At 44.2% G+C, this 576,716-nt stretch overlaps 2 protein-coding genes across 4 annotated transcripts; one reads left to right on the plus strand and one right to left on the minus strand.

Annotated features, from left to right (window-relative positions):
* Positions 1–956: 956 nt before the first annotated feature.
* Positions 957–295,524, plus strand: AGPAT2 (1-acylglycerol-3-phosphate O-acyltransferase 2). 2 transcript variants are annotated; one of them, XM_069241593.1, is made up of 6 exons: positions 957–1,909; positions 80,834–80,967; positions 174,749–174,924; positions 185,931–186,026; positions 235,515–235,587; positions 291,659–295,524. In XM_069241593.1, the coding sequence occupies exons 1-6, from the start codon at positions 1,722–1,724 to the stop codon at positions 291,820–291,822; spliced, it is 831 nt and encodes a 276-aa protein (XP_069097694.1). In that variant the 5' UTR covers positions 957–1,721; the 3' UTR covers positions 291,823–295,524. The 2 variants fall into 2 exon arrangements, with proteins under 2 accessions (XP_069097694.1, XP_069097696.1); XM_069241595.1 differs by lacking the exon at positions 291,659–295,524 and adding an exon at positions 237,879–237,967 and having other exon boundaries at positions 1,602–1,909.
* A 1,278-nt stretch (positions 295,525–296,802) lies between these two features.
* EGFL7 (EGF like domain multiple 7) lies at positions 296,803–356,322 on the minus strand. 2 transcript variants are annotated; one of them, XM_069241591.1, is made up of 11 exons: positions 356,053–356,322; positions 347,235–347,336; positions 342,360–342,423; positions 326,485–326,716; positions 322,268–322,393; positions 320,592–320,704; positions 316,628–316,723; positions 315,752–315,931; positions 305,841–305,911; positions 302,880–303,042; positions 296,803–298,347 (listed from the first exon to the last, which is right to left on the minus strand). In XM_069241591.1, exons 4-11 carry the CDS (start codon positions 326,562–326,564, stop codon positions 298,325–298,327), a joined length of 852 nt encoding a protein of 283 aa, XP_069097692.1. In that variant the 5' UTR covers positions 326,565–326,716; positions 342,360–342,423; positions 347,235–347,336; positions 356,053–356,322; the 3' UTR covers positions 296,803–298,324. The 2 variants fall into 2 exon arrangements, with proteins under 2 accessions (XP_069097692.1, XP_069097693.1); XM_069241592.1 differs by lacking the exons at positions 342,360–342,423; positions 347,235–347,336; positions 356,053–356,322 and adding an exon at positions 336,359–336,534.
* Positions 356,323–576,716: the final 220,394 nt, after the last annotated feature.

Here is a 576,716-nt window from a genome sequence, read left to right on the forward strand (position 1 = left end):
GCTCCATGGAAGATACGTGGAGAAAGTGGAAGCAGGAGGCACTGACCAAGAAGAAGCAAGGAAATGAGAGTAACATCAAAACCAGTTTATATGTTTAAGCCACACCCCTACTTTTATAGGCCAGTCCCTTTTAGCAACCCCACTCATTTAGCATCCTACTTAAACCTCAACGGATGGAATCCAAAAGAAGTTCATAACTTGTCAATTATCTGTCTTGAGAATGATGGTGAAGTCTGATACTTAGGAAGGCGACCCCTTCAAACTAAGATAAATTTAAAGCGTTTCACTGAGTGAATTTGGTTTGCCAACACCTTTGTGATCCTATTTAAGTCTTTGGAGAGGTGTTTTTCCTAGGAGCAGTACTTTAAATGTCGATTTCCGAGTACCTGCACTTCTTTAATTTGAAGTAGAGGAGTACCTGTACTTCTGCAATGCATTACAATGGCTGAGTACCGGCACTGCTCAGTAACAAACAGGTACTCTAAATAGAGAGTACCTGCACTTCTAGATTTCCATTTAAAGCACGTACGGCAATGAAACGGCGACTACTCCAAAGGAGAGCAAGTTGAGGGGCATGTACTCCTCGACTACACCTGCCTTCCCACTCAGTACAAATTGCGCGCGCGCGCCCCTCTAGGTGGCTTCACCCTGGTCTCGCGCCTCTCTGGTTGCGAGGGCCGCGCATGCGCCCCAGGACACAGGCCTACAAACATACGGGTATTTTGGCAGAGCGGGGCCTGCGTGAGCCCAAACGTTGGGCCTGTTGCGCTGGCAGCGCTCCCAGCTCCGACGCTTATTACCGGAATAACCTCTTGAATGTGCTGGCAGTCTCCCTCTGCCTCAGGGGCGACCTCTGCACCTGCCAACCCCGCCCCCGGCACCGCCCAGCAGCACTTCCTGACTCCGAACTGAGGGCAGCCGGTGGGCGGGGCTGACCCTCTTCTCCGCCCCCAGCCAGCGCAGTGCCCGCCCCCGGACGACGCTGCTTCTCTCGGTGCTCAGCCCCACCGTACCTGCAGCGGACGGACCTATATACTAACGCTTATTTTTATGTCGCTATGGCCAATACCCCCTTTCATCTCGTCTTTAATCTCATTCCGTAGGGGCGAGTCTGCCCCCCATCTGTACTATCGTACGTGTTTGCCTTATATAAGTCTCAGCTCGTGATCGATACTTTTCCCTGTTAAAACATTAACTTCTCGTCCAACCTCTAGAAATTGCATTATTGTGTGTTTATGTTCCTGCTTCCGCCATTTCTCTTATGCCCCTCCTGCTGCTTCTATTTCACACAACCGTGCCCCTTCTTCCTGGTGGCCTCTTTTCCCTGTGACTATCGGAATCACTAAGGGTTCATTTCAGATCCTGTGCCCCCCTCCTGCCTCCGTGAATTCTACCTATGCTGCCACTTGTCCCCTACCTCTGCCCTCCCACCAATAAACATTTAGATAGATACCTCCCACTGGCCACACTTAATCTTACTCCCTGGCCCCTCTCCTCATAAGTGCTCCCCTAACCCTCCCCTGTCCTGAAATCCCCTGTCGTGTGTCTCGCATTCTGGAACAGGGCGCGTCCCTCCGCCCTAATCAGATGTGACGCCCCTCCTTCTCCAGTCCACACCCCTTCCTGCCCCTGTCACTCCCTTCCCTCCTGCCTCCAGTAGTGTCCTTGCCTGTCAGTTTCACCTACTGTTGTGTTGCCCCTCCATCCAACCCCTGCCCGGCATGGATCTATCGTGGCTGCTATGGGTCTGTCTGCTGCTGGTGATCCCCTTCCTACTTATGGAGATGAACAGCACCTTCAAGTTTCACTTCAAAATAGTCTTTTACACTGTGCACTGCTCGGTGCTCTCGGCCCTGGCAGTGCCGTTCTGTCTGATTAAGAGCGGAGGCAGAAATGTGGAAAACATGAGGCAAGTTCCGTCGTGCTTTTATACTAACTAGGATCTTATTGTACTCTTGAAATCAATCTTTAAATTGTACTGGAGTCTTCAGTATATGAGTTTGATTGTGCAGTGCTTGTGTGGGGAGTTAATACGGAATAGCTGCCCAATAATAGACTTAAATGTGCATGTGACGTTCTGCCAGTTTATTTGAAGGTGTTACTTTTAACTCATATGGTAGCGGGCGCAGAGGGTATGAAATGAGTCACAGTTTGCAATTCCAATTCCCTGGTTCCGAAGCCTGATGGTAGAATCCTAGATCAATAACCTGTTGATTCCCAATTAAAATAAAATTTGTCGCGCATCGCCGATGCCAGTATAGGTACTATTATTTTATAGTGAAGATCTGGGGCATTACTAGAGCGGAACGTCAGCCTTTTAAATGTTCTAACTAAACAAATAGAGGCGTAATGCGTTAAAAAGTCAAGTTAACATGTTGGGCACTTAGGCTAACATAACCGAACTTGGCAAACATGAATTATTGTCTTAACTTTGATAACCAGGTCGGTTTTCTTGCATAGAACTCATTTCACGCAGAATCGCATCCCGTTTTTGGGAGAATGGTGGGTGTGGATTTTGTCCTTGTGAAACGTGTCTGATTGTGAGCACAAGAAACCGAAGTCATTCACGTGAGAGCAAACTTATTTTTGTACTGTCATGTAGCTGTGGAGTGGCCCAATGGTTTATGTGACATTCCCTGTCAGTCGTAGTATTTAGCTAACAGCACTAGCGGAAATCTGTAAGCCAATTGGTAGGAAGGTAAGACGGAAACAAGTGCAAAACAAAAATGCAATTTCTCGTTGGCGGAAAAGCCAGAAAAGTGTTTCTTCATCCCCTGCTGCAAATAGGAATGTCAATTAATGTCACTAGTAATAGTAGTTTTGTGAACAAGATGGTATAGTATAGTAGAGAATGTACAAGAAGCAACAAAAAGAAAGCCAGTGCAATGATGCTGTAGATAGAGCCTAATTCACGGTCCGATTGGCAGCAGAGGGCCTTAGCAGTGGGAGTTTTGAACAAGTAGGATGTTCTGGCAGAAGAGTGAAGCAGAGTAAAGTCACATACAATATGATATTGTTGGCAAATGTCAAAAGCATTTTGAGGATAGCAGGTACTTTAAGAGGATTGAGTAATGCAGGCCACGATTCCTTGGGACTGAATGGCAAAAGAAATCAGGGCGGCAAACCGGTTACATTTAGGAGAGCTCTGGTACTGTAAAACTATTGAACTTAATTCATCAGAACATCGAGTTAATTATGGTTAACTTTATTTTTAGAGTCAATGTTTCACTTGGTTTCGCAAATACATTGCTGACGCGAACTCATGTTGTCTGCTCACATAACTCAATCCTGCTCAGGTGGATGAGTGGTTGTGATAAAGTTCTAGCAACGAAACAGGAGTCATGTGGGGCATTCTCTTGAGTCACAAGGAACACAGCACATGAAACAAGCGGCGAGCACAGATTAGAGCAGCCAAGTGTTTTGGCACCTGAGCATGGGAACTTCCTTTTATTTACAAGCTCACTTTGCAAAGCATAGGTGGTGCAGTAGAGTGTATCAGTGTCTGCGTTGCAGAAAGGGCCACAAGTATTTGCACATTTTTAAAAATAGCATCTGTCTAAAAACACCGAAAACATACCGAGTTTGTGCAGCAACACTGCCAAAAATAAACCTCTTCATTACCCGAGTCATCTAGTCCTCCACCTTAACTGAAGGCTGGGCAGGACTCCGTGAGTGGTATTGTGACCACACAGCTCGTTAATTATCCAAGTCACTAATCATTTGCTCTCTTGGAGTCTTACTTCTCGTCCATTGAGTCAGAGGTTTCTCCATCATTCATGGATCTGAGAGCAAAAGCTTGGAACTAGTTTCGGGAAGCCTTCTTCGTCACTCATTGCGGCCTTAGACAGAAGCAACTGGTCTTCTTTGTCCTTCACAAGTACCTCCCTTCTGAAACATTGACAAATTCCAAGGAACTGTCTTCTCCTACAACAATATTGCTACTACACCCTGTCTTTATCTTATTCATTAAGGTCAAATATCCTCCCACATGTTGTTCTTTTAGTAGTTTCTGATCAGCAAGTTGGACATCTGTGTATTGGGATTCCCTCTTCTTGCTTATATTTTAATTCTTTCACATGTGTCTGCCTTCCACTGAGCTGGGGTCTGGCTTCTAAGGGACACAGATGCCACGACAATGGGCGGTTCCATATATTAATTGTCACACCAGCATGTTGTTTCTTAGTAACATTTGAGGTGTGTTTCATAACTCTTTGACATACTAGAGTAGGCCCAATTCTCACACTCATCTTGAGTGTTTCCTTCAGGAAGTATGGAAGAAATAGACCATCTGAGCAGTGGTCCCCCTTCCAGTCTAATGAGAGCAACCTTTCACTCACCTTTGGTAGCTTAGCATGAGAGGGAAGGCGCACTCCTCAGGGAAAATGGTAGGAATAGTACATAACAAACCAACATGACAAATCTATAGAAAAAAGTGAAAAAAATCAACATCACCAGCAAGTTTTGAGTGAAAATAATTAACTTTATTAAGAAAAATAAGACGAATATCAAGCACAATAAAAAAGAGTTTAAAAGTTTTACCTGAAAGAAAAAGAGCAAAAATAAATATGCAGTGACAAAGTGTCATTACATTAAAAATCAATGAAAAAATTAAACAGAGCACAGCAAAACATACGTTACAAAGTGTTGCGTCAAATTTCAAGAGATAGTGGTACCAGGGCACCCTTAAAAACACCCAATTCCTCGAACATTCCTTGGGGAATGGCTGCAGTATTCAGACTCTGGGTTGACTGGCACTCAGTGCATTTCTGAAAACTAGAGAGACAGGGTGGTTTGCGTGGTTCCTGCAATGCTTGAATGCCATGCAGATGTCACATTATGGGCCAAAAACTAATTTTTCCATCATTTATATTACATAAGTTTTAGGCCCTTCTAGGCAATGGCAAAAGTCTTACCATCCTGCATTCCTGTATGTCTCACGAGAAAAAAAGATCCCCGCTTGTGTGGGTAGGCTGAGCATATGTCATATGAATGAACCAAAACTATAACCACTGACAGACAGTACATTGGCATTATGTGGTCGAAGTTTGGACTGGTCATTGTTCAATATGATAAATCTACTCACTAATGTGCATTTGCGATTTTATGGGGGAGAGTGTGTTGATGCAGGATGCAGGAATTTTTTAGGTTGGCTACACATTTTGGAGTTTTATGTCTGATAAATATGAAGAAAGTGATCTTTTGTCAGGAGTACTTTGACATTTGCAGGTTATTCTGGGTAAGATAAAGCAGTGGGATCCATGAAGGCTACATAGTGCTGGACTCCCACAAAGCACTTAAAAACAAAATTGCATAGAGTTGTTAGGTTTCCCTTGGTCCTGCAGATTAACCCCATGTCAAAGAATGCAGCCACCCCCAAGGAACGTAAAAGGAAAGTGGTTGTTTTGAGATATAATTATGATATTTGTAGAGAATTCTGGGGAAGCAAAATTACTGTAATCCATTCAAGCAACTCCAACCTGGTTCGCCCAGTGCCTCCAGTTTTAAGAAAAGCCCATGCTTGGTGGCTTTTCCTTGGTGACTGCCCACCCTATGCCAAAATACCATAAATATCCATATTGAAGAATAAAGGTAAATTCAAAACAAAATTCTTGAACATTCCCCTTTGTGTTTCTGTTCTTTCTTGTCCCAGGCAATAAACGTACCTACCGAAGATAGGTACATGTTTTATTGCTGATGACTGTGGAAGAGATGCATGTTAGGACTTTTCTTGTTCAGTGCAGATTTCAGAACTTTTTTCTCACAGAAATGTGATAAAAATATTTGATTTCACCCAAGTCTAAAGTTTGCAGGGCATTCTGGGTAAACAAAACACATGTAACACCACCTTGCAATCCTCCAGAGTCTAGGTTTTAAAAATGTCTGGGGTTAATAGATTTCCCTGGATTCCTGACAATCCCGAGCCCAAATGCATCATCTAACCATACCCCAAGAATAACTGTAATTGAATGCTGGCTAGTAGGTTTTTTGTCTTTTTCCAAAGATTCTGTAACTTTCACTCACATAAATATCTGGTAATTTTGAAATTTTACACAAAGATTGGCATTTTGTGACACATTCTGGTTACAAAACATAATGGTATCCAACCAAGTTACACTACACTGAATCCCCCTTATATGTAGTTTTCAAAAATGTCTTGTGTTAATGGGTTTTCTTGGTTCTTGGCCAACCCCTCCCCAAATACCACAGCAACCCACAAGTGTAACGGGAAGCAAAAATCTCTATGTTTCCACAGTGTGTTGTGGGACATTTCCTATCGAGGGTGATGGGCCCAACAACACCCGTGAGGTACCATTGTTACTGGGAGAAGTTTAAGAATGCTGGGTGGTAAGGTGTGCCTTTTTGCCATATTCTTGAACTTAATGTGATAACATTTGGTGATTTCACTCAAAGTTTGACAATTGTAGGGCATCCCGATTAATAAAGAGTAATGTGATCCTAGCAAGCCACACCACCATGGACTCTCCAGGTGTATCGTTTTTAGAAATGCCTTTATTTCATTGGGTTCTTTATTTGCAGGCAGCCTTTGGGCCCAAAAACAATAGTCACAAAAGTCTCTCTCGTCCAAACAATATTTCCTCTCTTTACATGGTCGGTATTTTAGGCCTCTTCTGTCCTAAGCAATAGTCCCACTCACACACATGGGGGTACTGTTTATTTTGTAGTAGTGAAAGAATGAACAATAGTAGGAACATTTAATTTTTCTATAGTTTTGGTTCCAATTGTAATTCAGTGAGCACAAAAATACATTACAAAACACCCCCCCAGAGCAACCTAGCATTATGCATAATGCAAACTTTGGAGTATTATGAATAACCCACAACCTTAAGCTCAAATTCTTGGATGCATTTCTAAAGTGTATAGGTCGCCTTCATAATCATTTTTATTTATTAGACTTTTCTTTATGAAGTGAGGCATCATAGCTTGATTATTGCACAGTGAAAAATCCTTATAAAGCAATGCTTTATTGATGGCAATTGGTGTTGCAGCTTTTTGGACAATCAACAGGAAGTATATATGTCTGCGACTGGAAGAGTCTGAAATAAGTAGGGGTGTATTACTTTTGTAGATCCACCCTCAGTACAAAAACTTAACAAATGAACCCATAACTAATGGGTTCATTATACCTTTGTTGGTCCCCCTCGTCCCCGTTCTTACTGAATGGGGAAATCACAAACAAAACAGAATTCTGCACCTTGCAAAATAGTATTTTATTACAGACAACAGTTACTTCAGTGCTGCGTTAATGAGTATATGATGGTAAGCCCATGTTGCAGTAAGAGTTTGAGCCTCACAGAATCATAAGCGTATAAACTGGCCTGCAAATCAATCTACTTATAGTGGAGGAGTAACTTTCTTACTTTTGTTAGCATTACCAAAAGAAACAAAAAGGGATTGTGAAAGACTAAAGTCTTGAATACGGGCTAAATAACCCAAAGAGCCCTTTGGGCCTCAAGAGATGAAAGAACATGAGCCTGGTTATTTGTCCCTAAAACCAGCAACACTTTACCCTGGTCTAAGTGAAATTTAGATGGAACCTTGAGATGGAATTTGGAATCAGGCTAAAGGATCACCCTGTCAGGTAAGATGGAGAAGAAAGCACTAGTGAACCCAGCTCTCTAATCCTCTTAGCTGATGTGATGACTAATAAAAAAGCCAAGTTAATCATTAACCAACATAACCGGTCCGTGTATAAACATTCAAAAGGAGGTAACTGTAAACCCCTCAAAACTGTGAGAAAATCGCACTCTGATAATTTAACTTGAAAGGATAGCTTCTGTAAACAGAAACCTTCCAGTAACCTATGGACCAAGGGAGAAACATGCAAAAGCTAACCAGTGACTCCTCGAAAAGCATGAATAGCCACCCACTGGCCTGCTAGAGTAAAAGGAGACATATTGTTAAGGAACTCCTCCCAGAGGAAGTCTAAAATCTTAAGAGGTTTGATCGACACAGAGTCCAAGGCATGTTTCATACACCAAGTGGAAAAAGAATAGCAAATTATTTTTGGTGAAGATCTGGTGGACAGTCTTCTTTATCTCTGAATCCCTTCGGACACTAGAGCTGACACCCTACAGATAACCAAAGTCAATCTTTCAAATTCCAGGTTGTCACACTTAATCGCTTCAAATCTTCTGAAGCACCTTCAGGAGGAGGGGAATCGGGGGGGAAAGCATCTAGGAGACCTGATGGCCAAGGTATTGACAGAGCATTGACTGCCCATGCCTGTTGACAAGGAACATCTGAACAAAACTGTGGAAGTAAGGCAGTCTGAGGGGAGGTGAACAGAGCCAGCCATGGCGATCCAAACAAATGACACATTTGTTGAAATAGAAGAAGTGCAATATGGAATAACACTGATGAAGGTAGATTCTGACCGAGACTGTCGGCATGAAAGTTCAGTGACGCTCGGATAAACACTGCCTTCAGAGAGAGTACATGAACCTCCACCCAGGAGCAAACCTAAGCTGCCGGAGAGTATAAATGGGATAACCTTGTCCCCCTCTTGATGATCGAGCTAACAGCAAGTCACCTGATTAGTCGAATGACCATGCCTGGTCCCACCAACTGTGCCTGAAACAGCTGAACTTGTTTCCAGACTGCAGCTAGTTTCCTCCAGTTGGATGACTGACAGCATTCCTGGACAGACCGCTGTACTCCCTGTCCATCATTTAAATGACCCCATCCCCAGAGATTGTTGCCTGTTGTTAACTGATGAGGGACAGACAGATGGAAAGGAGTCCCCTTCTCTAGATTTGGAGTGTGGGGCCACCAATTGAACTCCTGGATTATTTTTTCAGTGGCCTGTACTGGAGCCTCATACTTCTGGCTGGGACTCCGTGAATCAAGAGATGGTTCACCAATGGCTTGAAATGAAAATGGGCCTAAGGATTCACCCCTGTTGTTGTTGCCATGAGACCCTGAACCTTCAACCAGAACTTCGACAGAGCTGATGACATCTGCAGAAGTTCATGAAGAGTCTGCTGGAGAGACTAGATACTATATTAAGGGAGAAATACACATCTTATGCCTTGTTGAAGACCACACTGATGAAACTTCTGACTTAGGCCTGCACCAGCTGGTATTTTGGAAGATTTAACTTGAAGCCCACATTCTGACGAACAGCAGTTGTCGCCACCACTGCTTCCTGAGGCTTAAACAAAGAGGTGGCAGAAAATAGCCAGTTATCCAGGTATGGATATATGGAAAACCCTTTAAGTTGTAAGGAATTATTAGTCTTCACCTCATTGGAGAGTTTGATTGGCCTGCAACTTCTCTCTTCTGAGGTGAAAAACACAATCTCTCTCTTGGTGCCTGGAAAACTCATTGATGAGAACGAAAAATGCATACAAGTTGAAGGGTTAAAGAAATTAGCATTGAGTTTCTTCCACAGCCCGTGCTGTGTTTTTCAGTGAACACCAGGACTTCATGTTGGCATTTTTGGCTTGAGAGCCACGTATCTTTTGTAATTGGGCCTTTAGTGAAACAATTTCCCGACAGTACTTAGTTTGTAAATAAAAATGTGGTGGTGCCCAAAGCTTTCCTTTGAAACTTGCAGTTTCTGAAAATAAATGTGAGAGCACAGAATACTGAGGCAGCACAATCCTAGAGCCACCTCAGGCCTATTTAATATAGTTACAGCGACTCCCTGCCCCTTCAGCTCACTCTTGCAACTTTCTGCTTTCTCCCTTTGTGACGCTTTCTCGTTTTTCTTTTCCTCCGTCACTCACATATGTGTCTTATGCTCGCAGTAAATGCCTGATGCAGAAAAATAAGTGCTGGCCCTCAAAAATAAGTGTGGATGTTTGTACAAATACAAGTGAAAACATTAGCATCCTCACAGATGTACAGTAGTTGCAACGGCTTTCACTGGTAGTGCCACTGCTCAGAGGGAGTAGGCACTCAACTGTCATGCAGTGTGGGTACCTGGTCTGCAATTGCCTTCCTGCAGGTGATCCGGCTCAAGTCAACATGAATTAACATCCTCTACTATCTGTCATTCACCCAGGATAACATATGTCATGGTGGTATCAGCTAGCAATTAATTTATGATGGATTGGAGCACTTCCTGCTGTTTGTATATAAAGAAGAGTTTGTGACTCAAATAGTTTTTCTTCTGTTTTATTTGCCCTTATTCCATATTTTCATATTCCATGCTTCTTCCCTTTTTTTTCTAAAAGCATGTTTTGCCTCTAACATGGTAGTTTCTTTAGAGCATCACAACAATTGGTGCTTACAATCGAAATAATTCAAGTAATTTTGCTTATAAAGCAAACGAAATAAAAAAAACACCATTACTTTTCTACTCTGAAGTTACAATTTAGTTAATTAGACATTCTTTAGATTTTTATCAGTATTTAATTGTTAGGTTTCATTTGTGATGTTTCAAAATGTTTAATTCTTCATTAAAGTGATTAAACTTATTTATTTCACTCGCCTAGTATTTAAGAACTTTTCTGTAATTTTCTTTGGTAATTTAACTTATGTTTGTTATTCATTTCAATACCTCAATTTATTTTAAACATAAAGACTTCCCATCTGTTGGAAATGGCCCTTTTTTCAGGGCCATCCCCAGTCTTTTTGCCTCCTTCCTCCTATTTTTTCTGACCTGTTTTTGTTGGCTTTAGGACTCTGGGCACTTTACCACTGCTAACCAGTGCTAAAGTGTTATGTGCTCTCTGTGTAAAGTGTACTGTTGACTGGTTTATCCCGATTGACATATTTGATTTACTGGTAGGTCCCTATTAAAGTGCACTAGAGGTGCCCAGGGCCTTTAAATTAAATGCTACTAGTGGGCCTGCAGCACTGTTTGTGCCACCCACATTAGTAGCCCTGTAAAAATGGCTCACACCTGCCACTGCAGTGTCTGGGTGCGCAGTTTTAAACTGCCAATTCGACTTGGCAAGTGTACACACTTGCCAGGCCTACACCTTCCTTTTTACTACATGTAAGGCACCCCTAATGTAGGCCCTAGATAGCCCCATGGGCAGGGTGCAATATATGTTTAAGGTAGGACATATACTAGTGTGTTTTATATGTCCTAACAGTGAAATACTGCCAAATTCGGTTTTCACTGTGCAAGGCCTATCCCTCTCATAGGTTAACATGGGGGTTGCTTTTAAATATTCTTAAAGCACAGATTCTCTTTGAGAGCAGATACAAATGTGGAGTATAGGGGCTCTGAGCTCACAATTTAAAAATACATCTTTTAGTGAAGTTGGTTTTAAAATTTTCTGTTTGAAAATGCTACTTTTAGAAAGTAGGCATTTTCTTGCTAATACCATTCTTTGACTCTGCCTGTTTGTGGATTGTCTGTCTGGGTCAGTTTGACATTTGGGCTGTTTTGCACTCCTCTAGACAGTGACACAAAAGGGGGCTGTGGTGTAGCCTGCATATCTTGATTAGCCATCTGTGCCGGAGGGGAGGGGAGGAGTGGTCACTCACACCTGAAAGGACTGTGCGTGCCCTCACACAATGCTGTCTCCGACCCCCTGGTGAGTGTCTGGGGCCTGGCTTGGACAAGAAAGGATCTTGCAAACACTTGAGACTTTGCTTTGAAGTTTGCCGACTTCAAAGGCAGAACTGGGTATAAGAAGAAGAAGACCCATACCCCAGACTTTTAGAATCTTTCTGGAACCATGAGGAACCTCTGCCCAGGAGAAGAGCTGAAGAACTGAAGGAGGAATACTGTCCCTTTGCTGTGTTGCTTTGCTGGACCTGCCTACAGTTGCTGCTTCTGCCTGAAAAGAGTACAAAGGGTGACCTTTGCTGTGTTTCCTGCTTGAGAAAATTCTCCAAGTGCTTGGAGTAGAGCTTGCCTCCTGTTGGAAGTCTCAGGGACACCAAAGACTTTAGTTTCCTCAACCTGCAGCACTGGGAACTATGTGCTGTTCAAGAGGAGAAACCACCGCGACGCCGCCAACGACGCTGCTGGCCTGCACCGTGAGCTGCCGACGCCAAACGGAGTCGCATTGCCCCACTTCGCACTGCGACCCTGGTTTCCCCGACGCAGTCATTGGACGACTTCACAGAGCCGTTGCTCGCACCGCGATCTGTGGGCCCCGCACTCCAGCATCGCCTGCTCACGCCGTAGCCTGGGCATCCCCGATGCCGCTGCTTCTGCTGACACCGGCACCGGCGCCGCTGCCTGCACTGTGGCCTGTGGACACTGCACGTTGCACTGCTCCGCTTCACATCGCAGCCCTAGTCTCCCCGACGCCGCTGGACGCCGTCACCGAGCCGCTGCCTGCACCGTGACTTGTGGGCACCGCACGTCACATCGTCCCACTTCGCACCGCAGCCCCGACGCCATCCACGCCGGCACACCTGTCTTCATCAGCCTGGAGTTCGATCCGCAACGCATGTGACCTCAAGGGCCTAACGGCTCCTGCACCGACTCCGGAACTGACACCGCGACATCAGCGACACCGCTCTCCGGAGTTCACCGCAAGGATCACGACGCCCTGCAAATCCAAGGTACTGTTTGTGGGTCTTCCCGACACCGTAGCTGGCCCGCAACGCCACAGTCGGCCTGAACTGTTGGTTTGGTTGATCACGACACAGTGATAGTCCAAGCTGGAGCTTTCGACTTCAAGTAAGTGTATTTTTGAGTAAATCTTGCAGAATTAATATTTTTATTACTGTATGTTGGATTTTTATCGTATTTGGTCTTGTTTTATATAGATAAATATTGGCTATTTACCTAAAACTGGTGTGGTGTCCGTTTGTAGTGTTTTCACTTATTACTGTGTGCAAATGCTTTAGACATTGCTCCTGAGATAAGCCTGACTGCTTGTGCCAAGCTACCAAGGGGGTGAGCAGGGGTTATCTGAGCGGGTATCTCCCTTATCCTGACTAGAGTGAGGGTCCCTACTTGGACAGGGTGCAAACCGACTGCCAACTAGAGACCCCATTTCTAACACCATCCAATAGTTCCTAACACACAAAACCTCATTGCCTTTCTTTTAAATCTAATCTACATTTTTATTTGCCTAATCTTCCTGATATTTAGAATGTCAAACACTTCTAGAAAGGTTCTGGGCTTCAATGTCCAGCCTGTGGTTTATCAACATTACCTGTCAGTTCCTGGTCTTCTGCATAACATGTGGCTAAATTGCTGCCTCTTTATATTTGGCACCACTTCAAATTTTGCCCATGCAATTCTGTTGTGTTGTAACAGATTATCTGGTTTTGATTGTAGCCTTTTTTTAAATGGTTTCACTGATTTTTATAAGAACTCTATGGTTAAGGTGAATGCCATATTTTCTATGTCTTCACTTCAATTGGAATACTAACCGCCACTTTGTATTTGTTCCCATATACCTAAAAGGAACACATTTTAATTCTGTGAAACAGGTATCAAATAATGTTTTTAAAATTTGAAAAATTATGGTTTTAAACCAAATGCTCAAATTATGTAATGAACATATTCATGATTCCCAACTCCTGTGGATGAATATTGGAACTCAAACTCTTCATAGTGACTTGTAAGTCTTTGGATAATATGTATGTACTGATCTCCATTTCATGTTTGTTCACATGTCGAAAAGGGCTGCATTCTTAATTTTGCAAACCAAGTATCAAACTCTGTTTTTTAGAACACCAACTATGAAATTATTGCATATTCTGTGAGCTCAAATTGTGTCCTAAAATATATTTTGATTCCAATCCCTTGTATTAATGTGTAGAGTTGAAGGAGGCATGTAAGTCTGTAAGTACCAATGTGCTGTATCGTTATTATTATACTAGACTCCACACCAAAACATAGCTTAATTTATAATGTTTGTTAAGTATTTTTTTAGTTTTGGTACATTTTATCAGCAGAGAAATTTCTAATAACCATCTTTATTCATAATTTCTTCAGTATTCAGGCACGATCATTAATGGCTATCTAAGAATGTCTTTATTAATAACATTATCACCTGGTTCAAGGTACTGACCAAAAACATTTCTTTGTTTCTTAGTTTCACATCCCTGGTTCCAACTCTTCTATTGAGGTGGTCTACACCTATGACTTTAATCCCCATGATATCTCGGTTATCTGTCAATGCATGGCCAGTTAGACTTGTCTTGGTACAGCTCCCACAGTGTTCGATTGAATGTGGTTCTCTTTGGAATGATCTCCCTTCTGTTGGCAGTGGTACCTCCTTAACTGCCTGGGGCTTCAGCCGTTCTGATGTCACACAGAGCTTCAAAAATTTGTACTTGGCCATTTGAACGGTGAAAATATGATCCTAATGCCGTGTTTCCTCTGCCTCAGATGTTTTTGTTGTCTCAGAAGTTGTATGAATGTCATCACTGACATTATTCAACTTCTGCAGCCATGATGGGATTCCCTCAGTGGTAATTTGGAATGCCTGTGCTGCCAAAGCTACACTAAATCTGATCTCCGGAGTCTGACAAGCATAGAAAAATAAGAGACATTGCAAGAGAAGTTGTGGAGTTGCAATTGGTGGCATCCTGAAATTGAGATCAAGTTTTGAGAGACTGTGGCACCTCTTGTATTAAGCAGTAATATAATAAGTTATGGTGTGAGGTGGCATATCCAGATTAGTTTGGGCTTCTTGGTGACCCTACCTAGCCATACAGATAGAATCCAGCCTGTCCTCTCTCCAGAGATGCATAAACTCCCCAGTTTTTCAAATGATCCCTTCATTTCGAGGTGTGATTAAAATTGGATTAAAAAATGCACTGGCCTTTTTGGCTGAGCTGCCTAGTTGATGTGGCTGCATACATATTTGTTCTTGAGGCAGCACATCCCATTTAATGTACTCTTATATTCGCCTACTTCGTTTTCCAGCCAGCAGGTGCTTTTGGTGAAGGGAATCATCTACAGGGCTTCAGACTTCCCAACTTGTCTTGCACTTTGGCTTCCCAATGGAGCACCCGTGTTATGTATCAATATGACACCTACATAGAACAGAGGTTGACTGGAGACATGGCCATCTTTTAGCTCTTTGGAACTACTCTGCTAGTGTGACCATCGCCAGTGCTCTTATGTCAGTGAGGGCCTGGATTTACAGCCTGTTGATGTTCACCTTGCATTTGGGGGAACAACAACTCTTTACATCCGGTGCTGCTTTGAAGCGAACAAGAACTCTTCTGATTCTTATTCTTCATGCTTTGAGGAGACACTGATATGTCAGCATTCTGTAGAGACTAGCACATGCAACACTTTCTAGGACTGCTCTCTGCCGGGCACCTTCAGCCCTGAGCTTTGCAGACTTTAGCATCATAATTCACATAGCACGCATTTTTAGGTCTCGCCTAGCCAGTGCATGAACTGTCTCTTCGAGACATGCTGTATCTACTCTATGGGCTTTCGGCATGCTCATGGCTTTTCATTGGTTTCTTTGAGTGCCTTTCAAAATGTCTTTCTTTTGTGTGGCGATTCAGTGCCATTTGCCCTCTTTTTGGTGTGTTTGTCACACTCAAGGAGACTAGCCCTGTTTCATGGATCTTTTCGCTTCAAGCCATTTAGCCTACTTTCAGCACACAATTCTTTTAGTTGGTTGCTGGCTTATACACATGCACTCGTGTTTTGAAGCACCATTGGTTTGTGGCCGTAACATGAGTGCTCATGTTTTCAGCTGCTCCATTCCTAGCCTTTTTATTCAGTTTAATTTTACCTCTGCGCTCTGCATCATTGTGGGCCTTTCAGACTCCAAAAAATAAACTCAGCAGAGCCCCCACTCATCAACAGCAATCTGCCAAGGGCTCTGGTGACCTCAGCCCCAGTATGTAGGCTTGAGCAGACAATACAGTGCAATTTAGCATGGCAGCGAGCCTCCTGCTCATGGAGGCTGGGGTCTGCCAACAGCTTTACTGTCTTTGCAATCTCAGCCCTCTCACCACACCATATTCCAGTCCACAGTCGCACAGACTAGAACGTAAACAGACTTCTGTCTCGGAGGGATGGGGTGGAGGCTCTGTAATGAGTTACGCTACGCGTGTGCTCGCCTGATTTTGCATCATGTGAATGCTTGCAGAGTCACTGAGCTACTTCCTCGGTTGGGAAGTGATCACAGCAGACCTGTTGCTCTGCATCAGTGGACTGGAAAGATGAGGCTTCGATCCCTGTCCAGGAGCTGCTCTGTACCCCTCCTGCTCTTCCTCAAACACATGTTCATGGTTTGCTGTATATGCCACTCCCCTGTAGCAGAAAAACACATGCGCAGTGGCATCATGGTAAGGAAACGTATCCGCTCTGTGAAAGCTTCCCCCAGTTTGCTGTGCTTTCTCCAGGTACTGGCAAGACGTGCTGGATTCCTCACTTAGGTGTTGCACATCAATTATTTTCGTGTATTTTTAGCTCTGGCCTAATCAGACTGCATGACCCAGTATGTAGTACTTGTATAGCTCTTCAAACACCAGATAATGTTTTGCTCTTGGAAACTGCGCTTAAAACTTCTCCCCTGCATTTTTTTCGCCACCTTCATGGGAAGTCCTCACAACAGGTGTGCACATTTATACCCTTTAAAAAGTGTACACCCGATGTCAAATTGTATTTTTTAATTTAATTTGGATTTGGAAGTACCTTTGTTATATTGGAAAGTACTTCACTGCTTTTTTATAGGCTGTTCAATACTCGAGTGATGCAGTCGCACACAGAATGCTACGCTGCACAAAAGTACTGTAAATCCTGGTTTGTGGAGCATTGCATGGATTTGGTCGAAGGTGTGCCGCAAAGCTGAAGCAATTCATTAGTTCCAAGATGTGGTGAGACTGCGATGCAAGGGCCTGCGTTATCATCAAGGATCCCACTGAGTGGGCTTGCGATGTGAAGTTAGTCATCAAGGATTGTTAGAAATGGGGTCTCTAATTGGCACTGGTTTGCACTCTGGCCAAATAGAGCCCCTCACTCTAGTCAGGGTAAAGGAGATCACCCCTGGTCACCCCCTTGGTAGCTTGGCTCATACAGTCAGGTTTATCTCAGAGGCAATGTGCTAAGTATTTGTACACACACAGTAACACAGTGAAAACACCACAAAGGTACTTTACACCAGTTTATAAAAATAGCCAATATTTATCTGAGTTAAACAAGACCAAAACAACAAACATCCAACATACACTAGTAAAGTATGAATTTTAAAAGATTACATCTCAGTATAGCTCTTAGAAACAAAATAGCTCCAACTGGGGCTGTTACGACATCTTGGCGGAGTCGTTCCCAGCAGTCTGACACCACTCGTGAGGTAGTGCCAGCCGGTCACGGAGACACACAGACCCCAGGTACAGTACCTTGGAAAACGAGGCTGCAAAGACACTGCACGGTTTCAGGGAGGTGAGGCGTCGTTGGAGCCAGTGCAGCTTTGGTTCCTTACTGCTACCGGGAGGTGAGGCATCGGTTCCTTACTGCTAGGCAGAGGAGGTGAGGCGTTGGTTCCTTATGGTTGCAAGGGGGGTGATGCGGCGTCAGGGTTGCGGTGTCTGTTCCTTACAACAAGGCGGGTCGATGGATCCAGCAGGTCAAGATGTGAGGCGTCAACTTCGCTGTGTTGCGATCACACCATGGGGCCACAGTGCTGCATCGGAGTCGGGTGTCGCTGACACGGCACTCGGGACACATGCTGTGGCGGGACTTCGGAAGCGCAGCGGCGTCGGACCTGCAATGTCAGTCGCTGCACTCAGCCAGGACCACAGGTCTGGTGCAGGCAGCAGCGTGGAGTCTGACATCGGCACTAGTTCTGAAGTCGTTCTGGAGTCGATGGGCTGGTTTCTTCTTGGTTACACCAGAACTCACTCTTAAGTGCCAGGAACTAGATTTGGCACCACTTGGCAAGTCAGGACTGTTAGCAAGAGAGGCCAGGTGCTGGTAGATGAAGTCTTTGATGTCTCTGAGACTTCTTAACAGGAGGCAACTTCAGTCCAAGCCCTTGGAGAACCTTTAGAAGTGGGATGTAGAAAGCAAAGTCCAGTCCTATCACACCCAGGACAGAAGCAGCAAGCAGTAGGCCAGCACTTCAAAGCAACAGGCAGAGTGACAGTCCCTTCTACAGCATCCACTTCGTCTTCCTAGCAGAATGTCCTCAGTCCAGAAGGGTTCTAACTTTGTGGGGTCAGAGGTCCAGTACTTATACCTATGTCTGCCTTTGAAGTAGGCTAACTTCAAAGTAAGGTTTTTGTAGTGCACAAGATCCCGCTTTCCTGCCATGGCCCCAGACACACTCCAAGGAGTTGAATACTGCTTTGTGTTAGAACAGGCACAGCCCTATTCAGGTGCAAGTGTCATCTCCTCTCACCACTAGCTCATCAGGATATGCAGGTCGCACCTCAGCTCCCTTTGTGTGACTGTCTAGAGTGAATTGACAAACAGCCTGTCATCCTGAACCAGACATGTATTCCATAGACAGGCAGAAGCACAAAATACTTATGCAAGAAAATGCCCAATTTCTAAAATTTGCATTTTCAAACTTACAATTTATGAACCAACTTCACCAAAACATAACATAACATAAATCGCACATAACCCGTAGGTATTTAGGCGTTGAATGGCAGTTGTTTATTGTTACTCAACTCAATGGTACTTATTTTATTGACCTCAGAATTTTTGGATGAAAGGCTGAGTGGACCTGCCGGGATTTGAACCTGTGACCATGGGGTCAAACACAGGTTCCTACAGTGGATGCATTAGTCCACTAAGCCACCAGACCCGGCTAAAAGATGTATTTTTAAATTGTGAGTTCAGAGACCTGAAACTCCATATCCCTATCTGCTGTCAATGAGAAATTACACTTAAAAGATATTTCAAGACAGTCCCCATATTGCCCTATGGGAAAGATAGGCCTTGCAGTAGAGAAATCTGAATTTAGCAGTATTTCACTATCAAGACATGTCAAGCACGCCAGTACATGTCCTACCTTTTAAACCCAGTGCACACTGCCCCTGGGGCTGCCTAGGGTCTACGTAATGGGTGACTTACATGCATGGGGCTGCCTAGGGTCTACGTAATGGGTGACTTACATGCATTAAAATGAAAGGTTGGGCCTGGCAAATGGGTGCACTTGCCCAGTCGAAACGGCAATATAAAACTACCCAAAAGGCACTGCAGGGGCAGTTCTGAGACTTGTTTACAGGGCTTCTCATGTGGGTTACTCAATCAGTGCTGCAGGTCCACTAGTAGCATTTGATTTACAGTTCCTGGGCACACATGGTGCATTATACTAGGGACTTACTAATAAATCAAATATGCCAATAATGGATGAACCGATCACCAATACCATTTAAACAGAGAGCATGTGCACTTTAGCACTGGTCAGCAGTGGCAAAGTGCCCAGAGTCCTAAAGCCAGCAACATTAAATTCAGCACAGGATCAAAAATAAGAGGTCAGAAGAAAAAAAGTTTGGGGATAACCTTGCAAAAAGGGCCATTTCCAACAGGGATGTTGCGTATAGTCAGGGCAATGCATCTGTTCTGAAGAGCTGCGTGGCTGTGACGCAGAGTCCAGCGTTGTCACTGAGGCAGCCGTAGACAAGTGATGCGAGGGCCTGCACGGAGGATGCATTACGTAGTCAGGGCAATGCAACAGTTCCGAAGTGCTGAGACGTGGGTGTTTATGACGGGTCCAATCCACAATGCAGCAGCGATGCGTGGGTATTGCTCGGGCTTGCATAGCAGAGGAGATGCATCGGTTCCATTGGATCCACAGACACCAGTAAGCACTTTAAGCCCACTTCCAAGGGCCTGGGACTGAGGTGACTCCTCTTTGCAGGTTAGACTCACAGAAGGCAGAGTCCTGGTGCAGGTGCAAGGTTGTCATGTCCCCGTGGCTTCAGATCAGGAGGCCAACCAACAAGCCCTTGGAGTCCCTCTAGGTTCTGGCCTCAAGAGATGCAGGTCCAGTCCTACTCACCCAGGCAGGAAGCAGCAGGCAGCAAGTCAACACAGCAAAGCAGGAGCCCAGCTGAGTATAGACCAGCAGCGTGGCAGTCCTTCAGAAGCACAGCAGTCCTTCTTCCTGGCTGACTTTCCACAGGCCCAGAAGTGTACTGATGTGATGGTGTCTGAGGTCCAGTATTTAAACTCAGTTGTGCCTTTGAGATGGGGAGAAGCTTCTAGAGGTATCCCTTTAAAGTCCCCAGGCATCCAGCCTCCCCTGCCCTGGCACTGAACCAACTGCAGGGGGTATGCTCCCCTTTGTATGGAGTCAGGACACAGCCTATTCAGGTGTAAGTGGGGTTGTGCCAGCTTCTCCCTCTCATCCTGCCAGTGATAGCCCATCAAGGCACAGCTAAGTTCTCTATTGTGTGTGATTATCTAGGAGAGGTTCACAAAGCCCAACTGTCAGCTACACTCAGTCATGTGAGCAGAGGATGGCTATAAATGGCTAATGTATGAAAATGGCAACTTTCCAAAAGTGGTATTTTCAGAACTGCAGTTTAAAATCCGACTTCACCATGAATCATTGTGATTCCAGAGACACCAAACATGAACTGGTTACCGGTTCCCTTTTGTAAATTACACTTATAAAATGTAATAAGGCAACTCCAGTGTTAGCCTATGAGAGATAGGCCTTGCAGTAGTGAAGAATGAATTTGAGTTTTTTACTACCTGCACATGTAAAACTTAAAACTATGGCCCTCATTACAACCCTGGCGGTCGGTGTTAAAGCGGCGGTAAGACCGCCAACAGGCCGGCGGTAAAAAATTCGGGATTTGGAGCATGGCGGTTACCGCCAACCAAAACCACCGCTTTAACACACCGACCGCCAGGGTGGTAAGGGCCGCTGGGCTGGAGACTTCAGTCTCTAGCCTGGTGGCCATCACATTCCCACCCTCGGGATTATAACCCGGCCTACAGCCATGCTTTCCGCGGATTCCGTACCGCCACGAAAACAGTGGCGGTAGGCCCTACCAGTGCCAGGGAATCCGTACCCTGGCACTGATAGGGGTCTCCCCCGCACCCCACCCCTTCCCCAGAGTCCTCCCCCACCCTCCCCCACCCTTTTCTGCCCCCGCGCATATACACACCGACACGCGCACCCATACACACACATGCACACACGCATACCCACCACCACCCACGCATGCACACATACATTCCCACACGCCACAACACACCCCAACATACCTTGACACACACATGCATCAACAACACCCAACACTCACAATCACTCATTCATGCATGCATCCACCGCGACTCACACCTGCATGCACGCATCCCAAAACATATACACACCCTCCCCTCCCCCTACACACAACACCCCCAACCCCCGTCTCCGGTCAGAGAACCCGACTTACCTGCTGCAGGGGGTCCTCTGGCTGGAGAGGGTCCGAGGCGGTGCTGGCAGCAGCAGCGTCCGCCAGCAGAACACCGCCAGGCTGTATCTTTGCTCATGATACGGTCGGCGGTGTTTTGCTGGCGTGGCGGTGCTGCTGTCAGCAGCGCCGCCTTACCGCCGACCGCCGCCATGACCGTCGGCGGTGTTCCGCTGGATTTCTGGCGGTATACCGCCAGCGGTCATAATACGCGTTGGCGGATGGTAGCCACGGCTGCGGTATGTTGGCGGCCGTCGCCGTGGCGGTAGGCGGTCATTACCGCCAAGGTTGTAATGAGGCCCTATGTGTCCTTCTTTTTAAATACATTGCACCATGCCTCTGAGCAGCCTAAGGCCTACCCTAGGGGTGACTTATGTGTATTCAAAAGGAAGGTTTGGGCCTAGCAAAATGTTTATTTTGGCAGGTTGAAATGGCAGTTTAAAACTGCACACATGCTCTGCAGTGGCAGGCCTAAGACGTGTTTAAAGGGCTAATTATGTGGGTGGTACAATTGGTGCTGCAGGCCCACTAGACACATTTAATTTACAAGCCCTGGGCACATGTAGTACCATGTTACTAGAGGTGCATAAGTAAATTAAATATGCTAGTTGGGGATACGGCAATATTATCATGTTTAGAGGCGGACGTAAAAGCACTTTGGCATGGTAAAGTGTGCAAAGATCTAAGGCCAGCGAAAACGAGGTGGGAATAAATGGAGGAGGAAGGCTAAATGTTTGGGGGTAGACCACCCCAAAGCTTACAGGGCTATCAACAACTGTAAACCAGTTCCAGGGCTATGGAGTAAAGGGGGCTATTTAGCAGCAGAACTAATCAGTTACCAAAACAGGCAGTGTAGACATATTGGAATCTGATATGACAGGTAGTGATGAAAGTAAACCAGTTTGGGAGGCACCAGAAAAAGAGCGGAGGGAGTGTGGGGTAAAGGAGTGTGACACAAAGAGGGCCTTAATCAGCAGCGGCTACTTTTGTGGTAAGTGGTGGGGTGGGGGGATGTGAGGAAGTAGTGGGAGTAAATAAATAAATGAGTCTTCATCTGCTCTGGCCCGAATCTTGATTCCCCAAGGGCTGTTAGACACTGCGCAGGCTCCCAGACGCCAATCAGGGAACGTCTCTCATGCTGGTAATACTGTTTACCAGCATGAGACCTGTGCTGTGATTGGCCTGAGCGGAGTAGTTTAACGCTTACTCAGGGCCTGGAAGCCTGTGCCTCTTCTCCACCTGGCTGTGCAGGACAGCTAGGTGGAGAGATCCAAGTGTGCATGTTGGTTTGCCTGATCTTGGCCAGCCGGCCAAACTGACATGCGCACTTAGAGTGCACACTACTCCTCCCCCTGCTGGCAAAATAGCCCGCCCTCCCTGGACTCGGCTGGCGCTAGCACTACTAAAAAAAAAAAGATAAATGTTTTTTTTTTACTTTTCCCCCTGCTGTCTCCCAGAGGGGGGGTGACGCTCCTCAGCCATAACGGAGGAGTGGTCGCTGGCCCTAATGTGAACAAATGATTGGGAGAGAGAGAGCTGGAGGATTGGATCTTCAAAGCAACAGAAATGGGAGGAATCCAAACAAGAGGGCCCTTAACCCTATGGATATAAAAGGATACCCTCACTAATTCAAGGCCACTAAAAGTGAGCTTTGGTGTGAGAACAAATATTAAAGCAGACAACTCACATTATTTTTTAGTTATTCTCTGACCATTCCTAAGCACTGCTTTTCTTGAGTAGTTGTCACAAGGAAAAGTAGTTTTTGTGGGCATGAACCCAGAAAGCTCTGCTTATTTTCCCACTGCAGTGTTTTTGTATCCGCTTGATCCAGCTCTTGTGTGGTAAAACGCCAGTTCCTGTGAGTTGCTCTCCAAAATATGGTGGGGAAGCAACACTAGATCCGTCTGTCAGCCATAGAGTTTATAAGGGACATGGAAGTAATATTTGACAGTCGGCAAGAGATAAAAGAAGGTGTTTGTTAATAGACGGAACAAACCTGTTTCGGTCAATCCTAAAGCAGGTACTCAAGGCAGATGTGATCAAGACAGTCAGGTGCCGCAGCTACGTGCGTGTAATGAGTTTTTATTTCCATGAGCGGGTTAACTACTTTACTAACGTTCTGATAGTTGGTCACCATCCATCATGCCCTGTATATAGACATTAACGAATAGTGAACTTTCCATCTGAAATTAGCCACTCACCTCTGCACACATAAATAGTAGGCAAAAACCATCAAGTTGTCAGACATGGTGCATGAGTTTGATGAAAATGACACATGAATACCCCTCCTTTGTTTCTTTCTTTATTAGGCTCTATTTTAATCTGATTGACCAAAGCTTTAAGAGTTGTAGAAATTTGCTCTGGTATGCTACGTTTACAAATGAAAAAAATCGCCACTTATTTGTATTTAACTCGTCCGTAAATGATGCAGGAGCACAGGTAGGAATGTGGCACAATGAATTGCAGTGAATCGTCGCAAACTGATAGTTTTGTGGTTGTTCACAGTACATTTGGAGGTAGTTTCTGACCTTTGAAAAATGCACAAAAATAATCCTGAAGTTTTGTCTGTCCATGGTGGAAAGGGGGAAGGAAACCCCATATTTATTTGGATAGTAGCGAAAGGGGATTCCTCACAGAGTTAAACAAGCATTTGCAATACAGTGGGTCTCGCATTTGCTCGAGTTAGTGCTATTAGCGGTGTCAATTCCTAACTGGACTTTTCTTGCCGCATAAATTGAAAATGAAAAGTAAAACAGTTGACATAAGCAAGTCTCTTCAAAGCGCCTTGGCTGCCATGAGCATGAGCACAAAGGAGAGACACAAAAGGAAAAAGAAGTTCGCTCGCAGTCACACATATCAGCAAACGTGCAATTATCCATGTAACAGGATCGATGGCCAAGGTGGTAACAAAACTGCCCCAATGATAGCAAAGGATTTATTAAAGTCAAGCCCATAAACGAGTGATAGTGATGGGCATGCAGTGAGCGTGGTTAAAAGCACACAGATAGATTACAACAACCAGAATGCTTGCGTGCTCAACCTAAAAAAGTGTTGAATGTAATGGAATTTCACCTTAAGGAAAACAATTACATTGGGTATTCAGGAAATGCATGACGCTTTCGAGAAGTACTACAGGGATTCTTTTAGAATCCCTTACAAGTAAATATCTAAGTCAAAGGTCGGAATAATTTTTAGAGTTTTAAAAAAGTAGCCTTTATGAATGGGGACATATTAATTTATATTTAACAACATCACTCAATCGAAATTAATCATATTGAAATGGAAGAACTTCTATTCTTCGCGTGGTGCAGGATTGGACTACCTTATCTCAGACTGTGGTCTAAGGCTTTTCATCTGAACAATTTTAAGGCATCTACTGATTTTTCCAGCCCCTCCTTCCTAGCATGTAATGCTCAGCATCACCACTACTACATCCTCTGAAATGTTGTCCCGCTCTCTCTGCAGAAGAGGGTTATTACTGTTGCGGTTTTTTATAGCAGGAAGGTCTGAGGCTCCTCACATCTTTAAAAAAACACTTAATTCTCATGAAATTAGTGAGAGTTCCTGACTCAGCCATGCCCACAGTATAAAACTGTCTCTCTTGTACAGGGCTGTGATTTCATTACCAAAGGACCCGCTGAGGTATAAATGTCAAATGAAATCGTAAAGCAGCAAAGATATTCGTTTAAAAATGAGCACTCTGTGCAGTACTTGGATTGGGTCAAGTCCACTATTCGCCCCAGCTGGAGAAGGGGGGGAGTTATGTTGCAGCCTTAATACTGAGGCTGCTACAGTTTTGATTACTATCAGGAATGTATTATTCTTGGAATTATTGTGAATTGTCTTTACCATTGTTAAGTGCCCTGGTCATGTATAACGTTAGGAATCCGGAAGTGCTAGTTATTTTAGTTGGAAGAATGTTTACAGTATACTTTTTTGACATTTGGACATTTGCTTAAGAGAAGGATAATCGTAATAACGCCTTAAAAAGTAAGAAATGGGTAGCTCAGATTATGCACGATCCACGGCATTTAAACACCACCATATTAAAGGATCTAATTTGGTTTATAATATTTGCTCTTTCGACCTAAGGGGTAAAATGTACTAATATTTTAAACCGTGATTGTTAAGGTTCAGTATCATTGGCATTTACTCATAAGCTAGGTGGTTTGTAAAGCTCCAGCATGTTGCCTTAAAAGCACTCTAAGATTCTACCCCGTTCTAGTGATTTAGAGTGAGTTCATCGGAGTGAAGGTGATGCCCCTTTACGTGGTCATTCTCAGCTGCTAATGGAAAATTTGTAAGTTGGGACAATTCATGAATTCCACACGGGTCATTAGATTCTGGTAAGTTCATTTGTTGCTTTGTGTTTTTTGGTTGTATGAACTTAGTCCCTTGGGTTAGTCCTGTGTTGTGTCTTGGGGCCTGCTCGTTTGTGGAATGCCCAATGTCTTCTTCTGGAAGGACAGAACATGGGAGGTTCGGTTACAGTACCGTAAATCCTGGTTTGCGGAGCGTTTTGTGGATGTGGTAGTGTAACAGTGGAAGATAGACCAACTTGATTGCTTGATACAGTTAGTATGTTTATTGAGGAATAAATATGATTTACTTCTTTCGAACAGGCCGCTAACCACATTTGAGGATCAATGTTTGCATCTCTCTCTTATTGAGTCTTTGTAAGCAGATTAGTGTGAGAATATTTTGCTCAGTGTGTTCTGTTGAGTGTCTATGTTTGGGAAATAAATTATTCTAGTTATTGTGCAGCAGGAACTTTTGGCACTGTCAGCACCTCCTAGAAGTTCTGCCTGTTTGCAGAATTCAGCCTGACCTGCAGGGGTGTGAGCAAGTTGAAGTATACAAGCGCAGTGCCATTCTGGACAGACAGATGTGAAAGAAAGTGTGCATGACTTCACATGCAACCAGTAGTGAAAATCCTTATTTGCATGCTGTTGTTCATTGGACCCCTGGTATGACACTTAGGGCCAGATGTAGCAAAATAAAATTTTGCGAGTTGCAAATTGCGAGTCAGACCGACTCGCAATTTGCAACTCGCAAAATTGTATGCAGAAAGGTGTCTCAGACACCTTCTGCGACTCGCTAAGGGGTCGCAAAGACCCACCTCATGAATATTAATGAGGTGGGACGCATTTTGCGACCCCATAGCGAGTCCATGCATTCACAGGGATGGTGGCCTGCTGAAGACAGCAGACCTCTATGTCTGTGACTGCTTTTTTAATAAAGCAGTTTTATTTTTTTTGAATTGCAGCCCGTTTTCCTTAAAGGAAAACGAGTTGCAATACAAAAAAATAATGAAACCATTTGGTTTTATTTTTTCAGAGTAGGCAGTGGTCCATTGGACCACTGCCTGCTCTGAAAAATTATTTTTAGCGACATTCACAAAGTGGATGGGGTCCCATGGGGACCCCTTCCCGTTTGCGAATGAGTTACCACCCACTTCAAGTGGGTATTAACTGCGAATTGCTTTGCGACCACTTTCGCGGTCACAAAGCAATTCTGCATCACGGAAGGGAACCGACTCGCAAAATGTGAATCAGCATCGCGATGGCCGTTTTGCATGGCGCAAACTGCGTTTTTCGCAGTTTGCGACATGCAAACCGGTTCCTACATCTGGCCCATAGTTTTGAGAATAGCAGGGCATCATCCCTATTCCCATTCTAAGCTATTTCTTCATTTGAATATATAGTCATAATTTAGTATTCCTAACAGAGAGAGTCCAATATGAAACGAATAGCCACCTTCGAGGTGTTAAGTTTTTACTTACTAGCCATTGAAGTTAGACCAGAGCACGTTTACTTTGTTTCTTGCATTAAGTGCAAAAAGTGACATCACTGGATTTCCCGTCATTCATTGCACAGGAAGTGACATCACTGGTTCCCTGCCAACACTGTCTTTAAAACAAGCCAACAAGAGGACTTCATTTCTCATTGCCCATCTGCACATGAAGTGGCATCACAGGGTTCTAGCCAAAACTATCTTTAAAAGAAGAAATCAAGCAAGAGGAAATTCATTTCCCATTGCCCATCTACAAAGGTCATGCCATCACTGGATTTCCCATCAACCACCAGCTTCCCGACTCTATGCAGTCCAGGTTCACACCCAACCACAGAACAGAAACTGCACTCATTCCTGCCACAGACGACATCTGCATGATCCTTGACAGAGGCACGCCAGCCCTCATTCTTGTGGACCTCTCTGTAGCGTTTGATACAGTCTCACACCCCATCCTCGTCAGGCGCTTGCACATGATTGGCATCCAGTGGTCTACTTTTCTCTGGATCTGCTACTTCTTAACTAATAGAACACAAGCTGTGGGCCTGGCATCCTACTCCTTAGAAATCTGCAATCACATCTGTGGAGTGTCTCAATGTTCATCGCTCAGCCCCACCCTCTTCAACACATACCTGTTCCCTTTGGCAAACTTTATCTGCGCACAGGACATCAACATCATCTCCTATGTAGATGTCACGCAACCCCTGTTTTCCCTCTCAGACAAGACCCCAACAGAGCAGACTGCCTGCATAATCAAAGGCTCTACCTGGATGAAAGCCAATTATCTAAAGCTAAACAATGACAAGATGGAAGTAGTGATCTTTGGCAAGAGCACCTCATCATAGGACTCCAACTGCTGGCTGGCCAAATTCAGGTCCACACCCAGAACACATGCCAGACATCTCAGAATAATTATCGACAGCTAACTGGACATGACCCTGTATGCAACACCATCGCTGCACCCTGCTTCCGCAAACTGAAGATGCTGTGGAAGATCTTCAAATGGCTCCCAAGCAGCACTAGAAAAGCTGTCACTCACGCCTCAGTCAACAGCAAATTAGACTGTAGGAACATTCTCTACACAGTGATCACCAAGCACCTCACTAGAAGACTGCAAACCATCCCGAACTCACTTGCACACTCATCCTCAGCTTCCCACACAGAATTCACATCACACCACATCTCTGGGGAACTGCACTGGCTCCGATACAAAATTGCACTCAATTCAAATCTCTCACACAGAAATTCAAGGCACTACACAACTCAAGGACCCACCTCCCTAAACATTTGCATCTCCTTCCACCAACCACCCAGACACCTCTGTTCCACAGAACTCCTATTTGCACACATCTCACCCCTACACAGAACCTGATCAAGAGGACAGACTTTTTCTTACACCGCTCATAAGCATTTAACAATCTCCCACTCCACATCAGAGCCTCATCTTCTCGAATTCTGCAAGAGGCTGAGGCCCTGGGTTTTCAATTAACCAACTGCCATAGGCAGGACTAGGCACACACACACCTGCTCAGCACCAGGATACACTCTGATGTAATAGTGAGCTTTGCAAATATACGTAATGTAACAAAATCAATTAGTATTTCAATATCTGTGACCACTGATGATCGTGCTGCACGGTTTGTTTGTAGTTGTTGATACAAAACAGATTTTTTTTTTAAATGCTGTTTTAATAACATCAGAACAAAGGAAACTCTACTTGTCTATTATCTCCTTGAATGTTTTAAAGTTGCCTCCCTGATATTTGGATGAAGAAATAAAAGCAAGATGCCTTCCTAACTGTTCCAAAATCTTGTATTCTGTACCATCCTGTCTTTCATTTGCTACACTATTTCGCGCTGTACAAAAAATGAAAAGAAATAAATATAGATGATTTTTACTATTAAATGTCTAAGTGCAGCCTTGCAGACAATTTAAAAAGTGCACGGAGTTAGACAAAAAAAATAAGAAAATGTACTATGCATACATAAAACACAGCTAGAACTCTTGTGTATATTCTCATAATACTTTGGAGTTCATAAACGCATTTCTTCACCCTCCTTTGGCCCTTCCACTTTAAAAATAATGGGATGTACATGTGAAGCCCGGGCTGACCTGGAGCCCAGGTGAGGGTAAGAGATTTCCAAGATTGCCCCTGCACTGAGCAGCTGCATCGTCTTCCCAGGTACTGTAGCTGACCAGGAAGGCACAGTGCAGATTTTGGCCACAGTTTTACGAAATATGAGTAGCATGCGGTATATATTTTGTCATTTTCCAAGGCTGCTTTTTGATTTTCAGTCCGACTTCTTCCTAGAAATTTTCACTGTTTACTCTCTTCATGTTATATTACATTATGTTGTTTGTGTTTGTATGTAGCGCAGAATATACTTTTAGGGTAGAACCAGCCTTTTCGGTGTGAGTGTGCAACCAGCCCTCTCAAAGTGTGGCAGGTGAAACTTTCAAGGTCATCTCCTACTTGACATGTGATCATCAGCAATGAAGCCTTCTGGTAGCAGGAAATGTTCTGGAAACCACAGCACAGTAAACAAAAACTCATGGTTTGTAGCAGTTGTACTCCATGTGGTTATGAAATGCGCTCCATGTTTTGCAACACTCTTTCAAGGCACCTTATGATTACAGTATGACTATTGCTTAAGAGCACTTTACAGATGGCCTTATCATTACCTTGTGACTTAGGTTTAAGAGCACTTTACGAACGGCTACTTAAAGGCCTTGAGTTTAGTGTAACCTCAAAGTATACGTGGATATCATTTATGGATAGAAAGGAACCTTTTTGGAAGGAATACAAAAATAAGGACACCGCCATCGGGGTTGGTTGCAGACATGACACAGACGAGCCTTGCTGTTATGTTAATGCATGTTTCCTGTTCAGCAGAAAATATTATCCTCAACGTGCTTATCATTTGTGATTGCTTTTTGACACTTGTTGTTTGGGCTATCCATGCAATGTTGGGCTTTACTGTACTTTAAATACGTTTTTATAGTTTTTATTTGATATGTAGTTAGTCAAAAATCACAGGAAGATTAAGATTAAAACTTAAAAAATGTATACAGATAGTCCTAGTTGTGCATCACGTCGTTTTGAACTAAAAAAAATATTTGTTTTCTCAAAAAGTCAAAGGTTTTTACAGATAGTAAAAAAAGGTTTCCACTGTACCCAAACCAGATGAACTTTACCCTAACACAACCTCCTTATATAATAATTCTTTATACGTATTTGCTTTATGGACTAATTTCCTAAATCTTTTCTGCTCCCTGGTGGAAAGGGGTGGGGGGCAGGGAGACAGGGTTTTCATATAGGAGGTGAGAGCTACTCGGATAGGAGGTAAGTTATTTCTTTTATGTTAAACCCTTAGGCTTAACATAAAAGCAGGTAGGTCCTGTCAGGTCTGCATCCCCCTCCAGCCGTCTATCTCCTAGTAACCACTCCAGACCACACATTAACATTCTGTTACTTCATTCACTTTAAGCATTCCAGACACAAGCTCAGACATACATGAAATGGGACACGCAGGATACTACTCACCTCCGTTTCTTACCAAGTACAATTCAAAGAACACAAAGCACAGCCGTTCCCTTGCATACTTAGATTTTTAGGTTACACATTGACCCAACAGCAATCTGTAAAACTCTCCAATACCCACACAAAGACACCAAATACCAGTTACATAAACTGCAGCAACATGAGACTAGCCGCACCTTCTTCACCTCATGCCAAACAAAGAAAAAAGACAAAAACCTGCTTGTGACTGCCATTACACAATGATCCAAGATGTTCACGTTTTGTGGCCTTCTCAGACACAAGGCTGTACCAACAGATGTCTGTATACTCACAATGACAATATACAACATTTCTGTCTGAATGCGGTAATATGGTCATAGACATTGCATCACGCAACCGCCAGGTTACAGAAACCACTAGCTGCCTTTGACAAAGGGTCTCCCTGTCATCCCTTTTTTTTTATATATATATTTTATTAGCATTTTGTTGTTTTACATTTGTATGTCTGTTCATGGTATTATCTTGTACTTATTTATACATGTCCTTTTAACAATTCACATTTGTAATATACATTTCTTTTGGTTCGTTGTTTATTGCTTTGATACTGTTGACATTTTTTTATTTTATTTTTTATGTGTATGTTCGCTTCTAGTTTTAATAAACTGTGCTCTTTTACATACTATAATGCGTTCCTTGTTTCAGTACATTATTGTTGTGGAACTAATAACCAAACAATGAGCTTAAGTCCATTCTAAGCTATAACTTGGGGGGGAAGAAGGAGGAGGGAAAAAGGAGAAGGAAAAAAAAAAAAGGGGGGGGATGTAAGGTTAAATGGGCGATGGTATTAGGAGGAGAAGAAAGAGGGAAAAAAGGAAGGGAAACAAAGGCCACAAGAGGTCAACTTTACGGCTTTGTGTGGGTGGAACGTGTAGTTGTTGAAATTTAAGGCACGAGAACATAGCAACTTTGGAGGAGGGGGCCAGTCCAGGGCGCACCAGCGTGCAGAGAGGACGGCAGATCACTCACGTCTTTCGCTGTTTCTAATGGTGGAGTGGGAGCTAGCGGATCGATTGTCTTTGTATTGCTACTCTCGGCGTGAGCTATTTATGATTTGGACCAACTTTGGGCACCTATTTGTGAATTTTCCCCACTTGGTCCGTTTAGTAGTGTGTGTTAGACTTCGCCTGTTGTTCCTACGGGGTTTGTTAATCTCTTGAGTATACCATCCCAACTCGTCACTAAGTCTTCCCACCCCGGGGCAATGGGAACCCGGCGGATGCCCTTGGCTTCCTCTGCTTTTAGGACCTGTAGTTCAGCCCTGGACCATCCTGAAATACCCCTTTTCCAGTCAGCCAGCGTATGTCGCGCCGCGTGGTGCGGCGCGAGCTGAATGTTCGGCACAAGCCGGGCGTTCGGCTGGGGCCGCACAGCGCGTTTCTAAAACGCGGCGCGCCCCCAGCCTTTCATGCACTTTTCGAGGCCCCAGGCATTGCATGGGGCCTCGCTCTGTCGTATTCCACCGCCTTGCTGGGGTCTCCTGACCCCCTTACCTGTTCTTCTTTCTTCCTTCTTGTCCTCTTTCTTTTCTTCTTTCTGGGGTCTTTTTGTTGTACTTTTTTTATGTCTTCTTCCCTTCCCAGGTTACCTTTCTCTTCCCAGCATTCATTGTTCCCTATTCTCTATGGTTTCTATTCTGTTTTGTTCTATGTACCTCTCCCTGTCTAATATGGTGTCCTTTTACTTCCTGTGGGTCACTTCCTGTCTTTTGGTATATAAGGGCTGTGTTTTCTTCATTTCCTTGCGCTGCAACACTTTCTGCTCAGATAGTGTCTTCGCTCCTGATTTCCTCGCCTTTTTGGTTCTGGATTTCATCGCTCTGTGTTTCCTGAATTTTGCTCTTTTTGATTCCTGCTTTTTGTTCTTGTTTTTCAGGAGTCCTCCTGTTTAGAGGTTTTTTCCCTTTTTGTTCTAAGGGTTTTTTTCCCTCTGGCGCTATTTTCTGAAGGCCACGGTCTGTTCTTGGCGTCTCCATCACCTACAGCACCGTGGCTACCAGAAAGAGTCGCCCCTTTTTGGGCCAAAGCCGAACATCGAAGATCCACGCCACTAGATCTGCAAATTCCAGACGCAAGCAGCACGTGAGTCGTGACAGATTGCAGCGCCCAACCATTCCGACGTCCTCAAGCACCATGGATAATACAGTGGCGGCTGCTGCAGATTCTGATCAATCTCTTTTGACCACGATTCAGCAACAAGCTCAGGAATTGCAACAACTACGCAATGAAAATGCTGCGTTACGACAGGCTTTGGCTCTCCGCACTAGTGATGTTCCGACTATCTCCGCTTCTACCCCTCGTTTCTCCGGCGAACCAACCAAGCTTCGTGAGTTCCTGGATGCATTAACGGTGTACTTCGCCTTCCGACCAACCCAATTCTCCCACAACAGGACCAAGGTGGGTTATCTCATCAGTGCCTTATCCGGTCCAGCCTTGGCCTGGGCAACCCCGATGGTGTCATCCAATGACCCAGTTTTGTCGGACTATTCCACCTTTGTGAGTCGCTTCAAACAAATGTTCAGTCGACCTGGATTGGAAGCCTCTGCAGAAGAAGCCTTATGCGACATTCACCAAGGCTCACAAGATGTTCTGCAATATATAACCCGTTTTCGTCAGCTAGCAGCAGAGACCACTTGGGTGGAACGTACTCTGGTAACGTTATTTCGCAGAGGACTCAAAGAAGAAATAAAGGATGAACTAGTACATTCTACCAGAGTGGAAGATCTTCGTGGCCTGATGGATCAAGCACTGTCCATCGAATATCGTCTTCAGGAACGGAGATCGGAGAAGAGAAGGAGTAGAGGGTTCTCCCAGCCAAGTACCTCACGAGCTGGTCTGCAGCGTTCTGAGGAACCTCGCCCTCCTGCTAGAGACGTCGAAGGGGAACCCATGCAGGTAGATACTACCCGAGGTCCGCTCTCCGCCAGCTAGCGAGAAGACAGACGCAAGAAAGGGTTGTGCCTGTACTGTGGTTCTGCTGGTCACATAATTCGAAACTGTCCTGTACGTCCGCCCAGGCCATCGGGAAACGCCACTTCCCGTCCTCTGTAAGAAGGGAGGGGACGGGATCTACAGCTATACCTTCCATCAGCTCCTTTAATGACAATACAACCTCCTTTTCATTTTTCCTGTCTTGTTGCAACTTCCTGACGGTCGTCAAGAAGAGACTATGGCATTACTAGATTGTGGTGCTAGTGGAATATACATGGACCAGACGTGGGCTGCTACTCACCAAGTTCCTACACAATCTAAAGAAGTTCCCGAACAGGTGCACACCGTGGATGGATCCTTATTATCCTCTGGTCCAGTGGACACCACTACCCTGATGTTAAGTTTACAGATCGGAAACCATCAAGAACACATCTATTTTGATCTTATCACGTCCCCAACCATACCATTATTCTTGGAATTCCGTGGTTCATCAGACATAATCCATATGTGAACTGGGTAACCCGGACAGTTTCCTTGTCTTCGCAATTTTGTCATGAAAACTGTTTTGCTTCCGACAAGTATTGGTCACCGAAAAGATCTATAGTCACTGAAAGTATTACTGGTTCTTCCATTAATACAGTCCAAGGAGTCCCTGAACACTATTTGGAGTTTCAAGATGTGTTCCAAGATGTGTTCCAAAAACCATCCAAGCCTGTGTTACCTCCACATCGAGACTACGATTGTGCTATTCCCTTAGTGGAGAAGTGTGGCTCAATGGTTAGAGCGGCAGACCCTGAAGCAGAGATCTGGCTCAAGACCAGGGTTCAAGTCCCGCTTTGGCAGGTCTTGGGCTCAATTCCCCTTGACCAGATAATTCTCGCCTCGGTGCCTAATCTAATTCATGGGTCCCACTCTGCAACTCTGGGCAATAGCTTGCTTAATCTCCACAACGGCCCCAACAGCGCTTGGATGCCTGGCTTCACCCTGGGGGTGCTCAGGAGTGGGCGCCTCACAGGGAAAAGCCAGGAGGGGTTCCATAGCGGTATGAGTACAGCGCCTTGAGACCCTAACGGGTGAGTAGTGCGCTATACAAGTGCTAATTTACATTTTTACATTTAACCTGGCACAATCGTTCCTTTTGGGAGGATGTATTCCCTCACGGAACCTGAAAAAGGACTTCTAAAAGAATATCTGGATGACAATGTCCAGAGTGGTCTTATAGTTCCCTCATCTTCTCCGGCCGGGGCTCCTCTCTTTTTTGTACCCAAGAAGACAAAGGATCTTTGTCCTTGCCTGGACTTTAGAGGTCTGAATAAGATAACCATTAAAGACCGTTATCCTTTGCCTCTCATCAGGGACATTCTAGAAGCAGTTAGAGGGGCTCAACGTTTTACTAAACTTGATCTGCGAGGAGCCTATCACCTTTTACGCATAAAAGAAGGAGATGAGTGGAAGACAGCTTTCAGGACCCCATTTGGTCACTTTGAATACAGAGTTATGCCGTTTGGTCTCACTAATGCCCCCGCAATCTTCCAGAGATTTATGGATTAGGTGTTTTCTGACCTTCTGAACCAGACAGTGGTCATTTACCTAGATGATATTCTGATTTATTCCAGAGATCCTGAACTCCATTCGTCCCATGTGAAACAAGTCCTTCAAAGACTCCGGGCACATCAACTATTTTGCAAACCAGAAAAATGTGAGTTCGACAAGACGGAGGTAAAATACCTGGGTTATCATTTAAGTTCCACCGGCATAGCTATGGACCAAGAAACAGTACAAGCGATTCTAGACTGGCCTTCTCCTTCTTCTATTAAAGAAGCACAATGTTTTTTAGGATTAGCAAACTTTTATCGGCAGTTTATATTGGACTTTGCAAAACAAACTAGCCACATAACACATACCTTAAAGAAGGAGAATTTAACGAAAGGGTTTATCTGGACTGAGGCGGCTGAAACAGCCTTTCAAGGTTTAAAGAAAGCTTTCACACAAGCTCCCATCTTACGGCATCCAGATACCAACAAACAATTTATTGTTGTCACCGACGCTTCTGAAAGAGCCATCGGAGCTGTCTTACTCCAACAACAAGAGGATGATGGTCTTGAACATCCTGTTTTCTATTTGTCTCATATCCTCTCTACAGCAGAACAACATTACTCTGTACTTGAACGGGAATTATTGGCTTTGAAAACAGCCTGCCTAGAGTGGAGACAGTTTCTGATGGGTTCCAAAGAGCCTTTTGAGGTTAGAACAGACCACCGTAACCTACAATGTTTACGAAATTTTGTGTGCCAGAATAGTCGCCAGGCTCGTTGGGCCTTTTTCTTCAGTCAGTATGATTTTTACGTCCCCTATATTCCCGGATCTCAAAACATTCTGGCTGATGCTCTGTCTCGTCGTTATCCAGATTGTACTCCTTCCCCATCTCAGTATCTACTGGAACCTAGTAAGATCATTGGAGTGGCTCAATCTTTTCTGGAGGAAGTACAACTGGAATACACCAAACTATCGGACCACGAAGTAGAGAACCTAAGACCTTTGTTGAATAAGAGACAAGGATTCCATTATTATCAGAACTTGATATTCCTCCCTACTGACAGAGTGAAAGAAAAAGCATTACAAATGTGCCATGATTCACCGGTGGCTGGTCATAGAGGCATCAAGGCCACACAAGAACTTCTCTCACGGTTTTTCTGGTGGCCTACCTGGAAGCAGGATGTTGAAAGATATGTTCAGGCTTGTCCTATTTGTGCTCAAGTCAAGATTCCCCGTACCAGACCTGCAGGATTGCTACAGCCCTTGCCTGTTCCGCCAGCTCCATGGCACACCATCTCTACCGATTTCATGTGTTCGCTCCCACCTTCAGCAGGAAACCGGGTTATCATGGTCACTGTGGATTCCTTTACTAAGATGGCTCATTTCACTGCCCTAAAAAGGCTGCCTACATCTCAAGAACTAAGCCAGATATTTATTGATCATATCTTCCGCCTTCATGGACTTCCACATACCATTATATCTGATAGAGGACCCCAGTACATTTCCCGGTTTTGGAGGTATTTCTGTAAGACACTCAATATCAACAGAGCCCTGTCATCGGGGTTCCATCCACAGACCAATGGACAGACCGAGCGTCTGAACCAAGGACTAGAGCAATACCTTCGCTGTTTTTGCAATTCAACCCAAAGCAACTGGAACACTTATCTCCCTATTGCTGAATTTAACTACAATAATACTGTCCACAGTGCTTCCAAGGTCACTCCTTTTTTCTGCTCTTATGGTTTTCATCCTACCTCCTTTCCTACTTCTCCTCCATCCACCTCTCCTTTCCCGCTATTACTCACCTCTCCAAACGACTTTTACAGATCCATAGACTAATTCGATCCAATCTGTTACAAACCAAAAGATATATGAAGAAGGCTGCAGACAAGAAACGTGGAACCACTCCAGACTATCACCCGCAAGATAAAGTCTGGCTCTCATCCAAATTCCTACCCTCACGTCTTTCTCTGAACAAGTTCACACCTCGTTACTACGGACCTTTCCGTATTCTTCAGCTGATCAATCCTGTCACTGTCCGTCTTCGCTTACCTCATACTTGGAAGATTCATCCCGTCTTTCATGTTTCCCAGCTCAAACCTTACGTACCTGACCCTTTCTCTCGTCAGTTTCCTTGTCCTCCTCCTGTGTTGGTGAACGATGTTCCTGAATATGAGGTACAAGAAATCTGTGACTCTCGTCTATTTCACAGACGGCTTCAATATCTGATTCATTGGAAGGGTTATCCTCTCAGTGAATGCTCTTGGGAAGATGCATCTTCTGTTCACGCTCCTCTCCTGATTCAACGCTTTCACCGTTTATTTCCTCTCAAACCTGGACCTTCGGGAGGGGGACCTACTGTTGCGCCGCGTGGTGCGGCGCGAGCCGAATGTTCGGCACAAGCCGGGCGTTGGGCTGGGGCCGCACAGCGCGTTTCTAAAACGCGGCGCGCCCCCAGCCTTTCATGCACTTTTCGAGGCCCCAGGCATTGCATGGGGCCTCGCTCTGTCGTTTTCCACCGCCTTGCTGGGGTCTCCTGACCCCCTTACCTGTTCTTCTTTCTTCCTTCTTGTCCTCTTTCTTTTCTTATTTCTGGGGTCTTTTTGTTGTACTTTTTTTTATGTCTTCTTCCCTTCCCAGGTTACCTTTCTCTTCCCAGCATTCATTGTTCCCTATTCTCTATGGTTTCTATTCTGTTTTGTTCTATGTACCTCTCCCTGTCTAATATCGTGTCCTTTTAATTCCTGTGGGTCACTTCCTGTCTTTTGGTATATAAGGGCTGTGTTTTCTTCATTTCCTTGCGCTGCAACACTTTCTGCTCAGATAGTGTCTTCGCTCCTGATTTCCTCGCCTTTTTGGTTCTGGATTTCATCGCTCTGTGTTTCCTGAATTTTGCTCTTTTTGATTCCTGCTTTTTGTTCTTGTTTTTCAGGAGTCCTCCTGTTTAGAGGTTTTTTCCCCTTTTGTTCTAAGGGTTTTTTTCCCTCTGGCGCTATTTTCTGAAGGCCACGGTCTGTTCTTGGCGTCTCCATCACCTACAGCACCGTGGCTACCAGAAAGAGTCGCCCCTTTTTGGGCCAAAGCCGAACATCAAAGATCCACGCCACTAGATCTGCAAATTCCAGACGCAAGCAGCACGTGAGTCGTGACAGCGTAGGGTGGCCTGAGGCCTTCCAGCCCTTCGAGATTAGTCTCTTGTAAAGGGCCAGGGACAGGTCCAGGAAGCGTCCCCCCACCCTTCCGCATAGCGCAACCGGTCTGAGACCCAGTAAGCATAGCTCAGGGGTGAGTCGCAACTCTGTCCCAAATAGTTCAGATAGAATGGGCAGTATCTCCCTCCAACCAGATTGGATCCCCGGACATCCCCACACCATGTGGTCGAAATCCGCCTCTCCCCCTCCGCATCTCGGGCATGTCCTAGGGCCCCCCCGTATATACGGAACAGTCTGTGGGGTGTGAGGTACGTCCTATGTAGATAATTGTATTGGATGTATCTTAACCGCGTGTTACGCGAGATCACCCGGGGATAAGCCAGTGTTTTGTTCCACTCTGAGTCAGACAAATCCCGCCCAATCGTGTTCTCCCACCGACCTCTCAAAGACTGTAAAGGGTCTAAAGCTGCCTCGACCTGGGCCCGGTGTATTTTGGCGATCAGATGTGGTTCCTCCCCTGATGTCAGCAGTAGGTGCAGGACCCCGTGGGCAGCGGGTTCCGCATTTATTGTGTCCCAGTGAACTTTAAGAGTGTGCACTAGCTTCCCAAAAAGCAAAAATTGACCCCGGAGAACACCCCCTTCCGTTAGGTCAGCAATTCCCTTCAGTACACCCTCCTCGAAGAGCCCACCCACTGTTTCTATTCCAGCAGTCGACCAAGGGCCAAGCCCCAGACTTCCCGGTCCCTTCCCCCGACTCCAGAGCAAGCACCGACAGTGGCAAAGCTGGAGAGTATGGCGGGCCCACTCTCACTCTTTTCGTGCATCTTTTCCAGCATGCCATCGCAGCGTTTATCATTATATTATTTCCAGGAGGGCTATTTTCCTGTTTGCCATGCATGCCGCAATCCGTGCTGTGTCCGTCACCCCCTGGGCAGTACATAAATCCAGGTGGCCCCTACCCGCCAGCCAGCCGGACACCCACTGTAGCTGGGATGCCAAGTAGTATGCCTCAAAGTCAGGGGCTCCCAGTCCTCCCATGCGGGGCGGCCTACAGATAGTCGTGAGTGTAGTTCGTCTACGTCCATCATCCCATATTAGTTCTCTGAGCAACGCGTTCAGGTCGCGGAACCATGCCTGGGGGATCAGCAGTGGCAAGTTGGCAAAATAGTAGAGAAGTCGGGGAAGCATGATCATCTTGGACAGTGCCACTCTGGCCATCACTGGCAATTTCAGAGAGCGCCAAAACCCCACTGAGGACCGAAAGGATATGAGCGCTTTGCCAAGGTTACCCTCTCTTAGGTCTCCCAATTAGTGGAATATTTGAATCCCCAGGTACCTAAAGGTCCGTGGGGCCCATTTCAAGTCTATCGGGCATACTGCAGGGCGACTGTAACCAGGCGTCAAGGGAAACACATATGTTTTGCCGCCGTTGAGACACAATCCCGATACCTCCCCAAAGTCCTTTAGGACCTCTAGGGCCCAAGGGAGACCGCTCGTTCCGTCTCTGAGATAGATCAGTATGTCATCTGCATATAGAGAGATAATGTTCTCAGTTGGCCCCCATTCAATCCCCTTGCCCACCCCTTCTCCTCGTACCCAGGCTGCGAGAGGCTCTATCGCCAGGGCAAACAACAACGGTGATAGGGGGCACCCCTGTCTGGTTCCTCGGTGTACCGGGTATGCACTGGAGATTGTTCTACCCGTCTTTACCCTTGCTAGTGGGGACGAGTATAACAGGTCCACCCATCTAACCCAGCTCTCCCCCAGGCCCATTTTTAACATTGCCGCCCTCAGATAGTCCCACCTGATCGAGTCAAAGGCCTTCTCAAAATCCACCGCCAACAGGGTCCCAGCTGGAGGTTTCGATTCGTCGGGCATGTGTAAGATGGAGAAAATTCGTCTAAGATTCAGGGAGGTGCTGCGACCAGGAATGAAACCGTTCTGGTCATCATGCATCAGTGTGGGCATGTGGGGTAGCAGCCGGTTGGCCATGATCTTGCTGAGGATCTTAAAGTCGCTGTTTAGCATTGATAACGGGCGGAAGTCAGCCACTGATGCCTCCCTATTGGTTGTTTTGGGGAGTGGCACTACCAGCGCCTCACGCAGCGTGCACGGTAGTTCTCCACTCTGTGCCGCCTCCGCATACATCTCCACCAATCTGGGGACTAATAAGGACTTATACTTTTTATAATAATCCATAGGAAGACCGTCCGTGCCAGGGGTCTTCCCAGGGGCCAGCTGCGCTATTGCATCACTTATCTCTTTCGTAGTCACTAGCCCTCCTAGACTGACCCTGTCCTCCAGATTCAGCACCGGCAGGGGGATCCGGGTCAGGAAATTGTCAAGTGTTCCCGTCTCCAGGCTGATAGGCCTCCTGTACAAGTGCATGTAATAATCTCTAAATGCGTCATTAATGGGGCCTGGGCTGAGTCTACGATTTCCCCCTCTGTCTAATACGCTTGTGATAGGTTCGCTGTCCCCGTTCGGGCGTACCAGCCATGCCAAGAGTTTACCCAATCTCCCCTCTTCTGACTGTAGGGATGTCAGGTATCTTTGCATGCTATGGCATCTGAGCCGTTCTTCAACTTGGGAGTGTTCTCTGCGTGCGCGGTCATACTCTTCATCTACTTGTGCTGCAGGGCCCTGTCTCAGTTCCCCCTCGTGAATGACCATCTCCAGAGCATTTAGTTCCCTCTCTAGTGTGCGTCTCACCCCCACAGACTGCCCGAGACAGTAACCCCTCGTCACCACTTTGAGTGTCTCCCACTCTACGGCTCTGGAAGGGGGTGGATCCCTTATTGGTTTCAATGTGTTCTGTTAGGTGGCAGCGCGGCGCCTCCCTGTATGCCTGGTCGTTGAGCGCTGCGGGGGCCAGTCTCCATGATGGAATGGGGGGTCTGTCCTGTGATACCCTCAATGTCAACAGTAGAGGATTATGATCCGAAATTGTACGGGCAAGGTATTCAGAGTGGGTCACACCTCGAGCCAGGGTCTCCCTGTCATCTCTAAGTCTATACATTCAAGGCAAAAACAAAACAAATGCGTACATTTTAATCACTACATCAAATAGGTGGGTAATTATTTTTCCAAACCTGTCTTGCAGCATGAAGACATCAGCACACACAAAGATCATCAAAAATTGAAATTCACAAAAAAGCAGAGCTTGAGCACACATGGTAACATACCAAACTCGACACATGCATCAAAAAAATTAGAGGTGCCCGGAACATGTCACAAACTAAGAATTGCAAACTAACATGTTTCTCATCCAAGTGAAGCACACAGTCAGCAAAATGAAATGCACAGTTTTAACTGAATAACATAGAATAATATTTTAACATATTTGGACAAATGGCAGGCAGCTGAAGTTTCGGCTTCCCATCACTTCAGGTCACAGTATGTAGTCAAAATACACAGTCTTGTTTCTATCTTCAGTGTCCTTGGGTAGTGCCCTACTCCTCGTTCTAAATTGACCAGGAAACCTTGGGTAGTCTTTCATCAATGTCTCCAGATGTGTCCCATTCAAAACTTTACGCTTATTCATAATATACAAATCTACATAGACAGTGTCGCAACTCCGACACCCAGGTCTGGAATCAAAAGCATTGGTGAGGTTGTCTCAGGAACAAGTGGTGCTGCTGTTGCACCCAAACACCACACCCTCTTCTTTCAACACTGAAAAAACCGCCAGAGAGAGGAAAGTCCATATTTACTTAGTGCTGCGTATTGACTGAAGACCTTTGTCCAACGCTAGCAGGTGGCGCCTAATGTCTGATCAGTCCGACCTGGGTACCATAAAATATGTGGAATATGCAGAGGACCATCCACAGACATGTCATATTCAGCTACATTGGGAATTCATACTGCACACTCCCCAACTCGTCTCTTATTGCCACTGTTGAATGTATTACTGCCTGAAGCTCTATGGGTAATTTCTTGTTTTTGGTAAGGGAAAGGAAAATGTCCACCTCTCCACAGCACCGTCCTTATAACGCTGGGTCTATAGCAATGTACTTAAGCTTAGGTCTATTCACTGAGACACGCCTCCTCAATTTATAACTCCCCTCACCTGGCTTCTTGCCCTTGTGTGGCCTTGCTCTCTCTCCTCACTGGGATTCCCCTGCCCAGCAGCTTTAGCTGACATCACTTGCCAATGGATTTGAGCGTGGGTGGTCCCGCTCTAGTAGTCCATGGTTAAAAGACAGCTTCCTTTTCACAGTAGGCCTCCCCTGTACCACCGTAGTCTTGCTGAATTTTCATGCAGGTCCTTTTTAACTCATTCCCAAAATGTCTCTGGAGAACTGGATCTTCATAGAACAGTGTGTGGTGCTACTCAGGTAGGAAGCACAGTCTTTATTTCATGTTAAACTTTAAGGTAGTCTGACAGGACCCCCCTGCGGTTGCTGGAACCTATTGACTGAACAAGAAATAAAGAACTTACCTCCTACCTAGCTCTATACTGTTGTATGTGGACCCTGGCTTCCACCTACAACAGAACACATATAGGTAAATTGGAGGAAACAACTTCATCCAGCGATTTGTCTAGCATGGTAATCCAAACACACACAGTGATTGCTTTACTCTGTAATGTGCATGTTCGTCTTGGAAAAAAAGCCCTAAAAATTTTTCTAGGAGTGGACATCAGCAGCCCCTCTGCTTAAAAGACCTCTCTCTTAACCTCATTCTGATAAAAGCATTTACATGATTGTGATACATTTTAGGCATTATTTAAGATTGATTTATAATTTAAACACATAGTAGAAATGCAACTCTTTCTCTTTTAAGGTATACTAGGCATCATTTTGATGAGTCTCTGCCATTCCTCCGTGTAGATAGCTTTTCCAGGTTTATGTTTCGAACCACGATTCTCAGGATACTCACCGGTTGATTGATTTAATAAAGCATAAATCCGAGATTTGCAACACACTTTTTCCCCTAAAAAAGCAGTGACAGCTTGGAGAAAGTTACTACAAACATTCAGAATTTACAGATGGCTATGTTTACAGCTTGGTAAATGCCTTAAAACTGTTACAGTTTAAATGCTCTCCTGACTTCCAGATTTCCACCTAAACATGTAACTTCTCTGTCTAACATTGCTTAAGTCTAAATTCTGCCATAGTGGAGTATGTTTATAATTTTTGGTAATTTAAATTTATTTGAGATGGCCTGGCAATTATTCTGCACCAGCCTAAACCAAGTGTTTTAAGAATATGAATAGTTACATTTGCATTGAATTTGTTTAGTGTATTGTCATCGCTATCTCAGACCAAAGTCTAAGCCACAGAGTGTGGATATGCTCTGGGTATTGTGTTCTTGTCTGTCTCTTGTTGAATGACGGCGACTTATTCAAATTACTGTGGTTGTATGATTTTTCTTTTTGTGTGTCTTAGATGCATCTTATCAGTTGGTTATATATAATGATGGCCCACGAGAACGTCAGTGCCTATGAAACTAATAGAACCTTTTCAAGCTAAAGATAATACTTATCCATCTACATTTATGCAGAATGAACCCATTTATAACCAAATGGAAATCACTGTAGGGGACATCAACAGAGCATATGCAACATTTTAAAGGTACAGATTTTGAGAGGTGCAAGTTTTCAGCAAGGAGGTGCATCAGAAACCCCTCTGATGTTCTGGAGGGTGCTCAAAAGCTGATGATCTCCAGTCTTTCAAACCTTGTTGAGTTATGTCTAAAACCCTAACATTCTGCTCTTCTCTTGGTGAGACCCTAGGTGGATGGTAGGCTACTTCCATTATCCCTCCATGCAAGTCCCGACCTGTACTTTAGATCAAAGTGACCCTTGAAGTGACGTGCATAGTTAAGATGAAATCATTCATATCTCCTTAACCTCCCCCTGGACATTTTAGTTTCATTTTCTTGAGGCCTGACATTATAAGGAGATGGAAAGAAAAGAATCTTGCCAAAGGCCAGGCATTGTTGTGGCAGAAGCTGTACCCTGCTTCAGTTGCTATGAACAGCACATAGAGTTGCAGGAGTTTTAGTCTTAGCACCACTCTTCTCTGAAAAACATGATCGATAATTGTAAATAACTATTCTGTAATCCGAAATCCTGAGAGGTGATAATAATGGTTAAATACAATATTGTTGCAGACCAATAACAAAACAACATATCTGGCGGAACCCTCGTGCTATCTGGGCTAAGACACTTTGGGACTGATTCACAAACGTAATTTCTCCCTTAAACATTAGTTTGTGACTAAACAAATGGATTCCTGGCAGGTTGATATCATGTTATCAGTACCAGTTTCTTTGCCACAAATCTGATAAAATCTGCTCTTGTGAATTCCACCCAAGAAGTGGGAATCGGGCGCTCCAAGGTGTGGTTGCTTTGGAAGTTTAGAAACTGTCACAAACACATTTGTAGGAATTTGCAAACTCCCCTCCATCTCCTTAATCAGAGATTTACTGCAGGAAGGGACTGTTATGATTCCACTTCCTGGGTGGTTTATCTAACAGTTTAGCGCGCAGGGCAAGAAAAGCTTATTTATCTAAATATTCTCATTCAAGTTAACCTAGTCAAAATATATTCCTGCATAAAAATGTGCTTCCATCTCAAGGTATTGCATGTGATATCTAGAAAAAGAACTACATTTCTGTCAGCTTGACATCCATGTATTTTCCTCTTTTGGTTTGTCCATTTATCATTGATTTATGTGAAACAGCAGCAAAGGTTAAATATGTTACAGGCTTTTCTCTCTTTTCAGCCACATGTTTTGCACTGTTGTGACATTCAAGCCAAGTACTTACTCAAGGCTTTGTATGTTGTTTCTGTTGTACTCTGTTCATAAAATATTTAGCCCTCTCAGTAGTTATATCCCAAATGAACGTATACACAGACGACACGGAACATCAAGTTATCAAGACTGCAATCGGACAAGGTGATTAGAGGACTTAGGCCCTCATTATGATCATTGCGGTGTGGGCCGCCATGCCGGCGGTGCCGGGAAATCCCGCCGACAGGGTGGGCTGCCATAGGCGGCCCTCTTCCACCGCCAGGCTGCCTCCGACAGGCAGCCTGGCAGTGGACAGCATGATTATCCGACAGGGCAGTGCTGCTGCCCCTCGGATAATGATCCCATTTCCACTAGCCTTTCTCTGGCGGGTTTCCCCACCAGGGAAAGACTGGCGGAAGGGGTCCTCCGGGCCCCCGTGTAGTTCCCCGTCACGCAGGTCGGGCAGTGATCTGCGCGACGGGTGCAGCTGCTCCCACCGCACAGAGGCATTGATGGCGGCACCATGTGGAGCTGCCGGCAATGTCTCAGCCAGGCATCCTGCTGGGCCAGCGGGCAGAAACAATGTTTCCAGCCGCTGGCCCAGCAGAATGTTTGTAATACGGCTGGCGGGGTCCCAGGGGGGCTGGCGGTCGATAGAAAGACCGCCAGCCTGAGCACGGCGGTGAAAACCAACGTGTTCATAATGAGGGCCTTAGTATGCACTTTATCAAGTTAACTATTTAACCAATGAGAAGGCGGGGAGGTTCAATAGTGGGAGCAAAAACCCTATTATCTATATCCTTCAAATGTGGGAGGGAGACAGAATTAGCCAAATGTGGTGGTGTAGGGGAAAGGCCTTCTCCCTAGGGAAAATGGGTTGCCCCAAAGAGAAAAAAGAGAAGAAGCAATGTGTTTTTGCTTAGGGAACCCAATCTCCCCTTTGTGGACTTCTCTGATATAAAGAACTTAGTAGAAGGTGGAAGGTGCTCTTGGGAACAATCACATGACATTCCCCGAAGTAATCCTGTACACCTGCACCTGTTGCCACTTTCCAGGCTTACTTCTGGGAATTTTTGTGGATCCCTAAAAGTGGTATACGTGCAGACACACCTAAACATAATTCTGCAGGTACTGATTTGCTGCCATTTTTTGTGAATGGGGTTCTTCTTTTTTTTCTTTCCAACCAGCCCATCTTACTGGGCAAAATAAAGAAGCTTATGGGTGAATTCAGCTTCTGGAGAAAGTAGGTACATTGCATCAGATAAATTGAAAAAGGAAAATACATTAGGGAAGAATTATCATTTTTATTAAAATATACTGTCTCACAGCTAGCAGAAGAATGGCTTTTTAAAATTTTCCAGGTCACAGGATGCTTAGAAATCTTATTTAACAGTGGAGCAAAAATCTGCCTAAATTCCCAACTTTGATCAATATACAGATCCCTAAGTCTCTTGGCCTCACTCAGTCGAAGCGTATTAAACCCATTGGAAGAAACTATGTCTGAATTTTTGGTATCCATTTACCCATGAAAAATCTTCTAGCACTGATCAAACCTTTGAAATAATAGATGAATATGCTTCAATGTATATCGTGTCATCTAAACAGAGGAAAAGTATACCTAGATTCTTGAAAAGACTACTGGGTACTGATTTGTGTCTTCACAGAATGCATCCTAAGAGTTCAATGAGCAATGCAAAGTACATGAGTGTCACATGCGCTGGTCTGTCTTTAAACTATGAGCATAACTTCTGATCCTCAATTATTGCGACAGTGTCTGCTATGAAGACAGTGATGACTCTTTCTTATGGGCTCCAGGCCTACACTCTCCCTGTTTAATGATGTATTTTTATGATGCCAGTATTAAAGAAATGCTTACCTACTTCAGGTCCCGCAACAGTCTGAAGCAGCTAGTGACATACTTTGAAGGCTGGTGCAGGTACATGAAGGTTTCTGCACCAGCCATTAAAGAGATTGTACAGGGCTGGTGAAATCCTAACCCTGGCCTGAGGCCCTGGCACACTTCAGTGCCTCCTCCTCCTCTGTAATGAGCTAAAGCATCACTGCTAGAGGTAGCCATGGGTACTGAGTGCTTAATTCCCACCAGCCTGAATAAGTAAATCACAGTGAGATTGAGTGAGTCAGAATAGGTGAGACTGGGTGAGAACGATTGAGTCTGGGTCCTAGGAGTCAGAGTGAGTAGGACTAAGTGAGGCCAAGTGAGAGTGACTGGGTCAAAAGAAGTGCAAATTATTGGTACTAAGAGAATGTGTAAGTCTGAGTGACAAACAGTGAGTCTAGGAGAGTCAGGGTGAGACTGAGTGAGAATGAGTGGGACTCAGTGAGACACTGAGAGTGAGTGGGACTGACTTAGAATATAGTAAGACTGGATGGCAGAGGATGAGACTGAGAATGAGTGACAGAGTGAGTCAGTGAGACTAAGTGTGAATGCATGAGACTGAGTGAGTTTGAGTGGAGCAGACTCAGGCAGAGTGAGACTGAGGGAGTCAAAGTGAAAATAAGTGAGCCAGAATGAGTGAGAATGAGCAGGGCTAAGTGATAATGGGAGAGACTGAATGAGTGTGAGTGAGTAGTGAGCGTGAGTGAAAAAGGATTGGAAATTATTGTGTCTGAGTGAGTCAGTGAGATTGAGTGAACTGGAATGAGTGGATTGAGCGAATCGGAGTGAGACTGTGTGAGTCACAGTGAAAGGAGTGAGTCAAAATTAATGGGACTGAGTGAAAACAAGGGAGACTGGGTCCTAGGAGTCAGAGTGTCATTGAGAGAATCCGAATGAATGAGTGGAACTGATGGAGACTAAGGGCCATATGTATGAAAACTTGAGCTTGCAAATCGCAAATAGCGATTTTTAAGAAATCGCTATTTCCGAGTCGCAATTGGCCATGTAACAATATAGTGATTCGGAAATAGCAATTTCTTAAAAATCGCTATTTGTGATTTGCGAGGCCCATTTACCGAATCGCAATTTGCATTATCGCAAATTGCGATTCTGTAAAAAATCGCAAATTGCGAGAACGTTTGAGAATGCACACCTGGAGGAGCCTGATGACATCACCAGCAGGAAATGAGTCATCCCAGGAAGTTTCAGGTGCCACACCCAAACCAGCATCCTGAGAGAGAGCAGCCCAGCCACACAGAGCAGCACTCAGAAGGAGCAAAAACACCTGAGCCAGGATGGACACCCCAGGCCAAGCACAGGAGAAGGGTGAAAGGAAGCGCAAGCTGAAATTCAGCGAGCAGGAGCTTGAGGTACTAACTGAGGAGGTGGTGAGGAGCCATGACCGCCTGTTTGGAAAAAGCTCACTCCAGTTGCCTGAGAGTGAAAAGAGGCTGGACACACAGTCCAAAACCTGCGCTATTGGAGTGGCACAGCGCTCCATTGAAGAGATAAAAAAAGGTGGTATGACCTGCGGTCCCGTGCAAAGGAGAGGGTGGCAAGGAAACTTGCGGAGGCCAGGGGTACAGGAGGCGGTCCACCCACAGAGGCACAATCAACACCATTGGAGGACCTAGTGGAGTCCACACTCCTCCCTGAAGCTGTGACTGGGGTCACAGAGATCGACACCTCCGGCACACCAAGTACCAGCCAAGGTAAGTGCAATATTGTTTTGTAACCCTATATGTGTATGCACAAAAGCCCCTTAGGAATTAGCAAGTAATGTGAAACAGTGTGAGAAGTAGTCCAGTCCACATCTTAGAAGCAGCACTACAATGCATTATGGGAGTGGCAGTCCACAACCTAGAACTGAAAGTAGCACAACAATGTATTCAAGTATAGTGACACCCAGAGGAACACAACACACACAACACTGTGTAGAGCAGTACCTGTACCTTTATTGCCATTGTCTGACTGAAAATGTAACATACAGAACTGACATGCTGCATATTGTTGTTGCAGGTGGGCCAGGCCCAGCAGCCACAGCATCTGCATGGGTAGGCGAGACAGACACTCATCTGCCCTCAGAATCGAACACCAGTGGGTCCCTCCACATAGCGACTGGACGACGCAGGTCCAGGGCACTGCCAGAGCTCAGCGACGACTCTGATGAGCAGCAGGAAGGGCCAAGTACCCCATCAGCACCAGACAGGCGCAGCCAGATTCAGGAGGGCAGGTGTCATCCAACCACAGCACCACGCAGGATTGCGACAGAGTCCTGGGCACAGCAGCATGAGTCAGGTGAGGATCCCTCCTTATTCGGTGGCCTGGAAGCTGCTATGTTGCAGCAGCAGCGTCTGCAAAATAAGCGGATCCTTGCATTAGACAGAAACCTGCGCAAACATAACCGCAACATGATGGGCCTGCATCGCCAACTTGACTCCCTCAATAGTAACATTGTACAGCTGCGTGAGGGACAGGTGCAGGCATCTCAGGACACCAGGGACCTTACAAGTGCTGTCCGTGAACTCTGCCAGGTGCTGCGCCATGAGAGGGTGAGCCAGCGCAGACAGGAGCGCAGATTCCGTACCATGTTTGGCAGCTTCTGCCGTTCCTCTAACAGGATGGCAAATTCGACAGCACTGATTGCCCGTCGTGCAGTGGCATCGCAAGTGGAGGCAGCACACAGCAGCAGGGACGTTGTCAATGGACTTGTGCAGATCACAAATGTGATCGAACACATTATGGGACCAAGATCAGCCACTCCGAGTGAGCTAGCACTGGGCGACACTGAGGACAGTTCCAGCCTCAGCAGTGTTGCTGTACCAGCAGCGGACACCAGACGGCGCAGTGCCAGGCACAGCACTGCCACTGAGGGTGACAATAGAGGGGCCAGTGACGTAACTGGGCACCCGAGTGGTGTGCGTGGGTGAAAAAAATGACTCTTGCTGCCATTGGACTGCTGTTGACACTATGAAGAAATAGTGCATAACTCGGGTTCTTCGTTGGTTTGCGTTTGTCACATCACCTGTTTTTTTTCTTACTCACACGTACATTACTTGACTTAAGGTAATAAATTTATTTCACTACAGGTACAATTGTCAGAGGATTTGTGTCATTAATACTCATGTCTGAAATGGTTGTGTGTGATGTCGGCACACCTTTGCCTTCCCTCTGCTGCACTGGTCCTGTCTGCTGGCTGTAGAGGTGGTATGGGATCGTCATCCCCATCTGATTCAGTATCACTGATTTCTACAGGTATGCCCTTGGTGGTAGCTATATTGTGCAGGATTGCGCAAGTAGCCACTATTCTACATGTTGTCTCTGGACTGTACTGTAGTGCCCCTCCACTTGTGTGGAGGCACCGGAAGCGACTCTTCAGCATTCCAAATGTGCGCTCCACCACGTTGCGGGTTGCCCTGTGTGCTGCATAGTATCTCCATTCAGCTGGTGTTGTAGGATTGAGGTAGGGCGTCATCATGTAGGTGTGCACTGCGTAAGCACTGTCTCCTGGAAGGGACAGAGGGTGTGATGAGTAACTGAGCCATCTGACATCGTTACGCCATCAATGCACCAGTGTACAGAGGGACATTACCTAGTAGATATCCTTCTCCAAACTCCCCAGCTAGCAGTCTTGTGTGAATCCCACTGTGGCGAAAGATGTACGAATCATGTGTGCTCCCTGGGTACCTGGCCACAAGATCCGTAATTATGTATGAGGCATTGCATATCACCTATATATTCATGGAATGTTGGTATTTCCTGTTGCGGTACACATACTCTGTGGCTGATGGTGGACAGATTGCCACATGTGTGCCATCTATGGCACCTAGGACTTGGGGGAACTGTGCTATCTGGTAAAACTCTATTTTGGTCTGCTGTAATTCTTGTTGGGTGTGAGCGAATCTGATGTACTGGTGTAGTTTGCTCAGCATGGCGTTGATGAATGCATTGAAAAATCTGGAGAGGGTACTCTGTGTGACTCCTTCAGCTGCTGCTATGACCCCTTGATAGCTCCCTGAGGCGAGTAGGTGTAGGGAGCATAATACCTGCACATGGGTGGGTATGCTGTGAGTCCTTAGTGTTCTGCGCTGCAGTATGGGTTGTAGCCCAGCTATCAGATCAAGTATCATGGCTGAGTTCAACCTATACCTCTCTTATATTTCCTCCTCTGTCAGGTCAAAAAGTGTAATGCGCACTGTGAAAATGCGCTCCTGTCTCCTCCTCCCTCTCCTCAAACTTGCCAAGATCCTCATCCTCCTCGCCATGACGTAGAGTGCAGCCATTGTTGAAAAGAGTTTCAGGCATTCTGGGCCTCTTTATAAAGGTTGCACCTGGTTACCACCTGGTTTCAGTTCATGGTATTTTGCATGTGCAACATGCCATTCTGCGAAAAATCGCAATTTGCGATTTTTGGATGCATCTCATTGCGACTTGGATTTTGCGACTAGCAATTTGCGCCTCGCAATTTCCTACTGGAAATACCGAATCGCAAAATGTGACTCGCAAAACCAGATCGCAACGCAAAAAATTGCAGTTTTTGCAATTTCTTATTTTTGGTCTGCGAATGCCTTTCATGCATCGCAGACCACGTTTTTGCACTCGCAAACGGACGATTTTTGCATTTCACACCGTTTGCGAGTGCAAAAAAGTTTCATACATCTGGCCCTAAGTGAGAATGAGTGGGCCAGAGTGAGAATGAGTAAGACTGCGTGAGTCATTGAGATCAAGTGATGCTGAGTGACTTTGCAGGTGTAAATTAGAGTGAGTGAGAATGAATGAGAGTGAGAGAGTAAGAATGAGTGCAAATGAGTGTGTAAAAACCCCCAGAAATCTCAGAACAGAGGTCAGGCTCACTTACTAGAATTCTTGCTAAGGATTTCGTCCACTTTTAAAGATCACCAGTTGTTACTGCCTGTAGAATGTAATTATTTTATCCACACACTTTAGATCTAAAACTGTTGGATCTATATTTCTACATACCTACATCAACTTCCTCCTAATAGTTTCTTATTAGCCATGTTGTTAATTGCATCGCTAACTTGATTGCATCTTTAACTTACTTCATATTTTGTTAATTGTCCATGATGGATTCAGTTACAGATAGTACTGCCTAATCTAGCAGGGTCTACATGTTCTCTTTCCATGGGTGTAGAGTTTCTGGCTAAGTATAGGCTAAAAGTTGAAAAAGAGAGTTTGGAAATGTTATTCTTGATGAAATGTCCTTTTAAAAAGATCCCTAGTTTGAACTACAAATTATCCACCCTCTTTAGGCCTTGTTTAGCAGACAACATTTAGCTGTATGATTTTCAAAGACCTTTTATGGGATACACCAAGAAATTAAAGTGAGCTTAGATCCCTCTCACTGCTTCTATGAGTTGGTTTTATTAACAATTTAATTTGCATCTCATTGGTTTTCCTTTCTCTTTATTCCTCTTCTTAACTTTTCCCCACACTAGAGTATATCCTCTTTATTATCCTTTTGATTGGCTGAATGTATCTTTTCACGACTTTTCCTTTTAAATTAACCAATCTATGTATCCTGTGCTTCTCCCCGCCAAATCACCCACATCTTTATGTTGCTTTCACTCTCATGTACTGTTTTTTTCTTCATTTAACTCCTTTATCCCTTCTCCCCCACCCAGCTTTATTTTTCTTTCATCCTCCACTTCCCACTCCCAGTTGCTGCTGCCACTCGCCAGTGGCGGCTCTTCCGCTATGGCGGAGGAAGAGAATCGCCCCCCAGCCAGCAGCAGAAGAGGCAAACCTTTTACAACAAAAGGATAATAAACTATGGGGGTGATGAGCAGAGCACTCCCCTCAGTGCGCATGTGTGTTTGGCTGGTTGTCTCAGGCCGGCCAAACACACATGCGCACTGTGCTCCCTCCAGCCCGGCACTGTGTTGCAGGCACTTCCAGCCAATCCTAACGCTGCACTGAGCAGCGTCATGATTGGCCGCAGGGCAGGCTGGGGGCCTGTGCCTGCATGCTGAGAAGACAGAGGAGCGGCTGTGCGGAGCGGCTGTGGGGAGCGGAGGTAAGTTTTTAAAATGTATTTCTTTTTAATTTATTAATATTCCCCCCCCCGCATCTTCCCCCGCACGACGCCCCTCTCCCTGCAACCCCAGCGAGCCACGACTGCCACTCGCACTTCTGTTGTACCCCATCACCCACGGTCATTTTCATTTTTTTTGTTGCTGGACCTCTCCGCTTACTGAACTGCACTTTAATGCTGTTCTAAATGTATTTCTTATTTACAGAGCCAGCTTCCATCTGCCATTTTGGCACACATCGCATCGTTATGTCTTGTCTTTTTTCGGCCAATGATTCAGGGCACCAGGAAAGAAAATCATTTTGCTTTTTACAGCTGCAGTACACCATCACCAAAAAAACATAGGCAAGGCCAACAGGTCCCAAAGATGAGGCCTATTGGTTTTGCCAAAGCTTGTTTTAATGCTCTTCTCATAAGATTGTTGCATGTAATATAGGGCCCTATTTAGAGTTTGACAGGCAGGATACTCTCTTGCAAACATGATGGAGTACCTGGTCCACAAAACCCTCAGTCCACAAGCCTCATTTAGAGATGGGCGAACGTTAAGGTTCCCATCGATGGAGCCCCATCAGCTCCTGTCTATGGAAAACTTCCTCTAAAGGCCCAGTGGAGTAGAGGTCGTCTGAGGAGAGGCATTATACCAGCCGCTTTATTTAAGGTAGATGGTGTAATGTATTTTTTTTCCTGGCATTCACCAACCGGAAAATCTAGCAGTGAGAGACAGAAACATTTTAAAATATGACACCCAGGGTGTGGGTATTATTACTTTTTTGTTTTTCTGAAACAATCTCACACTTTGGGAGTTTGTTGTATGAAAACAAAAACTTGAGAAAAGTTTGAACGGCTGTCCAAACCAATGTGGCTGTCCACCAGACTTTTTATACATTGAAATGAACAGAGACAATCACTGATCCAGAGGCCACCTCTAAATGTGATTGGTAGTAGAGTGTTAGGGTGGCAGACATAGGGCCTCATTATGACCCTGTTGCCTTCAGACAGCCAGAGTGACGGTGGCGGTTGACCGCCACATTATGACTGTGGCAGTTGCGCCACAGTTGGACCACCAGCACTGCCAGTTTCCCTCCACTGGCGGGGCTTGCAGTTCTGGTGGTCCTAATCCACCAGGGCAGTGCTGCATGCAGAACCTCCCTGGGGATTACGACCGCCCTCTGCACCACCCTGAAAAAGTATTGCAGACATTGAAAAGCGCGACGGGTGCTGTTGACCCTACGCAGTGCAACATTGACGCTGGCACAATTATGAGCCACCGCCAATGTTGTGGGCTGTTCTCTGCTGGGTCAGCGGGCGGAAACACAGTTTCCACCTGCTGACCTAGTGGGTAACTCGTAATGGGGTCCGTGGGAAGGCGGCCGCACTGGCGGCAACCTGACCGCAGGAGTTTGGCGGGCGGCCTTTTTCCGCCCGCCAAACTCTTAATGACCCTGTATATATTCTTAGTGAGAAAATGAAGGTCATTAGCAGTAACAGAGAATGTTTGGTATAAACTATTGTAGTTGGTTTCCTTAACATTCAATGATTTCTTTTTGTGACCAAGCAGGAGGAGCAGACAGGAGTGCACACAATGTGGCATTCACCAACTCGATGTTTTGTTTCATTGATGACATATGGTGTTAAAGGGACCAGAATTTACCAGCACTGTGTGTAGTTATGAACAGACATCTATTTGGCCTGTTTTCTAAAGAGCCAATGAGTATTACTTAAACGTGCAAGGTGCCTTCATTGTATTTTATAGATAAAGGTTATGTATTTTTTTGAAGCATAACGTAAGGTAAGAAAAGTCCTGCTAACTCCTTAGCATTTTCATCAGGAAGGTGCCAACATTAGGGACAATGATAGAAGACTGACTGAATATTTCGTGCAAGGTATTAAAGAAGTGTGCATATCAGAAGCTGACACATGTAGTTTGCTAAACTGTTCCCTTTTAAATTATAAAACCACGAGTGCATGCATGTAGGAAATGGTGCATCTACGTCTTATATTTGCCTCCAATCTGTTCAGCAAGTACGCATTCCAAAACATATATCCAGGTGTCACATTGGAATCAATTAAATGCTGCCGTATATATAGCTTTGTTTTTTTTACAAGAAGAGTAGGCAAAACATTAGGCACATTTAAATAAAATTAGGCTTGGGGATCATGCCAGAATCATCTAAAAAATAATCACATTTTTCTCTGAATGACTGTGCACTGTCTGCATGTGGAGGTGCTCAGTGTTCACAATTACTGTAATGCTAAGTGTCACGCAAGGCATTAGGTTGGTGAATGTACCAATCATCCGAGTGATGGAAAAAACATTGTCTGCATCCTGATAGAAATCAATGTCTTCAAACAATGCATAACCTTTTAGATTAGACATCATTTGCTTAAGAGGCTGAATATCCCATTGCCTTGTATATGCCACAAAGCTGGATTGGAACCAGGCTTTCACAATGACAGACAGGGTCTTAGTGAGATGATATCGCCCAAACTGAGACAAGTATGTGGCACACACACAGTCTGTGTATGTCACAGGATCCGGTTGTTGACTTAAATCCAGCAGGTGCTGTTTTTCCAAACTTGGAGTAGGATTCACAGAAGTTGTGCTACTTTGAAGATGACGAGATGAGAAATACATCTGCACCTCCACAGAACATTGTAATCAATCCTTTTGAGTCAGAAGCGCTCCATGTGCACATTCTGCAGGTGGTGTAATACATGAGACCCGGTTCTTACGTCGCTTACCACACATTTTACAGCATGCTCGAGTAGCACTGCTTCTGAAGTTACTGTAATATTTGATTATTATCCATATACGTTGCACTTATGATGCAAGGTTGTACTATACCTGAAATTGTTAAACTATGTTAATGTTTAGAGAGATTTCAGCCGGTCTTCCGTTTGCTGTTTATTGCTTCTCCTGTCTCGCCCCTGTAGCAGCTCGGGTTTGAATCCACTGTGTGGAAAGGTGTCCTCACAATGAATGTTGTGTCAGTCCAGAGCCTGCAATAGAGCAGAAGAACTGCCGGGACACAGAAGTTGTGGACCCCGCAGAGGGTGAAAAAGCTGTGTCTGGTGTAATTAGTCAGCTCCCATCTGCCACTCCTGTGTAACCCATCATGGTAAGTTCACAAAGCTTCACATCTGGGCGGCAGGAGAGAGAACATGCTCCTACGTGAAAGAAGAGCAAGTCCTCACCTTCTCACATGGGAGTCGGATCCGCATTCTAGGTAGAGGAACCAGTTCGGGAAATGGCCCCTAAGCCCTTGTCGGGAAAATTGTAAAATTATTAATCTCTCTCCCGTCATGTATTTCACAGGCATTAGTCCTTAAATTTACCAATTTTTTACCCAAAACTGTGCACTTTCGTAAGAATGCTGTGGATTTGAAAGCTTTCCCAATAGTTATGGACCGTACTAATTAATGGTTGTCACTCCTAGCTGCCAAAGGTGAGAAAAAGTACATTACTCACTTCACTTTGTGTGAGCTGATTTACAGAAAGGTGTCTGGAATACATTTGGGTAGGGGCTGTGAGCCGAGGGAAGAAAGAGACCAATCAATCAGTCTGACTGTCCTTCCTACCTCTGTGCACAGTCCGTAGAGGGTTTCATCTTTCCCACCCTATGCGAACAAAAGGATACAAATGCAACTATTTATGAGTAGAGATATGCAAATATCTATGAGTAAATACTTATAAATAGATATGTGACTTTGGCAAAGTAAACAGTATCATCATGATTGCAGCAACCAGGACGTGTGCTCTATGAGCCTTCCACTGATGTACTCTTAAAACACGTGGATAAAATGAGCAATGACTGTATCTCATGCTGCAAGACTTGTGCATCAGTCATTCCTGTATTGTGTTACACATGGCCTGTGGCACTGCCTTTGCATATTCCGTAGCACATTTTATGGCATAATGATGACATACTTCTCTCCAAGTACCAGCATTTTCCCTTTTACCATGAACATATTTTGTTGAATTGTGGGTATATGTTGTGGAACAGTTTACATTTTCTCGGGCCTCGTGGGTAGCCAGGTCCTGGGGCTTGTATGACTATATTTATTTCAGTGACTTTGGCTCTTTACTAAGGAGACACTCTTATCATCTGTCAAAACTAGGAGTGTAGATCCCCGGTGCCTGCCTCTAGTGGGTTGAATGTTGTCAGTTAGTGATCAGACCACCTGGCGTGACATTTCACATCTTCATTAGGCCTTCGTGGCAGAAAGCTGCAGAATGCAGCCCTTCCAAGTTCCACCTCTGCTCTTGGGGCTGGAGCTGCAGTAGCAAATACTAGCCTCCAAGCAAGGCTTCTGAAATCCACCAGGGGCCTGGTTGCCCATGACTGTCCTAGCTAGCCAGGTCTTCATCTTCTACACAGCAGTTCTGTAGCACTCTATATGGCGGCATCCCATGTTTTCAAAACTTTAAGTTAATTGATTACAGTAACCTAAAAACACATTCCTAGTTACTATCTTCGAAAATATTTCGCCCAACGACATATCCAGGCTCATTAAAATTGTCCCCAAATTATGTATTTTCGAGTGGCATCTGCGGCATTAGGTCACAGAGTCATTGTTTTGAATATTTATAAGACAGACCATGCAATCAGTTTGGCACTTCACCAGTTTCATACGTGTCATACTTTCTCAAGTTTGTTCTTGACACTTTCAAAAGGATGCATTTATCAAGTTTGTTCCCGGCGATGAAGGCCCATAGGGGATCACCTGGTGGTGGAGGGGGCACCAAGGGCATGAGGGCATGCTCCACCACAAATAACTCAGACAAGCTCAGACAGAGTTGCTACTGTCTGTCGAGCTCCCCTCAACCCTCTCCGGGAACCCCAGTACGCAGATGTTGCAATGGCCTGCCCGACCCTCTGCGTCTTCCACTCTGTGCTCAGGTTTGCTGGTGACTGTCATTGGTTTAGTTATCTGTGGCTTGAAGGTTGAAACCTCCCCCTGTAGTGCCTTGATGTTGCCCTCGGCTGTGGCCACCTTATCAGCCCGATTTTGCAAGTGGCCCAAAGCAAATTGGCATTGATGGAGACAGTTTCTATTATTTGCTCCAGGGCGGAGCGAAAGCCCAGGATGGCTGCCAACAATTTAGCCCTCAAAGGTTCTGTTTCCCTCTCCGAGGACGCACAAGCAGAGTCTGTCCTCCTGGGCATGTGAACTGCTGGGGCGGCTGTTAGGGTGTCATGTATTGCATGATAGTGTTGTTGGGGTGCAAATACGCGACCTGTCCTTCCCCATGCTGATCGCCTCCACAGTCTTTGCCTCTGAACACTCTATTAGCTAGGCCCACATATAAAAGCAAGCTTTGGCCCCTATTCAAAGTCTTTGCTCCGTGTGTGGTCCGATTCCTGGGCTGGTCTGCTGGTCAGCCACCACCGCCAGCATAGGAGCTCCTAGGGGAGAAAGAAACAAGGTCCCCCCACAGCATCAGCACCACTTCTTCTTTTAACTTGTGGATTCCAAATAAGGTGATGGGTTCTGTTCTCATTCATTCCCATAACTCTCCTATAACCTTTGGCTTCATTGCCAGAAGGAGTAAAAAACATTTCAGCCCCTTTAGCTCAAAAGATTGCTTGACTAAATGGGAGAATGACTTTGAACCTGGAGTATGGCCTGCCTGGGGCCAGAAGGGCTCTGCCATCTTGTAAAAGGGGCTTCTAGGTAACTTCACAGTAAGGCAAAGAGGGGGCGCTTCAAAAGGGGTTGGGCGTAGGAAGAGAAATTAGCAAGGACTGGGTAGGAAAACCCTCCTCTGAATGGCTTACAACCTCACCCTTAAGGAACACATTGCCAAAAAAATCAAAGACTGCCTGGTACCATTTCTCTCATCTAAAAGAAGTGAAACCGGTTCTTCCAAAAAGCGACTTCAGAACTGCTGTTCAAGCCCTAGTACTCGTGCACCTAGATGGTGGTAATACCCTGCTCCATGACCTCTCTGACTCTGGCACCCCTTAAGGACATACTCCTCACCACAGCACATCTCATTTAGGAAGCCTGAAGAAATCTGACCACATCACCCCCATTCTGATGGAAATCCATTGGCTCCCCTTTGCTAGCCTGCAACATCTTCGAAACCAGCTGTGTCAGCTCTGCTGTTTATCTTGCAGACAAGCTCATCCTGTCTGGTGGTTCTCGGCACACCAGCTGCCAGGAAGCTATTAAACTGCATATTAGGAACTGTTTAAAAAAAAAAAAAAAAAGGCAACAGCCCGTTTCCATCTATGCACCCAGGATCTGGAACAACAGCCTGCTCCAACACTGCTCTAGTTTAGGAAAAAGTTGAAGATGCACCTTTTTAAAGAACAGTATGTCACTATGTATTAACACACTACAACCCAATTGCTTCTTCTATCACTTGTTGATTTGATGATTGTGTTTGATTCTCTACAGTGCTCTGCTTCCTTTTCGCTAGGTTTCTGCTATAGAAAAAGCACATATATACATACATACATAGATATGTGCATGCATGCATACATACAGTGGCTAGTGCACAGGATAAGCCTGGCACCTCGGCACCACCTCCTCAGAACATTCCTGGACCTGGAAAGACTCCAGCTGAAGAAAATGGCCCGGCTGGAGGAAAGAGAAATCTTGACTTATTCTGGAAGAAGAGGACTCAGAGTCCTTATGGCCTTGAGGGGTGGAACTACTCTCCATAAATCAGTTGGTTTACTTTCTGTTTGCCTGCTCTCGGGACACAAGAAAAGTACTATTCTATACTCAGAGAGGACCCAGCTGATCATGGAGTAATGGACCCTGTACAATCAATGGCTGGAGAGAAATCCATTGTCTAGAAGCCTACCCTGAGGACATGGCGATTGACAGACTGACCTCAACAAAATTTTCCAGAAGCTGGAGAGAAGTAGGATGAAGGGCCTTATTTTGAATTTGTCAGATGAGCTACTCCGTCCGACCATGCCTAGCATATTATAAGTGCCATACCCTATAATGCACTTTTAATACTCTGCAGACAGGCTATCTGCCATGTTTGTGATGGAATATCCAATTGGCCAAACTCTAATTGAGACCCTTAGTATTTTCCTCCACCTCCAGAGGACCAGGACAAATGTGCTAATTCTTACACTGGTAGGTCACAACCAAATAGAGCAAGAAATACAACTTAGTCGCAGTCAGAGCTTTTTGCTGTGCTGAAAACGGATTCTATGTGATCTTAGAGTGAAGGTATCAAGTCATGTAGAGCCCTGCTCTGCTACAGCTTCCAGCCATACCCACTGGAGTATTATGAGAACCAAAAGAGTGACTAAGGGCCAGATGTAGCAAAGGGTTTTACCCATTCTGTGTCTATGGGAAAATGTGTTCGTACATATGGCCCTAAGTCCAAAGGTAAAACTTGGACCAGGGTGAGGCTGTAAATCCGTCTGACTCACGAAGCGACCTATGTAGTTACAAGCTTCATTCTACTTGGAGGTTTTGATTCACTCTCCAACAGCTTTGGTGGGAGCTTGACAACAACATACCCGACTTGGAGAGACCCTAGCCAACCATAGCTTTTGGCCTTGCCCTGTTGATGGATTTTGACTTTCTTTTCAGAGACTGAGTCAGAAGATAAAAACTTTGACTGGGAGGACCCGCTTGGTATATCTACCCTTGCTCCATCTCAGTCTGCCTGAAATTGCTCTGGGTTCTAGATCAGCTGTGAACTGTTTTTTATCAATGGTGCTTAACTTTATTTCTTGCAGCTTTGTGTCGTAACACTTTCAAAAAATCCTATTTCTGGATCCATTTAATCATTTTTTATGATCTCTCAGTCTTTTTGTTTATTAAGGCGGTGATTCTAACCGCGGCGGGCGGCGGTCGCCGCCCGCCATGCCGTTACCGCCAAATGACCGCACCGCGGTCACAAGACCGCGGCGGCAATTCTGGCTTTCCCGCTGTGCTGGCGGGCGACCGCCAAAAGGCCGCCCGCCAACACAGCGGGAAAGACCCAGCAACAATGAAGCCGGCTCCGAATGGAGCCAGCGGAGTTGCTGGAGTGCGACGGGTGCAGTAGCACCCGTAGCAAATTTCAGTGTCTGCTAAGCAGACACTGAAATACATTTTGGGGCCCTCTTACGGGGGCCCCTGCAGTGCCCATGCCATTGGCATGGGCACTGCAGGGGCCCCCAGGGGCCCCGCGGCACCCCCTACCGCCATCCTGTTCCTGGCAGGAGACCCGCCAGGAACAGGATGGCGGTAGGGGGTGTCAGAATCCCCATGGCGGCGGCAAGGGCAGCGGAAAGTCGGCGGTACACCGCCGACTTTCCGTTTCTGGCCGCGGCTGAACCGCCGCGGTCAGAATGCCCAGCGGTGCACCGCCAGCCTGTTGGCGGTGCTACCGCGGTCATTCGCCCTGGCGGTTTTTACCGCCAGGGTTAGAATGACCACCTACATTTTTTGCTATTTTGAAATATTGGTTTAGAAAATGCATTGGATTGTTTTTTTTATTTTACATTTTTGGTACTTGAAATTAACATGCATGTTCTTCTGTCACCTATTTGATAGGCAGCCTTGGAAAGTCGCAGGCCAAACCCAGGCAATAAATTGATATATTATGAGCAGGTAGAGTAATTAGATTGTACTGTAGTATGAAGCTAGTATAACATTATTAAGTGTGCCACAACTAGAATTACAGTCCTCAGCTTTTGGCTCCGCACTCTGTACTTGGACCTTTGGTATCATGAGGGTACAAGGCTCAGCATCGTCTGTCTGAGGTCAAAGTACATGCCATGCTTTCAAGAAAATTACCTTTACTATTTGCATTGGATTCCTTTATGATTGCATTCTTGTGCCATCTACTGAGATACTGCACAGTGAAAGGCAATTTCTAAAGCACTTTGGAAAGCACCTAAGTCATGTTCTTGGAACTTTCAAAGCTGCAATCTATAGCGCATCCATTTGAGAAAAGGCTATCATTGTCCTTTTTAAAAGTAAGAGGTGCCTACCCTTACAATATGTTTACTTTATTGTCCTTATGAATTGCAAAAAAGCCTTTCTGCGTGCTGAAAAAGTGTCCGTCTCTTTAACTTTCTTCTGTTGCACAATACCCTTCACCCAATCACCAAACAGATAAGCATATTTTATATGAAGTTGCCTTCCACTTTGTGCTCACACCAGGGCTTTATGTGGTGCAGGTTCCTCTGGGATTCAGACGTGGCAGTAACTAACAGCTGTAAGAAATTGGGTTGTTGGTTGACAGTGGTGGGAGCCCTGGTCAAACGGCAATCACAGTTCTTGTTGGGGTGAGGCACAACCCAACCCGTGCTCAACTCTCTGGTGGCTTGGCACAGAGCAGTCAGGCCTAACTTAAAGGCAATGTGTAAACTATTTGTGCCACACTTCAAATAGCAATTCATTGAAAACCACTACACAAAAATGATCCCACACTGTTAGTAAAATTGAGCTTTTTTAATAAATGAGACCAAAAGAACAAAAATATAAGCATTAGAACTGGAAATATGCAGTTTTAAAGATTTTAGGGAAAACAGCACCAAAAAGCACAATGTGCCAACTATGGATATCTGGTCGTGGCAGACCAGGTCAAAGTCACAAGTTCAGGCCTACTGCAAAGGACAGCGGGTCCGGCACAGGTACTAAGGCCCACTAAACAAAGTCCCTCAAATCCTGGTTTACAGAGCGTTCCATAGATCTGCGTTCAAAATGTGTTGCACAGCTGAAGCAATGCATTGTTTCCAAGGTGGGGCGAGTAGGCAATGCAAGGTCCTGCATCATCATCGAGAATTCTGTGGATAAGGGCTTACAGTGCAAAGTCCGATGTCGAGGATGCATCGCACAATCAGGCGATTCATTGGTTCCGAAGAGCTGTGAGGCTGCGATGCAGAGCCGGGCATCATCGCTGAGGCTGCCGCCAACAAGGGATGCAAGCTTCCTTTGCCGAGGATGCATTGCGCAGCTGTGGTCCTGAACAAGCTGTGGGCTTCGGAGGCGATGTGGGTCTTTGCAATGGGTCCAAACCACGCAGAAGCGGAGGTTCATCGATTCTGCTCAGGATTGCGCCATGCAGCAGAAGAGATGCGTCGGTTCTGCTGGATCCACAGACGCAAAGCCCCTTATGCCCACTTGCAAAGGTCCAGGACTTAGCAGGATAGAACCACAGATGGCACAGTCAAGGTTGTTGGGCCCTTCTGTCCCTGAGGCTCAAGTTAAGAGGCCATCCCATTAGCCCTTGGTACATGGCAACAAAAAAACCTGATTAGGGCCGCACACTCCCCTGTACTTCCAAATTATACTAAATGGTGCTCAAACACAGGAAAACATATTTGTTGCCCAATATGTACACTGAAATAAGAGAAAACTTACGTCAGTAAATGCATATATATAAAAAAAAAACTCCTGTGGATCACTCAGAAACTGACATAGTTTGTAAGTCTTAAGTTGTTTCGATACAATTAATTCATGTAAGTTCTAAATTAGTTTGAACCATCATAGAGTCAATATAATATTATATTCAATGAATTGGATGTGGCAAGGACATATATCAAATATTTAATACATACTAGATAAAACTTACAAGGAAAATTGACAATGAAACACAAAAATCAATTATTCAAAGTCTATAATAATACAATCCACATTTAAGCAACTCAGTCCATCCAATATATTTCATTTGTCTGCTTGTAGATCAGAGATTTCATCTCCTAATATAGTCAATCCAAGGAAGATGTTGCTTGTAATCATAGGAATCAACTTAATAGAATCTCCGGACCAGCCGACACGTGTTTCGTTCAAAATATGGACTTTATCAAGGCTGATTAAAATGATAACATATATAGCAATCAAAATATAATTCACAAATAACCAATGTATTGGCAAACGTGATCAGTTAATCACCCATCAAACTGTGCTGAAAACATAGACCAAACCACATAACCCAGTAAACACCGCAAAATAGATTTTGGTCAATATTCTCATATTTCTTGGTTGGAGCAGGTTAGACAGCATCATATTAAGAATGGTAAATATTGGAAAAAGATATATTCTTTATTTTAATTTATGATACAATGAACATTCACCAATAGGCGAGGGATACCTATTTTCCAGCATTTGAGAATTATTGTTACATGTTTTCCGCCCGCCACTTTTGACTTTAAGGGTATTTTATGAAGCATTAATATTGTCCGATATGTTTTATTTTCTTCCAAGATGGCGCCCGTATTTTCCACGAGCGGGCTTACGATGCCCGTTTTCAGTTTCTTCTTCCCATGTAAACGCGTTGTCCTTTGTCCGCAGTTTTTTTTTTTTCCTCTTCTTTTTATATAAGGGGTCTACACGATGAGTAATAAACTGCTGCTCGTCCTTTCTCTGAATAAGACGACGGATCGTAAGGGATCCTTTTTGAACATTATGAGGTAATGGATATGACAGGTTCCTTTTTTTCCAAGATGGCGCCCGCATTTTCCACAAGCGAGCTAACAATGCCCTTTTTCAGTTTCTTCTTCTTTTTTGAATGCATAGTCCTTTGCCCTATGTTTGTTTTTTGCCCTTTTTTGTATATAAGGGGCTTATACGGAGAGCAACAAACTGCTTCTTGTTTATTTTCCAAATACGATGATGGATCGTTAAGGACCCCTTTGCACCTTATGAGGTAATGGATAGGACGATACATAAACCTGTTGATTTAGTCACTGAGTGTAGAAATGCTACAATTAGCTTAAATAATTACATATTTTACCGCTACATACTTTTATCAATATGCGGGTTTACTTATACCTTTAGCATACCGTAACAGAGTCTCTTCGTATTTTTACTTTGGATACGGTTAGACAGTTTAAACGGATACTGTGTAATGATAACATTTGTTTTGAATACTGGATACTATGTGTCGACTTTATGGAGCCTCGGTGACCAAAGAAAGTTTTGTACTAACTCCTTCAATCTTTTGACAATTTTTTCTTAGAACAAATTGACATGGGATCGATTAAATTGCCCTGGAGATGACTGATTCCGTGAATGTTCTTAGTATACTGATAGCCTTATGGAGATAAAGTCTTACTGGTACTGATTGATTTGTATGTATAGGTCAGTGGCTTCAGGTTGCTTGAGTTTTGGCTTTTGCTCATTACTTTTATGGATTTGAGACAGATTCTAATTTCTGTTTATATATGTGGGAGATTTTCAGGAACTTTTTGGGATAAAAGCTCATATATAAAAAGTACTCATTGCATCTTTCAAAATTCTGATTGCTTTGGAACTTCGAGGACTATTACTTTGCATGTATATGTACACAGATGGCCGTTGGTTTACTAAGCTATTGTTTATGAGTTTCAAATTACTAGTTTCATTAATTGTAAATACTTGCACTTTGGGTTGACTTCACACTTGCAGTGTTTACTGGGTTATGTGGCTCGGTCTATGTTTTCAGCACAGTTTGATGGGTGATTAATTGATCACGTTTGCCAATACATTGGTTATTTGTGAATTATATTTTGATTGCTATATATGTTATCATTTTAATCAGCCTTGATAAAGTCCATATTTTGTACGAAACACGTGTCGGCTGGTCCGGAGATTCTATTAAGTTGATTCCTATGATTACAAGCAACATCTTCCTTGGATGGACTATATTAGGAGATGAAATCTCTGATCTACAAGCAGACAAATGAAATATATTGGACGGACTGAGATGCTTAAATGTGGATTGTTTTATTATAGACTTTGAATAATTGATATTTGTGTTTCGGTGTCAATTTTCCTTGTATGTTTTATCTAGTATGTATTAAATATTTGATATATGTCCTTGCCACATCCAATTCATAGAATATAATATTATATTGACTCTATGGTGGTTCAAACTAATTTAGAACTTACATGAATTAATTGTATCGAAACAACTTAAGACTTACAAACTATGTCAGTTTCTGAGTGATCCATAGGAGGTTTTTTATATATATGCAATTAGCCCTTGGAGTTACTTTGAAGTCCTGGGCTCAACAGGTGCAGGTCCAGTCCTTCTCACCCAGGCTAGAGGATAGCAGGCAGAAAGTCAGTGCAGTAGGGCAGCAGTTCCTTTAGAGCAGCAGTCCAGCAGAGTGGCAGTTCTTTTAGCAGGAGTGCAGTCCTTCTTCCTGGCAGAGTATCCACAGGTCCAGAAGTGTACTGAAGAGCTGGTGTCTGACGTCCATTAATTATACCGATTTGTGCCTTTGAAGTGGGAGAAGCTTCTAGAGGCATGCCTTTGAATTGCACCAGTGCCCTGCTCTCCCTGCCCTGGCTCCTAACTAATGACAGTAGGTATGCAGCCCTTTGTGTGGAGGCAGGACACAGTCTATTCAGGAGGAATACACAAAGCCCAACTATCAACTACACAAAGTCATGTGACCCAGAGACAGAGTGAAGGCCCCAAATCACTAGGCAGGAAAATACCAGCTTTCTAAAGTGCCATTTTCCGAAATTGTAATTTAAAAAAACAACTTCATCATAACTAAGGATTTTTCATTACAGTTCCAAAGACATCAAACATGAAGAAGTCACCTGCTCCCATTTGGAAATTACAGCTTATTAAATATAATAAGGTATCTCCCATGTTATCCTATGGGTGAGGTAGGCCCTGCAGTAGTGCAAAGGAATTTAAGAGTTTTTCACTACGACAACATTTAAAACTACTTTTTATATACATCGCACCTGCCGTGTTGACTGTCTAGGGCCTACTCTAGAGGTGACTTATAGGTATTAAAAAGGAAGACTTGGGCCTGGCAAAAGTTTTCTTTCCCAGGTTGAACTGGCAGTTTAAACTTGCACACACAGGCTGCAATGGCAGGCTGGAGTCCTGTTTCTGCCATGTTTCAAGGAGAGAGCACAAGCACTTTAGCACTGGTTAGCAGTGGTACTGTGCGCAGAGTCCTAAGGCCAGCAAAAACAAAGTCAGCAAAGCAGGAGGCCTGAAGGCAAAAGGTTAAGGAGAAAGCCAAGGATAACAGCTATTTAAATGGGTCCCTAGCAGGCCCTTTATAGATATTCTTAACTTTACATGCACAAAATTGCTAGATTTCTGAACAGTGACTGTGAAAACTTATTAAGGTATTCCATGTCAGCAATGTAGTTCCTGTTTACATTTCACATTTCAACATATATTGCATTCCTTAGAGCGTTTGCTTTTTCCAGAATTTCTGATCTTTTAGGTTTTTTATTGGTGCATTTAAAGACTCTTGTGTTGTGCATACTTTGAACTAAGTCATCTCTAGGTAACTTAGTGAGTTTAGATTTTTGGTAGGCGTAAGTGACTGCCCCGATTGAGCATCTGGGGTCGAGGCTGAAGACGAAACGCGTTTTTCAGTGACTCGAACTTCTCAGGCTTTGCTGATTAATCTTCCATCTGTTGCAGCAAAAAGTTGTGCAATGCACCGTCGACTTTGCCCTCATTTTACCCGTAGGACTGGTGGGGGTGTAACAAAAACCTCTATGCTCAGATTATGTCGATCATCTTCTGGGTGACTGGAGGATGGGGTGGGGCCCAGAGGGCGGGGCTTCCCTTTGACTTCCCTTCACTTACACTTCTTTGTCTCACGGGAAAAACACGTCAGTGTAGGTGGGGAGAGCTGGTGAGTCACGCGGTTACACTCTCAACTGTATTATGGCCTGACATTTAGAAATGAAAACTCACTGGGGGAAAAACACGTTAGTAGGATGTGTCGAAGCTTATCTCCCTCGTACATTAGACAGAAAAACTGCTAACAGTGGTGACTAAAATATAATCGTTTTCTTTTGCTTTAAATGTGACATTTCAGCGTTTCTAATGCACTTATATGTAGCATTGCACTGTCTTGAGGGTGACACTTTCAGTGACATTTTAAAGCAAGTTGAACAAAAGGTATATATATGTTAGAATAATTTCAGAAATTATGAACTTTGTGCATTACATGGGACTTGAATGGGCATTAAACAGATTCTAACACAGCTAGTCTAGTAGTGAAATATATCTTTCTTGTTTAGTGCGTCGTTATCAGACTATGGGCGCTTTTCCGTGGTTTCAACTGAATTGGATTGTATTACTTATAAGCAGCAGTAATTAAGTGCGTGTGCTTGGGAATGGGTGGGTGCATATGTGCATGCTTGGAATGGATGTGTGTGAGTGAGTATGCAAGTGGATGGGTGAGTATGAGTATGTGTGTGTGTGTGCATATAGCCCACCCCACTGCTTAGGCACATTACAGGCTGCCACTGGTTGTTGATCTGTGATATCAGCCTCTCCAGTCCAGGGAATCCTTTCACTGATTCGGGCGCTTCTTTGCTTCATGTTCCATGGCCAAACCTAGAGGTGTGTGCTGAAGAGGGCAATAAACTTTCTTTATCAGCGCGCATACCTCCCGAGCAGGGTAAGTCTCATTGTGATGGGCAGGCCATACAGCAGCAAGCATATGTGCACTGGTTCAAACCACTCGGTGCCAACGATATGTAACAAAAAGGACAAGCATTCCAAAGGAAACATCGCCCCCATACCAATAGTCCGGACCCTTGAGATTGCTGGCAAAGCATACCAGGAATGATTGGACAAAGTGTCCTCTGTATATGTTGTGGATTCTTTAAAGTTGCAGACCTCCAAATGATGTGATTCTTTCGCACCCATGATCCATTAGCTAACTAAATAACTTGTTTTCTGCCTTGGGAAAACCCGACTAAGGCCTACTGATTTAGGTGTAGTGGTAATTACAGCATGGCAGGGTACCGACTAGTCTGATCACAACTTTAAAAAAAACAACTGGCATTTATCATATGTGCTACGTACTGCATGTTTATGATCCACGTGCTCTATTGCATGCACTATTTACAGCACGTTATAATTCCCACATATGTGAAAGAAAATGCATGTGATAAATAACACCTTGGTACAATTATAAAGAGTTATTTGAAAATCATTGGAAAACACCACCTTAAAGTATTGCCAGCCAAAACAAGTTGATAACAAATCCTGAATGTGTAGGGGAAGAAAGAAAAACTGTAAAGACCAACACAATATTGCAAAAGCCATGCACTATTTGAGCTGGGGAAAAAAAGTACAGTCATGCACACATACCTGCTTATAGGACCAAACCTACATAAACAGCTTTGGACAGGTGAGGCTCTCACAGATTGATTACAGTAGCTCACACTTCCAGGACGTAGAAACCACCAGGGATGCAGCCTGCTAGGCCTTCATAGTGTGCTGTGTCGATCCATGTTCTGCTGTGATAAACCATACAGCCTGAAGATGAAAACCGGGCCACCAGTGAATGACCTCAAATGGTGCAGCAACACAGGATGAAAGCCCGGATTGACAGAGTAAGTTTGGAACCCATAAACATGAGTCAGTTTTAGATGTAGAGGATATACTGGCACAATAACGGCACCATATGCTACATATTTTCATCATTACGGATACCATGGATCCCAAAAAGGGGATCCACTGCTTCTAGGGTGACCACCCGTCCGTAAATTTCACGGACTGTCCGTAATTTCGCCCTGCCGTCCGTTGTCCGTGATGAAAGCTTTAACGGCATTTGTCCGTAATTTTAGCCTTTCACCTAAAGGGCAACGGAGGCAGGGCGAAATTACAGCAGAGGAGTTTCCCCAGCTGGGTTGGAAGGCAGGGGGTCTCCTGTGCTCTGAGGGAGGGAGGGGCAGACAGATAACAAAAGGCTTTCTTGCCAGGGGGTCTCCTTCCCTAAAGACATGCAAATGTGGGCAACTGGTAAATCTGCAAATACAAAGGGGCTTGAAAACCTGCATTGACTTTACTAAAAGGAGTCACTTGAAGTTTTCTGGTGGCAAAGATATTTCTTTCAGAGAGCTATTGTAATGGTTTTCCAAGGTGAGCTGTGGAGTGTGTGGTTTTAATGGCATGTTATAAATTTTTTTTAGCACTAGGTATAAACTGTATATTATTCAAATCTGGATTTGAGAAGCACTTTTTTTTTTAACCGAAATGTATTTGCGCATTTTGTAGCAGCCTTTATTATGATGTAATTGTATTTTTTACAGTTCTTTCAGGTACTTCGGTACCTCTAAGTACTAACAAACATTGGCAACGCAATAGGTCTCATCTACGAAAGAGTTATTGGCTTTGCTAATGTGTTTTAGCCATTAGCCATGTTATGCACCAGAGTAGCTGCAGTTCAGCATGGCTTAAAGTTAGTGGCATAGTGGTGTGGAGTGGAGTAGAGTAGCATAGGAGCAGTGGCGTAGAGCCCAGTGGTGCAAAGTACAGTGCTGTGGGGTACAGTGCAGTTGTTTAGAGTGCTTTAGCATAGAGTGCAGTGGTTTAGAGTGCAGTGGCATGGAGTGGCATGGGACAGAGTAGAGTGGCATAGAGTGCAGTGGAGTAGAGTGGCATACAATAGAGTGGCAGAGAGAGCAGTAGTGTAGAGTGGTGCAGTGGCATAGATTGCAGAGTAGACTCACGTTGCAGGGAGTGCAGTGGTGTAGTGTAGAGTGGTGCAAAGTAGGGCAAAGTGCTGTAGAGTGGAGTGATGCAGAGTAGAGTGGCATAGAGTGCAGTGGCATAGAATGCAGTAGTACATAGTACATTGGTGTATAGTACGGTGGTGGAGAGTGCAACACTGCAGAGTAGAGTGTCAGTGCAGTGATGCTGTGTGGAGTAGAGTGGCACAGAGCAGTGGCGTAGAGTACAGTGGTACAGAGTAGAGGGCAGTGGCGTACAGTGCAGTTGTTTAGAGTGCATTGGCGCAGTGTACAGTGGCATAGAGTGGCATGGGGTAGAGTTACATAGAGTGCAGTGGAGTAGAGTGGCATACAATAGAGTAGCAGAGAGTGCAGTAATGCAGAGTGGTGCAGTGTCATAGAGTGCAGAGTAGACTCATGTGGCATAGAGTGTAGTGGTGTAGAGTGGTGCAGAGTGGAGTATTGTAGAGTAGTGTAGAGTAGAGTATAGTGCCTAGAGTGCAGTGGTGTAGAGTGCAGAGTTGCAGAGTAGAGTGTCAGTGCAGTGGTGTAGAGTGGTACAGAGAACAGTGGCATAGAGTACAGTGGTGCAGAGTAAAGGGCAGTGCAGTTGTTTAGAGTGCACTGGTGTAGAGTGCAGTTGCATAGAGTGGCATTGGGCAGAGTAGAGTGCCATAGAATGCAGTGGAATAGAGTATATTGGTGCAAAATGCAGTAGTACAGGGCAGAGTGGTGTAGAGTATAGTGGCGGCCAGAGCAGTGTTGCAGAGTGTCAGCTTGCAGTGGTGTAGAGGGCATTGAACTAGAGTGCAGTGGTCAGAGTTGCATAGAGTACAGTGGCGTAGAATAGATTGTCTCAGAGTAGAGTGCAGTTGCATAGAGTGGAGAGGTGCAGGGTAGAGTGCAGTGGCATAGAATGCAGTGGCACAGAGTGCAGTGGCATAAAGTAGATTATTTACCAATAGAGTGAGGTGGCTTAGAGTGGAGAAGTGCAGGTTAGAGTGGAGGTGCATAAAGTGGCATAGAGTGTGATGGCATAGAGTAAAGTAGTGTAGAGTGCCGTGGCATAGAGTGCAGAGGTGCAGAGTAGATTAGAATGATGTACAGTGTATTGATGTAGAGTGCAGGGGCATAGAGTTGAGTGTTACAGAGGAAAGTGCATTAGCTTAGAGTGCAGTGGCGTACAGTGCAGCGTTGCAGAGTGGCAGAGAGTAGAGTTGTGCGGATTAGATTGGTGTTGCCTAGACTGGAGTGGTATGGCGTGCAGACGAGCAGAGCGCAGTGGTGTAGAGAGGCGTAAAGTGCAGTGGCTTAGAGTAGAGTAGTACAGAGTAGAGTAGAGAGGCATAGTGTGAAGTAGGATAGAGAGCAGTGGCATAATGTGGAGTGGTTCCGAATGGAGAAGAGTGCAGTGGCATGGAGTGGAGTAAAGTGGAGGGATCCAGAGTAGGGTGCAGTGGTGCGGAGTGGTGCAGAGCAGAGTGGAGTGGAGCATGCATGGTGTGGTAACACACTGCCATTACAGACAACACATTTTTGATTGAAATGACCATTACATTTACACAGATATACAGTTTTTCAAATCAAACTATATTGTGCACAGACGATGATGTGTGGAAATTGCATCACCTAATGCAATGATTTGTTTTAATCATGTAAAGGTATTTGTTTCCAGCACAGTTCAGAATTAACAAAAATGTGCTTGATTTGTACTTCTAATTCTGATATATTCTGAAGTCTATTTAAATGTTGTCATGTGATAGAAAAAACTCTTTCCTAACCCCAGTATCCAGCAAGATTGGCGCATAAATCCTCTCACTTTGAAGTCAGAGAAAGGAAAGTAAACACTAAGTTCCCACCGAAGACAGAGCAGCGTGACATTTGACTTTGTTCTTTGAATGCACAGCAAATATGGTAAGATAAGAACAAGATTTACAGGCCTGTTTACAGAAAGGGAGCACTCAGCAGGATACTGTAAACAAGGTTTTGGCAAGGGAAGGGACGAAGACCTGGAGTGGTTTCCATGCTGCAGGATAGGTCTGAACACCCATTCCATCAGTTTGCCACCATTTCCTATGGTACAGAGCTTCTGGCGCACCTCTTGTAGGGTTAGTGCTAGGTGGCAGACATGAAATAGGGCATTTAATGATTATTTAAGGTGGTTGTAAGTAAGGAGTTGACCGGGGTGAAGATGGTAGTCTGCCACAAGGGTTTGGAAATTTAGTAGCTCACTGTTCAGAAACAAAGTTCCCAATTTTAAGACACCTGCAACATGCCACTGATAGAGTTGCTCTGAGCACAGCCATCCTGTGCGAGTGGGAAGGCTTAGCAAAGGTAGTGCAGGAGCATAGGGTTTCTTCGTGTCAGTGAGTTTACAGGTTCTGACAAGGCAAGAGAAAGCCGTGCATGATAACCCCGGATGGTGATCCGTAGAGTGGTCAGTAGGAAACAATGAGCAGTGCATTAAGCCTTCCTTAAAAGCCTTTACTGGTAAACCCCATCTCATGCAGGGGGTGGGCAGAAAGCCAGTGAGCCACCCATTGGACATCTGCAGCTGAATAAAAGCATTCTAAGTCCAGAAGAACTAATCCACCGGCAGTCACGGGTAGCTTTAGAGTGGAAAGAGCTCCTGATTGCGCCGCAGCGACCAAATCAGATGTGTTTCATGTCTGAAGAAGGAATGAAGGACGAGCAGGGGAAGGTTTGGAAAATAATACTCTCAGTGGGGTAGCACACCATCTTCACTAGTGCCACGTGGCCTTTACAGAAAGCAGAAGAGAAGACCAGAAAGCAAACTAGGCTTGGAGGGACCGTTCGCTCTGCCGAGATTTTCATCCTGGAAATCAGTGTAAGAATGGTAGATATTAATCACTAGGTATCAAAAGGTAACTGGTTCCCAGTTCAATCTGAGATCTAATTGTGTATGAAGGCGAAAACAGTGCCATATGTTAAAGAAACACTAATTAAAATTTTAAATTAGTAAATTTTGTTTGTGCAATTTACATCCCAAATATTTTGAAGATTCTATGTGTACTTGACACTTAGGGATAACCCCGATCTCTAGTTTGGCTTTTGCTCAATTTCAAAACCATATAAAGACATGGACTAAGCGGGCAATTGCCTTGCACAACCTTGCAAGGGGTCTGGCCCCTGCTCACCCTTCACAAGCACTAACAGCGAACCATCGCACCAGAAGAGTTTGCCAAGGTGGATGGGTGTTGATTGTCAACCACTTGACAGTGCCCATTCTGTTTCGCTCCTGTGTGCAGACAACTCCCCAGGTACCCAATACCTTCAAATAGTCTTGGTGGACCCATCTTGTCTGATTTTAGGAATCGTCCCACCTTGTTCTTCTCTTCTTTATTTATCCAGTTGTTAGCAACAACCCTTTGAATTACTTGCCGTGGTCCCCCCTTTTGATCTCGATTTCATCCTACTTTTTTATTATCTTTGATTGGTAGTCCGGGCTCCCATTTCTAAGATAAATGTAGAGTCCCAAACATACACTCTAGTGCAGTGAAACTACAGACAAGTTATGGGTACATCACAGACTGTCACCCACACCATTTGCCCTGCCTCTTTAAAAAAAATTAGGTTGAAAGTCCATGGGCGGTTGGGGTAAGCCAGATGTTTTTGTTCAATTTGTTTAAACTAACATAAGGTTAATTACCTTAATGTTTCCCAAACTGTTTGCCAGGGGTTTTGAAATGTTCAGAAACATAATCAAAATGTTGCTGTTACTTTCTCTTCAGGAAAGATCGGGTAGATTTGGGTAGGGGTGATGGCCTTGCTGTGAAGGGCATTAATTTACTACTGAACAAGGACGTAATGTGACACCTGAATGTAGTACACCAGGAGGCACTCACAAAAGGTCCACAGTGAATAGTGCTATGTTAAAAAAGAGTAAATAAATGCACTGACAACATAGTGAGGCATGGCCTCTCTTGCGTGTGTCTGTAAAACTGATGTATGTTCTTGAATTTTTGTCCTGAATTTTGACCCTTTGTCCTGAATTTTTGTCCTGAATTTTGACCCTTTGTCCTGAATTTTTTACAGTCCTGCCCAGAATTTGCCTCAGTGCCAGGTGGTCACCCTACTGCTATCCCCATACCTGACTAATGAAAATGCTAGCAGTGCTGGAATTCTTAGCAGCAGGGACAACACAGTGGATTTTAGGATTGGTGCATTGCTTTTCTCAGTCAGCCTTTTGCAAAATACTCTGCTAAGTGATGGGTGTTTTGCAGAAAAGTGGGCAGTATATTTTTCCCCTTTCACAATCACACAGCCAGTGGCAGCAAAGCAAAACCCTATGCTACAGCAGGATTTCCTGACGTAGTAGGTCAATTGACTACACTCATATACACCTCGTGGCTCACATAGGCAGGAACAAGGATGCCACAACCATAAAATTAAGAACACTGTTAATGTGCAAATGCTATGTAGAACAGACTTGGTGTATACTGAACCGATTAATTTGATGCTCTGGATCATATCACAATACCATGATCCTGTGTGCAACATTACTCCTGCTTGGTGACACATCACCCTCAACATACTGAGCAGACAAATCAACCCAAAACATTATCATTAATGTAGTCATATGTTAATACATGTCAGCAATACCATTAAGGAGTTAGTAGCCCCTATGACAGCACATACCTGAATCAATGTATATATCTGTAACAAATGACATTGATGACTTGTGATAATGATCAACATTCTCAGGCAATTTGTTTTTGAAGCAGAGAACTACCAGCACTGAAATTCTGGAAGTATAAAAGATGCATCTGATGATTTATTTAGCTGTGTACTTGGTCCTCTCTGTGGCCAAAACAAGAAGCTAGCTATGCAAATAAAGAATACGGAAATTGGGCTTTCTTGCCATCTTCAAATGCTGATTTAGATATAAAATACTTTACCCAGACTGCATCAGCTCCTCCCAACCTTGCGCAGCTCGCTTAAATTCTGACTATGTCTAAGTTTTGGAACATGCTTTTAATTTTCCCAACATCATGTGGGCATGTTGATAAAATATTGATTATGTGTATTATCTGCTTCCACAAGCATGTTCTTGTTTGTTTTTTTGGTGTCATCTTCAGCATGAGATGGCAAATTAGAAATCCATAATGTGTTACCATCTCCTTGTTCAGGACCTCCAGCTGAGGGTCCATAAACTTGCACTTCTGTTCCCTGCTTGCTTCCATGATAGAAGAGTTTGACAGGTCTCTGCTTAAGGTGACTTTGTGACATCAGAGAATGACAATGGATTCTGTTTGTCTTGTTTCAAGGTGATTTGTCCATTCAAAATGAATGTCTGCTCAGTCCCAAACAGGAAGGAACTGTTGGTGTGCTTTGGAGCTATTGTGAGGTTCTTCTGTATGTTGCTAGGGCTGTTTTTGCTCTCTATGATTAATTTTCTCACTTCAGGAACTTCCAGTGACAGAAAATCTGTATTCACCCTGTGTGCAAGTTTGGCAGTTTTTGCCACCAAACTCCTTAACAAGGCCTATGCGAGAGGCATCAGCGGTGACTTCTATCCTTGAGCAAAAGATGTACCTTTGGTAATGGAAATCTTGTGTTTTGAGAGCTACCACCTCCATCACCCCATGGCATGTTGTCTGCAAAGTACGAACAACGTGAACTGCCTCCAAGTCAGAAGACAAGATAAGATGGAGTACATACATTTAGACAGTTGATTTCTTCCCACTACAGCAATTCACGTCACTTTAGTGACATACAGAGAAGAGCAAAGGCTCTACTCATTTGCATGGAGAAACTGTCTGCAATTAAGGACTATTTTGTGAAGCATGAATCAATAAAACATTAATAATTTGCTTACCTTTTTTTTTTTTTTACATTGCATTGCTTTCACAAGTCTCACTGAAATTCCAAAACAAAAAGGTGTGTATGTGAAGGAAGAATAAGGAAAAGAGGACCTTATGTGCCGTCATCACTTGCATACATAGAATTTGAGTATTTTACCCAGACTGCAACAATTGCACCCCAACCTTCCATCTGACCCCTTACTCTTTATGTAATGAGTTGATAGACGTATCAAATATATATGTATACTTAAATATATAGCCAGATAGATAGATAATTGCAAAACAGAAAAAATGGCATTTACCCGAACTGTTGATGTTGATTCGTAACAGTTATTGTGTCTGTTATCCCAGGGATGAAGCTGATACAAGACATGCCTAAAGGGACAGTGGGCTGCTCTCTGGGCTGGATGGACTAGAGATCTTCAGCCCCTCCAGGTAGAATGGGTCAAAGCTCCTGCCTCATAAGTCGGTTTATTTGAACTTAATCATGTGCATCTTAATCTAAGCAGAATGTTAACTTTGCATCCTTTCGGAGAGGAAGGAGTAGACAGGAATAGGACAGGTGAAAGTGCTTCTGTTGCTCTTCATAAATAGAGACACGTTAGCAGAGCTTCCAAAGTTCACCCGTATTTCCAAATATCCTCTACATGTTTACTTCCTTTTCTTTCAGTGTTAGATTTCCAGTTTGAAGAGAAAGCTAAGTAATTCATTGACCTATTCCATGTTAACTTAACTGGGCACATGTCTGGACTTCTTTATAAATATCCTATGAGGAATTCCCACCTTGAGGTGATGACTTGGTGGTGGTGGGGGGCATTTTTTCCATCGCCAAATTATTCCATATTGTCTGCAACCAAGTCCGGAGATTGGCGAGTCACCTTTCCTTCTTTGTCCACCTAAGTCTAATTTGACAGCCATTGCAATGTGCATAAGGAGTCTGTGTTGTCATTAAGTACCCACCGGAGGGACACCCCTCATTCCCAAGAATATGTACTTCGGACCCTCGAGTATCATAAAGCTCAGATCCTTTCCTGTAAATGCGGTTTTCCCGCAAGCGAAAGGCTGGTGGAAGGGGGTGCTCTGGGGCACCCCCGGGGGCCCCTGCACAGCCCAGGCACCTGGCATGGGCAGTGCAAGGGCTCCCGTGCACAGCCCTGTCACGCAGGTCACTGCCTGATTTACGGGCAGTGATCTGCGCGAAGGGTGCTGCTGCACCCGCCACACTGCAGCATTGACGACGGCTACATGTGGAGCTGTCGGCAATGTCCTGGCCCAGCATTCCGCTGGGCCGGCTGGTGGAAACACTGCTTCCGCCCGGTGGAATGTTGTTTATACGGCTGGTGGGGTCTCAGTGAGGCTGGCTGTCTATGTTTAGACCACCAGCATGAACACGGTGGGGAATCCCGCCGTGTTCATAATGACCCCTGTAGTCTCTCTCCACCTACAACGTTGATCCGAGATTGATGTTTATATGCAGTGTTTCTTTGAAAGTGCTTGACGCTAACCCCTCATTATTTGGTTAGAAATGTCTTGTTTGTGATGCACATGGAATTTTTGAAATATTTATTGTTGGTTCCTATCGTGAACCTAGCCACACTTCCCACTTGCTTATGTCTCCTGGTTTTCACTTTCATGTATGGTAAGGCTGTGGTTGCTTGGCATGGTCATGTTTAGTGAACATCCCTTATAAGCTGTTGTCTCACTGGTGTCCATTCTGTTATTGACATAGTGCACAGCCCAGTGATGTAAAATCTCGTGTTCCTGAAGCCACAATTGTCTCTTGCATATTGCCTATTTCAAAAGATTATATTTTTCCTTGATGAAAGCTCTCCCATTGTGTCACAACCACTTACCTTCCGATCAATGTATTCTGTTTTTCTTGCAATGTCTTGTGCTCCACCTTTGGTACGCCCAGCAGAAGGTAACCATATGCTAAATACGGAATGTAAAGCTTTAGTTTTGCACACAAGCAAGGCGTCCATCGATATGCTGTACCGTCTAGCTGATTATGTCTTAGTCTAGAGCAGGGAATTGGTCTTTAGCAAATTCAAAGTCAGCAGTGCTGCTCTTCTAAGCAGTCTTGCCACGGGGACTTATTGAGCTTCACAAAAGGTTGTTATAGGGCTCATAGCTGTTGCTAGCACTGCCCTCACCCTTATCCATACGGGCTTATCTGTGAACAGGACAGGCGACTTGGTTTTTGTGGGTAGGTAACACACCAGCATCCCTAGCTGATGCTGGATGGATGTAGAAGCACCTAACAGGATTAGAGAATGGAGCAGGACATTGAGCCTGCCGTAACCTTCTAGGTCTGTACCCACAGAGTATAACTACTGGAGTGGAACAGACCCTCCAGAGTGCATGCACTTCTTCAGAACACACCTGCTCATACTCTTGAGAACAATGTCATGGATGACTTACGCCAAAGAGCTCTTATTGCTGTCAGTACTTGGGATCTGGAAATGGTTCCATCCTAGGAAAAGTGGCATTATTTCTTCCACCTGCATCTATTGACTCCTTCACCCCTACGTCCTCCTTTCCTCCTCTCGTTAAACAAAAAGATGCTTCAGATTCCCCTTTTCACTTTGCTGAATTGTGCCCAAAAAGGAGTTAGTGGACTTGTAATGATTATTCTTGCTCTATAGACATGAGAGTTGCATTAGAGGCCCAAAGCCACTAATCCATGTGTGAACTAAGAGCATGTATGAGGATAAAAAAAATACTCTGAAGGGACGCCCCTCATTATAACACTATTTTAAAAATCAACAGTGTAGCTGCAGTGCAAAGGAAGGAGAAAAGGAATGTTGTTGATTAATTCAGGAGCCTTGGTTCCCCTCCAAAGTCCATTTATAACGAATGCAGAATTGCCATAACATTCTGCAGGTGTAGTAATCTAATGCCCACATTCCTGCTGGTACCTAACAATGAGAGGAAGCATTGTTCTTGATATATTATATCTTTGGTGCCTTCCGACGGGGCTGTATGACCCCTGGCACTTTAATTTAGGAGTGCCCTGCTCTGTGTAGCATGGTATCCCTGGTGACAATTATCTTTGTTTTATTATTATCGCTACAGAAGCAACCCATGTATACCTAGAGCTGATAGGGTATACAGTAACCATAAAGCAACAAGTTTCCTCTAGGTTTCTCTTAACAACATGAATATTGGAAAGTTCGTAGATTGTAGGGTGACCAGATTTTGAGGAGCAAAAACCGGGACAGGGCAGACATAAAAGAAGGTCTAACGAATTTACACTCACTTTTTATATCTGGCCTGTCCCGTTTTTTTGCGTAGCTTTGTGAATGTGTGTCTATACATGTGTGTGTTTACATATATATATATATACATACATACACACACACACACATTTACAAGATCACACATATAAAATTAGTTATGGCTTGACCTCCCACCCTGCACCCCCAACCCGCCCCCACCCACCTCTCTGCTTCCCACTCCATCTCTCTGCTGGGAGCAGACAGGGGACTGTGTTGCCTGACAGGAACAGATAAATTAATTCTTGCATACTTTGTTAATGCTAAAAGAGAGCATAGCTTTAATTTATGCTTCTCTAGATAATCTGACCTTTGTCCCAAAAACCCGGACATTTTTGTAATGATCTGACCTCTGTCCCAAAAACCGGGACATTTGTTTAAAATTAAGAGAAGCGTCGGGACACCGGGACAGTCCTCTGAAAACCGGGACTGTCCGGGGATATCCGGGACGTCTGGTCACACTAGTACAGTGGTCTTCAAACTTTTTAATGCCGCGCCCCCTCAGTTGAAAAATACAAATCTTGTTGGGGCCGGGACACCCTTGCTACGAAACTGGAGGCCCCCCTGCAAAGTACGTGGAGGGGGCCCTGCGGACTCAATCAGGCCAGGTGATGTGCTGAGGGGACACCCCCTTGGAGCTCGGCCTCGCCGCCCCCCCTCACAGTGGTTGCTGCGGGGCCTTTGTTACGCCACTGCCGCTCATGTGCACACCCTTGTCTTTTTATGGCTGCCGTTCCAAAGCAGAACTGAAGCTTTTGTGCTGCGCATAGTAAGAAGGGTTAACATCATACCAAAGTGTGTCTATTATGTACATCCTTAACATGGACATCAGAGTTGACGTAGTGTGTATTTCAGGTTAATTTCTCTGTGTAATCATAAAAGATTTTACAAGGAGTTTGGTATCACGTTTTTTTCAAAAGTCCGTTAGAGAGTACGTAGCTTGCAAGGAACAATGTTGTGTGTTGGCATGGGCGTTGTATTGTGATACCTAATATCGCAACACAAAGAATGCAGTACATTGTCAGCAGCGTGATGGTTGAATTGAAAGGCGTGTGAGACAGAGAGTGTCACAAAACAAATGGTTTGGCGAATATATGTCCATTTACAGTTTATTTAAATTATACTTAAAACTCATGGTAAACAAGAGTCTACCATCCTGCCACGTTTTCGTTTCTGACAGACAATTTGAATGGGTTGCGCCGTAAATTGTCCTTCTGCTCAGCCGTGGCAAATGTGACGTTCACATATGAATATAATGAATTATTTAGAAAAACAGAGAGTGGATGCCTCCTGTTGCGGCCAGGTGTAAAGAAAATGATTGTGCTACAATAGAAGCAGACAGCCGAACAGTAACCATTCATCCATCCATCTTTTGCAGTATCATCAGCTCCTTCGTGAGGACCATGAAGTACGTCTACGGTTTGAGATTCGAGGTGAAAGGCTTGGAGAATTTTCAGATCGATGGGCCGTGTGTCATCATCTCCAATCACCAGAGCATCCTCGACATGATGGGTAAGGATTTATCTACTGGGCTTGAGCAGTTGTTTCTGACAATTCACTTAGACGCCACCAACCAGCAGGTGTCTGGTCACATCAAGGCGTGTTGACTCATTGGTGCTCTGTGATCATCATGGCTGTTTTACAGTGTTTGATTCTGAAAGCACCTTCCCATGTCTCTTCAAGCAGAATGTCTCCATGAAGGATGATCTCACTGGATAGTGAGCATGGCAAATAATTGACATGGTTTTAGGCCCCCTGTGCCCAGAAACAATTTACTTTGTATACTGCGCCTAATAAATATGCAAATAAATGCATCTCATTGATAGTTTTATTTGGTTACAGCACAATACTGCTGGCACTTTATTGATAAACGTGTCAATTCACATGCTGGCTCAATCATTTGCGGTGGCGCTTCAGGTGATCATGCAGAGACCAAAGGCTTTCTTTCATCTCTGACGCGTACTTCCCTATCACTAGTAGTTAGTTGTAAGGGAGAGAGGTCTAGCTTTTACCATGGCGTGTTTATCAGAAGAGAGAACATTTGAATGTCATTCTTTTGGACTGCCAGATGCTCAGATGACATTCACAAAATACAGGTATACACCCTAGCACCCTTGTCCTCGTCGTGGACTCATAAGGGTAGTTTTGGGCCGTTATATTTCACTTTCTTTCAGTCAAAGGACACTGACTGATATCACAGTCAATGCTACCATACGTTATGTTAAAGTATGCTCCCTATAATGTTTTTGACGAAAATTGTATTTACACCTGAAACATAACATTGCAGTAACAAATCATTTAAAATCGGACACATATCTTCTGTATAGAGTGTTACCACAGTTATTCTGCGGTGGAACCTAGGTCTCCACAGCATAAAACACGAGGAAAAAATTCTAAGGGTAATTGGAAGGATTTGGACCAAAAACACTGAAATCCATGCTGCTTACCTCTCACTCTAATCCCACGACTATGTTTAACAGTACTTCTGTAAGGGTTCCCCATTTGTTTGTAATTTTGAAGGCATCCTTTTGCCCGGTGCTTAATTTGCAACTGAATAAGTGCCTGGGCCAGTGAATGTCTGGGTTCCCGAATAGCAAGACTGTCGTGTCTTGATTTCACCTCTTGGCTCTTTCAGCCACCACCACATACTCCCCGCTGTTTGTCGCAGTACTTCAAGGTCTTTTTCATCCCTTTCTCGCTGTTTTTGTCTTTCTCATTCATGCTTCTCATCCCTTTTGTTTTTTTCTCTCTTTCTCTCAACCACCTGCTCAAATTAAGCACTGCCTCAGAATTCAGCCTCTCTAGAGGAAGACATTTGATAATCATACCTCTTGGCCAGCCACTCAGATGGGGAGAGCTGCTAGCTTCCAGTTTTATGCAGTGTCTGTTTGTGCAGGTATCAGCCCCTGACGCATGCTTCCCTAGAATAGCAAATTCCTGCCAAATCATCCAATGTATGTAACAAGCGTACCGTAGATGAGGGCATAACCCGCTAGTCCATTACCTTTTAGAGAGACTCAATTACTTCTTTCAAAACACTTGATTAAATACACAACCACATACCATATGAAAAAATGATTAGTTTTCAGATTGGCACCTTAAGCTTAAAGGGGAGGAATTTCTACTCACTTTTCACAGCCTTACCTGAATCTGTGTAGATATATTTTTTTATTTGAGTAAGTCTTTATTGGAATTTTTAGTAAAAGTACAAAAAAATAAAAGAAGGAACATATTACACATTGTACATGTTGGGTACCTCCTTCAGAGACACGAGGTATCTCTCTAATCCCCCTCTGTCAGTTTGCTTTCATCTACTCCGAACCTGCACATAGGATGGGAACGTGTCTGGAGATTAAATAGATAAGGAATTGTAAAGTTTAGAAATCTTTTTTGTAACTAAGTACCCTCATTCTTAGCTTAACTTCTGCGGATTGAAGACTGCAATTTCATTAGAGCCCTCCAGGTAAGAGTACAAAGCATGCTACTACTGTGAGTATGGAAAGAAAGGTCAAACTCTTATTGGAGATCTGCAAAGGACCAAAGCTGCGATTTGAATTAGTATATCTTTTAATTGGCTGATTCCTACCGCATCCCAACTGGAACAAGCATTGGCAAATCCTATAGTGCTAGTATATATATGAGCTATTGGCTTTGCCAATATATTTTAGCCATGTTGTACACCAGCGTGGCTCCTGTTCATCCTGGCTAAAAGTTAGTGGCATAGAGTGTTGTGGAGTGGAGTGGTGTAGAGTGTCATGAAGTGGCGTGGAGTGGAGAGGAGGATTATAGAGTGGAATAGAGTGAAGAGGAGTTTTGTGGTGTGTTATAGAGTGGATTGGGGGAGAGTGGAATGTGGTAGAGTGGAGTGAGGTAGAGTGGAGTGGCGTAGAGTGGAAGGGCATAGGGTGGAGTGCAGTGTCGTAGAGTAGAGGGCTGTGAAGTGTGGGCGGGGGCATAGAGTGGCGTGGAGTGAAGCGGTATAGATTGGAGGGGCGTATAGTAGAGTGAAGTAAAGTGTTAAGTGGAGTGGTGCAAAGTGGTGTATAATGTTGTGGAGGAGTGTAGATTGGTGGGACGTAGAAGAGAGTGGAGTAAAGTGTTGTAGATTGGAGGGGCATGGAGCAGAGGAGAGTAGAGTAGAGAGTCTCTCAGTGGAGGGGTGTAGAGTGGAGGCCTTTAGAGTGTTGTAGAGTGGATTGGTCTAGAGTGTCTTAGAGTGGAGGGGCATAGAAGGGAGTTGAGTGGAGTATTGTACAGTGGAGTGGTGTAGAGTTCTGGAGGGGAGCAGAGTGGCTTAAAGTTAAACGGCATATAGTGGAGTCTCGTTGAGTGGAGTGAGGTAGAGTGGAGTCGGGTACAGTGTCATAGAGTGGCATTGAGTAGAGTGGTGTAGTGTAGAGTGGATTTGCATAGAGTGACGTAGAGTGGAGTGGTGTAGAGTATACATGGTGCAGTAGTTCACTGTCAATAAAATCAAAACATTTTCAATTGAAATGTCCATTATATTTACACAGACATAACGTTTTTCTGATAAAACTATACAGCGCACAAATGATAATATGTGAAAATGGCATCACCTAGTGTATTGATTTGTTTTGATCATATTAAAATATTTGTTTCTAGCACACTTCAGAATTACAAAAAAGTGCTTCATTTATGCTTTTTTAATTCTTATATATTCTAAAATATTTGCACAGTTAATTTATAGACATTTAAATTTTGTTGTGTGCTAGAAAAAGCCTTTCCTTTCACACCGCCAGATTGTCACATAAATCCTCTCAATTTGAAGTTAGAAAAAGAAAAGTAAACACCAAGCTCTCTCAGCAGACAGATCCTGACATTTCGCCTTTGTATTTGAATGCACAGCAAATTTGACAAGATAATACCACATTTAAAGGCCTTTTTAAAGAAAGTGAGCACTCATGAAAGAATGCAGTATACAGGCAATGCTCTACAGGAGGGACAAAGACATGTTGGACAGCCTTAAACTAATGAAGCCAGCAAACACAAAGCAAGCAAATGTGAGTTACTAACCACAAAGCCACTGACCAGCACCGGGCAGAATGTATTCTTAGGTCAACTTTCAGAATGTCCCGAAGAACTCTTTCGCAAACCAGACAGCTATGTTGTCTGGTAGGCTTTGACCTAAAAACCTTGAATGGCATACATCCCTAGGTCATGCCTCCCAACCCAAAAGAATGTTTCACTTCTAAGCTTGCCTTTCGACTAAATGACCCAGAAAAACGTCTTCCAAACCTCACAAACAAAGTTGGTAATACTGGATGCAAAATGGGAAAGTCAGCTCTGATGTAGGTTATGCACGAGCAAAAAACTTGCACATCATCAATATTTCAGTGGCATGTGCTGGGTCATCTTCTGTTGCCTAATCCACTAAGTTACACCCATTTATGTGAATTTTGTAGTAGGCGAGACTGTCTGTCATAACAATGCCCCCATTCTAAGAAGATTTAAAGCATTTGGCCATTGCAGTGCGTGAGGTCTTGGTTTCCCACGTGAAGCACCTTACAAGTGCATTGATCTTTCTGAAGAAAGCGGGTTGGATATGTAAGTGGTAGTTTTGTAGGGCGCATGGCATCTTTGGTAGTGAAATAATTTTCATGATTGTGTGAATCTATGAGAAGCAAGGTATTGTCAGATCAACATTGTGTTAGGGAACTTGAAACATACACTCCTGTCTATTTAAAGCTGGACATTTCCTTAAAGCCATGGTGCATATTGTCTCTGAAGGAGTTTTCTGAACTGGGTGAATAACAGACTTGGGACTAGTTGATGCTTGTCCAAATTAATTCTAGATTTATGTTTCACTAGGGCAGATATTGCACTGCTAATTAAGAATGTCTACAAGATCATCCAGACATGGTGACATGTGATCTTCCAACTATTTTGACCAGTGGAAATCCCGGAACATATCATCTTTCCGCAGTCTCTAGGACAGAGGTTCGGTGGTGAAATAATAGAGGGGGAAGCGGGCATTCCTGTCTGGTACCCTCTCAATCTGGAGTGCACACAAAGGACCCCATACACCTGGTTTCTGGCATGGGTCTGTGTTTGTAGTATTGGGATGTAAGCAGGGCCAAATACAATTCTGGACAGTACTCCAAGCAAATATCCCCAGCTGACTTACTCAAAGATCTTCTTGAAGTCTACTAGCAATAATGATAATAGCCCCAGGACTAGAGTGTTGTGATTGCATCTGAGGATATGTCTGGTAGACCTAACAGGAATGAAACTATTTTGGACCCTTTGAACCACGAAGAGCGTACATGGGATCAGATGACTTGCCAACAGTTTGGCTATGATTCCAATTTTTATGTTTATCAAGGATATAGGCTTGAATGAAGAGCATTAACCGGTTGGAATTCCTTATTTAACAGAACTGTAATGACTGCCTCTGTGATCTAGCTGGGTATTACATCCTCTGCCGCACGATGAAACATATTGAATAGATGGGGTGCTAATTTGGTAGAAAAGCCAATGTGGAAAAAAGGCAGCAGAGATTTTCTGTTGGGGCCTGAGTTCTTCCCTGTTGAAGTCTGGGAAACTGCTTCTCCCACTTCCTTCTCTGGGATCTCAATATCCAGCTGTTCCATATTTGACAGCGCTAGGTGAGTGGAAGGTGTGCTGGCGAGTAAGGGGGTCTAACTCTGTGATCTGTGGCTTCACAACTTTGTATTCTGTATAAAGAAAGCCAGTGCTACATCTGCTGCTTGTTTCCCCACCATGCAGTTTACTGACGCATTAAAGCTACATGTCGCATCCTTCCTTGACAATAAATAATGCAGTTTTCCCACTTTGTCAACCTGTTTGTATAACTGACTCTGAGAGACAAAGCATAGGTTCCTACCTGCATTAGTCAGTTGTTGTTTGAGTTCTTTTTCTTTAAGCAGGCTATGAAACACCGGTTTAAAGGCCTACCAAAGGGTAACTGATGATTCAAATGAACCTTTATTATTTATGAAGTATGTATGTGGTATTTGAAAAGCGGGAACCTAGCCAAAAAGGCACTGGTGCACTGTGCAGAAGCAAAGTCTAGCACATAGTCAGCAGTTGGGATAGGAGAGATAGCTGGTTATTGAATTGTTACCTCATTATGATGTATTGTTCTTTAAACTCTTTCCTAAATTGGAGCACCATTGGGGCACTCCTTAAGGATACAGGGATGATGTTCCAGATCCTGAGTGCATAGATGGCAAAGGCTTGTTGTCATATTTTTTTTCTTTTCAAACGTCCTAGTATCCAGTAAAAGGTGGCCTGGCTGCCGATGTACCAGGTTCGTGGTGAGTTTATCTGGAAGGTAAGTGGGAGTGCTGATCACCATGGCTTTGTAAAAGATGCAGTCGGTTTTTAAGATGGTTGGGGCAGCAAGGGGCCCCAATGGAGTTCCTTCAGGATGAGGGTGATGTGATCATATTTCTTCCAGCCTTGGATGAGACATACTGAGGTGTGTAGGATGCTCTAAAGGGGTGCCAGTGTTACTCTAGGAGGCCATGGAGCAGGGTGTTACCACAATGCATATATAGAAGTGCAAGGGCTTGAACAACAGTTCTGATGTCCTGGAGAAAACTGATTCACTTTCTTTATAAGAGAAAGCTGGTTCCACATAGTCTTAGTGTCTAGACAATGTGTTCCTTGAAGGTGAGGTTGAGGTCCAAGATTAATCTGAGTGACTTAGCATTTGGTGATAGTTGGGGGACTTCTCACGTGAAAGGGAGCTTGTGGTATATGGAGATACATTTGTGAACAAACTGGTGTTGAATGGAAAGGTAGGAGAATCACCAGTAAACAGCACTGCAAGTGAATTCCATTCAAGACTACCGGTTGTGTTTGAGAGTTGGATGATAAACTGGGTCGAAGGCAGCTTAAAAGGCCAGCAATATAAGGAGGCTTAGGTTATCATCATTTGTGGTCTGGTCAGTGTTATGTATGATGTGTAAGGTAGCAGTCTGCATGTTGCAGTGGTATCTGAAGCTAAATGGTTGTCATGCAGGAGATGGTTTGCATTGATGTGATCTTGGAGTTGAGTGCACACATCTTACAGATTAAGGTTAGGTGAGTGTTGGAAAGGTAGTTGGCTACTTCATCAGGGTCTAATGTAGTTTTTTTTAAGGAGTGGGTGGAATTGTTATGTCCTGAGAGCTTCGGGAAAGATGCCTTAAGTGAAGGAGCCCTTGTCAGTGGTGAGTAGGGTTGAGAGAGCTTCCAGAAAGAGATGATAAAGTACAATGATCATCTTTATATAAAGTGGCTTTGAGGTAGTTCAGTATTTAGGTAAGATCTGTAAGAGACAGGGCTTCAAAGGATACATTTTTGTGGGATTCCATGAGCAGGGGTGGCCATATGTGATGAAACAGGCTTGGTGTTGTTGGATCTTCTTTATATTTTTACTGATGAGGAGGTTGAATATATTAATGAGGTTCAGGAGGGGGTCTGTTTTTTTTTTAATGTTGTGTTGTCTGGGAGGTTGAATTCACCCAAAAGTGTGTTTTGTTGATTGATTATTGATTGGATATATATTTAACTCCTCACCAAGCATTGATTCTCTAAAGAAATCTGTCTAGGGTACATGTACACTCCAGTGTAAGGATATTGGTCAGTGATCTGATCGGAAACCCCCTTGGAAGGCTGTCAATTTCTGATACAAGATAAACATTGGCAGTGGGAACAAAATAATGATCTGTGGGTGTTGCAAAAGCAAACACCATAGACTTGGGTTGAGGGTCTGAACGTTCGACTCCCATCATTTAACCACAGGGCACTGGTGTGGTTGGATAGAGGGCTGTGGCCCAGTTTGTAAGTGGATCGAGGGGTATGCGTATTCAGAATCCAGTCCATTACCACATAAAAATTATCACTAATCAAAGGATCCCTGAAAGTGCTTCAATAACAACCTCTCCTATTAAAGAAAGGAAGGATGACATGACTGGTGGTGGGCAAAAACGTCTGGGCCAATGCTGGTGTGACCATCCATTGACCTGGCTAGTATAAACCCCTAAGAGCCTTCCAGACTTGCTCAGTAAGAAATTATGTTTCCTTCAAAGTAGAGCCGACCTCCTCACCCCAACCCCCAGGAAGCCTCCTCAGTGAAGTCCATATGGAGGACATTGGTAATACTTACCCCCACATCCCACTGAAATGGAGAGTGGGAGCTAGTAGATATGTTGTCTGTAGTAGAGTGTATTGGGCAAGTTGTGTTTTGTAGCCTTCAGCATAGCCTTTTAACATCCCAAGTTAAGATTTGATGGCACTATCAGTTAAGGGCATTTAAGTGGGCTAAAGCAGGACAATACCCATTTGAAGAATACTGCAACTTATTGTACAACACAAAGCTGTAGTACCATTATATGAGACGACTATAGTACCTGAGTACCTGCTGCATTCAGAAAGAAAAGCCAAAAGCATTTGTTGTCTGTCCATTAGGTATGTGGAGAGAACTTCAGCGGAGTTGTCAACTCCACTCTTATTCTTTTTTTTAAGGTCAGCTAAGCAGTAACCATAAGAATCTCACAACACAATTGATTTTAACACACTACATAGGTAACAATTTTATGTGGCATAGAAATTAGTGCCCAGTAGCCCCAGGCTCTAAGAATGACCAATAGAGGCTGGTGAACAGACAAGATTTTAAACTGTTATTTTGACGTTGACTATCCCGGAGCCTCTCACTTCAGGCAAATGTTCCTCAAACTGGCCCGCTTATTTCTTTTTCTCTGGTAGACCTGAATCCTTATCAAGCTGTTGAGGAATATCTAGGGAGGATGGCTCAGCACATTGAAGGTGTGCTTTATGAGGTGTGTGCTGTGGAGGATTCTCTTCTAGTGAGACATCTGAGCTCGGCTTTGTCTGGATCCCTTTGATTGAGGACTGTGGTAATCATTAGTCTGGGGGAAACCCCTATTTGAGGTTTCAGACTGAATTTCTACTATTTCACCTGTTAGATCATACGTCTTTTGACCAGAAAGAAGGAGTAATCCAATCTGGCCAGTCCTTAGGGAACAGAGAATTTATTTTGCATACACCCATTGAGGCATACGTTTTGTGATGATTTACCAGAGCAATTGATGAGCAAATTTATTCACAGGTCTGGTGGCCATCTTCCTGGTCTGATTACTATGAGCAATGATCCTTATCAGATCACGAGGCTAAAAAGCACAGTTTATAGTCTCAACAGGTCTTAACAGTGCTGCATGCTTTAAGTACCACTGGACCCTTGACAGGACTTTATGGAGTGGGATTCCCTTCACTCCTTACACCAAGATGAGATTTGTTTCTATAACAAATACCTTTATTTGATAAGTTGAAAGAACAATTAATGTGCATTCTATTTTATGTAAGAGAAAGAAAAATTATTGAAATTGGTTCCCCATAAAAAAAGTTTGATAATTTATGTCTAATCAGCACTATATGTGAAGGTTGCCTTATTTAGCACAGTATCTAGAGTATGTAGCCCTATAATCCAGTACTTCAATACTGCAGATTCCCATGAAGGACTTTATTTTAGAGGAATCATTCACTTTTCACCACCTACCTATGTACACCGTTTTGGAAGTAATGCACCACTTTTCTTTCTTCAAACACCATACAGGAGGGTCATTATATATCACCTCACTTACCTGTGAATGTTTCTAAATGCTATATGGGAGAATGTTGTTCTCACCCACTAATGCAGTCAGGTGGTCTGATGCTTTTGCCCATAGTTTCCCTTCAGCGTCACTATTTCCATCAATAATTCTGTGCATCCACTAATGCTTCATTGATACTATAACACCTGGACTCATGAGTAACCCAGGCCGTGCTGATATTAACCACTACAAAAATGTCCTGATAGATATTTCTAATTGCAGAGTCTGCACCTTTTGAATATTCTGCAGGTGCCAGACTGGATTCTGCAACGTGGCTCCATATTTTCTGTGTACCACTCTGAAAGTAATGGATCAGAGCAGCCTATATGCGCAACTCCTACACACCGACGTCAGCTCTTTCCTCTCAGCCCTTTCAGGTGTGGCTGTGGAGCTCTGCTCCCAATTTCGGCAGCTTTGTGATGACTTCCAAAAACTAAACCCACTAAGCAAGGAAACAATGTCCCCCCATAATACCACAGGCTTCAAATAATGCAGTGACTGCAGAAAACAGATGTTTGTGATGGATCCACACGAGGTGTGTCTTTGGTGTTTAGACTTAGGGCATAATTCCAAATTGTGTTTTGAGTGTGCCCTCATGCACCCAAAGGTGCTCCAGGACTGAGAAGTGAACCTGTACATCACCAAACATAAGAATAAGTTACAGGCCTCGTGTAAGTCCCAATCCCACTCCAACTCAAGTGTGCTGACAGGGCTCTCACTCCCGAGGTAATTCCTGCATGAAGTCGTCTTCACACTCAAAGTTCTGTGATAAGTCAAAGTCTAAAGAAAAAAATACACAAGAAGGCGAAGCAAGATTTGATTATATCCTACCACTCACTGTCTAAAGAGAAGGTGCAAGGGTGTCACAGCACCAGTTGGTTTCCCCCCTCATCTCGGATTGTGGATGCAGTCCTGCAGTTAATCCTTTGATTCTGGTGCAGATTTCCACCCCGGTTCACGACCTCTGTTGGTCCTTTTTTAATCATTACCTCAGTAGAGAATCCAGATCTGGCTCTGATGTCCAAACCCAATTCAGCTGAGACTCAACCCCAACAAAGGTTGCACTCTAAATCCACTTCAGCGCATCCAGTCACCAAACAACTTGGGTCATACTCTATGCTTCCATTACAGCAGAGGCATCCTCAAAGGCTTCATTGTCCTGTTCAAGATGATGCTTGTGGGGATGGGCATGATTTACTGCCTCATTATGACGATGAATGTTTCTGCATGGGCTTACAGGAGTCCAGGTTGAAATTTGGACCCCCAACGAAAGAGAGTTCATATGATGACCAGCAGAGGTCTTATATCTACAACTGCCTTCTGTTGAAGTCAAGACAAATGTTCTTTCAGAAATTTTGCAGCCTGGGCCAGCCTTATCTAAGCTCTTGTTACGTCCAGTGAGTCCCTTACTGACACTTTAGTTAGCACTTGGTCTAAACCCTGTTCTTGGTTGCCAATGAATAAGCAGGTGGCCAGACACCACAGGCTGGTGCCTGGCGGCCCTGATTTTCTTACAAAGCATCCCACTCCAAAGAGTCTGGTGGCCCAGGCATCCACCAGTTAGGTGACCCACTGTTAATTCCCTATGATCCCTGAGACAGGTAGTCAGAGAGTATTGAGGCATTCAGAAAATACATTTTCCCTTCAGCTAGTCTAGCATTGAGGTTAGTCAGTGCTGTTTGTTTAATGGGCCACCATACGCATGCCCACTGAGACATGGCAAGTGAGATCTTCTGTAGGACCTCCTTGGCTCAAAACATTCCAGTTGGTCAGGAAAACAATTTGTGCTGGCCTTAACACTACTGTTTGTCTAGGCCAGGTGGTTGTCACCAGTGTAGTTCTCTTTCATCATGCATGGATAAGTTCTGCATGTTTTTCAGGAGATGACTAGGTCTATCTTATAGACATGCCTTTGGGTGGCTGCTGCCCAACTGGCCATAACGCTGATTCTACCTTGGAACGTTTCAAGGAGAGTAGAGCCACAGCACCCTCCCTGGGCCTTTTGGCACCTTCCAAACAGTTTCCTTCCAAGTTTAGAAAATTCAGAGGCTACTCCAGGAGAGCAGGTATACAGGTGACGCCAGTCTCCCCATCCCCTGCAGCGATCAACCCAGTCCTTTTGGGGACATAGATCAGGCAGGCAATGCACTAGTCATCCAGGGCATCAGTCTTCCCAGTTTCCCTCCCCTGCAGCAGCTGCCTCAATGCCACTTTAGCTTACCATTTGCGGCACACAACCACGCTGTGGGAAGCAGAGTCCAGTGCTTTCTTCCAGAGTGACAATCCATTACATCAGATAGATGGGTCCTCCAGACTGGTCAGCACGGCTATGCCCTACCATTTCTTTATCCCAATGCATATTCCTCCCACACCAGAATGGCTCTCAGAGGAGGACATGTCCATTCTAATGCAGGATGTGTATGTTTACTCTACAAAAGAGGTATTGAGCGGGTTCTGGGACAGTTTGCTACTCTTCCTATTTCCTCATGCCTAAGAAGGATGGTGGGCTTTGGCCTATCTTAAATATGGACCTTTGAATGCCTTACTATGGAAGGACAAATTTAAAATGCTCACTCTGACCCAGGTTCTATCTGCCCTGGATCTGGGTGACTGGATGGTAGTCTTGTGCCTTCAAGGCATGTATTTTCATATCCCTCTCACAGATGATGCCTGCGGTTCAAGGTAGGCCAAGAGAATTTTCAGTTTAAAATGCCCCCTTTGGCCTCAGCAGTGCCGTTCAGATATTCACAAAAGTGATGGTGGTAGTCACTACCCATAGTCTCCACCCATTTTCAGAGGTTAGCTTTCCCCTACCTCGACAACCAGCTGTCCAGACAGCAAAGAATTTCCTAAAATCTTAGAGGTTCTCTATCAGTGGGCCAAGTTTGCACCTGACTCCTTCTCAGAGGCTTACTTTCATAAAATCTGTCTAAGAAACAGGACAATTCTCTTCCAGGGGATCCTCATCAATAGTTATGAGCTCCTAATATTGCCACCTACGTGCGGGGACCCCGGAACACATATTAAATAAATATTATAAATATATATTTTTGTATAGCATAAAAATGTTTACACAGACAATTTTAGAAAACATATATATTTATTAAATGTATTTATATACATCTATGCAGCCTATATTAAAGGCTAAAAAATGCCTAATTTACAATGAGTTTTTCTTTTATAAACGTTTCCCCAGCCTTACCATTTTTGTAAATCAGAAAAGAAGAACAAAGAATGCAAACACAGCCTTTACTGAAGAGAAAAACTGCAAGGAAATGCACAGGCATTGTTATTGTTAGCCAATAGGCTGGATCAAAGCATAACAATAGAATACTGGCACATAGCCTTTAAGACCTCCAGGACCTCCTGTATCCCATCATGCCCCAAAGGTGACAGTCAGGTGACAGGTCAGTTCTTTTTTCCAGCTTCTTCAGTGAGGACCCTGGAGCATTGAGCTCTCTCTTTTCTGACTTTTAGTCAAAAAATGACTTCAAACAACTACGTTTTATCTACTTCACTTGCCGTCTCTTAGCTTGGAGAGTGAAAGAGAATTATTTTCTGACAGGAATTTTCTTTTTTTCCTGTAAAAAATGCCTTCACCTTTTAAGTGTCCATCCTGTGGCAAGAAGAAGGCACAGACTGACCCCTATTCAGTCTGCATTTTATGTCTCCCTGTCACCCAACAACCTGAGTCATGCTACCACTGCCAAAAACACTCAAAAAGAACTTTAAAGGAAAGAGAGAAGATTCTTCTACATGGCCTTCAGGAGAGACAAAAAGCTGGAGCTGGAGAAAAAGGGCCCCTCTCAACTACCTCAAGGGGACCTAGTTCTCTCCACAAACCTTCTAAAGGCAGATCTCCTGAATGGCATCAGAAAAGGTAAACAAGATCCACTTCCAGAGGTAGGAAAATACCTGTTTGTTCCCCGTGAGCATCAACAACGACGTTAAAGCGACGGCCGACATCGCGGTACTCTGAGTCGACGGCAGCGAACTTTCACAAGCTGTCGAAACCCTTGACCCTTGTCCCTCCACTGGTCTAAGTTGAGTCAAGTTCCTAATCATTATTCAACGTCAACACAGAAGACGTTGACCACTTCACATTGATCATTGTGGAGGGTACAGTCTCCATCGACGTCATCCAGATGCCATTCGATGTTGAGACAAGGGTCTCCGTCAGTGCCAATCAGGTGCCGTTCAACGTCGAGCCAAGTATCTTCGTCGGCAGCAACCAGGCGCCGTTCGATGTCGAGGCAAAGATCTCTGTAGACGGCAACCAAATGCCAATTGGCGTCAAGGCAAGGACATCCGTTGACAGCAATCACGTGCTATTTGACTTTGAGGCAACAGTCTCCATCAACGGCGCCCAGACGCCGCTCGAGGTAAAGATCTCCATCAGCAAGACACCACTCAACATCGAAACAAGCCTCTCTAACATCAAAATTTTTCTCCATCGACCTCAGGAAGGCACCAGTCGACGTTGATTGCTCGTTCATCACCCAGGCATGGGGAGACAGCGATGAGACCGGAGTCGCGGATGCCATCACCTAGTAGCGTTTCCCAGAGGGCTGCTTCATCTTGCCGATCAGCAGCTTCTTCTCACTCCTCTGCATGAGCACCGACAGTGGGCAGTGTACACACCTGGTCTGTTTCAAGGAGTCCTGACTCTCTGTACTCTTGCACAGTGTCTCATACAAGGTCTCCCCCGAGGAAGCCATGTCCGAAAGTGACCCCACATCCAAGGACACCTCTGGCCCGTCTCCCGGAATACAGCTCTTTTTCACAGCCTGCTTAGAGGCCTCAAGAGGCCACTCCCAGGTGCAGACCCAGAACACGGTCAATAAGTAGTTCTTGAGAAAGATGAATATCTGCTACGCCTTCCCGGTCGGTTTGGAGACCTCCATCTCTCTACTGTGGGCGTAGATTGCCTGAGCGGTCAACCTCTATGGGATCATCAAAGAGGGATTACTCCCCTCCTCTTACAGATACTCCACCTATGAGAGTATCCCTGATAGATGATCAATGAAAATCATCCAGAGCCACGAATATTATTCGAATTTTAATACTGATCAAATCAGACAAGTTTACATGTTTGTTTTAAATATACACTTTTCAGTTTTTGTAGGTTGGGCTGACACAGGAGAGCTACTCATGGGTAGCACGAGAGCTACTAGTAGCTCACGAGCTTCTTGTTGGAGACACTCTGAAAACCTTCAATGAGGTGTTAGATAGGTGAGCTAATAAATTGAACATTGACATTCCGACTCCCACGGTGACCTCCTCAGTCATCTTCGAGCTGCTGCCTCAAGGGCCTCTTCAAGTCCACTACTTCCTCTGGTCCTGGGGCTTCTCCAGTCAGCAGTGGACACTTTTCTGACTCTAACCTCCATTCAAACGGCCTCAGCCAGAACTTAAAGAAGTATAAAGCTTCAGAACAAGGCTCTTTATTTTTATGAGCAGATCCCCCACCAGGTTCTGTAATTATTGAAGCAGCAAAGAAAGCACATGCTATTGCTGCTTCAGTGTCAGTCCCACAGACAAGGAAAGCAAACAGATGAACTCCTTGGGCAGGAAGATGTGTGGTACATGAGCCTCCTTCATGAAGGTCTCCAGTGCTGCTGTGTTACTCGGACATGTAATATGATAGATCTCTCTGAGACTCGCCTGCACGATTTGCGGATAAACTCTCAAAGGAAGATAGACAGGATTTTGAAGAGATCCTTCAAGAAGGAGGTCTGGTCGCAAACCAAATAATTAGTGCGGCAGCAGATGGTTCTGACTTGGCGGCACATGGATACGCACACGGTATTTGCATCAGACATACATCATGGCTTACACATAGAATCGCAACAGTGCATCTTGAATCTTCCTTTTTCTGGAAACTTGTTATTTGGATCCCACGCAGGTGACGAAATGTCAAAAATGAAGACGGCATTGGATACCTTTAAAGCAGTGGGAAGAGAAAAATGAATCCAGTCGCTTGTACATGCAATACGACAGGCATCTCTACCATCAGGGGGTTCAAACCCCTCTCTGGGTCCTTTGTCACCACTACCATCAGCCCACCAAAGCTCAATACCAGGCCCGCAAGTCAGCGTGTGGTCGAGGAAACACTCAACAGCCCCCAGCCTCCTCAAAGACGCCAACTAAACAGTGAAATCTCTCTTCTATTGCCGATACCCACTCTGGTGGGAGGAAGTATTGTCAACCATCTCGACCAAGCGCAACATCACCAGCGACAGCTGGGTCTTAAATTTTGTAAAGAATGGGTACTCACTTGGTTCAAGTCCCCTCCTCCGAGCTGTCCACCTCCAAAATAATCTGGTCATCAGCTAAAGCTCCTGCCATCAGAAGTATCTGCTCTACTTCTCAAGAAGGCAAAAGAGGAGGTTCCATTCCTTCAAAGGGGAGTAAGGGTATACTCACAGTATTTCCTCGTAAAGAAAAAAGGCCCAACTGCAGACTTCAGACCCATTTTCTGTGGACATCCACTCAACAAACACATAAAGAAAAGTTTTGAATGCTGACTCTCTATCAAGTATACCCGCAACTCCATCAAGGGGATTTGTTTGTGTTCCATCAACCTCAAGGATGCCTACTTTCACATTCAAATCACCAAGGAACATCAGAAGTTCCTGAGGTTCAAGGTTGCATCCAAACATTACCAATACAGGGTTCTTCCATTCGGCCTGAAGTCGGCCCCCGAACTTTTTCAAAGTGCATGGCGGTTGTAGAGCAGCACTGAGAAAGAAAGGCATATTCGTCTACCGATACTTAGACTACTGGCTTGTGAAAAGCTCCTCCCCATATCTGATGAAATAACACTATCACTTCTCCGTCGACATCTTTCTATCGTTAGGTCTGCTGATCAATCTTGAGAAATCCACCTGAGTCCCAACTCAGCGGATACACTACCTCAGTGCGACACTGGACACGAAGGTTGCAAAAGTGTGTCCTTCGGAGAAGAGACTGTCATCAATAGCAAGGAAGTGTGCCAACATCCTTCACACTCCAAATCCATCAGCCAGGCACATGGCGTCCCTTCTTGGATTCATCGCTTCATGTATCTTCATTGTCCCCAATGACAGGCTACACATGAGACCTTTGCAGCAGAATCTAGAGGATCAGTGGGATCAATTCACAGAACATTGGGACACCAAAATCACTGTCTCTCGATGGGAGTTGAATGTGGTACTTTCAAAACTCATGAGTCCACCTTTTGATCCTATACATTAGGTCTCCCTGCAGCACCTTATCTGGAAGACTGCTTTGCTTGTTGCTATTACTTCGGCACGCAGACTCAACGAAATACAGTCCCTATGTGCCAAAGAGCCTGACACAGTGTTCCATGCCAACAGGGTAGTGATGAGAACTCACCTTAGTTTTCTTCCTAAGGTGGTGTCTGATTTTCACATTGACCAGACAATGTAATTTCCTACCTTCTTTCCTTACCTGTCCACACCAGCGGAAAGAACTCTGCACTCTTTAGATCTAAAGAGAGTGCTGAAGTTTTATTTGGACAAGACTAAAGACATCAGACAGTCTGATCACCTGTTGGCTATGTGAACTATGGCTCTATGAGGAAGGGCATCGCCTCCTTTAAACAAACCATTTCCAGATGGATAGTTTCTTGCATTTTGTTCACTTAACATTTGTCCAACAAGCAATTACCTGCCATTCCCAAAGCCCACTCTACAAGGGGCAAGGTGGCAACAGCAGCCCTACTAAAGAATACCCACATGTCTGAAATCTTTAAAGCTGCTACTTGGAGATCGGTGCATACTTTCACAAGGCATTACTGTCTGGATTCAGATACTAAGACAGGCACCCAAGTAGGGCAGGCCTCCTTAAGAAACCTCTTTAAATGAACATGTCAACTGCTTTTGTTTACTCTTGCTTTGTCTGCAGGGTTGTGGAATGGTCTTGCTACTCTAGTCAGTGCTTATGACTATTGATGAGGATTCCCTGAAAGGGAAGGACACGTTACTTACCTGTAATCCTAGTTTTCTTCCAGGGGAATCTTCATCAAAGTCATAAGCAACCTGCCCACCTCCCCAGACAAATCTGACATACAGCAGTTAATACATGGCTGTGTCCAGTTCTGAATATAACCATAAAAAACATACTGATCTAACTGTCACTTAAATGTCACCTTACTGTCACCTTTGGGGCATGATGGGACACAGGAGGTCCTGGAGGTCTGAAAGGCCCAGTGTCAGCATTCTTTTGTTATGCTTTGATGCAGCCTATTGGCTAACAATGGCTGTGCATTTTGTTGCAGTTTTTCCTCTTCAGTCAAGGCTGTGTTTGCATTCTTCACTTTTCTTTTCTGCTTTACAAAAATACGAAGGCTGGGTAAATGTTTATTAAACAAAAACTCAATGTAAATTAGTCATTTTCTAGCCTTTAATATAGGCTGCATAGATGTATATGTCTATATCAATCTGTTAGATTTGTAGGCCATTCATCTGGCATTGCAGGCTTTCCTGCTATCTATCAAAGAGAGGCTGGTGCATGTTCTTACAGTCAATACCACTGCCATGTAGTACTGCAAAAAGCAGGGCAGATTGGGGTCCTCTGCCAAGAGCACCTGCTCGTCTGAAGTTGACTGTTCATGTCCTGGGCATTTTCCTGTACATGAACCATCTAGCAGACTCTTTAAATGCCAGTATGGACAAGCTCAGCGGTCGGAGTGTAGCAGATTACAAATGGTGTCTACAAATTGAAGCAGCGCAGGGCTTCTTCTGGCAGTGGGGTAGGGGTTGGGGGGCCTGGCTAGATCTTTTTGCCACTGAGAAAATGCATGGTCAATGGTTTTGGACCTTGGAGTTCGTGCAAAGAGAATTGTTAGACCTGACAGCCTAAGAGTAGTCTTCCCCTTAAATTTTTGCTTACCTTCTCCACTTTTCTGACCTTGTTTTTGCTGGCTTATGACTGTGCACTTTAATGCTTCTACCCAGTGCTAAAGTGCTTTTGATCTATCCTTAAGTCTTGGTAGCATTGGCTCATCCCAAATTGGCATATTTAATGTATTTATACGTCCCTAGTAAAGTAGTGCACAGTAGTACTGCAGGTACCCAGGGCCTTTAAATGAAATGCTACTAGTGATTGTGTCACCCACTTAATTAGCCCTTTAACCATGTCTTGGGTCTGCCATTCCAGACACTGTTGTCCATTGCCATGTCGACCTGGCAAAATAACCTTGTTGCCAGGCCCAAATCTTCCCTTTTTATGCACCTAAGACATCCCTAAGTTAGGCCCTGGACAACCGAGTGGGTAGGGTGCAATGTATTTGAAAGGCAGGCATGCACTTTTAAGTTTTTCATGTCCTAGTAGTGAAAAACTCCTAAAGTCGTTTTTCACTACTGCAAGGCCTTATCTCTCCCATAGGATAACATTGGGATTACCTTATTACATTTTTTAAGTGTAATTCACAATCTGGAAGAGATAAGCGTTTTGAGTTGAGTGTCTCTGGAATCGCAATTTAAAAACAACTTATGGTGAAGTCAAATTTTAAATTGCAATTCTGAAAATTACACATTTAGAAAGTTTACATTTTCTGACTTTAGCCATCTGGTGCCTGCTGTCTGTCTCTGATCACTTGTCTGGGAAGGGTGACAGCTGGGCTTTGTGTATTCCTTCTAGACCGCCACTCGCAATGGGAGCTTAGGTGTGACTTGATGGGCAGTCTTGAGGAGGATGGGAGGGAAGACCTGGCCCAGCCTCACTTACATCTGAATAGGTCATGTCCTGTCCCCACACAAAAGGCTGCATTAACCCCCCCGTAGTGAGTCTGGAGGAAGGGCAGGACCTCTGTGCACTGCAAAGGCCTGCCTTTGAAGTCTCCCCCACCTCATAGGCCCAACTCAGTACAGTTCTGGACCAGTGACTACTCTGCCAGGAAGAAGGTCTGAACTCACACAGCAGCCTCACAGAATTGACACAACACCTGTACTGCATAGTTCAGAACCAATGCAACGCTCTGCAACCTGGTTTTAAGGTACTTTGGCTCGGTAGACCTAAGTGGGTCCCTATAGCCGGTCCACACTCCATCTTGGTCAGTCTAAACTTTTGACTTTGTCCCAATCCGGGGCGGCCAGATATCCCTGATTGGCGCTTATTGCTTCTAAGAACAATTTTACAGTTTATTCGTTAAAAAATCAGAGCTCACGTTCTACTCATTGTATTTTTGTCATTTTGGTCTTGTTTTATTTATCAAATTCTGACCTATTTTTCTAAGCTGGTGTGGAATCTTTTTGTGTGGTGTTTTCACTGTTTTACTGTTTGAAGTGTTGCACGAATACTTTACACATTGCCTCTAAGTTAAGCCTTACTGCTCTGTGCCAACCGACTAGAGGGTGAGCACAGGTTAATTTATGGTTTGCTTGACACTTACCTTGACTAAGATTGTGGTTTCTGCTTGACTAGGGTTTAAACCCCAGTCTATCAACAACCCAATTTCTAAAACCAATCATTTGGAGATCTATTCCAGCTGGAATGGAACTCCTGTACGCTTTCATGCCTCTCCAGGCATGACTGGACCCAAATTGTCCTAGTGACTCTGGACTGGGCTAAAAAAGTGTGGTACCCAGAGCTTTGGGGCATAAACATTTACATTCCAATCAACCAACCACTTTAGGAGGATATTCTGTTGCAGCTGTGGGACAGGATGCTAAACCTAAACTTGCACGATCCACACCTTTGTGTGTTGAGATTGTGCTTCGACAGTTAACTATATGTGTTCTCTCACCCAAAGTAATGGATGTCATCCTTGCCACCACTCATCCTGCCACAAAGTCCATTTTCACCAGGCGCTGGGGCAAATTTGTGGCTTGGTGTTGAGTCTGCAAGAGAGATCCTTTATAAGTAAAACTGTTAGATGTTTTAATGTTTGCTGTGTATTTGACTGAGGAAAGCCTTGCGGGGGGGCACTATTAAAGGTTACTTGTTGGCCCTTTCTGCCTTTTTGCATTTACCAGACAAATTATCCTTGATTAAATCACCTGTCATGGTGTATTTTATTAAAGGATTGACACAGATGTTCCCTCCTGAACCATTTGTGATTGTACAGTGAGACTGTAACTTGGTTCAGATGTTTCCTTGCTCCAATGCACAACTTCTAGTTGCAGCTTGTGACTTTGAAGAATGTCTTTCTCATTGCGATCACTTTAGCTTGTCACATGAGTGAGCTCAAGGCACTGTCAGTGCAATTGCCCTAAACAAACTTTTTTCTGGACAAACTAGTGCTGAGCACTTGGGCATCAATCTTGCCAAAGGTCTTGACTCCTGGCCACATTGGGCAATCTATCCCTCTCCGCATTTTTGCCCTCCCTCACCACTCAGAAGAGTAGGAAAAAACTCCAGCAGCCGGACCCCATTATACTTTTAAGATTTTACGTCCATTGAGCCAAGGATGATCACCTTATTGTGGGGTTCTCTGGGGCAAAAAGGTAGGGCTGTGCAGAGAAGTTTTATGGGAAAGTGGATAGTCCACTTCATAAACATAAACATCTGCTAGGCACTAACTAAGAAGCAGCCCCCAAAAGGACCTAGGCCCCATTTTACCAGGGTTATGGCTGCTACCAGTGAATTGGCTCGTACAGTGCCTGTGGTGGACATCTGCCAGGTTCTGACATGGTAATTGGTACACATGTATCCATTTTAAAGGCGAGAAATTTGCAGTTAGAAGTAGTCATCAGAAGAACAAGTTTCTTCTCTTTGGCAACACTTTTCTGGTGGATATTCTATCTCAGCACAGATTCCTCACTCTCCTCCAGCCTCCCCGTTCTGTTATGTGGTCTCTCTTTACCATTTAAAAAAAAGTCCAAACTTGAATATCTGCACATTGGTACCAACAAAGTTTAATGCTCCTCATCTGATGGCATGGAAAGAGTCAAGCTAGAAATTGACATAGGGTGCAGTGCTGGCGCTTATTTGCTCCTCCACTCCATCACTTACGAGGCAGTCCGGAGTCAACAAAGAGACACATGGCACATATATGGGCGTGTGGGAGCATTGCTGAGAAAATCCACGGATCCGGTCCGGCTCCTGAGGAATACTCTAACGGTGAGGAATCTTCAGTTAGATAGAGCATCCACTAGAATGATCACAAGGTAACATGTTCTTCCTGTCTTTGGTATGCCCTCATATTGCACCAGTGATGGAACTGCTGTGGTGCGAAGTTCAATTTTGCGTTGCCAGATTTTAATATTTCTGTGTTATATTAAAGCGTAAAGTGTTTAACGTGGATTTAACATTGGATGTGGACAACCCATATAGTAATAAAACTAAAGCTGGAATCTGGTTGTGGATTACATATTTTATATTCCCTACCAAAATCTATTGATAATTTTATGTGTTGCTCAAAATCTGCGTAGGTCGCTCTTAGATGGCATTGCATAAAATAATTCATTCTGTTCAAGCTTTATCGCCTGTCTAAATCCTTGTAATTTAAAAAGTATAAACAACTGTCCAATCATTGTGAATTCTATACAACATTCCGTAACCAAACATTTTCAACCAACCTACTAAGTTGGTGTGGAACATCAGCTTAAGTCTTTCCACACAGATCTTCCTGTTAATTTGTGATAAATGTTATGGAAAAACAGTTTTCCTCTTGGTATGTCGTTTTTCCTATTTAGGTATGTATTAGTGTGACAATCCTACAGCTACATTTGCACAAACCATAGATTGGCTAATAAATGTTAATGAGGAGGACAGTGCAATCAAATATCAGTTTTTGGGTCTCATAGGAGGCTAAATTTTAAAGAATGGTTGTGTTTAGGATACGTGAAAGAGGTGGCTCACCCTTTACCAGTACTCAATTGTGTCTTTCATTTTTCCGGATTGATACCTGAAGGTTTGATGAACAACTCAATTGTCAAGAGGATTCTGTGGAGTAAAGAATCTAAAACTATAGAATGCAGGGTAATTGTGTGTGAGTGTGTGTGTGTCTGTGTTTGTTTGTAGCATATGTGGCTGTAAATGCACATGCTCTGCATACTCCTGCCGTATAGTGTTTGGCCCGGACCTCTGAAACTTGTGTATCATCGAGAATGGGACATTGATATGTTTAATGAGGCTGTTAATGCCAACGTTGTTACACCCTGGTTTGAGAAAAAATGTAAGGCCTTATTTGATGACCCTGTCTATATCTGGTGCCAAGGCTCCCTGGTATTCATACAGTTCGCAAAAAGACCTTAGGGAAGGCAATATGGGCCCTTCTCACCAAGAAGAAGTATAAGCACATAGATGCTGCAGGAAAGTGCCCAGCTCTGGAGTGCTACCACCCTCTGTGCATCCTCAGTTCTGTTGGCCTCATTTCCTGATATGACCTTCATGATTAGGAGGAGATGGAGCTCATCAAGCACATCAAGAGACCAATGGAATGTGGTACACAAGCTGGTCGCTGAGTGCTAGATAATCAGTAATGCTAATATCTGATGCTCTCTGGATGCTGCTGATACCCTTGCCAGGAGAATCAACACCAGTCCCTTCTTTGCTGTCATGCCTGGATTAGAATCCGTATATCTCTGCCTTAGGTGCAACAGCACCTTCTCAATGCCCCTCTTGATGGTGAACATGATCATCTCTTCTTTTCCAGGTCAGTCAGATGATTGAGAAAATGAACAAGGACAGTGACCTTGCAAAACTCATGTATGCTCCCCAATCCCCTAATCCCAAATCTGCCTTTCACAAACAGCATAGCAGAGGCAGTGCAAAGTTACAGCCTCAGGTCTGTAGCCTTTTCAGGTCCCACAACAGACCAAGACCACCTTTCATTAGAGGAAGAGGTCCAGGCGCTTTTCGTCAAAAGTTCCATTACATCGGTGCCCTTCATCAACGAGGCAAAGAAGTATGGTTCCTCATCTCCAAAAAAAGATGACTCCCTCTGCTGCTGTTTGACCTCCAGCCATTGAACAAGTTCATCCTCCCTGAACACTTTCACATGGACAATCTGCAGGATATCATCCCGCTGCTCTGTTAAGGTGATTTCATGTCAGAGCTTCATCTGAAAGATGCCTACTTTCACGCCCCCATCCACTCAGCACCCCACTAATACCCTTGCTGCATGTGGGCAACACTACTGGCTGAAAGTTCAGAGTCACTACAGCTCCAAGGATGTTCACAAGTACCTAGTGATATAGGTGCTGAAAAACCATTGACGTCTTTTCATATCAGGATGACTGATCAAGAACAGCAGCAGGCAACAATGCCTCACACACACTCAGACAGTAGTGTCAATACTCTACAGATTCACCATAAGCGTGTAGCGACCCCTCCTCCAGTCCCAGTAGGTCAAGAACTTCTTAGGCTTCTTACTAATTACACATAGAAAGCAAACCCTAACAAACTGAGGATACTACCATTCCAACAGCATCATGGCCTTGTGCATCGCAGTAGTGCCACATGGCAGATTATACATGGGACCGCAATGGTCATAGATGGAAAGGCACTGGGAAGATCTAGTGTTGACAACAGTCAGGGCTCATCACCCAGAAATAGCAACAACCTGTGGCTCAGCAGGACTTTTTAGGGCTGGTGGCTATTACCACCGACGTGTCTCTCATGTGGTGAGCTGCTCAAATCAACAATGTAACTGTACAAGACAACATGACCTCCAGTACTGGGGGCAGCACATCAGCTACCTGGAGCTTGTAGCCATCCTTGTAGCCCTCAGGGCCTTCTTCCTACTCTTTTGTGGAATGGCAGTTCCCATAAAAGCGCATAACATTACCACCATGTATTACATCCAGAAGCAGGGTAACCCACTCATATTTTACATTCATAGAACTGTTTTACAATCAACTTTTTGTAGACTTTGCCTAACTCACCAAGGGGCACCTCATCTCTAAATCGGCTACTACGAGATGGCTTGTCATGTGCATTCAGACTTGCTACGTTATGGCCAAGCGGAGACTCCCTGTGCCCACTACGACCCACTTCTCATGCAAAAAGGGTGACACTTTTGCTTTTTAGGGTAGCATTCCTTTAGCTGATATCTGCTATACAGCCCCTTGGTCAACTCCACCCACCTTCACCAAGCACCACTGTGTGGATGTTCTTACACGCCTACAGGCTTAGGTTGCCAAGCTGTACTAAGAATCTGTTCCAAACATTTGCATAATGTGCTCACTAGCCATTGCTACTAACGAGAAATGCCCACAAGCTGTACACCCATGTTGATTTGACTTTACAAAGCTACCCAAAGTGAGCGCATCCTGCTTTTATCTAGCGGCATTCGGAGTAATTGAAGGTAATCAGGTTTTCAACACCTGACTGTGCTCTTCTTCGCCATAGTCTGGTGACTAATAATGCGGAAACAGCAACAACAGAATACATATCTGTATTTAATAGATAGATATATGTTCACTGAACTATTTGTTATAGTTCGGAAATGGAATAAAAAAAAACATAGAAATTCACTTGAAAAAACAAAGACTACAGGGACGATATAGTTAGGTTCTGAATGTACTCAAAACCATAGAAATTCAGCAGTTATAGTTAGAGTTATTTCAAGTAGCTATAACTTGCGCCCTAAGGTAAATATAACTCGTTCCCCCACCGTGCACAGTTTATTCTTCAATAATTCGATTGCTGATGTTTCATTTATATTTCTAAAGACGTTTACAGAAGTTGTCATGAGTGCTGTAATATCTGGGGTAATTAGCAGTGCATGGCGAGGGTACGAGCTGTAGGTACCTTAGGGCGAGATTTGTAGTTGCTTGAAATTACTCTAGTTTATTCAGTTTAGAGCTGCAGCGCCCTAAGTTTCGGAGGGATAAAGTAGGTGAACTCCAAGTGATTTAGATAATGAAGTAATGGGTGCTATATGGCAAGAAGTTGGCATCGGTCTGCGCCAAGTTTTGTGAAAGCTCTTTCATCGCCATCACGTGCCAAAGACTTGTGAACCACTGGGCAACAGGAGGTGCTGCTACCTTTTTTCAAGCCAGTGCTATGAGCTGCCGTCCAGCACTCAGCATATGGCTGATGAGCTTCCAGTCGTTGTGTGTCATTGCTTCTAAAGTGAGGGGTTGAATGCCTAGTATAACTGTGATGTAGAAGGCAGGGAGCGGATATCTCACTGTGCCCTTGATGTGTCCCAAACTTTCTTTCCAGTATGTGGTTATAAGTGAGCAAGACTACCAGATGTGGCGGAAGTCCCTGAGCACCCTTCCACAGCACCAGCAGAGGGGGGGATGCTTTGGAGTATATTGGGGAAAGGTGAGTTGGGGTGTAATACCATTGGAACATGAGCTTATAAGCCGTTTCCCGCTGGGAGAGGCCTGTTTAGGTCTTGGGGATATCACACCAGAGGGTCTCCAACTGTTTTGATGATACAGCCTGTGTAGTGCTAATCTGCCAGTGGGTTTGATATGTGTGGGCTCTGAGGGACAAAGAGTGTTGTAGCAACCAACTGGTGTTGGAAATCAGTCCCCTAAAGCCGTCATACGCCCTTACTAGCTTTTCGAAGAGTGCCACGGCTCCACAGAACCCCTGAGAGTTGGGAGGATGCAGCACCCAATGACACAGCTAATAATGCTGGAGCTGTGACGTTTCAGTGAGGTTGTAATCGGTCTTGCATTGGTCAAAAGATTTTATGGAGTCTCCCACAAAGAGGTCCCTTAGTGTCCTATAGTTCCCTGCCTAACAGCTAGGAAATGTGTGGGGGTCGAGTGCCAGGGTGAAGTCCGGATTGTGAGCAAGTGGTGTGTTGGGGTGAAGGAAATGTAGGGAGACCCCTCTTGAGCGCTAGTTTGTCCCATATTTCAAGAACAGTCCTGGTGACTTTATAGGCACTATGGGGCCTGCCTTGTCTGGGTAGCCAGGCCAGGTCCCAAAGGGGGCGACAGGCCACAGCCCGAACCATGTTGAACCAGCACTTATCACTTTTGTGGACCACCCATTTGGAAATGTAGCATAAGTGAGCTGCCCAGTAGTACTAGAGGAGGCTAGGGAAAGCCAGTCTACCTCTGTCCTTAGGCAGCATTATCAATGAATTAGATATCCTGTTTACCCCCAAATAAAGCAGTGTATGTCCCACTGCAAGCGCAGGATGTCATTCTGAGGGATTGGGGTAGGCAGGGATTGGTAAATATAAAGAACTTGTGGGAGGCCATTCGTTTTTATGGCGTTAATGTGGTCCAGCCAGGATATGTAGAGTGGTTTCGCGTCGGAGGTCTTCTAGGATGGACTGCCTGAGCATCGGTCAGTTAGCCTGTGGCGAAGAGGACAACCTGGGGGTGAGATTAAGGCACAAATTTCTAATTGTGCGAGTAACCCCTTGAAGCTTCGGTAGCTCTTGTAGAGCACCGAGGGCCTGCTTGGGCATGGTAAGATTTAGTGCGAAGGACTTGGTCATATTGACTTTGAACCTGAAGACACTTTCAAAGGCAGTGAGGCTGTCAACGACTGCCTGTAGAGAGGTGGCGGGTTGCGAGATGGTAAGCAAGAGATCATCTGCAAAGAGGATTGTCTTGTTGGCTCAGCCCTCAAAAGGGGATGCCTATGATCTCAGCTGTATGCCGGGAGGTGATAGTTCAAGGCTTGACCACCAGGGAAAAGAGAAAGGGCAATAATGAGCCCCCTGTTGAGTGCCCCTGAAAATGCGGATGAGGGTTGTATTGTCCTTATTGACACAGATGGTGGCTGTTAGGGTGACATAGGAGGCTATGGTCCTAGCTGTTATGCCTAGTCCTTAGCCAGTTTTGCCCAGGACTGCTCGTAGGAAGGTTCAGTTCACCCTGTTGAACGCCTTCTCCACATCAAGTGAGAGAAGACACGCCAGGAGATTGTGCCGGTAGGACTTTTCACCGGATGTGCACCCTGGCCAATGTTGTCTGCTCCCTATCTATTGCAGATGAACCCCACCTAATCGGGATCTATAAGGCCTGGGAGGAAGCGTTCCAGCTTGGTGACCAATTTTCTTTGTGAATATCTTTGCATCTGTGTTAAGGGGGGCTATGGGGTGATAGTAAGAACACTGTGTAGGGTCCTTCCCTGCTTAGGTAGAAGGGCCACCTCACTGCCGCCATTGTGGCTGTGAGGCCCGTATTGTGGGTAAAAGAAGTGAAAAAGTGAACAGCATCATCATTTGTCCTGCATGCTAGGAAGAAACAGTCTGTAGAAGGTGGCAGGGAGCCCGTTGGGTCCCAGAGCTTTCCCAAGCGTTAGTTCCCGAACCACTTTGAGGGTGATTGGGGTGTTGAGGAGTTCCGCATGTTGGGGGTTGATGGAATCCCAGTTGCAGGCTTGCAGATATGCATTGATCAGATTTGGGGGGTGCCATTTCTTGCATAGAAGGAATGATAATAGCCATGGAATGCCTGCTGCTTCTCCTGTTTAGTGGTTGCCCGGCCCGTGTCCCCAGATCGAATTTTAGCAGGGTGCGTTCTAGCTTTCATTTGGCAGAGTTTGTGAGCTAACAAGGAGCCTACTTTATTCCCCCTTCATAGTGCTCCTGTTTCAGGGCTAAGAGAGAGCGTTCGGCCCTGTTAGTACAATGCACTCTCATCTGGCCTCGCAAGATCGCTGATTGACGTTTGTTGAGCCTTGTAGGGGGTCATGTGATCAAGCCTCTCTAAAGTGTTAATCTCAGCCGCCAAGCCAGACTCCACCAGTCTGTCCTCCCTTGCCCTGATGATGGCAATGATTGATATCACACCTCTAATGGTAGCATTAAACCCATTCCAGAGTGTGTGTGGCAAAGTGTCTGGGATATTATTGAGATCAAAATAGTTGATGATCCCTTTGTGTATCCCTGTCACTCTGAGGAGCTGTGAGGGAAGGCTCCAGTTTGGTTGACCTCTGCGGGTGTGCATGTTACAGGACCATACCAGCTCTACGTAGGCGTTGTCGGAAATAGAGATGTCCAAAATGATTGCAGTGTCTAGGACATTGAGGAGAGAGTGAGGTAGGAAGATGTAGTCAATGCATGAGTACGATGCATGGACATGAGAGTAAAACGAGTAGTCACGCACGTCTGGTTCCCTATAGCATTGGGCATCTGCGAGCCCCAGATCTGAGATGCCACGGTTGAGATGAGCAGACATCGTTCCAGTGCGGTGATACGCCACCTTGCTTTTGTCTAAGTCTGAGTCCCACACCAAGTTAAAGTCACCGCCTACTATAATGTCACCCTCCGCACCCTCCAGCTGGTCCCACTGAGTGCCCGTGAGATAGAGGCCCTGTGTGTGATTGAGAGCATAAATATTGAGTCATGTAAGGGGTGCCTTGCCCCTTGGTATGTGCAGCTTTAGAAAGCAGCCTTCTTTATCCTTCACTACTTTCAAGACAGTAGAGCAGAAACCTGCCTTGCATAAAACACTCACCCCTAATGTTTTAGCAGGAGCATGTCCTCAGTAGCAATGCGGATGCCTCGGATGTACCATCCAGTAGCAATCCTCCCACATAGTGAACCTTCTAAAGGAGGATTACATCTGGGTCTTGTAAAAGGCATCTCTATGCCTGTTTGCGTTTGCTAGGTGAGTTGAGATCATAAATGTTTGAAGAGATCAATTTAGTTTGTGGGTTTTGTGCCCATGGTATAGAGGGAAGCACGCCACACCCCACATGGCCAGATGAGGCAGTAGGCATTGATGAGGGCTAGGAAAGCGGCATAGTCCTCGCTCGGGACAAATGAACTGAAAAGAAAAAAGAAACAGTGAAAACAAAAAGCAATCGACTAACTGAGCCCAGCAAAGTCATCCATGTCCCGCAGAGATCGAATGGGTATGCGTAGATCCCGTTGGAGGTGCGAATCAGGGTGGGGGTATTGGTCACAAAGAGTGTTCCATATCTCACCATGTGGAAGAGTCTAGGATGGTCTCCGGACCACCATGGCTCGAATTATCCAGGGTCTAGAGTCTTTGGATTTTCAGAGCCCGTAGTGGAGGAGGGGGATCCCCCTCAAATTGATGCATAGTTGTTTCTGTGTCACAGTGGGCCAGTGGTGGGTGTGGTTGGAGAAGGGGCCTTCCCCATGCTTTGTAGGGGATGGATAATGGCATGCTTGGTCTCCTGGGACATGGTCTCTTTTTGTTTCTTGTCATGCCATCGAGGTTGCACTGTGCTCCAAATGAGGCGCAATCCCTCTGTGGCCAATGTGAGAGGTGGTAATAGTCTCTACTAGGCAGTTCATCTGAGATCCCTGGCAATTGCTTCGCTTCCACCAAGGAACGCAGGGATTGTCGTTTCCCCTCCCAAAGGAACAAGAGGGCAAAGAGGTGTCCCCACTGATTGCGAATGCCCAGGTCCCTCACTTTTTCAGTGATTGGCCTGAGGTTGCGCCTCCTGCGCAGAGTGACCGGAGAGAGGTCCTGGAAAAGCTGATTGGTGTGACTTCTGAACACAAAGTCCGCCTTACTCCTAGAGGCCTGCAAGATAATTTTCTTTTCTGTAAAGAAGTGAACGCTTGTCAGGTGCCAAGTTGGGATGCACAGAAGACACCCAATGAGCCCTATCTAGGGGCGGTGGGGAAGCATCTGCATCTCCTTGGATCGTCTGTATGAGCTCGGCAGTGAAGGCCATAATATTGTTTCCTTCCGCTCCCTTAGGTACACCTTGCGTTTGTATGTTGTTCCAGCTACATTCCTGTTTGGCTTGTAGCTCAATCTGCTGGTCTTCGAGTGCTGCTGTCATGCGCAAGAGCATCTCTTGATCCACCGAACATGCATTAACTGTGCGTGCCAAGTCATCCATACGCCTCCCCCATAACTCAGAAAAGTTGCATCAAATGTCTTGGATGCAAGTCTTAAAGTTTGCTTTGAATGATCTTATTTCAGAGCGGATATCCTGGATGAAGTTATCCATATAGTTCTGTGAAATTGTCACTGTTGTCAAGCTTCCAGACGCGATTTCTGGAATATTATCTGCTGGCGACATGTCTACTAGGAGGGTTTGCTCCACTTTGAGGTCACTGAATTTTCCTTGGTGGGCTTAAGGTGCAGTATGCTGTTGTAGTGCAGGTGTGTCGAAAGCGAGTTCCCCAGCCGCCTGGAGTGGTCCTTTCATCCTACTCCCTCTCAAGCGCCCTGCACTGTTCTCAGACGTAATAATAAAGCAGGTGCACTGCAGGGAAGAAGCGCCCTTTGCCCACGTGGGCCCCAGGGAGCAGCCTACAATTGTGGTGAAGCTCCCAGCCAGTCATCGCCTTTTCTTTCAGTGTCTCTTAAGTCATCAGTGGGCTCCCGCCGCAAGCCCCAGTCCCCTCCACCTTCCTGGTGCCGATATGGGTACTCACAATAGAAATAAAGGGAGGCCACGTAGAACTTTCCACGGCTAGGAACAGGGCCTGACAATTCTTCTCGGCCACTCGCTGGCAGGTCACCACCATTGGGCGGGTTGGGGTGCAACGAGCGCAGGTTCTCCCAGGCCACTCAGACCCCGACACTGCTCTCCCCCTCCCATTGCCTTTGATGGCAGGCCTGTCGAATACCCGCACTGTCCCCAGCAGCCTCTCTCAGGACAGTAAGCTCCCCTTCAAAATGCCTGTCTGCTGAGGCAGATCAGGGTTGCAAGGTCCACAATGCGTCTGCCGGTGCTGCAGGGCTAAACACCTACCCCCTCGGAATCAGGAAGGGTCAGGAACGCTTCTTGGGGGCTAGCGTTGGAGATGAAAGGCCCCGGAACCCAGAATGTGGCTGAAAAGGCCTACGGGGTATGGGGCCAAGACACAACTCATCTCAATCCATTACCATCTTAGCCATGCCTGTGCGTTCTTTTTTTATACATATATATTTATTGATAAATAGACTGGTATTTTAGGCTGCATTATGCCTTCACTCCTTTCCCCCTCATTCTGAGAGTGATTAAAAAAGTCAGCAAGCATTCAATACAATTTATTGTCTTTACTCCATATTAAGCAAGGACATTGTGGTAGATGTGCCTTTTGGACTTCAGTTTGGAGTCCATTTGTCCTTTGCTGAACAAGGAAGACCTGTTATCCCTGCAGCCCAGGCAGTACTGCTCCCAGATTTGGACATTCTAAACTTACAGTATTGAAAATGTAACGAAATGACTAGGGGCCACATGTACGAAAGCTTTTTCCCATAGACACAGAATGGGTAAAATCCTTTGGTACATCTGGCCCTTAGTCCTTGCTTTTTGATGTGTTGCATGTCTTCACTGTAGCATGTAGACTTTCTGTTAAAGATTCCTGAACTTTTGCTCTGTGGGTCGCAAAGAAAGCAATGGATAACTTTTCAGCCAATGTGCCATCATGTGCAATCTAAGTTATCATTGCCTTGTAATGGCCTCGACATTGATACAGTTGAGTATTTAACCTCCGATTTGACATTCATGTGTACACCTGTTCAGTATCCTGCACAACGAACAAGAAGAGATATCTAAACAGTCTTAAAAAAAATACCTATCAGCTGCTTCCTTTCGTGGGACCACGATGCGATTTAGGCCTGGTGTTAGTCTTTTTGTTGGGGGTCTAAATTCAAGCCAGGGCATTCTTGCACTTTGATATATCTAATAAAATAAGATTATTTTTCTAGTTGACTTCAGATTGACCACGAGAGTAATAGAGTTTCAAGCAAGCACTGTCTTTTAGGAAAGATGGTTTATGAAGATAAAGGGGGTCATTCTGACCGCGGCAGACGGCAGTCGCCGCCTGCCACGCGGTTCCCGCCGAAAGACCGCTCCGCGGTCAAAAGACTGCGGCGGTCATTCTGGCTTTCCCACTGGGCTGGTGGGCGACCGCCGAAAGTCCGCCCGCCAGCCCAGCGGGAAACACCCTTCCCACGAGGACGCCGGCTCAGAATTGAGCCGGCGGTGTGGGAAGGTGCGACGGGTGCAGTTGCACCCGTCACGAATTTCAGTGTCTGCTAGGCAGACACTGAAATTCTTTTTGGGGCCCTCTTACGGGGGCCCCTGCAGTGCCCATGCCATTGGCATGGGCACTGCAGGGGCCCCCAGGGGCCCCGCCGCACCCCCTACCGCCATCCTGTTGCCGGCGGGAGAACCGCCAGGAACTGGATGGCGGTAGGGGGTGTCAGAATCCCCGTGGCGGCGGAGCGCGCTCCGCCGCCATGGAGGATTCTCAAGGGCAGCATGTCCCGCCGACTTTCCGTTTCTGCCCGCGGCTGAACCGCCGCGGTCAGAATGCCCAGCGGTGCACCGCCAGCCTGTTGGCGGTGCTACCGCCGACCTCCGCCATGGTGGTAATTACCACCAGGGTCAGAATGACCCCCAAAGTCTGCCTATTTTCCTAAGGTTGTCTTAATTGTTCATCATTATAAAAAAATGTCTTCAGACTATTTCATTCTCCGTACTCGTCTTAGGGGAGTAGTGGCACTTCCATAGGTTCAAGCCCATGGAAAGTCACCTCTTGCTTTCAAGCAAGGAAAGACTTCAGAATCAGCTTTTCATCTGATTTTATGGCATCCCTGAAGGAGAAGCCGTACGGAAACAGTCAGTTTCTAGATGGCTTAGCTTGTGATTCCAATAACTGTGTTATCAAGCAAGGAGCCACCTGCGGGCACCTAACGAATTCCACTGCAGGGAAAGCTTTCGCTTCAATGCTTGCAGAAGGGCTGGAGCACCTACATGCTTTCCCTGCTGGGCCTGCATTACCAATGGCGTGCACTTTCCCTGTTTGCACCACAGTGCACATTTCAAAAAGGTGTGCCGGTCGCAAACAGGAAAAATGAGCCCCATTGTGATGGATGCCCTGCCATCATGGCAGCTACAAACTCGCGCTGCCCCGGAGGCAGCACTTTCAAGTGAAATACAGAGCAGCTGTTTAAAAGCTGCGCCATGTTTCACAGTGCAGGCGGCAACCTACCTGCACTTCCAAGAGTTAGAGATGCGTCTGCAGGCGAGTGGAGGGACTGACTACACCCACTGCAGGGATGCCTGAGGGGTCCATGAGACCCCTTTTCACCTCTCAAGAGGGCTGCCCTCAGTGGGCCCTGACAGTGCTTCTCCTGTTTGTGGTGGTGGTCAGTAATATGACACGAGCGGAGACTCAAAGTGATTCCACGACACCCAAGCAAATGTGGAATCACCCTCTCATGAGAGCGCTAAAAGTGCGACAGCGCTATCAGTATTACAGAAGGGGTCGCACAAGCGGGGTCATCATGAACAATGTACAAGAAGACTGAACAGCAGTCAGAAAAAAATGGAAATGGTGTTACAGAAGATGAGTAACTTATTCTTTTTTTAATGCAGTACATAGGTACATTTTTCTCATTTGTGGTTATACACACATTTTTATATATGCAAAATGCTGTTTCTGTCTTTTAGCCTCTATAACTAGGAAATACCAGGAATCACCCGATGCAGAACAGCACCTTAGCATGTAATGTGTTCCCTAAAAAGAGTGCTAGTGCACATTGCTGAATTAAACAGCTGGATGTGCTTTTTGGATATATTTGAAGTGACATACTTCCAGCGTGATAGAGTACATAGGAGTTATTTCACAAAGGCAGTTGAAGTAGTATTGCCTCTTTAAATTGCCCCAGAACATCTAAAATGGAAATATTCTGGAAGTAGAAATGGAAAGGTCTGTGCCTTTTTTGCACTTTGCTTTTGAGTTGGACATTTTGAGCTAATTCACGAAGGTATTTATAAGTACATGAAGTAGGACTCCTGAAGTATTACTTCACGTACTCTTAAGTGCCCTTGTAACTTAGCCTCAGGGTTTCTCGGACAAACAGAAGTGAGGCCGCTGATTCAAGCTATGGCAAGTTATAATGGATGGTCTAATACAGTATGTGCCTTTTTTCATTTTACAAACCGGACATGTACATTTAATTGTCGGTGCTTTATGTAAATTAAAGAACAGTCCATATGCATACGGTCTTCCTTCCACTGTCAGCACTTTTAAGAGACATTTTTGTTAAGTTTGAGTGACAGATTTCAGTGGATCTTAGGAGACTCAAGAAGCAGTTTACTCTAAATGTGACCAACGTGACCATGTTGGGAAAAATCGATAAGCTCCACCGTTTTTCCACTTCTTGAATGGATTTTGAGAGCAGACGTAACTCATGGACATTTGACTTTATGAACTTGAGTGTCTGTTTCCTCTTTTTCCTACCTGCGCCAAGAGTCTCCCTTTGTTGACAGAAGATCTTCGCAATATGTGACTCAATGGAAAGTGCTTACTAGTGGTCATTTTGGAGCTTGCATTAAGGATGTATGTTCTATGATTTATCCACTAAAAAGCTATGGGAATGATGCCACTAGCTAGACCAAGATGAGCTCATTGGTTGATAGAGTTTGCCTTACAGTGGGAGGTGCCTATGAAAATGTGTTTTCGGTCCTTCCCACGATGAGGGATGTTATCTACATGCACTTATGTGCTAAAAGTAAGATATATATTAAAATAATAAATCTCTGCTGCTCGTGGGCAGTCATAGTCTGGATTAGTAAAAATGTTTGCTGAAATAATGGGTGCGGTGTTGTTAGTCACGGAACACACAGACAAGCAGTCTAATATTTGGCAACTCAATGCATTAAGCGCTTGTGGTATGGGTTTGCGCTGTTGCCTTTTCTGTCCAACATCCTCAGCATTGAATTATTCAGTAATCATCATCCACTTTCACTCTCCATGTCTGCCTTCTGGTCTTCGTGGAAAAGAATTGACTTTTCTCCCTGCCTCGAGTTGTCCAGATGGTGCTGTTTCCGGTATAATCCATCAGCCTCTCCTGGCTTTATGGCAGTCTTATTTGTATGTTCATACTCTTGGCCTGTCATAGCATTTTTGAGGGCAGATGTACCAAATTGCGTGTTTCTAAGTTCCTGATAGATAGTGAATTTTGGCAGTTAGCTATTAGGAAATCACTAACTGCAATGTATAACAGTGTATTTGACATTATTAGCGATTCACAGTGGGTCGCAAATGGACCTGCCTCATCAATATTCAAGAGGCAGGTCGCAATTTAGGACCCATTGTGAAAGGCTGCAATCACAGGGATGGTGTCCTGCTGAGCTCATTAGACCACCATGTCTGTGACTGCTTTTTTAATAAAGCAATTTTTTGTTGTTGTAATGTAGCCCATTTCCTTTGAGGAAAACGGGTTGCATTATAAAACCAAAAATGAAAAGTGTACTTTTCATTTTTAGGTCGAGCGCGCATGCACTTTGACCTGTTGTAATCTATCTTTGAGTTTTTAACCACCCCCATCGCTATCACTTGTTCATGGGCTTACTTTTCAAAATCCTTTGTTATCATTGGTAAGTGCTTTACATTTGTTCCTCCTTGGGACGGTTTTGTTACCGTGTTGGACATTGACCCTGTTACTTGGATAATTGCACATTTGCCTATATGTTTGACTGCGAGCTGAACTTCTTTTTCTAACATTCATTGTATCTCTCCTTCGCGCTCGTGGCGGCCATGACACTTTCAATCTGCTCCCTTAGGTCAATTATTTTACTTTTCATTTTCAATTTATGTGGCAAGAAAAGTCCAGTTAGGAATTTACAACGCTAATACCTCTAACTTGAGCAAACATGAGACCCATTGCATTGCAAATGCTTGTTTAAGAGTAGGCAGTGGTCCGTTGGATCACTGCATGCTCTTAAAAAATGTTTTCTGATGGATACAACTACCTGTGGATTCCTCACCTAAAGAATTTTCCCCACGCGCCAGCTTTGACAGAATTTTTTTATCTAGCGCTGCACGTCGGCGATTACGTCACAATCGCCCGACTCCACGCGACGCTGTATGATGTCTTCCAGGCAATAAGACGCCCTCGTCGACGTGCAGACGTCAGTTCCCTTTTTTCCGTGCCTTCAAGTAATGGTTTTTCTTCGAAGCTACCAGGGAGCTACAGTTTCACTTCGATGTAACTATGTCTCAACCGAGGAAATCGGGTTTTAAACCCTGTAACCAGTGTGGGGGTCCAATGTCTGTCACAGACCCCCATGAAAATTGTTTATGGTGCCTTAGTTCCGACCATGAGGTCGAGTCATGCGGCTTATGCCAACGCATGAATCCTAAGGCCCTTAAAGAACGAGAGGCAAAATAGTTTTTTGCCCGTTCGAAGAAGAGGAAGGAGAGGCATCATCGGAGAGAGTCTTCTTCGCGATCTTCCAAGACTCATCGACGCCATGGGGACTCTCGGCGTCGTCACAAATCACGGCGCCGATCAAGCAGGGACCAATCCAGATCTCCCTTAGCTCGGCGCTGGCCGACGTGGGAGATTAGCCCGACTGTCACGCCTCCGCCTCCAACGACTCCGACGTCTCCACTGTCGGTGTTTGAGGTCGAGCCTCATCAGGAGCCCGGGCTTCTCCGGAGCAGGAGATGCCTGGTCCATCATCGGCTTCTCTTCCGGCGCCAGTTCCTCAGACTTATCCGGCTTTCCCGGCGCCGGGTAAGGATCCCGCTGCATTTTTAAATGCAATGTTTAATATCTTTGCCACCATGGCGCCTGGTGGAGGGCATGGGGGTCCGTCAGGCCCTTTGGCCTTTAACTTGGGTGCTCCGGCTCCTTACAAGCCGACACCCTTTATGCCCTTTCTTCCTTCTGGAACTGCTTAGGCGCTGAGGCCCTTGGCGTCGCCCAGAAGGCCTGTGATGCCGACAACGTACGCTGTTCCGGCGCCGATGGATTCGCCACGGATCCATTCGATGGTGAAGTTGCCTTCAGCGTCGGCCAACGCCTTATCGACTCTGGGGCTCGAATCCAGACTCCAATCCAGGAGATTGGCTTTACGGCTCCTGGAGGAAGAGGAGTATAGCAGGCAGCATTTAGAGGAAGGTGAGATCTTGGAGCCTTCTCGAGACCTCCAAGGCTTAGATACAGCAAGTAGCCTGGACACTTCCCCTGAATGGGATCTGGCTTCCCCAGGGGATTATACGGAGGAGGCTGCTTCATTTCATGCTGTGGTGAGGAAGGCTGCAGACTTTTTGGACCTTCCACTTCCTGCTGCGGAGGTGAAGACAAACCTCCTGACCGAAGTGCTACATCCGGCGTCGGCGGTGGCGGAGCCTCTTTTGCCTTTTAATGAGGCTCTTTTGGACCCCATTAAAGATATTTGGAAAAAGCCAGTGACTTCGGCAGCCGTCAACGGGGCGGTAGCGAGACGGTATCGTGTGGCCCCAGGTAATCTGGACTTTCTCACCAAGCATCCAACTCAGGAGAGTTTGGTTGTTCAGGCATCGTGCTCCTCCCGTTCAGCTCCTGGTTCGTTCCCCGGGGCCCCTGCGGACAGGGAGTCTAAGAAAATGGACCAGGCAGCGAAAAAGACCTTTTCTTCTTGCAGCATGGCATTAAAGTCTACCAATGCAACTTGCATTTTGGGGTGTTATATTCATGCCCTTACGGATGAGGCTAAGGGTCACCCTGGTTTGCCACAGGAGGTATTGAACCTATTGTCGGACACTCAGGCGGCGGCGACCCAGGTGATTCAATCTGGGCTAGACATCTCCGATTCAATGGCAAGAGCCATGGGCACAGTTACATTCATCAAGTTTCTCCCCCGATGTACAGACTACTCTTCTGGACCTGCCATTTGACAGAGATAAACTTTTAGCCGATTCTGCTCTAGAACGTTTTAAAGAGAGTAGAGCCACGGCGAGGTCATTGGGACTTCAGGCAGCCACTTCCTCTACTTTTAGATCTTTTAGGAAGTTTAGAGGTTTTGGTCGTAGCGCTTCCTTTCGTGGCAGGCTCCATGCGACATAACAATCTGCAGGAACTCTGCCTTACAGATCCTTCAGGGGCAGGGGTAGAGTACGCACTAGAGGTGCCACCCAGCAGCACTCTGCCTCTTCCTCTTCCTCAGGAGGGGTGCAGCAGGGAAAGCAGCCTTAGTCCTCCACCACTCCCTGCTCACACGTCTCCGGTAGGGGGGAGACTTGCCCACTTTCTTCCCATGTGGGAGTCCATAACATCAGACTCCTGGGTTATCGGCATTGTGAAGAAGGGGTATGCTCTTCCCTTTCGGGAATTTCCTCCTCCCTTCCCTCCCCGTCCCTCCTTCTGTTCGGGCGATCATCTTCTATTATTGCAACAGGAGGTGATGTCCCTTTTGTCGAAAGGCGCAGTGGAGTTGGTTCCAGAGCAGGAGAGGGTTCAGGGCTGCTATTCAAGGTACTTCCTGATCCCCAAAAAGGATGGTCGGTTACGACCAATCCTGGACCTGAGGATTTTGAATTGGTTCCTCAAGCAGGACAAGTTCAAGATGCTGACCCTCTCGCAGGTTCTTTTGGTGTTGAACGAAGGAGATTGGATGGTGTCTGTAGATTTGCAGGATGCGTACTTCCATATTCCGATCCTCAAGTCGCACAGGAAGTATCTCCGGTTTGTGGTAGGGTCGCAGCACTATCAGTTTGCGGTCCTTCCGTTTGGTCTTACTTCGGCACCTCAAGTCTTTACGAAGGTGATGGCGGTGGTAGCAGCGGAGCTCAGAAGAAAGGGAATAGCAGTATTTCCTTATCTGGACGATTGGTTGATCAAAGCCAAGTCTCCGGAGCTCTTGCGGTGTCACCTGCAGTCGACAACTCAGTTGTTCGACCTGGGTTTCTTAGTGAATGTGCCCAAATCTCACCTTGAGCCCTCTCAACGCCTCCGGTTCATAGGGGCAGTACTGGACACAACATTGAATCGGGCCTTTCCTCCGCCGCAGCGGATTCAGGACATTCAGGCGTTGATTCCAATGTTTCAAGATGGAGCGGTCGTCCCAGTCCACAAGGTCCTTCGTCTGCTCGGTTTGTTCGCTTCTTGCATTCTGCTGGTCAGGCATGCACGCTGGCACATGAGGGCTCTTCAGTGGTGCGTCCGCAGGCAGTGGTTTCAACACAAAGGAGATCTCGAGGATTCGATCAGGATCTCCAGAGACACTGCAGCGGATCTTCAATGGTGGGCTGCTGTCGGCAACCTGTTGTAAGGAAGGACGTTCTCGCTGCCTCCGCCAGTGGCCACAGTTGTAACGGATGCTTCCACTCTAGGGTGGGGAGCTCATCTGGGGGGCCTGGAGGTCAAAGGCCTTTGGTCTCCAGTGGAACAGAGGTTTCACATCAATCTGTTGGAATTGCGTGCGATACGTCTGGCCCTCAAGGCCTTCCTCCCTTCCCTTCGCGGTCAGTCAGTTCAGGTCCTGACGGACAACACTACCGCGATGTGGTATATAAACAAGCAGGGAGGAGTGGGGTCGTATCTTCTCTGCAGAGAAGCTTTTCGACTCTGGTCCTGGCTTCAGGACCACAAGATTTGCTTGGTAGCAAATCATTTGGCCGGAGTTCTGAACGTGTGTGCGGACGGTCTCAGTCGGCTCATCTCGACCGATCACGAGTGGCGCCTTCATCCGGATCTGGTTCTTTACATCTTCCAGATGTGGGGATACCCGCAGATAGATCTGTTTGCCACTCAGGAGAACACGCACTGCCCGTCGTTTTGCAGCCTCCAGTATCCGGTGCAGGGAGCTTTGGGGGATGCGTTTCAGATGTCCTGGAAGAGTCAGTTGCTTTACGCGTTTCCCCCATACCCTTGATTCCTCAGGTTCTGAGGAAGATCCGCCAAGACCGGGCCCAAGTCATCTTAATAGCCCCGGATTGCCCAAGAAGGGTGTGGTATTCAGACCTTCTCCAACTCTCTCCGTGCCCTCCGCTCCGTCTCCCTTACAGGGCAGACCTCCTCTCGCAGTCGCAGGGGCAGGTTCTACACCCCCACCTCCAGAGCCTGCACCTTCATGCCTGGAGATTGAACGGGGCAATCTGAGTTCCTTTTCTCTCCCGCCGGAGGTGGTGGATGTTATTTTATCAGCCAGGCGACACTCCACCAAATCGATCTATGCAAGCAGGTGGGTCAGATTTGTCAGTTGGTGTGGAGAGAACCAAATTGATCCCTTGACGGCTTATTTGTCTGATGTATTGTTATTTGCTTTAACTTTGGCACAGAAAGGTTGTGCATTTGCCACAGTTAAGGGCTATTTATCAGCGCTGTCGGCTTTTCTGTGCCTCCCTGACCAACCCTCTCTGTTTAGGTCACCTTTGGTATTGAGATTCATTTAGGGTCTCACTAATAAGTTTCCGCCCACTCCGTTTGTTATGCCACAGTGGGACCTTAATTTATTATTGACCTTTCTAATGGGATCGCCATTTGAGCCGATGCACTCTTGTTCCTTACAATTCCTAGTTTTAAAGACTGTGTTTCTAGTGGCCATAACATCAGCCAGAAGAGTGAGTGAGCTCCAGGCTCTCAGTGGAGAGTCCCCATATCTTTCCTTTTTTAGAGACAAAGTGGTGTTAAGGACCAAGGCGGCTTTCCTCCTGAAGGTTGTTACACCCTTTCATTTGGGGCAGTCCATTACTCTCTCTTCCTTTTACCCTCCGCCTCATCCATCCAAGGAGGAAGAGAGGCTTCACCGATTGGATCCACGAAGAGCTCTGAGCTTCTTTGTCGACAGGACGAGGGAGTTCAGGCAAGACGATCAGCTCTTCGTTGGATACGTGGGGAAGAGGAGAGGCAGAGCAGTCCACAAGAGAACGCTGTCCAGGTGGGTCATTCTCTGTATCAAACTTTGTTATTCCTTAGCAAAGAAAGAGACGCCTGTAGGGCTCTGAGCTCATTCCACCAGGGCTAAGGCTCCTTCGGCCTTGGCTAGGGGGGTTCCTGTGGTTGACATCTGCAAAGCGGCAACTTGGGCGTCCCTCCATACTTTTGTCAAACATTATTGTTTGGACTCTGAGGTCAGGAGGGATGGCCATTTTGCCTGCTCAGTGCTGCAGGATTTCTTGGTTTGACCATTCAGGCACCCACCTCCGGAGGTGATACTGCTTTGGGACTCTATTCTTTAGGTGATGAATCCATAGGTAGTTGTATCCATCAGAAGAACAAGTTACTTACCTTCGGTAACGCCTTTTCTGGTGGATACATTAGCTACCTGTGGATTTCTCACGGTCCCACCCGCCTCCCCGTTGCCTGATTGGTCTTACCACGAATTCCTGGGTGAGCACTGGTTTATTGTATATTTGTATATAATAATGAGATGTATATATGTATTTCTTTCTATATATCGTATTTATCAAAGGAAACATGTTAGGATATGTATATATATTTGTTTCCATATGAGTGTGTTGTTTCCATTAGTATCATTTTATATTATTGCAATAAATGTTGGTATATAATTTTACTTGATGTAATTATATTTCTCTGCAAAGTCAATGTTCACCTGTTCGCCTCAAAGGCACGTAAAAAATGGTGATAACTGACGTCTGCACGTCGACGAGGGCATCCTATTGCCTGGATGATGTCATACGGCGTTGCGTGGAGTCGGGTAATTGTGACGTCATCGTCGACGTGCAGAGCTAGAAGAAAAATTTCCGTCGAAGCTGGCGCATGGGGAAAATTCTTTAGGTGAGGAATCCACAGGTAGCTAATTTATCCACCAGAAAAGGCGTTACCGAAGGTAAGTAACTTGTTCTTCCCCCACATTCACAAAGGGGAAGGGGTTTGCAAATGGCTTACCGCCTCCTCTACGAAGTCGGTAAAACATTAATGTTTTGCGACTGCATTCAGGTCGCAAAACATTCGTACATACCAGTGCTATTTGGTATTAGGAAGGGACGCGCTAAACACACCTCTTTCTAATACCGAATCCCAAAAGCAACATGCGATTCAGTAACAAGTTACAGAGTCCCATTTTGCCTTTGGTACATTGTAAAAAGCATTTTTCCTGTCGCAAACAGAATGGGAAAATGCTTTCTACATCTGGCCCTTATTTCTTTGCTTCAGTGATTATTTTGTGATTAAGATATTTTGAGATCCTGCCTTATTTTAATACTATTATTTTTAAATAAAGTATCAATTCAAATGGAGGGTTGATGTTAGTGTGGTCTCGTGTTAAATTGTTACCTTTGAAACCCCTTGCACTGTAAACGGCAAAGTTATAAATAGTTATGTCCAACATAAGACGCAGTTTGTGTGTAAGTAGCATTTTTGGTTGAGTTAAATGGATGCCTTCAAGTGCTGAGCCTTTAATACAAGCAATCGAGCAAATGTTAGATTTAGACAGAATTTATTTTGCAGTGAGCAGTGTTAGAAGGTGAGAGAATAACCCGTCTTTGCAGTGCTCGTCAGTGTGTCTACACATGTCAGTCGCTGCTTCTTCGCTGATTTCAGGGATGTCTCTTCTCAGTAATTGTAACTGTGAACTGATGGTGCATCACTGCTCCCGGACTGACAGCCGGTAGCAGTAAGACTGGAGCACTCCTGGCAGCTTGACAGAATGCATGAACGTATCACAAGGCGCCCTAGCCAGTGACAGATGTTTTTGCTTCTGACATCCACAAGCCGTGGCCTTTTGAATGATGAGCTTCCTAACTGACTTGGCCTTTTACTTCCTAACATTGGACCAATCACAGTGTAAAACCGGATCAAGGGAGAAGAGGATGCTTTTGGAATCCCAGAACAATTAAAGTGAACAGTTTTATTTCATATTGGCCTCTGCACTCGGCCTCTTAATAGAAGTTTACAGACATTTAAAATATTACATTTCTAAAAAGCCTTTAGATTTTTTCAAAACACATGCATAGTCAGTAGGAAAAGGAGGAACATAAAATAAAGGAAACCCCGAGCAGTTTTTTTGAAACATCTGTTGATTGTTTTACCTTCAACAGAAATGGATCATTGTTTCATTACTCAGGTTGCTTTAGATATTTCCATCAATCTCAAGTCTTCTTATCTGCATTTATTGGCCTTGCTTCTAGGTTTCCCTGTCTTATCCTTTGACCTGTTGGGCACAGGGGAGAAAGGATCTCCATAGTAGTGTCTCCTATCACTTTCCCCCTTTCGCCCTTCTTCATTAATGATCCATACTCCTATCTGGTGTGATTATCTCTCATTGTGTTTTGCTCATTCCAGATTTTGTTTCCACTTCGCCAATATTTCATCAAATTTCTTTGGTCATGCCTTGCCCTCGTAGATGACTTCTCAGCCCTTGTACACCTGTTATTATAGTCGCACCATGCATTAAACACTTGGCGTATTTTGCACTCCCTCATCTCACAATATCTCTTTTTGCCACCACTAGCTCTATGGGAATCAGTATTTTCCATATATTGGCTCTGTAATGTTTGCCGTGTTACTAGCACTGGCAACTTCGTTGTTGGAGTTGTCATAATGTCTAATAGGCACCTTCCCATGTTTAAATACAGGGAATGCGTTCCCTTTCCACAACACACTCTAGCATTCAGCATTTGTGGCTTTCCTTGTATAGTGCAATGGGATGCTTGTAAACTATGTAGGGTGAATAAGTTTTAGCTGGATTAGTTGGAAGCCTGCCCTTATAGGTACAGCCCAAGGCATTTTGCATGCCTGTTCCCATTCCTCACTTTCTAGTTCCCTGACATTCTTCTCCCATCAATGTTTCTTACGCACATTAAATTAGTGTTTTATATATCTGGGATATCACTTTATTCCTAAGCGATGCAAGCAGAAATCTGTACTCTAGCATAGATAACTTGCATGTCCTGCACTTTCACACGAGTGCCTCAGTAGCTATAATTCTTCTTTTATCACATCAGATGTCTTCATCTCCCCTTTGCATCATATGTCTCCCACCTTGTCTATGCCTGTAAGACTCAATTTCTTGACATTAACAGGGTCCAGGCATCCTACCTCCTTAATAGCAATTAAGTTTCACAAAGGGGTTTCCTCAGTGATCCGTCCCTACCAGTTTGTGCTTTTTACTTCTTTCTTACAAATGTGTGGCAGCGCTTTTATGGGCCTCAAAACTTCCACCTTCCCCATACCACAGTCTGGTCCTCTCATATATCTCCCATCTTGAGTGCCTGTCTGTGTACCCATAGAGTCAGCTCTTGTTGTGATGAGAATGCCCATTCATTGAGCATTACTAATTGAGATGTCCAATAATATTTTCGAAGACAAGGGAGGGCAGTACCTCCACCATAAATGCTTCTGTTCATCTGAAACGTGGCCTGTTTCCCGTTGTGATACCAAGATGCAAAGTGTTGTATCGACCCTCCTGAAAATTCCCTACGGTATGAGGAGTGGGGAGTTTTGCTTTGCATACAGGAATCTAAGCAGGGAGATCATATTGTATAATGAGGGGCAGCCTAGAAGGGAGAATGGTAATCATCTGCAATCATTTACTTTATCCTTGGCTATTTCTAATTTAGCTTCAAGTGTATTGGCAATGTATCTATCCCTGTTCTCCATAATTTGTATGCCTATGTATCTATAGCTTTCTCCAGTCCCTAAGTCTGGGCCATCTATAACAGGCACAGTGTGTCATCTCGTTATCGGATATGGTGTTGATTTATGCAGTTTATCTGGAGACCCTACTACCTGTCATGCGCCTCAAATATTTGCAACAATCTTGGGATTGTCATCTGTGATTCTGCTTGATGTAGCAGTATGCCACCTGCATATAAGGAAAGGAGATCATATCCTCCTAACCTTTGTCCCACCTTACCCCTTAATACCTCTGCAATATTCTAATAAAAGCATAACAAAACCACAAGCCTCTCAGACCCCGGAATGTAGCTTATATATCAAAATAGACTTAAACAATATGTGATGTGCATAAACAGTATATATTGCAAAGGTTTTACTTGAGCTATGCCTGCAAAGATGAGTTTGTTGCAGCCCATCCTATGATGGGATGACATCATTGTATATTTTCTAAACTAGTTGTTCCTTCATCCATATTTTTACAACTTGGTTCCTCTTTTTGGGTTTCACAGAAGTACAGCTGGCTGACCATCTCTCCTGGGTTAGCACTATACAGAATGAATAAGTAAGAGTCTTGTTCATGGTTCTGGAGTCCGGGGGGCCCATTCACAAACTCATTTTGTAGTGAGTGTAGCAGTACTACAGTAATACTGGCAACTACAAATGTTATTCATAAACCTGTGTGCTGGGGTCTCCACCTCTCCTGTTTTATAGGTGCGGAGATCTCCACCCGATTACGACCCCTCTGCACAATTACGTATAGGTTTTTGTAGTAAATGTATGAGTGACAGATGTGAGTCACTAGAAAATTAAGACTCATTACAACTAAATTGATGGGGTTTATGAGGAGTAACAAAGTGATTAGGTAGGGGCATGCAGCCATCCACAAAAGAGTAAACTCTTTCCTGTTCATAAAATTCACTTCTAAACTACTACAGCCAAAAAACTCCCATAACAGTAGTAAAGATTTTCCAGCTCAGACCTGGAATAAGTCCAGCCCCACACTTGGTAAACCATTGGTACTGCAACACCCTCTCACAAAAAAGTAATGGAGGTAGGGACTTAAAATAAAAACCCATAGTAAGTAGTGTTTAAATAAATTAATTTATTTCCACTTTTCAAAAATATATCTACATTTAATTTAATGTTAAAGATTATAAGTAAATAGCAAATATCCATAATTTTCTTATAACATAGTTTGATAATTTTCTTCAATATAAAAACAAATGTAACTTTATTTTTGAAAAAATTACATTAGTTTATGTCAATTCTCTACATAATTTTGTAGTCGCTTTTATTAGATTATATATATACTATATATATGTATGTGTATATATATGTGTGTGTGTGTGTGTGTGTGTGTGTGTATATATATATATATATATATATATATATATATATATATTCCTTTAGCTGGGATTTTTGTTTTTAAATAACACTTCAAAAATGTGTTTTAATTTCTTATATTTTGAATGAATTACATTTTTAATTTATTATGAAATTAATAGTGCTGTTTTTATTGTTCTATTGCTCTACAATTAAATAAGTATATAACATTAATTTAAATTAATATTTAGTATAAAAATATTTGCTATTGTTTTGTGAAGTGTAATCAACTTTTTAAAATTTCTCTATACTTTGCCTTACGGACAGCTCCATCTCAGTGGCAGAGACCTCCGCCCAATGTTTAAAAGGTTAATAATTGAAACTTTACACTTGTAAATTTTACTCCACACAGTGGTTTTAGTGGTGGAGACATTCAAGTCAACATTCTGTAGTAAATTTACACTTGGAAATAATTAGCTAAAAGTAGTACATTTACTACATTTAAGAGTAAATTTACAATTGTAGATTTACTCACGTTTAAATGTACCTTTTTTGAATAGGCCGTTTAGAGTGTTTTTTGTTTTTTAAATCCTGAGTCTTGTGCTTAGACTGCCACAGATAGTGTGGAGGCCTCACATGGAACACACTCTGCATGTCGCCTCGAAAATCTCCTTTTGCGACCTGAACCCCACCAATAATTCAGTGAACCTGACTCCCATTGCCTACTTAAAGCTTTCTGCATGCCTGGTCCTGAGCTCATCCACCCCGGGTAGCTTTCAGCTGGCTATCTGTGCACTGCAAAGCCTGTCTGCAGTGTCCACTAATGATTTAAAAATGAAAACAATAATTAGTGTTTAAAAACAGCCTTCATTTGTCCTTGGAGCAAATCTATAAAAGCTGCTACTGGGATACCAGATAGAGTCTAAGGCTAATAAACTGATCACATATCCCTAGAGTATTTGCCCTACTTAATACCCGGCAACCTCAATGATCTCCTCTGATCGCCTCAGTTTTTTTCTCTTGTGGGTCATTTGTTGATTAGTTTGAGCTGGGTTCAGTACTTAATGTTAACGAGTTCCTACATCTGCCCCTGCCTCTGTCCTTGTCATAAACTGCACCATAAAGTGTTTGGAGAGCAGCACCCCTTACATAAACATGCATGTTGTGTTTGACGCACTGCCACATGACGTTCCTGGAGAATTAAGGCCTCATTAGGAGTTTTGCGGCCGGGAAGACTCATCTGCTGAACTTCCGACAGGGAGGTTGCCGCCACACTGGCTACCTCCCCACCGGACCCATTAAGAATTTCCTGCTAGGCTGACTGGAGGAAATCGAGGTTTCCCCCAGTCAACCTAGTGGGAAAGTTGCAGCAGCATTGTCTTTGGCTCGTAATTGAGCCGGCGCAATGCTGTTTTACCTGCAGGGTGCACAAGCACCCTCGCAATGTTCACTGTCTGCACAGCAGAAGTGAACATTGAGAGAGTGCTGGGCAAGAGGACCCCTGCACTGCCCATGCCAAGTGCGTGGGCAGAGCAATGGCCCCCCTGTGGCCCCCTGCGACTGTTCTCCGCCAGCCTTTTCATTGCAGTGATACATGCAGCGCCGCCCTGGCTGATTCCAACCTCCACCCACCATCAACCCATCGGGATCACCTATCCCGGTGGAGATGACGGAACCCTGGCGGTCTGACTGCAAGGGTCTTAATGTGGTGATCGGACAGCCACTGCAGCTGGGGTCCTGTCTGCCACCACAAGACTGTCGGTCTCAAGACCGCCAGCCTCGTAATGAGGTCCTTAGTGTTGGAGAATTGGTTAGTGTGGGTGCAGTGACTGCAGGGGCATGCATGGCGGCACCAAGGTTGGGGGAACCCCTACATCATTCCAACCGCCTATAGCATAACAACACCTAAGACTTTAGCTAGCTACTGAGATGGGGTGGCAGTTTCCTCATTGGTTCCATTTGCAGACAGGCGTCAGCCTGGCTGAGGGGAAATCACAAAGAACGTTTGTTTTATCACAAAAACTCAGTGGACTCCAACAAATAGTGTTCTTTGGTTTTGTGGATTTTTCCACTAGTATAGACAAAGACTGTCTACTTTCGCCTTGGTTTGCCATTTCCACAACTATTTAAAATGATGCTGAAGTTTCCCTTCTTTGCTGTTGGTAGAAAAGCCCTGTAGTAAGATACTTTCAATTTACTAACTTTCTTTCACTGAAAATTAACGAATTCCGATATCTTGATCTTTCTTTGAAGTCCCTTTTTTCTTTTAAAATCTACTTATCAAATATTTTCTAACTTTATTGAATTGTGCTACAAGTGATCTTCTTTAAACTCTTTGAATTAGTTTTGCGCACTTAACTTGGTAAAGAGTCACTACCTGCGAGTCTCATACTACCACTGCTGGCCTCCTACCCGTTGCATGACATACCATAGGGAGACGTAGGCTATCACTCGCATTGGTCTCCCTTGTCAGTGGACATTTTTGACTCAAGTGGCTTCCTAGCATATACTGGGAGACACTTTAGGCAGGGAATAAAAAGTGGTATTATGACATGGCAGACCTGTTGTCACTTAATTAAGAAAATGAACCCCAAAATGTGACTTCATCTTCAGAAACAGCATCACTAATATCCCCCAAGTACTGGGATTTTACTCCCGGTGTGCAGGAGACGTTTCTGGACTTTTTCTGCCCCGAATTGCCATGATTTACATAGGAGTTCCCGACAAATCATGTGTTGGTGGGATGGACATTGCAAGGGCCGCTGTATATTGAACGGCCTCTCACACTCCATTTGTACCAGCTCTGGGGACTTGCCGATGGGCCAGGTCCAGCATTACACGAGCTTTTGAACAAAGTGCTGTTGCTCAGATGCACGTAAAAGGTATAAATATTGTCAATTTGCTCTGACAAAGTAAATAATTTACTGAAACTTGCAGGGATCGGAGGGCCCCAGGCTTTGGAGTCTGTTATTTTCTTGTCCTTAAGCTCCAGGCTCCTGTAAGCCTGCCCGTGTACCCTGAAAGGGTTTGGGGGTTTGTGGGTGGACGAGCTTTGTGCTTGACTGCTCCAGTTTAAATTGGCAACTCCCTTACGACAGAAGACACACATGGAAATTCTGCCAGTACAGTGGATTTTTGTGGTAGCAAATCTGGTCATGTACATAACTGGGTAGGTTTAACTCTTAAAGCTGGTAAACATCTGCTAACCTACAAGTTTTGGAATACTTACAAACATATACTTTTCTCTCCTGAAAGGTATTTAATGCTGCCTAGGGCGTGAGTAAGTTTGTTTTCAGGGTCGGATTGGTTATGGCAGATGCCTAAAATGATGGAAGTGTAGAGGAAGGCATTTTGCATGGGAAAACATTTTCCCCATTGGGAAACAAAATGTTCCAGCGTGTAAATTTACTTTACCTCTCATTGCTCATGATGTATGCGTTGTAGTGTTCTTGCATGCATAGGAGCAGATCACACTATTTTATTAGTGACCACTCTCCTACATTGTTCCTCTACTCACACGCTGTGTTCCTTGAATTAGAGTGTCATTTTCCTCCCTGCACTCCCTGTCCAGACCTTTGGGCAGCAAGGAGGTATAAGTCCCAGCTGTGGACCTGAGAATCTTCTCCATCACTGAGTGCTAATGTCTATATCACTGTGCAGCGAGACAGGAGAGGTGGCAATACCATCAAGAGGGACACCTCTATTTGCCATTTTTTTTGGTGTGCTGAATCTGCTTATATGGAAGATGAGGGTCGTTGTATGGGTCAGGCAGCACCTTTCGCTGGATATGACTTAATATTTGTCCTTTCAAGTAGCATCTGACGCGATGCATTAGGCTAGGTTACTGTTGAATCCATAGATTCGATAAGGCGTACAGCTAGGACATCTCCGTGAGCTGTGTATTTTAATTGGTGTCTTTATGTTGTTAAGCCCATGGTATACCTTGTAGTTTCCGTGTACTTATTTCCACTGCTGCAGTCACCACTTATTTCTTCTCAGATGCTTTTTTCCGTTAGCGACAACTTCACCATTGTCTGCAGCCACACATAATCTTGTCCGAAGAACTTGTGTCCTTCTTGACGTTATTGTCCTACTTCTGGCCAATTAATGCGCTTTCAATTTTCCTGTCTTCATCTTTCCTTGAATTGCAGTCGGTGGTAAAAGGCAGCAGACACCTCTATGGCTTCTTGTGGTTCTTGGCTAGCCAGGTTGAATGCATGCCATTCACATTTAAGTCTCTTCTGGGGTTGAAGTGTGCACCTACTGTGACTTTGTGCTTTTTGTATGTTTGGTCTTCACTGAGAATATTTATATCAGATGCCTTTGTTCTTATCTAATTAGATCCTTAAAAAGCTACAGTTTTTTGGCTCATGATTCACCTAACACATTGGTGATCCTTTTTTCACTACAGGAGTAGAAATTAACTCAGTGAGGAGGATACCAGTGATGTACTGAAATGATCTTTATTATATTGCTTCACAACTAGCTCTGAAAAATCCAACAAAAATTACATCTAACAACTAAAGTTTTTCTGTCAAAACTATAACGTTCATATAAATGCTTAGCTATAGGGAAGGTGCAGGCAAAGTGGTCATCTCTGGGAACGACCCAATAAATAATAGAATTGTAACATCTGAAACCTAATATTTGTGTCTGAATCTTCATTGCCCAGATACATTTCGACCAAAGTTTTTAGAAGAACTACACGCGGTACAAAGTAAAGTGAGGAGATTGGAATGTATGTGGCCGAAAAAGTCTTGTGATTTGACATGTATAGAATTGAAAGCATTCAGTAGAGACTATGACAGGTCAAAACAAAATGTGTTACTAAATCGATTAAGTATGCATCTAATTTCACCAAAGCTCTTTTTCAAACTCTTAAAGAAATAGCCTTGCCCAAATCTCTTTATAAACCTCCCCATTTTCCAGATGATTATGTGATACTATCAAGAATATTTTAAAAACAAGATTGATCAGAATCAGTAGATCAGAAGTCTAATATTGGATCTACCAAGGCTCGCGCTGGTCGACGCTCTTCAACTTTTGCATGATTCCTCTGACAGACATCATCTGCTCACACCACATTGACATACTTACATATGCTCATGACCAGCAGCTGATGTTGTCCGTCTCGGACAAAACACTCAGCCCCAGGATCAACTTCAACTCTTACATGAACAAAGTGGCCACCAGGATGATGTCCAACACCTCAAGCTGGTAAAGATGGATCGCCGTGGGGGATCTGCGTGGTGGCCTACACAACTCAAACCTCCAGCACACAAGCAAAACACCTGTTAACTAGACATCTCCACCCAGGTAAAATCCATTGCAACGTCCTGCTTTCACACTCTGATGATGCTGAAAAAAGAAATGCAAAAGTCTACTTAATAACACCAGGAAGAACATCACCCAAGCCTTCATCACCAGCAGACTGCACTACAGGAATGACTTCTACCCAGGAATCCCCAGCCAACTCACAAAAAGATTTCAGACCATCCAGAATGTAGCAGCCAGATTGGTCCTTAACCTCCCACACCAATCTCACATCACACCGCATCTGAGGGATCTTCACTGGCTCCCCATACATAAGCTCACAAAGTTCAAGCTTCCTTCACACACATACAAAGCAGTGAACACTACAGGCCCTGCCTACCTGAACAGATGCATACAGTTCTACCAACCTTCCAGGCACATCCACTCAGCTGACCACTAGCTAGCACATGTCTTACAGATACACAAAAGCGAATCAGGAGGTCGTGCCTTTGCCTGACGAGTGGATCCCTGGAGGGAGGTGTGAGGAGAGGGCTGGTGTGCCGAGCGGGCCATTGCCTTATGCAATGGGAAAGGCAGTAATCCTGTATGTCAGAGGGGGCAACGCAAAGTTAATCGCACCAGTTGGGCCATTGCACTTGTGCGGTGGGTAAGTCGACAACCCGGTTTATGCCAGAGGGAGCCGCCATGAAGTTAACTGTGCCGATTGGGCCGCCACCCATGTGCGGTGTGTAAAGTGGCGACCCAGTATGCCAGAGTGGGGCTGCAGTGTACATAGCCCATGTGCAGCCAGAGAGTCTGCAGCCTGGTATGCCTGTTTTTGGGGGGGGGCCCGAAAAGGAACTTGCTGTTGTGCCTTTTGGGCATTGCCCGAATGCAGAAAAGTAATGGTGACCATTTATGCCAGAGTGGGCCACCAGGCAGGAAAAGGATCGTAGCCTAGTTGATGCCATCATCAAGGAGATAAGTCACTGTGGTGACCCGTGCAGGCTCGAGCCATGATTGAGGGTTGGAACCAGAAGCTGTTGAATTCCTCCCTCCACCCACCCACCAGTCGGAAGGATAAAAAAAAGCTTAAAGTTACACTAGAGGAAAGACGAGGACACCCAGCCTCTGGTCTTGCAGAGCCAAAGGTGTTACTCTCTAAAGACAGCCACTGCAGCTTCTGTTAGAAACCAGTCATACAATCCCTGCCAGTACGTGTAAGACTGACTGCTCATCAGAGAGGGCCCAAGGGAACTTGTCTGCTCAATAGCTCTTCAGCACTATAACATGTTTGACTTTTCTAAGTTGGAGGTGGAATCCTGAAACTCGGACAGTTAGTGGGGCCTAACCTGAATGTCCCCTATAGTGAATGGGGTATAGCCACTACTGCTAGTGAGAGGGAAGTGGGTCTCAGGGGCCTGCCTATTGAACACTAGAGACCTGGCCTCAAGGCACTTTGCATATTGTTTGTATATGCCATATTTCACTTTGTGTTCATATATAAATACCACTTTTTTAAATAAAAGACAGTATTTGACTGGACAATCATTTATTGCACCAATTGAACCTTCTTTGGAGTTGTGAGCCTTGTTCAGTGTCTTGTATTTACCTCCCCCATTAGAGGTCTTGTACTCCTCAACCTGATCTACCAGAGTCAAGAGGTAGACCAGTTGCTCAGGATCCATAGTAGGTAAAGCCCCGGGACATCGGGTGTAAAAGGCATCAATCCCCACGATTGGGCCTGTAGTTCCAGCTTGCCCTGTGGCCTTCTGAAAGGTGTTCTGATATATTCCATGGCTGATAAGTTTGGAAAAAGCAGTCACAATGCAGCTTCAAGAACATATAGAGACACAATATTTTGGGTGGCAGTCAGGCAATTTCTCTTTCAGAGGCACATAAACTACCCTTGTTGATGTCCAGACTACTTTTTCCACTTTAGTGAATGCAGGTTTTTGTCTTATTTATGTTAGTTGGCATATCTGGGAGAGATTATAACATTGTAGTTTACAACTACCATGAGTAAATAAGGTTTCTGCATTTCTCTGTTTCCACATCCAACCATGCACAAGGACAATATGTTGGTTAACAGCAGAAACAGGGAAATGGGCATGGGATAAGAGAGAAAACAGAGACCAGAATTCACAACTTTGACTCATCACTTTACTGGCACTGAATGTCTACAAATCACAATGGTGGTCATATAAAGACAAGACCAATATCTTTACTACTATATTGTGATATGGAATCGTCTAAACTTGCTTATGGAAATGATGTGCCTTCAGAATATGTCTCAGGCAGTCTGTGTTTAAAAGAAACATTGACACTAGAACACATATTTATCTTTTCTGATCTTTGAGTGTAATCTCAAATTCTTCGTCTAACAAGGTAGCAACTTTCTGTTTTGATCAACACACTCTCCCAGGTATTGATATACATTTCAGTGATGTTTTTCTAAACAGGAACATAACAAACATTCAGCAAAACTATATATATATATATATATATATATATATATATATATATATATATATATATATATATACATATACACAATCCATCACTACCATCATTACAAAACAAGTACTTTGTGAATAATAATACAGTTTTAGAAGTGAAGCAAATCCTTTTCGTTCCTTCATGTAAATTGGATCGAAATAAGTGAAAGAAATATAGCTCACTAATCTTTCAAAATAATTCATACTCAATATTTCCAGTTTTCAACTTTTGCCCTTAAAGTTGGCTTTAAATTCTTAGAATATGTATCTGTATTTTTCTTCAGGCTTCAAACTTGCTTTAAATACACAATCTACAGGTTTTCTTAGTCCTGGTACTAGGGTCCTGGCAGCAGCAATAACTTATTTTGATTGCCTAGCAAGGACACTGTGAACCACAATTAAACGTATACATAATAACTCCAAAATGGCTCCTTCCATTTCCAAACGTGAGAGTTCAACAGATTCATAGGAAATGTAGTTTACCTTTGGGTACCTATTCTTAGGACCAGATGTACGAAAATGAAATTTAGCTTTTCTTACATAATGACTTCATAGAAATCGCTATTTAAAAAAGGCAAAATGCTATGTACAAAGGTACCGATTTCCTAATAGCGATTCCTACGAAGTAGGAATAGCTATTAAGATATTGGTATTAAGAAATCCAATTGCATTTGAGTCAATGGGCCGGTTTTGCATTTCCTAAATAGTGATTTCCTGTTAAGAAATAGCTATTTAGGAAATGCAAAACCAGGGATGGTAGTGGGAAAAAGGTCCCCCTTGATGCACCCCAAAAATGGGGGTGCACCTGAGGAGCACACATATAACCAAGGGGCATGTGTGTGCTCTATTCCAATTTAAAAAACACTCCTTGGGGTGCTTTTTTAAATTGCACCTGGTTACCACCGCCTTCAGGTCAGTGGTAATTGCATCTCGAAAATGCCCAAATCATGTTTTTGAAATGCATGGTACATCAGAATAGGAAATGCAAATAGGGAATTCCTATGTTCGATGGCATATGTTGCTGCAGATACACATGTTTAGCACAGTCCGCTGCCTGGTGTTGGGCTCGGAGTATTACAAGTTGTTTTTCTTCGAAGAAGTCTTTTTTGGTCACGGGACCGAAGGACTCCTCCTTCTTTGGCTCCATTGCGCATGGGCATCGACTCCATCTTAGATTGTTTTTTTCCGCTGTCGGGTTCGGACGTATTCCTTTTCGCTCCGTGTTTCGGTTCGGAAAGTTAGTCAGAATCTCGGAAGAAAGCGTCGGTATTGTTCCGTTCGGTATCGGGATAGTTAGGTACATCGACACCGATCATCGGAAGACTTTGGGGTAGTTTCGATCCCCCATCGGGGCCTGGTCGGCCCGACCGCGTGCGACATCGAAGCCGATGGAACGGACCCCGTTTAGTTTCTGCCCAAAATGTCACAGTAAGTATCCTTATACAGATCAGCACTTGGTCTGTAACTTGTGCTTGTCCCCCGAGCACAAGGAGGATACCTGTGAGGCCTGTCGAGCCTTCCGGTCCAGAAAAACACTCCGGGACCGAAGAGCCAGGCGTCTTCAAATGGCGTCCACGCCGACAAAACAACGTTTCGACGAGGAAGAGGAAACATTCTCGGTTCCGGAATCAGAATCCGGAGACTCCGACGTCGAAGAACAGCTACAAACAGTGAGTAAGACGTCGAAAAGTAAAACCATCGGGAAGACAAAAGCCCAGGGGACGCCACTGCCAACAGGCCATGGCTCGACCCATAAAACCGGCGAGCCGTCGAAGGCGCCGAAAAAGGGCACGCCCATAGCGAAGACACCCGACTCCGGTCGAGGGACCGCCATGGAGCAACCTCGGAGCCGAGATAGCGGCGCCGAGAGGCAAAAGCAAGATGCCGGCACCAAAAAACATCGGCATCGAGACACACTGCCGAAAGCCACAAAAATCCTGTCGGCGCCGAAGCCGAAAAAAGATGTCTCGGCGCCGAAAAGTTCCACACCTTCATCCTACACAGAGGAACAAGGAATAAGTGGCCAGATGCACAGATTTGGACAAGAGCTCCAAAGTGTAGAATCGGACTACACACAAAAGAGACTGTACATCCAGCAAGACACAGGGAAGATATCAACCCTTCCCCCAATAATGAGGAAAAGAAGGATTGGACTTCCAAAGGATGACGCACAACCACAAGCCAAAGTGGTTAAAAAAGTCACGCCTCCGCCCTCTCCACCACAGGCATCGCCGGCACAAACACCGCCACAAATGCACTCACCAGCGCAAACTACCATAAGTCATGACGATCAGGATCAAGACGCTTGGGACCTGTATGACACCCCAGTGCCGGACAATGATCCCGATTCATACCCCACAAAACCGTCACCGCCAGAGGACAGTACTTCATACTCGCAACTGGTGGCTAGGGCAGCAGAATTCCACAATGTCCAACTGCATTCCGATCCTATAGAGGATGATTTTTTATTTAACACCCTCTCGGCTACACACAGCCAATATCAATGTCTCCCAATGCTACCAGGGATGTTACGGCACGCAAAACAAATTTTTGAAGAACCCGTAAAATCAAGAGCCATCACCCCAAGGGTGGATAAGAAATACAAACCACCACCCACAGACCCAGTGTTTATTACTTCGCAGTTACCACCTGACTCCGTGGTAGTAGGGGCAGCTCGCAAGAGAGCAAATTCCCATACATCTGGCGACGCCCCACCTCCGGACAAAGAAAGCCGAAAATTTGATGCGGCAGGAAAAAGAGTAGCATCACAGGCAGCCAACCAGTGGCGCATCGCAAATTCACAAGCGCTGCTGGCCAGATATGACCGCGCACACTGGGACGAGATGCAACTTCTCGTAGACCATCTTCCCCAGGAATACCAAAAAGGGGCGCAGCAAATAGTTGAAGAGGGACAAACGATCTCAAACAATCAAATCCGATCTTCACTGGACGCAGCCGATACTGCAGCAAGAACAGTCAACACTGCTGTCACCATAAGGAGACACGCTTGGCTACGCACTTCAGGCTTCAAACCTGAAATCCAGCAGGCTGTCCTTAATATGCCCTTCAACGAGAAACAACTTTTTGGCCCTGAAGTGGACACAGCCATTGAAAAACTTAAAAAGGACACAGACACGGCCAAAGCCATGGGCGCACTCTACTCCCCGCAGAGCAGAGGCTCTTTTAGAAAAACTCCATTTAGAGGGGGGTTTTGTGGCCAACCCACAGACACCACCAGCCAACAAACAAGAACCACACCATATCAGGGTTCATTCCAAAGGGGAGGTTTCAGGGGATATAGAGGGGGTCAATTCCCAAGGAGTAGGGGAAGATTCCAAACTCCAAAAACACCTGCACCTAAACAGTGACTTTCAAGTCACACAACCCCTTCACTCAACACCAGTGGGGGGAAGACTAAGCCAATTCTACCAATCTTGGCAACAGATTACAACAGACAATTGGGTATTAGCAATAATCCAACATGGCTATTGCATAGAATTCCACACATTCCCACCAAACATCCCTCCAAAAACACGCAAAATGTCACCACAACATTTAGAACTTTTAGGACTAGAAGTTCAAGCACTACTGCAAAAGGATGCAATAGAGCTAGTACCAGTACAACAAAAAAACACAGGAGTTTACTCCATGTACTTTCTAATTCCAAAAAAAGACAAAACATTAAGACCAATATTAGATCTCAGGACACTAAATACCTACATCATATCAGACCACTTCCACATGGTCACACTACAAGACATCATTCCACTGCTCAAACAGCAAGATTACATGACCACATTAGACCTAAAAGATGCGTACTTTCATATACCGATACACCCTTCTCACAGAAAGTACCTAAGGTTCGTATTCAAAGGAATACATTACCAATTCAAGGTGTTGCCATTCGGAATAACAACTGCACCAAGAGTGTTCACAAAATGTCTAGCAGTAGTAGCAGCACATATCAGAAGACAACAGATACACGTGTTTCCCTACCTGGACGATTGGCTAATCAAGACCAATACAGTAAAGAAGTGCACAAACGACACCACATATGTCATACAAACCCTTCACAAACTGGGTTTCTCCATCAACTATACAAAATCACACCTCGAACCGTGTCAGACACAACAATATCTAGGAGCAACCATCAACACATCAAAAGGAATTGCCACTCCAAGTCCACAAAGAGTGCAAGCATTCCACAAAGTAATAAGTGCTATGTTTCCAAACCAAAAGATACAAGCAAAATTAGTGCTAAAACTTCTAGGCATGATGTCATCATGCATAGCCATTGTCCCAAACGCAAGACTACACATGCGACCCTTACAACAGTGCCTAGCATCACAATGGTCACAGGCACAGGGTCAACTTCAAGATCTGGTGTTGGTAGACCGCCAAACATACCTCTCGCTTCTATGGTGGAACAGCAACAATTTAAACAAAGGGCGGACATTTCAGGACCCAGTGCCTCAATACGTTATAACAACAGATGCTTCCATGACAGGGTGGGGAGCACACCTCAATCACCACAGCATTCAAGGACAATGGGATGTACACCAAACAAAATTTCATATCAATTACCTAGAACTGTTAGCAGTATTTCTAGCGTTAAAAGCCTTTCAACCCATAATAACACACAAATACATTCTTGTCAAAACAGACAACATGACAACAATGTATTATTTAAACAAACAAGGAGGAACACACTCAACACAATTGTGCCTCCTAACACAAAAAATATGGCAGTGGGCGATTCACAACAACATTCGCCTAATAGCACAATTTATTCCAGGGATCCAAAACCAACTAGCAGACAACCTTTCGCGAGACCACCAACAAGTCCACGAATGGGAAATTCACCCCCAAATTCTGAACAAATACTTTCAAATTTGGGGAACACCCCAGATAGATTTGTTTGCAACAAAAGAAAACGCAAAATGCCAAAACTTCGCATCCAGGTACCCACACCGCGAATCACAAGGCAATGCTCTATGGATGAGTTGGTCAGGGATATTTGCATACGCTTTTCCCCCTCTCCCTCTCCTTCCATATCTAGTAAACAAGTTGAGTCAAAACCAACTCAAACTCATACTAATAGCACCCACATGGGCAAGACAACCTTGGTACACAACTCTACTAGACCTTTCACTAGTACCGCATGTCAAACTACCCAACAGACCAGATCTGTTAACACAACACAAACAACAGATCAGGCATCCAAACCCAGCATCATTGAATCTAGCAATTTGGCTCCTGAAATCCTAGAATTCGGACACTTAGACCTCACACAAGAATGTATGGAGGTCATAAAACAAGCTAGAAAAGCTTCCACTAGACACTGCTATGCATCTAAGTGGAAAAGATTTGTTTGCTACTGCCATACCAATCAAATCCAACCATTACATGCCTCTACAAAGGACATAGTGGGATACTTACTACATTTGCAAAAAGCAAACCTCGCTTTTTCATCTATAAAAATACACCTCGCAGCAATATCTGCTTACCTACAAACTACTCATTCATCGTCTCTATTTAGAATACCAGTTATTAAAGCATTCATGGAAGGGCAAAAAAGAATTATACCACCAAGAACACCACCAGTTCCTTCATGGAACCTTAACATCGTCTTAACAAGACTCATGGGTCCACCTTTCGAACCCTTGCATTCCTGTGAAATGCAATATCTAACGTGGAAAGTCGCATTTCTCATTGCAATCACATCCCTCAGAAGAGTAAGTGAAATACAGGCATTTACCATACAAGAACCATTTATTCAAATACACAAAAATAAAATAGTTCTAAGAACAAATCCAAAATTTCTACCAAAAGTCATCTCACCATTCCATTTAAATCAAACAGTAGAATTACCAGTGTTCTTCCCACAGCCAGATTCCGTGGCTGAAAGGGCACTACATACATTAGACATCAAAAGAGCACTAATGTACTACATTGACAGAACAAAGCTAATCAGGAAAACAAAACAACTGTTCATAGCTTTTCAAAAACCACACATAGGAAATCCAATCTCTAAACAAGGCATTGCTAGATGGATAGTCAGATGTATTCAAACATGCTATCTTAAAGCCAAGAGAGAATTGCCTATTACACCAAAGGCACACTCAACCAGAAAGAAAGGTGCTACAATGGCTTTTCTAGGAAACATTCCTATGAGCGAAATATGTAAGGCTGCAACCTGGTCTACGCCTCATACATTTACTAAACACTACTGTGTAGACGTACTAAATGCACAACAAGCTACAGTGGGCCAAGCTGTACTAAGAACATTATTCCAAACTACTTCAACTCCTACAGGCTAAACCACCGCTTTTAGGGGAGGTAACTGCTTTATAGTCTATGCTAAACATGTGTATCTGCAGCAACATATGCCATCGAACTGAAAATGTCACTTACCCAGTGTACATCTGTTCGTGGCATTAGTCGCTGCAGATTCACATGTGCCCTCCCGCCTCCCCGGGAAGCCTGTAGCCGTTTAGAAGTAAATCTTAAATCTTAAACATTTGTACATTTGTAAATAATTATTATAAACCTTTTATGTACATACGTATTCACCCCATTGCATGGGCACTATTTATAGCAAACAACTCCATCCTCACCCTCTGCGGGGAAAACAATCTAAGATGGAGTCGACGCCCATGCGCAATGGAGCCAAAGAAGGAGGAGTCCTTCTGTCCCGTGACCAAAAAAGACTTCTTCGAAGAAAAACAACTTGTAATACTCCGAGCCCAACACCAGGCAGCGGACTGTGCTAAACATGTGAATCTGCAGCGACTAATGCCACGAACAGATGTACACTGGGTAAGTGACATTTTCATTACATTTCCTATTCTGGGAATCGCAACTTGCGATTTCTACAGGGTAGAATCTCAACTTGTGATTCCTTAAAGGGCATTGTACACTAGAAAAGCCCAGTTTGCATTTTTTAACAGTCCAAAATACCGATTGTACTGTTAAGAAATGCAAACAGGCTTCGTACATGAGTGTCCTTCAGAGGCTGGAAGCCCTTATCAAGTGGTGCTGACATTCTAGGAACACTGATAGACTTTTCTTCCTCTCAATACATTTAGAGGGGCAGAGTTTGAAGTTTTGCACTTGTGCGCTCCCGAAAATGCTGGAAGGTAAGATAAGGATCATGGCACATTTGCACCTTTGATCACCTGATGCTGCTGGATAGATTAAAAATGATGATGTGGTGTCAGGCATAGCATGATTGTTGGTTAGTGAGATTCAGTTTCAGTCATGGCATCAAACTAGTCTACATGAGGCCAATTACTTAGAGCTGTTTCTGATAGAATTTTACAAAGGTTGGGACAGTGGAGACTGGATATCAGAACTGGGCTAGAAGTGTGTTACGTGTGCAGAAGGTACACTGTGAAAAACAGTATTCTGCAGAAGCAGTCACCTTATTGGGAACATAAAAGGATTGCACAGAATGGGCAACAAAGGTGAACTGCATTGGACAGCAGCCATCTTGCTTTGGGATATCTTTCATGGCAAGCGTTTCTTAGTTTTAACTTCCTGTGATGGTTTCACATCCAGGTTACGTTAGGCAGAGACAATATTAAAGGCCACAAAAAAATCACTGTTTGCTTGGACATTGCAAGCTGGTAGGTTATCTTGATTGTCATGAATATTGCCTTGCTGCATTGTGCAACTTTCTTGTTACAGTCCCTTGTTTCTATCTTCCTAGCATTTGGAGTAATCTGTGAAACTTTGTGCTGACCCATCTGATTCCCACTCTTCCCTTGTTTTGATGCTCTGTTCACCCAGGCTCTCTGTATAACAGCACAGTATCCAACACTTGCTGGCTCTTCGGGTCTTGGGAAGCTGTAGAACTAGCACAGGTTCTGGTTTGTATACAGTCCTTGCTGGCTACTTGAGATTGATGTCTTTTTAGTAGGCAGAAAGTCTAGGGTGATTGTGGGTCAAAAAAGATGTAAATCCACCACAGCTTACTGTGTGGCACCACAAGAATCCTGTAAATCACCACTTTAATGTGTAAGTTTAGCCTCTTTATTAGGTACTAGAGGATTTTGGTTTCTGTTATGCAGATGATACTAAGTTTTATTTTTCAGCTGTCACAAACCCTAACTCCGCAAACATGTATTTTAGTGGAACTGCTTTGTGTGATCCAAGAGTAGATAAAAACCAGTTGGTCTGGCCGGCAGTTAAGAGAGACCGCCGTATTATGACTGTGGCGTTTTGGCCGAAGCTGCCCCAAACCGCTGGCGATACCGACAGGGCAGTCGGACCGCCGGGCCGGAGGTGAGCACCTCTGGCAGCAGCTGTAAGACCGCCGGCGGTATTACAAATAGGCACACCGCCAGGCTTTTCATAACGGTCGCACCGCCATGAAAACTCTGGCGCTAATGAATCCGGCACACACACCCCCACCCATCCGCACACCTTCGTACACGCACTCCCACTCATCAACACACCTTCTTTTCATAAATACACCCCCATTAATCAACACACCTTCATACACGCAGCCCCACTCATCAACACCCTCCACACACACATACATACAAACACACACTCACGCACACTCATACCGCTACACATACACGCAAACACCACACACATGTACACCGCACCCCCCATGTTTCTTCCCCCACCCCTTTCGAACAGTCCACCTACCTGCCTGGGCGAGGTGGTTGTCGGGGAGGGGAAGAGTATCAGAGTTTCCACTGCCAGCGACGCACTGCCATGCAAGAACCGCCGTGCCATATTACGTCTCGTAATATGGCGGGCGTAGTCCTCACGTGGCGATGCTGGCATTGGAAACACCTATCACCTGCTGTTAGTCAGGCTGACGGTGTCAGATTTTCACCCTTAAATGGGCGGAAATCCTTGGGTGAGTCCTAATACAGCAGTCTTCGGACCGCAGTCTTTGGGCACCCGCGACAACGGTAGTCTTTCCAAAAGACCACCAAAGTCATAATGAGGGCCTGAGTTTCCTCTAATTGTCACTGAGAACTGGTTTAACAGTAAGAGCCCTGGCCACTGCTCCTTTTATATAGTTGACGTGGATATTCTAGTAAAGGAGAGTAAAGAAATTGGGAGTAATTTTAGGACAAGTGTCCAACTACGAACATCTAGCATCATATATTATGAAGCAAGGTCCATCATATACTATTTTAGGATGACGGGCTACCATGACCACAGTGGTGACTGGGGCCAGATTAGATTGCTGGCAGGTAGTTCTAAGTTAAACATAAAGATGGCTGCATGCGTCGAAGAACTCTATTGCAGGGGCCGTTTTTTATTTCCCAAATGGTGCACATTGTTGGCTCCGAATTGCTACATGAATTCAATTTAAAACCCTGGCCTTGACTAATAACTCAATATAAGGCAATGTTTTCATAAATATATGCTTCACCGGTCAGAAAAAAGATGTGACTTGCAGTCAGCCACCTTGGCCGAAGAAGATGCTATGGAGCCTTAGTAATGGGTAATTGTGTAGAATCAACTCCTGGACTCCGGATTTATGGGTACAGCAAACATGCATTTTATTAATACATCATAGTAAGCTAATATAGGTCCTTCAGAATACGTATATTCTTCTCCTTTTACGTTATAAGAGTAAGGATTCCATGCCCAGCAGTGTGGTTAGGAGTTGTTGGCTATTTCTGGGAATTCCTTTGGTCTCCAGTAGTATAGGTTAGGAAGAAGGTGTGTGGCCAGGGCAGGATCTAAGTAGCCAGGCTATGTCCTCTTCTCTTTTTGATATTCGTAGTCCTATTTTCATTCCCCATTCCCCTCCTCCTCCTAAGTTCTGTGCTTGCCTTTAAGGAACAAGGGGCCAGATGTACCAAGAAGGCCTATCGATAGTCGGAAATAGCGATTTAAGAATCACATCACATTTGCGATTCAGTAATAGCGATTTCTTAAAAATCGCAAATGCTATTACCGAATCACAAATTGCGATACCGGCCCCATTCGCACCTATGGGCCTGTAGGCCCTTATCTGCAAATTTTTTGCATTTCCAAAATTGCGATTTCGTAACTGGAAATCGCAATTTAGGAAATGCAAAACCCCAGGGTGCTGGGGGCCTAAGGCCCCCTCTGCTGCCCCCCCAAATAATTTTTTACAACATGTAAGTTGCACACATACCAAAAGGGCATGTGTGCTTTACATGTTAATTTTAAAAATGCATTTTAAATGCATTTTTAAAATTTGCACATGGTTACCACCAGGTTCAGCCTCGTGGTAAATAGCGATTCCTAAATGCCCAATTTGCATTTAGGAATTGCTTCTTACATGTGCTTTAGAAATCGCAAATAAGGAATCCTTATTTGCGATTTCTTATTTAGAGAGTCACAATTTGCGACTCTCTAAAGAGGGTTGCAATTTTAAGGAATCGCTACTTTAGCGATACTTAAAATTGCTTTCAGAATGCCTTTAATACATTCTGAAATGGCTTTTTGCATTCGCAAACGGGCATTCGCACCACTTGCGAATGCAAAAAGCTTTCATACATCTGGCTCAAAGTGTGTGGTTCGTGCAGGATCCATGTGTCCAGTCGTTGTCCAAAGGGATTTCAGTGTAAGAGGATTATAAAGGACTTTCCTGGACCCATCCCTTCTATGCTTCCCACCTGTCTCTTGAAACCTATTGGCTGGTGTTAATGTTGGGATTGCCTTCCTACACTGCCCCCCATTCCTATTGGATGTATGGAAACCCCGGCTCTGTAATTTATTTAAAGGGTGGTGATGCCTCTCCCCCGCTACTGATCCTCCTCTGAAGTTTCTGGTCTTTTGTAACGCTGTCATCTTTTCAGTCTGGCTGTTGTCAGAGAAAAGCACAGCTAAGATGTTGACCTTGGTCTTTGAGAAATGTGCAAGCTCTGTTTCAGTGTGTTGCAGTGGGTGTCTCTCAACCTGCGACATACAGGTAGTCTTATTGGGATGGGGGTCCTTCTTTCCTCCCTAAACAGATTACTCTACCCACTACAGAGGATCCCCACGTGACAGGAACGGGTTCCTGGTCTTGTAGTTTGCTGGCCCATAATGTTGCTAATACGGTTCAGTAAGGAGTAGTGTCACGGTGCGTGTACTGCAGGTTCACAGTAAAGTTTTAGAAATGCCGAAGAAACACAAGGGCTGATATACTATAAGCACTTGTGAAGCCTGTGCTTTGCTAAATGGCAGGTTAAATGGAAAAATCCAAACCACAGTGTAAAAAAGAGACATTGCAAACTGTAAATGGGTCTGCCACTTGTTGGGTCCACATTGCGATTAATCGCAAGGAAAAGGGGCAGAAAATTGGTGTCCTCCTTTTTTTAAAAAAAAGAGTCCATAGTTTGCACCTACCAACGTGAAAATTTTTTGGGTATCATATTGTAAAGAGAACGCTATCCTGAGTGATATTGTACCACCATGTGACTGTCGCCTGTAGGCATTGGTGGAGGTGAAGAGCGCTCCTGAGAACCACTGCATGCTTTCACCACGGATGCCCCTTTGCGGTGTGCCACATTATTTTTTCATTACAGCCCCTGTCCCTTTTAGAGCCGGGACTTCAATAACGTCAGTGTACGACTACATGCCTCCAGGTCAGCATTTGCAACCATTCACAAGGATTTGCAGAGGAAAACCTGCCTCATAAACATTGTTGGGGCGAAGTTTCTTTAGATCCTTTTGAATTGACGTTTTGCACTGTGATGGATTATTATAGCCAACAGAGTGTCAAGAAAACAGTTAGGATCACATTGCAGATGGTTTGCACAAGCAGAGTATGCCTTTCAACTTGACCCTACTTAACTAAACCTAATGGTGCCACAGGTTTTGGGGAAAAAATTGAGACAATGGTGCTTTGTACACATACGTCTGGGAAAGGCCGGTGCAGGTCCTCTGGGATAACGCAAGCACCAAGTAGTACTGCAACATGCAGGGCGTTGTAGGTTCCTAGTTCCTGTGTCAGGAGGAGCTAGGCTTCTGGCGGTGGCTAGCTGGTAACCAACCATTAAGCAGGGCCACTGAATACGAGGGCAGATGGGCTGAGTAGACATCGGTTGGTGGATCATGAGTGGCATCTCCATCTTGAGATGGCAAGAGACATCTTTGATTAGTGGGATATGCACTTGTTAGTTCTGTTCTCCCCTCTCAAGAACGTTCAGATTCAAAACCGCTGCACAATGATGGTTCCTACCAGAAAGTCACTGGGAAAAGCATTCAAAGGGTAATGGGAGATAATAGGTCTCCTTTATATGTTCCCCCACTTCTTCTCCTGCATTAAGCTCTGAGCAAAATCTAAACCGACACAGTCCAAATCATCTTGATAGGCCCTGACTGAGCTAGGTGAGGGTCGTGCACATAGCACATGAGTATGAGCAGTTATTTTCCAATCTGATTACCACTTCGGGGTTCCTCCTTTCTCTGCAACAACAGAGGGTCCTGCACCTGTGTCGCTTCAACCAATAACTCCATGCATGGAGATTGAGCGGTGGCAGTTCAATTAAAATCACCTTTATTCCGTTTAAAAATAAAACCACCTTTATTCTGTTTAAAAATAAAACCATAAAACACAACAACAATAAAACGAACAATAATTTAAAATTCATCAACTTTTACGCCATGCCTTTTCCGGATAATTATAGCTGCAAATAAAAAGATATGACTAACCACAAACGTATTAAGGGTATATTAAGCAGCTGTGGGTAAAGGAGTGCTGGCCTGCAAGTCTGCCTGTTTAAGAATGGGGACAAGGAGTAAGGAAACATATGCATTTTCCATAAAACATAAAATGCATGATGCATGGAAGAGACAAAAGAAGGACAAAAAAGTTAGAATCTTGCAGCCTTCTGCCTTTGAGAACGATAAAGAGTATTGAATAAGTCCCACCCTATAGCAAGTTAGCAGGTAACAATCCCACTGTTCGTGTACGTTAGAAAGATAATGTTCCAATGAAAAAATAATTTAAGCATGATGACAAACTGTTTAGATAGTTGTAAAATTTCAGGTCTAACCAGTACTGAACAAGGGGCTGATTTATGCTTCGAAGCGTGTTATTGATTCTGTCAGAGTGACGGAGCAAAATACTCCATCACCCTGACAGAGTGGCTGCACTCTCAATTTAGAAATGTTCTCTGGCCCAACAGTCATCTCTTAAAAATTGGCAGGAACAACTGTCATGGCGGTTCCTGTCAATGTATTAAAAGTTTGCTGGCCAGTACCGTTCACATGGTGTCCCGTCTGTCAAACTTTGAACATGGTTTTGTGTTTTCAAACTCAAAATCCCAAAGTGGGATTCTGGTTTTGAAAATACAAAAACTAGTGGTCCCCAACCATGGCAGTTGTCTCCTTTGGTGTGGGGCTCATTTTCCAGTTTCCACTTTCTTTTAGCGCCAGGTTTTACACAGCAGTGAGGGACAGTGAAATCTCACCATTTGACTGCCCACACTAAATTGTTGGGCAGTCAGATGGCCAAACCTCCTACGGTCTTTACTCGGTCGGGCTGTTAGTGGCATATTTCTCCGTCACTGATATATCTACGGCCTACTCATCTGTAAATCAAGTGGACGGACCTTCAGTCAAAAAAGGGCGAGAGCTGAATTCCGTCTGTCGGGTAGCTAAGACATCACAAGTTCTTCATGACAAGAAAAGTGTAGGCAACCCTGTAGGACAGATAAAGACGGCAACAGCATTTGTTTTCTTCTATTTGTAAAAAGGCCTGGTTAATACACCACTCAACTTGGGCACCGAAACAAGCAACAGGGATACATTTAGTATGGTAAAATAACAACATATGGGGCATAAACTTTCTAGCCACCTTATTGGCAAAACTAAATACACATGAAAATTAATATGAAAAAGACCTCTGTTTCAGTCTAAGATCATTCCTGGGGGATGCACTGACAAAGACCACACATAATTTCACAAAAGCCTTAGCCTTCTCTATGTGATGACCTTCAATTAAACAAAATATTTATTTATCATATTTGGAGCCAGCAATCAAAACAAACATCTTGGAAAAAAATAGTTCTAAGGTCCTTATCATCCACAAATCAAACCATCAAGTATCATTTTTAGCTGTCCTGGCCAATGAAATGGTAGAGTGCATGAAATAGAGTGGAAATCAGACAATGGCTGATGAGAGGAACATCTTTTTATCAATTTGTAAAACATGATTCAAGATCATTAATGTATAAAATTAATAAATTGGGAGCTAACACACATCTTTGTTTGGACTGTCTTAGCCAGATTTAAAGTCTCTGTGCAATCACCCTTTGTGGTGTAGCGTACACTTGCATGTAAATAATTATGCCGATGTCTCAAAAAAGGGTAAAATGCCCAAGTCCTCACCCGTAACAGCTAAAAGGGACCATAGTTTTAGCCTATATACTCACTTCATGGCCGAACTCAGGTCCATGAAAGCCAAATATAATGAGCCGTTTTTAATATCAGTAGACTTCTTGATAAAAGGTGAAGGTTGAATCATTGCTGTATGGTACCCAATCTAGATCTAAAACCGTATTACAACCCACAGAAAACACAATTGTCCTCTACCCAACTCAAGATCATTTCCATGATGACCCTCGCCGCTATTTTCACCACAGAATATATCAATGAGATAGGGCGGTAGCAGGGTGGGTCTTCCCTGCTGCCTTTCTTATAAAAGGGGACAATTATCGATTGGGATCAAGAGTCTGGAATCTTAAATTTGCTGGCAACATGGGGTACTCTGGTGATGATCAGGGCCCCTGATCTGAGGGATACTCTGTGGCTCCACTTGGTCGAAGAAAGGAGAGCAAGTTTCACCATAAATAATAGAGACATGTTTGATCACATCAGCAGCTGCGATTGGTAAATCTAGGCTTGAGGTCTTATTAGGATTGAAGAAATTAGAATAAATTAGCCTCCAAAAAGAACTAGCATTCCTAGTAAAACCAGACTCAAGAACGTCATCCCAAGCCTTGGCCTTCAATTCATTTTTTCTGGCTCTAGCAACCTCTTTAAAATGGAATCTGAATTCGGTAACCTCCACACAGTTTCTTGGAATCCTAGTAAGTGGTTTTCTCAATTTCAGTTGGCCTGGGAACATTCTCTATTAAACCACCTATTACCGTTAGTCGAGGGTGATCCCTGTTTTTCATTTAATACATATTAATCAAGTCACAGATACAGTTAAAAGAGTCAAGTACTGAAATATCAGTGTTCTCAGTTGTGGTCAAACAATTACAAATATCACTCAAGTTGTTAGACAAAAGGTTCCTGTGGATAGAAAGAGGGTTAACCCAATTGCATTTCAACATTTAAACTCCCAAGCTCCAATATAACTTTCAGTGTGGGTAGATAAGAACCCTGAGAATTTTAGGGATAATAATAAAAAGGTATGGTCAGTAAAATGTGATGGTTTTGCATTCGAACTAAAGGTATTATTAGCTAAATCGCAAATCATGAAAATATGATCAATAATTGTTCAGTTGTTCCTACCAACAAAGGTGGCATTACGAATGGCATGGCATGCCAGAACCTCATAGACATCCATGATTCTCTCTGTAATTATGTCAGAGAAAAGCATCTTTGGTATTAAAATCTCCAGCAATAATAGCTGAATAATCATAATACACAGGTCGGCTTCGTGATTTACATAAATGTCTACAAAAGTAAACAGGCTAACTACATTACTTATATTTCCCCAAAAATATTGTTATAAACTTATTGAATCACATTGTGAAAAACATTGATCCTTTTTAGAGGTTATCCCCTGAAAATTGATATAGTCAGGGGACAAACAACCGCCTTCACAACTAAGTGATGTTTCAACTCAAATGAGCCAGATTTAAAGATTGTTATAAAACCAACCAGTAAGTGAGGGATAGTAGACTAACTCTCTTGGGGCAAAATATTTTGAAATGATTTAATGAAATCTAACCCAAGAGAGTATGTTAATGCAGTGTGCATACAAGCAAGGTTCAATGAAATCACAAAAAAAGAAAATGTGGTCAGGAGTTAACTTTGGCACTCATAGATTCCATAGTGTAAGTGTTTGTAGTGCCCAGAGAACAAAAATCCAACTCAAAACTCCATATGGTGGAATATTAAAACACAAAAAAGCTGGGGCATAACTCGAGTAAGTCCCAAAAAAGCTGCCAACTCATTCATTTATGATAAAAAAACGTTGTGGGTATAAAACGATTATAAACTGGTATTCCAAATAAATGGTTATTGTCCATAGAGATAGTGCTTTGCAGTAGCAACATGGGAGCACAAGATGAAAAGGTACATCCGTAAAGAATCCCAAAGCGACTGCCTTAATGACATTATTTGAAAGTTGTTCCGAATCCAGAACCACTAAAGTGCTTTGAAAGTTAATTACCACACAATCGCTGTTACAAGTCTTGATAGAATTCCTTATCCAATTAACCCAATCCATCTGCCAGATGTTGGAACCCTCTGACTTGGTTATGTAACCAGTGCAAAGTTTTGTTTTCAAGTTGTTGGAATGATTATTTTTTTCTTGGCAACAAAACCAGGAACGTTGATTAAAACCATGGCAAATAGAGAGGCTGTGGGGGTGGGGAGGGTCAGTGTGACAAGTTTCTGGTTAATACAGTAGCTTTGTGAAGCATAGGTAATCACAGTGGACGAGACGGTATGCTCTAAAGCGGATGAGGATACAGAAACAGTGTGCACAGTACTGTTCACAGTACCTTGCTTCATGGTCTCAGTTAAAGTAACGGCGTCTGACTTTGAAGGCTCGTGATGAGGGTCTGCGGTGGAGTTGACAAGTGCAGCCAAGAGTTGCAGTATTCACTTGTCTGACAGAGTATTCTGTATACCTTTGGAGGAGAATGTTTGAACTATAGGATAAGTTTCAACAATGGATGTACTATGCCGTGTGACTTGAGCCTTCTTGGCTTTGTGCCCACCAGATTTAGAGACATCACCAACCCTGAGACATTATTTCCTCCGCAGATTGAGTTACAAGCTGACCCTTAGAGACACAAGGGTTTGTAGGCAACAGGATACTAGAGGAGCCATTGTTCATATGTAAACAATTGTTGATTGGAGTTTCCATGAAGATACTTAGACTTAGCATACGACTAACAAGGCACATCATTGTGTCAAATTTTTTTGCATACAAACCGATGGTGCATGCTAAAAAGCAATGAATTGATGAAGAGGGTCATCGTTTTCTTCTACCATTAGGGTCTGAGAGGACATTAGGAGCCTTTCCCTTGCCCATTATAAAATGATAGACAGAGGGATGGCCCTGCCTCCATTGGGCTCTGACTGGCTCAGATGGGTGCAGTCCTAGCCCGTGCATGGCCAGTACTGCGGGGTCATGGAACATGCTATATGGCACTTCCCCTCCCCCTCCCACAACATGAAGCAGGTGGTGTAGAGGGCTGCCTGAGAGGTCTAATCCTCCTGCCCCCAATTACCAAAAAAGTCCAGTGTAGTAGCGTGTTGTGGGGTCATTGAATGCACTATATAACACTTTCTCCTAGTCCTCCTCCCACAATATGCAACTGGTGGTGCATAGGGGAGCCTGAAAAGTGTAGCTCTTCTCTCCCTGGCAAGCAAGAGACCAATGCAGTCCGGTGCTGTGAGGTACCCAAACCTGCTCTATAGCGCTTCCTCCTTCCACAGTAGACAGCAGTTGGTGCACATGGCAGCCTCATTGTATCGTCCTACATTATCAGGCAAGCACATTCAACTGTTGTCCCTGGCGGATGTAAAATGCATTCTGTTTCCTGGCCACAGTAGTGAATCTCATCTTTGCAGCATGACGTTCTTCAAAAAAGTCCATCAATACTGGGTGCTGAGAGAAATCTGTTGGCTGACATAGTGCTTGTCTTACTGACTCTCTGCAGGCCAGACCTTCAGATGTTTTTGTTCTTTTGTTGGCCGAGCAAGGCCTTGCAATGGGCATTGTCAAAGGTCTTCTGTTGGCCCTGTTGATCCTTTCCTATTCATCTGATCAGCTCTATCTATTTTAATCACCTTTTGTAACATTTTATCAATTGTTTAGCTCGCTTGTTTCCCCCAAAACTCTTCTTGATTAGAATTGAACTTAGTGTTGACATTTCTTGTGTGCACACTTTTTGAGCCAGCTCACAATCTCTCGCTGCAAACTAACAGTCCTTCACCACCGCCTTCCTGGAAAGATTAATTGCAGACCTGTGTAGCTTCATTTCCAAGGTTGTGAATCCTTTTTACATTGGCCAATCTATCACTTGGTCTTTTTGCGCTAGAGCTGATCATCCACACATTGGTCTTTTTTGCTGCCAGTGTAGAAACTCAAAGCTACTTTAGGATCAAGCCGATGAAAGACTCCATTGGCTTGACCCTAAATTAGCTTTGAGTTTCTACACTGCACAAAAGATCACTGCGTTGATGATCAGCTCCATGTGGAATCCTTTAGGGCAAAGAGAGGGAAATCCGTTGCAGAAAAAGATCCTGTCAACATTATGAAAAGGTTTGCTGTGCTAAAATCAACATCTTCTAAGCTTCAGTAACATACAGAGCTCTATAAAAATATTTTTTTTAACTACAGTTTTGCCATTTTACTAAGAGGAAGCCCATCTTTCTTGATTTCTGTGCTTTAAACCTACTTCCACTTTGTTGTGGAAACTGGTGTGAAAAGCATGGGGGTCCTGGAAACGTATACCTTTCTAAACAGTAGACAGCGTTCTGAATTTAGCAAGGAGTCTTTTTCAAAGTATTGAAAATAGTGAGGGGGCTGGTAGGGTGGATCCCCTAGTGGCTTCATCTCACCTGAGCTCTATGATCCGAGGTCCTAATCCCTCTTGATATCATGACTGCATTACCCCCTATGATGTTTTAAACAGCCCTGGATACGGTTTGAGTACAGCTAGATGCCTGCTGAGTCAGATGCCAAAAGATTGACTCTGTTTTAGCGTAAGTGGCGAGCCCAGAATAGGCCAAATCCCAAGACGGTGGCTGCTACCGCAGCCAGACAAATACAACAGCCCAAATCATGAGGCCCGTTCTCCTTGAAATTGCTACAGGGGCATATGCCATCAGCCCTGGGAGTGTGTGCAAAGCCTAAACTCACCTTCTGGGGCCTTACGAGGACTGTAGAAGCCAGATTCAAGTGTTAGTGGGGGAATTGGCAGCACAACTCTTAACTACTAAACACTGCCAAGACACATCAGTGGCAGCTGGCTCTGTTGCAGCTTTAGGCCTGCTGCAGCCCTGTACGCTAATTCCAACTGACAGCCCCGCCTGCCTTGCTGGTATCTCCTAGGAGGCCCTCTCCAGGTCTGATGAAGGCCGCACGGTTGGGGCGGTCAATGCCTCCACCTGGTGGCAATATCTTCTAGGGAGCCCTTGAGCAGCTGTATAGCCGGGTAACTTTTACGCTGTGTCCTGTAGCAGACACATCAACTACTTGGACCTGCGACACCCCAGAACAGCAAGGTGATACTGAAAGGCCCTCTGACTTTAATCGCAATTCTCCTGCCCACGAGTAGGAAATACGACAAAAGGGACCATTACTGACCGTCACGATGCACTCATGGTGACCAGTAGATCCAAATTGGCAAAGTCCTCATCCATTAAAGATCTGCCTCAGAAGAGGGATACTCCATCCTTGCAAGCCAATGGCTCAAACCACTCCATATGAGTTGATGACTTCTCCAAAGCTCATTCACCTGCACCAAGAAAGATACCCTCACACTTTTTATGGAATTTAGGAAGGATATCTCCTCCCTGAAGCATGATTTTCATAAAGCCTTATCAAACTTGGAAGTGTTCCTTGCACAAAACTGAATAGAGACTGGCTCAAGTGGAAAGCGACCTGGCTAACACTATACATGACAAGGATGATTACACATCTCGCATGGTCATGCTGCAGCACCAATAACAAACTCTCCAGCACAAATTTTATGATCTTCAAAAGAGATCACAATATAATAATATCTGGATTTGAGGCATATCATTCACCCTGGCGGCAGCTAAACTTGAGTTATATGTTCGGGTGCTGTTTGGCCATCTTCTAAACCTCCACAACACCACACCAGTACTTCTGGATCACATCCACAGGGTTTTCTGATCAATTCAACAGCAAAAGAATCTACCTCTCGATGTTTTTACTCGTGTTCACTACTACCACATCAAAGAGCAAATCCTGACTCTGGCTCAGCAGCAGGAGTTGCTGGTATTTCAGGTTGACACATTCCTCTTGTTCCAGAATGTTTCAGCTGAAATGTTTGCACGCCTTCGAGAATTGCATGAGATCGGGGCACACTTGCATGGAGTAAAAAATCCCATATTGCTGGGGGTTCCCTTTGAGAATGCTGCACCAGTAAAGACTAGACTTGTGATCCGAGCTCTCCAGGACGGAAAGAGGGTCTTGGTCACTTCTCGTTGGCACCATCCCACTAAGAGCCCGGCCCTAGCAACCTTACAGATACTAGAGGTGTCTGGCACTTCCAGATCTCCAGTTCGGTTTGCAACGAGACAAGGAGACAAGGACACGCTTACATGAATTGCCGTCGTTCATCCATTACTGTTTAAGCTTCTATATCGAATGTAACAGATGTCCTCCGACTTGTATGGGTACCCTATTTGCATTTCATTGCATGTTTGGGGGAACCATGGGGTTCAGTTCTTTCTGAACCAGCCCCCCCTTCATTGAAACTGTCCCAACAGTTGCCTTAGATGTTACCTAGGTATTCCTTCTCATAACACTTCATTGGCCCGACTCAAAAAGCGAGGGCACAAGGCCTTTACATGTTTCTCTTTCAGATAATTTTTTTTGATTCTCTCCCTCCACCCAGTCCAGCTATGAGAGTCGGGTCACACACTTCACTCTTTTTTGATTATGCACACAACATGCCTCTCTGCAGAAGTAAACCACATCAGGATCATTATAGGGATCAGTTGTCTCCCCTAACGCCCCTATCAGATCTCTAGCTATTCACATTCCAGTCTATAAAGCATACCGACATAACTGATGCTGCTTAAAATAGTCATCTACAATGTTTAGGGCCTTAACTACCCTAGGAAGTGTAAAGTCTTGCTTCAGTGGTTGAAACACAGAAGACAGACATTGCCCTTCTCCAAGAATTCCAACTACTACCTTCAGACCCCTAAGAGACTGTGCTTCTATTGGTTCCCATTACAAATCCACACATTCAATACACCAAAAAACAAGAGTGGTAGAGATTCGCCTACGGAAAGGCCTTTGCTACCAAATAGAATGCAATTCACGGGATAGCGAAGGTCATTGAGTGAGATTAAAGGTAAATAGAGCCCCTGCCTAGACAAATATCCTCCAACTATGGACCCGACCAAACAAGGACACAGACATATTATCTGCTGCCATCTTCCATACAGTGGCCCACTTTGTGGAGGGAGAGATAATTTTGGATGGCGACTACACCATTCCTCTGGCCACGTCCGTTGACCAATCTCATCCATGACATAACGACTCATTATCACCACCTTCGCGTGCTCAAGTGGTCACCGATCTGAATCTGGCAGACGTCTGGCGTCTCCACCACTCATCTGACAGAGACTATACATTTTATTTAAATGTACATAAAGCATATTCACAACTAGACTTTTCCAGGTTACTAAAACATTACTACCCCAAATGCTAGACAGTACCATCGATGTCCATTCCCTATCAGACTATGCCCCAATTTGGCTCTCGATGACTACCCAGTCTCCCCAGAAACCTTTTTTTCCGCCCATGGCTGAAAGAAGGTTTCTTTTAGGGAAAAAGATGGCTTTTAGGGATCTTGGTTTAGGAGATAGCATAAAAGATGCAGCAGAACATTATTTCACAGAAAATTACTCTTGAGAGTTTCCCCCATTGGGGCTATAGGATGCCGCTAAAGCTGCCATTAGAAGTGAATAGATATCCCACAAGGCCACAGTCGAACACCTCCACAAACAAAATAGGGTGGGCGTAGAGGCCAGGTTGGCACAAGCAGAAGCATGCCAGAAGCAGGATGATGCCAATGCTTCATTACTGGACCTCTGCAGGATCAGGGCCACAATGGAACAGTTAACAGATGAAAGATACCGCTAAAAAGCTCCTCTACATTAAACAAACATACTATGATAAGGCAGACTCACTACTGGCTTACAGGTTAAGATTAGCGGCATATAGAAACCAAATTTCAAGCATTATAAATATCCAGAGCAAGCTACATCAGAAAAACCTGAGATCTTAGCTGTTTTCCATTATTATTACTCTGCCTAGTTCACTCACGAACATCTCAACGAAATGACCCAAGATTGGTACTTAAATGACTATACTCCTCCTGACCTAGTGGATGACCTGAGCTATCTGGAGAACGATAGTAGTCTGGGTACGATAACTGTTCGCGTCTATATTCGTCTGGAAGCTTCCTAATTGCAGGCCGACTGTTATCTCTCGGCAGCAATCTGGCTTTATTAAAAATAGACTAGCAAGAAACAATACTTGGCTTGCAGTTGCTATGATGGAGATGGCTGAAAGACGCAAACTACACGTGGGCCATATCTCATTTCATGGTGAGAAGGCCTTTGGCAGGGTTGATTGGCCTTACCTCGCCAAACTAATGGATAAAGCCCAATCTAGCCCTAAAATGAAGACCTTCATTGAGGTGAATTATAAATCCTTTGGCAAAGATTAAGATTAATGGTGAACACACTACTGATAACGCAAGGCAAGCGACAGGGGTTCCCCTCTTCTACCCTGGTCTTTGCTTTCTCACTGGAACCTCTCAAAGCCAGGAAAGCACACAACCCAAAAATTAGCAGTGTAAGAAAGGAAGAAATGAAACATAAGCTAGCTTTATTTGCAGTCTATGGGGGGTCATTATGAGTTTGGCGGCCGGCACTCATTCCCCCCACTTCACCGCTGCCCTATTATGATTTTCTTGCCAGCCCTTTTATGATTTTCCCGCTGGGCCGGCGGGCGGAAACAGTGTGTTCGATGGCATCTGTCGCTGTAGATACGCATGTTCTGCAATAGCTCGCCATCTGGTGTTGGGCCGGAGTGTTACAAGTTGTTTTTCTTCGAAGAAGTCTTTCGAGTCACAGGACCGAGTGACTCCTCCTTTTGTCTCCATTGCGCATGGGCGTCGACTCCATCTTCGATTGTTTTTTTTCCGCCATCGGGTTCGGACGTGTTCCTGTAGCTCCGAGTTTCGGAACGGTAAAAATAGTTAATTTCGGAAGATTTTCGTCGGTATTGTTGCGTTCGGGATCTGCGTACTTAGATTCAACACCGCATCGAAGATCGAAGAGCTCCGGTGCCCTTCTGGGTAGTTTTTTCGATCCTCCGTCGGGGCCTGGTCGGCCCGACCGCGTGCTGAGGAACGCCGATGGAACGGACCCCGTTCCGTTTCTGCCCCAAATGCCACAATAAATACCCCTACACAGACCAACACTTGGTCTGCAACCTGTGCCTGTCACCTGAGCACAGCGAAGACACCTGCGAGGCCTGTCGTGCGTTCCGGTCCCGAAAAACACTCCGAGACCGTCGAGCCAGAAGACTTCAAATGGCGTCCGCACCGACAGCCCAACGGGAGTTCGAGGAACAGGAAGAAGAAGGTACCTTCTCGATCCAAGACTCAGACTCCGAAGGATTCGACAACACACAAACCGTGAGTAAGACGTCGAAAACCACACAAAGAAACATTTACAAGGCCCAGGGGACGCCACTGCCACCAGGCCATGGCTCCACCCATAAATTCGGTGACCGACCGTCGGCACCGAAAAAGGCCCAAACAGTGCCGAGATCGTCCGACTCCGGTCGAGACACCGGCACGCAGCCTTCTCGGGACCGAGAAAGTGCTGGAGACAAGCCTCGACACCGAGATGCCGGTGTGGACACGGCTCGACGCCGAGACAGCGGCACCGAAACAGATCGACGCCGAGAGGTTTCGGCCCCGAAAAGGAAAAAAGTCACCTCGGAGCCGAAAAAACACGCAGACAAAGTTTCGACGCCGAAACAAACTGCAAGCGACCCAGCTTCAGGCTCTTATACAGAAGAGCACTCGCTAACCTCCCAAATGCAAAAGCATAGGTTTGAGGAAGAGCTACAAGCAACTGATGTGGACCATACGCAAAAGCGTATCTTCATTCAGCAGGGGACAGGAAAAATAAGCACCCTTCCCCCCATTAGGAGAAAGAGAAGGTTGGAGTTCCAGATGGAACAAGCACCACAACCAAAAGTGGTTAAAAGAATTACACCACCACCCTCTCCTCCGCCCGTGATTAACGTTTCACCAGCACAAACTCCATCTCACTCCCCAGCTCACACCACCATGAGCCAGGGTGACCAAGATCAGGACGCATGGGACCTATACGACGCCCCAATGTCAGATAACAGCCCGGAGGCCTACCCTACAAAGCCATCTCCACCAGAAGACAGCACCGCGTACTCTCAGGTGGTGGCTAGAGCAGCACAATTTCATAACGTAAGCCTCCACTCAGAACAGGTCGAGGATGATTTCTTGTTCAACACACTCTCCTCCACCCACAGCTCCTACCAAAGCCTGCCTATGCTCCCTGGTATGCTCCGGCACGCAAAAGACATATTTAAGGAGCCGGTCAAAAGTAGGGCAATCACACCAAGGGTGGAAAAGAAGTATAAGCCGCCTCCTACGGACCCGGTTTTCATCACTACACAGCTGCCACCAGACTCTGTTGTTGTAGGAGCAGCTAGGAAAAGGGCCAACTCTCACACATCTGGAGATGCACCACCCCCAGATAAAGAAAGCCGCAAGTTCGATGCAGCTGGTAAAAGAGTCGCAGCACAAGCTGCAAACCAGTGGCGCATCGCGAACTCCCAGGCACTACTTGCGCGCTATGACAGAGCCCACTGGGACGAGATGCAACATCTCATTGAACATCTGCCCAAGGACTTCCAAAATAGGGCGAAACAAGTGGTTGAGGAGGGACAGACCATCTCCAACAACCAGATACGTTCCTCCATGGACGCTGCAGATACAGCTGCACGGACAATTAATACATCTGTAACTATCAGACGGCATGCATGGCTCCGAACGTCTGGATTTAAACCAGAGATTCAACAAGCAGTTCTCAATATGCCTTTTAATGAAAAAGAACTGTTCTGTCCAGAAGTGGACACAGCGATTGAGAAACTCAAAAAAGATACGGACACTGCCAAAGCCATGGGCGCACTCTACTCCCCGCAGAGCAGAGGGAATTACAGCACATTCCGTAAAACGCCCTTTCGAGGGGGGTTTCGGGGTCAAAGCACACAAGCCAGCACCTCACAAGCAACACCGTCCACTTACCAGGGACAGTATAGAGGAGGTTTTCGGGGACAATATAGAGGAGGGCAATTCCCTAGAAATATTGGGAGATTTCAAAGCCCCAAAACCCCTACTACTAAACAATGACTCACATGTCACTCACCCCCTCCACACAACACCAGTGGGGGGAAGAATAGGTCATTATTACAAAGCATGGGAGGAAATCACTACAGACACTTGGGTTCTAGCAATTATCCAACATGGTTATTGCATAGAATTTCTACAATTCCCTCCAAACATACCACCAAAAGCACAAAATTTAACAACACACCATTCCAATCTCCTGGAGATAGAAGTGCAGGCACTATTGCAAAAGAATGCAATCGAATTAGTGCCAAACACACAAATAAACACAGGAGTTTACTCACTGTACTTTCTGATACCAAAGAAGGACAAAACACTGAGACCAATCCTAGACCTCAGAGTAGTGAACACTTTCATCAAATCAGACCACTTCCACATGGTCACACTACAAGAAGTATTGCCATTGCTAAAACTACACGACTACATGGCAACTTTAGACCTCAAGGATGCTTATTTCCATATACCAATACACCCATCGCACAGGAAATACCTAAGGTTTGTATTCAAAGGAATACATTACCAATTCAAGGTACTGCCTTTCGGATTAACAACCGCACCAAGAGTCTTTACCAAATGTCTAGCGGTAGTCGCTGCACACATAAGAAGGCAGCAAATACATGTGTTCCCATATTTGGACGACTGGCTAATCAAGGCCCACTCGTTCATACAGTGCTCAAATCACACAAATCAGATCATACAAACCCTCTTCAAACTCGGGTTCACCGTCAATTTCACAAAATCCAAAATTCTGCCACGCAAGGTACAACAATACCTGGGAGCCATAATAGACACATCAAAGGGAGTAGCCACTCCAAGTCCACAAAGAATTCAAAATTTCAACACCATCATACAACGCATGTATCCAACACAAAAGATACAGGCAAAGATGGTATTACAACTCCTAGGCATGATGTCATCATGCATAGCCATTGTCCCAAACGCAAGACTGCACATGAGGCCCTTACAACAATGCCTAGCATCGCAGTGGTCTCAAGCACAGGGTCACCTTCTAGATCTGGTGTTAATAGACCGCCAAACTTACCTCTCGCTTCTGTGGTGGAACAACATAAATTTAAACAAGGGGCGGCCTTTCCAAGACCCAGTGCCACAATACGTAATAACAACAGATGCTTCCATGACAGGGTGGGGAGCACACCTCGATCAACACAGCATACAAGGACAATGGAACGTACATCAAACAAAACTGCATATCAATCACCTAGAACTTCTAGCAGTTTTTCAAGCACTAAAAGCTTTCCAACCAATAATAGTTCACAAATACATTCTCGTCAAAACAGACAACATGACAACAATGTATTATCTAAACAAGCAGGGAGGGACGCACTCCACGCAGTTAAGCCTGCTAGCACAAAAAATTTGGCATTGGGCAATTCACAACCAAATTCGCCTAATTGCACAGTTTATACCAGGGATACAAAATCAACTCGCAGACAATCTCTATCGAGATCACCAACAGGTCCACGAATGGGAAATTCACCCCCAAATTCTGAACACTTATTTCAAACTCTGGGGAACACCTCAGATAGACTTGTTTGCGACAAGGGAGAACGCAAAATGCCAAAACTTCGCATCCAGGTACCCACACAAACAATCCCAAGGCAATGCCCTATGGATGAACTGGTCAGGGATATTTGCTTACGCTTTTCCTCCTCTCCCTCTCCTTCCTTACCTGGTAAACAAACTCAGTCAAAGCAAACTCAAACTCATATTGATAGCACCAACTTGGGCAAGGCAACCCTGGTACACAACGCTGCTAGACCTCTCAGTGGTACCCTGCACCAAATTGCCCAACAGGCCAGATCTGTTGACACAGCACAACCAAAAGATCAGACACCCAGATCCAGCATCGCTGAATCTAGCAATCTGGCTCCTGAAATCCTAGAATTCGGGCACTTACAACTTACCCAAGAATGTATGGAAGTCATAAAACAAGCAAGAAGGCCATCCACCAGGCACTGCTATGCAAGTAAATGGAAGAGGTTTGTTTGCTACTGCCATATTAATCAAATACAACCATTACACACAACTCCAGAACATGTAGTGGGTTACTTGCTTCACTTACAAAAATCTAACCTAGCTTTCTCTTCCATTAAGATTCACCTTGCAGCAATATCTGCATACCTGCAGACTACCTATTCAACTTCCCTATATAGAATACCAGTCATTAAAGCATTCATGGAGGGCCTTAGGAGAATTATACCACCAAGAACACTACCTGTTCCTTCATGGAACCTAAATGTTGTCCTAACTAGACTTATGGGTCCACCTTTTGAACCCATGCACTCCTGCGACATACAGTTCCTAACCTGGAAGGTGGCATTTCTCATCGCCATTACTTCCCTGAGAAGAGTAAGCGAGATTCAGGCGTTTACTATACAGGAACCTTTTATACAACTACACAAAAATAAAGTCGTCCTAAGGACCAATCCTAAATTTTTGCCAAAGGTTATTTCACCGTTCCATCTAAATCAAACAGTGGAACTTCCAGTGTTCTTTCCACAGCCAGATACCGTAGCTGAAAGGGCACTACATACATTAGATGTCAAAAGAGCATTAATGTATTACATTGACAGAACAAAGAACATCAGAAAGACTAAACAACTCTTTATTGCATTTCAAAAACCTCATGCAGGAAACCCAATTTCAAAACAAGGTATAGCCAGATGGATAGTTAAATGCATCCAAATCTGCTACCTTAAAGCTAAACGACAGCTGCCCATTACACCAAGGGCACACTCAACCAGAAAGAAAGGTGCTACCATGGCCTTTCTAGGAAACATCCCAATGCAAGAAATATGTAAGGCAGCCACATGGTCTACGCCTCACACATTCACCAAGCACTACTGTGTAGACGTGTTATCCGCACAACAAGCCACAGTAGGTCAAGCTGTATTAAGGACATTATTTCAGACTACTTCCACTCCTACAGGCTGATCCACCGCTTTTGGGGAAATAACTGCTTACTAGTCTATTGCAGAACATGCGTATCTACAGCGACAGATGCCATCGAACTGAAAATGTCACTTACCCAGTGTACATCTGTTCGTGGCATCAGTCGCAGTAGATTCGCATGTGCCCACCCGCCTCCCCGGGAGCCTGTAGCAGTTTGGAAGTTACCTTCAATTATCTATATATGTATCATCTCAACCTTAAATAGGTGCATACTTAGTCACTCCATTGCATGGGCACTATTACTACAATTCAACTCCTACCTCACCCTCTGCGGGGAAAAACAATCGAAGATGGAGTCGACGCCCATGCGCAATGGAGACAAAAGGAGGAGTCACTCGGTCCCGTGACTCGAAAGACTTCTTCGAAGAAAAACAACTTGTAACACTCCGGCCCAACACCAGATGGCGAGCTATTGCAGAACATGCGAATCTACTGCGACTGATGCCACGAACAGATGTACACTGGGTAAGTGACATTTTCATTCCGCCCACCGGCCCAGCGGGAAACAGGACCTTTACATTGAGGCCAGCTCCTAATTGAGCCAGCGCCAATGTGGCAGTGAAATGCACAATGAGGCTGTGCATGGGGGTCCCTGCACTGCCCTTGCTAAGTTTATGGGCAGTGCAGGGGCCCCCAGGGGGGCCTTGAGTCACCCATTTCGAAAGCCTTTCCCTGGCGGTGTAAACCACCAAGAAAAGGCCGACAGAATGGGACTGATAATCCCCAGTGCAGCGCTGCCCTGTCAGATTTGAAACACAGAGACTGCCAAGCTGCCTGGTGGTGGCAGCCTAGCTGTGGCGGCGTTTCCACCGTGGCCTCTCCGCAAGGGTCAAAATATGGCAGGCGGACCGCCACTACTGCGGTGGACCGCCTGCCATCTGTGAGTCTGGCGGTCCATTGACTGCCAGACTCATAATGAGGGCCTATATATTCTGCTTTATAACCAGCCCTGACCGCTCACTCATGGCTCTCCACTTTGCAGCGGTCTCAGGCCTTAAGATAAATTACTTTAAATCTCAAGCTCTTTGATTGGCAGAACCCCAAAAGCAACTGCGAGAAAAAAATCGAGGCAGGGTTTTCCTTGATAGGAACTTCCATCAGATATCCAAGGATCCACCTACAGGCACACACTGAATCGCTGTGCAATTGCAATATTCCACTTCCTCTTCGAACACCACACATAGGGATAAAATGGAAATTTCCTGGGTGGGATGCCTAAATATTTTAAAAATGTAATTTATGCCTCATTTACTGTATACACCTCAAACATCGCCCTTGAATACGTTTTCTCCATGCCTGCAAGAAAATTTTAAACTTTATTTGGCGTGGCAAATGGGCCAAAGTAGCATGCTCAACACATTCTTGCTCGCTAGACGAAGGGGGACTGGGATTCCTCAATGTCAGCACCTACACCCAAGCAGCCCAGATCCAACCAGCTCTAGATTGGAACTATGATCCATGAAACAAACCAAGAGTGGTGGTAGAAGAAGCTTTCTCTTTAAATATATCTCATGGCCCCTACCCAGTCGAACCTGAGATAGGTAAGTGTTTTGCTGGATTACTAAATGCATTCAACACAGGTCTAACACCTATAAGCTGCAAACTAGATGGTACCATACTCCCACAAGCCTACATGCTGTAATTGGTAGTTCAGATACTTGCTGGAAAGGAAAGGGGGGAACGAGGCAAGTTGCTCCACAGTTGGTGGTTATGCTTGCGCATCTCAACCTTCTGGCAGGAGATTTTAATTCCGATTTGACAGATAATCCATAGCACTCTCCCACAATGCCCCTTGAGGGTCCTCCTTAGCGGTCCGAGAGCCCTGAGGACTTATGCCCTAACTTCTCCAACTGTAAAATTGATATCTCATCTCCTGCTAGCTGCTCGATTTAGCATAGCTCAGTTATGGAAACTGCCTTCAATACCCTCTGTTAACATGTGGTTGGAGTGGGTTTGGTCCCTCTGTGCCATGGAACGCCTGCAGTATTAGTGCATGATCGCTTATACAATTTTGAGAAGACTGTAGAGTGGGCAGAATATCACCACTAGTGACACCAATACTCTGCAGCTTTGGTGTTTGCGCGCTCTCCCACTCCGAAGATCATGGCCCTCATTATGAACTTGGCAGGAAAACCTGCCGAGTTCGGCGCTGGCGGTCAACAAAAGACCGCCAACGCACAGAACCCCCCGCCGGCCACATAAAGAACATTCAGTTGGGCAGGCGGTTGGAAACAGTGTTTCCGCCAGTTGGCCCAGCTGAATGCAGGGCCTGAACATTGACTCCGGCTCCAAATGGAGCCGGTGGCTATGTAGCAGTGCGACGCATTTCGCGCATTTCGTGCAGTGAAATGCGCAATGGGGCCGTGCATGGGGGGCCCCAGTCACCCTTTCTGTGGGGTAAAGCACCAGGGAAAGGCTGGGGGGGACCTGACACAGCGCTTGCAGCGCTGCCCTGTTGGATATGTAACTCCTCCATCGCCAGGCTGCCTGGTGGCAGAAGCCTGGCAGTGGAGGAGTTACAAAAGTGGCGGTTCTGCCACGTTTATTATATGACGATGTGGACCGCCATGCCGGTGGCAGTAATTACCGCCACCGCCAGAATGGCGGCCCAGACCGCCATGTTCGTAATGAGGGCCTAAGACACTTGAACATCTTAGAGGGCCATTGGATGTGGGTTTGACTGGGATGACTGTTCTGAACTGGTAATCTCATCATGAATTGTGTAGGTCTTGGATGATACATGCCACTGGTATATTCTGGGCAAATGTTGTAATCCTATCACCTGATGTTTTCTTTATTTCCTTAGCAAGGCCACGTGAAACACTGTTGTGTTCCCACTCTGGTAGCTCACTTTTATTTCTTTGTTGTTTTATATCCTTTTGTTAATTATTTTTCACCAAAATATATTGTTTCGATCTGTTTCCAGATTCTATGTTCACGAAAATTTAATAAAGGGGTTAAAAACAGAGAATGCGTAGGAAAAAACAGCCATTTGTGACGTTTTCATGAGTAACTTCTTGTTACAGTGGTTGATTTAAAAAACAATATATAGTTACATCTGGTAAACCCTTCTGGTTGTGAGAATCCAAGAACTTGCAATACATAGGGCCTCATTCCGACCCTGGCAGTCTATGAATGCCAGGGTGGAGGCCGGCTGAAGCACCGCCAACAGGCTGGCGGTGCTTCATTCAGTATTCCGAACGCAGCTTTGAAGCCGCGGTCGCCCAGCCGGGTCCGGCGGTTTTCCGCCGTATTTCCCCCGGCTGGGGGAATCCTCCATGGCGGCGCTGCTTGCAGCGCCGCCATGGGGATTCCGACCCCCTTCCCGCCAGCCTGTAACAGGATGGCGGGAACGGGTGTCGTGGGGCCCCCTAACAGGGCCCCACAAGGATTTTCACTGTCTGCATTGCGGACAGTGAAAATCGCAACTGCACCCATCGCACCCCTGCAACTCCGCCGGCTCCATTCGGAGCCGGCTTCATTGTTGCAGGGCCTTTCCCGCTGGGCCGGCGGGCGATCTTTTGGCGGTCGCCCGCCGGCCCAGCGGGAAAGTCGAAATGACCCCCACGGTCTTTTGACCGCGGAGCGGTCTTTCGACGGGGTAACTTTGGCGGGCGGCGGAATAACCCCCATAGAGCCAACAACCGAGCTGCACCTTTCAATTGTTTTTCATTGTGTACCGAATAATCAGCAAATCAAATGATAAAATATCAAGAGACAGAAATGGCTATGAAGGAAGCATATGTATTTCTGAAATGCTAGATACTGAGTTTAGGAGAAGAAGTTATTTGTACATATCTAAATTTATGGGCATCCTTACAAGCATGTGATCCAGAGGGCATTTTACAAAACATCTTCTTTCTAGCACGCTGGCCTACATTTAGAAAGCACAAACACAGAGAAATCTAATTCCTAATACCAAATGTTCTACTATTCTGTGTTCCCACAAGCCCCCCAATAAAAACGGTGCCTTACTTATATGACTGGGCCTAGTGTCTGCGATACAATACACCCCAAAACTCAACCTGAAGACATCATTTTGCACCCATCAAAGGCCATACGTTTTTTATTTAACAACATGGTTTGCTGAGCATTTTGGGACCTAGCTCAGCTGCAACCCAGGAAAACCTATCATACCAAGACAAAACTGAAAACTAGACACATGAGGGTGTCCAGAATGGTGTGATGTCCCTTAAAAAAACAAGCATTGGCAAAGCCAATAGGTCTCACATATGCAAGAGCGATTGACTTTGCCAGTGTGTTTTAGCCATGTTGTTCACCAGCGTGGCTGCTGTCCAGCATGGATAACAGTGAGTGGCATGGAGTGTAGTAGACTAGAATGGCAAAGAGTGGAATAGATTGTTGTAGAGTGGAGTGGCAGAGAGTGCCATGTATTGGAGTGGCATAGTGTGGATTCAATTAGAGTGGCATATACTGGAGTGTCATAGAGTAGAGTGGACTGGTGTAAAGTGCATTGGCATAGAGCGTTTCAGAGTATAGTGGTGTAGAGTGCAGTGACATTGAATTCAGCTGCGTGTAGTGCTGTGTTGTAGAATGCAGTGGTGTAGTTTAGAGTGGTGCATAGTAGAGTTCAGTGTCGTAGAGTTCAAAGGCATAGAGTTCAGTGAGGCAGAGTAGACTGTGGCAGAGAAGAGTGATGTAGATAGAGTTGTGCAGTTCAGAGTGGTGCACAGTGAGTGCACAGTAGAATATAGTGGCATAGAGTGCAGTGACGTAGAGTGGGGAGGTGCTGAGTACAATGGCGGAGAGTGCAGTGTTGCAGAATAGAGTGTCAAGGTGCAGTGGTATACAGTGGAGTAAAGTGAAGACAGCAGTGGCGTAGAGTACCTAGAGTACAGAGATGCAGAGTAGAGTGCAGTGGCATAGAGTACAGTGACATAGAGTGCAGTGGTTATGAGTACTGTGGCATGGAGTGCAGTGACATAGTAGAGTGGTGCAGAGTGGAGTAGAATGGCATAGAGTGTAGTGGTATAGAGTATATTGTTTCAGAGTAGAGTGCAGTGGCATAGAGTGGAGTGCTGCAGGATAGAGCGCAGTTGCATAGAGTGGCATAGAGTGTAACAGAATTGAGTAAGGTGGTGTAGAGTGCAGGGACATAGAGTTGAGTGTTACAAAGTAAAATGCATTGGCGGAGAGTGTATTGGCATAGAGAACAGTGGCATAGAGTGCAGTGTTGCTTAGTGGGGTAGAGTACAGTGGCGAACCATGGAGTTGTGCAGCGTACATTGGTGTGGCCTACACTGGAGTGGTGTAGAGTACAGTGGCAAAGAGTGCAGTGGTCTAGAATAGAGTGGCGAAGAGTGTATTGGCATAGCGTTGAGTAATACAGGGTAGAGTAGAGATGCATAGTGTGAAGTGGTGTAGAGTGCAGTGGCATAAAGTGGAGTGGTGCAGAGTAGAGTACAGTGATGTAGAGTGGTGCAGTGTAGGGTGGTAGCACAACTGCCGTTACACAACTGCCATTACAGACAACAAATTTTCATTTGAAATGACCATTACATTTACACAGATATACAGTTTTACTAACAAAACTGTACAATACACATATGAAAATGTGTGGAAATTACATCAAGTTAAATGCGTCATTTTGATCATATTAACATATTTGTTTCCAACACACTTCAGAAATAACAAAAAATGTGCTTCGTATGTACGTTGATAATTCTGATATATTCTGAAATACTTACCCAGTTCATTTAAACGTTGTGTACTAGAAAAAAAACACTTTCCTACCCCCAGTATCCAGCAAGATTGTCGCATAAATCCTCTGGCTTTGAAGTCAGAGAAAGAAAAGTAAACAAGCACCCATGGAAGACAGCGCCGGACGTTAGCCATCAGTCTCTGAATGCACAGCAAATGTGCCGAAATAATAACAAGATTTAAATCGAGTTTGTGGAAAGATACAGAAAACACTGTTTAGGCAATTGGAGGGAAGAACTGAACCAGGAGAGCCTAAAGCAAGTAAAGCTAGCAAATGGAAAGCCAAAAAGAATGAGTTACAAACCATAAAGCCAATGTTAATCAATGTGAGGAATGCATTCCTAGGTCAACTTTCTGAGAGTCTCGAAGATGTCTTTAGCAAACCAGACAGCTAAGCTGTCTAGTAGACTGCAACCTAAAAAAGACACAGGCTGTAGGATAAGCTCTTTCCTAGTAGCCCAAACTCAAAAAGCCCTCCTCGGCTTCGGTCAATGACCTTCAGGCCCACTGTGGGGGGAGTGTGGGCGTTGGCACCTTAAAGATTAATTTAAAGATACAATTGTGTATTGTTCAATAAATCAAAAAAATGCAGTATGTGTTGTTTACCATAAATGGTAGCTCCCACTTGGCCATCCTACTGTATAAACAAGCAATTGAAATTGTTGATTATTTCCAAGATGCACGTCTTATAGAAACATACACATATTACGGCATTTTACCCAGAATAAAAATACAGTATTAAAATTAATTCTCTAAAATTTGTTAACATTCATCAATCGTTTCAAAACTAAGAATTGACAAAACATTAAAACAGCATATTCATTACTAGAAATATACATAGTTAATGCGTCTATATAATCTGTTCAGCATAAAACTTAAAAACCGTCCAGTGCCTTAAAACTCCAGTTTTTGGAGGAGCAGATTATATCTAGCAATACTGATAGTCTCAAATGGCTTCATAGTAAATTACGTGGTTTGTGCTTCCTTGCTTGCTCTTACCCCATAATTTGGTCCTCTGCCACATAATTACAGTGGTCCTGAATATAACCAAAGCACTGCCATTTACTGCATAGCCTTGCCCTGACAACCTTGAACATTTCTTAGATTGTTTGTAGTACTATTTTCTTGTAATTAGTTTTTTATGTGGGTGATGTGCGAGGGACTGTTACTGACATTTTCAGAGAAATGTCGTGTTTGTTTCATGCCGCATCCATAAAAAAGTTTCTTTAAGACCAAAACAGGACCTCACAAATGAGAAATGGGAGGGTGTCACAGAGGTTATTAGCAGTAATATTAGTGAGCGGCTTCTGTGTTACAAGTATTGAAAACACACATCACTATCCCTGAATATTAGATGTAAACACATTAAGAATGTGTGTGGGTGTCCCTGTGCATTGTCAGTGATCTGGCTAAAGAGGGCAAGAAAGAACTAAAACTGGATCATAATTTAAAATCTGTTATGAACAGGGGCCCCCAAAATTCACTTGGCCCAAGACCCCTAAAATCCACACTTTCAGTGCCTGAAACATACTGTTATATGGTAAGCAGGTTGCAGAAGAGGTGATTGTAGTAATTGTGATAAAGCACATTACTTTGTGAAATGATCAACATTATTGAAGTCTCTCCAAACTGAGAGAGGGAGAGAGTGTGGACATGACTCACCACTAGCAAACAAGGATTTTTAAATGCCATTGAAAAGAACAAATGAAATGGCTTTAAACCCACAGAAGTATTAAAAAAAAAGCATGCAAGAGGACGTACACTTAAGTTCAATCTAAAAAGATACTGAATGGTGGGGGAGGTTATTATTTTAGGGTCCCCACTAACCTAGTGTGAGGACCCAGAGATGTTCTAGACACATAGAGCACATTGTGGTGAACGTTTTGAAGGTGGTACCATTGTCCTAGGACCACTCCAGGCTGAGTTATGAGCAACAATGTTTTGTAAAAGGAATGCCCAGCAAAGCATTATGGGGTGAGTTTCCCGAGTTCAGTGAATATTGTAGTATTGGCTCTCCCGCTGTGCTGTGAGAGCCGCTTTGAGGATTCCTGTGTTTTTTTTTCTTTGAAATGGCTGCAGTTTGTATATTTTTCAACTGCTAAACCTGGGAAGAATTTAGGAATGGGGTTGCGATTTGGAAACAATGTGAGGTAACTGGTACTTATGCAAAGCGCTGCATTACCTCCAATCAAGTTCGCGCTATGGCCACCATGGAGCGCAAAGAAGAGAGACAAAAGAAAAAAGTAGTGTGCACACTCTACAGTATATGGCTGATCGTGCAATAATCCACGTGACAGGATAAGTCTGCAAGACATACCAAAGCAGCTTCAAGGTGGGACAAAAGTAAAGCATTTACCTAGGAAATCAAGGTTTTTTTTAAAGGCAGGGCCAGGGACGAATGAAAGTGATGGGCGTGAGCTGGATGTTGTTAAAGCCCACAGAGTAGATTACAACGTGTTGAAGAGCAGCGCTTGTGAGCTGCTAAGCTCAACCCAAAAAGGGTTTAAGTCATCAGCCCACCACAATGGGTTTGATTTAAAAAGGACCACTGGAAGGTCAACTGGCCCACCTGCTAGTGATGCTTTCAGATTTAAAATTATCTCTTGATATTATACCCATCTCCTGTACTTGGATTAGATTGGAGCTCTCTTTTTGGAGGATAACAGGATCACTTTTACCCTTTAGCCTCAGGCTTTTTGTATAGTACATATATGTTAACATGGTCTGTTGAGGTTCTGAGACCTGATCAAAAGGTGATACTGTAAATTCTTCATTTTATCAGACACTAAAACAGTCTAGAATTTGTTTTGGTGATAGCATCCTGCATTTCATTCCAGTTATCCTCATAAAACGTTTTCCTTTTTTGGACGCAAACTGCTTCGTATTTTTTTGTAAGCCTGGGTGCATGCTTATTTTTTTCTCCTTCTGTAGAAAATGCTTTATGCCTTAAGTTATTCACTTCTCTATGAAGGCTCTGGCGTTGGGCATCAAACTACCCAATTTGTGGTGTCTCTGTCGATCCCTATCGATCCCTATCGATCTTTTGGATGTGTGGTAATTTTTCAGAAGCAAATGAACCTCATTAATTAGCCACAAGTACCACTTGATGACACTGCCTTCTGCGGCTGGTAGGTAATCCTTGATTCTTATCATTGATAAGTCTCTTAATTTATCCTCGGTGATTGAGACCCTATACTGTGATGATAAATGAATGATAAGTCAAACTTAGGTCCATGGCAAAGATTAAAATCAACTCCCTTACCCTAACACTCTCTACTGCTCCAAAATGTTCTTCAAAAATGAGGATATAATGAATTAGGGTTTTGTTTGGTACATGTCTAAATGTCAGCAGCAGGGCGTTCACACAAAAAACAACCTTTGCTATTAATTAAATTAATTTGCACAAAAGCCGGATTGTTTACAGGAAGGTTTCACTGCCACGCCTGTTACTGTTGGAATTTTGTGACAGCGCATCACATCCTCAAAACACTCATCAAAGGTAGAAAGAGACATTTTTATATTAAACATCTCCTGCTAATACAAGTTGGGCAGAAAAGAAAGGACAGCAAAGGGTTAGCAGATCTTTATTCAGCTTCGCCATTTCTTTTCCAAACCGATTACAATTAGGCGGTCTATAGACAAGGGCTCTCCAACCTTTTCTATAGTGAGAGATACTTCGGATCAATGAAAATAGTCGTGAGCTCCTTATGACTTTTATTCATTCATGAATTCATTGTTACAGTAGTGATCACTTCAGATACAATCACAATAGTAACCACACCTTGCAGGATCATAGGAGAGACCACCCAGATGTAGATCACAAATTCAGCTATACTTAACTATATATACTTTCCTTCAAGATATTGTGCTTGTCAGTATTCTGGATACCTTGATATATTATGAAAGAGCACTGACCAACCCAACACATAAGACAGGGTTGCCAACAGCAATGTTGAGAAAAAGGTTATTAATATAAAAAGCCTCTATGTAACTAATGAGGAGTCAGAGCAACAAGTGCCTACTGACACAAAATAAATAGTAACAGCAAAAAAAATCTCCCAAAAGCACAAGAATTATCATTCAAAGCACGTAAAAATGTTAACATGTTTTTTTTTAAACAGCAGTAAACCACTCTCTCAAATTACACATTATCAAATATACCCTTTTGCTTTTAAGTAAAAACACTCCAAGAACATCCTATTTTTTCAACACACTGACTAAAAGTGTTCGGCTTACAAAATCACAAATCTCCAGGTGACTTTGTAAATAGCGGGAGGAGACAGGTGAAATGTATTTCAACTCCTGCAGGTTGTCACAGTATTCAGTCAGAAGATGTATACTACTGCCTTCTTCAAAGTAGTTAGACCCTCTGAATTACAAACTGCTGAGCTGCACCTCAGGGAGCTACTTTCAGGGTACTGGTGAACTACAAGTAGCTCCCGAGCTGCCCATTGGAGACCTCTGCGTAGAGGCAGGCTGCGCAGGGCTGAGGTGCAGGACGCACTGCTTTTCTCCTTGTCGCGACAATTAGTAAATACTGTCTTTGGAACTGCCAAGAAGAGTTAATTCATCCAGATTTTTCAAGCAGATTTTGGACGATAGAGCATACACATACTCTTCGAGACTTGCAAACTGATCTTCTAGTTGCAAAGCATTTACACACACAGGACAATAAGACACATTTGGTCATCAGGGTAGTAGCTGGGGCCGTTGGGTTTACGTATGTCACCTTTAATGAAGGTGAGACAGTCCCGATAGGATACAAGTCTCACTTGTATTCGACTGCAGAACAACGATTTGCACCAACAGAGAAGATTCTCACTGCTGTACAGATGGCTGTTATTAAAGAACGACCTCTTGCCCAGGGTAAACGCATTATCGTCGTTTCCCCCATTCCGGCCCTAGAGGCTGTTACAAAAGCGAGTGTTCCTAACGCGAAAGCATTACACCGGCGATGGATACAATGGGCTACGTCTTTAACAGCCACTGATGTAGATTACATTTTCGACCCAAAGCTACAGACACAGGAATTTCTACAATATGAAATTGAATACCCAGTTCCCGCTGACACGTTGCCTATTGATCAATATCAAGTAGTCATGTACACCGATGGCTCTGCGCAACTAGCGGTGGGGACAAAACGCCAATATTCTGCTGCATGTGCAGTAGTGAGCGGCCATATGGAGGGGGAGAAGTTCTGCCCCTAACATACTTATACACAAACATTGGGGGACTGTACGGCACAGTTGGCTGAGCTGAAAGCTCTATTGTTGGCCCTGGAACATACGGATCCGGCACAGTTTACACTGATTGTTTGTGATTCATAATATTGTGTCCAGTCTTTTAATGAATATCTGCATTACTGGCGGTTGAATGGGTTCAGAGATTCAAAGGGCAACACCAGAAAGCATAGACTGCTGTGGGGGCAGGTAGCAGACCTGAAGGAGACGCTGCCTAAAGTCCATGTTGTACATACTCTTGGATACCAGCGCGTTGGAATACACGTTGCTGGAATACTTTGGCTGATGAAGCCGCGAAATCGGCAGTGGCAGTTGCCAATGTGGCCGCAGTTACTTGTTCGAGTTCCAAACCAGACACAAAGATTCTGGCTGCCATAAAAGCTACGGTTGATGGCACGCCTTATCCTAAAGGATTTCCAACTAAATATCAATACTTAATGGGAAGTATGCTGAATGCTGAGGTTAAAATACCAGGCGTAGACGTACGCGAGATCCCCAATAAAATTGTACGACCTCAATTGATTACTGCAGCGCATGAGGGGGCGGCATCTGCACATGCTGGCGTGGCAGCCACGATTTCGCTATTACAGGCCCGTTACTGGTGGCCTGGTCTCTATAAGGAGACGAAGCAGCATGTCCTTTGTTGTGACATCTGTCAACAAATTAGAGTTTCAACGGCTAAGCGCCCACCGCAGACGCCCCTTTTAATATCAAATACACCATTACAATGTGTGTACTTGGACCATTGTGGTCCGCTGACACCAGATAGTGCATACAAATATATTTTGGTGGCATGAAAAACTGATAATCGTCAGTAAACTTTTCCCTTGTGTTGTATGTAAACAGTGTTGCTTCACCTAGACTTCTTTTACTCAAAATACTCTTGAATCAATTAAATTACTGGATGTTTTATAATATCTTGGTATATAACAATAAACGCTGTTAGGTTAATCAGACTTCAGAAAGGAAAGAATAAAAATGATTGTTTTTTTATGTTATCTCCTATAAGATACACTTTTTTTGTAACACTTGTTTCAGCGTGTTCTATAACGTAGTACAAACAAATTATTGGAATTTTAAACTATCTGCTTATTTGAAATGCTTGAGAATTAAAAAAAAAATTATTTTATTTTTTAGGTTTGATGGAGATTCTACCAGACCGCTGTGTTCAGATAGCCAAAAAGGAGTTGTTGTTCGCAGGACCCGTGGGATTAATAACCTACCTGGGAGGAGTCATTTATATCAACAGGAAACGGACGAGTGATGCCAAGAGCGTGATGGAAGAAGTTGGAAATATCATGATGAATGAAAATGTGAGCACAGAGAGTTACAAAGAATTAATTTATATTTGTATTTATTGGTTTTCAGTAGCATTTCTAACAGAAATGTTATACATAGCAAACCTATTCCAAGAAAGAACAGCGTTTGTTTGAGGGGCTGCATTTAAAGTCATGAATGAGTCTTTGATTTATAATGAAGGAACAAAAACATTTACATGAATCACAAACAACATTATTTATATAAAATACAATTAGAGTGTGGCATTAAATCTTCAGTGCATGCTAAGAACATTGAATGGGGTTGCAGGTTGATGCATGAATTTGGGAGTGTGGCTGTGGTTTTCATCATTCATAAATTAGTTTTTGAATAATCATAGCAAAGAGAAATAGTGGCTTGTAGATGTCTGTGATGTGTGTTCCAGTGGTAGAGTCCTTGTTGAGGTATCAAAATGTAGGTGCTTTATTGGGTGAGTTGAGGTGCAGTTCGGATAACTTTTTTGGGATTCAGATCATGGATGTTACTTTGAGTGAGGTCAATTCAGACAAATGTTTGGGGTGGTTTTCAGAATCATGGCAAGCCATTTCTATTGGGCTCTCTGTTTGATACAAAGCCAGCTACCCTACTGATGGGTGGTAAGTGTGGGCCTGGGATTACTGCTAAGAATTGGTTGGCAAATTTAATTTGATAAACCAGGATGGTATCAAGTATGCATGACAAGTGTGTTGATTAAGGCTTTGAGGAAGAGAAGGTGAAAGTACATTTTGTGCAAGTTGAAAACTAGGATTCTTGCCACAGCCGCAGTAGTAGAGTTAAACATTGCAAACTTCAGATGGAAGATGGAGAGTACTTCAAGGCTTTCAGCCAAAGGAGGGGTAGGTGCTACAAATGAAACATATCTAGTTTTGAAAAATTAAGAATGAGCAAGGAAAGGTCCATCAAGTGTCACATAGAAATTTGATATGAGCGGTGGGTAGAAGAGGATGAAATTTAGAAGATTTGAGTATCATCTGCAGAGAGGTGGAATAAGAAAGTGAATTATTAGATTAGGTGGTATAAACCAAAAAAGAGTTGATCGAGGACTGTTGGATGGTTGATTGAGAACGTAAGACGTTCTAAAACATATTAAGAGTTGTCTGAGAGGTAGGATACAAACCAGTATCATTCTGAGCCATGATGAGGTGTTAGCATAGTGGTATCCGTACCTTTGCTTAGTCTCAGAGATGTCAAAAGAGAATGACCATGGTGGATACACTTCTGTACAGTGACATTGTATGTAGTTTTAAATTATCTTATACCAAAGTCTTCAACAACTGTTCAGTAGAGTTCATGGTGCTCCACTGCTAATGAGGTTCACCTTAGCTGCTGTCATTGTACTCTGGTAAACATTTTACTGTGTTTTTACTGTGTTTTATCAGAATGAAGAAATGTACCAAACCTTGTATTCACTCATTTAAGCACAACAGAATAGCACAGTAAGATCAGAATTTCAAACATATACCAACTATACAAAAGGTAATAAAATAAAAAGGATCAATAGCAGTAGAGAATTCTGTAAGCACATCAAGTCATATAAAAGTCCTGATTGGGGTGTGTGTTTCTGGGGGTCAAAGTATAAGTCACCAGTTTTCTGTGTTGAAAGGCACAGTATTTATGAATGTAAAAGTCAGGAGATGAAGGTTGCCTTCAAGAGTGAAGCATGTGGGTGGAAATAATCAGTAGCTAGAAGAAAAAAAAGATGAGTAAATTGGTGAGAATTCGAGTTGAGTAGTCGGCCTGTAATTTGGGACCAACATTGACAATGTAACAAGGATTTCCTTCAAGGCAGCTTTGTTCTACGTAAGTATTAATCTCGACAATCCCATCATTTCAGGTGCATGTTGTAATGGTTTACTAATCAGCAGGTTATCATATTTTTGGAATAGCAAGACCAGGAGTGATGGACCTCTCAGAACTTATAGTGCCAACTTGTTAATTGAACAGGAGAAAACTAATTGCTGACTACAGAGTCAGTAGAATTAAAAGTCACAGAGTGACCAAAATGTTTGACACCGATTGCATTCCATCCACCACTTTTTGTATACTTCAGTGAGGTGACCTAGGTGAGACGGGTGTGCCTAGACATGGGTCCTGAGCACACTGAGCCACTGGAACCAAGCTATACTCGACTGATGAGCCATAATAAGGGCGAAACCGGTCGTGGGTTGCTTGTGTTCCAATTCAGGGAGGACCCCGTCTGCTAGTTTGGGTAGATTGTGCCTGTTGGAACAGGGTCAAGACTGATTTGCATATGTCTGGGTCCCAACTGAGGTGGCATGGTGTTCAGAATAAGGGAGTGTGGCACGAGTATTTACAAGTGGCATAATTTTTTTGGTCGAGCGCAAAGCGCTCTATCCCTGGTGTAATCTGTTTGTGGGCTTTTAACCACGCCCATGTGAAGCCCATCCGTTTGGTTGGTTCATCTGCGTGCCTTTTAAAATTAGCTTGATTTCATTAGTGGAAGGCATGCATATGTCGTGCACCTTCCGGTGTTTAGCCCGCCTCAGGCGCACTACTGAAAACATACGAGGATCCATGTTTTCTGTATGGTTTCTGCACTATTTTTTCTCCTTATTTCACAGGCAAATTTATCTCGCTGGGCAGAAGTCGAGCGCTTTGCATGACATTGACCGAGTTACATGGATATTTGCATTTTTGCAGGTTACATGGATATTTGCACTTTTGCAGTTTGCATGGATATTTGCACTTTTGCCGGTTACATGGATAATTGCACTTTTGCGGTTACATGGATAATTCCACTTTTGCCGATAAGTTTCACTGCAAGCGGACTTCTGTTCCCTTTTGTGTGTTTGCTTTGCGCTCATGGCGGCCGTCGGTTTGCATATGTGAAACTGTTTTACTTTTCAGTTTATGTGGCAAGGAAAATCCAGCTAGGAGTTTACAAGCTACTAGCTTTAACTCGAGTAAACGTGAGACCCATTGTATTGCAAATGCTTTTTTATATACTTATGTGTGATACCCATTAGCAGCACATTCATGAAATACATTATATTTCAACACTAATCATCAGAATGCTATTTCTAGGTTGTGTCACTGTTCTAAAAATATATATACCTAATCCTGACATTAAAGTACGCTCCTCAGAGATTACAAAGAAGGCGTATTTTGTCAGTCATTTTTATGATTTCTTCTTTAATATTCATAAACACTATAGTGCGGGATGCCAAGCCACTGGCAGGAGAGATACCACAAGATGGACAGGGCCGTATGGTGGCTAAATGAGTTGCTGTAGTGAAAAGGGTATGAAAAAATGCATTTTAACAAAACTGCTGATGTCAGTTTTTTATGAATAATTCACCAAAGGGCCAATTTACCAGGATTCACGGATCCTTACTTCACAGACCAGAAATGTGAAGTAAGAGCGAACTTTCATAGAAATATAGTTTTGGACTCTGACATCTTAGTTGCCTTAAGGTGGTAAATACCACTTCATGTTAATGAGGCCCTTGGCCTTTCTGTTTCTTTTTTGTCTTAAAAATTAATATTATAAATGAGACTGATGACCTGCTGCTTTTGAGGCGCTGGTTTGATTTTATTGTACCTCATAATAAATATGGGTAGGATCAGACGACCATAGTTAGATTTAAAAGAGATTAATCTCCATTTAGAACTGTTTCCTGATCCTTTATACAGGTTGAGAATTTCTAAGCTTCTCTACCTTCTTTGCAGGCTACAGGGAATTTAAAAGTCCCCAGTGTATATATTTTGACTTACACCTCACAAGCCACCACTCTTTACAGTGATTGTTGCAAGACCTGTCACTTTCAAAGCAATTAGGATCATAGACTAAGACATCAATGCCATGGAATCCTGCTTATTTCAACATAAATTCTGCAGCAGCCTCTTTCAAACTCAGTCAAACAAGTAGCTGAGAGCACTGTTGGGTTAGGAGGACTCTTGAGGATGGTATTGAAAGGGCTTTAACTATAAAGGTCTGACATTTGGATCATAGTTTATTCCAAAAGAATTTTGAATCCCAAAGAATACAGCAAAATTATGGTTAGCTTTGGTTACAACCCTTATTATAGGCTGTGAAAAACCTCGGAACGTCACTTAAAAGCACAGTTAAATTAAATAAATTGTTTCAGATTTTAAATCAAAACCATTGAAGTTAACATCAGTTGCCCAATCCGTAACCCACTACAGTCTTGCAAACCATAAGTCACACCAAGTGCCATGCTCATCATGCCACAAAGTATAACCCATAATTAACAGGCACACACCCACCCACCCACCCCGAACAAGGTAAACTTTTCACTAATTGGTGGAATCATAATCATTGTAGTCCGGTGTGTGCTATGTCTGTGGGCACAGTCAATATTTAAGACTGATAACAGGATGATATCATGTACGTGCACAGTTAGCAGTATCAAAGCTTCTGATGCACACACATGAAAACATAATGGACCTTTTCACAAGCTACATTTTGTAGTATGTTTATAGTACTGCAATATTGCTTTGTTGTTAATATTGTTTTCAAGTTTGTTACATTTTTAAACTTTTAAATGTTTTTTTAAAGTTTTAAACTGTTTTATTTTTCCATATACTTTACTAAATGGAGACTGCAGTCAGACAGCATAGAGAAAATACAAAAAGTTCAGTAAACTTAGAAAAGATGAGTAAAATGTTTATGTAACGTAACGTTATATTTCTATTTCAAAGGCTAGAGCATTTTTTATTTGATCGGATTTTGAAAAATCTTTAATTTTAAAACATTGAATTAAATGAAAATTATTTTGCTGAAGTTTAAAGTAAAAAAATTAATTCCACCTAAAGTAAAAAAATAACTCTATTACTATGCATTAATAATTATTAAAGATGTTGTATAGAATATTTAAAGGTAATATATTTATATTTTAATAAAGAGTAATGTTCCAGTATTTTTTTATAAATTAAAAAAGTTGATAAAATATTTTATAATTAAGTAATACGGTTTATTCTTATGTATTTTTAACATTGCATTAAATTTATTTAGATTTTTAACTATTTTAAATAATTTATTTTAACTATTTTAACTATTTCCTGTGGTGTTTATTTGAAGTCCCTACCAGTGGGTGGCCATCTGTGCTGCTGAACATACTACTGTTTCTTTTTGACGGTAGTAACTTACACCTCTACTCAAGAGTCAAATAGGCACAGACTCCCTAGCTAAAAAGAGCAATTTTCCTCAGGGGAGCATGATAGAAATGTAGTTTGCCTTACCCTCTTTCACATAACTTACAGCTAAATTATTTTCTCAGGTAAGAGACCTTGAGATTTCAGTAGCTCATCTACATCATGCGTGTGCTACGGCTTGTTTATTAAATGCAGTGCACAAAGAGAGCATTTTCTGGATTATCTCTTCCTAGTAATTAATGTTTGGAAATTCTAACTCTCACCTGGAAGCTACTGTAAAAAAAAAAAAAACATGCCTTATAAACAAACACACAGTTTTATCATCTCTCTGGATACTTCTAACCATGGATTCCTCAACTCTAGAATGTCTACAGGTGCCAGACTGGAAATTTTCACGCAGTGCACCTGTGTGCTGCTAGGTGGTGCTGTGTTGCTCCCCATTGGCTATATTGCTCCACGGAAGTGGTGGAGCAGAGCCGCATATAAGTGCCCCTTCACACTCCGATGTTAGTTTCTTTCTTTCCATTCTTAAAAACACTGATCCAGAGTTCCGCTCTCAGTTTTGTCAGCTTTCACTACTTTTCAAATTCAAATCTTGTGTGCAAGGGAACGACATCCCCACGTAAAACTACAGGGTTCAAACAATGCTGTGACTATCAGAAACTGATGTCTGTAGTGGACCAACATTAGGTGTGCCTTTGGTGTCTGGGCTCGGGGTACAACTATAAGTCTTGCAATAATTGTGCCCTTCTTCGCCCAGAAGCGATCCATGACCTCAAAGCAAAGTTGTACATTGCAGAACATCAAAAGAGATCATGGACCTCAGGTAAGTCCAACTCCAAGTCGAGGGCACAGACCCTCTCCTACTCTTAAAGCTGGTCACAAGGTAGGTCCTCTTCGCAGTCAAAATAATCAGAGAAGTTCAAGTGCAAGTCACAGAGGAAGCATAAGTAGATGGAGCAGGTCTGAACCCGATCCCACCACTCTCTGTCGAAAGAGAAATTACAAGGGTATCAAGGTGCCAATTGGTCTCATGTCTGATCCCTGCTTGAGAAATTAATCCCAAAGTGCCCCTGAGCTCACAGGGCCATCGGTGGTACAACAGCAATATATTTCAATTTTATTGTGGTGGTCCGGAGGATGGTCTGCCAGGCTAGGAACAATAGAGACCGAAACGATGACACCAAGTCCAACTCTTTCCATGTAAAACTACTGGATCTTCACCAGTTAATCACTCAACCTTTATGGTGTAAAGGCATTGATAACAATCAGAGTGGAGCATGCAAAAATATGATCTTACTATTCATGCATTAATTTTGTTCTGATTTACAGGGTTATTGTTTGTGTGGGATTATATAATTTGTACCCCTGAATCGTATATACTGAATTCGAGGATTTGTTTTCAGTCTAAATTCTGTGTGCATCTGTTCTTTAGGATTAATTCTTCCATCAACTATATTTACAGTTTTGTTTTGTTTCAGTTCCCATTGTCACTGTTTGGACAGATAATAATTCAAGCAAATCATTACCAAATATTTTTCTATGAATGATTCCCTTTTTGGCCATTGACCCTTTTTTCGTAGTCACACCCAACCTCACAAGGGATTACTGGGTTGCTCTTTTTTGGCTTGTCATGGAGCTCTGTCAGGCTGTTCTGTGGGTGCCAGTACACATGTTCATCAAGCATTACTGCTTTTACAGCCAGGTCCGACAGGAAGGGCGTTTTGCTCTTTGGGACCTGCAAGACTTTTTGGTTTCCACTCCACAGACACTCCACCTTGGGAGATATGGATTTGGTTTCTATTATAAAGGTGAGGAATCTGCGGCTAGATGTATCTATCAGAATAACAAGTTAGCTACCTTCTGTAATGCTCTCTCTGGCGGTGATTCCTCACTGTCCTCCCACCTCCCAGTTCTGTGGAATGGTTTATTTTTACTACGTAAAAAAGGCACAATTTACAAATCCATTCACTGGTACTCAACCCTTTGAGCTCAGCGTCCGCAGGCACGAAAAAATGTCAAGCAAGAAGCTGCCGTCATTGTGCGAGGGTAGCACTTAGTAAGACTCCGCTCGATCGCTTCCAGGTTGGAACAAAGCCAGTGCGGAGGGGCGAAGCCCCAACTAGAGGCACATGGAAGCCCTACTGTGAAAATTTCTGGTTACAACCTGCTGTTTAGTGAAATTCTAAAGAAGATGAATCTGCAGTTAGACAGAATATCCACCAAAAAGAGCGTTGCCGAAGATAAGTAACTTGTTTTCTGACACCAAGGTAAAATATATTAAATAAAATGCTTTTTCTTTTTTCTACTTTTTTTTATTGTAATTGTAATTACATTTATATAGCCTCCTCCTCGTCAATAATGGTCATAAATAAAATATTATACTCTGTGGATCTACAGACATCGTATTTTATCATGTGTATTTGTTTTAACAAAAGGCATTTAACCAAAACCAGGATGCAAGGCAGTAAATATCTGCATTATTGTAAAATCAAATTGCGGAGACCTTGTAACTATTAGGAGAGTTGCTTCTCTGTGTAAAGTAATTGATGCATGCAAAGGATTAGGAAAGAAAGTTTTTTTTTTAATGTCAATTTTGTTGTAGTGTAATACAATCAAATTTGACCTTTGCACTGTCGTAATAAATTTGTGAACATGCGTTTGTTAGTACAGTTTCTCTACATAACATGGTATTGGGCCAGATTTATTTTCGTTGTTGTGGCATAAATATATATGTAAACAAGGCTGTTATAGTTAGGTTCATGTTTAAACCACACAAAACCATAGAAATTCAGCAGTTATGATTATACTTATAGTTACACTAATGTTAAGAAACTATAACTTGTGGCCTAAAGTTATTTAACGGCACAAGCTATAGTTTCTTAAGATAAGTACAACCACTGCTGCGCATGGCCCTTGCCCATATGTAGCTGGGGTTGGCTGCAGTGCCTGGCCGCGGGGAGGATTGTGGTGTGTGAGTGGGACTTTGGATCTGCGGGTACCCACGGATCCCTTTACCCACTAATCTGCAAAGGATCCATGTTCCTAGATATCTGTATATTTTTCATTTAATAACTCCGAAACTACTGAACAGTTTTTTGCCAAATAGCAAAATGAAATCTTTCTGAACCAAGATCTAGCTTTCTGCCAAATATGGTGTCAATCTATCCAGCGGTTCGGGCTGTAGTTGTGTTAAAAAAAAATCTAAATCCCCATATTCATTGCATGGAGAAAAAGTGTTTTAGGACCCCCCACTTTTTTCTCAGTCCCCACATAATGAATCACCCCGAAATCTTCCAGACAGCAGTTGAACTAGCTAGCGTACTAGTTTGGAAAATGTCATCAAGATTTCTCAAGTGGGCCCATACTTATTAGCAAAACAATAATGTCTATGGAAAAAGTTGGTCCTAACTATACCTACTGGCAATCGCCAGTTGATATAATATATATCAGTAAAAAACCGCTTTTTCTATGGAAACCAGGTCCTAGCTATAACTCCGTACTAGTGACCACCAGTATAATATATATATATCACTTAAAAAAAACAAATGTTACAGGGACGTTATAGTTAGGCTGACATTTTAAATGTACATAAAATTTCACCTGTTATAGTTAGAGTTATCTCAAGTAACTACAACCTGTGCCCCAAGGTAACTATAACTCGCACCCCTGCCAGTGACTTTCTACAGTTTTTTAAATTCTATTTCCTTTGGGGTTTTTTTCATGGAAAGAAATTTTCATTACTATACATTAAACCAACCATGTCCGCACACGGTCTTTGGCTGTGTGCGGCAGTGGTTCAACCCCCTCTATAACTACCGAACCGTGTAGCAGGAGCTAGCTACAGGTCTGTGTGGCCCCTCCTTCCCTGGCCGATTTCAGCACCTGGCTACCCATCGCCCATGGCCCAGCTATCTAAAAAAAAGAATTTTTGGGGGGGCATGCTGCCCCTTCTCCAGGCCGATTTTAGCCCTGGGAACCCCATCCCCTAGGGCTTGGCCTTCTAAAAAAATGTTTGTGGGAGGGGGGCCACACGGCCCCCTTACCTTGCCAAGTTCAGCCTGATGGACCCGATCCCCGAGTGCCCAGCTTTAATATATTTTTTTTCGGAGGGGGCTGCATGGCACCCCTCCCTGGGCTGATCTCAGGCCTGAGGACCCCATCCTCCAGGGCCCAGCCTAAACATTGTTTTTGGGGGGAAAGGCCATGGCGTCCCCCTCCCCATGCCTATCTCAGCCCGGGGCCCGACCTAAACATTTTAGTTTATTTAGGGCTGGGAGGTGCGCGTCCCCCCTCTTGAGGCCGATCTCGGCCCCGGGGACCCCTTCCCCCAGGGCCCAGCCATGACACCTGGGTGCGCGAGGCACCCAGTCACCACCTTGAGACACCGTGGGGGAAGCCTGAAGGCCTCTGTAGTCCCAGCCGGCTGCCTGCTTCCTGCAAGAGCCAGCATTGCTGTCACAAACAGGGAGCTGCTAAACATGCAGTTCCCTGACTGTAAGAGCAATTGTTTCCTCTACTTCCCTGCCTGCATCTGTTTGCTCTGACTTGGCGGATGCTGTCAAAGCTCCCTCCAAGTCAGAGCAAACAGCTAGGTCCCTGTTGTGGGCACATTAGGAGCCGGCCCTGGGGGGGTGGTGGACCCCAGAGCCATCATTTGCACCTTGAGGGGCCCCGCTCCAACTTATACAGCCCCTGGGAGGTCGTGGTCCCCCAGACTGGGGGGTCCGAAACAGACCCCCTTTCTTATTTAAATTTAGCCTCATGGAGGTGGTGGTGCTCGGCGATGCGTGGTGCTGGGCGACCCGCCCCCCCCACATTTCATTTCAAATTGTGTACTGGAGAGTTGGAGGTCCCCGGGGCTGCAGGGGGGGGCATGCAGCGCCCCCGCATTTCAATACAAATTCTGCCACCGGGAGGTGGCAGTCCCAGGGGGGTCAACATTTCAATGCCCCCTAGGCCTGGGCCACCCGGGGGCTTTACTGAAACAAGCGTGGGAGCCCAAGCTTGTGTTTTTTAAAGTTTGTGGTGGACTTGTCACGACTCTCACCAAAAATGTTTTGGAAAAAAGGCTCCTTTACTCTGACAGGGTCCCTCTGGGACCCCAGCACCAGAGCTAAGAGGTCAGGGTGTCCCTACCTTGGCCCCTTTTCTTTTTGTAATTTTTTTTTTTTACTTGGAAGAAACCGAGTCCCAACATGACTGCCAACTCTTCTTTGCTGAAGTGTTGGCAACCAATCAGATCTCAGCACCAGACAAATTTGGATTTTCTTTACATTTCTCAAAAACTACTGACAGGATTCACACCATATAACAAAAAGGTTGCTTTCTGGACCAAGAGCTACCTTTCTGCCAAATTTGGTGTAACGCCGTCCAGTGGTTCAGGTGCTATGCCTATTAAAATCCCTATGGAAAAACACATGGGGAAAAAGCGTTTTGGGACACGACCTCCCCCCATGAACGTCTGAACAGAATTACACCAAATGTGTCAGAAAGCTAGATCCTTTGCTCAGAAAGCATGCTTTTTGTGATTTGGGTAAATCTTTTCAGCTGTTTTTGAAAAGGTAAAAAATAGAATGTACTCTGGATGGATGGTAGGTACCGCAGTACCATACCTGTGGGAGCATACAATCTGATTGGCTCGCTGTAACATCAACAGAAATCTTCTTCAATTTTCTTCTTTTGTTATCTCAATTCACACTGTTTTGATACAATGTCTTTTGGTGGAGCTTTGTCAGTGATGTATGGAATTAGAAGGTAGACATATTATTATTTTGAACCCCTTAGGTATTTTTGATTTTTAAGAAGCTGTGAGTAACACTGTTGAAAGACCTGAACATTTTCTGTCTACGCTTCTCTTTCCTAGTTGAAAGTATGGGTGTATCCAGAAGGAACCAGAAACATAAGTGATGACTTACTACCTTTCAAGAAAGGAGCCTTTCATCTGGCGGTCAAGGGACAGGTAATATGTTGTAGTTGATCACTGTGACTGATGCTCTCTCTGTGGAACATAATGCAAAATGCATTGAAGGGAATGTTTGTTGTGTTAACCCTGGGACATTTTATGTCTTATTATTTGTACAGAGTTACAAGTAGTTTCTAGATGGAGTCAACCCCCAGCCAAAGAAAGCTTTGTAGGCTTAATGTATAAATTACCTGGTTAATATGTAGTTGCTTGAGCTGTTGTAATAAATGAGCAGGGGGATACTTGACTGTTGATGGTAGTCTTTACATCAACAAGGAACAGTTACCATGCATGCTTGATTGCTTGTGGTGAGTAGATGTAGTCTGGTAGTGTGGAGTACCGCAGAGCAGTTCAGACCTAGATGTCAGTTCTGATCAGACATTTGCAGATGTAAAAGATAGTTTGATAGGCCATTCCTAAAGTGATCTTGAGGTAAACAACTTTGACTTTGATGTAAGAAGCTACATACATTTTGCCAATGCAATTCTCCAAAGGCTGACAGTCAAATTCTTTTGACTTGCCACTTGTAGTGATAGATGTAATTTGTGCAGCCCGATGCCTGTTTACAAAAACCATCTACAAAAGGTGCAGCTGGGAACATTTTGTGCACTGGTGTGTGGTCTGCAATCTTGGCCCTCTGCAGGCCAACCTTTATGATGTGTTGCTTGTTTTGCTGTTGGTCTAGCACTGCTTTCCTGTGGGTATAGTCAAGGGCTACTTGTAAGCCCCTTTGGCCTAATCACCCCTCTCTCTTCAAATCCCCGATTGTGGTGCGTTTTCGAAATGGCAGGAGGCATTTGTTTCCTCCATTGGCATTTGCCATGCCTCAATGGTACCTAAACATAATCCTAACTTTACTTATGTGCACAACATTCAAGCCTGTGCAGAATTGTTCACCATGGCGTCTGACAGTTAAGACAGCCTTTCTTATCCCCACTTCTGTGAACTGCATGGGTTAACTACAAATGCTCTCTGTGCAACTTCCTACACCACTTTCTTCTTGATCGATTTATAATGAGGATTTGGGTTGCCTTCCTACTAAAGGTGATATCGCCCAATTAATTGTCAGTCAGTTGATTACCCTGCCGACATTATTCACTCCACCAAACATCTCGTAAGAGTAGGAGAGGCTTCATTGACTTGACCATAAAACAGCTTTTAGTTTCTACATTGACTGTATGAGAGACCATTTTGTAGATGATCAGCTCATAGTGGGTTTTATTGGAACTAAGAAAGGCAAAGCAGTCCTAAAAAGGACTCTGTTGAGGTAGATAGTACTCCTCTTTAAAATCTGCTATGTGCTGGCTAAGAAGGACCCCACAGAAGATCTGTTTGGTAATCCGACCAGGGCCAAGGCCGCTACGACAAAAGGAGGTGCCAGTTCTAGACCTCTGCATTATGGCGTGGATGTGGTTGCACACATTCACGACGGGAGGGCCATTTTAGTCTGTTGGTCTTGCAAGACTTCTTAATCTGAGTCCACTCCTCCTATCCTCTACCTTTGTGAGCAATCAGCGGTTAGAAGTATCCATCAGAAGAACAAGCTACTTACCTTTCAGGTGGTTACTTTATCTAAATGCATATTTCTTTACTGCCACCCCCTTTCCCTGTACAGTCGAATGGATTCCTGAACATCATAATAAGGTTCCAAGTTTGATTTTGCCATAGTTGCACCTGCAATTTGTTCAAAATGGTCCATGTCTGATTGTGCAGAGGTATAAAGATTAAGAAATAGACATCAGTGTTCAGGTTTGGCACTTATATGGGGCTCCTCCCCATCACTTTCGAGGTGGTATGTAGTCACTGCAGACCCATATGGTGCAAGCTACTGGTGCGTAGGAAACATTGCCGAAAAATCTCTGGATCCAATCGGGTGCCTGAGAACATTGTAAAGGCGAGGAACCTGTGATTTGATAGAGAACCCGCCAGAAAGAGTATTACTCAAACTAAATAGTTTGTTGAGCTTCATTTGAATTGCTTTTATCTGAGCATTTTTACTGTTTTCCTCTCTGTAATAGCCTCAACCCCAGTGTAGAATTTGAAAAGTGATCGATAACCCAGTCAGCACAGCTCTAGTTCTGTCTTTCCTCTGTTTGGCGACTGAGATGAACCATCACACCTATCATCAGTTGCATTTCAAATGATCTTTTAGTTGGTAACAGCAGCTTCCTGTCGGCTTTTTAGCACGAACATGATCAAAGTATCTTTACTTTGGCAGTGTGCTGCTGCATTATGGATTAGGCAGACAGAACAAATAACTGTTTAACAAAAAGACCAGGATTTCTGGTTTGTAAAAATGCATGGTGCTTAGTTGTTCACCATTGTGTTGGTTAGAAACTGTAAATGTGTCAATTTAAAAATTCAGTTTGAAATGTGTTGCAAAATCATAATCATTCACTTGTAGAATGATTGGCCATTTTGATAACGTTAGTCAGTAATTAGGAGAATCACTGACCCTCAAAGTTAGGTATTCATGACAAGGTTTCAGGCACAAAGATGTTATACTTTTTGTACTTTTTACTTTGGCGTTCCAACCCACCCACTTCCCACCTCAGCAAAAGGGAGTAAGGTTAATGGAGGCCCTAGGAGCATGTCACAAAGAGTGTGCATTGTGTCAGTCGATTTTCCCCTCTCAAACTTCTCGGGTTCCGAATACCTTTCTAATCGAGACTGCAGAATGTGCCACTCAGTTCAAAAAACAAGATAAAACGCAAGATTCGATGTAACAGATTCTGTTGGTAACATTTAGCATTGGATCAGTTTCAATTCTGAAATTTGCTAACTCTCCATTGTTGGCTGTCCTAACTTGAACCCCTGATGATACCTGTGTCATTTATTCGCAATCCTTGCTTTGTGCTGTACAACCGTCTCTCGTTTACCCCTCAAGCCAATAAACTAACTGTGGTATGTTTCTTCTTGCTAAGGATCCTCTTCAAGGCTGTTCCACTTCTCCACTCCAGTTACTGCAGATCAGCCCTTCAAGCTAGATTATTGTAATGCTCTGTACTAGGCATCATCCTTACATATACATCGAACGTCAACGCATTCAAAATATTGCAGCCAGATTAGTGCATAGACTGAATCATCCTTCATTTGTTAGGGTACATCTTGTGTCATTACATTAGGTACCGGTTCGCAAACGCTGCATCTTTAAGCCCCTCTTCCTTTGCAGTAAATCACCTCGTGGACACCCCTCCAGTTTACTTTCAGAGTCTCATTACATATTACATCATTGCTCCTCTTCTTCACGCCATGAAGGTCAACTTATCGACCATCCAAAGAGTTAAACGTGAACAAACAAGAGGTTATGCTCTTATAGAAATCACTTCAAAGGCATGGAACATGCTTCCCTGATCACGGAGCTCTTCATCGAACCATTCATCCTTCCTCAAAACCTATCTCTTTTCTGCTCCATAAATCTGTTTTCACTATCTCGTTGCTAATTTGTCAGAGCAGGGATGTCCTGTTCCTTGCCAGCTGTGCACTCCACAAAATCTCCCATTCTTTTATTCATTCAGCGACCAGTGATCACCATTCATATCTCCTAGCCCAAGCACCACTATCTTCAGTATCTCATAGGGAGTGAGCTGGACTGGAATGGGCATCCTGCAACAGCTCTGGGAGTGGTAATAAGTGTAATCAGGTACAATGAGCAGGGAAGTGGGCCAGACTAGCCTAGAAGGGAAACAAATTCGGTGTAGAGATTGGGGGTGCGAAGTTTATCTGCAAGTAGAAGCTAGAAGTGTTTTGTGCATGTGTGCTTAGTATTCATCTATACCCTTAGAAAATCCAGGAAAGATATTTCACAGACCAGCTTCCCTGCTATGTCCTCATGCATTCACGTCAGGAATGCATAAGAGAAATATTGTGAGAAGCATCATGTAGACATCACGGAAAGAAGTGACATTTCTCCTTTCCTGTTAAGCAGTTGAACATTTCCATAGGGATGGTATACTCACATATATCCTCCTCCATGTCTGCTCGGTGTAAGGCACTCATGAATGTCATGGAAATTCTGATTCCCACCTAACAATAAACAGTATCCCCCCCTACTGTCCCTTTTCGTACAACCCAACACTCAGTTTCTTTTCAAAATCACACCGGTGGAAAAAGGGAACATAGAACCGTGCCTTGTCTGATTAGCGGACCACAGTTTTTATGGGGATTATGTTGCTCCTGAACATTTTGTTTGAGGTTTTCCTGAAATACCATGTGCTTCAAAGAACAGAATAACATTTATGTGAGCGTTCACCCCAAAGGGCATCGTAGCAATAGAGATATAAAAAGAAGACAATTGACCCGTCAGATTCTGGCATTTATACTGCATGTATACCACTTACTTCCCCTTGAGATGAAGGATTGATCTTGCCTACCAAACTAGCGTTTCCGCTTGTCTTTTTTCTACAATCATACTCCTTTACTGCATCCATTTTGTACTGCTACCCGTGCCTGTTTACTGTAGGCTCCCTGTGTTTCAGACAGCTTGGCCTTTTTAAACTGCTGTTTTTTTAGCCATGACTGTTTCCCTCCTAGTTTGTGGCAAAAGACTGCATAAAGCCACCCCCCCTCTTTTTTAAGTAAAAAGGCTACATACACCTCAGTGGCTAACCAGAGTGTGTTTAGGAGAGTGCTTAATCTGTTTCTGTGATTTAAATTGTGTTTAGAAAGTGTCTGCATCACCTGTTTTTGCCTTGCAAAAGCCAAATATCTGAGTGCGCTATAAGTCAATCAATCAATCAATCAATCAGTAATTTGTAAAGCGCGCTACTCACCCGGTAGGGTCTCAGCGCTCTGGGAATGGGGGGGCTAGGTGCTACTGCTCGAAGTGCCAGGTCTTGAGGCGCTTCCTGACGGTCAGGAGGTCCTGGGTCAGACGTAGCTTGGTGGGTAGGGAGTTCCAGGTTTTTGGCGGCAAGGTGGGAGAAGGATCTGCCGCCGGCTGTGGTGCGGGGGACGGTGGCGAGGGCGAGGTTGATGGAGCGGAGCTGATGTGTCGGGTGTGGAAGTTGAGACGCTCGTTGAGGTAGGCAGATCTGGCGTCGTGGAGAGCTTTGTGAGCGTGGGTTAGGAGTTTGAAGATTATCTTTTTTTTGACGGGGAGCCAGTGGAGGTCTCTGAGGTGGGCTGAGATGTGTTTGTGGCGAGGGAGGTTGAGAATGAGTCGTGCAGAGGCATTCTGGATGCGCTGAAGTTTTCTCTGGAGCTTGGCCGTTGTTCCCGCGTAGAGAGCGTTACTGTAGTCCAGTCTCTTGCTGACAAGGGCGTGGGCGACCGTTCTTCTGGTTTCAATGGGGATCCATCTGAAGGTCTTGTGAAGCATGCGAAGGGTGTTAAAACATGAGGATGAGATGGCGTTGACTTGCTGGGTCATAGTGAGCGATGAGTCCAGTGTGAAGCCGAGGTTGCGTGCGTGGGTGGGGGCGTTAGGGCGGCTCCCAGAGTGGCAGGCCACCTGGATACAGGATAGTATTTCAGTGTTTTTACAATCTCTCCCTAACCTGGAAAGTGGACTCTGCTAGCTTGGAAGTCTGTACTCAGCCTGTCTGTATCCAAGGAGATTCTGAATAGAGCAGCAGCTCTCTCATAGCTTCCCACAGGGGCTTGGGCGTCAGTTAACTTGGCCCTTATATAAGTTTCTATTGGTTGCTGCATATGTTGTTGTGATTGGTTGTTGGGATTAGTATTTCTATTGGCTTAAGGATTAGGGTTGGTGTTGTGATTGGTACTAGGGCTGAGATTCCTTTTGGTTTATGTTTTTAGGGTTGGTGTTGTGATTGGTACTAGGGCTGACATTCCTTTTGGTTTATGTTTTTAGGGTTGGTGTTGTGATTGGTATTAGGGTTGAGATTCTTACTGGTTCATGTTTTTAGGGTTGGTGTTGTGATTGGTGCTAGGATTGAGATTCCTATTGGTTCATGTTTTTAGGGTTGGTGTTGTGACTGGTATTAGGGTTGAGATTCCTATTGGTTCATGTTTTTAGGGTTGGTGTGATTTGTACTAGGGTTGGGATTCCTATTGGTTCGTGGTTTTAGGGTTAGTGTTGTGATTGGTTGTCAGGACTAATGGTGTGATTGGTGAATAGGGCTGGGTCTCCCATTTGTTGTGGAGTTTAGGGTTACAAATCTGATGGATTAGGGTTAGGACTAGGTTTCTGTTGCCTAATAGGGCTATTTAAGCCTGGGGCTCAGGGCGTCTCAGCCTGTGCGTCGAGGCTAAGGGAACAAGGGCATTTGCCTATTTGGGCCTGTTCGGCAGGGTTGGGCCTAGGGCCAGAAAAGCTGCCCAACTTTCCATTTACCAGAAAGGACCTTACTACCTACACATCCATCAACATGCAAACACATTATCAGCTAAGACATCCAACTCTTGCATCACAAACTGGCCTCATACAGATTGCAGTGTCTCATCTACCAACACAAAACCCCACACACCACGCCTATACACATATCCACCACACCTACAACAGTAAAACAGCTTCATTCTCACGGCAAACACTATTCTGTCCATTCCCACTAACACAACCTGTCATCACCTACACAAGACAAAACCACAGTATACATTACTTTCAGCCATCCAGATACACACTCCCTGTTCATACAAACCAACAGTAGTATCCTCTGTTTGCTCGTCACAACCCCTCTGTTTTCATGACAATACATAAACCCAGTCTTCCAACACACCATCTACTAACACCCCCCTCTCTTCACCAATTACGCACAACCATACAATCCTTACATTCCACTCCACCGCACATATTACTTCTTCCAGTCATCAAAACTAACACCAACATCCCTGACCCACACCCATTTCCTCTTACACACCTCATACACTCTTCTCCAAAACACATCAACACCCCCTGTAATATTTTACTACCACTCACCAGCACTAATTCACATACAACTCCTTTGCAGAAAACCACTACATCAATATCTCCTCTCACTATTCCACAAAAACAAAACAGACCACACACATCAGCACATCAAAATAACAGAAACCTTCATAATACTTTCTGTCACACCCACTCCCACCCTCATGACTACACAAACAATACAAATCCTGACCAAACTTTACCCCTACATTCTCACTCTTCACAAATATCTACCACAAGCACCCCAACACAGCAGCATTCATTCACCGCCTCTCATCCATTGCACAATTTAGAGCCTTAAATTATGATCCACATGCTCCTCCACCACCCCTAACCCATACTCCTTTCCCACTAAACGGACGCAAACAAAATAAACAACATACTACTCTTAACAATGTTGCATCCCCTTGCCTATTACATAATTAGGCCACTCTACAAAAAAAAGTACACTCCTCATGTCTCCCTCTCTCAGCCACCAAGTCCACCACCAACATGCACAGTATGAACAAAATGCCTCCAAAGCCTGCTGGAAGAGGAACAGTATTTTGAAAAACAGGACTACTGTGACCCTCACACAGTTATCACAACTAACAACACACCTGATACAAGCTCAAAATATACTGGTAACCCTTCTCCAAAACAAAACACCACCACCACTAACACACATTTTCTAAACTGCCTGCTAATAAATACTCGATCACTCTAAAAAAACAAGCACCACATCTACGACCTGCTTATGGACACACAACCTGTCTTACTGTTTGTAACGGAAACATGGTTGGGAGATGACATGGTCCCAGTGTTGCATAAAGCCATTCCTCCGGGCTATCAAACCATCACACAAAACTGTATAGGCAAGAGAGGAGGTGGAGTAGCTTAATATATTCAAACAAGCAATAAATCTCAGTAAAACAGACAGCATTTCCATACAAGGTTGTGGGGCCCTCCTCATCAGATGCAACCTTACACTAACTTCCTCCTATAACTTTCTCTTCCTTTACAGACATCCACCTAATTACTCAACTTTCCCAGACACTTTTCTAGATACAGTCTCAAACCTTATAACATTATACTCAAACCTATGCATTCTTCGGGACCTAAACATTTGGTTTGACAAACCCAATATGCCCCATCCAAAAGTGATCACCACTGGCCTACTCAATTTCAACCTATATCAGATTGTACACAATCCTACACACATTGATGGACACACCCTAGATGTCATTTTTGCAAAGCCTGAACTAGTTCTCCAGTATTGGGGTATCTTTCATAGATTCACATGCTTGAATCATTCCCCGTCGTCAAAGTGGGAGTCCCACTCTACATAGAAAGCAGTAAAAAAGAAATTGTATTTTTTCTCTTTTTTTTTCATTGTAGTCAATGGCACAAATACATCCACTTTCCTAGCTTATTAGCTTCATTAGGAAAGGCTCAAAGTTCAGCTAATCAGGCGAGACCACCCCTTTAAAACCCTCAGCACAGAGGCTCAGTCTCTCAGATTTTCTACTGCACGTTGTGTGTGAGGGAGTCTCCCTTCAGGAGATATTATTCAGCTTTTCATTCCTAGCTTGGCTGTAGTTTTTTCTCCATCATGTCTGCAGCTAAAAAAGGTTTATTTAGACCTTGTGGTACCTGTGGGAAATTAAGGCTTCATTGTGAAGACCCTCACAAGGACTGTATCTACTGTCTCCATCCTGAACATAAAGTGAAGGATTGCAAGATCTGCAGAACATTTCCCAGTAAGACTCTCAGAGACAGAGAAGCTAGGCTCCTGCTTTGGCTACAAAAGCAGAAGTCCAGAGAATCTTTGTCTGAGGAGGAGGACAGTGATGCTTCAGTGGCCTCAAGAAAAAGGAAGAGGTCTGTGGAGAGCTCCTACCCCAAAACCATTAAATCAGCCAAGAGGCTGCATGTGTTCAAGGAGAGAACTGAGGAACATCCCTCAACTTCCAGGGAATATGGTGGTAAGGGTCGTTCTGAGCCATCTACTCCAGCTACCACATCAAAGAAGTTAAAAAATTCTTCAAGTTCCCTACCACCGTCGACATCCAAGATTTCCACACCGTCGACGGCCGCATCATCGACGACAGGCTTTGCTTCATCGACGACTACAGCGACGGCCACATTTACAGCTCAATCGTCGCCAATGATTATGACTTCTTCACCGTTGTCAGCTTCTATCATAACGTCGGTGAGTTTAAAGTACGGTCCCTCACCTGCTCAGACCATCAAGATTTCAAAGAGACCGTCGACAGGGAAGAAGGTGAGGTCTCTACCGTCGACGCACACACCGTCGACATCAACTAATAAGCTGCAAAATTCATTGTCGATGATTCCACCGACGGCTGCATCGACGACGGCACAAAGATCTACTTTGCCGTCGACGACATCTCCGATGACGCCAGCTCCGTCGACGCCAGCTCCGTCAACGACAGCTCCGTAGACGACAACACCATTGACGACTGCACCGTCGACAACAGCCCCGTCATCGGCTCAAATTTCTGAGTCTTCAACCAAACAATATGAAGGATCTCCTTTCTTGCCTCTAAGGATTTTTCCAATAAAAAGTCAATCTACTCACCTTTTGCCTTCTCATACATCACCTAGTAAGGTGTCGCCAGCACCTCCACAACATCTGTTTGCTGACGATGAGGAAGAGGACGATATATATTCAGATGACGGGCTTTTTCCAGTGGCACGTAGCCCTTCAGACTTGCGCATTAAATGTAAGGAGGAAGATGATGAGGAGGAGAGTGAACAACTGTATTTAGGACAACAGGGGCAGAGTCACACAGACCCTGAGGAGTTGCAACAGGAACAAACTATCCAGATGCCTGTCTCCTTGATTGCCAACCTTCAGCACATTAAGCACGATTATTACGCTAGATTTCCTCCACCTGGCTCGACTACTCCGCCCACACCGCTGGGCACTCCCAATCAGCCATCGAATTCCATGGGACCCATCCCAGTCCCATCATCGGGCCAGGATATTGATCCACCTTCGTCGGATGAAGAAAAAGAGGAAGGCGAAATACAAGACTCGGAGTCACTGATCCAGGAACGGGATGAATATCAGATTCATACGCCATCTTCTTCTGCGCCACCACCGGTCGACTCTCCACCGCAAGACATTGGTGGTTTCCACAGTGTAATGGAGAGAGCAGCAAAAAGATTTCAACTGCCAATAACATCCAAGCAGTCAGACTGTTTCCTCTATGATTTCAAGGAGGACACTAGAAAGTCAGTGAGAGCAATACCTATTGTTGACTTTATTTGGGAAGAAGGGCTTAAGGTCATGCAGACCGCGTCTTCAATACTAGCGGTGCTACCAAGGCTTGAAAAGAAATACAAGGCACCAGATCACTCACCAGCCTGCTTGGTTAGTCACCCTAAGCAGGACTCGGTAATATTCCAGGCAGCTCAGCAAAGGTCCAGGAATCCGTCTTCACCTTTGACTGTGCCCCTGGATAGGGAGGGGCGGCGGTTAGATTCAGTTGGGAAGACATTTTCGACTATGGTGGCCACCACGGTCAGAGCAGCGAATTCCCTAGCAATCCTGGGAAGATAGGACAGTCAAATGTGGTCAGACAGATCACAGTTTATAGACCTACTGCATGAGGATAGTGGAACGGAGGTGCGCAAGATATTACAGGAGGGTGAGAAGATCTCGGCTGAGATTATAGATTGTGCCATCGATGTCTCGTCTATGGGTTTCCGCCAGTTAGCCGGGGCTGCTCAGACGTCAGGGGTGGCTGAAGGCTACATCGTGTCGCCCAGAGGTGCAGTTAAAGATCTTAGACATGCCTTATGATGGTGAACTATTATTCGGTAAGCAAGTTGATGATACTTTGCAGTCCATTAAAACATACACCGAAACAGCCAGATCCCTGGGTACATTACAATTTAGAAGACAGCCCTTTCAAGGAGCGAGAGCTCTATTCTTACAGAGGCAGCTCACACCAGTACCGTCAATATTCATCCTACCAAGGCCAATTTCGTTCCACCATTGGTCAACAGCAGCCGCATACTTATAGACAACCACCATCTACACACTTCAGGCAAACTTCAAGAGGAAAATCTTCTTACAAGGCCAAAGAAGCAGCAAGAAAACACTGACATTCATCAGTTGCCTGCACCCAACCCCTGTCCCAACACTCTGATAGGGGGCATAATTTCCAATTTCCTTCACCAGTGGTCCCAGGTTACATCAGACAAATGGGTCCTCGATATTGTCAGCAAGGGACACACACTAGAATTCAGTCAACCAGCCCCCATAAGTACCTCCAAAAGGACCCCCACCTGCCCATCTAAAGGAACTCCTAGCGCAGATTGCCATCTTGATAGACAAGGGAGCAATAGATATCGTACCAAGGAATCAGAGGGGAGCAGGTTTCTACTCTTGCTTCTTCCTTATACGGAAAAAGACAGGAGACTGGAGACCTATTTTAGACCTTCTCTCTCTGAACAAATTCCTGAAAAAACAATCATTTCGCATGATCTCCCTTCAAGATGTCCTATGCTTACTCAACCAAGGAGATTTCATGGCGTCCTTGGATCTCCAGGACGCATATTTCCACATCCCCATTCACCCCAGTCACAGGAAATTCTTACGGTTCAAGGTTGCAGGCACCCATTACCAGTTCAGAGTGTAGCCCTTTGGCCTCAGATCGGCCCCAAGAGTTTTCACCAAGGTCTTGGCACCAGTTGCAGCCTACCTCAGGCAGCGAGGGATTCAGGTGTTCCCGTACTTAGACGACTGGCTAATAAAAGCGCGAACAGCGTTAAAAGCGGCCATGGACACAAGGACATGCTTATCTCTCTTCAAGACATTGGGTTTAACAGTCAATTACCCAAAGTCTCGCCTAGACTCTTCGCAGAACATCACCTTTCTAGGAGCCGTCTTGGACACAGAGCAAGCAGGAGCTTTTGCTTCGCACGACAGACGTAAAAGACTTCAAGATCTAGCGACCCGTCTTAGCAGAAGAAAGTCCGCTTCTGTCCGGACTTACAAGTCTTTTCTGAGGATGCTTTCTTCGTGCATTCCGTTGATAGCAAACTGTTGCCTCCACTTGAGAACACTTCAGCAACAATTGGACATTCAATGGAAGCAAATAGACGGATCTTTCGATGATGTAGTTCAAATAACTCCACCAGCGAGGCAAGCCCTAAAGTGGTGGAAGGACACCCCTCTCCTCTCGGAGGGTCTCTCCTTTCCGAAAGACAAACCAGTACACATTATAACAACGGACGCAACTTTGGAGGGATGGAGCGCAAATTTACAGGACCTATCAGTGAGAGGAGGATGGTCCACACAGGAATCCAGTTCTCTACATAAACATATTAGAATTAAAAGCAATTTCCTTGGCGCTCAAGGCCTTCCTCACCAAGATCAAAGGTTCCTCGGTGTTGACAAAAACTGACAACACCACAGTCATGCATTACCTCAACAAGCAGGGGGGTACAAGATCACGGGCACTGTCTCTGCAGGCGCAGGAACTGTGGCATTGGGTTCTTCGGCATCAGATATCAATCAGAGTGGAGCATCCTCCAGGCATTTCCAATACTTGGGCAGATGCCTTAAGCAGAACTCGAACCACCTGTCACGAATGGGAACTCAACCAGACAATTATCGACCGCCTCTTTCGTGGTTGGGCCAAACCCAGTCTGGATCTGTTTGCGACAAGAGAGAACAAAAAATGCCAACACTTCACAAGCTGCCAACCTCAGAGAGGGTCAAAGGGGAATGCGTTCTTGATCAAATGGTCAGGGATCTATGCCTACGCTTATCCCCCGCTCCCGCTCATCCCAAGACTTCTGCAGACGATGAAGAGAGAACCATGCCGACTTCTATTGATCGCTCCTAAATGGCCGCGCCAGTTTTGGTTTACGGAGCTTCTACTACTCTCGGAACAGCCTCACATGCGGCTGAGACCAACACCAGACTTGCTAACGATGAATCAGGGGCAGGTCCGTCATCCCAACCTGATTTCACCTCGATTATCGGCCTGGCTCCTGAATTCTATGAGTTTGACGGCTTAGATATCCCTTCAGACTGTCGAGAAGTGCTTGCCTGTGCCAGAGCCCAGTCTACAAATAAGACTTACAAACTCAAGTGGAAGAGATTCTGCATATAGTGCAAAACTTTTAATGTTCATCTTCTGAAGTCTTCTCCAGAACAGATTCTTCCATACCTTTTACACTTAGCGAACTCAGGTCTCTCTCATTCGTCTATCAAGGTCCACCTAGCTGCCATATCTCGTTTCCGCCGGACGGCAGTATTACAATCTTTATGGTCATCCAGGATAATAAAACAATTTCTAAAAGGCTTGTTCAGGATGTTTCCTCCGATTCATCGTCCTCCACCTTCCTGGCATCTGAATATTGGGCTGTCCCAATTGATGAAGCATCCATTTGAATCTATTCACAAAGCAGACCTGAAATACATCTCTTGGAAGACGGCTCGCCTTCTGGCCCTCACTTCCGCAAAGAGGTTTAGTGACATTCAAGCATTCACAGTCTCACCACCCTTTCTGCAATTTAAATCAGATATGGTCATTCTGAGAACTAACCCAAAATTAATTCCCAAGGTTCCTTCGAACTTTCATTTGAATGAGCCAGTGGTTTTGAAAACGTTTTTTTCGAATCCTCGAACTCCAGCAGAGCGAGCATTACATTCCCTAGACATTAAATGATGTCTGAAATTCTACATGCAGAGGATTAGCAGCTTTCGTAAAGCTAATCAGCTGTTTATTAGCTAATGCCAAGTCACTAACGGCAATGCTGTCTCCAAACAAACCATAGCACGCTGGATCTCCTCTGCCATACAATTCTGTCATCAGCTAGCGGGAAGACCGCTATCAATTAAGGCACACTCCACTAGAGCGGTGTCTACGTCAGCAGCTCTCTTCGCAGGAGTGCCTCTGAACCAGATGTGCAGAGCGGCAACGTGAACTCGCGTCCACACCTTTACTCACCACTACTGCCTGGATGATGCTGACAGGATGGATGCTGCGGTACGACAAGCAGTGTTGCGTAATTTATTTGCATAAGGTGAGCCAATAATCTTCTTTACCCTCTACCCTCGAATTTTATTTCCACACTGATATTTATCTTATATATAGATAAAGTATATGTATGTGTATGTTTTTAGATATTGATAAGGATATCTAACTACCTATATACGTTACTATATAAAGAAATGTAAAGAAAAATGTTTTCCGATAGTTGCAGAACTTAACATCTTCTTGTATGCTGACTATTCTGATTCAAACATGTGAATCTATGAAAGGTACCCCAATACTGGAGAAGAAAATAAGTTACTTACCTGTAACTGTGGTTCTCCAGTATTGGTATCTTTCATAGATTCACATGCGACCCACCCTCCTCCCCATGGAGGCTCACCTCTTGTCTCTCTCTTGAAGTCACTAGTGCGGGAAAATCTGAGAGACTGAGCCTCTGTGCTGAAGGTTCTAAAGGGGTGGTCTCGCCTGATTGGCTGACTTTCCTAATGAAGCTAATAAGCTAAGAAAGTGGGTGTATTTTTGCCATTGACAACAATGACAACAACAAAAAAAAGAGATAAAGACAATTTCTTTTTTACTGCTTTCCATGTACCGTGGGACTCCCACTTCGACGACGGGGAATGATTCAGGCATGTGAATCTATAAAAGATACCAATACTGGAGAACCACAGTTACAGCTAAGTAATTTATTTTCTTACTGTTCGTAGTATCATGCCAATCACATGGTCAGACGACCATTTGATAACTTTCGGACATAAAACACCACACATTAACACACCCCATAGCAACTTACATACATGCGTCTATCAACCATAGAGCAAACTCAATATTAGAGACTTAGAAACACAACTAACATTCAACACAGATCCAGATACAATTAATTCTATTCCAAAACTTTAAGAGTAGCTACAGGAAGCTTTTGATATCCTAATTCCACTCAGAAAAACTAAACAGGACAAAAGAAAACAAACACCTTTGAGAAATACAGAACTTAAAAAGATAAAGCAACACATCAGAAGGTTGCAACGGACCAAGCTCAAAACAAACAACATTTAAGACAAACTCCACCTACACAAACTTAATAGAATATACAAATTATCAATCAAAAAAGCTGAAAAAAAGGTACTAATCAGACAGAATTCTAAATGCTAAATCTGCAACCAAATAAGTTTATAAAAATCTCAATGAATTTCGAAAACCTAAATGTATGGAAGGAATTCATCCCACTACTCAAGATTTCACAAACAAACTGGCAACACATTACACAACCAAGGCAGACACATTGGACTCCTATTTAAAACAGAAGAAAACCATCAGCACCAACCCCTTTCCTAAAATCCCCTCCAAGAATAAACCAACTCAGCTTCTGCACTCCTTCACACAAATATCACAAGGTGAATTTATGGACTTGGTCAAAGCAGGCAGGCCATCTGGTTGCCCTTCTGACCCTTGTCCACCACACATCTTCAAGAACATTCTTTTATCTATTTCTGCTGCCACACCTGTAAGAAGAATCATCAATAACTGTTTAACTACAATAACATTTCCTGAACACCTGAAAATGGCATACATACGTCCGTTATTAAAGAAAATAAACCTAGACCCACAGGACCCCACCAACTACAGACCAATCACAAATGGACCTTTCCTGGGCAAACTGATGGATAGAACAGCATTTGCCCAGATGTTACAGTTCATTGAAGACAATTCCATACTTTCAGACTTCCAAACTGGATTCCGCCCAGGAAGAGGCACTGAATTGGAACTCATAGCAATCTGGGATGAGCTTAAAAACACAGTCGACCACAATGGAGTTACTGCACTACTTCTTTTGGACCTCTGGGCTGCCTTTGATACTGTTGACCATAGTACCCTAATTGAAAGACTCCACGGAGCCAGCATAGAAGGGACTGTTCTCGACTGGATTACATCCTATCTTCTAAACAGAACTAATATTATTTACTCTCCCCCCTTCTCATCCAAACCCTACCTCACAAAAGTAGGGGTCCCCTGAGGATCAATCATCTCATCTATGCTTTTCAACATCTACATAATGTCATTACTTCAATTGATCAATGATTTTCAACTCCCATGCTACAACTATGCAGATGACACACAAATACTACTTAAATTGGAATGCCCCAAAGACATTGAAAACTCACAAATATTCAATTGCCTCAGAGCCATTGATCAGTGGATGACTTGGAGCCATCTCAAACTAAATGCTTCTAAAATGGAAATACTCACGTGGCGACTGGAAAAATTGTAAACCACTGTGTGGCTGGCATGACGATCTCGGACCACCTCCTCAAGTACCCAAGGAAGTTAACTCCAGTTTAACAATGAATGCCCAAGTGGACAAATTAGCACAATCAAGTTTCATCACCTTGAAGACTCTGTGCTGCATCTTCTCCCACCTCAGATTTCCACATAAGGTGCAGGCTACTATCTCTCTTGTACTATTCAAACTAGATTATGCCAGTGGCCTCTACCATGGATCACCTGAAAAAACTACAACGTATTCAGAACTCAGCTGCCAGGCTACTATTACATGTAAAGTCACAAACCCCACATCTCCCCTACCCTGAGAGCCCTACACTGGTTACCCGTTGCCAGAAGATCCACCTTCAAGCTGCTATGTATCACCCACAAAGCTATACATAGAACAGGACCACGTTTCATCAGAAACAAAATAACCAAATAAATGTAACAATGAAACCTCCACTCAAGATTGGCACACCGCCTTAGAACACCACCATACAAGAAAAAGACAATAGGTGGTACTTCCTTCTCCGTTCAAGCAGCCAAACTATGGAATTCACTATCCCCAAATATAAGATCCACGGATATCTATCTTGCCTTCAGAACACTACTCAAGAGTTGGCTCTTTCCTTCTTGATCACCATATTTAAACAGCAATGGACTGCATATGCCTGTGTTGATAAATATTCATAATCTGATTATGTGTATATTCTAGATGTGCATAGTTCCTTAAGAAATATGTATCATTACTATTTCATAATAAATTATACACATACTCTTTAAGCCTGTTTAACAAATGTATAATTATGTATGTTTACTCACGGTTAATATATATATATATATATATATATATATATATATATATATATATATATATATATATATATATATGTGTTTGTGTGTGTTTGTATGTATATATGTGTGTACATACATATATATGTGTATATAATCCTATGCTTAACACCTTCATAGGTCATTAATAGCTCCTAGATAAGTTGTTATATTAGATACTTATGAATCCCCGCTTTAGTTTTTATATCACAATGATCAAATGTTTTATTATCATAATCATTTCACTATTCAAAAATTGGGCTCCCAAACAATCCTACTAAATTCTCCCTCATTTATCTCACCTTTGACTCATCCAAAACCTCTCCTGCTACAATGATCTTCTTAACCCTTTCCACAGACACTTCCCTCCTCCATCTCTCCTTTACTCATCCCAAGCCTCATCCTATTACTATAAACTCACAATTAACACTTCTGGATTCTTTCCTCCTCTATCCCTCCATTACCCCAGTCAATCCAACTAACAAACTCACATATCCTCTGCTCAAATTAACTCATAATAATACTAATACTGTACTTATATTTCCCAATGCTAATCCACCACTAATTCCTCTTGGGTTCCGGAGTAGTGTGCTACTCGCCGAAAAGCGCTTCAATCCCTTATCAGGGGTAGTAAGTGCTATATAAATACAATTACTGCTGGTAGACACATCAGCACCACTGAAAACTCATACAAGGCTGTAATTTACACTCTCGGGACACCAAGGGAATCAACCTATTGGTGCATCTTCCACAGACATTCCTGGGGATCGAGCCAGATTTTGAAATCAAAATTTTTACATCCTGAAAAAAATAAACATATATATTTTTCCTCATATGTTCTAAGATTCACAATGCAAGACACCTCCTGATGAAAATCAGGGACAAAGTGGTGGAGGAGTTAGAGAAATTAAATGCTTCAGGTGTAATCGAAAAGGACTGGTTAGTTCTGCAGCATGGGTGGCTGCATTTGTCGTTGCAAGAAGCTCAAGCTTATCACCAGCTTTCATTACATCAAAACAGCATGCCTTTAAAAACCTTTAATATGCTGTTTGCTCTGTTTTGGCATAAATGGTGGCAGATTTCCAAATGCTGATGCATGGCCTTCATAAGGATGTGTAGGTTGTACTGTACTTTCAGGAAGTTATCCATATTATTGGAAGTGCCAGTGGCCCTTAGAATCCTGGAAGACAGAGGCTTAACTTTTCTGAATGTGAATTTGCCTTGACAAGCATCATCTGGCACAAAATATGTGAAGAGGACACCAAATCCAAGGTAAAGCGTGTGCAAGTACTCCGAAATGTTTCAGTTCCAGAAAAAAAGATGAACTTGCATCATTTTGGGGGTGAGCCGAGTTTTCCTACAAACATCCGAGAGGTTTTCGGGGCCAAATATACCTCATGAGAATGTTGTTGAAAAGGCACACTGAGTTTGTATGGTCTTATGAGTTTTGAAGTGCGTTCCAGATAATAAAAAAATTTGAATTGGGGTTAGCACCCCTAACACGGTTTTGACCCTGAATCAGAAAGTGTGATTACTGCTAACGTCAGCTACATAGATCTTGGTGTAGTTCTATCACAGAAATGTAATGGCAAAGAACATATCATTGTAATTGCATCAAGATCCGTAACACCTACTAAGAAGAAGAATTCTGCAGTAGAAAAACAAAACGTATGATGTGTGCGGGGTTTTCAGCACTTCAGGCAGTTTCTTTGGGAAGGTGTTAGTCTCAATAAAAATGATTTGTTGGTGGTTTTATACTCATGTTAGAAATTCTGCTGAGTTCCCAAGTGATTGCAGTCTGTGAAAAACGCTCACAACCTGCTGGGATTTGATCAACCATGTTTGGGAGGAAAAAAATATTTTCTCTCATAAGTTTCTTATAGAGATTATGTAAGGTGTTCCTTAAACTAAAATGAGAGCACATTTTCTATATGTCCACACTGTCTTCCTCAACCATGTGAGAATAAAGTCTGATATTCTGAATGAAAGATAGACTTCAAACAGCAGCAGCCTGTCATTTGATTTTCAAGTGTATTACTGTAGCTTCACCACAGTGTTGTAATGAACTAGACCACTAACATTCTGTATTTATGATACATTTGTGAGAGATCCATCTTGGCTGAATTAAAGCTGTACAACCGACAGCTGTACTGTTAAGGTGACTGCAGTAAATGAGCAAAATGAGGGGGCTGTGTTTTTGTTGTAGAAATTATGGTTAGTACTCTAGCACGCTCAAATGAGGAGAGATTTTCTACTGGTTTTCAAATATCTTTCTCCTTTATGTCAGTAAAACACTGGTGCAGACCGAGCCATGTATTTTCTACACCAAACAGCAGTCTCTCATTTAGCTCACTGGAGATCAAAAGCAGCTGTACCACAGAGTTCTATTGAGCAACTAGAATACTAACATTCTATATCTATGACAAATGTGTGACACACCTGAACACTGTCTTTATGGAATAAAAGCTGTAATACTAACCAAGGGGGACAGTAGTATAGGAACGAAATAAGGTTTTCTTGTCATGATTAGTGCTCTACAAAGCTAAAATCATGACACATTTTTGATCCTCATCTGTGTCCGTAAAACATTCTCAATGCAGAGAGAAACATGTCCTTCCAACACCAAAGCTGGCTGTCAGTTACCTCCCTAGTGATCAACTTCAGCTCTCATATTTTGTATTCAAAACAAAAGTGTGGCACACCTGAACAACATTTTGTTAGCAAAAGAGCTTTGAATGTAAAGCTTTTCTTGAGAATCAGACAGGCGTAAATGAGCATTGAGAGGTTAATGTAGCCATTAAACTAGTAGGTTGTGAGGGGAGTTATGGGTTTTAATAATTTGAGGCATAATGTAATTTTTCTGTTTGAATATGTTTATTGAAGTTATAGTAAACTGTACAGATATAACATTGGTTAATCTTAAGCTTTAAACAAGTATTTATTAAGTCTAATAACCTGGTAATTTTAGGTAGACAGACATCGAGCCTCGTATGTTTTTAGTAGTTTACCGGTGATGTGTAGGTGGACTAAACACTGGAAAAGGCATGACGTATGCATGCCTTTCACAAATAAAAGCAAGCGGATTTTAAAAGGCAAGCCCGCGCATTAATGTAAGTGACTGACATGACGTGGGCGTGGTTTGAAGCCCAAAGAGAGATTACAGAATGGACGGAGCACTTTGCGTTCGCCGATAAAAAGAATGGGGAGAAAAAGAAGCTTGAGAACCTCACAACATCCCTGTGCCCAAGCGCTGTAAGTTAGTTCATCCTAAATCCTATAACTTGTTGCAGTATTCACATAGAGAGAAATGGTCTCAACATAGCCTAGAATTGTTGTAATTGGTCATTTACCTTGTATATGAGTCTCTCTATTGTGGCTATTGCTTTCATCCATTCTTCTTGTGTTGATAGGGTTGTACATTTTCATGGCGAAGCAGACAAAGTTTTGAAAATAAAGGCAATCCACCATCTCCTGTGAACGGTCATATCTGGTATGACCTGGTTATCATGCAAGAGTACCAGTTCCAGTGTGTGGTTGATAGGTTGATTACTTGATCTGTTAATAATGACCCCTGCTTAATTTCAGTTCTGTTGTATGTTCACACACTGCCATAGGATGTGCACTAAATCCCCCACTGTCCATTCACACCACCAGCATAGTGGCATAGGAGACGTTTCTTCTGTAAGCAGTCTGTGGGGAATCCTTGGCCAGTCCTTTAATATCTCAAAAGCACTGACTATAAGAAGAGCCTCCCTCAAGATTCTGTCATTTGTTAACCTTAGTTAAGCCCGGTCTTTTCCCCTAAAACTATCTGTTTAATCTTGCCTTTCTTGTATGTCTTAGGAGTCATTTCATGGAAGCAGAGTAGGATTTGGGATCAAAAGCTTGTGTAAGCCTAAAATCTACTTTTCATAGTGACCTATTTCAATAAATGAGTGTGTAAAGAGGAAGTCGTCAGGATCTGCAATGGCACACCTAGGTGATGTAGCAAACAGTGTCTCATCTGTAAGTGCTGCAAGAGTTGCAGCTGTCTAGATTATACCCCGCCATGAGGTCCGCAAAGGGTTTCAGTGAACCATTTGAATCCAGCTGTCACGCTGTGATGGCCGCGGCGGCCGCAGGCTCAGGTCGCCGCGGCGCGGCATTTGATGAATGCCACGGCCTGCATGCAAGCCGCGGGAGAAGCCGCGGCTTGCAGACAGGCCGCGGGAGAAGCCGCGAGTCTGGTCAGGGGTCGCGGCACTCGCCGCGCCCTCTTCTTTCGGTCCTGCCGCAAGGGCAGACGCGGCAGGAATTGAGACCCCGAGTGGGTCTCAGACCTGCCGCGCATAGCGCATTTAGTGCGCTTTATATTCAGACAAATTACATAACCTTCTGCTTCACCACTTACCAGTACTAACAGGCAAAAGCCGAATACCTGCACATGGTGGTGTTTTTATGCATCCCTTTTCCCTTCCCAGCATGCTGCCCACTTCCTCTCTTCCCAGCATGCATTGTTTCTCTCCGTTTGGACGCATGTTCTTTATTCACTGTCATACTCTCTTCCCCAATCCAAGATGGTGGTGTTTCTACTTCCTGTTTCCTACTTCCTGTATAGGGGTATATAAGGGGAATTCAGTGGCTTACTCATTGCGTTGCAACACTCCTTTGGTGGTAGTCACGCTCTAGCTGGTTTCCTCTTGTGGATCTAGTGTTTCCTCACCTGTCTTCGTCTCCAGTTGTCCTGTACTCTCAGATCTTCAGTTCTAACGCCCTTGTGTCCTCCTTCTGTTTCAGGGAGTTCCTGTTGGAGGTTTTTTACCCTTTTGGGGTTTTTCCTCTGGGACTCCTTCTGGAGGGCACGGACTGTAGTGGCTTGCTATTGTCAAACAGCACCGTGGCTACCGGAAGGGGTCGCCCCTACCTCGGCCAGAGCAGAACCTGCCGGAACCGGGGTCGTTCCCCAACCCTCATCAACTTCGACGGTAAGCCCAGTGAAAACCGTGACAGATTGCACCGCCCAAAAATCCAGTTGCAGTCCGGAATCAAGGATAATCCAGTGGCAAATACGGAACCCACCAGCCAGACCCTGCTCATGACGATACAACAACAGGCTCAAGAACTCAAACAGCTACGTACTGAAAATACCGTCTATTGACAAGCCTTTGCATCCAGGACCACCGATGTCCCCTCAGTATCTGCCACTACACCTCGTTTCTCCGGGGATCCTAACAAATTGAGAGAATTCCTGGATGCCTTGACGGTTTACTTTGCCTTTCGTCCCTCGCAATTTGTGCAAGACAAGACCAAGGTGGGGTATTTCATTAGCACCTTATCGGGGCCAGCCTTGGCTTGGGCCACTCCTTTAGTGACAAGAAATGATCCCTGCCTGTTTAATTATTCCACCTTTGTCACTACCTTTAAACAGATGTTTGAGCGCCCTGGACTCGAGGCTTCAGCAGAAGAAGCTCTTTGCGATATCCAACAAGGGAATCAAGATGTATTACAATACATCACCCGTTTCAGACAATTAGCAGCAGAAACATCCTGGGTGGAACGTACCTTGGTGACACTGTTCCGCAGAGGTCTCAGAGAGGACATTAAGGACGAACTGGTGCACTCTGCTAGAATAGAGAACCTTAAAGGATTGATGGATCAGACTCTGACGATAGAATATCGGTTGAATGAACGAAGAATGGAGAAAAAGAAGAGTCGTTTGCCATCACACTCAGTGACATCTCTCACTTTCTCTCATCGTACCGAGGAAGTCCGTCCTGAACCTAAGGGGGCTACCGAGGAAGAGCCAATGCAAATTGATACGGCTCGAGGACCTTTATCAGCTAATGAAAGAGAACACAGACGAAGGAAGGGACTTTGTCTATATTGTGGTGCAGCTGGTCATCTAATTCGCACCTGCCCCATTCGTCCAACCCAGCCTTTGGGAAACGCCAACTCCCGTCCTCAGTGAGAAGGGTGAGGACGGGATATCGTGAAATACCTTCCATTTGTTCTTCCAGGGAGGAAGGAACTGCTCTTTTTCTTTTACCAGTTATCCTTCACTCAACTGATGGCCGGGAAGAAAGAACCTTGGCTTTATTGGACTGCGGAGGCAGTGGCATCTATTTAGATGAAGCATGGGCCAAAGAACGACAGATAGCACAAATACCTAAGGAAGTACCAGAACAAGTACACACGGTGGATGGATCACTCTTGGCCTCAGGACCCGTACAATATACCACCCCTACTTTCTGTCTACAGTTTGGGAAACACCAAGAAAACCTTTCGTTTGATTTAATTTCATCACCACACCACGTCATGATCCTTGGAATTCCATGGCTCACACGGCACAACCCTTACATCAACTGGGAAACAAGAACTATTTCTTTATCCTCTCACTTTTGCCAGCACCACTGCTACCTAGCAGAGGATTATTGGTCCCCAAAAGGTCTTTTAGCCGCACCCCCTAAGGTGGGATGCTCTATTAACGTCCTACAGGGAGTTCCCAGACAATATCAGGAATATGCCGACGTATTCCAGAAGCCAGAAAGACCTGAATTGCCGCCCCATAGAGAATACGATTGCGCCATTCCTATAGAACCAAATACAGTGGTTCCTTTCAGGCGAATGTATTCTCTCACAGAACCTGAGAAGCAGATTCTTAAGGAATACCTTGATGAGAACCTACAGAGCGGGTTGATTGCTCCCTCCTCTTCACCTGCAGGGGCTCCTCTCTTCTTTGTTCCTAAGAAGACTAAAGATTTGCATCCCTGTATTGATTTTAGAGGATTAAACAAGATCACTATTAAGGATCGGTACCCGTTACCCCTCATTAAGGACATCCTAGAAGCAGTCAGAGGGGCAAAAAGATTCACCAAGCTGGATCTCAGAGGAGCCTACCATCTTTTAAGAATAAAAGAAGGTGATGAGTGGAAGACCGCTTTTAGAACACCTTTTGGTCACTACGAATATCGAGTAATGCCATTCGGACTCACCAATGCCCCTTCCATTTTTCAAAGGTTCATGGATTCTATCTTTTCCGATCTTTTGCAACAAACAGTAGTGGTTTATCTCGACGATATTTTATTTTTTTCTGTTCACCCAGAGGAACACTCTAAGCATGTTTGCCAAGTTCTAGAGCGACTCCGACAACACCATTTATTCTGCAAACCTGAAAAGTGCGAGTTTGACCAGACGGAAGTAAAATACTTGGGGTATTGCATTAATCAAACCGGAGTCGCCATGGATTCAGACAAGGTGCAAGCTATATTGAATTGGCCATCTCCTTATTGCATCAAGGAGACTCAGTGTTTTTTGGGATTAGCCAACTTTTATCGACAATTTATAGCAGACTTTGCTCAAACCCTTAAAAAAGACCATCTAAAAAAGGGCTTTTGTTGGACACAAAACGCAGAGTTAGCCTTTCAAGACTTAAAGAAAGCCTTTATTCAAGCCCCCATTCTACGACACCCAGACACCAGCAAACAATTCATTGTGGTCGCAGACGCATCCGAAAGAGCCATTGGGGCTGCCTTACTGCAAAGACAAGACGATGATGATTTAGAGCACCCGGTATTCTACCTTTCCCACATTTTATCTGACTCAGAACGGAACTATTCCGTGCTAGAACGTGAATTACTCACCTTAAAGACCGCATGCACAGAATGGAGACACTTTCTGATGGGCTCGAAAAAACCCTTTGAAGCCCGGACCGACCACAGAAATCTACAGTGCTTAAGAAATTTTCAGTGTCAGAATAGCCGGCAGGCTCGATGGGCTTTCTTTTTCAGCCAATATGACTTTTATATCACATACATCCCTGGTTCTCAGAACATCCTGGTTGATGCCTTGTCCCGACGTTACCCTGAGTGCAGTGATTCTCCTGTTCAGAACCTATTTGACAATAACAAGATCATTGGTTTAGTACAGACTTTTTTAGACCAAGTCAGGTCTGAATATGCCCGTCTAGAAGACACAGAGCTGAATAAGTTGCGTCCGCAACTTCATATAGATTAAGGGTATTACTATCATGATAAGGCCCTGTTCTTACCCACTAAACTAGTACAGACTGAAGCCTTACGTATGTGCCATGATTCCCCCATCGCAGGTCATCGAGGAATGAAAGCTACTCAAGAACTTCTGCTTCGATCCTTCTGATGGCCAACCCTCAAGACAGATACGGAAGAATATGTATGATCCTGTCCTATATGTGCTCAAGCCAAGACACCCCATACTAAACCAGTAGGATTACTTCGCCCACTACCAGTTCCCCCAGGTCCATGGCACACCGTCTCCACAGATTTCATGTGCTCATTACCCTCTTCAATGGGAAATCACGTAATAATGGTAACCGTGGACTCCTTCACTGAGATGGCTCAGTTCACGGCCTTAAGAGAGTTGCCAACGGCAAAAGAATTAGGTCAAATCTTTACACAAGAAATCTTTCGACTTCATGGATTACCTCAGGTCATTATATCCGATAGGGGTCCTCAATATATCTCCCGATTCTGGAAACAATTCTGTAAGACCTTGGGAATCGAAGTGGCCTTATCATCAGGGTTCCATCCTCAAACTAACGGACAAACGGAACGACTCAATCAAGGCCTCGAACAATATTTACGTAGCTTCTGCAATGCTACGCAGAGTAATTGGGCTACTTATTTACCGCTTGCAGAATTCTCCTACAACAACTCCATACACAGCGCCTCGAAGGTTTCCCCTTTCTATGGCTCCTACGGTTTCCATCCTAAGGCCTTTCCAACTCCCCTGAAAGATACTTCCAATCTTCCTGCCATCTCCTCCTATGTTCGACAGCTACGGGGTGTCCAACGTGTTCTCCATTCCAACCTTGTGGCCACTAAGTCTCGCATGAAAAAGATAGCTGATAAGAGACGTTGTGCGGCTCCTCACTATCAGGTCCATGATAAAGTTTGGCTCTCCTCTAGATTCCTACCTCTCCAACTTACTGAGAACAAATTCAAACCCCGTTTTTATGGTCCCTTCCTGATTCTCAAAAGGATTAACCCAGTGTCTGTGCGTCTTCGCCTGCCCCGGACTTGGAAGATACACCCTGTATTCCATGTCTCTCAACTTAAACCTTACCTTCCTGATCCTTTTCACAGACAATTCTCTTGTCCTCCCCCTCTGTTGGTTGATAATGTGCCCGAGTACGAGGTCCAGGAAATCTGTGACTCTCGGTTTTTCCATGGACGTCTCCAATATCTTATTCATTGGAAAGGCTACCCTATGAGTGAGTGTTCCTGGGAGGATGCCCCTTCAGTTCATGCCCCTCTTTTGGTCCGTCGCTTTTTTCGACTCTTCCCTCACAAACCTGGGGCCTCGGGGGGGACCTACTGTCACGCCGCGAAGGCTGCAGCGGCCGCGGCATTTGATGAATGCCGCGGCCTGCATGCAAGCCGCGGGAGAAGCCGCGGCTTGCAGACAGGCCGCTGGAGAAGCCGCGAGTCTGGTCAGGGGTCGCGGCACTCGCCGCGCCCCCTTCTTTCGGTCCTGCCGCAAGGGCAGACGCGGCAGGAATTGAGACCCCGAGTGGGTCTCAGACCTGCCGCGCATAGCGCATTTAGTGCGCTTTATATTCAGACAAATTACATAACCTTCTGCTTCACCACTTACCAGTACTAACAGGCAAAAGCCGAGTACCTGCACATGGTGGTGTTTTTATGCATTCCTTTTCCCTTCCCAGCATGCTGCCCACTTCCTCTCTTCCCAGCATGCATTGTTTCTCTCCGTTTGGACGCATGTTCTTTATTCACTGTCATACTCTCTTCCCCAATCCAAGATGGTGGTGTTTCTACTTCCTGTTTCCTACTTCCTGTATAGGGGTATATAAGGGGAATTCAGTGGCTTACTCATTGCGTTGCAACACTCCTTTGGTGGTAGTCACGCTCCGGCTGGTTTCCTCTTGTGGATCTAGTGTTTCCTGACCTGTCTTCGTCTCCAGTTGTCCTGTACTCTCGGATCTTCAGTTCTAACGCCCTTGTGTCCTCCTTCTGTTTCAGGGAGTTCCTGTTGGAGGTTTTTTACCCTTTTGGGGTTTTTCCTCTGGGACTCCTTCTGGAGGGCACGGACTGTAGTGGCTTGCTATTGTCAAACAGCACCGTGGCTACCGGAAGGGGTCGCCCCTACCTCGGCCAGAGCAGAACCTGCTGGAACCGGGGTTGTTCCCCAACCCTCATCAACTTCGACGGTAAGCCCAGTGAAAACCGTGACACCAGCTGGCAAACAGTATGGATTCCCTTATATTACCAAGTTTTCTATAGAAATAGCCTGTTGTCAATTTGGAGGTCTGCTGTGCCCCAAATAGGTGCATCTGAGTGAGGGAAGTCTCTTTCACCTAAACCTCTATGTGTAGTAGTAATATTTTTATATCAGGGAAAGAACCCCCATAAAACACTCATAAAATACATTACATTCATCATTACATTATGATACAAGTTTAAAAGAGTAACATAAAAGCAACTCTGATTTCATTTGGGTTAAAATCTGAAACTTTAAATTCTTTACTTGATCTATGTCTTATCCACCAGGTAAAGTATAAATATTTTGATACCACAAATACATTCTGCTCTGTATTATCAGATCTAAAAATTTGAATCGCAACAGCAAAATATCTCGTACCCATGGAACGACAAAGTGGAATTTTCCAAAACTTAGATGACGATAGGTTAGATAGAAAAACATCAAGTGTGCTTCTGTTTCAGTCCCTGTTTTACTGGGTGAGCAGAACCCTGTACAATCAAGAGAAGCTCCTATGTCTTACAGAAGTTATTACCTGGTAAAACCCAGTATCTAAATTTCAAACAGAATGATCGAGCTAGAGGCGGTGCAGTACAATACCTGAACTCTGTAAAATTCAGACTGAACTTGATGTTAAGGAATCTTTCTGTCACACTGCAAAAGAAACTAAGCCTAACCACCTTCCATGCACATATAGCCAGTATCTTGTGTTCAAATGTTCCATTAGCTGCCAAGATATCAACTTACAACTGTCCCAAGCTGGGTGCAAGTCCATCTTATGTAAACATTACTTAACATACTTGAGGCATTTAATTTTACAGGACTTATCTAACCTTTTCAGCTCTACAGCGGCTTCCTTGCACACTGAGAGAGATTTGTGCACCAAAGTCTTACTTAATAAGTTAATGGTTTCATATTTGCAATATGGCCAGCGTTCTCTAAGCCCAGATCCAAGCGCAGATGTATAAGTGAAACACTTTGGGTCATATTGAGTAGTGATCTCATGAACCTGTTTCTGCTTTTGTCAAATGTAATGTTGTCACCCCCCACCACCCCCCCCACCCCCTCCCCCCCACAGCACCTTACTGCGCAGCACCTAACATTCGGGTATAATAGATCTCTGATGCCGGTTATATAATCTTTTCAAGATAACAGTGTCTACGTGCTGCAATATAATTTTGCTTTTGATAACTTGGGGGGGGGGGCATGAAAAGGTCACTATCCCCCTGAGTGACCTACGTGGGTGAAAAGCCATGAATTTGATTTTAGTAACATTACTCTTAAGACCATGCTTTTCGCAGGCTGTAGAAAATCTAGTCATCAGATTTTGTCTAGCCATTGGGTCTTAGAAATTAGCAATGTATCATCCATGAATAACAGGGCAGGGATTTTCTGGCAAGCTAGTTTCGGCAAATTAATATTGCCTTTCCCTGACCATCCCATTTATATCAAGTGTGAATAAAATGGGGGGTAGAATGAATCCCTGGCACACACTCTCCTCTCTATGTTAATACAGTCCGTCAGTCCCCCCTTCATGTTCCATCTCACTTGAGCATAATTGTGGGTATAGAGAAGTATTATTAAATTCAGAATATGTGATAGCACTTCCACATTTCTAAATACTGTCCAGAGTTGCTCCTGTGGTATCAAATCTAAGATAGCCCTATGTCAACAAGCACTACATATAGGGTTACTACCTTCCAGAGTACTAAAATAAACCAGAAAACCTGATTAATAGTACTCATGTGAGTTCTAAATCCTGCCTGAAGATGAGACACCATGTCATTATCCACCACCCATTCTTGTACTCTAACCTATGCTTGCCTTCTAAATAATTTTGGGGTATTATTGAACAGGCTTTTCAGCCTATAATTCGTAGGATTGTTCTTGTCTCCCTTCTTATAAATCGGCATAATTGCTATGAGTAGGATATTTCATCTACTTTAGCAATAGCATTAGATAATGCATTTAACATAAACCCCTTCACCACGGACTATAAACAAAAGAGATAGCTGATATCCTATATAGGCCTGGGGCCTTAGCAGCCTTCAGAGTATCAATAGCCACTAGTGTCTCCCCCATAGAGAAGTTGACAGGGGAAACATCCTGTATCTTACTTAAATTATTTTCTGATGCCCAATCAATCTGAGCCACCTGAGAGCAATGATCTTTAAACTTTTGCACCCATACATGCGGTTAGATGTAGGAGTCTTCATCCCTGACCATTTTTGAGGGTTACATGCTCTAGTAAATGCCAAAAAGCATTGCTTTCCCTCATTTTCATGGCCATAACCGAGTTATGCCAGTCAATTTCTGGGTAAGTTTGTATTTTTTCCAACAATACTTGCTAGTTCTCTGTTTCCGCTTTTAATGGCAGTCATCAATTTTGATTTTTCCGGTCTGCATGATTTATCAAACCAGAGAGTTACTTTCAGTTCATAACATTGGATCTTGTCACTAGTGCTAAAGTACTTCCTCAGAGATTCGAATGGCAAGCTGATAATATTTACTATAGGGATTTCTTTCAATGGAGAACCTGCATGCAGGACAAGTACATGAACACCTAGGGAGCAGATCTTGGCTAGTGTGTTTGGGCTACACATGATAGTGGGCTACTTAGTATGTCTTCTATTGTTGGAGTAAAATATGGTTGCCTCATGTGGGGAACTTGCTGTAGAATAATTGACTAAGGGAATATTTTTAAGTGTAAGGGATAGAGCATTGTGATCACTGTCACATCCATTTGCTATAGTCATATCATTCATATGTGATCATAGTCTTAGATCAAGTAATATATAGTGAATTTTACTTTTAGACATTACACTTTTAAAGGTGAAAGCAGAACCCCGATTGGCGGTAGAGCAGCCGTGACAAGCTCGAAAGCCATAGGCCAAAGTTAAGGATGCACTTTGTAGTCCTACTGTAGTCCACTTTTTCAATGGTGTATCAGTTGTCTTCCTCTCTGGTGAGTGTTTGTGTGATGTTCAACAGCTGACAAGTTACATTAAAATCACCTACTAGGAAAAAAGACACCTCACAAAGTCCTGCTCCATATATTCTTCCAGAGCATATATTGTGTCAGACTTGTGATTCTGCTTAGTGATGCAATTATAGATATTAAATAATACCACCTCAAATGACCCAGTAGAGGATGAGTTGTGCAATACCTGTATCTCTTGAGATCTTATATCTATAGGTTGAGTCTTGCATTATTGCAATTTTGGATAAAATATATTTTATCCAAATTGGTAGGCCACCAGATGGGCGGCCAGCAACTGAGGGTCTGTCTTCTATGTTGTAATTTAAGAAGCTGGATCTATGTACCAGTGCCACTGCCCATGCCCATGTTTTTGAAACACAAAGATGTAATAGTTGTCTATGAAATCTCCCTAGTCTGGATCACTCAATATGGACTTCAAGCCCTCCACATTCCATGATATCAACCAAAGCTGAACAAATGTACTCATGACCTGGCTAGTAGGAGTAACAGTCGCCCCTATTCCTCCCCTATTATGATACTCTGTGTGTTAATTTCCTGACAATATTTATGTTGTCTCTCCACTCTCCAGCATTTTCCAGGCTTTACAACAACATTTTCCCCACACTTGGACTTTTGTGTGTTTCCATCAATACACAAAGTTCTTCTATTATTAGTGGGTAAGTTGGATCTTTCAGAAATTGAGTCCCTTTATAAAGAGTATGGCAGCCAGCCGTACATTGCTGGTGATGACATTAAATCCAGACCTAATTCAGATTTCCAAGATGAGAATTAAAATGATATGATATTAGGGGTATGTGGTGGTCCCTACAAACTCATTACTCATGTTGTGGTAGATGTGTAAAGCCTCACTGCTGCAACTGTCTATGTTGTCAGACCTCATTCATATTGTCTAATCAAATTATCTATGAATTGCAAAGTGGAGGATCTTAGTGTAAGTGGTAGCATACTGAAGACATAATTAAATCAGGGCCCAACCACCACCATCACTTTTTGGACTTTCCACCACAGTGGCAATTGCAGCTTTTTCCACTTCCTAAAATCAATTTCCATCCAGTATAATGTGTATCGCCATGAAGCTGAGGTCCCTTCTGATGAGGATTCCCAGATACTTCAGTTTGCATGGTATGCACTGGAATGGTAAACTTGCATTGCTTATTCGCTGGTGTCATTGGCATAGCTTCACTTTTCTTCCAAATATTTTAATAGCCTGAGAAACCTGAAAAGTTGGTAATGACCTCCATGAGGGCTGGTATGGATGTATTCAGGTTGGCCAGTGTTAGTAAGATGTCATATATATAACATCAGTTTCAGCTCTCCAGCTGGTGTATGTACTCTATGGATAGTGGGCGAATCTCTGATAGAAATTGCAAGGCTGTCCAGCACTAGAATACAAAGTACAGTTATAAGAAGGCACCCCTGCCAATTTTGATGGCATAGGAAAGGAAGCCGTTACAGTTTATCCTTACCATAGGTTTCCGATAGAGCCAGTGGACCATGCAATAAACTTCTGCAACTGGCAAAAGTGTTCCAGCCAGAGAAACATAGAACCCCACCACTCGATCAGATGCTCTTTCGGTGTTGTGGGTGAGTACCATCTTAGCAGCACAACGCCTGGCATGCCACAGTAAGTGCAGCAGTGCTCACATATGATTCCATGCGTAGCTGTTAGGTACAAAACCCATACTTAATTGCTATGGATTAGTAGTGGAATAACTCTGCCCATCCTCATGGTCAGTACTTTTGCCAATATTTTCACATCAGAGTTACGAAAATAGATGGATCTAAAATTGGTACATAACTGTTCATCTCTGCCAGGCTTGTGTATCAAGTAGCTATGGCCTCTGTTGAATTCTGCATTGAAGCAACCTGTTTTTTGCAGCCTCATGGAATACTTTCTCCAGAAAAAGAACCCTAAAGCAGTTCGTAACCTTATAACACTTCAAAAGGAAACGCTTCTCCCCTGAAGTCTTGCCTGTCACTATTACCTTGATGGCTTCCCCAATCTCTTCAGCTTATATCCCATGATCCAGCTCCTCCTTTAGATGATGTGGTAGTGTTGGAATGGGTAGTCTGGTCATGAACGTGATGTACCAGGAAGTGTACAGTTTGGAATAGAAATAGGTACACTCTTTTGTTATGTCAGTGGTATGAATAAAGATGCATTCACTGGGAATTGTGAACTGCAAGGATGGTCAACCTCTCCTCATGTTGGTCTTCCTGCCTTCTCCCCATGTTGGCTGGTGACGCTTTTGCAAGGAAGCAAGGCTTTCTCTGTTACCATGGTGAAAATAGTGTTTTAATTCAAATTTTGTAGCCGTATTTATTTCTAATGCCACTCATGGTTTGTCAGCTTCTTCTCGTTTCCATCATTAAGATTCATCTTAGATAAAACTTCCCTGTGTCCCAGAGGAGCTGTGGTGAGGCAATGGAGTGTATTATATTAATATTCTTTAAGCATGTCTGGCAATTCCTTTCTCTACTCCGATAATTTATATTTTGGTGCATTCAGCCTCCATGTACACGTTCCAGGATTCTGTGTCTGTCATATTGGGATGAGAATTACCTGTTCTTTCAGTAATGGGATCCAGCACAATGTTCCAGTCTTTCATCCAGCTGACCTCAGTAAGTACACGGGAAACAGAGGAGAGAAAGTCTTGCTTAGCGCCAGTAGGGCTAAAGACAGAACCCACTCTAAGGGTTACATCTTGGATCAGTAGTTTAACAAAGATAAAACGGCCTGCTGGATCTATCCACATGTTCTGCATTTTCATATCAAGCAGCTTGTGGACAAGGATGATCACTCCATTTTTCCTAGAGGTTGTCATCCACCCATTTGGGTCTTGATTTAGTCATTACAACCAGAGGAGGAGATTACCTTTCCTATCTCACCTCCCTTTTGGTTCCCGGACTCCAGTTTGGAAAGGTGAGTCTCTTATAGTAGAGCAATATCTGGTTTCTTGGATGCCAGCTGAGCAAGCACTTTTTTTCTCTTAATGCAGTATATTTACATTGAGCGACCATACAGCAAAGTCTTTTTTTTTTTTAGCGGGCCGTAATTTATCTCTATAAAGATTGGATTAAGACGTGAGAGTAGAAAAATCTCTCTGTCCTTTTGAAACCGCTGTGTGGACAATGAGTTTGACAGAGAAGAGGGGTTCTCGAGCAATACCCATTGGCTTTGCAGGGGTGAAAAAAACACTCCTTTAGTCAGGAGAGTAAAAACATCTGTCTTCTTTGTGCATGCGTTCAATCACTCAAAGTATTGGTCTCATTTGTCTTGCTGTATATTAAACATGAATGGGCAGAACCAGGGGGAGGAAAATTAGTGAGGGAAGTAACCTGAACTTCCTATTGAACTAGTCTGGCAAACTCCTGGAGCAACTGCGATCACATAAGAGTGGGGAGGCCTAGGGCTGTATAGGGGATCTGGATTTGCCACTGTCTTTCGTTGTGTAAGATCTGCCTCTGACCCATTCCTGGTCAGTTTCTCTACACCTGAAAGGGGTTTCCTGTCTAGAACATGACAATTACATCATTTCTCGAGAAGTTATCTACATACCTGTAGGCTGCGAGTCTAAATTTTTCAGAACATCTCAAGCTGTCAGGGAGTTCTTTGGTAAGCTTGAGAGTTACCAACATCGTAGCTCAGCTGAAGCGATCATATCTAATGTCTTTTGCTTCAGGGGAGAGGGGCGCAGGGTCAGGAATTTCTTACGAATGATATGGGTCTCATGGGAAAAATCTGCTGCAAAAGAGATTGTGTGCTCTTTGTAGGAATAGTGGCCATGAGTTCAAGAGACATGTGCCTCGGGAAGGCATGCTATGAACGGTCGTGGGCCGTCTTTCATGAGTAAATTTCTCACCTTGATTAAGTGGGCTCTGTGGATTTCTAAATGGAGCTCAAATTGTATTTCAAGCAACTTAGGTATAAAAGTGGACAGCAAAGTGATCATATTGCGACCCTCTTCCAAATCTGGCAGTCCATAAATCCGGATATTATCTCGCCAGGCTCCATCTCTAAGTCTACTAGCTTCTTCCATAGTTGCCAGATTTCAGAACTCCAGTCTGAAGATTCCATAGTTTTAGTTTTGAGGGCAGTCAGCCTTTTGTCCCCTGACTCTTGCTGAACTCTGAGCTTACTGATGCCGTCTCTGAGCGATTTAACATCTTTCTTTGATTGTACCATAGATCGCTTCACAGCCAGTATAGATAGCTGTTCGCCCATGATAGTTTCCGGTGTTACTGCAGCCATGGCGGCGTAGTCGGATCATGTATCTATCTTCTTATTCGCAAGAGCCTCCAAGGAAATAAGTTATCTGGTGACTATGTTGCTTGGCATCTAGGAACATGCAGAGTTACCACTACACTCTACTGTTCTCAGAAAATTATATAGAGTCTATCACAACTATGGTTAATATGGAGAACAAAAAACATTCATATATTATTGGGTGTGGCAGGAGTGTGTTGACAATAAAATGTTATCAAAAGTGTCTGCCATTCCTACCCAGCAAATGAGGATTCGTAGAAATGAGGAGGCAAATTGGTTTTCTTCTCAATATCTTTATATGTGGGAGTGCAGTGAACACAGTACGCCAGTAGATGGCAGTAGCAGCACAAAAATAGCCAAATCCAAAACTGCTTCTAGATTGTAGGGACATCCTCTTCAAAGCCTCCGGCCAGACCCTGCATCCAACCTGCATCAGAGTTTGGACTAAGTAAGGGTACAGCAAAGCCTTACACCCAACCCTCTGCAAGTATCAAACCTCCATGTTGCATGATCTTCAGGCACACAAAGAACAATTTTGCATGTGGTCAGGGTCTGTACCCACAAACGGCCAAGCCCTGGCATGCACAGACAATGGATATACACTATGGAGGTTGTCTGCAACGCCTGGTGTCACACCAAACCTTGTATCCAACATACCATAGAATGTGCTGTGTGCTTGCTCTAAGTTCAGACCTTGGGCCCAACCCTCTTCATGTGGCCAACCTCCACTGTATATGGCTCTAAGCCATGTGCAACAGGAGGTTAGCCTCAGGGCTTCACATATTGCCAGGCCCTGCACCCTTTCCCTTTATGACCATCTAGCATCTCTTGTTCACTGATGTTCACCAGCCAGCTTTCCACAAGTGACCTACCTACACTGCTCCCATCCATTGGATGAATAAAAGTGAAAAGAAAATAGCATCCATTAAAAATGCTTCTCCTTTGAATTATCCAATTTATTTTACACCTTTCAAAAGCTGATTTAAGTTATTGTATTACTCCTAATTCACAAACCGAAACCCAAAGTTTCATAGTTGTTGGTTTATCTCAGTAAATTCAACAACGTTTTTATTTAAATAATGAGTGATGTCATCAGTGATGTCATTTAATGTTTCATGAGTGATATAATGTGTGGTTACAAGCAGTGCATGCTGGGGGGACTAAACTATAAATTTCGTTTTTCAGCTGGGGGACTAAACTATAAATTGTGCTTTTCAGTGTTTTTTATTATTATTGTGTCTAATTCAAAAACCTAATTGTAACGTCATTTTAACATTTGGTTTTATTCCATGAATGTTTGGGTGTTTTTAAAAATAAGCTAAGATCTTATTACAATACCGAACTATAACATCACTTTAGCCTTTGTTTTTTTCAATGAATACACACATCCATATAGGTATATCACAGTGAATACACAAAAATACATATACATTTGTTTCAGTGAATATACATATGTACCTGTATACACAGAAAAAAAATTACAATTATGTTATATTTAATTATTCAAATGGGATAAAAACTGGTGTTTGAAAGAAACACTGAAATTGACAACCTGCAGCTTATTGACCCAACTACAAGTTGCTCCACAGCCATGGCATATATTACATGTTTGGGTGCTTTTATTGCACAATCTGCAGTGGTATAAAAATACATAACTTACAGTGAACTGCTTTTTCATGGCTCCCTGTGAAATACAGATTTTATTATTTCAATGTCAGCCACCAAACCACAGTGCATGACTTTACTATTGTTTAGGCAGCGAACATTATGTGGCTTGGAGGACCAAATTATTGGTATCCTTCATTATGTGACAAAATTGCAAATTGTTTGCTACAATTTCTGGCAGTTTTATTTTCATCCATTTTAGGTAGAAACATCTTTTTTGTGTCATCTGCATTTTTTCTTCAGGCACTTTTAGGCTGTTTTCTTTTCCCTAATGTTTCTTTAACCCTTACATTTCTCAGTGTTCATACATTGTTGGTAAGTACAGTTTTCTTTCACAATAAGCTTATTTCCATTAATGGTATCTCCACCATTTGCTAATGGAATGGCTGTTAGACATGTCAGCCTAGGATAGTCTTCCTCAAAACTCTTTGCCTTATTCCTCCATTTTTGCTGATCTCATTTTTGTTGGGTTTACGATGCTGTACATTTTACCACTTTAACCATTGTGCTTTGAACGTGTGGGTTTGAATTTCATTCTCCTTGCCAAATTGAAATAAACACTAGAGCCTGGATAATGTTGTATTTTGAAGTTTAATTTATCACCAACAGCACCATCAGCATTTCGTTGCTTGCTCTCTTTCAACTGTCACTGAGCCCCATGGATCACATTGATCTCAGAGAGGTCCTAAGTGCGCTGGGTAATCCCAGACGTGGGCCACGGGCTCAATGTGCCACTGGAACCAAGCTATACCTGGCTGAAGAGCCCTAACCAGGGCAATACCGGTCCTAGGTTACCTGTGTTCCGGTTCAGGAAGAACTTGGACTGGCAGTTTGGACTTGCATATTGGTGCATCCAAACTGAGGTGGAATGGTGGGCAAAAAAACATGGATTGGGATGCAAACCTGAGCGATTGCCAGAGGCTAAGATTGATTCAATCATTCTATCCATCACCTTGTTCTTTTTGCATTTGCCACTCTAAGTGTGCTATGTGTGCCCAGGCGTCGGTCTCAGGCTCACTGTGCCATAGGAACCAAGCTACACATAGTTGAAGAGCCCTAATTTGGGCAAACCCCGTCCTAGGTTGCTTGTGTTCCGGTTCAGGGAGGACTTGGTTTGGCAGTTCGGGGTGGACTGTTCCCATGAGGAACAGGGTCAAGACTGATTTGCATATGGCTGGGTCCAAACTGAGGGGGCATGGTAGGTTGGGGCCCCAAGCGATTGCCAGGAGCTGAGTTTAATTCAAGCATTCCATCCATCACCTTGTTGTTTTTGCGTTAGAAACTAGAGATCATACAGAAGAACATCTGCAACAACCTTGTACAATATAACAATGCTCACCCCCCTAAACACGGTAACATTGGCTTACACCCAATTGGCACATTGATTTTACCTGTAAGTCCCTAGTAAAGTGGCACTACCTATACCCAGGGCCATTGCAGCCTATGTGTGAAGTTTGATATTGGCATTTTGACTTGGCAAGATAAACCTCTTGCTTCCTTTGTACTACATGTACACCAACCCTAGGTCAGGCCCTACTCAGCCAGGAGGGCAGGTGCAATGTATTTAAAAGTTTGGGCATGCATTTTTAGGTTCTTCATGTCCTAGTAGTGAAAAACTCTTAAATGTGTTTTTCAGTATGACAAAGCCAACCTCTGCCATATAGGATAACGTTAGGTCACATTACATTTAATAAGAGATAACTTTCAGTTGGGAGCAGGTAGGAAGGCGAGTTTGGTGTCTAAAGATTTGTAATTAAAAACCCTCTTTAATGGTAACGCTGAATTTTAAGTCACCATTCTGAAAATGCCACTTTTAGAACGTCTGTATTTTTATGTGCTAACCATTTAATGTCTGCAGCCTATATCCTGGGTCACGTGACTAATTGTAGCTGACCGTTGATTTTTGTGTATTGCTGCCAGACAGTGAGACAAAGGACAATAGATTTTGGCAGACTGGGCCATCTTAGACTGGGGAGAAGCTGCCACCTACCACACTTGCACATCACAAAGGATCTGCCTGAGCACTCTCACAAAAGGTTTGACACTAGTCTGTTGTGACCCCAGGCAATATGGGGCCAGGGCAGGGAAGCATGGAATTCCAAGTACCTTTGGGGTTGAAACTTCCAGAACCTTCTCCTTCTTCAAAGCTGGCACCAGGTATACATATTGGATCCTCAGGCCCAATTCTTCGGTATACTTCGGAACCCGTGGAAGACTCAGAAGGACTGCTGCGCTTCTCTGCAAGAAGGCCTGTAAATCTTTTGCCCTGCTGCCTCAGTAAAGGAGTGGACCTTCACCTTGAACCCAGGACCACCAGAGTGATTCCAAGGAATATGACAGGCTCACGGTTCCTCAGGAGCAGTGCCCTCAAAGCCCACCTTCCAGCAGCATCGAGTCTTAGTTATTAACCAGAGGATTGTAGTGGCTAAATGAGGGGAAGGGTGCTAGGGAAGGTACTGCAAGAGGAAGACCTGGAACAGATGGTTTACAGTGATTAGTGATGATCTCTTACTTTGCACACATCAAATTAAAGACACAGTCAACAGTTTAGTTTCGTAATCTTTTCTCACTGGCAAAACAAACTATTAGGAATTTGACTGATATTTCTCACATCAGAATGCATGTTATATCAACTCTTTACGTGAATGACAAAGTATTCAGTCTTAACACTCAGTTATCTCTGTGGGATTCCAGTTTGTCTTGTGTGATTGTTTTCACCAAACTCCAAGACTTTGGCCTCAGTGTTGTATCCTGTGATTTCCAAGGAACTTAGGTAATGTACCTCAAAACAGTTCTACCAAACGCAACCTTTTTAACTCTGGTCGTGGGCACAGCATGTGCTTGCCCAACAAAATTTGCAATGTCTTTTTCAACAAAACTATTGATGCTCGTGTCACGTATTCATCAACATTATCTAACTTCTAAAAGATGGGCTTAGCAGATTGTTATTTGCGCTGACCAACTGTGCTAGTCTCTGAATTAAAGTTTGCTACTCAATACTGTGAGTTATTTAGCCTTTTGACACTCACGTAACTTTGTCATATCGTTCCTAGCTGAGTTAATAAGGAAGCGCATCACAGCAGTCAAGCCTTACCGTGATTACTGGTCTCGATATTGCAGGCTCTCTGGATGCTGCCAACACTGTAAAGTCTTCAACAGCAAGTTCCCGATGTCTGGCGTGACCACTGTTTGTAGCAAACAGAGTTGCCTGTGGTAACCATGACGTCGGCCGTGTCTCAGCACCAACATGCGCATGGAGCGTTGCTCACATGTGCATAGCAGCGATTTGAACATCAAGAAAAGAAAAGGTCAAATACAAGTTCATCAACATAATAATTGGATTCCAGTTTAGACATGACGGTTTAGAGGCGATGTGCATTAAACATCGGATTTATGTTCTCACTGTTAAATAGTATGGAAAAAATCATGTTTCTCCTTAGCTTTATTGTCGCTTCACAGCATAAACTTTGCATGTTCGCCATGCCTTAGTGTTTTCTTAGTTGGAACACAGTATTTTGTATACAGAATTATTAATCAGAGCTGAGCCAATACTCAACACCATGTCAGCAATGAGTTCCATTGATCCCTTGTTGGTCCAGCTGCTTCTTGATCTTAACTTGCCTAACAGTGGCAAGGAGTCATGCAGGAAAGCATGACAGGCTCCAACCAGCTTGAACCCAGCACCTGGACTTTGTCTGCTGTGAGTCCTACCCCAGCCCCAAGTGGTGCCACTCCTGCACTGGATCCTTGGAAGGGGGCCTGTGAAGCAGAACTGATGCTTCGCTGTTCATTTCCTTGCAACCACTGCCTGCTCCACTACTGCTTGAGTGAAAAGGAATGGACCTGCGTCTGGAACTCAGGATCCCCAGAGTGACTCCAAGGGCTAGGTGGCTAGGCTCCTGACCAGAATCTCAGGGACTAAAAAGGCTTCAACGACCTGGAACCCATTACCAGGACTCTGACTGCTGTGAATCTTGCCCCCCAAGTGGTGTCACCCCTGTTGTAGTATCTTGAAAGTGAGACAGGAGGTGCTCTGCCTGCCCAGCTGTGGGATCTTGGGCAGAACCAACGCCATGCAAAGCATCTCCTCATAGTTCCGCCTTGGAAATGCTGCTGTGTGATGCATCCCCTATGCAAGATCTTGCATCGCAGGTCATCGGAACCATCGCTGAGCGATGCATCCACAAGGTAGGATTTTGCATTTCAACCTTTGTTGATGTCATTTTCAAAGACAAGGCAGGGCTTTGCATCAAAAGCCCCATCTGCGGCTTCATTGGAACTCCTGCTGTGCGACACCTCTTCGACACAGGACCACACATCGCAGCCTGCAACCTCTTCTGAACTTCTGCTGTGTAACACATCCTCGATGCGAGATCTCACAGCGCTCTTTAACCAGGATTTATGGTACTTTGCTCAGCTGCCCATTCTGGACCCTGTGTCTTTCCCACGCTCCATCTCAGTTGGCCTGAACTTGTGACTATGTCCTGGTCTGGCGTGACCAGATAACCTCCTGCCACACTCAACAAACTTTAAAACTCACCCAGGGGTAAACAATAAAACACCTAGCGGGTCATTCCGACCCTGGCGGTCGGTGGCCGCCAGGGCCACCGACCACGGGAGCACCGCCAACAGGCTGGCGGTGCTCCTACGAGCATTCTGACCGCTGCGGTTTAGCCGCGGTCAGACGCGGAAAGCCAGCGGTCTCCCGCTGACTTTCCGCCGCTCGTAGGAATCCTCCATGGCTGCGGAGCGCGCTCCGCAGCCATGGAGGATTCCGACTCCCCCTCCCGCCATCCAGTTCCTGGCGGTTCTCCCGCCGGGAACCGGATGGCGGGAGGGGGAGTCACGGGGCCCCTGGGGGCCCCTGCCGTGCCCATGCCTATGGCATGGGCACGGCAGGGGCCCCCGTAAGAGGGCCCCTAAAAGTATTTCAGTGTCTGCAAAGCAGACACTGAAATACGCGACGGGTGCAACTGCACCCGTCGCACCTTCCCACTCCGCCGGCTCTATTACGAGCCGGCGTCATCGTGGGAAGGGAGTTTTCCCCTGGGCTGGCGGGCGGTCTTGCGAAGACCGCCCGCCAGCCCAGGGGAAAACTCGGAATACCCTCCGCGGTCTTTCGACCGCGGAGCGGTATTTCGGAGGGGGGAAGTCTGGCGGGCGGCCTCCGCCGCCCGTCAGACTCAGAATTAGGCCCCAACTATGAATAGCAAGAGAACCTTATTATAATGATGTTTGTCAATTACTATTCCTAAACAAAACCAGACTTATTCTGTGATCGAAACCTTGACCCCGTGTGTAGAAGATCCCAGACTCCATTACCTCTTTGAGGCCCCACTAATGACAGAATGCACATTATACAAATACATATAACCAAACATAGCACAACCTAACATCATAACACCCATCTGGTGCCTACAGTCTGCAAGGAAGATCAAAGGTGATTGAGGTTCTGCGAGATAGAAGCCATTTCCAGCAGGACCATTGTGGGTTGCAGTAAAAGGTGGAGCATCAGAGGGAAACAAACTTCATGCGGCTGGTTATAGACTGAAGAAAGATAGTTGATAGGGTGTTCCAGGGTCCAGGGTTTGTAGGTATCTTCTACAGGACCCCTTGTGCCTAATGTTGCAGATAAAGCGTCCAGACTCGGGATGTAGGTGGTGGGTAGTGTATGAACACTCTGGCGAAACTAGTCTTGGACCAGGCCCTTGTTAGGTCAGCAAGGGAGTTGTAATTCTTTTGACATGCAGGGCAGTGTTCAAATAACGCACCAAGTTCACAAAAATATGGATTCATTAATAGATCATATTTATAGCTCGTTCATTACTGTAAGGTCTCTTGTCGTGGATATAGCGAAGTTACCTAACATATGGGAGTCTTTGGACCTTTTTCAAGGTCCTCAAGGAGGATCACTACCGGGTGCAAATGTGTCTCAGGTGTGACAGGGAGTTAAGTTTACGTGGGCGCCTGCTTACCTAGTGTGAGACTACATACTTATTTCAGAAAGGCTACCAAACAGGTAATCTGATATTTCTAAATGTGTATCACTGCTAACCCATTTAAAGTATCAACCTAGAGTCTGTAACACTGGGCCCGAATGCTGGCTTGCCCAGCCCAGTTCTTGCCTTTTAATAAACTGTCCAATATATAACAGCATGTAGGTCTAGAATTTGGCCCTCAGTTTCAGGTGTTTGGGTGGTTATAAAGTCTTTCAATGGGTCCATGTAGAGCGAGATCTGGGAGAGAGTTAAAAATGATCTAGTGCAGTGTTTCCTATACTATGGGTCACGGGCCTACACTGGTGGGTTGCGAAAGTCCAAGCAATAATTAAAGATGCCTGTAAATTCTGTATTTATCTTTTCACATTTGCTGTGCTTCAAAGACAGAGGGTCAAATGTCAGGCTACGCCTTCTGACAAATTGTTTCTTGTGTTTTTTTTAAGATGGGGATTGATGCTTACAAACTCCTCTCACTTTGCAGTGAGAGAAATAAATGTAAAGTGGATTATATGGCAGTCTTGCTGGGTTCAGAGACTCTGAAAGGAAAGGATATCATTGTATGTAACACACACAACAAAATATAAATACCTGTAAATAAACAGTACACATTGAGCGGTTAGGAAAGCAAAAATGAAGCACATTTGAAATATGATGGAAACGAATATTTTAAAAGGAATAAAACAAATCAAGACACTTTACTTAGTGATGTACAAATGCTAAATATTCACTGAAACCCCATTTCTACACACTATCATTTCTGTGCAGTATAGATTTATAAGTAAAACGTGTGTCTGTGCAAATTCAGTGACCATTTTCAATGACAAATGTGCTATTCACAGGTTATATTGCACTCCCATATCATACTTTAGTTGCATTAAAAAATCCCCCGCCTCTTCGCTATTAAATCTAGGTTCGTTGTGAAAGTTAGTCAGTCTAAAAAGCGGGTTGTGGGTTTTAAAAGACTTGGGAAGCACTGATCTAGTGGAAATTCGTGGTCAAAATGATGGAAGCTCAATGTGTGATCGGTCTCAGCTGTTCATTGGCAATCTTGCTACATCCTGTTACCTCAGCTTATCTGGAAATAAAGCTGGGATCCTTATTGAAAACAGACTTTACCTAGCTCCTCTCCATAAATGATTTGGCAGGTCATAAAACTCAAATTAGAATGTTTTAGGGATGCATTGAGTCAATGAAACATGTACATTTCAGAAACGTTTACCTTACAGTGTTTCTTGTAGGACTGTTTTGTCAGATCATCATTTTTAGTGGATCAGTTTTAGTTAGTAAGCAGGTTTGAAACGATTCTATTGATGTGCTGAAGTCATTATTGTTTGTGAAGATGGTCAGACATACTTTGTATGTCCCCCAACAATTAGAGAAAGCGTCTCCCTTTCTCATGGCTTCTATGATATGGAAGATGCTTTCAAAGTTGTAAGCAGTGTTCATCTCCTTAGGATTGCCTCATTTGGCTTTTACTTTGGACCTCTTTGTGTAACGTCTGGTTGGCCAGGAGGGAGCTTCTCAGTCAGTGACTGGAACAGTGTTCTAGCTCTAGCTCTATCTGTCAGTCACCTCCAAGGTGTGAGAGTTAGCCCATGCCTTTCTATTACTCGAGTTCATCAGCACTAATTGCATAAGGCTCTTGCAGTTAGTAGATAGTCATCTGAACACCTTTTAAATTGGCTCGCTCTTTTTAAGGATGAGCAGTGCAGTTGACATCCCAAGAGCTTAGTCTGCAGGCAAGATAAACCAAAGGAATACATCTGCTGCATCATATGCTTTTGGAATCAAGATATAACTGCATGAAAAACAGAGTAAACAAAGAATCCTGCCCAGAGCCACGCAGGCAAGAAGACCTCAGCTCAGACAACTGAGAGATAAATAGAGATTTTTGTACGGGGGACATTCTTGGAGAAGGTAGCTTTCAAAAAAAGGATAAGAATTGAGAGCCTGAACCTGAAGAAGAGAAACAGACAGTGACTCGAGGCAGGCAACACACCTCCAGTAAATTTGGACATGCAGGAGGCATTGGAGAAAGAGTGGTCCCACGCGTTTGAGATATGTGCAGATACGACATGTGTAGGAAATGAAAAGGTCGCCTCGCCGGGAGTAAAGGGAAAACAAATATATGCAATGGATGTACTAGTTCAGAACATATTTCTGGAGATCTTTAGGGTGAGAATTGACTATTTAAGGCGCACAACTCCCTGGACTGGGACGGTTTACCATTCAGCACCGAGGGCCCAAGGTGGATCTGTGCCCACCACTACGTAATCTGCACCAACCACCTAGGCTGATTGCTGTCCATTGAATAATCTGCATAAAGAACTCCAGGTAGACCCCTGTTCCATCACTCAGTATGTGCCAGAAGCCCTAGGTAGATCCCTCTCTATCGCTCAATACTATTTGGGTTCAGGATAGCACACCTTCCTCACAGACACCACTGAGAAGGACATCAGTTGGAAATGTAAAGAAAAAAGAAGCAATGCAACTCCTCCTTCCGATAGCCTCTTTCCATCATTTTGGCCCTCATTAAGACCCTGGCGGTCTTTTGACCACCAGGGTAAATGTGGCGGTATCACAGCAACAGGCTGGCGGTGTATACCGCCACATTATGAGCGTGGTGGGTTGGCCACTGCCAACCCACCACATCTCCACTCATACCTCAGGACACTGCCAGACCGTATTAATGGTCTTAATATGGTTGGCGGTGTCCTACTGGCGGGGCAGTGCAGGTGGTAGCAACGCCAGAACACCGCCGTCCGCCAGCAGGGCTACTGCCGGATTTCTGCCCAAAGTTTGGCAGAAATTCAGCAGTACCCATTATATGGTGAGCGGAAGACTGCCAGCGGTCTTCTGGCGCCCGTGGCTTCGGCAATCTTCAGAAAAGACTGCCGAAGTCGTAATAAAGGCCTTAATGTACTATTAATCAGGTGCAGATCCAGTTTGAGCTAGATTGCACCTATTAATTTTAGTCACTATATAGAAGACTGCCGAGAAGCAGGGCAGGGCCCACACACTCTTACCCTAATTTCATTAACCCACCAGTAAGGTACGCTTTTTCTTATGTTATGTCCTGGTAGTCTGACTTTCCAACCTTTTTTAGGTCGAAGCCTACCAGACAGCACAGCTGTCTGATTCGCTCAGCACAGCTGTCTTATTCGCTTATGACTTCTTTTGGGCATTCTGAAAGCTTTCCTGGTAATGCATTTTGACTATTGCTGACTATTGGCTTTGTGGTCTGTAACTCACATTTTCTGGCTATTTGCTGGCTTTATTTGTTTTAGGCTGTCCAGCTTCATTTCATCTCTCCCGCTGCCCAGACCTGTATTCTTCCAAGAACTCACTTTCTGAAAACAGACCTTTAAATCTTGTTCTTATCTGGTCATATTTGCTGTGCATGCACAGACAGGTCAAATGTCAGCAGACTCTGTCTTCTAGGGAGCTTTTCTTTCTCTGACTTCAAAGTGAGAGACTTTATGTGACAATCCTGCTGAGTATCCATGTGAGAGGCAGTGTGTAGGATGTTTCCTTCTAGAACAGAACAAAAATTTTAACTGTGCTGATGTTTCAGGATATATCAGAATTAGAACAAATTCTTTGTAATTCTGAACTGTGGTGGAATACTATCAAAACACATCAATACATTAGGTGATGCCATTTGCACACATTATTGTTTATCTGCAGTAAAACCGTATTTCAGTGCAAATGTAATGGTCATTTCAATTGAATATGTGTTGTCTGTAATGCCAGTTTGCTACCACACCATGCATATGCCACACTACGCCACTCTATGCCACTCCATTCTACGACACTCTACTCTATGGGCTCACTCCATGACACAACATGCCACTCCACTCTACGTCCCTCCACTTTACTCCCCTCTGCTCCAAACCAGTTGCCCCACTCCAGTCTGCCCCACTCCACTCAGCCCCATTCCAATGAAACCTATCCTATTTTCTCTACCGCAGTCTACCTGACTCCACTTTGCTGTAATCTACTTCACTCCAGTCTACCCCACTCCACCAAATCTACCCCACTCCGCTCTATTCTACCCCAGCCCAAACTGCCCCACTGCACTTTACCCCAGTCTACCCCACTCCAATGTGGCCCTCTACACTTGTATCCATCCCACTTCAATCTACCACATTCTATCCCAGTCGAACCTAGTACACTCCACTACAATCAAGTCTACTCCACTCCATTCCAATCTACCCCACTCCATTTTACCCAACTCCACTATAATCTACCCCAGTCTACCACAATCTACCCCACTTCACTCTAGTCCACCCCAGTCCACTACAGTCTACCCCACTCCACTCAATCTAACCAAGTCAACCTCACCCTACTCCAATCTGCCCCACTCCAATCTATCTCACCTCACTCCAGTCTACCCAACTCCAACCTACCCACACTTCAGCCTACCTCACTCCACTCCAATCTACCCCAATCCACTCCACTATGATACAGTCTACCCCACTCATTCTACCCCACTCCAATATACTTGACTTCACTACAGTCTACCCCAGTCTACCCTACTCCACCAGTCTACCCCACTCCAGTCTACCCCAGTACACTCTGTCTAACCCAGTCAGTCCCACTCCAATCTAATCTACCCCCTCCCCCTCAGTCTACCTCACTGCACTCAAATCTGTCCCAGTCTTCCCCACTCGACTCCAATCCAATCTACCCCACTCCAATCTACCTCAATCTACCCCACTCCAGCATACCCCAATCCAACCCATTCCACTCTAATCCAATCTACCCAACCCCCCTTCAGTCAACACCACTCCATCTCTCACCAACCTACCCCTATCTATTGCACTCCTATCTACCTGACTACACTCCAATCTACCACACTCCACTCCAATCTGCCCCAGTCCAATGTGCCCCCTCAATCCCAGTTTATCCCACACCAAACTCCTCTGCAGTCTGTCCAACTCTTCTCCACTCTAATCTACCCCCACTCCACTCAAATATGCCTCACCCCACCACAGTCTACCCCACTCCACTCCAATTTACCACACTGTAATCTACTCAATCTGCATAACCCCACTCTACTCCAATCTGCCCCACTCCACTCTGGTGCACTCCACTGTACCCAGATCTACTCACTCCACTTCACTCCAATCTACCCTTCTCCAGTCTACCACACTCCACTTCAATATTCCACACTCCATTTGAATTTACCTCACTACACTCCAATCTAACATACTCCAGCCCACTCCACCCAAACACAGCCAAATCTGCCCTAATCCAGCCTACCCCCCAATTTACCCCACCCCAATCTACCCCTATCTACTCCACGCCTGTCTACTCCACCCCATTCGAATCTTCCCACACCCACTCTACCCCACCCTAATCCCCCCAGTCCACTCCATTGCACTCAAGTGTACCCCACTCCACTCCAATCTATCCAACTCCAAACTAGCACAGTCCATTCATGCCACTCCAATCTACCCCCTCTCTATTCAAATCTACCCTACATTTATCGACCCAATCTGCCCCACTCAACTAACAATCTACCCCACTCCAATCCATCTCACTCCACTCCATTCTGGACTCCACTTTAATCTGTCCATCTCCACTCCAATCTAAACCACTCCAATCCACACAATGTGCCCCACTTCACTTTACCGGAATCTACCCCACCCTAACCCTCCTCTCTCCAGTCAACCCCAGTCTACTCCATTCCACTCCAGTCTACCCCACCCTAACCCACTCCACCCGACTCCAGACTACTCCACCTCATCCCAATCAAATCTACCCCAGCCACACCACTCTATCCAACTCCACTCCAATATACTCCCCTCCAATCTACCCTGCTCTAAACTACCCCACTCCTATCTATCCCACACCAATCTCCCTCACTCCACTCCAATCTATCCCACTTCACTCCAATCTACCCTACTATAATCCACACAGTCTACCACACTCCCAGCTACCGTACTCCACTCTACCCATCTCACACTAATCTACTCCACTCCACTCCAATCTACTCCTCTCCTCTCCACTCTAATCTACCCTACTCCTCTCCAATTTAGCTAAATCCACCGCATGCCACACTTTCCCTGTCTAACCCACACCACTCCAGTCTACCTCAATACAGCCCACTCCACTCTACCCCAACCTACCCCACTCCAATCTACAGCACTCGCCTACCCCACTCGTCTACCCCACTTCACTCCAGTCTACCCCGTTCCACCCCACTCTAGCTCAATTCAATCTACCCCACTCCCCCACTCCAGTCTACCCCAATATACTCCACTCCATGCCAATATACCTCACTCTACCCCAGTCTATGCAACTTCACCCCACTCTTATCAAACCCAACCCCATCCGTCTGCCCTGCACCACTCCAGTCTACCTCACTCCCCCAATCTAGCCCACTCCACTCTACCCCACTTCATTCTACCCCAATTGACACCCACCATATTCCAATCTTCCCTACTATAACCCACCCAATCTGCCCCATTCTAACCAACCCCACTCCACCCCAATCTACCCCACTCCCATCTATCCCAGTCCACTCCACTCGAGTCTACCCCAATATAATCCACTCCACTCTACCCGATCTACCCTACTTCTACCTACACCACTCCAGTCTGCCCCACTGCAATCTATCCCAGTCTAACCCAATCTGCCCCACTGTACCCCAGTCTATCCCACTCCATCCCATCTACCCCAATTCAACCTACCCCATTCCAGCCTACCTCAACCTATACCCACTCCATTCTACCCCACTCTACCCCACTCTACTCTACTCCATTTCATCCCACCCCACTCCACGCCACTAACGTTTAGTCAAGCTAAACAGCAGCCACACTGGTGTACAACATGGCATAAACACATTGCCAAAGCCGATAGCTCTTGCATAGGCGAGACCTATTGGCCTTGCCAGTGCTTGTTGTTAACTATCTACTATAAAGCTGTGCACCGACCTGCGTAATCAGTATGGGTCTTCACTTATGCTCTCCTCATTGTGAGAAAGGGCTACCCCAGCGGTAAAGCAGGTTTAGCGGTATAAGTTAGACTCCAAACTGAGGACTCATGCAGGAATGAACAACTGAATTGTGTGTGTCAAATGAGTGAGTGGAATACACAACTACCAAGGTAACTATTGATTTACTGCCAGGAAATGTTGTAAAGTTAAAGCAAAACTTAGCTGGTATTCGTGTTAGTGACCTGTCAGTGGTTGTTTAATGACAAGTAAGCTGCATGTGGCTTGAAAAATGGCGTTGGGAGCATCCGATTTTTAAAATGTGCTGACTGCTAATTTCCAGGTGATGTGGAAAAGAGCTGGAATGTATAATGCGTATTTTTTTTCTTTTTTGAAGGTGCCAATTATTCAAGTGGTGTACTCCTCCTTTTCAAGCTTTTACGACCGATCAAAGCAGCTATTTACGTCAGGTACAGTCTAATAATGTTCTTGTCAGTATGCAATAACAATATTTTCTGTTACTCAATAATAATCACAAAATCCAACCCTCCCGTCGAGCATCTTTTTAGTTCCTTGTGGGCTTGACTTGTTTACTTCTTTTTATTATTACTTTAGGTATCGATAGCTGGACCACAAGGTGCGCTTTTAAAGGAAATACATTTTACCGTGTATCATTCGCTCTTTACAACTAAAAATGCATTTCCTGCTGAACACAGAGTTCACAGCCCCCCACTAGCCACGTACACTCCTGACGTCCTTTGCTCGTGTATAAGCACCTCCCGGCCTTAAGTATTTTTCTTAAGATGAGGATAAAATATGGCATTCCGTATACCTTGTAAAAAATCACCCGTTTTGAAAAAACCTTACCTACATTTTCTAAGCACGTCCTTCTGTGTTTGCGCAATGGTACAACTCAACCAGTTTAGCATTTTCTCTGCTACAGCCAGGAGTGAAGGATTTTCAGCGCTCCAGACAGAACACAATCCTACCAACTGAAACACTCCGTTATTCTGTGTTTTTGTCAGTAGTGGAGCCGCGGATAGGTAGCGCCCTAATGTAGCTCCTGCTTACCTCATCTTATGGAAAGGCGGGCACTGTCTGTGGTACGGTAATAATGATTGATTAGTGGGAGAATTGCTTCTTCCTCGACATATCCCCCAGACCTTCGTGGAAGGATCTGCCTGACTGCAAGTTGGCTGTTCTGGCGAGGCCGGTGGACATAGCAAGTCTAATATCAAGGCATATTCGGAGTCACTGGGACCTAGTATGGCGGTGTCCACGTGGGATGAGGGGGCCAGTGTGCATACTGAGGCGCTTGTAGTGTGCCGGTCCACACTCACAAGCAACGAGGAAGTCATCAAATACGTAAAACAGCCTCTTTATTGAACATACAGGAAACGAGTCTTTCCGTCGTCACGTCACGTCCCTCACGAGTGTTCCTTATCGAATGTCCCTACGTCACCTGTGTGCAATGTACATTGTAAGTCTTTAAAGATATACAAACCACAGCAGTGCTGTCCAGCCCTAGTCCTGCTCGGACCACTCAAGGCTTCAGCGAGTCACGGTGGTGGGTGGCTGGGCCCTAAGGTAAGCCTTTCAGACATTTAACTTCACCAGAGGTGCTGGTATTAGTAGCACTAGGGAGGGCACTGGGCAGGCAGAACACTGGTGGTTGAAGACTTTGTTATCCCACAGTTTCCACAGCACGTAGACTTTGTTGTTAAAATTTACACGGTGCCTCAGCTCAATGTTTATCTTTTGCGAAGTGATGTGGAAACAAGCAGAATGGAATACATTTCTTCCCTACTTTCTCCCGCTCAGAACGTGACCAGGATTGCTCCTTCCCTCCCATCCCTTTTTCGCATTTGTTTCAGATTTCCGTCTTTCTTCTTTCATCCTCTCCACCACACACCTGCTTTCTCACCCTTCCCTACTGGATCGCTGATCTGTAATCACCCCTGTACCCTGTCTACCCTATTGTCTTTTCTCCCACCATTTCCCCTGTATAGCAATTTTCATTTATATATCCCATTCTTTGTCGCTGTTTTTGTTGTGGCCCCATTTCCTCTTGTTCATCACTGGAATACCCTTTTCTTTTATACTAGCTCCATACTAAGCAGAAAAAAACGTGAGATGTGGCATTTCGGACCTATGTAGTGCATTCTGGCAACCTAGTGACGGAACGTATGGCCGGGACACACACGACCAGCAAGTACTTTTTTTAAATATAATTAGGGATTAACAGGCTGACACTTGGTTCTTCATTAATTTATTTTACAGAGGTTTCCTCGTCAAATAGAATTGTTTCAGCATACCCCCACCTTCTACTGTTCAACCGTTCTCAACCTTGTGACATGAATGCATAAATGTGCTTTTCAGCGTAACAAGCCATCAGCAGCGGCCTCTGTGACGTGCATTACAGGCGCAGTCGTCGCTTCAAGGCCAGGCAGACCCACCCCGTCATGGACTTAGCGCTGTGGGGTTCATCTTCGCTTGTACACCATCAGGCTCATAGCGCTGTGAGGGCCATCTTTTTATTCAGTCCTCGCAATTCTTAGTACCTGCATCTTCGGTGACAGGCACACCTCAAAAAAGTCTTCATGACGCATGTAACGCTGTAGGAGCTATGCTTATTTCTCACTTCCTCACAAGCTGTAATGTCCCAACCTGCATTTTTGGTGGCAGGCACACCTTTAAAAAAAATCAAAATTAAAAGGGAAAAATGAAAAATTGAAATTTAATATGTCCTCTATTTTGACAGGCACATATGTCAGCAGTACCTGCATACTCGGTGCATAGCACATACCTCAGGAGTACCTGCACACTCAGCGAATGGCAGACTAATCAACCTGAACTGGCATCACACTAAGCAAATTTAAACTATATTTGCCTGTGCAATCGGTGACGGGCACACCACTCAATATCTGAAGGACACAATTAAAACTATATATTATTTATCATTCTAGTTAAGGGCTTTTAATATTCTTCTCAGGAATTTATATTGTATGCATAATTACATCATATTCTTTATTTGTATGCTCATTTGCATTCTTTGTACAGCATGGCCTCAGGGAATGTGTACAATCTTTCTCCACCACAAGCATTCTTGCCAGGAGCTGGGAACCACTATTGAATTGGGAGGAATGGGGAGAATATTTCACAAACTATATTTCCACCTTTGAGGATGACGATGAAGAGTTATCACCTGAAAAGGAAAATAAAATAATATTGCATTCCTTGGGAGTGGGAGTCCTAAGGTTGTTCAATCGCATCAATAACAAAATTCATGCTGAAGGTGAAGGTAATGTATATACCAATGCCCTAGAAGATTTAGACAATTACTATAAATCTATTGTATGTGTAGCAGTGGATTGCTTTAAGTTCATTCACAGAAAACATGGGAAAGAAGAATCTATGGAGGATTATGTATCCATTTTGAAGAATGTGTCCCTTGTCGGTTCAGAACCCTACAAGACAAACTCATTAGGGATCAAATAGTTATGCGGGCTTCTAACCCAAATATACAAGACAATTTGTGGGCAAAAGGTGAACAACCCTTTCAAGATGTAATTGACATTGTCAAAAGAGCTGAGTTGATAGGAAGATGTGCAAAGGCTGTTCTATCTGAAAATAAAAACAAACCAGAGGACTCAGTAGTAGCCAAAGTAAGTGGAGCAAAAAAGTTCACCCAACTTACATTCAAGAAAAAAATAAAGAGGATACAGGAGTGGAGCAGAAGAGTATTGTGGATAAATCGACACTTAGGAAATGTTACAGGTGTGGTAGCACCAAACATTTAGCCAATAATAGGAAATGTCCAGCACACGTGCAGCTATGTACTAAGTGTGGCATCATAGGGCATTTCCAGAAAGCTTGCCAGAGAAACTCTGGGGGTAAAGTCAAAATTGTTGACAAGGAAGAGGAGGAACATTTAAGTTCATCTGATGATTCAGAACCATAAATGTGCGTTCTCAATGTTGAGAATATCCAAATACTTGATATAGACATGAATGCTAATGGTAAAAAGAAGAAACCAATATTTGAAATGTCTATTGGAGGAGTAGATAGTTCAATAGTAGCAGATTCAGGCTCACCATACACTATAGTGAATAAAGATGTGTGGGGTGAGAAATGTGCACATGTTTTAGGGCTGCATTTGGAACATTCAGATATTTCACTTAAAAAATTCACAGGTGAATCTATTGAGATTATTGGTTCATGTTCAAAAGCAGAGCAAAAGCAGAGAGACTATGGGTAAATTGTATGTTTATGCCACATGTCCCTCGGTACTAGGACAGAAGAATCAGGTAAATTTGGGAATAACTGTGAATCCAAATAGTCCAGAACCTGTACTTATAGCACAACCAGAAGAAGAAATTGGCTTGCAAATCTTAGAAAAAATTCCCTTCAATCTTCACTGGTAATATTGGCAAACTTAAGGGGTTTCAACACAGAATTAAATTAAAAGCAGAATCAAAACCTTGCATTCATAAAGTTAGGAATATACCATTTTCGTTGAGGAATGAAGTGAGTATTCAACTGGAGAACCTGCAAAAAACAGGAATAATAGAACAGGTTGAGGCTTCAGAATGGATAGCTCCCTTAGTGGTAGCTAAGAAAACAAAGGCAAATTAAGGTTATGCAATGATTTACAGTATCAAAATAAAAACATTCTTATAGACCAAAACCCCTAACCAAGAATCAATGAGATGTTAGCCCTTACTAAGAATATATAGTATTTCTCCACTATTGATCTCACTGCAGCCTATCATAAGATAGTGTTACACCTTGACAGCAGGAATCTCACTACTTTTGTTATATCGTTTTGGGGCTGTAGGTTCAAAAGAGTGCCTTTCGGCTTAGCCTCAGCTGCGGCTATGTTCCAAAGATTAATGCACACGATCTTCAAAGGTGTAAAAAAATCCATTCATAGTCCAGGACAATATTTTAGTAATGGGGAAATTCAGGGAAGAGCATGACCAGACATTATTGCTGACACTGGATATACTAGAAAAAAAGGCTTGACTGCGGAGTTCAGTAAGTGCAAATTTGCTAGACAACAGGTCACAAAGTTAGGGCACAAAATTACTGGTGAAGGGATTAAACCCCCCCAAAATTGTTAAATGCAATAAGAGTGGCACCTGTTCCCAAAAAACAAAGATGAGTTGAGAGCATTTTTAGGATTGGTGCAATTTTATTCTAGGTTTGTGAAAGATTTCTAAACCAAGACATATGAAATCAGACAACTATCCAAACTCAGGAATAAGTTTGAATGGTCCGATAGTTGCCAGGATGCATTTATATCCCTTTAAAATAACATCTGCACCCAGCTCCTTTACAAGGATTTGACCCTGAATTAACTAACATTGTAACTACTGATGCAAGTGGAAGAGGGATTGGTGCAGTCCTAACATAGAAGGATAAGTCAGACAAGGAAGATACCATTGCATTTGCCTCTCGTTCACTGACTCTGACTGAAGAAAAATACTCCGTTATAGAATGGGAATCACTTGCATGTGTATGGGGACTTCAACATTTTCGCAATTTATTTGAGGCAAAAACACTACTTTACGAAGTGTTCATAAACCCCTTACGAAAGTGTTAACAACTAAAGTATTGTATAGGACAACTCCCAGATTAGCACGTATGTCAGCGAGACTCTTTGATTTTAATTATGAAGTACAATATGTACCAGGCACAAAGCATGTTGTTGCAGATTTTCTGAGTAGGATGTCGCTTCCCATGAGCGAAGCAAGTGAGGATATTGTGGAAAAATTTCATGTAGCGAGTATTTCAGAGGAATTTCCCTGTATTACAAGTGAAGAATGGTAAAAAGCCCAAGAACAGGACTTGGGGCCAGATGTAGCAAAGGATTTGTGCCTCGCAAACGGCAAAAATCGCCGTTTGCGAGGTGCAAATGCCTCTTTGCTATGCAGAAATGCATATTGCGAGTCGGGACCGACTCGCAATATGCATTTCAGAACCGCAAATAGGAAGGGGTGTTCCCTTCCTATTTGCGATTCTGAGTGGTATGCAATACCATTTGCGACCGCCTACGCAGTCGCAAATGGTGTCGCAGTTACCATCCACTTCAAGTGGATGGTAACCCACTCGCAAATTGGAAGGGGTCCCCATGGGACCCCTTCCACTTTGTGAATGGACCCAAAACAATTTTTTCAGGGTAGGTAGTGGTCCAAGGGACCACTACCTGCCCTGAAAAAACCCCGAAACTAAAGGTTTCGTTTTTTTTTTAAAGTGCAGCTCGTTTTCCTTTAAGGAAAACGGGCTACACTTAAAAAAAAAAAAAAACTGCTTTATTGAAAGCAGTCACGTACATGGAGGTCTGCTGACGACAGCAGGCCTCCATGTTTGCGAGTGCCTATACTCGCTATGGGGCCGCAATTTGCGACCCACCTCATGAATATTGATGAGGTGGGTCATTGCGACCCCATAGCGAGTCGCAGTTGGTGTCTGAGACACCGTACTGCATACCAATTTGCGAGTTGCAAATTGCGAGTCGCATGGACTCGCACTTTGCAACTCGCAAATTTTTTATTTGCTACATCTGGCCCTTGGTTATTAAAGAGGTAACAAGGATGATATTGATCAGTTGGCCAGATAAGAAAACCATTAGTAATGTGCATACTAGGAACTAAGACAGGAGTTATCATCAGAAGATGGTTTAATTTTAAGACTAGGAAGAGTGATGCCCCCTGAAATTTTAAGACAGAACATCCTAGAAATCTGTCATGAAGGACATTTGGGGATAAGTAAAACCAAGAATAGAGTAAAAAATTGGTTCTGGGAGCCAGGATGTGACAAAGAAATTGAAAGAAAAGTCAGAAATTGTATAGGGTGTGAGAATTCTGATAAAACACAAGTAACATTCATACCACCATCACAACCTCTACCCATCCTAGAAATGCCATGAGAGAGAATTGTTATAAATATAATGCGGCCTATAGAGGAATATTAAGAACAAGTTAATTTTATTGTTTTAATAGGTCACTTTACCAAATGGCCTGAAATTGAAATTGTTCAAAGAACAGATACAAATAGAATTATTAACTTTCTTGGTAATGTGTTCACTGGAGAAGGGTTACCCAAGTACATTCTAAGTGACAATGGACCCTAGTTCATGTCTGAAAATGTTAAATATTTAAAAAAAAGAAATGGCGTCATACACAAAACTACTTCAGTGTACCATCCAGCGGGCATTGGAGCAGTGAAACGGTTTAACTGTGTTATTAAGCGGATTGTGCAATTGGCCAATAATAATTGCCTGGTCTGGAGGAGTGAATTACACAAGATGGTGGGGGCATACAGAATTACCCCTAGTAAATGTACAAAATCCAGTCATTTTGAATTTATGAGGGGAAGAACATCCATGTCTAAAGACAACATTGGATGGTTGAAAGCAGTTAAAAGGGTTGATTGGTCACCGAAGTTAGTAAAAAGGAATTTAATTCAAGCACAAAGTGAATGTAAAAGACAGTATGCTTTAAAACACAAATGCAAAACAGTGCACAGGAAAATTTGTGACAGAGTAAGAGTTAAAAAAAAGTGTGTTAATTGGTAAAAAAATAAAATGGTTTTACCCATCCCCTAATAGTAAAGAACATATTTGTAATTCTATACTATTAAGTGATGGCAAAGTTTGGCATTTGTCTGCAATTTCTTTCTGTAAGAAGAGGGAGGACAATGAGGTCAGAATTAGTGATAACTGTGTTACACAAACTAGGAATATGTTCCCTCAAAAAAACCTACAAATACCAGATCTAAATTTGAGTGGTTGCAGGACTATGATGATACCCACAATATTAAGGTTCCAGATGACAATGACCAAAGTAATGCAGATCCATGTGTCAATACCTATGGTGATAACCAAAGTCAAAGAAAGCAACGCTTATGGGTAGAGTAGTCACATGGTGATAGTATCACGACCCAGGTAGGATACATCTTAGATAATTAAATAAGAAGTAGGTCAGGACGAGAGGTTATTAAACCCAGCAGGTTTGAACACTACATACGTGATTAACTCATTGTTTCAGTGCACTTACCCGTATGTAGGTCAATTTCCTCTAGGGTAAAGTGTTACCAGTGTGAATTAGTCGTAAGTGATTTTTTTAAAAAAGTAACGTCATATTAAGCCAGTACTTCAGATTCAAAAGTCATTTATCTTTTAATGTTTTGTTTAGTATACAGTTTATTAGATGTTGTGCCTACAACTATTTCCATAGTAAGTTTGTTAAGAGGGGAGGTTTGTTATAATGGTAAGTTTGTCTTACTTTAGTGTATCCTCTAGGACACTGTACCAGTGGTTAGAACCCTCATATTATGATGTAATTAGCTGGCATTCTAGAATGCCAGCTGATCGTGAGGGAAAGGAAGAGAGGACTGTTGGAGCAGATGCGTTGTGTTTACCTTGCCGTCCTCCCTTGAAGTGTATTGGTGCACTCTACTTCAAAAATAAGGAATTCAACAACTTCGCGTGGAGTGATCCTTACAGATTGTCCAACACTACTGTCTTTAACAAAATGTTAAACTGCCCCACATTCATAAGGAAAACAGGAGTATCCTGTAAAACAATAGTTTTTTCTTAAAATGTCCAATCCCTCCTATCTCAAAACTTGGGTTCTCTTTTAAATTAAAGTTACTGACCTAAACCATTTAGATGAGGCAATTAGATGAAGTTTACAATATAAAAAGAGTAGCTTCAGTTCTCCAGTATTGGATCTTTCATAGATTCACATGCTTGAATCATTCCCTATCGTCAAAGTGGGAGTCCCCTGTACCATAGCAAAGCAGTATATAACACTATCATAGGTTATAATGGCAATGAAAAGGTCAGTTTAATAAGCCTATCTATGTCCATTTAAAAAAAGTTCAAGTTCAATCGTGAACCATAACCAATCAGTCGACAGCATCCTCTAGAACATTCCTAACAGAGTTAGAGTCGCTCAGATTTTCTACCACACGTTGTGTGAAGAGATTCTCCTGAGCTCTGCGCAGTTTTTTCAGCTATTTAATTTTTTCAGATCATCCAAGATTATGTTTTATGTTTCATTTCTCTGACCCTGCACTAATATATCAGAGTAGCGGAAAACAATGTAAAGGATTACAAAATATGTCTAACTTTTTCCTCAAAAATTCCCATGTTCTGAGAGATGAGGCACTTAGTGGGACTACAGAAACTTAAATCTGTTACTTATGATGAGGACAGTGAGGGTTGCTTCTCCACACAAGAGAGGTCAAAGGGTGAGGTTGCATCAAGGCTCCATAGAAGATGCACAGAAAAGTCATAAAAAAGACTTGCTATGACATTTCATAGGCATTTCACACAGAGAGGCAAAATTGGAAAAAACTCCCTGTTCAACCCTGACATTACATCAGGGAGATCCTCATAACCTGACAATGAGGCGCCTACCTCAAAACCCCAATTGAAATCATTGTTAACAACAATTAAGATGACAATGTTGACGACGACAACCATGTCGACTAGTATTGCCTCACCTATGGTAGCCTTGTGTACGAGGGCCTAGTGTATGAGGGCCTCAACTAAGGGGGGTCCTCTACTATGAGGGCCTTGTCTACGATGGGCCTCATTTACAATTGGTCTCATCTATGAAGGGCCTCAGGGCCTAGTCTGCGAAGGGCCTTGTCTACAAAGCGCATCATCTGCGAAGACATCGTCTACAACTGGCCTCATCTACGGACGGCCTCGTCTACGATGGCATTTTCTATGACAACATCATCTATGATGGTCCTGTACGCCGGCCTCATCCATGACGGTCCTCTAGCCCGCCTCATCTATGACGATCGTTGACGACGGTCTTCGACGACAGCCACATCTACGATGGTCGTCTATGATGGTCTTCTATGACAGCCTCATCTATGATGGTCGTGTACGACGGCCTCATCTACGATGATCGTCTACTACAGCCTCATCTATGACGGTCACCTACGAAAGCATCATCTACGATGGTCATATACGACAGTCTGGTCTATGATGGTCATCTATGACGACGGCCTCGTCTACAATAACCTAGTCTACGATAACCTCATCTACAACAGCCTTGTTTACGACTGCATCATCGATGGCAGGTTCGTTTATGGTAGGTTTGTCTACGGCGGCTTTGTCTATAACTGCATCCTAGTCAATGGCCTCGTCTATGACGAAGGCCTCATCAACGACAAACATTGTCGATGTCTGCCTTATCGACTACTATCTTGATGACAATAGAAACGACTATGAAAGCACATAATTGTCAATAAGAGCAAAACACACATAATCCAGGAAAACTTAATGTCAAGAATTAAGGGACTAATATGAGCATGTCTTCAAGTCAGCAATTTATGGAGAGGCATTATGTGGAGCAGCTTCACCACTTCGCTTCACCTCCAACTTCAAAGCATGGGTCAGGTCCATGTAGCTCTAGTACTAGACCTACAGGGCATGTTACACCCACAAATGGTGGATTCCCCCACCAGATTATTTTTGGTGGTTTCCATACCCTTTGGGAACGAGCAGCCAAACGATTCCAACTTCCATTAGCAAGCAAGCAATCAGTATGTTTTTCTTTATGATTTTAAATAGAAAGGCTGTGGGACCTATTCCAATTGTTGATATATCTGAGAGGAATTACAATCATGGAAAACCCTGCCACTCAGAACCCCGCCTAACCAGCAAGGAAACGTTCTCAACTGTCTGGGGCTACTGTACGGGCTGCCAATTCACTGGCAATACGGGGTAGGTATAACCACCAGATGTGGTCAGACATTGTCACATACATAAAATGTCAGCCGGAAGACAGAATGGACAAAAAAACGATTCTGCACAGGGTTGAAATATCCTCATCAGACAGCATAGATTGTGCTACAGATATAGCTTCAATAGGATTCCCACAATTGGCAGCGTCAGTAGTCCTTAGACACCAAGATTGCTTCAAGAGCACAACATTTAGAATCTGAGGTGCAAATGTATCTAATATTTTTACCTTACCATGCCAATGCTCTGTTTGGCAAGCATGTCGACAACGCCTTGCAATCAGTCAAGGCTGACTCTGACACCACAAGATCTTTTGGCACATTACAATTTTCAAAGAAACACCCTTTAGCGGGACCCGCAAAATAGACCTTATCCGTATCAAGGAAGATACCAGAGGTATCAGACTTATCAACTTTCTCAGTAGCCCTTAGGCTAGCTTACCTACTGCGACAACGTTCTGGTGCTGTTAATGCCATCCTATGGGAGAAATACTTCCAAAGTTTTGTGATCTATGGTGGAAAATAGCATTGGACAAATAAGTCCTGGATCACATATAGTCAGACGTTAGAGTTCACCCAGATTCTGCCCACTGCTCCACCAAAACGAGGGCTCCCACCTCATCTCCATCTGCTTCAGAAGGAAGTGCTAGCTACGCTAACCAAAAGTTCCATAGAGAAGGGCCCACATTCTCAGCAAGGAACGGGCTACTATTCTTGTTTTTTCTTCATAGACACGATAACAGAGGAGTGGCGATCCATCATCTATGGGAATTAAACAAGTATTTCCGGAAACAATCCATTTATGTGATCACCCTTGCCAACACCACATGACAGCTCTGAATTTACAGGATTCATACTTCTGCATTCCCACCCATGCATCAGAGTTCTCCATTTGACTTCAAGTCAGCTGTTTTCAGGAAGGACGGTCATCGGGTATTCTCTTACTTCGACACTGGTTGATAAAAGCACCAACAACATTTCAAGCATCCAAGGCCACAGAGGCTTGCCTACAGTTGGTTCACAAACTAGATCTCCTTGTGTATTAGGAACTGCCTCTGGAATAAAATAAAAAAATCAGTGCATCTGTTCAGTTAGCTTTTGGGCATCATGTCCTCAGCGATCAATATGATCCCTCTTGCACGCCTGAAAATGAGAGCCTTACAGGAACTGCTACAATAACAATAGATTCAAACAAAATAATTGTTCAATGGCCTGATGAATTTCACACAGGTATGATGGAAGCTCTAGCCTGGTGGTACCAGACCTCCCACCTATCCGAGGACCTCACGTTTTTACCTCAAATACCTCACTTCGAAATGTCTACTGATTCCTCCCTGGAGAGCTGGGCGGTCATCTACAGAACCAGCAAATTAAAGGAACATGGTCTCCACTCTAGATGAGCACACATATCAATCACCTGGAGCTCAAAGTTATCTACTCAGTCTCCAAACTTTCCCGCCAATGATAGTAGAGTTTTTGGTGTTAGTTCTCATGGACAACACCACCAGCATGCAATACGTGAATTAACAAAGATTACTGGCACTGTCCAAGGAATATCAGGAAATCTGGAGCTGGCTAGCAACACACAGAATAACTCTTCGGGCGAACATATTCCTGGGTGTAGAAACCTCTTAGCAGACATGCTAAGCAGAACTGGAAATAGCCTCCACAAATGGGAGTTTCATCAGTCGGCTGTAAGTATGATCTTCTCATTCTGGGGCAAATGGCTCTTTGCAACAAACAAAAACCACAAATGCCAGTTCTATGCAAATTGGCTTCCACATCCAGAATCGTGGAGGAATGCCCATAGTCCGGGATCTATGCCTACATGTCCCCCCGATATCTTTAATACCAAAGGTTCTCAGCAAGAGGTTCTCAGCAAGAGGAAAGAGGAGTGGTGTCAACTCATCCTGATAGTCCACAGGTAGCCCAAACAACATTGGTTCACAGAGCTTCTCCTGCTATCGGAATACAACCACATTCACCCACCAACATCCTGTAAACCTTTGACGATGAACTAAGGGCAGGTTCTTCATCCTGACCCGACCTCTCTCCTCTTATGCGCACAGCTCCTAAATTCCATGATTTCAAAGATCTCAATATTCCTCAGGCCTGTAGCTGTATTCTCTTGAAGTCAAGGCGGAAGCCACAAAAAAGATATGTAAATGGTAATAGAAATGTTTCTGCCTATGGTGGCAGAAATCAAACCTACATCCTCTACTGGATAATCTGGCAAATAACTACACTATTGCCTCTCGCTAGCTCAGTCATGGTTGGTACATGCATCTGTTAAATTATGGCTTTCAGCAATATCAAGATATAGATGCTCATCACATTTTCTCTCTTTCTCCCCTGGCAGAATCATAAAAACAGTTCATTAAAGAGTTATTCACAGTTTTCCTCCAGTAAGGGTTCCTTTCCCAGACTAACACCTGAACATAGTTCTATTTCAGCTGATGAAGAGTTCATTCATACCTAATGACAGAGCACACCTCATATTTCACACATAGGAGGTCACCTTGTTACTAATGCTCACTCCAACCAGGAGGGGAGAGAAGATACAGCCTTTCTCAACTCAAGAACCTTCTTGCACCTCACAGGCAATTTAGGACTTCTCACAACCAATCCAAAGATTTATTCCCAAGGTTACTTCGGATTTTTCCTCAATGATCCTATAATATTTTGGATTTTCTTCCTGATTCCAACTTCATCAGCTGAGAGGTCTATCCATATGCTAGGAATCAGATGATATCTAAAATTCTACTTACATCGTAGAAAACAACTCATGAGAACTGACCAACTGGTGGGCTTGGATGGACACACTCGTAAACGTGCTCCAGTCACAATGGCAACCATCACTCAATGAATTTCAGCTGCAGTCCAGTTCTGCCACTCAAAGACTAGCAAGCCCCTCACAGAGAAAACCAGGGTGTACTCAACTATGGCAGCTTCCACCTCAACTACTTTGTTTGCGGAAGTGCCTCTGAAGAAGATATTTTGCGCTGCGACTTGGAAAAGTGTGCATGTAATTCATGCAGCATTATTACGTGGAATAGGCACAGCATAGTGATGCAGCACTTGGACAGGTTTTACTACACCACTTATTTCAATAAAGGAAGCCTATTTTGGTTCTGTGTCTTTATGCACATTTTTATGTATTGTATATATATATATATATATATATATATATATATATATATATATATATCAAAACAAATCCCTTTCAGGGTTAGAGTGACTCATAAATTATGCAAAAAAGAATAGAGTAGTTCCCAAGTTTAGGTGGAGAGCAGGTCTAGTAAGGAGCACCCTGCAACACCTGCGACACTCTAGATTTGCTCACCTCAAATGTCTGTTTATCTAGCAACGTTTTTAAGCATAGGATCAGCACAGTGCTATCCACGCCGAGCTAGATAGTGACACAGTCTTTTGCCATTTGTACAGCAAAGTCTTTAAGCATAGGTTTGACACAGTGTCAACCTTGCAGAGCTGTAAAATTACAAAAGCCATTTACCACTCCAAGCACAGTATTACAGCTTTGGACTGGTAAAATACCGTCTAAGCCAACCTGGAATGAGTAAAAGCAACCCCTCTGACACTGTGTCAAGGTAGTGGGCAGAATGCACTACTGACTATTGCCGATGTACACATAAAATAGACAGCAATTATTATCAGATAATCCAAACAACAGTTGAGTATGTTTACAACACATGATAGCTGCTACTTATCAATTATTTTTCGAAAATGAATCTTGAAAAATTAATACATTTATGAATCATTGATGTGATAAAAGTCCAAATCCAGATTGTGTACCCACCAAGTGGTTATATTACACCAAGCAATGCAAACATGAAAGGAATACAGTAAACAAAGCGTGACTACACTGGCAATGTCATAATTGAACATGGCTCACTGATTTGATGCCAAGGGCCTAAATCGCAACCTGTCTGAGCCTTGTGGCCCTATCTCATCCAGGTACTTAAATTGTCACATAATATATATACATATATAGTGACTAAACGACAAAAAACAACCTATACAAACAAAAAATCAAAAAAGGCAAGACAGATAAATATACTGAGTATGAGCATTGTCTGCATCACATATATTAATTAACAATGGCAAATAAAATGAGCAAATTTTTTATTCGTTATAACATTCGCTCCTACTGATGACCCAGCCAGGTTGGTAGATTTGTACTCTACGGTGGGAAGAACAAATCTCCCCATAAACATAGGTCAATCAGAAACTTTTTACTCATGTATATACACAATCATGATCATAGCAAATTATCAGGTTAAAAAAAAGATACATATTATTCATATTTCAACCAGTTTGCACATCGAGCTCATCTTCATGGTTCAGGCCACCCAGGTGTCTACTGTTGAGCATAATAATGTATCCTGATTCCATCATTCTCAGAATACAATCCTAATCACCACCTCTCATGTTCATCTCGGCCCTGCCAATTCCTAAAAAGGAAATCCCTTTAGTATTAACGGCTTGCATCTAGGGCCAGTGCTGTGCAGCAGTGTAATTTGGATCATTGATCCTTATAGCCCGCAGATGTTCCAAAATTCCCATATGCTTGGATAAACTGATTTGGTAATTCTACTCTTAGCAGGGGTTCCGTCACGGGAAAATTCCAGGTTCAGAGATGGCATAAGATGTTGATCGCTAGATGTTTTTGAGGATTGGTCCATTGTAGCATTTGAAAATGTGTAAGGTAATCAAGAAAAGACTTGAAGTGGCATGCAGTTTGTTCAATGAAGATGAGGAGGGACCTTTGTCTCAATCAGGCAACGGAGCCTACAACCTCCCAGATGGGCCTAAATCTTCAAAACAGCATCTAACCAGTATGAGAGACTATGCTAAAAAGGACATTAACTGCAGTTGGGGGGTTATGCCTCTGAATGATTACAGGATCTAGAACCCCACCCACAACTGGAGGAATTGTCTCTTTTGATAGCTACCTTGTGTAGAGGTATATCTAAGTATGCTGCAATTGAGCTGAACTAAGTGTGTGAGCAGATAAAGAAGTTGAAGGATGTTTTGGAGAAACATTTGGCAATGGACGAAATCTAAACCTTTTTCAATTACTTGGAAATCAGATTGTAACAATTTGAGGAAGAAATTAAAACAAAGAATAAACGTAAGTTCCTCTGAGACAAAGATAGACTATGCGAGGGAAGAATTAAAACAGACAATCTCAGCTGCTGTGAAGAAAGTTTTGGGGTGATTCGTCAAGCGGGGTCTGAAACAAAGGGGGGTCCCAAAATGGGCTACAAATCCATTGCATTTTCCATAGACGTTTGTATTTCACATAGCGTAAAAACCGCCAGCTGGAGTTTTACAAAATTTGCACTGTTACTTATTAGGGGCACAGATGATTCTGTGGTGTGCTGCAGGTAAGTAAAATGGTACAAGGTTTTTCAACTTAGTGATATCTTGTAGCTCAATACTACTAAACGTAGCAAGGAAGCCCAAAAAATAAACTAGTCTGCATATGTAAAGATTCATATTCACCACATGAAAGCCTGAAAGGCCCATTTATGGTCACATGCTAATAGAAACCTATAAATAAATAAATGCAGAACGAATAGAATACATATGAATCTACATAAATTGTCTGTGCATGCTTTCTGGCTCAAAAAATAAAAGTGTCTCAACAAGCCAAACATAAACCATCTTTCTCTCGTAGGGAAATTTCCATGATAGTCATAAGCACTGAATAGTTCCGCGCGCCTGCGGGTACCCCGGAGCACTGATGTGAAGTATATTCTTAAGTGCAGATACCAGCCCTTTGAAAAAAAGGTCTGTCAAAACCACTTAAGAATACACTGTGCAGCCTATGTGAACAGCTACACAGGCCAAATTGTTAAAAAGAAAAAACAGCTGTATTGTAAATTCACGTTCAAACACTCATTTATTCTAGAAATGTAATAAAAAATACATTCTCATAATTTATTTACACCTCCCAGGAGAATAAAACAATGCAGGGCAGTGTAGCCCATAGGCTGCCATTATACAGAATGTAAATAGAGCTGTGCCTTTAAGAAAGTAAAGTCTTCCTGTATCCCATCATGCACAGCAAAAGGCAGTTGCCTCAGTTCTTTTTTCCAGCTCCTTCTGAAAGGATCCTGAAGCATTGAGCTCTACCTCACAAAGCCTTTTTTTGACAGAAATTCAATTAAAACCTTTTGAATTTCAATTTCACTCGACGTTTTTAATATTGAGTGAACATTTGCTAAACTTTTCTGTCAAATTCTGACAGAAATTTAAGGTTTTTCTATTTTAGAAATGCCTTCACTTTTTGATAAATGTCCTTCTTGTGGCAGAAAAAAGGCTAAAACAGACCCCAACCGAGTCTGTATAATTTGCCTTCCATCCAGCCACAAACCTGATTCCTGTGACATCTGTAGAACTTTCTCCAGAAGGACCCTTCGTGATAGGGAGAAAATTCGACTTCAGGCAAGAGAGGACAGGGCTCACCCTGTTTCCTCTGCAACTTCTGCCAGACCTGCTCAGAAACGGCATAGGTCTCCGACGACGTCGAGGGCATCGACGTTGAGGCCAGGAACGGTGCCAACATGCTCGCCGTCGAAGACCGGCTCACCGGCGAGAAAGAAGCATCGCTCGACGTAGGCAGCCGTTTCGCCGTGGACGCTCGCCGTCGAGAAGATCTGGGTCCGGGTCGCCGTCGACGCGACGAGGACGATCGGCGTTGAGAGAGAGTGCTCGCCGTCGAAGACGGTCGCCGTCATCACATCGATGTCGAGGAAGGTCGTCGTCGAGAGGATCTCAACGTCGGGGGGATCAACGCCAAGAGGCACCCGTCGTCACCGTTCTTCGACGTTGAGGAGTGTGTCGACGTCAAAGAGGCCTAGAAGGGTTTATACCACTTCAGAATCCTCGGCCTCACTCATCCTTCTTCCAGCTTCGCCTCAGCTGTCTCCCCAACAGCCGCCGTTGCCGCAGACACCGGTAACACCTACGGCTCCTCTTCCGGCTCCCCCTTCAGAATCTGTGCCGGTGACTCCAGCGGAATCCATAAGACATTCCAGGCATTCCTCTAGACGTTCGTCTTCCTCTCAGCACCATCGACATGAGTCAATTCAGAGATCTTCACATTCACGTTATAGACATTCCTCTTCGTCTACACGGGATTACTCTCCAACCCTGTCGGACTCACCGTCCCCGAGGGTGTCCCCCATAGATGACGTGAATACCTTCCAAGAGGTCCTAGTGCGTGGGGCGACCAAACTAAATATCCCGCTGGTGGTACCCGCCCCATCGACCTCGGTGATCTTCGAGACTTTACACCAGAGGGCATCCTCAAGACCTTTACTTCCACTGGTCCCCGGTCTTCTTGAACCGGCAATGGATATTTTTCTGACACCGGCTACAACAAAATCTGCTCCTTCCAGGCTTATCAAAAAGTATCGCCCACCGGAACAAGACCCCCTATTCCTAAGGTCGGACCCAGTGCCGGACTCGGTGGTTATAGTAGCGGCAAAGAAATTACACTCTACATCTCCGTCTTCCTCCTCGCCTCCGGACAAGGAGAGTAGAAAGATCGATGCCGCAGGCCGAAAAGTATGTTCTACCGCAGCCATCACAATGAAAGCAGCCAATGCTACTGCTTTATTAGGAAGATACGATCGTGCTCTTTGGGACTCTATGCTACAGTTTGCGGAGCATCTACCCAAAGACAAAAGAGAAGATTTCTTGGAGGTCGTGGGTGAGGGTGCCATGGTTTCCAACCAGGTGATAAGCGCTGCTGATGATTCTTCGGTGCTGTCGGCACATAACTACGCTCATGGAGTAGCTTTACGACGACACGCTTGGTTGCGATTAACATCTCTCAAACCAGAGGCACAGCAGAGAATTCAGAATTTACCATTCTCAGGCTGCACCATGTTCGGCTCTCATGCCGATGACGAGATGTCAAGAATGAAGTCTGAGCTAGACACTTTAAAAGCGGTAGGCATTGAACGCCCAAAGGAACAACGAAAAGTATTCCGTCCCTACCAGCGAAGACTATTCACCCACAGGTATCAGACACCACACTGGATGTCCTCACGTCCCCAGCAGCAACAGCAGCATCAAAGGACCTTCTTGACACAGCGAAAGTCGACAAGGGGTCGTTCCACGCCGCAAACTCAGGCAACTCGCCAGGCTCCCGTGTCTAAGCCCTGAATCTTCGCTTCCCCCTCCTCCGTTATCCACTCCGGTAGGGGGAAGTATCTCAAATCATCTGGACGAGTGGCTACGCATCACATCAGACGCCTGGGTATTGAATATTGTGCGAAATGGTTAAGCGCTCAGATTCATCAGTCCTCCTCCATCTGTTCCACCCAAACCAACCAGTCACCACCTCGAAGCTCTTCAGTTAGAAGTAGCAGTCCTATTACAAAAAAGAGCAATAGAGCCCGTCCCGATCAATCAACGCGGGAAATGGATTTATTTGAGGTATTTTCTAGTGCCAAAGAAGGACAAACAAGAGCTTCGGCCCATTCTAGACCTAAGGACAGCAAACAAGTGGATTCGCAGAGAGAAATTCAGGATGCTATCCTTACACCAAATTTACCCGCAACTTCGTCAGGGCGACTGGCTCTGCGCGATAGACCTTCGCGATGCTTATTTTCACATTCCGGTGAGCGAGAAACATAGAAAATTTCTAAGGTTCACCGTCGGCAAAAGTCATTACCAATTTGCGGTTCTACCCTTCGGCCTCAAATCGGCACCAAGAACTTTTTCCAAATGCATGGCGGTGGTAGCCGCCCATTTGAGGAAGCATTGAATATTTGTCTACCCCTATCTAGACGATTGGCTCATAAAGGCCTCCAACTATCTAGAGGCTCAACAACATTTCAACTGGGCTCAACAGCTGCTCCAGAATCTCGGTCTTCAAGTCAATCTTCTCAAGTCCACAGTAACGCCTGTTCAGAGGCTGCACTACTTAGGGGCCATTATAGATACCAGTCAAGGAAAGGTGTTTCCTTCGGAGGAACGACGATTATCGATTCTTCAAAAGTGCAAACAACTAGAGAAAACACCACAGACCACTGCAAGAGTAATATCCTCTCTACTGGGCTCGATGGCGTCTTGTAGCCATCTCGTTCCCAATGCTCGCCTCCATATGAGAACCTTACAGGAGTGCTTGGAGGATCAATGGTGCCAACTGATGGACGATTGGGAGAGCAGAGTCCTTCTTTCTCCCCACGCCCTACAATCCCTCAAGTGGTGGTGTTCACCCAACAATCTTTTGGCGGGGATTCCTTTCCAGCAAAAGACTCCATCTCTAACCATCGTAACAGACGCATCGCTGCTCGGATGGGGAGCGCACATGGATCATCTTCGAGTCCAAGGCAAGTGGTCACAGAGAGAGAGTCTCTATCATATCAACCTGCTGGAGCTTCGCGCAGTCCATCTTGCGCTCAAGGCCTTCCTACCTTCTCTGAAAACGGAAACTCTCCTCCTCCAGACAGACAACGTGGCCACCATGTATTACGTAAACAAACAAGGAGGCACCAGGTCCAGGATATTATCCAGAGAGGCTCAGACAATCTGGCATTGGCTTCTAGCCAGGAACCTGTCGTTAGTGGCAACTCACCTGCCGGGCAGGCAGAATGTTCAAGCGGATGCTCTCAGCCGCGTAATGGACGAGAACCACGAATGGGTATTACACGACGACGTCGTTCGTTCCATTTTCGCACTATGGGGTACCCCCTCTATAGACCTATTCGCAACCCCAGAAAACAAAAAATGCCAAAGCTTCGCCTCCAGATATTACCATCCAGGGACGCTGGGGAATGCCCTGTTGATAAACTGGTCAGGAGCATTTTTTTACGCCTTTCCACCGCTTCCCCTGATACCGGCAGTCCTCCAGAAGCTATCCAATGCTCAATCCAAAATTATTCTAATTGCTCCAGAATGGCCACGCCAATGGTGGTTTCCAGACCTTCTTCACCGGTCACTCTAGCCACACATCAGACTGCCTCATCGTCCGGACCTTCTCACGAAGTTCCGAGGGCAGATATGTCACCCCAACCGCTCATCGTTGAGATTGGCAGCATGGCTCCTGAGTTAGTGCAATATGGACACTTGAACTTACCTCAGGACTGTATGGAAATCCTAAGAGAAGCAAAGCGCCCTTCCACACGATCGGCTTATGCATGCAAGTGGAAAAGATTCTGTGTGTGGTGTTCGGACAACAACGTTGACCCGATATCCTGTGGAGCGGAAACTATCCTGCCATACTTGCTAAGTTTGGCAAAATCGGGTTTACAATTGACATCAATAAAAGTGCACTTGGCGACTCTAACGGCATATAGAAAGAGCCCCTCTCAACCCTCCTTTTTTAGGATCCCAATTATCAAGGACTTCCTGGAGGGCTTAAAAAAGGTCTTCCCTCCCATTAGGAGACCATCTCCTCCTTGGGAACTGAATGTTGTCCTTTCACGTCTGATACTACCTCCTTTCGAACCAATACATAAAGCATCACTTCAACATCTCACGTGGAAAACTGCTTTTCTGGTTGCAATCACATCAGCGCGTAGGGTCAGCGAAATCCAGGCCCTTTGCGCTCAAGAACCCTACATAGTCTTTCATTCTGCGAAAGTAGTGATGAAGACGCATCCAAAATTTTTGCCTAAAGTCGTTTCCGACTTTCATGTGAACCAAACCATTTCATTACCAACTTTCTTTCAAAATCCAACTACCCCTGCCAAGAGAACCCTGCATTCCCTGGATGTAAAGAGTGTTTTGAAATTTTACTTGGACAGGACAAAATGCTTGCGTAAATCACAGCAGCTCTTTGTTAACTATGGCCCAGTTAGAACAGGGTTGGGCACGTCTAAGCAGTCATTATCCAGATGGATTGTTTCATGTATACTGTTGTGTTATCAGTTAGCGAACAAATCTCTTGGTGGCAGGCCAAAAGCCCATTCTACTAGAGGGAAAGCGGCTACTGCGGCCTTAATGAGAAATATCCCTTTGGCTGAGATATGCAAAGCAGCCACTTGGAAATCGGTCCATACCTTTACATAACATTACTGCCTTGATACAGACGCTAGGGCAGATGCGCAGGTTGAACAGGCCTCGCTTAAGAATTTATTTGCATGATTCATGTTTTTTCAGTATTACTTTGTCTACTCCGCCGCGGTTATGGGGATGGGCTTGCTAGTCTATTCAGTGCTTATGACTATACATGGAAATTCCCTACGAGAGAAGGAATGGTTTCTTACCTGTAACTCCAGTTCTCTCGTAGGGGTATTTCCATGATAGTCATAAGCAACCCTCCCTCCTCCCCGGTGGAGTTGACATAAGAAAAGTTGACATAGTAGTATCGATGTTGCTACTCCAGCTAATGTTTTGTTCCTTCATGTCAGGTTACAAGCCTTCAAGAAGAACTGAGGCAACTGCCTTTTGCTGTGCATGATGGGATACAGGAAGACTTTACTTTCTTAAAGGCACAGCTCTATTTACATTCTTTATAATGGCAGCCTATGGGCTACACTGCCCTGCATTGTTTTATTCTCATGGGAGGTGTAAATAAATTATGAGAATGTATTTTTTATTACATTTATAGAATAAATGAGTGTTTGAACGTGAATTTACAATACAGCTGTTTTTTCTTTTTAACAATTTGGTCTGTGTAGCTGTTCACATAGGCTGCACAGTGTATTCTTAAGTGGTTTTGACAGACCTTTTTTTCAAAGGGCTGGTATCTGCACTTAAGAATATACTTCACATCAGTGCTCCGGGGTCCCCGCAGGCGCGCAGAACTATTCAGTGCTTATGACTATCATGGAAATACCCCTACGAGAGAACTGGAGTTACAGGTAAGAAACCATTCCTTCTAATGCACCCCTGTGCAAAAGCATGAAAAAATGCCCTAGCAGTGAGCCACACAAACTAATATTTAGAGCATATGATAATTGGCCACTAGGGAAAAAATCTGTTTTTATATCAACAGTGATTGGCTTTTATTCATTTTGTGCTTCATATGTAGCACAACCCTACTAAAAGTTGAAAGGTAGCCCAAAAAATAAACCACGCTGCATATGTAAAGTTTCAGAATTGCTACATCAACAATTAAAAGACATATTTATGGTCACATGAACCAATAAACAAAAACATGACAAATACAATAGATAAAAAGAAACAAATCACATTATATCTGTTTGCTACACTGTAGTTATTTATTAGTGTTCCCATAGGAATTCCTCTGATATTATCTCCCTAATAACTTTCCACCTGTTTGACGAATCACCACAAAACGTTCCAGACCTATAGCATTTTCTATATGTTGAGATGTTCTACATTTTTGTGGTGAATCATTAAGGGAATGCAAAGACAAAAGGGGGTCCCAAAACGTGTTTTTACATCAATGCAGTTTCCATAGACTATTGTATTTGATGTAGCACGAAAACAGCTGAATGGATTTACATGAAATTTGGCAGAATTATAGATTATGGTACAGAGATGGTTCCTTTTGTGTACTGCAGTAATGTGTGTAAGTATTTTTAAAGTTATTAGGCATTTAAAATTAGTGACGTGTCACTGTATTACGTTCGCTGAATTTCACTAAATTTCTGTGAAACTGCTGTGGTACAGGGCTATAAACTTATTTAAAAATGTATAAAAAATATCTTCTCTACCTATTAACACTTTAATAGAGTGGTAATAAGTAGGGATCTACTACTTACCTGTATCTAAAGCCCTAACACATAACACAGCCAAAGTGTAGTAAAAGCAATATGGCTGCCTTTTTTATTCTAAAAAAACAGCCATTACACAATTATATACTGGCCTGTTATCACTACGTACCACAGTATACTGCAGAGTTATCACTGTATGCCATGGCCCAAAATATTATTAAGGCCTAGCTGTATTATTGGATTGCAGTACCCTTGAGTCACTCATGGTGTTGCATGGGCAATGCAATACTTAAGTCAGGACCGCAAGGCCACCATTCATGGTCTTGTGTTGATTGGTAAATCTGGAGAAATGCAAGGCAGCACAATTTGCTGTTTTACGTTACTCTTCACACCATAATCTACATTGCTGCTAAATTTCACACACATCCATATGCCACTCCACTGTAGCCACTCCTCTATGCACTGTTCCTATCTACGCCACTCTACTCTCTGCCAATTCACTGGAAGAGACTCCACTCTATGCCACTATTGTGTATGCAGCACCACTCTACGCCACTCCACTGGACACTACTCCACTATACTCTATTCCATTTTATGCCATTCTACTGTACGTCTCTTCACTCTACTCTATTCCACTGTATGTCACTCCACTCTACAATACTCCACTGTATGCTACTCAACTTTAAGCCACTCCAGTGTATGGCACTCCAGTATACGCCACTTGATTCTGCACTATTCGATTGTACCCCACTCCAATGTACGGCACTCCAGTGTAGGCTATTACACTCTACCCCATGCCACTGTACACAGCTCCAGTCTACACCACTCCATTATACGCCACTCCACTGTACACTACTCCACTATACACTATCACACTCTACGCCACTCCACTCTACGCCTCTTGCGAGTACGCCACTTCACTGTATGCCGCTCCGCTATACGCTACACCAGTATGTGCTATTCCACTCTACGCCATTCCTCTCATGCCTATCCAATCTATGCTATTCTACTGTGTGCCACTCCACTGTAGGCTGCTCTACTCTACCCCACTCCAGTGCAAGCCACTCCACTCTACCCCACTCCATTCTACGCAAATCCATTGGACGCCACTCCACTGTACGTCATTCTACTCTCTGCTCTTACACTCTACTCATTCCAGTGTACGCCACTTCAGTCTACACCGCTTCACTGCACACCACTGCACTGTACACTACTCCACCATACGCTATTGCAGTCTACACCACTCTACTGTACACCGCTCCACTCTGTGCTATTCCACTGTATGCTACTTCACCATACGCCACTCCAGTGTACACCACTCCACTCCATTCTACACTAGTCCATTGGACATCACTCCACTCGACGCCAATTCACTATAGGCTAATTCATTCTACCACACTCCACTGTACACTACTCCAGTCTACACCACTCCACTGTACTCCAGTCCACTCTACGCTATTCCACTGTACACCACTCCATTCTACACTATTACACTGTACACAACTTCAATTTTGCCCCTTTACTGTATGTTATTCCACTCTACCCCACTCCACTGCACACCACTCCACTGCATGCTTTTACCTTCTACCCCACCCCACAATACACCATTCTAGTCTAAGCCACCTCGCTGTATGCCACTCCACTATACGCTACTACTCTACTACCTACCTATTACACTTTATGCCACTCCACTGTGCACCACTTAAGTCTACTTTACTCCACTCTACACTATTCCCCTTTATGCTACTGCACTGTACTCTACTCCACTCTATGCCTCTCCAATGTACTCTCCTCCACTATGTATATAACCCCACTCTACACAACTCTACTACACTGTGGCACTCTACTAGACTCTACTCTATCCCCATACACTGCCCTGTCCAAATTTGCCCTCAACTCTATGCCTGTACACCCTACTGAACAACCCTTTACTCCATTCTACGACAGTTTCCAACACTGTACAACACAGTACTCCACTCTACTGTATGAGACACCACTCCAATTTATAACAGTTTCCTTGACTCTACGCTGCACACTTCAATGTATGCCACCCCACTCTACTCTAATCTGATGTACCCTACCCCTCTCTATGCCACTTAACTGTACCCCTCTCAACTCTACACTATTCTACTCTGTCACTCCTCTACTCTTCTACACTCCACTGTACAGTATTCTACTGTACGCTATTCCACTGTATGCTACGCCACTTTACGATAATCTACTCTATACCACTACACTCTATGCCGCTCCATTGTATGACACTCTCGTACACTACCTACATAATTCCAATCTATAAAAGTCTATCACACACCATGGCGCTCTACGACATTCTACTCTACTCTGTCCCCGTCCACTCCACTGTCCAGCTCCATTCTTCACTCTATGACTGTACACGCCAATGTACAACACTCTAATCCACTATATGAAACTTTTCCATACAACACAACACTTAACTCTACTGTAAGAGACTCCATTCTAATTTCTAATAGTTTACTACCTGCACTATGCTACTACACTCCACTTCATGCCATTCTGTGACAGACCAATACACTCTATTGTACTTTACTCCACACTATGTTACACCACTCCACTCAACTCGCCTCCGCTGTACAGGCTTTACCTCACTCTACGCTGTTATACAACAATCCGCTCTACGCAGCTCAACTATTTCACACACTACTGTACTCTATTCAACTCCACTCTACAATTCTGCACTACACTGTATGCCACTCTGACACTTTACGCCTGTCTATACTCCTTTACTTCACTGTACAAGACTTTACAATACTATATGCCACTGTACAACACTCTACTCCAATCTACTCTTCGATACTCTAGTCTACTATACTACACTTATATTTTGAAGTTGGTGGATAAATTGTAAATGAAAGTTATAACTATAACTTTAGAATTTTCAAAGTTTGTGTAGTTTACACTTGGTTTGTATAGGGAAAATACGTTTTCCAAACTATAAGCGTTAACCTTTGTTTTTTTAAATATATGCATATGCATATACATATATATACAAACACATATGCATATACATATATATTCATTCACTCTCTCCTCATCCCACATACACACAGAAGAAATGATTTACTCATGCTTACAGCATAAACTGACAAACGCAAGTGTACAAAGGAAATACTGAGCCATCAGGAGGAGGTGAACGGATGCCTGATGGTTTTTGTTCTGTATTGGATGGACTGTGAAATCTATATCTGGTATGGTAAACAAATGAATACAATGGGAGAGAGGTAGTTAGTTGGAGGAGCATTTTCAAAAGTTTCTTAAGAAAAAAGAAAGGTGAAAAGTGGCAGTTTGCTACTACAGTTAAAGAAAAGTTAAAACACAAAAAAAATCATTCCCCACCAAAAAACATACCAAAAAACAATTATTTTGAGAATTGTGTAAAAAGATCAAGATAAGGTCTTGTCTCTATTGAACCACAGCAGCTAACTGCACAAAGCACAAAATACCCATTTTCCAATGATACTGGAAAAACAGTAGTAGAGGAAGAGTGAAACAAGGCAGGCAGCGTAACATATGGCATGCGTTGCGTACCATAGCTGACAGTTTTAAATGATTTCAGTTTTTACTGGGTCAGTTTCCACTGGGAAACAGGAAAATATCTATGTGTGAGTATATATAGATATAGCCAGCATATATATATATATATATATATTTATATATATATATTTTTATATATATATAAATATATATATATATATATATATATAGTCAGTAGTTATAGTTACAACCTAGTTTCCGGAGGAAAAGCATTTATTGTTTTTTGTTTTCTCGCCGTTTGACGAATATTCCTGAAATTTTCAAAACTAGTGTCCTAGTCATTTCAACTGCTCTCCAGAATGTTTCGGGATGATCCGTCAAGCCGGGACGGAGAAAACGGGGGTGTTCCAAAACACGTTTTCCCAATGCAATTTCCCATAGGTATTTTAGACATGACTACTGCCAGGAACCGCTGAACAGAATTACACCATATTAGGCAAAAAGCTAAATCTTGGTCCAGGAAGATCTTTTTGTAATTTAGTTTAAATCTGTTGAGTAATTTTCGAGTTACTAAAGTAAAAAGAAATATAGACTTCTAGAAACGCAGATTCTTCTCAAATCCACTCAGGGATCCACGGGAAAAGTAAGGCCTTGATTGGCTGGCCGCAATGTGAGAGAAAAGTTACTCCAGCCATTTTTTTTCTCACATTGGCCCAGAGGGGGACTCAAAAACTGACATAAGAGGTCAAAACATAGATATCCTGACCCCATAGGACCGAGGGGTGCCCAATTGTTTGGTTTTTTTGCCATTCCGTGACCCCTTGTGTAAATCTGCAGTTGATCCACGGATCCAAAGCATACCTGAAAAAAGAAAATACACCCATTCACTCACGGCTGTGTGCGTGGTAGTTGGATTAATGTACGGTAATTATATATTACTGTATGTTAAAAAAAACATAGAAATTCACTGTGAAAACCAAAGGTTACAGGGATGTTATAGTCACTTCTTGTTGCCATAACAGAAAGCTTGTGAGTTTGACTCAATGTTTCCCCTCCTGATGCTGTCACAAGGAGCTTGATTGATGTGAGGCCCAAGGATTTTTATTATTAGGATACATTAAAGAGGCGACCTAGTAATACCTGGACTTATTTCAAAGGATAAAACTATTCTCCATATAAGAGGTTTGAACGTAATAAGCACCTCCTAACTCCACTCTGACAGCTACTATCATAGGACATCTACTTTGATCACAATGTCCTGTAAGGCCCTTGGAATAGAGGATGTATTTTTATGCTATCATAGCACAGGAGTGTTTCAGGCCCTAGGATTTGCAGGAATTTATGTTTTATATCCTCTACATATACACCGTCTTTGATATATAATAGCATGTGTTCCTGAAGAAGATAGACATATTAACTACAAATTCCTCCAAAATGTCCGTTGACTGGGTCCGGGCAAGACCCCTAGCCTACAACACAACAACGGTTAAAATAAGAGGCCTTTTCCCGTTGTATTGTTTAGCGTATGTGATGAATGGCTGGGTCGGGTAAGAATGGGACATGTTAGTAAATGAATGTTTAAGTGTGTAAGGAGTGAGTGGACTGTGTTGCTTCATTGCGGGTGTTAAATCAAGTATATATGTAATGAATATTTACACTTGTACAGTTTGTTATACATCAAATATGTATATGAGTTTGTTTAGGATATAATGTGATTTTAAACAATTTGATGGAAAACATCCATCAAGTAAATAGCTGAATTGCAGACTGAGATGCATTATATTGTGAAAAGAAAATTGTTTTGAGTTTGAATATGTTTTTATTAAAGACAATATTAAAAAGTAATAAATCAATGTAACAAGTGCAATTTGGATTTATAATGTTATGGTTTGTGGTCAGACCATTGAGCTTGTAGTAGCCATAAGTGAAGGAATACAGGTCAAGGGATATTTTGCATGTATAGTGGTAGGCTGACTTTTTACCCACATAAAAACAGAGAAATTCAGCAGCTATAGTTATAGTTATACTTAACTGAAGAAACTATAAATAGTGCAGTAAAGTAACTTTAGGCCACAAGTTATACTTTCTTAATGTAAGTATAATTTTAAGTATAACTATAACTGCTTAATTTCTGTGTTTTTGTGTGGGTAAAATTCCTTGTAACCTTTGTTCTCTCAGTGAATTTCTATGGTTTTATTTATTATATCCATAGATAAAGCTATAGATTTTCACTGAAAAAAACAAAAGGTTAGAGTAACGTTATAGTTGGGTAAAATTTTCAGCGACATCGTAACATTTTAAACTCAATAGAACACTGGAATTCACCAGTTATAATTATATAGAGTAACTGTAACTTAAGCCTTTAAGTAACTCGCGCCCTCGCCATGCACAGAGTTTTCATCAATTATGTCATTTCAGATGTAGCAGTGATGTTATCATGCTGTCATATGATATGTCATGAGTGATATATTTTAGGTAGTAAGCAATGCATGGCAAGGGCACAAATTATAGTTACTTTAGGGTTCGAGACATAACTAATAACTGGTGAATTTCAGTGCTTTGTTTTAGTTTAAAACGATATGTTGTCACTGAAATTTATCAGTGAATTTCTAATGGGTTTTTTTAAATGTAAAGTAAGATATAATCACAGTTCCTAATTGTAACGTCATTTTAACCTTTAGTTTTTAGAGTGAATTTCTAGGAGTTTTTAACGTAAAGTAATATTTCATTACCATATGTAAATCCAATCCCCATGCTGTACCTGGTCTCGACCCAGCAGGCAGGCAAGCCCCTGCTGCACACAGCTGTGGGTTGTCTACAGGGCCCGGTCTGTGGCCTGTCCTTGCATCCAACTTCCCCACAGGCAGCCAACCTACAGCTGCGCTGAGCTTTTGGCTCCTGATGCTCATTTATTGTTCTCTTTTTTAAAAAAATATACATTGTTGTGGGTGTTCTGGTATGCACCTAGGTCAGCCATACTGCAGCACCATAGTGGTGCTGGCGGGAGCCAGCAATTTTCCTTTCCTCCAACCCAGGCGGAACCAGCATTCTTTTATTTGCTCCAATTGAGTTGGTACAAAGTTGAATTCCCTGCTTGGAAGAGTGGGAAGAGTGCAGGTAGGGAATGCCCACACTCCCGGGCAGGGAACCACAGTCTTCTGAGTGTGGGCTCCCGAGGACACTGTATAGTATCTGGGCCCGAGGAGGAGGTCCCCGGGGCCTATACCAGCATGGGGAGGGGAGCGCATGTTGGAGGCTGGAGCAACACTGGCTGGGGCCGCAGGGTCCCTGCAGCTCCGCCTCAGCCCCCAATGTTATGTTTTGTGGATGCCCCTGGTGGTTACCAGGGTACCCACTTATAATTAATTAGGCCTCAGGATATGGGGTCCCTCTGGCCTCTTAAGGCTCAGGTAGAAAGATCTTGCACCCCCTCCTCTATAATTAATTTATTACCCTGAGGGTGGAGTCCCTGGGACCATTTAGGCTTGGGGAGAGGCCCTGTGTCGTTGTCCCCAAATAAAAATGTTTTTGGCCCCAGGGAATTGGGTCCCAGGGTCCAGTGTTGGCTCAGGGAGGGGGGCTGTGTGCCCCTTACTCTGCTGATATATTTTTGGAAAATGGGAAATGGGGTCCCAGGGGCCAGTGGTGGGTTGGTGAGGTGCATGCTCCCTCCCTTTAATTTAAAAAAAAAAAAAAAAAGCGCCCCAGGGTATGGGGGTCCCTGGGGCATATAGAGGTTAAAGGAGGGAAACTGCTCAACCCTCTCCCCCTTTTAAAAAAAGAAAAGGCCCCAGGTGATGGGGTATCTGGGACCAATAGTGGCTTGGGAAAGGAGCCGCACACACCCTTCCATTTTTAAAAAGAAAATGGCCCGTGGATGAGAACCCTGGGCCAGTAGTGGCTTGAGGAGAGAGACAGTGCACCACCCTCCACTTTATTAAAAAAGAAGGGCCTGTCGATGGGGTCCCTGGGGCCTGTAGAGGCTTGGGAGTGGGGGGTGTCTGCCCTCCTCCCCTAATAGTAAGAATTTTGGCACCAGGTAATGGGATCCCAGTGGTCTGTAGAGGCTCGGGAGGGGGACTGCACACCCTAACCAGTGTGGAATTTGTACTTTATATGTGGAAGCGGAGGTTACTTGATTCAAGCATCTTGTTTTAAATCCTTCCACCCCTGGCTTTCCACTCCTCCACCCTTGTGCCAATTAGATAAGAGGTTAAATAAATTGTAATGCAATTAGTGCTGTTTAATACATAGCCTTATACAAATGCCATTCTATTGATTATTGTATTAACAGCTTCTCACGCCATTGTAATTATTTGAAGCCTCTGCTTTGCCTACGTGAATGGCTGCCTTTTACCCTGAATGTTATATTCAGTACTGAGTTTGGAATAAGTAAAATTGTAAACAAAAAAAGAATGCCTCACAGTAATAATTACGCATGCAACATTTTTTTATTGTGAAGCTTGATAGCAAAAAGTTAAGGATTCTGAACGAAATTTTTGTTTATTTCGCTCAGTGGCTGAATAAAGTCTATTGGTAGCAATCTTGTGCACCTCCCTGTTTTTAGATCTGACCTTTGGGTCTGCTTTGGTCGGTCACCAGATTATTATTTTCCAAGAGAAAAGCTTCCCTTACATATTGTAGGTAGGATGTGGAGCTTTTAGTCAGCAGGCTTCACTCATTAGTCTTTTAAATTGTCATTCACCTTGTTATTCCTCCCCCTACAGCACACCGCATGGGATGATGGGTGAGCTCACTTTATCTATTTGCTTCTTTTCCTTTAAGTAGACTCCACATATATTGTGCACATTGTTCAAATTCACTAAAAGGAGCAGAGTGGTGGGATGGGACAAAAATTATATATATATTAATTTTAAAAAATACCTTTTTCACTGCGTCGCACCACTCCGATCCACTCAGCCAGTGCACTTCAGGGCAGAGTCTCTGCCTGCTGTCTACAACCCGGCAACACAGTGCCGGGTTCGAGAGAGCCCAGTGCGCATGTGTGTTTGGCCGGCCCAAGACAGTCGGCCAAGCAGGCATGCGCACTCTTCATGCTCGTCGGAGGCCCATGGCCCCACCCTTTTACTATAAAACTATAATAAATGTAGTTTATTATTGTTTTATAGTGAAAGTTTTGCAGCTGCTGGCAGTGGAGTGGGGGCTGGGGGGAGGATGAGAGGGGGTGATGCTCCTCCTCCATAGCGGAATAGCTGCCCCTGGTATTATCTTCAGAATACGGCTATTGTTTTGCTTGCACTGTGGGTGCCTAGTTACTTGGGGCCAGATGTAGCAAAGGTTTTTAGACATTCTGGGGGTTATTCTAACTTTGGAGGAGGTGTTAATCCGTCCCAAAAGTGACGGAAAAGTGACGGATTTACCACCAGCCGTATTACGAGTCCATTATATCCTATGGAACTCGTAATACGGCTGGTGGTATATCCGTCACTTTACCGTCACTTTTGGGACGGATTAACACTCCTCCAAAGTTAGAATAACCCCCTCTGTGTCTATGGGAAAAAGTGTTCGTACATATGGCCCTTGGTGATTTGCTTCCTGCTTCATTTTTAAAGTATCTGTTACACAATTTTACGTGACTCTGTAGTTGCCTGCATTTTTAAGTGGATATTTGGAAGAAAATGCTAAGTTACCCGAGCCCCAGAGCCTTCAACACCGCATTATCTTAAGGAAGGAAGAAGACATGCTTCAACCTGAAGGCGGCCACCATAGGTTCGTAATAAAAAAAAATGTACAAAAACATTTACTGATGTGAATATTTTCCTTGGGGTGTTTCTCTTAAACAAAAAACAGACCTTTCGGTTGTGCCATGTGTTTTGCTATTAGAGTTTGTGAAGGTGACAAGAAGACAATGCAGAACCGGTTCTTAAGTAAATATTGCAGCTGTTCCTTTATAGTACAATTGCTACCACCTTATGCCTTGGTCCATCTACAGGTGCAACTTCAGGAAACTATTTACTTTTCACAGCCCATCTCCTCGGTTCAACCAATGGCTGGATTGTTAGATTTTGAAGAGTCCTTGCCCTCCATTTGTTGACACAGATCAACAATTAGTGAATGTAACCATTGTACTGTTCCAGATGTTTCGCAGAATAGGTATTCATAATACGGGGTAAAATGGATTATACTTTCCTGAAAAAGTATTCGTAAATGATTGGATTCATTGAATAATTGTAGCATATTACAAAGGCACAGGTTTCACGCATCCTCTTTTTTTACTATCAGGACAACTGAAATTATGTGATTCCTCGCCTTAGAAGTGTTCCGCATAATTATAGCTTTGTCACACAATCCATCATCTACTGCGTAATTTGCATATTTTAACAACAAAAAATGTATAGCTCAAACGGATCAGAAGTTACTAAAAACGCTGGCACACGTGTTGCTGTCCAGTGTCAGGTCTTTGCCACGAAGTGGCACGTCACATTTCGGTTGTTAATTGCTGTTTTTAAGTATTAACCTGATGTAAATGAGATTGAATCTTTGCCCAGACAGTGTCAAATAATAGCAGTGACAAAGTGGTGAAGTAATACTGCCATAACATGTCACATTATACTGTATAACGTGCTCTTTCTTGCCGATAACTTAGTCAACCCTGCCGCATAATGTTGTCTTTTCGTGCCACGTAAATACAGTGCTCCTAATTATTTTGCATTTTAATTAGCCATTTAGTTTTTTTTTTCATTTTTAGGTGTCGTTCTTACTTTTGTAATTTAGGAGTATACTGCCACCTTCTGGAGCAATTGTTTTTTGCAACCATTTCGTCAGGTGTCATCTAAATCAGGGCAAGAAGACCGAGCTTGCTGTAGAATTTTTAGGTTGCAGTTTAGGTCCTAAAAAGGTTCTCAACAAAATTCTCTTTTATATTCAGTCGCATCTGGTTGGGGATGACCTGTCCATTGGGAAAATAAATAATGTGATCGCCTAGTGCGCTGGGTTAAATGGAGTCCCGAATTCAAAGAATAAAGTAAACAATTCAACAAATATGTAAATGAAAAAACGGAGGTGCTGATTTCATTCTTTACCCTGGGTGGCAGTTGCTGACAGCTATTTTAGGGTAGCCCGTGGCTATGGTGCAGAACACAGTCTCTCACAGACCTCCATCCCTTAAAAAAATCCAACTCCATGTGAAGGGGTATGAGTAGGAAAACACCATCTCAGATACGAACATGGCTGTGCTCCACTTTATACAGAGTATTCCCTCAATCGCCGTCTTTTGGTAGAAAAACCCAATGCCATTTACAATTCATCGACGAAATAATTACAGGTTGACACCGCCAGTTGCTCACTTTCCTCTGACTTGCAAAATGATGAATTGTTTTTTAATGTGGAGAAACAATGGAGCAACAGGTGCCCACCCGGCAGAGTGTATGGGGGTATTTGAGGTGCAGGCTTGAGGTTAAGGGACTGTAAAAGGGTGTGGATAGGAGACACAACTTTTAAAGCAATGTCCACGCTTTCTAGGTGTGCCAGGTTCTGCCACCTGTGCACATGTTGTCTTTATCAATCTGCTTGTGCAAAAGGAACAGTTTCACATCCTGTTCTGGCTTCCCCTCCTCAGGGGAGAGACTCTCTGGCCCCCACCTTTCTCAGCCTGCAGAGGCTCCCTTGGTAGCGTTTAGGGCCCAGTTTCACGTTCTGTTCCAGAAACTCCCTCTGCTCAAGGGAGAGGCTCTCTGGCCCCCTCCTACCTCTGCCAACAAAGGCGCCCTTGGCCGTAGGGTCAAAGGCTCTCTTGGTTTCATACCAGTTTCATATCCTGTTCTGGCTTCCCCTCCTCAGGGGCGGAGGGCCGCCGGACTCCTCCTACCTCTGCCAACAAAGGCTCCCTTGGCCGTAGGGTCAAAGGCTCCTTTGGCAGTAGGGTCAAAGGCTCCCTTGGCAGTAGAGTTAAAGGCTCCCTTGGCCGTAGGGTCAAAGGCTCCCTTGGCAGTAGAGTCAAAGGCTCCCTTGGCCGTAGGGTCAAAGGCTCCCTTGGTTTACCGGACCAGTTTCACATTCTGTTCTGACTGCTGGCCTCCCTCCTTCCTCTACCCGCAAAGGCTCCCTTGGCAGCGTTTACAGGACCAGTTTCATATACTGTTCTAGCTTCACCTAATCCCTCCTACCTCTGCCCTCAAAGGCTCCCTTGACGTAGGATCAGAGGCTCTCCTGGTTTACATGACCAGTTTCATATTCTGTTCCGGCTCCTCCTCCTCAGGGGAGAGGGTCGATGGCTTCTCTCCTATCTCTGCCAGGACCAGCTTCACATTCTCTTTTGACTTTCCCTCCTGCGGGAAGAGGCTGTCTGGCCTCCGTCCTATCTTCGCTCACTGAGGCTTCCTTTGCAGCATTTCTCGGGACCAGTTTCACATTCTGTTTGGCTTCCTCTCCTAGGGGTAGAGGCGCTCTTGCCTCCCTCATAACTCTGCCCACAAAGGCTTCACGTGGAAGGGTTTCATCATGCCCAGTCTGTCCTTCCCCAATGGATGATTTCTTCTGGCATTCAGCATTGGCCCTTGACAGCCATTAGTAGGGCACCCACACCTCCTCTTTCTTTGCTTAGTGAACCCGAGGACAAACCTGAATTTGGGACTGTTAGGAGACAGTCACAGCTGTCATGGGATTGCGGGTACAGTGAATAATTCATAAAGGGCCCCCAAAACCTCCCTCTGCTGTCCTACCCTCCACGGAACAGAGATGCATGCCCTTCTAATATATCACATGCAGTTGTGATGTTTTTTCGTGGGATTTATAGTACTTACAGTTTTGCTTTATTTGTGGAATGAACAACTCCACCTCTGTTCTCCAGGTAAAGGGACTAGTAGACAATATCTGCGCATCCAGTAGACAAGTTCACTTATGAGTTGCTCATCCAGTCCATCATTTTTGTGTTGCATTCTGGGGACTTGTACTTTAAATTAGTGTACCCAAACTGTGGTGCGCACAAGCCAGTTTTTGAGGCTCGAGAAACATCCAAGCAATAAAGACATCTTTAAATTTTGTATTTATCATGTCACATTTGCTGTGCTTCCAAGATGGAGGTCAAATGTCAGGCTATTTCTTCACACAGTTTGCTGCTTTCACTTATTTTAACCTAGGGATTGGTATTTAACAACTTTGCTCACTTTGCATTCAGAGAAAGAAAATTTAAAGTGAATTATGTGACAATTTGCCGGGGTACAGAAAGTGTCAAAGGAAAGGCTGTAGGATGTTAACAAAATGTAAATACCTGTAATGAACTATACATATTCAGCAGTTACAAAAGCAAAATGCAGCCCATTTGTTGTAATTCTGAAGTGAAATAGAAACAAATATTTCAAAAGGGTCAAAACGATTCAAGACGTTTGGTGATGCACAAATAATAAATATTAACTGTAACCTGATTTCCGCAGAAACCGCTAGACACCAGGGATAATTTTTTTGTTGTAGTTTTTTTTATATATATATAAAGGGGGCAGAAACCAATAGACACCAGGGCCTTTTTTTTAGCCAATTTCACGCAAGGGGAGCGACCCCTTAGGCAACGGTCGATCCCGTGGGGGGTGGCAGGGTGGGAGGGGATTTATTTTAGGGCATTTCTGCTCCCCCTGGGGGCAGATCAGTCTATTTCTATTAGGCTGACCTGCCCCCTGGGGGGCAGAAACCACTTAGGCACCAGGGATTGGTGTGTGTGTATGTGTGTGTTTTGTTTGTGGGGGCAGCCGCTTGGGCAAGGGCCATTTCCCATGGGGGCACATCACTGTGGCAGATCGGCCTATTTTTGGAAGGCCCATCTGCCCTAAGGGGGGCAGAAAGCCCACCAGAGACCAGGGAAGATTTTTTTTCTCCAAAATATGAGGGTGAGGATATGGCCATACCCCCACCCCAAATAAATGGGGCCAAGGTTGTTCTGCCCACCAGTGGGCATATGGGGCAAATACCCCTGATCCACACCCCAGGAGGGAAGAATCTCTACTAGATGCCAGGGAATTAAAAAAAATAAAAAGAAATAGTGGGGTGGTGGCTACCAACCAGTATGGGCCTGGTTATGTCCCCACCCCAACGGAAGGGGGTAACAATCTTTCAGCTCTCCCCCGCGCACTAAAACATCTTTTCCCACGGCAAGCAAGAGGACATTTGATTATTTTGGGTTTTAGTTTTACATTTGGGCCATGAGAGCTTGGCTAACTCTCAAATCGTCCCACTTGGAATGGTGAGGGCTGCACTTTTTGGACTTTGGGAACCTGCCATGTAGAAAATCCAGAAGACCTAGACACGTCTAAAAACGAAACATCTGGGTGATTCCAGGGTGTTGTGCTTCACATGCACCCCACACCATTTGCTTACCCGCAATGCCCTGCAAACCTCCAGCTTTGCTGGAAATCACACATTTTTCCCACATTTTTGTGATGGAACCTTCCGGAATCTGCAGGAATCCACAAAATGCCTACCACCCAGCATCGTCTCATCTATACCGAAAAGAATTCTACTGCACTTGTCAGCCTCAAAAAATGTTTTTTTTACCAAACTGCCCTTTTGGACCCGCTTTGGTTCCCCCTCAATTTCGCCATGTTTTTGGCTCTTCCCTGTCACAGGCACTTGGTCTACCTACACAAGTGAGGTATCATTTTTACCTGGAGACCGAGGGGAACGTTGGGTGGTAGGAAATTTGTCCCGTTGTGGTGATCCCACAAAGAAATGTGGGGAAAATGTGATTTTATAGCTAAATTTGAGGTTTGCTGAGGATTCTGGGTAAGAAAACATTGGGGGATCCATGCAAGTCACACCTCCCTGGATTACCTCGGGTGTCTAGTTTTCCAAAATGTTTGGGTTTGGTAGGTTTACCTATATCGCTGCTGAACCCAGGACCAAAAACTCAGGTCCCCACCACCCGCAAAAACAGGTAGATTAGTATTTGATAATTTTGATGTGTCCACACAGTGTTTTGGGGCACTTCCTTTCGGGGACACTAGGCCTACCCACACAAGTGAGGTACCATTTTTATCGGGAGACTTGGGGGAACACAGAATAGTAGAACAAGTGTTATTGCCCCTCACACAAGTGAGGTACCATTTTTATCGGAAGACTTGGGGGAACGCTGGGTGGAAGGAAATTTGTGGCTCCTCTCAGATTCCAGAACTTTCTGTCACCGAAATGTGAGGAAAAAGTTTTTTTTTTTTTGGGGCCAAATTTTGAGGTTTGCAAAGGATTCTGGGTAACAGAACCTGGTGAGAGCCCCACAAGTCATCCCATCCTGGATTCCCCTAGGTGTCGAGTTTAAAAAAATGCACAGGTTTGGTAGGTTTCCCTAGGTGCCGGCTGAGCTAGAGGCCAAAAGCCACAGCTCGGCACTTTCCAAAAAACACATCAGTTTTCTTTGAGAAAATGTGATGTGTCCATGTTGCGTTTCCTGTCGTGGGCATTAGGCCTAACCACGCAGTGAGGAACCATTTTTATCGGGAGAATTGGGGGAACACAGAATAGTAGAACAAGTGTTATTGCCCCTTGTGTTTCTCTACAATTTTTCCTTCCAAATGTAAGACAGTGTGTAAAAACGACGCCTATTTGAAAAATGCCCTGTAATTCTCATGCTGAGATGTGCAAATAACCACTTCTTCTCAACACCTTATCCTGTGCCAATTTTGGAAATACAAAGAATTCCTTGATACCTATTTTTCACTCTTTATATTTCACCAAATGAATTGCTGTATACCTGGCATTGAATGAAAACCCATTGCAAGGTGCAGCTAATTTATTGGCTCTGGGTACCTAGGGTTCTTGGTGAACCTACAAGCCCTATATATCCCTGCAACCAGAAGAGTCCAGCGGAGTTAATGGTATATTGCTTTAAAAAATCTGACATCGCAGGAAAAAGTTACAGAGTGAAATGTGGAGAAAAATTGCTGTTTTTTCACCTCAATTTCAGTATTTTTTTTATTTCTACTGTTAATTTCTGTAGGAAAACCTTGTAGGATCTACACAAATGACCCCTTGCAGAGTTTTGTCTACGTTTCAGAAATGGTTAGCTTTCTGGGATCCAGCATTGGTTTTACACCCATTTCTGTCACTAACTGGAAGGAGGCTGAAAGCACAACAAAAAAATAGTAAAAATGAGGTACGTCCCAAAATTGTGTTGAAAAAAGGGTCTTTCTGATTCAAGTCTGTCTGTTCCTGAAAGCTGGGAAGATGGTGATTTTATCACCGCAAACCCTTTGTTGATGCCGTTTTCAGGGGAAAAAACACAAGCCTTCTTCTGCAGCCCTTTTTTCCCATTTGTTTTTTTAAACTACATTTTCGCTGTATTTTGGCTAATTTCTTGGTCTCCTTCATGGAAACCCACAAACTCTGGGTACCTCTAGAATCCCTAGGATGTTGGGAAAAAAGGACGCAAATTTGGCCTGGGTTATGAGGACCTAAGCGCAAACTTCCCCAAATAGCCAAAAAAAGGCTTGGCACCTGAGGGGGAAAAGGCCTGGCAGCGAAGGGGTTCAAGCAGAGCAGTACGCAAAACCAACTTTGAGAAGCGTCTCTATAGAAAAAGGGATTGTGAGAGCAGGGAGTAATGACTGTACAGGAGTTATACAAATGGCAGCTCAGTGGAAGAGCAGAGATAGCCAGGTCGGAGAAATTGGCCATATGCTGGGAATCACATAGCCTAGGTCTTGGGAGAGGCAAAGGCCGGAAAAAATGTTATAAGGGAAATGATGAAACCAATAATCAAATACTTATGGAACAGAGATGGGGAAAAGTCAGGAGCATATGCATTAATGTGGTAGTGAATCAGTAAGGATCAGGAATCGAGATAAAAAGTGGTCTACCTCCAGAACATAAACTCTTCAAGCACTGAGCAATGATTGCAAGGACCAGAATGCATTGGTATGTTAGTGCGACATCCAGGACTGGAGTGAAAGGTAGAGTAGGGTTCACAGTGCGCTAGAAAGTGTTCCGTGGAAAGCAGGGCTGGACCCTACAAGTTCTCGGGAGTGGCCTCCTATGGCAGAATCCTTACTCTAGCATCAATTTAAAGAGTCAATAGACCAGTGCTTTATTATTCTGTAGGATCATAGTAGGCCCATGTTACATATAGAAAAGGCTGTTTCAATAAACATTTTTCAGCCACTAAACCATTTCGTCCTTTGGAGCTAAATAGGGTTTTAGGAAAGCTTAGCGGACTCCCTTTTCAGTTGATGTATAATGAAGAATAACATGTATATGTGTTATGTAACATAATTATTCAAATTATTTTAAATTAAGCCATGTATGTGGGGGATCTCTAGTCATGGTCTGTTAACAAAACACATTTTTTCCTCAAGGGTAAAGTGGTAGTAAGAAATCTACATTTGGTACCAAAGGTCCCAACACAGTTTCACTTGAATTACCTGGTTTCTCTACTGCTTTTTTAACAGAAATTGACAACCTAGGTCGAGATGCATTGAATGCGCATTCAGATACTGCTTAGCAGGAACAAGGACTTTTGCAGTTCGGAACAAATATTTTTCTCACTAGGTTGAGCAAAAAAAGTGACAGACTTTGTAAAACAAATTTTAGCCAAACATGTATCACCCTGTGCCACCAACAGAAATAACAGTAGCAGAGTTCAGACTACATTCTGTGAGAGGAGGCGCTACTTGGATAGCATTCTATGCTGATTTGTAAAGTAGTTATGTGGAAACATTTGCATGTCTCCTCCACACACGACTGCCAAGCTACTGTGCAATCCAGAAGAGAATCCAAGTAGGGGCATGTTTTGCTGCAAAGGCAGCTCCTATAAAGTGAGTTTCACTTCCATCTGTGTTTATGTACGTACTGTCAGTCTAATTCAAAAAGTGGAAACAATGGTCAAGTTGTTTTCATCACAACATGTTTTACATAGCATGCTTCCAATATAGTGTATCTAGAATATTGACTACCACAGTATTGTGAAGGTGAGTTTTTATGAATGTAGATGATTTACTATTCTTAACTCCACATTTACACACCTTGAAGATATATCTTGTATCTAGCTACATAGATGTGGAGTTAAGGACAGTAGACCTATACTTACATTTGTTTAAATATCTTTACAGTATCGTGGTGGTTGATATTCTGGATATGACTTTTTGGCAGGAATATATTTTGTCACACAGTATTGTGGCATTCATCCATTCTCCAAGGTTGTCCTCTTTCGTAGATTCATATGCACCCACTGTACACGGTGGGATCAATTACTTTATGTACTAAGTACACTTGTGCTTGAGAATATGAAGACGAGGTGGCTATCTGTAACAGTCTAGGATCTATTAAAGTTAATGCTATGGCATATTTTTATACGGATGAATCTCATTGTATTGATGGTGAATATTTCAAAGCACATTTGTTGGGACAGAAAAGTCTCTCGTGTGGTAATAGGCATGAAGCCCTACCCTAAGTGCCTCAGCTTGTGGTGATATCTTGATCCGTGGTAACAATTTGTGGTTAGAGTGGAACATGGATCATGTGTACGTCGTGACCATGTCTGTCTCATGGATTACAGTCTTGTTAAGACAGTGAGGGGTGTACAAAAGCTACCCACATAGAGTTACTATGCTACTGCCCTTACCCAGAGCTGTGCAGCACGGTGGTGGCAGCATGTTGCATTGTAATAAGTAATCAGTAGTTTGAACGGGCCTTGTTACCTGTATCATGGGAGTAAGGCCTACTCACTGTGTCATGGAAGTGAGGTACACTTACTAGAAGACCCGCACCTATGTGCTTAGACCCTTAGATTACATTGAGTGAAATGTTACACCGGACAGTGCATGCGAGTCTAACTGTGGTCAGTGTGATGTATGTGCGTCTGGGATTAGTGCAATACATGAAAACAGCTTGTGTGTGTGTGTGTGAACGTGCTAGAATGTAGGTATGCCTGTGAAAGGTGCAGTTCAAAAAAATCAGAAAGTGTGTGTGCGTGTGCGCACTGGTGTGCCTATGATGGGGTACAATACATGAGATTCATGTGTGGTGTTCATGTACGCAGGGATGTATGTTTGTTTTTGAATGGCACAATACGGGGCATGGGCACTGCAGGGGCCCCACGACACCCCTCACCACCATCCTGTTCCTGGTGGTCGAAACCGCCAGGAACAGGATGGCGGTGAGGGGGTCGGAATCCCCCATGGCGGCGCAGCAAGCTGCGCCGCCATGGGGGATTCCCCTGGGCAGCGGAAAGTCGGCGGTACACCGCCGACTTTCCGTTTCTGGCCGCGGCTGTACCGCCGCGGTCAGAATGCCCAAAGGAGCACCGCCAGCCTGTTGGCGGTGCTCCCGCGGACCCCGGCCCTGGCGGTATTTACCGCCAGGGTCGGAATCACCCCCAAAGACTCTGTTTTGAATGTAATTCTCCCGAGTCTTTCAATAAATACGGATATTGATGCTGTCTCAGGGATTTAAGCCAGTCAGGAACGTTTTTAACATATTTCACTTCAGCAGTGTTGAAGTCTTTCAACCATTCAGTCGTAGCAAAGTTCATCTGTTATTGCATCTGGCCAAGACACACAGCGATTAAGCTTTCAGATAGATCAGCCAAGGAGATTGTGGTCTTGGATTGGCCAAGGTTAAATATGTATTAAAAATAAGAATCCTGTGAAATGCCTTTGCAAACATCCTTATGATGTGTGTTGAGAGCCTATCTCAATTTGGTTACAGCTGTTATGGCGGCATGTTTAATTTTATCCATTTAAATGCATCTCATGATATTCCCTTCAACATTATGTGTAGGCGGATAGTAAGATCGACTGTGTCGAACTGTTCGTTGCAGGGTTGTCTAGGAGTTTGAGGAAGGCTTGATTCCCTTGCCAGTATTTTTCCTTTTGGCCCAGACAAGGGTTTGGTTCCTATCTAGCAGTGGAACAATAATTGAGGATGTTGGAAATATTCTTTCTATTCGATGTACTGATCTTTATGCAGTTACTATTTTCGGTAACATTTTGTGATGATTGAGTGGTAGGTTATAAGCTGTGGATATTTATGTTTTGCAGTGTTTTCTTTACACATGAGCACTATTGACTCCTGTTTGCGGTGTGTAAAGACTGCTCCTTGTTCTGCAGATGTGTTAATGATTTAATTTTATACGTGAAGTTGGTGTTTCAATTAATTCTTTGCTGTTAACTTGTTAAGCCTATTTTACCTTCTGACCATGTTAACTGTCACAGGGGAACCGATATTGATTGTGAGTTGTAGTAAATATGTTTAGGCTGAGGATGATGAGTTATGGTATGTACAGAATTTCACTTTGGAATTGAAAAAAGTAAGACGCCTTCCCTTATTTTATTAAAATATTAATAAAATGGTGTGAAAACCTAGCCCTTAGATAATACAGCAGTGAACAGCAAAATGTGTTAAATACAAAGCCTATAGAAATAATACAACATACAAAGGGGGTCATTCCAGCATTGGCGGGCGGCGGGAGCCGCCCGCCAAGCGGGAACCGCCAGAAGACCGTACCGCGGTCAAAAGACCGCGGTGCTCATTCTGGGTTTCCCACTGGGCTGGCGGGCGACCGCCAAAAGGCCGCCCGTCAGCCCAGTGGGAAACACCCTTCCACGATGAAGCCGGCTCCGAATGGAGCCGGCGGAGTGGAAGGTGTGCGACGGGTGCAGTAGCACTCGTCGCGAATTTCAGTGTCTGCTAAGCAGACACTGAAATTCAAAGTGGGGCCCTCTTATGGGGGCCCCTGCAGTGCCCATGCCATTGGCATGGGCACTGCAGGGGCCCCCAGGGGCCGCCCGACACCCCTCACCGCCATCCTGTTCCTGGTGGTCGAAACCACCAGGAACAGGATGGCGGTGAGGGGGTCGGAATCCCCCATGGCGGCGCAGCAAGCTGCGCCGCCATGGGGGATTCACCTGGGCAGCGGAAAGTCGGCGGTACACCGCCGACTTTCCGTTTCTGGCCGCGGCTGTACCGCCGCGGTCAGAATGCCCAAAGGAGCACCGCCAGCCTGTTGGCGGTGCTCCCGCGGACCCCGGCCTCGGAATCACCCCCAAAATGTCCAGAAAGATGGTTAATTAAAGATAATTGAAACATATATGTAGCACTCAAGAGAAAGCCATAGTGAAGTTAACAGTGTGAGAGCTAGACATGAAAATAATATCTGACTCTTCTAAAGGGAAGTTCACCACAACAGAAGACTTGATTTATTGGTTGAGGCCCCTTTGTGGAGGATCTCCTCTATTAAAAAAGAAGGATCACCCCCTCCTGACTGGGGCTGGAATAAAAACTTTCAGTAACAAAACAATCCCTGGTCTTTCCTTAATTTTTATTGTTGCTATTATGTAATGAAAAATTATACACAGCCCACAGTGGCTTTCATTTTATCTCAAGACACAGCTCTAAATTGTCGTATTCATTTCTCGTAGTATATATCACAATTGTCTATAGTAACGCTAAATTAACGCCTTCATCGGTAACACCAATATGCATAGGAACCAAGTTTGTCTCCAAGCAACCTGCAAAAATGTAATATGAAGCCCTTCTGAGCCGATCAGAACAAAGATAAATAAACTAAATTCCCCAACACCTAAAGTGATCCTCCACCAAACTGTTGCAAGTGTATCCCAAACATGCATATGCCCTAATGTTGGGTAAATGCAAAGGAATGAACAGACTAGAAATGAACAGCACCTTAATAATATATCAAGATAGAAAGTAACTAGTGCTCCCCCATGGATCTTATTAAAAAGGTTACGACCTACCAAAGGGTGGGGGTGATAGATTTAGTCATCAAACATTAAGTGCAGCTATGGCAATCTCTTAATCTTCAATAAATGCTCCAGATTCTTAGTCAGACTGATACCGCACAAGCGTCCGCAGAAGGAAAAAGAAGAATGTTCCTCACAAAAAGTCCTATGAAGAAAGAGTCTCAGACTCCAAGGGAAAAAGGGGTAGCTCTACCGGCTGTATCCTTTATATATCCTTGAAGGTAGTGATGTGTAACTCCACCTACAGCCTGTTGGATAAGCAGCCTTTCCTGCATAGCCTCGTTTCCTCGTAACGATACATAAGGAAAACAGGCATCTCCAGATTACAAACCAAAGTTACAGCAGAAATAACAGACCCCCTAGCTCAAATGTGGGCGAATATGGATAAACAATTAAGAATAAAGCACCAGCCTAAAAGCAACCTTTGTATGCCTCAATGAAGATTCCAATCTTACTCAACTCAACTTGATAGGCGGTCCTTATTTTTTGGGAAAAAAAAAAAAAACACCCTCGCCGATGGGTAGAGATGAACCACAAACACCATTTGAGGCTGTTGGTCCTGTCAGCTCTTGGCATTTGGCTTCTGACCTCCTGTTTTGATCCTGTGCTAAATTTCGTTTTTGCTGGCTTTAGGACTCTTGGCATGTTATCATTGCTGACCAGTGCTAAAGTGCAAGTGCGCTCTGTCTAAATTATATTGGTGATTGGTTTATCTATGATTGGCATATTTTATTTACTAGTAAGCCCCTAGTAAACTCCACTATGTGTGCCCTGGGCCTGTAAAAGAATGCTACTAGTGGGCCTGCATGACTGATTCTGCCACCCACATGAGTAGCCCTGTAAACATGTCTTAGGCCTGCCACCTCACTGTCTGTGTAGGCAGTTTTAAACTGTCAGTTCGACTTGGCGAGTGCACCCACTTGCCAGGCCCAAACCTTCTATTTTACAACATGTAAGTCATCCCTAAGCTAGGCCAAAAGCAGACCCATGGGCAGGGTGCAGTGTTTTTAAAAGGTAGGGCATCTACTGGCGTGTTTTACATGTCCTGATGGGGAAATACTGCTAAATTCTGTTTCCACTATTGTAAGGCCTATCTCTCCCATAGGGTATCATGGGGTTGTGTTGAAATATCTTTTAGGTGTAATTTCCCATTGGGAGCAGTTATAGACATGGAGTTTGGGGTCTCTGATCTCACAATTTAAAAATACATCTTTTGATGAAGTTGGTTATTCGCATGTAAGTTTGAAATTGCCACTTTTAGAAAATAGCCATTTTCTTGCCTAACCATTCTGTGCCTCTGCCTGTCTGCTGGAATACACGTCTGGGTCAGGATGAGAGTCGGGCTGGTTGTGGATTCACTCTAGACAATCACGAAAAGGAACTGAGTTGTGCTCTGCGTATCCTGATGGGTCTTCCAAGTTAGAGTGGTGGAAGGAGCTGACACTTGCACCTGAATATGCTGTGCCTGTCCTTACACAAAGCTGTCTTCATCCCCCCTGGAGTGTGTCTGGGTCAGGGCAGGAAAACTCAGGGTCTTGTGCACCTCAAAGACTTTACTTTGAGGTTTGCCTACTTCAAAGGCAAAAATGAGTGTAAGTATTGGACCCTGACTCCACAACGTAAGGATCCTGCAGGACTGAGGACATTCTGCCAGGAAAAGAAGGTGGAAGCTGTAGGAGAGACTGCCATTCTGCCTGTTGTGTTGCTTTCTGGCTTGCTGCTTCTGTCCTGGCAGTGAAAGGACTGGACTTTCAAAATCCTGCTTTCAAGGGTTCTCAAAGTGCTTGAACGGAGCATGTCTGCTGTTAAAAGACTCAGGGACAACAAAAACATTATCTGGCAGCACCTGGGCTTTCTTCCTGAGAGTCCTGGCTTGCCAAGTGTGCCAAATCCAGTTCTTGGGCCCTTGGAGTGAGTTCTAGTGAAACCAAGAAGAAACCAAGTACATTGACTCCAGAGCAACTTCAGAACCAGCGCTGCTGTCTGACTCTGCACCGCTGTTGCACCAGAGCTGTGATGCCCGCTGAGTACAACAAGGCAGGCCCGACGCCGCTATAGCGCCCCCAAAGTCGCACCAAGTGTGAGTTCTGAGTGGCGTGTCCCTGACATCCGGGACACCTGACTCCGACTTCAGCACAGCACCTGTGGCCCAATGGTGTGATCACAACACCGCAAATTTGACGCCTCAAGTTTTGACCTGCTGAATTCATCGACCCCGCCGGAACGTAAGTAACTGCCGCTTCACCACCTACGCAGCTTCACCTTCTCTGCAACTATAAGGAACCAATGCCTCACCTCCCCTGCCTAAAAGTAAGGAAGCGACGCCTCACCTTCCCAGTAGCACCGGCTTCAGTGATGCCTCATCTCCCTGACTCTGTTCAATGTCTTTGTTTCATCATTTTCAAAGGTACTGTACCTGGGGTCCGTGCGACTGTGTGACTGGTCTGCATTCCCTTGCAAGTGGCGTCGGCCTGTTGGTAATTTCTCCATCAAGACATCGTGGTAGCCACACTATTGTGTTCCCAAGCGCTATACTGAAGTTTAATCTTTTGAAATTCAGATTTTTGCTTGTGTATCTTGGATTTTTGTTGTTTTAGTCTTGTTTTATTCAGATAAATATTGGCTATTTTTCTAGAAACTTGCAAAACAAATTGTTTTGCATTGTGGAGATTGGGTGGTGATATGGAAAGCTGAATATGTAAGAGGACGGGATATTCTCAACCCCGGAGAGTAATTAGAGTGAAAAGGAATATAGCTGTATTAGTTGATGAAAAGAAATGGAGTTTTGGGAGTTTGAGTAGAGTGGTTGGACCAGGCGATTGATGTGACATGCATTATGGGGAATTGTACATGGACTTTCAGTTTAATTTATTTAAAGGTATAGCGTGTAGTTTAAAAGGTGTGGTTCATAATCTATAAGGTGTTGTTTGTAATTTTAATGGTAGCCAATTTTAACTATAGTATGTGTGGTATTACCCAGACTGTTATTTTATTATTGTCTGTAGAAGGGGAAGATGTGTATGAATGTTCTTATGCATGGTGCAGTATAGATGTGGGAGTGGAGAGAATTCTGGTGGCCGGCAGTTGGAAGAGCTGTGGGTTAGTTGGAGATCGCTGTATCCTCGAGAAATAATGAAGATTGAATTCATTCCTATGTGTGAATATTGTATTATTTCTAACTATAACCTCGATTTAGCTTTTGTTGTTCTTCCTGTTATTTTGTTAATCATATTAACCAAACCTCCCCCCTCCACCCAGCTGCAGAGCTTGGCTTCAGGTCGAGCCCTGAGTCCAATTCCCCATTGGCCACCAATCCCCACCTGCACACAGTAAAAATACTTATCTGCCTGGTAAGATGCCTAAAAAAGGCCTGCGTGGTGAGATCATGCATGGCAACGTCTTGTGGGCAAAATCGATGTGGTAACGCCTACTTACCCCTGAAGCTTTGTCTGAGCCTCAGTATTCCGAGTAGAGTCCCAGTTAGCCTCGGCCTAAGTAATGGAAATCCTATGCTTCTTTCCCAAATTTCCAAGCATAGAAAGGGCTCTTGACTCATTCCGACATGTTCTCTTCTTTACAGACTGACCTCATCCCGGGGGTGTGGAAAAAAGATTGGTAAAAACAATGTTATTAATATTATTAACCATATTGTTAATCTAAAATTGGATTTTCCAGACCTATTCTGTCAGGAGATGAATCCCCTCTTTCAAGCTTACTGTACGTATCATTCATGGGAGAGTCATGAAATTGTAAAAAAAAGAATTCAAATGTAACCTAGTTGGCAAATCGTCCTCTTTGAGAACAACATTCCATGGAGCCCAAGCAATTCCGAACCCTGTTCTAAATATGCAAGCTGGGAACAAGAGATCAACACAGAAGATGAAATGTAATATTTTGATTCATAGGCACCGAAATAGATAAACACTCAAAGTGTGGAGTGATTGTGCTCTTAGAGTTGTTGTGTCGTAGAGTTGTTGTGATGTGCCTATTTTGTTTTTAGTTTCTGTGGGTTTGGGGGCTGACAGAGTCTGTTTAGCTTTTCATTTGAAAGGTTGCTGATCTAATAGATTTGAGTAGTATGTGGCACTACATTTACTTTTCTACGATGTTACGATATCTTTCTTGTCACTTTTTAGTGTTTGTTTCTTCATCATAAAACAGCTTACCTGCGGAAAGCCTCAGTCACTACTCCTGTTTAAGTGTTCACTCCTATCCATATAGCTGTGTACCACCACTGACCTCATATAAGTGGAAATGGCTTGCCGTTTGTTGTTAAATAAGGTAAATAAATAATTACATTTTACACTGTACCTTTCTCATTTCCCTTATCTTAAAGGGCTAGTACCTCGATTTATTCTGAAATTGAGCTTTATGATCAGGAATGGCTGCCTCCCTAATGAAATGACAGATGCAGACTGCTTACTTATAATTGCAGCTGCATATTTATTTGGTCTCTGGTTTAAACTACATACTTAAAAAAAATTAAAACATACCCTAATTGAGCTTTGAAAAATAAAGCAGTTTTACTGAAGTCCCATAAAGCTTAGTTCAGATTTGCAGTTCCTATCCAAATTGGTGCTCTCATGCCACCTCACCAGATGCCTAAGCTTAGTCCTGCATCAATGAGACTAACCGCTGTGGGACTTCCTGTTGCTGCCCTTTTTTTCCTTGTGGACTTCTGAAAGTTTTGTGGCATCAAGTGTATGGACTTGACTGTGGTCTCTGTGTCCACATCTCAGTTGGCTTGCTCTGCACCCTGAGTGCTCTGAAGCATCTGTTTTGCTACACAAGTACTAAACCAATAAAATAATAAATTGAATGATAAAGTAGTATACAGAAAATGCATGCTGCACTTGCACATTTACAACCCACCTATCAATTCTGCCAACCCGCACAGTAAGAAAAGCTTTTTTCACAGTCTGATTATCTGTTAAAGGTTGTTATAATGTGTTGCACTTGAAGCCTGATTGGAAACTAAGGGCCTGATTTGCATATTGCCGGACAGTTTACCCCGTCACAACAGTGACGGATATCCCGTCCGCCGAAATGTAAATCTCATTATTTCCTATGGGATTTAGATTTCGGCGGACAGGATATCCGTCAATGTTGTGATGGAGTGACCCATCCTCCAATATCTAAGTCAGGCCCTAAGTATTTTGCACAGAAAAATTAGGCCGACAAGCTTTGAGTTCTCTTCATGGGGATTCACTTGCAAACTGCCAGTGAACTACAAAAACACGTTGTAAGATTCACATCAGTTAAATATTGTAACATATTTGTCTGTATTTGAAACTGACAATCTGTGACATTGCTGCTGAGAAAACACACACATTGTTAACAGGGAATAAGATGAAGAATAATATATTTTTGCTAAAAAATGCCCGGAAACAGCTTTACAATTCAAATTTCTTATGAATAGGAGATTACTGTTCACTTTGAGAAGTGAAAAATATACATCTACTTCTTTGATTCAGGGATGCATGTGTTCTGGACATGGGCAGATAACTGCAATGACATGACTGCAGCATTGATGGAAAATGTAGATTCCACATTACCATTGTGAAACAGCTAAACTCTAGTCCTGAAACAAAATTTTTTAATTATTCTCTTAGTGCTCCAATACAAAATCATCCCATTACTCAGCATATGAAAGTCTAGTTTAAAAATATCCTTATAATACTATATGTTATTTTATTGAATTTATGTTTGTGTTTTATATAATGCACTTAATCGTCTTTTTGTTACTTCTGAGCTGTACATTATTATTATAAGTAAAGTTACAGTGTGCACTCTGTAGGTCTGAAACAGGGCTGTGTACTAGCGCCGTGTCTTTTCAATCTGTATATATCAGATCTGTCCCCAGCCCTGGATAAGCAGCCAGCCCATGCACCACATTTAGGGGGTCGCCAAGTATCCAACGTACTTTATGCAGAGGACCTGCTACTGCTCAGTAACTTGAAAGTAGGCTTACAGAAACTCTTGAACTACTTAGGAGGATATGCGCTAGCTAATGACTTAGAAATTAACTATGGGAAATCGAAAATAATCCCCTTTAACCATAAACCGACCTTACGCCGAAAGTGATTTTTGAATGGCCAGCATATTGAGGAAGTAGTAGCATATACATACCTAGGCGTCAGGATTGGCTCTAAGGGCACATTTGCTGCCCACTAAGAAGTAATAGGGGGGAAGGCACAAGCCTTAAACCGGGCCTTCAGTGACTTGGCAAAGTCCATCCTTGCGCGGCCCCTAAAACCAATGACCATGATCATGAGAGTGAAATTACTTCCAACCCTTGCATATGGGACAGAAATAATGAGGGGGTGGAGGTAGTTGTGCTGGATAAGCTATTAGTGAAATGCTATAAATAAGTCTTCCAGCTACCTAGATCAGCCTCCCTGGCCCAAGTCAGACTAGAGTTTTCACTAACAAAGCAATCATTGGCAAGGCCTGCAGCTTTTGTTGATGGGTGTTACATACTTCAATTAGCTCCTATGTGGTCTTTAGAAAGCCTAGTCTGGCATGAAATCAATCTCGAGAGGGGTAACACCATTTTTAAGTATTACAGGTAAAAAAGCATAGCCCGGCTTAAACTGGGTGATTTGTGGGGCAGCTTATTATCGGCACCAGCGTTCAGAAAAGGAGTCAACAGATCAGCTAAGATCTTAAGCCGGTTAGAAGATATGGAGGGGAGGCTCTATCGAATCGATCTCATGGTTGGTTAGTCCTAAATTCATATGCGCGGGATAAGGAACCCTGTATCCTATCTGCTACATTAGCACGAAAAACTAAGCAAATCCTTTTACAGATGAGGTTGGGAGATCTACCAACTCTGGATTTCGTCCCAAAATGAACTACTGAGAAAAGAATTTAACATCCTAGGAGTTTGGTCCTGTAGGTCGGTTGTCATAACAGCTCTTGACCCAAGTAATGAAAAGTTAAATACCAGATTAATTCAGTTCCTGAAAATATTTACTGCCATGGTGCCAGTGACTTCATCTAGCACCCCTTAGGCAAAGAAGGTAATTGTCCAGTCTTATAAACATCAAAATTCATCCCACAGACGTTAGTTACAGGTGATGTAGGGGTTTTGTATACCTCAAATGCATCCTTTAGATAACAGGCTGCTTTGCCCCAAAAACAAAAAAAGACGCCAAGACTTTATGTGTCCTCATAGTGATGATTTTTGATTATTTTGTCTGCTTTATTAAAACAATAGATTTTTAGGTTCCAGAATCACATATGGGTTTCCTTTGCCCCAATTATGAGGGTCTTTTTTTATCTTTCGTTTCCTGTTCATATTTTACTGTTCACATATATTTTAGGCTAATGGATATTTGTAACTGTATCTTTTAGATGCCTTTTATGGTTTTTATTAACTAATAAAATATTTTTCTACCCTACCCAGTGTGCAGTTGACATATCTGATCAAAGCCCCTGGATTAAAATATTCAGTTATTCTGATGACACACAACTTTTTATGCTGTTCTGACCCTCCTAATAATATGGCTAACCTTAAAGTCTTGCTGATTGCAAAGGATGGTTTGATGAGGTAAAACTAATTAGAACTAAATCTTTCAGAAACTCCCTATACTTCTGTTTTGCCCCAAGGACACCTTTGTATAAGCCACTGTATTTATTGAAGAATATAGGACAAAACTGTTGTAGACTTATGGTCTTGTCATCAAATGGACAGATATATATTTCACAAATAGTAGAAAACTACAATGCAGTACAGATTGAATAAAATGGTCAGGTAATTATGGTTTAGTATTTTGCTGATGATGGGGCATTTCCTTGGATTCAGACATATTGTAACTAATGCACTGGGTCCACAATTATTTAAGAACCCGTATTATGTAAAATGGTGCAAATAGGCACAGTGTACATATTACATACCAAATGCACTGTCCCTAGAGCAGATGCAAATGTGTGCCTCCACGAGGAAAAAACACATTTTAAATCAGACTGTCTGCTCCATTTTAAAAGCAGAAAGACTGTTCTTCCCCCGCAGTTGAAAGCATAGCATGTGATTGCACCTGCATGCAAGGGGATGACAGGATCGCTGGCACACCTTCCACCCTCGTATGCCTTTCCCAAAGGGTGCCTAGAGAGGCTTACTGACTGTATGCTGCTTCTTATGTTACACTCAATCAAAGTAACTTCTCACAGCCTGTGCCAGCATCTGGAAAAGGTGATTCCTCATTTGCATGGAGCTATGCCCCCATGCATATGAGGCAATGTTACCTGTGATTAGGCAGGCACAACATGTATTGTGCATTAGTATTCCAGAAAGGGGCACACAAGCTTATATGCAGCCTTCCCATGTAATACAAAGTGTTGTTGGAGTGATACAAATGGGCTCAAATGCCTATTGTATCTCCAGGACACTAACTATAATACATCCACTGGCATATCATTATTACTTTCTCTGAAAATTCAAAGCCCTTATAATGTGGTTTGAAAATCAACCTATTTTTCACCATAAACTAGGCCACAAGTGCTTCACAGTGGCGCTGGTTGAAATATTTTTTCAACAGTTATCAAATAGAACGTTCACTCTGGTTTTTAATAAGGCCTGGTTATCTAACAAGGACTCTTAGCGCTTTTTGAGAACCACTCCAAACTGCCTACAGGATTCAAGCCGGCTCAAGCTACAAAAAAGCGAGTTTTTAGAAGTTTTCTAAAGACAGATTCGGACTGCTTACTTCTGATGGGAGTGGGTAGAGCATTCCAGAATTTAGGAACCAGGAAGTTGAATGAACGGTCGCCGCTTCTTGCTCTTTTGAGCCTAGGTAGTGACAAAAGCCACTGATTGCTCGAGTGAACAGTCCTTACTGGGAAGTAAGAGGCTAAAAGATTCCGGATGATGATTGGGCCTCTCCCATGTATAGTCCAATGCGCAGTACACATAGCCTTAAAGAGAATTATTTTTTCCACAGGAAGCCAGTGCAGGGCTGTTAAAGCTGGTGTGGTCAATTGACATTTCGGGACTTTATAAAGGGTTCTGGCTGATGTATTCAGGACAACTTGGAGATGTTCAATAACATAGTTGTGCTCCCTAAATATAGGGAATTCCCATTGTCTAGGCTTGCGTTTATTAGGCCCTGTGTCTATGCACAGTCCTACTTGTGGAGTGTGGTAGCATATATAAAAACTTTCTGAGGGACATAAGGATACCGAAACAGGACGCTGCAAGTTTTTGGGACTGGGTTTCCAAAATAAGGTCCTCATTCATCCAAAAGCCTAGACTCTTTACTGAGCCCAGCTTGGGTGAATCTCCAAGTTGTTCTGGCCATCCCAGTACCAACCATCTAGAATTATTGTTCCCGACCAAGAGAACCTCCATCTTGTCTCCGTTGAGTTTCAAACAACTTGTAGTCATCCACTCTGTGACTTCCCTGACGCACGAGTTCAGTTGCATGGAGGTTCTGCTGACCTCGGCGGTCAAGGTCATGATGATTTGGGTGTCATCTGCATATGACATTAGTGCCAGGTCATAAGATTGTACGAACTCTGCAGCCCTTTCTCTCTGAAGTTGGAAAGGATAAAGAGCTCAAGTGATATGTGTTCAGGAACCAATACAAACAGGAGAAGGATTCTTCTTAACATGGTCCCTTTTTCTCTTAGGAAAGAACATTGAAAAAGGCATGCATAAACTCCATGACAAATTCTGTTGGACGTCTACTACAAGCTGTCTGATTATCCAAACACTAGTCACTTCCTGGTCACAGGCAGGTCTGTAGTATCAGGATCTCAGAATATGGTGGCACTTAACTTTGACCAGTGTGGAATTTTTTTTTTTTAAAGTAGACTTCACTAGAACAAGGACCCGAAAATGGATATTACTGAAGAAGGATGGAATAGCTGTTTGTCCTCAGTCTCCAAGTACATAGTTGGATTACTCAGTAGATTTTCATTACAGAACAGTTGTTTCAGACTTTCCTTGACACGCCAAAAAATGAAAAATATTGAATCTGATTACAGCTGATGAATGCCAACATTGTGGAAAAAAGGTGGTCAGTTTAAAACACATGCTGCTTTTTGTCCTAGAACAAATCTATTTGGAAAATAATCAGATAAAGTTGTAGCTGATATTATGAGAATCTGTTCGTTTAGAAGAAAATTGATAATACTTTAACAAAATATATAAACTTCAAGTAGCACCTCAGTAAAAAACAATATAGATACAATAATTTTAGGCAAAAAGTAATTTTTCGAAACGGGAAAGGACACGTGACTGCGAACAACTGGATGAATGAGTTATATAAAATGGCAAGCTTATAAAGAGTGCTTTACTCTGCAAGAAATAGACTCAGTTTTTTAGTGGAATCTTGGAAAATGTTCTTAGTGTGCTTGAATTATTAAATAGGTTTTAATGTAGAGAACAGACTATTAAAGTTTTGCTAATAATTCCTGAGTATTTGTATTTGTAATTTTTTTAAACTAATGGGAAAGTATAGTTTGATTCTATACTGTTCACACATATATGTACATATCAAGGATTTGTTTCAAGGTGAACTTGTTTAATAAAAATAAAAAAAGTAAAGTGTTAGATTTTTTTTCTGTTGGAATTGCATATGGAAAATCAATGGATTTTTTTTTATTTCTTCCAAAAATAATCAAAAATTGTTCACTTGCGTTAGATGACTTATCACACTGACTAGCAAAATATAGATGCTTTTTTTTTCTTTATAGTTTTGTAGCATCTTAAATGGTGCAAAACATATACAAACATTTCTAATACGTTTTCCAATCCAGTTGTGATTTCATTTTTTATCTTTAGGTTCAACTGATTTCTGTTAAAATCAGGATTTGCAATTTTTGTTGTATTAGTTCTCAGTATTTTTTGATAGAAGTGTATTTTCATCAAGTCTCTTGGGGAAAACATTAGACAGACTTATTGAGTTACTCTCATTTATGTTTGTTTTAAATTGGCTGTCTGGTAAATCTGTGCTTTATTAATTTCCATATAGTATTGAGGTAAGGGTTCTACGTTTAACTATGAATTGGCAAGATTTGTGGAAAAGGTTGGCTGTATAATCAGTCCACATGTTTCTATTAGGTGCTCTAAAAGTTATGTACATTGCATTCATTCAAAATATTATCTAATGTGTTCTGGGATTTCCAAATAGGTCTAAGAACCAGTCATTTGTAGCACTAGTAATACATTGAAGCAGCTCTTACTACAAGCAGATGTGGATCATCAATCTGTAGGTTTAAATCATCTGCTTGTAAAATACAGCTGCTTAAAACACTAGCTTGTACAGCTTGTCGATGTCAACTGGTCCAGTCATAAAATAAAGAGACACAGCTGTAATGTTTTATGAATGGAGCATCATCACTCCCCACATAGCCACAATTAAATAAATGTAGTCTATTTTGACCTCTAGGGGTTTTACAAAAAGTAAATCATTGATGTAAGAAAACCTGTATTACTCAGTGAGTTATCCATTTTTGTAGTTTAGATCAGTGTTACCATGGCCTTAAATCTAGAATTAACAATAGAACAGTATAATGACTGAAACTCTTTGTAACATTTACTGTCTAAGATGTGTCCTCTACGTACAGGTTTAATGCTTTGCAAGGGCACAGCTTCCATTTTATGATTGTTTTCGAACTTGAAATATTGTGATGTTTGGTTTCAGGTGGACAATTAAGAAATTCATCATTGTTAGACTCCAGAGTCATATTTTCATGCAGTGGGCGCATCGTAATTGTGTGAGATGCTTTTATGAGAATATGCTTACTGTCAGATTTTGTATTTCTCTTAGGTCTTGTTGATGTTTTAGCAGGGCATCCAGTTTTGTTTACATTCAATGAATTAGCCTGCTCTAGTTCGACATTAGAGAGAGAAAAGACAATGTTCGGTATTCACTCTTTTTTACTTTCAAATTTCACAGGTGTAATCAAAGTGGAAATCCTTCCAAAAATTGAAACAACTGGACTTACAGCTGAAAATGTGTCAGAGCTCACAGAGCAATGCTACGCCACAATGAGAAGCACTTTTTTTAGACTATCTAACAAAGAGAACAAGGTGAATGGACCAAACCTCTCTGATAAATAGGATTTCTCTAATTTAATGGAGCATGTTCAGCGTTTGCCAAAACTCAGTGTTTCCTGTATATCGTATGTTGAAATTGATGTGAGGTGCTTACAAAGTAGTTCACACTGCATCTTCTACAGTTTATGCACTTTTGCGCAGTTAGCGCTTTGGGGGCCTCGTGTCACAGAGTCTTACCCATATACAGGGTCTTACCCTGAGACTCAAAAAACAATGCGGTCCACTTTCCGTAACTATATTAAAATATTCTACTTGAATTAATCTATAATTAAACAGTGTGTGTCACGTTCAATATTCTAAAACATGGAAGATGGCATCAAGCTCAAAGGACCTTCTCCATGCAGTGCTGTTGGTATTTCGCAAGTGTAACATAATAGTAGTGCCAGAAAGTGAAATTCTGAAAATCAACCACTCTTCTTCAGCTAATCAAAGTTGTCATAGTATTATGGCTGCATAGACCCTGATAAAAGAACAGGACCCATGTGTGTCTTATTCGATGTACGATCACCACTAGTCTCCACACAGAGATGATTATTAAATTATTATGGCCTCTGTGGCAAACTAATAGAGATGAAAAAGTACACATTTGTTTGAAATCATTAACTGTCCGGAATTTAAAAGCACACACAGTTTTTGCAAAGGTTTGGCTAATCTACTATTTTTAAAAAATATATTTTTATTTTATGTACATTTTTGTGAATTCATTTTCTGACTCTCAGTGAGACCGCGGGGGTCTTTCCTAGCCTGGTGGTCTTGGGACCACCAGACTTTGGGTGGCTATCGGACTGCCACGGAAGTGGCGGTCCGATCTGCCACATTCTGACCACGGCTGAACCGCTGCTGTCAAACCGCAAACACCGCCAGGCTGCAGTCAGCCTCAAGCCTGGCGGTTGTAATCAGCCAGGGCAGCTCTCCAAGCAGCGCTGCCCTCTGGATTACGAGCCCCATTCCGCCAGCCTTTCCATGGCAGTTTACACCACTGTGGAAAAGCTGGCAGAATGGGGGTGCCCGGGGTCCCCATGCACAGCCCCGTCGTGCATTTCACTGCCTGAATTACGGGCAATGAAAGGGGCGACGGGTTCTGCTGCACGGCCACATTGGCGCCGGCTCAATTCCGAGCCGGCGTCCATGTTAAGGCCCTCTTCACTGCAGTGCCGGCGGGCGGAAACACTGTTTCCACCCATCGGCCTTGCGGTGAACTTGGAATAGGGCCGGTGGTGTCCTGGCAGCACCAGTGGTCAGGTGCCTGCCAAACTCAGAATGACCCCCCCGCCCCGAGTATGCAGTGATTCTCATAGCTGGGTCCTCTAAATGCTAAAAGTATTAGTAAGTGGTATTATACATGTATGGCCAACTCACACAACTGTGTGTGGCAGTGGGACCAGGTGCCAAATTTCTGGATTGAAAACATTCCATTTCCTAGTCATTGGGCCTCATGTACCATGATGCCTCTTAGATTAGATTTCACACGCCTCACAGTTATTATTGTTTATTCATTCGGCCAGAAGCTACTTTAGTAGCAGTTTTCCCAGAGGTTGCAGATCATGATTTCAATGTGTGGATTTGGGAGGGTCAGTTTCAGCCAGTCAGTTCACTTGCAGATATTTTGAATCCATGATGAACGTGTAATAAATTCACATTAAAACACTTTGTAAATTGGTCTTTTCACCTGTCCTTGAAATAGTGCTATGGAAGATATGCCTAAACGACAAGTAACCAGACTGGACATAATAATCAACTTGCCTTCACATTTGATTCATTACTGCTAATCCAATGAAGACTTTGCATGACTAACCAATTTAGCTGTACTTCTATCACGGTGATAACACAATTATATTCGTTAAGGTGTTTTCCTTCTATACACACACACACACACAAAAAATTGCTAATTCAATACCTTGACACCACCTTTAAATATGCAACTTCGCAGTATTGCAAAGAGTATAACTGTAGTTTCTGCACTGATGATATTAGAATGTTGTGCATCTGTGTGTTGCATAATGGTATTGGTCTAAATTATTCTTTTATATTAGGTAACAACATATATTTGCCAAAGATAACATTGAATTTGTTTAAAACAATGTTGATGTATAAAAAAAAATGTGTAAATAGTTTTTTTTCTGAAATGTTCCTACGTTGCTGACTTTTAAAGAAAGCCAAATATGTCTGAAGTTTTGTGCTGTAGTTTCTACTTGTGAAACGTCTGAAAATCAAGCTGTATTTATTTAAAAGAACAGGATGGAGAGTAAGCCTAAGTCTGTAGTAAGTCAAAGTTATTTGTTAGTTAGATGCAGTGTTGCAACTTGCATTGAAAAAAAATGCTGGTGTTGTTTGAGCTACAATAAAGAAAAATTAAAAAGATTTTCAGTTGGACATATATGGTATAGTTGCTATATCATTAACCTTAAATGTTGCCCTTCTGTAGCAGAAGTGAGACACATTTTTGGTCTGGTTTGGAAACATATGTTTTTCAAGGGGCTTAGAGAAATTTGAATTTTTTTCCACTTAGTGTGATGGCACAGCATCACACTTTGCCCAGTTTGCAAACATTGCTGTGTTTACCAACACTGACCAACTTTACTTGTGAAAGATGTTTCCATAAACCAGATGTTTTTAAAAGTGAATTTTTATTTCAATCAATAACTTTTATGCTAAATGTTGGGGTGTTTGGACACCAACTTATGATAGATGTTTTCCCTTGTTATTCGTTATTTTATTGTTTAAACTTTACAAAATTCAGGAAGACAATGAAGACTGCAAATTTTAAAAGAAAGTTTCACAAAGTTGTGGCAGAAAAGCCTTTGAAAATTTGTACACCCTTAGCTTTATCTGGACTATGGCTAATTAAGTACTTTTTGTAACAGTCAGACAAACAATTAACAATTGCATAAAAAATTCAATTTTTACCGAACCTGAATTAGAAGCCTGTTGTGAATGTTTGAGAATGGGGTTCCAAGGCCCACTGTATAGATTCCACACATTATGTTTTGTGTTTTATCTAGATTGTATGCTGCCATTTGAGCGATATCCATGAACACTTTGTCAAAACGTTGCATTTCTTGTTTATTAAAAGAAATACAACTTAGTGATGGTAGAAAAATTGCAAAAGTAAAAAACTTTAAAATCTCGGTGGTCAAATTTGATGTGCAGGTTCAGATGTTCTCTGCTGTATCTTGGTCTTCTTTTTTAACTAAATATGCAGCACATTTGTATTTCTTTCCTAGAAAGGACATTGTTTTATCTCATTCTCATGTAGATGTTTTCCATTGAAACAAATTTTCCCTACATAGTTGATACTCGCTTGGAATAACAGAATTTTGTATCCGCTTAAACAAAGTGGGCATGCTGCAGGATTACATCTTCTTTCATATCCAGAACAGGTAGGGCCTTAGAATTTCCAGATCCAGAGAGGCCTACTGAAAGAGATGTGTTAATGATGGGAACGTGATAGAGGAACGCATGGTTCTTTTAAAGACTTTGAAATCTAATGTTCGGAGAGCAGTGAATGTATTTAGCAGATTTTGTTTTTAAACTAAGACATTTATATATAATTGATTTTGTTGATTGTTCCTTGCCTTTATAATCACAAATACAACTTTATAAAATATTAAGTTATTTTATAATGTATTTTTATAATCAATGGCTTCTCTACCTGTACAGTGTATCACATTGGGGACTGTGGAATAAAGTTTTTTTTTAAACTGAGATTTTTTATTAAAGATACTACTATATTAAAGTGTATAGTGCTAAACCAGAGGCATTTTTGCATAAGTTGAATATGTCTCAAACAATATCTGTTGTACTGTATCATTAACATCACCAGACTGTGTAATAATATTATCATGCTCAATGTGGCTTTTGGAAGACTCATGCTGTAGAATTTCATTTTTATTCATGGTTGAGATTATGACCTATCACTAGAGGTTGTGGCTTTTTGACCGTGTCACCATCCTGTAGCTAATGTCTCAAGTATTTAGCCACAACCTTTTTAATATCCATGTGATTCAAGGATGCACAAGGAATGCTATGTACTGCTAACTTTATTATATTTTGAGTAAAATCAAATCTCCTTAGTTGCCCTTGATGAGCTTGAAATGGAAACACCCTAGACTTAATGTTGATGTATTTGGTGAAATACACCCATGCTTAGTGTTTCCAGGACCACCACACTGGCTGTGCAGATTTGATTCACTGTCTAGTAGTGTCACAATTTCTGGTACTTTGCAGAAGGAGACCTTGTAAGCCTTGTGACAGCTGGCACACTGCTACAGACACAGGGTTGGTGGTAATAATAGAGACACTTACCCCGTATTTGCCTTTCAAATTTTCAACTGGTTCCTGGTGATTTCAAAGATAAAGATGAGGTTTGTGTGTACATTCTCAAAGATTACTGAAGAAAACGGTCCAGATACTTGCAGAAATTGATACCTACTCTGCATGAAGCCTAGAGACCTAACTGTGTAAAGTGTAGGTATGTGGTACGTGTTATTCATTTGTCAAGAAAGGTCTCACCGTCGACGGGGATGCACCAGCCAGAAAAAGAAACATTTTCCCGCTTCCAAAATATGTCCCAGAAAAGAATTGGAATGGTTTGTAAAGCAGTGCAAAATTGAGGCAGAGTAATTCTGAGAGTAACCGAAGTTCACAGCACAAATTAAAGTGTTGTATCCACAAGTAAAGGGGGAAACTGGTGTGCCTTTAAGATTTTGACAACAACCCATTGCACCACCAAGACTGAGTACTTTTAATCATAAAGAGTCAATACATGTGCTGTCACACCTGGAGAAAGACCCCCCACCACCACACACACACACACTCACACACACCCTGATATAAGCTCAGATAAATTACAAAAGAGAGTTGAAGCGTGCCAGTGTATCTCTGTGTGCCAGTGTAAATATCGAAATGTGTAGTAAATCCGACACTTAACAATGAAATAACCCCAGTTGGATATTTATATATTACTCTAATACTACAAGTAAGTGCATCTTGTATGATTTTTTATTTTTGTAAATGTGATTATTGGCATTAGTCTTGTTCATGTTTTAATTTAATTCAATAAATATACTACAGTGAGGTGGTCCAGTGCTAAAGGCAATAAAACAAGGTTGGATAAAATATCTGGCCCTTGAGCCTCACAAATGGATAAACTCTGAGATACAAACATACACTTAAATACTTCCCTAGCACCATGGAATTGCTTGTATGCCATATACCCTTAGAACCAAATGTCTTCTAATAAACTGTTCAAATTCACCATTTATTGAACTCTTCATGGTGGTGGTGGCATATCTAAAGAACAACAGTGACCCACCTTCACCCAAATAGACTTTAACTACTTGCCTCGCTAAGTGAAAGGCGACACACAGATTAATATATCAAACTGCTAAGTATATATAAACATTTAGGGGGCTAGTGTGGTTAGCGTGATTACTTTGTCTCTTAGTAACATTAATCATTAACTCTCCCTGGAGTTCGCAGCCTTTATTTTAGTTTTGTCATACTGAAGTCTAGTGTTGCTTGAAGGGTTGTTGAAAACAACTGCTAAGAATTAAACGTTGTCCTAGTTTTTGGCACAGAGAATCCAGAAAAGTCACTACAATGTTCTACCAAGGTAAAGTATTCATTTATATAGCCTTACAGTCATGTGAACAATATGTTGTATTCCAATAGTGATACTACTGAAAAAAAGTAATTCTCTTATTTAAGATGAAGCACCCATCTTTTAATATGTTGTAGCAGGCCGTGATCAAGGTTGTAGTTTTTGTTGCAGTGCTGTGCGTAACATTTCACGAATAAACTGATTAGAAATAACTTTAAGTCGTAGTCTTCAAACATTATAAATTTTGATTTCTCTTTAGGAACTACCACCCGAAGAAATACATTTTAAAAATACACATGTGTCCTTTCACTATCAAATCTAGTAGTGATTTATTAATACATTTGCTATTTACATTTTATTTTAGGAACACACCTCTAACAAAGCATCTATCCCTCTTGGTTGGCAACAGGGAAATTTAAGGATGAATCCTTCACAAAAAGGGTCCTAAATTCTCTGTGTAAACTATTACCCATTAGAGCACCGAGTGTGATTTAAACTGTACACCACAAAAAAGATATGTTTTATGATTGTTCCATCGATTTACAATAGCTGGGCCTTCTAAATTCTCTTTTTGAAACCTTTCACTGGAGTTCTGTAGGAACATATTGGATATCTGTGCATGCAGTCCATTTCAAACATTCATCTTCTTGTTTAGGCAACGGTCTTCTGTGAAAAATAAGGCATCACAATCTATTCACAACCCAAAATGTTTGCCATGGAAGACACTGCTAGAGCCACTTAATTGATGTGCACACTGCAAACACATCATTTACATTCATTGTGGCAACCTTAACTCAAGTCATTTGCTGGGATACATCCAGCTTTCAAGGACAAATGACTCCTACAAACATAGAGATCAGACGTGCAGGTGGATTGACCGCTAATGTTTTGCTTACACCCACTTCAGCGTTGGTTTTTGCAGGAACCTACAAGAAGGAGAAAAAGACAGACATTTTTAATTTTAACAGCACCTTACAAAAGTTACACTATCTGTAGCTATCAAAAGTTGCAGAAGTTACACCAGAGTAAGACATGATTGTGAAAATATAGGGAAAAAATAGGGAATCCTGTTCAGGCAAATGAAGAAATGGTTTGCTAATATACAAATATGAATGACTATGAAATTAAAGTTGTTATATTGCTGTAATTTGTTGGGAGATAGTTACCCAAACACATAGGGCCGTATTACGAGTTTAGCGGATGGGAAAGCCTGTCTGCCAAACCACAGAAAGGGTGGCTGCCACTGGCCTAGCGGGAAACAGGATAGAGCATTGTCGCCGGCTCGTAATCGAGCCAGCCGCAATGCTGTAGCCTGCAAGGTGCACCAGCACCCTCGAAATGTTCACTGTCTGTAAAGCAGACAGTGAACATTTAGACGGTGCTAGCCTGGGGGGTCCATGCACTGCCCATGCCAAGTGCATGGGCAGTGCAGGGCCCCTCTGGGGCAGCAGTACTGCCATGAAACCACTGGTAGAGTAGGGGGTTGTAATCCCCAGGGCAGTACTGCTTGCAGTGCTGCCCTGGCAGATTAGGACTACCACCATCCTCTAGACCACAGGGATCTGAGATCCTGGCGGAGCTAGCGGTTCCCTGGTGGTTCGACCACCGTGGTTGTAATGTGGCGTTCGGACTGCCGCATTGGTGGCAGTCCAGACCGCCGCATTGGTGGCAGTCCTGACCGCCACCGTGAATGTGGCAGTCTACAGAATGTCATCAGGCCCATAATCCATGCACTTTTTAATTTGCACAAGATACATTATATTAGAATGAAGACTTTTGAATTTCTGCCTTTAACATAGACAGCACAATCCTTATTGTCTTTTTCAAACCATTTCACTGGTGCAGCAAACATTCACAGCAATACGATTCCCACATCATATAGTATCATTATGCTAGCAACATATCTTCACACACAAATGTTTTCATGTGACTTTCATCTGTCATTTATCTGCTTTTTCTTGACTTCCTGACTTTAAGTGATTTGTTTTGATTGCACGAATTCTGGAGTCCGAATCTGAGTATTCACTGCTATAACGGATCAACAGTGGAAAACCAATATTTGTTTTTCCACTACTTTTACATGATTAGCTTCCTCTTTGTTCTCCCGCCTCGCTCAGGATCTCTCGCGACCCAAAAAAGACACAAAATGGTTGACAGACTCCCCCATCTTCACCCTCCTTTCTATTGCCTCCAAAGACCCAAGGGTGACAGAATTATGTGGGTTGCGCTCTGTCTGTGTTACCCACCATCTCCCAAACACCCTGTCAGTGTAGCACCGTTTTCTGCTCTACAAAAAAGCAGAGAGCACAGTTTGGGATAAGGAGGGTGATGAATGGTAAAGAGGGTGATGTAAGAGTGTCAGGAGGTCAGGTCTTTATTTGATATTTGTGAAGGGTGAGAAAAAAAGGGAAGCTGCTGAGTGAGATTTTTTTTACAATATTAGAACCTATGAAGGATGCAGCTATAAAGGGTATTGGGGGATAGTGCCAGGGCACCAAGGAGTTCTTGAGTTTTTAATAGTGGGAAGAAGTTGAGAGTGTGTCTTGGTTTAGATCGAGGTTTGGTGACAGGACACTGATTAGGAGTTCCGTCCCCCGAACTTGCGACGGAGAGGTTGCCACCACACTGGCTACCTTCCCGTGATATAGAGTTTCATGCTAGGCTACAGCATTGCCTCCTGCTCGTAATCAAGCTGGCGGCAATGCCGTAGCCCGCAGGGTGCACCAGCACCCTCGCAATGTTCACTGTCTGCACCGCAGGGGGGCCCATGAACTGCCCATGCCAAGTAAATGGGCAGTGCAGGGGCCACCCTGTGCACCTGTTCTCTACCAGCCCGCCAGCTGGTGGAGAGCGAGGTCGTAATTCGCAGGGCAGCGCTGCAGGTGTGTGCTGCAACCCACCCCCTAAACATCTAAGCATACCATTACCACCCTATACCCTACCCACCCCTAAACTCTCAGATAGATGGCTAGATAGAGAGATACAGAGAGAGATAGCTAGATACACAGATACACACATATACGTACCTTAACTATACTTAGCATACGTGGTAAAGGCATGCGTGTTAAAGTCACCACAAAATTGCATCCGTGGTAAACTGCATGGTAAAGGCACTGCGTGGTACAAATGTTGTAAAAGATGTTTCCCCTATGTGTGTGCTATTATGCTAACGTTAACATGAGGATGTTGCAGGAGAGGAGACCATGATTGTGCACGTTCTCCATGAAACCTCTTCTCCTGCACTGCTGGTCCAAAGGATTAGGTGCTCAGCAGAAGAGGATCTGGGGGCCACACATAACATAGCATCATAAATGGATTGCTCTCAATAGCTAATGTTTTCTACCTCAGGGTTACAAGTGATATTGTACACAGCTCGAGATACAAACTTTTTGTCTTTGCAATGTCACTTGAAATCTCTTTGCTGGAAAACATCACTGTTATTCACAGTAGCCATCATAAAGTTCTATATTATCCCTTGTGGTTCAAAGTTGGCATTTTCACATTGCGATATGACAAACCGTGTAAAACGTTTAAGGAGCTGAAACTCAATTTAAATTGAATAAAAGTGATGTACATCTAACAGAGCTTCAACATGGCTAGGTGAATCGGTAATTTTCTGTACTACTATAGGAATAAAATGTGGTAACTAGATCACACATATGAGCCTTTTACTTCTCTTGAAAAAGATCTCCTAGACTCACATTGTCAGAATTATGCATCAGACTGTTAACTCATTCTTCAGTACTATGAAGTATTGGATGTTTTCAGGTTTTTAGAAAACCACTTTCTGAATCAACCTCTGAGCATCAGTCCATAGAATACTAATAGATATTAGAACATTGGCATGTTGTGTGTTCCATTGAAAGCAACTGCGAAGCAGTGTACCCTGTTTAATTTAGAACATTCTCCCCAGCATGTGTTGGATGTTCGGACAGCAATATAGCCTGCATACCTCGGGTTATACCGGCTGTCAAATGCTTTCTCGCTCATTATAGGACCTTCTACTATAGCCTTATAGCCCACCATACCAGACTCTACCTGCCATTAAAGTCCTTTTCCATCCATCGAGGGCCTTTAACAATGGAACAGGACTTTATTGCCGGTGTAGCCCAGCTACGGAGGGCTAGAAGGCTATTAGCACATTCCGACACTAGAGGGCAGAATAAAACAAGCACCTCACAGAGATTGAGGGGGGTTGATATCCCCTCGGGCTCTATGATGCCTTTGTTCACAGCAACAGCTGGAATGTTGGAGCTCCGGGCTTCTATCGGCCATTAGAAGCCAGGAGCACTCCATAGTTTTCATTAGGGCACCAAACATTCCAATGTTCTAATGTAGCTTAGAGCTATAATCCTTGGTGAGGACCTTTAGCGACCATTATAGGTCTCAGCAATAACCTATAATTTAAGAAAATGGACTGAATTTAATCAGACCAACTTGAAACTTTTAGTAGAAGTTAATTACAGAAGAGGGCTTCAGTGACTGCCATTTGCTGTTTGCTGCGGCTTGCTCACCTATGCATACAGCATACAATCTTGAGACAAAAGCACTCTAATAATCTTTATATTATCTCAGTTTACCAATTGCTACATATAGGTTGCTGGTGAAATATTAGTACTGTAAACCCAGACCCAATCGCTTAAATCCCTGGCATATCCCCTTTTGCTTCCTCATTTTTCTTTTCATTGCTCATTTTCCCTCTTTTACTACATGCTCCTTAATTAAATTTGTTTTTTTACCATTTGCTGTGGCTTACCACGCCCCAGGTCTGAAACTAGTTATCTTCTTATGTCTTTTCTTATGTTTGCATCGTATTAACTATTATTTTCTATCTGTAATCTCGTAATTTGTTCCAGTGCCACATCTCCATCCATCCAATATTGGTACTCCTGTCTCATGAGTACCTGTTTTTTTTTGGGCTACCACAAAAAATGTGCTTGCTGGCCATGCAACTGTGATTATTTTGTTTATTTATCTAGCTGCCGGAGGTTGACATTTCAAGGGTACATACAAACACTGCAATGCTATTAAATTCTCTTAAATAACTAGATAATGTATGCTGTTTTTCATTGGAAGCAGTGCAGATGTGATTAGGGTAGACATTAACCTACATAGATTTTTAGGTTTGGCTTGAAAGTGCAACTGACACCTCAGTCCTAACCCTACATCCATATTATTCTTCACTTCTTTGCTTCCCCACAAAAACATGTGCATTCGCATGCTGCCTACTTGCAATGCTTGTTGGTATTGTATGCATGACAGCTGTCAGCTCTACGAATGTAATTAGATGCTGATGCCTCTGACAAACTCCACTCTCCATAGTGAACAAACTAACGGGGCTCTTGTAAGACTGTGTCTTTTTTTGGCAAATAACCACCTGAACAGAAAGAATACTTAGTTGTTTTTAACTAGGACTGACTATTACATCAGTTAACTCATCACACAAGTTTGCACTTACATGTTTCAAGCCTTTCTTCCAGGAAGGAGATTTGCTCACTCAGAGAGTCAATCCTGTCCAGCTGCTGGAAGGAGTGAGACAGGAATCGCATCTGATCCGTCGTTAAGTCATCCGACGTTGATGGAAATAAGCTGTTCAGTGGAGCAAGGAGCAACTGCATTTTCTGGAGAGAGAATAAATGGTAGTGTCACATTTGGTCGCCAGTACCTGGGCTGGCGCAGCAGAAACGTGAGCACCTCTAATGTGAACCACTCTTCGGAATCTGAGCTGCTCTTTGTTTTGTGGTGCAGACTGGTCTCACGTTGCAATTCTTAACTAGAATGTAATCAAATGCACGTTTGGTTGCTGTGAATCTTCCATAAATGTTTGTTTGGGAATAAGATGCAGATTCCTTGTGACACTTGACATGATGCATTTAAAGCACCGACGACAGAACCAAACTAACCTGCCTTCTGTGAGAAATCAATCAGCATGGTTTCCAGATGTGCAAATGTAGCCCGACATGGGGGACGCAGGACCTGCAGACTTGTGGTCATAGATGGTATGTATGGGGTTCTGATCACGTGTGTCTGTGGTGGTAAGTTTGTTGGGTTTGGGCCTCATCTTTATTACAAACTATTTTGGTTTGTGCTCCGAGAAAGGGCAGCTTCAAGCACATTCAGACTGCTCTAACCCACGATTTTATATTTTTTTACATTGATTTGAATTTGGGAGTTAAGATTTTTTTTTTAGCAACTAGTACTTATGTCAGGAAAGACTGTAAAGTAAAACTTATTTTTGCCTTGAGCAGTGCTTGTGTTTTTTCACAAAATAAGCATCCATCCCTCATGTCTCTCTTCATTCTAGCAATGAATCCTTGTAGATCATTTTCCTAAGTTTTTTCCATAGCCTCATTCCACACCGAATAAAAAACTTATCAATCTAAGAAAACAGCTAATAGCTAACATCAGTCACTTTGATGTTACCTGTGGCGGAAATGTCCCAGTATAACACTCCCCTTGGATATCTGTCACATGTTGCAATGTCTCTTGCAAATCTCACTGCCAAAGGGATCAACTCCTCATTTGGTAACCTCACTCGAAACATTGTTTGTAGCTTTTTAAAATGATGTGCCTGTGAATAAGATCTGTAGGGCAGCCACCAGGGCTGCTCCGCATAATGTCTGTAAACCAAACTCACGGCCACTGGAGTTATGTGACTGTGCAGCCATGGCGATTTCGGTGCAATAATAGATTTGCCGCATTTGCCACACAATCCATTCTCTGCCACACAATCTACTTTTGATTTTAAAAAAGTTGTTTCTAGCTCAAACGGTTCAAACGCTTGGTCCAGTGCAGGGGAAAGCCTTTTGCAAAGCTGGACTGGTCATCTTTACGTTGCTTAATGCTAAATTTGGGTGTTTAACTGGTACTAATGAGTGTGCAACCAATGCCCATACAGTGTTCCCAAGTTTAAAAAAATTACAAAATAATGATGTAATACTATTACATAATTTGCCTTTTCTGGCTGGATAATTTATGAATTCTGCCACGTAATTTGGCCTTCTCCGCCGCATAATTCCAGTGGCCCTAACCACACTCTTAAATGCAATCATCCACAATGGTTTAGGCTAAAGTCCAGCTTGAGTCTATGCTGTCATGATCACATAGCCAGTTCTATATAGTCTCTGCTCCCACTAGTTGGTGAAACTAGCGCACCAAACGATGCAGTAAAGAAAAAATGGCTTTGCAGCAACCCAGAGTGGTGCAAATAGAGGGCGAAGGTGCTGCTTTTTATTTATTGGGTGGCAGTGACTTACAGAGCTGTGCTGCCTCACAGGAATGTTGTAATCAGACCAATCAGAGGAGACAAAAGCATGTTTGATATGATGTAATATTGTTTTTACAATAGTAACTTGGGTTCATTCAGCACTATATGCCTACATTTTCTGTTTCTAAGTACAGGAATGGGACTGTTGGCTTGAGGACCACCCCAGATTCTGACAGCCCCTGGCTAGTGTTATGTATTTGGTAGTCCACTTGAATGGCATAACTTTATAAACCAAGAGAAGGGCAATGACCACCAGTAGGATCTTTCCAATATTTTGGATAATCTTTCTCCTAGGAGAACTCGAATCTCTCCCATTCCAAGGTCCTCTCATACCATTCTGCGGGGACCTAACTTTCTTCTGAATCTTCATTCCCCTGGCTGAAGGTTCTTGGACTGAAACAACGGTTTTACCATTCAGCACTGAGTGCTCTGAAGTGGGTATAAGGTGACATGTTTTGGTGCTTTACAGAACTTCTAACTAAATAAATGCTGTGGGGTACATTGGCCACTGCTGAACTTTGATAGTGGTGCTCTCAAATCCGCACTCAAATGTGCTCTCACGTTACCATTGAGTAGATACAAGTAGATAGTGTGTTGTATCTGCAGTCAAACAGTGTGTTATTCAGTTTGAGATTTTAAGCCATGACTAGTGGTGTGTGATATTTTATAGTTTTTTTCTCACAGTTTTTGCGAAGGTCTTTGGAAAACTTTGAAACTTCACAAAGTACTTTCTTCCCATAGTTGCCTAAAAATCAGGACTTTTTTTTGACTATTTAAGCAGCAAAACGTAATATTTTGCATACTTACGCCCCTGCTTGTAGCAAAGATCTAGGAAACGTAAATAGGCATCCACTTTCCATCTTGGCTACGTTTCAGTATCATTAAGTATATCATGCAATGTGGTGAGGATTAGTTCTCAGTGAACCGAATAGTTTGCAGACGCCAGTAATCCCCAAAAAATAAAATAAGGAACTTCACAAAATGTAAACTTTGCACACCCCTAGTCATGACTTGTGCATCCATTCCCAGCTCAGTGCCTCAGTCACTTCCCTATGCCTAGAGTTGCTGATTGTACTAGTCTGAAATATATACACATAATTTGCATTGTCAAACGTTTAATACTTACACCATGTAGCATAGAAGGGTGCTTACCTGCTCCATTGCTTCCATGCGAGTTTTTAGTTCCTGCATCTCCTTCTTGGTGTTGTCAGATGTTTCAGAAGCTAGAATAAGAACCAAAATTAATATTGTTAATTCTAAACTAGTAAAATGAAGGGCAAATATTCTGGTAGCAAAGTCCCAAATTACAGTTTTAAAATAAAAAATTAAAAAAAAAGTGAGCAGGCTCCGGGTGATTAGAGTTATAGAAATAATTATGGCTTCAACACTTGAATTCAAGCACACCCACATTACCTCTTCATCAATTTCCTCGTTATTGTTAGTTTGCTTTGAAGTCTGCCATTTCCTCAGACACGGATTATTTGTCCCTCTTCTTTTTTATGAACACACAAATTGCTGTTTAAGAACAACCTACCCACTGATGGATAAAAGGTAACTCCCTACACAAAATCCTGTTTTGCCTCTCCTCCAGACAGACATTCCTTGTGGTTAGAAAAGTCCACGGTATGTTGGTGTCTGCTTTTCTTGTTTATTGTGTTCATTGTTTGATTATCTTTCTTATCGGTTTATTAATAAGTCTAATGCATGGCATGGATTTAGTCAGCGTGACAATAAAATGGAAAGTTTACCTTATCCTCTGCCAGGCTTGCGATCAGATAATGGCTGCAATAAGAGTCTTACTCTTGACTAAGAGTTTGGCGGAAAGGTTACTCTGTCACGAACGTGACGGATATCCTATCCGCTTTCCTGCAAGTGCATTATAGTCTCTGGCACTTGCCTTAGGGCAAATGGGATTTCCATCATGTGGCCAAGGAACCTGTACCCTCCTCTGAGGGAACAGTAACATTTGGAACATATGTCTATTCCAAAAGTTATGCAAAAGATGTATATGCTGGAGATTGCAAAGCCAGTTCTACCATATGCAGTAAAGATAGACTCAATGCTTGCAACCTTAGCAGGGAAAGCATTAGGGAATTGAGAAGAGTGCCCTCCTACTTAGAGAGTGGAAAAGAAGATGGAGTCAGCATTGAAGAAGGCATATGCCAGCATTCATCTTGCTTTATGGGTGGGAATTTATACAGAATACAGGGCTTAATTGTTAGTAAAAGATTATGACTGTTTAGGAGGTCTGATGCACTTGGGAGAGGACTGTTCTGCGTTAGAGGCAAATATGTAGCAGAATGCTAGGTTGCTTTCAAACATAGCCTGCGACAATCCCATGGCCTTAGCTCTGGTAGCAAGTGAACCTATTACAGAACATCATCAAATTGGACTACGAGATTGAAAAAATATCAAACAAATGTCTTAAAATGTCCTTTCTCATGCATAATCTTTTCAAGAGTTAGCTTGATGGGATCACCACAGAGATCTTTACGGATGCCTTTTTGTTTAAGGGAAAATCTTCATCAAAAGATGCAAGCGGTTTCTGCCTCATCCTTTGTAAATCAAATATTGCCCCATTCCTTACGACTGTGGGAATGTGGGTCCAGAGGCATCAGCGGGACATTGTATCAAAGACTTTGTAAAATCCTGGGAAAGGGATGTTTTAGATCTGTTGGTGCCAAATATTATCCAGAACTACACTGTAGACTTCTCCTCTGTTTCTCCAATGTAGACTTTATCCCTGCTTCTATTCCAAAAACTGCAATAAAGGCTGAGGCTTTATAGACGGAATAAAATATTTGGCCCTGAAGAAGGCAGTGGTGCCAGTGCCTGTTAAAGAAGCAAGGTCAAAGCATTTATTCCATTCTCTTGCTAAAGTAGAAAAAAAACTTTAGGAAGCTTCCGACCAACACTAGATCTGAATAAAGTGAATGCTTGGGTGCCTATGATCCATTTAAAAATGGACTGCTTCCAGAGAATAATCCCATGGATCCAGTCAGGGGAGTGTATTGTACCCGCCGCAGTGAAGCATTGACGACGGCTCCATGTGGAGCCATCGGCAATGTCCCAGCCCTGCATTCTGCTGGGCCGTAGGGCGGAAACACTGTTTCCACCCACCTGCGTAGCAGAATGTTCGTAATGCGGCCAGCGGGGTCTAAAGGAGGCTTGCGGTCTATGGAAAGACCACCAGCATGAACACAGTAGGATTTAGTCTTTAAGTCTGGCCAGTGGTTATGGGGGGGCAGCCCCAATGGACTTAAATGTGTCTAAAGAGCAAGTGGTCTCCTCAATGCATAAAAAACTAATTGAACTGCAGGGAGGTGGAAGCTGCCAGACTAGCTCGGTTTGGATTCACCTCTGAAATACAGGATGCTCCAGTTTTGACCAGAACGAAAGATATGAAGAAAGCCATACATACAATTTTCATTTGTTTTGTGTGATTTCGATTCTGTACATTTTTAAGTGAGGGTGGATATTGGATTAATACAAGGATAAACATACCTTCAAGGTGCCTGAGGCTGAAAAGCGGCACTGGGAAATACAACTACTACATTACAAGGGGACGAAAAGAGACTGCCACTGTCTCAGAGTGGTGATTTAGTTGGCCCTCCAGCATGGTTGTGATAATGTTTGCAAACTTGCCCCAGCGGTGACACCCTTGATGCTCCACGCTACGTCAGACATGTCCAACATTAAACCATGAGGGCCACAACCATCACGGAATGTCAGGAGGTCAATGAGACAACTATAACAAAATTAATTTAAATGGCAATCTCATATATAGTCTGTGATTACAAAAAGCACGACTTCAGACATGAACCAACTCTGGTCACACTTTTGTTATACATTAGTTTCTATAAACTAGGTGTGTCCAGCAGAGGTCCAGGAGAAGACAGATCCTTGCTGGAGTTTTAGAATACTGAGGCAAAACACACCTACATAAAATAATTATATATGGAAATCATTTACATAATGAGTGATTCTCCTGATAATCCTGCAGAGATTAAAGGCTTTATTGGCACACCAAAGACACTCCTGATATAAATCAGGATTCGTGAAAGGCCATAATCCAAAAATAAATGTTTATCACGCTCCTCAGTGGAACAACCTTTCATATATGTTATATTTATGTAATCCGACCACCGCTTGCTAGCTATAAAGCGATGTACGTTAGTGAAGGTGGGACACGATACAGGATTGTGTACTTACAAAGTGGTGTTTACAGATTTAACTGAGATAACATAGGTACAACTGTATTACATTTCACATGTTTACAAATGTATTACATTTCACATATTTACATGTTCTTAAGCAAATATATATTCAGTAATTTGTCCAAAAGTACACGGTTTGGGTGTACCGAAACCAAACATATAATCCAGATCCCCAGGTGGCAATCTAGCCACTATACCACATCTTAGTTGAAGTGGCTGAATCAATGCACATCACATCCTGTGTCCTTGTAAAAGGGCGACTTTTTAGGCCAAGGGCATTCCCTTTTTAGTAACATCTCCCATAGTAATACGTTCAAACAGCAGGAGAGGGACAGATGGGAGACTAGCCCTTGCCTTCACAGGAGCAGACCTAGAAACGCTCAGAATGCAAAGCTAATCTTTTGCCTGGCATTTTTTACTTGGATGTTTTAAACACCTGCGTTATTGTAAGATTTTGTGATGTAGCATGCCGGCTTCTGTTTTTGTATATAATATAGGGGTCATTACTTTGAGTCCTATTTTGAGTTTCCCGCTGGGTCGGCGGGCGGAAACCGTGTTTCCGCCTGCCGGGCCAGCGGGAAACGGCCTTTACACTGACGCCGGCTCCAATGTGGCGGTGCGGCATGTGCAGCAGCACCCACCGCGCATTTCACTGCACATAATTTGGGCAGTGAAATGCGTGACGGGGCGGTGCATGGGGGTCCCTGCTCTGCCCATACCAAGTGCATGACCAGTGCAGGGTCCTCCAGGGGGCCCCCGAGTCGCCCATTCCGCTAGCCTTTCCATGGGGGTGTTAATCGCCATGGAAAGGCTGGTGGAAGGGTACTCATAATTCCCAGGGCATCGCTGCTTGCAGCGCTGCCCTGGCGGATTTGAAACACCGAGACCGCCAGGCTGCCTAGTGGCGGCAGCCTGGCGGTGGCAGCGTTTTGACCGTGGTGGCTCTGCCACAGTCATAATATGGCGGGCGGACCACCACTACCGCAGCGGCCCGCCCGCCACCGTGAGTCTGGTGGTGCATGGACCGCCAGACTCATAATGAGGGCCCTAGTCTCTTTGATAAAAACTATTCCGATCAAATTAAAATTATACATTGTTAAAAAAAAGAAAAAGCATAGACCAACAACCACACCCTTAACAATGTTTGTGCTGCAGAAAATTCTGTCAATAACCCTCAGACTAGCTGGCACTACCATTTTTTTCTGCAGGCGGACTTGGCAGGTGGTCTCAAATCACTTGGGCTGTTGCGGCCAAGATGTTCTGTCAACAAAAGAGTTAATCGTGGTTTTTGGCAACCATTTGTGTAGTGGTGTCTGGCTGCTGCTTCTGTGGGTTTTAAGTGGCATCATATGTGCCTACAGAAATATGCACGAGGCGTGACTCGTATGCAGTGTTATGTGGGCAAGATCTGTTTTGGAATCAGGAACGGCGGTATGTGCTGATGTGTAATTGAGACAGAACATATCTTCACTTGCAGACATCTACGTTTCTCAGCTGATGATGGAAGAAGGCTGGAATGTTAATTTTTGGAGTGAAGGGGCATGGAGGGAGAAAGGGCCCATTGCCTCTGCGAAGGCTGCACATGGTGAGGCTTTTGATCCTTCTAAGAATACGACCACAAGTTAAATAAGGAACAAGAAAAGCCCAAGTGATTAAATTAATAACTTATTTCCTTATATGTGAGGCAGTCATACAACCAAAAGATTAATTCCTCCGACCTTTAAGGTGTTAGGTAATGAAGACATGTATACAAGCAGTTCCTAACCTGTGGTCCGGGGACATGTGGTGTTCTGCGAAGACTGCTCAGGGCGTTTATGACTGCTCAGAAAATGACATTTATAAACACATTAATAAAGTCTTTATAAATAAAGAAGCAAAATGTAAAACTGAAATTTTTTAAATTTGAATGAATGTGAAATTGGAGGATTAAAATTAAGTTGGTGTCCACCGATTGATTCGAGGGAGCGTTGTAAATGCATGAGACAGAATACAGAAATTGACGATGGGGGGCCTCAGATGAATTTACATTAAAATGAAAATTTTGATTTTTTTGTATTTGGAAACTAAATTAAATATCGTTTCTTTACTTTTGTATGTTTGATATTCTCTTGTTTCTGTATATATGTGTATTGTTTTGAGTTTCAAATCATTGAAATTTCGTAAGTCACGGTCCCCTACTTCCATTAAAGACTCAGGCCCATTTTTATACTTTTTTAGCGCTGCATTTGCGCCACTTTTTGACACAAAAACGGCGCAAACTTGCAAAATACAATTGTATTTTGCAAGTTTGCACCGCTTTTGCGTAAAAAAATGACGCAAATGCGGCGCTACAAAAGTATAACTATGGGCCTCAGTGCGGCCCCCCAGATTCCAATAATGACTAAGTGGGGGTCACCAAAAGATTAAGGCCCATATTTATACTTTTTGACGCACAACTGCGCCAACGCAGTTGTGCGTCAAAAATTTTACCGACGGCTAACGCCATTCCAAAGCGCCATGCAGGCGACTTATTTATTGAATGACGTTAGCCGGCGCTGCGGACTGGTGTGCGTAAAAAAAAATTACTCACACCAGGCAGCGCCGGCGTAGGGGAAAATGGAGGTTGGGCGTCAAAAAATGGGGCAAGTCAGGTTTGAGGCAAAATTCAGGCCTCAACCCGATTTGCGCCATTTTTTTTTACGCCCAACCTCCATTGACATGACTCCTGTCTTAGCAAAGACAGGAGTCATGCCCCCTTGCCCAATGGCCATGCCCAGGGGACTTATGTCCCCTGGGCATGGTCATTGGGCATAGTGGCATGTAGGGGGGCCCAAATCAGGCCCCCCTATGCCACAAAAAAAAACGAAAAAAAATACTTACCCCAACTTACCTCAACTTCCCTGGAATGGGTCCCTCCATCCTTTGGGGTCCTCCTGGGGTGGGCAAGGGTGGCAGGGGGTGTCCCTGGGGGCAAGGGAGGGCACCTCTGGGCTCCTTCTGAGCCCACAGGTCCCTTAACGCCTGCCCTGACCCAGGCGTTAAAAAAACAGCGCCCATCAGGCTGGGCGCCGTTTTTTAAGGCCTGCCCCCTCCGGTGCGTCAAAATGACGTCAGAGTATAACTATAGGGCACAGGCCTTAAAGTCATTTTTTGGAAGGGAACGCCTACCTTGCATATAATTAACGCAAGGCTGGTTCCCCCTTACAAAAAATGACGCACATGGTGGAACTTTGACGCCAGCGGGGTCGGACGTCAAAGTATAAATATGGGGCAGGGTTTGTGCCGATTGTGCGTCAAAAATTTTGACGCACATTTGGCGCAAACAGAGTATAAATATGCCCCTAAGAACCACTGATATAAACGATAAAATGAAGCCAATATAAGAAAGGGATAAAAAATAAAGCGCTGCCCATTTAGGGAAGAATGTTTGCAATGAGTGACAATAACAACTCTAAGTGAGTGAAACACGTGTCAGGAGTTGCTTTTGCTCTTTTATGAGTGGGTTGGATGGTTATGGAAAAGTTGTAATGCCTAGCATGAAATGGTGATTACTCATATCGTGTTCTCTCTTGGATGGATGGAATCTCACTGCTCCTAGATGTTTAGGCTTTGCCAGAATGCAGAGAGGTGAGCAGGGAAAGAGTTTCTCCATGGGGGCAGGGGAGAAACAAAAAAGGTGCATTTGTGTGTCATCTATTGTTGGATAAATATAATGCATTATCAATGATTACATGACAAAGATTAAGCTCAAAATCGATTATGGTCGCATTGGTTTCAATTATTTTCCTGTTATGTAAATATGACAAACATTAAAAAGTCACTTTGTTTCGACCAAAAGCCAAAATTCATAGTTGGTCTTTCTATTTGCTGCAAGTATCTTGACGAATACCTAAAAACCCCAAGACAGGATAGTTTTAAACCGGCTTAATATTACATCCACTTTAAATTGGTTAGAAGCAGGGGTGTTTGCAATTCGCAAAACTTCACCACCAACATAGAATTGACAAGTTTAAAAAAATCGCCCAGGACAGATTTTTTAACACAAAAACCTGTCACCTTACTTGGTGAAATATAATTTGAAGACCCCTAATTTGTCATTTTCTGGAGGAAGTACAAAATGTTCTATAAAATGTTTAACTGGTATATTTGACCTTTCATTAAAATCCACAGTGATTTGCTGATCTAAATTGAAATGATTTAAATGTTTTCAAGCATGCAATACCCAAAGGTGTCAAGGAACTAAAAAGACCAAAAGTGTAGCACAGAGAGAGGAAACCAAAGGAAGAGAGAAAATAAATTAGAAAAAGAGAAGAAGCCCAAAGTGAACCCACAGAAAATAGCCAAGTCTTTAACTACCTTCTGAACAAAGTGTGATCTTAAACCCAGCAATACGGCGGGCAGTATATTCCATAGTCGAGTTGTGGCATGTAAACATCTCGGGCACCACCACTGACTTATTATGGACTGATTGCAACACCTTTCGGGCACAATACCTCTGACAATACATAGTTCAATCCAATAAATACTTCTTGACAAATCTACAGGGTGGCTTACTCCTCTGTTATCGGGTAAGTCACTTCAATGTGGTGACGAGGATGGGAACACAGAATGGGACTACGTAGATTTGTCAGGAACTATTCAAAACAGTTAAGCTCACTGTTAATGCCTGGTTAGAATGACCATGAGGGAGAACAGTCGTCACCACATTCAAACACAGTCACACACAACAAATATGTTCCACACAGCTATAGTAATGACACTCTGATCCAGTATCTATGGGAGTAATAGAGCGTTATATGCACTTGATGCTTCAGTCGGTCCGAATGGCTGCCCGTCAACAAATCACAATAATTCTGTGTAGAATATTCTCGGTTGGTTGTCCTAACTTGTTGCAGACTTTTATGGGCCATTGAGATGCAAGCAGCTAAATAAAAATGATATACCAGTTCAATGCACATTGCACACCACGGTGGGAAAATATGCTCTGCGTTCAAACGTAAGATACAGGTCCATCTGTTTCCAATGCAAGTGCCCATCAGAGGGTTAAATCTCACATTAACAAAACCCCATCAAGGTACCCCAAGATGATCCCAAAGAAGATGCCCAAACAAAATCAAGAAAGTACCCAAGAGATGCCAAAGGATTTATTATTTGTAAGCTTAAGTCTAATTCATATTTTTGTACAATCTCCATGCTCCAACGGTAGTGAAACAGTGGACTATCATCTGCATGTGTATCCTTATTTTTTCAATTGGGGAGTAAATGCATAGGGATGAATAGGCCCCTGAAGGCAGCAGTGATTAGGGGGTGTCAACGTTAAAATTTTCAATTTAAATTTGAGAAGTAGAGGGGCAGCGAAATAGGTTCAACTCAGCTGGACTTTAAACTCTGTATCCCCTGTAGGATGTCAGAGGGGAACAGGAGGGTATAAAGTTCCTTCCTAAATATGACCTTGTTGCCATATTTGGCCCAACCACCTGTGATTTGTACCCAAAATAATATCCTAAAGTACGGAAATAATTACCCGGCTGCTTCCTGGAAACTGTGAGACAAGTGGTTGACCAACAAGAAATGTGCCAGTCCAAAAGCAGTTTATTTGAGAAAAATGTACATTTGGTTACACCACTCAGGCCATGCTGTAGAATCACCGTGGCTGGTTGCCGTCATAAATTGCCATGGTTTGCTTTCAAGTTGTGCTTTCTTGCTATCGTCCTGTTTGGGAGTTTTGAAGCAGGTTGAAGAGCCTCCTTTGGGTGGTGGTGCCGCGTTTGCTGCGAACATTTGGCCTTCATCTTGAGAGCTGGCTTGTCTTTCATTTGCTGCTTGGGCCAGCAGCAGCGCATTATTACTCACGGTACGAGTTTGATGTGTCACAGCGCGTACCAAAAGTAATAATGTACAGCCACTAACAATTCCAGTCCTCTTGATCTGAGGTTTTTGAGGTCCATCCTGCTGGTCATGAAAACCTGCTGATTATTATAATACATGTGATCAATTGGCTTGAAAGCAATATAACAGTGAGCCACTTCCTGGTCATAAGAAGTGTTAAAGGACGTTTCTGCTAAAACAAACACAACTGAAACCAGGCATTGACGTCGTAATATAATACAACCACAATCGTTTGATTGGAAAGGGCTAGAACTCAAACCTAGGGGAAGAAGGTAATACCCATTCCAAAGAATAATCAGCCTGTTCACTTCATAACTTTTGATAAAATGCTGTAATGAGTGTCATGAGGCATAAAAACTCAGCTTGTGTAGTTTGTGAATCAAATTTATCGTTGTGCGTGTTAAACATTGTTGGGGCAAATGCTTCAGGTGCAACCCCGTGTCACTGAAGTGAAAACCATGCCCTGCGCCTCCTTCCTGCTTTGAGATTTCCTGGTACACCAGTAAGTCTAGCCTGAGTAGTCCTGCTGCCTTTTAATGCTGACATGTTGTACCTGGTACTCGCCCAACTTCCTGTAGAAGGCTCTAAGGAAGTTGAGCAGGGCCAGGCTGTGAATCTTTTTGCCTGAGAGCTGGCAAGACATGTTCAACTGTTTCAGTGATTCCATAACCTCCTCAATGTGATATGTAATATAGACATGGGGCCATATGTACAAACACTTTTTCCCATAGACACAGAATGGGTAAAAACCTTTGCTACATCTGGCCCATGGAAACACATGCAAGCAGCTCTCAGAAATGTGGTCAGCAACCACCAGAACATTCTGAGACGAGTAATTCACTCAAATGTTGGGTAGGTTCAGCATCTGGCATCTCTGCCTCACAGCTGAACGTCTGGGCTGCAGCCCTGATATCCTGGAGATGCATAACGGATGACACTGGCATTTAGGAAAAAGATTTTCCCGAGCACTGCCCTTACCTGAACTGTTCATTGCTGGAGCTGAAGCCGCAGAGCTCTGAGGGGCCTTGTCCACAGTGCGGCACGTTTTCCCATCCACAGCGAGCGCGTAGCCATTATGACAACTGCATCGGTAACTTCCAGCTGTGTTGACACAGTGTTGGGAACATCCATGGCTCTGGCTATTGCATTCATCAATATCTGAAAGGGAACAACCAGCATGGCATTGGACCTTACACTGTGATGTTAAGTAGCTGCATCCAGAAGCAACACGGAGCTACATGTGTCGATGAAAGGCTGTGTGAGTCACGCACACCGTGCTGCACATCTTGTGGATTACAGAAGGAGATGCAATAATGCAATCATGCCCTACGGAAAGAGCTTAGATATGTTTCCTGGGGTGAGAGGATGCTCAAGCAGTGGCAGGTACAACACCAGGATATGTGAACAGAGGTGGACTGAGGTTAGTAAAGTCTTCGCCTGCTTTGTAAGTCAATGGCTTACAAGCAGCCTCCACACTGATGCTTCGGAGGTACTTCTAAATGCTGTCACTGCATCAGCAAGACTAAGCCTGGGGGAGGGTAGTTATTCAAACATGACAGACCAAAGTGGAAGGGCATTACTTATAATAAACACTTTGACTGTTGAAGGGTTGTTCCAGATTGATTACTAGCCCAAAATTCCAACCACATTTCCCAAGAGGTCAAATAAAATTGGAAAATAAAATGTTAGAATTACATATTGACACCAGGGTGTGCTTGGGCCATTTGTAAACTGTTGACTAGGAAAGTACGCGCCCTCCTGCTCAGTCAATATGGCCTACTAACAACATAAAGAAGAGAATTCAGGAAGAAGAAACATGCCACTGCAGCTGGAGTGAGTCTCAAGAGTACATACCTGTCTGGCAGTACTTTCCACCCCAGCCGAGGGGGCAGCCACATCTGTTGATGCCAGCGCACACTCCTCCATGTTGGCATGATAACCCGCATATCCCTGAAAAATGTAGGAATAAAGTAAACATTGCAACAAAGGGTCACACTAATATGATCAAATGTAATATTTCACTGAATGTGTGCAAGAAATAGCAAAGCATTGGGCGCTCACAGGCAGGATTCAATGGGATATGATTCCCATCCTGCCCACAACAATAGCAAAGTCTTAGGGGGCCATTTAGAGTTTGGTGAACATGTAAATCAATGGTGCCACCGCCTCGCCAGTCCTGATGGTCCCCCATCTCTGATTGGGGTTGGGTGAAGAGTTTTGTACATGTAAGATGGGTCCTGGGTAACTCATCTAACCAGTGCTTGAAATGGAAAAACAGAAGTGCAGGTACTCTGTGCCAGAGTACCTGCTTGTTTCTGAGAAGTACCGGTACTCTCCAATTAAAGGTATTACGTTTATCTTGAGAAGTGTAGGTACTCTCCCTCTGAAAATAAAAAAGTGCTGGTACTCAGTACCGGACAATACCGGCCCATTTAAAGCACTGCATCTAACTAAACTCTTTGAACTGATGACCCATCCTCCTCAGGACCATCAGGTCAAAGTCACGTTGCCTTGCCCTATTAAGGATGGAGCGAGCGTCGCTCATTCTCTTTGATCAGTCCTCCTACCTGGCTGGATTACAACACCCTCCCCTACTCTATTTCTATCGGCGCTTTGTTATTCAAACAAGTGAACTAAGGTTGCCAGGAATATGTGTTTGTCTGTCTAAACTTTCATTAAAAAAAATAAAAAAGTACATTTTAAAAGCTGTTTCATAGGAGCAAGGAACAGTCAGAAATAGAAAAATGATATTCCGCAGAGGGCGTGGTTGCTATAGGGATAAAGAGAGTGAAGTGCAACTCTCCTGCCCTCCCGCTGCATAAACTAAATAAAATATCAAAGCTCTGTTTTGCTACTGATGCTCTGCTGCTACAGGAAAAGATTCCTTTTTAATGACATGGGCTCTTTTTGTGCTCAAATGTTCCTAAGTGTATACACATTGTCGGATCTGGCATTTGTGTTTCACTCTTTGGTTTCCTCTTTGTCACTTGGGACATGGTCTGCTCCTTCGTAGCACTTTACTTGCTAAGAGCAACAGTTTCTCTTTAGGAAAGGCTTCTTGAATATTCCCGGTAGGTACTTAAATATTCCCTTTTTTGGAAAGTCTAGCTCAAACCTGCTTGATTTTCAATGTGCTGCTTATACCTTCTACAGATGCCCTGACTGCAGATCAGGGGATACAGGCTGTCAGTGTAAAATACAGAGGATCCCTGTTGTAGATTGCAAAAATGAGGGGGCTTACACAAAAGTGCAGTGAACATCAACAAACTCACAACCACGTGGACATTGTGTGTATGAATGTTTTGTGACATCGGAGTACTCCTGTAATTAGATAACTCGCATGTCTCTAGAATTCTTTGTCGTATTCTATGAGAATCCCCCAAAAGTAAGAAATGTACTCACAATGCAAAAGAAAAGGTACCAGAGCAGATTTCCTATTGGTCCTATATAGCGCTTTTTCACCAAAAGGGATGAGTGTGCTTTACTATAAACTGAAAAAAGAACCAATTGACAACAGGAAATCTTGGGGCATATTTACAAGCCCCTTGTGCCACATTAGCGCCACCATAGAGTAATTTTTTTTAAGCTAAGGTGGCTTTTCTGCCACGCCATATTAACAAATTGGCGCAGTACTTTGCAATGTGCCACTTTGCAACCCCGTGTGCCACAATATGCCTGTGTCAGGCATAATGTATGCAAAGGGGGCGTTCTGGGGGTGGAAGGCCTGAAAAAATAGCACAGTGAAATTTACAACATTTCACTGTGCCATTTTTTCCACCATTTTAATGCCTGCTAAGTGCCGGGGGGTGGCAATAAAAGCGTTGCATCATCTATGATGTACCACTTTCTTGTAAATATGCCCCCTTGTGTTTCCACTGTAGACGCCATTTCTGCCGCCTCATCCCGACTCCTGAGTCCTGTAGAGAAGATCACACCTAAGACGGCGGAAGCCAGTTTACAGTGCAGATGATAACTACCATGAGGGTGCAAAGTGAGCGCCCCTAACATCCTGTGAGGATGCAGAGACGATGAGAACGGTGTGTGGGAGGCTCAGGATTAACATCAGAAAGCTCTCCGTAGGTGGTACATGGAACTGTCTCCCATAACTTGCTGTGGGGCAAGCTCTGTAACTATCAAAAGGTCCTGGGAAAGGCACAGGAGGGAATGGTGTAAAAAGCAAAGAATTGCGGAATATTAAAAAGTGTTGGTGGTGTGAATAAGTGAAATGGGCACGAAAATGGTCCAGCATGTCTCTAGCTACCATCATGTTATCAATATGTGAAAGGAGTGGTCTATTATTAGTACGTGGCTCTACCTCCGTTAAGAGTGTAAAACATCTAGGCCCATATTTATACATTTTTTGCGCTGCATTTGCGTCATTTTTTTGACGTAGAAGCGGTGCAAACTTACAAAATATGGCCCATATTTATACTTTTTTAGCACCGCTTTTGCGTCATTTGACGCAAAACCAGCGCAAACTTACAAAATACAATTGTATTTTGTAAGTTTGCGCTGATTTTGCGTTAAAAAACGACGCAAATGCGGCGCTAAAAAAGTATAAATATGGGCCTATAATTGTAAAAGTTTGTGCCACTTTTGCATCAAAAAATGACGCAAATGTTATATTTTGTAAGTTTGCGCCGCTTTTGCGTCAAAAACATTACGCAAATGCGGCGCAAAAAAAGTATAAATATGGGCCCTAGCCACGAAATATTTCTTAGTATCAATAGCCTGAGTTCTGAGCAATTGTAGGACATTCTTTCTTGTACAGACATGCCAGCCTTGGGAGTTCCCCATAAACTGTCTAGAAGCATGTCTCTCTGGCAAAGAAGATCTAGTCCACCGCTGGCAAGAAGTTGCATTCATGTCACACACTGCATCGCCTGTACTTGCAGTTATTCCTGTCTGCAAAGGACTCGCAGTGTTCCAAGGTGGCCAAAGGTCTGTGTAAATTAACACTGTATGTCCAAACCACGATCTGCAACAATTAATCAAGGTAACAAAGGTGACTGAGCGCGGATTTACCTTTCTAACTCAGCATATGCTTACGTGATAACACTATGCTAATCGATGTCTTGGTGTTGATATTGTTGAAGGTTGATATTTTTTGAGGAACCGATTTCATACCACATTATTAATATGCTTTTATTTGAAATGTTGTCATTTTCCATAAGAGAGGCGCCAGTATTTGCGATTTTTTCACTTTTAAATTATATTTTAAATGTGCTGTTTTTGTACTGCAATAATTTAAATTGATCATCGGTAAGTTTCCTACCTAACTGAGTGCATTGTGGCAAATAACTTAAAATCCTAGCCACGCTGGTAAAAGAAAAGTGGTTTTAATCACCAATATCTGATTACAAAAGTGTTAGCGAGGTTTCATTAAGTGTCACTGACATTCACCTAGAATCTCCTGCCATAGTTCATTGCTAGTATCCAGACTTTCATGGTTTTCCTTGTCTCTGACTGAAGATATTTTTCTATTGGAAGGAGCATGCAATGTGCAGATGGACAATGATCCAACTGGTGCAGAGTTCCAATAGTTTCCATGTTACATGTTTTTTTTTTTTTTTTAACATCACGTAAAGTTACCAAAAATATATACTATTTTCTGGTCCTACCGGACCTTTACAATTAAAATTATTCCATAATGTTAATTCTTCTTTACATTCAATAAACACACTGGAATGCATGCTAAACGTAAACAAGATGTTTTAGATATGGATATTACCATACACTTTTGGATACAATAATCCAAATGACTGAATAAACCAATAGAAAACCAATTGAACTATTTCCTGAATAGTGAAAAGCCTACCTTTGCTGCAGGTATGTGCCTGAGAGCTCACTCGCTTCCATCCAGGGCAACAGGCGTAGAGCGGCGAAGACACTGTCTTCAACCCTTGCCGATAGGCAACCTTGTATGTGGTTCTGGAAGAGACGGCAAGAGAGAGAGATACTGAAAATGGCAGGATGACGATGAATTCGCATTCTGTGCTGATGGTTTCACTGTTGGCCTCCAGCAAAAGGACTGAGGTGGTGTGGGGAAGTGCATCGTTTCCAAAGCTGAACCAAGAGACACAGAGGCTGGTGCCCAAAGGCGTTTACGAGTACGTAAAGTAGCACTGCAACTCCATGCACTCAAACATGCCTTTGAGGATCAATTGTTGAAAGGTCTAACATCCTAACAGTGAAAGTGCGTAGAGAGTTCAACCCCTTCTATTTGCACTAAATGTATATGACACTTCCCTTAATATTCACATTTTAGGTGTTTTGGGTTCAGATTATGAGGCATTTAGATGTATTATAAGTAGTATTCCTGGAGTACCTAGAGTACCACTACAATACTTTTGTTATTTGGTACCACAGTTTAGCACTTTAGAACCACTTGCACTGACCAAAGGTTGTGGCTCAGGAATACGGAAATGGCTCAAGAGTCTCTAAGGGCTGTGATGGGCAGGTAAGAATGAATATACTGCCTTCTTTGCTTTCCATTCCTCCATAGCAGAGGCAACCGACTGCCCTATGTGGAAAGTGTCGAGAAAGTATGGGTTAATGGAAGAGACTTCTATAACTTGTGACCCGTAGAAAACCATGCAAACCATGATCAAAACTCCATGCTGAAATTACCAATGAAATAATCACCGGGGACCGACCGTGACTGTTGTATGGGTAGGCGCGTGAGAGTAAAGTTCAGGGTGAACACAATTGCTGATAGTCAACCTTGTAAAGGTTCTGCAAAAGATGACTGGTACTAATGGTTTCACTGTCTCCAGCAAAGAGAATATGGCACTCACTTTCTGCCTGAATGGCTGTCAGTGGATGGAGGTTATCTGTGGATGATCAGTCGTAGACCATTGTCTCTTCTAAGCATGGTACAGCTCCTGGAATTACTGCAATGCTCAATATCCCACCACCACCCAGGAGCTTGCAAGATGTCCCTTTATAATCTTGTGTGTCCAATGGGCTGTACTCAAGTAGAGGAAGCAGTTCATCTGTAGAAGACATCTGCGGGGGCACTTCTTGGTCATAAGTGATGTGCTGAGGTCCTGAGCACATTCGGGGTGTCAATGAGCAGTACATACTTTACCCAATAATCAAACCCGTTGTTAAAGGCCAGAAATAAAACAATGGCGCACGTGTTTGACGGTTTTTATTTGATGGCCTATACCCTATACAGCAAACCATGGAATAACCAAGAACATTTAGTCTTCCGAGTGAGAAAGCATTGTGACAGTAGAGCTTCTAGAGATGCTTTCTAGGCAAATACTGATGGTAATTCGCTGTAAGGAAGACCACCTAAGACACTCAATACATGGCTGGTACCTACATCCCGGTGAACATTTGGAGCTATTAGGAAAACATGCCGCCAAAGATGCAAATTTAATCATTGGATTTTCAATCGATTTGTAATAGAAGCTTATATTTAAAAAGAAAAAAAAAAGATAATTATAAATAGTTCTACAAACAGCGGCTTAGATCACTAGACCTTACCTGTATGAACTGCAGATTCGGTTGCCCTCGCAGGCCTTTAGATAGGGTTGGTAGACGGGTTGCACGTAAGACACGGTGTACGGGAGTTTTGGTGCACTGTGCGTGTTTGCCAAGCACATCCCACGGCTGGAAACAATCAGAAATAAAATACCCTTGAGAAAAGAAGTGTAGGGTGACCAGCACCCCAAAAACAGCCTTTTCACCACAGATTGCCATCCATGCATCATTCTCCACTTCCTAGCCATATCTGAGTGACATTTCAAGGCATATTTGTGTTATGTTACATGCATTTGTACACAGTATGTTACCATTTGAATGAATAGCGTTTTCGAAAGCTTTGCTTTGACTCTCGTTGACTGGAGTCAACGTGGCCTGTGGACATTGTATTTGGTCGTGTTTCATGTATAGGGGTGTCCTATAAGAGATGGTGCTGGATCTGCGCAACGCATTGTGTGTATGGATGTGTGTGCGTATTCCTGTAGTTCTGTGGAGGTGCACAGTTGTCTGAAGAGAGGACCACCACCGGGCAGCCTAGTCGAGAAGGAGCGCAACGTTGATGAGTTGTCAAAAGCCTGGCACTTGGAGGAGTTATTTGTGAGGTGTCTCTAAGACCGGGCCAGGAGAGACATGGCAAACAAGCATGTACCATAAAGGGCTACAGCATCAAGTGCCCATGCTCGAGAGCAAAGACAGAGTGATGCTTTCATATTGGTTGGCTGAGGAGAGGAGCCCACATGTATAACATGCCATAGTCCGGGTGCTAAGAGTAAGTGAGGCTATCATTGTAACCCGAAATGGATGGGATCACAAAATTACCATCTGAGCCCCTGAAAGAATATGCCAGAAGCAACCATCCAGAGGTACAAACAGCTGTAAACGTTTTATACAGCCCACAATGTGAGCAGAATAGGTCGGATTTGGTACTGATGCTAATAACTACTTTTTGCAGGATCTCGGGCAGCACCGCCAGCCTCACATGGTCTCGTCGGTCCATTCCAGGGTCTCATGACAGTCTGTTCTGACATCAGTGCTTAATTTATTTATATAAGTGCCAGGCCCCAAAGTTTTTCTTAGGAGCCCGTGGTCTGTGCTGCACAATGCTCAGGTTAGCAAACAGCAAGACTGCCCCATGGTGGTTCCACCGCCCTACACTTCCGCTCTCCTTATACAATCCTTGCAGACCCTTTTTTATTCCAACTTTCTCCCTTCACTACTATTTTCCGAGCTTTCTCTTCTTTCTTTCTTCCTTTTCTTCCTCTTTTGGTTTGGGTCAAAGTTTGATGATAAAACATAAGTCCTGCTCCTGCGCAGGCAGCCACTGCTCACATTAGAAATATAGGGATTCATGTAGACCAGATGTCTCCAGTGAGTAGTTCATGAGCTACCAGTAGCTCTCCAGTGCCCTAAGAGTAGCTCTCCTTTGTGCAGCCCAGGCTACTACTATGGAAGCCTTTCCTTTGTTGAATTATTATATGTATTAAAAAGTAAATAAAACATGAATTCAAAAGGAGAATGTTTGTATTTTCAGTACTCAAAAAGTGTTGGTTGGAGAAAAATGGTTGAATACTAAAAATGTATTTAAAACTATTATCTTAGAAGAAGAGAGTCTCACTGCTCACATTTTTTCCTTGGTGCGAGGAGTTTTGCAGCTATGTCTGCTATGTATTACCCATTTAGAAACATTCCACATTGATAATGTTTTTTTTTTTACTAATCTACTGGCAACTCTACCTAATGCACTGATGTCATCACTGCTGTCAATCTTGGATGGTGTGCTCTCGCCTACATACCTAATATTAGTAGCTCGAGATGATTTTCATTGAACATAAGTAGCTCTTGTTACAGCAGAAAAGGTTGGAGACCCCTGATGTAGACTATCCTTTAAGTCAGAACATTGCCTCAGTATGCCCTGACTCAGGATTGTGGTTCTTTCCCATCACCACATGTCTGCACAAACATTACCCATCTTGCAGACGCTAATCCCTGCGCCCCACTAAAGCCACAGCCGGCAGGACTCCTTGGAGCCAAGAGCCAGAGGAACACTGATATCAGATGCACTTTCTGCCGCTTCAGCAGTGGTCCACAGCCATGTGCCTTCTCGCCTGCCACAAGCCCTCCTGCACTGCGTTATAGTGTGGAATCAGGCCTGGAGAAGGGCGGTAGGGGAGGGGCTCACAGGGTATCTGGAGTGTCTGTAGAGGCCTCGGCAGATGTGTTCTTAATAAGAACCAGCTTCCCTCCCTCAATGACTAGAGCCCATTCTAAGGCGGCTAATTCAATCTGACAGGCAAGCGAGCCATGAAAGGTAAGCTGACCACTTCGTGAAGGGCAAGGTAAGGACATGATTTCTTTACTATTTAATCCCTGAGAACTTCATTGCACAACAAAAATAAAACATTCACATTATTCTGGAAAACATAATTGTGATAAGTCTTTCTCGCTGTGCAATTTTTTGTTTGAATCAGTTTTATCACTAAGAAATAACACTGACTGTTACACGTCACTGCCCACGAACTGACCTTTCTCTGTAATTGGTTGATTCTTACCACTGAGTTCTTCTTCCTCAGAAAGCTGAGAGGCTGATTTTATCTCAATGGATCCCTGTCTGTGCCCTTCAGTTTATTCTTGAACCTCTTTGGGAGGCACTTATCCAAAAGGGCTGTCCTACGTGTTTACTCCAAGGAGGCCACCAATTCAATCCTCATTAAGGTACAATAGGACACTCAAGTCTACCCACATTGTGCAAGTACCCTACGAGGACCTGCATAACTCCCAATTTTCTGAAACCTATTCCCCCCCCCGAGTAAGAAGGACTTATTCCCCCCCCCCACACAAAATACAAATCGCATCAATTAATTAATTGTTCTGATCTCAAAGTTTTTTTTTTTAATGTGGGTGGGTGGAATTTGCTGTGATTCTGCTGGACTCCCAAGGGACTCCCATTGGAGTTTCTTTGGACTTCTGAGGGACCAGATAAGTGAAACAACCGAAAAACAAAAAAGTATTCACAACCAATCGTCCATTCTTATGGTGCACTGTGTTTACCTTGGCCAAGTAAGAGTTCATTTTTCTGTGAGCATGCTTAATTTTATGATTGTCTAAATATATATTTAATGCTTTTCCTCACAGAGGTAGATGTGTGACCTCCTCATTAGCCTTGTAACTGTTGGGAGGATGCAATGACCATGAAAACAGTTCACTCTGCGGTAAGGCACAGCAGACCAGTGTACATGGAGACTAGTGCCCGCCCCACTCCCCTCACTGGGATGTGTCAGAATATTCGGATGGGTCTTATGTGCACTGATGAGTAACATGGATGACTCTCTTCCGCTATGTACTGGGTTCCCCTGGCATGTCTTTCTGTTCATTCTGTTACTGTATGCATTTACTGTGTAATCTACCCTCAGTGACAAGGTATGTCTGGGTGTAGCTGCCCAACACACGCATATAAGATGAATTCAGCGCAATAAAACACCTAAAAGGCAGAATGACGTAAACAAGTGTATTTTTCTTAATGAAAGTGAAATCGAACATACCTCTTTCATAAAATAAGAAACAAACACTATACTGGAAACAATGTTGCCTGGCTGTGAATACATAAGCACTGAGATCTAATCCAGAGTTCCCTCTACTTGCATCCATCGTGTGATCTTGGACAAATAAATTTGTTTAGTTTAGGGAGGAAGCCTTTTTACACGACTGACAATTTAGCAACCAGACTTTCTGCCCTATTTAGCAGTACTATTTCAGAATAATTAAACTAGACTAGTCGAAAACGCCATGCCCACTTCAGGGTTTTTAAGAAAGTTCTAAACAGATGCTTTTTCGCATGAAGTTCTATATTCGCCTTTCATAACACTGTATTTGCACATCAATGGCTGTTGATTTTTTTTACTTAGTTTTGTTTGCAAGTAGGTCATGTGTGCAAACAATGGTGCTTTCTCTGTCGAAGGCCCTCGCCAAAACTAGGCCCCTTTCTGTCAGGCTTCACCACAGTGAGTTAAATCTCAAAATATTTCACAATTATGCTTGTGTTTCCAAAGCTGATGCAAGCTCTGTGAACACAGACCCTATGAAGCTGTTCATTGGGCTGTAACGTGTTATTTGTCTGTCCTCTGTTTCCAGTGACCAGTGTATGTTATTGTGTGTGGGAAGAAGGCCTGCATGAGCTGGGAACGGCCACAGCTTGCCAGTGATGCGAACACAAAGCGACTTACCCGGGGTGATGAAACAGATCAGTGCTGGTCACCCCAAGGATTAAGACACACCCTGCTAGAAGGGAGACGAGTCCCCACATTTCCTGGTGGTCGTCTTACACTCTTTGGTTAAACTGTTTGCTGAAGTGACCACAAGTCGTTCTTTCACTTTGTTGTTGAAGTTTTTAGCTGAAGTGACCACTCTTTTGGCCAAGAACGGCTCCTATGGGGTGAACCACGTCAGATATAGAACCTGGAACAGAAGGGATAACAGAATGAAGGTGACATCTCTATAAAAGAATCACTGGAATCAAAACGTTGCAGTGCACTACAGGGTTTGCACCAAACTGCAAGTGATGCATAGAGATTGGGGGCAGATTTGCTAACATTTCATGCAATACTTTGCAGCTACAAAAGTTATTGAGCTGAAATGTGTGTAAGAGAAACAGAAGAACAGCACCAGAACTACTAGGAGATGGCACTGTTTTCCTGATGCCCTTTTGGCTGCCATGTGCCACACACACCCCCTTGCACAAAGTGCAAAGGAGTGTGTGATGTCAAGCATAGCTTTGGTACTGGAAGGATACCCTTGCATACAAAACACTGCGCTAAACTTAGTTTAATAATTTCCCCACGTCTTATGTGTGCTGCATAGTGCAGAGCACGTGCAAAGTTGGAAACATTTGGAGAAATAAAACATTTAAGTTAATGCCAGCCTCAAAGACGTGTTCTTTTTGGGTGCAAAGCCCTCTCTACAAATGTTAATAGACAGGACTTTGTGTCAAAATCCTGGGGAGTAGTATGGGAACACCCAGTTAAAAACCATGATACGCCCCCTCGACAAAAAGCAAAGCTAACCTACTTCGCATTGCTTAGGGCTACTTTCCAGCACAAGTAAACTTTTGTTCTGGAAAGTGAAACCCAAATCAACAGTTTGCACCAGTTTGTGTCCGTTTTGTGGCACAAGCCTGGCACAAATTAGTACTAAATCTACCTCTTCATGTTCGAAAATTAATTTTTGTGAAGTTACAGGGAAGGAAGGCATTTGATGGATCCATCGATGCTCATGCACGACATAAAAAAATTATATCTTAGGTAGTCCTGCTTGCAGATCAAATACATACAAATCTCCTTGTGAACTTAATGTGGACAGTATTGGTTATAATTAATTTCACTTGTATAGCAAAATACATTGTGAAATGTTAATTTCAGTCTACCTGGATGAGCAGCGCATTAAAGGCAAATATTTAAAATAAACAGAATAAAATGCTTGGAAATCAGTTATGTATAGATACTGCAGTTAAATGTAATAGATAATGATTGTAGACTATTTCAGGCAGGCACAACGAAATAAACGAAAAAAACAAGATTCCTGTTCAGGTGCCAAACAATTACAAAGAAATCACTCATTAAATTCAAAATTGCCCCACAATAAGAATCTATTTAAAAAACAAGCATTGGCAAAGCAAATAGGCCTGGCTTTATTGCGCTAATGCACAGAAACAGCATTTATGCCTGCTTGTATCTACATTGTTAGATTGGTTAAACCAGACCCTCTGGCTTTGGGAAAGGTTTTTTATGTGACAACAGAGAAGGAAGAACCGTGAGTAAGAGATAGATGAAGAAAACAATGGGAACATTTATTTAGGGAAACATAAATGAAAAGTCAAAAGAAAGAAAAATTGGGTAAGAATTGAGAAACCTACTGCAACGAAAAAAAGAAACAAAAAAAGGGCTTCTTTTTGTATAAAATGCATGTATGTATTAACATTTGGTGTACATTTGAGATGTAAAATAGTACCTGATGCATTGCAACGCAAACATTCCATTCTAGTTGGAATGGTTCATCGAACAGCCAATCACATGAGGTATGAAGGAAATACTCCTCTGGGTGCTGCCAAAGCCCATTCTAAGTATATTTAAGTGCTAAGAATAAGCCCTGTAGACAGATGCTTTGTAAAGCCAGACCTAAAGTTAAAGGTACCTCTGTTGTCGTAATGCCTTCCTCGTCCCCCTCCTCTTCCGGCCTTCATTATCCCAGCTTGGTCTCTCCATCTTCACCTCCCTCCCACCCTTGTCTCATGCCTATCTCCCACTCCCTTCTTCGTCTCATGCCTTATTCCTGTGTTTCTAATCTCGCTGTGCCTTCCTCACGAAAAACGAAATAGCGTCACAAAGGGAGAAAGCAGAAAGCTGCAAGAGTGAGATGAAGGGACAGAGGGGCTGTAAATGGACTGAAGAGGCCCACGATGGCTTCAGGATTACGCCGCCTCGGGAATTCCGTGTTCGCACATTTAATTGCAGCAGCCACGTGTTTAAGAGGAGGGCTTTGAGCACCGGCACACTTGTATTTACAAATTAAGCACTGTTCAAGTATTTCTTTGGTTGTCTCCTTTCTATCCATGTCTGTCCCCCCTCTCTTTCTCTTGGCGCTTCTCTTCCTTTCCATGACTTCCTCTACACCTCTCTCTTGTTTCTTTCTTTCTTTCTTTCCGCTGGGACCCCCCTTCCCTCCCCCAGCATTTATCTATCTTTCTCTCTTGTAATGTGGTATCTGTACAAGAGATTCAAGTGGGGGGATTTGGGCAGCTTAGCGCTTCCAACAGAAGGAAAGGGTTAAAAAGTCAGAGGCTCCTCGGTCTCCTTACATTTTTAAACATGTGGAGCGTTTGCTCACAAGAGTTTCAGTGCACCTATGAGCAGGTCCATTATCTCAAGCAGTGGCCCTGTAGTAGATTTTGGTACGCAGGGACTTCCCACGATGAGGATCTCCCCGTCCCTTTTATCTGAGAGTGTTTGGGGTCTTCGATGGGTTTAGGCCTCGCACCCCGCTAAGATAAGGCGGGAGCGGCTGCTGGGAAGATTACTGGCCCTTATCGCGGGCTCTTAAAACCTGCTGCTGAAATCTCCTGCCCCAGCAGGGCGACGGGCTTCTGCTAGTGTGACAGGTGTCTGTGAAGTGGGCCACTCGCACAAGTACAACCCGCAATAACTTCCCATATATGTCCCCCTATAAACACACAACCATGCATAAAAGCTAGGCTAGAAACAATCTTACGGAACAGCGCTTTGGGCCATAGAAGTTCTCGCTAGGCACTATATAAATGCTATATACTGTGACACCAGCATCTTTCTCTGGCACCAGCGGAGCAAAGACGTTTCAACGCATGGAAGAGTAAGCTAGTTTTATTTTATATTGCTACATTGCATTGTGGGAAACCAATACCTCAGTGCCATTATTTTAAAGAACAAACCAATGCGTGAAATAAATGTAGAGGTACATCTCTTAACTCGATTCATCAAGCCTTTGCCTGGATCGAATCAACACACTACATTCTTTGCCCTGATGTCATTTGTCTGAGGAGAAAGCAGGATGTGATACCATCACACTGCAATAACCTCTGAGTGGGCCCCAATCACAGGACCCCTCATGCTGGTCTGAGGTGGTGGATGCTGAAGCCTCTGAGAAAACCCACATAAACAGATCTGAGTCGACTACTGCCTTGGCTGGGGATAATAGTTCCCTTATCTTCATATAAAAATGCAAAAAAACACTTCAAAGAGTGTAATACTAAACTCAATATTAATCGGATCATATGACTCCAGTGCACTTCGAGTAGGCCTGTGCACCTTCTGGTTGTATGTATCACATCAACACAATACATACTGCACAATCATTCTCTGCAAAGCAGGCACCCTTGCACTTTGGTGCCTGCGTTTGCGGTAGGCAGCTAATTTTAGCACCAGCGTTAGGGGAAACACGGGGTTGCGCTGTGTAGTAGTAAATACGGAGCATCCCTGCATTTCTGAAATGACGCAGTGTGTTGCTACGAAATTTGCCAGAATGCCGCGCTCTGCCACTTCATAGTAAATGAGTCTCCAGACTCTAATTAACTTGCGGGGTGAACTTAGGGCCTTGGCGGATGGGCTACTCGAGCACAAACGTGACAGATATCCCGTCTGCCATATTACAAGTTCCATTATGTCCTAATCCACTGGAATGATGTCAGAGTCGGCCACGCAACTCTATGGGTCTGGTTACATTTGCTTACATTGAACTCACAACTGGGATGGTACTTTTTAAACTTTGATAACTTTGGTACCATTTGATGAATACATATTGTGTACAGCAGTGATAACAGTGCCGGTGTAAGTGAGCACGTGAACTCCTGCAATCCTTACCTTGAGGCCATTAACGTCTGCCTGCAGTCAGTCACGTTCCACCCAAACCAATATAATGTGTGTGTGCTATGATCTGCAGACTGCCAGGCGTCTAGGGGCACAGGATTCAGTCTCCAAGCGTGTAAAACGTCTCAGTGAGTTAATCCAAGTGCGGCTGAAGTCTGTGCAAACTGCATCTCAAAGGTTTAGGGGCCCATGAGGTAGAGTAATTCTTCCGGGTCGATGAAATGAGCATCACCTAGTATTACCTCGCTCTGATAAACAGGGGCGCTCCCCGGCATAAAACTCACGAGTTAATTGTTATTAGCGCCTGGAAGCTGCCACTTCCCCTCTGACACAACCTGCGCCCTCAGCAATAGGGCCATTTAAGGAAACCGGAAAGAAAAGTCCAAAAATAATAGGAGCCTTTGTCTCTCTAAAATAGCACATAATGGGAGCGAGCGGCATAGCCCAGTCTGCGCCCCATTGGTAGGTAGATAAAGAGAATGTCAGGCTTCGAACCAATCATTTGCCGCCCTCGGCCAATAATAACAGGGCGCGCGGACCAAGCCACCGCGGGCGTCCTGCGCGAGGCCTAGTTATCACTTTCACAAAGATGTCCTCTGAGCCGCAAATTATCCTGTCTATTTCCAGGCCTCTCCAAATAGCTCCACGCTAATTACCGGCGCTGCTTTCATCCTCTGTGACGACTGGAGCTGAAACCCGCACCGAGCACAAAAAACACACAAGAGGAAGCTGTCACAATAAATGTATTCATCGGCTTTTGACTGGGTAAAAAGAGCCAGTTATTTCCATTTCTTTTAAAATGTAGTTTCAATCCCAGGACCAGCAGAGTGAGCTTAATGCAGCATATTTCTTTTCTGTTGTCTTTTTGTTCTGCTTTTTATTCACTTTTTAAAGGTTCAGATCCTTCCGTATGACACACAGCATGGTTAATTATAATACGCACAATGGAGGTTGGTTGTTTTCAGATTTTATTTGCTCACCATATATTGAAAGTTATTTTTTTCAAACTTAAGCTTTTTCATTCTCGAGGCGGAACAGCTACACCACACTGGCCAACCCCAAAGAGGGCAAAACCTGTCTCTGATTATTGAAACAGTTGGAGAACGGTCTGACCCTTGTGTGATAAATTCATAAAAGGAACCAGCCTCCATGCCGGTTAGACTGACAATGGAACCCAATGAAATTCAATTTAGGAAACTTCTCAAAAACTGGCTTTGACCGACGAGCTGAACTATATATGGTAATTGGCCTATCTAGTGTTTACTCTCACAGCACATGGTAGCCATGTGCTCTATAAATCCGTATAACATAACATATTAAAAAGCGATATTGCCTTTAAACTACGAAATTCTTACGGACTTTTGCTTGGACTAACAGCAGCTAACAACTGGCAGTGCTTCTGTCAGACTTTAACACATCCGTGGTGAGCACCCACCCACCGAGTAGGGGTTAGGGACATGGTGCAAGTCAACTAGACCGACGCTGAGTGAGCGTAAACCGTGATTGGTTGGCCTGGTATGAAATCATTTCCGTTCCTCGCACTTTGGAGTCTCATCCCAGCATCCCTTCTGAAAAGGCCGCCTGCCCAGTGGTGTCAAGGATGCCATTGGGCCCGGATGTCCTGAGACCACTCAATGCAAACCTTAGTCTGTTTGGTAACGAATGAGTAGTGTAATCTTTTTTTGGACCCGAGACTGTAGAACACCTTTTTGGTCTAGATGCTCGCCTGCTTTTAAAGTTTGGTTTGAGGGGTGACAAACTGGCCAGTGAGTGTACTGTCACGTGATATACAGAGGAACATGTAAAATCAAAGGGACATACTTAGAAGCTCCTTAAGCCGCCTTAGTCCACCCATAGCGTCATTTTTGTTGATGCTAAAGTGGCTTTCTTCCACGCCACATTTACAAAGTGGTGCAATGCTTGCATTGCGCCACTTTGTGACCACTTGCGCCACATTATGCCTGCGTCAGGCATAATGTATGCAAGGGGGCTTTCTGGCGCAGGGAGTCCTGAAAAAATGGCTCTGTAAAATTTACAACATTTCACTGCACTATTTTCTCAGTCATTTTTAACGCCTGCTCAGAGCAGGCATTAACATGACATGCCCATTACATTTGAGGGGCATCCCTGTGCTTTGCAGCACAAGTGTCAACATTTTTGACGCTAGTGTAGCAAAGCACCACAATAGCATCAAACATTTTGATGCTATTGTGCGAATGACCGCCATAGTGCAAATACGGTGCACACATGGTGTCGTCAGGTGCCGGTATGGGGGGCGCAAGAAATGTGGCGCATCATCCATGATGCGCCACTTTTTTTGTAAATATGACCCAAAGTTTCCTCAGAGGCACATATGTGTCCCTGAGTGGAATAGCCTGGAGACAATCTGTGGAATGTATGGAGTACGTTCTTTAAAAAGATGATGCAAGTTCCTTGCTATGTTTCATGGGGTTGATTTTTTTTGGGAGGGGCAAGGGGTGTGAGAACTTCTATGGATTTACAGAAGGGCAGCGTGACAAAATTTTACAAAAATCTACCTCCTGCACCAGAATGAACAGCAGGAGCCTTTCTGCAGGTTCCACAGGACTGGCATAAGGAGATGTACGCCTGCAGTGCTTCCTGTTAGAATATTCAGATTTTTTATGTCTACTGTATGGTTGTATACTACACAAATACTGGTATGCAGCTGCATGCATCTGTCCCTCGCACACAAAAATATACCCAAGTATATTTGTGACTCACAGTACTAGAATGTAAAAAAACAGGTTGGTACCAGACCAAAGTAGACAATGTATTAAAATATTGGGCACAAATACCCATGAAATACACAGTTTAGTGAGAAAGCATACAGCAGCTGGTCGTTGGGTTGAGAAAAATTGCAGTAATGTTCCCTGAGAAATGAGCACCCCATGATAAAATGCTGAAACTACAAGGACAAGAAACTCAAGTACCCCAGGATAAAATGCTGAAACTACAAAGACAAGAAACACATCATCTGGGTGAGCTCCCAGAGAAGCAATTATGAACTGTTGCCTCCACTTGTTGATACTGTGATGCTGAGCCTGTTGGGGAGGGGCACGTGCATCTCAAACACTTCAGAGGCACTCTCTGCAGCCATATAGGAGGTCCGGGTCCTCGTGCGCTGCCCACGGCTGTCAGTCTGTGAAGTCATTCATGGATCGCTTCTATAGCGCACAAATTGGTCTGCACTAGGCGCTAGAGCAACTTGGTTAGTTGAAGTGCTTGTCCTTCTAGAATGGAAGACTTGGGAGAACAACCCGATTTCAAAAGCAATTTAAACAATATACTAGTTCAGGAAATGCAGGTCCCAGTGAGAAGAGCACTTGCACTGAGCGTCAAGAGGTGTCAGCTCTAAGTGAGCATGGTCAGCAGCTCGTGTCCAGGCGCCTTTCTAATGCTCAAGCAGATGAGGTCACAAGGCCCTTTGTAGTCAGCCATGTTTCTCATCTCTTCTAGCAACCAGACTCCCAAGGTGGTACCTGTTTTTACCCTCATGGGCATATTTATCAAGGTTAGGCATCGCCCTTGAGCCACAGAAGGGGAATCGTGGGCAGCGTAAAACCTAAATGAGATTTATCAAGCCACGCCCACCTTGCGTGGCCCTGCGTAGGTTGGTAAATCTAAGTAACACAAGGCAGCGCGATCCGCAGCCTTGTGTTTCTCTATCCAAGGGAGGCTTCCATGGGTGGATGAAGGGTGTTCCGATGCAGCTGCCCTTGGATTGCGACACATTTGCAGATTTACCAATACTGGCAGATCTGGGAATGCATCAGAATGCTACGCTTCCCCACCAGCACTATGAGGAGAAATATCTTTATTTCTCTTTGTTATTTCCTCTTTCCACAGGTGCTGCACTTTGCAGCACATTGAGAAAGAACACAATGCATCTGTGGATTGTTTTTGTGCAAGGAAGGCATCCCTTCCTGCAAAAAAAAACAATCCTGCACGCAACGGAGGCACCCTTGCAACATGACACAAGGGTGCTTGCATTGAAACTAGGCAGCCAAAAGTGCACAAGCAATAGGAAAGGACAAGAAATGTGCCGTATAGTGGTAAATACAGCGCACTCTGACCCTGTCACATAGCGCTGCAGAGCAAGGTGGCCTGTTGCGCTGCATTAATTTTTCATAAATATGGCCCTTGGTGTCTCCAGATCTTAGTGTCCTTTGAAGTAGTAGTTCTACATTCACCTCAGACCTAATCTACCCCCACCCCTCACCGCCGCCACCTGTCCCAAAGAAGGCCCCAAAACTCAACTAGTCCCTCCCACTCTCCTTTTCAGGGTGCCATTCTTTGTGAACTGTATAGGCAACAACACTGGAATTATGTAATTCTGCAGCGACGACGTGGTCTACATAATTATGGATTTACCTAATTTGTCCCATAGTACAACAACGGCTTCATTGTTTGCAGATTTTAACAATAAATATGCTTCTAGCTCAAATTGATCAATAGTTACTAAAATAAAGTGCCACACATTGTATCTGCAGGTTTAGACCCTTTGCACATAATAAGTGGTCACCGTTCTGGGTACCACATTTGGGAGTTGAGCTGTTATAGATGAGGTAAAACTTCGGACCATGAAGTATAAATGACAAAACAGACACGTGATATTGCTAAGGAAGGTGCCGTATTATACCACATACTTTTCATTTTCTTGTCGCATAGTTTAGCCAAGTCTGCATCATAACTTGGTCCTCCTGCGTATTGTGTAGCCGTGAGAGCTTTTATCGGTTTGTGGTACAGCATTTCTTCACCACTAGGTGGCGCTGCCTCTCCATATGTCACAACAATGGTTACTATTAAAAAGAAGGTGGACAGCACTCCGGCGAAGATTTGAGCAGTCCATCCATCACTTTTTAATATTCTTCACTGTGTGGTCAGAACTTCCAGCTTCCCAACTTCTTCTAAAGAAAAGTTGCGCATCCTATTATGGGTGGGAGGGAGATTTCTGTAGTCAAGTGAACAGGAAGTTACGTGGGAAACACGAAGAGCGAGCGAGGTGGACCGAGCTTCTGATGAGATTATACTAGAGACCGGTGTCTCAAGGACAATCCGACGGAGTTGGGGCAGGGTCAATCTGTGCTTGACGTGTGATGGGCTTGAGTGTACCACAATGTGCCCAAGCATTAATATGGTACTCTACGCCTGACATTGCATGCTAAGTATTCCACTTCGACACACATGTGTTCCAATTCCAAGGCTTTGCAGTGCCCTTGCATCAGCAGTGATGCACACCTAAGAAGTGGGGGTGGCCACTGTCCTGTGCCACTCTGACGCGCCCCTCCGGGGCCTGTCGCGCAGAGAGCCTCCCCCGCGGAGCAGGGGTTCACGCTCCGGGTGGGCACTGCTGACATGCCCTACTGCAAGGAAGCAAATGACCCACCTGACTGCTGTTTGAATTATAAAAGAAAGCAATAACCCGGATCCTGTGAGCCCCTCGGGCTTCGGTGGCCAGGTGCCACTGCACCTGCTGCACCAATGGAAGCTACGCCCCAGCAATGCTGTATGATGTCCACCTGGGGTATGCAGGGTGCAACAGCAACGTTCACGTAAGATACACGACCCGGCTCACATCACTCAGGAGGCACTCAGTGTGCTCGGCTCACTCCCCTCCTCCCTCACCTCCTCCTCGCCACCACCCTCCGTCCCCATCACTCCCGCTCCAAAACTTTTCAGTACTCACTTCGGCTCCCGGGAAGGCGGAGTGCGGCAGCTGGTAGACCTGGCGGCAGAGGGAAGAGGAGAGGCTGGCACCCAGGCTGGCAGAGCGCTCCTCCCCCGCGTAGGACGCACGGTGGTCCGCTCTGCTCCGCGGATCTGCGACCCTCCTCCCCTGCAGCGCTCCGAGCCTGGGAAACTGACAAGCAACAGATGGGGGAATCCCCCTGCGCGTGCCAGCGAGGACCCCCGCCGGGCCCGGGGGGCGGGTCTGTCCGTGACGTCACCGGGCTGGGATTCCACCCGAGCATCCTCGCCCCTTCTTGTCAATTCAGAGGTTTAGAGGTGAGGGATGCTTTGATCCGCTTCCTACAGACGGGGAGAGGCAAAGCCCCCTCCGCCCGCATCAGCCTGACTGGGACATGCACGGGTTGCAGGGTTAAATGCCTGCCCGACATCTGCCAGCTGTGCCCAGTCTCCTAACCCCTGCAAGCAGGAGCACACGCATCGAGGCGCCGGCGCAGTGCTACGAAGAGAGGCAGAAGGCGCCGGGATGGAGAGGGGCTTCATACGGGGGAGGAGAGGTCTGGTACTTAAGAAAAGGCCCTGTTCTAGGCACAGTGCGGAATCTGTTCGTGACAAAACATTCCTGTAGCACACTTTGCGGCTCTCGTGGATGTCTAGGCGCTGCTTTGCCGCATTGGCTGATTGTAAGAGATTGCGGGATTGACCTTTCAGAACAAATCAAAGAACTTGACGCGTGAGTTCCACGCTTTTACTCCACCGTCGTGAAGCTCGAGCCTCTACTCATTAACTGGAAGGAGACTTGAGTACACAAATCATGCTTTACGAGGAGGACCAGTGGCCTAGCGCCAAGAGGAGGGTGCACTGAGGCTCCTATATATCATGTGCGATATACGTGAGTCTGTATTTAAACATTCAATGCGGTCACATCCCTGTGTATCTACCTCGCTTAGCTTGTGTTGACACACATCATCAGTTTGACGAGAAAAATGTCGTGCCGTGAATTACTCAGGTTCAGCCAGTCGGAAGAAAGCGCAGGTGTAAGTCGACGAGAAGGTTTAGCAAGTTAAACGGTATCAGATCACAACTGCTTGACCTGGAAGTCACAAACCGGGGTCCTGGCGGGGCCAGGGTGGCGTTTCATTCTTCCGTGGAGCGTAAAGTGAGTACCGATAAATTGGGCGCTAGTGGTTCTCACTAAAAGGATACCACGTTTCAGGGTCCTCTGATGCCATCTTAGAAATATGGAAGCACAATCTGCGTGCAATCAGACGTGTGGTTTGTCACATGACGCAGAGTTATGTTTATATGTGTAGGTATATGTGCATACATGTTCAACAACCACTTGCAAAGCCAAAAGATCTCGCCTATGCAAGAGCTATTGGCTTTGGCAATGTGGTTTAGCTATTATTGACACCAATGTGGCTGCTGTTCAGCATGGTTAAAAGTTAGTGGCTTGGAGTGGAGTGAAGTGGGGTAGATTGGGGTAGAATGATATGGGGTAGGTTGGAGTGGGATAGATTGGTGTAAAGTGGGGTAGATTGGAGTGGGGTGGAGTGGGTATTTTGATAGATTAGCGTGGTAGATTGGAGTGGGGTAGATTGAATTGGGGTAGATTGGAATAGGGAAGATTGGAGTGGAGTTAGATAGCATGCTGTGTAGTAGATTGGGATGGGGTAGATTTGAGTGTGGTAGATTGTGTTAGGGTGGGGTAGATTGAGTGGAGTAGATTGACGTGGAGCAGACTGGGGTAGACTGGAGTGGGGCTGATTGGATGGGGTAGATTGGATGGGGTAGATGAGAGTAGGATAGTTTGGAGTACAGTGGGGTAGGGTACGTTGGAGTAGGATGCAGTGGGGCCAACTGGGGTAGAGTGGGTCAGACTGTATTGGAGGAAGGTTGATTTGGGTGACGTAGTAGACTGGAGTGAAGTGGAGTGCAATAGTGTGGAATGGAGTGTGGTAAATTGTGGTACAGAGGAGTGGGCCGAGGTGTAGTTGGATAGATTGAAGTGGAGTTGAAAGAGTGGAGTGAGATGGACTGGGGAAGAGTGGAGTGGAGTAGATGGGAGTGTAGTGTAGTGGGGTTGATTATGGTGGAGTGGGAAGACTGGGTGAATCAGAGTACAGTAGATTGGAATGCAGTGGGGTAGATTGGAATGGAGTAGGGTAGAATAGGTTAGAATGGGGTAGATTGAAGTGTGGCAGACTGGAGTGGGGTAGATTGAAGTGGGGCAGACTGGAGTGGGGTAGATTGGGTGAAGGGGAGTGGGGTAGATTGGAGTGGAGTAGGTTAGGGTAGATTGCAGCAAAGTGGAGTGAGGGGTAGACTGGGTACAGTGGGTGGAGTGGGATAGATTGGAGTAGAGTGGGTTAGAGCAGAGTGGGGTAAGTAGTGTAGCATGAGTGTTATGGAGTGAGCAGCGTAGACTGGAGTGATGTGGAGTCAAGTGGCGATGCGTGTCATAGAGTGTCTCAGAACGGCAGGGCACAGAGTGGAGCAGCATGTCCTAGAGGGGAGCAGAGTGTCATAGAATGGCGTGGTGTGCCATAGATTGGATTAGCCCAGTGTGGAGTAAGCATTGTGTGGTAGCGCACTGCCATTACAGACATCACATTTTCAACTGAAATGACCATTACATTTGCACCAAAATACAGTTTTACTGCACACAAACGATAATGTGTGCACATGTCATCACCTAATGTGTTTTGACCATATTCAAATATTTGTTTCCACTATACTTTAGAAAAACAAAAAATGTGCTTCATTTGTACTAGTTCTGATATATTCTGAAACATCAGTACAGTTAATTTTTTATTACACCCCCTCCTCTTATATGGATACTCTGCAGGATTGTCACATAAATTCTCTCACTTTTAAGTCAGAGGGAAAAAAAAGTAAACACCAAGCTCTCTCGGAAGAGAGAGCTTGACATTTCACCTCTGTCTTCGAATGCACAGCAAATGTGCCAAGATAAGAACGAGATTTAGAGGCCTGTTTACAGGAAAACAAGTTAGTGGAAGAATACAGTAAACAATGTTTGGGGAACAGAAGGGACAAAATCAAGCTGGACAGCCTAGAGCAAATAAAGCCAGTAAACAGAAAGACAGAAACATGAGTTACAAACACAAAGTCAGCGGTAAGCAGTGGGTGGAATGCATTCCTGGGTCAGCTTTCTGAATGTCCCCAACATGTCTTTAGCAAACCAGACAGCTTTGCTGTCTGGTAGGTTTTGACCTAAAAGTCATGTTACAAAACTGTAAGTGAGCAGTGTCACCTGCATTTCAAGCTTGCAGGAATCCCAGGGCAGCCTCAGCCTGTTATATTCAGATGGCACTTAGGAGGACAGAGAGAGGTGGGTCCTAATGACATCAAAAAAGGGACAAGGAGTGGGCGTGGCCAGGCAAAAGACTAGGTAATATTTTCACCGGATGTATTTTGTGTGGAAATGTAGGCTCAATCAGGTTGAAGTGGCTTCTTTCTCCAAAGAATATAGGGCCAGATTTACAAGGCCCCAGCGCCTCTTAGCACCACACTAGCGTCATTTTTATTACGTTAATGTGCCGTAATGGAGGCCATTTTCCATCGCCATATTTACAAAGTGGTGCAATGCTTGCATTACGCCACTTTGCATCCCCTTGCACCACATTATGCCTGCACCAGGCATAATGTATACAAGGGGGGGTGTTCCCCCACAGGGAGGCCCGTAAAAATGGAACAGTGAAATGTACAATTTTCACAGAGCCATTTTTACTGTCATTTTTATCGCCTTTCAATGGTCCTCCCTTCACTTTGAAGGATTAGCGCCACAATTTATCGGCCTAATCCTGCAAACTACCACAATAGCATCATAAATTATGATGCTATTGTCCTAAAGTGTGCCATGGTGCGCTGTATTGTAAATACAGCCCACACATGGTGTCGTTAGGAGGGTGCAGGGGGTGCAAGAAAAGTGGCACATCACAGCTGATGCTCCACTTTATTGTAAATCTGGTTCACAGTCCCTGCTGAGGCACTGACCCAGCACACAACCATTTAAAAATACAACTGTGCAGGGAGAAGCACCCTGTATTACATCAGCACATTTATTTTTGTGTGTGCTCATGTTTTTTTTAAACTTACAACATCTAAAAACCTGCATTTCGAATATTTGAAAACTTGGCTAGTCATCATCAAGTCTGACAGGTCTGGCCTGCAGTGAGTAATAAAAAATTGTGCTCCACAGAATGGGAAATAATAGTGTGAGGTCAGATTTACCAGTCGTAAACCCACACAGAATTCTCAGTTTCACTGGATTTGATGCATACATTTTCCACCTGACAGCAGGATTGGATGGAGTGGGTGAGTACGTGAGTGTAGGGAAAGGTAAGTCCTGGCAAAAGTAACCATTGTATGCCCCCACAACGCGAGAAAAAAACAGGGAACGAGGCTTGGTTGCTGCTGCAGCCAAAACATCACATGATTTTTTCTGGGTAAAACTATCAACCAAAAGTCTGGAGTCTTCACACCTTGGATAACTGGGTGCAGGAACTATCTGCCCACTCTCAATCAGGGAGAACCGAATCCCACCTGGGAGAGTTATATCCAGCATAGGCCCAGGAGGACTGGATCCCTGAAACAGTTTCATAAAGTAAGATTGTATACAATAAATTGGTGCTTAGTTGTTCTGCTAAAACATTGGCATAGGTGTGAACCTCCTGGAGTTACGTTAAACACCTCTAGTCTAGGGTGACCAGTAAGGTAGGACATCCCAAAGGCCCACGTCTAAAGTCGCTGATGGGATGCTGCACAGTGTGGCTAAAGTTACAAAAACAAAAGCTTTTAACGTGGCCACCTACGTCATTTTGTTGAAGCCTACACCACATATGAGCTCACCTACACAATTATTTTGTCGCTTTTTTTTTTCTTTTTATGCAATCAATAATTATAAATGAAATAAAATGCACAAATGTTCTCTTTTTTTTAACGGGAGATTGGGTGAGTTTTTCGGGAAAGGCGAGGAAATATGGGAGGAGATGCAAAAGGAAGAGGGGAAGTGTTGGAAGGGGTGTGAAAGCAATACTTGGGAGGGTGGGAGGAACGGAGCAGCAACATGCGGTTGGGGGAAGGCAACACAGAGAGTGCAGGATGGGGAAGCAATGGGGAAAAGCATACAGGCAAGAGAGAAAGGGCTGTGAAAAGTGGAAACACAGAAACAACGAGTGCAGTGGGAGAGACGTACATGAGAGAAACAGCTAAAAAAAAGTGCTCCTGTGGAGTACTCACCATACAAGGAAAAAAGCAATGCTTGAAAAGCAAGCAGTTGAGGCAGCAATGTTAACCAGTCAAAGGGATTGTAAAGAGGCAATGCTCCATGGGAGGGACAAACACAAGACTGAAAAGCTGGTGCACAAAGAAGACCCAGGCAAATGAAAGTGACAAGAAAGCCAACCAATGGTAAGCAGTGGGAGGGTTACAAGCCACAATATGTTTCACAGTGGATAGTGCATGCACTATCAACTAGCCTGGACCAAAAAAAGCGCAAAATTATTTTGGACCTTTGTTCAGAGATTTGAGATGACTCTGTATCACGAGGGACACATATTCCACTTCAGATTTTCCTTCCATAAATCACTGCTATTTAGGAGTTGCCCGAAATGATGGTGTACTAGGACTACATCTGCCAGAAGTCATTGAGCTTTTAAATGGAAGCCAAGGGTTGAAAAATGTTATACCCGATTACATTGAGTCTTCTGCCACCTTCCTGTTTTTGACTCTGTGCAACCTGCCTCTAACAGCTATGGCGTGGGGATAGGGTGCTATGTTACACCAGGCTGCTCCAGCCCGTTCATCATGAGGCATGTCAAGTGCAGGATGATGGCTCAGATCCATCTTCCTGGTTTCCTGGCCCTCTCCCACATCTCTCCGGTCCTCCATGAGTGCTTTGAGAAGGCCTTGGGTACAGTGCTTTAAAAATAACACAAGTGATGCAGGGCCTACCCTAATAGGAAATAAAAGCTCACCTCATCAAGTTCCATCCTTGGGTAGGGAAGCTGATGACTTCACCAAATTCATGAGATGTTGATGCTAAGGAAAAGAGGAGAAGTAAAGGTAAGAAATAATGTGATTATTTGTGGTTCTCATCTGATGTGTGTCTTTTATTCAGGACCGTACGCAACACATCATGTTAACGTTTTTTTTTTATTGTTGTAGCTCCACGTTACAGACCTGTGCTTGTTTTACATTTCACTCCATGGAAAATCCACCTGTTTGTGGTTACAGAACAGTGACATGTTATTGTAGTTTTTCTCCTTTTTCTATTACAGGAAAACAACCCCTCTGAGGACGCTTCTTCACTACATTTGGGGGTCACCTATTACTCTTTGCCACGCTGGAAGTTCACAGCAACGTTTCGCCGGGGTTCATTTACAAGTGTCTGCAGCATGGAAACAACCCCCAAAATGTGTGTAACCAGACAAAGGGCCAGATTTACAAGAAAGTGGTGCATCAGCTGTGATGTGCCACTTTTCTTGCACCCCGCCTAAAGACCGTGCCATATTTAAAATAATTTTTGACACTATTGTGGTACTTTGCAGGATTAGCATCGTAAATTGTGGCACTAATCCTGCAAAGCAAAGGGAGGCCCATTGAAACTAATGGGCACATAATTTCAATGCCTGCTCTGTTGTCAATTTCACTGCGTCATTTTTACGGGCCTCCCTGCGCTGGAACACCCCCCTGCATATATTATGCCTGGAACAGGCATAATGTGGCCCCGGGAGTTACAAAGTGGTGCAATGCGTGCATTGTGTCACTTTGTAAATATGGCGAAGGCGAATGGGCTCCTTAATGCCACATTAGCATAAAAAAATTATGCTAAGGTGACGCTAAGCGGCACTAGGACCGTGTAAATCTGGCCCAGAGTATGGATTCTGTGGGAGGTTCCGAAACCACCATCCCCATCCCACGCCTGCCGCCTTTCCCCTCCCCTTTGAGGCACTTCCTCAAATGGAAAACTCAACCAGCTAGGTGGACTTCCACCAGAGTGTTTGACCGCCCAAAATTTTGTTTGTACATCAAGATCTCTCATTGAGGAGCTTCTCTACTTCTGAAGAAGCCGCACAGTTGTAAAAAAGTTTGTGAATTAGAGTCTGTTGATTTTTTTTTAACTCAGAATGTTTTGAAATTGTTAGATTAAATCTGATTTAAAAGGTTAATGTTTTCTGAAAAGTAATTAAAAAGTGGAAAGCGACTGACAAAGCAAACTGAAATCAAATGTATTATGACTTGACCACCGTATTTTGTTATTTCAAGCGCGTGTTTAATATGGAAGAAAAATGCAAGAAGTCCATGTCACACTTGGCGTCTTCTGTCAGTGATGGCTTGTAGGGTGACATCGCTTTGCATTCTGGGACGTGTAGTTTTACATTTATCATTACAGGCGTTTATATATATTGAGCAATCGGAGTGCGCTGGGCTAAAAAGCTAGGACTTGGCAATTAAGAGGCAGTTCTGCAATGTTAGCTGAGTTCAGCGAATGCCCACATGCCTTAGAGGCATTAAAAGGCTTGTACTGAAACCAGTTACATTGAAACACTGCTTCTTACCTACCAAATGCGAAGTGCCACTCTCCACTATAAGACTTATAGGTCCATACGAGCGATAGGAAAGCAAAACCGTATAATAAAATAAAATCTAAACAAAGCTAAAATGCCCGGACTGGGTGAAAGTGACCCTAATGAGGGCTAGTTAGCAGCTGTTTTCACTTTTTGTGCTAGAGAACTGCCCTATCCCTGAGGAAAGGTGGATGTCTTTTCCAGTTCTGAGGGCATTTTTATGGCAATCCCACACTTTTAAAAGGATAACCCCAACAAACTGGCAAAATTATTTTTGAAAGTCTCATAGTCATCCAAGCCTTTCTTGGGAGCTTAAGGCAGTCCCTTTGTGTAGTTTCTGAGTTACGGTCTGTCTCCTCTATGTTCATATAATGTGAATTAATGGTGGTTTCTTTTGTTTGTGTTCATCCTGTCCCAAGGACTGCCCATAAAGATGGTATAAGCTGCTTCTCATAATATACTTTTTACAATTAAGAAACTCTAATTATCAATATCACACGTCTGATTTGTTTTTCCAGTTCTTGCCTGCAGCATTCATTCTGGACACACCCTTTGGAGATGTGAGACAACGGATTCGGCAGTACTCCGTGGAAGGGCTGACTTTCTGATTGGTTGAGCTGAGGTCTCAAGTCTCGCAGGCCCACGCGAGAGCAGCTCATCCAGTCCAGGTATGAACTCCTCTCACACCGACCTGGGAAGCCTGAGTGTTGGTTCAGTGAGGGAGGAATGCAAGCGCCATGCTTCAGGAATAGAGCGATGCTTGTGCGCTGCATTAATGTGGCACTCTGTAGGAATAACCTCCTTGATTGAAAGCATTGGACAAAGGCATTTACTTTAACAGCCTACACTAATTTTCAATATGAGTGCATTACAGTGTCTGCCGGTTACAAGAATCCTTCCTTTATAGGTATCAGTATAAAGATTTAATGCAGGGCCTCATTGTGTGCTGCATTGTGCGAGGCATGCACTTTTGATCACCCATCATAGCAACATAATTGAATAGTGCAATCCATCTACTTTATGTATTTATAATTTTTGCACATTGCTGCAAGTATCATTACACAGGATCAGACACATTACAAATGGAGAAAGTTAGGGGCATATTTACAATAAAGTGGTGCATCGGTCCCGCTGTGCCACTTTTCTTGTATCACCTGTCCCCACCTGAAGCTGAAGGCACCATGGTAGTGCCGTATTTACAATGCGGCGCACCATGGCGGTCGTTAGGACAATGGCATCAAAATTATTGACGCTATTGTGGCCCTCTGCTGCACTAGTGTCAAAAATGTTGACGCTAGTGCAGCAAAGCACAGGGAGGCCCATTTTAAAATGGATGTGTCACTTTAATGTCTGCTCTGAGCAGGCATTAAAAATGACAGAAAAAATGGTGCAGTAAAATGTTGTAAATTTCACTGCACCATTTTCTTCGGGCGTCCCTGTGTCGGAACGCACAGTTAGGATGTTTGATACTCACATCACCAAATTTATAGGTGAGTGAGGTATAAAATTATCTTTAAATCTACCTATATAGTTTACAGACATGGTGCAAATTTCCCTTATAAGGTCACCAGATTGTTTCAGGGCAGCATCCCTATCGTGTTAACCCCACACACAGCTCCTAACATCCCATCCAGTGGTAACGTCAATGTCCAGTCTTAGACAGTGGTTGATAATGAGATTCATCCCAAGCACTGCCAATTTGACCGATAAGAAGACTAATGATGCGCTATATTGATCTGCTCAGAATCACATACTCCTCCTCAAGGCCCCTGGGTTCACAGCCAGCAACCTAACCACAAGTCCTTCATCCTATGACGTGTCACCTCAGCAAGGTGCAAATGAACCGTCAATTGAACTAAACTCCCTCGTTGTAAAGTTTCTTCAAACTTTCTGCAAAAATGACCTATAATTTACCACAGTCTCAGTTAGATGATACCACAGTACATAACGTTTGTTTACATTAACCCCACAGGCCTACCAACAGCGCGGTGCATGGAGGGTTTCCATCACGTGCAAGCTGATATTGCTAGATTTCTGAAGAGGCCTTTAATGGCCAAGCATGCATGAAAAGGAAAAAAAGCCATCGTAAATTGGAGTACAGCTGTATGCATGTAACCGAGGACACGATAGTCTCATGCCTGAGCTTTCCCTCTATAATACACAGGTGCCCCACCCAAATGATTCAACTGAAACGAAACAACACAACAGTCGTCCATTAGCAACACTTCCTTAAATGCAAGTACATGTCCCGATCGCCGTGTTACTGCTGGAGTGCAGTCAACTGGTAGCCAGGTTCGTAATAAAGGGCAGATTTATAAGGGGACCTCCGTTTTTCCCAGGAGCCCTCAGGGTGTGATTCAGTTAGGGGGTGCTGAGAAATCCACAGGTCAGTAAGTTTGTTTTTGGACAAGGTAAGTTTTAAGCTGTTTTGCAAGAGGTTTAGAAGTTGGAAAATCAAAATTTTCTCACCAGAATCAAACATAATCCCAAAATGCCCCTCTTATGAGGGTCAACTTAATAAATTCTGGCTCTTTTGCCAATATGTAGCTTGATTCTGTGTATTAAATGTGTGGGCCTGCGTGTTCCAGCATGCAAAGTGCAAGTTGGGTCCAATAAGTTAGTTAGATGCTAAGAGGAAGTGAAGATCATAAGTGTTTTCCCCCAGTTTTTCAATGGTCCATCAGTCTTCCTAACTTCAGGAAGAAGCAGGACTATAAGGAAATCTAGTGTTTTCGGGCCAGCAAACCTGAGCCAATCAAATCAAATCATTAACATTTATAAACCGCGCTACTCACCCGTGCGGGTCTCAAGGCGCTAGTCAGTCTCACGCCAAACTCTGTTACTGACACTGCCTGGAGCACTGCTGACTTTTCAGATTCACTAAACTGAATGAGAGTGCCCATTTCCCTATCGATCAGATGGCAAAAGGAGAGTGTCATATTTATATCAGCGAACGGGTTATGAACAGGGCAAGCATATTGATATGTTCACAATATCTGGTTTGTATGGACTGAGGAATCAATTGGCCTCAAATATCTTCCACCTTTCTTACATTTGTCTTAGGATGGTCTCGATGTCTGTTGTTACTTAGACACGCATCTCCTGCTGGCCACTACCTGGATTTGAAATTCTAGTTCCCTCTTTCCAGCTCTGCCTGCGATAGGCTGTCTGTGGTGACAAAATGGCTTCTTGCACCTAAAATGGCCGCCAGACGCTGGTATAAGTGGAAGGAATAACATAGTTGTGCTTGGTATGAGACTAAGCAAAGACAAGCATGGTTACCTGTGGAAAGTTCATGGATGGCACTCTGTCTTCATTTAGAACTCTCCGCTTGTTTTGGTGCTGGTGGCTGATCCCAACGGCATGTTTTATTAAAAAGTGTATCTAACGAGGAGACAGAAAAAACAAGTACTTAACGCGTATCCCAGAAATGCAACCAGCACACTTCAAAACCCTCAAAAACAATGCCATAATAAATAAAATGTATATTTATCCACCACTTTCACGCTTGTTTTCTGAAAATGTGTATATATGTTGTTTAAATTCAATATACAGTTAAACAATCCAATCAGAATAAAAAAGTTTCACAACGTTCAGAATGACACCCCAGCAAGAAACTCATCAAAATAAAAAAACAAGCATTTGCAATGCAATGGGTCCTGTGTTTGCTAGAGTTAGAGCTATTAGCGTTGTACACTCTTAACTGGACTTTTTCTGCAACATACATTGAAAATGAAAAGCAAAACAGTTGACATGAGCGAGCCGATTCTAAGCGCCACGGCAGCCATGAGTGTGTGCGCGAAGGAGATACACAAAAGGAAAAAGAAGATCGCTTGCAGTCAAACATATCGGCAAACGTGCAATTATCCATAAAAGGGTCAATGGCCAAGGTGGTAACAAAACTGCCCGAAAGAGGGATAAATGTAAAGCATTTACCAATGATAACAAAGGATTTTTGAGAGGCAAGCCCATGAACAAGTGATTGTGATGGGCGTGCCATAGATACCAACACGTCGGAAAAGCAGAGCTCGCTTGCTGCTATGCTCAACCTTAAAAACACTTTAACGGCCTGGGTGCACTAGACTGGTATACGGAGTAAAAATATAACAAAGTACTGAATCAGAAGCGGTGGGCAAAACAGGGCGAGGCAGAGCCAGAGGCCATTTTAGAAACGTTGCACAGCCATTTTATCCAGTATGCAAAAAACTCAAATATTGAGAAAATACAACGGAGCTGTAGGCTTGTGTCTGTGTGTACCTATTGTGTGCATGCATGTCGACACCACTGAAACATGTTTTAGGGTAGGTCCAGTGGTGGCCACTAAGTACACAGCTTGAGACCTTGAGCACACATATCTATTCATTCATTCATGTAGTCAACCATTCGTCCTTTCACTGAGTACATACCATTCAAACAGGCATGGCCATCTAAATAGCTTCGCAGCACTAAGACATTTATCACTTATCTCTTGTACACTATTGGTAGACACTGGAGGCCGGATATTCTACTGATAGCATTTTAAAAGTACCTCACAATGGCCCTGCAACGAGAGATACAAATATCCCATCCATATCTTACCAGCCCATCGGAGAGGTCTAACTTGTTTTCCCCATTAATGTTAAAAAGATAAAATGTAGTTCTTGAAAATGTTTTTGGGTTTTTACTGGTGCTTAAGTCCCTGATTAGAATGATGCCTTTTGAAGCCCTACTTTCTCAAAAAAAGTTGCAGTCATTGAATTTAATGTGCTTATTGTGCCAAAGGGTGGCAGTCTGCTTTTGTAAGTTTCATTTGAAGTTTTTGGTCTAGGCTTCTTACGGCGCCTATTGCGTGGTACACAATCGGGTAAGGATGGTCAGTGTTGAGGAGGTAAGATTTATGAATTGTAAGAAGAAGACTCAAGGGACGAGGCAGAAAGAGGTCCCTTACTATTAGTAGCGAAACCGATGCCCTGAGGCTCTCTGATGTGAACCATCCTCATCCCTGCTGGGTCTGAAAGGATACTTGATACTTAAAGTAATCCTGGAATTTTACTCCGCTGTTAGTTTGTCGAGTGATAGATATGCTTCCATAGAAATTCAGATATCATTTTTTCGATTGTATTGTACAATGTCAATGAGAATTTTTCGTTTTCACTCTAATCCTGTTCTTAGTTCTTTTTATTATTACAATCTGTGAACTGTTATGTATGTTGGCACAGGTTTTCGTTCACAAAACTTCAATTCACAGTTCTCTGTAGTTAATATAATACTTGCCCTACACCCGCAGAATGCTACAGATCAGCTTTGGTTTAAAAAGTTGATGCATCATGTTTCTCGGTGCTGTAATCCTAGTTTCTGCATACTGCTGCAAGATTAATTAACTATGTCTCTTACTGATACAAGTAATACCATTTCTAATGTCAATACAAACATTTAAATTAAAATTTTTAAAACAGATAGAATTTAAAAATCTGTACTGATAGTATTTTTCTAGCACTTGTGGTGGATGTTGTAAGCATGTTTTTCCAGCCTTGGTACATATTTTCTACTCGGCTTCAGCTCTCCCCCTTAGTATGGTGTGCGGAATTGCAATCTAGCACCATAATTCGTTACATCAGGACTGATGCACGTGTAGGGCTGGGCGGTGGGTGCAATACATTAAATACTGGCTTTTAAATGGGCACATTGCACATCTTTGACCACTTTACATCACTCAAACATGCACATGGATTCAAATCTAATTTCCATTCAACCTAATTATATTCCGTAGAGACTCCGCTATGTTCTGGGTCTAGAGGGGTCTTGACGACCAAGAGAGGAGAAGGCATTAGAACACTATTATCTCATAGGAATCAAAGCCTGATTATTTGTGGTGTTTTACAGATGCCATGAAATACCCCAAAACCCCCAGATAAGTGTTACTTCTCCAGGGGTATAATGCCTGTAAAGGACATTGACACCCTCTTTGTCACTGGATGGAAATATATTATTTAGGTAGTGCTTACCATACCCCTTGAGAGGGTTAAAGCACTACTCTGGGTGGTCCGGTTGTATTACCTCTGTCTCCCTGGTAAGCATTTTGTAATATGTTTTGAATGTCAATAAATAAATCACTGAACTATATTCGAAGTCTTGGCCTGTTTCAGAATAAATTATCTAATGGTTGAACTCTGAACTTTGGTCTTTAATATCCAACATGAATTGGGACCTTTTCCCAGATACCATGAATGGTTAACAACTGGTGACACATACATGTTTTCTTTTCCTATAGACATGTCCCTCCTCCAGTCTTGTGTTGGTTGGCATCCACCAGTGCCTTCTGGCCTCCTTTAGTAGAGTTAAACATAATAATAACCATTTCTTAAAATTATTTTCCGGTACACTGCAGCAACTTTTTCAAAAACTCAATTTAGTGCCTAATTGGTTAAAAAAAAGTGCAAGGGCCAAATGTTTTGCTTAAGGGGCGCTGTACCAAATGCCAGGGTGGCCCAATAACAAGGTTGTCTGGAGTAAATTTCACCTGATACCTCTTTCTACCACAGGTCTACACTTCCTGTCTCGTTATTTCACTCTTGCAGGTTCTTTCCCATCCTATCTTTCTCCCATTGTCACTTTTTATCTGTTATTCTATTTTAACCTTCCTCCTTTTCGATTAATTTCGCTTTTTGCTATGATCAAAAAATAATAGAAAAGACGGTTCACCACCCTCAAGTGCTGACACAAATTTAGCTCTGGCTTTAAAGCTGTTAGGTGTATTTGTCAAAATGGCCAAGCTTGCTGCTATTGTGACAAGCAGCACTTGGCCTTCCCAATGCACTATGACCAGGGCCGCTGGAATTATGCGGTATGGAAGGGCTAAATTATGCAGCAGAGTTGATTAAATTATGTGGCACAAAAGGCAAAATTATACAGCATAATGCAGCATATTTTGTGATAGTATTACTTCATTATTTTGTCATTTTTTCCCGCTTCTTAACACTGTCTGGGCATAGGTTGCACCCTATTTGTAGCAGTGTAACACTCAAATTGAGCAATAAACGAAGGTGACCTATTCACCTTCGCAAAGGGCATTCCATTGTGCGGCAACGTATCACTGCATTATTAATAACTTTTGAACCATCTGAGCTAGAAACTGATTTTTTTGTAAAATGTTGCAGATTATGCAGCAGATAATGAATTATGTGGCAAATGCAGCAAATCTATAATTATGCGAACAAAACTAAGGCTGCAGAATTGCATAAATCTAGTGCCCTGACCTTGAGTAAAGCACAGCATGGCACGTTTTCCTCCTTGTATCTTTTTTATGCTATCCCGTGTTCTAAGAGAATGAAAGCTGGATCAAAGAACCTCTTAAATGTAAGAATATGGGTTTCTGTGTAAGTGTGCGTTCACCTTTATGTGGGTGTGCTTCTCAATGGGAGCATTAGAACATTTTTTCGAATATATTTGTACATAGTGCACAGGCATGATGTTCTTCGCCCGAGAAATGGTTCTTTGGGCTACTGCACCAAACCCTCAAATAATGGAACACCTAATTGGTTTCTCACATGTTGACTCATTGAAACAAATACATTCATATATATATGTACATATACACATACACATAATTATGTACATATACACGCACACTCAGACATATCTCTAAATGGAGTGGGCAAGTCCTAGCAGAGAGGCACCTCCTGTCTGATCCCTTTGTAAGTGTTGGACTTGCCCAGTGCGTTATGGGACTGGCTTTAAATGATGTCCCAGGACTGCATTTAGCTCCCACTCTAGTCTGAGATGGCTCTATGATGCTGCTTCTTATTTTATGTGGGTGATTCACCTTTTGTGAACCACGTCCTTCATAATATTCCATCAAAGCCCATCACTGAGATCTCGCTTAGAAGTCACATATCAGCTAGGGACGTTCACTATCCCGGTCTTCGCCTACAGACTGAGCTGTATGTTTGAGGGGGGTTACGAGATGTCAGTGGCACTTGGCGAAGCCAGTGTGTCATGGGCCCTAGTGCAAGGAAGGAGCTGGGCCCCTGGCCGCTGTTTGAACTGTAAAATACAGCTATAAACAGGGTTGAATGGGCCCCTCAGGCTCCTGAGCCCGGTGCCACTGCACCTGTTGCACCTACGGAAGGTACACCCATGTTGTAGAGTCTTCCATCTGTCATTAGTATGGCTTCGTATTGCTACCGGCTCCAACACTGACGCTAGGTACTCCTTGTTCCAGGTAAGTGGGCTCTCTCCCGCCTCTAGGGATGTCCGATCCCTACTGCAAGATTGATTTAGGAGATCTTAGAGTTGAATTGTACACACCTCATCAGTATTAAAAAAGACTCCACTGTCCAGCTACACCAGCGCTTAAGCTATTTGAAATCAAGGCCGCATCCTACAAAGCTGTTCGAGTCAATGAGTTCTCAGCTCATTGCATTAATGTGACACTGGATATATAAGTCAGGAACAACCTCCCTATAGTAAAGACCGAGAGACACAATCTGTACCTTCTCCCTGGAACTATCTAACACCCTCCAGCTGATCTATTTCTCTTCCTAAACCCCATCTTTCTCCCGCTCATGCTGGGCTCCAGGTGAGTTAGGTCTCATCACAAAGGTATGAATTGAACCCCGTGTACCTGTGGTCACAATGGGGGAATTCAGTCCACCGCGCTCTCCTTGCTGGGATTCCAAAACATGGTTCTTAATTTGTGCCAGTGGTTGCAGGTGGCGGGTCCCAGCACTCATTATTGGGGACCAGAGGTAGTCCTATCTTAAGACAAAACTGGCTGCCCAATTAAGTGGCGTGCCAAATGCGAGGAAGTAAAAGCAAAATAACAAAATATATATGTATAAAGTTGTGGGGCTGAATGCATTGTTTGCCTAGGGTACCAGTTGCTTGGAACTAGTCTAGTACCTTCCTGATATACAGGTAAGTTGAGAATGGATCACTGCCATCACTTAAAAGCGACGATCACAGCGCTAAGTCTGTTGGAAAAACCCGGCCCCATTCCCAACGAGATGTTAACTTGTACAGGAAGAAAAGTAGACTCTTAATCAGGAAGAATGTGCAAAATTTGAATATGTTCGCGAGAGATCGCATCATCTCTGAGTAGATAGTCATAAAAATGGGAAGAGATAACAAGAATCATTGCAAAGCTACATTGCGAAGGAAAATGAAAAATAAAGTTTAAATTAGAATCTTTGACAAAGGGGACACATTTAAAACATTAAAATAATAAAAAAGATAGATAATAAGACACTTTTACAAGTAATCCGTAGAGTTTTCTAGTAGGTATGATGCCAGCTAAACATATTTAATCTTATTTGAATTTAAATGTGCAAATAAATATTTAAGAGAGAAGATGTGGCCTAGAGGTAAATTATTGCTACAGGATCCAGGAGACCTGTGTTCTTATATGAGTTTCCCCACTTGGATCGAACTGCGTAACCCTGGGCTAAACACTGTGACTCAGTTACATTACCTGCCTCACAAGAGACTAGAACCAAGTCCTACATAATGAAACAACGTCTACATTTAAACTTTTGCAGGGGATGGAGCATTTAAAGAATACATAAGAGATTGCTGTAAATTGGTAGCCTACAGTGTCTTCAAGGGTTCTGGAGCCTCGTTAACCTATGGACAGCACCAGAAACTCTAGGAGGCAGTATAGGCGTGGAAGTTCTAATAAAAATCAGAGATTCTTTAGGTGGAAACCTTGCGGATGTAAGGAAAGCTTTTCTGGTGTTTGAGTATATTTTTGAGTGTGGAATATAAGTGAATGATGTAATCCACTGGCCAATAACCATGTGTGTCAATATATGATGTCTTTGGCGCTCTCCGTCACCTGCCCAGATGTTTGCTGCATCATGAAAATTGAGACTGAGTCGTTGAATGTGACACAAGATAATATGTTAACGTTATGTGAGAAATAATGTGAGTTCCACTGTCTTATTAGCTGGTGATGCGTTTTTCCCTTATCAGGGAGGTGTATTTATGTGTGTTTACAGAAATAAATACATATATATATACCGTATTTATCGGCGTATAACACGCACCGACGTATAACACGCACCTCTTTTTAAGAGGAAATTTCAGAAAAAAAAACCATTAAATTTTATCGGCGTATAACACGCACACATCATTTGCCCCCTATTTTCAGGGAGAAAAAGTGCGTGTTATACGCCGATAAATACGGTATGTTGGTTAGGACGAACGGGTTGGTTGGGCTGAGAATCTTTGTTTGAAGAATAAAACTGAATTCAACACCATTGGCTCCTATGTATGAACGGACTGAATAAAGAATGAACACTGAAATGGACTTTTATTTCACTACCTGAATATGAGGTTTTAAAAACTTTTGAGTGTTTTTAAGATACTTAGCTCACCTTGTCATTTTGTATTTTTTCTAGTTGTAGTGAGGGTACTCACACATGTGTGTATTTTGTGCTGTGTGTGTGTGTGTGTGTATATATATAAATATATATAATTTTTAGCAGCCCCAAAAGCGTAAATTGTGTGTTCTGTGTAAAGTCTGTTAGCTGAGTTGCACTCTATGGTTTTAGTGATGTAAATTAAACTAAATATCTACAGTAAGATACACTCAAGACCACTACACGTGATCCTGCCACAACACCAGCTTCCGCATGATTATAGATTCACCACACTTAACACATAATCAATCGTCTGCCGCATAATTTGCAGATTGCTACCAAAAAAATGTTTCTTGCTCAAATGATCAAAAGAGTAACTTGCACAGTGGCAAACATTTTGCAAAGGTTACCTGGTCACCTTTCAGTTGCTGACTGCTGTATTCAGGTGTTAAACTGGTAATAATGATAGGAAACGTTGCCCAGACTGTATAAATGTGTGTTAAATATCAAAATATGGAATTAATACTGCCACAGGATCTGCTGCATTATGCCATAAAAGGTGTCTTTTTTGTCCATAGTTTAGTCAAGCCTGGTTCTCTGCTGCCGCACAACTCCACTGGCCCTGAATTTGATTTAAAATCAAATGGAAAGCTGTAGGGTTTGTAGAATATCACACACAAGCCCCACAATATTCGAAATATCCTTTACTGTAACTTTTCAAAGAGTTTGAAACGCCATATAGACTATTGATCCCACCCTCACAGCTGCTAACATTAACGTCAATATTTGATGCATAATTGATTTTATGAAGTTCTCAAATGGAACATTTGTGGAGTTGATAATAAAAGGTATTGAATGCTAGTGGAATGCACAGAGTAGGTATCCATATCAGCCAGTCTTATTGGGACGTAAGGGTAGAATCACATCAAATCACATTCGACTACTCTTGTTAATGCGCATGTTTTTTTTTAGTGTATATTTTTTTCATTTAGCCCACTCCACCGAATTAAAAATGATTTACGCTACCTTTTAAATGCTATTTTAAGACAGTGTTAAAAGACTTATGGAAATATTAAACGAGAGATGTGAAATGCCATCAACATCTATAAAACGTGATTGTTACGTTCCTTAAGAGAGTAGAAAATATGCTTTGTTTAGAAATTATGGCATTATAAAGAGCTATTATTGGTTGAGAATCCGCAATGTTTGAAAATGCATTGAGGAAAGAGCATGTTCTTCCTCCTATCTTTTGTGGAGATATACGATTGGGTGAAAAAGTGCCTGTGAACCTAAGATTACTTGAGGAAAAAGTATTGTCACTTTGTATTTTTTTTTTTAAATCGATGTGCAAATATCTTGTGAAAGACCGGTAACAAAAGTTTGAAAAAAACAAAAACTAAGCCCTTCAAATCTTCAGTTTTATATAGCCCATAATACTGGTTATTATCTTATAGCCTAGCAGTTGTTAATCTTAGCAGTTAAAGGAGTCAACTGAGGCAGGTGAGAAAAGACGCTGACTGGCTCAAGATAACTGGGTTTGATCAAGGCATGAAGCTTCAAGTTTGCTGTCCTGGGTCAAAAGCAAGAACGTGACTACTAAAACACATCGCCTGATTTTGCAAAGTCCTGATTTCTGATATTTCTGACTAGCGATACTATAGAATAGGTGTCTGACTAGCCAAACCAGGAGGGCATTTGAAGGTATAATTCTCTCTTTCCATTGGCTGTTCTAGCTCCCTCACTCCTCTCCCTTCATACGTTACCTGATGATGCTCCTGCGCTCTTGTGTATGGGCCTGCATAGCCGTTGCGGTAACCATGGAGAAAGCTGGTCCTCATCCCTCCAGGCTCCAGTCCGAGGCCTACCCAGGCCTCGATGCACTGCCCCAGCCGCATGTTCCACTCGAGCCCGAGGCTTCGCGGCCTGCTGCCTCTCCGTGGCCGGACACCGCTCGTTCTGCCCCTCCGAGCCCCGGTTTCGCTCTTATCCCTCCCCTGGGCTGCCGAAAAGCCAGAGCAGGATGCAGGTTACCTCGAGTGTCGGAATCAGGGCGGCTTTTTATGCCCTTCTTCCTGTAAATCAGGATCGGGGAAGGACTATCCCAGGCCGGAATTCCTGTGTGTGTTTGGAGCTGATAAAGACTTCTGTTAGAACAAACACTTCAGCTGCACACACAGGCCCAGATGGGATCTCCCTCGGCTGCCTCTGAACTTCAGCTCCGTTACGCATGGCAGAGAGAGATGGTTTTAGATATCCGTCAATGCACCTCCATGTTTTCACAGTATTCAATGACAGTGGCCACTCAATTTAGCTTGGGAAAGTCAATTGTGTCTGCCATAAACTTTGCTGGTTAAAGCAGAGAGCAAATGACCAAAACGTGAATCTACAATTTTTTTTTTAATAATAGCTTTTGTGCAACCATCATTTGGAAATATTGGGCTTACTTTAGTAAAACAATGCACTCACTCCTATGGCCTGCCATTTTATTATTCCTGATTGGTGCAATTAAATGAGATGTTCAAATTGAGCCAGCATTTGAGTGCCCAGGCACCACGAGATAAGCAGGATACACATTGGTGCTTGAATATTCTTTGTTGTATGGATGCTGAAATTATGAAATGGCAGCTTAAATGTATTTTGAGGCTCCCTGAAACACCCACCTGTACTTGTTAAAACATCAAAAATGCTGGGGAATTTACTGGGCAATAAACCAGTGCTCTAGTAGGTGATGGATACGGGTGAATGGGGCCCCCACTATTTTTAGAGAGGGGACTCTGTTCCCCTTACCCAAGGCCAGTGGAGGCTGAGGGTTGCCACCTTGTGCCCCAGAACTGTAAAGTGCTTGTATTTACGAACACTGTGCCTGTCTAACGTGGCCTGAGGGTGTTTTTAAACCCACCTTCCCTAATGCAGCATCACCTGTGTTTGTAAGAGACCCCTACTAGGGTGGTATCTTTTAATCCCTTATTTTATCTTGTAACAGAGAATTTCACACCATTTAAATTTTATTGCATAATGAACTGCAAGTTTGCAGCCCTTGTGTGCTTTAAAACTGGATAAAGAACACAGCTTGAAATAAACACGCATTACCAGGAGGTTTCACTGTTTAAAACATACGCCCAGCGCATTTTATTTACACTCTAAACGCAGCTTAAATATGTTACACTAAATTCTATATGCCTGTTTCAAATCGGTGTCCTTTTCAGGCATTTCTGAGCTCAATTAAACATTGACAAGTGGAAAACCTACATGTGATTTATAAAGAATAAAACACATTTAAAAAATGTTATGCAAGGAATAAGGTAAAGGTATGACATTACAGAGTGCGTCATCACTTCCCGTGACGTCACTGTAAATTACATGTGCTAATTAGAGCTCCCCACTATTTTTTTGTATAGGCTGTACCTTGGAGTTAACTGAATTTTACCCTGATTTACACCATTCTCACCCAAACGTACACGTTTCTGTATGTCACTAGGCGTGAGGTTCAGGGCTTTATGGCCACAGTGGTGACAGCAATGTGTTATATAAATGACAAAAGGAGAGGTGTCTGCTATATCATTGTAACTATACAATGTGTTTAGCATTCTGTGGACTGTAGAGTTCTCTTGTCATCTCGATGTGTTTCGCACCAATAGGAAACCTCAAATGAAAAACAAGTAAGTAAGCAAATAAATAAATAAAGGTGTCAGATTTGCTCATCGTACCCAGGAGGCTTGGGTCTCAGAAAATTGGGAGCTTTTGTCAACTAGCTGGTGCCTTGAGGCCAGAAGTATTGGGAAAGAGTCAGTCATCATATCTCAAGCTCATGTAACAGTTACTCGGAAAAAGCCTAGAGGCAAGCCCACACCTCGGAAAGTATGCTTGGGAAACATTTTGGCACAAGTGGATTTACAGGACACATTTATAGAAGTGTTTTGTGTCCCAAAAACCTAATCTTAGGAGTACAAGCATAAAAATAAGAATATTCGATACTTACTGGAAGCCATTTTCGTACAATTACTTTTATTAAAACAGGAAGGACAAAGATTCATGCGACATCCTTCCAGCCGGAGGTGTCTAGGTAGTAACTTTAATAGAACTTAAAAATCCTGGGCCAGACACAAGGGTCACTGGTAGTGTGAGATTAATGATGTTCGATGAGCCTTTGATGTTTCATCAGCCAAGGTTATAGAAAAACAAAACAGGGCTGATGTGTCTCAATATCTAAACAGCCTCTAGCAAATGAAGGTCCATTGCCATTAAGATTCCAAGGCCCATGAATAGCTGCTCTTTTACAAGTGGGCTAGCAATCCAGTTTTCAGCCTAATAATTCCTGGCATCTTTGCACTTCATAAGCAAGTGGAAAAGTGCAGGGGAAATGGGCTAGAATTTGACGAAAAAAAGCAAAAACTGATGCAGTGGCACATATTTCAGCAATGCTATTTCTACATCCAGTGGCTGTATTACGTATACAGCGCACTTTCCCTGTTAGCGTCCTGGGTGCAAAAATCAATCAATTATTCAATCAATTGATTTGTAGAGCGCAGCTTATCACATTGGGTATCCAGATGCAAGGGATGTCGCAGTGTGTCCGTTGCTTCTCCTCAAAGAGATATGTCTTGAGTTTTCTCCTGAATTTAAGGAGGGTGTGCGACGTGCGTAGGTGGGGGGTCATTCCAGATCTTGGCCGTGAGGTAGGAGAATGAGCGGCCTTCTCTGCGGATGCAATGGATTCCCAGAACATGCGTGAGGGCGCCAGTTGTTGAGCGGAGTTACCTGGTTGGCTGGTGGAAGGTGAGTTTGTGGTGGATTAGATTGGGTCCGATATTGTGTAGGGCTTTGTATGCGATGGTGAGCGCTTTAAATTCTCACCTCTTCTGTACTTCTCTGAAGTGTGGGGTGATGTGGGTCTGTCTGGCGATGGCCAGGCCGAGTCTTGCTGCTGCGTTCTGGATGGTCTGGAGGCGGTGGTGGAGTCCGACTTAGAGGGTGTTTCCATAGTCTAGTCTGCTGGTAAAAATGGCTTGGGTGATTGTCTTTCTGGTTTTCATGAGGATAGAGCTGAAGATCTTCTATAGCATGCGGAGGATGTGGAATCAGGAGGAGGCCACTGTGTCTATACGCGTTTTGAAAGTGAGTTTGCTGTTGATGATGATGCAGAGATTGCAGGCAGGGTCGGTTGGGGTCGGGGGTTGTCCAATCGTGGAGGGCCACCAGGAGTCGTCCCAGGGGGAGAGGTTGCCTCTGAAGATGATCACCTCAGTCTTGTCCGTGTTCAGTTTCAAGCAGTTGGTTGCCAATTATGTTGCTGCTAGGTTCTGAAGTGAAGGGAGAGAGGCTGACCCTCTGGGTGCGGCCTGTGATGAAGGCGAGGAGCCATTTGAGGATGTTGCTTTGGATCTCGACGTGGTGGGGTCTGGAGGTAAGGGTGTAGTGAGAGATGGTGTAGAACACAGCAGAGAGTTGTTTGAGGATAAGGCAGCTTTCTTTCCATGGTCGAGGAGGGACCTGATGTTGTCTGTTGTGGCGATAAGGGAAGTCTCTGTGCTGTGGTAGGAGTGGAAACCTCATTGGGGAGAGTCAAGAAGTTTGTGTCTTTCCAGGTGTTTGGATAGCTGCTTGTTGATGGCCTTTTCCAGGACTTTGGCTGGGAATGGGAGCAGAGAGATGGGGTGGTTATTTTTTTAGTTTACTGGGGATGGCAGAAGGTTTCTTCAGGAGGGGCTTGATCTTTGCTTGATTCCATGCGGGTGGCAGTCCTGATGGAGGTGTTGAAGATGGAAGTGAGGATGCTGCTGATTTGCTTCTGGCCCAGGTTGAAGATGTGATGTGAGCATGGGTCGTTGGGTGAGCGGGAGTGGGTTGAACTCATTAGGGCAGCTGTTTCCTGGATGGATAATGGTTTCCAGTCGTGATGAGTTGGCTGGGGGAGTCCTCAGATGGAGTCAGTAGTTGTTCGATGCTGGTGGGTTGGGGGTGCAAGGTTCTGTAGATGGGTGCACCATGCACAAACAAACAAAGTGTGCCCTATTACCCTGAATGCTCTGCCCAAGGGCACCCATGAACTCATGCTGCCCTGAGAGCAGCACATTCAAGTGAAATACGAAGTGGCTGTTTAAAAGCTGGTCTGTGTTTCACTGTGCCGGTGGCAAACTACCTGCACTTTAAAGAGGGATTGGAGATCCCTTTGCAGGTTGGTGCGGAAAAATGACTGCATTCACATGCAAGTGGTATCCTGGGGGGGTCCATGGGACACATTTTTCCCTTCCAGAGGGCTGACAGTGCACCACCTTTTTGTGGTGCACTGAAAGTGCGCCACCTGACAGCTTCTTTGCCTTTGCACCCATGTCTATAAATTGGCAGGACACAGAGGCAAAGAAATTCCCTCATTTGCATGGGGCCACGTTCCCAAAAAAGGAGGGAATGCCCTCTTTAGATAGCTCTGGCACTACATGTGCGCCAGTCCTATCTGTATTATAGGAGGGGCCGCACACACATCTGCAGCACCTTCTGTAATACCAAAGTGCCCTTGGGGGTGGGGGGGCACAAAGAGGGGACACATGCCTTCTGTGCCTCCGGGAGACATGCCCACTGTGCCTCCGGGGCACTTTCTTTTATACGGCTGCTGATGTCAAGACTGGTCACGGCCTGGTTATGATGCAGTAAAAGTGTTTGGAAATGGGAATATCTTCCAGGGTTTTACTATGCCGCCCTACAAGGCCACTTGAAATAGGTACCTTAAAAGTGTCCTGATCACTGAATCGAGTATTTTTAACTCTGTGCTGGACCACTGTTCCATACCGTGCTTTTTTCCGAGCACTCCTAATCATTTCAATAAACCTATCTATGTATCAAAACAAAATGAAAACCAGAATAGATAGCTGATCTGAATTCAGCTCCATCAGGGTCACAAAGTGGAGAAATCCATGGATAATTATGGCACGTGCTTGAACAAGGACCAACGTGTTTTCAGCGAACCTAAGTACACATTTGTATGTGCAGTTTTCACCACATAGGGACTTCTCTCTCATCATTGGCAATTCGATGTTGTTCATGAACAATGCTTCCAAGGATTCCTCTCTATCATTAAAGCCTCAGTAGAAACCAAACCTCTGCCCAGCAGCCAAAATATGTGTTAACTTCCAGGTTTTCCTTTGGAAGTGGAATAACATTCACTGAACCGAGAGACGAATCTTAATCGACAACCAATGGTATGAATAGAAAACCACATTCTGTCTTTGAGAGTTCACTCCTCTGGCATCCTGGGGCTATCTGAAGGTGTGTATGTCAAAATATCGCAAACACAACTAGTGCCTGACCAAAAGATCGTGACCTACATATCGTTTATAAAAATATCATCCACTGGGTATAGATTTTCTTTAATTAACTCCAAAGGCAGGATATTTTTTGTGGATGAAATTTAATTCACAATATTTATGTCAGACAATATTATGACAAGGGTATTCTGGTATCCTGCCATATGAATGGATTGGGGGCAAGGTAGTGGATCACATAGAAAAAGGGCACATTTTGGCTTATAAATGTAGGGCTCTAAAAACTTTGATAATTGCAATATATCTCTGATGATGACAGTACTTGTCATAGAATGAGACTTTCCCTCCGAACATGTGCGCACTCACAAACATACACACACGTGCACACATTTTCTCTTCAATGATTTTGCAGTCATGATTGAAGCTCTATTTGAAATGTACATTTGTTAGCCAAAGACAAAACTCTATAAACAGTTTATTAAAAGTACTGCTAGTAGATGTGTATTTATTTGTGAGAGAACAAATAATATAGCTACTAGAAGTGCTATACATAGCAAATTGTACAGTGCATTATGCGAATTTGTATAGAGTGTAAAGGATATTGAGGCCATGGAAAGAACATATATAAACATGGGGCCTGACTTACAACTGCATATTGTAGTACGTAAAATAGTACTACAGTTGTAATACTCTTGTATTACTAAAAGTCATTCAAATACCTAGCGGCTAAGACTACAGCCTCACCAGTCTTTTGCATTTGAAGGTCTACACCATGGTGGAGATTTCCACACACATGTAGGTGTACATTTCAATAGTAAACATGGAAGGTACATGGCAGAGTGGCTGTAAAAGGAGGGAATGCTTACTACTAAGTGGGAGGGTTTACACTAATTTAAGTAGGGGTTTACGTAAGGACATGCTAATACAGACACAAATCCACAAAGGAATAAAACCACTGATATTCAGAAACTACATGTGTAATGTTGCTACAGCTCTAGAGGTGTCACAACCGGCTCTAATAGACTCCAGCCCATCCTTGGTATTAGTCAATGCACATGGCCAATCATTGGTAGCGCACACACTCCCACAGAAAATAATAGAGGATGGGAAATAAAATAACACCCAGTTGTAAGAAACTAATGTAGAGATTAATGACATTATTTTGACATATTTGTGTGTGTGTGTGAGTTAAAACATTTTAAAAATTTAGATATGCATTAAATTATTTAAAAATGTAATAAGGAACCTAAAAATGTATTAAACTTGAAAGTGTTTATTAACAACTTAAAACATTGTAAAGTGATTCAACTTCGAACCTTTAATGTAATTTACCACATATTAAATAAAATGTTTGACGCTGAAATATTTTTACAATTAATATAAAAAATAAATATAAATTACGTTGCTATATTTAAATTAAATAATGAATCTATTACTAACATCACATTTGATAAGTTAATGTGCTGTAACATTTTAATAACAGCAGGTTAAATAAAATATTTAAAATGAATGTATATTTATATTTTACATTGAAATGAATTCAAGAATAATACTCTTTAATAGAAATTTTACATATAATGTCCCAAAGGGAGAGCTCCACCAGTATCGCGGTGATCTCTATCTATGTGTACAATACTGTTAATAGTAAATGTACACTCATAGATTCTTTGGTAGAAGGGAATTTGAGGGAGTGGTAGATTTACACTAAGGTTTAAATCTACACTCAGAAATGGTGTATAGAAAAATATATATGTGATTACATATACAGATGTAAAGTTATCTTTCGGAATAGGCCCATTTGATTGTACATTACTTACATGTTTACCATTTTTAGATAAGAATGGACATCAGGGGGTTTAGGTCGGGTGATGTAGTTGCAGTGTTAATTATTAAACTGCAGGAGGTACGTGTGTATCTCATGAGGGAAGGCATTTTACTCAAGAGTACCTAATTAGTCAAAGGAATGATCCAGGATATGGAACAATGTGGGATTAGGAACCAAATTGGCTGTGACTGTGGTGGGGGTGTAGTCCCGGTTCTGCCTTGAACACCAAAGTGAGAAGTTTGCCCTGGGTTCAGTATTTGGCTGATGCCGATCCAGCCTGCAGGCAATAATGGGATGCAGCAGACTGACCAAAAACACTGCCAAGGGTCCAGGTGCCAAAGTTTATGCCTTTGTCCATGAGGTGAAAGGAGTGAAGTGAAAGTCCATCAAAACACTGTTAACATAACCCAACTTCCACACGTGTTCACAAGTGATTTAGCTTTGTGGAAAGAGAGGTGAGGGTGAATTTTGATGTACCTCATGTAGATATTTCATGGCTGAAATCTGGCCACAGTGGTGATGGTACAAATGAACCAAATTCAATCCATAACTTCATAAATGACTATTACAAATGAGTTCCAAGGTTCTGGAAGTGGCAGGCAGATAAGATGCATCAGAGAACTAGGATGATACTGCGGACAGAGAGGTAGGGACTGAGGAGGCTGGAAAGTCATCAGTTTGGTGAGACCTCAGAATGAGGGACCTAAGGTAAAGCTTTGGGGGACACTCACAGGTAAGAGTGGTGCTTGAGAATGACCCTACGAAACAAAAAAGGAAAGACCAGCTTAGTAGGAGGAGAAATATTAAAATATTGAGAAACAGGGCACTGTTACGCTCAAGATAGATATTCTTTGGTCAAAATGACCAGAAATGCAACCTGTGTGTTTCAACCAGCCTCACATATTACATTTTTAGTTTTTGCTTTACTTTATTAAGCTATCTACCTCGGTGAATCCAAATCAGATGCTGTCAATGATGTCATTGGTGATGTCATATAACATGTCATTTGATGTGGCATGTAAGTTTCTTCTAAATAGCAACAGCACTGAGATGCTACATTTGTGTTGCCTATTAAGCTCACAGTTAGCAGTTGTGACTTTCGAGTGTCAGCTGGTCTTTTCTAGCTTATTTATAAGGGGATGCGTTAGAGGTTCGATGGACCTTTTGACTAAGATTAGAGTGATTCCACCATCTTTGTCTTCCTTACTCATAATCAAGTTAACCACAATATCAAATATAACATTCAATTATCAAAACTTTGAGCCAGTAAACTTCACGCAGCATGACCCATGTGGCATTGAATAACCACACCTTTAGTGAAAATTAGAAAGTTTATTTCCCTATATTCACAATGCTAACATCACATAAATTAGTCTCAATACCAAATGATACACATATGAATAACACAGGCTGACCAGATCTTCGAAAGAATCCCAATTTAACTAGAGCATTTGCAATTAAGCATTCAAGAGTCATTGTACAGCAGAATTGTGCAGCAGAAATAGCATACCTCTAGATTCAACAGGTGAGCAAAATCAATTCCATGTTAATAACATTTGTCAACGTTTGAGCTTACTAAGTAACCTTCCAATTAGACTAGCATGTTTGGACTTCATGCAAAACAATTTTAGTCAAAAGTTAATTTAGAAAACATCTAACTAGGGTGCTATCAAAATAGTGGTTGGTACCTAAAAGAAAAGAAAGAAAAATCTAAAACAAAGACAATAACATCATTAGACCTCTTCTCAAATAGATCAGCAAACTGCGATTTCTCTTCGTCAGTTGGACATCCACCTGGTCAGCATCAGCAATGGGCAGTGGGCAGTGGGCAGTGGGAAGAAATGGCTCAGCCACGGGTGGGCTCTAAGTCAACTGAACCACAAAAGGGGACATCAATCTTAGGATCAGCATGCCACAAATACTCTACGAGGATGGTTAATAAATTAAGGAACTATCATTAACAGAACTTTTTTAGGAGGATAATTAGAAGGGACAAAGAAACATCAGGAACTTTGCAGCTCCTCGAACAGGACTGCTACGGGTAAAGATAGCATGGAGTGGGCGCTAAGGAAAAATGGGACTCCGAAGCAAACAGGCTGAGGAAAAGAATGGGGGGGTGCTGCTACAATGTGTAGTCTGAGAATACCGAATTCCCTAAAGTAAATTTCTCATGCCGTCATTGGTCAGAACATCGTATGTTCACAGTATATCCAATCAAATTAAAACCCTAAATCTAAGAATACTAGACATTATTTAACATGTTGATGATTGGCTCTTCTCCTTCTGTTCCCATCGTCAGGCTTGTCAGGTAACTCTTTTGTTGCAATATTTGCTTCAGTCAGTACATCCATTGTTAGCTCCTGGGAACATCTCTCTCTCATGCATCAAGTTGACATAGTAGCAGTTTCTACTGCAAAGCGTCTTCCCAAGCAGTTATCATGAGAAAGTTTAAGACGTACAAATCGTTTGGTCAGCACAGTGTGAATTAAGTCTCTGCATTCACAAAACATTTGCGAACATTTATTAAAACAATGCAGCTCAACATGAGGTTTCATTGACTAGATCCAAAGCTCTAAATTAGTCTACGACTAATGTCATTAAAGCAAAAACATCACATTAATTCATAAATATGATCCACTAATACATTTTATTCTATATATACATTTATTTAACTATAGATGTGAGTTCAGTAGTAATCATTACACGGGTTATGATGGCCACTCAAGTGGGCACATTTTCCAAGGCACACATTATTTTCTATGTTAGATAAATTCATGTAAATTCTTAACTAGGTAATAAATGCAAATTCATTAGTAGTTAATTCAGCTTTCACAGCCTCATGAATATTTAAGTACTGGGTTTTAATTCTTTTTTTTTTAATAAATCAGTTTGTAGCCAAAACCTTGCTTTTACGCTGTGGAAGACTTTCTAGTCAATTTAATTTTGTATCGCCTTCATGATTGGCAGCTGTTAGCAAGCAGCACCTAGAGTTAAAGCCTTGGATCTACCAGGCAGTGTAGGTGAAACCTTGAGAATCGAAAATTTCATCAGCATTCTTTCTCTGCATATCACAGAGCATCTGACCATCTCCTAACTGCCATGGTCAGTTCTCAGTGCTCTAAAATGTGAATGATAACCCTCTTCTGAAGTAGCCAATAAGATGTCCAAACACTCACTCCTAGCAAGATCTGTTAGATTGAGGTCCCAAGACATCTCCCATCTCAGGTACAAAATTTCCCAATAGACTATGAGTTGGACAGGTGGCAACTGGTGGCATTGGGACCACCTTGGCAGGCTTGCAAATTACAGTCAATGTATGCTAGCAAATGTGATTGATGTGTCCTTGAACTTCAACTTAATGGACCACCTATAATCTTGTCCTGCAGAAATGGTTAGGTTTAGCCTGTTGAGGTCTGGACATGTTTCTGCAGACATTTACTCCAATGATGATACTGAAGTAGCATTAAAATTACTGCAACACAATGTCAACCAACATCCCAAAGTTGCAATGCCCATCCTGATTTTATGTTTCCGGGTGAATCTTGATTTCCCTTATTTTATACATGTTCAACTAGAGATTTAGATATGGTTTCAATTCCACATTCCAGCACTTATGTCAAGTTGCCCACCATAGTTCTGGTTTTTAGCCCAACATTGAGAACCACATATTTTCCAAACATCTATTTTACCTTTTCTTGGTTTTTTTCAAATGGCAACATCGGAAGGTAAGCCCATGTCTTTGGTATTTTAACATTAAAATGTTGATTTTATAACCTTCCTAAAGGACCATATTTATATTTTTCTGTGAACTATTAGTACAGAGATTACTTTAAAGTGCCTGTTTCAATGACTTTCACTTCTAAAACCACTACAAGAATCGATACATAAATCTACCCTTCGCCTGAAGAAGCTGAGCGTCCATCTTGATGAGAATGCAGAAGCTATGAATCCCTTCCTATGTATGGAAGCTAGTGACCCAGCTACTCGAGAGTGACTGCGGGAGAGCTATGTTTTGCAAAGGGAGTTTATGTTTTTCAAACTCCTGCTAGGGAGTATGGGGCACGGAACTCAGATGATAATCCACCAATCTCCCTCCTCGTCTTGTGAGGCCGGGTGACAGAACTACCTCAGAAATAAGGTCCGCAATGGGGAAAGAGGGTTTTACGGGTGAGGTATGTGAGAGAGCAAGGAAAACATGTCTGATGAAGCACACAACTGGAAAGCTTTTCTACACTTGCACTGCGGATAAGGTTAGGGTGTAGCTTTGGGTCTGGGAGAAGCCCTACGACAACGGATAGCACATAGAGGTTAGAACATTTAAATAATACCCCAAGTAGAGGGCTGAGCTGATTCGCCAGGTGCTTCAGATGAAATGGCAATAGCAAATCCTATAGGCACCGGGAAACATTGCCAGACTCATTAGAACCCACAGAATAGGATGTCAACTAACCAGCTTAGGAGATGCAGTGGACTAGTCCAATTTACACTGGCTGCGTGAGACAAAAGGGAATAGCAATAAGTAATATGTAATAAGCAATAAGTTAGAGAATGGGGTAAAAATAACCCAGTAGGGAACAAAACAAAAAAGGTGTGGGAAGCAGGACAGTAGCAAACTTAGTGGGTGCAGGAATCATGCAACACACAAAAAGTTGCCAGGAACATCGTAGTTCTTCAAACACCTTCAATAGGATCTTCTAGCCAATGTGCTTGCTCTGTCGGCCCTGACCCAGAACAGTCAGTCTCTGACATCCTGTGGATTTGTGTGGACCAGCCACCAAGAATTTCCATAGTCTTCCATACTTTTTAAAATATCCCTGAGTTTTGTGCATATGTATAACAAATCTGTGTGTTCTTGCACCACTGTCTCCTTCCTTGTCTTGCCATTGATGAAATCAAGACAATGTGTGCAGCATCCCCGTGTTTGCCGAGTTATCAAGGTCCACAAAAGCAGGTGAACACGCAGGGTTATGTACATCACAGTCATGCCGTCACCGATACCCATACTTTCCCATATAGTTCCATGTCGATTGGACTGGATTCTTCCTTCTGACATGCATCCCTCCTCTTATTGCATCTTGGGCTCTGAGGGAGGCATTAACTGTCCGGGCACCAAAACCTCTGCCAGCTGCTGCTCTCATGCTGGGCTGGTACGGGCAGGTATTGACAGATACAGAGGGCACCACTCGGCAGCTGGGACCAGAGCAGGCACACCACTAGGTATCAATGATACCCCTTAGGAATCTGGGGTGGGGAGAAATAAAATGGAGGGAATTTGGTGTAGAATGTGGGCTTTTCTAGGACATGGACACACACATGCCAGCAGCGTGCACAACCAACCTGAGTGGCGTACACTTCAAATGCTGGTACCACCTGATGCACCACTGCCTGCTTTTGAGGTATTGATGTTGGAGAGCACATGCCCCCTATTTCAGGAGTCAAGAAGGCATTGTTTCTCCTTCTCCGTTAACCTGAAACACAGTGACACACTGTGTGATATAGCATTTTCTGCTTTGTTGCCAGTATCGGTCCAACTCACCGTACACATTGCTCCTCTGTCAGGACATTCTGGTACTGCTGTGGGAAAAGAGTGACTCTCTTGTACATGTGATGGAACCTTACATTCCTGATGGTCTTGTGTACAAGCTCTCTGCATGTGACAGAATCTTGCACTCATGCTAACCACGCTATAACTGCCTCTGTGGGTAACAGCTGATGCTGCCTGTGCTATATATGTTCTTTGTGTTAGGAAATAGGCACTTCTGCCGACCATATTGTGCATGGGCTGTGTGTTTTAGTGAATCGTGATGCATCTTTTCACTTTACAAAAGCCAAAACACTTGGCATTACCAATGCTTGTTTTTTTTATGTTTTGTCAATATTCAGAAGTGCACTCACTTTTGACATATAAGAGAAAAGTGATGCACACTGATAATAATTTTCCTCTGGATAACAAGAATTTAGCTAAATCAGGAAGAGAAGCACTGGGATTTCTGTGCTCTAATTTGTGATAATTAGCCACGTCTCTGCATTGAATTAAATGTATAATGTCAGACAAACTAGAAACCCAGATCATTAACAGGTAGTATTCCTAATATTCTTAACAATGATGTCCTTCAAAATGAGCACAGTGGTAGCTGAGTACACATATTCGTCTTGAAAGGCAGTTGCCTAATCAGAGGGCAGTCAGTTGTCTGTACCATTATATTGAGAGAAAACACAAAGGTGGTGGATGGAATACTTGCAAACATTTCAGCCACTGCCATTAGCATACAAGTCCACTGTTTTTGTACCCACTGTGCTTCTTCAGTCAGTCCCCTTTCACAGCGAGCAGGGGACACCCATCACATTTATGGTACCACAATAAGAAAAACACAACTTGATGGATAGAGTGTTGCAAGAGTCTGGGCCACTAGCAATCATATGCCAGTCCATTGTTGCTTTGCCCACTGTGGTACTTCAGAAAGAGACCAACCATATGTAAATCAGTACAGGCCCTAGTCCAAAAGCAACAAGCCTTGCAAGCCGTCACACCTGGTCATCTGAACGGGAACATAGGGAATCTCAGACCAGTTTTACCAAGGTGGACCTAATGAGTCTCTTATAGCTTGAGCCCTGTTGCACAACAAGCAGGGGACCTATGTCTAGGCACACTCGTCAAACTTAAGGTGCCACATTACGAAAAACACAAAGGTGATGGTTAGATGCTTGCAAATGTCTTAGCCACTGGCAATTTCTCAGGCTACATTCCAGTCCATCATTTTTCACCAACTACTCCTCTTCAAATAGAGATCAGTAATATGCATATGAGCCCTGGCCCTTCTCTAGTACAGACAGCCAAGCCTTTTTGTAGCTACGCTTTGATGTGTTTATGTCAAAACTGTGCAATAGAATATAAAGCACTCATTTGAAACTTGATTCTTCATGTCAGAAAATTAAAAAAACTTGTACTTAGCTTGGTAATGCTTTTGTGGAGGAAGTTGAGCTTTTGATTATAAATTATGGTTGTGACCATAAGTATCAGCACACAGATGTGATCAAGACATAAATTACATAATTGCACTTCCAGTATTGTTTGTATCTGCTGTTCCTTTGTATATTCCTCTCCTTCTTAGCCAATTTTTGGTCTTGTCCATGAATCCAAATCCTCCATAACCCCCAAGGTCAACTGTGTAATCTAGACAACGCTCTCATTCACTGCACCTACAAAGTCACTCAATATAAAAAGAGATCTCGAACTGATACCTTCAGTGATTTCTGATGTCAATTGACATATCTGTGCAAAGAATGCAATTTTATGCATATTTAGGGGCATATTTAAACTTTTTGGTGCAAAACTGCGCTAATGCAGTTTTGAACCAAAAAGTTTACCGCCAGCTTGCACCATTCCTGAACTACAGCCGGGCACCATATTTATGGAATGGCGCAAGCCGGCGCTAAGCTTGGGCTAGCGTCAACCAAAATTACACTAGCCGGGTGGGGGTTGCAGTATGGCAATAGGAGGTTGTGTGTCAAAAAATGACGTTAGGCTGGTTGAGGCAAAAAAAAAGCCTCTAACCAACCTAGTGTCATTTCCTGACGCACAATCATCCAAAACACATGACTCCTGCCTTATAAAAGACAGGAGTCATGCCCACCACCCCAATGTCCAGCACAGGGGACCAGTGTGCCCTGGGCATGGCCATTGCACCCAGTGCCATGCAGGGGGCCCCATGTCAGGGCCCCCATTGGCACTTTGAAAATATTTTTAAAAATACTTACCTATACTTACCCTTCTTACCTGGGATGGGGTACCTCATCATCTGGTGTCCCTCTGGTGTGGGTGGGGGTGTTCCTGGGGCTTGAGGTAGGCACCTTTGGGCCCATTCCATGGCCTTTAGCCATGGAAATGGGTCCAGAGGTCCCCTAACGCCTGGTCTGACCCAGGTGTTAGATAATGGTGCTAAGCTGGCTTAACACCATTATTTAGGTCTGCCTTCCAACCGTGGCACATTTAAGCATGGGGGGATAAACATGACAGTATGGAGATTGCACCATTTTTTGGATGGGAACGTCTACCTTGCATCTCATTGACGCAAGGTGGGTTCACGCATCCAAAAAATGTCTCTAAGTCCAATATTTTGACATTAGAAGTGTCTAGCGTCAAAATATAAATATGGAGTTAAGTTTGTGCCAAATTTGCATTAAAAAATGATGCAAATTCAGCGCAAAGAGAGTATAAATATGCCCCTTAATATTTTGTAATACTTATAAACTGCAAACCTCACCTCAAGGGCAGCCAAGCACCTCAAAAAAATAAATGTCAACAAAAGGTCTGCACCTCCGATCAACTTTAATTTAGCTGAATAAATCTACCTGAACTTGGGCACGATGAACCAGATTGACGCAAAATATTGTGCTGTAAACTGCAGTTTTTACAATTTTGCGAAATGTACAGGCAATTGAAAAATAAATGATCATAGAATGTTCTTTAATCTTATTTTATAACCCTTAGTGGATGGAAGGGTGCTTTGATGATTGGGAAAATGGATAAGCTCTCTGTGAGCAGATGAATGGCTAACAAGTTGGATAACTGATGAGAGATAGATAGACAAATGGATGGATTGTGGCTGAATGAGTGCATGCATGATGAATGTGTAAGCCGTTGGATGGATGAATGTGTGAGTGAACGGGTGGATAAAAAGTAAAATGCATGAATGTGTTGATCGGTGGATGTAGAGATGGCCGGATGTTGGATGCACTAATAAGTAGATGAATTGATGAATGAATATATGGATACATTCTTTTGTGTCTTGGGTGGTAGGTATTTTTTTGCTCGAGGTCCTATGGGGGCATTGCTTGCAGAAACCAGTGACTGTTGATGTCTCGTCTTCCTGACATGCAATACATTTTAGATGTAGCTAAACACTCGTTCCTTTTTGCTCGTGTGGTCAGTTTTCACTATAAGATTACCTGCTGCGCTTGAAGTTTTGGGATGTGGAGGGTTCCTTTATTTTTAGATCTTCATGATGAGTTTCGCGTGAGTTAAATGCAGATGAGTTGCGTTTTTTGGGTCGTTTTTCTCAAAGCGCAGGACTTTGGATGGCCGGGTTAGCAGCATTTTAAACACAAAGTCGACATTTTAGGGGCTTTCGAATTGTCAGAAAAAATGACAGGAAAAATGGCACAGAATGCAATTTATTGAAGAACGCAATGCTAAATAAGGATTGGGCCGGAGAGGTGCCAATCACGCTGCTACGTCTTGAGCGCAGAAACCTGAAGGCTGGCCAGGCAGGAATGAACGTTCTCTGGTGGTCCAGATGGCGTTATTTACGTTGGATTTAACCTATGCTCTGCAGGTTAATGAGACGGTACCAGTGCTTTCGGTGCACATCACTTCTTACAAAGATTTATTTTGCTTGTAACGCACACGCTGCAAACAAAATCAGAGCAAGACGCGAATCCACGAACGCTCAAGGGGTCTGTCAGATGCCCAAGAGGCTGGTGGTGTGTGGAGAGGTGGCGCTGAATCTAGGGGCTGCTCTTATGTGTGGATGCGTTTGATTAAAGAGTTTGGGGGCCTGAACTGTAACCGGCCAATCCTTGCAAGCAGGGATGGTGAGCTGGTAATATACGGGTGATATCTGTTGCACAGGCAGGGGCGTAGCTTCAGGATGGTGTCTGGGGTGTTACACCCCTTAATAAATGTATTTGCTGATCAATAGTTGGGTACAGGCGCTTTCAGTCGGATGTGGTGAGGTGTCTGTCGGTTTTCACCTGGTATTTTTGCATGCACACGCTGACAAAAACATACACGATCTCTCATCTCTGTTTCGAAAGCCGTATTTTTTTTAATTATTTTACAAAATATTGGGGCATTTTTACATCATCGGTCCTGATGCACCACTTTTCTTGCACCGCCCTTGCCCCTCCTAAAGACACCATGGCTGCTACATGGTCATTTACAATACTGTGCACCATGGCGGTCGTTAGGACAATAGCGTCAACATTTTTTATGCCATTTTAGCGCTTTGCTGCATTAGCGTAAAAAATGTTGATGCTAGTGCAGTGAAGCACAGGGAGGCCCATTGATAAAAATAGGTGCGTCATTTTAATGCTTGCTCTGTGCAAGCGTGAATGATGACAGAAAAAATGGGGCAGTGAAATGTAGTAAATTTCACTGCACCTTTTTTTTGGACCTCCCTGCAACAGAACACCCCCCCCCCCCCACCCATGATACATTATGCCTGCTGCAGGCATAATGTGGCACAAGGGTTTACAAAGTAAATACGGTGCAGGAGAAAGGCCTCCTTAACGTCGATATAGCATAAAAAAATGTACGCTAGGGCAGCGCAAGGTGGTGATAGGGGTATGTAAATATGCCCCGTTGTTTCTGTTAGTTAGTGCTTCTACTAATCCGCATCCCTCTCCATTTCCACTGCCTCTTAAGCCCCTCACATGTGCCTTGCTTGTCGTGTCATGTATTTTAACATTACATGCTGCCGTGATTGTTGGGAAATTTGAAGTTCACACCCCCCAATCTTACTGACCAAGCTATGCCCCCGTGCATAGGTGGTGAAGGGTGTGGCAGTGACACATTTGTAGGTAGGTGGAAGACCCATTTCATTCCTGTTCTACACAGAGCGGGTGGGGACTCCTCAGGGTGGCTGAGAATTGCTTCTTCTCCGGGATCTGCAATGAACCATTCTGCAATAACGTCAACTTCCCGAAAGCTATAACTCTGGTATTTTAAAGACTCGAGTTATGAAGCATTAGAGTAGCAAGGATGTTGATTCAGATTGGTCTCCTTGCAGAGAATTTGCACAATGTATGGTAGAAACCCCAGAGTTCCCTTGGTGTCAGAAGACTCCATTGTATTGCTGTCCTGACGCTTTTGCTTTGGTGCCACAATCCAGCTAAACCCTCCTTATTGTTGCTGCACTGATGTATATGCACTGATATCACCAAGGAGCTAAGCCTTCCATTTTGTTGCTGCCCTGACAAGTATGCTCTGGTGCCACAATCCAGCTAGACCCTCATTTCTGTTGCTGCACCAATGTGTATGCACTGATGTCACAATCCAGCTACACCTTATGGCTTTTGATAGACTTGGCAAATGGTGTTTCATGACTGAAGAAAGTGATAGGATCAGGAATGGAAAAGTGAGGTATTAAAATGTGGTTGCACTCCCAGAATCCGTGTGCTCCTTCACATCTGCTCCTGCACACGACACATGTGAGAAGATCTCAGGGGTCTTCTGAATCGCGGGGCATATTTACAGGACATCAGTGTAAGACCAGAAAGTGATTCTAATGTTTGAAGAGGTCCTTAAGATGGAATATGTTTGTTTTAAGTGAAAGGGAGGAGGTAGGCTCTCTTAGGCATTTCAAATGTTTAATCTATTTATTTATTTAGGAGCCTTTAATAGCACTGTATCAGTAAACATGGCCATTCGAGGTACTATCTGGAGCGCATGAGCTGCAAGGAGGGTTAAAGGATAGATTGACTCAACCTGGTTATGTGTAGTCCATATTCCTCAGTCATTGAACTTGTCATCACTATTCTTTGGTCCAATTCAAAACTAAAGAATTCAGACTTCATCAGTTTTCTGAACTAGAACACGTGAGACTCTGAACTGAGTAATTCAAGAGCCTGCAGCACGGGCGTGATCCAGAGAGAAAACCAATCAATAATACTCATTGCCTTCAGAACTTAAGTTGTGCATTTCTACCACTGAAGCACAGATTGGTCCACGTCTGGTTTGGGAGATGTTAGCTATATTGTGGTGTCCAAGTGGGAATCGTTGGATGTTGTGTATGAAGGCCAGAGGAAAGTTTCAGTCTTGTCACTGAGGTCTTGGCATTGCACATAATCATGTTTGTGATGCAGAACAGCACAAGGTTGATAAGATAGCGCTTATTGGTACCCACCATCTGCAGTTAACATGATTCTAGTTCAAAGCACTAAATATTGACTACATGAATGGAGGACAGGTTGTGTAGGGCATTGGATCATTAGCAGTGCAGGGCATGGGCCAAACAGAGGTGAGTAACAGCCATACCTTTATTGCTCTTCATAATCACAGGTGGTTATAGAGTTGCCTGGTTCACCCTGACAGTGAATGAGTGAGTTTGATGGTCTGTACTGGAAACAAAAGGACAGCATTCGTTGACTTTCTGAAGCACGGAATGGTATAAATGGCTCCAGCCTTGAGCTGAAGGTCCTTATGGTTGTAGTTATGGAGTTTGTGTCACAGAAAAAGTTGCACAGCACAATGGATGGCTCATTGTGTAAATAATGCACTAATGTAGAATTGTGCTGACCACTGCTATCTCCCTAGGATCCTGCAGTCGTACAATAGACTGTCTGTCATTCCTTGCACCTCTCCTGCATTGTACTCACCATGTGCTGACCACTGCTGACTCCGTAGGATTCTGACCTTTTAGAGCAGTGTGTCTATAAGTCTTCTTGCATTGGACTGACTACTTCTGAGTTATGGGTGCGTGCCAATGATCGCCGACTCCCCAGGATCCTAAAATACTGCCTCTTACAGATGTCTGTGTCCCACTTGTAAGTCACCAGGCTTTCAAAATACTGCCTTTTCAGAGATGCATACCCACCACACCTCCAGGAACCTTACTTTCCTCTTATTGATGTGTCTCTATCACTGCTGACTCCCCAGGATTATGAATTACTGCTCCCTAGAGTGCTTGACACTGCTGACTCCCCACAATCACAAATTCAAATGACTGTACTTACAGAAGAGTGAATAACACTGTCGACTCCCCAGGAGCATGAATTACTGCACACATAGTTGAATGCCTTACACTGCTGACTCCCCAAAATCATGAATTACTGATCTGTTATAGAAGAGTGCCTGACACGGCTTCCTCCCCAGGATCATGAATTACTGCTCTCTTACATAAGAGTGCCTAACACTGGCGCCTACCCAGGATCATGAATTACTACTCTCTTATAGAAGAGCGCCTAACACTGGCATCTAACCAGGATCATTAATTACTGCACTTATAGAAGAGTGCCTTACACTGCTAACTCCCCAGGATCATGAATTACTGCTCTCTCACAGAAGAGTGCCTTACACTGCTGACTCCCCAGGATCAGTAATTACTGCTGTCTTATATATAGAAGAGTGGCTTACACTGCTGACTCCTCAGGATCATGAATTACTGCTCTCTTACAGAAGAGTGCCTTATACTGCTGACTCCTCAGGATCTTGAATTACTGCTCTCTTACAGAAGAGTGCCTTACACTGCTGACTCCTCAGGATCAGGAATTACTGCTCTCTTACAGAAGAGTGCCTTACACTGCTGACTCCCTAGGATCAGGAATTACTGCTGTCTTATAGAAGAGTGCCTTACACTGCTGACTCCTCAGGATCATGAATTACTGCTCTCTTACAGAAGAGTGCCTAACGCTGCTGACTCGCCACGATCACAAATTACTGCTCTCTTATAGAAGAGTGCCTTACACTGCTGACTCCCCAGCATCAGGAATTACTGCTGTCTTATAGAAGAGTGCCTAACGCTGCTGACTCCCCACAATCACAAATTACTGCTCTGTTACAGAAGAGTGCCTTACACTGCTGACTCCCCAGGGTCATGAATTATTGCTTTCTTATAGAATTATGCCTGACACTGCTGACTCCCCACAATCACAAATTACTGCTCTCTTGTAGAAGAGGGCCTAACACTGGCGCCTACCCAGGATTATGAATTACTGCTCTCTTATAGAAGAAAGCCTGACACTGCTGCTGACTCCCCAGGATCATGCATTACTGCACTTTTAGAAGAGTGCCGAACACTGGTGTCTACCCAGGATCATTAATATCTACTCTCTTATAGAAGAGTGCCTTACACTGCTGACAAACAAGGATCATGAATTACTGGTCTCTTATAGAAGAGTGCCTTACACTGCTGACAAACAAGGATCATGAATTACTGGTCTCTTATAGAAAAGTGCCTGACACTGCTGACTTAGTCACAAAAGAAGTAATTGTGGGACTTCCTCGCACCAAACTATTGATGCTCGAAGAGGCAGTGAAGCAGGCTGTGTTTATGAGCCCTAACTGTGACTCAGATCTGGAGAGTAGATGGAGATTTCCCATTTTGTCATGTAGATCTGATATTGTAGATGGTGTCTTTATATACCAATGAGAACAAAGCCCTCATCTCCTGTAAAGGAGAGGGGCAGAGTCCTGTCTCCATGAGCTGTAAACCAGAAGACTCTGTCTGTTGGAGGAAAAGGGTCAGTCATCCTCCTCCATCCGGTGATGACTCGAACCTTGGGGAGTCTCTTGTAAATGAAATTCAGGATCACAAAATAGAGTTGGGGAAGATGAACCTGGATGTAGGTGCATGGGACACTGCAGGGCAAGGAAAGGACTTATTTAGGGTATCCATGAAAAATGCTTTTAAGAAGCCTTTGGCTCATGGAAAAGGAGTGAACTGCAAGGTAACCTACAGACTGGAAACCACCACAGTGACGGGTGAGTTGCCTTCCCCTATATCCTGCTCAAGCAATACAAAACCTCATTGTGCCCCTTCCTCCACCTTTGTGAGAAGGACAAACATAAAAAGTAAATTTTTCCATTCAAAGAGTGCAGTGTGAACCATCCACTGATGGTCAAGGTGTTTAGCGTCTATGACTTGTAGACCAGAGTTCTACCTGAGGCATAGGAAGTTCTGCAGGAAACCTCAGCAAGTTTGGGGAAGGCTGGAATTATTGCAGACAGATTTCCAAAGAGCTGCATTCAGAGTGGATGTTGCTGAAACCCGATTATCTGACTTTTTAGAGGAATGACCAAAAACAGTGAATTTAGGAGCTGCACCACCACCTTCATCCTGCAATCCAGGACAATATGGCCAGACTGCTAATATTACACTTTGAAACAGTCATTGTTTACTGCCCTGATGTTACTCTTTTGAATTGGCATTGTTCACCACCCAAAAGTTACAATAGTGGAATTCCTCCTTCTGACTGACCAAGCCATACCTGTTCTATTGCATTAAGCTTGCAAGCTGCCTATTTGGGCTCTGGGTGGCATGAGCACCAGAGAGAGGATCTTTATATCTGAATTTGTACATCACAGAGAGACAGAGGCAGTTCTGTGAAATGTTACCAAGAAAAAGTTCTGAGATTAAAGCAGAGAAAATTCTTTGTTTTCCTTGCCTCTGAAGAATGACAGAAACACTGCACAAAGAAATGCAGTCTTGATAAGGAGATACTCGTATAAAATTGAAGCCTCCACTTGGCATGCAGATAGACACGTCCTCCTCACCGAAACTGTCAGCATCATCCTGAAGTTAATGAAAGAGAGGAATAGATGGGTATCAGTTGGTTAATGTGATGATGGTCTGGGTCCACATTTTTACAGTGTTGGTCCATTGCTCGGATGAGTTTACCACATTAATAGGTGTGGTTGCACAGGACTGAAGAAACTACAAAAAAACAAGAAAATGATAAACCTTGGGCTTTGCCTAAATGGAGGTTCCTCTCCCCCCCTTCTGCTTCTTCTCTTCCTTCCAAGCACTGGTTGTCTGACACCTGAGGGGAGGATCGGCTAAAATATATGTAAGGTCTGAGGTGATTCATATATTGTAACTCAAAGGAGTGTTGTTACTGTATGTAGAGATATTATAACTAAGTAGTTCCTGGAATGATATAATAGTTTTTTGGAATATAAGTCTCCTAAAAAAGGATGTGAAAATAAAAAATAAAAAAGAGGGTGACATTGATAAAATAGCAAAACATTTTTGAAAATGAGGAAAAACTGCTATTTTAATCATCATCCATGCTTGGGCCCAACCACTCCTATGTGAGGAGCATAGGCATCACATGCCAGGTACAGTCTTGTATGCCCTGATACTTGTCCACCAATACATGTCCAGTGCTGCCTCCCATACCCAAAAACAACCATGAAGTGTGGTGTCTCCAAATACAACCTGCCAAGTGACCACGTCCACATTACCCAGGTGTTTTAACTGTAACTCCCATAAGAAACGAGACAATAACAAATTTTAAGCAAACCAACTAGCAGAAATGAAATGAAGTAACACAATCACATGTGTGGTTTCATCCAGCCACCTACTTGCACTCTTGGCCAGCACATTAAGAGAGCTCCTCCTAGCTCTCAGCTGCTCCACCCCTTCAGCCACACATTGGTGCTATCCATGGTTTACATGCCTGGTGGTGTTCTATGAATTAAGTATCACATTGTATCTGGTCAACATAAACGTCAGCATATAGGGACTCAGTCTACATATACCATCAAGAAATGATGGCACGGTTCCTAGCTAGCTTGCAGTGCCCCACCTGATCCCCTAAACACACCGGGGTACCAGATGATATCTGCAACCTCGAACATGACTACTCAGATTCCTATGGAAATTGTAGAAACAGATCTACCCTTTTGTTGTTATTCTGCGTACCCAAGATGAGAACAAGAAAGATGCAAAAATATATTATTGAGCATTAGGGAAACTAGACAAAGCATGGTAACCAGCATTACAAAAATGCTGGAAAAGATAACCAATTCAACCATGGTAATGTTATTATGTTGGTACAATCCTATCGGTTACTACGTACACTATCAAGAGCATAGTGGGAATACCCTTTGCCAGATCAATTGGGATGGCCCCATACCTAGGTGACATGTACCAGGAAAGCCAGGAACCTGGTCTGGTGTAGTGCAGGCTATTGTCCTGTGCAGGGTAGAGGTCAGGATCAGCATCACAGTCAGCAAATCTACATCTGGGATACAGCATGCTGCGTTTCAGGATAATCCCAGCAGAAGGGCTCCTCTGTAGAATGTGGCACAGAGGCAGTTTTTATAAAACAAGCACTGTTCATGTCACACTGTGTCAGAGGTGCAGGCTCGATGCTGTGATGTGTGTGCAGGCAGAGCTGTCTTCATAGATAATCAGAATACTTAGAACATTGCGTTCTGTGTGTTTAACTTTGTCCAGAGTGTACAGGCTAGGTGGCATCAACGCTTACAGGAAGCAAGCTGCATGTACAGTGATTTCTCAGTACATTATCGCATGAGTGAAAAGCCATGTGAAGGATCACCATCAGAAAAGAAACGATAAGTTAAAATATGCATTATAAAATGGAGGCACTAAGCAGGCCTTATCGTGGAGCCCTTGCTACTATGGTGACAAAAGCACACAGCAGAAGAGAGACGTTTTTCCATGTGTGTGATGCAGGTGTTTCAATGGGACACCCATCTGCCTCACCTTTGGCAGAAAGGTTCAGGGCACATTGAAGAGACCCATCTCCCATATTACAATCCCCCAAACAAGTGAAACAACTCTAGCATACCCACACAGAACACCACAGATAATTTCCTTTTCACACTCCATAAATCATAAACCAACCAGCAAACTCAGTCACCATTTTAATTACCACACAACACATTGCACCCTCATGCACCTCATCAATTTTTACACACACCACACATCCTCATGCACCCCAACCACTACTCAACATATTACTGCACTATGCCCATCAGTATACCTCACCAACTCCAACAAACTGTGATCCCCTAGACAGACGATCTTGATACAATTAATTCTCCTATGTGCTTCAGCCAGCCTTTGTTCACCCCGTGGCCTCCTACGCGTCAAAAGAGACCCTGAAACATATTCTGAACACCTCTGAAGCCCAGGAACCATCAAGCACCCAACAAGCCCATGCAGCACAGGACTCTCTCATAGACCATCAAATCCCTGGATTCCCTACAGACTACGACACACACTGCTGCTTTTGAACCTGGTGGCCGAAGACTCAACACAAACAAAAACACCATACCACACAAAATGACCACAAGGTAATGTTTCCAGGCAACTTTGTGTGTGTTTAGCAATGTGGTTGTTCCTCGCGCGTCTTTCAACAGAATTCTGTGATAACATGAATCCTGCTATGGAGAGGCCAACCAGACTACAAAGACGTAAATCTCCACCAAACCAGGGTCCCTCCTCTTATCTATATGAGGTAAGTTCTTCTTTGTTTTGTGGAAATATCCTCATATTCCTCGGCATCAAGAACGTGCCACCAAAATCAGCGGGAAATGCACTGGGTGGGCCTCTTGGTATGCTGTACATTATCCTTGTAAAAGGCAGGAAGACCTTTGCATACTACTAATGTGGACAGTGCGTGGCCAAGCAGGCGGCGCTTTCAGCAATTTAGCAATGTGGCAATTTAAAGGGAGACCCATGGACTCAAGAGGAGGGGGACCATGCGGCCCCCCTTTCCTGTCTGATTTTGGCCCCGGGGACACCAGCCCCCGGGGCCTGGCTTCATTTAATAGGGGAGGAGAGCGGTGCGGCCCACCTCTCCAGGCCGATCTTGGCCTGTGGGACCCCAACCCCCAGGGCCCAGCCTTCACTAAGTAGTGGAGGGGGGCCAGATGGCCCCCCTCCCAGGCTTATTTTGGCCCCGGGGACCCAGACCCCATAGCTCGCCATGTCGCCTGGGTGCCCCCCCGGCACCCAGTGTGCAATGGGACCGTGGGGAGAGCCTGAATTTCCCAGCCAGCTCACCGCCTCCTGCGGGAGCCGGTATTGCTTTTGCACACAGGGAGCTGCTAAACATGCAGCTCCCTGTGTGCAAGGACAATCATTTCATCTCTTTCCTTGCCTGCATGTCTGCAGGGTGGGCACCCCGGGACATAGCAGAAGCCAGCCCTGGGGGGTGGCGGTCCGAAGAGCCTTTATTGACTCCACAAGTGGGACGCAGGGCCCTCTCCAACCTTTAATTTAGCCCCAGGGAGGTGGCGGTCCCCTGAGCTTTGGGGGGGGGGGGGCACGCAGCCCTCCTGCACATTTTAACATCATCGCCACAGGGAGGTGGTGGTCCATGGGGCTAATACAAGCCCTAGGAGGGCCCCACGCGCCCCCCTTCTTTTTTAATTCCCCAATGCCTCTGGGACCTGGCCACCGGGGGGGGGGGCAAAATAAAAGAAAAGGGCAGGAGACCACCCTTTTTTTATCTCAGAAAAATCTGCAGATCTGGATGCTGTTTTACCCCTGGTGGGGTCTGTGAAGCTCAGGGTGACTCTACCCTGACCCCTTTTCTTTTTTTGAACTTTTTTTGTGGGACTCAGCTGAAGCAGAGTCCCAGGACGGCTGTCAACAATTCCTTGTTGAAGCGTTGGCAGCCAATCAAATATCATCACAGGGACAGTTTGATCTGTCACATTTGGTATAATTCCGTCCAGCGTTTCCGGTTCTAGTCATGTTTAAAATCCCCATGGGAAAATGTGTTTTTAGACCCCCTTTTTCTCAGCCCCTGCTTATTTTGTGAAGATGCGACAAGCGATACCAAAGCTATTGGCAAATCAAAAAACGCTCTTACAACTTAAACTAGGTCCTAACTATAACTACCTACTGATGACTGCCAGTAGGTAACATATAACTATAGGTATAGACAGACAGACAGAGAGACAGATAGGTAGGTAGGTAGGTAGATAGATAGATAGATAGATAGATAGATAGATAGATAGATAGATAGATAGATAGATAGATAGATAGATAGATAGATAGATAGATAGATAGACAGCCAAACCCTGTGACCAGTCCTCGCAGGTGCCCAATCCACCAAGTGCACCCAAACCCATGCTGTGCATTGCTTTCAGTGATGCACAGTGGTTGGTTGGCCTTGTCCCATCCCACTGCAGGCGCCCCAATGCCCTATGCACATGGACAATGCCATGCACAAAGGCGGTTTGCTGCAGGGTCATTACTTTTCAAAAAATGTCTTGAGGCAGCGCAATAGTGTTACTGCGGTATCAGTACTGCGGTACCACATTGGGTGCCGTGTTGGCACTGTAGTACCAGGCACTAGTACAGGAGTACCCGTGCCCCAAAAAAAAAAATTATTTTAGTTTGGACTTGGTAGGGTCCTTCGGCACTTTCCTACATGTCCCTAGGGAGGTAAGGGTATTGCTCTCTGCAGCCTTTCATTTTTCGTTTCAAGACTCGGAGTCCTGTAATGCCATAACATAATCTCCACATTGTCCCAAACCAATTGGGATCTGTCCTTTCACTTGAAATGGGCCAATCAGAGCCTATCTCGACTCCAACGATCTACCTATCTCTAACCCCTTCATGCTCACCCCAAGTTTATTTTTAAATGCTAATTTCTTGAAAATGGCTGAACTGATTTACATCAAACAGCAAAATGCACGTTTTCTGAGGAAAGTTCTAACTTTTGTTCCAGATTTTGTGGGATTCTTTTTAGCTGTTTTTTTTAACATGCAAAATCGCACGTTTGGTACCCCCGCCCCCTATTTCTTCAATGATTGGCATACAACTTTCCACAGAGGATCCAAAGTAGATAAACTTTTTTTCAGAAAGTTTCATGCAGATTTTTCAAATGGTGCCTAAGTTAGTAAAGAATCAAAAACGCCTTTCCAATGTAAACCCTAACATAACTACACAATGGCAATATATAACATACATATATATAAAACTATAGGTCTTAAGTATGCCAGCCTGGCTCTGAAGTGAGGATCTGCCGTTTGTAACAACGGATTCCGAGTCCCTCAGCTACTTGCAGTCTTACAATGGGGGTTTCTGAGGCAAGCTATGTCTGTCACTTTAAGCGTTTTCTTATCATTTTCACAGGAAGACCCTTTCAACACATTGTACTTCAAAGTGGAGATTATATTTGTAATGCCATTGTATGTTGTGTGTGAAAAGACTTTGTTTCTAGTGAGCTACGTGCTTCCTTACCTCTAGCTGCTTCCATTTAAAGTTCAACAGTGGGAGCGGTTCGGCCAGGCGGCTTGGGTGCAGGGTGAGGAAAGCCGCCGTCCTGGGACTGGCGGAAGTTGGCCGTCCTGCCTTCCCAAGCTTCATTAACCTCGGAACTCCACTCACCTTGTATGCACGACCTACACCGGGGCGGTCCTGAGGTTATCTTTACCTATGGATGAGGACATAGGAGTCTGAGAGTCCATGGTAGATGTATTGTCTTCCACAAAGGCCACCAGCCCTATCCACCCACTTCTAAATAAGTTGGCGTATTCTGCAGACTGGTTTATGGGTCTTCTCTAGGCACATTGACCTACATTGGTAGAGGACTGAACAACAATGCAAATTCCAGGTGTAGCTTTGGAGACTTCTCAGGGCCTATACCAACCAACATGACGGTTTGCCGGACGTGTGTTTACAAAAATAATTTTTGAATATTTGCATTGACGAGCATGAACTGAAATGCCACTTTCAGCATTTGCATAAGGAAGGGACTGTGATGAGAGCATGGTTTGGCCAATCTGTCTTCATTCCCCCTTCTTAAAGCGAGGGCTTAATGTTTCAGGTTTCCTTCCATCCACTCTACTTTCTGGATGGCTCTTTTGTCCATCATCATAACATTAAACACAGTCTCTTCCTCTCCCTCAAAACCTACTCTGCAGCTCATCTGGACAAACAGTCTGCTACTTTAGTGTTAACTCTCAAATTCACCTAACCTTCAATGTGTACTCCTGTAACCGAGACAGTCTTCTGCCTTTCCTCATGGAAATCTCTCTTAATGGCTTGTGGTCTCTCTGGACCACAAATTCACTTCCCTATAAAAAATGTCCTGGATATTTTCGCAGCCAATTGCACTAAAAAGCTTCTTTGTCAAACGCAGAGTCCCTAAACTTAGGGCCTGTCGATAATCTTGATGCAAAATATAGGGTAGTACATATAGCTTACCTTCATCTTCTGCAAAGACAATGCCCAAACCTGGCGAACTACCACTCCTAGTTAAAACACGCTTCTTGCTAGCATCAAACATTTCCAACAATGGTGTTTTACTCAGATCAACTCCTCATAGTCCGAATTCCTTGTCACAGTCATTTGTTCACTCACAATGCACACTGTTCCTGGGGATCTTCCTTATATTCACATATTTATCTCCCATATTCTCAAGGTATTTAGACTACTAGGTTATTAACCCCCAAAATGAAAAAAATCTATTACTTGTTACTTAGGTCATGGTGTTTCTAGAATGGTCCTCACAAGGCTTTCATTGAGTTTCATCCCCTTTCTTTAATCTCATACTTTAGGTAGGTTACATTTTCTATCCTGAATTTATATTTGTCTAACATTACAGTTAAACCGTTTTCCATTACGATTTCCAAAACTCTCACCTGTGTTTTATCTGGCCATAACCTTCATACATAATGTGCCCGATTTGGGGTTTTGCTGGGCGTGTGATCCAGGACCTTGTAAATCCACACCAGACATTTCCCACATTCTGCAAGTAGGAATTGTGAACCACATGTGATAAAGGACCAGATTTTTTGCAAATGTTTTATGGGCTGAGCTAGAAAATTGCAAGAGTTTCGGGTTTTTAGGTTTACTCCTGGCTTACTTGAAAACTTGCACATGCAACTATGAGGGGACCTTTCCACATGTCAGCTGTACATTTGTCACATGGGTACATAGGCCAACTGGGAAAATGCCATGGCATTTGTAGAAAGGCACTTTTATTTACTTTTATTTTATTTAATTGCATTTTATTTTCTTAATAGGGCAAGTAGTTTATTCCAACCCCACCTATCTTCCCAATCCCAACCAAGAAAGAAGTGTACCTCTGCCTTTGATTGACAGGAGTACATCCCTGATCATGTGCAGGGTGGTAATGGTACAGAGAGAAGCTTGTAAAGACCCACAAAAGCAACTCTATGTGTTTTTACCAACCTTTTCAGGGCATCTCTTTCTCGAAACCTAATTCTGCACCCCTATAGAAAGATTTACTTTTGTGTAATAGTGTGCCATGCTGGAGACATATTACTCATAACAAACAGTATTTTTGATTGCAAAATCCCCTTTTGTGAATACGACACTCATAAATCATTTCATTTGCACGTTCAGAGGGGACTTACATAAGAACATGACTTTGAGAATCATACCCCAGATCTCAGGATACCCAGACGAAGGATCACAAATAGGTCGTGATGAGCCATGCTGCCAGCATCCTCCACGAAGCCGAAACTAGTTGTGCACTGCTGGAATAAACTGTGTAGCTCTTCGGTTCACGGCCAGTTAGATAGTGGCTGTGGGAATTTTCCCAACAGTAGTTTCCATTCCAAAATATTGACTTCCTCAGAAATTAAGAATACAAAAACAAAGAACATCCAAAAATATCTGTTCACTAAGCTCTTGAACAGTTAAAAATTCTCATATCCAGCCAGACACATTCCCACCTATCCGTGAAGCGGGTTATTTTTAACTCCAGCTAGAATATGTGCGGAAATTATCATTTTTGTAGTATTTTACATGGTATTTATTTTGTCTACCTTTTTGATTCTATATTTTGTAGTTTATACTTTTATGATCTACATTTTGACTCCGAAGAGTCCCCATCCTGTTCCTCATGGCATATTGGCAACTTACACAATAGTATTCCGAGTTGAAGAACCCATGAGTCCCTCAACACCACCTGTTACCGCGTCCACCAGTGGTATTGCCCTGGCAAGACCTCGAGTCTGGCATGTGTGTTTGTTGGACAGTCTTCAACCCAGATCTAGAATGCAAGGATTCCCTGATGAGAGGTTCACTTGTTCAGCAAACAAAAAGCCTGTCCATCAACAAAGGGGCAATACCAAGTACTTGTTCCACAGGAAGAACTGTGCGACTTCGGGAAGCTTTGTGCTTTGAGCAATGAGGTGGCCTATGGCATAGGCCAATCTATATAAAAAGGGATGCAAAATAGTCATTGCTAAAGTTGTGTTTTCTAAACAGGAATTCACATCATTCTCCTGTACAATGAAAATATCCAGATGGGTTTGCAAATAAAATTGCCCACCAGAGCCATCAGTCAAAGATCACATACCCCTCCACAAATATTGCTAACTGGATCACAATTAAAGGGTCCAACATTGCTTTGACTTCCATGGGGCATGGTGGGTGGTCACAGATTCCAGGAGAAAGTGAGAGACGCTGCTAGGTTTATGTAGTACAAGCAAGTGAAAAAATAATTGAGAACTAGTCGAGGTTTTGAGGAAATAGGATTGAACAAGATCTTCATGCAGTCCTGAAGTGAACAAACCTATCTGTTTCCACTCCAAAGGGTGCATTACATATATTTGTTTGATGCCATAATAGATAAATGGTCCCAGCAGGTGAATACAATGGCCTTTTGATGGTTTACTGGTCTTAGTGTAATGACACACATGTCTTGTCATTCTAAAATTCTGTCAACAATTCTTCTTTCCACAGACCGACTGATATTGCAAGTGCTATGGGGAATCATAAGCCAACAAGATGTCCTTGATATCCTACAAGAAATACCTTAGTGACATGAGGGTCTGTCCCAGTTCTAGCTTAAATTGCCATGATCTTCCCAACTCGTGGGTCTGATACACAAAGCATTTACCTCACCTCAGTTATACGTAGGTGTGCACAGTGTCCACTTTATACCTGGAAATACCTGCATTTATTCGCTGAATCAAGGCAAAAAAAATATCTGGAAATGTATGGTAGGGTTTGTCTTTGGTGTATTTTTCTTCCACAAGCAGGATGTTTCCTGTACTGGACACACACACACACACAGAGGTATTCATGTGCACAGCAAGTTTGTCTCCAAAGTGGGAATCAGTGTGTAGAGCAGAGGTCTTCAAACTGGGGGGTGGGCCCCCCTAGGGGGCCCTCAAGTGATCCCAGGGGGGGGCGCCAAACTCTGGCCCAAAAAAATATTATCTATAAGGTCAGTGCAGGAGAACTGCTCTAAGAAAGCTATTAAGACTGGAGTCTTAGAACATCTACCAACCTTCCAGTCGAAGGGACTCCACTAATATTAACTTGAGGTGGAACAGGATTTTACCTCTCTATATGGAAGCTTTTGGAAAACCTACAGGGAAACACCCCAGCAGTAACCAATATTTCATGATATGGCAACATGACAAGGTGTCCCAGTGAGTTAAACCCTCTCAGATCACAAGTTTGAATCCTAGAGAGACCATTTTAGCCTTGTTACGCTGAGAGTGAGTACCATTTCATTGTATAATAGCAACGCTTTTTAAAGTGCTTATAAATTGCAGAAGTGCGGGAGGAAACACAATTTAAACAAACACATGATTATTTTATGTGGGAATTCTGTACAAACATTAGACAATTTACGAGTGATAAACTGAGGTGTGAAAAGTCAAAATGGGAAAGGGTGAATACTTGTTTTCCTTACATAAAATGAGATATGTGCTGAACCATATAGTGTTGAAGTAAGCGCATAAAATGCACAGAACTGCTCATTTTCGTCTAAGTTTAAACTGAGTACAAGCCTTTTGATGGGTTTCAGTTGGTATATCTCATGAAAGGCTTCCTAAAATGGGCGCCATTTTTTATTCATTATCTCAGAAAAAGGAAATTCCAAAAGAATGCGTAGCTGTTAAAAATACAAAATGAGCTGTAAATAGTCTATTCCCTGCCACTTACCTTCACCTATTAAAACTCCCAACCCAAGAGAATGTCTCTTTTGTTCATTCATAGCACAATGTTATGTTTTTTACTTACGGTTTAGGAGGATCCTCGTTTGTTTTTATAAAATTATTTTTGTAAACTCTTTTTGTTTAAAAATGTATCTTCTGAGAACCGAGCTCATGAACTTACATTGAATAAGCAAGTTTTTTTTTGCATAGCTGCAAAAAAAAAAGGAAAAAGCACTGTTCACACACAGTGAGAAATCAGAACTTCCTGTCATACAGGAAACAGGAAGTGAGTGCGAGAGAGAGATTCTGAGTTTGCTGAGGAGGACAATTCAAATCTCTTCCAGGGAGGAAAAGGATCTGCGTCAAACCCAGTTTGCAGTTTTGGAAAGGAAGATTGAGAATGACCTCTAGTTTGAAAGTATAGACGAATAATGGTCTCGGAATTTAGGAACTATTGGCACGTATATAGGCTTATTTTTTTTTAGAATAATTCCAGTGCAGTACAATAGACACACCAGGGCTCTGCTTACAATAGTGACCGATTTCAGAGAACCCGCAACCCACCAGGCCATTGTGGTGTCATTTGAGGGCTTAGGACAAAATGTAACATTTTAATAGAAAAACAATAATTTCTACATATGAGACTCCTGCACATTTAGTGAATGTGTGAGTCTCACACGAAATGAGTGAGAATCCAGGAGTTTGTGTTTTGTTTCAGGCTCAATGTGTCAGTTTCAGAAAGAAATGTTAGTTTTTAAAAGATGACACAACAAACCTTTTGAAGCCCATTGGCACCTGGGGTCTGATTTCTTGCTGAAACGCACGAGTTACAGTGCAAAATATAAATGCAAAATGGCATTTTTGATTTCTAAATTAAAGACTGTGCAACTTATGGGAAAGAGTGGGTTGCAAAAATATTTCCCTTGTAAAAGGAGTTGGTTCTTCCAAGGGCTTTAAGTGGGCCGAGTTTCAGACCCAGTATCGAGCTCTATTCATGAGCTTAACCACACTGGCAACAACACTTCGATTTCTGACCATGAATGTAAAAAACATTAAGATAATCCATATCAGCGATTTAGTTCCTGTTTATATTGCACACATTTTACTTAGTCTTGCATTCCTGCAATCAAATCACACCACCCCTGAAGGAACTCCACTGGCTACATCATACACAAACAAGCACAGTTCAACTTCCCACCCCCATTTTCAAGCCGCTACATTACGAAGGCGATGAATACAATCGCTTCTGCTTTCATCGAACTTCCAGACACCTCCGATCTTCCCGACTTGTGTTTGCCCACATCCTATGCATATAAATCACCTTCTCCGGCGATCAAGCATTTTCTGCATCGCTTTTAAAGCGTACATAGGGGTGGGAGGGTTTGAGTTGTCACAACCCCCCTAATTAATGTATTTTCTGATGAAAAGTTGGGTACAGATGCTTTCAGTCCAATATGGTGAGGTGTCTGTTGGATTTCACCTGGGAATTCTGCGTGCACACACTGACAAAAACACACACACGCATACACTCATCTCTGTTTTGAAATCCCTAAACAATGTTGATTATCTTACACAATATTGTGTTTCTCCCACTTAGTACCCCTACCAATCCACCACGATCACTCTTTCCACTGCCCCTTCTGCCCCTTTCATGCACCCTTTTTCTCATATAACGTGATAATGTATTTTAACATTACAAACCAGAGTGATTGTGGGGAAAACTGAAGCTCAACCCCCCCCAAATCTTATTTGCTTAGCTATGCCCCTGGCTACAAGACAAAAGCGTCTCCATCTTATTTCTTGAATTCCACAAGAAGCTGAAGAACTGGCTTTTTGAGGAGTGCCACTAGGCACAAGGTTCTTCTAGACCCACACCTTGTCAGTGCCTAGAAACCCTGAGGCACACCATGGTCAAAATATTGACAAGGTGAAAAGAAAATGTACTACTTACAGGTGAGCGGGCGCATTGTGTGATTGGGCAGTGGTTATTTCACAGAGATACGAGGAAGTGGATTCAGGAGAGCATGAAAAGAGGGTGCTCTTCTGAGAGGAAAGGGGTGTAGATTGAAGGGACGTGGTCAGGAAAACGGAGTAGATGTCTAACAGAGCAAAAATAAGGGCCGGGATGTACATACTCTGAGGACCACTATCTATTCCACAGGTCTCAGTATTCTTTAATTTACAGCCTCATAATTTCAGAATTAATACATTTTTACTATTTTTTACAACAAAATCATTGCTGATATTTATCTTAAATAGCTAACAAACACTGACAGAGTCAATAGTCATTCTGGCTGGGTTTAGATGCATGTGAGCTGTTGTGTTATTTATCTGGATGCAATAACAGAAAGTTGAGTGAGGAACCAAAATACTGGTCCAGTGGCACATTACAGAAATAACAGATATTAAGGCCCATATTTACGGGCTTTGTGGCGCAGGGCAGCGCAGCACGTCATCTTGTTGCGTTGTCCTGCATCACAGTGAAAAGGCTGTAATGCACCGCATTTATCCAATAAGGTGCATTCCTGTCCTTTTCCCCTGTGCTGTTGCCCATTTGCCTGCTTAGCTCCAACGCATGCACCCTTGCACCATGGGAACACCCATGAAACGCCCATGGAACACCTTTCTAGGGCAGAACAAGGCAATGCCGTGATTTGTGCAGAGTTGCCTTACTACATACTTCTGAAGCCATTCAAAGCCACACAAAGTGGCTTTGCGTGAGTTCAAAAAAATGACATAGTGGTTTGCGCCATGCATGTACCATGTTGCGTGGTGAAAGCATTGGCAAAACCCGGTGATAAATATGCCCCTTAGTTTATGTGCGTAAGCCATCCCACTTAATTACATACGCCATGCCCCTTCACAACATCTCTCCACACACTTTTTTTTCATCCTTAAAGTCTTGGTTCTTTCTTTGAAGGGGATGCTCCTCCATAGGGATGTGTATGTGAATTCTCACATGCCTTTTGGATCAAGCATAGTAGCGCATAAACACTGCTTTTCGACATGTAGTAATCTGTTCTGTGGGCTTTAACCACACGCATTTCACGCCCATCACTTTCATATGTTCCTGGGCTTACCTTTCAAAAACCCCTTGATGTAATTGGTAAATGCTTTATGTTTGTCCCACCTTGAGTCTCCATTTTTACGCATTGCAGACTGATCCTGTTACATGGATTATTAGACTATTGGCGATATACTTTCGCGTGGTGAACTACTTTTTTCTTTTGTCTCTCCTTTCGTGCTCCATGGCGGCCATGGCACTTTGAAGTTTCGTACAGTGCGAACAGTGTGAACTCGATCAGCGGTATTGGAGTGCTTGTTACATTCATTGTTCACACTGTTTCCTAATCGGAGTCATTTCAATTTTGCTTTTGTCTCTCCCCTTTGTGCTCCATGGCTTTCGAAAATCCCTTATAACTGGTAAATGCTTTACTTAAAAAACTCAGAAATCATTCAAAGTGGCTCTCCGACACAGCTTGAGAGCCGATTCTATAATATTCACTGCACTCAGGGAAACTCGCCTCATAAAGCTTTGCGGGGCATTACTTTTACAACACATTTTTGCTCATGTGGCCCGAGACAACCGGCCAAACACACATGCACTCTGAGCACTCCCCCTCCGTCCACGTCATGCCAGTGGCCCTGCCCACTTTTACAAAAACAACATAATAAACTGAGTTTATTTTGTGGTGTCTATAAATGTTTTGCAGCTCCTGCTGCTGGTGGAGGGGGGCAACGCTGCTCCGCCCTAGTGGAGGAGCCGCCCCTGGTGCCATTTGCTCACTTCCCTTACAGACTCAGATAAAAATCTCTTAGAGACAGAGATCCAATCATGCCATGTGCTACAGATTACACACAATGTATAGGTCCTTTGCTCAGACATTCAGACATCGGAGCTCTTCTTTATGTTACACAGATTTCTTGAGCTTTGAACAGCAAACCTATCCCCTGGGTTTAAAAAAAATCTTACAGGCTAATGTGTTACAAAAGTCAATCTGGAGGCGAGATGGCGTTTGCGTAGTCACGGCCGCCAGGCCCTGCCCACCGCAGACGCCAGCAGTTTGGAGCGGTGCAGGCCAGAGGACGCGTCGGGAAAACTTAGCGCGTTCGGAATCTTTTGCTGGAGCCTTTTTCTTTCCGCTCGATGCAGTGGAGGGCCCCCCGGATTGGAGCCCCCCTTGCTCCCTCGTTCTGCTCCCAGGGGGTTTGGATTTGCACCTGCAGAAGTATGGGGAGCCGGGAAAGCAGCGCGAGCACGTTCAGAATAGCCGATATGCCTCTTCCGCATACAAGGTATGGAATCTGGTCTGTGGTGGGGGCTTCATAGCCGTAAATGTTTTTTTTGAGACGCTGAGAGAATCCCACCGCAGCGTACGACGTGGCCCTATTCCTCTCTTGCTCTAGGTATGGAGTCTTGACCTGGCCTGACCTGGTTTGATTACCAGAGGACACTGCAAGTGAGGAGGACCGAGTTGAATTGCCGTATCCCCTAAATGGGATATCTATATCGTCAGTAAGGTGTTTTTAAAATGATGAAGATGGATGGCGAATATTTTTGGAGTACATAGAGGATTTGAACTAGGATAAGTTTATCTGGACATGCATGGTCAGGTCTTCCTGAAGTTAGCGAACCTTTACCCTTTGAATACTTTTGGCTTGTTTCTGTGGGGTGTGCAATCCTGGTTAACGCGATTTGGGGGAATTTGTGACGCATTTTTTAGAGGCCTTAACAGCATTATGGCACCAAAAAATAGCCGAAACCTTGGGGAGAAAGGAGAGGGTGCATGAGCAGCGCGGACTAAGAAACCTAATGGTGAAATTGCCCCCGGAATCAGACGTCCAACCCCGACACTCAGGAAAATGAGTGGAAATCTGTCCACAGGAATAAGTAAGGAGGCCAAGAGCAGCGCCCCCCCATCATCTTCCCTCGGGGGAAATAAGACACAATCTATGATTACGGGTTTTTGGAAGGGGGGCTCGCAAGAAGACAATCTCGTGCATATTGTGCCTCCTCAAGTTGACACTCAATCAATACTAAACGGGAAACTTGGGGCTGATTGTGAAGGGAAGATGCCCCCGATGATGCAAGCAAAGAAAAAGACCCTCTCTTGAACTGGCTGCAAGCTCCTGAAGTTTTGTATGCTCCTGAGATTGAGTTGCCCGAGGGGGGAAAGGATCCTTCTAGGTCATTAAAGTATGCGGAAATACATACACTCTCCGGGGGAAATGTTCAACCAGGATTTGAGGACCAAGAAACCTACATTTCCTCTCAAGCTAGCCAAGGGAGAGTCACTAGCCCACCGATGGGCGATGCGGGGAAGCTAACTCATACGGCCCAAACACTTGTCGCAGGACTCGAAGCAACTGGGGCAAAGGAAAAGGGGCCTGAGTGGCCTAAAGATGGAGGCGATACATTTTATTCCTTAACAGAAGATTCAGACTCCACCAACAGTGATCAAGGCTCAAGTGAAACCGGAGCGAGCATATCCTCCGAATCTGCAAGCTTCTTATCTCTCGCAGAGTCCACTGTACGACAGCAACGATGAAAAAGCAAGTGGCGGGCCCCCATTGGAGATGGCGTGGAGCCCTCTGCCCAGACCAGGAAAGCACTTAAATGGGACTACTCAGGAACTAATCTGGTGAGCACAGCGGAGGTGCATACTCTTGAGGTCCAGGCCAACGTGGAGAAGAGGGGTGATGCATTGGTATGTAGTTCGGTTTCTAGTACTGGTGCTAGGCATACATACTCAGAAATGTTACAGTCTATATATGACTCGATTTAGGAACTACAAACTGAGACAAGAGCAGAAAGTCGACGGGCAAGGATGGCTACAAAACATCTACAAGGAACGGTCCGCAAGGTGGTTAAATCATGTGCAGAAATTGAAAGGAAACTAAGCACAACGGAGGAGAGGACGAAGGCAGTAGAAGCAGATATTGAGGCTCTAAGAGTACAAACTGCAACACATGATGGAAAATTAACTGATATTATGTGGAAACTGGAAGATCAGGAGAATCGGCAGAGGAGGAACAATCTACGCTTCTTAGGCATTAAAGAAGGAGAAGAAGGCAATAACATCAGGGCATATATGATTAAAATGCTGCAAGAGGCATTTACAGAATTCACTAACTGGGACTGGGAGTCTGAGGTCCAATGGGTGCATCGGTACCCAGTAGTATGTCGAGAGGGTCGCAAAGAAGAGGCTAAACACCCCATAGCCATATTGGTTTATTTTGGGAATTACCTCCTGAGGCAGGCTATATTTGAAAAAGCCCATCCCGATGCTCCACGTAGTGGGGAGGGGGTAACTTTATTCACTCAACCTGATCATTGCCATGTCACTTTAGAGCGAAGGTGGAGGCTGCAGCAGCTGATCAAACCCTTTCAGGACAAAGGTGGCGAGACGTATTTACTTGCACCCGCTCGTTTAAAGACTGTGATCAATAGGAAAGTTAGACTGTTTAATTCAGAGGTTCAAGCTAAAGAATATTTACTTGGGCTTAAAACAACATAATGCAAGGATTTCAAAGGGGATACGGTTTAAGAAAGTTCTGGTGCTATCAAGGGAGTAAGCTTAGGTGGCTGGATAGTCTGGGGTAGGGTGGCGGTCTGCACCTAGGCACCTAGTCGACACCAACATTCAGGCCAACGTTGGTCTGATTGCCTCTAAGGGGGGGTGGGGGGTGAGGGGGGAGAGGTCATCAAGGTGGGGTGTTGGGGAAGGAGGGGAAGGAGGGTGAGGGGGGGTGGAGGGGTGGTCAGGGGGTTGGAGGCGGGGGTGGGTAGGGGTGGGGGCAAGTCGTCACAGGGGGGAATAAAAGGGGGTAATTTGTACCCAAAGAAATTCAGTAAAAGATATGAGCAAGCACAAACCGCCTTGCTTTCAGGAACTCGTGCTATGGAGATGGTAACGAAGGGGCAGGGATGCAGAATCAAGCATATTTGCATACATTGTAAGGTGGACATTGGTAAGGGTGAGTTAGTCAAGCAAAATTAATCAAACCTAGATATATGTCGACAATCCAGATAGCAACTATAAATGTATGTGGTCTAAATAACCCCAGCAAGAGGAAGAAAATTGCAGACGACCTGAGGATATTGAAAGCAGACATTTATTGCTTGCAAGAGACACATATAGAAAAGGCAGATAGGAAATTGTTTGAGACTTTGGGTCTGTGTCTGTTAGGGTGTACTGAACAGATGTCTAAAACAAAGGGGGTTGCTATCTTGAAAGTAATACTAGCTGCACCATTACTTGGAGGAAAGTAGATGTAATTGGGAGATGGGTATTAATGGAGTGCTCATTGGGCAATGTCAGATTCACGCTATGTTCATTTTATTTTGTTCAGTGGATGATGATCCCTCCTTATTTGATTTTATATCTGCAGAATTAACACTTTGGCCCACACCGTATATCGTATATGGTGATTTGAACTTTAATGGGTCGTGGGACGGAGTACAGAATTTGAGAGATATTAGGAGGGAAAGATATCCGGGGCGGAAGCCTAGAGTTTTTCAGGCCCTTAAGAATATGCAAAGGGAGGTGGGGTTAATAGACGTATGGCCGGCTTTAGAGAGGCCAAATCCGGGGTATACCTATTTTTCTGCACCTCACAGGAAATTTGCTCAGTTAGATTATTTTCTTGTTTCTCCTACATTTCTAGATGAATTGGAGATTAAGCTATACCCTCGTTTTATGGCGGATCATAATCCATTACTATTAGAGGTCAGGGTTAGAGAGTGGCAGAGATTTAGGAAGAACTGGACCTTTGAGAGGGCTTTGCTGAATGACCCCCTGTATATACAGCATGTGAATATACAGTTGAAGGAATTTTTGGATTTTAATGTGGGAACTGCCCCAATAGAGATAGTCTGGGACACATTAAAGGTAGTTATAAGGGGGGAAACTCTCAGCCTCAGCGAAAGGTGACAAAAACAAGCAGCAGCCCAGTTTCATGTACTCATGGGGGAATTACAGGCAGCCGAAGAGCAGCTCATTGAGGCGATCAAGAATGGTGTTGGGGTTGAGGACGCCCTTCAGCAGGTATCAATAGATGCTAAAATGATATTAGGAAAACACTCAACCGAGAGGACAGACAAATTTCTTTTAACAAAACGAAGGGAATGCTATGAATTCAGCAAGAAAGCAGGGCATATTTTAGCAATGCGGACTCATCAGAGGGCTTCTTTAGGCTCAGTTTTGAAAGTGCGAAACAAAGCAGGGTTGATAGTTACGGGATCCGATGCCATCAGGGAAGCTTTTGAGAATACTACATAGAATTGTATGGCGCTGTCAACACTGGTCAGGAGCATATTGATAGTCACTGGCTGACGCTGACTCGGGGTGGTCGGATTACCACAGAGGATCAAATAACATTGGGGCAGGAGGTGACAATGGAAGAACTGTCAGATGCGCTTGAGGCGCTTCTAAATGGGAAGGCTGTGGGGCCGGATGGCATTCCTTTAGAGCTATATAAATGCTTTAAGAGTATGCTCTTACCAGTGTTGTTGAAACTGGTGATCCATGTACAGCATGGGGGTAACCCCCCTCCGTCTTGGGGCTCTGCTAATATTGTAGTATTTTTAAAGAAAGGCAGGAACCCGACTAGTCTAAGCTCGTACCGTCCGATCACCCTTATCAATAGTGATGCGAAAATCTTCTCTAAAATATTTGCGACTCGATTGTCTGTGTGCATTAGTAAATTGGTCAGTTGTAACCAACATGGATTTGTCCCTGGTAGGGACCCAACCGATCATAGTAGAAGGGTGATAGGGCTGTTTGATGCTACGCATATAGCAGCAGAGCCCATGGCTATGATTCTGCTGGATGCTGAGAAAGCATTCGACAGAGTCAACTGGGAGTATCTATGGGACACTTTAAAGACAAATGGTCTAGGAGGAAGATTTATCAAAGCTTTATATAAGGAACCAAGTGCTAGAATACAGATCGGGGGAGAATATTCATATCCCTTTAGGATCAAACGGGGTACACGGCAAGGATGCCCGTGCTCACCCCTATTATTCGCATTATACTTAGATCCCTTTTTGCGTTTCTTGGAAATGAATGTTAACGTTCAGCCAGTCATTTGCTATGGGCGGGCAATAAAAATTCTGGCTTACGCAAGACGATGTTGCAGTTATAACCCCCAACCCGGATCTTGCCCTTAAAGAAATCGAGGGCGCTGCAGAAAATTTTGGGGCAGTCTCGGGCTATCTTCTTAACAAAGATAAGACTCAGATAGTTTTGAATGAACACTGTAGTTCGTCGGATACACGGAAAGTAGAACACGCAGTCTATTTAGGGACTGATATTCGACCCCAGGTAGAGGAGATTGTCCAGACTAACTTTTGGCTTATTATAGATAATGCTAGGTATAATTTTAGCAGATGGAATAATTTGCATATGACAATCATAGGGCGGTACAATATGATAAAAATGATGTTCCTTCCTAAAGTGTTATATCTATTTCGGGCGATTCCATTGGAATTTGAGAAATCTTGGTTTAGGAAATTGGATCAGCTGATAATGCGGTTTGTCTGGTCATATGATAAGATACGTAGACCCAGTAAATATATGATATTACCAACGGAAAAGGGCGGATGGTCCCTTCCCAACTTTAAATTGTATCAGACGGCAGCTGTAATGCAGTTTATGCAACTGCTGTTTAAAAATGGATGCCTGGTAAGCGATGGGGAATATGTCCTGAGTATCTATGAGGTATTAATCGGCCCTGCGGCAAACGGGGCATTGCTCACACTTTTGGAACCCAGCTATTTTAAGAAGGCTCGGTTTAAAGTCCTAATTGCTGCTTTCAAAGTCTGGGGTTTGTGGCGAAAGAAATGTGGGCTTGGAAGATACAATTACTATGATTTGATTAAGGATAATACTTTTCTTCCTGAGATTTCCCGAGATAATATCATAGAAAGGTGGAATCAAAAGGTAATACAAAGATTAGGTGATTTTATCAAGTGTTCTACAATCACCACATTTGAAAATCTTCATGGGAAATTTGGATTAGCCCAAAGAGGCTTTTTTAAATATCTACAAGTAAGGAATTTTATTCTTTGGAAAACCGGTGGTCCAGCGGGGTTTGTAAAGAATTCTTTATTAGAGATGATGATCTCCTCTGATAAGATTACAATACGATCAATATATGCTAGACTGACGGACTACTTACCCGACGATCTGGCGAAGTATAGCAAGAAGTGGTGCGATAAGTTGAATGTGGAAGAGGAGGTTTTTTATGAATCTCTCGAGCTAGGCCAGACTTCCTTGATCTCAGCATCCCTCCAGACACAACATTATAAAACAATCTTTGATCTGTATATTATGCCTGGGAAATTAGCGCAATGGGGCCGGGTACAAAGGGTGCACTACCCAAGATGTCAGCTACATGGAGTGGATGTAATACATATGTTCGCCACCTGTATGAAGCTGGTGAACTTGCGTATTAAAGTGGAGCAGTTTATTAAAGATGTTGCCAAATTAGAAATTGATCTATCACCAGGAGTGGTCATATTCGGGGTTTTGGAGTTAAGTGAGTCATTCGCCAGTAAGTTTCTCTTTATAGCTATGTCAGTGTATCGATTGTGTATTTCTTCTGCTTGGCTTGATCAAACGCCCCCACATTTCAAAATTGGTTAAATTGTCTTCTCGCAATATATCAGTTAGAACAAGCCCTGTATGATCGAAAAGGGAAAAAAGGGAGACGTAAAGGGCAAGAAATATGGGGGGTATTGGGCGAATGGTTAGCTAATAGGAAATGACTGTATGGCGGTATTGTATACTTGGCTAAATGTTTCTTCCAGTTTTTCTGTTTGTCTTTTCTGATGAATTATATATGTATTTTCTTGGGTAATGAATACAAAATTAATAAAAAATAAAAATAAAAAAATAAAATATTCATTTTGTTACACAGACCTCACATCCACAGGCTTCAAGTATCAAAGTGAGCTTTTAGATTACGAATATCTTACATCTTCACGAAGCAGTCCTTCTGTTTACTCAAATTTCATAGACTCCGATTTCTGAGAATTGTAGGTCTGGCAACAGAGATATTCCCGTGAATTACACACACTTCGCAGTCTTTTTGCAACAAAGGAATTTTTCAAGTTAAAAACATCTTACAGGCGAAGGTACCATATAAAACTATGTACTTTTTTACAAGAGGTTCTCAGGCTTCTCTGTAATTTATACATATCTTGCAGACTCATACCTCAGACCCGCAGGTTACAGAGCTATACCTTGGTTTACATAGGTTGTAGAAGATCAGACCATGAAGCTATGCAACATTACCCAGTGTCAAAAGCCATGGACAGCAAATCTAGTTTCACCGTTACAGAGATCTTACAGGTTAAGGCCTCACCCAGAAGAATTATCCATGAAGTTCTACAGATTTTACAGGTTCAGATTTCCTTTACTTCACACAAACCTCTCAGACTCACATGGGTGATAAGAGGACTGTCACTAAAGTTACAGAGAACATGAAAGTTCACACACATGACAGCTGTGACATCCCTCAAATCACATGCATCCTACAAGATAATTCAGCTGAGAACAAATAGGTCTCTGTTTACAGAGATTCTGAAGGTTTATGAAGCTAGATCTATTTTACAGATTGAGCATGCCTCTGCACAGGTCCATGACAACAGAGCTATCCTTCAGGACTTTACTAATCCGGAAAAATTGTCTAGTTTCTTGGGAGATACATGTTCAAGAGGGGGTTCTCAAGAGCCATTCTGTAGAAATCGTTTAAAGACAACACAACACACTGGTCAACTGGCATCCAAAGAGCCCTGATAGATACATGTATTTGAAATTTCGTATTCTTTATATGGAGACGCAACTGCATATTTAGTGGAAGGTTTGTTGGGGGCAAAATCAGACAAACCCAAACATCTGACACTAGTGCAAACTGTAATTGGCACAGGTGTCTAGATTTTAAGAGCAACTGTAATCAAGGACTGAGGCCCTAATTATGAGTTTGGCGGGCGGAAACATCTGGCCACGAAACTCTGGTGGTCAACCCATGCCGAGTGCATGCGCAGTGTGGGGACCCTCCTGGGGCCCCTGGCACCCCATCTCCACTAGCATTTACATGGTAATTTCCATGTAAACGCTGGCAGAGAGAATGGTCATAATACCCAGGGCAGCACTGCCCTGGTGGATTGAAACCGCCAGCACCACCAGTCCGTGGCCCAGCGGAAGAAATGGTGGTGACAGCAGTCTGACCGTGGCGCGTTCACCATGGTCATAATGCTTTGGCGGCGGTCCGACTGCGAGGCTGGTGATCTGAGGACCGCCAGCCTCGTAATGAGGGCCTGAGTGTATATTCAGTTTCAATGTATTCAATTGAGGATTGAATGTATCATTATTTGGATGCTTAGTGTAGTGGTAATGTGTAAGTTTTCAACTGTGTTCTGTCTGACAATCAACTGATTAGAGGAGAAAAAACATGAAACTTGAAACTTGTTTCCTGGTGTCAGCAAGCACTACTGGCACACTGTTGGGACAATTAGATGGGGCTAGTCCAGAACTCACTTTCAGCTAGTGGTTAATTTGAGCCTGTGGTTCCATGTAGGGCCCACTGACAATAATTATTAGGGTTCTGCATTTATTTGACTTCGCCCCAGATGAAGAGAGGGGACAAAGCAGAAAGGAGAAGGACATAGGAAAAGAAAGATTGAAAAAATATGACAAAGTGATAAAGCAGCAATCATCAAGAATGAGATAAATTGGCAGTGAGTGTCTGGTAGTGGATGAAAGAGGCTGAAGGTGGAGTCAAGACTAGGCAACCTTGGTATTCGGCACACCAACATTTAACAGTGACAACCTCAGGCTTCCAAGTAAAACTGTGGGCCTCAGCACTTAATGTTTGTTAAATTTAAGCATAGGCTTCATCTCAAGAATAGCTTTCTCCTGGTCAGTTCCCACCCTGAAAATGGTCATAGATTTACTCCTATTAAATACCATTGAACCATTGGTTTAGGTGTTCCTACACCATTGCCTTCCTTGAAAGGAGTTTAGTTGAACCAGTAAACTGCTTTCAAGGAAGGCACAGGTGTAGGAACACCTCCAAAGCTGGTAGGGGATGTATACAAAGATGTCTCCCCATCAACCATCTAATGTTTCCAAAAAGAAAAAAACAACCACAACACCAATACCACACAGCCCACTATAAGCATTACAGCAGTTCAATACCCAAAACCCCAAAAAACTACAAACACAATGTCACTTGCCAGAAGGAAACTAAAATTAAATGGAAGGCACAAACATGTGAATCTCACCACACTTTACACAAATCACCACACAACACAGCAGTTACACCTCAAAAAACTCCCCCACACATATAAATGTATCTCAAAGTCCTCATTTCTCTAACCAAACAACCTGCCTATCACCTCCACCAAAAGCCATAAAAACAATACACTCCCAAGACAACCATCAAAATTCCCTATTCCCCTCAGCCTCTACCCCCTGAATAGATCATGAAGAAGAAAGAAACACAACAACTAAAATACCTACTTTTCACTGCAAGATTCATGCAGTTACTTTAACATCTTTGACCTACACTCAGAAACAACACCAGTCATCACTTTCATTACAGAATCATAGCTCAGTGAAGATTCTTCACCCACACACCACAAAGCTATCCCATCTGAATATCACATTATTAACAAAAACCATATTAGCAGAATTGGAGGAGGCCTGGCTCTTATCCTTTAAAAACACTTTAGATAACAATAATTAAAAAACCACACCATGGATGGCTGTGAGTCCTTGATGGTTAGATGTCACCCCACCCTAACTATTGCTTATTCCTTCCTCTTAATATATACACTAATACACAGCAATGCCAGCTTTAAAGATGTCACACTTGATACAGTAACCTTCACCGATCTGGGCCACCCAAACGGTTACATTCTAGGAGACCTCAACATACTGTTTGACAAGGACAATCTAACCACAACCATCCCTATCACAACCAACTTTGAAGCCTTCAATGTACAACATATCATTTCTAGCCCAACTCACTCCTCAGGAAACACACTAGGCAGTTACAGACAGCTCCCCCGTAATCTGGAGCAATCACAAAATCATCACTTTCAGGAGCTACACGTCTATCAATACTAAAACTTCGAAGACAACAAAAACCACCAATAACAAACGCTTGTACAGACAATGGGAAAGACTCGATAATCAGCAACTCAACATCCACCTTGAAAGAACTGCAGCCGAAATACATGCACACCTTCCACAACTGGAGCTCCACTGCACTGGACAAACTGATACCAACAATAACATCAAGATTTGACCACAAAAAGAAAACCACATGGGTTAGTCATGACATCAGAAGAATAAAGACACAACTCAACTTACTACAAAGCAAATGGAGAAAATCAGGAGAAAAAGCAGAGGAAAGCACTCCGAGGCGCAATAACAGAACCCACAAAAGAGCCATCAAAACACAGAAAGACACCAATACTCCGCTGGCGTAAGTGAGGCAAACTGCACAGAATACCATAGTCCAAAGGGCCTAAACACAGGAACACCACAATCACAAGTCTTCTGTGACAACATCTCCAATGAATTAATGTCAAAAATGAAAAAGATTAAAAATGACCTTAAGGAGAACACGTACAACACCACATCAATACATGAGCTAGCCACCACAGAAAGAGACCAATAATCACCCATCAATGCATACTTTCAATGCCCTACCACAAAAAAGATTTATTGAATATTATCATTGCATGCAGACCATCAAGATCATCTTAAGACCCAGCACCACCAAAAATCTTTAAAGATATCCTTCGATCAACCTGTGCAGAGGAGGCAACCAGATGACTATTGGACAAATCACTAGAACTAGGTTCATTTCCAGTTGAGCTGAAAATCTCCTGCATTAGACCTCCCCTTGAAAAGAAAAACCTCAAACCATCTGACCCAGCAAACTACAGGCCCATATCAAATGGAACATTCTTAGGATAATTGTTTGACATGGTAGAGTTTACTCAACTTTCTAACTTTATCATACATTATAGCTGACTATCAGACCACCAACCTGGTTTCAGAACAGACAGAGGCACAGAGCCAGACATTATCTCCACATGGGATGATCTAAAACTCACAATGGACAATAATAGGAGTAGCTGCTTTGTTACTTCTGGATTTATCAGCTGCATTTGACACTGTCCACCGCCACAGCTACTGCGAAGACTCTACGATCTCGGAATCCAAGAAAATGCTCTTAAATGGACTGCTTCTTATTTCATAGACAGACAAAGTGTAGTCTACCCATCCCTTGCACATCTCCTCTTCATACACTACAATGTGGTTTTCCTCAGGGACCCATCATGTCCCCTCAATTATTCAACATCTACCTAACACCCATACCAAATATGATAAAATCATACAACCTCACCTGTTAGAACTATGCATATGGCACCCAAATCATTTAAATAATGGATACCCCCAAAAATGGCTACAGCTGACTGCCTTTTTGCCATAAACACTTTGATGATGAATAACCATCTAAAGCTCAATTATTAAAAAACAGAGATTATGACCTGCGGACACTGGGAAAAGTACCAGCCTACCGCCTTATGGCCTAAGTAATTTCAAGACCACTCCAACAACATTAAAAGAATTTAGAAACTTAGGAGTACTCATGGATTCCAACTTATCCTTGATACCGTGTGCTAAAAATGCTGCAAACAGTACCTTCTACAGAATGAAAACACAATGGCCCTTATTTATACTTTTATAGCGCCACATTTGTGTTGTTTTTTTATGCAAAATCGGTGCAAACTTGTATTTTGTACGTTTGCGCTGCTTTTGCGTAAAAAAATAACGCAAATGCGGCGCAAAAAAAGTATAAATAAGGGCCTATGTTGCATCTTCCCATACCTTACACACCAACATAAACTGCAAACCATCATCACTTTTGTAAACTCCAAGCTTGACTATGCCAACACACAATAACTTGGCACACCCGCATTCATAATACGCAAAATCAGCTCATCCAAAATGCCATTGCAAGGCTTCTTCTTTGCCTTCAACAATATAAAGCATGAATTTAGTCTTGCAAACACTGCACTGGCTATCTATAGCTAGAATGGCAATGTTCAAAGCAGTCTGCATTGTCCATAATACAAAGCAGTAAGCAACAAATGTCTCTTAAATTCACATCAAATATCCGCTATGAGGGTTTCCATCACGAGCACTGCATGGCCAAAAAAACAGCCATCACAAAATGAACGGGCACAATATTACTGAAGAGATGTCAGACATTGCTGGACAGTTCAAAGGCCTTTAATATAGTCCACCACTGCAGGTCCCACATACATATTCAGTGTGACAGGTTCTGTACATCTCTCATAGACATATCGAATGATAATAAAAATGCCTTACCCACTTCTCTCCCCCTCCAACTGTACCTGCTCAGGACCACAACTACACACAAAATCACAGATTGGACTACCCAGTACATTAACCAGCTATGCAGACTATTTCATATGAAATACCATAAAGGGACCTGCAGAGCTGTTTAAAGCTAATGGCTTATTGAAAACCGTAAAACAGTGCTTCTGTGTCTCACACTCCATCATCCAACGCACTGCGTCTCCCAACACGAAACCGCACCTCGGTGGTCATTACGCAAACATCGAAACACTTCCCACATGGGATCAAAAAAAGCTAACGTTCCAACCACATACCCTACGCGCTGTAGCATACTGCTCATGTAGGCAAGTTCTTCAACGCGGCACATGGGGTAGTAAGCGCTATATAAATGCTGCAATACAATTGGACATGTCATAAACGTCAGCCAATAGAATTACTTTCTTTTTTATAACCTGAATGTAATTTTTGGGAGAGAGTGACCAGACCGCACGCGTTCTTTATGTGTGTAAAAGGCCGCTTTATTGGAACAGGTGCCCTTAGACCTACCCCACCTGGCCTTTGCCTTACAAAACTAAAGCCCCACTAGACATCAATTTACCTGTCCCCACCCCTCCCCTTCCCCTACCCCGATCCCTCCCCCCCTTCTACTCGTCCTGTCTCCTCCTTCCTCGTGTCGCCTTTCTTTTCCCCGTTCCATCCGCTTCTTTGAACCTGTCCGCTAATGAGCAGTCCCCTGCCTGTCCCTGTCCAATTAATACTCCTTCCCGTCCTAATACCTGAAATGCCCTGCCAACTCCGTCCTCCACCCGAGTTTTAACTAGCTGCCCTGCAGCTGTCCCCGCCGCGGCCTGCACCTGTCCAAAGCGACGACCTACCCTAACAGACGGACACCTGCTCCAAAAAACCCAGCCTGCATAGGGAGGGAGGGCGGGAAAAGAAACCACACCGAGCCAGACTAAACGTCCCAGCCACCAGGTCACCTTTTACAAAATGGTGGCTGGGACAACAAAATGTCCGGTTATATAAAACCCCCACCCCACCCTTTACTGGCAGACCTGACGCCCAACCGCGTCGCGGGTCGTGCCACCCCACCCAAAAACCCCGGGGGGGAACTCCTTGTTCCTCGTCCTCCCCCCCGAGGCCCCATTGGGAGAGAGTGACCAGACCGCACGCGTTCTTTATGTGTGTAAAAGGCCGCTTTATTGGAACAGGTGCCCTTAGACCTACCCCACCTGGCCTTTGCCTTACAAAACTAAAGCCTCACTAGACATCAATTTACCTGTCCCCACCCCTCCCCCTCCCCTACCCCGATCCCTCCCCCCCTTCTACTCGTCCTGTCTCCTCCTTCCTCGTGTCTCCTTTCTTTTCCCCGTTCCATCCGCTTCTTTGAACCTGTCCGCTAATGAGCAGTCCCCTGCCTGTCCCTGTCCAATTAATACTCCTTCCCGTCCTAATACCTGAAATGCCCTGCCAACTCCGTCCTCCACCCGAGTTTTAACTAGCTGCCCTGCAGCTGTCCCCTCCACCAGAAAAGGCCCTGACTTTTCTGCCCCCCCTTAGGGCTCCTTAAACAACTTCTTCAACTGCTCCTTAACCTGCAATAAGTACAACTCCATCCCAATGAAGGATAAGTGTACCCCATCATCCCTAAAGAATTCAACATCGTCGAATTTTAAATCCAAGTGTTCCAAAAATGTGACACCACTACCCACGCAAAAACCTTTCATTTCTTTGTTCACCTTACGTCTGGCCCTCTCAATCGCCCCAGGTTTCCTCGCCCCTCTCCATACCCGACGCAGAACAAATGCTGTAAACACTATGTGACAGCCTTTCCACTGCTCTAGTACAATCTGCAAGTCCCCTTTCATTCGTTTCAACAGGCTCAAGCCCGTTGAGCTCACTAAATCATTTTCCGCCAAATGAATAATCAGCACGTCCGGACAATGTGCCCTGCCCTTCGCAGCTTGAAGGCGCGGCAAAAGTTCCTCCCATAACATACCCCCTTTTCCGAACCACCTGACCCGATATCGCGCCGAATCTAAACCCAAGCTGTCTCCAATGGATGTCCTCCGAGCCTGTCGTTGCCCCACTTTATAAATGAGTGTCCAATGACCCAGATTTCCAGGTACTCCGCTTCCGGCCCCAGTACAACACCTGAAAAAAGAAAAACAATTATGAAACCATTCCCAGCACAAATTCAAAGTTTAACCGTCCCATCCCCTCACGTAACGCCTAAAACAGTCTGATTTCCACCTTCCCAGGGCCATCAACTCCTCCCTATGCCATCCCTTGTTCCCTGCCTCAGTGGCCACCTCAATCCTAAAGGAGTGTGTGCCAAATTTCGTGGGGTCCAGACCGATCCTGGCCAAGCCTTTTCGTAATACCGCCAAAAGCTGTGCCGCAGCTACCCTCCTGCCATCCGCATGGCAAAAAATTTGCCCTTCCAAAGAAGAAGCCCCGTCCTGTAATTGGCTTCCCCAAAAAAACTGGACAAACGTACCATACCGGATACGGCCTTAGGCATACCGTAATCCCCACCCCTTTTTGATCCGTCTTCGAATGCCGTATTCGCAACAACAAACCTTCCTGCCCACACCGCACGTCGCTCCATCTGATCCCGGATCTCTCTTACAACCCCAGCAGCTCCGACGCCTGAAACGCCCCAAAAAACAACCACGACATCAAGGTTCTGAAAAGTAACGTTTCGTAATGATCGTAACAAATCTCCCCCAAAACAGGTAGCAATAACTTCAAAATTGCTATAGATATTGGTTGCCTCACCCTTTCCGACGCCCCCAACGATTTCTCCCAACCCTGTAGGATCCTCAAACCAAGCTCCCCTGCCGAAGGGGGGTAACCCCAAATTAACTTCCCCATAAAACCGAGCACCGACAACTTACCCGAAATCGTAACTCTGGTCTGCCCTCTCCCAATTAAATCCATAATAAATTGCACCACATCCTCGACGACCTCCTCCTGCCTTACCCGCCGACGGGCCCCCGATTCTAAGAACTCTCTCCACACCTTCGCATACGCTCGCCGCGTAGCCGGAGCCAACGAGTTCATAACCAGCTGTAGCATCCGTGAGTGCCTACTGTCCAAAGCCCCTCTGGCATACGAATTCTTCTCTGCGCGACGCCCGTGGTCAATCCATGGAAACGCTGCCACTGCGAACGAGACAAAGCATCCGCTATGTCATTACTCGCCCCCGGCACGTGTTGCGCTCTAAAATGTATATCATGCCGCAGACACTGAAGAACAAACACACGCATCAACTGCAAGACCCCTGCCTCTCGCGCCGACTGTCGATTGACCATCTGCACCACCGCCATATTATCCACCCGGAACAGCACCCTTGAATTCCGAAGTTCCGCACCCCAAAGACACACCGCCACTATCAGCGGGAAAAGCTCCAAAAACGCAATGCTGCGACCCCCATGCTTCCACTCACTCGGCCATTCCTCTGCACACCAACGTCCCTCCCAATACAAACCAAAACCATGCGCCCCGGCCGCGTCCGAAAATAGCTGGACATCCCAATCACGATCCTGCCACGCCCTCAAAGGAATGCCGTTAAACGATTCCAAGAACATTGCCCACATATGCAAATCCTCGCGCATCCCCACCTTCAATCGCACATGATGATGTGGGAGTGCGTGCCCCGATAGTGCCAAAGCCAGTCGCCTGCAAAATGTCCTGCCCGCTCGCACCACTCTGCACGCAAAATTCAGATGGCCCAACAACACCTGAACCTCCTTTACTGTGACCTTGTTCCTGGCCAACATACCCCGAATCCGCTCAATCATCTCCACTTTCTTGTCGTCTGGCAATCTAGCCATCCCTTCAACCGTGTCCAGCTCAATCCCCAAAAATGACAGCGCCGTACTTGGCCCCACTGTCTTTTCCGGAGCCCTGTCCACATACCAATGTCCTTGAAACTGGATGCCCAGCAACTCGAAATCATCAGGATGTACCGGCAGCAACCGAAATGCCGACTTCACATCTGTTTTTGCCATCATAGCCCCCGAGCCCAACTGCTCAATCATCTCAATCGCCACATCCACCGACGCATAAGATACTCTAGTGACCTCCTCCGGTATGAAGTCATTCACCGACATGCCTTCGGGCCACGACAAATGATGTATCAACCGAAACTGCCCTTTTTCTTTTTTGGGCACTATCCCAATAGGGGACACAATAAGATTCTCCAATGGCCAATCTGAGAAGTGGCCCACCATGCGACCCTCACGGACCTCCTTGTCCAATTTCTCTTGCACCAGTTCTTCCTTGCCACGCACCGACCGCAAGTTTTCCGCCCAACGCCGCTCCCGAGGACCTTGATACCCCAACCGAAAACCTACCCGAAAGCCTTGCACCAAAAACCGCGCATCCCCCGGCCTGTCATACCCTGCCAAATACCTCTCCAACATATCCACCTTAACCGGCGTACGAGCCCTTATTTGCCACTCCTTGTCTTTGACGCTGCCCGTCTCGCGCACCATAGCTAGTGCTCGGGCCCCCACTCTGTGATCCCCCCGGACCAGTTGCATTTTGTTGGCTGCCACATAAAGTGACCGGATGTCTCCCTGCGCATTTGGAGCACTCGTGCCGGAACTTGCAGTACTCTCTGGTACAAAGTCCCTTATTATAGTCCCAGCAAGCACCCGTTCGACCGGACCCGACGTTGTTAGACCTGTTTGGGCTGGAGCCCCCGGACCCCACCCCTGGGGTGGGGCGCTCCCGAAACGGCCGATATATTATAGGCAAGCCGCTGGCCGTAAAAACGGTCTTACCAAACTTTGCAGGACCCATGGTATGCTGCCACAGATCAGCGTCAATTTCTCCCCACTGCACCTCCGAATCCGCCGACAGTCGCGCCCGGAATTCTTCATCATACTGTCGCCAGGCATAACCACCGTAGTTAAGTTGTGCCTTACGTATGATATCCATATATTTAAACAACGCAACAGACCTTTCCGGAAACCGCTCGCAATACACACTAGCGAAAATCAGAAAAGCCGCCGTCCCGTTCTCTATAGTTACCGGCACTCTCGGCCGTTTAGAGAGCTCCCACTCCTCCTCTTTAGAGCCCTCCTTTGCCCTGACCTCCCTGTGCAAAAGTTTAAGTATATCAACATACTCTCCCTTCCAGATCTTCTCCTTTGTGGCCGACGTTAAATGCGCCCCAAGCGGCTTAGCCGTTCCCATGTAGGGCAGCTTGACCTTTTTCGCCACCGGCTCCTTCTCTTTCTCCTCTTTACTCGTCCCCTCCTTATCCTCCGTACCTCCCTCTCCCCCTTTTCCGGTCTCCACCTTCCGATCTCCCGCGCTGTCCGTGGACACTCCCATGTCCTGCACATACACCCCTTTCACCAATCGCACGGACTCCTCCATCGCCTCCGACGCTACAGACACCATTGAAACCGACGAAGCCTTACCTGGATACAAAAGCGGGGGCCGCTCCTGTACCTTCCGCTGATCTCCCTTCCTCCGCTCCAGAGAACTTCCCGTAGACCGCCGACCAGCCTGCGATACCTGTAACAACTTAGGGACAGGGTTAAACACTCCCCGCCCCTGCCGTTCCCACCACTCCGTCTCACTTCCACTGGTACGCAGTTCTCCCTCCTCAAGACTCCTATCAGACATCCCCTCCTCCCAGGTCAACCCTTTTTGCACACTCTGCTCCCCATGCCCAACACACCGAGTACAAACCACATACTCCCCTTTTTTAGCAACCCTTCGCTTCGCCGAACCCGGACGTTGCTCCTCCCAAGCTGTGGCGTCGGGGGCGCATCGCCCACTCCTCCACACCGCCTAGGAGAAGCGTCTGCAGCCCTCCGCCGTTGACCACGCTGTCCTGATGTTGCCATCCGGCTAGCCGCCCAAGGGCCAGCCTTCGCTTCCTCCCAGGGTACCAGAGCCGCCCTTTGCTTTCCTGGGTCCTCCTCGTCGAAATCCAACGGGCCCTCACAAAAAAGGTCTGGTGTGCTGGGGCAAAAATTACCCCTTGCCCCCACACGCCGCTTCCCTACACCACTAACTAAATCTCCGCTCTCCACGCTGCTAACATCTTCATCCCCGGAAGAACCCCCCCCCCCGATACCTCCCAGAACCGTCCCAGGGACCCCTGCCTCCCCTGCTGCTGAAGGGCCCTCCCCAGCTGACCCAGAATCACCTGCCTCCCCAGTGGCCCCCTCCTCCTCACTGTTCCAAACTAACATAGGGGGCCATTTTTTGGAAACCGGAACTCTAGGGTCCCGCTGCTCCTCTGACCCTGGGCTATCTGTCTTGTCCTTGTCCCCGAAAAAAGGGGGAAGCCTATCCTCCTCAAATACACCCGCCCGACCGCCACCGATATTTCGTTGTTCTGGCCCTCCCTTCTTTACCCGGGAGCCTGCCCTCGCCGGCTTGACGCTCTCCATTGGCCCCACAGAGCTCCCAAAAGGGGGCGCGCCGCGCTGGGGGCCGTAGCCCTTCAACCCAGGCCCGCGCCGGGCGCGTCTCCCGCCCGCGCGCAGGCCTCTAACCCGCCCTTCGCCCAGGGAAGCCCTTGGGGATCCCCGGGCTACGCCCGCCCGCGGCCCGCCCTCGGCACTCCCCGCCCCGCCTCCCGTAACGCCTTCCCCTTCCCACCCCTCACCTGCGCTCCATCCACGTGTCGCGGCGGAGAGCACGCCGCAACCGCTGCGGCCACACCAGCCGAGGCACGGCGCGCTGGGCGGGCAGGTGCCAACGCCCCAAAATTCACCAAATCCAAACGCCCAGCCTGCCGCAGCAGAGCCAGCGCCTCCTGTACCTTAGGATCCATCGACTCCGAAGAGACCTCCAACACGGTACGGAATTTTTTTCTTTTTTTTTGTGAAACTATACCCCCTGCTACACTGGCCTCACCTGCTTCTCTCTAACACTTGCGAACTGACACCTACTGAAAAACAGAGTTGAAAAACAAAAATATCGTTTTTCAAAAACCACCTCACAAAAAGAAACCACACCGAGCCAGACTAAACGTCCCAGCCACCAGGTCACCTTTTACAAAATGGTGGCTGGGACAACAAAATGTCCGGTTATATAAAACCCCCACCCCACCCCACCCTTTACTGGCAGACCTGACGCCCAACCGCGTCGCGGGTCGTGCCACCCCACCCAAAAACCCCGGGGGGGAACTCCTTGTTCCTTGTCCTCCCCCCCGAGGCCCCATTATGGTTCAAACTCGTGCACGGAAGTGGATGAGATGGGACAGCCAGCTCTTTGTGGTAATATTCCACTCCACTCCCACAAACCCCCGCGCTCATGCATTTCTTTACTAGAAGCTCCAAGCTTCTTCCAGCCAGTAAAATAGTCCTTTGCTCTAATTAGGTCCCAGCATCAACCAGACCAAAGCCTCAGCTGGGTGGTAAATTGAGGAGCGTGCCTTAAAATAAGGCTGTAAAAGAATCGTAGCACGTGGCAAAGGCCACACGCGGAGGTCTGTAAATAATGTCCTAAGAATGGATCAGTGGCCTCAGCTGGACTAACAAGGGCACAGAGAGGCAGAAAAAAAGATTGTAAAAAAGGAGCGTGGAACGCTTATACAAAAACGTATTGCCGCACCATTTCCTGCAGAACAGGTTAAGCGTTAGGAATAAATGAATACAGAAGCCTGTATGCAAATGAGGACGGTAATATCATCAAGGTGCATGCTGGAAAAGGAATACTTAATACGAGACCACCCAAAAGTTATCAGGGCTAATGAAAAGAGGGGTGTAGTGAATAGCAAGAGTTGAAACTTTGCTGATGGCTTGCCAATTGTTATTAATATTGTCAGATGCACAGAGCAATTTTAAATGGAAACAGTCGTATGTATTTTAATATAACTATCCGATAATTAATGGTTTGGTCTCTTAGTTAGTGGACTGATTCTCAAATCCCTGCTCCGATGTTTGTGATTTTCTACTCTGTAGGGTCAAATGATTTGCATAAGCACGTTAATATTTTTGCATTGCATTATCTCCTCAAATGCCTCAGTGTAATTCTTTCTGCTCTGCTTTGACCTTTACTGTTTAAACTTTGCTGCAATTGTGCCAGAGCCCTCACGAAATATCCCTCTGTTTATGTCTTTTTTTATCTGTATCGCCTCCGATGAAAAAACAAGCATTTACAATGCAATGGGTCTCGCATGTGCTCGAGTTAGAGCTATTAGCGTTGTAAACTCATAACCAGACTTATCTTGCCACATAAACTGATAATGAAAAATAAAATAGTTTCATATAAGCGAGCCGATTCAAAGCGCCACGGCCGCCGTGAGCATCAGCGTGTAGAGACACAAAAGGAAAAAGAAGTTCACTTTCAGTCAAACTTATCGGCAGAAGTACAATTATCCATGTAACAGGGGCGATGGCCAAGGCGGTAACAAAACCGCCCCAAGGAGGGAGAAACATAAACTATTTACCAATGTCATCAAAGTATTTTTGAAGGGCAAGCCCACGAACGAGTGGTAGTGATGGGCGTGTGGTGGGCGTGGTTAAAAGCCCAGATACAGACCAACACGTCGGAAAAGCAGTGCTTGCAGGTTGCTATTCTCAACTTAATAATCTGTGTGAAACTCCCTCTCCCCCCTCACTTGAGTACAGTCTGAACCCTGTCAACAGGCCCTGGGGCATGCAGGAACTACTGGGCCCAAGGTAGGGGTGAGGCCTTTTACTCAGGATGCTATAGAGCCTGACCTACAATGGATCCTGAACAACTGGGCCAAGTACCTCTTCAGCACTTAGCACTCAGTGGCAGTGTGGGCTGAGCCATCCAAGACTTCTTGGTGCAGAGGTAGACACAGGGGGGTAAACACAGGCTCACAACGCAGAATATGTTCAGCAGCAGCAATAAATGTCTGTCCAATCAAATACTTGCTTTTATGAATAAAGGAGTATTTATATACCAAAACTAAGTCAAATCCGGCACTCACAAACAATACACACAGTGCCCCAAGGCCAAGGACCTAGTGTTTTAGAAGGCGTGTTCCTAAGTCCCACTCCCCTCTCGCTGGTGGTAGTGGTTATTTCCCATTCACTCTAGGCAACATTCATCTTAAGTCCCGTAGTAGTCTGATTCTCAAGAGTCCCACTACAACTCTTATTAAGTCAAAAGTGTTTCAGCGCTGAAGCGCTATATGACAGGGAGTTCCCCTCGGGGTGCCTGACCCAGCTTTTACTTGCACTAGCAGGATCTGCTCAACCAAAGTCTCCAAGAGCACCCCATCACAGATGCTGAAGCTGCAGTGGCTGTCTCAGGTGAGTTCCTCACACACAGCCCTGCAGGGGCAGTGGTTGGGTGTCCTAGAGTTCCTCACATGTGGTCCTTCGTAGGCAATGGCCCTGGGGGGCATCCTCGATCCTCCTCTGATGCTGGTAAGTTTCCTTGGATCCTCCTCACAGGTGCAGAGGGATTCAACTCTGCAGGTGCTGGTCCTCAGTCAGAGTTTGAGCTCGCACAGGCTGCCATGAGGAAGTTGTCAAACCTTTTTCTTTTTTAACTGTTTCAAGCTTTGCAAAGTGTGAAACTCACAAAATTGTTTTGAGAAAACCAGCAATGAAAAAGGGGCACTATGCAACAACCACAGAACAATCACAGCAGTTACAGGCATGCTTTGACGAAATGGGTCCTATTCATAAACTGCATTTTGTAAGAAGTGAAAAAGACTTACTTGTGTACTATAAAATGCTTTTCACTATCATAAGGATGAGACTGTCACCTCCTCCACTCTGGACTTCCCTGTGTGGAGATCTCTGCTACACTAGTGGCAATCTGCTCACTCGTAAGTCTACATTTTAGTAGTAAATATGGTACAAACATGGGGAAGTGGCTGGAAAAAGGGAAATACTTTAAAATAGGAGCGGTTTAAGGAAAAGTATGGTGGGGTTTAAGAGTTAGAAAACAATAAACAACTGTGCCCTTGTTAAAACACCCCAACTCTGGGCAAGACACCATGCCATTTGAGAGACTCCTCTATTGCGGATGAATCATCTATCCCAGGGATCCACCAGTCTGACCCAATAAGCATGTGCTTAAAATAAATGGGATCACCTCACAGAGCCCCTGGGTGTCATGCTTCATCATCGGCCATACTGCGCTCATCAAAGCATACTCTAATGGCGGGCAGGCCCTCATCAACAGCCTGAGGGGAATTGTAGGGAAGGCCTGGTGATAAAGGAGGATCCAGTTTAAAATCTTTATCACCTACCATTGAAGGGAAGCTATTTTTATGGAGACGGTGGTGTAGGGATGATTTAAACACAAAGTGGGACATATGAGGCTTAATTATGCTACACATGTCCTGCTCAGGTCGACACGTTTTAGCCCTTGATAAGCCCACTAAAGGGTCCAGGGCTTTCTTCAGGACCAAGAACTCTGTATGACCCTATTTATATACCTATCACGCTCCTACATGCGTAGTGTGCACACGCATACATACAATACTGGATAACTAATCTCTGGTTATGTCAATCAGGATACTTAGTAAAGGGGTCCTATGGAGAAAACATAAAAAATATTTACACATTTTGACATTACTAAACAAAATTAATGAAATGCACAAAAATTATAATGAAAACTGAACAAACGATGATTTGAACGTGTAGTAGCTACGATATGTTTGCATGTATTAATGCCAGAGTGGGGGACAATGGCCACCAATGTAACCAATGCAAGTGGCGCTCTTCCTACACCAAATTGTGCTTCGGTGTTCACTGTTCCTTAACCAAATTTTTCCAGTTGTCATCCCAATATACCTGTTGTTATAAGGGCATGTGATCATTTACACCACATTCTCAGTGTTGCAATTAGTGTGCTATTTTATCATCTAATGTTTACCTTTGCCAATGTCAATCTCTTTGTACTGTTTAGTGAAAGGATACGCCGAGCAACTGCCAAATGGGAAGTGTCCCAGTCACGGGGGTAGACCCCATAAACTACCAGTGGCTTTAGTAGTACTATTATCACGTATGTTGCAGGTACGTACCAAGTTGTCCCTCAGACGTGTACTCCGCTTAGAGGAGAACACTGGGGAGGCCAGTGACCTCCTGTTTTTTCAGAATGCCCCAATGTTTTGAAATTATCCTCTTCACTTTATTGGATATAGGAGTAAAAATAGTTATGCATGACAGTTTATCATCTTCATCCTTAGGGTATGTTGCCAAAAGTGCCTCTGTGGTTAATGCAAGCATGTTTCTTGGCTCGTGAAATAATGGGAATCTATGTTCTTTCAGCTTTTTAGTTAATCTGTCTGCTTGTTCATTATAGGTGGTAATGTCAGAGCAATTACGCCTGATGCGTAAGAACTGGCCAAATGGTAACTTTTCGCTCATAGATCTGGGATGATGGCTATCAAAGCGAAGGAGGCTATTCTTGTTTGCAGGGTTTTCATGTACCATTGTGGTTACTTCATTATCTAGGATCTTAATATTGAGATACAGGAAGGTGATGGTATCCCTATCAATGGTATGAGTGAATTGCAAGTAAGGCCCCTTGTATTACTCCATGTGTAGAATTTGGTGGCAGATGTCATATCACCTCTCCAGACCATAAGAACATCATCAGTATATCAACACCATAATCTAATATTTGCCATATATGGATTGGTGTTGCTCTAAATATGCTTACATTCAAATTAGTGAAAATACAGACAAGCTAGGCTCGGGGCAAAGGTGCTTCCCATTGAAGTGCTCTTTACTTTATGGTATATAACGCTGTCATATTCAAAATAATTTTTGGAAAGGGCTATCCTAGCACAATCCAACACAAACTGTATTGGTGCAATGGTGTCTATAATAGAGTTCTTAAGAATGTTCTCAGTGATATGGAGCTTCAGATCTCTACAGACACCACAAAACCCAATGAGAGAGTAACTTCATTGCTATTCACAAGCTACACTTCTAAAGTCGCTGTAGTCCGAAAGGTATTTAGTAGATATTGTTTAATTTGAAAACAATATACATAGAACTATCAAAACATAATTTAAATTAATTATACATATAACTTGTGATAGCATAGCATACATGTTAAATGAAAATAAAAATATTACAGTGGGTGGGATGTTTTTATTTGTTCATTAAGAAGTTATTTTTAATTATTTAAATTAACTATTTAATCATGCATTCAATCTAATGAATTGATGTTCTGTAGCATTTTAGTTTACTAGTTCTTTATTGTACTAGTTCTAAGGTTAAAATAATTATTTTAAATAATTTTACATTATATTTCATATTCAAATATTTATAATATTTTTCTAAAGAATAATAAACTTTAACCACTTCTGTGCCGCGGACGTAATGGTTACGTCCCGCGACACAGTGCTCATGTGCCGAGGACGTAACCATTACGTCCTGGGCACTGAGCTCAGAGGGACCAAGGCAGGGATGGAAGGGGAAGCCGTTTCCCTGCCACCCCCGCCCCCTCCACCCCCGTAATGACACGCTGATATCATTACAGGGTGCCGGTCACACTGGAAGCCATTTGCTTCCAGTGCGATCGAGGAGAAAGAGGTGAGTTTCTCCTCCGGCGGGTGGGGAGTTGTGAACAAAGAGGCACCGGGGGAAAGGAAAGGGTTTTCCTTTCCCCCGGTGTCTCTTTGAGCATTCCTGCTGCCCGATCACATTGCGATCGGGCAGCAGGAATGCCCACTAGACGCCAGGGATTTTCCTTTTTTTGTTTTAGTGTGCTGTTTGTGTGTCGGGAGCGGCCCCTTGGGCAAGGATTGCAGAAACCACTAGAACGTGAGGGATTTTAGTAAAAATGTTTATTTATGTGGGGGGGGGGCATTGAACTGTTGGCTATTTCTGCCCCCCTTGGGGGCAGATGGGCCTATTATTTTTAGGCTGATCTGCCCCCAAGGGGGGCAGAAGCCACTTAGACCCCAGGGATAGTGTGTGTGTGTGTGTGTGTGTGCTAGTGGAGGGAGGGCGGCCCCTTGGGCAAGGGTCGCCCCTCTTTGGGGGCACGTGTACCATGGCCATTTCTCTGCCCCCTTGGGGACAGATCGGCCTATTATTTTTAGGCTGATCTGCCCCCAAGGGGGGCAGAAACCACTAGAACGCCAGGGATTTTTTTTAATATGTTTATTTATGTGGGGGGGGGGGTGTCCCCTTGGGCAAGGGGGACATTGAACTGTTGGCCATTTCTTCCCCCAAGGGGGCAGATGGGCCTCTTTATTTTAGGCCCATATGCACCCAAGGGGGGCAGAAGCCACTTAGACACCAGGAATAGTGTATGTGTGTTAGTGGATGGGGGGGGCTTTCAAAAGTTTTCAAAACTGCGCAGGTTTGCTAGGTTTCCCTGGATGCCGGCTGAGCTACAGGCCAAAAACCACAGCTAGGCACTGTGCAAAAAACAGCTCTGTTTTCTTTGTAAAAATGTGATGTGTCCATGTTGTGTTTTGGGGCTTTTCCTGTCGCTAGCGCTAGGCCTACCCCCACAAGTGAGGTACCATTTTTATCGGGAGACTTGGGGGAACGCTGGGTGTAATGAAATTTGTGGCTCCTCTCAGATTCCAGAAGTTTCTGTCACCGAAATGAGAGGAAAAAGTGTTTTTTTGGCCAAATTTTGAGGTTTGCAAAGCATTCTGGGTAACAGAACCTGGTCAGAGCCCCACAAGTCACCCCATCATGGATTCCCCTAGGTGTCTAGTTTTCAAAAATGCGCTGGTTTGCTAGGTTTCCCCAGGTGCTGGCTGAGCTAGAGGCCGAATTCCACAGGTAGGCAGTTTGTAAAAAACACCTCTGTTTTCTGTGGAAAAATGTGATGTGTCCACGTTGTGTTCTGGGGCATTTCCTTTCGCGGGCGCTAGGCCTAACCACACAAGTGAGGTACGATTTGTATCTGGAGACCTGGGGGAACGCTGGGTGGAAGGAAATTTGTGGCTCCTCTCAGATTCCAGAACTTTCTGTCACCGAAATGAGAGTAAAAAGTGTTTTTTTGGCCAAATTTTTAGGTTTGCAAAGGATTCTGGGTAACAGAACCGTGTCAGAGCCCCACAAGTCACCCCATATTGAATTCCCCTAGGTGTCTAGTTTTCAAAACTGCGCAGGTTTGCTAGGTTTCCCTGGGTGCCGGCTGAGCTACAGGCCAAAATCCACAGCTAGGCACTTTGCAAAAAACAGCTCTGTTTTCTTTGTGAAAATGTGATGTGTCCACGTTGTGTTTTGGGGCATTACCTGTCGCGGGTGCTAGGCCTACCACCACAAGTGAGGTACCGTTTTTATCGGGAGACTTGGGGGAACGCTGGGTGGAAGGACATTTGTGGCTCCTCTCAGATTCCAGAACTTTCTGTCACCGAAATGAGAGGAAAAAGTGTTTTTTTGGCCAAATTTCGAGGTTTGCAAAGGATTCTGGGTAACAGAACCTGGTCAGAGCCGCACAAGTCACCCTTCCTTGCATTTCCCTAGGTGTCTAGCTTTCAAAAATGCGCTGGTTTGCTGGGTTTCCCCAGGTGCCGGCTGAGCTAGAGGCCAAAATCCACAGGTAGGCAGTTTGTAAAAAACACCTCTGTTTTCTGTGGAAAAATGTGATGTGTCCATGTTGTGTTTTGGGGCATTTCCTTTTGCGGGCGCTAGGCCTACCAACACAAGTGAGGTACCATTTGTATTGGGAGACTTGGGGGAACGCTGGGTGGAAGGAAATTTGTGGCTCCTCTCAGATTCCAGAACTTTCTGTCACCGAAATGAGAGGAAAAAGTGTTTTTTTGGCCACATTTTGAGGTTTGCAAAGGATTCTGGGTAACAGAACCTGGTCAGAGCCCCACAAGTCACCCCATCTTGGATTCCCCTAGGTGTCTAGTTTTCAAAAATGTGCTGGTTTGCTAGGTTTCCCCAGGTGCCGGCTGAGCTAGAGGTCAAAATCCACAGGTAGGCAGTTTGTAAAAAACACCTCTGTTTTCTGTGGAAAAATGTGATGTGCCCACGTTGTGTTTTGGGGCATTTCCTTTCGCGGGCGCTAGGCCTACCCACACAGGTGAGGTACAATTTTTATCGGGAGACTTGGGGGAACGCTGGGTGGAAGGAAATTTATGGCTCCTCCCAGATTCCAGAACTTTCTGTCACCGAAATGAGAGGAAAAAGTGTTTTTTGGCCAAATTTTGAGGTTTGCAAAGGATTCTGGGTAACAGAACCTGGTCAGAGCCCCACAAGTCACCCCATCTTGGATTCCCCTAGGTGTCTAGTTTTCAAAAATGTGCTGGTTTGCTAGGTTTCCCCAGGTGCCGGCTGAGCTAGAGGTCAAAATCCACAGGTAGGCAGTTTGTAAAAAACACCTCTGTTTTCTGTGGAAAAATGTGATGTATCCACGTTGTGTTTTGGGGCATTTCCTTTCGCGGGCGCTAGGCCTACCCACACAGGTGAGGTACAATTTTTATCGGGAGACTTGGGGGAACGCTGGGTGGAAGGAAATTTGTGGCTCCTCCCAGATTCCAGAACTTTCTGTCACCGAAATGAGAGGAAAAAGTGTTTTTTGGCCAGATTTTGAGGTTTGCAAAGGATTCTGGGTAACAGAACCTGGTCAGAGCCCCACAAGTCATCCCATCTTGGATTCCCCAAGGTGTCTAGTTTTCAAAACTGCACAGGTTTGCTAGGTTTCCCTGGGTGCTGGCTGAGCTACAGGCCAAAATCCACAGCTAGGCACTTTGCAAAACACAGCTCTGTTTTCTTTCTGGAAATGTGATTTGTCCACGTTGTGTTTTGGGGCATTTCCTGTCACAGGCGCTAGGCCTATCCACGCAAGTGAGGTACCATTTTTATCGGGAGACGTGGGGGAACACAGAAGTGTTATTGCCCCTTGTCTTTCTCTACATTTTGTCCTTCCAAATGAAAGACAATGTGTAAAAAAGACATCCATTTGAGAAATGCCCTGTAATTCACATGCAAGTATGGGCACCCCAAAATTCAGAGATGTACAAATAACCACTGCTTCTCAACACCTTATCTTGTGGCCATTTCGGAAATACAAAGGTTTTCTCGATACCTATTTTTCACTTTTTATATTTCAGCAAATTAATTGCTGTATACCGGTATAGAATAAAAACCCATTGCAAGGTGCAGCTCATTTATTGGCTCTGGGTACCGAGGGTTCTTGATGAACCTACAAGCCATATATATCCCGCAACCAGAAGAGTCCAGCTGACGTAACGGTATATTGCTTTAAAAAATGTTTTTTTCACCTTAATTTCAATATTTTCTTATTTCAGCTGTTATTTTCTCTAGGAAACACTTGTAGGATCTACACAAATGACCCTTGCTGAATTCAGAAATTTGTCTACTTTACAGAAATGTTAAGCTTTCTGGGATCCAGCATTGGTTTCTTACCCATTTTGGTCACTAACTGGAAGGATGCTGAAAGCACAAAAAATAGTAAAAATGGGGAGTGTCCCAGTAAAATGTCAAAATTGTATTGAAAAAAGGGCTTTTCTAATTCAAGTCTGCCTGTTCCTGAAAGCTTGGAAGATGGTGATCTTACCACCGCAAACCTTTGTTGATGCCATTTTCTGGGAAAAAACCACGAGCCGCCTTCTGCAGCCCTTTTTTCCATTTAAAAAAAAAAGAAACAAATTGTTCACTTTATTTTGGCTAATTTCTTGGTCTCCTTCAGGTGAACCCACAAAGTCTGGTTACCTCTATAATCCCTAGGATGTTGGAAAAAAAGGACGCAAATTTGGCGTGGGTAGCTTATGTGAACAAAAAGCTATGAGGGCCTAAGCTCGAACTGCCCCAAATAGCCAAAAAAAGGCTCGGCACAGGAGGGGAAAAGGCCTGGCAGCTAAGGGGTTAAACATTGTTCCTATATTTCCTACAGGGAGAGCTCAATTTCCTTATCAAAATATACCAGTAGGAACTCTATACTCTAAAATGACGTTGGAGGAGACTCCACCATGGGGTGGAGACTTGTAAGTTTACACAGGTATAAATCAACACTGAGAAATTATGATTAACAAAAGAAAAGTGTAGATTTACATCTGCAGATTTACTCACATGTAAATTTACTATTGCGCCTATGTAGGTGCAATAGTAAATGTACATGTGAGTAAACCTGCACATGTAAATTTAACCTTGTGAATCAGGTTCAATGTTTTTATCATTCGTATGTAATTTCTCTATAAGGTGACATTGCTTATGTTCTTATTATAAGTGATTTCTGGGGTCAGAACATACTTAAAATTACATTAGTAGTTGCCTGAAACAAGAAAGGAAGCACTGACAATGCCAGTAGAGTGTCATTGTTAGGTCTCACCTTCTGTGCCTGGCTGTGAAAAGGCTTTTGCTAACTTGCAGTGGGTTTTAGCCCTCCCATTCTTTACCATTGGTTGGCTTGATTGTCATTCTCATATGTTTGATTTTTATTGTGTGTCTTTCATTTCTCTTCTTGTGTTTGTCCCTCTTCTGGAGCATTGCCTTTTAGGTTCCATTTGTTTGACTAAGTTGTATCCTTCAACTGCTCACATTTAGAATGCTACTTTTTTATTTTTCTGTTCAGACCTCCATGATAGTGCATGTGTTTTTTAGCTCTCTCTCTCATGTGTTGTCCTTCCCCCCCCTCAAATACTTGCATTCCTGTGTACCGTACCCCTCACAGCTTGTCTGTAAAAGCACAGCACTAGGGATATTTTTGCTGGTGTGTGTTATGTCAAATAATCCGGGTGCACAGCATGGATCATGAACACTTGTATTGCAAAGGTATAACAGAACAGCACACAACACCCAGCAGCATGAAACCCTTGTCAACCAATCCTACTTGAATCTTTTCCATGTGATCGCCCCATCAACATTCTGAAAACCCTTATGCCACCCTCATTCATAAAACCCTCTTGCCACTATCATGCCACATACCACTTAGCACACCTCCCCCTTTCACCCAAAACAACCAAACCAAACTAAAGGAACAAAACATAACAAACACAAAAACAGAATACTATTCAATATCAATGAACAATAAAAAAAAGACATAAACAATGCATGCTCTTGTACACAGTTCCACCCAATGTAAGTTAGGACAAAATCCTTCAATTGTTTTGGAACAGAAATACACCTCTATGGCCTGTCATTTTTAGTAGACAACAATGGGTTTACAAAAATCACAACACTCGATGGATTGGGCAGATCCTGATCATTAACTTCTCCCCTGAATTGATTGGCCAAACCAGTTGCCACCTCTCCACCATCAAGCCACCACAAACTCACACCAGAATTATCACTGTCTCTTGCAACATTATCATTGGCCCTAGACAGCATCGTCAGCACGTACGCCGTCGCATCCACAGACTACATACTACTTGGGGGCCTGAACTTCCACCTCGAGGACACCAATGACAACAACTCCACCACCCTGCTCGACAACCTTGCCAACCTCGGACTCAAGCACCTCGTCACAACACCAACCCACTCCACACATGCTCGACCCCATCTTCTCCGCCAGCAAACACATCTTCTTCAGCCACACCACTGAATTCCACTGGACAGACCACCGCTGCACCCACTTCACTTTTGAGAAACCCACAACGCACCACCACCTGCACTGGATTCCCCACCGCAGCTGTAACAAGGTCACCGAAGACCAGCTGATCACTACCCACTCCCGGAACCCACCTATCGACACCACCGACACCAACACAGCCGCCCGCAACCTCAGGCAATGGATCGACGACTGTGCCAACACTCCTGCCCCGATCAAGAAACCTTCACACAGACGCACCGACAGAAAGGCCATCTGGTTCACCACCGACCTCCAAGAATCCAAGCAAACATGCCAAAGACTTGAGAAGAAGTGGCGCCAAGAACAGACACCGGACAACCACACAGCCCTCAAGAACGCCATCCGCAGACACCACCAACTCATCCGAACCGCCAAAAGAACCTGCTTCAAAGAACGCATCGACAACAATGCACATAGCTATAAGGAGCTCTTCAACATCGTGAAGGAACTCTCCAACCCCGGTTCCAATGTCAATGACATCCCACCATCGCAAGACCTCTGCGACTCCCTAGCCACTTTCTTCTACCTCAAGACCACAGACATACATGACAGCTTCATACCCAGACCCCCCGTCAACCACTGACACCACAGACTCACCGTCCCCTAGCCACACCAACCTCCTGCTCTCCTGGACCCACGTCAACAATGACGACACCATAAAAACCATGAACACCATCCACTCCGGCTCACCATCCGACCTCTGCCCTCACCACATCTTCAACAAAGCGAGCTCCGTCATTGCACCCCAACTCCGGAAGCTCATCAACAGCTCCTTCGAGACCCCCACCTTCCCAGAGAGATGGAAGCACACCGAGATCAATGCCCTCCTCAAGAAACCCACAGCTGACCCAAAAAGCCTCAAGAACTTCCAGCCCATCTCCCTGCCCCCCCTCCCGGCAAAAGTAATTGAGAAGATAGTCAACAGACAACTGAACTGCTTCCTTGAGCAGAACAACACTCTGGACTCGTCCCAATCCGTATTCCGCAGCAACCACAGCACCAAAACTGCCCCCATCGCCGCCACCGACAACATTAGGGCCCTACTTAACAACAGCAAAACCGCGGCCCTCATCCTCCTGGAACTCTCGGCCACCTTTGACACCGTCTTCCACCACACCCTACGCACACGCCACAATGACACAGGGATCCGTGACAGAGCCCTGGACTGGATCACCTCCTTCCTCACCGGCAGAACCGAAAGAGTCCGCCTCCCTCCATTCCGCTCTGAAGCCACCAAGATCATCTGCGGCGTACCCCATGGGTCAACCCTCAGCCCGACTCTAACTCTTTAACGTTTACATGACACCGCTCGCAAACATCGTCCAATCACACAACCTCAACATCATCTCATACGCCGATGTCACTCTCCCTCTCCCTCACCAAGGACCCCGCCACCACCAAAACCAACCTCCACGAAGGAAGGAAGGCCATCGTCGAATGGATGAAGAACAGCTGCCTGAAACTGAACTCTGACAAGACTGAGGTTCTCATCCTCGGCTCCCCCCCCTCCGACTGGGACAGCTCCTGGTGGCCTGCCACACTGGGTACCACAAGGACACCCACCGACCACGCACGCAACTTGGGGTTCATCCTGGACTCATTGCTATCAATGACCCAGCAAGTCAACGCCTTCTTTTCCTCCTGCTTCAACACCCTCTGCATGCTTCGGAAGATCTACAGATGTATCCCCACCGGATCCAGAAGGACGGTCACCCAAGCCCTCGTAAGAGGCAGACTGGACTACGGCAATGCCCTCTACGCAGGAACCATGGTCAAGATCCAGAAAAGACTGCAACACATACAGAACGCTTCCGCACCCCTTATCCTGGACATCCCCACCACACCCACATCCCAGCCCACCTGAGACACCTGCACTGGCTCCCCGTCAACAAGAGAATCACGTTCAAGCTCCTCATCCAAGCTCACAAACCACTGCACAACGCCGGACCAGAATACCTCAACAGACTACTCACCTTCTACACCCGACCCGGGAGCTTCGCTCCGCTGACCTTGCCCTCGCCATTGTTCCACGCATCCATAGAACGACCGCCAGTGGCAGATTGTTCTCCCACCTCGCCGCCAAGACGTGGAACACACTTCCTATTCACGTGCAACAGACACAGGACCTGCTAACCTTCAGGAGACACCTCAAGACCTGGCTGTTCGAGCAGTAACAGCACCCCCCCTCCATCCCTCAGTGCCTTGAGACCCTCACGGGTGAGAAGTTCGCTTTACAAATGCTATGATTGATAGATTGACACATCTCTTGTTCCACCACTTCCCATTTTTCACCATTAAAGCATGCTTAGAAACTTTGACAACTCGTGTGCTAGGGGAAAATTTTAAACTTCCCCTATTTTTAATCAAGCAGTCTCTGGACTCTCACTCCATATGCCACACAAAAGGCAACAACTTTCACTGTTTTCAGATCATCATATCTGAGTTTCGATTTTCTGTGGGACTCAGTCACTCTCTGATACAGCTCTTCCAATTTAATTTTTTGTCCCTCGTTCTTGTTTTCTCCAACACCTATCCAGGGGTCAATTCATTGCAGGAGTGCCTTCCTCTCAACAAACAAAACAGGGCTACCAGAGTTGTAGAATGTGGAGTATTATGATAGTTCCACAATCTCTTAGAAAAAACCTCACTGACTTTTTTACCTCAATTCACTGCAAATTGAATATTCTGTTGATCCTCTCCACCATTTTGTTGCCTTGGAGACTGTACAAGGCAACAGTCAAATGCTTCACGCCAAATGAAGACAAGAAAGACACAATTTAATAAGATGTAAACTGCACTCCATTGTCAGTCACCAGACACTAGGAACCTTTCCCCTCCAGAGCACCAACCTTAAAAATTCCATCACCAATTTGTTTTAGTTTCTTCCAAAAATGTGCACCCCACCTACTTGGAGTCCTAGTCCACCAATACTAGTGTATATCTACAATTATCCAAGAATGGATAATGGATGGAATGGTGAACAGTGTCAAACATTCACCCCTAGTAACAGATCTGGGCTTAAATCCATAGTTTTATTGCTGGCCATGCAATTCCAATTTGGACCCATCCATATGCAAACCAGTCTTAACTCTGCTCCCCATGGGAACAGTCTAGTCCAAACTGCAAGGCTAGGTCCTTCCTGGACCGGAAACCAGCACCCTGGGACCGGTTTTGTTGTATCACCCCATATCAGCCAGGCTGGCTTAAATCCGGTTGCATAGTAAGCATGGGACCCACATCTGGGCATACCCTTCCCACTTACGGTGACCAATGCAGAAAGAACAGATAATGGACGGAATGCTGAACAATGTCCAACCTTCATCCTCAGTCACGTATCTGGTCCTAAATCCATAGTTTTTTTTGCTCGCCATGCCTTTTCAGTTTGGACCCAGCCATATGGGAACAGCACCTATTTTTCCTCAGCATATTTTGATCCAGAGCCTGGAAGCGAAAAAAATAAGGGATTAATGAAGGAAGAAGACAAAATTTGAAAAGAGTAAAAATGAGAGAAAGCAGGGAACAACAAGAACCTGCAAAAGTGAAATAAAGTGGCAGGGGCAGTTTGATGGTAGTTTAAAGAGGCAGGAGGTGCAATCAGGACTATGCAACTTTGGTATTTTCCACCCTGACTTTCAATAGAGCCAGCGGTGAGCTTTTGAACAAATCTTTGGGTCCAGGACTTCTTTTACGAATTAATCACTTATGATAGACAAATATGTAACAGAAGATCAATCTATATTGTAAGCACAAAGCAAGAGGGTGCACAATGCAAGTGAGCCCTAATTTGAAGACATAAAGTAGCAGAATGAAGAGATCAAAGAAGAGGATGTGGTTGAATACCATGGACTCTTCCCAGGGACCACTTGGTGCTCAGAAGGCTTCTCAAGGCAGGGGTTTGCCTAATTCATATACCAGCATGGAGTAGTGCTCAATTTAACTTTTGTTAAGATTGGTCAAAGCAGGGGGCTTATATAGGTGTCTCAAAGTGTCCTTCTCCATTTACACCATCCAAAGGAATGTTCTTTTTCAGCTACAATAAAACCTAAGGAGCAGAAGTACTTAGAGTTAGAACTTAGGTGAAGATAAGACTCGTGTTTGACTTGGTAATAATGTGTTCTTCAGTTTTTGAGAAATTTGAAAAAATGTAATTTGGGTTCATTTGCTGGTTCATGAAATAAAACTCAAATCATATTGGCTGAGAAGTTTCTCTTTCTTATCTATTTCACACGTCATGCAAGTATGAGAGATATTTGTAAGTGGCTAGGCACAACCAACTGCTTGGTTTCTGGGACAATAAGGTACATCCCAATTGGTGGAAATGGACCTTTCCTCAGAAAATAAAATCAGATTTAGGACAAACATTTTGTGAACCTCTTTACAGTTCAAGCACCAGGCTTTCTGGTTCATGAACAGATAACTATGTAATTTTCAAAAGAAGAAATTGAATGGAAGACTTTTTTAAACTAATTAAAGAAGAAAAACAATTCTAGAAGAAAACACCATTAAAACACATACTTGAGACTATATTAAGCCTCAAAAGACAATTGTGGGTCCACTATATGTCACAGAAATCTATTGTAAATCAGACCCAACAGTCTTGAGATTGTCTTAATCCTGGAAAGATAGTCTTAAAGCTATCTTAAGCTATTGCAAAAGTCTTCATAAATAAAGCCCTTTTTCTTGGTTTAAGACACTATTATGGCTGTCTCTGGTCTGGATTTCTCTGTTCTGAATCACCTCTATACATTTTAACTATATCTCTAAGCTGGGAGCCACAGCTCAAACCCACCAAATCAATTACAAAGTTTACAGTGCTCCAACCAAAGCACTTTGTGAGCTCTGTAACAGGACAACATATTGGTACATGTATGTTCACTGTCTGCTTTAGCAATTATTTTTTCTTTTTTTAAATCAATATCTAATACGAACCAGGATTTCCATTTATTCATCTTGAAGACTTCAGCTTTGTAGAACCTTGTGACAATAATAATATGCACTGAAGATCGTTTTTATGGTCAAACTGGTCTTCAAGCCCCCATTGTTATTTTGAAGTGTAAGGTATAATTCCACAAATATTAGAAATAAATTAAAGTGTCTCTTTTTAACATTCCATAAATGATGGAGTTCGAAGAGGACAAAGTAATGCAAACTCAAAGTTCTTGGCATCATTAATAAGGTATGTGTTTGGTGACATGAGTTCTCCACGAATCCATCATTCTCTTCTTCCACTTGCATACCCTGCTTCCATTTTTAAACAACTGACTAATTGTCCATGGATATATTTTCCATCATACTTTTATAAGATACCTTCTATTTGAGGATAACAATGTTATTGAACATTACAGACTTGAATAAGGCTCCTTTTAAATGCAATGAGTGAGCAAGACAAGGAAGTAGGAATAAATGAAAATAAGAGAGAGAAATAAGACTGCAATATTCATCCCAGGCTGAGAAAGATAAATAGCAGATGAAGATAGATTGTAAGTTGTGAATAAGTAAGAGAATGGAAAAGAGAAAGGTAGTAGGAAGTAGAACGAATTAACTAAATTACTGGAGCCCAAATATAGAATCGGTTACAAAAGTTACTTGGTCCCAGCAACTAATGTAAACTTAGGGAGACCCTCAGGCGGGCTGCTCATATGGCTTAGTTGCTCCCTTAAATGTCGGATTGAAACAATTGATTTGGGCTGTCCCGATCTGATAGGTCTGATGGGTCTATCAATACCATCCCTTAGTGAGAAACCGCTTCTAATAATTAACATTTATAACAGGAGCTTGGGTAGCAAATATGAGTCGGACACATTGACTATTTTGGATAGCCTCCTCTCTTGTAAATCTCCCTCCCATTTTATCCTTATCGCAGGAGATTTTAATGTCACCTTTGAACCCTACTTGGTGGCTCAGGAATTATATAAAGACGAGGACGCCTATTGGGGTATTCCTCAACTGGTGTCAAGCAAAAGACCAAAAATGAATAGACTAACACATCAGGTTGTGGATATTACATTGGCACATGGCCTTCGGGCTTGCAACGGTCGTTCCCGCTCGGACCCTGATCTTCACCCTACATTTAGGCGTGGAACACAGAAGAGCCAGATAGACTATATTTTGCTTGATATCCGGCTGTGGGGTCATATGGTTGACATGAACATTGTAGAACATGAGGAAAGTGATCACAAGCCATTGATTTTATCTCTTAGGAGTTTATTACCCCTACTTGAAGCCTCTTGCCCCAAGATTCATGAGCAACAGCTCGCACTGACCAACAACAGATGAAACGTTAAATGGGAATCTATGAGTACTGACACAGTCATAATGGCATCTGTGGACAGACAGTTGGCTGATTTTATGGAACGCATACCTCAGCTTTTAGAAGATAGTGAAGGGCTTATAGTAGCCCACACACAACTATTTAATTCCCTAAAACATCTTTTTACTAAAGAGTCTCCCAAAAAAGTAAAAAAGAAGTACAACGCAAGGTGGTTCGATGCTGTATGCAGGGAAGCACAACACAAACTATTGAGAGCTTTAAGAGGGGGCCAGTCAGACCATATAAGGAAAGCTAGGAAAGACTATAAACAGGAACTAAGTAGAGCCCGTAGGAGATGGAATGAATTTAGATGGGTTTCCCTCCTGGAGTCTGCTAAATTAAATGACACCTCGAAATTTTGGAAACTGGTGGCTGATGCCAGTGAAGAACCTAACCGCTCGCCCGGTGCTTCAATACTCCCTGTAGAGTGGACAGATCACTTTTCCCGATTATACTCTGGGATCGTAGGTGCTACTACCAGGGAACTGAACCATATTATGACCTTTGAGACCCCCCTTATTGAATTTACCCTGGCAGAAACCAAGGCTGCAATTGCTTCACTGAAATGGGGAAAGGCCCCTGGCCTTGATAAAATTCCAGGCGATTTGTACAAGACAAGCCCAGATATATGGGCCCCATACCTGAACCTGATTTCCAATACAGTAGCTGCAGGAGCGCCGGTCCCGAAAGGCAGCCGCTCCGACCCTGCCAACTACCGTCCAATCTCCTTACTTGATAACTTCCAAAACCTTTTTGCAAAGCAAATTTTGTCTCATCTAGAAGAATGGATTCTGGAAAATAATGCCATTTCTGACCTGCAAGCAGGGTTTAGGCCAGCAGTCAGTACCATAGATCAAGTGCTAAGATTTCTAACAATCAAATGGAAGACAGTGGAAGTAGGAGGGGGCAACCTCTTTGTAGTTTTTATTGATCTTAGAGCCGCATTTGATCTGGTCCCCAGAAACCAGTTATGGCTGACATTAGCCAGCATGGGCATCCCATATGGTCTCTTAAAACTTATCGCCCGATTACACGAGAACACCTACGCACAAATTAGGAGCGGTAAGGATGGTGACTTAACAGATCCAGTAGATATTGAGAGAGGAGTCAGACAGGGCTGTGTCCTGGCCCCTACCCTTTTCCTTCTATACATAAATAATTGTATTAAGTATTTAACAAATTGCACTAATGACTCCCCAAAGATGGCCGGGATCAAAGTGCCATGTTTACTCTATGCCGATGACACCATCCTGTTGGCCAAAACATCCATGGGAATCCAAAATTTGGTCAACCAGTTCTGTGCATTTTGCAGAGATTACGGGTTAGATATTAATGTTAAGAAAACCAAACTCATGATATATAGCGCCCCGAACAAGAAGCTTAGAGCAAATATAAAGATGGATTCAGTTCACTTGGAGAGGGTAATGGAATACGATTATCTGGGTATTAGATTATCTGATAAGGGCAGCTGGGATCCAGCTATAAGGAAAGGGGCACTTACCATCATCCAAAGATGTGGAGTGATAGAACGGAAGGCTAGCACTGCAGCAAGCCCCCCTTTGACTCTTATTTCTGAAATTTATAAAGTCCAAATCCGTGCCGCTGCCCTATATGGAGCGGAACTCTGGGGTTCACATAGACATTTGGATACCCTCCAAACGAAAGAAAATAATTTCCTTAGACACATATCTAGACTAGGGAAGGGCACGCCAATGCTCCCCCTAAGACTAGACTTGGGTTTAAACAGCATCAAAGATACAGCATATTTAAGGCCACTTTTATACTGGGTTGAATATGGAAAAAGGAAGAACTCGAACCCTTTAGGACAGCAGTTAAAGATCTATTATCACCTTGCTATGGATGGGAAAAAGTTTGCTGGCTAAGGGAGATGAAAGCAGCTTGGGTCAAATTGGGTTTATCCCATTATTGGGAAAACCCTGAGATGATTCCTGCTAACGCTAGACTGCTGATTAAAGACTGATATTGGGGGAAAATCTATGAGGAATTTCTCGGCTCAAATGGGTCAGGTCGGCTGACAGCAGAATTTCTGCTGGTCAAGCACGAACCTTTGCCTGAAAGCTTCCTGGATCTCCCTATACCAGCCCGTGCCCGTTCTTTACTACTTCAGTTCAGATACGGAACATTGGCAGTCAACAGCTTCACGGCTCATTGGTCGTCCAATAGTTCCTTGTCTGACTTATGTATAAATTGTCATCTATGCAAGGAAACTCCTGAACATGTCTTATTTTTCTGTCCCTTGTACAAATGCACTCAAGGAAAGTGGATTATTCCTCTGTGCAAAATACTGCTAGCACAAAACCGAACCAGTGTCTACAGATTATGTAAATACGACACTTCCATGCTGATAGTGAGCTCCGTTTCTAAATATTTGTCAGCAGCATGGACAATCCGTAGTAGGATTATTTCAGATCTCAATCCACTGGTTGAAGAACGGTCTAGAAGTTAGCGGACGTGGCCTGTCACAATAGATTGGGATTGTAAATATAACTATTAATGCTGATCTATTGAGGATATCAGATTGTATCTCCATGCATGTTCTCCAGTGGGCTACCCTAACTAAAGTGATTTATAGTTCCCTAACATATATTATTTTGTAAACGGCAAGACACAATTCATTTGACCAATTTACTTAAGAGAACAGGGTACCCTTTTCCACTGTTTGGCTTTTAACTTTTGTAAATAGGAGCTATTCCATGAAGTTTTACGATCTATTTTTTTTATAAATTTGTTTTAGAATAGTTTTATATGTATTATCAGGAAACATTTGATACGCTACCTTTTATTTTAAATTGATTTGTATTAGCACATAGCACTTTGCATATGGTAAGATTTAGATACCATTTTAAATGTCTTGTTTTAATTATTTATGACATTTTTTATGAAGCACTATGAACCATTTTTTAAGTATAATTTGCACTAGAACAGTTTTTTTTAAGCATACTTTGAAAGGACTTTTCTGGGTAATACAAACTATAGAACTCTCATTTAACCTCTGTCCCGTTTCGATAAACAGTGTGCTAACTGTTAATGCTTCCTCTCTATGTGATGGTTTACGATTTCTAATTTTTTTGCATGTATGATTATTTCCAATTTTTAAATGGCCTAAACTTAGGCCAAATAAACTATTGATTGATTGATTGAACTAAATTACTAAAATACTTTCTTATATGTGTACTACTATGGACCAAGCTTACTCCTGACACTGGCAATATCGGCACCAATCTGGAGATGAACATCACAGGATCTATGGAAGAGAAGGGGAAACATTATTGTGAGGCACAGAAGTCTCAGGAGAGCATAAGATTTTATGTTTGGACAAACAAAAAGCAACACTTGCCATATAAAATATACCTATAATATGAATAAACTAGTACAAAGGTAAAGCTTGAAGGTCTTTTGAGTCCACTAGCACCCTCTAGGAATTCCTAAATCCACAATAATGTTCTGCTATGTGTAGTTGATTTAGTGGTGTTGGCTAAAACCACTATTGGGCTACGGGGCAGTTAATGGTGTCTGAAATTTATTGCTGCAATAATTAAATTTATATTTCCAATGGCGTCCGGCAAGTACTTAGAGTCAGGGGCAGAAAATGGGTGGTGGGTGGGCGCATGCATGCAAGGTGAGTGGCTACAGTAAATAAAAAAGAAATAGCCATGTACCTTGCTTGCTGCGCAAGTCCTCGCTCCAGTTCATGGTCTGCTCTGTCTCCTCCAGGCTCCTAGGCTCCAACAAATACCCCTAACCAATCCTGGCACTGCTTCGATTCTGGCAGCCAGGCCAGGATTGGAGGGAACAGCCTCTCACATCGCTCTTAAGAGCAGTGGAGGCCTGTGCTTTCTTTAACCCAGCTGTTTTAAGACGCATGTAGCTATGCGGTAGGACCTGATGCAATATAAGGTATTAAGAGCACTTTGTCACCTTCCCAACTCCGCCTCACAAGCCAAAATTAGCCTTGAACTCTGCCTAATAGGAGTCACTTTTATTGCAAGCCAATTAACTCACTATATGGTTTCATCTTAAGGGTGCACCAATTGGAGCACCACACCCATCATGTCACTAAGTATTCAGGGGGGGGCATTTTCCTTCCTTGTATGAGGGGCCACAGCAACATTTGCTACACCACTGCACTAAAAACCTCACGCGCAAAGATTCAAAATAAGAAATCATATACTGCGACTGATAACGATTCACTATTTGCAATATCATATTCGTAACATACTAAAATAGATTTGGTAAAAGTGGTCACAATTTTTTCCCCATCCTCTACCAAATACATTAGTATTATGTGAACCAACATATGTAATAATAGGTGGGTTCACAAAATACATAATCAGAGTGGGTCACAATTCGACCTACGCCTTCAATATTACTGAGATAGGTCGCAAACTGTCACCCACTATAACTGGCCACAATCACAGGGATGTGCCATGCTGAGGCCAGCAGACTACCATGTCTGTGATTGCTTTTTGAGAAAGCAATCTTTTTTGTAAAAATTGCAGCCTGTTTTCTTGTAAGGAAAAACAAAAATGGCATGCTTTAAAAAAATGAAAACTTACATTATTTTTTTTTAGCGCCACTTGGGTCCCATTGGCCACTGCCTATGCCTCAAAAATGTTTTTTTCAACATTCACAAAATGGAAGGATTCCCTGGGTGACCCATTCCCAAATGTGGATGGCTTATCACCTCCTTCGAGTTGGTGGTAAAATTGTAATGTTTTGCGAGTGGATTTTGGCCACAAAACATTAATAAATATCATACAGACTCAGGGCCTCATTACGAGTTTGGGGGGTGGTATTCCGCCCGCTGGCCCTATTATGAGTTTCACGCTGGGCCAGCGGGCGGAAACATCATTTCCGCCAACTGACCCAGCGGGAAACTACCCACAACATTGACGCCGGCTCGTAATACAGCTGGCAGCAAAGTTGCGGTGCGTGGGGTGTGACAGCACCTGTCACGCTTTTCACTGCCTGATTTACGCACAACGGTGCTGCCCATGGGGGTCCCTGCACTGCCCATGAAGGAGCCCCCAGGGGGCCCCCCTTCTCCGCAAGTCGTAGCATGGCGGTGGAAATGCCATGCAAAAGCTGGCGGCCACAGGGGTTGTAATTCCCAGGGCAGCACGGATTCAGACCGCCAGCACCGCCAGGTCATCGGCAGGCACAAATGTGACAGTGCTGGCGGTCCGACCATGGCGCTTTAGCCACGATTGTAATGTGGAGGCTGGACCACCGCAAGTCCTAGGACCGCCAGACTCGTAATGAGGACCTCAGTATTTGGGAGTGAAGCATTTAACATGCCCCTTTAAAATAGTAAATCCTAATGTTTTCCTAAACTCACTTAACGATTCAGTTTCTGATTCATTAAATGGGTTTAGCACATTTAAAAAAGGGTTTTAGTGTCCACAAACACTCTGATTTAACAAATTAAATGGTTTCCAAATGCTAAAACCATTTCTACATCTAAATCAGATTTATTTTAAATATGGCAGATATGTGTACTTTAGAGGCAGAAATGACGACCATTAATGCTTTTCTAGGTTCTAGACAGAAATTCTAAATTCAATTTTATTCCAACAAAAATACAAAATCAGTTCACCAATGCTGTATCCCAAAGGTCACTCTTTGACGCTGAGAGTTTATCTAATCCAACTTTAAAAAAATACATCTTTTCTCACTTGTTCATGACTCTCAGTCTTTCATGTATTAGTCACTAAAGATTTGCCACATGGTTTAACTAATTCTGAGATTGCAGAATTCTACTGCAAATATGTTTAGGATGGAGTATGTGTACATATATTGTTTTTATGATTGTCAAACTGGGATCAAATTTGTCAGGATTCCCCTGTGCTCTTCTATTGTAGGCTTAGTAGCCACTTTCAACATGTTATGCTATGTAGATTTTGTATAGCACACTAATCACCCTTGAGGGTATCCAGGTGCTTGGGCATACATTCACACATTGAAGTGTGACTAGGAATCCTTCCGTAACTTCCTTCCCAGCTATAATTATGTTAGAAACAAGTGAATTACTTTGAGATATCCATGTAAAGGCTACCGTAGGCCATCAGCACTATATTACTAATGAAATATACAATCACATACTTTTAATTATGTATAACTATCATTAATGCACTACACAAAGGCCAAGATTTACATCAAAGTAACACAAGGCAGGGCAACAAGTAAAGTGGCTGCATTGTGTTGCATGAAAGAAAGAGAATAGAACTGTTGCATGTCTACTAAGTTGGTGCTCTGCTCTAATCTCTTCCTGCATTGCCACGCGTTTGGCTACCATGACCACCATAGACACCCTTGCAACATACACCCTTGCAACATACTACAAGGGTGTTTGCATTGTCTGAAGCACAGTTTTTGTCCTGGAAGGGGTCCTTCCCAGTACAAAACTTTGTGAGGCTTTTCCCACGTTGAATGTGTTCTACGCAGTGTGGTACCCATGCAAGGTGGGTAAAAAGAGAAGAAATTAAAACATTTACCCTCGTTGTGCCTGCCCTGAGAGGCATAGGATTTTGGCCTAAATCACTGTCTACCAATGTTAGTTAGTAAATAGGAATTACAGACGAAACACATGGGTGGTTGCATAGGAATGCTTATGCACCACCCATGGAAAACCCTTTGATGCAAACAAATGCAAAACAGTGCAAAGCGGAACTTTGCGTTATCATGGAATAGCAAATCCGATTCCAACACTTTGCATCTGGGTGCATTTTAAAAATTAACATCGTAAAGCATTAGTAAATCTGAGCCAACATGGAAAGTTTAATTTCAAAATTACCAAAATTACCATTCTGCAGAATTCTGCAAAATTACATAAAAATTATATGAGATTCTGTGGAATTCCATAAGGGGGGGGGGGCAGAGTAGGCATTAGTTGCTATTTTCTTAGTGCAAAATACACCCAAGTCAATAAATGATTGCAAGGATGTAATTTGCGCTAAGAAAATAGCACAGCCAAATACCACATGGCGCCCTGCATACTCTGCAGTGATTAAAAGCTTTAATCAGTGTAGAGTATGTAAGCTCACCACTGCATATCACTCCGCGCCCTTACACACTCTGTAATGATTAAAACATTTAGGGCCAGATGTAGCAAAGGTTTTTACCCATTCTGTGCCTATGGGAAAAAGTGTTCGTACATATAGCCCTTATTCACTGCAAAGTATGCAAGTACGTAGAGTGATATGCAGTGGTTTCTAAAGTTTAGAAACCACTGCACATCACCCTTATATACTCTGCACTGACTAAAACTTTTAATCAATGCAGAGTAATGGTTTTTGTGACTGTTTCAGTTGAATGTGACAACTCCCTTTGTTTAAGGATGAAAACCCTCCCACATCCTTAGGTGGCATGCTTCATCGTAGGATTTCTCTTAGCTGGATGTCCTTTACTTCGTGATTAGGTTATAGTCATAGCAGGTATTTTTTATGCACGTTCTGTTTATTTCATGACCTCTTCTATGCATTGGAATGTTTCAGTTGTTTTTTCTGTAATTTGTACTCATTACGAGTAAATATTCCTAAATTTCAAAATATCTTTTACTTCAATTAATTAAATAACAAAACTTTAAGGAGCATTTGAATGAGTTTGTTTAAAGGATGTTTACCAAATGAACACTAAATTCTCTAGTTTGGGTCAGTTTGGCTTTTACTGATTTGAAAATCAGTAAAAGCCAAACACCCTAGGATGCAATATCACTTGTCTTCAGAGAGAGATGTTTATCCCACTCCACAAGCAGCCAGAGCATGCTTTCTGATTACAAAAATGAATGGCAATATCGTATGTTGCTTCCAGTTGGTAGTCGAAGAGTATAAGTCCCTTTTGACGCTGATGTTCTTAAAGTTGGAAACATACTCATGCTAGGATGCAATGTCTCACTGCCTGATATACAAAAAAACAAAAGGTTAAATTGAGGTTATAGTTAGATGTGATTATAAAACCTTAATGTACATTTGCAAAACTCAGAAATTCACTCAAAAAATATATTTAAAAATAGTCGTGTTTAAAAAACAAAACCTAAAACCTACTAAAGTTGCATATTAATTTTACGTGAACGAACTACAACACGTACTCTGTCACGCATTAATTATGGCCATACATATGACATTACTTGTGACATGCTAAATGACATAATTGATGATCTGTTTGGTGTAAGTCTGTTCATATGTTTTTTCTATACCAGAGGGGCAAAATATCCTTAGCAAAGTTAGAATGGGAAATTCAATATTTGAAAACCCCAACCATTTTTGTTTTGTCCCTACTTGACAGACTTGCTCAAAACATGTCATAGAGAACCCAAAAGTGGGTGGACTTTTGTTTGGAAAGCTTTGTGCATATTTGTTGAACAGGACCAAAATTATTAGAACAGCAGAAAATGCCTTTCCAATGAAAACTCTGACCTAGCCGTAACTACACAGGTGTCATTGGCGACCTTGTACTATATGAAGTCTATATTTCATAAGGAAAATTGAAAAAATTAAAATATTTCTTGGGTTCCTGTGAAATACATATATCATACTTTCAGTACACAAACCACTAAGCAGAGTTTTACCATTGTCCAGGCCACTAGAATGATGTGACAATTTATCTACATTATGAGGCAAGGTTATCTAAGTTGTGAAGCAACAATTTCAAATTATACAGCACATTCTCTGGCAGTATTATTTTCACCCATTCAAGATATAACTGTATTTGTTATGAAATCATAAAGGTATGCAAATTATGTGGCAAATGTTGTAAATTCATACGTCTGCAATAAACACTCCAGCTAAACAATGTATTTATGTAACATAAATAAAACCTAAACATTCTAATTTCAATCTTTATTATATGCATATTGAAGCAAACTGCAATTTTACGTTAGAATCTCCCAAAATACTCATCAACCTTCTGGGTTTTTAAATGTAAAGTAATATTTTATTACCATACGTAATGCCAACTCCATCCCTGGGGACAGTCCTTGCATTCAACGCCTCCCGGGCTGCTACTCCCAAGCTACACACGACCCTCTGGCATGCAAATCAAGTGGCTAGTCTCGCAGATCCTGACTGCACTCAGACAGACCTAATGAATTTGTCAGAGTCACAGTACCAAAATATAACAAATAGGCTTACTGGATTTATCAAGGGATGAGAATATCAATGTGTATTTATAAAAATCAGATATATAATCTTTCTCCAAAATTACCAATATTTTCAATCAAATCTATTTTTCAGTAATTCACACAGTGCAAAGCTTAATAATATTGATTTCTATACAAGTGGTTAATAAAGTTATTATAAAAAAGTAAAATTAACACGTATGTGAGTCTTTCTTTTAGCATAGTTTTTATTATTGCATTTTTGGGCTAAAACTTTTAGAAGAAAGACTCGCAGACATGTTATTTTTTTGTAGAAATAAAACCAACATGTGCTCTGAGTCTTTCTTTTAATAATTCTCAGCCAACAAAACTCAATCATAAAAAGAATCACAAGAGCGCATTGCGCTCCAGCTGAACAGCATATAGCTCCAGCTAGAAGTATTTTTGAAAAATATGATAAGTTCTCCTGAGGTCACAAATTCAGCAACCCAGGGAACTTACTCTCTGGAGCCCTTAAGTAACATTAGAAAATGTTTGGTGGTGCCCCTGCCTACTCCAGTGGCATCATAAGCACACAAATGTATTATGTTAAGATGCCCTATGGCAATATCAGATGCTCCTTGCTGGGAACAGTGAATAAAAAATGAGTGACTGCTGGTGCTCATTTATTATTTGTTTTTTTCTGTTTCCTTTACACTTTGGGTTAACCGGTGCTCATCAGTACTCCCAGGTGTTTAGTTTTTTTGTTTGGGAGCCGCAGTGGAGCACCAGGGACCCTGCTGCTGCAAGCACTCCCCTACCAGCACCCACCCTGGATGCTGGTGGAAGCAGCAAGTCTCTTTTTATTGTTTTTAATACTATTAGGGAGAGAGCTATGTGGCTCCCCTCTCCAAGCCATTACAGGCCCAGGGGATCTCATTCCCTGGAGATGTATTTTTTTTAAAGGAAGAGGGGGTGCGCAGCCACATCCCTGAGCCAATGCTGCACCCTGTGGACTCCATCCCATAGGGTGTTAGTTGGGTGCCCTGGTGCCCACCTGTGGCACCCACAAAACAGAAAGTTGTTAGCCGCTGGTGCGAGCCCCAGTGCTCCAGTGGGCCCTCCAATCCTGGGTGCATCATGAGCTTACATTGCTCCCTCTCAGCAGGAGTAGGGTTTTATTTATGCTCCCACCTGGCGAGAGCAATCACTGTTTCCCTGCTCACAAGAGCGCGGGCAGGGAAAAAATGCCTGTTCCTACCCAGCAGGAGCATTTTTTGAAACACCCACTAGGTGTAAGTGCACATTTTTCCCTTCCCACTGTCTTGTGGGCAGGAAGTCTGTGCCCCGGGAGCCCAGTCCCAGGAGTGAGTTTCTGGGACACATAACTGGAGCCGAACCCAGGGGATGGGATCCCTGGGGCCCTTAGAGCCTCGGGAAGAGGGTCCTTGTGCCCACTCCTCTATAAATGCATGTGCTAGCTCTGGTGGATGGGGTTCCCGGGGCTTTTAGAGTCTCAGGGAGGGGCAGCACGCATACCCCTCCCAGAATTACCATATATATTTTGACTCCAAGGCCAAAGCCCGTCCCGGGGGTCATTTTAATTAAAAAATCAAAGATGCCCACCATTTTGGTTTATTATTTTCTACGCAATGCCACAGGAGTACCACAGGATTGCTGCAAACAAACACATTTCTTTTTTTCACCATGGGCTAAAGGGGCAGGGTATACCTATGCAGCCTCCTTATATTGTTTAAAAAAAAAAAAAAAACATTTTCAGGACAGGGAACTAAGTCCCCAGGTACTGTAAAGGCTGCTGCAAAATTTGCTTTCATGTTGCAGCCAGCCAATCAAAGTAAATGCACCCAAGGGACCCTCACTCCCACAGCAGTGAGGTGGCCAAAAGGGGAAGGAACAGCTTCCTTCGGCCAATCAGAACACTCTTTTTTTTAAGTTGTGCTTTTGGGAGTCCTGTGAGACTCCTGTGAATCCAACCATCCAGATAAACCAGATATACAAACATTTTTCAACCTTGATTTACTGAATAGATTTGCACTGAATCACAAAAGGCATGCTTTTCTGATTCAAGATCTAGCGTACAGGAAAATTTGGTGTAATTCCATTTAGTCATTTTAGATCAAGCGAGTTCCAAAAACCGATATGGAAATTTCATGGGGATTTTGCGTTTTGGACCCCCTTCTTTTTCTGTGCTCCCCCTTTGACAGATCACCCTGAATCTTTCTATTTTTATTTATTTATTTTTGGTATTTATTGTGTTTTAAAAAGTGCAAACATGACCATAATGGTATCAGAGCATTGTACAGAGAGAGCTGATGAGATTTACTATGTAGAAAGAACATTTGTATTTTAAGATATATTGTACATAGAATTCAAAGAGCAAGGTATAACACAATAGGATGCAATCTCAAATAGGGTGAGATAAAAGCTTCAAAATAGTTCTTTTATGCAACATGTCTTTCTAGTAGTATGACTTTGACTTCCTTCTTGAAACGTTTGAGTGATGTAATTGCTCTCATTGAGGGTGGTAGGGAGTTCCAAATTTTTGGGGCAGCTCTGGTGAAGGTGAGACCAAGAAATTACCTTTTTTCAAATCCAGGTGGTTCAAGTATGAAGGATTTAGCACGTCTAGAATCCCTTCTGCCTCCTAATAAATTGATACTATTTGCAATTATATGTGACCAGAATTGTGAAGTGCTTTGTGTGTTATGCAGGCAAACTTCAATTGGGTTCTGGCTTCAACTGGGAGCCATTTGAGGGCTTTGCGTGATGAAGAGATGTCATCATAGCGACCTGTGCCTGTTAAAAGTCTTGCTGCTGCAATTATTGTTGCTTTTGTTGGGGCTAGGATGGTTTTAGGTAGACCTACAAGAGTGCCATTCCCAAAGTCCAGTCTTGAGAACACTAGAGATTGAACAACTGTTTTTAGGCTTCCGGACAGCATGAAGGTTTTTAGTATTCTTGGAAGGTGCGGATGAGGGTTAGCGCCTCTGGTAGCATCCTGTATGTGAGCTTGCATATTTAGATTTGAGTCTAGTGTGATGCCTAGTGATTTTACAGATTCTCATATGGTTGGTGTGCAGTTGAGTGATTTGATGTTAAGACACCACGTTACCAGTTGTTGGGATTTAAGGAGTGGGGAGGAAAGAATGAATTCGGTTTTCAGGTAGTTTAGTTTTAGCTGGTTGTGAGACAGCCAGTTCTGTGTTTTCCTCAGGGAGTCATCCAGTCTCTGGATATCCTTTTGAAGGAGAGTTTTATGTAGAGCTTGTTATCATCAGCATATATGTGGTATGAGATTTTTGATTGTTGAAGAATTACAGTGAGTGGTTCCATGTATAGATTGAAGAGCGTTGGTGAGATTGTAGATCCTTGTGGAATGCCCCTGTTGATGTCTGCTACATCAGATAGGGTGGTGCCTATTTTGACTCTTTGTTGATGCTTTTGCAAGAAGGAAGTGAACCAGTTAAGGACGGCTCCTGATAGGCCCGTTCTGAATTCAAGAGTTTCTCTGAGACGTTTGTGGCTGACCGTATTGAATGCAGCAGATAAGTCTAAAAGTATTTGTAGACAAGATCGGTTTTGGTCTAGTAATGTTTGTATGTCATTTAGGATGTTTAGAATGGCAACTTCTGTGTTGTCTCCAGGACTGAAGCCTGCTTGGTGTTTATCTGGCATGTCGAAATTCTTGATGTGCTCATTTAGCTGATTGTGGGCGCATTTTGCTACCAATTTAGCCAGGAAAGGCAGATTGGATGCTGGTCGGAAGTTGATTAAGTCTTTCTGGTCAGATTCTGTCTCTTTTTAGTAGGGAAAATACTTGGCTCATCTTCGGGCATTCAGGGAGGGATCCTTGTTGGAGAGATGCATTTATGATTTTCGTCAATAAGGGAGTGGCGGATTGGCTAATCTCTTTCAGCAGGTGTGAGGGAATGGTCGAAATGTCTGGTAGTTTCATTGTCAGGATGGTTTTCGCAATTTCTCCCTCAGAAAAAGCTCTAAAATTGTTCCAAAAGGCTCTATTTTTATTTGGGATCGTTGGGTTATATTGGTCAGTACTTGACGATGTGTGCTGTATGAGTGTGGTTGATTGATTCACTAGTTTGTGTACTATCTAACTTCAAATACTGTAACTCTTGAAAGCCTGTATTTATACGATATACCTTTAAATCTCAATACATTAAATTCCTTACACATTTATTTCCTTAACTACGTAATCATGAATGACTGAATATATATATATATATATATATATATATATATATATATATATATATATATATATATATATATATATATATATTCTCCACCAAATGACACAAGGTCAAACACGGCACACACAGGAAACCTTGTGTTTGAAGAATTTGTTCTTCCAAAAGAGAAAAGAAACCCAAACTTCACCAACGCGTTTCAACCACCAAAGGTCTTGATCACGGTGAATGAGTGATCCATTTACCACTTAATTTATACTTTTTCCTACTGTCTGCCATTATGCGGCATATTGTGAAATGTAGTTATAAACACCTTTTTGTCATTCTATACATTTACTCCTATAACAAATCCAATAAAAACTTCTACCTTTGGTGAGTGAAACGCGTTGGTGAAGTTTGGGTTTCTTTTCTCTTTTGGAAGAATAAATTCATCAAACACAAGGTTTCCTGTGTGTGCCGTGCTTGACCTGGTGTCATTTGGTGGAGAAAGTAATTACAGGGTTGGCCCGTCCCTGACACGAGCACCGACTTAATGGAGCGCGCTTTGATTGGGGCCATTTGGAGAAAACAAAAAATATATATATATGTATATATATCCACACTTCTCCTCTTCAATTTGAAATCAGGAGGCAGCACTCCAGAGCTTATGTTCGAGACTTTTAATCAGACGCAACAGGAACGCATTTCGCCTATTGCTGCCTTCATCGGCCTGCCAGCTGCCATTTTAATTCATTATTTATATGCTCATCAACATGCTAATTTTTCTAAACAATATATTCCAAAAATTTCGAAAATTTCAAATCTTCCACATTCCAAATATTCCACAGACATAATTCTTTTAGTGCACTGTACACAAAATTATAAATTGCACTTGCCTTAGCAGCCACACTCTCTTCTACGTGGAATCACCCAAATACAAGACATAACGACGTTGATCGTTTTACAATATCCATGACTTCACCCAAGATTTTACCCAAGATTTTAACATAACGATGGTGATCGCTAACTTAAAGTCTTTATATTGCAACTGGCTAGTGTTTCTAAACATAAATGGGTACTTACACATAGCTGCCAACGCTATATTTGGCTTTTATCACATTACTCTCATATTTCTTGAAGAATGTTACATCATTATTTCTTTATTTGCGTTACCTAACTCGTGTAGAGTCTTTTCTCAATGTTTGCTTGCTATGCCTGGTCCAGATCTTACCTAAATAATGCTAAAATATTGTTAAAATATTTTTACATTATTTCTAACTTTCGGCAGTAATAGCCAAAACGTGTTCCTGTCGCATCTGATTAAAAGTCTCGAACATAAGCTCTGGAGTTCTGCCTCCTGATTTCAAATTGAAGAGGAGAAGTGTGGCTGTATTAAAACGCGGCGGCACGCGTTTAAAGAGCAGCACCACTGGTGTTTTGGAGCAGAGAGATTAACGCCGAAATCCAGTGTCAGTAATATGTATAGATATATATTTACTACTCTACTGCTACTGTACAAGAGGAAAACAAATAAAAAAGTTACTCTCTTCAAAGCTTTACTCTGTTTGGCCATCACCCTATACCTCTATCAATCTATCTTCTATCGCCACTCTCTGACTAGTTCTACTACTATGATCTCCAAAATAACCCTTCCCAGACTTTTCTCTCCTCTACCACTCCTGGCTCACCCAAACCTCAGGCAACAACTATGATCTCCCAAACAGCCCTACTAATTTCTCCCTCATTTATCTCTCCTTTGACTCATCCCAAACCCCATTTAACTACTATGATCTACCTAATCCATTTACACAGACTCTTTGATCCTCCATCTTTCCTTTACTCATGCTAAACCTCATCTTACTACTATGATGATCTCCCAATTAACCCTTATGGATTCTTCCATCCTCTACCCCTCCATTATTCTATTCAAATCAACTAACAGACTCACATGTCATCTGCTCAAATTAACTCATACCTCCCTACACTAATACTGATACTGTACTCATATTTCCCTCTACTAATCCACCACTAGACCTTTAGGGTTCCGGAGTAGAATGACTTTTTGGCGAGTAGAGTGCTACTCGCCAAAAAGTCCTTCAAAACCTCGTATGGGGTAGTAAGTGCTATATAAATACAATTATAATCTTGTATGAGAATAGATTTGCATATGGTTGCATCTTTATCTTTAAAGATTGTGGCGAAGGTGTTACAGGTGTTCATCGAGTTGTTTGCAATTGTGGGTTCTGCAGGTTTTTCTGATTGTTGTTTTATTTCCTCTAAGTGTTTTCTGGTTCTGTTCTCGGCTCTTGTGTAGTTGAGATCTGATCACTGTTGTTTTGGCATGCAAGAAGGCCTTTGTATATGAGATTCTTTGCATTCTCAACTGTTAGAGGTGTGTAGTCGTTGGGTCCTTCTTCTAAAGTTGTTCCAGGTGTCTTAGTATTGTTCTTTCATTTTTTATGTATTGGTTGAACCACAGTACTTGAGGTTTTTTTCTTCTTCTTTTTTAGACTTAATGGAGCTGCCTTCTGAACTATGTTGGTCATACTGCTGTTGTAGAGGTGTGTAAGTTCTTGAACAAATGTTTGGTCTGTCCTAGGTTCCAAGGCGGTTTGTCAGAGCCCCATCAATTTTGCTCTGTTTTTAATCCCTCATCCATGTTTTTTCCTTTTCGTTTCACCCTCAATTTTAGTTTCTTGTGCGGATATTTGGAAGAGAATTTGATGGGGATCTGACCAGTCTGTTGAGGTGATGTGTAGCATGTTTACTGATCCCGGTTTAGCAATGATGAGGTCCAGTGTGGCACCTTTGTTGTGTGTTAGTCCATTTCATGCGTGAATCATGTTGAGGTCCTGGCGCAGGTTGCTGAATGCAGCCACTGTAGGATCTTTGTCCTTCTTCCAGTAAAGGTTGAAGTCTCCTAATAATATTGTATTGGAGACTGAGGAAGTATTGATTGTGATAGTTTCCATAAGTTGAACTCAGCAGGCTTGGTTGTTACCTGGTGGATGGTACACAAGGAGTGTTTTCGCTAGCAGTTTCTTTTCAAGCTTGATTTCTGCTCCCCAGAGTTCAAACGATGATGGATCTTCCAGCGCGAGAGAGTTTGCAGCTAGGGAGTTTCTGTGAATTATAGTGATACCACTCCCCGCTTAAATGTGCGATCTACATGTACAATGGAGTAGTCCAGTGGAATGAGAAGGTCCAATATTGGGGTTGGCATTGGGTTGAGCCAGATTTCAGTTAGGAAAAGCATGTCCAGGTCATGTGCTACGATCACATCTGCTTTATCCATTGCATGTTTTGCAGCTGATCTGCAATTGTGCAGTATGCATTTCAGGTTTGTTACTGTTTCGTTGCAAATACTGTAGTGGATATTTTGTTTGTTGCGATTGGGATCAGGTTGTTGTGAGTAACGTGTAGTGGGTTGTGTCTCTGGTTTTTAAAGTAGAATGTCTTGACCATCTGGATGTTGGATGTTGTGTCAAGTGAGATTTTCTGTGCACCCTGATAGTACATTAGCAGAGTTTTTATCTCTTCTTCTGAGCGGTGATTGTTCATTCTTCTTGGTCGGTGCGGCTTGTTATCTTGGGGAGTTCTGAGCCTGCTTTTGTAGCTATGTTCTCTGCTAGAAGGGGATTCAGTGTACTTGGTAGTGGGTGTGTACCTCTTCTCTAGGATGAGTAGAAGGTCGATGACTTTCTTCTTGACCCATTCTATGTCTTCCCTGAGTAGTTGAAACTTGTTGTTGATTTGGTAAGCAGGGAATTTGTGTGATCGGCACTGACAAATAACTTTATAGTCCTACGTGCCTGTTTGCACATTTTTGTGACCTGTCTGCATATTTATTTCTATTACCTGCTCTTATTCTTGGATGTGCTTCTTTGACATTAATCCACTTCCTGTTGTTGCATAGTTGCTCCTATGGGTGAGCGAGCTGTTTGTAGGAGGATCTAGAATGGTTGTCTATGGGTCTGCGTAGACTGCAGGGCTACAAATGTCATTGTGGGTAGTGGGTAATTAAGTGATGAAGCATGTTCTTGGGCCCTAGCCCACCTACTGTTGTTGAGTAGTTGCACCTCGTGCTGAGAGAGCTGTTAGTTGGAGGGTCTAGTCGGGTCCTCTATGGGGTTGATTATACTGTTGGGCTATGATTGGCATTTGGTGTGATTCCTTGATTGGAGTTAGTAGGTTTAACGTGATGGTTAGAAGACGGAGTATGAGATGGTTTACTAGGAGTTTTTGCTGGGGCAACTACTTTTCTTTTTAGGTCACTAAAAAGAGAGACAAAGGCTTTTAGGTCATTGTCCACTGCTTGGAAAAGGATATTGCCATTTTTATAGATTGAGATGGCAGCTTTCACCTTGAGCAGGGAGGTGGGTATTGTTAGTTGGAGACCACAGGAGATGTTCTGTGTTGCGTTGACTGCCTTGAGGAGTAAAACATATTTCACCATTTTGCTTGGTGTCTCGTGTAGAAGAGCAGAACGGTCTTAATGGTCCCTTTTGAGAAGCAAAAAAAAGAGTCTGCAAAGAGAGTTTCAAGGTTGTTCCTAAGAACATTGTGTTTTAATGTTTTTTGCTCCGTTTTTGGATAAGTTAGGCGGCTAGTTGATTCTGAGTGAGTTAATTCCTGAAGGCGATAGAGTGGGCGATATTGCGTTGTTGTGGCCCAACATCATTCCTTATTAATGGGGCCGATGTTGTTTTCCCTCTGGTAGGGTAAAGGACAGCACCGATGTCAGTAGTGCCACTGTCCTTTTTAATTCTCTTGTCAACATATTATCATCAATAGAATCACCCTACTTCCTGAGAGTATTGCGTCTTTTTTTTACAGATGGCAGCAGCTGGGAAAGATCTTGTTGAAAAGCAGGTGATTTGGGTGCAGATTCTGGTTTGGGAAGAGGCCATGGCTTCTCCTAAATTGGCAAAAATGAGGGTCTTTGATACCGGAAGAGTGGTTATTTGTGATTGCCAATATGGTCGCCTCTGCTAAATACTTCAAGTGCACGTCAGCCAATCGAAGTAAAATAGCAACGCTATGCTTCATGGGCAGGACAAAACACAATAAGAGAAAGGCAGGCCACTTAATAAGAAGCAGGCAAATGAGAGTGACAAAGAAACTAACCAATTTGTGTGCCATTGTCTTGGTTGCCTGAAGAATTTAGCTCTCATTCAGATTTGCTGTGGGGGCAAAGACGGCCACACCCAATAGTGAGGTTTACTCTTCTTTCTATCCCCATGTATCTCTTCAGTTCAGTTTGTGTTGCAGAGGCATTCAGTCCTCTTTCTATCATCATTTATTCCTCAGTTCAGTTTGTGTTGCATAGGCAAGTCAGAAGAACACCATTTAAAGATGGTAATTTCACAGTGGTGTGTACAGTCCACTTTCTTTCATCATTAACCCAGTCGTGAGTAGTTTGGTAAATTACATCCATAAGAAAGTATGGGTTGCCCTAGATGCCAATTTTCCATTTCAAAAGTATGCTCCCCTGGCTCAGTCACAGTATCTATATTCGCCCTGCAGAATAATATATCCTAGGTGTGATCCGCTGTTCGCTAGAAAAACTCTCTCCAGCTCGGAGAACTTGTAGTCCTCTTTCTATCGCCCTTACATTAGGTGTCTGCTATTTGGCATGCCCCATCCCAAGAAAGCATGGGTTTAAAAAAATGCCCAATTTAAACATGATTTAAACATCATGGCTCTTCAAAACCACCTGGCGTCATGGCTCTTCAAAAACACCTGGGTCAGTCGCAGCGCCTTCACCAGTGTTGCAGAGCAGCAAAATCTCTACTCGATCCGCAGCTCACCAGAAGATCTCACTTCAGCTCGGAGACCTCCCTTCAACAGCGCTCCCATCTGGAAATAGAAGTGAGCGGGTTAGAAGGCGCCCTGGATGGTGCGGGCTCTTCATGCGAATCGCAGCAGATCCTTGAACACTCAACAGCGTGTTTTCGCCTGTGTCGTCAACTGATGGTCTGCAACCTTACCAAGTGCTCTCTCTGTGGTGAGATTGTCCGTCCTCCGTTGCTTCGTAGGCCAGCGTCGCTGTCGTGCAATTCACAACTTCCGCTTCAGTTTTCACACTATCCTGTTTCCTTGCATTAAAATCTCTGCTTCTGGTTGAGGCATACCTGGGATTTAAATAACTTACGATCCTGGCAGAGGAGCTCTCAGAGGAGCTCCTGGCCATCAGCCATCTTGCTCTGTGACCCCCTCAATGATCTATAAAATTGCTGAGCAAAAAGAGCATATTTGTGGAACGTTTTGTGAAGATTTGCCCAAATTGCGCCAAAGTTATTAGCAAACCAAAAAAGTAATTTCCTATAGAAACACCATCCTGACTATAGCTACCCACTATATACCTCATTCATTTTTCCATAGGGATTTTGAACAGCGATAGCGCCTGAACCACTGGACGGAATTACACCAAATTTGGCAAAAAGGTAGCACTTGGTCCAGAAAGCAACCTTTTTTAAGTGTTGCTGTAAATCTGTTCATTAGTTTTGGAAATTTGGAGAAAATTCAAATTTGTATATATAGGGACATGAAGGCTCCACGAACCATCCCAATCTTGTGCAAAGATCCGATTGGCTGCCAACACTTCAAAAAGGAAGTATTGGCAGCCATGTTGGGTCTCGGCTTCAGTCAAATCCCAGAAAAAAGTGTTAAAAAAACCCAAAAGGGACCAGGGTATGGAAACCCTGACTCCTCAGCTCTGGTGCGGGGTTCCCAAAGGGACACCCGGCCCCCCCAGAGCTAAAAAAAAAAAAATTATAAACAATTCGCTGCGATTCACGGCGGATTCTGTGAAAAAAAAAAAAAAACAAGCACAGCCTCCTGCACTTGTTTAACTAGAGCACCCAGGCGGGCCAAGTCCCTGGGGCATTGCATTTTCATGTGGGAAAGGCTGCCCACCCCCCCCCCCGCTACCCTGGGACCGCAACCTTCCCAGGGCAAAAATAAAATATGTGTGCAGGGGGCCACCTGGTTTCCCGCAGCCCTGGGACCACCACCTCACCGGGGCGTTAAAGAATGGTAATGGGGAGGCCGCACAGGCTCCCTGCAGCCCTGGGGATGACCACATCCCCGGGGCTTGAATCCAATTCAATGCAGGGGCCGGGCGGCTCCCGCAGCCCCAGGGAACACCACCTCCCCGGGACTATTATAAAAGTTAATGCAGGTGGCCGTTTTGCCCCCCGCAGCACCGGGGACTGCCACCCTCCGGGGCTCCAGTAAAAAAGTGAAGGGGGTCTGTTTCGGACCCCAAGACCCGAGAACCACTTCCCCAGGGCAAATGTAATTGGAGGGGGGCACGTGGCCCCCCCTCGACGAGCCACCGATGGCTCTGGGGACTTTCACACCCCAGGGCCAGCTCCTGCCATGTCCAGTGTGCCCACCCCTCGGACATAGCTGTTTGCTTTTGCAAACAAAAGCAAAAGCAAATCCAATCCACTTTCAGCAAGTGAGAGCTGTCAAACAGCTTTCACTTGCAGAAAGCGGTGGTTTCATCTGTCTTCCCTGCACGCCAATATGCATGCGAGGAAGACAGATTAAACATAACTTCAACAAGCAGGGAGCTGCTATTAAGAGCAAGAGCAGCCAGCTAGGACCGCAGGAACCAGCATGGTCCTGTCACTCTCTCTCTCTCTCCCTTTCTCTTCCATCCCATAATGGTATGGAAGAGAGAGATAGATAGTCATTGCAATGATCTCTCCATGCAATGACTTCAAAAAGAGGAAACAGTTATCTGTGGCATAATGGTTCAGGTCACAGACCCTCACATTGAAAGTTGAGGATTCTATTCCAGGTGTGTCTGTGGTCATTTCTCTACTTTCATTTCTTTTAAACTTTAAAAGTTTAAGGTTCTTACTGAAAGGTAATCTCACTCTTAATTGACAAATACATTTTTATTTTTAATTTGTCCAGGAATATCTAATTTTAAGTATATTATTCATCAAAGCCTAGAAAAACGCTCCCTCTCCCTCAGTCTCTTTCTCGCTCTTTCTGAATTTCTCTTTTTCAATCTCTTTCTCCTATACACCCACTCAGACCGTTATGCACCCACTCACAGACCCACTCGGACAATCACGCACCCATTCACACACCCTCTCAGAACCTCATGCATCCACTCACATTCACCTGTTTTAGTTAGAGTTATCTCAAGTGACTGTGACTCATGACCTAAAGTAACTATAACTCGTGCCCCCACCATGTCAGTCTAACATCCCTGTAACCTTTGGTTTTTTTTGGTGAATTTCTATGTTTTTTTAATTCTATTTCCTAACTATAATGTCCATGTAACCTTTGTTTTTTTCAGTGAATTTCTACAGTTTCTTTGGGACCCCCAGCACCAGAGGTAAGGGGTCAGGGTGTCCCTTTCCTGACACATTTTTTTTTATTTTACCCTTTTTTCCGGGACTCAGCTGAAGTCTAGTGCAACAATGTCTGCCAACATTTCCTTGTTGAAGTGTTGGCAGTCAATCAGATCTCAGCACAAGATCGGGAGAGTTTGCAGAGCCTTCGCGTCCCTATTTATACAAATTTGGATTTTCTTTCATTTCTAAAAAACTACTGAGCGGATTTACACCAAATAACATAAAGGTTACTTTCTGGACCAAGAGGTACCTTTCTACTAAATTTGGTGTAATTCCGTCCAGTGGTTCGGGCGCTATCGCTGTTCAAGATTCAGATTCTGTTGACAGGGCCAGCCAGATGCTTAAGATGTTCTGTTGAAATTTATTTTTTAGTATATTGCTATGCTTTTAATATTTATACAATAAAGTATGTCTAAATCTTAATATAGTATGGAATTGCTTTCAAAGGGATGTGGACTCCCACCTGCGGTGGTGATTGGGGCTCTGTGAGTCGAGATTGTTCTACAGTGTTTGACTGTTATAGGAGAGGTCGCAGGGATCAGCTTTTGTATAAATTATCCACACAATCTTTAGAATCAATTGCTTACCTCTATTTGTCTGACCTGCTTAGGAGCAAAACTAATTGGATGTTCAAGAAAGTGTGTCTGGAAGTTATAAGACAGGAGGCACAACCCATAGAGATTTTGTGTCACTCACACTAGACAAGAAAAAGCGGATGATGACTTCATCCAGTTTATACTTTTTGAAACATATTGCATTTACATTAAAGAAGAAAAATCTTAACTGGTTATAATGACGTCAAGTTAAAAAGGAAATCAGTGCATATTTTCTGTTTACATCTGTTCCCTTCCAGAGTAGAGTATTGATAGCGATGCACCTTGTGCAATCAAAATTCTGAATCAATTGGCTCATGTGCTTTCATGGTGTTCCAATGACTTAGAAATATTCGGAATGAATTGGCTCGTGTGGTTTCGTACTGTTCCAATTATTTAGAAATAAGACAGTTTTATTTGGGGCATATTTTGAAGGAATGTGGCATACTCAAAAAAAATGTTATGCTTTATATTTTTTTGCTCTTTGTACCAGTAGTGGCTTGCGGGCTGCGGTAGGGGCAGGGCGGGGAGGAGGCATGCGGGGGGGGGCTAAAATTACTGAAAATGAAATTACTTTTTTTTAAAATTTAAAACGGACCTTTTCGCCTTCGTCCCGCGTCACGCTCCTCTTCCCTGTTGGCTGGTTGCACGCAGGCACAGGCTCCCAGCCTGCCCTGCGGCCAATCCTGACGTTGCCCAAAGCAGCATCAGGATTGGCTGGGAGCGCCCTGGCTGGGTGCTCCCAGGCAGACTGGAAGCCTGTGCAGGTCTCCCCAGTCCAGCGACACAGTTGCCGGGCTGGAGACAGCCTACAGCGCATGTGTGTTTGGCCGGCCCGAGACGGCCGGCCAAACACACATGCGTTCTGAGGGAGAGTGCTGAGCACTACCCCTCAGTGAACGTCACCCCCATGCCCCCGCCCCTTTGAAAGAAAACTATAATAAACATGGTTTATTATCGTTTTCTTTAAAAGGTTTAGCAGCTGCCGCTGCTGGCAGGGGGCAACGCTCCACCGCCCACACGGAGGAGCTGCCACTGCGTTGTACCCTTTTTCTCCTGCACCATTGGTTATATTTGCGGTTGGCCTTTTTTGAAGACGTGATGCCAGGCACATCCTTATTTTCAGTTATAATTTTATGTATTTCACTTCTTTATATGACATAAGCTCTCTAACTACACTGTTTGTGAACATATACAAAGAGTAAAGTATTTTCTGATTTCAGAACACATTTTTATGTTTGAGACAGTAGTGGATGGAATAAAGGTATGTCTAGCAGGAATGCAGGGATTCTAGTTCTCAGCCAGTTTATTTGATTTGGAGGCATCTCAGTGTCGAGGGCTATTTCATGGGCTGAAGCTCGTCTCTCCCTGCCAAAGGTCCTGCTACTTGAATGAAGAAAAAAAATCAAGAAATAAATACAGAAACTAGGATACATCACTGCATGCTGGAAGGGGGGGGCTGGTTGATATCCCCTCCCTACAGCAGTCACAACCACCATTTGACCTCAGAAAGAGAATGTGCTAACTTGGACTAGCTGCACACAGAAAAAAGGGTTTCCCTTAAACTGAGGGTCTGGTAACCTTCTTATGTTTTCCATAGAGTCAGAACTGTCTTTTGGTCTGAAAACGGCTGTGACGAGTGTGGTGTGAGTAGGATGCCGCTCTCCAGAATGTCCAGAATGGCCTGTTTTTAAGTAACATCTTTTATAAGGTGTTTGATTTAAAAAAAAAAGCTATAATAACTAGTTGGTGTGCTTCCGTTTCTTATGGTGAGTTTTCTTCATATGTAATGGCCACATAAACAGAAACACGGGGTGGCTAGCAGTAACATTGGGTTAACTGCATTGCCCATGCAAACTGAGAATGGTTGCTCAACGGACCAATACATCTTCACCAGAATTATATATTTAACCTTGTGGCCACTGGTTCAGCCGTAGAGGGTCCACTCAGCCTTTCATCCTCTTGAGGTTGATAAATGAAATCCATTGAGCTGGGTAACAATACACACTGATTATTCAGCACCAAGCAGTGGCATAACACAATATCATTGACCCTTTCATGCAGAACATGATAAGGGGCCCCTGAGTTTCTGATATCTCGCAGATGTTCGTTGGTCTTGGGCTCATGGGGGGCTTCTGAGGGGATGGCAACCCTGTCCCCCGCAGATGCTGCAAGGCCCTGGGTTACGCCCCAGGGTGCAATAGTGCATCTTACAATTACACGTGTTATGTGCAACTGACTTAAATATAGGTGCAGATTTACAAGGAATTGGTGCAGGGCTGCGCCGTATTTACAAAAATATGGCGAACCCGTGTTTCCCCTAGCGCTGGCGCTCATTTTAGCTGCCAGTGGGCAAGGGTGTCTGCGTTGAAGGGAATGAATGTTTATGTGCAGGAAGGTGTCCCTTCCTGCACATAAACAATCTACAATGGCAATTTGGCACTTCTATCTCTGCTGAAGAAATGCAGACACAGAAGTAGAAAATCATCATTATTGAATGATTGTCACATGGAAAAAGCAAAAACTAGGAGAAATAAAAGTGTTTCTCCTCTTCGTGCCATCTATTGCCACCCCTGGGGTGGCTTCGTTTTTGGTGCTGCCTCAGTTTTACGATTCCTTGTAAATCTGGGCAGCGTCAAAAGCAATGGCTGTTGCAGTGGAACGCCCACAGCAACATCCCTTGCACGCCCCTCTGACCCAGAAAACTGGGTCCAAGGTGCCCATATTTACAGGCGGTATTAAGCCACAAAAAGTGGCTTAGAACCACCTTATAAATTTGGTGCAGTGCACAGCGCCACCACAGCAAAGTAAGCTCTGGTAGCGCTAGGGGTTTGAAAATATGCCCCTTAGTGTCTGCGTTTCTAGGTCGCTTCAGACCTGCACAAAAGTGGGGGCAGTGGGCGGGCACCTCACTTCTCTCCCACGAGCCTCTCCGGTGCTCCGGCCCTTTCAAAGGCATTGCCCTGGCGGGAACTCTTTCAAGCAGTCCTGTAGGCGAGACCACCTCGTAAAACAAACCAAATGGTAGCGGAGTTTGCTCAGAGGGGGGAAATAAACATGTGGCCGCCGTGGCAAACACGTGCCCAGCTGGCCCTGCCCGCGGTCTGGCTGACAGCGGAGAGGGGGCAGCAGAGGGAATACTAGGTGCTGAGCTATTTTGGCAGAGTCGAGGCGGAGGGCGGCGGTAACAAAGGATAACAAATCGAAATGTGCGCAGAGTCTGCAAGTCCTGGGAGAGACAAAAAGATCCCTGAAACCTTTCATTTGTGACACATTTCCCACCGCGCTGATTTAGGCAGGATGTCCTGCTGCTGCCGACAGGAAGTGCCAGGCTGTCATCCCCTCCCAAAATAATCGAGGAAAATAGATCCTCGTGTCCAATACCATAAGATCGTGAATCTGCTGTGCAACCTTATTGTGCCGAGTGGTTCATTTCATATCTAAATACAATTTTCTCATTTCTTTCTAAGCTGTGGGGTTCCTAGATTTTTATTTTTGGGAACACTCAATAGCACTGTGCCCATATATATATACACACACGCACATATATATATATATATATATATATATATATATATATATATATATATATATATATATATATATATATATATATATTTATACATTTTTTGATATATATATATATATATATATATATTTTTTTTTTGGTGTGTGGAAGGGGCAATGGTCGTCTCAATCACACCACCCCTCTCTGCTGTAGTGCACTCTCTTTGCTGGTCATGCACTTTTTCTCCAACATATCTTTCTGAAACAATCTGCTTATCTCACATCCAACCTATTTCCTCTTCAGCACCCTTTTTTCACTCTCTCCTGCATGTACTTCCGAAGCATTTTCTTTACCTTCCGCCCAATTGCTGTGTAGGTCCTCAACACACTTACGCATATAATCACAAATACAATTGGCACACTGAACCATTCTCTGAGCTCTCTACAGAGTCCAAAGATTGGATGAGCAGGTATTCCGAACCCCTTTATGACCCACTGATTTGCAGTTCGTTCAGCCTATACACCTCTGCTCTCAATTGTGGCCCACTCCCAACCTGAACTACATAGGAAAGTCTCTTTTCACACTACTCACTATACATGAGTAATATGTTGCATGATAAAACTACAAAATCACACCATCCTCTAAAAAGTAAATACACTTAGGGAATGCAAGAGTGAGTAAAATGCAAAATACAAACAGGAGCAACATCAATGTTCCCAGGCTTAGAGGGCAATGTCTGTTTTTGGCGGCTGTGGTGTCGCTGGTGGTGGGGGCACTTGCGTGGTGGGTGGGGGGTAGGGCATGATATTTAGAGATGGGGCACTGGCCCTAAGAGGCCCCTTCAGTGATGCCTATATTTTAAGTGTTCTGAATGTCTGTAAAAGGGGGTAACCGGAGATAGCAATTTTTCACAGTATCACACACTGTGTTGAAGCTGAGAAGCCAGGATTATAAAATTCTAGGGGCAGATTTACAAGGCTCTATCGCCACCGGAGCGTTACTTTTAGTGGCTTAACGCCACCTTGTAAATATGGCCCCTTCACACGCAGCACTTTGCATGGACGGGCCATGCAATGGGTGTTGCTGTGGGCGTGCCACAGCAACACCCATTGCATCACAGCAACACCCATTGCATTAGGACACTGCCTCAGATTTGAGTTTTCATAAATCTGTGGCAGTGCCAAAATCTAATGCCACTTCAGGTGTTTTAATTTCTCCTCATTTTTTGCTCTTTCTATGTGTGCTGCCCTTTGTAGCACACACAGAAAGAGCAAATCGTCATTGAAGAAGGTTTTTGTGCAGGAAGGTATCCCTTCCTGCACAAAAACAATCTCCCCCTCAACGCAGCCATCCTTGCACTATGGTGTAAGGGTGGCTATGTTGTAGCTCTGCACCAAACGCAGGGGGAAATACAGTGATGCACCGAATTCTTGCGAATACGGTGCATCCCTGTGTTTTGAAAATGAGAGAGCGCAGTGCTGACAATTTTGGCGCAGCGTCGCACTCCGTCATTTTCTTGTAGATCTGGGCATAGGTTCCATAATCATGGATTTGGCATTGAAACATTTCCCAAATCTACATCCCCTTTTCAATCCCCTTTGTGAAGGTGGGAGGCTCTGTCCAAACTGTTAACATACGGAGCACAGTCAACATTCAATAATTGTTTATTTTTTTATAAACAAAAGGCCCAATATTGATAAAAGTCATGAACATTTGGTATTGCAACAAAAATGGTGAATGTAGGAGAGCATAACACAAATTCTGCTTTTTTGCATAGACTGTTTTTAAAATGACAATCTTTTATGTTGCCTACAGGAGAGGCGAGGAAGAGTTTATACAGTTATACTCTCCAGCTAGGTCAAGCCATAATCACTGCTTGAACATTGGGAGCTGGCCTCTCGCGGAGTACTGGTCAGAGGTCCCCGGCTGCAGGTTAAGTGCATGGACTGGCCAAAGGCCTTTGGGTACCAATACACATGTTGGATGAGGGGTACACTGAGGCATCTCAGATACCGCTGGTCTGCACACTATTTCTATTGGGAACAATTGGGAAGATGGGGGTGTTGTTTGCCATTTGGTTGGTGGGTGGTTTGTCTCAATGTCAAGGTCAATAAAATCAACCTGCACATAGGTCCACTCCACAATTTCTTCGCTATTCACAATAACTTCGCTATTCTGATAGAACACTGGTTGGCGACCTCGCTGGGGCATGTCCCTCTGCTAGGCCAGGTGCGGTCTGGACTGGGCAGAGGAAGGGTCGTCTATAAAGCCTCCTATGTACAGCACAGAAATGGAAGGCTTGTGGTGTCGTAAGTGGATAGAGGTCTCTGTAGGTACAATTGTGCAATGAATTCACCAAGATCTGTTGTATAATCTAGAGTATACCATCTGGGGCTCGTGCAGAGGGAGCTATAAACACTCTTATGATATTATAGAGCTTTTGGATGGCAAGCACCTCTCTGACTGACATTGTGGTCTTGTAACTAATTTACCTGGTTAATTCATTTGAATCAGGTGCCATTGCGTCCATGTATGTGCAAGCAGTCAAATTTCACACAGACCCTCTTCATCTCTCTTTCCTTCTTCCCTCCCACTCTACTTCCCCTGACTATACTTACCCCCTCCACTCTCTCCATCTGTCTCTCAAGCACACATCCTGGTCACTTGTGTGTCCAGAGAAATCATGTCACTTTGTAAGCACCCATTTATTAATATACATATAGAGATAACCTACAACTACACTATTTCCTTACACCTACACCCAATACCATACACCCATCACCGACCCATTACAGAGTACACAACCAGCTACACTCCACACAGCTACACGTATAACCTATACCACTGCCTACATTCTGCTATGGAATTATACATCACTGTATGTATGCTACACATACACCAAGATCATAACCTAGCCTAACATCACTACTTAAACCACCATACACCCTGCAACTACACCATTGCCCATGCCTATAGCATCACCTATACCAGCTAGTTAACCATGACCTGAACTTTACATCACATACAAAATACGCCATCACGGTTTTACTAATTAGCAACTAAACCAACATGTAAAGTCTTTGCACCAAATACCACTTGTGCACCACCTACACCCTGTACCATCTACACCATAAAGCGTACAAGCCATACATTCTACAGCACTCAAACTCCTACATCATATATCCACATTGATCCATCATAAACTCTATACTACCTTGCAACAGCACCACCACTTATACCACCTAAACATCTTCACACTACACACCCTGGAGGTCCTTGGACCAAGGCCTTTTTGCTATTCACCCTATGCACCTAAGGACCAAAGCATTCACGCTGCACACCCTAGACACTTAAGGACCAATGCCTTCATTCTACACACCCTAGACACCTAAGGACTAATGTTTTCACATTACACAATCCAGACACTTAAAGACCAACGCCTTCATGCTACACACCCTAGATTCCTAAGGGCCAACATCTTCACGTTATATACTCATGACACCTAAGGACCAATGCCTTCATTCTACACACCCCAAATGCCTAAGGACCAACACATTCACATTACACACCCTAGACACCTAAAGACCAATGCCTTCAGGCTACACACCCTAGACACCTAAGGACCAACGCCTTCATGCTACACACCCTAGACACCTAAGGACCAACGCCTTCATGCTACACACCCTAGACACCTAAGGACCAACACCTTCATGCTTCACACCCTAGACACCTAAGGACCAACGCCTTCACATTACATACCCTAGACACCTAGGGACCAAGGTCTTCGCGCTATACACCCTAGAGACCTAAGGACCAACGCCTTCATGCTACACACCCTAGACACCTAAGGACCAACGCCTTCATGCTACACACCCTAGACACCTAAGGACCAACGCCTTCATGCTACACACCCTAGACACCTAAGGACCAACACCTTCATGCTTCACACCCTAGACACCTAAGGACCAACGCCTTCATGCTTCACACCCTAGACACCTAAGGACCAACGCCTTCACATTACATACCCTAGACACCTAAGGACCAACGCCTTCACATTACATACCCTAGACACCTAGGGACCAAGGTCTTCATGCTACACACCCTAGACACCTAAGGACCAACACCTTCACATTACATACCCTAGACACCTAAGGACCAACGCCTTCATGCTACACACCCTAGACACCTAAGGACCAACACCTTCACATTACATACCCTAGACACCTAAGGACCAACGCCTTCACATTACATACCCTAGACACCTAAGGACCAACACCTTCATGCTTCACACCCTAGACACCTAAGGACCAACACCTTCATGCTTCACACCCTAGACACCTAGGGACCAATGCCTTCACATTACATACCCTAGACACCTAGGGACCAACGCCTTCACATTACATACCCTAGACACCTAGGGACCAACGCCTTCACATTACATACCCTAGACACCTAGGGACCAAGGTCTTCGCGCTATACACCCTAGAGACCTAAGGACTAAAGCCTTTACATCGCACACTACTTGACACTTAAGGACCAACGTCTTCACACCACACACCATAAACACCTAAGGTCCAACACCTTTGCTTACACTTTTAAAATGTAGTATGCAGGCAGCTAATGTATCTGCATAGTTTAAACGTCCAATTATGTACATATCAGCAGTAATTTCAAAGAAACATGGCTTTCACAAATGCTTGCTACAAGTTATCCATGCCAAATGTCTCTAAGCTGGCTAATATTTCAGTGCTACTAAGTGCAGTGTTAATGACATGTATCTGCAAATCCAAACACTCTTCCAGTCTCATAGACACCAACTGCACTTGATGTATAAATGAGGTAATTAGTCTGTAAAACAGCTTCCATTCAGTGTGACCAATCTGCCAGCAAATATGCCAAGGTGCAGGATGCTTCTGTTCCAAGTAATTGGTTTCTCATAGTGTAGAACCAAAAGCTACTCTACGAAGTCCCTAACCTCAAACACATCTCCCAGCACCATTTTAGTTCCAAGCCCCTGCCCACAATAATCACAATGTTGATTGCACCCCTTTTCATATCCCTGGTGGTATGCTCAGCCAGCTCTCTTTTAACTCATCCATGTAGGCTCTGCCAGTACCTTCACCAGCTTCTCTTCCAGCACGGTGAAGGAAGCTTGGACTGCTGTGCCCTACTGCAACTGCCCTGAGTTTATAAGGATGGTTGTTCTGCTGCCTTCAGTATTGTACCCATTGAGAGTGTGGGAGAGAAGCTTGTACGTCAGCTGCTGTTCACTCTCTGTTCACAGCCTGTTAAGAAGGCTGGGAAAAAAACTCTCACTATGCAAACCCATACACTATTGGCTTTGTTAATGCATGATGAATACTGCTATCATATTCCTAGCCACCACAAGACAGTAGTCAGCATAATACTTTTCAATTTTCAAGTATTATCTTTTCATTCAAAATACATATTTAGCTTTTCTAATTACTCTCACTTTTGGAAGACACAGTCTTTGAAGGAGGAGATAAAGTAATTTCACCAGAACCACCCAATTTTGTTAACCAAGCCAATGTGTTCTCGCATCTGAAGTGTATGGTTCTGATTTCCACATTTATGTAGTCTTATGTATATTGCCTCCCCCTATATTCTCTTTTACTTGTTATTCATACCAACCTCCATTTTTAGATTCACCTACAGGCAGCAGTTAGCTGTCTTTTTGTGAAAGTTCTCTTATGAGCATGCCAAAAACTTACAGAGGGCTGAAAGCTGTTCCATTTCTTAACATTGATTGGCTTTATTGTCACTCTTGTTTGCTTACTTTGCATTCAATTGGCATGCCTTCCTCTTCTTGTAGTTGTCCCTCGGATTACAATTCTTTTAATTAGCTAAAATTTACGAAGCTCCTTTTTTAGGTCAAACCTAGGCAGCGGGTATGCGCTGTCTGCAAGACATGCTGTATTCAGTCTATGGGCTTTAACCACGCCCACTATTTGTATTTGTTCTTTGTTGTGCTTGTCTTAAATGCTTCCTTTTTGTTGGTGCATTTTTCGAAATGTCCCTCCTTTGTGTGCTAAGTTCCCCCCCTAGGCGATTTCACTAACAGAACATTTTTGTTGGCCATCACACTACGGTCACGCTTCTGTCCTGTTACAGCGTGTGATGGCCCAGTCTTCCTCCTCCTGTCTGGGCATTGCAGCCCTAGTGTTCTTTTGGTTGTCAATTGCAGTGTGTTCACACCACATCAGTGCAAACATCATGTTTAGAAAGGCACTGAAGGGTTCAAGTTTTTGTTTGATCTTGTGCCAATGCTCAGGTATATTTGATTGATGTTTTCCAAGCCACTTTCCCCTCCACTACTGTTTGAGAAATATTTGGCTCTGTGTTCATGTTTTACACCCTCCTGCAGACACACTCATCCACTTTCAGTCTTCCTCATTCTAAAATCCTCTAAACAGTGCTGCAACTGCTTCTCCAGTCCCAGTGGAAAATCATCATTCTTAATGCTATAGGTAGTGCTCCTAGCTGCTTCTCTGGTCTCAGTGGTAATTCCTTATTCTAAGTCCTCAAGACAATGCTGCTAGCTGCTTCCCTGGTCCCAGTGGTAATTCCTCATTCTTAGTCCTGCAGGCAATGCTGCTGCTGCTTCTCTGGTCCCACTGGTAATTCCTCACTCTAAGTCCTCTAGACAGTGCTGCAGCTGCTTCTGTGGACCCAGTGGTAAATATTAATTCTTAATCATGTAAGCAGTGCTGCTTGGTGCTTCTCTGGTCCCCTTGGTATTTCCACATTCTAAGTCCTCTAGGCAGTGCTGCTAGCTGCTTCTCTGGTCCCAGTGGTAATTTCTCATTCTAAGTCCTCTAGACAGTGCTGTTAGCTGCTTGTCTGGTCCCATTGGTAATTCCTCATTCTTAGTCCTGTAGACAATGCTGCAGATGCTTCTCTGGTTCCAGTGCTAATTCCTCATTCTAAGTCCTCTACACAGTACTGCAGCAGCTTCTCTGTTCCCAACGGTAATTCCTCATTCTTGGTCCTGCAAACAATGCTTCAGCTGCTTCTCTGGTCTCAGTGGTAATTCTTCATCCTAAGTCCTCTAATCGGTGCTGCAGCTTCTTCTCTGTACCCAATGGTAATTCATCATTCTTAGTCCTCTAGGGCGTGATGCTAGCTGCTTCACTGGTCCTGTCGGTAATTCCTCATTCTAAGTCTTATAGACAATGCTGCAGCTGCTTCTCTGGCCCCAGTGGTAATTCCTCATTCTAAATCCTCTAGACAGTGCTGCAGCTCCTTCTCTGGTCCCAATGGTAATTCATCATTCTTAGTCCTCTAGGAAGTGCTGCAAACTGCTTCTCTGGTCCCGTCTGTAATAACTCATTCTAAGTCCTCTAGACAATGCTGGAACCTGCTCCTCTGGACCTGTCAGTAATTACTCATTTAAGTCCTGCAGGTCGGGCTGCTAGCTACTTCTCTGTTCCCAGTGGTAATTCCTCATTCTGAGTCCTCTCAGTCCTCTAGACAATGCTGCTAGCTGCTTCTCTAGTCCCAATGGTAATTCTTCATTCTTAGTCCTGTAGACAATGTTGCAGCTGCTTCTCTGGTCCCAGTGGTAATTCCACATTACAAGTCATCTAGACAGTGCTACAGTTGCTTCTCTGGTCCCAATGGCAATTCCTCATTCTAACTCCTTTAGAAAGTGCTGCAGCTGCTTCTCTGATCCCAGTGGTAATTCCTCATTCTAATTCCTCTACACAATTCGCAAGCTGCTTCTCTGATCCTGTCAGTAATTCCCAATTCTAAGTCCTCTAGACAATGCTGCTGGCTGCTTCTCTGGTCCAAGTGATAATTCCTCTAGCTTAGTTCTCTAGACAATGCTGCAGCTGCTTCTCTGGTCCTAGTGGTAATTCCTCATTCTTAGGCCTGTAGGAAGTGCTGCAAGCTGCTTCTCTGGTCGCGTTGGTAATTCATCATTCTAAGTCCTCTAGACAATGCTGCAAGCTGCTTCCCTGGTGTGTTCATAATTCCTCATTCTAAGTCCTGTAGACAGTTCTGCTAGCTGCTTCTCTGGCCCCAGAGGTAATTCCTCATTCTTAGTCCTCTAGACAGTGCTGCAGCTGCTTCTCTGTTCTTGTCAGTAACCCCTCCATTCTAAGTCCCCCAGACAGTGCTGCAGCTGTGTCTCTGGTCCAAGTGGTAATTCCTCTTTCTTAGTCTGCTAGGGAGTGCTGCTAGCTGCTTCTCTGGTCCTGTCGGTAATTCATCATTCTAAGTCCTGTAGACAATGCTGCAAGCTGCTTCTGTGGTCCTGTCAGCAATTCCTCTTTCTAAGTCATGTAGAAAGTGCTGCTAGCTGCTTCTCTGGTCCCAGTGGTAATTCCTCATTCTTAATCCTTTAGACAGTGCTGCTGTTGCATCTCAGTTCATACATCCACTACACTCCAAACCAAAACACACATGTAAAAGACATTGTCATTTACAACGCCAATAGCTCTAACTCTCACAAATGCAAAACCTATTGCATTTCAAATGCTTACTTCTTTTCCTTTAAGCGCTCCATGAGAGGGCATATGTTCACTTGCCCTCTCTATCTTTTGTGCAGCTCTCCTCCTCAAATGCCCATCTCTGTGTGCTTTGTGTTGCTCCCTCCTCCCCTTACTTGCTCCCTCCCTAGTGTGCTGCTTCTCAAGTTCCATATTCACCTACTCATCACACATTATGTGTTGCTCCAGTTTTACCCCACCCTATTCCTTTTCCCTCCACAGCTTTTTTTTTGTTTGGGTCCATTCTTTTTAATCAGCTTTCTTCAACCAACCTCATCAGCCATTGGCTTGAGACTTTGTCAGTCACTTCTTGGCTCAGCCCAGTAGAGTATTCATCTAAAGTACTCATCTCTCTCCTAATGGTATTGGGTGTTTGGGTGTACCCTTCTGCTTCGACTTGAGTGCCTGCATTTTATTGCAATATAGACTACTTTACAACAGCACTGTGTGTCCAGCCCTGCCGGTTTAAAGTTGAATAAAATGCATTTTTGATAGCACATTAAACCCAGATCATTTGCTTTGCCAATGTTTCTTATATTTCTTTTGCCCGCATTACTCCCAAGCTTCGTGGGACTAGCATTAGCTGTTATCATATGCTTTTTCAATCTTGGTTCACAAAAGGAAGGTAGGTCCAAAATGTCAATAAACTAAATTGAATGCACTAGAGGTCCAGGACTGAAAGAGATCAGGTTTTACATGTCATTTGATCAGATTGTCAGCTTATTCACCCCCTTTCAAAGATACAGCTGTAAAATAAAAGAAAACACAATCAGTGATTAAATATAGTCATGGAACGGCTGAGCGACTCCTGTTTACAAATTTTTATTTAAACTGTTAAAAATAATTATCTTTCTTGTACACGTACCATTCTCTCAAAAACATAATTATTACCATTTGCAACAGGAGCAGTGCATTCTATACAAAAACATCCTGTTTGTGACTCAGTTCCTATCATTCTGAATGTCCAGGGAATCTGGAAGAATGAGAACATAACCTTTCTAAAGATAAAGTTTCATTGTGCAAGTGACCCCCTGAGCCCCCCTTCTCAGGACGTCACACGTGTTATGTCACAATTGCATTGTCCTGAAACCTGGATTTAGCAGGGGCCATGGAAGTTTACATCGTAGTGTTTGGAAAACCACTTTTTGAGTGGCGGGAAGGGCATGGAGTGTTTTCTGACTGCACGCCTCACTTCCTATGAACAGGATTCTGTTACCCCTAGTAGTGGACAAGTCTACAGGATATCCGAGAAGAGGAGGTTGTGATAGGCTTTCATCGCCCAAAGACAAAGTGCTTGGAACAGTTTTTAGGAACATGTTGACTACTCCGCCTCCTAGGTACGACCTCAGTGGTAATCTTCTAATTTCCGCAAGGGCCATGTTGCTGGTTCACATATCTTATTGTCACCAAAATGCCTAATTTCCAGTTCTGAGCTTTTACTTATAACTAGGTGCATTCTGGGAATTTTAGTAATAGTTATCAAAAAAAGCCCAGGACTGGGAAAATTGTATCATGATAACATGGAATTGTCTGCAACCACTAGAATTGTGCCTCTGTGGCTCTCTTACCCTACAAGTCCAGACCAAGGCAGGAAAAGGACCCTTCAAGAGGAGTGTTTCCTGAAATGGTGGAACCTTAACAAATAAATCTCTCTCAGAAAAAAACGTCAGTCAGCAGCCCCACGAGTGCAACAGCGAGATAACTCCAGATACTGTGTTTAGGGCTTCCGCCTTTTGTCCCTGGCTTTTTCAGTCCTTCCTGGACAGGAGTGAAGCTTTAAAAAGGAATGTCCTCTCGACGGCATGCGAAAAGCTCATTAAGACTTCAAGCGGCAACGTTCCCGCCTTTTTTTTCCCTGCATTTCTTTTCGTTCAGTTTCCTTCCCTTAATCACTGCCTGCGCCCAAGCAGCCTTCCTCGGGGACGAAGCAATGGCCACCTTGCCAGTGTTTGCTTATTTATATGCGTCATTCCATTGAAATAGGCTTCACTACGGGAAGAAGGATGGGACACAATACTACTGATAGTGATAGCATTTCAAACAGAAATCTCACTAGGTGTGAGCCTTATAAATACTTTGAGGCAGTTTTACATTCTTGCCTAATCCGTGTGTTGCCTCAATTGACCTTAAGTGTTCCTATTACCTGGGAATTTTATTTTTTCTGCAAAACATTGTCTAAAACACCTTAAAATCTTTCTCCCGTGGACTTCTTGTTTCTGAGATGCCTTCTATTAATAAAGTGTAAACTGTATTAGAACACGATGTTAGTGATGCTTTTACATGTAGTGACTTCAATGATTCTCAATGTAACCCCCAGGAAGGATCCTTGAAAGGATGAACAGTGGAGTTGTAGAGATTCAGACATTTGTGCATATCTTATTCATACCTCTGCAGCAGGTGTCAAAGCCCACTAAACTTTTCTGCTGCATTACTGTTCTGGATTGGCCGCCCTATTTTCAAATATGTTCAAAATTTTGAGGGGTGCTGGGGACTGTAAGGTGGGTGTAGGGAAAGTGAATCATGTACACCTAGTGGCTGAATCACACAATGTGAATCTAGAAAACCTGAGATCAATCCCGGCTTCCCCACTTGACCAAACTGTGTGATTATAGGCAATTATTTTATTTCACTTTCCCTCCTTTTTCTTCATTAGCACATATAAGAGGACCTTGAAATACATGACTTATTGATGTGCTCTGTACAAACCCTTATCCTGTGTATGACTTAAGAAGTATTAATGAAATACCCTTTTTGAATTTTGAAGATACTTTACCATATTTCCATATGTTTGTTCCAAGATGTCTTAAAAAACTAAAGTTTTCATAAAGTTAAGTAGTGCAGGAAACCTAGCTACTTCCTTCCTTTAACTTGAGTTAACCTGAAATCAAATGCTTGCCCGTTTATTTAACATCTTTTGAATGTTAGGGCTGATTGGAGTAAACATACCAGTGCTCCTATTGACCAGAGGACTGCATCTAAAGGTCAATGAGGGCTGTGCTTTGAGTATCACTGATCTGGAGCAAAATATGTGCAAATTATAATGTATTATACTGAATATCCGCCATTTTAATCTTCAAATAGCATGTTGGCAGTAAAACCACCACATCATGTCCTACATAGATGCTAATTAAGACTACTAATTAATTGATACTCTCTCGGTCACCTCATATGCTGCTATCTGCAGGGCGGACATAAAGCCATTCACTTATGCGGAGGTAGTGACAAAATTATGTCAGTCATCAGTGTGGGCATATTTACTAAGTCACAGCACAACGCAGCACAGCAAGCAAAGCTGCGGTGCGTCACCGGGAGAGACCACAACTGCCCCATGTCTTCAAGTTAAGGGCTCAGTTATGCTCCATCATTGTGCTGGATCACTTTGGGGAGGCTAGCACCAACGCAATCACCCATGCGTCATAGTGCAAGGGTGCTTGCGCTGTGGTCAAAAGGTGTACCTTCCTGTACAAAGATCATCCTTTGCACCTGTTCCCATATGACTATACACCACCGGAACCATAGGGCTCAGACTCCAAATTGTGCTCCATAGGGTCGGGTATCTGCCAATCTTAGCAAATATCATGAACCCGGGATGAGGTATTTACCAGGGTAAGTAAAAACCTCTTATTCTGAGGTTGTATTGAGGAAATGAGGCATAACATGCAGAATCATTATTTCCCACTCCAAACTTAGCATTTTTTTTTTTTTTTCCTGGGCCTTTTCCGCTGATAAATTTCAGCAGCTTTGATCTGCTGGAATCTATCAGTGCAAAACTAATTGTAGTCCCAGAAATTCTCCTGTTTGCAGAGGGATCAGGATTTAGACCTGAAGGTGTAATCAGGGCTAATGTTCAGCAGTGGGCTGTATATTTGCAGAGCTTGTAAATTGGTACCCAAGTCCAGTTGGCTCAAATGAAATAAATCTGAGACTAAAACTAACTAGGTGTATTTGGCTGTTAAATATTAAATCTAAGCTCAGGACTAGAAGCACTGTGGTCCCCGGAATTAGGTGGTAACTCTGCAGTTCCAGCCACTCTCCTCATTACCTGTAATGCTTCACCATCACTGCCTGCTCCCGTCCACTGATGAAGTTACTTTATATTACAAGCCTTCTATGGCACTATGTATTAGAGTGCTCTGATGCCTAGATCTGGGCTGGGAAAGCAGTGGCCGTGATCGTATAGTGGTCAGTATTATGCGTTGTGTAGCGTAAGATAAGTCAGTGGGCTAAGAGGACACTACAGACATCTCTGTGCATTCACCAATCCAAATGCCGGTGTGCTTAACCAAACATTCATAATTTTTGTGCTTGATTAACGGCGCATCACTCATAAGAAAAATAAAGCACTTGTCATTAGAACCCCCAGAGATAGGGTGACTAGGGGTCCCGGGTTTGCTGGGACAGTCCTGGTTTTCCACCAGCTGGCCCAGCAGATTTCAGAAATTTAGCTTATGTCCCAGTTTTTAGAGAGGGTGGGCTGAAAACTGTGGGAGATGCCTTATGTTTTCCAAAGCAGGGATAGTTAGCATCTGTTATAAGGAATTAAAGCAATTAACAGGCTTAATACTGGCTTTAAAATTTGCATTTTATTTATGTTCTTAGTGCCTCTCTTGTAATTCTACGCTGATGAGCGCTGTCATTCTGTGCACTCAGTTGAAGTAAAATTGCGGTCCTTCTTTTATTTTTGTGAATAGTCGCGGTTTCTGGCTTTAAAATTCTGGTCACCCTACCCAGAGACAATTCAGCCTGTGCCATGCACTTTGTAACTGGTCTGCTATTATTGGAATTGTACAATATTATGATTATTATCATTTTTACTATTATTCTTCATATAGCTGGAAGTCAAGTTCCATTTGTTGTTTGTGCACCTGTTGCTCTAAGGCTGCCACCTGAAAGCTCCCCCAACTCTGAGCTCAGATCTCCTTGCAAACGAATACTATTCTGCAAAAATCTCACCAAAACTCTTCCAAAAATGCATAAAGTTAAGCTACAGTCCTTGGGTTGTTAACTCAGTTCCTCCTGAACCCCCCAATTATAATATAAATTCACCTTGAAAATAAAGTACCCTGAAGGTGCCCCCCCCAAAAAAGATCTTCATGTATTTCTACCCCAAACCTCACCTGCCTGTACTTAATGATGCCAAACAAAACACACACTCACTCACACGCAGGCACACACACCCACGCACACGTTTAGAACGAGACGTAATTGTGATAGAATGAGAAATGAACGCACGCGCGCACCCCAAACCATCCAGATACAGTCACACACACGCGCGTTGAGAACGAGAAGAAAACACGCTTAAAAAGGCACAGACGTGTGCAGAATGAGAAAAGAATACACACAGACACACACCCGTGGGATAAGAAAACACACACGTTGAGAAAGAGAATAAGTGAGCAAAGAAACTCTGGTGCCCCTCCCCCATCGAATTCCAATAGACGACCTGCCTGCCTTTGGGGAGCAACATCGTCTGCTGGCCTGAACCCCAAGTGCTCCTTCTGCTTTCATCAATCAGACTTTGAACATTTGAACTTGAAGTCTGGTGCCCCCGACCATTTTATGGGTTGACCTATGACCTTGGCCGTCCTCCTCGCGTCACTGTAGTTATGTGCTGCTCAGGAGCTAGACAGGCCTCGGGCTGGCCTGCAGCACATTAAAACCAGATTATCGGTGAGCCCCCACCCCCACTATCCCTCTGCGCAGCTTTCTGAAGGCCCTCTGCTGTGAGAAGGGATTTGCACCCCACCAACCATGCAGCAAATCCCCTTACGCACTAAGCCTTCGGGGTCTCTAATTGGGCCGGCCCACCAATGCACTGTTTTTAATTGGTCAGCTGGAATGAGTTAACGACTGGAGATCTTATTAGGGCAAGGACCTTTCCTTCATGTTCGTTTTACAACAAGCTGGGAGTATGTCCTTTGATTCGCCTGCGCGGACATGTGGCTTCCCACACTGTAATAACTGTGCTCAGCTCAGTTTACTTCATTCATGCACTATACACTAAGTGACGCAAGGGGGGGGGGTTGGTTTAGATTTACACTGACATTTGCGGGGCGGCACCAGAGGCCTTGGGAAAAGGTGAGACTTACCATTCCAGCTGCATCAAATTTGGATAGATTTGCCATGCCTCTCAATGATTCAGTCCATTTCTTTGTGTTAACAAACAATTGCATTCTGGGAGTTGTAGTCTTCGCTTCAAGTGGAAAAATGCATATTACAACAATGATGTTCAAAAGGAAAGCTAGGGTCTGGAAAACATAATGGCATGCGAAGGATGACCGATCTGGCTGCCCTCTGTGGCCGTCACCATATCCAAAGGGTACTGGAATCACTGAGTGTAGCCTCAGTTACTACTGGAGTTGGACTTAAAGGATGGGGTGAATTTCACTCAGAGAAAGTAATGTAGAGACATAAAGATTATGCAGTGGGTCACCCTGGTAAATAGGGTCTACTGCGTATCCTGGTAATTACTAATATGACAAACAGAGACAATAATAGTAGTGCCTATCTCTCATCTAAACCCACATTTTCCTTTAATAGGAATCCACCATGAAATAATTTACACTAAAATGTCTCTTATATACCCATAGAGACCCCTCGTTCACTTTTACAAAGTTCCTCAATTTGCTGCAAGCCGGTTGTCCTTGTAACCCAAACCTTTCTAACTTTTGACCACAAAAGTATCCTATTTGAATTGAAAGTGTATCATATTTTGGAGGAAAAAACATCCCAATGGTTGTAAAGGCATTTCTTGATTGCTTGCAAAATATAGCTCAAGTGTGCTCCAGCTGCTAATTTAGGGAAACTGTTTGTGATTCTAACAATCAAGGTGCTCTGGGAGGTCCAAATGTGTTTCTCACAACCCCCTGAAACTGTTATCCAAAGTGACCCTCTTTGGTACTGAGGGTCTAGTACTGATCTTCTATTGCTCAGGGGAGCATCTTAGGTGGACCATACCACAGGCAGCTCGGCTTTCTCACTCCCACCAGATATTTGGTAAAACATTGTAATGATGTCTCTGTGTGGTGATATAAACAAGATGAAAGACTGCTTAAGCCTGGATAAACAGTTCCCTCTTTGTCTCTGCCCAGGAGACCATTCATGGTGGCAAGAAGGATGTCATAGTAACTAGTGGTTAATATTTGCCAATTATGTCAGGTGAAGATGAAAGTAACACAAGGCTCATATACTTGAATCTGTGTGAGAACCTGATTTGTTCCTTTGGAGACTGAAATGTTATGTAACTGATTAGGACGATTTCCCAGGGCGTCTACCGTGGCTTTCTGGCACATAGCCAGTGCTTAATTTGGGCTTGTTGTTTCCGGTGCTGAGCACCGGCACTTATTTTTTAGGGCCGGGGCTTATTCTTCTGCCCCAAGCATTTGCTGCGAGCAAAAGACACATATGGGAAAGACGGAGGAGGAGAAAAACGGAAAAGCGTCACAAAGGGAGAAAGTAGAAAGCTGCAAGAGTGAGATGAAGGGGCAAGGAGAGGGTTTAAATGGATTGAAGAGGCCCGAGATGGCTTCAGGATTACGCTGCCTCAGGATTCCGTGTTCACACATTTAATTGCAGGAGCCCTGTGTTTAAGAGGAGGGCTTTGGGCACCGGCACCTTTTTATTTACAAATTAAGTACTGCACATAGCTGAAGAAGCTAAAAGCCCAAAAAAGATCGGATTTTCCATACTAGCTCGCTGCAGGTACTACCATTCATTTAAAGAGAACCAAGTAGCCAGTGGTTTACACAACCTCAGGTGAAGCAGCTCAAGGTGGAAAATGGAATTTGTTTCAGAGGAGACATCTCTATTTAGAAGAAGGTCTAGCAACTCTGATTTAGAGTAATGATTTCAGCATGACGAAACACCTCTGCACAAATATTTACATTATACAGTCTGTGAAACGGGTATCAGAGTGGCTATTGTAAATTCCAATAAGGAAACTCAGAAAGTGATTGCTAGATTGATTGGATTAATCTCAGCCACTTATACATACTCTGCAGTGCACTCCAGGTCATTGTGTTTTGTCCACCATCCCACCTCAGTCAGGTACCAGCCATATGCAAATCAGCATTACTCTGCTCCAGTAGCCCTGCCCAAACTGTAAAATGAGGTCCCCTCCAAACAGGAACGCAAGCAACCCCAGATCAGTTTCGGCCTACTTGGATCTTAAGCTGCACCCTAATGACAAGGCCAAATAGACTAAAACTGATATGAGATTGTTTGTGATCCTGTTCAGAGAGAATCTAGCCTGGTGCAAGTAATTACTATTGGCTTAGATTAATTCAAGCATTCTACCGATTTCTTGTTAATAATATAAATCAGTCATTCACTTTGCGATGCGCGTTGGTGTTGCTGCTCTTTGAAGTTGGATAAAAAAAGACTTAATACACAGTCATAAACTATTTACCAGGATACAAGCAAGCCATGCTCAGTATACTCCAAGAAGGCTTTGCGTTTCGACCAGCCAGAGTTCGTAAAATCTTGTGTAACCACGTGAAATTGAGGGTCCTTGAAGGGACAATCCGGTGAATGATGTCATACTACATCTCTAAGCTCAAGGAGACTGTCAAACAAACCAACACTCTCGAATGTGTATTGCTGTTATTGTTAGAGATGCAGAACAAGGTAAACAGAACATATTTTTTCTCTACAATGGATGGTCCCTTTAAAGTACAACTAGAAATGTTTCATCCTTAGTGTTGAACCACATACCATGTAGTGTCATCACTTTTTTATAACTCATATCAGCTGCATTTATTGCGTCTATGTGTATTTGTATAGGTTGAATGAAACTATAGAGCAACAGTGCACACCATAGAGTGTAGGAACAGATGCATTAAGGGTGAAGCAAGTACAGCGTAGTGACAAGTGACTTGGTTTAAGTTCAGAGGTCACGGTGTCGTTTAAACTTATGGATGAATTGTTCCTGGAAGAGATGTGTTTTGGTTCATTTCATTAGTTGTTGTAGCTTGTCGGGACTATGCCCAGATGGATTTTGAGGTCCTGGTTGCATAGCATGGAAAAGTTTGTTTGATTTTCTTCTTGAAATACTTTGTTTTAAACTGGGCGATGTTCTCACTGCAGGCATAACTAAGCCATTGATCTTGTTCACCAGGTGCTGTGTTGTTTTTGAGTTCACAGCTTTGTAAGTGATGCCCCACACCTTGAAAGTGACAGAGGCAGAGGGAGTTGGTGAAGTTTCATCAGCATAGGAGTCACCCAGGCATATTTTCTTGGTCTCTTGGTGAGTTTTACTGCTGCATGGCTGATGCATTTGTTGGAATGTTGGACACTGGTGAGCAGGACATAGCCTTTATCCAGGTATCAAAGGACCAGTGCTCGGACAGCAGTGCTGAAGTCAGACTCTGAGAAGTACAACTTTCTTCTGTGAAGCAGTGGTAGCTGGTGCCCTGTTGTCGGTGTCTTCTTTGCAGTGTTTGTTTTGACTTTCAGTGTTTTTTCCTGTGTGGAATCCCAGGGATTGCAGAAGAGCAGTAACTCCATTGAGGTTCTTTTGGAGAGATTTTGTTTGACATCTGCATCTTTGCTGTGATTGGTGACTGAAACAAACTACATTTCCAAGAAATTGACATTTAGGTCTGTACTGGACATCCAATCCTTAACACCGGCAAGGCCATCACTCAGGCACTTAATGTTGTTACCAGGTGAGGCATTCATATTGAACTTTGTTACTGCACTTTCTTCAAGTCGTAACAATTTCTTCTGCTATTTTCTTAGTGCTTCAAAGCAGTCTGTGAGCAGCTCGAGGCACCTCAAAGAAATCACAGATAAATACAATAATCATCCATTATCAACTTAAAGGACTGCAAAGACTCATAAATGTGATGTACCCAGAACAAAATTACAATTGTAAGTGAATCTGCTTAGGAGCAGGTATGTTATTCACTAGAGTAAGAATTGAAACCATGCACACTTTGTGTAACTTTATGTTTCTGCAGTTGCCTTCACAGGTACCAAGGGTAGTGCCCGTGGTACAGAAGAGCCACCCATGGGTTGCAGGTGCTTTCCCACTCTACTTCAAAAATTGAGGTTTAAGCTGATCTTATATGACTTTGTTATCCGTGCTGATACAGAGCCTTTAAAAAGTTATTGGTGTTTTATAAATGTTAAGTACTTCAACACCCACTCCATTTATCTGTTCAAATGTTTGTTTCAAAGTGGAATGCAGTCTTACCGCTACTTCCAAATGCAAAGAATATCAGGAGGACCTCTGATCTGGAGAAAGCCTTGCTCGTCACGTGTGGTGGTCCTTCCATCACTGTGGCTAGCTCTGGAGCTATCTTCTCTCAGGGTGGCTAGAAGTTATCTTATATGTAAGTGACAGAGCTACATTGACAAGAGGCTTGGTGTGCAACTGATAGGGCATCCTCCATCTGTGGAACATCCTCCTTCCTGCCATCCACGTAAATGGCATATCCATGTAATTTCTCATTCTTCTAAAAAGTCCAGTATCCCACTTCCATTCCAATCCCTAAGGCCCCATATGTTCGTACTCCTGGTGAGCAGGTTACTAGCTTCAGAATCTACAATGTGTGCCAGATTATTCTGTTGGCAAACAATTTCCACTCCTAGTTAGCCATGTATGTATTTTCCTACATACATGTTTATTGTACATAATCTTGGCCTCTTCACATTTTTTCTGGTGCTAAGCTCTGTTTTTCACTATGTGCAGTTTATTTAATGACAATCAAATGAATTTATTTCTGATTTCAGTTCTTGAATGTTTTAGCTTGTCTGTCACCAAAGGATATCAAACCCCTTAAATTATTTTTAAAGAGGTTGCATTGCTTATTTGCAGTGCCCCTTCAGTAGCGCCACTGAAGTATCCTGTCCATCCTGACTTGCGTGGCTGGTGACCACGGGCACCGTGCTAGTGTATCCATCGTCTTGGAGCAGAAAGGTGTGTTGAGTTTAAAAATCTCTGCAGTATGACTTCAACTCACTGAATAATCGAATTCCTTCTATCTAGAATGGGGCCATATAGTAGCCAAGAGATGTAAGTTATGCACCATAAGCATGTGGAGAAAATGTTTTCTTCATTCTGAGCCTGGAAATGTGTTTTACCATTGGCCAGTTTTAAGAGTGGAACATTATCTGAAGCTAGGGTTGCTAACTGGCCAGTTGTCTGCTGCTTCCACCAGTATTTTTTAATGTCCCAACTGGTAGAAAAATAAGCAAGTCACCTAAAGCCTGCATTTCTAGCATTTAGTTACACATACTTCAGTTAGAAAATATGAATAGAAAGCACTTTTAAATGTGTTCTACAGCTGTGTTAACGATCAATGGCTAATACTTAAACAAAGGCAGAAAAGACATGTGACAAAAAAATACATACAATTTTTGTTTAAAGTCCTTTTTAGTATCATGTCTGGGCCTTTGCAGACACTTAAAACAACAACAATTGGCCACTGTTTTTCTCTTGGAAAAGTGGCAACCCTATCTGAAGCACCTGTTAAGATGTTGTAAGATCTGAGAAACATGGACACAGCCAGTGCTTAATTTGTGCGGGTGGTTTCCGGTGCTCGACACGGGCACTTAATTGTCAACACTGGCATTTATGACAGTCTGCCACATGGTGGTCCTGTTTGTCTAATTTAGAGATCAGCACAATAAGTTGATTATTAATTTAATGTACATTAAAAATAACTAATACCATCATTATAGCTTTGGGGGCCTGGAATGATCTAAATTGTCACACTCGTAGGTATATGGTGGTTAGTAGTTGTGTTGGTACCGTCATTGGCAGCGCTAGCAGGGCCAATTTTGTTTTGTTGCAGTTGTACATAGAACAAACTCGACCTGACGGTACTGGAGCACTTCCCATGAGCACCAGTTGCATTACACAAGGACACATTCATTTTTTATCGCCTGGGGAGTTTAAGTGATTTGCCCAGAATCACAGATGATGAGCCGACGCCGAGACCCCAACCCTGTTCCCCGGCTCCAAAGGTAGTAGCTCTGGCCATTAAATCACAGCAGTGGCCTCCTTACGAGGGCCCTGGAACTTATTTACTTACAAATTAAGCACTGGACCCAGTGATCAGTGTTCAATATAGCCTTTAGCTTAGACCCCAATGCCCCCAAGCACTACCCTGTCTAGATGTATATATGTTACTGGAATTTGTGCAGGGCACAGTATGACATTACTCTGGCCTAGTTTTACAGTGCATATTTTTAAATATACTTCTTTACCCTATATCCACAGAGACTTTTCGTTTTGGGTGTTAATGGGGATAGGCCCAAGAAGCTATAAACTGGATCTACTTGGTGAAGCCAGGATCAGAAATCGGCAAAGTCAGACGCGGCCCTGCAAACCTTGATCACCTCCACATGACAAATCAAAGATCTTGTGCTTGGTTTTGTGGACTTAAAAACGTGGGCTCTGACATTCTAAATATTTCCACTACCTTGAGAGTCATAATTCTGAATTAAGATGGTAAGAAGGCCACGTTTTGTGATGAGTTTTGTCCTGCATGCGGCCTGTTCTGGCTTAAGAGAGTGCAGGGTCACTAAGGAAGGAAATACATTTAAAACCAGACGCTTGCCTTGGAAAAGGGCTCAGTTCCCTCGCAGTATCCTTCAGCAGGAAAGTGTAGAGGGACAGGGGGTCTTCAATTTGTCCCAGGGTATTAACGCAGACCCATGCAGTCCCTCCGGTTAGATGGGCCCTCCGCCTCCCATGGGCCCTCATTTATTCCAAAGTCTATGGATAGCTCCCAGGTCCCTCATCACATCCTGCGGCAGGGCCAGCATTTTTGCTACTCCCGGCCCAGAGCTCTGTTATGTTGCAGACGCACTGGGCGTTTCACCAGTTCCCCTATCGCTGGAGCCTGGCACAGAAGCAGGCACGCCCGTTGTTTGTACCAAGCGCCACTTACATCTTGGGTGGGCAGCGCTACAATCTCGAGCTCTCTTTCAGTAACGTCTCTCGCAAGGAGAGCTAATGGGTTTCTGCTTCTCAGTAATGGAGCCGGCCCCCGGTTTGCCAACATGATTAACGCCCTGCCGGATGGGAACGGAACAGATTTTCGACAGCCTGCTGCCGGCCCGAGAGGAAAAGGATATCGGACGTTGCTGAGTTGTGGCCGTTGGGAGGAAGCGCCTCGGAGCGGCCTCCAATCTCCTGAAGCAGGCGTTTCCGCCTGGCACACCCAGGCGACAAATGAATTCTCTTTTCTTCAGTAATAAATCATGAAAGCCATGGACGGCTCCTGGAGAGGAAAGGGGACATGAGCCTGTGTTTTTTAAAGCCTGGTCGGCCCTCGGTGGCCCGTGGTGGGAGTGGCCATGAGCCACGGGAGGGTTTCTGCCTAGAAGTGACGCAGGTGTCTCTGCAGGAAGCGGACGGTCCGAGGGCGCACGGGCCATTGGCTCGGTGCAAGCGTGTGAGCTGTGCGCAACTGCCGGCCCGGTTGCGCATGGCCGGGCAAGGGCTTTCTTTTGAAAACAGTGAATGTTGATGTAAGAGAGACTTGCATTAGTAGGAATTGTGCACTGGCCCCAACTGCGTTGTTAGTCAGCCATTGACAAAAGTATTTAATTGTCCTGATGGCGGTGGCTTAACGCAAAATTATGAGGACCCTCTACCCGCTTGCGTAATCAGGTAGAGGAGCTCGTCTGTATTCTTTGAGGACAAGACTTTGGGGGCGATTACGAGTTTGGCGAACGGGAAGACCTGTCCTTCGAACTTCAGATGGGGAGGTTGTTGCCTTACTGGCAACCTCCCCGCAAGCCCCATTACGACTTTCCGGCTAGGCTGACGGGCGGAAACCAAGGTTTTAACCCGTCAGCCCAGCGGGAAAGTGGCGGCAGCATTGTTGCCGGCTCGTAATCGATCCAACGGCAATGCTGACACCCGCAGGGGGCACCAGCACGCTCTTAATGCGCACTGTCTGCACAGCATTACGAGGGTGCTAAGCAGGGGGCAGTTGGAAACCACCACGAAAAGGCGGGCAGAGAACCATGGTATATTCAGCAAGGCAGCGCGGAGTTCAGCGCCACCCTGGCTTATTCTAACAGGTACCGCCGTCAGCCCGTTGGGAACTTTTAATTTGGTGGTTGGACCGCCAAACTGGCGACACTCATGCCTGCCACTGTGAATCTGGTGGCCTGTTGACCACCAGACTCGTAATGAGGCCCAAGTTTCAGTTGCCATGATCAGTCTGCCCTGGCTGCTGGTTAAGCAGTGAACCAAACTTAATTTGCTCTGCCGGGTCCTTAGACCTTTCTTCAGAGAAGGCCCTGTATTTGAAATCCTTTTAGGGCATTTGAAGATCGAGATAGGGTGTTCGGGCCTTTTTTTGTATATGCCACTAATGTCTGGAGCTTCCCTTACACTTTAGGAACCAGAATGGCTTGTAACGTTTAAAGGTTCTTTGAAAACTCATCTGTTCTGACAGACGAAGTGTGATCCTTTATCTGATAATGGTTTCTGACAACTAGTGCTGGCCTTTTGTCTTTAGCTTCAAGAGATCCCTATGGTGGTGTAAGATATAATATACAAAAATGTTAACATAAAATGACAAGGTATGTGATATCAGCCTGTGCCAAGAAGTATCAAACAATATTAGGGCTCCTTATAAAACACAGAACAAGGGTAATACATATAATATCAAAAGGTGTTCAGATAGGAATTCCTCAAATGGGATTTTTTTTCTAATGTGGTAATGAGTATCACATCAAACTTAATCAATCAATGATTCAAGGATCCAAATACAGAATTCTCAGGCTTAATAATATTCAATTGTATTTTCTTTATATTTGAAAGAATAGTGTGACTGATTTGGCGACACAGGTGCTCCAAAGTGATGGCGCAGTGAAAAATGCAAAGGTGATGTGCCAACACAAATCCATAAAAATATACAGTATAAACAATACAAAGAGGCAGCCACTGGTTCGAGTTACTAAACACAAATAGGAACTTGTAGTGTTCTTAATGTCCAACAGTTAAAGAACGTGTGTTGCCTCGATCCTATGGCAACGTTTTGACCCCAGTAGGAATCAATAGTCCGGGGTCCTAATCAGGACATAATAATGGTAGACACCCAGACCTGTATTATTTATGGTACATTCTAGAATCTATTCCTACGAATCAGCCTTGATTGATATAGAAATGTATGGAGGCCTACACAACCATCTTAAAGTAAATTCGTCATATGCACAACAGGCACTGCAAGCTAACGTCTACGTCTAGAGCTCTCTGTTAGCAAAGCCGCCTCCTGGTGAAAAAGTCAGACTGTGCCTGCTCCGCGGAATCAGTCTCACTATTCTTTGAAATATAGGGCAAATATCATTTAATATTATTAAGCCTGAGAATTGTGTATTTGGATCCTTGAATCATTGGTTGACTAAGTTTGATGTGATACCTATTACCAATTACCATATTAAAAATATCCTATGCCAAGAAGTAGCCAGCCAAGTGCCTCAAGTTGCTTAGTGGCTAAAGTAGACATTTGTGTTTTAGGGAAAAAGTCCATGTTCAATTCCTGAGGGATTGATTCACCTTTATATAGTGTATATTTCGTGTACCCCTATCTCCCTATCCCTGATTCCATGTCATGGGTGTGGGTACTGTCAATGTGGTGGTGGGGTGAAAGCAGTACAGTTGTCAGCTAGTCTGGGTGCCATGCAAATGTTGGTTGATGAGGGTGGCAGTACATGTGGGTCGCAATGGGATTTGTCTCAGAACAGATGCCTGTAGGTACAGGCTCAGTGCATGTGGCAGTCATTGCAAGTGCCAATTGGTGCTGGTGCCACTGCCTGCAGTGTGGGTGTTGATGGGCATGTTTAGTGCCAGTGGTGGTACAACTAGTGCCAGTGGTGCCATGTCGGTGGTGGTGCTACTGGGCGGTGTAAGTGCAATGCTTGCACCAGTTAGTGTGAGAACTTTGCAGGGAGCAGTAGGTGCTGGGGCAGAGCAGATGCCAGTCTGTGAATGCATTGTCTGTGGATTTCTATCTTTTGTCTGCAACCTAGAGCTCCATCCATGCAGACTGATGATGCTCTGGTAATGAGAGCTGTTCCATGTCGGCAAGCAGCCCACGGATGTGCTCGTGAGGAGGTGGCAGACAGTTTGAAGTTTATATGATCTAGTGGCTGCTTTGGGAAATGGCATATTTTTAAGGATTAAGTGAATGTGAGGTGGTCTGTGCTTTTGAGGAAGAGCAGAAGTAAACATTTCAAGACCAGACCAAAGATCTCCTTACCTTCAGGAAACTTCTCAAGACCTGGCTGTTCGAGCAGTAGCAGCACCTCCCTCCCCTATCTCCCCCACCCCTCAGTGCCTTGAGACCTTCACGGGTGAGTAGCGTGCTTTACAAGTTCCTGATTGATTGATTGATTGAAGATAGGCAGTTTGAGTGTATCTTTGGGCCTCAATACACAGGATTTCTTGCTGGTGGTTATTTGCTGTAGAAGTGGTAATAGAGGTGGGATTAGTGTGTGGATGGGAGAGGGTATACTGGATTCGAGGAATTGGTGGTGGTCTTTGGGGGGACTGAGTTTCCTGCCCTGATGTGGGCATGTAGGGTGGACATTTTGCCAGTGAAGTGGTAGGAGAGCTGTGGGATTAGGGATGTTGGAAAGAGCATGACACAAGAAATATTGGTGACGGTGTGTGTCAGGTAGGCTCTGCTTCTTTCTGTATATATATATATATTTTTTTATATGTGAACCAAGGGTAGTAGTGTTTTGGTTGGTAGCTATTCTTGTTTTTTTGGTATGTTTAACCATTTGTTTCACAGAGTGCCGTTGTGGCATCTGCTTAGGGTATATATACTGTCAAATAACATGATTTGTATTTTGTAATAAGCAGAGAGGTTTAAGTTGGCATAGATGTTCAGGACAGCTGTGATCTGCCAGTCGACTCTTCAGACATTTGAGTGGATTGTTGGCTGTAATATGTTTAAAGTTGCTACGGGCATTTCATTATGTTCCTGTGAAATGGTCTTCCACTGTTGGTTGCTTTTGGTTGTTTTCAATTTTTGATGAAGTTCAGAGCTAGGTCATCACAGAACTCTAGTGATGCTATAACTTTGTACCATGACACAATGAGGCAAAGACTAACAGAAGACCTTAATTAGTTCATGAGTACATTTTTCTGCAGAGTGAACACAGGCACTAGGATATTCCAATTTAGCCTTAAAAAGGGCCTTCTGGTGAAGTTGCAAATTCTCCTTCTAACAAAGGGAATCCTCTGCCACATAAGACTTCAACGATCTGTGTTGAGGTGTAAGACATGTAGAATGTGGTGCTAGGTGGTAAAAGATGGATTAGTGAGTCTACTGTGCATCTCATGCCTTCAAAACCCCACTCGAATTGCTACTCTTTTACCTGGTCTTTTTCTGGAACATGGATTCATACATTATCAGCTTATTGCCATAATTTCCAGGTTCACCATACTTTGTATTGTGACTTACTTACTATTAGAACGATTGGTCTATTAGGGCAATCTAGCCCGCAGTTAAGAATGATACTGATAGTGACTCGCATCAGGTTCCAAATTATTTGCCCTGCTTCACACATTCATTCAGTTTAGTGAGCCAAGCAACAACACTTAGGGGGTCATTCTGACCCCGGCGGGCGGCGGGAGCCGCCCGCCTGGAGGGAACCGCCAGAATACTGCTGCGCGGTCAAAAGACCGCCGCGGGTATTCTGTGTTTCCCACTGGGCTGGCGGGCGACCGCCAAAAGGCCGCCCGCCAGCCCAGTGGGAAACACCCCTCCATGAGGATGCCGGCTCCGAATGGAGCCGGCGGAGTGAAGGATGTGCGACGGGTGCAGTAGCACCCGTCGCGAATTTCAGTATCTGCTAAGCAGACACTGAAATTCAGGGAGGGGCCCTCTTACGGGGGCCCCTGCAGTGCCCATGCTATTGGCATGGGCACTGCAGGGGCCCCCAGGGGCCCCACGACACCCCATACCGCCATCCTGTTCCTGGCGGCCGAAGCCGCCAGGAACAGGATGGCGGTATGGGGGTCAGAATCCCCATGGGCAGCGGAAAACCGGCGGGAGACCGCCGGTTTTCCCTTTCTGGCCGCGGCTGAACCGCCGCGGTCAGAATACCCTGGGGAGCACCGCCAGCCTATTGGCGGTGCTCCCGCCGACCCCGGCCCCGGCGGTCCTTGACCGCCGGGGTCGGAATGACCCCCTTAATGTCCTTATTCTAAACATTGTGAATGTCTGAGCCAATCTCATCATTCAATATAGGAGGTTAACATAGGAAAAATAAACCAGGAGAAACAGAAAGATAAGTATTGGAGTGTTGGATCCGAAGGTCTGTATCAACCATTATTGGCCCTGAGCTGCTCCAGTGTCTTTAGTGCAGCTCTCAACATTTCAGTGTGTTGTTAATGCAGTCCTAAAGCCCGCTGCACAGGGCTATACTGGTTGGTAATGGCCCTCTCTCTCATCCTCTTTATAGGCCCTCGCCTGCTACTCGGGCCTATTACTAGTGAGAGGGTCTTTAACAACAGGTAAAGCCGAGGCAGAAGAGCTATAAGGCTATTGGAACATTCCTCCCACTGAAATTAGAATGTTCTAAATTAAAGAGGGAGCAACAGAAAGACAAACATTGAAATGTTGGAGGGTTCAGAAGGTTCACACCAGACATTATAAACCCTGAGCCACCCCACTGTCTGCAGTGGAGCTCCCAACATTCCATGTCCTAATAATTGTTAAAAGTGCTGTCAAACATTGTGAGTCCGCAGACATTTCCCCAGCTCTCCACAATGAATTATAAATGCTGCTGGTCTTTGGTATTTTTTTGTCAAATGTAAAATACTACTGGATTTAAGGAAACAGAATATATTTCACACTTCCATGTCTGAGCTGATGACGTTTGAAAGAATAACATACACGAAGCTGTCTCTTGAAGCACCCTTTAATCCCTGGTCTGAGAGCGCTCGTAAGTGGTATGGCTTTCCCTGATCTTGCCCATTGGTAGCCTTGTCAGGCCTGCTTAGCACAGAAGACATCCCCTCACTTCTTAATCAGCACAGTGTAATCCTTTTATCTCTCCCTGGGCTGCAGAATTTACTCCTGGTTTACATTCTGCTCTTTTTCCCTGTCAATCCCAGGAGAGGCGCCTCTTAAACCAGCTTTAAATCTTTCATCGCAGCCCAGGCTTTCGTTCAAACCTCTTGCTAATGTATGTTAAACTTAAAAGTGGCTTCGGAGTTCGGGAGAGGCCTTGTTTCTCGTCCAGTTGAAGAACGCACATCCTCTGACAGCTTCCCAGGATGCTTGGCAGACATCTTGCACAAACCAGAGACTGCCCCTTTCAGCAGGTTCGGCAGCGTGCAGGAACAGACTCCACGTGCCTCATATGAAGTGCCCAAGAGCATAGAAACTTCAGCAGAAAGGCTAAGTTCACCTCGATTGACACAGAACACGGCTCCTAAAAGCCATTAAAAATAGATCAGATTTTCGGACCCATTCACAGTCTGGATGTGCAGATATTCACTGACTAACACCTTGTTAAAAACAAAACACAACAGCTGGGAAGCCTTCAGGTCTAACATCCCTTTCATGTAAAAATTGCAAGCAGCACAGCAAATAGTAAAAATACAAATAGACCCTTAAAAAAGGTGAGTTGGAGCCTTATGATAAAATACATGAAATTTAGTACAGTTTATGTGTGTGCTATCTCAATACAAGCCAGTGGAGCTTAGGGCCAGATGTAGGAACCGGTTTGCATGTCGCAAACTGCGACAAACGCAGTTTGCGACATGCAAAACGGCTATCGCGATGCTGATTCACATTTTGCGAGTCGGTACCGACTCGCAAAATGTGAATCCGACTCGCAAATAGGAAGGGGTGTTCCCTTCCTATTTGCGACTCGCACCACGATGCAGAATTGCTTTGTGACCGCAAAAGCGGTCGCAAAGCAATTCACAGTTAACACCCACTTGAAGTGGGTGGTAACTCATTCGCAAACGGGAAGGGGTCCCAGTCGCTAAAAATAATTTTTCAGAGCAGGCAGCCTACTCTGAAAAATGAAACCAAATGGTTTCATTATTTTTTTGTATTGCAACTCGTTTTCCTTTAAGGAAAACGGGCTGCAATTCAACAAAAAAAAACTGCTTTATTAAAAAAGCAGACACAGACATGGAGGTCTGCTGTCTTCAGCAGGCCACCATCCCTGTGAATGCATGGACTCGCTATGGGGTCGTAAAATGCGACCCACCTCATTAATATTCATGAGGTGGGTCTTTGCGACCCCATAGCGAGTCGCAGAAGGTGTCTGAGACACCTTTCTGCCTACAATTTTGCGAGTTGCAAATTGCGAGTCAGTCTGACTCCCAATTTGCAACTCGCAAAATTTTCTCTTGCTACATCTGGCCCTTAATCACTTGGCAGAAAGTTATTACTTTCAGTGAACACTTCTCCAATTTGCAGGATTTTCTCCTGGAGAAACCCTGAGACGATCTTCAGAAGAAGATATTCATGAATACAATACTGAGGGGCAGATTTACAAGAAAGTGGAGAATCGGTTCCGATGTGCCGTTTTTCTACGTCCTCCTTCCATCACTTAACAACACCATGATTGCACTGTATTTATAATAAGGTGCACCATGGTGGTCGTTAGCACAATAGCATCATAATTTTTGCCTCTATTGTGGCGCTAGGCTGCACTAGCATCAACAATTTTGTCGCTAGTGCAGCAAAGCACAGGGAGGCCCAGAGGTTACTAAGGGTGCGCCATTTTAACTGCTGCCCTGGGCAATGGCGCAGTGTAATGTTGTAAATTTCACTGCGCCATTTCTTCGGGTCTCCCTGCGTCGGAACGCCCCCTTGCATACATTATGTCTGGCGCAGGCATAATGTGGCGAAAGGGGTCACAAAGTGGTGCATTGCTTGTAAATCTGATGTGGGGGTAAAGACCACTTTAACACCGCCTAAGCATTACAAAAAAAATTACATTAGGGCGACTCAAGGTGAAGCAAGGGGCTTGTAAATATGCCCCTGAGTTCATTATTCTTCCTGAAATCCTGCTTCTAGTTCACAACACTGAAAACGAGATTGCACTTTGCAGAATTATGCAAACTTTCAGCAAAATTGTGTGAAGTTACTTGTAATTATGTGAAATTCAAGTCAGTCGTTTTGCACTATATTTTGTTTGTATTAATTTTTGGTATGAGGATGCATTTAAATTAAGTTCTGGGAACAACAGCTGCTCTCGTGATGTTGTTCACATGCATTCGATGTAAATATTTCAAGCAAACTGCACTTTTTGTGGTACATTTTTACCATGAATAGTGCATAATTACTCTAACTGGTGTAATGGCACAATTTTGGAATTTTTGAGTAAGATGCATAACACGGAATTCCCCAAATTACATGATTTACGCTGGTGTAATGTATGTTTCTCCTATGCCTAATATATGTGTGTGTTTGCGTGTGTCTATATACATAACTATATACAAACATTTTGAAAGAACAGATTTGCAAAAAATGTGTATGCCTTCGCAAGTATAGATGTTGACATAGAATATGTGTACATTTGATCCTTTTAGTTGATTAATCCCACATGCATATTAGAGAGAATCAGATGACTTATCCTGACATGTATCCATCCAACCTAGCTAATTCTCAAGGACTGTCCACATAGTAGAGAAGTCTGCAAGTGTAGGATTTGGGTAAACTAGAAATTGCACTTTTCGTTGCATGTTTAGTTGTTTCACTTTTTTCATCAAAGAGATTTTTCACCATGAAGAAATTCTTTCCACGAGAGCCAGTAAAAAATTGGGGATGTGTGGGGCATTTTCACACATTCGTTGCCTACTTACTTATATTTTACTCGAAGTAGATTGTTGTAGCTGATTGATGTAGGCTTAGAGTGCAGTGCATCAGCAAAATGCATTGCCCACTAGAGGCATGCACAGCTGCAGCATTTTGGGTTTAAACCTCGCAAATTCACAAATATTTTAAGCTTCACGAAGCTGACAAGTTGCAAAAGAAATTGGGGCAAAAAAGACCCTTTGTGGGAGTGTGAACATCTCCACTGCCCAGGGCCAGAAGTGTGATGCTTCCAATACATTTACTGTTGGAGTACTGGTTGCACCATCTGCATCTTATTCCCTGCTGCTAGAAGTCTCCAGCCCTGACTTTTGGCAGCAAGTAATCAAAGGCATGAGGGTTCCCGTGGTGCCAAGAAATCCAAGATAGGAGGGTTCCCAGTGGTGGCTATTGCGTGTCCCCGCTGTCTCTCAGGGCTCGAGCGGTGACGAGTCATAGCGCAGTTCCCTCCGGCTTGATGTAGGTGGGACAGCTAGCTGCAATGAAATAATCAAGTACAGTGAAATTTCGTGCCAGTGGCAAAGCTGAAACAAGCATTGGCAAAGCCAGTAGGTCTGGCATTGGCTACCAGCTTTTTGGCTTTGCCGATACTGGTTTTGTTTAGTCACGGTTTTTGAAAATCTTTATTGATGGGGAAACTGCCAGGCCCTTGTCAATCTAAAGAGAATTGCTAAAAGCATAAATATTTTTTCGGTCTCAAAATGTTTAGCCAGAATTCTTTGTGGTGGCTAAAAACAGAAATTTCCAGGTCCTAAGAAGATTATCTGAGGGTGTTGGTGTTTTCTAGCTATGCACATTGAACGCACAAAACAATATTGAAAATTGAAACAGACCATTGCTTTTGGAGGGGCATTAATGCTGGGGACGGGCGAGGTGCAGCTGTGTTTAAATTAGTGCGCCTCAATTCTAGCAAGATCCCAACCATTTGCGATGCTCCCCTCATTTAGGTCAAGGTTTAATTTGTTTCGCAATCCAAGGTGCTAAATCTGGTGAAGAGATTTTGGAGGCTCTTGTCTGGGAAGATAGATCATATTCCAGAAGGGATTATTGAGAAGCTATTGGCATCCACCCCCCGCCTCCCCCGACAGTCCATAACATGCAGGCTCAATGACTCACAAGTTGTACCTGCTTCTTGTTCCTCCTTTGCACAATCACTCACTTAGAAAGGCTTTAAATTCGGACAAACTACAATAATTAATGGCCACTGGGACAAGACTTTTGATTAGGTGAGCCAATCTGAGGACTCTGCGGAGGATGCTAAGAATGCTTAATTGTTAAGTTAATTAGCCACACACCGGCCTTGGGTTTTATCCAATACGTTACTCCTGCTTTTATCTGTGGCTTCTCTTTTCCCCTACCCAGGGCAAATCCACTCCCATTGACTTAGGAAAATGTAAAAGTTAGAATATACATTACACAAGTTGTCTGGAATAGTTTTTTTTAAATCCTTTTTTAATAAACAATGCACAGCATACAGTGGGCCATTAGGATGATAGCCATTGGCATGCATGCATGTGGCTCAAAACACTTTTTTAAGTACACTAGAAAAAACAGAAGGGATAGACAGTTACATAGTCTCTTTGAGTCCATATTGTACACCGGCAGTCCAGCACGGCACTACTCCCTCCTGTGCATGTACACGCCCATCCTTTAGTACCCCCATCCTCCCGCAGGGTCCATAGAGGGCGTTCCATGGGCCCCACATCTTCTCCCATTTCTTGAAGCTGCTCCCATTTTGATAAACCAATCTTCCCACTCTTTGACACCAGTCCATAACCAGTGCCCACTCGCCATGCTCAGAGATTGGGGAGCACCCCATATCACTTTACACTTGGCCACTCCAGCTGCCAGCCACAACCATGTGCATTGGTGTCATTTCTATGAGTATTCCCCCGTTATCAATGGGAGAAGCCACCTGTGGTCGCTGGGGATTAGTGCCCTCTGTATCAAATCAAATCAAATCAAATCAAATCATTAACATTTATAAAGCGCGCTACTCACCCGTGCGGGTCTCAAGGCGCTAGGGGAAAAGGGGGGGTTATCGCTGCTCGAACAGCCAGGTCTTTAGGAGTCTCCGGAAAGCGGAGTGGTCCTGGGTGGTCCTGAGGCTGGTGGGGAGGGAGTTCCAGGTCTTGGCCGCCAGGAAGGAGAAAGATCTCCCACCCGCTGTGGAGCGGCGGATGCGAGGGACAGCAGCGAGTGCGAGGCCAGAGGAGCGGAGGAGGCGGGTGGGGACGTAGAAGCTGAGGCGTCTGTTGAGGTATTCCGGTCCCTTGTCGTGGAGGGCTTTGTGTGCGTGGGTGAGAAGTCAGAAGGTGATCCTTTTGCTGACTGGGAGCCAATGCAGGTGTCTCAGGTGTGCGGAGATGTGGCTGCTGCAGGGTACGTCGAGGATGAGGCGGGCCGAGGCGTTTTGAATGCGTTGCAGGCGATTTTGGAGTTTGGCTGTGGTCCCGGCGTAGAGGGTGTTGCCGTAGTCCAGGCGGCTCGTGATGAGGGCGTGGGTCACGGTTTTTCTGGTGTCGGCGGGGATCCAGCGGAAGATCTTGCGGAGCATGCGGAGGGTGAGGAAGCAGGCGGAGGACACGGCGTTGACTTGCTTGGTCATGGTGAGAAGAGGGTCCAAGATGAAGCCGAGGTTGCGGGCGTGGTCTGTGGGGGTCGGTGCGGTGCCGAGGGCCGTGGGCCACCAGGAGTCGTCCCAGGCGGACAGGGTGTTGCCGAGGATGAGGACTTCCGTTTTTTCAGAGTTCAGCTTTAGGCGGCTGAGCCTCATCCAATCTGCGACGTCCTTCATACCCTCTTGTAGGTTGGTCTTGGCGCTGGCGGGGTCCTTGGTGAGGGAGAGTATAAGTTGGGTGTCGTCGGCGTAGGAGGTGATGATGATGTCGTGCTTGCGTACGATGTTGGCGAGGGGGCTCATGTAGACATTGAAGAGTGTCGGGCTGAGCGATGAGCCTTGAGGTACGCCGCAGATGATCTTGGTGGGTTCTGAGCGAAACAGAGGGAGGTAAACTCTTTGGGAACGGTTTGCGAGGAAGGAGGCGATCCAGTCCAGGGCCTGGCCTTGGATCTCGGTGGAGCGGAGGCGGGTGATTAGGGTGCGGTGACAGACGGTGTCAAAGGCAGCCAAGAGGTCGAGAAGAATGAGGGCGACTGTTTCACCGTTGTCCATCAGGGTTCTGATGTCGTCTGTGACTGAGATGAGGGCGGTTTCAGTGCTGTGGTTGGTTCGGAATCCGGTTTGTGAGGGGTCGAGCAGGTTGTTGTCTTCCAGGAAGGTGGTCAGCTGTTTGTTGACGGTCTTCTCTATTACTTTGGCTGGGAAAGGCAGAAGAGAGATGGAGCGGAAGTTTTTCAGGTCGCTCGGGTCAGCCGTAGGTTTCTTTAGTAGGGCGTTGACTTCGGCGTGTTTCCAGCATTCGGGGAAGGTAGCAGAAGAAAAAGAAGAGTTGATGACGGTCTGGAGGTGCGGGGCGATGATGTCGTTGGCTTTGTTAAAGATGAAGTGCGGGAAGGGGTCCGAAGGGGCGCCGGAGTGGATATAGTTCATGATGGATTTGGTTTCTTCCGTGTTGATGTGGGTCCAGTTGTTGAGGGTGATGGCCGGGGATGCGGGTTCGGTGGTGTTTGGTTGGGTCTGGTGTCCGAAGCTGTCGGGGAGGTCGCTGATCTTGCGATGGAAGAAAGTGGCGAGGGATTCGCACAAATCCTGTGAGGGCGTGACGGCGTTGGCGTTGGCGCTGGGGTTGGAGAACTCCTTGACGATGCTGAAGAGTTCTCTGCTGTTGTGGCTGTTTTTGTCCAGTCTGTCGGTGAAAAAGTTCCTTTTGGCAGCGCGGATCAGGTGGTGGTGTTTGCGGGTAGCGTTCTTGAGGGCGGTCATGTTGTCAGCGGTGTGGTCCTTGCGCCAGGCTTTCTCAAGGGCGCGACAAGTTTTCTTTGATTCTTTGAGGGTGTCAGAGAACCAGAGAGGTTTTTTGGTGTTGGTCTGTCGATGCGTGCGTTTGAGGGGAGCAAGATTGTCTGCGCAGTTGGAGATCCAGTTTGTGAGGTGGAGGGCTGCGTCGTTGGGGTCGGTGGTGAGGGTGGGTTGGTTGGCGGCGAGTGCGGAGAGGAGTTGCTCTTCAGGGATCTTGTTCCACTGTCGACGAGGGATAGGTTGAGTGCGGAGGTGGTGGGTCTCGCGTCGGAATGTGAAGTGGACGCAGCTGTGGTCAGTCCAGTGTAGGGCGGAGGTGTGGCTGAAGAAGACGTGTTTGCTGGCGGAGAAGATAGGGTCGAGCGTGTGTCCGGCGATGTGGGTGGCGGTGTTCACCAGTTGTTTGAGGCCGAGGTTGGCGAGGTTGTCGAGCAAGGTGGTGGTGTTGGGGTCGTTGTTTTGTTCCAGATGGAAGTTGAGGTCGCCTAGGAGGATGTAGTCCGGTGAGGCGAGGGCGTGCGGGGAGATGAAGTCAGCGATGGCGTCGCTGAAAGGGGCGCGTGGTCCGGGAGGACGGTAGACGAGGGATCCTCTGAGGGTGGTCCTCGGGTCGGTGCGAATCTGAAAATGCAGGTGTTCAGCGGCGAGAGGGGTGTCTTCGGTGGAGGTGGTGACGCTGATGGAGTCTTTGATGACGATGGCGATACCTCCTCCTGCTTGGTTGGTGCGGTCTTTCCTGGAGATCTTGTAGCCTTCAGGGATGGCGGTGGCGATGTCTGGAGCAGAGGATGCATTCATCCAGGTCTCCGTGATGACGTCGACGTCCGGTGCTGTGGAGTCCAGGAGGTCCTAGAGTTCAACGGCGTGTTTGTGGACGGAGCGAGCGTTGACTAGGATGCACTTGAGGTGGTTGATGGCGCGTGGGCTTGTGGTCGTGGTGGTTGCGTGGTGGAAGATGCGTTTGCAGGAGTTGCAGGCGAAGGGTCCATGGGTGCGTTTGGGGTGAGCTTGGAAGCAGGTGTTGGAGCGTCCTGGGTTGAGGGCGTGGAGGGTGGTGGGGTCGTAGCGGATCAGCGGGGCTTGGGAGAGCTGGGGACCAGTGGTCGTGGCGCTGGGCGCGGGCCAGGCGCAGACGGGCGCAGACGGGCTTGCCTCTGGCGCGCCAGCGGCGCTTTCGCGCAGCGGCTGCCATATGAGGTAGGAGGGGGGGGAGGGGTCAGCTGGGGGCGAATGGGAGCTGGGGGGAGGGGGCGTGCAGGAGGTCGCGGCGGGAAAGCGCGAGGGAGGGGGGGACAGGTAGAGTGAGAAGAGCTGGGGGAGGGGGGTTTAAGGGTGGAGGGGGGTGAGTTTTAGGAGGTTTAGGAGATTAAGGAGAAAGATAGGAGTAGGGTTGTGAAGATAGGGGAGGGGGGGTTGTAGAGGTGGGTGAGGGTGAGAGGTAGAGTGAGAGGATAGGAAGATAGGTAATAGAGGGGGTGGCGGGAGGGGGGAGAGATAGAGAAATAGTTAGAGAAATAGATAGAGAGATAGGAAGATAGGAGGAGGTGGAGAGTGAGGGAGTTAGATAGTGGGATAGAGAGATAGAGAGATAGGTAGATAGGAGGAGTGAGGGAGGTAGATAGTGAACGGTTAGATAGGGGAGATAGAGAGGGGGATGCGAGTGAGGGAGGGGGATGAGGCAGGAGCAGGAGGGCAGGCGCGGGGAGAAGAAGACGGAGGAGGCAGAAGAGCCGAAGGCAGAAGATAGAAGACAGAAGACCAGAAGACCGGAAGAACAGAAGAACAGAAGAACAGAAGAAAGGAAGACCGGAAGAACAGAAGAAAGGAAGACCGGAAGAACAGAAGAACACAGAAGAACACAGGAGAACACAGGAGAACACAGAAGAACACAGAAGAACACAGAAGATCACAGAAGAAGATACAGAAAACGAAGAACAGAGGGCAGAAGACCACAGAAGAAGATGAGGAAGAAGAGAGGCGACAGGAGAGGCTGAGAAGCACACAGAAGAAGAGAGAAGACGGGGAAAAGAAGAGTACAGAAGAAGATTACAGACGAGGAGCGAGGAGGAAGAACAGAGAAGAAGAAAAGAAGCAGGAGCAGGAGAGAGGGTGAGTAGCGCGGGGCAGAGCGAGGGGCTGGGAGGTGGGGGTACTTACTGTGAGGTGGGTCTCAGGAACTCAGGAACATGGAGGAGCTGCAGAGACAGGGGGAGCGACCTACCCTTGGGTCAAGGGTCGCTACCCCTGTCGCGCAGCGGCCGCCATATGAGGTAGGGGGGGGGAGGGGTCAGCTGGGGGCGAATGGGAGCTGGGAGGCGGGGGCGTGCAGGAGGTCGCGGCGGGAAAGCGCGAGGGAGGGGGGGACAGGTAGAGTAGGAAGAGCTGGGGTAGGGGGGTTTAAGGGTGGAGGGGGGTGAGTGTTAGGAGGTTTAGGAGATTAGGGAGAAAGATAGGAGTAGGGTTGTGAAGATAGGGGAGGGGGGTTGTAGAGGTGGGTGAGGGTGAGAGGTAGAGTGAGAGGATAGGAAGATAGGTAATAGAGGGGGTGGCGGGAGGGGGGGAGAGATAGAGAAATAGATAGAGAAAATAGATAGATAGAGAAATCGATAGATAGAGAAATAGATAGAGAGATAGGAAGATAGGAGGAGGTGGAGAGTGAGGGAGTTAGATAGTGGGATAGAGAGATAGAGAGATAGGTAGATAGGAGGAGTGAGGGAGGTAGATAGTGACCGGGTTAGATAGGGGAGATAGAGAGGGGGATGCGAGTGAGGGAGGGGGATGAGGCAGGAGCAGGAGGGCAGGCGCGGGGAGAAGAAGACGGAGGAGGCAGAAGAGCCGAAGGCAGAAGATAGAAGACAGAAGACCAGAAGACCGGAAGAACAGAAGAACAGAAGAACAGAAGAAAGGAAGACCGGAAGAACAGAAGAAAGGAAGACCGGAAGAACAGAAGAACACAGAAGAACCCAGGAGAACACAGAAGAACACAGAAGAACACAGAAGAACACAGAAGAAGATACAGAAAACGAAGAACAGAGGGCAGAAGACCACAGAAGAAGATGAGGAAGAAGAGAGGCGACAGGAGAGGCTGAGAAGCACACAGAAGAAGAGAGAAGACGGGGAAAAGAAGAGTACAGAAGAAGATTACAGACGAGGAGCGAGGAGGAAGAACAGAGAAGAAGAAAAGAAGAAAAGAAGCAGGAGAGAGGGTGAGTAGCGCGGGGCAGAGCGAGGGGCTGGGAGGTGGGGGGTACTTACTGTGAGGTGGGTCTCAGGAACCTGGAGGAGCTGCAGCGGCAGGGGGAGCGACCTACCCTTGGGTCAAGGGTCGCTACCACTGTCGCGCAGCGGCCGCCATATGAGGTAGGGGGGGGGAGGGGTCAGCTGGGGGCGAATGGGAGCTGGGGGGCGGGGGCGTGCAGGAGGTCGCGGCGGGAAAGCGCGAGGGAGGGGGGGACAGGAAGAGTGAGAAGAGCTGGGGAGGGGGTTTAAGGGTGGAGGGGGGTGAGTGTTAGGAGGTTTAGGAGATTAGGGAGAAAGATAGGAGTAGGGTTGTGAAGATAGGGGAGGGGGGGTTGTAGAGGTGGGTGAGGGTGAGAGGTAGAGTGAGAGGATAGGAAGATAGGTAATAGAGGGGGTGGTGGGAGGGGGAGAGAGATAGAGAAATAGATAGAGAAAATAGATAGATAGAGAAATCGATAGAGAAATAGATAGAGAGATAGGAAGATAGGAGGAGGTGGAGAGTGAGGTAGTTAGATAGTGGGATAGAGAGATAGAGAGATAGGTAGATAGGAGGAGTGAGGGAGGTAGATAGTGAACGTGTTAGATAGGGGAGATACAGAGGGGGATGCGAGTGAGGGAGGGGGATGAGGCAGGAGGGCAGGCGCGGGGAGAAGAAGACGGAGGAGGCAGAAGAGCCGAAGGCAGAAGATAGAAGACCGGAAGAACAGAAGACCGGAAGAACAGAAGAACAGAAGAACAGAAGAACAGAAGAAAGGAAGACCGGAAGAACAGAAGAAAGGAAGACCGGAAGAACAGAAGAACACAGGAGAACACAGAAGAACACAGGAGAACACAGAAGAACACAGAAGAACACAGAAGAACACAGAAGAAGATACAGAAAACGAAGAACAGAGGGCAGAAGACCACAGAAGAAGATGAGGAAGAAGAGAGGCGACAGGAGAGGCTGAGAAGCACACAGAAGAAGAGAGAAGATGGGGAAAAGAAGAGTACAGAAGAAGATTACAGACGAGGAGCGAGGAGGAAGAACAGAGAAGAAGAAGAAAAGAAGCAGGAGCAGGAGAGAGGGTGAGTAGCGCGGGGCAGAGTGAGGGGCTGGGAGGTGGGGGGTACTTACTGTGAGGTGGGTCTCAGGAACTCAGGAACCTGGAGGAGCTGCAGCGGCAGGGGGAGCGACCTACCCTTGGGTACATTGAGACATTTCTCGCACCACGCTCCCCTAAAAAGCTGGATCTAGGGGCCATCCCAGAGTATATGGTAAAATATACCCACCATCTCCTCCCCCCAAACACACAGCTCTATATCAATTCATTCCATCTTTTGGAGTCATACTCTGGATAAGTAGGACCTATGTAGTATCTTAAGTTGTATTAGGCAGAATCGGGCACGCATGTCTATGCCACTATTCATGGCATCTGCCCAATTGTCGTCATAGAGGGATCCCACATCCTCCTCCCACGCCTCCGTCAATGTCCCAATGGGATAAGGCAAGTTATTAATCAATTCCTTGTAGATAATTGAGATTGCGTGGTCTGGGAGTGGCTCCTCAAGGATGCTATCCTCAAGCAGTGTTGCCTCTTCCAGCTGTTCCCCTTCCAGGATGTGTCTCCGAAGTGCGTGACCCAGCTGTAGATATCTATAGTACTCAGTCCCCTTCATGTCATATTCCCACTGCATTCCCTCAAAGGATCTGAGGGTGTTGTCTCTCCAGATGTCTCCCGGCTGCCCTATGCCAATCAACGCCCTCTTGGAGAATCCCCTCAGACCCCCCACCTCCCTTAAGGGGTAGCTGTCCCAGAGCTGGGTCCGCATGGTGAGCGTCCCCTTGTCACCAGGTGCCGATTTGCATTTCTCCAGGCCTGTACTACAGGCTGTGTATGTATCTGTAGGATGTGGTCTCTTCGTTAACAATATACGACCCTTTCCTAGTACCCATGGCTGCTCTGTCAGTCCAAAAGGCTGGGTCAGATTGAGCCGCAAAGGCCCAGTTGTTTACCACCACCAACTGTGTCACCCAGAAGTACAGTAGTACTTTTGGGATGGCCAGTCCCTCTTCAGAGACTCCCCTTTGGAGCTTGTGCAACGCGATACGCAGGATTCCTCCGGCCCATAACAATGTTCGGAATGCTTGATCAATTTTCCCGGAAGATCTCTACTGGGACTGTGAAAGGTGTGTTTTGAAAAATATATAATAGGTGGGGTAAGGTCATCATTTTGTAAAAGGTTGCTCTGCTCAAGAGCATGAATGGCAGGTGCCTCCAATGGTCTACATCCCAACGCAGCCTGTCCAGCTGCGGGGTCAAATTCCGGTGGAGGAATTTGTTTTGATCTCTTGTGACATAGATCCCGAGGTATTGGAAGCCCCTGATTTCCATCAGTATTGTGCAGCGGGAAGGGAGACTGGTGACCTCCTCTGTTAGTGGGTAGAGGAGAGACTTGTCCCAGTTGATGATGTAACCCGAATGGTCTCCGAATATTTTGAAGGTTTGTAGAAGTCTATCAATAGAGAGGGCTGGGTCAGTGAAGTAAAGCAAAACATCATCCTCAAACAATGAGGTGCGCTCCTCCAAACCCTAGGGCATCCTTACGAGCTCTGTCTTCTGCCAGGTCTCGGAGTTGTCTGGACTAGTTATGCAAAATATGTGGTTGGTGTTAGAGGAGTTGTATTTTTCCAGTTCTTCTAAAAAGTATATAGAGGCATAGGAATCAAAATAGGGATGTTTTCTACCAAACTGCTCCAAGTGGTATCATAGACAAAAAGGGCAAAATTGAATTTTTATGATATAGCTTTGAACCACCAGGAGAAAACTTTCCCTTTTGATAGCGGTCAAATTGCAATTGCAGATTGATAGCTTTCAATCTTTAGTTTTAATGTTGTGCATGACTCTCCCTATGCACCACTCCCACTGGGCGGGGGCGAGCAGTCTTCAGGGAGCCACACGCAAACATCCTTCTACATTCCCCTTTCACCTTCTTTTGGTTTACCCTCAAAAAGAAAAAAGTACCTGCTACCCCTTTCACCTCCCTTCTCAACTTGAGTGCTCTACTCGCACTTCTGTAGTGGAGAGTAGGTGCTTTGCTGACATCGGCTCCACGAGAGCCAGTGCCAGCAGATGGACAAGGGCCCTTACATTCATTAGGTCAGCACCCGTCAAGAGAGACAGCGGGTGGCAATGCTGAAGGTCATCCGCCAATCCACCACCTCCTTCTTGCCTGCTGAGATATGGAGGTGGTGGGCAGCATGTGAGTCTGAGGTCAAGCAACCTCCTTGCCACTGTGTTCTTTAGGTCTCAGGAGACTTGAGTGAGGTGGGGGAACATTGGGTAAGCAGCCACTTCCCCATGTGAGGTCACAACAGTGGATACATTGTTATTGTCAGTGTTGTGACTTAAATGTCACTTAATAGTAAGTAAATAGATTTTGGATTAAATATTCACACTAATAGCTTTTATTAGTACCGAGAATAAAGGTAATATAAAATATGCATGACCTGCATGATGTTGAAAGTCCTTTAAAGAGAAGATAACACTCCACAATGTTTCTACAAAGCTAAGGTTAGCTAAAAGGCCTCCTTTCAACAAGCAGACCTGGATTTCACACTAAAGCACATGTCTTCCCACTGCCTCACCTTCTAGTCTTTATCGTGGCCCACCCACAAGAGCCGCTACCTGAGTTTGCAGATGAAACAAGCATTGGCAAGGCCAATAGATTTCACCGTTGGGACCATTTGGCTTTGTCAATGTCTTTCGATGAAGCTAAATATCAGCAGCAAAAAACAATTTGTAGCAAAGTTGTGCATTAGTGGTAAAAAAAAGCGCAATGATGTGGTCACAATTTGCAGCCACGTCAAATCATTGGCGTGCACCTACATGACAACATATGTGTACACATGCATCAACACACATGCGAGAGCCCTTGGAATGACATGCATGCCATTTTTTAAATTTACTGATCTCTGATGGATAAGTAAATAAAAAAATGAAATTGGGTATTCTAAATGTGATTTTTTTTTTTTAAGGTTACAGTGGATGACCCTTCAATAAAAATAAAAGATTAACAAGCACTTGCAAAGCCAATAGGTTTTCCCTATACAAGAGCTATTGGTTTTCCAATGTGTTTTAGCCATGTTGTTCATCAGCGTGGCTGATTTTCTGCATGACTAAAAGTTAGTGGCATAAAGAAGAGTGGCGAGGAGTGTTGTAGCATGGAATGGTGAAGAATTTTGCAGAGTGGAGTGGCAGAGAGATTGTGTGTTGGAATGGCATAGTCACTTAGAGTGGTATACACTGGAGCAGCACAGACTACAGTGGATTGGTGTAGAGTGCTGTTGCATAGAATGGAGTAGCATAGAGTGGAGTAGTGTGGAGTAAAGTGGCATAGAATACAGTGGCAGAGAGTGCAGTGTTGCAGAGAAGAGTTTGTGTGCAGTGGTGGAGAGTGGAGTAGAGTGACCTAGAGAACAGTGGCATAGAGTTAAGTACAGTGCTGGAGAGTAGAGTGCAGTGGCGTAGAGTTCAGTGGTTAGGAGTAGAGTGGTATAGAGTGCAGTGGCATAGACTGGAGTGGCGCAGAGGAGAGTGGCATGGAGTTCAGTGGTGGAGAGTAGATTGTTTCAGAGTAGAATGAAGTGGTGTAGAGTAGAGTGGTGCAGGGCAGAGTGCAGTTGCGCAGAGTGGTTTAGAGTGTAATGCCATATAGTAAAGTGGTATAGAGTGCAGTGGCATAGAGTACAGTAGTGCAGAGTAGATTAGAGTGGTATATGGTTGATTGGCATAGAGTGCAGGGGCATATAGTTGAGTGTTATAGAGTAAAGTGCATGGCGTAGAGTGTATTAGCATAAGCATAGACTGCAGTGGTGTAGAATGAAGTGTTGCAGAGTGACACAGTATAGTGACATAGAGTGGAATAGTGCAGAGTAGATAGGTGTGTCCTAGACAAGTGGTGTAGAGAGCACTGGCATAGGGTAGATTGGCACAGGGTAGAGAGGTGTAGCATGAAGTGGCGTAGAGTGCAGTGGTGAAGATTGCAGTGGCATGAAGTGGTGTAAGTTTTAGTGGTGCAGAGTAGGGTGCAGTGGTGTGGAGTGCTGCAGAGTAGAGTGGAGTGACGTAGAATGGAGTATTCATGGTGTGGTAGCACACTACCATTACAGATAACACATTTTCAATTGAAATGTCCATCAGCTTTACTAATAAAACTTTACAGTGTACAGTTGAAAATGTGTGGGAATTGCATTACCTAGTTTAATGATTTGTTTTGAACATATTAAAGTATTTGTTTCCAACACACTTCAGAAATAACAAACAAATTGCTTTATTTGTTCATTCATCATTCTGATATATTCTGAAATACGTACACAGTTCATTAAAATGTTGTTGTGTGCTAGAAAAAAACGTTTTCCTATCCCCAGTATCCAGCAAGATTGTCACATAAATCCTCTCACTTTGATATCAGAGAAATAAAAGTAAACATGCACCTGTGGGAAACAGCACCTGTCATTTTACCTTGGGCTTTGAATGCACAGCAAACGTAATAAGAACAAGATCTAAAGGCCTGGTAACTGAAAGTGAGTTTGTGGAAGAATACAGAAAACATAGTTTAGGACGAAAGGGTCAAACTGAACCTGGAGAGTCTAAAGCAAATAAAGCCAGCACATGGAAAGCCAAAAGTGTGAGTTACATACCACAAAGCCAATGGTAATCACCAAGCAGAATGCATTTGTAGGTCAACTTTCAGAAAGTTTCCAAGATGTTTACAGCAAACCAAACAACTGTGCTGTCTGGTAGGCTTCGACCTGTGGGGGCATCAGGGGCATGAGTGGGGGAAAGTAAAATAAGAATACAACTGGGTGGGGTAAGAGAACAGTATGAAGTTTGGGGTTTGAAGCACATGATGGAGAAGGCAGCACTAAGGAGCTGAGGAGGGGAACATGTGAGAAAGAGAGCGCATCATGGGGAGCGTGGGAGAAGCGCAGAAAAAAAGTCACAAGCAGTATGAGAGAGGATACAACACTGACACAGGGAGAGAGTAAAAGAAGTGCTGGAAAACACTTACACACTTATGGAGTGCTTAACCAAAAAGGGAAATGTAGTTCCCTAAAAGTGAGCAGTGGACAGATACAAGTCAGCTAATCTAAAGTATGGGAAAGAGGCTATGCTCCTGGTGAGGGACAAGCACAAGAAGAGGAAGGCTGGCTAATGCAAACAAACAAAAAAGCAAAAAATGATAGTAACAAAAAAGCAAATTAATGATAAGCAATTGGTGTGCTGTAAGCCCTATGTAAGTTCTTGGTACACCCACAATAGGTCTTTCACAACCATAGAGCTTGAACTGTCTGGTAGGCGAGACCTACAACCACAACAGTTTTCCCATGCTTGCCTACTGCTACATGCTTCACCATTGCAAATGCTGGCACCCTAGCTGTCACATTGCTTTGGAGTGAGTATCCCTGAGTGTGGAGGCCTCTAGGCGCTGATAATACTAGACACGTGCCTACATTGCCCAATGCAAGCTGGTCCCTGCCAACAAAATGTTGCAAGCTAACCTCTCAGAAAGAATGGTGCAGTTCCTGATAAAGGGGGCCCTTTGATTTTTTTATGTGCATAGTTATAAAACATTAAAAAGAAGGTACTACAAAATGCACATCACAAAGACTGTAACAACAAGCCACGTATTTTAATTTTTAATGTAATCGCCTTATGTTGGAATGGTTTCTGAAACGCCTGATAAACAAGAGCATTCCAGAACTAATGCATTCTGTCGTTGACTGATGTTTCTCCGGAGTCTAATTTTTGATATCGTGTTTGCAGGGACCAGCATGACCTCCCATGGCGCCTGGGAGCGGAAAATAGTGAATGAAAATAGCGACCTCTTGTCCTAGGCTGCTTGCACTGAAAACCTAAGATTGAGAGTTGGCTATCTCTGCAGTGCACTCTATGCACTTGCACAGACTGGATACAGTGCATTTCCTGTGGCCGGACTAAAAAAAGACTTGGTCGCTGAGCCCATTGTTCTTTAGATAAGCAGAGGCAGTGTTTAACCGAGCAAGAATTCCCGCCCTTGCTCCCATGATGCAAGTTGTCCATTGATCGCTGCAAAGGGAGGAAATTCTTCAATTTCCTACAATGGAGACCTTAATGAAACTCTGCCACCTTTCGCAGATCACCTACTCCAGTCTCAATGGGGATTTCAAAGCTCTTTTTTTGCTCTTAAAATTTAAGAAGATGGACATTATAGAATGGACATTATAGAATAACAGAAATGTGTCGCGGGAAGGTAGTGGGGCTCCAGTAAAATCTGACATATCTCTGCTCCACCTCGTTTTAGGGAGGGTATTTTGTTTCTGGCTGTAAATCATTCAATATTTGAATTAACATTTCATTTTTTATGCATTTTCTCATAATAATCAGTGCCCTTTTGGTATAAAAATGACTTAAGTTAACAAGCACTGGCAAAGTCAACCGGTCTTACTTTACCAATGTTGAGTGAATGATACATTCAACTTTGCCAGTGCCAGCCCTGCTACGTTAAAAGTCTAGAAAGCAAAAGAAGTACTTTCTATATTTTTAATATGGCTGCCAGATTGTGAGACATGAGGCAGGTTGCATTGTCTTGCATGTCGCATAAGTTGCAGTGACGTGTCGCCATTGTATGTTGCGTAATGTAATGCGGCCACTGTCTTGAAAGTATAGAAAACAATGTTATCGTTCTTTAGCGTTCTACTAATGTGGATGGTGAGTGCTGTTCACTTGACTAATGCTAGTGAAGCATAAAAGACTCCAGCCCTGGAAAAGCCAATAGAAGTTACCACCACTGAGAGGGGCAACACTGGATAGTGAGATAGGACAACATTCGGGGCATCACCAAGGCACACATCAGAAGCCTTTAATGTCACAGATGAGTATCAGGAGGAAGGTGGGAGGAGAGAGGCAGAGTTTGGAAAAGTATATCCAGGTAATCACAGGGATATGAATGGGAAACTACAATAAACTCCCAGTTCATGTGGATACACGTCTTTTGGATTTTCAAAGCTGAGATATAGCAAATGAGTCCCATGACCGCTGATTCATCTGGTATAGCAACTTTTTCCAGGTCCTAGTCATTGGCGAATTCAATACCTGTCATATTGCTAGTGTCGCTCTAGCATCTGAATGAACCAGCAGCTTGTAACAAAACAGGAACACCCACGACACAATCATGGTAAACCTAACATTCCTCCTGTTTGTCCTCTGTTAACAAGAGTAGGGTTTGACCACCACCCTGCCGATCTGGAGGGGCTGCAGGGAAACCCCAGAGGACAAAGTCTGTCTTATCTGGCATGACACAACTGCTTATGATGTTGGCGGAAATCAGTAAAACAGAACCCAAAAGCAGTTTTCGCTCTGTTAGGTTAAAGGTGAAAGAGATGATAGGTACTGCTTCCTAAGAAGCTTACAGATGAAACGTATTTAAAAAATAAACACAGTAAGGCACGGATTTACCAACACTTTTCACTGGGTTTGTATCACAAAAGTGGCATAAACTCAGCACAAAATGTTGCGGTGGGCTTTACTTTCCTACACAAATCATGGTTTGTGTTGTAAAAGTGCCTAAAGTAACACAAGGCGATATGTGCTACTTTGTGTGAAGAGAGGATAGCATCGGTGGTACGTAGGTGTTCCCACGCAACCTTCCAGGGGTCTTGACGCAAATCCCTATTGACTAACATTTGCAGACCAGGATTTGTGCCAAAACAATTACACCTCGTCAACACAGGCATATCAGTGGGGCAACTTTAAAAAGTCTCCACATTTTCCAACTTTACATGTGTGCTGTACAAAGGTCCCCATACAGTATAGAAAGTTTTCCTTGTCAGAACGCATAGACCCTTGCACCATGGAGGAAGGGGATGTGCATTGACGTGTCGGCTGGAAGTTCACCAGCACTGGAGGAGAGCAAACAGCTCCATATCTTACCAGATATGACACTGTTTTTTCCTTAGCCTTTGACGCAGTGCAGTCCAGCAACATTGTTTACTCCTCTGCATTGACAAAAACATAGTAAATCAGCCCCAAGATGTATTATTTCGTTCATTTGAGACAACAGCAATGATCACATTGCATGCTGGTCAACCCAAACGCCTCACGTTTTACTGACTTTGGTTCCTATTCAACCTCCCACCCCAGGATGAACTTGCTGAAAATTCTGTTGAGCAGCCTTTGCTCCTCGATGCAAGTCTGTAGTCCTTGCACAAGCCTTGAGAAGGTGATAGATGATGCTCTTTAGCTTCTAGCTCATAGTGAGGTGTACGCCCTGAAGGGGGCTCGATGTGGCACGAATTGAAGCTAAATATGGAAGCCTGGCTTCTAAAGAAAGCTTGTGCAGGGATAGTTATGTGTCAAAGTAACACAGAAAGCACAGTTGTGATATGTAGCGCTTCCACAGCTATTAGAATACATACTGGCCAAATAACACTTTTCAAAGCATTGGGAAAAATTGAGCTATAGTAATTTGCAGATTAAGCTGAGTGCTAAGAAATGTGATAGAAACGTAGGACGTAAATTGCATAAAATCAATTTTGAAGCGACAGTGATTAGAATATATTGGCTTTATAGTGTCCAGTTATTAAGGATTCTACAAGGTCTGTTGCAGTGAGGTCATGCACACCTTTAGTTATGGTGCAGTACTGCTAAGAGAGAGGCAGCTGTGTTGATGTATCACTTAAATATGTCCACTCTTGGAAGCCTCATTTCTCCCTGTTGTAGCCGCACTCCAGCAAATCAGCATCTTTGGCTGCCTGGCACCTTGGCTCTAATGACCTTCCCATCTTCTTCTGGCCTTCACTTGCTTTGTGAACCGGACAGTTGTATGTTTAACAGCCCATCTCTTACAGCAAAAAGTCTGTTCTCATGAAGTATTTTGGTCATTGTAGTTAGTTCTGTGGTAAACATTTCCTCACGCTAGACTTCAAAGCACCTCCTAATCAGAGTCCCCACGATGTTGCAACATGGACTAGCAAAAGTTGTGGCACAAAAATGTACATTTTGCATTCTTAGTGGAGTTTTTTCAAATTTGTGCCATTTTCCTTTATTAACGTTAGTTAAGGGTCCATGCCACAATACCCTGGGGGATCTAATGGTTTTTTACTAATCCATAGATTTCAGGGCCCTTTTGTGATGGGTTGCAGGGCTGTCCTGGTTTTGTTTTTGATCAATGTGCCACCCTTATCACAAATTTTTGATATATAGCATCTGGCTGATCTTATTTTTCAAAAGTGAAGTAAACTGACCTTTCTGCCATGAATCACATTCTTTTAATACAAGGCTTATTTTGTCTTCCTAAAAGATTGTTCTAGGCACTTATCATGAACTTTACTTTTCCATAGACAATGTGAATGGAAATGCACACGTAGATGACCTGCCTGCAAAATATGTTAAATCTGCCCCCTCATCCCCTCCTCTCACAGCCTGCCCTTTGCCAGGTAGAACTGTCACTGAAACATTTCAACTTTTCCCAAGGCTGATTCTCATTCACAGACAGCTGGCTGCCTGGAGGTGCCATAATCCCAATACATTTGATCAGAGTATGGAAAACAAACAACTCTAGATTCAGGGCACAGCAAAGCTACCTGAGATCTTTGTGGTGCCTAAACCTGGCAGGCAACATTTGCATGTATAAACGTACCTCCTGGGGGTGAAAGAGGAGTGGGTAAGTTCAAACATGAGATGATGCATTAACATTGGCAGCTTCTTTGGCAAGCGGTTCTTGCCTCTTCTGATAAGGCTGAGGGAGTGAGTCAAGCACCCTGGGACCTCTTAGCCTTTGATACTTAGGGGCATATTAAAGAGCCCCTAGCACCACTGGAGCGTCACTTTACGTGACACTCCAGTGGCGCTAACCTCTGCTCCATATTTACAAAGAGGTGTAATGCCAATTTATGTGGTGTTACGCCTCTTTGTAAATATGGGCCTCTCCGACGCAGTTTTGTGCATCAGAGGGACTAGCAGTGGGTGTTGCTGTTGGCGTGCCACAGCAACACCCATTGCATTTTGACGCTGCCTCAGATTTACGAGATTTCGTAAACCTTAGGCAGCGCCAAAATCTAACGCCACCCCAGGGGTGACATTAGCAAGGCACAACGAGGAGGAACCCTTTTATTCCTCCCCTTTTTTTGCTTTTTCTTTGCGTGCTGCATTTTGCAGCACACACAGAAAAAGCAAAATGTCAGAAATGATTGTTTGTGCGCGGGAAGGTGTCCCTTCCTACACATAAACAATAATTTCAAAATGACGCTTTGGCACTTCTGTGTGTGCTGCATTTTGCAGCCGCACAGAAGAGCCAAACCGCCATTAGTGATTGTTTATGTGCAGGAAAGAACACCTTCCCGCACATAAACAATCATACCCCTCAACGCAGACATCCTTGCACGATGGTGCAAGGATGCCTGCATGGGTGCTGGCAGGTAACATTTACTGCCAGCGCAGGGGACAACACAGGGGTGCGCTATATTCAGTTAAATACATCACATCCCTGCATTGTGAAAATGACGGAGTGCAGCGCTGTCAATTTTGGTGCAGCATCGCGCTGCGTCATTTTCCCATAAATATAGGCCTTAAAATGCTAAAGCCTCACAAGCAATATTTACCGGTACTTTGGTATTGGTAACTCCGGGGGACAGACTTAAGGGGACCAGCACCGAAGACATTGTTATGAGACCCTAAGTCTGATATACAGTTCTTGAAACCGTGCCGGCTGCCCGGTACAGAGATTGCTCAAGTTCTCTTCCATGGTTGCACCAGAGATCCTTAGGACCTGGCAAGAGTGTCTTAGCTCTGATGCTCCATCCGCCCATGGGCTTTGTTCTTTTGGCTGAAGTTTCCGGAACTGAGAGTGACAAAAGGGGCTCTGAAGAAGCTATCAGGCTGCGGGGTGACACAGTGTATTTATTTATTTATTTATGCACCTTTATATAGCGTGAACGATACCCAAAGATGCTATGCTTTACAGTAGATTTGTGTCACATGGATAGCTACAGAGAGTTCAAGAATTACCAAATATAGGCTCATATTTATTCTCTTTTTGTGCCACATTTGCGTTGTTTTTTTAAGTAAAAGCGGCGCAAACGTACAAAATATAATTGTATTTTGCAAGTTTGCGCCACTTTTGCGTAAAAAAATTACACAAATTCGGCGCAGAAAAAGTATAAATATGGGCCATAGTCACCTAAGCTGTAGAATTACAAAATGGTAGATCATTATAGAAAAGGGAAACAACCTACACAATAGGTATACAGAGTAGTGAATTTTTTGTAAATATGTGTAAGCACCTGATAAAGTGGAGGTAGAATAGTTCTGCTCTCCGTTGAGAGGCTTAGCTGAAAATACTTTTCTTAGATATCATCGGAGGAGGAGGGCCTTCAGTTCCACTTAGAGGGTGAGTGGACATGTTCTCAAAGGAGAGGACTAGCTGCAATGACTTATCTAAAGTATGAATTGGCTTAGTTTAACATACCTAATTAAATGAACAAGTGGGTTCTTCCCTGTGCCAAGCAAACCCCTATACCACGATGGACATCACAGGCAAGCTCAAAGTTGCATGAGGGCATATGAAGCTGTGATATTTTTCTATTGCATAATCTCCCAAATTCTATGAAATGCTACTCTTCGGTCACTAAGTTTTGCGCTTGTGCGTTTTTTACCTGAAAATCAGAAATGTTGGGCACCTTTCAAATATCCCATCAGTTTGAAAGTCTCAAGGAAAATGGTTTCAAAGTTAACTTGCGAGAATTGACACATCTAGTTTCTAGCGCCAACTAGCACTGTCAAGGAAACCCTGCCATTTTGTGGTAAACCGACGTTAGGGGACAGACTTAAGAAAAGCTGGACACTCCGCTGCCTCAGTAGGCCTGTATCAGGATCTATATATGTCTTCGCTCGTGTAATAAAAACTTTGCATACACCTAGTTTCTACTTCATCTATCAAGCTGGATTTCAGTGTGTCTGTCTACTATGTGTGATCTGCGACAAAAATGAGCCGTGCAAGGGAACACAGATGTAAACATTTAACACCGAGTCTGGGGCCAAATGTAGCAAACAGTTTGCATGTCGCAAATAGCGAATTTTGCTGTTTGCGACGTGCAAACTGCACTTTGCAATGCACAAAACCCCTTTTGCGATTCGGTAACCTGGTTACCGAATCGCAAAACAGGTTTGCGAGTCGCAATTAGGAAGGGGGGTCCCCTTCCTAATTGCGAGTCGCAGTGCAATGCCAGATTGCTTTGTGACCGCGAACGCGGTCGCAAACCAATCGCAGTTTGCACCCATTTGAAATGGGTGGTAACACATTCGCAAAAGGAAAGGGGTCCCCAGGGGACGCTTCCCCTTTGTGAATGGAACTGCAAAAAAAAATTCAGGGCAGGCAGTAGTCCTATGGACCACTGCCTGCTCTGAAAAAATGAATGAAAACGTTTAATTTTTTAGTTTTGTAATGCATCTCGTTTTCCTTTAAGGAAAAAGGACTACATTACAAAAAAAAAAAAACATCTTTATTAAAAAGCAGTCACAGACATGGTGGTCTGCTGTCGGCAGCAGGCCACCATCCCTGTGAATGCCGTCACTCTCAAGGGGGTCGCAAATTGCGACCCACCTCATGAATATTCATGAGGTGGGCCTTTGCGACCCCCTTGCGAGTCGCAGATGGTGTCAGGGTAACCATCCAAGATTCCGAATTGCGACTCGCAATTTGCAGGTCCCAATTTGGAATATTGCTACATCTGGCCCTTAATCACGGCAATACCACAACACCTCCCTCTGAATACACAAATCAATAACTTAATGCCATAATTTTGGGAAATGTTGGATGAATGCATAGAAATTTTGCATTTTAGAGCAAGTAACAAATGCTCCATTGGTAAAGATTAACAGAATTGATGAGTTGTATTGATTCTAGATATCCTGAAGTCTAAAACACAAGCATGGCATACCATAATACCTTTTATAGGACTAACAAGAAAAACCTGAAAACAACTTTATGCTGAAATTATATAATACACCAGTCTCCGATTCATAATAACTTCCCTCGTGATGGAAAACTTGTAAAGAGCTTGGAAAACTTGTGATAAGACAGACAGCCAACTTTTCTCAGACAAGAGGTGATCTTGTGCTGGAGCAGACATCTCAGATCAGTCGTCACAGTAATTTGCTTAGTCTCCATGTGATGAAAAAAGTGATGCATGATGCTTTGAGGCTATCTTGGGACACAGTTGTTCAGGGCCTGTTTTAACAAGTCTGAAGGCACTTTAGTGAGATTTTAATGCAGTGCACACATTTAAATCCTGTCTCTCGGTTTTACTCAGCGGCTACCATTCATTGCACTGTATGTGGTCTCGACCTCGGAAGACAAAAATAAAAAATCCCAAATCAATTTGTAAATTTTAAGGCGTGCTTCCTATATTTCAATCACAAACGTTGATTCCCAAAAGCATTACAATCATTCGAGATCAGAGGTGTGGAGCAGACTTGGGGGCATATTTACAAGCCTCTAGCACCACTGGAGCGGCACTTTTAGTGATGCTATGGTGGCGCTATGCACTGCACCATATTTACAAGGCAGCGCCAAGCCACTTTTTGTGTCTTAACGCCGCCTGGTAAATATGGGCCCGACGCCGTTTTCTGCAACAGGGGAGTGTGCAATGGGTGTTGCTGTGGGCGTTCCACCGCAACACCCATTGCTTTTGATGCTGCCCCAGATTTACAAGGAATTGTAACTCTGAGGTAGCGCAAAAAAAGTAACGCGACCCCAAGGGTGGCGTTAGCATGGCGCAAGAAGGACAAATACTCTTATTCTGCAGCACACATAGAAAGAGCAAAAGACCATTAATGATTGGTTATGTGGAGGAAGGCGTCCCTTCCTGCACATAAACAATCATTCAGTAATGCCAATTTGCTACTTCTGTGTATGCTGCATTCTGCAGCTCACGTAGAAGTGCCAAATTGCCATTGTAGATTGTTTATGTGCAGGAATGAGCACCTTCCTGCACATAAACAATCATTCCCTTGTTCGCAATCACCCTTGCACTATGGTGCAAGGATGCCTGCATTGGCGCTGACAGCTAAATTTGGTACCGGCACTAGGGGAGACACAGGGGTGCACCATACTTTTGCAAATACGGCACATTCTTATGTTTCAGAAGTGACGCAGTGCGGTGCTGCCAATTTTGGTGCCACTCTGCACCAGTTTCATGTAAATATGCCCCTTGGAGGGTCGATCTTTTCAACTTGCAAAATCCCTACTGATTTTGTAAATTATTTCTCTTTGTATGTCTACATGTAAATTTGGTTTTCGTGCCTATCCTGCTCCTTCCATCTAAGCCCTGCACAGGACACCGATGTGATAGATCGAAAACCATTGTAAGCAAGACTAATCTTATATCTCCTCCACATTTCCAGTGATCAATAATTTAGTAATAAGACATATTAGTTGCTGTCACACGTATTGTATTCAGGTACCATCAGTAAGCCATCCAGCAGTACACTTTGCCACAACCTACTGTTGCTGGGCGAATTTGGCTTGAAGGTAGACATGCCAGTCTCATCATCGGTTATTCTTGGGCTGCACTAAATATTAGATGTATGAGAAGTTTTGTTTTGCCGTCATACTCTGGCCACTTTCTGTATTTTCACCCTCTGCATAGGAGGTAAAGTTTTTCAATTTTCCTTCACCAGCAAGAAGACTTTTTTCCTCTTAGAAAGATAATGTTCACTGTAATAGACGCTTTAAAGATCAACAAGCATTGGCAATTTCAAAGTGAATAGTTCTTATCTTTGTGGCCAATTGGCTTTGCTTCATGCCCAGAGAGGAGCAAAAAAAATTCCTGTAATGCAGCCAGCTTATCATTTTGTAGGGGCACATACTTTGTGTGTGTATCTAAAAAAATAAGCATTTGCAAAGCAATGGGCTCGCGTTTACTTGAGTGAGAGCTATTAGCATTGTAAATTCCTAACTGGACTTTTCTTGCCACATAAATTGAAAATGAAAAGTATAACAGATGACATAAGCGGGCCGATTCAAAGCGCCACAGCCACCATGAGCATGAGCGTGAAGGAGAGACACAAAAGGAAACAGAAGTTTGCTTGCAGTCAAACTTATCAGCAGTCGTGCAATTATCCATTTAACAGGGTCGATGGCCAAGGCGGTAACAAAACTGCCCAAAGGAGGGAAAAATAAAAAGCATTTACCAATGATAACAAATGATTTTTGAAAGGCAAGCCCACGAACGAGTGATAGCGAAGGGGCGCGATTAAAAGCCCACAGATAGATTATAACAGGCGAGAAGTTGTAGTTTCTCCTAGACCTTCCTGAATGTTTCAAAATACAAAAAATATCTGAAAGTTTGCACAACTATTACTTAATGCAAAAATCCCTAGTTGGTTTCACGATTGAGGCCTAGAGTTTAAAAGTTATTTTCAGCTTCTTTTGATCCCCGTATGAAGGTCACGTAAGGTCATGTTTCGCTAGGTGTAGCTAGTTTTGCCCCCTGCAACACTTATTTTTTTGTATCTATCACCATCGGTAACTTGGGCCCCCACCGGGTCCTTACAGCCCCCGTTAAACAATTCCTACAGAAGTGGCTGAGTCGTACTGGGTAAAGATAGCTGTAAACATAGCGGAGTGCAGAGCTGCACATCACAGATGTTCCTGCGCAGATAACGGGACTGCCCAGGAGGCAGGGAGCAGCTGGTCATCTGATTGTCTGAAGGAGAGGGCAGGAAAGGAATGGGATGAGGGGCCAGGAAGCAGCCTCGTGTCCAAAAATACTTTTCATCAGCAGCAAAGCTTCACCAGATTTGAACTTCTGCTAGGAGACCAAGGAAAGACAAACATCCTTTCTCGCCACAATGGCCGTCCATTGCAAAGGCCCCATTCATGCTTTTTATACAGCGCCTAGACACGGGAAAAGGCTGCCATATTTCTAGTTTTGGACTTTTTGAACTAGTACGGTCCATACTCCTCATTCAGCTGCCAGGGGCTGAACAGAGCACTGTATAAATTCAAAAATATTTGGTTGACATTTTTGGTAGTTTGTAGGGCAGTGCTGTGGGGTCACAGGGAATCTTTCTGTAGGCGCTATGTACCGCTAGTTCCTGACAGCAGCAGTTTAAATCAGAAGCCCTGCGAAAAAGAGTTGTTGTCAATGTTTGTTTTCGACTACACAACATTTAAATGAACTGTGCTAGTATTTCATAATCAATCAGAATTAGAAAAGCACAAATGAAGCACATTTTTGTTAATTCTGAAGTGTGTTGGAAACAAATATTTAATATGATCAAAACATATCAATACGCTAGGTGATGCCATTTCCACACATTATTGTTTCTGCTCTGTATAGTTTTATTAGAACAGTATGTCTGTGCAAATGTAATGGTCCTTTCAGTTGAAAACGTGGTGTCGGTGATACCAAGCATACCCCGCTCTACTTTGCACCACTCCACTGCACTCTACACCTCTGTACTGTACTCTACACCACTCTACTCTATGCCAATGCACTCTGCGCCACACTACGCTACACTTCTGCAGTTTTCCCCACTGCACTCTACACCTCCCTACTGTACTCTGCACCACTCTACTCTACACTTCTGCACTCTCCCCCACTGCACTCTACACCACACCAGTCTAGGCCACCCCACTCTACTCTGCATCACCCCACTCTACTCTGCATCACTCCACTCTACTCTGCACAACTCCACTCTACACCACTGCCATGTATGTCAATACACTCTATGCTGATGCACTCTAATGTGTACCACCCCACTCTACATCCCTGTACTCTATGCCAATCCAGTATATGCTACTCTAATCTACTCTGCACCACTGCACTCTACACCACTTTACTCTACGCCATTACACTCTATGCCAAGGCACTCTACCCTGCACCACTGCACTACACCATTTAATTCTACTATGGAACAATCCAGTCTATGCCACTCTACTCCCCTTTGCACCACTTCACTCTAAACCACTGCACTATACGCCAGTGCACTGTATGTAACTGCACTCTTCTCTGCACCAATGCTCTCTACACCACTCAACTCTACGTAATTGCACTCTACACCAATGCACTCTATGCCAATCAACACTACTGCCTTCTACAACACTCTACTCTGCAACACTGCACTCTTTGCCAGTGCACTCTGCAGCACTCCACTGTGCCACTCCACTCTTCACTACTCTGCGCCACGTCACCCTATTCCACTGCACTCGATGCCGCCTACTCTGTACCACTCCACTCTCCTATGCACCACTCAAATCTACGCCACTGCATTCTATGATGCTTAATTATATGCTGCTGAATTCTGTGCTGGTGCACTCTACGCCACTGCACTCTGCAAAACTCTATGCCCATGCACCCTGCACCAGTCCACTCTAAACTGCTCCACTCTACACCACTGCACTCCACTCTGCACCCCTCTACTCTGCGCCACCACACTTTACGCCACTGTACTCTACTCTGCACCACTGTACTCAATGCCTCTGCACTCTACGCCACCCTACTGTACACCACTCTATGAAACTCTATACATCTGCACTTACAACACAGCACTCTACGCCCCTGCACTCTGCAAAACTCAATGCCAATGCACCCTACACCAGTCCACTCTACACTGCTCCACTCTACAACACTGCACTCCACTCTGCACCACTCTACTCTGCACCACCACACTTTACGCCACTGTACTCTACTCTGCACCACTGTACTCAATGCCTCTGCACTCAACGTCACTCTACTGTACACCACTCTATAAAACCCTATGCAACTGCACTTACAACACTCTGCAACACCGCACTCTATGCCACTGCACTCTGTAGCACAATACTCTACACCACGCTACCCTTCACGACTCTATGCCACTTCATTCTATGCCACTCTCCTTTACTCTACTATCTGGCATTTGCAGTCACAAAGTCGGTGATTGGCAAAGTTACAGGGCCTGCAAGTGCAAAATATATTTTCACTGTTTTCAAAAGCCCTTTTGCGAGTCAGGTTTTCAGGTTCATAAAGGGGGTTCACGACCAGTCCTTGTCGCAAATAGTAGGGGCATGAAAGGGCATCTCATGCTTAGCTTTGATTTGAAAGGAATGTATCAATAGTTTGTGAACTCAATTGCAGCTGCAAACAGTTAAAATGCTACCAGCTCCTGAAAGGGGTAACAGGTTTGCAAAGGAGAAGCTGTCACTGTCAAATTGTTTCCTTTTGGGGAAGATATTTTCAGTGCACCGGGTGGAGCAAGCAGTGGTCCAGTGGGTGACTGCCTCCTCCCGCAGTGTTATCTTTTTTAAAAAAATCAGGACTACTCTGCTTTAAAAACTTTTCCCGTTTGAGAATGTGAATGCAGTGACAGAGGTCTGCTGTCCTTTGCAGACCTCCAGCCTTGTCTTCGCAGCTAATCATAGTGACCCACAAACTGCGACCAGCTAACTAATGCGCATTAGGGAGGTCTGTTTACGACCCCATAAGAAAATGCACAACTCGCGATCCAGCGCATTGTTACATAGCTCGCATTGCCAACTACATTTCCATTTACAAAGAAGTCAATGTGCAAATTGCATCTATAGGTTGAGTAAATTATGCACAACCTCTCTTTTGAGTAGTGCCCTTTCTCTAGGTAACCCTCTACCTGCATTTCGGACCTTGTAAAACAGGTATAAGCAAGTACTCCTTAGCAGAAGTATATATATATATATATATATATATCGTGAATTTACCACCATTTCTGTGTAATTACACTTTTGGACTCGATTACACTCCTCCAGATGGGTGCAGAGTGATTCCCTTTCTGTGAGTGATGTACTCACTGCCAAGGAGCTTACCCCCATGCCCTGTGCCTGCATGCTTTCCTGAACGCCTTGCTCTGTTGAGTACAGTGCCAGCTTTCAGAAGCCCCTGGTGCTGCCATGCTGTCCTCAGGTGACCTCCATCAAACAGTAGTTTACTAAGCCCAGTGCTTAGTGTGAGATGATTGATGCAGGTGGGGCCCACCAGCACTCGTTTTTGGGAGGGAAAGATGGACATACAATGGCAAAGGGAGAAGGTAGGGGTGAAAAAGAACCCTGCAAGAATGAGAACAAGGGGTAGGGAGTGTCTGGTGATGGCTGAAAGCGGCACGAGGAAGAATCACGACTAAGGAGCCTTCTTATTTGGCATCCCAACATTTGATAGTACTGGCCATGGGTGTTTGAGCAATTCTTTGGGCCCAGCACTTTTTCTGATACAAATTAAGCACCAGCTAAGCCCATTGCACTAATGACAGCCCCAGATACTGGGAATGTCTGGAACCAATCAACGAGTCCAGCAAGATCATTGTAACTTCTCATAAGAACCGCATAGAATATGGTGCTGTGTCTAATGCATGTCATTTGTAACAAATGCATAAGTGATAAAGTACCCCCAACATAATATTATAAGGATATTGCAACTCATCAAGGAGTTCCATGACCATATAGAGGAAGGAGGCAGACCCCGGCCTACTTACAGCACTGCCTGCCATTTTGAGGGAAGTTTGAATGCCATTCTGCGTGATCATATCCAGCCATTAGGAGTAGCAAACACATATCTTTCAACCATCGTCATAAATTCATATATTACAAATTCTTGAGGAGAATTTACATTCCACCAAGTGACACAGCCTGTATTGCTCATACCTGTTCTCCTGCCTGCCTCAAGTGCCCTGCGCCCTTTGCTGCTTTTCCACACATGAGATGGACATGCCCAAATATCAGGCGCTTTTGGTGTGATGTGCTTGACGGATTGTCTAGTATTGTGGGATTACCCTTACACCCTGACCCGCTCCTGGCCCTCCTGGGCTATACTGGAGATCTGCCTACAACTATTAGGCACCTCACAGCTATATCCCTTTTACTGGCCAAGTGTGAGATAGCGCTCCTTTTGGGGCACCAAGCACCCACCATCCATTACTAAATGGCTTACAAGCCTCACATATTGCGATAATACTAGTGAACTCTATGCACCGCTACAGCCTTTAACATCTAGACCTCGGGATACTTGGCAGCCGTTGAGGGACTACTTAGGCACTTTGGACACTACTTCTCTGACCTCACAGTCCTCCCCTGAAGCATGATGACTCTCTGACCCTGCCATTATTATTTTAACCAATTCGCCTCTGAAATTACTCAACCATTTCTTTATGATACTATGTGAGTTCCTGTTACTCACTGTCATGTTTATGCCGTGAGGGTGTCTACCATGTTTTCACTCTCTTATGATATATTGTGTTCTGGAACAATGATTATCTACTTGTACGTGGATCTGCTTCGCTGTACTTGCATTGCTATATATCTCTTGAAAATATTAAATAAGAGTTAAAAAAAAGAAGTAGCAAACACATTCAATAATTGGTGGATTTTGCATGTGCAACCAGGGAAGCAGGTTGTTCGTGGGTTAATGACACGGTAGAATTTCCAACTTGTTTAACTGTTCTACCAGAGACTGGTGAACAAAGTGGTATGTATGTTGATTTTTGCAGGATGACTTATTTACCAAACTCAGAGCTCTAATTCAGCCTACATTGTACTACTAGCACAGTATTCACTACCACCAATAATATAATGGGAAATTGTATATTTGTGCTCACCTCTAGATCAGGACTTTAATTTACAACTCTGTTGAGCACTGTTATGTTACAGGTTTTATGGGTCGCTAGTGTTTGACAATTCCTTGGCATCTTGGTTTTCTAGGTTCTCGGGGTCAGACTGGCATGGCCTAATTAAAATCCTAATTTACAGGTTGGCCAGGATCTGCTTGGCCATTATGTATCTCTGGGATATTGCTGTTGGACTGCAGGCGTGGGCTGCTTTCAAAACACAATGACCTGCTGTGATCAAACCATACCATCAACGCTCTATTCTAGTCATTGCTTCATGCAGTCTGGCGCTCTTTAGAACATCAGGACTGATTTTGGTTTCCAATCCAGTTCTTAGCTTGCAGTGAATTTTCCATCCCATTGTTGGTGAGCTTACAACCTGCATCAAGACATTGGTTTAAATCGATCAATTTGGTGGTGTTTTTTTCCAATACCCTGGCCACATTCACAAAGAGAATAACTACTTTGATGGGGAGACATTTTGGAATTAAGTCCACCCATATGTTGCACTGCTTACAGAAATATTGTCACAGAGTGTGGGATTGTGGAGATGTGTCCTAAGTGGGAGTACGCAGTCAGTGCATCCAAAGAAGTCTCCCTGATATGTTTGGGGGCAGATCTTAGAAGGTTAGGGGCACCTTACTTTCTTTACACTTAACGTTCACCACCATTCACTCCATGTGATATGGTGGTGACCCAATCATTCTAGTGGGGGTGGTTTTTCTGATACAGTGTCTGGCAGATCCATCTACGGAACTTTGTCGAGCTGATAGCAGAGACAGACATGCCCCCACTGTTGATATGTCAGACACCTAGAGGTTGTACCATTAGAGGTGCAGATGAGACTTTATTTGTTAGAATCCTCATTAAGGCCTCCCTCGCAAACATGCTCTCATTATGGAGGATGTGATTTGTAGTAATACAGCTTCCTCTGTGGTTGGTCTCCATGAGGGTATAATGTGCAAACAATAAATGTTCTAATGTTCCACTCCTTCCAGGCAATCAGCTTTTTGCCCACCATGCCATCTCTCACAGGAACCAGCCACATACAAATCAGCATTAGTCGTACTCTAATAGGAATAGCTTGGTCCTACCCTGTGTCTCATATATTAATAATGTCTGTTATGACCAGACATCCAATCAACACTTGTTTCTTCTTATTCTGTTGTTACAGTGATGTAATATTGAATGTCATTGGTTGGTGTGATGTGATAGTAGGTGGTAAGATGTAGAGTGGTTTTAGGTGCTGTGGTATGGTATGAAGTTCTACAGTGTAATGTGGTGTTGAAAGTTGTGATATTATACGGTATGTTCTAACATCTTGCGGAGTTACATGGTCTGGTCCAGTTTGATGTGATGTGCGATGCTTTGATGTGGCACAGTGTGATGTTGTTTAGGGCAGTGTTTTGCTGCATTGTGGTATATGCCATGGGGACAATTTGTATGATGTATACCTGGTGTACAGTGTTGGCAATGATATGGTGTATTATAGAGTGATGCAGTCTGAGGGGGTGTTATAGTTTAATGTGGCATGGTATCATGTGATGTGGGCTTTATTGTGTGGTACAGTAAGGTCTGATGTGGCGGTGCAATATCTTGTAGTGCAGTATAATTTGGTGATAGACAATGTGAAGCAGAGCTGTTGCACAGCGTGTTATGGTGTGATGTGATATGGTGTGGACATGGTAAAAACTTCTCCCTCAACTCAAACCCTTATTTCGGAAATAAAACCTTAATCTGGTCTTTGTTGAGGCATGTTTATGCTTTATACTAAACATATAGGGGGTCATTCTAACTCTGGCAGGCGGCGGAGGCCGCCCGCCAGAGTTCCCCCTCCAGAACACTGCTCCGCGGTCCGAAGACTGCCGCGGTGATTCTGTGTTTCCCGCTGGGCTGGCGGGCGACCGCCAGGAGGCCGCCCGCCAGCCCAGCGGGAAACCCCTTCCCACGAGGAAGCCGGCTCCGAATGGAGCCGGCGGAGTGGGAAGGGTGCGACGGGTGCAGTTGCACCCGTCGCGAATTTCAGTGTCTGCTAAGCAGACACTGAAATTCTTTGTGGGGCCCTCTTACGGGGGCCCCTGCCATTGGCATGGGCACTGCAGGGGCCCCCAGGGGCCCCACGACACCCCATACCGCCATCCTGTTCCTGGCGGTTCAGGATGGCGGTATGGGGTGTCGGAATCCCCATGGCGGCGCAGCAAGCTGCGCCGCCATGGAGGATTCCAAAGGGCAGCGGAAAACTGGCGGGAGACCGCCGGTTTTCCCTTTCTGACCGCAGCCAAACCGCCGCGGTCAGAATGCCCTTGAGAGCACCGCGGCGGTGCTCTCGCGGTCGTTGACCCTGGCGGTCAATGACCGCCAGGGTCAGAATGACCCTCATAGTTTTGTATTTCTTTCAGTGAAGAAGTTAAGGTCTAGAGGCTATTTAAACATTTGATCATTACATACAGTCTTATATAGTCAGCATATTGTAGAAAGGAGATGCCCTGCTTTTCAATGACATTGGCTTTTAATTCCACCAAGAGACTAAAGAGAAACGTGGCAAGGATGCAGTCTTGAGTGTCTCCATATAATACTGTAATGGGATTAAATTTTTTTTGTATATTTTGATGCACTATGGCAGTGGTTCCCAACCTTTTGACTTCTGTGGACCCCCACGTTATCAATACTGGAACCCGGGGACCCCCACTGAATCATTATTGGAATCCGGGGACCCCCCACTGAGCCATTACTGAAAGCTGGAGACCTAGGACCATATGTACAAACACATTTTCCCATAGACACAGAATGGGCAAAACTGCTTGCTACATCTGGCCCCAAATCTGTTAAAATTATTACATTTTCTAAGTAGTTGCGGACCCCCTGAGGAGGCTTCGTGGACCCCCAGGGGCCCTCGGACCACAGGTTGGGAACCACTGCACTATGGTTTACTGGAAAGATAATACAAGGACCATTTAAGTACCCTCTCTTCAACATTAGTTGCAATTAATGTTGGGAGTATTTTGTAGTCCACAGTGTCAAAGGATGCTTAAGAATCGAGGAGAAACGAGAGGCAGTAGTGTCCTTCATCGAAGAGTTGTACAACTTCTCCTACAAAGAGAACAGTAGTTTCAGTGCTGTGACCAGAATGGAAACCAGATTGGAGGTCTCCTAACCAAAGTTTTGTAGTGTTTGCTGACCGTAGTTTGAAGATCTAGAGGAAGATGGAGAGGCCAATGATGGATTATTTGTCAAGGACGTCAGGGTCGGCATTGTGTTTCTGCTAAGGAGTGGAACATGACCTCCCTAAAGAGAATTTGAGAGTAAGCCAATTTTTCAGAGGAATTTCTCCTTTTCAACCACAGAAAAGAGAGTGAATTGTAGTATTCCTTACAGGGGGAAGGCAGGATGGATTCCTCTTTTTTAACATTTTATGTAACAACAGAAGGAACCTTTGCAAGGCATTCATACTAATTACATCAGGAATCAAGTATGAGTACACTAGTGTATCATCACGAGGGCAGACAACAAGAAAAATCCCACGTATGACAAAGTCTGAACTATACCTGTGGGGGCAAGAGACAAGCACAACAAATCAATCAGTACAGCATCCCAGTCGGTTCGCAAGCGACAGACAGGACTCTGCCGACACATTAAGGGTAGGGGGGTAGGAGGAAGAGGACAGGGGACACGAAGGGGTAAAACATCACGGTGGGTAGTCTATGGGCTGGACAGCACATCGCCTGGTCCAGGCACTGTCAAAGCGCATAAAGAAGACTTGATGCCAAATATATACATCATACACCAGACTAAATATGAAAACTGACGATTCATGAGAGCAGCGAGAAGATCACTTCATGGTGGATGGGTGTCATTTTTGGGCTCTATGTTATGGATATAGGTGTCCCAGTTCCCCACACCCCCACTATAAGTAAACCCCTGTATTGCAGCATGTGTAACATGCTAGCCTCGGCCTGGGCATTGCCGCGTGTCTGGTACCGAGGCCACCTTCCAAGTTGTGGCTATTTTTGCGAATGCAAGGTCTATGAACTAGTGTAGTTGTTTGGCACCTTTAGCTCTGGGGCATAGGCCCAATAGGCAGGACTCGGGAGTAGGTAGCAATCTGTGTCAGGCGAATTCTGCTGTGGTAGTCATGATCTCATCCATGTCACCTGCAGCGGAGGGCATTCCCATACCGTGTGCTAAAAGCCAGTGTCCGGCAGTTTACAATGGGGACATTATGGATTTGAATTGAGTAATGTGTTTTATTACAATGGGTGGATAGATAAGTGTAGTGCCTGTAATTAAACTGTGTGTATCGAAAGTGGGAGTTCCTAAATACCTCCTTGACATGTTGTATTACCCGTGTCCATGATTTAACCGTAAGCGGCTGAGGGAGCACATTTTTCAACCTAGCCTTTGCCACTTCCGTGGTGCCCATCGTATCAGTAAGTAATGTGGAGTTTAGAGTGGAAATGGTGCGTTGCATGTTCCAGCATGTAAGAAGGGTGTGCAAGACAGGTGGTGGCATGGGTTCAGCCTCTCCCACCACATGGTGACCCGCACAGTGGCTGAATGGCATAATGAGTCAGAAAGTGTCCTGCCCCCATGCCATACTCATTCCGAATGTCCTGAAGGGACATGTGAGCCCCGTCATGAAAAACGTCACCCAATTGAACAATCCCTGCCTCTTGCCAAGGTGACAGATCATGTCTACAGGCCAACCAGTGGATACTCTGGAGTTGCTCCAATGGAATCGATGGCGAGCATGGGATATAGGGCCTCTCATCTCTCACATAGCCTCGCCAGCGTTCTCGCGCCATAGTCATTTGGCACTGTTCCCGTTGTGGGTGATAATCACGATCTGTAAGCCAGGTATAGAGACCAGCTTCATCCAAAACACCCCAGACCGCAATGTATTCGGAGCTGGGAGCAGTGTCCAGCCAGCGCATTGGGCACTGGAGTTATGTCACAGCATAGTACAATTCAAAGTTGGGTGTGCCCAATCCACCCTCCGGTAATGGCTGCTGCGTGACAGCCAGGGCTACCCGGCGATGACCTGCCCCCCCATATTAAGTCCAGGGGGAGACCATTCAGTTCCCGAAAGACAGCCTTGGGGAGTACCAGTGGGAACGCTGTGAAGAAATACAGCAATGTGGGCAAGATTAGCATTTTAGCAATCACCAATTGTTCCATTGGGAAGAGGGCCAAAGAGCGCCAGGAGGGGAAGGATCCTTGGATCGAGCGCAATGCTCTATCCACATTACCCCCCTTGAGGGTTGCGTCAGAAAGGTATATAGGGATGCCTAGATATTTAAAGGTTTTGTGGCACCAGTAAAGATGATGCGCTGGCGCAGTGGAGTTCGGGTATCAAGCAGGATGGATTCTGAGGGGAAATTGAAGGGTTTTGTGTGTATAAAGGCTTTTTCTGGTCTCTCATTTGTATTGGTGATTTAGGGGAATCAAGTAGTAAATATGTTTTTTCTAGTGAAAATTATACTCTGTGGTAGAGAGGGGTGAGCATTTGGCTATGTCTTCCCTGATTGCCATGATTTTGTTGGAGAAGTGGGACTTGTTTCTACGAAATCTGGAAGAGTCCTTGGAGCGATTTATCACTCAAATGTGTCTGAATTTCAGGAAGGATGGTTTAGCAGAGCAAACAGTTTGTCTATATGATTTCCTTTCAATTTTTTTAGGACATGGAAAGATGTGGGATGATTTTATCCATCTCCTATCATCAGCTCCAAGTATCTGATTTAATTGGTTTGTGCTTTTCTTATTTCTTTTCAGCTTGAGGATGGAGTTGGTTAATGATGTTGGCGACCTCTTCATCATATCGAGGTGATGTAGATTCAAAGATGTGCAACACTTTTGCAGACCTCGGTTATCTATTCACACATTTCTGCAGGTGGAGGAATTGGCAAGAGAAAAGAAGATCCAAGCGGGGGAAACTATGCTCACATATAACCCCTAATTCCGACCTGGAAAACTTGCAATGGGAAAGTAAAATCATCGTAAGGTGAACCACAAGATAATTTTACCTAACAGTAAATGTGACCCCCATGGAAGGGGGCCTTAGTGCACTGATTATGAAGGCAGAGGACGAACTTAACTTATGAGTGGAAAAATATTGTTGAAACTCATGTTGGAGATAAACTGGTCCTGGTTAGTGAAAAGCTAAAAAAAAAATAAGGCTCATAACCTTGAAAAGAATTCTCATTTTGACCACTAACTCATATAGATCATTCACTGCATCAGTGAAAGAAGCGATTAGAGATATTTGAGGGCAAGGTTGGTTGTGATATTTAGCATTCTTTGCTATCATCTAATCAGGCTTCGGGAACGTCAGGGTTTAATGAGTTGCAGTAACAGAGGTGACTCAGTATAGTCACCTGGAACACCAAGGGACTTGTGTTTGCAGGCAAACATGGTAGAATCTATGTCAAGAAAATGCAGCAGGTAGCAGACAGCTGGCTTACTTCACATGTCATAGATAATTTGGGTCAAAATGGAATTCAAGATATGGACCAAGGGAGAAAGTACTGGAGCTTCTACCAATTCAAGTGGGAAAAGGTGAGGTGGTAATCTAGGAACATATTTACATCCGGATAAGCCCAGCACCTCTGTCTTGTCTGAGTTTAATTTCAAATTGTTGACAGCAAGCCAGCTTGCTACCACAATCATGCACTGCTGAAAATTGTTGGCAACTTCCATAGTAATTGTTGAATTGTGATCCAATGAGATCAATATCTCAGTAGTGTCTGCTTAGTTAATGAATCTCAGTCCAAATGATTGCATCAAGTGTGCCAGAAGTCTAGTATAGAGATTAAAAAGTTTTGAACTGAAAGACAACCCTGTGAGATTAATTGTCGTTGTTGCATTAACTCAGATCAGAAAGTAGTTATTGACACTGATTGGTGTCTATCTGATATCATGATAGTCAGTTTAACTCCTGCAACTAGATGCCAGCCTTGCTTAATATCCAAATAGAAGGTGATCATGTGAGACTGTGTCAAAAGCAGCCGACAAATTTAGCAGAACCAGAGTCTGGCCCTGGACTGCCAGCCTTTGCAGAACATCTGAAAGAAAGAGCAAAGCATTTGCTGCATTGTGTACAGATAGGAAACTCGACTGGATGCATTTAAAGTATTATTCTTAGCCATACTCGCCAATGGTTGTTTGCTAACTTACCTCTCTGGATATGTTAGGAGAGCTATAAGCATGTGATTGACAGGATTGGTAGAGTCAGTGGAAGGCTACTTAAATAGTAGAAGTACTAGTGCCTGTTTCTTTGCCAAAGGAATAGTAAACTCCTGCAGGGACTTTTCACAAATGGCTAGTAAGGCCTGGTGTAAGTGCACAACATACTGGAAGGCATAAGGTCAAGAGCTAAGCCCGATTTAATGGCTGGTCCTAATTCCTCAAGCCCCCATAAGTATTGCTTTGATCAAGAGAGGAACACAGATGTTGAGTAAAAGCCAAAAGGGTGGTCTCTGTGTAATGTACAAACCAGAAACTGGATAGGGAAGGATCCCGGAAATTATTTGTTTCCAAGTAATGGGAGAGCCTTAAATTGAAATCTTTTTCCCATAATTTTTGCCGGGAAAGGCAACAGCGAGATTTGCTTGTAGATGGCTACGACCAGAGCATCTAAGGAAGGTTTCTTTAGCATGCAACAATTGTAGTATGCTTCCAGGGAGTGTTGACAGTGCAAGACTGAAGGAATGTATTAATCAGGTCCATAATCACTGGGAAGCCGGCATCAGCTCCTGAAACCAGTATATGGTAGGGGAAGAGTCATACAACAACTTTGCAACCCAGCTGGACCTATAAACCCATGCCATCCTCCAACACCTCCAAGTTGACAAGATGACACACCAAAACCTTTATGACCTGCTAGCTCACCATCAGGACCATGCGCTCCGCCCGCTTGGGATCTCCATCAGACTGATGCCCATACTTTATCTTCACTAAAGGACACAACCTCATATGCGCCACACTCACCCAGATACTCAATTACTCCCTCACTACCACTTCTTTCCAGAACATCAGGAAACATGCCACCATACTACCTCTTCTGAAGAAACCATCAGTAGACACAAAGATTCTGGCAAACTACAGACCGATCATCCTCCTTCCCAACCCAGCGAAAGTCCTGGAAACCCAACTGACTGACTGACCACCTCAACAGCTACCTCTCACACGACCCCTCTCAATCTTGATTCAGGCCTAATCACAGCACCAAGACCACCCTCTAACATCCTTATGATCATGGACAGAGGAGACACTGTGCCATTCATCCTGCTCGACCCCTCATCTGCGTTCGATACCATCTCTCACCCTATCTTCATCCAAAACCTCCACAAAACGGGCATACGCTGACCCTCTCTCTGATAGGTCAGCTCCTTCCTCAGTGGGCGCACAATCGGTCAGCCTCATGCTGAATACCTCCATCTCTGCCAGTTTGATCTGCAGCGTCCGCCAGTGATTTTTGCTTGGACCCAAGCTGTTCATCAATGTTTACATGACACCACTCACCAACATCATCCAAACCCACAGAATCGGCATCATCTTGTATGCCAATGACGCTGAGATCTTCCTCTCCCTCTATAATGACACGCACAAATTCCCCAAGCAAAGTTTGCCGACCAGCATGTCCGAAGTTGTCAACTTGATGAAGACCTACTGTATGAATCTCAAGTCCAACCAGGCAGAAATGGTACTATTTGGAAAAACACCTATCTGTCTAACACTGCCTGGTGACCAGCTGAACTAAGACCAACACCCAAGCCATCTAAGGAAGCCACAAATCTAGGAATAGTGGTGAATAATCAACTATTGATGACCAATCAGAGCAACAGTCACCTCCTCGTACTTTCATAACCGCACGTTCCTCAGAAAAATCTTCTGATGGCTTCTGCTCAACACCCAGAGGACTGTCACACAGACCCTGATCACCAGCAGGCTGGACTACACTGGCAAAACCATGCATCTCACCAAGAAACAGGTCATCCAAAATGCAGCGGATAACCTCACACTCAAACTCCTACGTCGCACTCACATCTCCGCACACATCGAAGACATCCACTGTCTCCCAGACCACAAAAGTGTACTGTTCATGCTCCTAAAGCTTTTAGCCTGGTGGACCACCAGGATTACTACATGTTGCCAAATTATGAATATCCACAGAATGATGTCCATTGCTCAACCTGGTAAAATTCTGCCCAGACAAAATGGAAATAAATCTTGACAACTTGTGCACATTCATGGGAACATGTTCACTGACCCGAGTTGGTAAACTTTAGGCCCTTGCTTAAATGCGGTCATTTTTGGCAACTTAATGGCTTCCGTGGGACGGTGCACATTAATTATTCCTGGTAAATGATGGGCTTTGCAACCTGTGGGCATAATGCTGGGACAGAAAAGTCCTCTGTATGGCAATGACCGTGCAGCCCTACCCTGGATGCCCCAAATGTACTGATGTCTGGATTTTTGTTTTCATAGAAAAACATGGATCATGAGTGTGCACCATGACATAGACCTGTCTCATGGATTGTGGTCTTGCTGGAATGGGAGGGGCACCCAAAGCGCTACCCTTGCAGAGGTGAAAGATTACTGCTGTTACCAGAAATAATCATCACAAACATGGTAGTGGCAGCATGCTGTGTAGTGATCAATAGGAGTTAACAAGTCTTTTTTAACCTGTGTCACTGGACAGAGTCCTACAGGCTCATACATTTAAAGTTCTGCTGCTGTGTACTTAAGTCACCCATGGCCTACATCAGTTTGGTGTGTAGTGCTGCGCAGCACATGAGTGACGTACCTGCGCTGGGAGTACGTGTACCTGTGAATGGTACAATATAGGGATAATGCAGTACTGTGCGGTGTGTGAATGCTGAATACATGTGTGGTGATATGTGTGTGCCTGTGAGTGGTACAATACATAAAGAATGTAGTGCTGTGCAATGCATACATGTTAAATGTATGTGCTGGGCACGTGTGACTATGAGTGGTACAATGCATGAAGAATACAGTGCTGGTCAGTGTGTGCTTGTGAAATGCAAGAGCTGAGTGTATGTGTTCCATGAGAAGCACAGTAAATGAATAATACAGTGCTGTGCAGTCTGTGAAAAATGTATACATGCACTGGGTGTAATTGTGCCTGTGAATGGGACAGTGTGTGGGGACCCTGGTTGCTATTCTGTGAGACCTAGGCCTTCTTTGTGAAACATGAGGAGAGGAGGTAGAGGGGAATCCCTCCGGACAGAGTTGTGTATTGCTGCATTCCTGTAAGCTAGGTGCAACACATTGGAGAGGGGAGAGGCACGCTTCCTCCATACATTTCTAAGAGCGCTCCTTGATTCAGAGAGATGTCACAAGGAAGGCAAATCTCAGAAAGGAGATAGGCCTGATAAGGGAAACATAAAGAATAGGGCTGAGGCCATGGACGAATCTTATGATAAACATATTGCTGTGCCTGACATCCAGGTGTGAACTGTAGTCACTCCCATGGCCTGTGTAGAGTGGCTATAAACTTTGGAGTTGTTCTTGCGGTGACAGACTGTTTTCAAGAAGAAAAGAGGTCAGAGTAGTGGGCACTTCAAAATGAAGCAGACCCCCAACTTAAACTTCAAAGACTCAGGCTCTCATTATGACCCTGGCGGTCCGAAGACCGACAGGGCCACGGTGGCGGTCTCACCACCGACGGGCCGATTATGAGACATTACATTATCGGGACACTATGAGTGTGGCCGATTTGGCCTCTGCCAACCCGCCACATCTCCACCTCTATCGCCAGGGCAGTTGGACAGCCGGGCCGGAGAATAGCATCTCCGAACCGGCGGTCCAGTGAAGACTGCTGGCAGTATTAAGAGTCAGCTTTGCACCAGGGTTTCACGGTGGTAGCACCGCCATGAAAACCCTGGCAAAAAGGCTACCGGTCACAGCACATTTCTTTCCTGTCACTGGCAGACGACTCTCCCAACCCCCCTGCAATCCCAATACCCCCCTTCCAGTACAGCACCCCCACCCCCCCTTCCAGTACATCACCCCCCTTCCAGAACAGCACACACCTACCCCCATACAAGCACACGTGCGCGCACACACCCACACGCACCCCCGCATACTCATTCACCAACTCTTACATACACGCATTCACTCACTCAAACACATACACGCATTCGCTCACACAAACACGTTCACGCATTCACTCATACAAACATTCCAACATGCACTCACTTCAACAATCATACACGTATTCAAACACCCAAACACCCATACACACATACATACACACACACATTCAAACACCCACTCACACATGCACACACAACACCCGCTACCCTCCAAACCCCTTCCCCTGTCAGACGATTGACTTACCTTGTCCGTTGAGGAGGTCATCCAGCAGGGATTGGGAACAGGTGCTTCCACAGCCCGCAGCACCCCCCCATCAGGACACAGCCAGGCCATATTACAGGTCGTAATACGGCTGGTAGAGTCCTTTTGGCGTAATATGGTGGTCGGAAGACCACCAGCACTGGCGGTCTTCTGGTGCCCGTGACTTCGGCAGTCTTGTGAAAAGACTGCCAAAGTCATAATGAGGGCCTCAGACTCTAAATCACATTTGGGGCCTTATTATGATTTTTGTGGACGGAAAAGCCAGTCTGCTGAAGTCCCGACAGGTAGGTTACCGCTAGTGTGGCAGCATTCCGCTGAGCCCATTGCGAGTTTCCCGCTGGCCCAGTGAGAAATGGCCTGCCGGGTTGTCTCCGGCCCATAACTGAGCCAGCTGCAATGCTGTTGTGCGTAGGGTGCAGCAGCACCCATCTCAATGTTCACTGTCTGCAGAGCACACAGTGAACAAAGTGTTGGTGCTGGCAGTCCGACCGCAGCGCTACCACTGCGGTCGGAATGTGGCGGTCGCACCACCACATTGGCGTCAGTCCAACCACCACCGCGAACCTGGCGGTCATTGGACTGCAAGGGTCGTAATGAGACCTGTAGTATCTGGGATCGGACCATAAGGTGTGGAGCTTGAAACCCCAAAAATGGTCAACTTGCAGTCAGCCAGACGGGCTGTGTAAGGAGCAGATGCTCTGCAAGACTTCTGCCTGTGACCAGAACTGAGGGCCAACGCCTGGCGATCTCCCTTCTGGGTGAGGTGGAATCATCCAGGGAATCCAAAACCATCTTCCCTGGAGCACCATTGTCTGCCTGCTTGAGTGTTGGATGGAGTGAGATTCAATTAGGATCCCTGTTGAACGGACTCCCTTTGCGAGGTGTAAAGAAGGAAATAGCTGCTGCACTGAGCTGGTCTTTGCCTGTGTGCAGGACGAAGTCAGCAACCCTCGTATGCTAGAGCAGGTCCGGTGTGAAGTGAGATGTGTGTATCACTGTGCCGATTGAGCCGAAGTCCATGCATAGAGAGGAGTCAGCGACCCCTTGTTCCAGGAGGAGCATCCGTAAGAAGATTGCCATACTGTGAAGGCTGTGGCCCTAGAGGGTGGCAAGCTGCAACCCAGTAAGCCAGGAAAGGCCACCGCCTACGACTTTGCAATGCTATTAGGGTTAGGGCCCTGTTCATTGAGGATACAGTGACCCTGTATGCCAGAGGGAGTTACCGGGACCAGCAAGATGTATGACCTGGTCCAAGTTGTTACTTAAGGAGTGAGGCAGCTGTGGGATGTTGCACACTTTCCCATGGGATTAAGGGTCTGTGCCAGGATCCTTGCACTCTCCACCCATTGTGGGATGAAACGGAGACCTACCCTGCAAGGAGGAGTTGCAACGAACCTGTGGTAGCTGTGGAGACATGACCATGTGTGAAGCACTCTACGACTGCTGAGTGCAGCCTGCTTGGGTCACGTGCAGCAAACTCACCTGAATCAACTGCTGTTGCTCCAGCGCCCACATAAGGGGCATCCTCATGAACTTCAGTCACTCTGGTCCTGCACGGTGCAAGTAAGACTGATTTCTGGTCGCCGGCCCTGAAGGAACTTGCTTGCTAGTTAGCTCTGCTGTACTGGTACACTGTTGACTTTAAAACAGTCATACTTAATACTTGCCCTTCCCATGCCTAAATAGAAAGTGTGAAAAGACTAGACTGTCAGTTTGAGGGCACGTCATATTTTAAAGTTGATTTTTTCTTCCTGCTCTGTTTTTATCTAGATTCTATTGGTTCTGCTTTATTTTATTCTATTTTATTTTCATTTCTGAAAGCTTGCCAAAGAGAAGGCGGCCAAGATAGGCGCAGTGTGTAGCTGTTGACGAGTTACGAGCCTTTGTACCCATCACATGTGATGAATAGGTCTTGGCTAGCACCATGGAATGTTGAAGGTTTAAGAGGCAGATAAATAGGCCTTTTCTGTGGAGAATAATATCATAAGTCATGCATCAAAGCATTGCCTTGTTTCTTTAGGCTACTTTTAGCCATGTTGCCTCACTTCTTGCCCCAGCATGTGGCCCGTATGCAAATAACGTATGATTCACTCCCAAACTCTCTTCCAACTTTAGGCTAAATTTACATATGGATTAAGTATGCTGAAGCATCGACCAGTGAACTAAAATGAAGATAGGACTAAAAAACATTACAAATACAGGAATTTTTCATTATGAATATCTATGACCCGTCAACATGAGGGCATTTTCCATCTATTTTTATTCATTTTTTCCTGTTTAAAAAGATGCGCAGATGATGCTAATCGGAGAGAGTATACTTTGGATTCAAATCCACATGGAAAAGAAGGATGGTTGGTAGGTGAATCATCCATCTATCTATGCTTTCATCCATTAATAGATGCATCCCTCCTTCCATGCATTCATCCATCATCCCTTGGTAAAACATGAAAAGGAAAGTGATTGGTGATCTATTGATGATGCAAGTGTATGCCACAGTTGATTCAGGGATACTTCCAGACGCAGGTGTTTAGTGCTTCAGCTCGACCCCCACTTACTTCAGCCAGTTAGAGTAAACCCACTTCCGATGCAAGCTGGGGTTCAGAATGCGCTTCTAACTAGTAACTAGTGGACGTCATCCGACTTTACTTACCCGAAATCCGCCTTTACACTAAGATGATGTATATAGACAGGCATCGTGTGCTTACTCTCTAACAATGCCCTGTTTGCCCCATTTTTTATTAAAATAAATACATAAATAACCTACTTTTGAGACCCACCGAACCCCAGCCATCGTTGGGGAGCTTCAATATATAAGGAAAGGGTGTGGGAAGGAAAGGGGAAGAGGAACGGGAAGGGGTAAGGGAAGGGAAAGGGCGAGGAAATAGGAAAGGAAACAGAAAAGAAATGTAAGAAAATAAAAGAAGGAAAGAAATACGGAAAAGACAGAATGAAGGCAAATCTTCCAGAGTCATCATATCCCGCAAGGTCTTTAAGGGAAGGGAGGGGAGAGGAAAGGAAAAAGATAAGCAGTAAAGAAATGTAAGTAAAGAAAGCAAAGAAATAAGGCGAAGGTAAAATAATTGTAAGTCTTTCAAAATCATCATATTCGGAAAGGTAGGGATGGGAGACGAAGGGAAGGGGAGGGAAGAGAAGGGACGGAAATGAAACGAAACAGAAAAACATGTAAGAAAATAAAGAAATAAGGAGAAGGAAGGAAGAAGGCACGTGTTTTAGAATCAGCACACCGAGAAAGGTCTCTGAGTAGGAGTATCACACAATCTGCACCAGCGCTGCCCAGGTTCTAGCTATAGTCATGGCAGCCGGAAAAATGCTCACAATATGAGTAACTTAAGGAGCTTCTTGCAAGACGTTGTGTGGATTATGCAAGGTAGGCAGCACGGGAGGAGGTCACAAATTCGAGCAAGAGTACGATGCAATGAACCTAACACTATAAAACTCACAGCAGTTTATCCTCTAGGAATTCTGTGAGCAATGTACTCCAGCCCCCAAAAGTCTCTGAAGGCATGAATGGCTGCCTAATGCATATGCAACGTGGCCACAGGTGCCTCTCATGCAGAAGTTGGAAAACCAAGCCTAAAATGCAATCCTTTTAGGTAGGCTCTGTCCCAGGTGCCAACAAGGTTCATAACCTTGCCACTGGGGTTCTATGGGTGGTCTGGATGCAAAGGGCCACCCCAGAGCTTCAAGCACTCGGGTAAGCACTAGGAGAAAGGCACACCAACATGGTGAGGACGTATAGTATGTCAGAGGGTCCAGGGAATAACAACTGACTCCAGAATCCAATAGTGGTCACTCATAATCACCTCACTCAATTGCCTGTTGGTTTGTCAAGGAATCCTGGGAACAATATTGTCTGTTCTGATTAGAAACACCAATCTCCTGGAAGTTGGAACCAGTGCTACAGTTCCCATCTGTACCACTGTTAGCTCTCACCAGTTCGATGGGCAGAGTAGTTCAGTCACCCTCAGGTGGCCTTGGGTCAAGAAGACTCTTGTAATAATGCCCACACCACAGAATACCGGCACATTTTGGGAGCACAATTGGATGCGTGTTGAGTGAAGACACATCTGTACGTGGCTGTGGAATCTCTCTGAGACTGGAATTACTGCTTTCTAATCCTGAGATGCAGACCCCCAGAACAGATCCACATGTTGAATTAAATACTCCTGATGCAAGCATACTGAAGGTGCCAAGAAGATACAGGGTGCATGCAAAGGAATCATATAAGAGAGACAAACTAACACTGAACTGCCATAATGGTGGACCAGGAGTGAAGCACAGGGAAATATAATTGTCTGGAGTTCACTTGACTTGCAACCTGGAGGTGTAAGGAGTTTAGGAGCAGGAGCTGCAAAAGATCTTGCTGCTGGTCGATTAAGGGGTGCGTTTGGACTGGGGTTGGTGTGGGTGGTTGGTCCTGTCGGCTTTGGAGCAGTTTTGACAGGAGGAGATTGGGGGTGTCACAAGAGGCTTTGGTGGTATTCCTGATGGTGGGTAGCATGTTCAGTCCTCTGGAGTGGTTGTTGTGGGAGGAGATGGGAAGTTCCATAGGGGTGGGGCAGTGGTGATGGGACAGATGCTGTCCTGTCGTGTTGGTGGTGAAGCGCAGAGAACTGGACACAGTGGTCTATGACTTTCCTCTTGTAGTGAGGACTAGGTCCAACTTTTGGGTGCAGGGACTAGGGGTTTCTCCCTTTCCCAACTGTCTCTCTATAGTTCAAGGGCTTACTACAGCTGTGGAGGGAAGTGTGGTGAACGGACCAGCTGGTGTGTGGAGATCACACGCCCTGCTCTCCCTGCCAATAACATGTATTCCTGGTCAAAAAGTAATTGGTTGCATTGTGTGACCAGATGACTTTTCTTCTTTCGAATGGTGTCAATAATGCTAACGTGGGGAGAGGCTGCTAGCCAGTTGCATCTACATGAAGTAGGATGATGGGCATAAAGTTTTTCAATACTGGGAGAAACCACAGCATTAGAGGGTCTGCAAGCATCAAGCATTCAGTGTGCAATGAGTATCTGAAATGGGCCCAGACATGGTGCCTCAATTACAAAGGTTTGGCGAAGGGTAGCATCGCAAACCTTTTTTGCTGTGCTGTCCTGCATCAAAACAAAAGGGCAGGAATCTTCCGTATCTCCAAGATAAGTAGCATTCATGTCCTTGTCCCCTGTGCTGCCACACAAACTGCTGCGGGTATGATTGTTTCTGTGCAGGAAGGGACACCCTCCTGCACAGAAACCATCATAAGAGGCGTTTTCCTCCTATGTGTGCTGCAGAATGCAGAACAAGTAGAAAGAGGGAAAAACAGGGAGAAATAATGTTATTTCTCCCCATTACGCCATACTTACACCACACCTGGGGTAGCGTAGGAAACTGACGCATTCCCAGGTTTACGAAATCTTGTAAATCTGGGAATGCATCAGATTCCATAGGTGTTGCGTGGGAACACCCACAGCAACACCCATGGAACGCCCCTTCCATGCAGAGTAATGTGTGAAACGGGTCCTTATCTACAAGGCCATGTAAAGCCATTCAAAGTGGCTTTGCATGGCCTTGTAGATATGGTCCTACGCCGCTGGTGCATCCAAAAAAGTGACACACCGGTAGCGCAGGCCACCTATAAATCAGGCCCATGGTTTCTTAGCAATCCATTTATTGGGATGTGGGCTCAAGCAAGACAATGTCACTCTAAGCAAGTCTAGCTGAACCTCTGCACAGGCACGTGCAGTGTCCCTGCAGTGTCTCTCATTAATAATCCCACTATTGTTAACTATTCTGTCCACTGACAAATGAGCCATCTTCCAAGGCAGCGGTAGGGTATTTTAAGTAATTTAAATAACACATGCTGTTATTTGTTAACCATCGGACAACTAAACGTAAAATTCCCATCTCATCCATGAGGCTAACCTCATTAAGTTACCCACCATCTGTCACGGATGTCAGGGGATATGGTCCAGGAAGCATCTAAAGGTGAATAAGACACCCGTCCTTCTGACCCTCTGGAACTTCAAGACAACAGGTTCCATCAATGAGGAGAAAGGGGTGTGGAGCACCAGACCCAAGGACCTAAAGACCAAGATGCAATGTGTTCAAGCTAAAATTATAGATGAAAACGATCAAAGAAGGAATAAACACAAAGTAACAAAGGGTTCTTTCCAAACCCCTCGTGCGTTCGATAAATGGAATTCCAAGGCAGGAGAAAACAAGAGTCACAGCAAAATTTCCTAGAATTAGGGGGAGCTGAGGGACACTTTGTTAACTAACCCATAGGTCCCTATCAAATGTACCATAAACAGGATTCGCCACAGTCACAATCCTTTACAAGGTACATTTTACCATAATCTAAATTTTGTTCCAGAAAATAAGTCAAGCAGGATCTTCATTATCTAGTTCTAAATGGAAACTAGGTTACGTAGATATAAAGTAAGAATTAATCAGTTGTAGCAGATTAACAGATAAGTATCAACAGAAAATAAGCAGAGGCAAGGACAGAAGTCAGGATACCACAAGAGTCAGCCAGGGGCAGGAGGACAGGATACAATGTTTCACCAAGAAAGTTTTAACAGTTGTAAGTCAATGTACCATTAAACCTGCCTATCTTTATAGGATGGCGGAGGAGACAATCACATAAAACATTGAAGGGGTGGGGACAATAAATGATGATACAGGAAGAGGCATGGAACTGTCCCTTTAATAATAAGGAAAATGTATTCGCGTGTGAGCAGGTAAATCTAGGTGATCTGCGCGGCAGGCTGTTCCCTGCTGGACAAGGCTCAGGACCCACTCTGAGCAGGTTTACTGATGTGATGGGTGATGGAGGTAAGGCTGTGAATGTGGTGAAAGTGCCATGCCCCACAGTAGTACTGTGAACACAATTTTACCCAGTTGTGGCTCGCTTCACTCATAAGCAACAGGCAGGTGCAGCGTGCAGGGGTTGGGGGGGTGAGGCTGGGGAGCTAAAATTTACTAAAAGATAAAAGTAAAAAAACTGTTAAGCCGTGCCGCTCCACTGTCTCCCGTGGCTGTAGGCACATGCTTCCAGCCTGCCCTGCGGCCAATCCTGACACTGCTCAGAGCAGCATCGGGATTGGCTGGAAGTGCCCAGCCAGGGCCCTCCTAGGCAGACCAAGAGCCTGTGCAAGCTTTCTCTGCCCTGCAGTGCAGTGACGAGCTGGAGAGAGCCTACTGCGCATGTGTGTTTGGCCGGCCCGAGATGGCCAGCCAAACAGACATGCACAGTGAGGGGAGTGCTTTGCAGGGGAGTGCTTCGTCAACCCCGTGGCCCGTCCTTCTAACAAACAAAACAATAATAAACGTGGTTTATTATTGTTTCATTTGTTAAAGGTTTTGAAGCTTCTGCTGCTGGCGGGGAGGTGACGCTCCTCTGCCCTAACGGAGGAGCTGCCACTGGTTTTACCTTTCCTTAGATATTAATATGTTTGAAACAAGCTTGAGCTAACGTGAACTGAAATTGTGCTTTCATCCATTTAGAAATGATATTGCATTGCACCATTCAATGACTACAGTTATTGATACTTTTCTGCTCTAATAAAGAATTTGTAACCTTTGCATGGAAAGGTGGGAGCTTTCCCAATCTTCTAATCGAAGTGTACCTAACCAATAACAAGCTAGCTGTCCTAGACCTTTTTGTACACATTGTTTAAACTCAAGTCATCTTACTAGACTCTGGGAACCTCTGAATCTAACATGATAGTATTAGGAGAAAATCATCAAGTGCATTCTCTAGTAAATTGCAGTTGCGGCTCGTGGGCTCACAGTGGGAAGTGCGGGGGGCTTAAAAAAATAAATAAAAAAAACTTACCTCCACGCTGCACCGCACTGCCGCTCCTCCGTGTCCTCAGCAGGCAGGCATAGGCTCCCAGCCTGCCCTGCGGCCAATCCTGACGATGCTCAGAGCAGCGTTAGGATTGGCTGGCAGCACCCAGCCAGGGAACCTGGCAGACTGGGAGCATGTGTCTGCTCTCTCCAGCCCGGCAATACAGTGCCGGGCTGGAGAGACCACAGTGCGCATTTGTGTCTGGCCGGCCTGAGACGGCCGGCCAAACATACATGCGCACTGAGGGGAGTGCAAAGTGCACTCCCCTCATCCAGTCATCCCCAATGCCCGCCCCTTTAACAATATAAGGATAATAAACTTTGTTTATTATCCTTTCATTGTTAAAGGATTTGCAGCGGTTGCTGCTGGCGGGGGGGGTGATGCTCCTCCGCCATAGCGGAGCAGCCACCACTGGTAAATTGTTTCTTCTTGCTTGTTTCCCATTGGTGCACATCCTGAGAAGCATGTATTTGTGTGGTATTGTGTGAAATCCTTTGTTGTAAGTCCTATAAAAGGTCATATTTGTCCTCTGTTGTTGGAACCCCCATTTGCCACTCTGAGAAGGTGTAGCCTACAGCCTACAGTTTTTTTCACCTATGATTTATATGTCTTGTGAGTGCACGTTGTCAAGTCTGTGTGCAGAATCGAGATTAGCAGCAAGTCATTTTTGGGTCGATCATAGTGAGCAGATCACACTGGATACCGTGGGAAAAGGAGTGTAAAGGAAAACAGAGGGCTCAATCAAGATATATTTTTTCAACATCAAGCGATACGATGCTTAGTTTGTCATCTGTTGCGTCCAATATGTTTGTGGCTTCATATTCAGTAAACTCATCCCTCCTTGAATGAGTTTACGGTTGATAACTAAGCCCACTGCAGTACGCTAATGCAGAAATCCTGAAGTCTATCACCTGTCACTTACTTCTCTTTGGTATATTTTGATGATGTGTGAATGACATTGAAATAAAGCATAAGGAACAACGTAAGAGTGCCTAAAGGTCATTGACAGAAGCCAAGGGCAACAAGGGAAGGAGCTAGAGTGCATAATTTGAAGACACAAACTACTGCCTCATCAGATGTTTGGGATTGATTGTGGCTTAGTTGCACTTCAGCCTCTACAGATGCTGAGAGACATTGTGCCTAAAAGACACTCAAATTTATAGATAGAAAATGACTGAGAAAGAGAACAACACTGAGAGGCACCACCTCTCCTTTCCAAGACCACCACTACCACTGGCTGAAGCCATCCCACCAATGTACCACTCCGACCGCCACGGCGGTAACAGCCGCAGGGCTGGAGACATCCATCTCCAGCCCGGCAGCCGTCACTGTTCCTCCTGTGGGATTATGACCCCGCCTACCGCCACGAAAACCATGGCACTAGGCACTATCAGTTACAGGGAATTCTTTCCCTGTCACTGATAGAGACTTCACCCCTCCCTCTCCAGTGAGCCCACCCCCACCCCCTACCTCTCCAAAGCCCCCACAGCTCCCCTACATTCACGCCCCCTTCATACACACACACACATTCACACACCCATTCACATATGCATCCACGCATGCATTTGTCCATTCACACACACATCTGCACACACTTTCATCCGTACACGCAGACACGCATTCACATCACACAACATACACGCACTCATACCTCCATACATGCTCACACGCATTCAACATGCAACACACACCCGCATCCACGCACACACAAACATTCACACAGCCCCACACACACAACACCCCCATCCCCCTCCCCTGTCGGAGACCCAACTTACCTGTGTTCAGGGGGTCCTCTGGCAGGAGACTGGATGGGGCGCTGCTGCCACCAGCAGCACCCGCCAGCAGAACACCGGCAGGACTTATTATGGGTCATAATACGGTTGGCGGCAGTCTACTGGCATGGCACTGCTGGTGGCAGCGGCGCCCTCCGCCGGCATGACCACATCCGGATTTCCGCCATTCCTGTGGCAGAATTCCAGCTGTGGTCATAATACGGCGGATGACTGGTAGCCGCAGCGACAGTCTTTTAGCGGCCGTCGCCGCGGCGGTAGGCGGTTTTTACCGCCAATGTCCAAATGAGGGCCAATATCTTTCCTAGTCTAAATGTCATTTACCGGCCACCATCCGTATGTTTGTTGTCGGGCAACAGTATTAACACTTGTGACTTGTGTTGCTGGTCTTCTATCTGCATTTCGCAGTGTTTTTCTGATTGTACTGCATAAAATAAAAAAAAAGAAGGCAATTAATCAAAAGCCGTTATCATACGAGTTAAAAAAAAAATACAGACGTGCAAATGTTATACATTTGGAACCAAGCAAATTTGTGCAAATGTACTGTGGATTTCCATCCCATTTGCCGCACGACAGCTTCACCAATATAATTTTACAAAGATTTTACATGAACACTTAAAGTCGCTTTGGCAACTTTGATGCATGCAGAGTGTCAGTTCCTGGGATGAATGGGTGCAGGCCAAAACAAACAAAGCAATACAATACACTTTCTTCAAACACCCACATAGAGATTTCCGTACAGGCCGGTAACTAGGTAAAAGTGCCAGTACTTTACAACAAGGGAACGAGCAGCTGAAAATGTAAAAGTAATGTTGCTAATAATCCTTTATAGTTTCAATTTAGCCACTCTTTATCTTCCTTGTAGAGCCAAATATGTTTCACGTTATTGAAATTAAATTAATTTTGATGTTTAGTCTCAGTGGGAAATGACATTGATCAGACAGTGCTTGGTGGGTCCTGAAGCTGAACCAGAAGCAAAGTGCTACATCACTTCCCTTTCTTTGAGGTCATTTCCTTTTTGTAGGTGTGCTGCATAATGCAGCAGACATGCAAGGAGGAAATAACAAAGAGAAATACAAATATTTCCACTCGTTACGCCGGCCTGGGTTGCACAACGTACTGGTGCAAACCCGGGTTTATGACTTAAGTGATTCGGAGTTTCTGTCAAAATCCAGGGGTGGGTGGATGTGCGGGAATACTCATTCTCCAAACCATGAAATGCCTGCGATGCAAGGTAACGCTAGGCTGCTCTCGATGCTGTTGTGCATTGCTTTTTTTTTTTTTTTCTTACGCAACGCAAAGTGGGTCTTGCATGGCTTAGTAAATCCCGAAATACATTTTGCATCGGGCTTTGACAACAAAAGGCACAACCCCAATGCAAAATCTTAGTAAATCTAGGCCTAGGTAGCAGAATGCACGTCTTCTACTCCCAAAACTTCATTACCTCTTCTCTGAATTCCGGAACTCTCTCCAGAACCCAGACTCATCCCATTATGGCCATATCTGAAAGCATTTCAACCAGCACCCAGAAATGCTTCTCACTGCAAGAGGTCCTTCAAAAAACTGAGACACACTCTATTCGAACATACCATAGTGCATGCAGTTAAATAGTCTAACATCTTTGTTGGCCCACACATGTGCCTCAGTCTGAGTGCAGGGTAAAAAACATGCAGGAAGTTACAATTTTTTGTGATTTTAGCCTGATAATAGGATTTTCCTTGAGGACTGTGGATTAAGGTGTGTAAACGGTCTTTGCAAATGTTTTTGTGCATGGTCTTCTCCTCCATGCACTGTTTTCCCTGTGCTATTTCCAACAGGTGGTGTTATGTATTATAGTCCCGCTACCTCTATCAAGGTGTGGAAGCGCTTTCCATAAGAATGCCAAGGATACAAAATGGGATTGTGTTACATTTATGCGTGTAGTGTTGGTGTTGTGGGTGAGATCAAGGTTTGTGCTCTTGTCCTAGGCCATTTTATGATATTGAACCAAGCAGGAGTGGAAGATATCACTGTTACTGGTAAGAGTATCTTGAAGATGGTTTTGCAGGTTGTCCTGTATGTGGTCAGGCAAGCATCCATGGCATGTGGTCAATCAAGTGTATACATCCCCTATGTTACGGTAACCTAGGGTAGCGTTTTGTGACCAGGGAACATGTGCAGTAATGATAAGCCATTGGAAGTTTAATTAGATGTCAATTCTGATATTAAGAGTAGCACAAATTTTGAGCGGTCCGGATCATGCAAATATTTTAATTACATTTTGGCTTTCTTAGGCCTCATAGTTGGCTAATCTAATACAAGTGTACATGCTCCATTTTATGCCATCCCACAAATATCCTGAGTATCCCTTCAATGACCGTCAGTACTGCATGATGAGGCCCGTTACCATGAGTGGCCATATCTGACACAGACCTGCCGAAACATCGTTTTCCATCCAGTCCCTATTACTTCCTCTTGGGAGGAGCCAGGCCTTCATGAATTGCCAGTGGCTGTCTATGCTTCTTATTTATGCCGTTAAAAAATGTAGACTCTCTACATTTAAGTATTGGAGGAATCTGGATTTCATTAAAGACACGGAGGCTAGTATTATGCATTAATCTTTTATTGCCCTTAAAAATAGACTTTCGCCCAACACAACCTTGCCGAACTGTAACACCTACTTTTTTATTAATGCCAACATGGTAGCCATCTTCGTCTTTAAAGACGCTTAGTTTATGAAGTGCCTCGAAGTGCCAATTTTTAAAACTGCTTGACATTCATTATTCGATTGGGATTGGGATCTAAGTCTGTTAAAGGTTGAGTTCCATGAGGTTGAGTTTGTTTCAGTGTTCGTAGTTGGCTGACATCAGTGTCGTGGTGGACCTAGGTATTGATGGGAGCTTGTGGGTGAAAGAGATGACGAGTGGTTCCATCCAAGCTACGGCCTGCATTGTGCACATCCCTATTGACTAGTTGCCAAAGAAAGAGAGCTTTGAGATTCAGGCCCATATTTAAGAAAAAGTGGTGCAGCAGCAGTGACTCACCACTTTTCTTGCACCCCCTACGCAGACCTTACGGCACCATTGTTGCGCTGTATTTATAAAATGGCGCACCATGGCGGCATTAGCACAATAGCATCAAACATTTTTTACGCTATTGTGGCACTTCGCTTCACTAGTGTTAAAAGTTTTGATGCTAGTGCAGGAAAGTGCAAGGAGGCCCATAAGTTAATATGAGAGCATCATTTTTTAACGCCTACTCTGAGCAGGCGTTAAAAATGATGCCAAAAATGGCGTAGTGAAATCTTTTAAACTTCACTGCGCAATTTTTGCAGGCCTCTGAGGGTTGAAAACACCCCTGTGCATACATTATGCCTGGCACAATCATAATGTGGCACAAGGGGTTACAAAGTGGCGCAATGCATGCATTGTGCCACTTTGCAAATATGGCACTGCAGCAAAACCACTTTAGCATCACCTTAGGGTAAAAAACAAATTGCTATGGCAGCGTGAGGATTGGCTGGGAGCGCCCAGTCAGGGTGCTCCCAGGCAGACTAGGCGCCTGTGCAGGCTCTCTCCAGCCCAGCAACTGTGTTTCCTGGCTAGACTACATGCACAGTTAGGGGGGAGTGCTGTGCCCATCCACTCAGTGCACGTCACCCCTGTGGCCCCGCCCCTTTCAAAGAAAATGCTAATAAACAAAGTTTATTATTGTTTTCTTTGAAAGGTTTTGCAGCTGCTGCTGCTGGTGGAGTGGGACAACACTCCTCCACCCTAATGGAGGAGCCACCTCTGTATTTGTAGGCATGTACAAAAGAGCCCTAGGTTAACATCACAATGGAAGGGCCTGTCAATCTGTGAGGTACATGACTTTATTCTAAGTGGTGTATAGTGATTCTTTGAGTGTTACTCCTAGGCCTCAAACACCCAGAAGAAATGGCTTGTTCAGAATCCCTGGTCCGTGAAAAACTTGCGTAATACCCACAATAGGAGCAAAGTGACCCAGTATTTGCCATCTCCTGCCAGCATTACCGAAACTGGCAGAAAGTGTAATTCCAAGAGCCGCAGTGTTCCCGCGGATCCTGTTATCTGCTGAGGCCAGTATCTCCCTTTATCAGCTCCTTTGGGATTAACAGTTCATTTGTAACCAGGGCCGATGCGTATAACGTTGTGCAAACACCCTTTACGCAGGATTTTACATCGTATTGTTCTGAACGAGGTGCAAGTGTGATAAAAGGTTGAATGTGAGGATTTCATTTATTTGCAATGCCAGAAAGGATATAGGAGGACCACAGGAAATAACAGTTTTAATACAAATACTGTCCCATGGACCCGCCATTTTTTTGCATTGCTAATTTGCATCTTTAAGAACAATACAAACGTGCGCACGGTATGGGCTCCCCAATGGACCAGGCATTTTGAGGCTGATACAGGTTCAGCCATGTTGTTTCCCCTGCCCATAACTATCAGCCTTGGCTGGTTCCCGAGGCCCCAGAGCTGTTCTACTCATGAAACCATCTCTTGTCTCGGAGATACTCGTTTCCACAGCTGTTATCCCTTCCATAGACACTGCCGTTGGATGAGCGTCTTGAAAAGGGTGTGAAGGGACTTGCAGAGAAGAATCCACGGTGTTTCTTTGCTTTGCCTTCCATGCGGTGCAGACCTCATGGCGCTGTGCAGCAGAGAAACATTGCTCACCACATCATGTATGGAAGTGGGCAGGATCAGCTTTTAGTTAAACAGAGGTATCAGCAAATTTACCCACAGTTACCTTTTGGGATGCAAATGTAAATTTATTTTTGGAATGACAACATACATTATTTTCTGTAATACAAATGTATATGTCTCAGCTCTCTTCATTCCACACTGTTAATCTGCAGAGTCAAATCTGGAGTAATTTTTATAGAACCCCCCCAAAATTACAAGGGCAATATTGGGTCTTTCTCAAAAATACACTCTTCGCAGTTTCGCATATTAAGACTTACCTGTGTATGGTTCCAAAGACGTACCTAGAATCCCATTTTGCTAGTTTTAGTTAAATAACATACATTAGAGACCAAATTCCAAACACAGATAATTCTATTATTTGATGCACATGATTAGAATTAACATTTTGGACTTTAATTTTGAAATAGTTACTGTGCTTTATTTATTCTTTTGTTGATTATTTAGGGGCATATTTACACTCTGCTTGTGCCGTTTTAGCGTCATTTATTTTGACACTAAAATGGCGCAAACATAAGGCCATATTTATACTTAGAGGACTTAGGCGGTCATTCTGACCGCGGCGGGCAGCGATCGCCGCCCGCCATGCGGTCACCGCCGAATGGCCGCTCCGCGGTTAGGAGACAGCGGATGCCATTCTGGCTTTCCCGCTGGCCCGGCGGGCGACCGCCAAAAGGCCGCCCGCCGGCCCAGCGGGAAAGCCCCTGCAACGAGGATGCCGGCTCCGAATGGAGCCGGCGGAGTTGCAGGGGTGCGACGGGTGCAGTGGCACCCGTCGCGATTTTCACTGTCTGCAAAGCAGACAGTGAAAATCTGTATGGGGCCCTGTTAGGGGGCCCCTGCACTGCCCATGCCAGTGGCATTGGCAGTGCAGGGGCCCCACGACACCCGTTCCCGCCATCCTGGTTCTGGCGGTGAAAACCGCCAGAAACAGGCTGGCGGGAAGGGGGTCGGAATCCCCATGGCGGCGCTGCAAGCAGCGCCGCCATGGAGGATTCCCTGGGCCAGGGGAAAACCAGTGGGAAACCGCCGGTTCCCCTTTTCTGACCGTGGCTTTACCGCCGCGGTCAGAATAGCCCTGGAAGCACCGCCAGCCTGTTGGCGGTGCTTCCGCTGCCCTCCGCCCTGGCGGTCAGAGACCGCCAAGGTTGGAGTGAGGGCCTTAGTGCCATATTTTGGATGCGGCAAACTACCGTCCGCTAATTAGATGCAAAGTATACACTCCCGTCCACAATATGACTCTAATCCCCAGCGCCAAATTTATATTCCTGCGCAGAGACCACGCACAAGGAGTAGGCGGGCCCAGATAATGGTGCTAAGCCTGCTTAGTGTCATTATGTAACACCTAGGTCAGACCAGGCGTTATGGTGGCGGTGGACCTAATTCCATGGTCAAACACCATGGAATTGGCCCACAGATGCCCACCCCAAGTCCCAGAGGGACACTACAGGATGGGGGACCCATCCTAGGTAAGTATAGGCAGATATTTTTTCTTTATTTGTAGATGTGCTTTGGGGGCCCCTGGCATCGGGCTCCCTGCCTTGCACTGGGTCTAATGGCCTTGCCCAGGAGACACTGGTCCCGTATGCTGGCCATTTGGGTGGTGGGCATGACTCCTGTTTACATTTAGACAAGTCTGAACTTCAAAATGAGGACAGCGTTTTTTACGTGCTGTATGCTGTGACAGAAGTGAAGATAGAGCGTTACATCATTATAGAAGGATAATATAATACGAACGGCAACTTCTTTATGAAAAACGCTTTCGGGAAAGGCCACTGCACACATAAATAAGGCGCTGTGTCTGATGTCCTGAGGAGGCCAGAAGTTAAAAGGCCGAAACGCGTCGACCATTTTTGGGAGGAATGTTTTGAAAATTTTGGAGTAATGGAACAATGGAAATGAAATGGTAACGTGTATAACCATTGGGAGGAAATACCCCTAAAGAAAACAATACCAGGCATCATTACCTCATGATATAAGACTGCTTGCCAAAAGAAGGTTTAGCAGCTCCTTTTTAAAAAAAGACTGACTCCAGTGCTGAGAATTATTTTCTTTCCTTTTATTTCTTTATTTTCATTTATTCCTATGTGTGGCTTTAGGATGTTTTGGTAGTTCATTAGGTATTTGCTGTTTTGTATAAGGTTAAGAATTGAGTGATGTTATTATGCGTACTGTTGTATTCATGCAACTCCACTTTGTGATATGAGTCGAATAGGGAGACATAACAACATTAACAACCACTAAAAATAAAAAAGGACAATAATTATCCACAATGATCAATTGATGTTTTCATTGTTAATATGTTAATATACTAATGTATCCCCACTGTATATTAAGAATGGTACATTTAGACAGGAGTCATGTTTGTGGCTGCTTCAGCGTCAGAAAATGACGCTAGACTGGTTAGCGGCTTATATTTTGCCGCTAACCAGCCTAACATCATTTCTGGCCCACTAGCGCAATATTCCCTAATGCCATCCCTGTTAGACTTGTGTCTTTTTCCCAGACGCTAGCCATTCCTTAGTGCCATCTTGCATCATTGTATAAATATGGCGTTAAGATGGCCCTAAGGAATGTTGTTAGCCGGCGTTAATATTTTTGCTGCTGAACTGCGTTAGCACAGTTTTGTGGCAAAAACCATAAATATGGGCCTTACTTTGCTCTGCGTACACTGAGTTTAGAAATCTCTTCATGATGCTCTGTGTCTAAAGGAGTAGGGGCCTTCCTCCTCTCTGTCTTATGCTTGCATCTGGGGAATATAAGCATAGTTCTGTCTGGTATGTGAGATGAATACACAGTTGCCCCTAGAAAATGAATTGCATCACTGAATTCCTGATCTTGAAAGATTCAAATAAAGAAGACAGCTTATTTACTTTAAAGTCTGAAGTTTGAAAAATAGGTAAATATGCATGTTTTAGTAACACTTTAAGGTACATGCTCTAAATCGTCAGTGTGGCCACGGGCGCATTTTCTATGCCTCTGATGAGGATGGGAGTGCTGCGTAAATCAGCATTGGTATGTCTAAAAGCTCACATATATTCAGTCTGATAGCTAAAGCATAAGCAAGTCAAGTTGCGTTTTGAGGTGGAAATCTGCTTTGCAGCCTGGTCATTTCTTGGGTAGGTGTCCTTAGATAGCTTCTAAAGGCAACACTTGGAGTTAATGTGATCACTTTATCTGGCCAGAGAAGCTACTGTATGCCTCTGCACCTACCATGGCAATTATCCTTGTGCCAGTCACCAAGGCGTGAGTAAAGGCCTCAAAGAACCAGTTGGTACTGAATGTGGCAATTCAGTACCTGGGACATCAAACAAAATGCGTGCCAAATCGCATTGTAAGGCAGAATTTAAAAACCTCAGAAATTGTAACCAACAGATCCCTCATTTCTTCAATCTCCCAGCTTTTCAGCAAATTACATGCCCACTTCCAGCCTAAGGGGTGGACCTTTCCCATAACCAACGGTTGTGGAGGCCTCCTTCCAATGTGTTTGGGGTAGGGTGTCAAACATCTGTGCTGCCACTGGACATCGACATCTACCAGACCAGCACAGTTGCGTGGGACAGGCTGAAAGATCTGCAGGTGTGAAGGCCGCACAGGAAGCAGATGTTGGCTTGCAGTTATATAGAAAATGCCATCAATAATATTTTAAAATGCTGCGGCACCATATGGAGGAAGACAGCCATCGTCCTTCAGTCAAGACTGTACACACCTCATATCACATTCCATTGTCTATATATGAACAGTTCCCACCCAGAACCTAGTGACAAGGCACAAAGGGGCATTTTTAAGAAAAGTGGGGCTGCACATAGTGCAGCCCCACTTTTCTTGCGCCCCCCCTAATGCCACCGTGGGGGCTAGCATCTGAATTTTTGATGCTAGTCCAGCGCTTTGCAGGATTAGCATCAAAAATTCTGACGCAAATCCTGCAAAGCAGCCAGAGGCCCTGACCATTGTAATCAATGGAAGCCTTCTTTTAATGCCTGCTCTAAGCAGGCGTTGAAAGTGGTTTAAAAAATGGCACAAGGAAATCGCTTAGATTTCCTTGCACCATTTTTTTGCTCCCCCCCCCAACGGGGGAACTCCCCCTTTGCATACATTATGGTGGTCATTATGAACATGGCGGGAAAGACCGCCGACCGCCATGGCGGCGGTGAACAGAATCCCGCCGGCGGCAGCGAATGGAAACCTGCCATATAATGATCGAAAAACCCAACCCTGCCAAAAATTCCCAGACCACTACTCCCCGCCAGGACCCTGTCGGCGGAAATCCTGGCCCACCACACCTCGCCACCGCCAAGCACACCCACATCCCGCCCACCAAATAATGATGCATAAATCACCTCGGCGGACAGTGAAGGCCGGACGACCATAGGCGGCTGCGACCGCCACGGGCGGCAAGTGGGCCCAACAGCAACCAGTGCACACATTGGCTAGGCCTAGCACCCACACACCTGACACACACCCAGAACATCATAAAACACCCCCAGACACACCCAACAATCCCTTGCAACAAAACAAGGACCAGAAGACGGAGAGCACCAGAGCCAGACAGAGAACGCCAGCAGACAAGACACGCATAGCGACCCACACAGGAGCACCCAAACCCCATCCCCAGTCCCGACGCCATCCACCACCCTCACCATGTCCCCCCCGAAAAATCCTCGCTTCACCGAAAGGGAGGTAAGGACCATGGTGGACGAGATCCTAAAAGTGGAGCCACAAATATTCGGGTCCGAGGTGCAGCACACACCCATCGCACGGAAAATGGAGCTGTGGCAGACCATTGTGAACAGGGTGAATGCAGTGGGACACCATCCACGCACCAGGGACGATATCCGCAAGAGATGGAACGACCTGCAGGGGAAGGTCCGGGCCATGGCATCCAGGCACCACATCGCAGTGCAGAAGACTGGGGGAGGACCGCCACCAACACCACCTGACTACACAGACTGGGAGGAGAAGGTACTCGCCATCCTGCACCAAGAGGGACTCACTGGACTCACTGGAGGAATGGACTCGGGTAAGTCATCTACAATTACCCCATATACACCATACCTGTAATGCATGCACCACCCCACCCCACCCACACCCACCTAGACCCACACCCCACCCAGCCTTTACCCACCGCATCCACCACCCTGCATCACCCACAACTCACTACCAGGCCCACATCACTCCCGCTGTGCAAAGCCACCCACCCCTGCACGTACCCACAATGGAATAATAACCCCCACCACAATGTAACCCCACCACTGCCACTAAATGCAATGACCACCTCACAAAGGCACCCTGGAAGGCCACTGAAAGGCACACCAGCACAAAATTGCACAGTTCAGTACACCTCATGCATATGTAACCTACATTTCTATGTCCACCAACAGGGACCACCACCCATGCAACCCTAATGGAGGGGAAAAGGAGAGCCACAGCACTCCAGGGAGACAGAGGCACATCACAGGACACTGGTGAAGGATCCCTGGACACTGATGAGCAGGCAGGACCTTCACACAGCCCAGGATGCTCACCATGCAGCAGCCCCACCCAGGAAAACACTGTCACCCCTAACACCCAGTCAAGACCAGCAGGCCAGGGGAGGCGTATCCACACCAGTGGACCCAGGGCACAAACAGGTGGAACACAGCTACAGAGGCCACAGTCTCCCACCCCCAACATGCAGGAACACGAGGGCCCCAGTACAAGTGGCACATCAAGACCCGCGCAGGGGACACAGGCACAGGGGGCCAGGGCAAGGTCAAGTGCTCAGTGGGTCAGGGGATAGGGCACCGGATAGATGCAGCAGCCCAGGACGTCATTGCAGAGGTATTGGGGTCCTACCAACATACCCAAGACAGGTTGGCACAGATTGTATCCACCCTGGAGCAAAGTCAGAGGATGCAGCTGGAACAACACCAACAGGCCATGGAGCAGTGGAAAGAACACAATGCCACAATGGCCACCATTACTGGAGCACTGCTGCTGTTGGTCAACAAACAGACACCCACACCGAACAAGAGGCCCCCACAACAGCCCTGGACAACCAGCAACAGATGACCCAAGCAGCTGAAACAGCACAGGAAATACCCTCCCAGGAATCACAAGGCCCAACCATGCCACCCAAGAAGCTCCACAGCAGGCGCCCAAACGTAGTCTCAGGCCAAGATATGGCACTGGAAACCCAGCTAAGAACAAGCCTCACTCCAACAATTGACACTGTTACTACTGCCAAGCAACCATCCCACCCGTTCACCAACTACACTTAGCTGAGGGCTAAATAAAGTACTAAACTACAAATAGGACCCACCTATGACATCAAACAGGCCTGCGACCAAGTCGGTTTTGAGGACACCCAACCATTACGACTTCCATCACTGTACATAGCACATTTCACTGTATTCCACCAATAAACCACATACCTCATCTGTAACACTGTCCCCTGTCTTCAATGTTGAACATAGTGGAGTATGTATGCAACTGGCAGGGAACAACTTTATTGTCAATTTGTGCATGGCGGTGGTAATGTGTGTTTCAAATTGGGAAAGGAGGGAATGCATATATTGTCTGTCAGTACCATGCTGAAAAGGTCCATGTCTCGCCTATCATGACCAATTCCCCCTAGATGACATGGCACACTTACAGTATCAGTCACTAACCCCATTTACAGGCTTAAGTCCCACACAGTTATTGGAAGTAGAGTTGTATCCGTTGGTTCCTGGAATTGACATCTTCCCCTTCCTCATCCTCATCCTCACCATCACTCTCCTCACCTCTCTAAGGTAACTGATCAGGACCTATAGCACCCTCCACCTCCAAAAGGGGGATTGAATGTCTCACTGCCACGTTGTGCAGCATGCAGCAGGCCACCACTATTCTACACACCTTATCAGGCCCATAGGCCAGGGAACCCCCAGAGATATGTAGGCACCGGAATCTAGCCTTCAGGAGACCTCCTAGTATGTCCATGGGCCTCACTGTATTTCCTTTCTGCATCCGTCCTGGGATTCCTCACTGGTGTCAGGAGCCAACGCAAGTTTGGATAGCCAGAATCACCTAGAGAAATGGTGCAATACAGAGTCGTCATTGTAATGTCCCTTAGTCAGACAGGCTGGTTCTCAGCAATGTGTCAGTTAGTGACAGGCAAACTTACCTATGATCCACCCTCTGTCCTCTTGTAGTTGTTCCATCTTCTGTGGCACACTACTGTTCCTCAAAACAAATGAATCATGGACAGAACCCGGAAACATGGCATTCACATGGGATATGTACTGGTCTGCAGTACATACCAATTGGATGTTCATGGAGTGAAAGTTCTTCCTGCTTCTGCACACCTGTTCACTCACTCTTGCGGGATGATAGCTATGTGGGTGACATCAATGGCATGCGGAATGTTTGCAAAGGCATAGAAGTCAGACTTGATGGCAGGGAGGTCGGCACTTTGGGGGAATCGCACATAGGATTGCAGATGTTGTACAAATACATTCAGAAATCTTGTCAGTACCTGGCTGAACATTGGCTGTGAGAAACCAGCACCCATGCCCACTATCACTTGAAAAGAGCCTGTGGCCAGGAAATGGAGTGCGGAGAGCACCTGCACCTCAGTTGGAATGGCATGCTGATTACGATTTCCGGGAGTCAGTGCAGGATCCAGTAATGCACATAGGTCCTTAATAGTTGCATGTGTGAGTCTGTAGGTGATTATGATCTGACGCTCCACCATGGTCCCCATATCCACAAGTGGTCTGTACACTGATGGTGCCCTTCCACACTACAAGGGTTGGTACCTATGAGGGGTAAGAAAAAGGAGTGATGTGCACACATACACTGGCATATTTGCAACATACATGCACTGCATTCTTCTTAGTAGTGTCTGTACAATAACTGCAACCTGACAGATGTACATGTACATCACTAGGAGGGAACGGAGTAAATCATGTGTGATTATATACTCAATGGATAGAGGCCTAGGTACTTCTTATGGCTAGTAGGCCCAGCATAGTGAGTAATATGAATTTCAAGATGCGTAGGAGATGGCAAAATGTCTGCCCACTGTAGTTCTGCCCCTTCGTTGTGGAAATGACCGAATACCGCTAGCGGTTGACGTCACAGCGTTCGGCGGTGTTCACCGCTATTCGCACCCTCATTGGCTAACATGGATGCCAATGGGGAATCCTGGCGTATCATGATCGCCGTCGGCGGTAACGGTGCATACCGCCGCGGAACGTACACACGTTCATTATCGTTTGATCACTTGACTCCCTGATCCTGTGCGGACAAGTACTCCACTCTGTGTACTGCTGTGGCCTGCCTCTGGCTATGGATGTTCCACGTGGTACAGGGGAAAGGGCCCCGGCCTTCACCCAGGAAGAACTGGAGAAACTGGTGGAAGGGATCCTGCCCCTGTACGGAAGACTCTACGGACTGCCAGAGGTACAGGTGAGTCTGGGTTTTGGGGGCACTGTGTGAGTGATGGATGGAGTGGATTGCACAGATGTGTGCTCCTGTGAGCCAGGATGGGGCTTGGTGCATGGAATGCTGCGTGCCACTGTCCTGCATGTCTGGGAATACTCTCTGTCCTATGTCTGACAATCTGCAAGTTGTTGCCATCGTGCAGGTGCCTGACCTCTGTGTTCCATTTCTGTGTCACCCTACTAGGTCAGCGCCCACCAGAAGAGGATATGGACCCTGGGGTCTACAAATGGCGGAGCACCGACTGTCGAAAGAGGTGGGAGGACCTGCGGCGCTGGGCGCGAAGATCACTGATGCCCAGCTGGCGAAGTCCTCCCAACGTGAAAGGGGTGCCTGTCGGGCACTGCCCCTTTCATGCGAAGGATCCTGGCGGTAGCCTACCCAGACCTGGATGGGCGCTTGAAGGCTGCACAGCAGTCACAAGGGGGCGAGTACTCACAGCCCATACTTCAGCCTGGAAGGATGAGTGTGTGTGCAACAGGGCTCATAGGTGCTTAGATCAGGGATTTTGAATGGAGTCCAGCTACTGTCTGCTCCCCAAAGGGTGTAGGGGTGTCCCTGTCAGGTTTCACCTACCTCAGCTCCAATACAATTTCAGGATATGGGTGTAGGTCAGTATACTGCTCAGTAGTCAGGGCCATGGCCATGGGCCTAGTGTACGTTGCTGCCTGTTGGGTGTGTCTGCTGGGTAGGTGTATGTCTGGCCATTGTGTATCAGCATTCAGCTACTTACAAGTGTCTCTCCTGTTTTGTCTCCCCATCCCTGTTCTCTTGTGTTTGTCTGGTACAGCATCAACATCAGGCGAGGGAGCTGAGGCACCGGCAAGTGGGGAGGCAGCGACCCACGGATCCTCCGAGGCAGAGACAACGGACGCCCAGGGGACCAGTGGGTGGGAGGGCGAGGGGACTTCCACGGGGGAGGCTACTACCACAGGAGGTAGTGACTCTGAGACCTCCTCCGATGGGGTTCCTCTGGCGGTGGCGGACCCTAGTGGACAAACCACTACTGTGAGATCTTCCGCCACCCCCCATACCATCAGCCCCCTCCCTTCTGCTCTCGACCAAGTTGCCCGTGACCGCCCACCCAGAAAGGTGGCCATCTCCTTCGCCCCAGGCACCTCCTCCCCTGCCCCAGTCAGCCCTGCTACCCTCACAGAGGAGGCTATTGACCTCCTGAGAACCATCTCTGTAGGGCAGACAACCATTGTCAATGCCATCCAGGGTCTGGCTTCTGAGGTGCAGCAGACCAATGCCTATCTGGATGGCATTCACAGTGCTGTGTCTGCCCTACAGAGATCTTTTCAGGCTCTGGCCTCCTCTTGGACGGAAGCCAGTTTCCCTGGCCATTCCGTCCCCCCTCCAACCTCCTCTACCCCTTCCAGCACCCCACTCCCTTCACCCGTTCAAAGCACACAATCAGACCCACTTACAGGCACATCAACACACAAGAAGCACACTTCCAAACACAAGCACCACACCTCCCACCACAAGCATTCACACAGCCAACAGACACCTGCACACACAACAACGTCCACTTCCCCCAGTGTTCCCGCCTCTTCCGCCTCCCTGTCAGTCCCCTCTACATCCACACCCTCATGCACTGCACCTTCACTCACTGTTACTGCTCCTCTTCCTGCACTCACCACAATAGCAGACAGCCATACATGCACCCCATACACCACACCTGCACTCACCACCTCCACTGTAGTTGACACATGCAGCACACTCACCCGAATTGCAGACACCCACACAACATACATCCACACTAGCTGTCTGTCTTCTCCCACTGTGTTCACCCCCACCTCCCAAAACACTCAAACGCACCAAGACACCCACCCATCAGACACCCACCACACCACAGCATACTGAGCAGTCACCTGCACCCACTACACGCACACCTACACCCCATACATCAACTCCCTCTGCCTCCACTCCCACGCCCTCATCCACGCCCACCCCAATTGCTCCCAAAAAACTTTTCCTCTCCCGTGCAGACCTGTTTGAACCCACTGGCCTACCCCGTCTTGTCCCGAAACGTGCCCACCTCCTTGTCCTTTCCGCTCCTTCCACCTCGCAGCCCACCCCGGTCCAGCCTTCCCATTCCCGTGCCCCTTCTCCGGTGAAGAAGAAGGCCCGCTCGGAGCCTAAGCCATCCAGCTCCACCTGAGCCAAACAGCCCCCACCCCCTTCAAAGGAGAAGCCCACCCCCTCTCCAACCTCTTCACGCAAGTCAAAGTCCCACCCCTGTCGTAAATCCCCACCCCCCTTTTGTTAGGTGCCTGGATCCCCATATGGTGCCCCGTTCAGTGGAGTACCCAGCACTTGTGGGAGTCAGGTGTGGCCAGTTGTGGCCAAGGACAAATGGCTTTTGAAGGACTGGCCATTGGCCCTGTTGGCACCATTTCGCTCACTGAGCTACATAATAAAGTTTTGGTGTGGCCTGTGTTTGGGCTGCACGCAGTTCCACCCTGGTGTTGGTTTACATTATTTATGGTTATGGGGCTATTGTATGTACTATGGCCAAGTTGCAGTGGCCTTCGGTCGGGTACGTCCCTCTTGGTGTGGGGTGTCTGAGTTGTGCTGCTGGGAAGGGTTGGGGGGGCGTTGCGGGGTGGGTGGAGTGGGTGGGTATGTACTTTGCCCTTTCCTCCCTTGTGTCATAGGTTGCGGTACTTACCATCGTTGTCTTCGTCGGCGGTCTCGGTCGTGTAGATATATGGCAAGGAGCAACGCTGGAATGATCTGCAGCTCTCTGTCCATGGCTGCCGCTGCACGTTTTGTTGACCTCCGGTGACTGTTTCCTTCTTTTTGTTTCTTTTCCGCCTGGCTTTGTGTGGCGGTGGTTTCCGCCCCGGAATTGGCGGCGGAATGGTGGTTCATAATTTGATGGGCGGGTTGGGCCTTTCTGACGGCCTGTAGGCGGACTCTGCCGTCGTCAGCGGGACTCCTTTCTAGGTGGTGGGTGGTGCGCAGGATTCAGGTGTTTTGTTTTGGTTCATTATTTGGCGGTCCGGGCCGCTCCTCTGTTGGCGGTTTCTACCGCCACCGCGGCGGTGCGGAACGGACGGCCTTGTTCACAATGAGGGCCTTTGTCTGGTGCAGGCACAATGATTAGCATCAAAAAATGACGCTAATGTGGCATTAGAATGGCACTAGGGGCTCTAAAATATGCCAGAAAGACTTTATCTTATTCATCTGATATTGTGTTTTTTTTCAGCAGCAACAATGGCTCCACGTTTACTGTTTCCAGTACCTTTGGACAAGCAATCATCATACCCACACTTTTTGTCACATCGAACCCCATAAAAGATGCATTACTTTATTTTAATGCTAATAAGCAGGTAAATATTTGGTCTATTGGATTTATAAGATCAGCTGTAAATTTATAACAAGGTATTTTCTTCAGGGCTGATAAATGGGACAACTTCCTGTTCAGTGTAATTCTTTGGACTGATATTGTAACTTTTAGGTCTGTACTAGGTTAGTTTATTGTTGCTTATAACACACTTACCGTTTTGACTGGAGAGTATCTGCGAAAGGATAAAAAGCTAATAATGATGATGATCAGTGAGAAAGTCTTTTAGTCTGCGGAGCGAAACTGGTATCAGATTCATATATACTGAAGACAGAAAAAGTCTGGCCTGGATGATTCTGGACTGATTCATGTCAGCATTCTCCATTTGATCTTTATGGGTACTTCTGCTTTCCAACGAACATGCATTCTATGTTTATGTTGCTAGATTAGTTGATTTTTCTCTTACTCTGAGCTCTTGAACTATTCAATAATTCGTTTAGGATTATTTTCTGAACTCACACCCCTGAAACAGTGCAAAGACAGACTCGTACCCCCTCTAAATCCCATTTCTTTTGGTCATGCAGCTGACTGATTCAAGCTGTTGAGATGCACTGGGCCTGCTTTATAGCCCTTACAAAGGTCTTGTGTTCATGCCCCCCATCCCCAAGTAGCCTATTTTCTAGGGTAGAAGGTAGTTTGCAATTGATGGGATGGGATGCCGAGCATTAACCTGGTCTGATCCATTCTGAATAACCCCATGGTCTGCCTGGGCATCCGCAAGTCTCTCTTCTCAAACCTGATCAGCTGGTCTCTTAATGTAATCGCTTAATGATCTAGCCCAAAGTTTCCAACATGTAAGTCATGTCAAATAGCCAAAATTGCTTTGCGTTCTCAATGCTTTGGGAATCTGTACAACAAAATGTATTTGTTGAAATGTAATATGGATATTACCAAGCTTAGTCCATGGCAGTAGATCGACATAGCATTACAACTTCAACTGACACAGCACCATGGTGCAACAGACCATCCAACACATCACAGACTCTCAGGGACCTCGGTTTATCATGGGAAGAGATAAACTTTTGTTGGCTATTTCTGAACTCTTAACGGTTATCTAGAGCTTTTGGATGGACAGATTACAACAAGAATGCACCCATAGCGAATGTGTGGCCGTCATAAGCACAGTGCTTAATTTGAGCCGATGGTTTCCAGTGCTCAATACTGGCACATAATTGTCAGCACCGGCATTTATGAAAGTCTGCCACATGGTGGCACTGTTTCCCTTCTTTATAGATTAGCTCAACATCAGTTGTTTATTAATTCTAATAATACCAAGCCATTCTTATGACTTTCCGGACCTGGAATAGTCTGAATTGTCACACTTGTAGCAGTTGGAAGGTTAGTAGTTGTGTTAGTACTGTCATTGACAGAACTGATAGGGGCAAAAGGTGGTGCAAGCTGTGGTGACTTCCTGAGGAGGGCCCTGGCACTTAGCCTTTTTGATAAATAAGCATTGTGTACAGGTGCACTGTAAGGATGGAACCAAGTACTATTCACATTGCATAAGGTTCGGTTGGAGGAGCAGAAATACATAGCTGTAACCCCATGGATGGACACACGTAGGCCTCAGAACCTAAATTCTAATATCTTTAAGGTCAGTGCATTGTTCATAGAGGAGAAGACATAAGTCCACAGTGCTGGAGTACCCATATTTCAGCCTTTTTTCTTGCACAGGACCTGCTTATTGGGTTTGCTGGCACTGCCAGATGTAGTCCATTGGCAAAGTTAAATATTGTTAGCACAGTGGCAATCACTGATGCGCCTCTATATGACACATAGAAATAACGTGTATAGAGGCAGAAATAGCATGTATAGAGATAGGGAGAAGTAACATCTTTTGAGGATTTAAACACAAAAGCAATAGACTTACTATCATTTTGAGTGGCTAACATGGAGTTCTGGGTCACTCAGAAATTTCAGGTTTCTAATCAGTTGCCCACGGCGAAGAGGGTTGAATTTTCAAAGGTCCATCTATGGATCAAACAGTAGATATTCTTGTTTTTTGTTTCTTTTCAAACACCTCTAGCCCAAAAACACAGGAAAGATGCCATGTTGGATGAGGGGTACATCTCAGCCTATCCTAGGTCTACCTTTCATCTGTGAGGTGTTAATAGTAAACCCTTTGCACAAGTGTTTTGCAAGCAATAGCTCAGTGATGCTGAGGGCCAGATGTACAAAGCATTTTTTGGGGTTGCAAACTCCCCAATTCAAAGAATCTGGTTGTTTGCAACCACAAAAGTGCTTTTTCAAAAGAAAAAAGGAAGAATGTGATTCAGTAAATTATGACTGCAAATTGTAATTTGCATTTGCGATTCAGTATTTGGAAGGGGGGTGTTTAGGGTGTTCCTTCCACACACCTAATCGGTATTGTAAGAAATTGGGCTACTGGTTGAAGAAAGGGTGAAACACAACTCAAGCAGGAACCACAATCCTTGTCAGGGTGGGGCACATGCAAACCCCAAATAAACCTGTGCTCAACCTCCTAGTAGCTTGACACAGAGCAGTCATAATTAACTTAGAGGCAATGTATAAAGTGTTCATGCAGCACTTCAAACAGTAATAAAGTGAAAACACAGAAGAGATAAAAAAATCTGCATCACTTTAGAAAGATTGAGTACATTTTGATAAATAAATAAAGACCAAAAATGACCACAAATCAATCAGTAGAACCAGAGATACGCATTTTGAAAGATTTCAGTGAAAATAGTGCCAGAAAGCACAAAACGCCAAATGTGGATGTCTGGTTGCACAAAGTCACAAGTTCTGGCCGGCCGCAATGAAAGGTGGGCCCGCTACAGGGACCTAACTAGGCCTGCTGAGCAAAACTACCTTAAATCCTGGATGGGGAGTATTGTGAGGTCCTGAGTAGAGGATGCGTTGATCATCTGAGGCGATGCATTGGTTCGAAGGAGCTGCAATGTGAGGTCCTGTGTCATTGTTGAGGATCCACTCGATGATGACTTGCAGTGCAAAGTCGGGAGCTGGGAAGGAGTGATGCAGCAGGCTGCGATGTCAATGTGCAGTCCTTGCGCTGGGAGAATCCTTGCAGCAGAGGTGATGCATTGGTTTTGCTCGGGTTGTACTATTCAAAAAGGAGATGCATCGATTCTGCTGGATCCAAAGATGAGCTGTTAGAGCACCTTCAGGGCCTCCCACATGGGTTCAGGACTGGTATGGCTCCACTTGACAGGACAGGACCCACATGTGGCAGAATCCAGGTGCTGGGTTCAAGGTAAATGGAGCCAGCTGTGCCTGAGGCTCTAGTCAGGAGGTCAGGCAACTAACCCTTAGAGTCACCCAGGGGTCCTGGGTTCAACAGATGAGGTCCAGTCCTCCCACCCAGTATGATGGCATCAGGCAGCTGGTCAGTACAGCAGGCAGCAGTCCTTCAGGGAAGCAGTGCAGCACAATGGCAATCCTTTCAGCAGCACAGCTGTCCTTCTTCCTGGCAGAGTCCGCACAGGTCTCAAGAGTTGGTGTCTGAGGTCCAGTATTTATACGGAGATGTGTATTTGAAGTGGGGAGAAGCCTTTAGAGGCATGCCTTTGAAGTGCACAGATGCATTGCCTTCCTGGCTCTGCCTCCAGACTAACACTAGGGGTATGCAGCCTTTTGTGTGAAGGCAGAACACAGCCTATTTAAGTGTATGTAGGGCTGTGCCCAGTCCTGCCCTTCCATACTACCAGTGATGGCCCATCCAGGCACACCTAAGCCCTATACCGTGTTTTGGCTGTTTAGGAGGAATACATAAAGCCCAACTGTCAGCTGCACCTCGTCATGTGACCGAGAGATAGGCTGAAGGCACTAAATGGCTAAGGCAGAAAAATGCCCACTTTTTAAAGGTGGCATTTTCACAATTGTAAGTTAAAATCCAACTTCACCATAAAACAGGATTTTTCAGTACAATTCCAGAGACATGAAACATGAATGGGTACATGTTCCCATTTGGCATTTACAGCTTATTGCTTATAATAAGGCAACCCCAATGTTAACCTGTGGGAGAGGTAGGACTTGCAGTGGTGAAAAACACATTTAAGAGTTTTTCACTACCAGGACATGTAAAAGGTAAAAGTTCATGTCTAACTTTTAAAATGCACTGCACCCTTGCCTCTGGATTGTCCAGGGCGCACGCTAGTGGTTACATATGTATTCAAAAGGAAGGGTAGGCCTGGGAAAAGGTTTATTTTGCCAGATCGACACAACAGTTTAAAACGGCACACAAGAGCGGCAATGGAAAATCTCAAACATGACTAAATGGCTACTTAAGGGGTGACAGAAACAGAACTGCATGCCCACTAGTAGAATTTAATTTACAGGCTCTGGGCAAAGGTAGCGCCACCATACCAGGGACTTACAAGTAAATTAAATATGACAATTAGGTATAAGCCAAATCTACAGTGTTTTAGTGAGAGAGCACAAGCACTTTAGCACTGGTTAGCAGAGGTAAAGTGTGCAGAATCCTAAGGCCAGTAAAAATGAAGTCAGCAAAGCAGGCAGACCAAAGGGGGAAAATGACTCCAAGAATGCAAGGTCTAACATGTATGGTATGTATTACTCTGGTGGTAAACCATTCGCAAATGGGAAGGAGTCCCTTTGGGACCATTTTCCCGTTGAGAATGTTGAGAGAAAAACAATTAAGACCAGACAGAGTTCCAAGGGACGTTTCATTTTCTTTTTTAAACACATCCTATTTTCCTTAACCCCTACGGTGCCTTGGACGAGGTGATCTCGTCCAAGGCACCGGTTCCCGGGTGCCTTGGACAAGATCACCTCGTCCTGCACCCGGGAACCGGGGGGAGCGCTGGCGCTCCCCCCATGTGCCCCTCACCCACCCCCTCCCGGTCGTGGATGGAAGGGGAATCCCTTCCCTTTCCACCCCAACCCCCCCCCACCCCACGCGCGCTGATTGTCACAGAGGCCTCCTCCTTCGCGCTGGAAGCTCAGCTTCCAGTGCGCTCGGAAGAGAAATGCAAAGCATTTCTCTTCCGATCACGTGGAGGAGGCCGAGAGAGGCTTCAAAGGGAAGGAAATGTATTTCCTTCCCTTTGAAGTCTCTCTCAGCGTTTCAAAAGCCGGATTGCAAAGCAATCCGGCTTTTGAAACGCCCACTAGACACCAGGGATTTTATTTTTTATATGGAAATTGGCATAAGGGAGCGACCCCTTGGGCAAGGGTCGCTCCCAGGGGGGGCATTGTTTTTGGAAGGCCTTTTCTGCCCCCCCTGGGGGCAGAAACCTCTAGACACCAGGGATCTTTTATTTTTTTGTTTTGTTTTTGTTTTGTTTTTTCTTTTAGAGGTGGGGAGCGACCCCTTAGGCAAGGGTCGCTCCCCTAGGGGGCAAATTACATTTAGGCCATTTCTGCCCCCCTTGGGGGCAGATTGGCCTATTTTTATGAGGCCGATCTGCCCCCAAGGAGGACAGAAACCACTAGACACCAGGGAGTTTTTTTTTTCTTCGTGAATTTCACGCAAGGGAAGCGACCCCTTAGGCAAGGGTCGTTCCCCTGGGGGGCAAATTTATTTTAGGCCATTTCTGCCCCCGGGGGGCAGATCAGCCTATTTTAATTAGGCCGATCTGCCCCCAAGGGGGGCAGAAACCACTAGGCACCGGGGATTTTTTGTTGTTGTTGTTTTACAGATGGTGAGGGACCCCTTAGGCAAGGGTCGCTCCCCTGGAGGGGCAAATTGTATTTAGGCCATTTCTGCCGCCTTTGGGGGCAGATCGGCCGATTTTAGGTCAATCTGCCCCCAAAAGGGGCAGAAACCACTAGGCACCGGAGATTTTTTTTTTGCGCCATTGTCACGCAAGGGGAGCGACCCCGTAGGCAAGGGTCGCTCCCGGGGGGGGGGAAGGTAGGGGGGCCAAATTTATTTTAGGCCGTTTCTGCCCCCCCGGGGGCAGATCGGCCTATTGTTATTAGGCCGATCTGCCCCCAGGGGGGGCAGAAACCTCTAGGCGCCAGGGCTAATTTTTTTTTTTTGTTTGTTTTTTTAGAGATGGGGAGCGACCCATTAGGCATGGGTCGCTCCCCTGGGGGGCAAATTGTATTTAGGCCATTTCTGCCGCCTTTGGGGGCAGATCAGCCGATTTTAGGTCAATCTGAAACACTAGGCACCGGGGATTTTTTTTTTTGCGGCAATGTCACGCAAGGGGAGCGACCCCGTAGGCAAGGGTCGCTCCCGGGCAGGGGTTGGGGGGTGGGGGGCAATTTTATTTTAGGCCATTTCTGCCCACCCCTGGGGGCAGATCGGCCTATTGTTATTAGGCCGATCTGCCCCCAGGGGGGGGGCAGAAACCTCTAGACGCCAGAGCTATTTTTTTGGGGTGTTTTTTTTTTGTTTGTTTGTTTTTTTAGAGATGGGGAGCGACCCATTAGGCAAGGGTCGCTCCCCTGGGGGGCAAGTTGTATTTAGACCATTTCTGCCCCCCTTGGGGGCAAATCGGACGATTTAAGTAAACAACTAGGCACCAGGGATCTTTTTTTTTGTGCCAATGTCACGCAGGGGGAGCGACCCCGTAGGCAAGGGTCGCTCCCCGGGTGGGTTGGGAGGGGGCATATTTATTTTAGGCCATTTCTGACCCCATGGGGCCGGCTGAGCTAGAGGCCAAAATCCACAGGTAGGCACTTTGTAAAGAACACCTCTGTTTTCTGTGAAAAAATGTGATGTGTCCACGTTGTGTTTTGGGCCATTTCCTTTCGTGAGCGCTAGGCCTACCCACACAAGTGAGGTATCATTTTTATCGGGAGACTTGGGGGAACGCTGGGTGGAAGGAAATTTGTGGCTCCTCTCAGATTCCAGAACTTTCTGTCATCGAAATGTCAGGAAAATGTGTTTTTTTTAGCCAAATTTTTAGGTTTGCAAAGGCTTCTTGGTAACAGAACCTGGTAAGAGCCCCACAAGTCACCCCATCTTGGAATCCACTAGGACTCTAGTTTTCAGAAATGCACTTTGCAAAAAACACCTCTGTTTTCTGTGAAAAAATGTGATGTGTCCTTGTTGTGTTTTGGGGCATTTGCTGTCGCGGGCGCTAGGCCTACCCACACAAGTGAGGTATCATTTTTATCGGGGGACTTGGGGGAACGCTGGGTGGAAGGAAATCGGTGGCTCCTCTCAGATTCCAGAACTTTCTGTCACCAAAATGTGAGGAAAATGTGTTTTTTAGCCACATTTTGAGGTTTGCAAAGGATTCTGGGTAACAGAACCTGGTCAGAGCCCCACAAGTCAACCCATCTTGGATTCCCCTAGGTCTCTAGTTTTAAAGAATGCACAGGTTTGGTAGGTTTCCCTTGGTGCTGGCTGAGCTAGAGGCCAAAATCCACAGGTAGGCACTTTGTAAAAAACACCTTTGTTTTCTGTGAAAAAATGTGATGTGTCCACGTTGTGTTTTGGGCCATTTCCTTTCGTGGGTGCTAGGCCTAACCACACAAGTGAGGTATTATTTTTATCGGGAGACTTGGGGGAACGCTGGGTGGAAGGAAATTTGTGGCTCCTCTCAGATTCCAGAACTTTCTGTCACCAAAATGCGAGGAAAACTTGTTTTTGTAGCCACATTTTAAGGTTTGCAAAGGATTCTGGGCAACAGAACCTGCTCAGAGCCCCACAAGTCCCCCCATCTTGGATTCCCCTAGGTCTCTAGTTTTCAGAAATGCACAAGTTTGGTAGGTTTCCCTAGGTGCCGGCTGAGCTAGAGGCCAAAATCTACAGGTAGGCACTTTGCAAAAAAACACCTCTGTTTCCTGTCAAAAAATGTGATGTGTCCACGTTGTTTTTGGGGCATTTCCTGTCGCGGGCGCTAGGCCTACCCACACAAGTGAGGTATAATTTTTATCGGGAGACTTGGGGGAACGCTGGGTGGAGGGAAATTTGTGGCTCCTCTCAGATTCCTTAACTTTCTGTCACCGAAATGTTAGGAATACGTGTTTTTTTAGCCAGATTTTGAGGTTTGCAAAGGATTCTGGGTAACAGAACCTGGTCAGAGCCCCACAAGTCACCCCATCTTGGATTCCCCTAGGTCTCTAGTTTTCAGAAATGCACAGGTTTGGTAGGTTTCCCTAGGTGCCGGCTGAGCTAGAGGCCAAAATCTACAGGTAGGCACTTTGCAAAAAACACCTCTGTTTTCTGTCAAAAAAAGTGATGTGTCCACGTTGTGTTTTGGGGCATTTCCTGTCGCGGGCGCTAGGCCTACCCACACAAGTGAGGTATCATTTTTATCAGGAGACTTGGGGGAACGCTGGGTGGAGGGAAATTTGTGGCTCCTCTCAGATTCCAGAACTTTCTGTCACTGAAATGTTAGGAATACGTGTTTTTTTGGCCAAATTTTGGGGTTTGCAAAGGATTTTGGGTAACAGAACCTGGTCAGAACCCCACAAGTCACCCCATCTTGGATTCCCCTAGGTCTCTAGTTTTAAAAAATGCACAGGTTTGGTAGGTTTCCCTAGGTGCCGGCTGAGCTAGAGGCCAAAATCTACAGGTAGGCACTTTGCAAAAAACACCTCTGTTTTCTGTCAAAAAATGTGATGTGACCACGTTGTGTTTTGGGGCATTTCCTGTTGCTGGCGCTAGGCCTACCCACACAAGTGAGGTATCATTTTTATCGGGAGACTTGGGTGAACGCTGGGTGGAAGAAAATTTGTGACTCCTCTCAGACTCCGGAACTTTCTGTCACTGAAATGTGAGGAAAACTTTTTTTTTGCCAAATTTTGAGGTTTGCAAAGGATTCTGGGTAACAGAACCTGGTCAGAGCCCCACAAGTCACCCCATCTTGGATTCCCCTATGTCTCTAGTTTTCTAAAATGCACAGGTTTGGTAGGTTTCCCTAGGTGCCGGCTGGGCTAAATGTCAAAATCTACAGGTAGGCACTTTGCAAAAAACACCTTTGTTTTCTGTCAAAAAATGGGATGTGTCCACGTTGTGTTTTGGGGCATGTCCTATCGCAGGCGCTAGGCCTACCCACACAAGTGAGGTATCATTTTTATCGGGAGACTTGGGGGAACATAGAATAGCAAAACAAGTGTTATTGCCCCTTGTCTTTCTCTAAATTTTTTCCTTCCAAACATAAGAGAGTGTGTAAAAAAGACATCTATTTGAGAAATGCCTTGTAATTCACATGCTAGTATGGGCACCCCGGAATTCAGAGATGTGCAAATAACCACTGCTCCTCAACACCTTATCTTGTGCCCATTTTGGAAATACAAAGGTTTTCTTGATAGCTATTTTTCACTCTTTATATTTCAGCAAATGAATTGCTGTATACCTGGTAAATAATGAAAACCCACTGCAGGGTGCAGCTCATTTATTGGCTCTGCGTACCTAGGGTTCTTGATGAACCTACAAGCCCTATATATCCCCGCAACCAGAAGAGTCAAGCAGACGTAACGGTATATTGCTTTCAAAAATCTGACATTGCAGGAAAAAGTTACAGAGTAAAACGTAGAGAAAAATAGCTGTTTTTTTCACCTCAATTTCAATATTTATTTTGTTCAGTTATTATTTTCTGTAGGAAACCCTTGTAGGATCTACACAAATTACCCCTTGCTGAATTCAGAATTTTGTCTACTTTTCAGAAATGTTTAGGTTTCTGGGATCCAGCATTGGTTTCACGCCCATTTCTGTCACTGACTGGAAGGAGGCTGAAAGCACAAAGAATCATAAAAATGGGGTATGTCCCAGTAAAATGCCAAAATTGTGTTGAAAAATTGGGTTTTCTGATTCAAGTCTGCCTGTTCCTGAAAGCTGGGAAGCTGGTGATTTTAGCACCGCAAACCCTTTGTTGATGCCATTTTCAGGGGAAAAACCAGAAGCCTTTGTCTGCAGCCCCTTTTTCCCATTTTTTTTAAAAAAAACTAAATTTTCACTGTATTTTGGCTAATTTCTTGGCCTCCTTCAGGGGAACCCACAAAGTCTGGGTACCTCTAGAATCCCTAGGATGTTGGAAAAAAAGGACGCAAATTTGGCTTGGCTAGCTTATGTGGACAAAAAGTTATGAGGGCCTAAGCATGAACTGCCCCAAATAGCCAAAAAAAGGCCTGGCACAGGAGGGGGAAAAGGCCTGGCAGCGAAGGGGTTAAAGGAAAACTGGCTGAATTTAAATAATAAAAGACTGTTTTCTTAAAAGGCAAACACAGACACCGTAGTCTGCTGACCACAGCAGGCCACCATCCTTGTGAATGGCGGGGATTCCTGATGGGTTGAAAATTGTGACCTACCTCATTAATATTAATGAGGTGGGTTGCTTTGCAACCTACTAGAGATCACTATTTGGGTCAGCAAAATTCATAAATTAGGGATACCATTTCCCCAATTGTGTTACGAAGATAATCATGATAAGAAAATAGGTATTCCTAATGTTTGTACATCTGGCCCTCTGCAACAACAGGGAAAGGGGAGGGCCTTGTGGTATTTTAATGATGCCTATTACATGTCTGCTTTGTGATTTGCATGAAATGATGTCCAATCACTGGGGTTTTCACACAAAAAAGTGGGTGCTTTCTTCATCTCCCAGAGTGTGAGAAAATAGGAGGTGTTTTTAATCCTCATAAATTTCAAGAATCAAATCAGTATTGGCATAACACTGACCATTCATGAACTATTACACTGAAATGGCCTGATGCTGGATCAGCTGAAGATGGAAGTTTATCAAAAGTTCAGAAAATGCCTGCAAATGGACCATCACATGATTGCTGTCACAATAGAGCTCATAACCTCAACTGGCATTATCAAACAAAGCAACAGTCTAGAATGCCTATTGTTCTTAATCGTTAAAGGTAAAGGATGGGGCAAGGAGATTTAGAGTTTGGCGGAGGGGTTACTCCGTCACAAAGGTGATGTATATCCCGTTCTCCGTATTACAAGTTCCATAGGCTACAATGGAATTGTAATACGTGACGGGATATCCGTAACTCCCAGACTCTAAATCAGGCCCTATGTCTTTTTCTTTATATGGGATAGTCTTTTTAAAACATGGCTTGTATGTAGACCTGAATGAAATACCATTCATGCCAGGTAATCTAGCGGAATTTCATGTTCCGAATGTAAAACAAAATACCTGAGATTGCAGCATTATGCCACATTGTGTAATTGAGATTTTGTTTGGGTAAAATTCATATTGCAGGAGCATGGGAAGACCGAATGAACCAAACACAAGCAGTTGTAGTCAATGTCATGTGAATTTGTACTATTTTATAGCATGATATGTGTCCTTGCACAAAAAATGTATTGTGGTGCGGTTATTTTAGCATCATTTTATGGGCACCTTATTTTAGCCATAAGCCTGCAGTTTGTGCCATTTAGCCTACAAATTAATTCATTTTATTACTTAGCAGAAGCCTCATTGTGCTGTCATGTTTTCATTCTTTTATCTGTTGTTAGCTCTGCTTAGAAACTGTTTTAATTTTCTAGCACAACATTTTCACTCAGTGCTTCACTTTGCTCACGGCTGTACAAAACAATGTTGTTCGTACAAAGTAGAACATCATATTCGCTGTCATTTCATGGAGACATACATATTTTTTACTTTAGAGCAGTTTTCTTAGAACACTGGATGTTTTATTACAAAACACCTCTCTGCCCCCTATACGTTAGAGGGAAATTCCAGCCAGAAGTTTCCACTGGATGCTGTTCGATTCATTGCAGCTGTCTACTGAGACTCAACATATTTTCCGCCTACATGGGGGAAGACTCTTAGTAGACCAACAGCCCTCTTCGCTACTACCATCTTCAGGTATGTGTGTGTCTTCCTAGGGGTCCTCAAGGGCGGAGTAGAGCTAACAATGTTGTGTTCTAGTATAGAACCTTAGTGGTGTGTACGAACTCTGACACTTAGCATTGTGACACTATCTTGGGACTTTTCTTATGTTTCACTTTCTTTGTCAGTGCACTGCTATTATTATGCTTCATTATCCTCATTTTTGCAGCACATGCCTTTTTATCTAGCATCCAGCTGATTCAATACAATGTATTGAACCAATTCCTGCTTCTGTTTGTCTTTGCATGTGTGGGATGAATGTAACTGAGAAAACATAGCAAGATCTGTTCCACCATGATTTCCCTGAGAAATCAGAATGTCATGCGCACGGCTGCCACAAATCACCTCTACCCTTGGGTACTGGTCAGGCACTCTCGCTGGCCGATAGAGTGAGGCCGACAGTTGTCACACGGTGTGGAAATGGACTCAGTTCCCCAGAGTGGAGTGGTGCTGCCACCCAAATCCAGCAGTCTCATTGTTATTATGAGAGCCAACATGATAGGATGTGCTATTTGTTCAGCATTTCTTGTCATTTCCACAAAGAAATCACAAGTTAGTAGCCATCCCAGTGCATTCTGATCAAATGAACAGTAATCAAGCTTTGATCCATTGAAAGAACTGCAACTTTGCAAAGAGGGGCCACATTTACCAGAATGCACTATAAGGGTACTGAATCTAGGTTCACTTGAAATTCACAGCTGCAAACAATTGGCAAGTGCAAGTCATGTTTTGAGTGTGGCCACATGGAGATTGTTCTGCATAAAATGATTCCTGGGGCCTAAAGCTCTCTGCAGGGTAGGTGGTGACAGGCTCAGTAACATGCTGTTTGTTGAGCAGCTGTCTTTGAATGTTGTCCTGTTTACTCTGGCACCCAGTATCTGCTCTGCTCCTCTGAAGAACTCATGAAGAGCAAAACACTTGTGTCTGGGATTACGAAAATAAAACTTTGAAAGAAATTAATAGTTATTGAACTTTGCTTCTTTGGAAGAACAGCAACTTTGCATGGAAAGACCACACTGAGCAGGTTGCACTGGGGGGGCTACGGAGTTGAGTTTCACTTGAAACGCACAGCTGAAGGCTATTGGTGAGTGCCAGTCCTATTTTGAGTGCAGCCATATGAGATTATTGTGGCATAACCTCCATGTGTTTTATATATAAACTAGTGCGGTTACCAGCAGGAGGCTGAACGGAGATGGTGCATTCCGTCATGAACGCCGACCGCATTGTTCATTAATATTCCTTCCAAGACCATGATGAGCAACCATTACTGTTCATTGGTTTAAATATCCCATACACCCACCACGTGAACATGTGATTCACAGACATGAAAGAATTTGGCAAGAAGCTTATGCAGTACAGAGATCAAGACATAGGAGTGCATACACAGTTCTCTTTACAGTGTCCATTACTTTGGAAAATATTAAAGTACCTAGAGCAGCGCCACTTTTCTTGCGCCCCTTAGCACCCCCTTCGCACCATGGTGGTAGTTAGGGTGACTAGCGTTATAATTTCTTTACGCTAGTCCGGAGCTTTGCAGGATTAGAGTCACAAATTATGACACTAATCCTGCAAAGCACCCAGAGGCCCATTGTACTCAATGGGAGCCTCTGTTTAACACCTGCACTTAGTAGGCGTTAAAAAATGCTGATAAAAATGGTGCCAAGGAATCTCAAAGTTTCCTTTGCACCATTTTTATGGCTCCCCTAGCGCCAGAAAGCCTCCCCTTACATACATTATGCCTGGCACAGCATAATGTGGTGCAAGGAATTACAAAGTGCACAATGCATGCATTGCGCCACTTTGTAAATATGGCGCAGCGATTTTTCCCCTTCCAATGCCACATTAGCGTCACAAAAATTATACTAATGTGGCGTTAGAACGGCGGAAGGCTAGCATAAATCTGGCCCTTAATTGCCAACAAAGCTCAAATGCGAATTCAACTGCAATGAAATTGCAGTTGACAAAAAGCAGAAAATAGCCTATGCATAAAATCACCATATTCAAGGTCAACAAAATTAAGCCATCATTTCAGAGAATCACTCCCAGAAGGAGGAATGATTGCTTATACACTCAAAAGGAATTAAATCCGACCTAGTATAAAGTGAAGCAAGAAATTGGCCTAGAAAGAGGTGCGTGTGGTTCTGGCATTTGCTGTCAAATCTTTAAAACGAAATTTAAGAACAAAAATTGCTCGTGTGTTAGTAGGCAATATGAAACAGAATTGAGTTCAATCTCTCTCTTGAGTCATGGCCTCTCCTCTCTCTCAACAGTGCTAATATATAACATATGCCACTCTTCGTATCCGCATATGTACTACATATGCGTGGCCCTGAGACACCCTGCCCTTATCCATTTATCCTGTTTCCCCTGATGATCTATGTTCTTCAGTAATACCTCAAACCATCCAACTGCATTACCCACTATTCTATGCATTTCTTTTTGCCTTTGTGGTAGGACACAGCACTGGGCGAAACACAGTGTCCAGATCAGCACAAGTCAAGGAGGCTCCACCCTTGTCTGATGCCTTCAACAGTTGCCTCAAATCCAAAAGAACAGTTTCAGTGCCCTTTCCTGGTCTGCTGTAATTGCAGCATGTGAGCAAGGAAGGCAGCGTAGCCTAATAGCCATGGATGTAATGAAGGGGTCGCTGATAGTAGTCCTGAAAGCAGCTGCAGAAATAGAAAGTGAAGTAGGCTTTAAAAGCCCTGTTTTCTTTCCGGAGTTTCCTATATTTGCTCTTTGCCCAGCGACTTCACACTTCAGAAAAACATTAAAAACTTAAGGGTAACACCACGTATAAACGTTAAGAAATTGTTTTTTCTTTGCATCACATTCTGGTTGCACAAACCCCCAACATTCATCCATCCGTACATTCATGTTTCCAAAGAGCTATAACAAGTCAATTTTAAGTAACAAACCTTACTTTATAAAAAAAAGATCTAGAAATGTCCAATAGCTTGTTATGAAGGGATTCCACTGCACCCACCAAGACTTAAGTCTGTGAATGACAAAGCCAGGAGGTTTCACATGGGCGAAACCTATTGATTTTGCCAATGCTTGTTTTGGTTTCCTACAGAGCAACAATAAATGCGCATGCAGGATTCAGCGTGTGTTGCCACTGGGCTATTTTACAATTCAGTCATTAATTCTGGCAAAGTCAGCAGACTTCATCACCCCAACGCCTTCACACTACTACCTTCTTCACAACAGCATTATTCATCATCTGTGCCTTCCTCACCTCTCGACTTGGGAGTCACCACTCTGCAAACACATGAAAACACCAGGGTCGGACTGGTCTATAGCGCAATATGGCAGTGCCAGGTTGGCTGGTCTGATCACTCAGGGTGTGGGCCAGTTATTCCGCTGTTTGTGTGCTTGTTTTTTGGTCAGGTGGGACGATTTTACTGTTGATTTCTCTGATATTTCCTCCAACAAGCACAAATGACTGCAGGCTCCTACACCTAACAAGTTACCTATACAGCGTGTGTTTACTAGTCCAAAATTTCCACTTTTCTGCAAATGTGGGCCACGTTTAATGCTATCTGATCAGTAACGGGGACCACTTATATTTTAGCGCCCGGCCTCTCAGTGACCCTGAACCAAACCCTGTGTTTCAAACAACTAACTCTCCTCACCACCTTCAACCTCTCTGCCACCTCATTCCCAAACCTGCACTCACATGCCAACCCCCACCCTCGCTTCAAGTAATCAGCGCTTGTCACCCACTCCTCACTCAACGTCATTCAAGAGCCAAAGGCATCTACATGGGATCGAGGTAGACTTGAGCACCCACCGCCAAATCTACTTCCACACCTCGTCAGGCGCTCCCCCTTCTACCGCCACCCTTGAGCCTATATCTCACCTAAAAGCTAGAGTCCCCTGAAGCCTTCACTTAAAAACCATCCCTAACTGCCCCACCCACTTACCATCCTTAAAAAACCCTCATCCAACCTACACCCTTATCCTTCCTTCATCCAAAGTCACCCCAGCTAACCCCACTATAATCCCATCCCTCCCACATAAATCTTACCTCCACCCACCCCCTCTCCTGCATCCCCCTCTCCCACAATCTCATCTCCAGCCCCAAGAGCCACCCTCATATTCCCATGCCCACCCCTTCCCTGTCCCAACTCTCTGTGCCATGTTTGATGATCTTGGATTGGAAGTAGCTTTGCAGACTACACAGGTACCCAAGCCCACCCCGTCTCCAGCCCCGTGCACACTCCCCATCCTTCTGCAGTACCCTCCTCCGGAATCATCACCCACGCCTTAGACCTCTGTCGTATTGCCTGTCCGGATCATGAAAACCCTCGTTCTCTTCTTCAGCTCTACCTACCCCTTCCCTGGGGATGTAATAACCGGACTGTCCCCAAACACCTGACGAAGTGATCACCCCCCAACCAGAGTCAATCTCAGCAGAGGCTCATCCCGTAACCTGAGCGATGAACCTTTGGACCAACGAGAGATGGCTGTAATGTAAACCACTGCTCCACCTTCTTCTTCCGCTTCTGCGTCATTGGCATGCCGTATTCGCCGCAGCACCAAGTCTGCAAGACCGGGTTATCCCTCCGACCCTCACGCCTGACGCAAAATGCTCTCCTTTTAAGTCACTCTATACACATGCTTTCTCCTAGTCGTGCAAAACAACCTGGGTACCCTCTTACCGAATGCCTAAGACAGCGCTTCGAGGCCGTGCCAGTGGTATGGGGCACTATCAAATGTTCCCATACGGTGCATTTCCTCTGTAAAGCTCTACTCCCCCCGATACCTCCTCCCACTAGTTAAACTAAAAGCAAAACGAATGTAATGAAAATGAGAGTGGTTACACTTGTGAAAAAACGTGTTTGTATTTGAAAGCGCAGTAGATTGCATCAGAGATATATTTCCCATGTATTTTTTGGGAGGTTTCTTCCTTCTGCCTCGGATTAGCATCTCGGGGAATTGAACCTCAAGCAGTTTTCAGAGTCCCAGTCCGCAGGGCCGATCACACCTCATCAGAGGCCAGGAAGCACATTTTTCACACGAAAGCCGTAGAAGACCAGGCTAGGACAGTCTGGAAGAATTTTGAGTTTGTTTTCTTGCTCACGCTTAATTGAAGGCACTGAAAGGCATTTGGCTGATTTTCGTCCAAGCACCACACTTCTCTGAACAGATCGTTGGATTCCAAATAAAGAAACAGAAATCCCAGTAGAGCAGTTGCAAAAAACTTTGATTAATGTTGTTCTCCAACATTTTAGATAAACATTAAGTGCTGATCTTAATGGATATTTATGTTTTCTGGCTGCTGTTTCTTTGTTTTTTTGGCTCCCAGCAAGCATTGTGTGACTGTTCTTCGTCTTGCAATAGCATCATTTAACAACAAACCATTTATTATCATGAGAATACACCTTATTAGAAAATGTTTGTAGGTTAGATACTTCATTAAATACATATAAAACATCATATCAACCTCGCTAATGCAACTAAATTCCTGACAACTCTCCTCCCTTAAACACATCTCTCAAAATGTAAAAAACATTCCCCAAGCTCTCTCCATTCACCCCGAACTCATTATTTCTTGTTCCAATGACCGGCTTATGTTGCTTTCCCAACTCCCTCTTTCTCACGCTCCGCCAAGCCTCCCCAAGTGAACTCCCCATATCCTGCTCCACGGCCCCAAACTTTGGGCCTCATTTAGAGTTTCGTGGAAGGGTTACTCTGCCACAAACCTGCATTATACACAGGATATCCGTCTCATTTGTGACAGAATAATCCCATCCGTCAAACTCTAAACCAGGCCCTTTGTCTTTCCCTCCTGTGTCCTCCCCGCTGGCTCTCCATCCTGCCAAACTACCACCAAGCAAGGAACCATGAAAGGTGTTTTCCTGCCCTGCACCACACTTTTTCCACTAAATAGCAACTCCTTTTTAGTAGCTACCTCTACGCCACAGTTGCTCATTCCATAGCTTCCTCAAAAATTCTCTCATCTCCATCATATAATATGCGTTCCCAAGTTTCGACAAATTAACTTCGTCATCCCTAAAAAAATCATCTTCTTACTTAATACTTAGATGTGATACCACCTTAATAGCAACTGATGTACAAAACTCCCTCAAAGCCCCATTTAACCGCCTTCTTGCTTTGTCAATTGCTGCCTGTTTTAAAGATTCACTCCATTGTCTTATTGGCACAAATCCTGTCCAAAACAAACACGTTTCAGAACATTTGTTCTTCAAAAACTGTAAATACTATTTCATGTTTTATGAAATTTAGGTCAAATAACTGTACCAAATCATTTTACCCTAAGTGTATTAGCGACGTATCAGGATACCCTCATTGGGTAAAATAAATCAGAAAATATTTGCCTCATCACATTCCACGTTTTAACCATCATGTGACCTTGTGCCTACTACTAGGTAGACCAAGAGAATGTTCGTACATTATCTGCTCTGTTTATTTTGCCACCCAGTGCACAAAAGAATGTCCTGATATCTACGTAACCATTTTTCTTGCAGACGGACCCTTAGTCCAACCTCCAACACAGAGAAGGGCAATGTGTACCATGCCTTCTTGGTTCTACCCCATCCTTCCTTGGCGCCAACCTCAAAATAGCTAGTAAATTACAAGACTTAACCCCTTTCCCTTTTACACAACAAAACTTTTCAGAAAATCGAGAACTTGGCCATAGTGAAAACCTTCCCCCTAACCTCACTGGACGTCCCTCTGACCTCCCACTTTTGTCCAGCCCTATCCATTTTCCCCTACCCAACTGATCCGTCTTTAAATCTGGTAACCCTATTATCAGTCTTCTTCTCTCCTACTCACCTCATCATGCTGCACACCTACGTTTACAATGCAATCTCTGACTGTGATGCACAGAAAGCACCAAAAACATCCATAACATGCACAATCTAAAGCTAGCAATAAATTATAACAGCATGCTGGTAAAACAAGTAACAATGTTCTCAATAACTCAGGTGCCATTGGTTCTCTCAACTTATTAACATCCCCCATCCCCTCCCCTAACAAGCCAACATTCTTCTCACCAACTCTCCTTTGGCTGGGTCAAACACCCAAAATAATTTTCCACACAAAGAAATACCCGCTTATTTACCAGCTATTGTAGTTTCTGAAACACCTTTTTCCTATTAAATTCAAAATAAAATGTATTAACCTGTCTTACTTGTGTCGCTTTCATATTTATCTATTGTTGTTGCGGTATTGTCAAATTGCCGAAATTCATGCCAAGCTTGCTAATAGCTTATCTGTCCATATAGATATTGATTTCTCCACCAGTTCCACAATCGTTACTATTCCTTCTCAGCACAGTGAGCAACTTTTTATGATACAATAAGCTGGGTACCCTGACTGACAAGGCTCATTGGTAAGCTGTAATTTCTTGTAACTTTGACAGGGATCCATTTTCATGCGTTTGTAGCAGTTGCCCAGACATCATGGCCTCATTCTTGCACCAATATAACTTCCACAGGAAAGTTTGGCCCTGTGGCATGATTGCTCACCCTAACAATCATGGGGAATGAGGCGATAGTAATATTGATTATAACTAGGGCTCCCGGTTTTATGGTGTTTTTTTTTTTTAACACTTCCATCTGTATTTATCCATATTTATTTTGTGGCTATCTTATTGGTATGTATCCACATTTATTTTGCGTTCTGACAATAAATTACATTGTTAAATGGCATATTTCAACATTTATTTCAGTTTTACACTTGTACTCATGCATGGCTGCCTGTCACATTTTAGCAAATTAAGCACCATCTATAATAAAACCCTACACCCAGAGGTACAAATTAGTGTTGAACTACGAATATATGTTAACATATGCCTATACTTATGGAAATCTGTTTTTAACTCCTTGAGCATATTTGCTCAGCTTTTGCCTGCAATTCATGAAAGACAGCTTGAAAAGTTTCTCACAAGAAGAACTATTTTCAGTATTTTTCCACTTTAAAAAATAAATATAGACAGTATTTGTATTTATCTGTAAAAATCAGTAAAAACTGAAAACCGGGAGCCTTAATTATAACTCTTTGCTTCTGCTGCAGAAACAGAAGCACAGGAGGAAGCATCACTGTTGGACTTGGCCCCACTACTCGTGCCACGATGATAACCGCCCAGATGCTCTCTTTGCTCCTCGCGACCCTCTCCAACGTGAACAGCACTCTTGGCACAAAACTTGAGAAGGTAAAACTTCAGCGCGACTAATCTGGGACTGTATCCAACCTGCACTCCCATCGCGGTCAGCTTGAACTTTTGACTTAGACCCAGTCCAGCAAGACCCGATAGCCACGGTTGGTGCTTTGTGCTGTTAGACACTATTTTTCACTTCATTCTTCAAAGATTCATAACACTGGTTCTACTGAGTGGATTTTTTTCTGTTTTGGTCTTGTTTTATTTATTAAATTTTGCTCTATTTTTGTAACCTGGAGTGGGATTTTTTTGTGTGCTGCTTTCACCATTTTAGTGTTTGAAGTATTGCACAAAATGCTTTATGCATTGCCTCTAAATTAAGCCGGACTGCTCTGTTCCAATATCCTGGGGGCTGAGCACAGATTAATTTGGGGCTTTTTTGTGCCTTACCCCTGACAGGGACTGTGGTATCTGCTTGACCAGGACTCACACCCCAGGTAACTAGCAACCCAATTTCTGACACTGATGATCAGTGATGAGGATTAGGACTTGCACAGTGCCATACAGTGATTTGATGTACACTACCACCCCATATCTGAGATCAATTTGAATTTTGAATTCTCCCTTTTAGCTCAGTTGGTAATATTTCCAGATTTGATCCCAGCCTCCCCTTCAGAGACTTAGGACTATTTTGTTGTTGCACCAGTGGTACTTTGCCAGAATGGGAGTTATTTTAGACCTCAACTACCTATTATTCTACAATATGAAGGAGCTGAAGGGTTTCTGCAAGGAAAAGGGGCGGGCATCCCTGTATGCTTTTTAGGAAACAAGATGGTTGGAGGCTTAAACAGAGACCAAATAGGGTGATGACCCCGAGAAGAATGAGGAGGAAGAGGAAAATGACTTGGCAATGGTGCCAGATGTGGACTACTTTGCAGCTGTAGAGCTGTGAAGAGAGGAGCCAATTTTACTCCTGGGCCCTGAATCAGAAGAGAGAGAAGAACCCACAGAAACGGAGTCCTCTGCTGGATCCAGTGCAGGAAGCAGTGTAACCCCCCACACCCTGTCTCCTGGGGAGTTGAAGGACAGACAGGCTGAGAGGGACCTGAGGCTGCAGCTGGCCAACTGGCTGCAGAGGAGAGAAAAGCTGAGGCTGAAAGTGCCCTGGTGGATGAGAGAAGGGCTGAGGTTGAGGGGGACTTAGTTAAGAAGAATCCTGCCATGGAGGAAGAACTAAAGGAGGCTGAGTGATCCTTGGAAGATATAATTTTTTTCTTGGCTCACAAACTGAGTCTTAAAGAGCTGGACTTGAAGGCCAAACAGTTGCCAGAGTCCAACAGGATTGGTGCCAGTGAAAATAAAACTTTCCAGTGCAAAGAAAAGATCCACATACCCAGGCGCTTTGTGTCTGTCTTTGAGGAGGGGGATTACATTGACATGTTGTTTGAGGCATATCAAGCAGCTCTTGAGATGCACAGGATCACTGAGGAGAATTGGGGAGCTGGCCTCTGGAGGTATATACCCAGTGATGAGAGGGACACCCTCCTTACCCTAAAGAGGACGGAATGAGGTATCCCATATGAAGGAGGCCCTTGTCAAGAGATATGGAGTCATTCTAGAAGAGTACAGGTTGAGGTTCAGGGACAGTCAGAAACTGTCTCACCAGTCAAGGAGGGATTTTGTGGGTTTCTTGTGTAAGATACTTAGGCCCTCATTACAACCCTGGCAGACAGCGGTAATTTGGGGAAAGGTACTGCCAACAGGCTGGCGGTACCTTTTTACAAATTATGACATTGGCGGTTTGGCCAAACCGCCATTGTACCACTCCGTCCGCCAGGGTGGTAACCTCCGCTGGGCTGGAGACTTTAGTCTCCAGCCAGGTGGCTGTCACAATCCCACCCTCGGGATTATGACCCCGCCTACCCCCATGGTTTTCATGGCAAGCGTACTGCCACGAAAACCATGGCAGTAGGCACTATCAGTGCTGGGGAATTCCTCCCCTGGCACTGATAGGGGTCTCCCCTGCCCCCCTCCCCACAGTCCTCCCCCTCCCTCTCCTACCCCCTGCACATTTACACACCCACATGTGCACACATACACAATCATACACACACGCATACCCAAATCCACCCACGCATGCACACATACATACCCACACACACCAACATACATTGTCGCACACACATTCGCAACACACAACATACACTCACATTCAGTAATTCACGCACGCATTCAACACGACTCACACCCGCATACAAAAAGACACCCCCACACACACAACACCACCACACATGCACACAACACCCCCACCCCTCTCTCCTGTCGGAGAACCCGACTTACCTGCTTGCAGGGGTCCTCCGGCAGGAGACGGGACGCGGCATGGCTGCTAACAGCAGCGTCCGCCAGCAAAACACCGCCAGGCCGTATCATGGCTCATATACGGTCAGCGGTGTTTTACTGGCGTGGTGTTGCTGCTGGCAGCAGCGCCACTTTACCGCCGTCCGCCGCCATGACCGTAGACGGTATTCCGCCAGCCTTCTGGTGGAATTCCGTCTACAGTCATAATTCGGGTGGGCGGCTGGTAGCAACGGCGACGGTATGTTGGCGGCCATCGCCGAGGCGGTAGGCGACAATTACCGCCAAAGTCATAATGAGGGCCTTAATGATTGGGTGAAGGGTAGTGAGGTAAACACCCATGAGGGGCTGTAGAATTTGATCTCCAGAGAGTACATGTTCAGTCACTGTTTTCCAGAGCTATGCCAACACCTGGTTGACTGCAAACTTACTGACTCCAGAGAGCTTGCAAAAGAGGCAGACCCCCGGGGTAGTACCTGAGTTTCTGGGATGGCATTAGGGATAGATTTTAAGGAGGGTGATTCAAGGTTTCCTCAACAGAGTAGGGGAAAGATACTCTGTGAACCAGGCCTGTTCCAGTATGGTGAGGGGGAGGGTCCCCATGCCCTTTCTAAGGCTGGGAGGGGAGGCTGTGGTGGGTGAAGGCCCAGGACACCTCTTTCCAAACCCCAGTGCTTCGATTGCTCACAGTTGCGGGACAACCAAGGGGATCTAGTATTATCAAGAGACCATTCACTGGTGGAAGCTTCATAGTGTCAGAGGAGCTGGGTGGGGTGGCTGCCCAGAGCACCCCACTAGTTCAATTTTCTGGGAGCACCCAGAGGAGAATACATGAGCCTAGATGGAGGGGCAGGAGGAGGGAGGACACACCCTTGTCCTCTGATCAGTCTCAGGGTACAGACAGTGGGCAGAGTGGACAGAGTGGACAGTCTCAGAACTGATGAGAGGCAGAGTGGAAGCAAGGTGCCTAACACCTGGGCTGTTGCCCCCCCACTCTGAAAAACCTCAGTGGTCATGGAGCCTTCAGGGCCTCATAGGGAGCTCATTGCCAGGTCCAAGGCTGGACAGAGATCTACCCCAGGTCCCCGTTAGAGCCTCCACCTGGTGGTGGATGGCCTGGGGCCAAGCTCCTGGCACTGACAGTTGTCAGTGGCCTCTGTTGGTTGCTGCCCTTATGGTTGGAATTTTCCTTGGGTTTGGGACAGAAGTCTGATCTAAGTGGTGGAATTGGCCACATCACTTTGTTGGCCATGGTGGCACTATCTGCCAACTATGAGGAATCTATGAGGAAGTTAAGGATAGGTGCTTCACAGATGGAGTACACAAGTGAGGAGAAGGGTTCCCATGGGTCAGTCCAGTGTTTCAGGAAAGTATAGACAGAGGGATTCAACTGAGTTTGGGGAGGTGCTGAACTGACATGTGCCCCTGCATAACAGGGGGTCCATCCATGTTTTGTTGCCTAAACAGGAAAGCCCATCAAGGTAGTGATTAGTCTACCCTGGTTTTAGGTGGGGTGGTTTAGTTAGACTTGGCCTTTTTTACAGGGTCATCCCCAAGCTTTTTGCCTTCACTCCTATTGTTGCTGAATTCGATTTTTTTTTATTGGCCTTAGGACTCTGTGCACTTTACGACTACTAACCAGTGTTACAGTGTTTATGCCCTCTGATCCAAACATGGTAACATTGGCTTACACCCAATTAGCATATTTAATTTACTTACAAGTAAAGTTGCAGTCCTTTTCTCCACGTCCAGTATATTAAATGCTACTAGTGGGTCTGCAGCCCTGATTGTGCCTCCCACTTAACTAGCACCACAAACATGTTTCAGCCTGCCACTGCAGCCTGTGTGAGCAGTTTTAAATGGCCATTTTGACCAGACGAAATAAACCTTTTGCCAGGCCCAAACCTTCCTTTTTAATACATATGTCACCCCTAGGGTAGGCCTGGACATCCCAGAGGGCAGGGTACAACGCATTTAAAAAAAGCAGGACATGCACTGTTAGGTTTTACATGTCCTGGTAGTGAAAAACTCTTAATCATTTTTCATTA

This window comes from Pleurodeles waltl, chromosome 6 (genome assembly GCF_031143425.1).
Source record: "Pleurodeles waltl isolate 20211129_DDA chromosome 6, aPleWal1.hap1.20221129, whole genome shotgun sequence".
Classification (NCBI taxonomy): domain Eukaryota; kingdom Metazoa; phylum Chordata; class Amphibia; order Caudata; family Salamandridae; genus Pleurodeles; species Pleurodeles waltl.

Bases quoted from the DNA above. Each gene is read 5' to 3' on its own strand.
- AGPAT2 (XM_069241593.1), top strand. From the start codon at position 1,722: ATGGATCTATCGTGGCTGCTATGGGTCTGTCTGCTGCTGGTGATCCCC. The intron at 174,925-185,930 runs GTGAGCACAGAG...TCTCTTTCCTAG, and splicing joins ATATCATGATGAATGAAAAT to TTGAAAGTATGGGTGTATCC. The intron at 235,588-291,658 runs GTACAGTCTAAT...CAAATTTCACAG, and splicing joins AAAGCAGCTATTTACGTCAG to GTGTAATCAAAGTGGAAATC.
- EGFL7 (XM_069241591.1), bottom strand. From the start codon at position 326,564: ATGTGGGGACTCGTCTCCCTTCTAGCAGGGTGTGTCTTAATCCTTGGG. The intron at 316,724-320,591 runs GTAGGCTTTTCA...TACATTTTTCAG, and splicing joins GGCACATACCTGCAGCAAAG to GGATATGCGGGTTATCATGC. The intron at 298,348-302,879 runs GTAAGTGCAAAC...TCCTTCTTGTAG, and splicing joins GGAAGAAAGGCTTGAAACAT to GTTCCTGCAAAAACCAACGC.